Consider the following 573824-nt stretch of genomic DNA (forward strand, 5'->3'; position numbering starts at 1 on the left):
CAGCCTTTTCCCAACCAATAACTGAAGTGCCTTAGTGTGGTCTTGAACCTAAGTGGAAGAAAGGGCTTTTCCAGTCTCATGTCTGACTTTCATATGCTCCCCCACTCCTGCAGCACACCTTGTCTCTGGGCTTTTAAATAACTCACATGGCTGAACAGATCTTTTTTTTTCTGAAGCTTTTAAACTCTCACTCCAGGTAGAACAATCTCCTATCTGAGTGCTGGGTGAAGTCCTGAACACCAGCTCCAGAGCCAGAAGAGAAAAAGCTTTAATTCCTCTGGGAATTCCTCTCTGTGTAACATGTAAAAAAATCCCCCTCCAAAGCTGTCTCCTGCTGATGAACAGACAATCCATTCTGCTCACGCTGGCACGGCTGTGTCCACCCCTGAGAGGGAGTTACTTTGCAGCCTGCCAGTGGCTGCTTCAGAAGCATATGCCTCTCTTTAGGTACGTGAAAGTTCCCACTGAAATCAGACCTAGTCTTGGCACTTCTGGATCAGGAAATACCATTTAATCACTAATTCTTTCAGCTATCTTTTTGCTTGAACCTTACTGTTTGAAGGGATTTTTGCTAAGGTCTGCAGCTTCCTAAAAGGCTTAAACTGAAACAATATTCCCTGGAAAATGCAAGTTAAAGCTAGTTGTTAGCAATCTGAGGCAGACAGGCCTTTTTCTTGTCCCAACAAGCTTCTAATGCCTGTTGATCTGTTGTTATATTAAAGACTCGTAGTTCTGCACTCCAGCTCTGAGTTCTTGTGACTCGCAACAAGGAGCAGTGCAGGGCAGGGATGTCTGCACAGTGCACTCACTGCAGCACCAGCCCAGAGGTGCTGAGAGCGGGTGCTGCTGCGTGGTGCAAGATGATGCTGGGGGATGTATGCGCCTGACATCATAGCCTGGTTTGTGTCGAGCAAGAAGTTTGTCTGCTGCTGCTTTGGTGGAGGACAACTGCCTTGTGATGTGTTGCTGGGTTTCTGTGTGTTTAGTGTAAGCAAGGGACTCTGAAACCCATGTTTAACTTCATCCAAGGGGGTTTTTTTATGCAATGAAAACTGTCAGCTTTTAAATCTTTTCCGCTGCAAGCAAGCTACCCCAGGAGACTCCACTTGGCTTCTGGGATTGAGGGAAGCCAGAGAAATTGCCACTAGAGCAATGCACCATGTTTAATTTCTCATGGATGTGACAAATTCCAAGAGCGAGAAATCTTGAGGGGCGTAGAAAAATCCAAAGTGAGAAATCACTGCCTAATCGATTTTGCAGTTCAGCAAGGATCATTTAGAATTGGCCATTTATCCAACTGCAACAAACCGAGTATTTTACAAGACCATTACATACGACTTAATCTCAGCACAGAGCAAACCCAAATGAGCTGGGACAGTTCCAGTGTCGCTCCATTGTGATATCCTCTGAGGAGTGTATTCTTTTCTAGATTTGACCAAAGAACAATTGCTTCTAGATTTGTGAGAGTGTTTCTGGATTTGCTGCCTAGGTATTGTCATTATGGCTTTTAACCGTTTGGTTCAGGTGCAGATGCCCACACACCTTGGGCTTCTGCACAGCACCACATGGCTGTCTGGTAGCTGGCTGATGGGTGTTTGGGTGATGTGGACTCAGTGACTGGTAATTCTCCATTTCTTTGGGATGGTAGGAGGCGAATTTAACATTTCTGTATTCTCTTTAGGTCCCCCAAATGCAAGAGTCAGGCATGTGTGATGGAGCGTGTTCTTTCAACTCTGTTGACAGTAATCCCCAAGTCCTAACTGCTTTCATAAATTGAGTAATTGAGGTCAGGTCAGATGCAGTTGTTTGCTGAGTCCATGTAACTTTACAACTGCATGGCAATGACTTCTGGTGTACGTGACACCAACGCCATTACAGCATTAGATCATCTCTGCCTCTGATGGAGGAATGTGGTTTCTCAGTGGTTCCAACCATGCTACATTTATTCCTCTTGCATCCAGATTTCTGCTGCAGTCCAAAGTGCTATAATACGTGCTTTAGAGCTTTCAGACTACTCACACGATGGGCCAGTTTGGGCAATGTGCTCCTCACCTAATTATTTTTTATTTGGTGAGATGAAAACATAAAGGGACAGGTCCTACTTTAATATGCAGTTAGAGGTCACTTTATATAGGCCATACAATGTTAATGGAATTTAGCAGCTTATAAATGTTTTTTAATTGCAACTAATTCATGGTAATTTATTGAATGAATTGTTTACCCTGAATTGCCTGACATCTCCATTCCTGTACCTTCTAAGCCTTATCTTAAAGTCTTCCTTGCAGTTCTCATGCAAATCAGGGATTAAAATATTCTTCTGAGGGCAGTAGCCCTCAGATTATTATTATGAAATTATTTATTTATTTTTCACCTTCCTGTTTTGGCCTTGGTGACTGTTTTAGTTTTGTGTTTCTCAGGAAGGGATAGCCCACACCAACTGTCCTGAGCCAAATCAGCCTACAGTTTAGATGAATCTAGATCCAAACTGTCATTCACATCATGCCAAACTTTGGCCCTTTCATTTTAAGCTGGCTGTTCTATCTCTTAAAAATGGGAGTGACAATCTATATGTAGACAGAGCACCTACTGATTTCAGTGGGAAGTGCTTGAACTTGCTCTAGGTTTTCAGAGCTTTCAATACTTCTGCTGTCATTTTTGCTGTCTCTCGTCATCTTAAAGAAGGAAAGATGTATGGCAGTGGCTATGTCTTAAAATGGCAGTAGGGGTAGGCTTAGGGTGTCTTGTGTCTACTGGTCTCCCTAGCAGTGGTCATCCACAGAGATCCAAAAATCAAATCAGAAAGAAAAAACTAAGAAAATAAATAAAGCATAAGTTTGGTTGATTTTTTTTTTCCTTCCTCCTCCTACAATTACCCTAAAGACTTACATACCAGAAAGAGAGAGGGTTTTTTGTGAAAGAAGTGCCATGTGAAGTTAAACGAATGCACATTTTGCAGAGCCACAGAAGCAGCCATGGTAATGGAGGCAGCTCTTGCATTAGTAACAAACAACATCAAACCCCAGATAGACACTTGTTAGGTGTTACAAAGGTCTTCACGTGTGAAAGGGAAAAATGTGACAAGTAAGATCCATCAGCCACTATGGGAAGCTGGTGCCTGTGTCTGCCTACCTTTCTTTCTCATCCCTGGGACAGGGCTTCCATCTGCCTCACTGTGCTCTTACCTCTCTCTGTGATACAAGTGGTATGAGCAATGTTCTTGTCCTGCAAAACTGCAATAAAACAGGTCTCTGGTGGCACATTGTGCTCATCAGTTTTGTCCCACCCAAGTATTTGATTTGATTTGATTTTGATTTGACGGACCCCAAACACATGTGGAAGAGGCTTCAGGTCTAGAAGTCAATGGAGAAAGCAGAAAGAAAAAAATAAAGGCAAAACCCAGGAAAATAATCTCATCACTCTGCTGTTCTCAGCTGCTCTGCCTGGTCTCCTCTCCTTGGGAGGGTAACATTGACCATCCTCTCAACAGCCAAAGTCTGAGCAGAGTTTGAACTGTGAAGGTGTCTTAAACGTTTCACCTGCTTCCTAAGGTCAGATGATGTCAACTTCTTTAAACTCTCATAGCATCTTTCTGCTTTTACCTTCAGTCTTTCTGGTGGAAGACAACACAAAGGGCAGCTTCTCACTTGCTTTGGGGAAATATCATGACTTCATCTCATCGTTCAAAGCCTACGCAGGTGTGAATCAGACTTACCCGGGGATGCAATGCCGCTCCTCTTCCCACTGAGAAACACTGGCTGTCTGGACACAGGCTTTCTGTTGTGGCACTGCCAAAAAAAACCCCATGCCCCAGCTGGCTGGCAGGGTTGTGCACTACCATGCTGGGCTTGGGGACAGGGGCACAGTCCAGGTTAAGGGTAGCTGAGATGCATCTATCTTAGAAAAGTGACCATTATAAAAGTCATTGTGGGAAGGGAGCTAAACCATGCTCAGTAGTACCGTGCTTCAACGGGAGCAGCAATCTCAGCCGCCCCGCTGGAACCAGGCAGGGCTCTGGTGTTGCTCTAGAAATGAATGAAAAAAAGATCCAAAAGCATTTATAAACTATTCGAACTGCAGCAGCCAGGAGCTATGCTGGGAAGTGTCTGCTGCTCTATTTGCACAAGTAAATGTGACCCAGCACAGCTTGTGCCTGGCAATGCCGCAGGAGCTGCAGCAAGCCCAGAACAGCCTGGTTCAGGCCAACCTGCCTGCTCTGCTTTTGGTTTCTCCCAAGTCTCTCCTGCCTATGTTCTCCTGCTAGCTCCCATATCACACCTGTCCCTACCCCAGGAGCTACTGAATACAATTCTCAGCTCTGCCAGGAATCCAGCCAGGTTTGTTTATGCCCATGATCCATGTTTTCATTAGAAAAATAGGGCGTGCAGCGGCTGGTTAGCCTGAAAGCATCCCACACAGCTGCACGGCCAGCATCCACATTGGAGCTCGGCCGCAGCTGTACAGTCAAACCAGGGATCTCACCTGAGGAGGAGAAAAAAGACCCAATTTAATGTTGTGCTAAAGGCCACTGCTGGTATGGAGCCCTCAGTGCAGAATCCATTCTAGTGCTGGGCAGGGACAGCCCCTTTTACAGCCTGGCTATAAAGAATTAATTTAAAAGCAGGACGTGGCCTTTATATCTCCTGATTTTGTTGTTCCCATCATTAGCCTTTAAGCAGCAGCTTGCTGTACTTGTGTTTTAGCTTAGCATAAAAACAAAGCAGTGGGGGAAAGGTGCGAGGCAGTAGGTGACGACTCCTGCCAGAGTAGTTACAGCCACAGCAGATGTCTGTACACCAAAAAGCACTCACGTCTGTCACCTGGCACTGGATGAGTGATGGCATGTGCCAGTGCACTGTGCAAGTGGGATCACAGGGTATGTTGGAATATTAGTACACCAGGCTGGTATTTGCTAGGAATTGGATTTTTGTCTTAAACTTTCTTAGTGTGCAACTCATCATGTATACTGCTAAATGTCTTCTTGCCAAAGCAACAGCATACTTGTGTCCCCTGCCGTCACCCCAGGCTGGGCCGTGCTGCCAGTTTATGTTGCCTTTGACTGCTAAACTCTTCATTGCAAATTAATTCATAAATAATTCATTAGATGTTTCATTCTGTGCTTAAAAGTTCATCGTGTAGGTTGTAGGTTCTCTTGGAAGTGACACTGCTTTTCTTCTTTCTTTTTTCTTTGTTAATCATGTGTGTGTGTATGTGTGCAGAGCTCCCATAGCATTCACAGCCTGATGGTTCCACTATAGATGTTTTAATGTCTTTATAGCAGATGACAGTTATTTTCAAATTTAGTTATTATGGTTCAAGATGACTGTGTTGCAAAAACTCTCTTTTGAGATTGGGGTTTATTGAAATACCCAGATGCTTTTGGGAGTTGTTACAACTGACACAAAAATAACACGATTCAGAAATGTATCTCTCCCCATCCCTGCATGCACACACACTCTCTCACACTTCCCAATCAGTCAGTTAATATTCCTAAACTTGCTGATACTGGAAAACAATGAGAAGTTTTTCACCACCCTGGTTTGCAAAGGCAGGTTGTGTTTGTTGGGTGGGCATTAAGATAAATGTGGCCCTCTCTGGGACCAATGTCAGCTCTAACACTGCTTATTTCAGCCCTGAGGTCTCCTCAGTTTGTTCCCCTAAGAGCATTGAAACCCATATAAATATGTCATGTGGGACATACTGGGGTGAAAACCATCTCTCATTCCTCCTGACAGACTTCTTGCCATGGCAGGGAGGGAATGTCTGGCTATGGGGCATCCTATGAGCTTGCACAGCTCCATCCTGCCATGCTGGGAGGAGCGGGTCATTTCCCCATCACCCTGCCCTGGTCCTGACTGCATTGGGGATGCAGCAGATTGCAGCAGCTTCCATCCAAACCTCATCCCCCAGGGCAGGAGTTGTGACATGTTGGTTGGATGAAGGAGGGAGGCTCAGGCTAAGAGTGGCAGCCATACAGAGATACAGCACCACTTTTTGGCATGTGCATCTACTGTTTCTTGTCTTTTTTTGTTTGCTTTTTGTTAGATCTCCCCAATCTGTCAAAGCAGATGCAAGACCTGTATTCAGTGAGTAAATTCCCATCTCAGCATCCTTTGGCTGGCTTGGAGCTCTCAGCTGCTAAACTCAAGTTGTAGGTAGAGTTTAGGCCATGTAATGTGGATGTATTATTTGTTTGAAAAAAGTGCTGAAATACTGAGCAGCATTGAGGTCTTATTGTCCCCTGTGTACTCGTGGGTTATGTTGTCATTTAAAATATTTCTGTTTCGCAGTCTGAGTCAGGCAGTGAAATGGGAATAGGGCTGTCGAGGAAGGAGAGGTGGGACCAGGAGCCCCAGGAGGGGTCCAGCCCTGGCAGGAGCCTGGGCTGCAGCCAAGTCTGCCTCTGCAGCTGTGTGCTGCAGCGGGAGGAACAGAAAAGCCAAGCCAAATGAGGTTATTTCAGAGATTTAAAAGGTGTTTTGTGCTTTTCCCCTCTCTACATGCACTCATTGAATGGAGCAAAGCAGATGGTCGCATGCATTCCTCAGCGAGGAGGCAGTGGGCTTGTTTTCTGCCTGCATTGCCATGCTGCTTATGAGACTGAAAGCAAAGCCTAGAAGTAGGGAAAAAAAAAATGTCCCTGTAGGTGTGAAAGGGAAAATACCACAGCTGATGTTACACAAGCCTAGTTGTATGATGGCCTGAAGCAGAACTGTTATGTGAAGGGCTATTCACAAACCCCAATTTTAAGAAGTGCAGATCATATCAGTAATGTATATTACAATAGCCCAATAGTGTGAATCAAATATTTAAAGACTACCTACGCTCTGCTTTTTATTCTGAAATGACTGCAGAAAAAAGCCAAGTTCTAGCTCCTGGCCAGACTTCTTGCTTTTTCTCTATTAAATGAGGCCATATAATTTTCCTCTGGGATACATTTGGCACTGGAGCTATTTAGGTCTGAACCTTCATCACTAAATTCAGGACGATTTTTCTGTTCAGTTTAAGGAGAGAAGAATCAAGGTCACAGCACTGGAGAAAAACTCTTAAAAACAGATACTTCTCATCACTGATTTCTGGACACTGTTCATAAAAAAAAAAAAAAATCCACCCTGATTTAACAATTGAACTTCAGCAGCAGCAACTTGTCTGTACTAGACTTAGAAGAAAAATACAAAAACCTGGCTGCACATAAAATTTTAAAATGTTGAAGTTGTTATCATTTTACAGAGTATGAAGTGGACTCATTTCATCTCAATGATTCTTTTCTGCTTTTGTAATTCTTTTTCTGTTTGGTTCATCTTTTCTGTTTGCTGTTTAGGAAGAAAAATGAAACAGTGAATTACCTATAGGGGTAGAAAGGAAATAAAGCAAAAATTGGGAAGTACTCTTTAAAAAGTGAAAGGCAAGATACTTGGGAGGAAATTACATTTTGATAATTTTCCCAGGAGTCAATTTTGAAAGACAAATCTTGTTTTTAACTACAGCTTCCCAGGCTTTAAAAAATGGTTAACATATTGTTGCTACACTTAGCATTTCTGGCATGGGGACACTGCAAATATGCTGCTGTAAAGCTGAGTTTCATAACTACTCACTGCTTGAATCACAACACATTTACAGGCAGCTGATGAGGAGTTGGCTGGTGCTGGGGAAGGATCCGGCCGTGGCAGTGCTGGGTGCTGCCTGTGCAGCTATGTAGAGCTGCATCTCCTGCGGGTGCTGTGAAGTTCCTGCCAACATGCTTCTTAATGGGGGTTAATTCATGAATTATTTCATTGTCAGTTTGCTAGAAATTTCAAATTGAGGCCAAGAACTGTAGCTGAAGTTCAGCTGAAAGAAGTCTTTTTTTTTTTTTTTTTGAAAAAAAAAGAAGTACAAACAACCCAAAATCCAGTGAGCAAGAGAAAGACTGTGCATGCCTGCTGAACAGTACTGAGTGAACTTATTTGGAGCCCGGTAAACAGTAGCCCCAACAAACTGGTAAACAAGTATCCCTACAGCCTGGATTGTGGCAGCGCCTCAGCTGCGAGGACTAGGCTTGAACTCTGTGCACTTGGAAGGCACGCACATCTTTTTAGCCGGATTGAATTCTTGTTATTCGTTCAGATAATGAGCCTCAATCAATGCTCTCATTTACTGACAAAATCCAGGGCGAACCAGTTCATATCTAAACTCCAGCTTCTGCAAAATGCCCTCAGAAGTGATGGCCAGGCATGTGCAGAGTCACTCATGAGCATCTGATTCGTTAGCCAATTAAAATAAAACTGATGGATTGATAAAGCAGCCAGAGGTTTCCAAGAGGCTTTCTGTGAGTTGGTCCAGGCTGCTGGTTTTATTCTTTTTTAGATTTTTTTTTTTTTTTTGGCAGGCAGACTTGAGCTCATGCTCTCTACAGTGTGCGCAGGTGGGGGCTCATTCCCGGATGCATGCACCCGGCTCTGGTCCCTCTTGGAAAACCTCAAGTTCCTGCTGGTTTGGAGCACAAGCAGCACCAGATCCCCTCTACCAGCAAGTGATCCTCTTCAAGAGGTTTATGAGGCTCAAGCAGGACCTCAGTGCTTGCAACACTTCTTGGCTGTGAGTCTCTAATGCTTGGAAAAGGGTGAGAAGTTCAACAAAACTGTAAGCAAGATGATAACTCAGCTTTCCCCAAAGGAAAAATTTTTTGTTTTGTTGATGACAGATTTTCTTCCAACAGCCATCTGCAGAGATTCTCATTCCATCCTATACAGCATTTTTGGCATGAATATATCCAGGGACGTGACGCTGTAAAATGGATCACTAGTGTGATCCAGTCTGGCATACCCTATGGACATACACATATACAGACATATCCTACAGACATATCCTATCTGTATCCTCCAGACATATGAAAGTTTAAGATCTAATTCATGTTTGCCATGCTCAAACAAACAAAAAACTTCAACATCTCTTTCCTTCTTAACAATCATTATTTTATTAATATATTTTACAAGATTGCAGTTGAAATCATTTAAATACAAATTTTTTTATACACAAAGTGTAATAAAGTTAAAATAGTTCCTTGTGTAATTCATAGCATTATTGCAATGCTTACAAAATTTTGCATAGAGTGTGCAAGGATTGATGTTATTTGATACAAAAAAGCTTTATATTTTCCCACACAACCACACACATACATAAATTAAAAAGAAAAAAGCCAAACAAATCTGAATTTCTTAATGAGAACTGTGATAAGACTTTAAATTCATTTTGTCCTGTTTACATGAGCAAGGTCATTGGTGGTTATCAGAGTAGAGGTCAGACAAGGTATTTTACCATCACAGATGAAAACTGCTATAGCATATGGGCCATGCCTTTTACGCTATTGCTGTAGATGAACAGGGTTTTGCTTTGACTCGCACTGAATGTTGTTTTGCTGTTGGGTCTACCTACACGGCGTATTTGTTGGGTTAATATTGACAACTCTATTGGCATTTGTGCACAAGGAAACTAATTCAAATAAGGGGTGGGTGGAAAAACCCAAAGCCAAAACCCAAAGGGATCTGAGGCAGATCCAGCAGGTCAATCCCTTCCCTGCTCCCACACTACTGCATAGTGCAGATCCAGAATGAGATCTGGGTCGCAGCTCAGGAAAAGCTCTAATCTAGGGAGGAATCCAGGTGTGAATGCAGTCAACTGAGCCCTCCTTCAGTAAACACAGTATATGATAATTGCTCAGATCTGCTCTTTATGAGGTTTCTGGCATGCTCATACTCTGCTGAGCAAGGGCAGGATTTATTCATCTTGTGTGCTCACTCTCATAACCCACTAAAGGGGACAAGAAAGTTAATTCCTCCATCAGCACCTGCCCTGTGAAAGCCACTCTGCAAACAGCGGAGCCCTGCCCTCCCACTGGCAGGACCAGCAGACCCCAGTGTCTGCCTGGTGAGACCTTCTGCTTCACACATCACCCACCAAACCACCAGCTGAACTCCAGCACGGTTTGTGCTGGTCACAAGGAAGGAAGCTGGATGAACATGCTTCTGTTTTCAGACAGTGGCTTGATCTGGCAGCAATGGGAAGACTTGCCACAGCTCTTTATCTGCACCCATATGAAAGGGAAAGCCCAGAGGCAGGAGGAGCCCAGTGTCCCAAGCTGCCCCCAGGAGTAGTTTAGACAGGGCAGCCAAACTCTTCCTTTTGATTTCACAAAAGGTGCTAAACCTTTAGGGCCAAACCCTTAGGTGGTGTAGGCTACCAGTCAGTTAAATGGAGCCAAATCCTGATCTACACCAGCTACAGAGTCAAATCCTGGTGCTGTGAATGGCCCTGCTGCACTGCTCCAGCCCAGTCTCCCAAGGCAGGCATCGTGCCTTGCTGCTATTTCTAGTGCAGAGGACCTGGCACTGGGAAGGAGCTAAACGAGAAAGGGCAAAGCCACTCACCAGCCTCCCCCACCTACAGGCTTCCTGAGTGGAGGCAGCGTAAGGGGGTCCATCCCCATGGCATCCCCTCGGATGCTGTACAAGTATTAACAGGACAAAGCAGAAGTGGCTTTAAGAGCTACTCAGCTGTGATTTCTGGAGTTACTTATGAGGTTTTCTAGGTGGTCAAAGGCTTGTTAGAACAGCAACCAACTACCAGCATTATTTATACCACTCAGACTGCAGAGACGTATCCCCTGTAAAATCATTAATACTGCCAAAGTGTTCCATTATCGGTTACATCAATAATAGCACAGATACTGAGTGCACAAGCCCAGATGAAGACAAAATTATCAGGCTCTGGTTTAGCGAAGGAGTTAACTCCCTGCTCTAAGGTAGCTACCCTAGAGAAATCTAGCCGTAGTGTTGGGGGGTGGTGGTGTTTGCAGCTAAGTAAGTGTGGGAGAAACTCTTAACAGCAACATTTTTTCAACTACAATCCAGCCTTTGATAAAAATAGAACCACCCACAAATAATTATTCTTTTGCTCTCCAGTGTGAGCCTGCCTCAAGATGTTTCAAGAACTCCATTATGAGGAAATTTTTAAAAGACCAAAGAAACTACATTGCTTTAGAAAGTGATAATACATTTAGCAGTAGCAGGCTTCGGAACACTTTATCTCCTATCGGCAGTTAAACCTTTTGAATGCGGCAAAAATGTGAGAGTACAATGCAATTTAAAATTCCTGTTACATGCAAAGATGCACATGACCTATGCTTTGCAATGGGCCTATTCCTATAATGGCAGATACGTTAGAAATGGTGAGACTTTCCATTTGGGTAGGACCTGATGAAAGGCTCCAAAAAGTCCTTTTTAATCTTAGAAGAAAAGACTGTTTAACTGAGACTGTATGTTTTTATCTGAAGCATTTGGTAGTAGGGCACAATGTAAACGCAACACTTTTGCACAAGCTTCTCCTTCTGATATTTTCTCTTGCTAGCAGAAAGATTCAACCCACTAAATGTGAGACAAATATACAATTACATATCGCTTCACTGTGGACATAGCCTTCCCATTTTTTAATAATGGTTAAAATCTACAAAAGCTTAATCCATGGAGATGAGTTGCCTCAACAGAAATCTGGCTTCCTCTGAACAGGAAGCTCGTCACTACTGAGTGGTGGCAGAAGGTCCCAGCCACCGCGTGGCTTTGAGCTGTAATAAGGTGAGACATTTCCCCGGAGTAGCACCAGTGCTAACTTTCCCGCAGGAATTACAGTTGTAGCAAATTAATTTTTAAGGGACTCACACCTCTAGTTTACAGTGACTTGGATGAAAAATCTTGGTGGTGCACTTTGATTATATTTTCTTCTTCGCTTCAGATAAAAATCCTGCAGCTTTAAATTTCCATCTTTTAGTATATAAAGAAAGTGTGTCTCTTTTCACAAGGGCACAATACAATTCAAGTGGCAGGACAAGAGAATCTGAAATGATAAAGCCTCAGGGCTGTATGTGCATAACCATGGGCTTCTCAACCACAGCAGACTTAAAAGCTTTCTAAATACAAGCTATTCACTATAATTTCCATCCCAGCCCCAAGACACTGTGGTTATTGTGGACAGAAACAACACCCTAGCAATCCTGATCAGCCCAAGCTGTAAGTGGGTTCAGTGACAGTAATTCCACTATGTGCCATGAAAGATCAAGCATAACTGCTACCATATTTAGTAAAATGGATGTTATTAATTTAAAAAGTATAATAGTGTAAACAGACAGAGAAGTTTGCTGCGTTACTGTAATTAGGGTGATGTGTCTCACCATTTCTTCCCTTTCCCTCCTACCTGCCTTGTTTAACTCACTCCACTCTCGCTTGAATAATCTCATCAGCGCCACGTCAGTGTTTAACCCTGCTCTACTCACAGCCGTAAACTCGGCTACATCAGCTGTGAAAACACAGCAATTGCCATGCAGAATTTACCTAAAAGTCCCCAATTTCACCTTAGTGCCACTGCTACATGCAGGTTTTGGTTTTTGGGGGTATGCGAGACTGAGAAGTGACATGATGGGGATTCGGAGGCTGCTGGCCACCTGCATGTAACCCTGTGTGTGGCAGGACACCAGATACACAAACATTACACAGCAATTTCAGAACAGAGGAAAAACGTTAAAATGGGGAAAATGGAAATATTGCCAGGATTGCATTCCTCAACAACAGTGGCAGTAAAAAGGGTGGTATTTTCACATTCCAAAATCACCAATCCAGTGCTTGGCAAAGCTTTGCAGGAACGTGCCCTGCGCTTGCTGGGGTGAATTCTGGATGATGACATTTCAAAATTTAAAATGTCAGCCATAAAAAAAAAAGAAAAAAGAGCACAGCCTCTAACTCTTTTTTTTTTTTTTTTAACTGTATGCACTTTTAAAATGAAATCATTATGGCATACTTACTCTTCTTCACTGAGCAGCTACCAGAGTTCCTGATCTGCTAATGCTTGAGTGCAGGTAAGAGAACAGCCAGTAGCATTTCCTTAGCTTATTTATACTTTCGGCCCAGGATGGTCTTTCAGCATTCTGGGCTATTTCTTCACATTTCAAGTTTCAGGTATCCTTGCCCTCTGCAGACATTTAAAAATTTTTCGCATTATTTCCTTTTCTCCCCATTAACAAAGTTGAGTCTTCCTGCCACTTTACGCTCTCAAATGCAGCTTTACAATAAACCTTTATTTTTCCTGCCCAGTTCAAAAACACACCACTGAAGTTAATGCATTTTGGGTGTGAGGGCAACAAGAGAAGGGATGAATTTCTTTAAGTCTTTGGTCTTTGTCTCACTCTCTTTTGCAATGTGAAACTTAAAGCCATAACAACAAATATAAAGAAAATTGGCTTTTGTTGTAAAAAAGTGTTTGTGAGCATGTGTATATATATATGTGTGTGTGTGTGCATCTTAGGACAACAAAATCTAATTTCTTTTAAGAACATTTGTATTTGCAAACTAGGTAAGATGTGAACTAACCTGACATCTTCACAAGTTCCACAGGAATCTCTCTTTAACCTTGGAGCAATTTCTAGGGCATTTTTTTTTTATTTAGACATCATTTTACTATACTGTATACTGCAGATGGTATTTTTAGGTTTATACCTTACATTTTTTTGTTTGGGCAATGTGATATTTATGAATAAAGGAGAAAAAAAACCCCTCATAAAATATAGCTGTTTGACAGCACATAACTGAGATAACCAAATACAAATCACTCTTGCACATACTTAGTTTTCTAAAAAAGTATAGGTAGGAGAGGCCTTATACATAGTTTGGTAGTTAATGGCTTCCCCTTTTGATGACTTCCTTTAGTGTTAACATTTCTTTGTACTCTTAAGCTATCTATTTCATGAACTGCTGGGTAATATACTTCAAAGAGTGTAAAAGAAAAAACCCAACCAAAAAAAAAAACCACAAAGAAACTTGGAGAATGGATACAGTTGTATAGTCAGTATTAGGATCTCTGCTTTTGCTACTGGCAAAGTCTTTTTGCTTTAGAAAAAACATCCTAACTCACCTATGACAGCAGATAGGTCACACACTACATATGGATAAGGTACTGGTGTACAGGTGAGCACTGACAGTCATTTTCCTGACTGCTTACTAAAGTGTCACATTTAAAGCAAATTTAACAAGGTCCTGAAGCCCTGTAAAGTTAACAGTTACAATACATAAACACATTTATGAATTCTGCAGTATTCATGGTTGCTTAAGGTATACCGACATTAGTATCACAGTCCCTGGATTAGCATTTCAATGGGGTTTTGGTGCTCACAGCTGCAGTGCAGACGTGCACACAGTGCATGAGTTGTCACCTATCCAGCTCCTGTCCAGCTCAGGCCACAAAATCGTTGGCATCTCTTCCATTGAGCTCAGTAGAAACAAATTCACCCCAGCCTTGCCTTAGTGTTGGGAGGTAAAATTAAACTCCGTTTGAGATAAAGAGCATCTCCCCAAACAGAAAATGCTCAATTGAACTAAACTGCAGGCCCAAAATACACAAACCCTTGTTCATTTTTGGCATGTTATCGACAGCATCACTGACTGATGAAATTCCAGCCAGGAAGGCTCTAATTTAAATGGACTCAGGGAAAACCAGGCCATACAGGTACAGCAACTGTGAGGGATATCTAGGCAAGGCAGGAGGAAATGGGACTCTCATGAATTTGCCTCATCCAACAGGTGAGTCAGTCACTCCACAACAGCGCCCAACAACAAACTGTGAAGTACAAGATAGTTAGATCTGTTTGCATGCTGCTTTTTAAACAAAACGCCTGTTTTTTTCCCCGAGGATCCTGGACACCCAGTCCTGTTTGCTCTGGTTTGCTGCTCACTGAACAGCAGGGGACTAATCATGTGGCCAATACAAGCACAGGCAGCATTATCTAAACCGCTGTCTTAAAACTCAAGTGGGGCTCAAATGATTTACAAGCCTCTATAGGGGTTCAATCTTTCTGGGAACAATTCCTTGCCTTTCAACACAATGTATAATTTTATGCTTTTTAAGATAGAAAATATATTGAAGCCACTAGAACTCCTTTGCGTAGGTACCCTTTGTTCACCTCAGAGAAGCGTCTGCAGTGACGGCACAGATGTGTTGCCTAACAGCTCCCCCATAGAAATTCATATCAAAATAAATGGCTGAATGTCCTTCAGCAGTTTCATGGCCTTCATGATACAAGAAGGTGTTAACCTCATCCAATAGCCCAGCTGAGAAGACCAGCCACTCAAAATTAATTTGTTGGGATGGAAATCCTCAGCAGAGCAGCCAGAGGGTGCGTGGGAATGAGGACTGAGCCACCAGACTCTTGGGAGCGGAGCGTGGACATCAGCATGCAGCATCACTCCTGGGTGAGTCCCTGCATTCAGCCCTGCCTGTCTCATCAGCGTCAAACTCTCAGTGATGGGAAAGTTAATGTGACTCGTTTTCTGTACAGGGTACTCTTCCTGCAGCACGTGTCTTCACAACCGCTCACATGGGATTTGTTTATGAATTGGGCCATGATTGCGATAAGGTTTGTGATTGGTATTAAATGAAACAGAGAAAAACATTCTACAGTAAATGTAGGACTATGAATGGGACTTCAGTTGGGGTCCCAGAGGTAACATACACAGTATTTTGCTATATTTAACATGGTTAAAAAAAAGTCTGTATCACTCTAGGTGCCCCTACAGTCTTAACGCATTTCATTAATATCTGTTTTAAGTTGCACAACCAGTTCCCAAGACACCCTCCTGTCCCATGTCATCCCCCCCCCCCCCCCCCCCAAATAAACTAGTTTTAATAACAAGATAAATATGATGTGCTTCTCCTTGCTGAGTGCATTGACTTAAGGCATAGGCACAAATCCCCTCTTTGAACAGAGATGGTATAGTCCTGTGTCCCAATACAATTGTTATCCTGGGTGACCCTTTGCATTCAAACGTTGACTCAAGACATAATAATTACAGGAATAATTAATTAACATAGTTTGAATTCATTAATTTATCAGAAAGCATTACTGAAATAAAAGTAGATCATTCAATCCTCTTTCAGAAATAAATTTTATGGGAGTGCTGCTTTCTTAGGCAGAAACACATCTAATCTAAACTCCATAGAAATCTTTCCTCTGAGTCCAGTCACTTTTGGATTAAGCCAGATTTGTTCATTTAAAAGAAAAAAAATCAAACCCTGGTACTCTCCAGACCACAAGAAAATACATGGAAATCTGTAAAAAAGGAATGGGCTAAATTATTTCTAAAGATTTCTGTCAGCTACATTTTATCTTGAAGATCGCTTGAAGAATACCAGCTTTGCTTAGATATCACTGGGGATGGGCACAGATCTGTCGTATTTGCATGAGGTAATATTTTCAAAAGCATCTCAGTGGCTTAGAAACCTTGCTGTCCTTGTGAGATTTACTGCAACTCGGATACTTTTGCAGTAATTAGTATATTTGCTTTTCAAGGATTTTTACATGCATGTGGGTGCAATTATGGGTCAGAATTCAATGATCTGGGCTCTTCTCATTCTTTTTCAAATCTTGAACAGCAGAAGTAATGTTACCAGATCAGATTTCATGTTTTATCCTGCCCATAAGTGACTTCTAGGCTTTAAAATAAGGAAAAATGCAACCATGAAAAGTTTGGGCTCAAATTCTAGAGGAACCAGCATCCAAAGCCCTTGCTTTCTAATAATCTGGCTTTGTCACAACCTTTACAAACTCTCAAAAAAGTGTGTTTCATTGTCAGCATCTCTGATATTTGCAGTCTCCACCAAATCTAAGTGACCTTGGACTGTATACTCTGAAAAATGTAACAAAAATTCTGGCATAGCATCTACATTACACACCTAATTTGTATGAATTTCTCTGTTTCTATGGGTAGAACAGGTGATTTTCTCTGTTTCTACAGGTATTGATAAGCAATGTCCAAATCTTAAATCTTCATACCTTCACAACAAATATTTTCAAAATTAAAGGTGCTAATGGAGAGTGTGTAGGGTGATCCAGGACAACTGTCAATGAAGGAAATTCAGGATTTTTTCACTTAGTCCAACTTTCACAATTTTTATCCTTCCAAGAACTAAATGCAACACCAGGTTTTTTTTAGCACAGCAATGACTTTAGGTTAGGGTCAGAGCTGATGTATCACACCCAAATAGCACAAGGCATCCTTGGTCATGCACAGGCAAGTCTCAAACCCCTTCAGACAAAAATACATGATTATTCTGGCAAGAAGATCTGGACTTTTCTACTGGCCAAGCTCAATCCATATTTCCCAATAGAGATCCAGGCTTCAGGTCAAAATTAAAGACTGTAATTTAACATCAGGTATCTTGGATCACTCTAGGTGAACAGTTGGGGTTTTTTTGTTTCTTTGTTTTTTTTTCTTTTCATGACACTGATTTAATGGTGCAAAAATAATCAGAGATGCTTTGCTTCCCTTTGTATGTTGGTGGGTCTACATCAGTTCCAAGGTCTTGCCCAGCCAGCAATCCTATTGCTCTGAGAACATGATCAAAAACGAGGGGTGATCATTAGACTATATAAATACAGAAGGGTCCAGGGGAGCATCAAATCCAATTCAGCAGATTGTACCAGTAAATTTTGGTGTGGGAAAGAGAAATGCTACACAAATGTAACAGGGTCACCCTGGGATTCTTTGTACTGAAACATCATTTTACACAGAGGATATATATATTTTTTATATATATATTTTTATATATATATTCACACACACGCGCGCGCACACACAAAAAAAGTCTTTGATAGGCTTTCTGTGTTCTAGTAAAAATAGTTGGCAGCTGCAATCTGTGACACCAGAACTGGCTTTTGTGCTGCCTGCGATGCCCCTCTGCAAACTGTCTCTCAAAGGCAGACGCTCGTATTTATCTGGCAGGTCGAGCTAGTGCCTGCCTGAGACAGAAATAACCTCCCATTGGGACACACACAGAGCTCGTAGATTTTTTGCCTGGACCCTGTAGAAGAGGAAGATCCTTGAGGCAAGTTAGGTAGTTTGATTTTTGCAGAATTCAACGTTATCTGAAGTCGGCGGTGGGGAGAAAGAAAGAGAGAGAGAATTAGTGGAGAGCTGTTATTTTTTGATCCTGTGTTTAAAGAAGCTTCCTTCAGACAATTCAGCTACTACAAAAACCGGGTAGGCACATGTATTAAGATGGGAAAGTGATACAAATCTGGGTGGGCATATTACGTGCTTTTACCATGAGTCACCTATGATCTCCAGTTTGTTTCTGCTAATCTACCCACTGTGGTTTCTTGGCTCGTAGCTTCCCCAGGCACCTCTGCGTTTGGGTTAACCCAACCAGAGGTACCCCACTGCCAGGTGGGGAGCATGTATGGTTCACTTCCACACAGCTCTGCTCCTCCACAGGGACTTCTGGCACTGTGATCCCATTGCCAGTTACACTTGCAGACTCACAACACTGACTTTTATGTATATTTTATGTATACCTGTAACACTTTTATGTGTATTAAAAATAACTTGAATGCTGTAACAGACGTGAATTTCTCCTTATAAAACAGAACATAAAAGTGAACATGTGGCAGCTTTTAGACACATAGCAGCTACAGGGGAGTGCTCTAACATCACTGAGAAGAGCACAATAAGACAACCTGCACACCAGAATATTACAGGGTGACTGACAGTATTTGTTCTTATCTTGCAATTACAGTAAGAGTCTCCAGTTTTAGTATCCAACCATCTAATCTCCTGAAAGACACAGGTCAATATACACATTTTAAAACCAACTTAGTTTTAAAAACATTAAGGCAACTGCTTGCAGCAGTGAAATGCCTTGGATTTCAATTGTAGTGTACTAGGTAGGGTTTTTTGTATTTTTGAGAGTTTTTTGTTAATACCGTAGTCTGGGTTTGGAATGTCTTAAAATGCAAATGTTTAGAAATAACAAGAATTGCAATAAAAATCTCCTTCTATTTATTACACCTGACACTAAGATAGGAAAACGTTAGCTTATGTTGGAGCCCTGTTGCCGGGAGGTTTGTGTTCAATGGGAAGCTCCTCCTGCTGAGGCTCTCGGTCGGTTCTCCAGTGGGAGTTCCTTGGCCACATCCTTTGGTGTCTTCCAACATTGTAGCAGGAGGAGGGGATGAGAACCACGTGCCATTGTATTTTTGAGACACCAGAAAAGGCTTAACAACACCTATTTTACTTTTGTTCTATGTTACCAGTTTTAGTTATTCTCTCTTCCTCTTTGGAAGTTTCCCCATTGCAATAACCTGTGTCTCCTAATGTTCCCTTTCATTCCAAAATGAAAACATCAGCTACTAAAGCTTTTCAGATCAATAATGGTGAATTAAGCTCTTCTTATAGAAAAATGTATGATAAAAGGTTTAATTATGTTGGCCAAGTAAATCTTGTTTAAAAGTGACAAGGAAACAAAGAATTTAGTAGCACTGTGTATTTTACAGCCACATAAATCTGCTTGAACAACAGATGCTATTATCCAAGCACTTTAAAAATAATGAATCAGCCTCTGTCACAGAGTGAGGCTCGTTTGCATATGATATGTTCAATCACTGCTAGCAGAAACTAAGCTAGGAAGTGCCTGCTGCACCGATGTCTTCACACCAGTGTTTCAAATGCAGTGGCTCAGTGGCTCGGAAGACTACAAATCTGCAGGAGATCTGTGGCTTGGTTTGTTTTTGCTGCAGGGCTTGACGTCCTTTGCTTACCTCTCCATCTTTGGATTCCAGCCTGAGCTCTGTCCTGCACGTGGCTTTCAAGCTGCCGGCCTCGGCGTTGATCTCGATGCCTTTTGGAGCCTCCATCACCAGTGCGCGCGTAGGTGACTCCAGTCTGTAACAGAAAGGGGAGTTACAGAGCGTGGTGGGTTGAATATTCATGCTCCATCTCAGGCTGTCATCTTGCACAGCCTGACTGCCCACTGCATGGCACCTTAGGACCTACTGATGTTCAGATTCACGCCTGGTTTAGTCACTGGAAAGAATTCATGCACAATGTGGTAAAACACATCACAAATCCAATCTAACATTTCATACCAACTTTGCTATGCTGGGTCAAGATACAAGCTGCAATAAAGCTTCCCCCACGATCAACTTGTCCATTTGCAAGTACAGATTTCTAACTAATCAGTGCTAATAGGGGATATTAGCAAAGCAGGGTACCTATACAGAGAGTGCAAGCACTTTTCTTCCTCAAACCACTGTTCAAGCAGGAACAAATTAGTTCTCCTGATTCCCTATAATGTGAGGTTTGGAAGGGTTGAAGGACATAAGGAAATCAATAAAAACAAGCAGGCTGAAGACCCCAGAATTCTTGGTCTCCAGTCCTGTGGTCACACCACACTGCTCACAGTCATGACCCCTCTGCAGTGCTTTGGCTCCTCCTAACTGTGGATACACCACACAGGTATCTGACAACCCTGTGACAGCACTGCCAGCAACAACCAAACCTTTTAGTTCAGGCAATTGGGGTTAATGCTGTAAGATGTAGAAGCACAAGGTTCAGTCTTCCTTGCTGATTATCCATTCATAGGTCTTGTATTATACTTGTCTCTTCTCTTCTTTATAATACAGTCTCTTATTACTTTCTGTATTGAAGATGATGACAAAAAACTGCTCTCCCTCTTTAGGAATATCCTCTTAGTTGATTTTATCACCATTTATTTACTGTACCATCACAAAATCTAGACTATGATCTCCCCAGGTGAAGCAGGCAGGCTGACTGGAACAGAAGCTCCTCTGCTTCAAATGCTTTGGGCAGGCAGCACTGACAAAACCAAAGCACAGAGTAGCACACAAACACTGAGCTTACTCGGGCAGCTTTTAGGATTTGCTTGCATTACTGCAGTGGCACTTCAGCTGTTTCTCTGCTCTTCATATATAATCATTTGTGCAAGTAAGTGTATTCTTAAATAGACTCCTGCTGGTACTGAGACAACATTATGGGAGACTGAGGGAATTCAGCTGTATTTATTGCAGCCAACAGTTCAATAAAGCAAAGGCACAGCTCCCTCTGTACAGCACTTTTCAAGTTATGACTTTCCCTCTTGTTGGTGTGTTCATATTGCTGCTTTTTGAACACCTTTCCCTCAAGACCTCAAACTCATCCATAATTTCCTGGCTGACTCAACTAAATCTAAATTTCAGGGAAGAACTGAGGCATACGCAGCCCAAGGAATGAGCATGGTCTCATGGTTAGCAGCCTCTGCACAATCTTTCTGAGCTGCTTTTTGTTTGCTCTCTGCAGGGAAGCTACATCTTACATAAACATTCTTCTGATCCCTCCACTGGTATCACCCCTCGGCTGGTTCCTTTACAAGGACCCTAAGGTTATGAATGCTACTACTCATTTTTTTTTTTCCCCTGATTGAACTGCAGATTGCACGGAGGAGAAAAAGCTTGCAAAGAGTGATTGCCATTAAATAGTGCTACCTGGGATATGATTCCCTCTGACCTTCCCATTGCAATAACTGCCTTTCCAATACCTGTTAGAATTTCTTTATGGTAAAAATAGTCACAGTGCACAGCCGTAGGGCTCTGGCACATGCACTCTGGTGGCTTTCATTTGTGTGGCTTAACACGCTGTCTGATTCACATTTTCCCTGGAGATTTCTGCAGGGGTACAGTACACTCTCATCCTTGGTGGTGTAGCTCACAGGTGGGTGTCTAAGGACCCTCTGCTCGCACTAAGCCCCCAGGATCTGAGCTGCAGTGGCTGGGATGCAGGCACACATTCCCTCCTGCTGTCTCTGCTCCACAGGCAGCATCTTCCAGAGGACAAGCAGAGAGCTGGGGCCAGTCATGTCTTAAGTCACTGTAGCTAAATTCACCAGAGAAGGTGTCCAAACCCCAAGACAGCTGAGCTAATCTGAGGATAAAATAATTCCTAAGAACCATGGCCAGGTGACTCTTCAGCTCTCCGACATCTTAGTGACTCTTCAATTGCTTTGATGTCTTGGCTGTCTCAATATATTTGTTCATCTGTTAATCTTGTAGCTCTTCCGCCGACTGAGAAATAAACTTTGTAAGTGCAAAACAGTGTTCGGACACCACAGTGCAAATACACTCATTTGCAGCAGCAGCAGCTCTCAATTCCTGCCCTGTACTGGAGCAGCCTCCCAGTTTCACATCAGTGCTTTACTGGAGACTGTGGAGATCTGGGAAATCACGAGGGACCTTCCCCTTGTGTATCTTCCCCTGTGCACACAGGTCCCCATAACATCAAACTGAGCTAAATTCACGCTTTGAATAATCTACCAAGTACCTGGGAGTCTAGTAGATAATGTTCTCCCAAAGTTTTATTCTCTTTTCATATCTAACAAAGTAACTGAGTTGTTCTCCCTCTTCCATCCAATGAAAACCTACAGGCAGGATAACAGCATCTTACAAACACTGATGAAAAACCATGCAATTTTAGACACATCCTAATCCCTGCAGAGCTTCTTGCCTCATGGAGGCACAAAGGTGTAACGTGGGACAAGCACACAATGCTGGAGCTTTGCTGCTGCTCCGTAACCCACCCCGCTCCCTGCAGCGCCATGTGTGGTTTTTAAAGTTGACCCCCCCACTCTGTCATCCTAAATCACTAGTTCAGACAGCTCCAATCTTGCTAACATGCTGAATAAACCAAAACCCATCCTTTTAATGTTAAAAGTATCATTTTGGAGCCTAGGGGTTTTTTTTTAGAACCTTAAAACTATGGAAATGAGTGTAAGTACTATAATAGCAAAGTGTAGCTCTTACAATGATGAGAAACTCGGACTTGCAGCCCACATGGTTTTGTACTTGTGCCGTGGGTTTGAAGTCTGACTCTTCTTTCTTACTTGTTCAACGTTGGTGTAACTCCATCTGTTTGCATGGGACTTTTGTCCCAATTTATGCTACTGTAAATGAGGACAGAAAGGTCTTAACAAAATTTTCCTTGGCGTTTGAGGGGCATGTGATTGTAAGGGATTTAATTTGATTATTTTCTGGTATCCTGAATGAATCCCTTAGACACCTGTCTTTAAACCAGGAGCTGAAAAATCTATGCAAAGCCAGAGAAAGCAGTTGAGGAGTTTATGCTCTAGGGGGTTTGAGTAATGTTTACCGAATACTTTCATTTGAAGCAAGTGTTTAAGAGACACTCTGCTTTTAAACCTAATCCTGTCTTCCAGAGCAGAACCAATTTGGAGACTAATAATGAAAGAAAATGATTTAGCGATGAAGAGATAATTAGTTCAAAATCAACATTTGTTTTCCAGTGTGATACTCTGGAGCTTTCAGTGGGATTCACATCTCTCAGTTAGGTGTAAGCCCGTACTTACAGCAGTAGGCTGGAAAGGTGGCTGCATGAATATAGATTGTTTCATTATTTGCTCCTGCTCTTGAATTTTCCATCCCAGCAATTGGCACATAAGCCCTTTTTATTGACCATGGGTGCTGCTTATTTTTGCTGCAATATTTCCAGGACCAGATTCTGACCTCTCTCACAATGCTGGGCAAGGAGGGTAAATTCACTGCTATCCACAAAGCTGAATTCAGGACTGATATAAGCTACTGCCATAAAATTGCTCCTGTCCCACCTACAGTCTCCTAGTAGGTGCATGAAGAGACTCTCCTGTCCAGGAGACTACCCACAACACGGGTGTGGTAAATCCTCTCTTACAGATCCCAGGGTGTCACGTAAGTCCAAAATTTTAAAAGAAAAGACACAAGTAACAGGATTTTCAGAACTATCAAAGTACCCAGGTTCCACTTATTACAATGGGTGTTTCGTACTTTTGAAAATCCCATTGAGCACCTAAATGCCATAACAAATCTGACCCTTAATCTCAGTTCTTAGTTCTGCAACAGAAGTAATAGCACTTCCCAACTCCACAGGGAGGATGAAAAGATAAATATATTAGTGGTTGTGAAGCAGTTACATACTGTAATAACTGAGGCCAGGTAAGTACTATAGCCAAAGATGGATAGGCTGGCAGATGGATAACTGAACTTTCCAAAGCTGCAATATTAGGCTCTTACCTTCATCAAAAATACTGTTAGTCTTGTTCCTCCCACTGAGCACACTCAGTCTGCATATCAATGTGTGCAATGATGTATGCAGGGGAAGACTTTCTCCAGCTCACCATGCTTAATGGACAGTGCTAAATGTGCCTCTTAAGCCCTTTCACTCAAACCTATCACCGAAGGATCTCACATTTTAAAGAGAGGTGACAGCATCTCACAGTGAACCCCTCTCCTGCTATCGCTGGAAATTCTGTGCTCCTGGGAAACAACAAGGGAGTAAAGTTTTCAGTGCCATCCCTGCTTTGCTCTGAAAACTTCAGCAATAATTTAAAGGAGGTCAGCATATGAGTTTGTATTGTGGTTTCAGTGAAAGTCATTCTCTTGGAAAGATCATTACTTACCCAGATTTCTAGTTTTCATTTCCTTCATCATAAACAGTCACATTAATCACTCCAGTACCATGGATTATATTTCCTTCTTGTCCCTCTCCTCACCCCCTCCAGGATAACGCATCGTTTGCCTTACTATTATGAACAGCCTTTTGAATCTGGGGAGAAGAAAGGATATTACAGATGCGAAGGCAGTACCACCAGCAGCTAGGGGCTGTTGATGTGCTTCCAATAAAGTGGACATAATTTCCTTAAAAAAAATAAAGTTTAATGTGAATAGTTCAGGGGGAAAAATATTCGCCTGGGTCCACCACTGATACAAACAGGACTTGCAATTTGTGGCTGGTACCAAAGGCTGCAGCACAGTAGAGGGATGATCCTCAATGTGTGAAAGCAGTTAATGTGAGCTGGGGACCTATTGCTGCCACTTTTTAATATTTTTATTACTTTTTTTTTTTACAAGGAATGACCTCAAGCTTCAGAATTTCTTGTCCCCAGTAGGGGATTTTTCTGTGTGGGACACAAACTTTGCTTGCAGTATGGAAATGGAAAGAGAAGTTTACTCTCAGGAGGTGAGGAGCATATGATGCAGCAGTGTGGTAACATGAGCTAATTTAATTTTGCTTAGAAACCTCTGGACTGAGAATAGAGCATGTATTACTGCAGCTGTAGCCCATTATTTCTAATGACTCTAATTATTTCTTATGGTATCCATCTGACCAGCTATAAGATTTCACATTGAGCATAAAATTTGCCAATGTTACCACTGTGCCTGCTTACATCTCATACAATTGGTAAATTATGCTAGCAAGTAAATGTAGAGCTCCGTCAATTTGCCGGTAATGAACTAGTATCTCAGGCTAAAATTTGTTTTCAGTTTTAACTCCCTTGTTTCAATGAAATCAATAGGATCACCCATTTGCAGTGACTTACACTTCTGACTCCATTATTTGTGTGTTATCTTATATATATGTATTCATAGAAGAAAACACAATACTTTTCTCCCTGTTAACTGGAAGTTAATTGTCTTTTACCGAATTGCAAAGAAACCACACTTAGTTTCTATTTCTAGAATGCTTTTAAACTTTTTTTTAAAATTTGTCTTACCTTTGCTTGTATTGGAACAGAAAAAGTTTGGGAGGAGGAACAATAGGTTGGGTCTGGACTCACAGGGTGAAAACCTCAACTGATTATAAGTTCAAACAAAGTCTTGTCATCTCTCAAAGAGCAGAAGGCTCTGCCCCGAGCTCTATCCTTTGTCACTAGATTTCCTTCCTACTGGAAGGTACTGCCATTTCATGATAACAAAATAAGCTGAGATATGGCAACAACAGTGAGCCTAATATAAAACAGGAAAGAGAAGAAAAGGAAGCTGGCCTTGGTACATCAGAGTGAGCGGTTAAAATCAAAAGGGAAAATGCACAATGTCTTTTTCCAAGATACCATGATTTTGACAAAATATGACATACATGGTGCAGTACAAAAGCAGCAAGTACTCTGAGAACTTACAGAAGAAATCATCACTAATAAGAAAATATGTATCCCTGTTATTTATTGCCTAGCACTGACATAAATCTTGTTTTCAATTACATTTTAATGAAGCACATCAATTGCTGTTTGAATAGGGACATCTGATTACACTCTCAATCAACAGAAATAAATCTTGCTTATGGAAGGTTTCCAGGGTATTTTCTTTAGGAACATTAATAAGAAGTAAACAAGGATATATTATTATCATGTCATCCAATTGTAAATCCTGCCTATCACTGTAAATACTGTTTAGTTTGAGAGTGTGCATCACCATGTAGTTTCCAGTGTTTATGCTGCAAATCTGGTAAGTGACAATTCCAGTGCAGCCATACTCTGAAACAGACTTTTATGGCTGGTGGTCCAAAGCCTCATGTAATTCCTAATATGATCTAGCAGACAATGAATGAAAATTCTTTCAGCTATCATCCACAAACCATGGTTAAGTCCTAAGGAAAATCCCGTTAAATCTGTCAGAGACCTGACAGAAGCAGAGGTCTAACGATGCTTTATTGGAAATTATAGTTTTCTAATTGAGCTAGACATAAGTCTGGTTCAAATGGCAAGGGGTGTAACAATGCTGCTTCTCTGTATTTGGGCAACACAGATGCTAAAGAGATTTTGTACAAAGCTGAGTCAAGAGAAAGAGAAAAAGGAATTGGGAAAATAATAGGGCGAATTACCCTTGTGCTTAACATTGTTCACAAGCTTTAGTATTTCCTGTGATAGGGAACATAGTGAACACAGTGCATGAATAGTCCTGCTCGGACTCTGTGAGTGCTGCAGTCCCTGAGGGATGAAGGCACGGGTGGGTGTGCATGTGTGTGTTTGTGGGTACCTGTGTGCTTGCTCCATCCTCCCCTCCTGGTGCACTGCATCGAGCAAGTCCTGACCATGTCTCCCTGCTAATTCAATGTCAAGCTAATGCCTTAAATCTCATTTTTTTTTTTTTTTTTTAAATAGAGCTCTTACAGCTGTAATACAAAAAGAAGTGCTTAATCACAAGAAGTGTAATAAATCTGCTGCTGCTTTTCCTAACTTCAGCTGAGCACCAAACAAACTAGTTTATATGTTTTTCACCTAGTTTGAGCTACAGGTATTGTGTTTCGTGAACTTTTCCTAAACAGAGTCCATGCTAAACCAACACTGTCCTGACCATATAATGGAAATATGTTAATATCTCTTCAGAGACTACAGCTCTGGGAGAAGGGCTAATTGAGTAACAGAAGCGGTTTGAAACCATTACAAAGCAGGTCAAAGCCAGCATGAGGAAGATGTTCAGCTAATATTCAAAGAAGATCTGAGTGGGTGTAGACAAATGAGGAACCAGAGGAGGTTGTAGGTACGGTACCAGCTTGAAGCACTAAGCAGGTGAGAACCAGCTTTCATTTTCCTCCGAAAAAAATGTCATTCCTCAGCAAGAGGAAAAGTTCAAGCATGCAGTTCCTCCCATCACACTGCAAATCCCCTGCTGTAGTAGTTCAGTACCCTTTGCACTAGCTGAGGCTTATTCACAGCATTAAAAGCAGTAAAACTAGAAAAACATGGACGAGTCAAAATACAATTGTAAATTCTTTGTGATTACCTACCATACTACAGCATGGGAATTACTGAAGGAGATGTAATTATGCAAAGATGTCCTAAATGTTTTAGCGTTTGGGGTTATTTTTTGACTTTTAAAGTAATATCTGGAATGGTTTACAAGAAGCCAAATACAGTATTTAGAAGAGAAAAACAGAGATCAAATAGAAGATATCAAATTAATCTAGGGAGAAAAACATACTGTGTAATACTATTGAGATCTAGTTTCATTGTGAACTGGAATAGTGGTGAAGGGTAGAGATTACCAAAGAAAAAAGTATGAGATTAATGTTTAACGAAGTGGAGGTGCGGCTGAGAAAATTAAAATCATCTGGATAATTAAAAAATTCTGTTGCTTATAAATCAAGGAAGGAAATTATCATAGAAATTGGGAGATAGTTGAAAATGATGTGTGGTAAATACAGATGTGGTTTAAGAAGATGATGTGTTTAAGTGGCCAGGGAAGGGATTCAGGGATACAAAATGAATTATTTCTATTTTAAGTGTAGAGATGACTGCAACTTCACTCTCCTCACCCAGTGGGTTGTGAGCAGATTGGTCTTGCTCCGAATCCCTACTGTGCCTGACAGACCGGAGCAGAGAGCTGCCTGCAGGATTACCTCTGTCCTGCGGTGCTCAATCTTTCAGCCTTAATTGATAAACTGGAACATCCATACTCATTAGTGTGCCATGTGGTAGGAAACATCCACGTAATGGCGCCTGGCTGTGGCCAGAAGAAGATGCTGAGTGGTTGGGGGCTGCATCCTGGGCCACTGTACACCACTTGGCAGAGGTGTTATCAGCTGAGAGCACGGGCTTGATTAATAAAACCATAGGAATTGTAGGTGGGAATGAGAAGAATCAGCCCGTAGAGGATAGCCCTCTATGTTAACAAAATCTCTGCCAGGAGCCAGCCGTATGAGACACTATGAAATACAGGAGCAGAGAGTCAGCTCTGGCTGGAGACAAATCAAAGGACAGATGTCCCCTCTCCTGGCATGGTCAGAAGTGGGACAGTAAGTGACATAATCACAGAGCAGGCTGAGCTCTAACCAAACCACGGCACTGCTGCTGATGCCTCTAGCTGGAACTTAAGAGCCAATAATTATTTTTATTACAAAAAACTCACCAGCAAGTGTCTCTTGTCACAAGTTACATAGCCTGGGCCAAAACTGGTCAAATAATGGCCTGGAAATTCCTTCATGGCAGTACTAACCAGAGGGCTTGGAGCTGCAGCAAGGCCATGCCTCTGCTCCCACTGACCGCAGCTTCTCTGCACTCCCAGCATGGCAAAGGAACAGGCTCGATAGTTAGATATGCCTCATCTACTACTTAAACCACCACCTTTTTTTTTTTTTTTTTTTTTGCTTGTCTGATATACCTTGTTATGTAATTTATTGCAATAAAAGAAAACAAATCGAAACAAAATAAAATCCTCCGCCTGTTGGGTGCATTAATAAGCACGCTCATTTCACACATGGAGAAAAATAATTACTTTTTATGTTACCATAATTGCCTAAAGCACAAATGCATTTTTCAGAAACAAAGGTTGGGCTGGTGTAAGTTTCTAATTACAGGTTGAAAGCTTCTAATTAAAAGTCATAAATTGGAAGAAACCCTTTCAACCAGAATTACAGAAGAGGCTGCTAAGATTGGGTATTATCTTGACATACTGTCACCAAGCCAAGGAGGAAAGAAAGAAATAGAAACAAAGTGTTGCAGCTCTTCAACGGGGCCACTGACACCACTTGCTACGTAATGTCTAACAAAGTGCTGCCATCAGGAACACAGAGGAGATGAACATATCACAAAATACCCCTGTGGGGCCACCAAATTTCATAGCAACCCTGAGCCACTGGAGCGGGGAGAGGGACAGCTATACTGTAGGCTAGAGGTAACAGCTGAGGCTTAAATGGGTTTTTTCCTGAAGTTCATGCTGGCTTCTGGATGGTGGCAGGAGGACAACTGCCACCTGAGTTGGCCTAAAATTATAAAACCCTATGGAAAGATGGTACTTGAGTCAGCTAAAACTCACTAGATCAATCCATAAAGTATTTGTTAATGTAGATCTTATACAGTGCTCTACTTTGGGGTGACTCTCACGTGCAGTCAGTGGTTGACCACTGGATCAATTTGGGACAACTCTTCACCACTTTCATGGTTTGCTCTTCTGCTCTACTTTGGAAGAAGACTGCATCATAAAAAATTTTATCTTATTCTTCTCTTTTTCAGGGTGTTAAATAATCCTGCTGAGCAGACCAGCATGTCTTCACTGACAGAGAAATCACTTTCTTGTGATAACCCAAAGTACTCAAACGAGAGGATTACTGGCAGGGGTGCACTGCTATGCAAATATTGCAGTCATTATCATCAGTCGTTTGCATGCAGTCTTCTACATCAGAACTGCTTTGCGAAGAAATGTTGATCTAGATTTCCATTTTTAAATTCTTTTTAAAGTCTATCTGTCATGGGATTTTTACCTGCCATTTGGTCAGATATAAAGGAAAAAGGTCAGGTAGATTAAAATCTCACGTGGATAGCACACAGGTTCAGCCTACAGCGATTTCTGCAGTGGTGATTTACTTTTTCTCTTCTCTAATGATTTATTCTATTCCTTCTAAAAAAAGATTGGACTTAATAGTAAATCACTTACAACAAGAAATATAGAGATAACAAAACTAAAAAGGATTTGAAATGGTAGAATATAAAACCTGCTGGGAAAAAAGGTGTGTCTGTATGCATCGTATACTTGGTGGTGATATCCTTTGGAAACATGTACAGACTTGCCTAAGTGGATTTGAAGAGCTTATTTAGCATGACAAATTGGCTACAACCTGATGGCTATTTCTGAAAACCCATTTATAGACCTTCAGACACTCATACTCCTGTGGCATATCCATTCATTGTACAGTCAATTTATAATGATTCCACCGAATTAAATCTTTATTAACAAACTTATTGACTCTGGCTTTTACTTTTTGTCCCCCCTTTTAATTAACTGCAGTAATGAGACAAGCAACATCCAATATAACAACTGACCAAACATTTTGTTTAAGACCTGCAGTTTATTTCAAGCAGCTTCACAAAAAATGAAGGCTGAATTGCTATTTGCTAAATGTCAATTTTCACACTCTGTTGAACCTTTTCTGAAGCTTGTCAGCCACAAATCTGTAGTCAGTTTTCCCCCTCTGATCAGAGCTATATAGAGCATATAACAGGTTTTCAGTTACTTTTCATTTTTATGCAGAAGATGTACCATTTGCTGTCCCCAGTATATTTCACAAAATGGTAAATATGCATAAATTGTAAATCCAAAGGGATGCACATGCCAAAGTTGTGGCCTCTTTCACAATCGCTATTTACACCAGCAATACGGTTGTATGTCTGCATGCATTAAGGCCCCAGACATGATCTAAACTCCTCAAATCCAGCCCATAATTATGCAACAATACTGCACCATCCTCTTTTCGAATGTGATGTACTCCTGCTCAGAGTTAAGGAGGTGTTTCACTCTCCAGACCACTCGTCCACAGCCTTCCTCCCCGATTAGAGGCACAATTCCTATTTCCAGCTGCAATTCCCTGCCTGGCAGACACAAAGCAGCCTCACTTAATCGCAAATGTGCACACATTTCCTTGTACAAGCAACTATGAGCATGGGCAGAGATGTAGGAATTGCCTCCTGTGAGAAGACCCTTTTACAGGGTCAAAACCACTGGCAATCACTAAATTTGACCTAAATTTTCCCACACTTATTACTAAAGCTAAAGCCGAGATAGCAAGGAGGGATGACAAAAGAAGCTGTTTAGGCCACTGAATAGGGTGATAACCAGTGTCTAGTCTGATTTCTGGCATAAACCAGCCTGGAAGTCAGTTGCTTATTCTGGTATCAAACCCAGCTGAACTGAAACCTGCCTTTTAACAAGACAGACAATTTTTAATAAGTATCCACTGATGTAAGATTCCTCTGCATCCCTCCTTTATAGCACTGCTTCATAACCTATTTTGAAAATTTGAAAAATTCTCTTGTGTACAACTTACAATGTGCAATAGAGAATATAAATAAGTGGAAAACGAACACATCGTCTCTGGAGGAACGCCAAGACAAAGCCAAGGAACAGGCAAGACTGCTGAGAACAGAGAGGGGCCCAGTGCTCCTCCATGTGACTGGCTCTGAGCCACTGCCATTTTGGCACCGAGGCATGTGGCAGGGCAACGGGAGGGATGGGGAGTATTTGAAGAAGTTAGTCTCAGAGCTCTCTGATAGCCTAGAACTGAAAATCTTAAAGCTATTTGAGATTTCCAACTAATTTCTTGCTTTCAAATATGCAAAGGAAAATAGGTTGGGAAATGGTGCAAAGAAGAAAATAAAGAGCTTGTGTGGGTGGGTGGAGGGAGGAATGGAGCAGAGAGAGAAAGAGCTTGGGAAACCAAAAAAAATCCTACTTGCTGAAAAAGAGAGTATAGAGATGTCTCCAAAGGGACTACTTTAATTCTGGGAATACAATGTTTTGCAAATTCTTATCATCAATTTATCTTCAAATAAAAATGAAACTGTTTTCTGTTTATCTTTTGCATATAATCACTACTGAGTAAAACATGCATTTAAGGTAAAGTTTGGCAGTCTTTCAAGAGAGATATGATAGATTATATTTTTCTTAACTAAAAGAGAGACTGAGCCTGGTGGTGGCAATTCACTGTGTGCTGGGAGATGACCGTATTGGCATGAACTCACCTCTACATAGGGCAGCAACACCCCTGTCCTGCTCCACCTGGAACTGGTGGGAAATGGGAGCTATGAAGCACTGCCGCTCACAGGTGCTTGTCTCAGGAAGCTGTGATCCCTTCTCTTGGCTCTGCTTACACTATTTGATATGTGCCACTGTGCTGTCGCTGGCATCTATACTGTAGGTTTTTGACCTAAGATACAGAAATCTGTTCTCCAGCTCCTTGGGTCACCCACAGCAAAATGAGAAAATGTTCAAAATTTCTTGACTTCCATGAGGGTCCTTCCATCTTTCCTTGGGCAAGTCTGCGTTTTGACTGTAATAACCTCCCTTATATGACTTTTTAGCAGATAACAAAGAGACAATTACAGTTGCTAGTGGAAGAGGTCAAATGGAGGTGAAATGAAATGGATTAAAAAAAGTGAACTGATGTCAGAAAAGCCTCCATACCACTCAGTGGCATAACCATTTCCTCAAACAGGTTTTTAGCTGGGAATTTTATTTCATTTTACTCTATTTTATTTTGATTTTGAAAAGAGAGGCAGGCAGGTAGGAGGACTGGGTTTGTGGTTGAAGTACTGGAATTCAATTTCCAGCCCTGTGATGAACTGCTCTTGTGACCATGTGCGAGTGCATTCAGCGCTCCCTGTGTTTACTGCAGTATAGCAGCAGTGGGGATGGCTCAGCACAGCCCAGGAGGAGTAATTCTGCCCAACACAGCAAAGTGATACAGAACTCTTTGATGCTGATTTCTCCTAATGAGATGGCCAACTCATCTGTAAACTTTCCTATAGCAGACTGCCACCTCTGCTGCATAGCATGGCCCTGAGCCATTACCTCCACAAGTAACTTCACCAGATGGTCTCATGTGGTGGGAATGCCCCCAGGTACACAGAGGTAACCACACTGACTTCCCAAGTACTGCCTTTAAAGGAAGCCAATAGAGTTACCTTAGGAACATAACATGAGAAGAAAAATTGGACCTTAAAATAAACCTTAATTCTTCCTTTGCATGGCCAAACAAAATAATAATAATGAAGAAACGCTGCAAGAGAAAAAAAAAAAAGTGGTTATTTTACGGTCTTTGAAACCAACAACAATCAAAGCTGCAAGGTATAATTTTTTTCCTGGAATTCCTTGCTTTTTCTGAATTGCCTGCACCCTCTTGGTATCTCTCAGCAGTCACATTAACACTAGATATTGATTGTCTGCTTGGTAACAGGAGAGAAAATAAAACAGGCAAGAACTTGACTCTGTTAGGTTCCTCCAGTGCACATGGAATATGGACAATTTTCTGTGGTTGGCCACCACTGTTAAAACCTTCCTGGTGGAAATTGCTACTCTAGTCTTCATCTGTGTCAGTAACCAAAGCCACCACCGAGCCAGGCAGGGCAGGAGTTAAGGTATGTTTCTTCCCTTCTCTTTAAAATGCTGGTGTGTTTCCATTCTTTGAAGCAAAAGGTGTGAGAGATGTCTTGATTTCTACCATTCGAAGCTGCCACTGTATCAGGTTTCCAAATGTCACCTGCTCCCCATAGACAGAGAAGTGCTATGTGCCAAGGCTGGCCTGTCACACCCTTAGCACCACCAAAATTCAGCATTCCTTGTAACACTCCCATGTCCGAGCAGCCAGGAGTGGTTAATTCCAGTTTCAGAACAGTGAATACAGTCCTCACTTTGTGGCCCCAAGGAAATGAGGACATTTGTGTCACATCCACGCACCATGCTGAGGAGCCATGTTCAGAAGGAGCATCCACGCGCCACACTGAGGAGCCTTCCAGTCCAAACCAGTACTGCTACCCACTTGCTAACGTTACCCAGCGTCACTGCTGGGATAAAACACTGGAATGAGTCAAGCTAACAGATCACTTGTTTTGACACTGAATATCAAGCCTGCCATATAGAACTCAGAGAGTCTACATATCTGTACCAGAGAAGTACAGTAGAAAATTTCCTTCAGAGAAATTTCCTCAGCAGGGAGGAAGCACTTGAAGCTGGTTACCTCCTATTCCCCTTTCCAAGGTGGATAAGGAGTGTTCTCAACATTAATGACATAGATTTTTCCAATGTTTCCTTTCATTTTTCATGATCAGACTTCAAGGTTGCCCAACTTTTCAAGTTGGATCCAAACATTTACCAAGACTTGGCTGCGATTTAGGAAGGTGAAAAACCGACAACTCCCAACTCATGGCCATACATCAACATGCTGGGGAAGTGTTCAACACTGCGAGCCCAAAGCTTCAAAATGGAAACTTTGGTGTTTTTTGAGCGGCTGTTCTAAACCACATTCTCATGTCCATGCAACATTCCAACATCCCAGTTTATCATGGCAGTGAATGTTTGTTTTTCAAAGCAATTTAGAAGTGGTGGAGAGGCAATGGCCTTGGAGTCAACCTGGGTTTTCTCCTGCCTCAAGCCCTGCACTGCTGCACGCCACCACAGAGGTCATTTCAGCATGCCTTGCCTGGTCTCTTTTCATCTTTTCTTGTTTGCTTGGGACACAGTTAGGTGCAAGGACTTTCTCTTTCACTGTCTACACAGCATTATGCACAGTAAGAACTCGTTTCATCTACAGCACTTAGGAACTAATCTTATGTAAGAAAATATTAGCCAAACATGCTCTGGTTACCCAAACTCAATTAGCTGTGAATTGGAAGGGAACATATTTAAAGTAACAGGACTATTAAAAAAGACTGGAGATTTGTAAAGAAGTTTACATGCCTGCTGGCTTGTTTTTACAATTCCAGTGTTGCAACTTTCTGTGCTCATTGCATGTGAAGGAGATAACTGTATCTTATCTTCATGTAATATCTGCTATCTACTGCTGGATCTTCTGGCCTAAACAATTTTCATTCTTACGTAACATATCACATTAAGGGCATGCTCAAGGGAAGGAACTTATTTCATCCCTGGACTCAATAAAACACGGACAATGGGATCATGAGTCCCATCACACAGCTCTCTTAATAGAACCTGACTCGGGCTTAAACAGGAGGGGGGAGAGAGACAGCTGCCTCTTATAAAACTTGGAAATTGCCAAAGAATTACTTTTCTGTCCCTCAGATATTAAGTTCACTGCAGTTCTTCCCTCCATCTTACTCCCATGACTCCCACAGTCCTCTTTTTTCCTGTATACTGCTATAGAGCAAGGTATAAACAACATTTTCTGTTACCCTAAAAACGAACATTTGCAATGTTTTGTTTATAGCTGATGACAGTAATGGAGTACCCAGGGCAAAACCACTGAAACCACAAAACCCTCCAAACCAGTATAAACATCACCACTTCAAAAGAGTTTAAACTCCATCCCAGCAGCATTGGTGGTGGTGTATGAGGTCGGACCTGCCTTCCCTCAGCCAGCCGAGCTCCTCCAGCGGGAATGCTGCCAGGGGCTGTGGGGCATGGCCGGGTCTGGCAGGGCACAGCTCTGGCAGCAGGGATGTGGAGTCAAATCTGGGGGCAGGTTTTATCCAGCGATGCTGACTACACGCTTACTATGCTTCTACAGATGACAGTATACAGACTATCTCCTCTAAAGGATATCTTTTATAAAGCAGTCACATCCTGACAGTCATGCTGCTTTAACTTTACTGCTCTAGTTAGAGGGATAATGTGGGGAGAGCTTAAAGAGATATAACTGGACAGGCCTGTTTTAATTGTTCCCACTAGACCTGTGCTCTGTGACCTTGGACATCTACAGAGCCATAAATATGAGCTTTGATTGCTGTTCCCATAGTGACTGGCAGGAAGAACACACTGGAGAGTGGACTAGGACCGCTTCAAGCAGGCAAGCAGCAACTGGAAATGATTAAGTTCAGAAGCTCTGGGGACACTAATGTCACTGCAGGCCAGCCAACCTGGAAGATAAACATTGCTGGGCACTGCGAAAATGATTTTTCTATTTGCTTTCTATTGAGAGAGTGAACTAGGCTACACTATAGGCACTAGGTTTGGCAAATGAGACTGTGAGCACTTCTGAGGTGAATTTACCAGTCCTTTCTGCTGCTGGAGTTGTCAGAGCTACTAGTGGGGCCTGTCACATTTGTGCTGTGCACACTTACTGTTGAAGAACAGGAACACCAGCCCTTGAGCTCAGTTACACCCACAGAACAGGCATGACACTGAGAATGTTTCTACATGAAGCAACATGCAATGTGGGAGGCTAAATCATCCCACACAAAGTTGCCAGGTACCTGAGCTGTCCCTCTTCCAGTGCCAAAGCCAGTGTGGTTATTTCTATAGTGCTCTGCATTGTGCACTGCGGGCTGTCACTAGGTTTGGTGTGGAAATGGGACACCTTTGGCATCCCACTCCAAAAGGGTAAGGACCTGGTGGATGCACCTGGGGAGAGGAATGCAGCTTGTCCTGCGACTGTGACATGCCGCTCTCGCTCTCACTGTGCTCTGTGCTGTGAATACAGAAACAGAATTCAAACAGCTCTAAACTCTCTTATTTCAATATAAGAAATGGTAAGGTTTCAGGAAAAAAGTAGATACACGTGCTGATGGCCTGAGTACATATAAAAGCAGCTCAGGAATATTTATATTAACAGAGTGCACAGCAGGAAAAGCTGAGCTGTGCTAAAGGCAAAGCTGCCAGAGTATTTCTGAGTGACTCGCTCAATAGCACCACATGGTGTGCTCGCTGGCTGCCCGTCCACATGCAGCTTCATTAACTCCCCAGCGATCAGAGCCTTACATGTCACAGAAGAATGGAATTTACACATGGTCAAATCTAGCATCACCCATAAATCACTCAAAGTTATAACCCTCAAAAACACAACAGCCTCACTGTCTCCATGTGTATATTAAGGTTTGGAACAGAAAATAGTTGTTCAACCATCCAGAATAAATCAGTAATTATTCAGATGGAAAGTAATGCCCAATCTACCTGTCTATACATTTTGTATACAATCCAAAGTCTCCAATTCACATATACAAAACTCTTCAGACTTTGGTACTGTGGTAACTTCAATGCCAAAAGGAAAGAGATAAGTCAGTAAAAGAACAAGTGCAAGGCATCACTTCTCCCTTACTACATATAGCATTTTTAGTTATGCATAGGTCTTTAAAAAAACATGGCAATTCTGACATGTTTTGAAGTCCATATTACATGGTCTTTTATGACAAATAGTTTAGTGGCACACCACAGGGAGACACTGTACTATTCTCATGTGATAACTGATCATCCCAGTCTCTTCTCTATGCCTCTAGTCTTTTACTGAAAGCAGATCTCATCATTTTTCAAGTAGTTGAGTCAGATTTGCAAAGTCTGCACATTCTTACAGTGACCACAAGCACTTAAAGCATCAGCTATTTTTTTTCTAAGTTTGGCTCCTCTTTTTTTTTTTTTAATTATTTTTTTTTTTACCAAGTAGAAAATGCCAGAATTGTCAACATTCTTTTTTAAAACGACCAGCTTATGACCCCTGGACCACCACACTCCGAAAAATCAAGCATTATAAAAAATTAATCTTTAAGGTGCTCAAATGCCTTAAGTTACTTTTGGAAATATTGACTAACAATAATTATTGCCTGTTCTGCTTCACTGTTAATATCTCTTTCAGAAAGTGCACTTCTTGAACTGTAGAAAACAACACTTTTAAGAAGAATTTTGCATTTTCTGACTGCAGCAAAACATATGGAGAGTGGCTGACGGGTCCTAATGGATAACACATATACTAGCAGCTTCCCAGAATACTTATCTCTGAAAAGAAGGAAGCTCTTCCAAAGTGGCCTGGATAGCTCCATAAATCAATGCCACACCGTTAATTCCTGACAGCTACTAAAAATTAAGGGCTGTTCAATTTTAAGGATTGGTCCTACAAAAGCCTTGCAATCATTCTTTCAAGAGAGCCATAATCTCCATTTGGGAAGCAAGAGAACCATTACATTCAGTAAATATTCAGTGGCTCTGCCAAAATTTCAGACTAGCTCTTGAAGGCTAATTTTGTTATTCACCACTCTAAATAAAAGCACAGCCAAAGTTGTTACTTTTGTTTATATCAAGGTTTTTTTAATCCTGGAAATTCAAAAACCAAAAAAAGCATTTCATATGTTGGAGAACTGTTCAGTCCTACTGGCAGGTTAGCCAGTGCTGTAACCTACCACAGCCTGGACTAGGAAAGCCAGACACTAAAGATGTGCTTTGCTTCACTTAGAAACAGAGAACTGGCATCCAGCTAGAGGAAAGCTTCCTCAAAGAGATGATTATGCAACCAACACTCGCTTTGGTATCGTACAGACATTTTGACATACTGCGTGAGTCAGAGGAACACTTTTAACATCTAACTGAGCACCTTTGCCTGAAGAACTCCCATTGCATTGACACCGATTCCCCTTTCAAATCACATCAGTTCACAAGGTATGATGCAACATCATTGAAAATGTGCATGTATTTATTAGAGGTTACAGCATAAAATATGCAGGCACCTTGAAATATATTTCAGACTGTGACGGCAGGCAGAGTGACTGAATATATGTCAGAGGTTTATGATGAACTCTAAAGTGTCTTCATTTAAGAGGCAGCATCATTTTTTATAGGCATCCTTTATTGCTTGATTTATTCTTTCTATCTGTAACTAACCTCTAGACTCAGAGATTTAGACTCCTGGTATGATGTTGCTTGAATGCCATGCACCTCAGAGCTCTGCAAAATGTTCTGACAAAGTCATTGCTTGGTCCTCTCTCACTGTTCAGAGCAATGCCAATGGATGGAGAGATTAAATGATACCTCACTGCTCAACTGAGAACCCATAAAATCAACATATTTAGTGGGTGTTTTAGAAAATCTGTCACATGCTAAGCAGGAAAGAGCAGGAAAGGACTAGGAGAGATTTAGTGTTCCATTTTTAGGAGAATTGCCCTTGATGTTTTCAGTAAGACCTTTTTTAGCAAAGAATTAGGCATGAACTGATGGTGGGGATGAGGAACGGAGCCTAAGTGAATGACAAATTACTCTTCTTGATACAATCGATTTGATCCCATATAGCAAAAACTGAACATTTATGGAAGTATGCAGGGCACAGATGGACCAAGTCCCACACTAAGGCAGCTACCAGATCCCAGGGCTGAATTCAGGACCTGGGTTGTAACCAGATGTGCAGCTCATGCAGAAACACATACAGTGTTTACAAGAAGACCTCATTAACTTGAAGTGAATTATACAGAAGTGATCAAGGGACATAATGTGCTCTGTAAGCCCATCATTACCTCATGACTTCATGGGAACTTTTTTGTCAATAAAGGCAAAGCGTTGTCTACAGGATTTAGCCTATTAATACTAACACCAAAACCACATCACTAATCCCAGATTTCCAGAGTTTCTCTACTTCAAAAAGTGTTAGTGAATTAAGCCAGTGCCTGCACTATGTTATATACCTAAAGGTTTGGATTTGGCAAGGAGCAGAAATGTATTGCCCAAATCTTCTGGCACCCAACGGTTGGGACTGGCTTTTTCCACTGTGCTCCCAGCACAGTTCCTTCTGCCTCAGGGGAACAAGAATTGATATCTGGTACTGGGAGGTTTGGAGGCTTTAGATGGAAATGAACACCAGTTATGAAGGACCTAATTTTTGTATCCTAAAAGGCTCTGTCAGAAATGTCATTTGTAATTAATTAGAAGCGTATTCACCAGATAAAAGCCAGTTAAAGTCAAGTAGACTTTAACCCAGGGAACTCTGAGTTTCAACCACTGGCTGAAAGCTCAGGACCTTTTCACAAGTTTTTCTGTGCTTTCCAGGTGATTCTTCTGGTAGCACTTGAGTTTCCAGAATGAAATTCTTCAGGTTTATAAAAAAGCTTCCATCTTGAGACAGAGCTCCTCAGCTGATTCTTATAAGATATCCTGTTTTTCTAAAGAGACTTTTATTGCAATATGAATTTATTACAAACCATTTTACATGCACACATTTTCAATCATACCTTGTGGGTCATAAGAGAGAGAATTTAATTTTGGAAACCTTAGGAAGCAATAATAATCTTTAACCTCTGGCATTGCACAAGAAGATACTGCATATTTTCCATCAAAATGAACAGCTCTAATAACCTTCCATTAATATCCATTTATATTTATTACTCCTTCATTAAAGTTAAGACACCAAATCCTTAATAAAAAAAATTAAATTGACATTTTACTTTACTTCTTTCTCTGTCTTTTAAAATGTTAATACTTAAGGAAGTGGACAGGACATGACATATTTTTATCATTGCCACACAGTTCAGCACTAGCAGCATAAACCCTTTGTGTCTTGCTTTTTACCCTTATTATATCAAATATAAGCAGATTTTCACTGAGTTCACTGGCAGGGAACATCTCCTTACAGCAGCACATCCCCTCATTATCCAGCCCTCTCAGCTGTTCTCAAACTCACCAGGAGGCCATTTCCCCTCTGCTTTACAACCTCTTTTATGATCCTTGATGGCCTAAGTTTGGGAGTTTTTTGGTTTACTTTCTTGCTTGTTCCCTTGTGTCACTTTATAACGTCCTCAGCCAGCCTTCCCACAACCATCCTTAATGACATGAAACCAGGCAAAGAGGGAGAGAATGTGTTTTTCTTTTTGTATTGTGAAAAGCAAGAGATAACTCATGAACTGAGGTCAACCCAACATAAGAAACAGAGAATTGCAGCTGAGTTTCAGCCAGCAAAACAACTGCCAGGAGGGTCCCAAGAGCCCAACAGCCATTCGTGTTAGCCTAACCCAGGGGAAAACTCCTCTCCTTCTGCAGCTACTGCCCACACCCTGGGAGACTTGCTCCTCCTCTCTGGAGAACCAAGCTGTATTTCTGAACACATTTTTCAGGTTTTCTTGGAGCCTCTCACCTGATTTTTGGCTATTACTGGGTTGCAATCCCATTTCTGCTTCCTCATCAAATGCATGGCCCTGAAACCAAACAATACCATGTGAACCACAAGCTTGTATGTTTGGATTCTTCTATCCAAGGATATAATGTCCTTGTGCAGCTGAAGTGAAACATGGCATTATTTTACTTGCCAGCAAAGACGTATATATGTACTGAAGTATGCATTTCTAGCAGCCACCTCTGCTGACGGATGAAATGGTGGCTGCCACTTTGCCTTTCAAACTAGCAATGCTCCACCTTTAATACAGTGCTTTCACATGTTTGACCAAAAAAAAAATGCTGCTTTTTTCAGTGAGTCACTCCAATGGCAACTCAGCTAGGAACCAGAGCAGGGGACTGCCAGATTCAGAAGTGTCAGCAGAATCTGGAAATGAGGCGGTAAAGTCCACAGGCTTTCAGTTTTACTAAGATGGAGAAGAGAAAGAGGAACCACCTGCCAGCTTCTGCCTGTGCTGCCGGCACAAGTAGCTTCTGCATTTCCATTTCCTCCTTTCATGGGACATGAGTGTGCATAATGTGCAAGATGGGTCACCAACCATCGCCAGTCCAACGCTGCTGAGCCAACTCACTGCTGAGCCCAGAAAGCACACAGCAGCACACAGCTAATGCCGACACACTAATAATACATTATTACCATTCTAGATGAAGTAGAGACCAGGGAAGCAGAAGGGGTCCCCAAAGAGGGACACAGGTTTGACTGCCGAGTCATATTTAGAAAGGGAATCTCCTTAGCCATGTGCTACCTCCACATAGAGAGGCAGAGCTGAGTCCAAACACCATTCGAGAGCAGGGAGTGACATTCCTTCAGTAAGAAATCAGCAACGCTATTTGGTCAGAAATTATTACTATTTGAAACAGCCAGAGGTGCCACAATAACCCACGGGATAAATCCATACTGCAAAATATACATGAGGAGTAGAGCAGCAGCAGCCACTGCACATTAAAAAGATAAAATCAATTCAAGTCATGAGGAAACAACATAGCTACTCCTGTTTGGCCTAGAGAAAACAACTCTATTCCACACAAAACATAAATTCCAAATGAAGATACTGTAGGAACAGTGAATATTTATGATTTCTTTTAATAAATATACAAAATACTGCTTTCAAAAGAAAGGATCCCGTTATAGTTATGGACACATATTTCTCCTCTCTTTAATAGGTTTATGCAACAGCTATTGATTCCTGACTACAGTCTAAAGTACAATTAGTTTATTTGTAAAAGTGTCCTTTTTAATCACATTGGACTTCTATACCTCACTCACACTAAATAATAAGTATTATTGCCTTCATACAGTCAAACCCTCCAGCATCAGCAGACAGCAGTAGAAAAAAAAACCCTGAGGAACTTCTCACTTGGGTAAGAAAGCATCTGAACTGTCCTTCCCTATTTTGTATCAGATAAATGAGAAGTCTGTGTTAAATTCTTGGTTTTAAGGAAGCTGGTTTGTAACTACTACTCCTCAGCAGCCGAACCCCCAGTTGCAGTTCCCGTGCTGGGCTCTGCATGGCTGTGGGCGCAGGGACCTCTGTTTGCTCTCATGCGAAGCCTCAGCAGGGAGACAGCCCTTCCTTAAAAGCAGGTACTGAGTGCTGAGTAAGGCAAAGATTTTTATTTTGCCTGCTTTGCTCTTCACTTCGGGATTTAGAAATGCGAGATACACAGATGGTGAGAATTATGAAGGGATAGAGAGAAATATTAAAGAAAACCACGTATTTTTCTACCCAAAAGCAAACATAGTGCTCAGTGGATTACATTCCTCTCATTTCTTTAAGATAAGAACAGTGTTCAAAGGAAAATCTCCTCTTCTGAGCTATTCAGTCATTTTAAACATGGTTACATCCTAAATATCACAATATTTGCAAAGGATTGGTATCACAGTGACAGGTGGGTAAGGTGCTTTCCTTGCCACCTTTCTATTTACTTCTGTATTTCATGCTCAATATCCTTGATACAAATAGCTCTATCTCAAGTACAGATGTTATAATAAAACAATAGTCTCTGAGCCTCTCACAGAGCATTACAATTGCTGCATCCCAGACCAGCACAGGAGATTCTTGGTGAAGCATCTCCCAACTACCCTATGTAACAGCAGCACCAGGCAGACTCTGCTGCAAGGCAAACACATTGCCCAACATGCACCGAAACAAACGCTGGCTTGTCTGCCCTTCTCTCTGGGTAGTTGTCCAACAATTGGTTTTAAGACACTTACGGCTGCAGTTACTCAATAACCTGCCGATCCTGTTACAGTTGACAGCCCAAAAATGGTCCTTAGAGCCTGCAGACCAGGTACTCCCCCCAGGGCACAAGCAGTAAGGTATGTCACTTCAGAACATGGTAGCCCTCCTTAGTCATTATCAAAACGTAAATGAAAGGCAACATTTTCTATAAACGTCTGCATTCTAGAGGCTAAAGGGTATTTTCATAATTTTCTGTAAGACCTTCCAAAATATATCACTTCAGGGAGCAGACTAACCTACTAGACAGATACATCATGTTAGATGTGTCGCCATATCCTTTTAATCAGTGCACAGTCAATATTCTGTATTATATGAATAACTAATTAGTTTCACAACTTATTTCCACAGATGTCATTGCAAAATCTATCTGAGGAATGTCATCTGCACTTGAGGGAAGGACAAGCATTGTAATTAAGTATTAAGCCATTTCACCAGTGAGAGTCTGCCATGGAGTGTGAAATGGCTATAATTCACATTTTTAAGACCTCGCATTTATTAGCATCTATTTTCTACTCAAGGTTAGCGGTGTGCTGCACAGAGAGTTAAAAAAAGCAAAAAAAGCTCACATTTTTATTATTCAAATGGATATACATACGTGTCTAACTGTACAAACTGGTCACACCGATAGGGTTTCTCTCAAGTCCCAGAGGATTTCTGGCTCACACACCTTTGTGAACAGCACTCGAAGGTTAGACGAATGCTCTGATTATGGAGCACTCGACAGCAGTGACATTCTGCCGTTGAAAGCTAATGACAATCCTGGGCGCAACGCACCTAGGCAGGATACAGATCGTGTGTACAAGAAAGATATTCAATGTGAGATAACAGTCAGGACTGACGATTAATATCTCCCAGAAAAAGGCTTTGTTTGCATTAGGAAACCCCTACAGAATAAATGCAGAGAGAGATTAATGAACCAGGCTGTTGTATTTTATTCAGGGCCCAGGAAAAGTTAAATGGGTCTCTGTCTGGAGCCATTGCTCCGGTTGCAATTATACTGCTTAATTATACACAGAAGAAGAGGAGTCTTGTGTATCCTCCCATCAACCACCAAATGGGAAGGATATTTCCACTGCTCTCTATGCCATAAGCTATGCCATTTGGCAGCAATTTCCTTTAGAAATCTGCCCTTTATTACCCTGTTCTCAGTCCTGTTTTCACTTGAAGGGCCACACAGCTCTGGTGGAATATTCCTGCTCTTGCACCCACACGTTAGTGCAGCGCAGGGTGCATGAGTGCGTCTGGGAAGAGCCACACACCCTGCTGCAGGCTGCTCAACCACCAATTCCAACTGCTTTGTCTATTTTCCCTAGCTTGAGCCTATCTAATTTTTTACTTCAGCAATATACTGTGTTCAAAACAGCTTTGTGACAGGCTCCCCTTCCTGCCAAGCCTGCTTTCACCATCCATTAGCCCTCTTTGAAGCGGATCTGCCTGTCCATGGACTGATGCTATTAGCAGCACTGTGAACAGGGCAGGGCCATGATTTATCCAGCCGGGATAAATCAGCAAACCTCTGTCAATGCCTCTGCTGCTTCCCAGGTGTGTGTGCCTCCTGAACATCTCATCCAAATCTAGGCTTCACCTGCTAAAAACAGGGAAGGAAAGGACACCAAGAGCTAAATCCCCTCTTTATGGTGCTGGATGTGAAAGAGATGAAGGCCATTAAGAGAAGATTTGCTGGGGTAAGGAAAGAAAACAGCAACCTCCCTGTCTCCCTTTTTGCAATAGAAATACTTTAACAGATGGAAAGCCCCAGCAAGCAACTGCCTCCTTAACTCCAAGCCTTATATCCAGTGGCATAAATAGATCTTAATACACTGCCCACAAGAAGCCTATGGGAAGACTGCCTTTGACTTGGGAGGGCTGTGGCTTGTCTTCTATAATAGATGAACAGACAGCAGCTTTGAAGGGATGTTGACAGGAGGAAAGTCTAAAGCAAAGTGGCTATAGCTGTGAAATCAGTGTGAATTCTGCTCTGAGAAAGTTTCATCCAACAGCAAGTATTTCAGGAAGCCTTAGCCATCCCTGGAAAATTGTCAGATCAGATGTAGTCTCCTAGATTAGAAAATGGAAAGTGGTGAGGACCTCTGCTATTCAAAAGAAACTCATAAAAGTCCCCTTAAATTAGCTTGAAGTTTAGAAACCAGGAACCTGTTCTCTCATTTTAGTTGTATGCTAATAGGTATGTGTTGACAGTCATATAAATCCAACCCATCTGTGTCATATGAAAATAGTTATATTTGTTACAATGTGGAAAGTAAAGCTCATCCCAAGGCAAAAGTCTATTGTCTCTTAAGCTGGTAGGACTACCAAAATTATTTGGATTACTCTGGTGTAACAGAGAAAAGAATTGCATCCTTTCTGGTAAATCAATTGGAAAATAACACCAGCTAGATACAAAGCTACATTGGTTATTTTTCCCTTGCTGACACCTCACAGGAATTCCCAAGTGTTTGCTGCAAACTAAACAGTGCTTCAGTATCACACACTAGTCTTTATAAATGACTTCCATTTCTCACCAATTACTTCCTCTTTAATATAATTCATTTTTTTGCATTTCCTCTAATTTTTGTTCTCTTAATCTTTATTAATGTAATGGATTTCAGACAGAAACATTATTTGTGTTCATACGTATTGCAAATGTCTCTGCTGCCTTGTGAAACAGCTGAGAGAAACCTTAATATGATAAGAATTATTGTTTTGCAAAATGAGTATTGTTACATTAGCTGAGCACTGTATTTAAATTGCTTTTTGTTACAATAGGTCTCACTTGGACTATTTGGATAGTTCAGTACTGTACATGGTAAGGTAGAATTGCACTAATAAAATCAAGCTGCAGGTACATTTCTTCTGCCATTTGATACTTTCAGTGCTTCATAATTAACTTTGGTCAAAAATTACCACTTCAAGCCCAAGGGATTAATTCTCCCTTAACTATATTTGTGCATTACAGGAAAAACAGTCATCCCTTGGTTTCCTGGCCTTGGATGAGCGGTTTACCGCATTTTTAACCTACAATAATTGTGGATGAAATCCAGGTGTGCGCTTGCCCCTCATGGAGTGAATTTCATGCTGTCTGATTTCTTTTTATTTAACTCTTGGAACAGAAATGTCCTAAACCAGGTTTTCATGCTCTGGGTGCCCTTGCCCAGCATGACCTGGACATTGGGGAGGTACTTACTCAGAGGGCTCTGAGCCCCCAGACCAGGATGGATGCTATAACACAGCACCCATCTGGCATACACCCTCCCAGCTTCCAGCACTTAGTGGTTTAACAAGATCCTCCTGATATTTTTTCTTATATTGGAGCACCCACATTCTAATCCCCTCCACACAAATTATTTCCCTTCTTCCTTACTCATTGGCTAGTCAAGCCTTTATCCTTCACCTTGGAAGAGTGCTGACCTCGTGTTTGTTGGACAACTTCTGTTAGCCTCCTTGGCATATATTTGCCTTTTGGAGGAAGATAAATAGAGAAAGGCAGGTGATTCCTGCCAGCGTCAAGGAGAGACTCTCAAGACGGCTCTTGACAAGTTACTTGGGTGCTACTAAAATAATCCAGTGAGAAAAGGTCATCTTGAATTCAACTTTCATACATAGGCAATCACATTACCATATGTCAAAGGCACCAACCTGCATTAAAAAGAGACAGTGCAGAGGAGTACAAATATTTCAGTGTCCAAAAAAATCTCCCAAGCTCTCCCCCTAAACTATTTTGGGATGATACTGAATGACAATGTTAAACATTCCAAGAATCTGAAAATAATTTGAATTTGTTTGCTTTCCTTTTTACTGATTTTGACCAGTATAGAACCCAATGAATAACTACCAAAACTTCCAAGAGTCTAAAATTACTTTAAATAAGTAAAAACATGGAAATGTTCACAGAGATATATCAAATAATTTTTCAACCATCTCTAGTTCTTAGGTCATTATTAAAGGATTTTCTAGATTTCAAATAGGAAGCATGAACTGTTAATGACACCCTGCACTAAAGAAGACATTTATGAGCGCTGGCATTCTTACTACAACTGATACTGATACTGACAGACACATGAGTCTTCAGCACTGGAGAGCACCTCCTGAGAAGATTCAGCAGCAAAGTCCAGACCTGGCTCAAACAAACACCTAACCAATTCTTGCAGCCTTGTGATGGGCTTAGCATGTAAGGAAAAAGCTATGCACATGTTGCCACCTGAATTTTCTCCATCTAAACCATTGCAGACAAAAATGTTTTAAAAAGGGCACTCAGAAAAGAGGACCACACCTTGCCTGTTCTCCAGGACGGTGACCACCTTGTAGAGCAGCCAGTTACTAATAAATGAATTAGGCTGTATGAATTAAATACCATATGTCAGCTAAACAGGGACAGAAATTCTGTTGAGAACGTGTGTGCTGTTGCTTGGAGCGTGTCAGTCTTCGTGACACATCGGCATGACTGAAGGCCTTTGGGAGATGGGAGGAAAGGAAGGAAAGAAACAGAGATGATTGGCACAATAGCGTACTGCCTATCTTGCAGTGGAAATCAGTCTGTCTGTTAAGGAGAGGAGGAAGGGAGAGAAGACATACAGATGGTCTGACTCCCAGTGGTGACAGGAGCAGTTGGTCTCCTCTCTTTCTGATAGTGACAGTCGCTGTCACCTTATTTTGAAGTCTCCTAACATAAAAGTGGGAGTCAGTATGGTACTGAAAAGAGCAAATGGATAAATCATGTAACTAATCGTAACCGTTTGGTCTAGGAAGAGTGATGGAGGTTGGTGGTGCCTGGTGACAGCCTGCAATAGCTGAATGCGCACTTTCCCACTCTGAGAACTTCAGCCTAAGGAGGAAAGAAAGTTTGCACTATTTATTACAGAAAAAGGTCTTTTAGAGTCAACCTAGCTACTGAGTGCATGTTTACAATGATGCTTTCCTAGCAATGAATGACAGCTCGGGACCCATAGGCTGCCATCTCATTCAGTCCCATTTCACTGTAGCATCTTTTTAAATAGGCCAAAAGGACACCTTATGCACATACTTTGCTATCAAAATAAGAAAGTACTAAAAAATGTCCCCCAAGAGTAAGATTATTTTCTCTATTAACTCTGTACTGCACCCAAAAGGCACCATTTTACCTAAGAAGCAGCCAGGGCTCCAACATGTAGAGAGAGAGATGGATGGTTCTTGGTTTGGGAAGGAACAGAGCATTTGCTCTTGGGAAACCTTGCTTTCTCTACACAGTGCTACCATTGGCTCTTTTCTTCTCAGGGTGGTGGAAAAAACATTTATTTTTGCCAAGATAAGATTTTCAGAAGCACACAAAATGTTTTAGGACCCTGTGGGACATTGTTTTCCAAGTAAATCCTATTTAATGATTTTCCCTTTAAAAAAAAAAAAAAAAAACCAAACCAAAACACACCAGATTTTTACAGGCTTTTTCTTCACCCAGTCCACTAATTTCAAAGGAAGTCAGTTATCTACAGCTCTCTACATAAAACAAGTGAAATAACAACATGAATTTAAAGCAGATCAAATATACTGAATCAACCCCTTGCATGGATGCTGCCAATAATTCATTTCAATTTCATTTAGCTTAATTCTCTTTGGAACAGAAGCATACTCAATCAGATTAAGGCCATTTTAATTCACATTTGTCCCCTCTAATATGACACCCTACACTTACTTGGATTAAATTCCCCTCCCATGTTTAGAAAAGTCCTAGGTAACCATAAACTTGGACCTAAACCTTGCATCTCTTTTGCACTACTGAAAATTGGACCTGGTTTTGTAAGTTATTTAGATGCTGTTGGATATTTTAACCATGATCTTGAATTTTTTTTTTTTTCTGAAAATGTCACTAAACATGAGCTGTGCCAGAAAGCCTTTGTCACCTGAACCTCACGTACAAGTCCATCCACCCTCTGACTGCTCATTTGCTTGCTCCGCCTAGAGAAACGGAGGGTATGTGTGCTCTGCACCATGGCACCCTGCCCTCCTGGAGCTCCTTCCACCACAGCAAACCCTGGAACTGCCCTGGCAACTGCATGTCAGGCTGAGCAAAGACCCTGTTCTTTTTTTAAAGGAAGTATACCAAGATTGGGAAACCCACAAGGTATGGTTAAAGTCACTGCATGGAGAAAGAGAACAAACTTTCATAACAAACTGAATCACACCACCACTGCACTTGTTGTCTGACATATGATCCCCACAGTGCAAAATGGGAACAATTAGAGTGTTTCTAGAGAGAAACTGAAAGATAGAGGTAGACCCAAGGGAAGGCAGCCAGGATATTATTCATCTTCCATGGTGATCTAGCTGGGCCATAACTATCCCCGGTATCAGAGCAGAGAGAGAGTTAATGAGAAGTCCTCTCCCATCTTGGTGCATCTGCAGTAAATCTGCAGTGCTCATGCACAACTTCAGCTGTCTGAAGATTGCTTCATCTCCAGCAGCTTCCAGGAAAGGAGAGTTTGTAACCCAAGAACTAAGGACAAGGTGTCCTTCTGGAAATTTTTTTTACCTTTTCCCTCTCTCTCTTTTTCTAACAAAGGATAATTAGAGCATTGATGGCAAAGTCCTACAGCCCTCTTGGTCAGAAGATATCAGGAGATTCAGATCATTAGGCCATATGATTAGTCTCTTTTCAGACACTAGTCATCCAAACGAAGCTGTAGTGCTATACCTTTTTTTTTTTTTTTTTTTAAAAAAAATGCCCAGCATTAGCTTGAGGGCAAAGCTGGTTCCCAGGAGCTGTGCTGTTTATTCCCTCCTCATATATTGCTGTCAGCAAGCAGCATCTCTGCGAGTGTCAGCAGTTACATGCATGCACAGCTAGACCCTGTGTAGGTCAGGGAGGGTTTGCATTTCTGCAAGACAGATAATGCTGGAGAGCATTATCCTTTTGCCTGCTGCTACTCCCTGTAATTCAGCATAGACTCCAGTACCTCTCTGCACAACCAGGAAAAGATTTCTCTATTTTTTTTCAAATGCTGGGCCCAGGGTACGCAGAGCATGTTACAGAGGAGAAACGATACTCTCATGACCCGTGATTGCCTTTAGCTTGCTCATATTACATGTAAACATGGCAGGTCCCTTTTCTTCCATGGCATCCTCTCGGTCATGCCTTTCAAAGTGAATCCCCAAGCTCTTATGCAAAAGCAGAAAAGATGCCCAGCAGTATGCACAACTCCAACAAGGTGCCACTGAGTTACCGTTAAACCATATTCCAACGTTTACCTTAGTTCCTTGAAGGGGTCTGCCCTGACATTGGGAGTTTCTATAGATTTAGGGAACACTGTGCCTTCTGCTCCTGAAATCACAAAACAAAACAGAAGACAAATTGTAAACATCATAAGCTGTTATCAGGGGAGTGATTGTCAAATCATACCTAGGTGCAATTTAACCCATTGCCTGACCCCATTTCTCTATTGCACACATCCCTTCTGTCCCCAGGAAAAGCCAGATCTTGATCATCTGAAATTGGTTGCTTTGATTACAGCTGGGATTTGCCTGTAAACTGCACTTCTGGCTGTAAAGGCAGCTGCTTGCACCCCGACTGTGGGAAGTGTTTGCCAACCCAGCTGATGGAGGGAGCTTGGAAAAGATACCCCATTGGTAACCAGGCATCTAATCCAGCTATGTTCCTCATTAATGAACTTGGATGCATGTCATGGCATTATTGCTTTTGCTGGGCTCTGAGAGATACTCAAAGGAGAAAACCAAATTTTGTCTCAATCACAGCAAATGCCTCTCCAGTCAGGCTGTGCTCCTGTCTGGGGAAAAGTAGGGAGGTGTCCACCTGATGAAATGCAGACAAGCAGGCAGCAAACTCTGCTCTAGTTCCAGCCCGACCACTGGTTTGATATGTGACCCAGAAGTCATTTAACTTCTGCTCATTTCCCCCTTCTCTTAGAGATGGTGAGGAAGGCAACACTATCCCCATTTGCTGACTTTTTAGATTGCAAGCTGTAAACTGCTAGGCAATATGAACAACTTTCCTAAGTTTCAGGCCATTGCAATCCTCTTCCGTGGCCACCTGCATAGCCCAGGTTGGGCCACTTCACCCAGCCATCCCTACACTGGGTCTGTATTTTGTGACCGAGCCATGCTGTGCCTCTAGGAAGATGCGCTCTCCCCATACCATTGTTTTAAACCAAAGGCAGCCCATGCCATCCTCTGGTAAGCTTTTCCACTAATTGTTCTAATTTAAAAATATGCATCTAATATGAATTGGTCTCACTTCAGCTTTCAGCCACTAAATCTTGTGTCCTCAGGTGCCAGCCAATCAACCCTGCATGATCAGACTCTCCACTTTCTGCAGATAGTTACTGACGGTGACCCAACAACACCAACCTTCTGATTCTCTGAAAAGTTATGGCTTTCTGAATCATTCACTGTGAAGCAGATTTTCTGGACTTCTCATTGCTCTTTTCTGAACCCATTTCACTTTTAAAATACTCTTGGGACACAGGAGTCCCCAAGTGCTGTCACTGGCGCTTTATGCCGTAGAACATCATTTCCTCACTCCCATTGAAACTTCCAATTAGAACACAGATAAGAATGGTAATGTTTTATACACAGCAGTGCACTAGAAATTAACGTTCATGTTCTCTAATATATAGCTGCCTACCCAGTGAGCAAGTATAACCTGTATTCTTAAATTTAGACCTGTATTCTTGTGTTCAGACACATTGTGAACAATTAGTCATTCATTATCTGTAGTCATCACAGCAATTTCAGTGTCAGCATGCAAACAGCACCAGTGGGATTTTTTTATTTCCTTTTTTTTCTTTGATAAAGCTATTGGTGCAAACTACAGATCCTGATGAGACCTTTTACATATACTGTTTGAGATCTCTCCTAACACATGCTTTTATAATTGTTACCTATGTGTAGTCTGGAAGCCACCACTATAGAATAAAAAATGTTCTGAGATGATGCAAAACATATTAATACAACATCCTTCTGTAACTTCTGTTATAAGTGAGAAACACCTGTGGCTTCAATAAGATTACACGTTTTTTGCACTGAAACAAATTAACTAAGCTGTCCCACCATGTTAAAGAACAAAACACAGAATGAAAATAAGCACTCTAACATTTCTAAAAAAATCCCAACTCCTTTTAGACCTAGAGATAAACAAAGTAATCTCAAAGATGATAAAAGCAGTCTAAAGTTTGAAGCTTTATACTTGGGAATTGAAATTGATCCTATGGCACAATACAGATATTTAGCTCTTAACTTTACTATAAGCCTTCATCGTTACAAGCTGTCAAAAGCAGTTGTAACTTGCCAGCCATGAAGGTTATTATTATCAGATCTGTCCTCTCTCAACAGTTTCCAAATGATTTAAGTCTCTGCTTATCCACACAATTGCCTTGGCTATTAGCTTTGCAATGAAACTTAGCAAAAGATGCAGCCTGCACATATCTGCATAATAAACCCGTGATTTTTTGACAGGAGGAAGATGAGGAAGTGCAGCTGAAGAGGTGCATATAGATATTCTTGCACCTTTTCCACCTCCATTGCTTAAATAGTGACCTTATGCTGGTAATTTTAATTCGTTTTTACACACTTTAAGTCAGCTACTTCGGTTAAGCAAAGCCCAAAATAACGATCTGCACGTAACCAAAAATGCCTGCAGAATAAGGAGAAAGTTTAACGTATTTATAATGACTTGGGGTTTTCCAGGCTTTCATTATTTAATTTAAATACAGGAAGCAACTTTGGAAACAAAGCCAGTGAAGACTCCAATGCAGTCATTTCAGGAAGGCTGAAAAAAAAAAAAAAAAAAAAAAAAGTCTGCTATTCCTTTTCTCCATCTCATTTTCCTTTCCCTACACACAGTTCTTAAACTCTCTTTTCCTGTCACCTTTATTCTCAGATCCATGGAAGAGTCCCTTATACACTGGGAACAGGAATGAGATCTCCAAATCCTTCTGTTTCTCTCCTTTGATATGAATTAGGAGTGAACACTACCTGCCTTGATGAGGCTTCCTGCCTTGACAATATCATTTCTTATTCTAAGAACACAAGGTCTCCCCAAGGGCCACCTGTCCCTGTCACCAAGTAGGACATCAGCCACGAGGGGATGCTGAGGGACCCAGACTGGGACATACCTCCCTTGACTCTGGCTGTCAGTAGCTGAGGGATTCCTTGAGCTGGCTGTGTAACCCAGCAACTGGAGAGACGCTGATAAGCTTTCATCACCTCATCTAATTATCATTTTAAGTGTCAACATTTCTGTAGCAGGGGGCTCACAGATGAGTTAAATACTCTGGAGAAGTTCTTCCTTTGGTTTCAACCTGCTGCCTGATGATTTCACTGGATTCTTGTTCTGCCTTGGACTATGAAAAACAGTAAATGACCACCCTTTTCTTTTTGTGCTACTGGAAATTTTATGGACCTCAAATGTGCCCACTCCCACCAGCCTTCTCTCTTCTATGCTGAAGAGTCTTGGTCTCTGCCTGGGGGATTGGTGGCTCCTGCAGTGCCTCCTGATGGAAACAACTGCCTTGGACATATTCAATTAAACTGGACATTTGTGTCAAAGTCTGGCTCTTGGTCACTATGGAAGTCCCTAGACAGGCTGTGATAGTATCAGTGTTGGATGGTGTTGAAAGTGAAGGCATTAGGCTAGAGGAAGTGACATCATTTAGTGGTTTTACTAAAGGCTTTGGAAAAAAATGGAGGAAAGTTTCAGGGAAGTGTGATGTTGACACTGAACTGGGCTATTCTGGCTCTGCAGAGGAGAACTGGGATGTCATGGAGAAACAAATGTTTGTCCTCAGGAAGTGGAAGGAGAGAGAGAGGCTGAAATTTAAAAATATGAAGTCCAAGGTCATGTGCTTAGAAAGTAGTAAAAATTTCTTCTCCAGGTTGGATGCTTCCAGGATGAGAACATCCCTGGATAAAGACTGATTGCTACTCATGATTCATGGCAGCAGGACAGGGCCGAAGGGAAGGCAAACATGACATTAAACTGAAAGGCAAGAGGCAAGTCTAACTGGAACATGAAAATAATCACATTATTTTAAGGATCATCAGTGAATCCCTGAACTATTATGTAGCCCCCAGCTCATCCCCAGTGAGGAAAGTATACTGTCATGACTGCATGAACAGAAAAAGTCTATCCTACAAAAGAAGACTGGAAGGACTTGGCTTTTTAGCTTAGCAGCATGATGGCTAAGGAAGGATATGAATGTCGTGTATAAATACATTAGGAGGATAAATAACATGAAGGAAAAAGAACTACTGGCTCTAGGCCAATGTCGTCATGAGAGTAAGTGGCAGTAAACTGGTCCCAAATATACTTGGGAAGAAAAGTAAGCATTTTCTAGCCAAAAGAGGAGCAAAAATGGGAGCAGCTTTTCAGTTAGATGGGATGGACAATCTAACAGATTTGACAAATTCATGACTATAAGACGTGGCGTCTCAAAACCAGGGGATAAGATTTGCAGGACCAGAAAGTGCCTTTTATTCTTGCACGCCTCTAGTCTTATTTCCACTGTCCTCTACCTGAGGAATGATGGGTTTTGGCAAACGATATTAAGGCACAGCTCCAACAGTTCAAGACTTAGCTGCTACAATCTTCCTTCTCAATCAAAGCTACTATATCCCCCTTCTCCCTTTACTGAGTATAAAGCAAATATAAAAAAAAAATATTATTGTACAACACAGCTTCTGCTTCCTGAATTATCTGTTATTAAAACATTTGATATCTACCATGAAAAATGGATAATGTAAAATTTCTATTTCATTGCAAAGTACTGAAAATATTTTTTTTCGTCTTATGAGACTGCTGCTGCTAAGGATAACTTACCTGCAAACAGCCAAAGACAGTTATGAGAAAACAATCGTATAATTTGTATTTAAACATACTATACTGTACATCCCTAGGCAATAAATTATTCTTTCTCAGAGTATTATATCAGAGCGACTTCGATTAAAAGCCATACCTACTGATTCCCTCTTCTGACACTGTGTAATTTACCACCGATAAATGTTCATAAACAGTTTGACTGAAAAATCCATAAAGCCATTTCAGCTTTATTTTAAGTTCCATTTAATGTCCCTCAAAAAGGATTTCATCAATGTGTTTCCATTAGCTGGTTCTCTGCCCAATAACTTAATTCCATACAATCAGTCAGGAACTTATAAAGCATATGACAGGATCTACCTAAAGTGTTTTGAATCACCATAAAGATTCACTCAAAGAGTGTTGGTTTTTTTTTTTTCCTTCTAGTGCATAAAGTGTGGGGGCACAAATGTCAAAGACCCCTGTATGTGTTCACTTCATGCAAGAACAAAAATCAAGAGTCCTATGGCGAGGGAACATTTACGGTTCAATGTAAGTGTTTGGGGATTTTTTTTGTTGTTTCTTTCTCTTCTTTCATCTGAGACTCAGAAGAAAGACTGCATGAGAACAGGTATGCCAAATAAGAGTTTGTATTTTCTCTGGCACTAGCAGTTTCATAGAAGCCTACTGCCATATCTGGGAGATAAGCCTGGTTGTGGTTTGGACCACTGCAAGTGAGTTGTTGGAGCAACATCCAGCTTCTGGACCTCCTCTCACCTCCTTCTTCCCATTCTGTACCCGCCATAGGAGTCTCCAGTGCCACTGGTCTGCTGCATCTTCTGAGCAGCTTCAGCTCTTGCACAGGAAGACACTGTCCTTTCCTGATGCAGAGCACGTGCCTGGCACAGCAATCTGCCCTCACTGTTTCCAACACGGAAATAACAGAAAGAGCCAGCGGGCTGGGCTTTTGGCAGTCATCTTGCTGTACAACATGAATCCAAGACATAGCATAAAATAAGGGGTTTTATCCCAGTTTTACACTGAAACAAAGCAGAAGCATCATGTATGTGCATGTTGGTCTGCCAGTCTGCTGTTGAAGAGGGCCTTTTGAAGCATTAGCCCTCTTCATCCAAACATGGAGTTGGTTGACCAATCTCACAAGCTTTGTGAGAAAAGACCAAGGCAAAGCCTCTGGCATGGCTGCCATCAACTCCATAGGGGAGAGATGAGTTACAAATCCCCCAAGAATAGACCAAATCTCAGCTGGAACATGCATCTTAACTAGCAACAAATCCAACCAGAGCAAAGTGAACATCAGCAGTTCAGCTTCCCGAACTGCCTCTTGCTTTCCCTGTGTGCTGCAAAAGTATCTGAGCCACACGACACTGTCCTGGCACCTTCCCTAGTGCAAAGGCAAGGGCCACCCCTGCTCCTTCTGGCCAGAACTGGGCTCCAGCCATTGTGGCAGGATGCTGATCACGTACCGCTCCCTCTGCACAAAACGTGCTCCAGACTTCTACTGCTATCAGCTGGAAGGGAGCAAAGAAGATCTCAAATGCAATGTGATGAGAGGTATTTTTAGACTAATGATTGATGTTCCTGCTGTCAAGGGTAGGTGGCAATCAGCAGAACAGCACTTGGGGTGAACACAACTTGAAGGAGAGAAATCAGGCTTCCGCTCAGGTGCAGATGCACCTGGTTAACTATTCCCCACTTTCCTTTTCTTTTCTTTCTAGACAACACATTTCTTTCCCACTCTGTGTATTCTTTTAGTAGCAATTCCAGACCCACAGTACACGTTTAGTGTTGTATATCACTGCTTTATAATGAAATTGGGGTCTCAGAGCCCTGTGATGAACTTGATGATTAAGTTGGCTTAAATGTATCTTCTCTTTAGTGCTCTGCCTTAATGTGGTAATGTGCAAATGAGGGGAGAAGGATTTGCTATGATTTTTACTAGGTAAAGTCAAGAAACAATGTATAGTGTGTTGGTGGTCTCCATAAACTACCTCTATTCCCTCTATTATTGATCAAGACACATTCAGCAATTTGTTCATGAAACACCCATCTGACGAGGTTGTCTCCACTGTAGGTCTCATCAGGGTAATATTTGACAGTCTCAGAAAGGTGTCTGTGCAAACAGATGTCCCGGAAGTAAATTCAATACAATATAGGTAGAAATAATTTGTGCCCGCTTCTTTTAATTCCTAGCTTTAAAAGCCTTATTCACCCTTAATTTATGTTTTTAAATGGATGAACATAGTAATTGCTGTTGCTCCCCTTGAATCCCATCAAATCTGAAATCAATAAGAGCTCCATTTCAGGGCCTAACAGTAATAGTGAGGCTAGGTTAAGCCAGTGCACTGAACAAAAGCCATAAAGCTTCATTCATGTTTCTTTCTAGGATATGATAAAAATAGTTCTTTGCAGAGGACTGTCTGTCTGCCTACCTTCATTGCAAAGTGTTGGGGAGTTGTTCTTTTAAGGGCAATCTATGTAATAAAATCACATGCGGCATCAACAAGGGTGTTTATAATAAAAATGTAACATAATTTGTTTAAAATCTTTTAGATGTTGGCCTTGGACTGTATGCGCATAGGGAGTGAGTCAACCTTTAGGCACTGGGCTCTGCCTGAGTTAGGCCTGATGGGAACAACTTGTGACTCCAGCATGGCTAGCTCTGCCGGGTGGAGGAGCAGCATTTATCTGACTCATAGTCCCAAGAAATAGCCTGGTTTTAAGCTAGAACACTTGCAAACAAGATGAGCTGCAAGCTCTAAGATGAGCATGTGGGTCATTAGTGATGTGTGTGTCTGTAGACACATGTTGACCTTCAACAGCCTAGCTTCAGCAGTTGAATGTCTGAGAAATATAAAGGGAATAACAGAAAAGAACAGAAAGGCTTGCATTCAAACAGAAAAGACATACGAAGAAAGGTTGCTATAACTTATGCTGACCTCTAGATATTTCCTTCTTGACTAGTTTTGGGGTGCTTCAACACTTTTTCTGCAGCTCAACAATAGCAAAGTCACTGAATTCCTTTGAAGCGTTTCTTGGCATTCTTGTGCAAAGTTGCAAAGAAACTCAGGAGAGCACCTGAAGTAGGAGTACACAGTGGAAATTTATCAAGGAGAATATTATGTGAGCTTCAAACAGATCAGGCTGTGAAGGCTGGGGAAAACACTTAGGAAATAAAATATAAATCTGCCACACTTTTAAACTTGATTTCAGTGTTTGGTAAGTGTACAGTATGTTTCTTTCATAATCCTTGTGACATTTAATCAATATTAATCTGATGGTGGATGATTCTTCTTTTTCCTTAAAACAGGATTAAGGTAACGCAATCTGAACACACATTTCAGCCTGGACTCGAAGCCTATACACTTTACATAAATGCTCTCCTTTTTGCCTGGAATGTACTCTGAAGTAAAAGCAAACACAAGGAAAACTTCTCAGTACATCTCCCTCCCAGCACACGCTGTTCTCTCCAACAAAAGACAAGTTTACAGTCTGGTGAGTGGATTTTGAAAAAGGAGGGCAATGTTAGTTGAATTTGCCATTAAAAGGAACGGACAACAGTGTGTACACCTATTGCCCACGAGGCAGCAAAGCAATCAGAAGTATTCATTCAAGAATTCTATGTTTGTTCAAGATCTGGTCATTTTAATTTCTTCCATTATACAATGGGAAAAAAAAAAACTATTTGGAAGAAAGCATCCAGAAATCCCACCCCAGCCTCTGGGGAAAAAAACCCCACCTAATTCAACCAAATCATTTTTTCTATATATTTTTTAATTCTTTGTCACTGCTGATTACAGCTTAAATCACTTCTTCACACTTGATATTTACATTGATATGGCAATTCCTAACTGAGAGCAAAAAAATAATTTTTTTGTGGCTTTAATCACTGATAGGAAACATATCTTTTTTCTTCTGCTGCTCCTTAATTTTGCTAAATGTTTGTTTTTTTGGTTTTTGTTTTTGTTTTTTTTTTCCCCAGCACCACAGCTTTGCAATGAGTGCAAAGAAATTTGATGAAACTCTATTGTCATGACTGAATGCTACAGACAGTGGAGGCTGTTTCCAGTCTTGCTAGTGCCAGTGCTAAAACCTGGTATCATCATTTGTCAGTATACTGGTTTTGGCTGGGAAAGAGCTAATTTTTCTTCTTAGTAGCTAGAACAGTGCTGTGTTTTGGATTCAATATAGGATTTGGTATGAGAAGAATGTTGATAATCTACTGATGTTTTTAGTTCTTGCTAAGAACTCAAGGACTTTTCAACTTCCCATGTCCTGCAGGTGCACAAGAAGCTGGGAAGAAACACAGCCAGAACAATGGACCCAAATTGGCCAGTGGAATATTCCATATCATACACCATCATGCTCAGTGTATAGATGGGGGTTGGCTGGGAAGCTCACTCTGTCTCTTCTGGGATTGAGGTTTTGGGATTTTCTCTCCTCTGGGATCTCTTGCTGGGAATGGGCTAATTACTAATTTGTATTTTCTATTATTACTATTATGATCATTATTATTTTAATTTTATTTCAATTATTAAATTGTTTTTATCTCAACCTACAAGTCTCCTTACCTTTACCCCTCCAATTCTCTCCCCCATCCCTTGGAGCAGGGGAGGGTGAGTAAGTGGATGCATGGTGTTTGGCTGCCAGACAGGTTTAAACCATGACAGTGAGCGTATTTCCCTACTTCCCTCATTTTATTCTCTGTCCCTTTTTTGCAGAACCAATGACTACAAGACAGCTTGGCAATTGCTCTGGGACTGCATTACTTTTACTGTTTAATTACTTATAGGGAGAGCATAGTGAATATTCATAGCTGCTTCCTAAAGAAGTTCATACATCTTCAGCAAAAGGTCAAATGCCTGTCCAAGCCTTGTGAGCAGCGCGGTTGTGGCACGCTCTTTTCTCTTGCTGAGAGCACAGAAGGGAGCTCTGGAGCAGCTACTGCCTCCAGGTGCCTTTGAAGCAGCCTGAGCAAGCAGGAACTAATTTGCAACTGCGTGAACTGGGAAAGGCCTCTGACCCCAGCCTGGTGGTACAGCATTTGCTTCCAGAAGCCCAGCAAGGTACCCAGCAAGGTACCATGGCCATGCTTTGGCAGCACCAAGGCATTTCTGAGTTAGAGGTTACTTCCTCTCTGCTGCCTTTGTAAAGGACATGGATCATAGCAGGAAGATGTTTCAGTTTGCTAAGAAATGAGTATTGTAGCAACATTTCTCCTTTGAAAAAGCTACTTACAGACCTGTAGTAAGGACTCATTTTTCAGGAAAACATACAAAATCCACAATACAAATATTCAAGCCTGGCATTTATCCTCAGGCATAAAGTTGCAGCAGACTCAATGGTGAGGCCAGAAAGCTCCATTTCCTCTCTGGATCAGGCTTGATTTCAACAGCTGGCTACAAAAGTTGTTCCCTCTGCCACAAACAAATCAGCAAAAGGCCATTTTGAAATCATAATGGCTGCTGTAAAGGGCAACTGTGCATGTCCTGACCCATGAATAATCGCTTCTGAAGAAGGGTGCATGCAGCAAAAATGGGTGGTAATTCCTGGGAGTTGTTAAATTTCTAGCTTACACTACCCTCTGAAATGGCTGGTACCAGTCAAATAGCTTTGTGGATTATTTTAATGAAATATAACTACTTGTGCACTCATTAAACTTACTCTGCTGTAAATATTGCAGCAAACACAAGCTAGAAAGGACATGCCAAGAAGCTACTAAAATTGAGGAAATGTGGTCAGAGTCCTTTAACCAGGTTGGCATTGCAGCCACAGTTCTGAAGGTTTCCTCCCAGATCAAGCTAATACAAAGCTCCCTGAAAATGTTTGTAGATGTGAAGATTTAGAGGCAGCTGGGCCAGCTTACACAGACATATTAGTTCAACGCATTCATATTAAATCATGTTCTCCTTTTGCCCAAAGTGAAGAACACTGCAAATACTTTTTTATCCCTTCCACGGGTAATAAAACCCATCACTTTGTATTCTGCAAATATAGAGCAGGTTACCCTCTCTGCCCCCAACAACAGAAAACCCCAACCCAAACCCTCTCATTTAGAAGAGCTTTCTATGAGACAATCATGCAGTGATCTCGCTGACTATAAGCTTGGGCTATGTTGCTTTTATCAGTGGTGTTCTTCCACTAAACCTTCTAAAGTCCTTAATATATAGCTCTCATAAATAAAATGCTAGAAAAGTGCCTTGGAATTAATTATTCCAAGCTCATTAATAAACTTGCAGTAACATTTCAACAGCCGACTCTTCAGATGCGTTCCCAGGCACCTGGAGAGAAACTACAACAAAAAATACTCCCAAACTAACGTTTCTGAAAGTCTAACCTGTGGCCAGCATTTGAATGCTCCACACAGTTCATCACCCAGAGGGAATGTTACAGTGGAAAAAAGCTACAAGGCAGAAATAGAGCTACTGGCTAATTATTTGAAGGGAGGGCATGCAAGGCGTGGGTGAGATCAAAGGTACATTTTAGCCAGCCATGGTGCTGGGGAGGACGGCAATGCTTGGTGGGTGGGTCACACATCTCCTGCAGAGAAGCTCCTGCTGTCTTTACACTGAGACATGAGAGGATGCCTACCCCACTGTAAATACAGCTATTTTAGTTAGGGTTGGCCACAGGGAAAGACTTTAGCCAAATTTTTATAATTAGGCTATATCAGAAGAAAAGTTCATGCTATGGCAGTATAAATCATAGAATCATGGAACAGTTTGGGTTGAAAGAGACCTTAAATATCATCCAGTTCCAACCCCCCTGCCATGGGCAGGGACACCTTCCACTAGACCAGGTTGCTCACAGCCCCATCCAACCTGGCCTTGAACAATTCCAGGCAGGGGGCAGCCACAGCTTCTCTGGGCAACCTGTTCTGGTGCCTCACCACCCTCACAGGGAAGAATTTCTTCCTTATATCTAATCTCAATCTACCTTTTTTCAGTTTAAAACCATTACCCCTCATCCTACCCCTACACTCCCTGATAAAGAGTGTCCGGCGCCCCCCCCCCCCCCCCCCCCCCCCCCCTTTCCTGTAGCCCCTTTAAGTCCTGAGAGGCCGCTCTAAGGTCTCCCCAGAGCCTTCTCTTCTCCAGGCTGAACACCCCCAACTCTCTCAGCCTGCCCTCACAGGGGAGGTGCTCCAGCCCCTGATCATCTTCGTGGTCTCCTCTGGACCCGCTCTGGCAGGTCCGTGTCCTTCTGATGCTGGTGCCCCCAGAGCTGGACACAGCACTGCAGGGGGGGTCTCACAAGAGCAGAGTAGAAGGGGAGAATCCCCTCCCTCAGCCTGCTGGCCACGCTTCTCTGGATGCAGCCCAGTCTAAGCGACAGGCACATTTTCCAGTGACCCAGAGTGGGAGCAATTTGGGAGCAACCCTTGTGTTTTCTATTACAGAAAAGGGACCTTGCAGTTTGATGATTAATCCTATGCTTATTGCAAAGCAAAATGGTAATCTTAAGAATAGTTAAAAAGCGTGGTTGGTTTGTAATGGGACAGCATCCAGCCCATGCAATCCTACCTCCCACGCAAGCCTTCTTCCACCACTCAAAGCCAGGGACTGCAAAAGCCTGTAAGCTGCAGGAATGCGTCTTTTGTGTTTTTATCTCAGCTCACTGCAATGAATGTGGATTCCCAACAATATTTAGCCTTTAAAAAAAATTGGTTAAATCCATCATAAATATTAAACACCAGAGTATACTGGCAAGTTTCCCTGAAAACGAACTTAAAAAAATAATCTCCAAAAAAGATGTCAAGGCCCTTGGGAGAACTGACACTGGCATGTCATCAGATGTTGTCTTATAAGGCTAAATTAAGCATCTGACCAGAGTTTAATTTCTCTAAAAACTCATGCTAATTTAAATTCCTTTAGATTTAATTAAAAATGCTTTTCTATAGAGATAATAACATAACTCTATTAATTACTATCAAGTGGCATCTAGAGGGCATATTTAAAAACTAATCTGTAGAATAAATAGAGCTAATTAACAGTCAGAATAATGCTTTATGATTGTCTTTTGTTTATAAATGCTATAATGTTCAATATGCTATTAAATGAAATTGGTAATTAATATATATCAAAGTTACTTTCTAAAGTTCTTTTAACAGAAGAGTATTTCTTACACACCATTTTTCAGATGGTCTGAACACACTTCATTTCTGGAGGGAGGGAGGAGGGGGGAAGGAGACCTGCTGCATGACGCACCACGTATAAATTCAATTAGGACCAGCTCATTCATCTCCCATAAAGCGGACCGTATGTGTTCATGAGCCCACGGGGGCCACCCAGCGAGGCATTAGCTTGTGTCTATGTGGTGTTTGCCAAAGAGCACTGCTGACCATGGCAACGGCCAGCACAGGGAAGGTTTGCACTTCACCCCACGCACCCCATGAGCAGCACCATGGTGCCGTTTAGCAGGAAGTGAAGTGGAAGATTTTACTTTCAAAATCTAAGCCTTGCAAAACCAGAGTTGTGGTTCTGAGGAATGAGAACAGCTCCAATTTTTGCTGTAGTATCTTTTAAAATACTATGAGGTGTTCAAATACTACAGGAGTGAAGCTTGTAAAAGAAAGGGGTGCTAACAGTGAGGATGTGCTGGTATCCAATCCCACCATGAGTGGAAGAGATAGCCGGGCAACTGCAGGCAGTGGCAGATGAGCTTGGAAGAAAAAGGGCAGACCACATTTGGTATAAAGCTCAGTTTCTGCATGACTTTTTGCAGGCAAACACAAGTCCTTCTGAGTCATCTGGACCAATGCAGCTGCTGAGCTCCTGGTTGACTTTGAGCAAGGCAGTGGGAACTCGTGCTAGTGTCTGCAAATGGTTGCGTGGATGTTATCAGAACTGACCAGGGCCAAAAGGCTCAGAGGGCGGCCTTTGCCCTGAAACAGAAGTTCCCGTTATCCTCCAATCTCTCCTATGACAACAGGTTTGACTGCATTCACTAAATCAAATAAAATCATTGAAGTACTTTAAATTACATCATGCATGAAAAGCAGAGGGGACCAACTCTGTCTTTCTCTGTCCTTTAATGGTTATAAATCAGAAATAACTCCCCAAAATACAATTAAAATAAAAAGCACTTTTCATTTGGTAATCTGCACTACCCATGCTGTGCAATTTTTTGAAGCACCATCAAACGCAGCACATGTCCTACTTGTATTTGTTTTTAATCCATAATTCTGTGTATTCTTCCCTTTTTAAATGCCTTGTTAATGTTGAAAAATCCTTTAGCTACCCAGAACAGTTGATTTCAAAAAAGGAAACCACCTCTTTTCTCATGACAAGGCTTCAGCATTACTTTGTAGAACAAACTTTCAGAATCAACTTTGAAGAGTGTACAAAGAAAAAAAGTAATTATCATTAACAAGATTAAAAGCTAGCCACAAGCCCAATAACTGCTGCTCTAACCTCTGTGAGATGACTTTCATGCCAGATTGTAGACATACACTTCCTTCTATAACAAGTACGTGTTCAGCAATAACAAGAACAAGTTGAGATTATTTACATAGCGTAGATAGGTGTCAGCAGACACATACCAACAGCACCTGAGATCCTGAACACCAGAAAAATGATCAAAGGAATTTGTCTGTGTACTACAAGTACAAGTAGTTGGACTAGCCTCAAGTGCAGACAAAAACACTGGAAGAAATATGAACATATGGTATAACACTTCCCAGCATGGCAAACAGCCATGGCAAACTCTTTTGGAGATAAAATTAGATTGGGGAAGCAAAACTGGAGAAAAACAAAGCCAAGCATGAACTCTGAAAGCATTTCAGCTCAAGGTCATTGAAATACTTGCCATGTAACATCACCAGTGGTATCATTCTACCTTTTCTTTTCTGATAGATCCTCGTAAGCCAAATAAACTCCGAGAAACACTCAGTTGCAGATAAAAATGAAAGTGCACTACAGTGGTTAGCAGTATTTTTGATGCTGTTTGTTCTGGAGACCAAAACCTCAAAATAACCATAAAAAATAATTGCTGGTTTCTCCAAAGTACGAAGTAAACAAAAAGCAGTATTTTTGTAAATATGTAATCTGAAAAGAAGTACTTGAGACTTGTAAGAAAAACTTTCTGTAATTTTTTTGAAGAACCAATGATATAAGTCTCCCTCATTTTAAGGTCCCCAAGAAAACACTTAAAAACTGTTGCTTCCTGACTTCATCTACTCTGCACAAAGACTGTACGATTCATTAGCTCTGAAGGGTGCAGTGTGAAGGGAGATTTGTGGTAGAACATAGATTGTGACAAATGTTCCCAAGGTCTGTAACACTGCAATAATTTTGAATGGTCCTTTTCAAAGTTTTAAGCTCAAAAAGATACTGTTAATTTTGTGAAGTTCAACATTTATCCCATAAAACTCACCTAACTTCGTACAGCTGGTGGCTGAACTAGTCCAGTATGTAACAACAGTGACCTGCAAAGAGCTACAGCTGACCTGTCTACAAACTGGAACCATCTAGAATAGCATGACATCAGGTAATGAAAAATGTTAAGGGTTGGATACAAAGTCCTAGTCATGATGGTTAAGCTCTGAGGGGTTCATTTTAAGCTCCTTTACATTATACATAATACACTAATAATACACTATGTAATATGTAGAAATAATAGTAATTAAAAATACTATATATCATTCTAAGCTCCTTCTTTGATCTCTCTGTTTGTAGGAGCTTACTAGAGAAGTAAGAAACAATTTAGAGCAAACAGATGCACCCAGATCAAGCCATTAGAAAACAGGTATCAGCGCATCCACAGAAACCAGTGGCACTGTTATGTGACTAACTGCTAGCAATATTGAGCTACTCAATCTGGTCTTACATGAAAACATTCACAAGCAAATCTTAGAGTAACCAAAGAGCACGGATTGAACTGGAGAGCAAGAGAATTCAAGTTCCTAAGAGGTAATTTCATATAACTACCAAATACATTTTAAAAATTTACAGTTACCATAACAGTTTCTTTTCTCTAAAAAAAAAAAAAAGCCAGACAAACAATAAACAACCCCCATTCCCCAAACCCAAAGTGTATCCCCAGTTTTTATTAGGAATTAACGATGTAAAGCTTAGCAGGCAGGACAGCTGGGGAGGCAGATCCTGCACAGGCAAAAGGAGAGCTCAAGCTGCCCTGTCTGTCTCAAAAGGCAGACAGGGAAGTGGTGGCATTGCTGAGGTTGGCCTCTCCTCCTGTGCACAGGACACTTAACCCTACCCTACTGCAGACAGCTCAGAGATGCACAACATGCTCTTGCATGTGGCTAAGCAAAGACAGATAATATAAAGGCCACCAAACTATAGAGATTTAATGTGGGGTCCTAATTCATGTTGACTTTTTCACTGCAGGTCTCCTCCTTGGTGTTTGTTTTGGAATGAAGGAGGAGCTGGTGAAAGTGGTGTGAACAAAAACATGAAGCCTGAGGTCTCCCTGCGACCAGTGACTGCAGTCATGGAAGCTTCCTTAGAGCGATCCCTCACTGTCCTTCACCCCAGACCCAAGAGATAAAGTTGTTCAGTTTCCAAAGCTGCTTTTAAAGCTACTTCACTGAGCCAGACAAACCACTTCCAGGGGAATTTTTTTCTGGAGGGGAAATAACATATTGTGCAAATTAAGAAACCCCTCAGATAGAAACTGCTGGCCATTATCTGCTTGGGGAAGATTCAAAGCAATAAAGACAGCAAAATGCTTTATCTCCAAAAGAAGCTTTCCGCAAGCATAAAGGAAAGTCAGGCAAAGCTATACTAAAATTTGAAGAGGCGCATATTAAAACAGTGATTTAGTGAATAATCTTTTACCTAAAACTCTCAACCTCTCTGCTCCAACCACCACTTCATTGTCATCTGCAGAAAACAGCAATTTTCCGGAGAGGGTTTTCACCTCAAATTTTTGGCTGTGTGCTTCCACTGCTTGGGGACCTAGAAGGAAGAAAAGATTTAGCACAACCTTTTAGTGAAAAGTATAAGAAAATCGCATAGTAGCTTCATAAATTTAATAAATCCATCTGCTGAGATTGTCCTGATAGCTCTGCAGATACAACCTGCATCTGACACACCAAACAGGGAGGTCTCTGCTTTTCAGAAGGTGACCTCTCGATAGAAAAGGGCACTGTTTTCTACCCAAATAACAGCCCCTCAATTATTTCTACTTTGTTTTTGTTAATGATTATGTATGTCATAAAATCACCATTAACTTGGCATAGCTGGGAAATTGTTACAAAAAGACAGACCCACATGTGAAATAGCAATGAATATACCCAGCCATGGTTTGAGAGTATTGGTGCAGCTGTTAAGAGGCATCAAGAGTTCCTGAGTCCATTTTGCTTTGACTGATGCTTCAGTGTAAAACATTCCTGGTTTTCTGCCTGTTAAATATACCTGGATTAAAATATCAGTGTCATGCAGAGTCCAATTTAAAAAAACAAAACTAAACACTACCACAGGAGCAAATGTTTTCTCCTAGACCATTTCAACCACGTGCAGGCCAAGGCAATGGCAGGGTCTCTCACATTTCAGAGTTTTTAGATGAGTAAAACTTTCCTTTGTAGCTCTTATTTCAATTCTGCTGCTTCTCCTGCAGACTGCTGTGCACTGCAGTGCTGGAAAGCCTCTGGCAATGTGTTTTGTTGTGGAGTCTGATAAACATCAGCTGCCTGAATAGCAATTCTGTGCAGGTCTGTGGCTCAAAGGCTACAAAGAGCAGGTCCCTTGGTTACTGGACCTAGGCTAAACTTCGGACAAATCACCATCTAGCAGCCCTGTGCAACTCAGTACAAGCAACAGCCTCCCTGGAATATGCTACGGTACAAGGCAGGTGATCAGACTCTGCATTAATTGTGGCTATCTTCACGGCTGGTCTCATTTCTCAAAAGACAAGAGAAATAAGACCTGAAAGCCAGTATTTTCTTATAGGCAGTTTCTAACCCCATCTACACCCACGTTTGCCTGCACAGGTCACCTGTACTGGCATCAGGGCACACAAAGAATCGTGTGCATGGTTCTCACTACAGAAAAGTGAGTCTATGCCGAGATCCCTGGAAACACTTAAAAATCTTGTAGCCATTCTGAGAAAATCCAGTACTTTCAAGCTTTAAGTTTCATTTGTATCTTGCTAATTAACTGCCTCCCTACCCATCACTGCAGCACAGACTATGTGGGACCACGTCTTCACTTTGCTCTGAAACCAAAGCTGCTGCCAAATGCAGAAACAAGCTCAATAACCTGAACATCACACCAGCAGACGTCACTGACTGCGTCCTCCCAAGCTCTTGTGAAACAGAGATGCTTAAGTGAACCAAATGCCCTCGAAAATATATGGAAAACCAACTAACTAAACACATTCATTCTGAATGTGAGAATCAGGGAGCTTGGGGTTGAATTTATTTCCTTCCTCCAGGCAATTTTCACGCGTGCTGCTTAAATCATTGCTTACTGAAGCTGCATATTTAATTATTTAATACTGTGACTAGAGGCCAAGATGTTATATAAGCAAACCAAACAACCCAGTCGCAAGTAGAAACAACATGCTTATGGATTACTGGCTCTGGCACACAGCAATACTTCTCCTGGTCTCTAGATAAATCTCAATAAATAAATATCTATCTTATATATATATATAATATTACCATATATAATGCATTAGGCTCTTTCAACCCAAATTACACACGCATTCATTCAAAGGCTGCTGTGCACTGGGGATTTATGAAACACCCATTTCCCCATCAAACACACTCATGCTTGGGAGCACGAGAGCATTCTTCATCAGCAGAAGGGCACAGAGAGCTCTAAATTGCAAAACGTCCCAACCCAGCCACAGTTAATCTGCAGAGTTCCCAAGATCTCAGTCAAGTTAAAAGTGTCTCGGGAAAAGCCTGTGCCTGTTACAACAGAAATGTCAGCCTGCATATGTTCTTCTTGACCCTGACGTCGTGCAACTAACCTTTCTGTCTCTAGATTGTCTTTCAAATGAAAATGATGGTCTGCTTCGTTATCAGAAAGACCAGCCAGCTGCCTCTCCAGCACGGCTTTCATGTCTCTAGCTTTGTTTCTACAAAGTGGAGCAAAGTTTTCATTTGTACTTCACGAGACACCTGGGCTCCCCTCCTGTGTGCTGTCTAAAGCCAATGCAGCATCCCACAACACACCCACTTTCATCCCTCCTTAATTCTTCCATACAGCCTTTCCCCCTCCTTACCTGTTACAAGGCGAGTAAGGACTTTAGTCTTCTCATTGAGGATGTTCACTGTCACATTTCTGGCAGACTGGAAGTACAGTGGGTTGCCCTGCAACGAGACCATGAAAGCAGGCACATGAGATGGGGATGGCTGCCGGAGACCAGCCTGCTTGAGACACCTGGAGCTTTGCCTAACGCCGCTGGGCTGCTCTTAATGGCCCAAGGTTGGGCGTGTGGTTGAGGTGCAAGCTACCTCAATTTTTATTGTCCAGGATAAAACCAGACTCCACACCTCTGGTCCAGGTAGTGTCCCAGAGACTAACCTTGTTAAAGGGATGGTTAGCTTTATTGCCAGTATAAGCTAACGAACCTGTTATTTTAACATGTGCAGGTGATATGGGACCTGACCTAAGCTTCCCAAAGGTCGTGGTGTTTTGGGAGGCTGGCTGACAGCAGCAGTGCATTTCAGGGTCAAATCTGCAATATTACGCACAGCTTCAGATGACTCCAATGGGTGACTATGTCTGCCCACCACATGGCCACAGGTGTGAGCCATGCCCAACGGCTGTGAACGAGAAAACCTCATTAACATGTAGAAAGTGCCTTTGATCTCAAATCACTTATGAACCATCCTGCACGTACCACCATCACGTTCCAGACTGGGATGCCAGCTTGGGACCAGACCCATCCATTGGGTTTGGAGATACACAAGACATGAAGTCTTCCCCACTTGACCACACAAATTTCTACCCATTTTTTATTTTTATGCTTCAAATTTACCGCTGAGAGAAGAGCTAGAGCAGCTGTTAACACACAGGAGCCACACAGCTACCTGGCAGCATCCATCTCAGGTATTTCTCCTGCAGAGCGAAGCCAAAGAAAACCCACAGAGAAAACCATCTGGCTCTTTCTGTGTGCAGACACATCCAAGACACCCGGGAACTCGTGTTTTCTACAGGCTGCCCCAGTCCACACGGCTGATTTCTCAGGGGCTATTAGCCACCTATGGCACTAGCACAGGGTGACCCCAACATAAACCAGCCAAAAATCTAATGTGCAAGGTGGAAATTCACTGTCAGTATCTTTTCATAATGTCTAAAGCAGGCAGCTGATTAAATTCATCAACTGACTAAGGCATAGGATCAGCAGAGGGGATAATATAGCAAGAAAATCAGCAAGGAGTTGAAAATTTTATGTCTATATGCTTCCTCCACCAAAGTCTTTTTCCAGTGTTTCAAAATCTTTACATTAGAAATGAATAATCAGGATGAGGATAGAGGATCATGTAGGTCAGGCATGCTTCCTTGCCTCCTGAATTTATAAGTAATATAACTAATATTTGTATAGATGCCATTTTTCTGGATCATGGCAGAAGGACTATGTTGTCTGCATATTAAATATAACCGGAGCACAGGAATGCACTCATGGGAGTCCTGTGATGGACTGAAGCTTCAAGGAACACTTCTAGTGATGACTACAGGATTCCCAGCAGTGTTTGCAGAAAACAAACCTCAGAAACTAAAACAAAACCAGCCCCACGTGTGACCAAATATTCACAATAATTACATTTGGTGCCTTAACTATTTGTGCTGCATGCACTCATGGGATCAGCTCTTCAGCAAAAAAGGGGGAAATGGGATTTATTTGATCAATTATAGCTAGACCATTATGGCTACATTCAGACTATTTACAACTAAAAATAATAAAAATAAAGAATTCCAATTAATCATTTCCAGACCTTGGAAAAGTTTCAGAAGCTTTTGGTCTCCTCATACACTAAATGAGGACAAATCATCCTTATATACATACCTCTGTGATGTGTTTGACAGCTTAAGTAATATAGTATACAAAACTGAAGTATGATTAATACGTTAGAAGTAAGGAGCAGTGGTAATGACTGGTAATGATTTTGCTATTTTTTATTAATTTTTATTTGTGATCTTCTAGAACCTAGAATGAATGTTGATTACTATTTTATGGTTAACAGCACAGAAAAAAAGATGGCTTTACTTCAATACCCACTTGTTCTGGTGTTAATCCTCCACAGCTCTGAACAGGGACCTGATTTGAACACCCCCAGCAGTAGCAGTTTACTGCTACATTTTCATCTCACACTTACAGATGAAGGATGTTTTTAAAGGCAGATAGCTACAATCTGCATAATCTATAGTCATAGGTGAGACTATAAACACTACAAACAGGCCATATGAAGCACAGAAAGGTCACATTTTTGATTTGCACTATTTGACTTTTGTTTATGGAGTTATGCAAGTAGCTAGAGTGTTTTGAAAAGGCCGGGAAACCCTCTGGTCCAAATTCAGGTAGGAAAAACCATTCAATCCCCATGGCTTTGAAACTTTGTCACTGATCTGCGTAACAGGAGATTACACTACAGAAGTACTACAAGATAAGCCAAGTGGATAATATAAAAAGTGTTAATATAAAAAGAGTCACTGAAAAAGTTGCTCTGAAGAAGTCGTACAAGACAAGCTAAAAGCTGCTATCCACCTACAAAAGACTTAAAATATATAATCACATCATGAAACGCTTACCCCAGCACAGTCATCTCATTCACTGATTCAGAGCTCAGATTCATGCACCCTTCAAAAAACTAAATTTCCCTAATGGAAGAGTTATGTTTTTATTGGTCTGCAGGGAAGGAACATTTCAAGCACTTAATGCAATGCCCGCTCTCATTTCCATAATTCTTCTTCCATTAAGAAATGAAAAAGAGCTGAAAAAATTACTCCCTTTTGCTGAAAATTCTGCTGATTTTCTGTCCATCATCTGTTTACAAAGGTATCAACACTGACATCTTTTACACACTGAACATTTAAAAAATGTTTCCTCTGTTGCAAGCTTGGTGATGATGCCAGCTTCCTTCAATCACACAGGAAAAAAAAATAATTAAAGCATTAAAAAATTCTTGAAACAGAAATTATAACTGAAAAGACAGAATCATTCATTTCTCTTACACTTTCATGTTATCATTACCCAAGATGAAGTATTCTGATGCACATGAGCAAGTGGCAATCTAGATTAATATGGCATCATCACCACAATAAAAATAATTATGTAGTGAAGTAATATTCTCATAAACTGTCATAACACTTGATAGACCTAGAGTTAGAATATCAGCATGCAATAAATAAGCATGTCTAATTATAACACTAAGTATGAGACACACCACATTTCCGAAGTATAATATGCAACAATCCAGTTCTGAATCTTTCTGGATAAAAAATATTAAATACATAAATATATGTTACTCTTGGGATTGATACAAAGAAAATGGAAATGAATGGAAAACTGGATTAAGCATTCTTTTGGGTTTAGAAAAGTAGGGAAAAGAATCTTTGTCTACTTGTTTCTCTCCAAAAGGTTCAACCCAATTCTTCAGAAAAATACATTTGAGATAAAATGCATCTGGTATCACTGATCACACAAACCCCAACATATTTCACTGCCTGCATGTTATCTGATGTACACAGAAATCTCTTTCTCTGTCATTTGTTCTTCTTCCTCTCATCACAAACACGACAACAAGGTTTCCCTGCACTTCTCTTCGCAAGAGCAGATGCTGTTCCCAGCCCACATGCTGCCATGGACTTGCTCTTTATGCCCGGACTTGGCTGTTACGACTTTAACCTCTTTACAACAACCCTCTATTAACTGTGTTGTGTTAGCAGAGTCCCAGTTCATGTCCATCTTAGCCAGCCCACTGCACTGCACTGAACTACAGCCTTTGATTTAATTTCCTATGCAACTCTGCAAGTTAAATCAGTGGTCACCTCCTTCCCAACACTATTTTACATTAGTGTTTCTTTCCAGTGGTTCCTTTGATCATTTGGCTGGAGAAACTGAGGTAGACATTGATGGGAGTAGGATGCATTTTCTTCCCTTCTGTGTGTTTTCCCATTTGCTTCTGATTTATTTCAAGTATTTTCCTTGCAGGACCCCACCCTGCTCTGGGCTGCAGCTCCATTTCTGGGGGCAGGTGAGGCTGGGATCTTTAAGGACTCTTTAGGCTCTTTATCTGCTTCCAGCCCACCATGAATCTACCATTCATGTCTGCTGGATATCCTACATAGTGAATACGTCATTCTGCCTCTTACTCCACCCCCTCATTAGCAGGCCCAATGGCTTAACAATAATGCAAATGTTTATAGACACACAAAAGAAGTTGGCCACCCTATATATTAAAATGTTAGAGACATGCTGCAGAATAAAGAATGTGAAAAGTGTGAAAATGTGTCAAAACAGTATAGCTTGTTTCTTCACTAAGCAGTGAGGTATCCAGTAAAATATAGAAGACTTTGCAAAAGGTATCGACTGATTGTTTGCTAGGTTAAACACATGGCAAAACAAGCCCTAACAGCTCACTAGCTGTCTTTCTTTGGCTCACTTTGGAAGAGATGCTAAAAACTCCTAGATCAGAGACTAAAACAGAAAAAGCACTTTGACTGACAACCTTAATTTGCAGCTGAAGCAACCCTAACCAGTGCTGTCTTTAAGGAAATTCAATACTTTATCAGATGTCCTTAGACTGTTTAAGGGAATTTTATTAAAAATATTTGGAAATCCTTTTAAATTTTAACAGGCAATTTTAAAATAATGCATCACAGTCACTGTGTTTGTAATTTGGATGGTCGAAAGGAGAAGCTTTGATTTGATCCTGTGGATTCAAAGACTTCACACAGTAAGTGCAAGCAAATCTTGTGGAAATGATGAAAATGGTGAATTTCCTGCAGGCTTGACAAAGTAATGGGAAAAATTAAAATATTAAAGCATAATCCAGGCTGGCAAGGAGCAGTCTATAGAGAAGCCACCCAGAGCACCATTTTCCTGCTCAACTGTACCTCTTACTGACATTACAGAAAGCAAACACTGCTGGACTGTCAGAGGGCAAATGCTTGTTTTCTGTAAAGCAAGCAGCCAGCCCACTGTGAGAGCAAAAGCTCTCCTTCAGCTGGCCTACAGCCACAAGCTTCACTTGCCTGCACCCCTGAGTGCTGTTTTAAGGAGCTGCTGATAGAGGGGAAGTATTCATGTGGGTTATAACAAATATATTCCTTTCCTGAAGTCCAATCAGTCCTACTATATTAGAAACTAAATGTGGTAATAGTAATATCAGCAGTGATACTCTCCTGCATTGCATTTTCCATTGGTAGGGACAACTCATAGCTGCACGAGGTAACATTTCACAGTTCTGTCTGGTTTGGAGTGGCAAGTATTCATTGCCCATTAACTGAGACACAAAGCATTAATTTCAGGCACCTGAAATGTCCTTCACCAAGAATGGTAAACTGCTAGCGAAAACCCACAAAAACATCACCTCTGCAGTACTTCCTCATGTAACTGGACCCAGCAGCACACACTGCCTGGGACACAGCGCTGCATGCAAGCTCAGTTTTGCAGTTGACAGGCATGTCCCCAGACCTACCAGGAAAGATGACTTTTTAACCTTTACTCTGTCATTTTTCGTCAGTTGACACAGACATGCTTAAATTAGTATCCCTGACCCAGTTTTGTATGCTCCTGTATGATTTGCTCAGCATTCAAAGGGAAGCACCAGTAATACCCTCACTGCATGACACAAAACGCCGAGTTTCCTAACCACAAAGATCTTCAGAACATGCTGTGAGCACACAGTCAAAAAACTCAGACCTGACCCCAAGTGTGTGTTTCTTTCCCCCACTCCTGCCTTCAGAGCAGAAACTCTTCTGGGGAGTGTATGACACTGGAAAAGCTCAGAGCTGACCCTATAAAAGCAGAGAGCTGGGAGTAAACAGTTGAGTAAAAAACTGCAGAATTGGTAACAGATGCTGCAGAGATCAAGCAACTGGCACTACTGTGAATCACAGCAAACCTCACCAGAACATTGTACAGACCTCGTGCACCTCCTGAAAAGCAAACAGGCAAAACACTGAACAGCATCTATCTTTGGCTGTGATGAAGACAAACTTGGGAGTATCTAGTGAACCTCATCCCTAAGATCCTGCTTGGAAGAGCAGCCTGGCCTTCATCTGCACTAACAGAAAATCTAGACTTCAGGCCAAACTTGCAAGCCAACCATTACTGTTTCTGTTTCAAAAGTAAACCCAATAGCTCCTCCTGTTTCTGATCCAGCTCCCCACAGCAAGAAGAGGATTTTGCCCAGAAGCCTTCTGGCACATAAATTTAAGTCGTGTAGCTAAATCCCTAGGTGCTAGATTGAAAACATCCCTTAATACGATTTGAACATACTTTTTGTTGTTTAATCACTGAATCTCTTTTGATCTTGATTTTGTCCTTCAAACAGTTGAATATACTGTTCATGTAACCAAATCCCTTTTTTAGTAAAACTTCTGATTTGACAGTGTAAGATTTTCATAGGAGAATGAAAGTAAACCACGAATGGAATTGGTAACAAACAGATAAAGCAAATGCTACAAAATGCCCCAGATTGTGCTATATTTGTGTCTAAAGACGATTATATTTAGGGAGGAGGCAATAGGTCCTGTGCAGAGATAACAAAATGTAGTCTGCATCCTCTTCTTCCAGGAAACAAACTCTTTTCACAAGTGTAATGTGCCCAGGTCATGTAATCTGGATAAATAATGGAGCTGATACAGCCCTGACCTGCAACTGGCACTCAAAGGTATAAATGTAGTATTATGTGCTGACTTAATGTGCTGTGTTCCAGCTTCTGACATTTTATTAAATATTCAAATGCTTAAAACAAAAAAATCCAAGTTCCTTCTTCTATGCAAACAAGGTACAGTCACCTTTGCAGAAAGATATGTTTTATAGTACCATGAAGCTCAGAAAATACCATGGTCCTTACACACAACATGACATATTTTAACAGCATAGATAGTGTACCTGTTGGAGTTTTATGTCTAATACCACAAACTCCCCTCTTTTATGGTATTTCTTGAAGCTCATTTTAATAACAATAGAAACAAAAGATAGATTTCCCACTGCTGCATTAAAGCAATTACATCTCTGACTCTTCTTTTTAAAGTGCAAAGAAGGCAGGTCTGTGATGTGAGATCTAAATGACTGGGTTCTGCTTTTGGATGGCTACCCAAGGGGGTTAGTATCCTTCAAAGTGATTTATTTCTGGCAGTCTAGGGGTTTCTCTCTTTAGAAAAATACCTGTAATAATCTCAGATTCGAGAGAGTGGCTGCTTCTTCAAGATGCCTAATCAGCTGCTTTGCAGCTGAGATTCTTCTGAAAATTATATTACACAATGTGTGATGACATTAAAAACAACACCGAAAAAACCTCCAAGACATTACATCTGCCTTGACTTCTTTGTTATTCTTTTTTCTTTTTTACTTCATTGACTTATAATATGAGGAAAAGCACAGATGACAAGATGAAACCGATAGACATACACATAAAAATAAAATGCAGCCGTGCATGTTGGAGTTCTATTCAGTATCCATGGGGGTGGGAAATCTGGATTTGTAACGTCTGAAGGCTGCTGCACATTCACAAAACTTTCTGTATTGGTAGGACTGATCTAAGCATTACTGGCTTCAGAAAAAATTCCAGGGCATTAAAGTGTGATCAGCACCAGGAGTCCTCTGGCAAGACACCCTCAGACAACAGCTGAAATGAAGAGAACGGCACAACTTGTAAAATGACCAAATGCTTCAAGCACTTCACTGCACTCAGAGTTCAACCCAAAGGTGTTATACCAGAGTCAATCAAATGTGCGTTGATTAACTTGGCATCACTTGGGAATGCCCCCCCCGCCCCTGTACAAACTAAGGACTCGAGAAACTGTAATGCAGTCCTAGGTTCTCAGCACACTGATCACCACTTCGAGTACAAATCAACCAAATATTCACTAACCATTTCAAATCTTCTGCAGAAATACCAAACCGCAGCTGCTGCTTAGTGGCAGCTCGCACTGATCGGATCCTTGTCTATAGGAGGTGTTGTAGCAGCAGGACTATGGATTTGTGCTAAGTTATAGCCCATTTTCTGCCTCAGGCTATCCTAGTTATGGTCAACTCCAGTGGTGACAGATATCCTGCTGAAGTGAACACACTGTAGCTGGGCACAGGACCATAGGACAGAAGAGAGCTCTGCTGAAGTTTAAAATATTTTAAATCATCCACCTATATAGCTACTCCATTGCTTGTAACTTTTACTCCAGACAAGTGTGCAGACCTCTGTTCATGTGTTTTCATCTTTATGGCCTTTCTGGTATGCCTAGTGCCTGCCTTAAACATCTTTTAAAACTGCTGGCAAATCATACCTCACTATCTATAAAAGACATTTGAAGACAATATTAAAATTATACAGAACTGGTAATTATGAGTTAACTTTCTCTTACTGTCAGCGTTACTTGGACCATAGTACAATCAGAAACAATTAGGATCTCAGTTATTGAGGTTAATACACATTGAAGAGTATATAGGGTTAATACTAAGAAAGACACAGTAATATTTTCCAGAAGTCTGATTCAGCAGAGACACTTGGGTTCTGCAATGCTCTCAGCACCTTTTAGGCATTCTGTTACCGCACTGCATAACACCAAGTTATATAGCCAGATATTGTTCTCCAAGAAGGCTAATAACGTGGCTATCTCTAAACATTGCTTTGAAATTATAACTTTCCTTTCCTGCATGTCATGGATCGCTTACTTCTTGTATTAGATTATAAATGGCCATGCCAACTTACGTATGCATGTACAGCACGAAACACAGGCAAGATCCTAGCAGAGGCCCCTGGTGTTACTGAAATTCAGCTGCTGCTAATAAGAAGAAAGGAAAACATTTCCATCTGTCTGGATTGGGAAAAAGAATTCATGAGTCTCTGATTCATCTGCATCCATATGCTGATATGTAGACAATACTTATGGACACATAGACATATGCGAGGTAGCCAGCAACAGAAATCAAATCAATCACAGATCACAGCATGTGATTTGCCTAATTATGAGTAACACCTCACATTTTTTATCTACGCAAAAAGCACTTTGTGAACGAGCAGATGGCATTGCTATGAGATGGCACCATCCTCGACAGTTGCAGATGCAGAGCATTTACACAGCATGCTGAAAAAATGACACAACACAAGCTGCTTCCTGGGAAAAAGATTCAAATTGAACAAGTGTCACCAAACAAAATACACATATTTATTGATGTTCTGAACTTATCTGATCCAGCCTCTCTCCTCAAATCAAATACATACGCACAGGCCAGGGAGTGATGCTATCTAGCCATCATTAAAGTCTCTTAGATAGAACTGCCACGTGAGCTGCCTAGCACAGAAAAGCAGAGATGCAGACCAACTTAAGTCTAGTTCCAACCCGCAAACAATTTAAATCCACACAAGCAGAATCAATAGGAAGAAGCCCTGCAGAGAAAGCAATTACACTGCAAAAGCAACTATATTACAGCACGGTTACGGCTGGGAGGCAGGACGCAGAAGGCCATCCTCACTTCTGTGATTACCCAGTGGAGTTCACTCCAATGCATCTGGCCTGTGAAATGACAAGGTTCAGCCTGGACATGTTCATGCAATCAAAGCATTTCTGTTTCGGGACATCTATTGCAATTATAAGGCTCTTCTTTACGCGACCCGTCCTTCAGGTTTGCTGTGCTCCATAGGCAAATGCAGGTCTGTGCATCAGGAAACAGGTTTGAAGGGCTCAGCGTGCTCTCCTTTTCAATAGCTTCATGGAAGTAATAATCTCATTTCCTGGATCTGCAATTATTTATTCACTGGAGACTGTGCACTCGCCACTGTATGAGACACAAAGAAAGATCATCTGACCCTTCCTGGTGACAGAAAATTCAGGTTTTCTATTCAAATTCTTGCTTTTATTTATGGTTTGTCTGCATTTTTTTCCCCAAGTTGCTGTAAACACATGCACTGGTGTGACAGGTTTGAAGCAGCTATAAAATGATTGATGAAAACCATATTTTGGCCTTGTTGTGGGAATATTTATTGTAGAAATATACTCAGTTAACTCTGTAGGGGCATATCTGGGAAAATGAGGACAGAAGAGAAAGGCTGGGCCTATGACTGTACCTCTGATACTAAGGTAATTTGATCTGCTTTAATTATGATACAGGGTTATGGGGTCACAGAAGCATTTGCACAAACTGTTTTTGAATTGCTTTTATCTAACCACTGTGTTTCTTCTGCTGAAACAATCAATACTCAGCTTTAAGAAGGATGCTCTGTCAGTCTACATGGCTAGACAGAGACTTCCCCACAGGAGTAAACACAGGGGCCAAACTCTGACCTGCAGTGCCCTAACAGTCCATGTGTGAGTGTCAGACAGGAACTGTCTCAGAGGGGAAGAACTGCGAATCTCCATCTGTCTTGGAGAGGCTGAATGTCTAACAGCCAAGGCAGTAGTACACTTGAAAAGGTAAAATGACAGATGCAGCTAAGCATGTGACATGAAATTGGATTGATCTGGAGGAAGGATGTTAAATCATGCTGGACGTTGCTACCCAGAACACATGTACCTACAGAGATAGCATGACAGCAAAGGTCTGATCAGTGGGACAATTGCAAGAGCAGGGCTACAGTGCTCTGTTTTGGGATTTGACTCTATCTTGTGGCTGCCATTCAATAGACACTCTTGATTATCTGCTTCAGGGTGAAGAGAGGAGAGGAACACAGGGTACAGCCATGGCACAGGGCCGATGAGCAAAAATACATCCCTAACCAACACCTCTGGGGAGTGGTATTTCAAAAGATGTCAGGCTCACAGAAAGAGCAGCAGATGCTTTTTCCATGCCTGGAAGAAGACAGGAATGTTGTTTGGGGAAATGGTGAGTAATGGCAAAAGCAGCCAAAGAGATTAGGATGTGTGAAGGTAAAATAGAGCACAGGGAGGCATATAAAAGCCAAGGACCCTGAATTACTCTTCGGGCAATCAGCAGGGTGGCTCAGGCTGTCTGCTTGTCTCCACTTCTAAACAAAAGGCACTTGCCTCCCGATGTTTTTATTCCTGAAGTTCTTCCAAAACTTGGGAGGAACAAAACTGATCAGTAAAGACACCCAACCAGGAAAGGGTGCAGGAAGGGTCCTCCCTGCATGTTCCCGCTTATTCTACTTCAGCTAAGCTACGCTTCCCAGAATGCTGCGTAACAGGTAATGTTGCAGAAACAAAAAGCCTGCTGCTTTCCCAACTGTGTGCCAACATCAAGGTTCACCATTTATAAATACAGTTGGGATCTTAAGGAAACATATATAACAAAAGTCAGTTTGCAGTAGTAGGTGGGGATTTCAAGAGGCAGCAGAATACAGATAAAATATTTTGGCTTGAGGCAACAGTAAACATGCAATAAAAGGTGCTTCTCAATCCAGCAACATTGACAACATACGTGCCATTGCCCTGTGTGACCTTTACTTCATTTAAACAGTGAAGGATGTCCTGCAAAAAACTGGAGGACACAGGCTCTGAACACTCAGCCACAGGAAGCATCAGAGGAAACATGTTCAGGTTCATCCCATCAACCCACTGTCTTCCAGCCATGGCTCTTTGGAAGCCAAGTCACTAAATCAGCTCGAGTTGATCACTTACTCTTGACCTTTTACAGCAATTAGTGTGCGTTTGGATTATGGATTATTTGGCCGTTCACTGTGTGGCTTCACCTCTGTGTACAGCACAACACGGAATCTGCTTAAAGGGAAGTACCAACTGCTCTAAGGTGATGAACAGCTATGCCCACTTTGTACTTCTAACCTGCAAAATATAACTAGAAAAACCATGATTTTGAGAAAAATAATGAGTTCTTCACACTCTTACAAATAAACTTAATCAAAAGAAAGACAACAGCTTTTGACTGTAAGGATGGAAAGCCTTGCTGGAGAGATATGTTTATTCTGTCAGACAAATGACCTCTCTTCTCCCCTCAATCAATCCACCTGCCTGTAATTTTATTTATTTCTCTACTTTTAAATATTGATGTCTTACAGAGGTTCTCACTGGAAAAACCACATCTTACTCTTCAGCTGTGCTGCCTTGGGCTGCAGTCCTGTCTGATCACATCCAACAGGAAGGCTCAGCTTGCATTAGTACTTGGAAAAGAAGACTGAAGAGTGAAATGGATGATTCAGTGAACAGCAAGCTCCTCTCCAAATCAGTAGCCACCCATTCATGGTGCCATGGGCAATCTTTTGCAGCTGCTGCTTGTTCTTAGCAGAGAAGCAGAACTCAGATGTTAACGACTTTCATTCATTAAATGCCCCATGAGAAATCCGTCCCTTGTCTAAATCAAGAGAGAGACAGTGGAACAGTATATTGTTTTGCTCAAGGAGAAAAAGAACTAGAAGCAGAGTATCAAGCTGCAGCTGGAAAGAAAGGAGAAAAGCCTAGGTCACAAAAGCAGTTTTCATTGCCTAGCTTTAGACTACAAATTAAGAATCCAACAAAGTATCCTGCACTAAGATAACGTACAAATCTTGGGATGCATTTACTCACCATTTTCATACACAGACAGAAATTTACAAATCAAATTTTAGTGCTGCTGCATTTGAAATAAACTTTAAATAAAACCTTCCCTTGCAGGCCATAAAGGACTTTCCAAAGGAGGACGTGTCTCTATCCTTTGAAGGGATGTTTCTGGGGGAAGTTGGATGACAGCAGCACTGTACAGTTGATGCTCTCTGGGGAACCTCAGCGGTGAGGAGGCAAAAGCCACAGGTACTTTAGCTCTGCTCCTGCTCAGCAAAAATTTAAGGTTTGAAAGTGAGCAATCTCCTGCTATTTTATGTAAGGGTGGCAAACAAGGATCGTGCCCTGATGGATGAACAACGAAGAAATACTGTGAGCTGAAACACCTTGAATTTTCTTTCCGTTCCACAGGTTATTCTCTTTCAGAGAGAAATGAGGAGCAGACAACCTGCCTCAGAAAATTTTAAGGCCAGACTGGAAGCAAACTTAGAAAGTTCACTGGATTCAGAATTACAGCAAATCAAGAGGAAATCAATGGATATTTAACATTTTATACTGAAAACCTGGAGTAAAAAAAGAAAAAAGAAACAGACCAAAAAAAGGACACCATGGAAACTGCTTTCCTTCACCCCCACAAAAAAGGACAACTTTTTACCATATCAGCTTTTATTCAAAAATATCTGCCAGCTCTATCACCACACTCTTTTACACTTGGGGCACGTGACCTACTAAAATGAGCATGCACATGGATGCAGGACTCCTCACACCAATCCTCAGCTGCTGTAGGAGTGAATGAGTTGGCCACTTTGTTCATCCTCATCCCTATCTCCTGTCCCACTCTCTGTCTACCTATTGACAATGTAAAACCTTTTGGAGGAAAGGGCTGTGTCTGTCCCCATGTTTGTACAGAGACCAGCAGGATGGACTCTGGCCGGTAGCTTTGCTCTGCCACACACATGCAGTATATGTAGAAATTAAGCCAGCAAAGAACACAATGTACACCCAACGCTGCATGTGAATAAACTTACTGATGTCAATGAAATTACTTATGTCTGTAGATTATGCACAAATTAAATATCTCTTTGGACTGAAGCCAAATTCACTGACAAGTCAGAATGCCTACTTCTGTGACTAGATTTATAGCTGTTTTTATCACACACGTACAGTAGTGTCTTGCGCTCCAACACCGTGCCACTAATGCTGGTGTGGGACTGTCCCTTCCTGAAAGACTCTGGCGTACATGGGAGCAGACGGCCAGGTACAGCCTCAGACAAATAGAGATCAAAACTAGAGATGTTCCAACCAGAAAGATGTTAACAGCCAAAGAAATCTTACTTTTTCTTTCAAAAGCAGCATGTCAGTTTTCCCAAGACCCTCAACTAATTTGCCCTAAAAGTACAGGAGCAAATTTAGAGTTGTTCTTGTCTTTCCCTGTGTTGTTCTTTCTCCAAATCCAATATCTGTTATTTAGAAACAGAACAATCAGAGAAACTCTTGTTACTGGCATTACTGGTAAATGAAACCTGGAAGGTCTGGCTTTCCCTTCCTGTTGCAAATCAAAGAACGCACGAACTGAACTGTCTGTAAAAGCAGTTGTGTGTGCCTGTACTTCCTAATGACAGGACAGCTTGTCTTGTCAAGTAACTCTTGACTTATAAAATACATAACTTTTCTGCTGAAATAGTTTTGATCAGCAGAAGAGTTGCAGAAGTCTTTTCTGCCCTGTGGTAAGAAGACATAAACTCTGGTCTGGAGGCTTCTTGGAAATATCAGAAAAACATTCTTTTTCTTTATAATTGGATCTTGCTATTTGTCTTTTAGTGTTTCCTTTGTCTATTTGCCTCTATCTTCTCTCTATCTATACCGTATAAAGTTTTACTCCTTTATCATTTTTAGTATTAAGAAGTTGTTTTTATATTTCAGCCTTTCCAAAGCAGCCAGAATCCTGATTGTCAGCAGCAATGTCTAGACACAGTAAATCCTTAAACTCAAGGCCTTTGCCCTTGAGAGAGAGAAACGCAGCAGAACACATTCGCATGTTTTCCCCTGAGCAGTTTCAGGTGCTTTGTAAGGCTTACCTCTTTCTCAGGCTACAGCTTAAGATGAAATTTGGATCAAGTTTTGCACTGAGAATTCAGGGCTACTCTACGAATGCATTCAATCCCACGGGCTGGTTTAGGTCAGCTGTGGTCAACTATCAGCAGAGCTTCTCTTTTAACAGCAATACCTGCCCAGCAATACAAGTCAGCAACAGAAATCCCATAATCAGTAGGTGTGACTGATGTGTCCTGCACTTATGAATCCCCCAGTAAAACCCCTGTGCTTTTTAAAAAAATATAAGATTAAACATAGAAAAATAAGGACTATGTACAGCTCCTGAAAGTTTAGAAGCCTGTAGGAACACTGAGAGGCCATAATAAATGGCTAATTAGGAACAACGAGCTTCACAGCAGCTTCCCAGTCAATTCATAGAGGTAGCATGCAAATTCAAGATGCCAAACTGAAGCTGAAATAACAGACACTAGAAGAGTGGTGCATGTCCAAGGAAGGCAAGAAACTGCCTGCCAAATTCATTCAGCTCTGCCATTTTCTTTCAGCTTTAAAATCAATAATTCCATGTCTTTTCTTTTTCCTTTTGGGGAAATAAACTAAATCAAATGTTTATTCTATCCTTTTAGCTTCTTGTGCCTGCTCTCCTGTCTCAAGGCTCGTGACACAGTTGAAAACACGATGTTAGCTGATTTGCAACATTTCTGTGGAAATACAGCCCCACCACAAAACTCAGCTCCACTGTCCTCCTCTTCACAGCTGAAATACAAGCGATTTCTGAGATCATGGCAAAAATGCAATGCAAAAGCTTAGTGACCACACAGCACCCAGCCTTAACCCAGCGGCTCACTTTGAGTGGTGATGCAGATCACTTGTTTTTATGACTGCAGAGTCCAGCTGCAAATGTTTAAAATGAAGAGGAGACGGAAATCGGATCGGAACAGCAAAATGAACACATGATCTGAACAGATTCCCTCTCCTGACACAACCAACACAAGCAGAGAAATTTCACCTGTCAAAGGGAGAAAGTCAAACACATTGGGAGATAGTTTGGGAAATTCTCCATCTCCTTCATCCATCTCCTTCATGCTTAGCTCCGGAGCTGTTAACTAGTGCACATCAACTCCATGGCCCAAACTCCCTCCCTAGAAGGTGGACACCACTGACTATAAAAGTGCTTACTCAGCTTATGGGTTCAGATACTTCTGCAGTGACCATATTGGGTTTTCTGGACACAAAATCTCCACTGATGTTAGGATAAGAAAGTACAAACACATTGTTCCCAGAGTTAGTTCAGAGGTGTACTCACGATGAAAATATAGACAAAAGCTGAGGTAGGTAGCCCACTTGGCACAGCTGATTGACTTTAATAGGTGTTGATTACACTGCTCATATTGCATGAAATTAAAAAGCTTACAAATGTTATGAGCCATTACCCTTCCATTTAAGAGAGCTTATGACAAGTTAGCAACATTTAATGAAATCCTTTTCAAAATGCCATAGGCAGCCTCCACGAGATTTTGCTTTGAAATGTAACTTGTGGAGTTATTTCAAAAAGTTTGTTTAGTTCAGAGCTTTGTCTCTTGCTCTTCTTTGGGATACTCTGATTTTGCATCTGATGGGATACTTCAGTTCCCTGTTGTGGTCTCAGTGTGTGGCACAAAACACCAGCGTGTTACTCAAACACCAGGGAACAAAGCAAGATTTAATTCTGGTGGTATTGGAAGTACTCCTTCAGCCAGCCTACAAAATTTCACTCAGAATTCAGAGCTGAAAGACTTCTGACCAATTTTACTATGAAGGTAAAGGGAAATATTTTCATAGTTGCTGTAAAATTTACTTAAACTTCCACCTTTTCAGCACACTGGAAATATCACAGAGCCACTAACTGCCCCCAAAGTGCTGGGGCAACCAAGGTTCAGTCTGAAGTAGGCTCTCTGGATTTTATTGCTTAAGAATGAAACTTATTAAGAGGAGAGCATATCAATTTTATAAATCCCACTGGACACTCACAGCCTGCTGCCGTATGCAGACTCAAATCTGATTTGGATGGTGATGGCAGCAATATCTGTGCATCAGGTGAGGGCGCTTCTGCCAAAATGATGCCTTTTGCAACTTGCTCGGCTGCTTCTGTTTATTTTTACTGTTTGTCCCGCTGACTGCCAGCTCTCCTCTCTGTTGATAGCTGTCAGGCCAGCAAGGCTCAAACTGACCAAACCGAGAGAGACATTTATAGCAAAAGCACACTGGCACAGAATCTAACAACAAGGTACCTGGAGTGGTGCCACAGCGAATGCTTAACAAACCCTACAGGGAGAACATGAGATGGCCAGGCACAGCTGCAAGAGGCTTTCTTTTGTTGCCTGTGCTACCACTAGCAACCTTGTTCTTTTTTTAAATTATTAGGGCTTTTAAACAGTATTTTATCATCCTCTGCCAAAAATCAACCAAGAAGCAGTAAGCTATGAAGATGCAGTTAGAAAAGTATTGTGCTTCAGAATTCGACCTGGGATAGTGTGAGTTTTTGCTACCTGAAGCTACAGTGGCAGCTATACTGCCCTAGAGGCAAATGCCAAGAGACCAACATCTTCATGAGCTGCCAGGAGCTCTCACAGGCTCGTTTGTATCATAATGTGCAAAAAAGAAGATTCCTCTCCTCTTTGATGAACTAAGGGAATTACAGTGGGAGGAGTAATAAGCAAAGGTGGTGGGAGTGTGCAGGGACTGGCTAAGTGACGACAGCACGGTGAGACAAACTTCATTTCCACTCTGTGATGGTTTCAGTGAGCGTGCTGAAATCCTTAAGCACTTTGCTAGACCAAATCATCAGGAACTAATTCAATATCCTTTTATTGCTCTGTAAACTGACAAAGGAAGAAAAGGAATTATTCTGTCTCCTTCCTCAAAAAATAGCAGCCTTCTTTCATACTATCTATCTGAGCCTTTACTGAAAGTTAGATTTCTACTACACAGTTTGAGCATCATAAAAAGTTGCAATTATCTTGCCGTCTGCATTGCCTTTCCTCATGGGTGAATGTTGCCTTTTAATCCAAATTAGTATGTTATACTGTTTATAAATATGTATTTATGGCTATGAGGCAGGTGTGCCCCATTGTGGGCACATGTCATTGTTTAATCCAAATACATGGTTCATTGTTTTTCAGCGCATATTTTTAGCTTTGAGGCAGGTAGACCTGCAGAGCAAATAATACCGAAGAATACATTCATTACAGAACTGCTTCTGTGCTTTAAAATTATACCACTCTTCTTCCAGATCTGAACATAGTGAGACAAGTACATTGGTAAAATAATTATTTATCACTCTTAAAAGCTTCCTTTAATATTTCTATCATCCAAATACTAGCTGGGGAAAATGTAAAGTACAGACAAGCATATTTTATGCACTTGCTAGTCTAGCTTTTATGCTGATGAGGACTTACTAAACACCAGTAAAGGGAATAGCAGTTATCAGCCCTAATTCACAACTGTGAATTTTTTAGGCCAAACAGATGCCCTTGCAGAATCACAGCCAAGTGTCAATGACAGGTCCAGTCCTTCTTCCACTGTAGCCACCAGTTATTTCATATGGCTTCAAATGAGACCAGGTTTGCTCCGACACTCTGAGCAAGCATACCGCTCTCATTGAGACACTCATTGCCACAGTGAGCAGGATAAGGACCTCTAACATTACCCAAAGAAAGGGAAAAAAACCCAAAAGACACTGTACTTTGCCTCTGGCTTTTTTCTTTGGTGTATAGGAGTCTTCTTTTAAATTCTTTTTTCAGTTGATTAAAAATAACGGGAAGCAGACCTTCAACATGAAACCAACTAAATACGCTATGAGAGCTCTTTTGAAAGACACTTAAAATCTCCTCAAAATCTGTTCAGTGAATTTTTCTGTCACTTATACCTGTGCAACAACAGAATAGCTTGGAGCTCCCCCAGGTAGCAGAGGACAGACAAGAAAGGTTGGTGCCCATGTTTAGATCTGTGTTCTCAGACCCACCCATCCATATGAGAGTCTGCAAGAGAACTGAATGGGCAGGACCCCAGTCAAGAGCTTTATACTGCAAAAAATCTTTTGTCAGGCAAATCCATACTCTTGTCTTTAAAAGGATACAGGGTAAAAAACCCCTTAAGACTAGGTGTAAACATACGCAAACTGAGGTTTATTTTTTCTATCTATGCACTTGAAATGAACATTGAAAGGGCAAAACCATCCTAATCCTATCATAGCAATGTCTTTCTCTGCTTCCTAAAACTCAGATTATCATCTCATTGGTTGTCACACAGCTCCTGAGAGAAGTAATTAACTTGATTTTCCTGTATAATCACAACCCAGGATTTTATTCCTGTTGTTATTGAAATGAATAATGCACATAGCCTGTTCTCTGCCTTGCCCCTTTTAAGTTACTTACAGACCTGGATGTGGCAAGCTTCAAAACACCCCAAGTGCACTAAGAAAGCTAAATCTGTGCTCACTGTAAGCTTCAAGCAACCTGCTTGTTAGCAGCTCTTCTCAACAAAGTCAGGAAAATTTCCAGGTTTAAATTTCTGTTCAAATTAAGGCAATGAAGACTGAAGACCACAAAACTGTTGCCATTGCTTTCCAGCACATAAAATTAACAATTCATGCTGCTGCGTGCAACTTTCAGTCAAAGTTTGTCTGATTTATAAGCAAGCAGATGGTTCACACGATAGTCCACAATAAATTACAACAGTTAGAAAGACAGCTACATTTTGAGACTGACAGTGCAGCTGAGCTACAGATGGGTTTATAGATGACCCTTCCAATTTTTAATAATCTCCATAATTTATGTGCAAGTAAAGAAATGCAAGGATTCCTAATGCACCTTCTTGACTAAGTACAAATCACTTTTATTTACACTGGCAATACTTCATGGTCCAGTTAACTTCTTAATTAAAGGCAGCAAGATGCTCATGTTCCATGCAAGTGGCATGGAAAATACAGTTTAGCGCGCAATATGTTCGGCTGGGAGTTTAAGATGCTCTGAACATGCCTGGAAAAGGGAATGCATCTATCTCATTTCATTAAAACAAGACTACAAGGGTGCAAACACTGCTACCACCAGTTGCTATTCATTCATTAATCTCCAGATAAACTTCAGGCTCATGCAGTAACAAGGTTATGTTTATTTGCAAGCTCTGATGCTTAGAAATAGGATCCTAATCCAGGAGGCACTACAAACCCAGTATTACTGAGCCAGGACTAGGATGGGGAAACAACAGGAACAGCCTCGCTATATGAAGGGAGAAGGATTTGGGGGTTCACTCTTGGATGGGTGAGGGAAAAGGAAAGCAAGCCTGGGCCACTTCTCCAGCAGGGGACTGAACCACATCAGTCCAATCCTTCTGATAAGTTTTTTGAAGAGACTCCCGGAAAGATGCCTTTGTTGGGTTGTCATCAATTGCATGCCTCAGTGCAACAGATTCAGTTCTTCTTGGTTGTAATTTCAGCTGCAATGAGTTACCTTCCAAAAGGAGCCCAGCTAAATGCCACTGTTCTGTCCAGAAGGTGACGAAGGGAGCAGTACCTACTAGAGCTCTTTAAGGCACAAACTACAGAAACTCAAAGGTTCCCACGCAGCCAGTCTCTTCAGATGACATTTGAGGGCTTTTCCTCCTCTCTAAACCTTGATCTTCTCTTCCTGCCAAATTAATCTGAAAAAGAAATCCACTTCTAAGTGGAAATCCAAAACTATGTTTAAACCAGAAGTCACAGCTCCTAGGAAAGCAAGTCTATGTGTAATTTTAATTACCACCTTCCTGGGGCTTAAGAGATGCAGCAGAAAAGAAGAGGCACCAGTGACTAATTCAGGCTTTCAAGAATTATCACAATTCATGTTTTGGAGATATTTTGGCAGGGATTGCCTGGCTCTGCCCACAGCAGGGCAGCATGGGGAACAGAACTGCAGAGACATGAGTGGGAAAACCCACTCCACAGAGGTCATGGGACTGCAGCCACTTACACAAAAAGCAATTCTTCCCCTGCCATTTCCATGCAGTCCCTTCATCTACTACACAGAACAACAGTGAAAATAATTTTTTTTTTAATTAAAGGAAAGTCTTCTATAAATAACCAGTGTCTGAAAGTCTTTTGAGCTTTATATAAAAACATTATCTATTACTGTACACAACACTTAGGTTTTTTAATTAAACGTGAAAAATATTATATGTCATCTTATTTCTGGGATGGATTTTACTGTTATTTGTCATATTGTTTCTCTTACACTTTGCATATTTAAAGCCACATTATGCACTTCTGAAAACCCAGAGAAGATTACTACAGAATCGGTATGGATGTTCATCTGTACCACTGAGTGCTGAGTCTGGCACTTTATTTTAGCAATATTCATCAAGTTCAGGAATTGCTAGTACACTTCCCTCCAAGAGAATACTGGGTCATACTACTGGTTTTTTTTTTTTAAAAAAAGCATCAATTATTTAATAATATTTTTAAATATTCCATATCTATCATCCTTTGATTGACTGCAACCCTTTCATTTGTTTACAAGACACCAAATTCACACACAGCACAAGAAAGCAGAAGTTGATTGAAATCAATAGGATTTTCCAGTTGATTGAAATCAATAGAATTGTCCCTGTTGCCCCCAGCCCAGTAGTAATTTCAATGTTATCATGAACAACCTGAAAGCCAGCACAGCCTATTCCAGTTTGACTTCACTGAGAAGTCAGGGAAACTGTATTCATGGTTTATGTAACTATACAGTTAATACACTTTCTAGGACTCATCTACTGAAGCCAGAAGGGATGCTCCGACTCACTAGGCTGTAGATCAGACCTTCTGGCTTGCGGCTAGATCCTTCTCTGGCTAACAGCAAGAATAATTCTGGAGGAGGGATAAAGCAAGGAACAGACACAGGAACACACAGACCTTACCTTATATTTCTTCTTCCTTGCATTCATTAAACTGTCAATGGTGTAGAAACTAGTTTCATAACCTCAAGAAGGGTCACCTTTGTACCCCCTAACACTGAAATGCAGATCAAGATGATAATACGAAAACAGTAAACCCCCCAGTATCAAGAAGTGGTTCTCAGTTCTCTTAGTAATCAAGCATTATTTCCAGGAATCTAACTAGAGAAAAAGAAATGTAAGTAGCAATTTGTCAGCTGCACCTTTCCAACACATTTTATGTTACAAATTGTATGACGTGTAAGGTTCTATGGTTCTGTTTTAATTCAGGAATGAAAACATTTACAGATATGAACATTTTCTTATTATCTTTTTTCCCAAATGATGCTTGTTCAAATCAATTGCTAGCCATCTTACAGAGGTTACAACCTTCAATAACTAAATCGGATATTGTACTGGCTGTTGTGTTGATTAGGCTACAAGTTCCAATTTCTACAGAAGCACTGAAATGCTGAGATAAAGGGATGGTAACTTTATTTAATTAGCTATCTGCCATTGTTATCAAAATGAGAGGTTGGTATCTGACTCAAATTAACACTTTGGATCAGGAAACAAGACAGATGACATCTGAGAAGGATCCTGGAAACTCTCTGTAATCGTTTCAGTTATTTTAAAACTGCTCAGGACAAAGAGGATGGCATTAGAAAGAGCAAAAGCTACCAACAGTCAGTGAAGTGCTGCTATGAAAATGCTATTTCAATCACACTTGGGTTCTTCCTCATTTTCAGTTGCTAACATCCTTGCCACTTTTGTCAAGCAGTCTCTCCTAGCAGCATTGAATTTTAATTGCACATAATTTTAAAACACAACATAAAATAGGACTGAGCACATAATACGGGTTTATTGTGCCAGCTAACAATAGATCAGGCCCTTGTGCCAAGGCATCACCTCTCTGCTCTCTGAGGATTAACTAGTTAAACGCAAGCTGGATTTCACAACTGCCTGCCATCCCTCTACCTCAGAAATAGTAGGTCTCTCAGTTGAGGGTTGTTTATGATTTATCTCAAGAGGAGACAAAAAGATAATGTGAAACCTCAGACGTCCTGGAAGCATTTAACTGTGGCTTACACTAACTAAACCCATGTATAGCCGAACGGTATCCAAATGAAGTCCTCAGAGGACACCCACTGTCTCACTCCCCAAATTACATTTGTATAGAGTGGCCAAAGTAATTTATCCAATAACTACACCACTTCATGGTTTCTTACTGTTAGGGCTACAGAAACATGCTTGTTCCTTTCCCGACAACTTACTGGTCTTGACCGGATTTCTTTGGCGTAGAGAGGTTTCAAGAATTCTGAATCTCCTTCAAGCTTTAGACCCTTTTCTGTGATTCTCAGGTTCCCCATTCCATCCTAAAACACAGACAAAAAGAAATAACCCCATTAGTTACAATTACTAAATTCACCAGGCTGCCAATAGCTGATTTTTTTTCCATAGAGGATGACATTTAAAGCACTGGGAGGCACTAAAGAATGAATTACTTGTGTTATCCTTTTAGCTCTGTTTCTGTGGAAAAAAATTCTATTCAGAACAATCTGCAATGCCCCCCAGTAAACCATTTACACAGATGAAAGATGTTCTTTTAAGCTAGTCATCTCTACTCTAAGAGGTACAGCGATGCTCTGTGTTAACAGGAAACCATTCACTGTAATATTCACCGGCTGCCTGTATATTAATACACCTTCTTATTCATAGCAAATCCATATAAAGACTATGTGATTAATTCTACTGAACTCCATATAGAGAATACGTGATTCATTCCACTGAACTGGCAAAATAAGTTTTGGCTGTGTAGGAGTATTGCAATAAAATGTGGTAGGGAACTTGACCTCTGTTATTTGGGGAAATCTCTGTAAAACATGGACTATTCGGTGGGATTTCTTTAGGGCTATCAGCCCTCATAGCAAAAAGATACGGAAACCTGTTGATTAGTTTCAAGTCTCACAGTCTTTCCGGTGCTTTCGTTATTGTTAAGATGCTACACAGCTTTATTGGAATATACATTTATGCAAATATTTGCTCTGGGAGAAGCAATGATACAACAGGAATATCTTTCCAGCAGATTGCTCTCCTGTCTCAGGTTAACTCACTTTTCTCTCCCACGATGATCAGCTCAGAACTGGAACCCTTGCTGTGCTCCTTGCACAGCCCAAGGACGTCCCAGCAATCTGAACCTCTATATCCAAATGTCTGGGTCTCCTGAGTCATTCTCGTGTCCTTCAAGCAACCACTGCAAAGTCCACTAGCCAGGCATTAAGTGACTGATGTAACATGCATTTCTGTCCTCTCCTCATTCAGATTTCACAGTTGCAGCTATCAGTCCTCACCCTCTCCCCAGCCCTTCCAGGCTCCCCTGCTCCCTGCACTTCCATGGCAAAAATCTTCTTGACAAATGGTGTGAAGTGTTGGCTGCAGGCCTCCAGCAGACTGCAAATAGTCCCTTTTCTTCAGAAATTGTTTAATTATGTGTGTCCAAGATGTAATGAAATATCTTACAAACCATAATAGCAAACAAAATATATGTCAAAATTTTATATGAGTTTTTCTTATGGATTTTATGCAGTAAGACAGGTATATGGATACATTGGCACAGAGCAGAATTGGACCAAACTATATTTCACCTTTAACTTGTGAAACTCATAACCTTTACTAATATGACAGATTTAGGTTCATTTTGGCTATGATGGCTTAGGAAGGGTGTGTGTGTGTGTGTAAGATACATGGTGTGGGTAGGGAACTGCACAGGTAAATGTATAATCAAAACCACATCAAATGCAAGGTATTATTTCTAAGATGCAGGACGATTGTCAGTCTGCAAGAATTGAGGTAAGTTGGGTTTTTTTCTGAGAAAAAGATGATCTGAAGGATACCTCTTAGCATAAATTTGGCTGACATCCCTAGGATTTGAGACTGACGCTAGCAAAAGCTATGTCTCCACATGTATAGATTAAGATAGGTAAACGACCAGGAGTTGGGTAGTCAAGAACTGCCACAATAATCCTCAAACTTTCCTCTTAAGGAATCTTTCCACCTGTTTTTTCTTTTCCCATTTCTCCAGGCTAGAGAAGCAGGAAGATGATGCTATATGATGTCTCAAGACCTCCAAGGTAAGGCAGGATACAATAATCATAAAACCTACAATAGCTGGAGCTCAGCATGGGGAGGACATTGAAACGAGGGACACACACATCATCACTTCGAGGCAAGAGGCTTCATGTTACAGTGAGAGAGACATTGAAACCAAGGATCATGCAGGCTACAGGATGGCAGGAGTAGTAATTTGGAGGAATTATTGGTCTATAAATATGGACATGCCATACTGACTGCATGGCATTTCACTGTGTAATTTAGGGACTCATTGAGAGGGACTGGGCTGTCGTCTTCTCCAGTCCTGCTAGGCGTGTCCTTAAACACTGAAGTCCAAATCAAAAGAGCCACCCCAGTGCCTAAGTCACAGCTGGTTCAGAGATTTTAGAGGAAAGGGGTATGTACTTGGGTAGAAGCCCTAAGAAGATCAAGAGAAGACCAGGAAAATGCAGGAATACCACGTGTATTTGGATATATGTCTTGCATGTTTTCTAATCCAGCTGCAAAAATAAAACACATCTGTCTACCGCCTCTTCCTCTCCTTGTGTGTGCACCTCCAGCACTGCAAAAGGAATCAGTGTCACTGAAGGTGAATGGCTAACCCAAACAGATTTGCATGAGCTATTTCCAAAAGGCATGAATTTGGAGGGATAAAAATCAAAGACATAGCATGGCTCAGTGTGACACTGGTCACTTGCCAGAGGTTCTCCTGTTCCAAGAAGGATCATTCCCAGGGTGTACCCTGCCAAGTAAAGGTCCTTCTTGCCAGAGCATGGTGTCTTATGAACAGAGGCAGGCTCAGGAGTGGTGGGGGATAAAATGACCGCTGTCATCTCATTTTGAAGTGAAAGTTTTAAGTAAACTTTAAATAGAGGCATATGCTGAAAATGCTATTGATTGTTGAAGGGAGGGGAATGAGAGATGGGTCATAAAGTGCAACTTGCTACATTCCTTGTCCTGGGTGTAAAATATTGGCTTATGAATTCTGGGTTGGTGGTGGCACAGAAGGGGTTCATTTATCTCAAGCAAAAGGATGAAGGAAAATGAATGAAATATGATTATGCACCAAAGAGCCCAGATTAAATTTTGATAGCAGTATACTTTGTGATTTGAGTGAGCAGGAATTATTACAGCTATCTGCAGACCCTCACACGTTTTGAGCTGCTAAAAACTACATTTTTTTTCCCCAAATAGATAATTCAGTAAGGTTACAAGCCCCAAGGGCTTTCACACTGCAGAGTCTTCTCTGGTTTCATTAAGAAAAGTTACAGGTCATGCGAGCTGGTATATGCCACATATAGCTGCAAGAATGACCACCTCTGTGGGTACACAATCCTGACCACTGCAAGGGCTCAAGAGAGATGAAATTGGCAATACTTTACCAGTAACATGGATCAATGGATAAAGGGACTTGTCAAGTCACCACTGAAGCTATGGCAAACCAGCAATTTCAAGGGCTCACAACTATATTCTATCCTGAGTAGTGTTACAGATCCAGCATTCCACTCTGCTCCTCTCTTGCATATTTCTTTTCCTTTCTGTCCTTCACCCTCTGTCTCCCAAGTGCCCCCCATAGGATTTTTATATATGAAAAACACACATATGGGACATGTAAATCACAGCTAGCAGGTCCTATACATCCCAAAAGAGGTATCAGGCCTATGGGGACTATGTCCTACAAGTAAAACATCAAGAACACATTTGGTTTATATCATATAAGAAGACGTATTCTCTCACAAAACCACTGGGATGGAGAAAAAGGGGCACTTCCTCATGTTATTCTTCTCAGTCTTTGATCCTTCTCAACCTCTGATCCACACTCACCTTTCTCTCTTCCTGTGGCTGCCTAAACCAATAAAAGCTGCACCCACCAGACATTATCTCTTGACTTCCCTGGTGTTTGGGATCGGAATATAATGCTTAGCACTGACTCTTATCACAATTAACTCTCTGCTGCTCATGATTAAGCATGACAGCTTTTTGTAGTGACAGCTGGGGTCAGCAGGTGAAAAAACAAGCAAAGGTTGTAATCTGAGTTTAAAGTTAACGAGTATATTGGTCTCTTATAGTACAATCACTACTAAATCATATTCATTTATCATTTCCCATTAGAAAAAAAATAAGCAGCTTGCAGAATTATATAGCGATCTCAAAATACAGACACATTAGAGAGAAATCATTGTATGAAAGACTACTTTACATGTTGTTTTGGATAAAGCATCATCATCCTCCCTAAATTATATGGTTTAATAACAAATAAATGTCATACTCTTCTACAGAGAATATATATGAAAGTTCCTGTGAAATTTCATGGACCGTGACCTATAAAACGTAGGAGAAAGCTGCCCAGAGTGACAGAGACCATGAGTTTTTATTAAACATTGTGTCTGTGACCAATATATATCCTTATCTGCCACTCTATTGCTTGTGAATAAGGAAAAAAAAAAAGCAGTATTGATTATTTGAATCACTGACATCTGACAATCTTTGTTTCTCCCCTTTTTATTAGCAGACTACTCAGCAGAGAGTGAATGACTTTATTGTGCAAGCACAAGCCAGCTTTGTGGGAGTTTCCAGGAGACAAGCTCCAAACAGGAGGCACGGAGTCAGGAACTTTCCATTACCACCTGCTTTGAATTATTCAGCTTTTTGGTAGGGCATGGTGAAAACCTTCATATCAATTTTATCATCTACACTCCCTCTCTTTTTATGCAATGCCTTGTAATGGGCAGGCATAAAAATTTATGTGCTATTGCTGACTGCTCTGTGTTGAAACAGGACAGCAATGGTAAAATCCTGAATAACATAAATGTCATTTTGGTGATGGTGAATGAGAAAGGAAATTTTTTTTAGTAGCTTGAGAAGAAACTCAGTTTTACAACCAATTACAAATGATGGTGTTAGTGTTCAGGGAAGAGCCCAGCATTGCTGCTATCTGATCATCAAGGCTCTTCTCTGCCTTTTGGTTAGCAATATGGCTACACATGTGGGTAAAGCCTAGGGTTTTTCTGTTTTCCTTTTTAACAGTTGTGGGTTAATTTTTTTTTTTTTTCAAATTGTATGTCTGGTAGCAGGGAGATTCAGTTAACAGAATAAGAAAAAACAGCCAACCCAATCAGAAGCACATAATTGCTGTGGTAAGTACCTGGCAGTGGTATTAGCCACACCAGTCTGGCCTGCATACACAGAGGAACAGGGGGAATTTTCAGTGGCAACTGTCATCCATGGGCTGGGCTCGCACTGCAGCTTAACCTAGTTGAGAACCAAGGCGGTGATAACATGTATTTACTGTGGCCCTTTGTGCCAGGATGCTTTGCTCTTCACAAACAATAAATTCAGCGTCATGCTCCTCTGTGCTTCCTTTGTTTTCCTGACATTTCTGAACACAGAAGGCAAATTTGCTGTTTATTGAGGTCTTTCTAAGGATTTTAGAGACAGAGATGATGGGGAACACAGAGAGCTCCAGCTGTCTGCTGGCCACCACTGGCACTGGTACCGGTGTTTCCCCATGCTTTTTTCTGCATCTCCATCCCTTTTCAGTTTTCAGGAGAAAAAAACTGTTGACAAGGTTTGTCTCTGCACGGCAGGTAAGCCTTTACTTTTTTACTAGGAATAAACTGAAGTTATGTTTGGCAATGTCCTGTGGGAGAGAATTATCTTTGGAGACTGCTCCTGTCAGATGGCTGAAACACCTGATTATCGTTGCTTGTATTATTGATTGCTGTGGTCTGCATCGCTCCCAGATATGTGCAAGTTATTACACAGCTCAATACATCCAAAGTTAGGAAAAAAAAATAGCAAATACAAGTAACCTGTTTTTTTTCTTCCCCTACTGGGAAGATTTCTGTGCTGTTCTTCTACCTCTGACTTGACATTAGATGTTTCCAGATTCCACAGATTTAAGGAAGGTCTGTACAAATACACCTCATTACCAGTTCTTCACAGCCTCAAACACCTACTTGTTCTAATAGGATCTGCCCTCCCTCCTTCTCCTCATTTTCTTCAGTTAATTTGTCATCTCAATAAAGATCCCAGTATCCAGCTGTGGATCAGCAGCAATATTTTGCTATAGAAGCCAGGGGACCCTAAACACCTACCAGCAGCACCATTCCTATAAAGTTAAAGCTGGTTACACAGCACAGTTCAGAGCAACATACGCTCCAAGGTAAAGAGACAATGTATGACAGCTTCTTCCTCTGGTATAACACCTTGTATTGAGACCTCACACATGGACTCAGTTTTGTGGGGACAGTAGAGAAAAACAAGCCAACGCAATGTTACACAGCATATGTGATCATATCCCTGCATGCATGGATACATGCTTATGCTTTGAATTGCACTGGGAGGTCTCACATCCACAACTGGGACTCGTCTCCCTCTTCTTCTGCCTGCTTATCGACCTCAGATGTCCCTGTCAGATGTCTTAGTGATAGTGTTTTCTTTTAAAGGTGATAGGCACAGCGTAGGATAGCTGTGCTGAGACGTGGGTGAAGGAAGGTGACCCCAAGCACCTTGCATCACTGCGAGACAGTATATATGCCCTCTCCAGGGAAGGAGGGAGACACAGATGAAGCACAACTAAAATCTTTGCAGCTAAATGGTGCACTAAACCAACATTATAAATTGCAAGACTAGCAAGCAGCTAACTCACTGCTCCCTCCAGAAAGCTTCCTCCAGAAGCCCATGACAGTCTGTGAGAAGACACCTCTATATAATCTCTGGCACTGCAGTAATCTGTCACAGGGAGACATGGACTTGAATGAGCAAAGACCAGCTGTGGGAGTCACCCACTGGAAAATGACTTCTAGAAGCTGCTGTTAAAGTTGCATGAGCTATGTAGGCACATTTAGTTCCTTCCATAAATGTGAAATAATTTGTGATAGCTACAGGAAAGTCAGGTGGCTGCTAACTTACGAAGGAATTATGTGCAAGTGAAGGAAATTGCCTGCAGACCATTATAGTTAATATAAAATTCAGCCCAGACCAAACGTATGCAAAGCTCAGATCCCTTCTTTTCCAGTGGGAGCTCCTGGTTTTGTGAGTTCCTCTGCAAGACTGCAGAAAAAGAGGCAGAAGATGAGAAGAGGGAATACAACGAAGAGAGCACAAGAACCAAGAGGACATCTCACAGTTACAGCAATGAGATGTGATGCAGAAAATCTTGACTGCATTCCTATGAGACTCACATGGCATGACAGCTTTAGGGACATCTTCCATGGGCCCATTCCCATAGCGCCTTTCCCCTCTATCTATTCCTTCCACTCCAACTGAGTGCTCACCAGAGCCAATGCCATTTATTATGAAGATTACTCGAAGAGCCCTATGAAGCCGTTATTGAAGGCAAAAGAAACTTATGCATTTGCTTTAGTGGAAGTTAAGGAGAAAACTCTCAAGAAACAGTAAGAACAGGATCAAATGTGTTTCTCCAATTCTTGTTTCAAATAAGTTACAACTGACCAAGGCAACTAAATCCCATCTCTTGAAAGAATTCCAAACTAGTGTTGGAATAATTTCTAAACAAATCGTTCAGCCAGAGTTTGAAGAAAGCTCAGCTCTGGATTTACTGCATATTCCTGGAACTACTTTGGGCAGGAGGTATTTCTTTTCAAAGCAAACTGCTAGTGAGTTTACTCAAAGTATGATCATGTGTGGCACCACAAAACCAGGCTCTCTATGAAATAAGCCACTCCATTTGAGAATACATTTTTGCAGGGAAAAAGATTAGCAGACCTTTTGGAGAAATTATTACGAATCCCAACATTGTTACTACAACACAACCATCATACGCAGAATTCCTCTCTAGGGTAATAATTTCCCTTTCCATTGGTACAGCAGGGAAGAGATCGAAATTTGCCTTTCACGCCTCCCAACTCCGTGTTATGGAGCACTTTGGCACCGAAGCATTTTAAAATGAGCCATGTTCTCTTGAGCATTTTTCCGCTTTTTTGCTCCAACACAAATAGTAAGGTTTCACATCTTATCGTCAACATATATTCCAAATGTGTCCCTTGAATTCTCCATCTTTTTTAGTCTAGCTCATTACCATAATTATGCTAACTAGAAGGGAAAAGTCCCATCTTGCAGAAATTTGTGCTCACTCAGAAGTGAAAAAAAAGATTCTTATACTCGTAGGAACGAGTACTCTTCTAATGCAGCGATTTAATAAAAAAATCAGCACATAAATTCACTGTACAGTTCAAGGGGTTGCAGAAACAGGTTTTATAAATTATGGCTTAATACTCCTGAATTATGATAGTCTGTCAGTCACTGGTTGAAGGATAGAATCATAGAATGGTTTGGGTTGAAAGGGACCTTAAAGATCATCCAGTTCCAACCCCCTGCCATGGGCAGGGACACCTTCCACTATCCCAGGTTGCTCACAGCCCCGTCCAACCTGGCCTTGAACACTGCCAGGGAGGGGGCAGCCACAGCTTCTCTGGGCAACCTGTTCTGGTGCCTCACCACCCTCACAGGGAAGAATTTCTTCCTTATATCTAATCTCAATCTACCTTTTTTCAGTTTAAAACTCTTATCCCTCATCCTATCCCTACACCCCCTGATAAAGAGTCTCCCCAGCTTTCCTGTAGCCCCTTTAAGTACTGGAAAGCTGCTGTAAGGTCTCCCTGGAGCCTTCTCCCAGCTCTCAGCCTGTCCTCACAGGGGAGGTGCTCCAGCCCTCTGATCATCTTCATGGCCCTCCTCTGGACATAGATAGAATAAACACTTTTTTTAAACTATAAAGATCTTGGACACAACATCCTCTGTGGCATTACTCCTCCAAGATCACACCAAGGCTGAATTGAACTCACTCATCTTTACATTGTTGGAAGAATTTCCAATGAGAAGGAGGATTTTTTTTTCCTTCTCTATCTTAGTGGATCCCTTTTGTGTTTTGTACTTACACTCTGAAGTACAATTTTTCTGACTAATGCAGTATTTAGCAATTCCCCCCGACCAACAATGAAGCTGGCAGATTAAGGCTTGACAGTGTGAAAAGGAAAGTACCAGCTCTCATGCAGTGTTTCTGAAGGTGAGCTCTTGAAAATGGGGCCAATTATGGGTCATTTTTATCTGATGTGAACATGCCAAATCAACTCAGGAACACTAATTAGAGTATATCAGGTCTGTTCAAAGAAATAAGGCTCACGCAAACACACTCTGGTTTCAAACCCCTGCTCAAGATCCATGCCAGCACTCAAGATACCAGAAATACGAGCACAGGTGGAGAGAGACCTGGCAGGGCTGTGGCCACTCTTGCAAGTCCTGTCTGTAAGGCACATTTGACAATCTCATCTCAGCAGAGTGATTTCCAGGCTATGGGGAAACTTAGAGGAGGTGCCTGTTGCACTGACCTTCTCAAAACCCACCGTACCTGCATTATATACTCGCTGCTATGGCAACATCAGCCTCTGAAGACAGAATAATCACGATGTGAATCCATATTTTCAGTTGCTTCATTTATTCTCCTCCACTATTATCTCTTCTGTTTCCAAAAGCCAGGAGAAAACAGGGTGGATGGGGAGGAATATTTTCAATGCACCTCAATTAATCACTTCTGAGCCCAGATTCAGCTAATATTAGGCATTTAACTGATGAGCCTGCATTTGGAAGATAATCATCCCATGCTACCTCTGCAGTTGGAAGAGAGAAAATGGCAACAAGAGTCCACCTATCACCCAAGTCACTCCATGGGAGTGCTTCTTCCTAGCTGCTGTGGAGCTCCTTCAAGGTGACTTAGGCATCTTTTCTGGATGCCTATAGATAACCGGGATAAACCTAGACCTCAGTAGTGTGCAACAGGATACAAACAGAAAACAAATGGCTTGCCAGGCAAAACAATAAACAGATATAATGAAATAAAATATACTTCAAAAATGTGATTGTAACTATACTGATGCAGAGTGGCTTCAGGGATTATTTTAATGACGACTTCTTTTTTTAATCAAGACTCATACTTTCAATAAGAGATTGGAGGTTGGGCACATTCAATTTATTTGCACAGGTAGCTAAAAAGAAATTTGCTTTAAAATCAGATTCTATGTGTTAAGAGGAATCCATAGTCCCTTAGTTAAGAAACCGCCCTTATGGCTAAGAAACCACCACAGAATTTTTATAGCTGTATTTGTCACAAAAATATATGATTTTGCTCTTCCACTATCAGAATATACTGAAAAATAATTTAAACTGTCTTCCAGACTTATCTACAGTGTGTATATGACATTGTTGTTAGCAAGGGAGGCTCTGGGGACAGCAAAGAAATGAGAGAACTGAAAGCACTGCTCCCAAAGAGGCTGCAATAAGTATATTGCTTCTATTGCTTTTTGAACAATTGCCAGCAAATAATTATTCATAGAGGAAAATATATGGGTATGTTTAGGGTCCCTCACCACTGCAAATGGTGGGCAAAGAATGAGATCAGATCTGGGGAGCGCATCTACTGATTTCAAATTGCTCCACCAATTTACACCCACGTGGTATCTGGCCCAAGAGCAAAGGGGTAGGAAAAGGAGGGCTTCTGCAAAACACCCGTGGCTGTTAGGTTGCAGTGGCAGTCATTCAGGTGGCGTGGGCAGGGTGCCGCAGCAGGTCATGGCATGTGGGGAAAACCCCGGCACGAACCCACCCTGCCTTGTTGGGGGGGATGGATGCACAGCCAAAAGCAACCACCCCCCACGGCTTGTCCTAATGCTCCATGATGGGCTGTGACTGCCCAGGAGCAGCTGTGGGGGGGCAGAGGATAAGCAACAGTTTGATTACTTGTCATCATTTATTCCTCCCCAAACTTCCAGACCCAAAGTATTTAGCATACAGCCATCTAACACACTTTATACGTGCTCTCACATCTGTGCATGGCACACGCTATGCTGCGTGCACACTCACACACACGAACACCCTCTTAGGGGAAACTGAGGCACAAAGTCACTGTTGGCATCCACCAACAGTCACACGAGAGAGCTGCGTTAAAGGAAGAGCTCCCAAGGTTTCTCTCCAGCACCTTGTTGTGTCACAGCACTTCAGCTAAGAAACTATATATATATATATATCCTGCTCCTAAGAAACAACAGGTTAATTTTAGCAACTTTCAAATGCCAACAATTCAGACTTCAGATACTCTGTCCTCTCCCTGTGGTTTGCATTCCTCTGCCTCCTTGCCAGAAGATGCATTATGCTTAATGCCCCCTGTCTTCTTCACAACTTCTTAGTGCACATTCAAAAGTGTTTACTAGAATAAAAATAATGATCATCACACAGCAAGGGAACTAGGAGCTTGCTAGTCATCAACCCAAGTCCAGAAGCATCCTGCAGGACAGCGCTTCCTGATATAACTTTCAAAATCATCATCGTGGTAGTTTATACTTCCTGAGCTGCAAAGTAACTGGAAAACCTAAGACAATTTTCCTACTGTTTATTTTTTGAGGAAAATAAAGGCAAAATGGTATTTTTTCATATCCAGAACTCATGTGTGGGGTGTTTTTAGTTTCAAATAATTTATTGAGTGGGTGCTTACTGAGTCATAGGGGACTTTTGCCAGATGCCAAGCAGTTCTCTTGGAAGTCAGGAGTACAATATTATGTGCGTGAAAATCAGGTGGTTACGTGACATAGCCAAGAATCACATGTAAAAAAATACAACTGGCATTGGCAAACTACACCAGAGCAAGACACAGTGCCTTTTTTAAATACTTTTTTAAACCAAGAGTCTTAAAGTCACAGGACAGTGATGCTCCAACCGTGCTTTGGCCTTTAAAGAACATAGCTCTACGTGTCCCTTCATTACAGAAATATGCCTTATTCAGGGATATTAGCATTTCTTCCTTTTTCTGCTCCTTTTCAAAAACATGACACCAGCAGGAACAAATTAAGTGACTCACAATCTGCATACTTAATTATTTATTTATCCACTGTGCGTAACCTCATCTCAGCTTTTTACAGTTTTTTCACTAGCACCGAGATCATCTAAATAAAGAAATCTTTCAAAACAAATACTAAGTGTCTCAGATCTGGATTTCCTTTATTGTGAAACACCTTTGAACCTTCTGCAAGCCATGTACATTTCGGATGTGAGCTGCTGCTGGGCACAGTTTACAGTTTTGCAGCAACACCAGTATGAGTAAGAAGTGATGCCCACTCCCTCCAGCCTGGCAGAACGAGCAAGGGCAAGCAGAGCACTTGATGCAGTCAGTTTAAACACGTTATATTCTCCAGTGGGCGTCTGCAAGGTTTGGCAGAAGCCCCTTGTTATGCTCCCAAGGAACTTTTCAAAGAAAACAAACAAACAAGTTGCAGGAGGAGGATGCAGCCCTTGCCGGGAACAGCTGCCTAGTCCCCTGTGGCAGCCCTGACTGGCGTTCAGCACACTTGCATGCAGATCGCAGCACGCGGGGAGATGGTAGACAGGATCAGGCTACGTTAAAATAATGTTAAAATAATGAACTCAGTGAAATGTTTCCGATCAGTGAGCACTGCTGGTTGGAAATGCATCTGTATGCTCCTCCACGCTGCTTTTCACAGGCAGAGTCGGGCTTGCTCAGAGGCAGCACAAGACTCTCCATCAGCTCTCCATCACGGTCCAGACAGTGCTCTGAGGGCAACCAAGACTTTTCTTACAGCTTTTTGGCCATTTTGGCAGCCTGTGCTTGTTACTGTCTGGATAAGACTTTTCCTCCTGAAAGAAGAACCACTGGGGGATATTGAAACATAATTGCTAACCGCTGCACTTGGCTAGGGACCAAAAATGCTCGAGAAGGAATTTTTATCCCTTAAAAGAACACAACGCATAAAGCAATGAACGCCGAGGCTAACATTTGTATTTCCTTTTGGCTGTCCTTTGGCTAAGCATCCAGAGCCTGTCTTCAGACTGCCTGAAGGCATGAGGTTTCTTTCTCCCTCTGTACTGAGGCTGCACGTCAGTATCTCTGCCTGGGATATGGCTGTAGGAGCTCTACATCACTGTTACCTCCTCCCCTTCCCATCCACCCAAATCCTAAACAAGATTTCTCTCTCTTGTTTTGGCTTTCATCACTGACCTACCTGACAGCTTTAGTGAATTTAATCTCAAAACACTCAGGGATATAGGGAAAAAATATTTTTCCCAGGCTACAGATAAAGAATGCAGTTTCAGGGAGCTTAAATGGCTCAATGGGACATTTTGGTGACCAGAGGAAATTTAGAACCTTATGATAAATTTGGGATATTTATGTAAGAATAAACTCACACTGCTAGTAGCAGTGTCTTATTGACAAAACTGCTAGAAAGTTGCAAAGGTAATAAACAAGGACTTGAGATGGATTACCGGTGATATGCTTTTGAATGTATTACCCAATGCCAGCTGTCAGATACCTTGTGAAGTCCTTATATACTTGGGTAAAATACTGCACCTATAAATATCTTTCTCGAACGGGACTATTAATGACAGCAACTATGGTAAGTGTGGTCAGTGACTTGTTTAGGAGGAAGAGGTACTAATACAAGTGTTATAGTTTAATATTCTAATTGGTTATTTCAAGTCTGTCTGTTGACACTAGAAGAAATGTATAGTTTATAGCTATAGCTATGGCTACATATCATGGCTATTTTCTCACTCGAGGTTTATAAAAAAAAATAATTTTTTTTCTTTCAGTTATTGGTGGGGCCTTAAAGGCTTTAGTAGTCTTGGCAATCAGTGCAATACACTGTGTATTTCTAGGAACTCCTCAAAAAATATCTAAAATGTCTAACATAGGGAATGGGACCAGTTCACAAGAATACACTCCTATGGGATGTTTGCTGCTTAATCAAACAATTTCTAAATTATGAAATGTCTGACAAAAATTTCTCACTTTAATTAGTGTTCCAAGCTTCTGTAGACCAGAGAAGACATTCCTTAGAAAACCATGTTTATTCCTCAAATTCTTAAAGATTATGTCTTAATGTTTATTTCCAGCATTTGTTACCAAATGCAAGCAGCAAATGCTGCAGCTCAAAATGTTGCAAGACTTTGTCAGAAGTCCTAGAATTTGTTAAAATAGAAGACACTGCCTAAGTGCAGGACATTTCTATTAAATTAAAACCTGTTTAAGTATTCGCTAGTGGTCAACAATATCCTTTCCAAAATAAAAAGGAAAAAACCCCACAGTTCTTAAGAAGTGGCAGCTGAAGTCTTTGTAACTTCCAAGACCTTATTTAAGACTAAGCTTGAAAAGATCTGTTTGGGAGCTGAAAATCCTTTGTATGTAACTTAAGGATAGTTTGAGTTATTTTGGGCAGAATTTTAATTTCTGTGAAATGTTGAAAGAACTAAAGAAATATGTCAAAAGGCAGACTCAACTGAAGGAAAACAAACATTAAAGCACTAATTATATAGACACAAGGAGTACTTCTACTCAAAAAAATAAACAGAAAGAAAATTGGGATTCACCTGCAAACTCATTAACAACCTGTATTTTCAAAGCGTACTGATGTGTCTAGGGCCAATATTTAATAGAAATATTGAAATTTACAGTAAAGCTATGGAAAGCCAAAAATAAAATCTCTCTGACTCAAACCCATCCCTCATCCAGCATTTCTCTAATCTCAATATTTTCATTTTGTCCCAGCTTGGTCATCTCTTTCTATTCCTCAGCAGCTCTACACTGCTTCTACAATACAGGTATATCACTTGCACATCTACTCTGAAGCTGTGCAATGACTTTGTTAAAGTCCTGCTAAAGGCTTGTGTTTTTTTTTTTTTTTTCCCTTCTCAATCACTATCACTTCTTAGGGAAGAAAATCTTATGTAAGTTAAGATAATAATAGCTTCACTTGTTAAACACCAGACTAAGTATTTCTGGAGAAGCAATAGAAAGTAACATCAGTAAATAGAGAAAATAGCAGGGTATAAAATTCTTAATAGTCATTAATTTGTCTCTTTCAAGACAGCTCCCTGAATGACATGCAGGTAACTGAAATGAAACACATTAATTGCGTTCACAGAATTTAGTTCAGAGCCTTCACCTTTGCCCATTTTGAACAAAGTACCAAGGGTGTGCCAAAGAGGACCCAAGTCACCTTCAACAAAACACCTTGTCACCTATGAACTGCTTTGTTAACTGTGACATGAAAGTGGACCCTCTGCTAATATATTTTTTCTTCCACCATAGTTCCTGGCTCAAGATGATCAGAGTTCAAAGCTCTTTTGACTGGAATTGGCCACAGAAGCTCTGTAGGGGTGTTGAATGGTGTGTGCCCAAGCTGGTCCTCTCGTGGACCACAGGCACACCTGCCCCACAGGCACACAGGGCTCTCAGGCTCTCCAGGATGAATTTGGAGGACATGTCCCAAGGGCCTGGGCAAAGGGCACTGGAGGGAGGGATGGGGCTGGGCAATGGGTGGGAAGGGTGGCAGTGCTGCTCCAACATATGCACTGAGCTCAACAGTGCTCAGCATCCCCAAACCCTCCATTTTTCTCCAGACCTCACTTGCAGACCAGGCAGGCAGCCTTACCAACCCTTGCCGAGCGAGCGAGCTCCTCCAAATCCAACACGGGTATGCTTGCATGGCACTGCCCAGTGCCACACAGAGATATTCCACATGCAGCAGCTGGCAGGGGCAGCACTAAAACTCCATTAGTGCAACACTTCACTAAGCTGTAAATAAGCGACCCTGTGGCTCCCTACACAAAACTGCATCGTACAGTACAAATCTACCCATATGAGCCTTCAGCTATTTCATTTTCTGCGGGTCTCTTGTCATCATTTCATTACATGCCGTCCTTTTCCAGCGAAACTACATTTTACTTAAAAAGGGCTATGAAGAATAAACGCAGCTGTAGTTGAATAAACAAGTCAGGTCTGTGGGTGTACCAGACTTTTGGAGGAATCTTGCAGCAGTTTCTCATTTACACTGAATGAACTGAACTTCGCTTTGCTGTATTGTTAAAAGTAATTGCTTTGCCTGCATAGCAACTAATTTTTAATGATTCTTTTTTCTGCTGAATCTTATGTTAGTTTTTTTCTAAAGAATTTCTTGTTTATTAGAGCAAGGTAGAGATTCCTTAATCACTGAAAAATACAATTTTGTTTACTTAACTTTTGGATAATGCAAACAACTTATACATTTGCTCTTTAAATTCTCCTCTGGCTATTGACTTTGTACGTTATTAGTATCTTGTTAAGCTCACTATAAATCTTTCAAAAGACTCACTTAAATCTGTAAGCTCTTCATGTTTTGGCGCCTAGCTGTATTTGGGACTGTGTTCAAATATTTGTGTTCTTCAAGTTCCAAGAAACATCTTATCTGTCCCTACAATCACTCAAGGAATTTTGGCATAAAACTGCCTTTTATTTTCTGAACAAACAGAAGATATTTGACAACCAGGTTCTCTTTCAGCTGATAAATGCAGACCCTGACTCACTGTTTAATGGCCGCGTGTGTTTAAGTATTCACCTCTGCAGCAAGCTGACACCATGCAAAAGGGGAATGTGTGCATGGCATTGTTGAAATGGGCTTTCTCCTCCATGTTGTCTGAAATTTCCATGAAAGCTGGTCTCTACATTAGTTCAATTAGCTCACTAACGTTACATGAATTCCACTTCATAGTCTTCAAACTCCTGTTTATTGCTCACATTGTTTTAAAGACCCGTAGTTAACAAAAGCTTGTGCCATGGTTAATAGAGGCAATACCTTTAATTGCTTTAGCCATGAAACATCAACAGCTGTCCTAGGATTATCTACAGAGTGTCTTTCCGTTGGAATGGGAGTAGAGATGAATGCCTATTAATTCAAGTTAATTAACGGCCTTATATATTGTAGTGTGGACATTCAGTAGATGCTTGTTCAGCAAAACAAACGGGTGTGTGCTTAATTGTGGTTCATTCCAGGCTGATCCATTAACCATTGTGTGTCTTCCCAAGAATGTACGTTCATTAACTCAAGTTAATTGCTATTCAATTACCTTGAGTTATAGCGTGTCCCTAAACACTAGTGCAGACAGACCCCCCTAGAGATTTCATGTACTTCAACCGTTAATTAAGCCATACTGCATATTGTTGGTAACTGATTACACCTAGTTTTGAAATAACAACTTCACATTGTGCTTAAATTGTTTCCTATTAGGATTTTTTCAAACCTCCTATACAGGTAATTGGAGTGAAAACATTTCTTCCTCACATTAATACTATTATTACTGCACTTGGCCAAAGATGTTTCCTGCCATCATTTTTTTTATATAACCCATTTGTCTAGATAGAAAGAACAGCATATATTTGACCTGATTATCTCAGAATGAGATTCACATGATGGCAGAGGTTTTGTAAATTTTAGGGTTCTTCCTCTTCATTTTCAAATGCTTTTAAGGTCTTTCCACAGTCTTTTTGTAGAAATTTCAAAAAGGTACCTTAACATTTCATATGTTTTGATTTTTTTGGTTCCTGCTAACAGAAGGACAGTATGGCCAAAGCTTTTCTTTTCACACACTACAGCAATTCTGATAAACAACAGCTAGGAACAATTGACAAAGATCCCAGACTGTCAACACAGCAAGAAACTAAAGCTTTTTAATAGTAAAGCACACCAGCGAACGATTAATACGCTGGCATCCCTCTGCAACACTGTAATGTATTTAAAAGAATTAAAGTGATCAATACCTTCATAGTATTTAAGAAGAAGACGGAAGTTAAGACAACGACCTTAGGGTGCAACTTGATAAAAAAAGAACTAATGCAAAATTATTTTTTCAAATTTAACATAATCCCCACATTAAAGGTAAGAAAAAAAAGTCAGAGCTAAGACTGAAGTTGAAGCTGTAGCAATAAAAGTTTTTAAAACTGGTGAATGACATTTGAATATATTTCTACTCCGTATGTCCTCCTGAAACTAATGAAGCCACTCCTGGGCACTTACATCAGATGAACAAAGAATAATTGTGAACTCTTAAAGTTGTTATGTCCAACAGCACTCTAAAGCTTCTCCTGCTGTGAGCTGGGGATGTGAGGAGGGAATCCTACCCCAGCAGCTCCCCATCTAGCAATCACCCAGTGTAAAGCTCTTGGCCCCAGAGGAGAATTTCATCGTACCATCCACAAAGCAAAGATACCATAAGCACCCATTTGCTCCTAGCATTCTTTAGTCCATGCCAAGAGAGAAGCTTTGCAAATTTTGCAAACTTGCTAAAGTTCTAAACTTCTAAAAAAATGAAACTAGGTTTTGGATGTGTATGTGTGGAAGCCTACCCAACTTCTGCCAGAGCAGCTTGCAGGGCTCCTGAGTATGGTACTTGTCAATACGAGAAAGAAAACCACCCTGGTTTTGGTCTGATCTGTGTTACTGGGAAATAGGCAGAGGTGGCAGATTGGCTCTGAACGCACCTCTGCATCGCAATGGTTGCCTGATGGGCAAAGGGAATGGAAGAGACAGACGGAAAACAAGTGAAGGATAAATGAAACATTAGAATAGGCAGTTTTGCTGGGAATATATAAAGCAAAACATATATAACAGTAGCAGCAGATTTCTTTGTTTCTGAATCATAGAATCAGGAGATCAGTTGCTCTGTTAACACTCATTAAACCATGCAAAAATAAACTATCTGCTTACGCTCATTGAGTGACAGAAATCACAAGCAATACACAGCTCTTCCCTTCCCTGGCCACATTGAAGAAAGCTATAGAGAGGTGGGGCAGGGCTATAGCGACAGATGAAGACGCTCAGGCAGGAGATATGATCCTGCATGCTGCAGAATGGACTCCAGCCTCTACTAGTTACTCTGCCTCCCTTGCGGGGCACTGCTATGCAGTGAGCACACAGAGACGCTGCACTGAGCTCCAGGGGCTGGAGGAGTCCTGATTTGAAGAGCTGGGATGAGCATCAGTCATCAAGGCCATGTTTTATCCCTTACACCTGCTGATTTCCCAATGCCATTGATCCTAGGGCTCCCTTTAAGCCAACATACTTTCTCCCCTGCTCCCTCCTCCCCAGTACAGTAATGAGTTATGGCACCTCCAGTGCCAAGCGGAAAAGCCAAGCCCACAACAGGGCTGTGCTGAGCTGCATAGCGTATGGTTAACACTATTAAAGCAGCCAAAAAGCAATAGCAACTTGCAGTGAATTTCACACAAGACTCCCATCAGGACCAGTGCTTGCCAATCTCTAATATCAGCATAATAGAAGGGAAAAATTTCCAAGCTGTACACAGCCAACGGGCAATCTATCCTCTTCATGACAGCACCTTGGGAAGCAGGTGCTAAATGACACCTGTCTTCTGAAAATCTTTTCAATGTCTCTGATCCCCTAAAAAAGAAAGGAAAAACCAATCCACTCTGTTAGAACCCAAAAGCCATGCAGTACACATCCTCCCCCCAGTGCAGAGGACCTCTCCGTGCAGTTCCTAGGGGAAAAAATTTCCATTAACTTCCCCCAAGTGAGACACTGGGGGTTGCCCCAATACCACAGATTCAGCTCCACCATGCAACATATGGCATGCAGATCAACCTGCAAAACATCAGGAGCTACAGCCAAGTTTACAAGATCGTTTAGGTGCCTTTAGCTAAAACTCAAGCAACTAGCAATAATATTCCCTTTCTCAAAATGATACATTTCTTATTAATCTGAAAAGATTTTCAAAGATGACTAAGATTTGGCACTTCAAATGTGGAGGCTGCAAACACCAAACATCTAGAGGATCTGGATTTTGTAGAACAGACTAATACCCACTGTCTGAAAACCAGGCCCTCATGAAATGCCTGGTCTTAATCAGGCAGAAATCAAAACCACATACCCTGATCAGTTCAAAACTTCTATATATTTCACTATATGAAACAAGAACGCAGTTTGGATTCTTTCAGACATCTCTCCAGGACTGCTTTGCCCATGTGTCCCAATTACATGGGGTCTGTTAACACCTCACGGTACAGCTGCATGATAATTTATTCCTAAGCATTTTTTAAAAAAATGTACATTTCCAAACAAAGTCAAGCATGCTGCTGATTCATTTACCCCAAATTAAAAAGCTTTATCTTCATGTCTCTCTCTCCCAAAATTAACTTTCAGCATTTGAATTGTTTCTTCCTTCATTGTTAGATCAATATCAATCATCGTCTTCAGTTACCAGAACTTGCATGTTCCTGAAAATTATGTTAAATTTAGATGCTAATGAAAACTGTTTACACTGTTTAACCACAGAATGAAACCTCTATTACAACCATAAAAACTGTTAGTTATAACAAGAAACCTTAATTTCTACCTCAATCTCCTTTCTACCATCTGCTGCCCTACAAGACCCATCCCAGAAACCATGGACTAAACAAACAAACAAACAATAAAAAGGATAATTGTTAACTTTGCTTCACAACACAACAAACATTAAAAGAATTAAAATAGTCCCATTAACCATTACACCGAAAATTATGTTATAAAGCAAACTAATCCATGTATGCCAGCACATGTCAATATTCCTTCTCTCCAGCCATCTTCCCAAACAACCAACCAGACATCCTATATAGAAATACATAACTGACCCATAGCACCCACCGAACTCTCTATCCTCCCAGGAGTAACACAAAAACTCCCAACCATCAAAAGAAAGACCACAAATATACCCTACCACAGTAATAGGTGATAATTATTCTTTCATCTAAAGCACTGCACAGTTAATTAGATATAATTATTTAAAATATTTATGTTTCAAATATATAAATAATATATGCTCTGGCCAATCCCCCAGAACTGTCTCTGTGAAACACTGAGACTGCATCTATGTCTGTCATTCCCAGATGTTTTTCTCATGGGTCACCGTGTGTCTTTGCACAATTACAGACACTGTCGTGTTCTGGGAAATGCTGCATCACTCAGCATCAGTTTCTCTGCGTGGTAGGATGGAGAGAGCTTAAGGCAGACAGTGGGTTTCAAGATAAGGGCTATATTCAGAATGCACAAAAAAGGTCTAAGCCTCTAACATAAACTGTCATCCACATTTCTTGTATAAATCCAAACCCTACATTGTGCATGGGGTAGGGGAAGGTTAAAATTAATAAAAACTCTAATACAGTGTTTTAATTATTTTCTGTGCTGCAGTAGCCAAACAATCTTAGAGAGTCATCTTTCCTTTTTATTGGATTTAGATGAGATACAATCAGATAAGGTAAGATATTCTGCACTGTATTTACTTCTTAACAGTTGAAAATCTTTATTTCTTGCTTTTTCCTGATCTGTGCCTGAAGAACACTCAACACATCTCCATCAGGGTTATAGTATGAGCAAAATTGTTCCATTTGTGACTTGCATATTAGTCATGTCCCAAGGAAGACCAAGCAAAATCAGACAAACACAGCCAAGCTACACCACTGCTAAATAAAGTCCCACGAAGTAAGAAGCTAATGAGCTCATTTGAGCAATAATATGGTAATTTGGTTTAGGCCATCTGGAAGGCAGAATGAACATCTCGTTCACTCTCCACTTTCTCTCTCCGAGTCCTAACCTTCCCCGCCTCCCCCCAGCTAACACACACAATTACAGGGAGACAGTTTTGATTCCTGATGTAAATCCACTGACTCCCAGAGACAAAAGCATGAATTTGTACCTTTTCTTTTTAAATTTAATTTTTTTTTATATTTAAAAAAAAAAAATTGTACATAAATACATCATTCTTTTTATAATCTGGACAATTTAGTCAGGAGCTACAGTCTACCTCCTGACTGAGCTAATTCTCTACTTCAGTTATCTTACACACCTTCTTTAATGAATACATGTTCCTTTGATTAAATTAACATTTTTGTCTACCTAATTAGCCTGAAAAACCTGTGCTGAACCAATCTAAAAGTGACTTCATTACTGCTCATTGGTGCATGTTTGCTACCCATCACTGTCAACTCAACAGGCAAAGGATTAGAAGAACATTAACTCTGGCTTATTTGGCTTTCCACAGCAATCGTCGCACTCAGAGCACGCAGCCAATCCAAGCTTTCCATCGACCCGGTAGGACAGTGACAGATGTTTTAATCATGTGGCTTCATTCATTAGTGTTCATTTGCCTGGTTGGCCAGGTTTGTGGTTCTGAGAGACAGTTGAAACAAAAAATAATTAAACCTAACCAGCTTAATTACCTTTTTACATCCATCTTTCAGCTGGTACAGTTCATAAGTAATGATAAATTGAAAATATAAATAAAAACCAGTTTATCCAGACCAATATGCTAATAAGTATGCTCACCAGAAGATGCATCATTGCTTGTCTAGGAACATAAGCACAAGTTGCTTAATAGGCACTTAATGTACATCAGTTAATGAAATCATACCAAAGCTAATGAATATATATAATTGGGTAGGCAGCTGCCACCAAAAAAGAAAAGTTAGTGAAACAATCTTGCTAATTTACTTTACAGGGGCAATTAGAGAAGGCCCTTGAAGACAATTCAATAGACTCTACTAATACTGCAACTACTATCGATTATTTGCACAGTGATATCATGTTGCTTCCTTCCTGACTAGCTTCTCATACAATCAACCCCCATCCACCTCTAAGATACTAAATAAATAAATTCAAACAAATTTGAAAAGAAAAATAATTATATTTAAAATACGTTACATTAAACCCCATCCAGAACAGTGAGTGAGTGTCCACAACTCAATGAACCTGCTGGGACTGCTCTCATCAGCCATCAGCTCAGATTTCATCTAATGAGGAGGTAAAAATGTGACTAAAATAAAATTTTTACAGAATAAGCTCAGGGAAGATCTACAGCTCAAATCTGTGGTGATAATTATTCATGTCTGCACTGTAAATTTGGTATGTTAAGCCCTGGAAAACCCATGCCAGTGAAATTGCTATAGAACAGTATTTATCACAAACTCTCCAGGTGTTTTGATTTTTTGCTTTCACCTGCTTTGTTCTTTCACTATCAGAGACTGTAAAGTCTTGCATCATTAAATGTCATTCTTCAATGAAAATATCTTTCTCTATCCTCTTCTAGAAACCCTTCAAAATATTAAGAAACTTTCATGTTATTTTGTGTATGGCATTATAGGAAATCCAGCCATCTGCACGTGGTGAGAGAGTGACTCTGAGGATTTTTATTAAAGGTCCATTTGATGTTTTTCAGCATCACCACAGACTGCTTTTTTCCCCAGTTCCCAGTATTGAATCAGTATGAGAAAGAACTGAGACAGAAAGGTTAGAGCAGCTTTTTTCTAGCCCATCCTTGAATATACGAAGACGGGATGCTCCAGTAAGCAGGATTGGTCCCCCTGGCATGGCAGAGAGCCCATGGTGCCTAGGGCCAGGGAGGTGAGGCAGAAGCAGCTCAATGGACACCCCCACCCAGACATCACCCACCTGTGGCACACAGGAACCCCAGCCCAACGTGCAAGAAATCTGGAGACAGGAAAGTACGATAGCATGGTCTTCCCTCACACCATTTATCCTCCTGACTACCAAGGAACCTACACTAAAATTCAAGACCCCTGCAGTATAATTTAGCAGACCATAACTACTTTTTTTTCTATTTATGAATTTTTAGAAAGCTCTGGATAAATAATAAATATTGGTTCATGCACTTTATCCCAGTCATAGTTTGTTCTTACCTTCTCAAAGCTATTTTTTTCCCAAAATATCCTGTGGAGACCGTTGGGGGTTTGTTTTCATTTTCAGGCTCTGCTGAACTAAGCATTTGATTCAGAGAAAATAACAGGTTTGAAAGAAAGGCTCTGGGAAACTTAAACATAACAGATGCTTATTTGCAGACATCTGATTTAACTGAACTGAAAACCCCAGTCTAAATCCTGAAAACCATAAATGTCAGCCAGCTAGAACAGAATAATAACCACTTATCGATATGGATGCACCTAGTAGATAACAGAGTTCCCGGACCATAATATTCATATAACTGCTCTCAGTTTGCTTCTCCCGAGCTCTCAAATTACAACTGGCAATACCGTATTTCATTTCTCAGTGCTGTGTATTGATGGTTCATAGTGAGGGGATTGGTTCATTACAAGCTGGTATCTTTCTTCCAGTATCAGGTGTGAACTATTTAGTCTCAAATTAATATCTGAGGAAGCTCATACAGGATATTCCCAGTGCCATAAACAGCCAACAGTACCCACCTCTGCGATTTTCAAAAGAGCTCATCGAATGCAAGCTGACAACTTGCACCTCGTAAATCTAAATCTCTTAATCTTTGAAATTACAGAATCTGTGTGATCAAAGTAAAGTCACAGGCAAAGCCACTCTGAAACTTCAAAGCAGTCTGGATAAGGATTTGGACATAATGAGGCAAAACCAGACACTTAAATAGCGTTGAAGTTTGCAAAAATTTGGTGAAGATAGTGATCTGAAAATTTAGGACCATTTGAAACAAAAATCTTAGCACCATAAATCAATCTGAATGTACAGAACAGAAAGGACACTGACATTTTAATGAGAACTGTGAGATATCAGTTTAGAAACCAACATCAGGCCAGGCTGTTTAATACTTTCCTATGCTTTTCTCTTTACCTGGGTGAGGGATAAGATACTCACAGCCCAAATAACTTGGATGGCATTTTGCCCTTAGTCTGGAAGTTACATTTTGTTCCCTGCACTCTTACCCTTTCAAAATCAGGCCCAGATTACCTTCATAAAACATGAGTCACCTAGACATTAGGTGCACAATCTCAGTGAGGTGCTCAGGTTAACTCTGTAGCCAATGAAAATAGAAAGCAGTCACTGGAGGGTGATTCATCCTGCCCAAGTCAGCTGCCTACTGTGGGATGTGCTAAAACAACTCTCTCTTTGGATACCTGAAACTTGGCAAAGGTAATTTCACAGCAGATGTGTAATATTCTTGATTCCTTAAGCCAACGGTCTATCCCAGCAGTGTTAACACCACTGCATTTTCTGTTCTGACTTTTAATTACTTTTCATTACATTTTCAAACTTGTCTGAGACATACTTTGAGAAATTTTGGCAGTTTGATTTCCCCATGATTTCTTAAAATCACAGATAAAAGCCCAATGTGACATTAATAGATTTTAATTAAATTCATTATGCTGTTAATTCAAAGTGATCTGAAGTAGTTTAGAATTTTGTTGCTAATCTCAGTGGGAACTTGGCTGAACATCTTCTGGACAGATGAGCTGACAGACAAGGAGGTGTCTGGGTACGGTTGACTGGAGATACAGTTTATGTGTTATGGGCTGCGTTTTCAGGTGGTAATATCCTAGAACTACTGTATAATGCACCACATATATTTTGTTGGGCAATGAAGTGTTCTCCAAAATTTGATGGAAGTATACAGTAGCTTCAGTGAGATTTTATGCAAATCTCTCAAGAGGAAATATGGATGCTGCATCTCTTAAAATATTCATTGAAAATGGGGAAAAACCTTTTTTATTAAATACTCCTTGATGTACACGTAAATGTTAAAACTGGGAAAAGATGAGACTCTAGCATCAGTCACCATAAAGAGAAGAATCAATTTTGTATAAAAAGTAGCTTATTCAAGTTAGTTGTGAAACAGAAGAAATGAATTACATCAGTACAAATTGTGAAAGGGTTGTTATATCATGTTGTATTTGGCAAGTCAGGACACCAGGAAGAGAGAGAGATACTGAATGAGACAACAGTGAGAGAAAAAAGGAAGGACGGCAACATGAAAAGAAAAAAAAGCGGAGACAAGGATCTAATAATGACATGCTCTGCGAGTGGTCAGGAAAGCAAGAGAAGACAAATCACCATACTGTCAGAGAAGTCAAGAAAAGAGACAAATATAATATATACCATGGGGCATAAGTCAAGAAGAAATGCTATGTATAATGAAGAGAAGCATCATTAAAACCCTGGGTCAGGACTCACTGGGTGCTGTATCCTCTTGGCCCTGCTCTGGCAGCCCAGAGAGATATAAGTCATCAAGTGGGACATGGCTGTGCCAGCACAGCCAAATCTTGGCCTGGGGCAACATGTCCCTGAAAGTCGCTCTGGAGCTGCCTGTGGCCAACCAAACACAGCTCAGAACAATGTCACTGCTGTTCCAGTCCAGCTTGGCCAAAGGGTATTGCAAAATGCAAAGCAGAGAAAAGAAGGGAGCAGCAACCCAAAGGGGCTCCAGCTCAGCTGTGAATGCTCCAAGAGCTGCAGGATTTCTCCATGATCTTGACGGGTATCAATGTTATCTTCATTCAAATATGTTCATGAAGAACAGAAGGCAAAAAAGGTCACATGAACAAACTTAATACGAAAGGTGAACTCATTGCTTAAATATGACATGCACTGCTGCAAATATAATAATGTCACTGCATTTAACACAGCTTTCCCCTGCATCCAAGCTCCTTCTGAGCACACAAAAATCACTACTCTTTTCTCTCCAATGGTCTTTAGCAGAATATCCCTTACATCCCCAATGGAGCCAAGCACTCCAGCACGCCCCATTTCTGGCAGTGTCACCCCACCAAACAGAAAACCTTATTTGATGTGCTCATAGTTGATAAGCAACCGTGCCTGAGATCAACAGGGCACAACCTCATGTGCACAGCCGAGGCGCTGGCTTCCTTGTATCAAAGCATGTATCAGAAATGTAGTGCTAAAAAAGCACTTCAATATTATTTTGGCTATTCTGTGACATTGATATTCATTTTTCCCCGCATTATAACCTCACTTCTGAAGTTAGAGTAGTAAAAGTAATATCCCATTGCCACAGGGCAAAAAGTTTCATTCCACACTTATGTAATGTATGTTTCTACAGCAAGGAAAGTTAGTGAAAAATGAGCTTGTAGAAGTGACTCTCCTTAAAGTTAATGTTCCAAACTTTTTTTTAATATGATGTGTGTAAGTGAAGTTTTGCATCCAGATTTTATTAAGAGGAGTTGGGCCTTAAAGTTACTATCAAAACCCTGAGGACACTGCAAGAATATATTCCAGCCTTTTACATTAGATACTAATTTTTTTTCTTTCTTATTCATGGACCGCTTAAGGTGAATGGCTACACAGAAAATAAAAAGGACAGCCTGACACGTATCATTGAAAAACACATCCAAATATTTCACTACCCATACTGATACAGGGAAGAACTGTATCTCACTTCATCTAGAGAGTCTATTTAATCTGCCAAAATCTCATTAGTAATTACTTTCATTATTATCCCTGTCCCCAAAGGCTATTATCTTTATCAAGTAATGGATAGTTCTGACTGTCCCCTTTCAAAGTCTGCAGTCTAAAAATTTTGAGAGAAAATCAGACTGTATGCCTAAGTGTTAAGTGTTTTCAGCCAGCCAAACCCACGTCTAAATCTGTGCAATAAAGACTTAGGCCCACAGACAAGTCAGCACAGCCAAATGCACTGGTGAGGGTCTACCGAGCCATTTTATTGTGCCTGTTCATATTTGAAACTTGTGGTAGAAGTTGGGTAACTATAGGGAGTATTCTGCAGTTAAACAGGGTTAGGTTAACACGAATTATCTTGCATTTGTGGCAGACAAGTGGGATTCAGCTGTGCAGCCTACTCTTTGGGCTTTGCTAGCACACAGCAATTCTTGAAAATATATCTGAACGCTTTGCTGGGCACATCCAGGCCTGGAGACCATGTCTCAGGTGGGCTCGACCTGCAGTGAGTCACTTAAAGAAAATCACCTTCACCCTATCACTAGTTCACCATAATCCACCGAGGCTGGGAACAGACTCATTCACCCACATCCTACCTCTGACAAGTAAAGGAGGATGTTATGTGCCCTTTGTAAATATGCCCATTCCTCCTCTGTTTTCAAAACTAACCAAAACCATTTTATTTTAGAATTTACTTGCTTTTACGCTGTACACTACATAAATGTTTTCATATTTACAGCTGGCCTTGATGAGCAACAGTAATAGTTATGGTTTGCTTCAGCATTTGCACATACGGCAGCAGTGATAACCTACACAGCACCACAAAACCCACAAAAACGATTGCAACACCAAACTTTTAAAGATAGTGAGATCAAGGATCCAGTTTTGCTCCTGGTAGAAATTTCAGAAGCAAGCACAGTTTATGAGTAGGTAGTTCTGAAAATGCCTGGGCACTCAATGCAACCTCTGCAACTCTGCATGCACTGGGGAGGGATGCAGTGACCCTGAGAGCAGAGCGTGGGGCAGGGGGCATACAGGCACCACTGCCTTGCTGAGAGCCCCAAATGGCCAAAAGGCTTATTTCAAAACTCACCAAATGTGTAAGGACAAGCAAATGCTTTGGCTTTTCATATACTGTGAAATCTGTACATATTATAAAAATGAATCCATGTTTCTGCCTATGTGCTCAAGATATTTTACAGTTGAGACTTTACGCAGTTCACCCATAAACATATTCATTTAGAATAAAGTTTTGCTTATTCTAAAGCTAGGTTTTGGCTCATGTCAGACAAAAGAAGGTTTTCTAGGACACATAAAGGGCACAGCTTTGCACATTAGTCTGCAGTTCTTGCTTTTAGACAACTTTACGAAGAACTCTCCCCTTCTTCCTTTCTGAAAGAAAAACCTTTGCTGGTTTTCATAGAGCAGTTTAGAGTATTTAACAATTACCCATCTCCAAAGGTATGCTTAACTTCTCTCATTTATAGAGCTGCTGGATAATATTTACATGTTCTCAGCTCTCACAGAGCTCCTCTGGTGAACTCTCCTTCCTTACTAATACTACTTCTAAGCTCCCATACTTTAAAAAGTAAATATTTTTACTGTCTTTCTTTATAAGCACATTAGAATCATTAATCCCTTTAAAGTTTAGTGTATTAATATCTCCGGGTATAAAAAAATCTCATCTTCAGCTGTACAGAGTTTTCAGTCTAACCTGAATTGCAGGAGGGCTCAAAGTCTGCAGAAGGCATTCAGCTCCTGAGCACACCCGACCCTCACCTCGCAGCTTGCCTGTTCCTCCTGGCTGCAATTCAAGCTTCTCACTTTTGTGCTTCCCACAATAGTCACAGTGATCAGGCAATTCATGGGACAAACTAACAATTCCTCAACATGATGATGGCTGTATAATAAAGTTGCATATGTTTTTGGGATCTTTTGTAATTCACACAGAGATGAGCACTTAAATATCGCAACCACATGTATAAAAGGAGAAAGATCCATATCCAAACCCATATCACAGATTTTAACAAACAATTAGAAAGAAAAGATGATGAAGATTGAAAATTTAAAAAAAAAAAAAAGTGAAAATGGGCACAAGATGGTAAAGGTGTGATTGGTTCTCCTGTTTCTATTCCAGGTATTTAAGACTATACCAGAAGATGAGGACTAATTAAGTGATATACATTCTTGTCTGGTGTTTAACATTGTAAGCTCACTGAATCTGGCAGAACATTTCCTAAAGGCTGCCAAAATCTGAAATCAATTTGCAGAAGAAACAATAATCAGTCATTAATTGATTTCTGATTCCCTATTCATTCCAATCAAATTCATCCATGTGTTCTCATATAAATCAATGATTGCTTATCAGAGTCACTTTATCACGTTTTCCCTTCCCTGCAGGATGGAGCACAAAAGCGTGTCAAGGAAAAGTCACTGTGACTCTATGGGGTGCCACCAGCCAGGTACTACACTGACCGACACATCAGGTTTCCCTTTATTTTTACACGAAGTTTGTTTTAAGGACTTCATGACAAAAATGGGTGTATTTGTACACAGCTGCACTTGTAATTGGAGCTGTTATATTTGCATGCTCGGCTGTAGGTGAGGGAAACTTACTGCCCTCATCCTGCCTTGCAAGTCCCAGTTCAAAAAGGTAAAGTGTTGGCCTTAAATGGGACTACAACACATACACAGCATCCTTCGCACAGATTAATTTTACCTTCCTCCTTAGCAATTTCTGTAAGGTAAATTTTCATGTTTTGGCTGTAATATAAAAAGAACTCTCTTCAAAAAAATCTTGGCTGTGCCTTCATTCAAGCATTTTTCTGATACAAATTCATCAAATTTATTTTCCATTTCACTAGCTGAAGATCTAAACTCATACATCTTTTTCATACCTGATGTTTTACTTGTTCCATTTACAAAATACACAAATAAATAAAGAAATGCATTTCAGAGACAGCAGAGGGGCAAGTAGAATGAATTCAGCAATGAGATTCACCTTTACAGTTCAGGTTTGAGCATGGACCAGGGTCTCTGGGAAGCCAGCCCCGCAGTTCAGCTGTGCTCTGGTGGAGAATAACCCACAGCCTTAACCAGAGCCAGCTCATCACAATTCAGCGTATGCCGGGATTTCAAATGGCAAAACATGTTTTGCAGCATGCTGTGTATGGAGGAAGATGGGACAAACTTACTCCTAGAAATATGAGAACAATTTGCTTTTTTTTTTAATTTGGCATTGCTAATAGTTTGACTAGATGTTCTGCAAAGAGCCCATAGCTCATGAGACAACCCCTGGTTGGCATTCAAATGAGTATTTTTGAATGTTACTTGAGAGTATTTCTCCAGAACCACTTTTTGATCATTAGAAGGGTCTTAGCTGCTGTCACAGTTGCAGGGGAAGCTCATTCAATGTCTTCCCAATAACTGAACCTAGCTGAAATATAAACTTCAGTCTCAAGCACTGCTTAGCTTGTGGGCAACACAACCCCCAGCACTACCATGAAAAAGAAAAAAATCCTATTTCAAACCCTTCAACCACATTATATTCTTTTCCTTTCCCTATCTCACCATGAGCTATTACATTCACTTTCATTCTGCTTTTGCAGCCATTTGCAGTTTATGCAAATAAACCTCCTACTTTTATAAAGAAATACTATGCATCAAATTCTAATTCTTCATCTGCTTAAAGAGAGTTAGTAAAGACCTTTTACAACTTCGGCAGGGCTGCGTCTATATTTCAGGGCTGCTTTGAGGGGCAATATATCATGATGGCAGCCCCCTTTGGCACCCTCTAACCTCCTGTGCATATGTAACTTGAATTAGAAAGGCAATGAGATATATATGCCACAATTAAAAACATGTTTAGCATTCCCTCAAGGAACCACCCTTTCCATTATTTTCTGCTAAAGTGCATTAACCTGGCGCAGCAGCCCACCACGATGAGGACGACAGTTGTTCCCACTGCTGAAGTTTAAATATTGAGTGTGAAAACCAATTCTGGATTTCCATAACCTTGAAATGTCACCACACATGAATTATACTTATGCTTAAACACAGCCTGTTCTTTTAAACAGAACCTTTAGAAGTCCTCACACACAAACATGGCTTCGTGTTCTTTGGCAGTAACACATTTCACCGAGAAGTGTGTGATTCCATTTGCTGCGGGAATGCAATAAACAAAAGGCAAACATGTAATCATGCAGCTAGGAAAAAAAGTAATACACGGGCAAGGAAAAATAAAAGAAAGCAGGGACAAGAAGGAAAGAGCAAGACAAAACAGACACAGTAGTTTCATGTTAACCTTTCCATTATACTAAAAAAAGTTACATAAAATAAGTTTTGCTGCACTGCAGCAAGGCCATTTCAACTCACATCTGCCCCAGACAACTCTTCCCAAAACACGGTTGAGGTATCCGGCCTCATCCCGATGAGCAGCCGGCTGCTGGAGTACCCACCAAGTATGCCCAGACCAGGAACCAAATATTCCTGACATATTCTGGAATCTGCAGCACCTATAAATCACGCTTTTGCAGAAACAGAATAAACCTTGTCTTTTGCAGCTTTTCTGCATTGATTGCCTAACAATTTCCAAAGGTATAATACAGCTCCAGAGCAAGGCATGATGATAGCTCGCTACATCACTCTGAAGTTGGTTTCTGTGTGCAGCTACTGCTATTATCTTGTACCGAACTACAATAGCTCAGCCAATATTTGAGAACGAACAGAAGCTGCACAATGACAACTTGGCTAGTGATCTGCTCTGCAAATCGCTCAGACTAGCTTGAGCTTATCGAAATCCGTCTTTTCCAGAACAACCTCCAAAACATGACTAATAGGCTGATTCTCCTCCAACAATATCTATCTTGGTTCCTGCTGTAAAATAATCAATTACACTAAATGGAATTATTTATACAGAATACGAAAGCAGTTTGGCTTTGGTGGAAGTAATATGCTTATCAGATGGATTAAGATCTAATAGGCTTTTCTCTCTGAAAGTATAACTGTTCCTGATAGTCTATCAAACCTCTTACGTAAATTACTTTGCTCTTGACAACATAAATTAGATAAAAGAACTATACTTTGTTTACAGACCTCAAGTAACGAGATTTTAAATGTATTTTAAAGCTGTGCCAATAGAATAAAAAACTGTGTTTATGAACTAAAATTGCCTTAGTTTAATTCAACTCATGAAACAAAAGTGAACTCTACATACTTTTTGTTAATACGGTAACTCCACCAAATCAAATATTTATGTCTTCGGTCTAGACAAATTAATATACAATTTCTCTATCACAGGAAAAAGAAGGCAATGTCTTCCTTAATGTGTGCCTTAATGGGGTATCTCATTTCTCTAGGATCAGCTCAGAAGAGCTGAGGGCTGCACAACAGGGCTCAAGGCAATGGCTAGAGGGAAGGGAGCAGCAAGAGCTGATGACTGAAGCCAGCTTGGAGGACACCACCAGCACGTAAGGATGCCAAATGCCGCCTGTTCATGGAGACTGCACAGTTAACTGGTGCTCCATGAAAACTTACTCAGAAGATTATTTAAGAAAATGTACTCAGATTTCTAAGGGATGTGCTCTGACTTCTCTTCTTACTCCTTTCCTTCAGGAAGACGGTAGAGGAGCCCTTGTACTGCTGTTCAAATAAGAGGAAATGTGTTTCTCCTGTCTTTGGAAATGCATTACAAGTCCTAAAAGCATTCTTTATAACACCTTTATTATACAAAAGTCTAAAAACCCACTTCTTAAAATGTATGCAATAGGTAGAAGCAATGTCTAATTTAGGAATATAATTAGTATATTTAGCAATAAGAAAATGATACCTTACAAAGCAAAACTTTGGACTTGCATTGATCTGAAGTACAGGATGAGAGAGAGATTTGGGAATTTGTAGATTCATTTTTAAAAACTGGGTAATACGGCACAAAAGCAGTTTGGCTCTGTATGCCCATTTCACAGCTCTGGACTAATTAATATCAAGTAAATTACACTTGGCCCAGAGCTTGGCTAAACAAAAAATAACAACGCACGCTAAAACGAGTCTTAAGTAATTTCACAAAAGCCCAGATGATTTCCGTTTTGAGATGCAAGTAAGCATTTTTGCCAAAAGAGAACAAATAATTTATGATGCCATTTAAAAGCTGGTAACTGCTTCCCTTACCTGAAAAATAAAAAAGGAAAAAATGAGTCCCTGGCTTGATTATGATTCACTGCATGTATCAGTCCTCTGCATCATGGGACTAGAGTATCCTTTTATCTGTGTTATTCGTCAGGACAGATTGAATAATGACAAGTGGAGTGCCGAGCCGGAGTTTACTCACAGATTGGTTAACATCATTTTGTTCCCAGAACAAGTCTCATCGGCCCTTATCAGGAGTCTCCCAGAATTGTTTGAAAGTTACAGGCAGCACACCAAGAAAATTAATTTCCCTGTCTCCCTCCTAGTGTAGTCCAAATCTTGTTACCCTTATTCACACAAAGTAATTCAACGATCTTGGCACAAAGTGCTGCTGCATTTTTGCTTAGTCTTACAAAACCCAGTACATTTCTAGGGACCTGTGCAGGGCTCATTTTCCATTAGGCTTGCACATGACTTTTTCTTCTATATATACATATTTTATTGCTGTTTACTCTAAATTTACTTGCAGCAATTATGAACTTTGCTCACCAACAAACTACAACATTAGGAGGGTCTGAAGAGAAACACAGTCCGTTCTGCAACTGCTGCTTGGACCCGACAGCATGGCATCTGCTCCGTCTGGTGAAGGAGCCACACTGGCACAGGGATGCCACTTATGGCAAGATACACTGGGGATGCTTTTATGCTTTGGGAAATCCAACACTCCGTATTTACAAAGAAAGTAGATTTTTCTGAGCTCGCTACCAGAATTAGGAAAAATATATGTGAACCAAGCTATGTTTTATTCTTTCAAGTCTACCCTGAGATTTCAGCTTTATGAATGAATCAAATAGAAATGATACAACGGGAAACCATTTGTACAACAGACTGAACAGAAAGATGCATTCAGGGAGAAAGTTTTCAGATAAAAAGAATTGCACCAAGACCTTCTAACTCAAACAAGGATGGATGCAACTTTTAATACTGGTTTCCTACAACAAAAATAGGCTGCATGATCGCACCCTGCATGTGTGCATGAGCAACTGTGGGTCTGTGCCATGAATTTTTAAACACATATTACATTTTTAATCAAATAAAAAAAAGCAGAGATGGTCTTGATGATTTCATTTACCTTCTGCTTTAGTGGAGACTTCAGCATGCAGCAATGTAGTAAAGAAAACAAATTATGTTTTGAGCTTTACTCTTTCTCTCAAACAAACTTTTAGCATTTATCTCACATCAGTATCTGTGGAAGCTGCCCAAAACTATTCATAGCAGCATGGCCTCAACTGAGAGATGCTTTCCACCCATCTGAGTAGTCTCAGTCCTGGGACTTGTTTAGAGATCCTGTCTATGGCTGTTTCCAGTCGTCCAATTCTCAGGAAAGTTTTGCATTGAAGCTTTTACATTTCTAGTGACTTTGTTCTGATTCAAGCATACAGGTAAGAGTGCAACAGTGACTCACGGGCAATCGCTAGATTAGGTTTCTGTTTCAAAAACAGCAATTCTAAATATATTCCTCTGAACAGACGCTGCGGTCAGATGTGCTGTTCTACAAAAGCCAAGCGATTGCGAAGTCGCCACCTTACACCCATGCTCAGCTGCTCCTCGGTCCACCCCCACGCAGGGTATCACACACCCAACCATCCCTTGACCCAGTTCTGTCAAACCAGTCTGAATTTCTAAAACCTGCTATTAAAAGTGTTTAAGCCAGTCTGGATCTTTGTGACAGAACTGAGAGAAGGAACAATGATTTGTGCATTTATGCCAGTAGATGAGAGACAAGCAAGAAATCTTCAAAGGATGAACCTCTCCCGAACCTGCTCATCACTCCTGACCACTGTGTAACCCTCCCTAGGACCAGTCACCTTGTTGATCCATGCAGCCCGCAGCTAGTAATACATCCCAGCTGGGCAACAGCAAAGAGAGCTTATAAACTAATGCAATGCTCAGTTTTTACCTTTACCAAGTTTGAAGACCTGCTTTTTTTTTTTTTTAAATTTATAGGTTGGAGGCAGTCATATTAAATAAAATTTACAGTACTTTACCAAGAACAAGGGAAAAACACTGAGGCTGCAGACCTCTCAACACGGATGCAGAACAGATGTTTTCAATGTCTATTTGCATTTTAAACTGAAATTAAAGGGCACAAATCTCAATGGCTTTAAGATCTCTGCCAACAACTTGTGAATAGTAACAAATGGCACCTAATGATCCATCAAAATGGGTGATTTTTCTAATTCTTTTTGGGAAGTAAAGATTTAACTAACTAAACAAAATAAAAGAGAGAGAAGTGAAAAAATATCAAATAATAAAATCAAGAACTTAAAACAGGATCTTAAAGCCCCAGCTACAAAGCCTGACAGCTCTGCAAAAGTCTGACAGCAGAGATAGGGTTTATTATTCTCTTATATGAGGGAGTTTTGAATCTCATTTAATTTTATCAGATTTAGAATCATTTGCTAGGGGCCAGACAGCCAAGTAGTGTAAATCAGTTAAGCTCCATTAACTTCTACAGAATTACAGTTTCCAATTTACATCAGCTGAGAACCTTGCTGTTATGCTACTATTATTAGCTGCTGTTTATAATGCAATAATACCTAGAGCAGTCATCTCAAACATGTGGCTCAACAGGCTTTCTGACATTGCCTGTAGACACTGGAAGACTCTGCTCCTCTAGCCCATGTTGCCCAGAATAGCAAAGCTGTCTGTATTGTACTACTTGCTTCATATTCAACCAAATGGACTACTAAGGCTGGAGTCTACTGCTTAATACTGAAATCTGAGCCTAGGTTTGCTATGATATATGTGGATAAACATAATAGTTACAAACCTAATAATAATGCACTTTATTATACAAAAGCTGTCCTGTCGCTGTAGCACTGTCCCTTCCGAAAAATCTCATAGTGGTAATGTGCAAGGGATTAGGAAGGAGAAAAAAGGGTCAGAGAAATGATGTGAGGTCACACAGAAGGCCAGCTGCAGGGAGAAGGGGAACCCCAGCACTACCCAGGGTGATGGCTGGGCCACTTGCTTCTCAGGGAATCAAAAATCATCCACAGTCAAAGCTGTACAGGGTGACTACAGAGATCCAAATCCCTCAACTCTTGCAGTGAAAAGAGTCAGTTTTGATCTTAGAATTTCCTAGTTTTAAAAATAAATTTCTGAAGTTGATGCATTGGGAATATTCACACTAACTAACTTTAGAACCTAATTTACGTGCTTAAATTAGGTGGCTAGAGACATTCTTCCAAGTGCCATTCAGTGCAGAAGCATAACTTAGGTGCCCTGAATTATTTTCTGAAGGATCCTAATTCTCTCTCTTGGCTATTCAGAAGACACTATGGAACTCCCCTCCTCCTAGCAGTTAGACATCAAAATAGATTGCGAACAGAAACAGTTCCCCACACCCATCTTGGGGACACAGACAGGTTTTGACACCTTCTTATGTCTCTCCCTCTGCTCAGTATTCATTTATTATAGATGTACGTCCTACTCTGGCACTGTCCAAAAAAGAACTGTCTGTGCTCACGAAGCCCACAAAGGCCAAACAGCCACAGTCCTTCATGTTATGTGAGGGATGTTTTCTCCCTGACTCTGTAGGGCAGACAGAAACAAAGGAGAACATGTCGTGGCTTTGGCCCACTTCCTCCATTTGCTACTTGACCTTTACACAAACTCGGGAAGAGCTTTCCCTCACACCTGCTGGATTACCTGCAGATCCTGTTTCATGCTCAGATTTGTCTCCTCTTCTGCAACAATATAACGAAGGCAGGCCCCAATCACAAAGTTGAAATGCCCTTCAGAGAAGAACCAGACTTTTCTCCAAGGTTTGGCACTGTCCTGTTCTCACATCTAGGTAATGTGGGAGGATGAAGACTGGGATACACAGATCTGCTGGGACCAGGAGGAGGTAGACAGAAAAGAGACACCAAAGAAATGATCATGCCCATTATCAAATGCAGCATGAGGCCCATATCTTATGGCATGATCAAAACTTCGCAGCATTTCTAATCAAAGCAAACTGTATTTATTCCCTGTTTGGCTCCCCATTTTGAAGCTGAACTTCCCTTAAGTTCAAGGGCTTGGGAAGAGAAATCTAGTGCAGAGCTTTCTCTTTTTGTTTATGAACTCCTACTCAGTAGACTTCAATCTCACAAAGTGCTTAAGCTTATGCAAAGTCTCTCTGAAGCACACGGGACTGTTCACACGCCTGAAGTGCAGTCCTTTGCTGGATCAGGGTGGCAGCTCACTTCTTGTCAGTCTTTCCGAGCTCTATACATTCTGTTCAAACATTTTCTAAGGCACACGGGTTAGTGTTAAATATAGAAAGCCCTCTGTTCCATTTTTTTTTTCTCCGAGACTGTCACACGCTGCTGATTTTTACAGCAGTGCTGTGCACAGATCTGCAGAGCACAAGGCTACCACTGCTTGTCCACCGTGAGATGGTGAGTGCTTGTAGAGGTGTAAGACAGATCACCTCCAAACTTATAAATATTAAGAAAAAGTTTTCCATTAGGACCTAATAACTGTTACTTGCTTATAGCAAATACCACATTAGGACATCTTATTCTGCCCCTGTCAATAATTTCGCTGACTACAAATCCTGAGCCATTTGCTGGGTTTGTGCTGCTCTCCAGGAAGATGATTGAGGGCTCTGTATAGACTGATAAAGCAATCCATTAATATTTCACAGCTGGGCTTGGGTTGACTGGCAGTAATTATTCCACAGATTACTTTTTCATTTGAAGTGCAGCTGGTCATCCGTTACTTTCTCCATAGCTTTGAAGGTCCAATAATTCCAATTATTTTTATCAACAGGAGACAGGTAAACTGGCTCTATGGAAATCTTCCCCGACATGGGCACTGAGTAGGTGGCTGGAAGCCCACCTCTACTACAAATCCACTCTTGAGAGTTGAGATGCTTGTGTATGGTGGCAAACTCTTTCCCTGATTTCCCAATCTAGAAAACAGTATGTATTACTGCTATAAAAGCCTGCAGCTCTGGCCTGTCCTTAAAGTTGGCTGGCACTAAGCTTTCCCTGTGTGCTCAGTTACCTTGGACAGGACCGGACCATCAACTGGTTTCCATTAATGAAGATACTGGCCAAATCTGTAAGTGGCATACTTCAAAAAATAAAGCCTTGTAGTGCCATAGAGCAGCAATGGCCAATCTGGTCCCTGAAGGACAAGTAGGATCTTCTTCCCTAATCAGCTGCCCTACCAGTTGTGGAACATAGTCCAGGCAGGACCACTGGTTTGAGCTCCTGGAGAGCTGTAAGCGGCTGAAGGAACACAAGGGCAACTGTCTCATGTCGAGGGCATCTGCTGAATCTAGATACTGAAATGAAGGATAGTTTTCACAGGAATTGTAGCAGGAATTGTCCACATTGTTCAGAGCAAAGGAAGGCTTTCAAGCTCCCCCACATTTCTTGCCAGGTTTCTCTTTGCCTATAGCATCATAACTTACACTAGGGAGCTCGAAACCTGCAGCAGTTTGAACACTGAAATGATAATGACAGAAAGGGTTCACTGTAAAATTGGCAATCTGATCCGGTCTGCAAGTAAGCATTTAATCTTGGAAACATTAGCTGGATTGAACCTGACTGCTGATGAGTTATTCTCCCTTGCTTAACAGGAAGGTCATAAACATCCCTGATATTAATGGCCTGGTGGAAGTCAAGGCTCCACGTGGATGGACTATTCTCTCCTCATTCCTCATCCACCAAGAACTTTCTGCTCCACTTGTTCAGCAAGTGGGCACTTTGAATAATGTGGGAAAATGACACTTATCTATTCATAGGGTTACTCTGTCTCACTGCCGCAGTACTGCCAAGTTTGCTTCAGGACAGAATTTTATTCTGCACCTATTTTTCTTAATCTAAAGGTCTGTTTAAGAGGTCTGTTCTACAAAATGATAGTTCTGGTGTTCACTGCTCTGCTCTAATAGCAGGTACATTTATTTCATCCTTTCAGTGGGAGTGAGATTACTTCTCTTTGACTCAGTGGGAGGGAAGCTTCTGCAATTTTTTTCATGCCATTGCTTGAGCGTGTGCATTGCAGCAGCTTCTCTTACATTAGGACCAGGCTAATAAGATTAAGAAAGTGAGGCTGTAGGGCTCTTCCTTTCCCCATTATTCTGATCAAGCCCTTTCTTCTCTGCAGTGCCACCCACAAGCAAAGTGACTGACTGTGTGTGCTAAGTGCACGCTGCTCTCTGCATTTCTCAGTGTTCCTCTATATACTACTCCTAATACGACTCCATGCCAGAAATGCAGAGGCAGTGAGATGTCAGGGGAATACGAAGCCCAGAGGCAGATGCAGAGAGGTACATTTGGGATGTTGTCCTCCACAGACTGCATTGCAGCTACTGCCTCAAACCTATGTTGCTGGTGATCCTCGGGCCTGTTCATGCTTTGCCACGGTGTGAGAGTCTGCATGCTCCTACACAGCATCATGTGAAGAGAGACCTCTCTAAAGAACCGAGGCATTTACATGCAGCAAGTCCCAGCTTTCTGTGAGCAGGTACTGCATGTTTGTGAATACTGAGCTGGATTTCTCCTCTCAAGGAGCCACCTGAAGGGCTGAAGACCCAACTCTGCCCAGTGGCAGTGCCAATAACAGCCTTACCCGGAAGCCAGGCTTTCTTATGCAAGGCACTAGAGATTGTCCCTATACAACATATTCATTTAAAATAGTTGGAAAGTGCTATAAAAAGTGCCCTTGTTTCAGCTCACTGAGTATGAAATACATGCATAATATTCAGGAAAGTTACAAGAAGATAATTTTATTGGCTATAATATCCCATCTTACTGAGTCCCTGAAGGCACACTCCACAATCCACCAAGCACAGGAGTATCCCAGTGGGTATGTCTGCATTGCTTCTTTAAAAAAGAGCAAAAAGGAGTCCTGGGAGCAGCTGAGAGCAGGGCATGCTGCCACGCTTGCCTCCTGGCCATGCAGGGGCCTCCCAGGTGACTTGCAGACCCTCTCGCAGCAAGTCTTCCTGATCACGCCTGCTGCCATCCCAGATTGCCTCCCCACAGCCTGAGCCACCTGGCCTGCACGGCTCCCCACAGCCCCCATGGGCTCTGGGCAACACTTCCCAGACACGGCCTGGGGCTGAGCTCCCAAGCATGCTGTCTGGTCTGGAGGGGCAACAGGCTTTGCATCGGGAGTTTGTACATCCCACTGTGTGCCCTGCTCTATCTGGGAAGCTGGGGCAATCAAATATTTAACATATAGAATGAGAGCAGTCCCAGCTAAGAGGAACAGCAATTAAAGACCTGCTGACTCATCAGATATCAAAGGGGAAGCAACACAGCGGGGAATAGAAATATTCTAAGGAGCCAGACGTTTGCAGTGCACTGGGCCAGGAATTCACATTAACAGCATCCCAAACAAGTTGGGAACAATGTTTGCTTAAAATCCCCAGTGGGGAGCTGCATCATCAAGAGGGGAAAAACCAAAGGAAAATGGGTATTTTGAAATTTATAAAGAATACACCCTTTGTTCTGCAATAAAAATGATGGAAGATGGCAGTGGTACGGTCCTAGATGCCTTCAACCTGTCTGTACACCACAAGGAACAACGTAGGTATTTTGGAAAATATGCTTTTTCAGTTTTCTCTGCAAGCTTACCCACTTCTTTGTGCACACATCAGGCATGCACATACGTTTTATTATGGGGCCAGTCCTGGCATTTTTGCTCAGTATCTGCTTGTGTGTGTGCTGCCTGCTGGTCCTGAATCAATGCTCTGACTGAAGGAAGGTGTGTGTGAGTCTGGTCACAGATACTACACTAAGGTCACACCTGAATTTTCTTGAGCAGAAGACAGTGTGTGTAATTGCTGAATCAGCATACTGATGACACTCATGGAAAAGAATTAGAAAGCAAAACTCAAGTTCAATAAACTCATCCATGAGCCTAATGAAAGCAAAACTGGACCTTCAGGCATTAATATCCACACGAGCACGGCTGCTGTGAGTATGCAGGTCCTGTAAGTGCCAATAATATGTGAAGTGACTTTGAATTTTCTGTGATTCACTGTCAGGAGACATTAAAAATCTAAGAAACTGAGACATTCCTACAGCTGACGATGCTGAACAGGTATCTACTACATATTTCCACACCCTTAGAGATCAGCATGTGGCATTGCTCAGCAGCTGGGCAGGCAGCATCACAGACCTGGACAGGAATCCAAATCTTTCTGATTACTAGACAGATTTATCACCTTCATTGCTGCAAAACCATGCTTAAAAGCAAGTAACTGCATAAGTCAGTACAGGACTTCTGACTTAAAACTTACCAGCTGTTCCTTTGGGAAAATGTCCTTTGTATCTCCGTATAGTTTACTTCTCCAAATGTCATAACAAAAGACAAATAAACTTTCTCTCTGCAATATCAGAAGTGTGATTTAAAAACCACAAGGGCAAGCCAAAGCTGCTGTTTCTCTCTGCTCCAAAATGTTCCTCTGCTTCCTTTTCCATAAACCTTTCTGGTGTCCTGCAAATATCCCCACAATATTACCCACCTGTAGAGACAATATCCTGACTCCACTGCTGAAAGAAGGTCGCTCAAGCGAGTCTGTATACCTCAGTTCAGGTGCTCATTTTTAAGTTTGGCTAACCTTAAAGCAAAGTGCCCTTTAAGTGCATATCACTTTAGCCCTAAAATACTTAATCATTAACAATTTAAAGCAGAAAGGAGTTTAAGTGAGTTAGACATCCTGTAATAGGCCTTTTGACTAGGGCCATTAGGAACATTTTGGTTCAGTTCAGACATAATTTATCATCCTGAGTGGAATTCACCTGAAAAGCAGGCAGAGCCTTGTAGCTCTTCTCTTAAAAGAAGAAAAAAAAAAAAGAACGAAAAAAAATCCATTCAGCTTTTCTGATTTTCTAAATAGCTTAAGGTTATGAATGCCAGATAGCTTCCAGCTAGGCATTTACTGCTGTCTTTAATAGCCAAAACCTATCAGAAACCTCCCGAGGCTAAATAAGAGGAGAGAGGAAAAAAAGTAATCATTTTATATTCCAATTCCTGGTAGGAGAAACCAGCTGAAAGAAGGTTAAAGCACTGTTGACTGGTCTCCTTACCATTTCTAACTCACCACTTAATTATCGCAGTTTGGCCAGTTCCTTAGACAACATGCAGCTTTGCTGACTTCAGGGCACCCACAAAAGCAGCAGAGCTACCTTGGGACCTCTGAGGCAGCATTCCCCAATACTAATGTACTTCTGGAGAGTGATAGTAAATTAAGAAAAGGGCACAGCTTAGCTATTAAATAGCAACAGGGCTATAAAATAAGACATTTCAGCATCTATATGTGATTTTTAGGCTGGTGTCAACTTACAGCGATGCTCCAGTTATTCTGTGGAATAGAAAGTCTGACAGCCTCTATAAGCATGGCTCATTTTTATATGGGAAACATATAAAAATGCTGATGCATTATACTGTTGTATATAAACATGAAAAATAGCAAAGGTAAGCCAGAAAAGGTTTAAGTCCCTCAGAATTTAATAGAAAAAATATCCAGCCATCTTTCTGAGTGATTACAGAAAATTACATCCCTATCAAAGAGCTGTGAAAGATAACAAAAAGCTGCTAGGATGGACATGTTCTCTGCCTAATTTAGTAGATTTTGAATGTCATTTCTACCGAGCCGTAGTGATTTTGTTGCTCTTAAGTTTTAAAGATTTTTTTCTTATACTGACAAGTACGGAAAGGGTATGAAATACCTGAAATACAGCTCAAAATACCAGAATATAAAAATGCCATATTCTCACACTACACTGCAAATACTGACGTGTATTACCTCTCTCCCTTCCCGATAATTTAAAAACATCCATGCCACCACATTTCTTTAACACAAGGCATGGACCATCCTGGCACTTCAACTGCAGAAATCTGGGTACAGCTGGGCTGACAGGTGTCAGCACAGGAGAAATATTGTATTGAAAAGGAAGGCTCGTTCCTTTGATTATAAGAAGATGATGTTGAATGTCTGACTTGGCATGGCTGTGAATGATTTTTAATGGAACTAAGGTCAAGAAAGATGGGAACTTATTAAAAATAAATACATCAGGTTGCCTGTTACTTTTACTAGCAAACATGGAGGGACAGTGAGGAAGGGAACATGCATGGTCTGAGACTGCCATCCACTGCAAATTTCTTAAAAAACTAATTTAAAACTCAATTTTAATTTGCTCATTTTACTCAATTTACTCATTAAACCTCCAATCAGACTCCTTATCCATAGGATAAAAAAGGAGGTGCAGAAAAATAGTGATGGAGCAACAGGCCACAGCACTGAAGAGCACACCATGTCCATCGGGGTCGCTCGTCCCTCATCCCCACAGCACAGACACGATGACCAGCTACTGCTGTGTGTCTGCATCCTGAAAGTACGAGCAACTGCTCTGCTTCCACTTTTTATCATTTTAAAGGATTTTCATGGGGGGCTGGCAGCTTTGGTAACTGATTAGTGTATATTACTAAGACAATTCACAGGGCTTCTATAAGCCAGAAGGAATCACGCTGGGAGATCTGCTTTCTGCTCTAAATATAGCAGCACAAGAAATGAAATCCAAGTGCCAGATTTCAGTGGGATTTCCCAGGGTGAAAAGCATTCCACATATGGCTCATTAGAGACCTTTAAAACAAAACCAAGAACTACAGATTGCACCAGTGTATTCCCTTCCCGGCGCTGTTACTGAAAGCATTTTGGATGAATGGTGGTCATTTCCCCACCATGAATCTCATCATCTCTCTACACTTGTTTTCAGTAAGCATTTCAGCCAGCTCATCCAATATGAACATTAGTGATAATTGTGACTGAGCAGTGAATTTAGACATTTAACTTCACATTTCTTGTTGGATGGATTAATTTTAAGAACAGGAAAACATGAAATGAGGAAAAGGAAAGAAATGAGTACAACGGATTAGTTTACTCTCGTTTACTGGGGTTCAGTTATAATTGTCCACCACTTGCAGGTTCCTGTGCCATGTTTCCAAAGCAGGAAGCCTGCTTCTGTAAGACTTTGGAGCACAGATTTGTAGTTGTTTCCAGCTATTTCTGTCCACAGAGCTCTCTTGGGTCCTTGTCTGTGTGTTGTACTGCATAAATTCTCACAGCATCTATGCATTTGTTTTAAACTGACAAACTTAATAGGTGAGTGAAATCCATTTAATGTGTCACCCTACAGATTACTACCAACCCAAAGCAACATTTCTTCTGTTCCTTATGGGGGTGGAAAAAAACCCAAACAAACCAACAAGAAAAGCCCCCAAACCAGGATACACTCTTCTTTCCAATTACTCAGATATTGTCTATATTTCAAAGTTTAAAACCCTTTCTTTTGCAGCCTGCCTTCTGGAGCTGTATGCTGCCAGCCTGTTCTTTTCTCATTTATACCTGTGTAACCCTGAAGTGATGCTGCGGATTTACACCCTTGTAAGAGGAGAACTGAGTCATGCATCGAACAACTGGCTACTCTATGCTATTTAGCACACTCTACAGGCAAAATGGAATTAACTGCCTTTCCAGCCCCAGGCTCTGACCCCACCTGCAGCACAGATTTTTCCCCCAAAGTGGGAAGCTGTTCCCTCGTGCAGACTGCTCCTGTAAGGGAACCTCTTAATGCCATTTTGGTGAGTGCAAATTTGTTATGAGTTACAGTGAGTTGCTCCAGTTGGTACCTGGGAGGATGGGAAACACAACCACAGCGCTGCTCCCACAGGTGAGGGAGCACAGGATACCCCAGCTCCTGCTGCCTTGCGGGGCTCTCAACATCGCAAGCACAATGGTGGCACTGGGGTCTTTACTGGCCTCAGTCTCCCCATGCAGAGAATTGTTATTTTAGACCTGAATATGTAAAAGCTCCTCACTCTCAGCTCAAAGAAAAAAGGACTGACAAGGTAAACTGTACTGCAGAAAAGCTTCCGATTAGAAGAAAGGTGTAATGGCAATAAATGTAGCTCCACTGGGAAGAAGAAAGGAATTAAAAACATCTGCCTTCTAACATACAGGGCTTTTCTTGGGCAACGTACAAGACTGAATCCTTTATAATACTAACAAAGACAAATATCTTGGTCAATAGGTCTTGACACGTAACTTCAAATAAAGATGAAATTTGCCTTGTAATCTATATCTGCTGGTGAACTGCATCATTCTCTCTTCTAGACAATGCAGTTTTCTGTAAAACCACAGCAGAATTGCTGGGATCCACCCAATCTCCTCCCCTTCACAAGGTTCAAGGCTTTGCTGCAAACCTTCTATCAGTCTCTGTTGATGACACCTCTCTGTAAATAAGTGCTTGATTCAGAAGTGGTTTGTGTGCACAAATATGCAATTAGCAGGAATTCCCTTTCTAGCATACAGAGGAAACAGACTGTAAAAGGCATTTGAATTCCTAGTTTCCTAGAACAAAATTCTTTAATATCTTGTTTTGAAAGATTAAATATTTGTTGTCAGAAACAATACCACCCTACTAAATAATCTGAATCAAAATCAGCACCTACACACGTCTATATGATTTGCACCTACACGAAATACAAGTATTTCAGGGCTCTGCATACAGAACTAAAGCACTTCTTTTTTCTAAAATGAAGAGGTGCACTTTGCCAAGCATGTTTGCTTGCTGAGAAATAACAGAGGTGGGTCACACGTGTTTTCATGTATTTAACTGTAGCTGCAACTTCAAAAAATATGACAAATCTACTGCTGACAATAACGTTTCCATTTCTGACATTTCACTTTCAGCCCTTTAAGAGGTCACTTTGACAGATTTCAGTCCATCTAGGCATTTTATGTGCTCAGGTGTACATTAAAGAGAACCTTCAGGATAATAAGCAGAAATCAGATGCACATTCCTGCTGACTTGTGTGATACAAGGCGTTAATGACCAATGCAAGAACTCAGGAAAGCAAAACGTTCTCATGTTTTTCAACATTGGTATCTTCAGTGGAAAGAATAAACAGTAGAAAATGGCCATGTCTGCCACTACAACATACCCACTTTTATTCTTGTCATGCCTGTTTTCAGATCTGTAACACAAGGAGGAATTTTAATAGAGCCGAAGGGTGCAATCAGAGGGACTTTGCTGCCAGAGTGGCACGGAAACACTGATAGTCGTAATTAGGCAGAATGTGTAATTGAAGTGCTGCACGCTTGAGCCTGAGGTGGTGGTTTTAACGTGAGGTGCTGCGCTCCTCCCCAGACACAGCACGTGTGGGCTCCCATCACACCCATCCGGGCACAGCTCACCTCTCTGCGCCAAGGGCACGGCGGCACCTCGGTGAGAGGAGCAGGACTGGTTCCTGACACCCGTGCCACACATAAAATATCATGCCTGCTTTAGGGGCACACTCCATGCGCCAGGATTACTGGGGCAAGGAGCCGGCATGAGAAAGATCCACTTCTTGCAGCAACAAAGACTAAGCCTGTGGCCTTGGAGCCCTGTACAGGTGGAGGAGCAGGGAGATGTCCAAGATGTCCCAACCCCAGAGTCAGTACTGCTGCTCAGTCCCACACCCTCGAGCTGACAGAGCCCCCCACCTGTGCTTTGCAGGACACACTAAGCCAAAAGGCTCGTAATTTTTTTTAGAATAATAAAAATACCATTGAAAGTCAACAAGAACTGTACAAAACCAGAAACCCATGTTGGAAATAAGATGATCAGGAGGACTTAGGCAAGACATGTGCACCTGCACGCCCTGCATCTCTCTGCGGGGGACACAGTCACACAGCACAGCCAATTCAGGAGGATGGACTGTGCCCTTGGACTTCTCATAAACACACCACAAAACAGGCTTTTGAGTAATTAAACTTCAATTTTAGCTGTTAACCCACACTGAAGAATCATTTATGAGGACCCTCAGTCACCTTAATTGCATAAAGATAAAATAATTTTCAGGGATCCCATGTGTAGGAGTAAACTTTTGAGGTTTGGGGTTTTTTTTTTCCTTTTCCTGTGGTGGGGTAGAAACTCTAAAGACTTCAATTAGAAGCAATTACTGGAGATGTAGAGGCTTGTCTGAGGTTAAGCCGCCCTTCATTTTCTCAAGAGAAGCCTTTAATTAAATGCAAATAATCACAAATTTCATATAGCAGATTGCCATAATTTCACTATTAGTTAGTGGATCTCATTTAAAAGGAAAGAGGTGGGCAGTAGTACTGGGCGGACATGAAGTAATGAGAACTCAAGAGGTCAAGGCTGAATTACCTGCGTAAATCTATTCCTCTTCTATAAATCTGTCTGCAACCACATCATTTCAGTGTTAACAGGTTGTCCTTCATGCAAGTGCACTGGAGTGTAGTCCCATAGAAACTCAGGCCTTAATACAAATAATTACCTCAGTCCATCTTACTGTTGACCATGGCAGCGAAGGCAGGATGGGTAATGGGAAAGATGTAATTGAAGTGGAAATGACCAGAACTAAAATGCAAGCTATGATGAATTCAAATGGTATATTCAAGCTCATCTCCATAGCAGAGCTCTGGAAGAACAGGCACATGAAATGGCAGCAAGTATTTTAAATACATCTATCAAATCAGGTATGGTAGTGTATAAGTGGAGAAGAGATAATAGAGCATCTGCAGGAGGGGAGGGGACAGACAAACTCCACACAACCACAGGTCTGTAATTCTGTCCTCAAAACCGTCAGTCTTCAGAGCAGGTTCTGACAGTTACAGAAAGTAAATAAAGCAAATGCCTGCAACTTCAGAAAGAATATGCTACTTTTTTCTTATTCCTTTTGTTCAGTCAAACACAAGCTTATCATAGCTACCAGGCAGCAGTTAGCCCACGAGCTGGGGCTTCACCCAAAGAAGGTGAAGGTTTCTGCTGCTCAGTACTTTGCGCTTTGCACAGTCATTTACAATGTAAGAGAGCCGCCTCCATCCCCTTTCCATGGATTATGCTACAGCCCAACATGCAAACAGCAGCGGTTCAGGACCGAATGCCAAGAAACATTTTAAGAAGCAGCTTTCTGAAAAGCTGATGGCTTTGCAGTTCCAGGACAAGTTGAAGGAGGCATAGAGCCTACTCCAAGCAGCACCTCAGTCTTAAGGCAACCACACAGAAGAGGTGCTTCAGAAGAATTATATTTTTGTTATAGCAATGGCTGCTAGGTTTTCAAAGCTGAGAAGGTCATTGCTCTCTGCCATGTGGAGAGTTCAGGAGGGATGTCAGGAAGCTCAGAGGGAAAAAAAAGCACAAGGAGCAAGAGAAGAAGCAGTGGAAAACTTACTCTACGGCTCAGCCTGGCATGTCATTTCTGTGTGGATTCCCAAATTAAATCATTTCTCCTACTGTACTGTGAGAATATGGGGAGGGATCAGATTGTAAGCTATTCAGAGGACTAACTGATTATCGGCATTTCAGCAGCGAGCTTGTTTTTGTTCTTTCGCACATTTATAATAATACCTTTTACATGTTCTCAAAGAGACAAATCTCTCTGCTTCAGAACTGCTAGTCTGAAGGTCTTTTGTTGGCACTGAGACGAATGTTAATGTGAAATATCTTAGTTCTTCAGATGAAAGAGAAGCTGAGAACAATCCCCTCTGGAGGGAGGTGGCAGAAGGGGGGATCTGGGATCAAGAGTTCATTACTGCCCTCCCCGTTCCAGCCCACCCACTGTTCGCCAGGTCCTGCTGCTATCACACTGCGAAGCAGCTCCTCCAGGTCTGATAAAGCTTTCCACCGTGCTCCCCGCAGCACAGCAGGGACATGGGGCACCAGCAGACGGGACCCTCTCTATTCACAGGCAGAAATGCCTGGAAATGAAGTGTTATGCCAGAGATCAAATGCTCAACCTCACATTGCAAACCACCCTGCCACTCTCTTCCCTTCTCCATCTATTTTTATCTCTCTGTTCCTGGAGGGACCAAACAAAGCCATAATGTATTTTTAATGCAGAAATGTGTTTTCCTGCTGTGGAGATATGCAGAAGACTGGTTATTGAGGCTCAACAGCGTGGCCCATACAGCAAATTTGCCAGATGATGTTTTGCCTGTACATATGCACTGAACCTCAAGTGTGAGGAGAGGAGTGTTGCTGAGTTTCCCAAAGCTTCCTTCAAATCAGAAGTAGTACCTGGGGTATCTGGGTGTCAGGGCTAAATTCTCTGCTGTCCAGTAGGAAAACAGCACCAATAAAAGCTTTTTCTGGTATAGGGACATTTATAATACCTCTCACTGCCAGTGAGTAGTAAGTACAGAGCTTATGCAGCAGCTTCTTCCACAGTAGGGATATTACTAAACAAGATTTCTTTCTTCTGCCTCTGAAAAATATAGCAACTAAATATGTTTGAGATATTCCTGTCTCCTGGACACATACTTTCGTTCAGATGGCTTGAGTATGAATAGTGGCTTAGAAACAATTGAGAAGCAAGAGCCTGTCCATTGAGATGGAAGTACCATCACGTAAGCCTCAGTTCTTCATGAAACTCAACCCAAAATATCTGAGGGAAAAGGGCCATCTGCCGTCGTAACACTCTGTACACCACAGACTGCCTTGTGCAATAGTCAAAGAATAAAAAAAAAAAAAAAAAAAAGAATTACCTAAATGATTGCATTGCAGCATATCCAGCTTGGTTTAGAGGTACTAGTGGAAGACTCACTATTTCACTATTTCTTCTGCTCCCATGACATATCCGTAAGCATATCCAATGCTATGGCAGGTCTCTGAAAAACTCAATGGTTCAGCAGAGTGTAGAGACAGTGAAGTAAAAATATGGGGTCCTTTCATCTTTTTCTGGTAACAAGGAAGATGAAAGCCTTATGTGCTTATGCTGGCTGAGAAAATGTTGTATTAGGATAATAAAAATGAAATATTATTAGAGACTGAGTTTTTGAAGGTGTAGCATTAGAAGAAACTGATGTACTATAACTCAGCAAGTCATCAGTACCAAATGCTTGACACTCTGGAGGATACAGCAATGAAGGGGTCAAACTTGTAATAACATCATGTGATATCCTATTAAAACTGACTCTGTTATTCTAAACTCCAAAGGAATGAAGGCAAAAAAATTGTATATGTATCTTTAAAAAAGATAAGTAATCCCAATTGCTTTTCATACAGAAACAGAAACTCTCTAGGAGTGAAATTCAGATCTCTAAAAAGAGTAAAAGAAAAGCATAACACATTTTTTCCTCAATCCAGGAGGAAGGAAATTAGAATTTACTGTAAAAAACCTCCAAATAAAAAGCATTACGGTGAAGGACTTGATCCACTGATGTCAATGCCAAGATTCCTAATAAATGCCAGAGGGTAAGGATTTCACCCACAGAAACTTCTTCACTTAATAGTACAGTCACTCTGTACTATTGCTAGTGTTGTCAGACCACTACAAGATTAACATCTTTATATCAGAAGATGCAGTCCATGTGAATGAGGAAACAAGAGAAATACACAAAGCTCTTGGGTCATGCAGGCAGTCTCAAAACAATTACTTGTTTTATAAAAAGAGTAACACAAATTAGGATAGAAAAGTGCACAATTTTGTATGCATGTGTGTGCGACGGAAGAGAGAGTGAAAAAAAGAACGTTACTCTTTCCTCAATAAGGATATAGTAATATTAACTCTAACTCTAAACAATTTTAGCTGACATTACAGTTGTACTACAAAGCAGAAGCTGAAAAGCAGATCAGATTTCTTTCCCATGTTGGCCTTACCATTGCACCTAAAGAGACTCCAGAGAAATCATGAAAAGGGATATAAACTGCACAGTCATTTTCTTCTGAGGCAATTTTTAATTTAAAAAAAAATTTAGAACAAAGTCTGTTTCTCTAAATCATTAATAAAAGAATCCCGCCTGTTAGGGCAATCAGCTTTCCTAACTCTAATCCATCTTTACTGCTGTGTTATTACCCTACTGTTTTCCTGTAATTAAAATGTGGCAGGTAGTTTACACACAAGAGGGAGTAATTGTATTGGAAATAACTGTTCATAACCACATTTTAAAAGCTCATTTTTCTTATCAACTTTTAATAAAGAAAGCAAGATAATAATGATATTTAGCATTTGTGCCACCTACAGCAGCATTTTGTCTCTCTAAATTGCTAACACTTCATTCAACAATGCTAAAACATACCTCTTTAGCTATGAATCCAGCCTGCAGCAAAAAAGGAGAAATCTGAACAATTGCAGTCATTTGCTCCTGTTAAATTAAAATAATAAAATATGACTGAACCTCATGCTAAAGGGCACAAAGCTTCAAAAAACCTTGAGCGGTTCTGGAAGGAGAACACAGAGTTTGTATGTGTTGGGAGCACACCAACCTCAGCCTGACCAGGCCAGGAGGGGAACATCCCCCTTCTCTGCATCCTAAGGAAGATGGAATGAGGTGGGTCATTGCCTGCCCATTTCTACATTGCATTTCCTCAGGTGCATGCACAGGTGGCACAAGCAGTCTGCATGGATTCCTCCCGGTTTGGAGGAAGATGTGAAGTTTGGCTCGTAAAGGGTCTCCTGAATACCAGAGTTGCAGAATATTTTCCTTACAAAAACTATTTGCTTTGGATGATTCTTAGAAGAGAGTTCTCCAGGAATTTCAAGCCTTGCAAGCTGATTAGGGGAAAAAAATATTATTTTTCCATTTATTATTGTTTACAGTCTAGTAGAACCTGCCAATATATAGGACTACAGGATGCCATATGCAAACAGTTCTGTCCCAGAGAGCATACAAACCAAAACATGTGGACAGACAGCTATGGATAGAAACACCAGGGAAGGGCAAAGGAAAAGCAAAGGGTCTTCAGTGGTTTGATGGGCAGACAAGTAGGTGGGCATTTGCCATTTAAATGCAGCCACAACAGGACACAGTTCTCATCTCTCCTGTTCAGAGGTCTTCCTGCTGCCTAACAGACTATAAAAGGGTACTAATGGATAATGCTGTAGACTCCTAACACTGTTTAAAATACCAGGCACTGTATGTTACCCTTGTGGAAAGAGGTCAATGCACTGTCATTGCCTGTTATCTGAGCCTTCTGAGCCTTGTATTGTTTAAAATAAGGATACTGGATTGCTGTGTTTATGTAAGCACATCTTGGTTGTAATATTCAGAAATTAATACAACAGGAAGCTTTTAAAAATGGTTTAAGATCACCAGTAATAGTTGAAAGAGAGATCCCCAGCACATCATAGGCATACACATAAAAGATGCATGTGCTTATAGGTATAGTCACAGGCAATCCTACTGCTAAAGAGCTACATCACTGGATGTTAATGCAGGTGGACCATAAAAAGGAAGGTTGCTAAGAGCTCTGGTTCCAGCCTTGTAATTAGATTGGCACATGTGAACCCTTGCAGGGGCTATGCCAGCCTCAGCTGAGCTCTGTGCAGCTCGAGGTTGAGCACTGCACAGCTCGAGGTTGAGCCCTCCACCACGCAGGTGTGACAGCAGGATACAGCCCAAGCCTGTGCTGGACCTGCAGCCTGAGCAGCTGACTCACATACACAGCCCACAGGCATTGGTATTTTCTCCCCAAACCCACTATGTGCAAACTATATACTTCTACCAGGCTTGTCCAAGATCTGAATGAAGCGCAGTTCTCTTTACCTATATATCATTGAAAAGTTGAGTGCTGGATGGTGGTTTCTACCTCAATTAGGTTAGGTGACCTTCAGGGTGCATTTGGGTTTCAACCCAATTTAGTGGCTTTGGTTGAGATTCATTCGTGGTTTGGCTTAAAAATCAAAGTAAGGTTTAGAGGTAGCAACCTTCACAGAGCTTCCCGCAGCCCCAGAGCAGCACAGCCCTGATGTAAATGAACATGATAAATGGACCTGGCTATGGGAACCAGCTGTGGGACACACAGATGACATCTGAGGCCCCCTCAAGGTCTGTTTTTCATACAGCCTGTGCCTGATAAAGGCATTTAAAACAAATTGAGGATCAAATGCTACATGAGAAGTGAATGACTGTGCCAGAGGATAGACTAGGCAGTGACCAACAGGCCCCACGCAGACATGACACTGCTTTGACAGCCTTGCGTAAAAAGCAATAGCCACACATAAATTTGTTTAAGCCTTGAACATTCAGATAAAAGCAAAACCTAGCATGAATTACTGATGCCTTGCTTATTAAAAGTCACAGATTGGAAGCTTATGATTTGATTTTACAGGAGTTGTCTCCTAAAGCATGAGCCAGCGGGGCATGCAGAGGGGAGCAAAAGGGAGGTCAGAGCTTGACGTGGAAGTGGAATGGATGGATGCTGCTACAATGTGCATGAGAAGGTGGGTTTTTTTTGCCTGAGATTATTTCGCTTCACCTCCTCCTCCCTTCTCCACTCCCCATTATCAGCATTTAAAACACCCCCGAGTTTTCTTGAGCAGGTTTGCTGTGCTCATTAAAATACTGTGAGCACTTATTGGCTATAATGAGCGCTCATTAAATTCTGGTAAGTGTCAGGACTGTTCTGTGGAGTTGAACAGACCCAGGTTCTGGGAGGAGAGCTCAGGGGTGGGAAGATACTGGAAATACTACATTTTCCACAAGAACAGAACTACAAAGTTCCCCTCCTTTTTTGCTCTGCAAAAAAAAAAGTAACTCAGACCTGTTAAGCAGCAGCTATTGCTTACTGACTACTTGAATCATTCCCTTGTCCCAGAAGGACTCTCAGCTCCTCTTATCAGAACAGGAAAAAATTAAAGATTTTTCCATATTTGCATCTCCTCATTTGAGAATTTTCTTACATTTGTTACTTAGAGATAAAAGTCTGCCTCTAAAAATTCACTTAGCAAAGTGGTTTTCTCAGCCTCAGGGAATGGTGCGGGAGGCATTGTTGAGCAGGATCCAAAGCAGCTGGAGAGGCTGCAGGAGCAGCAGGAGATCAGGAGATGAATGGGTGCATATCAGGGCAAGGATCACATTTTACATGCTCTGTTCTTATATTTTTTTCCAGTTGGCTGTGTCAGAGACACACGCCCTGACTAGCGTGGCCATGCCTATAACCATAAAGCAGGTCCCGCTGTAGGATTCAGTGCTACTGTCTGTGTTTTTATCACTAAATGCTGTTCATTGCCTACTAACATTAGAAGATATGAATTAACTAAAACCATATACAAATATATTTTACCAGGTGCTAATCCCCAGTGAATCAGAGGGCAAGGGACTATTTAAAGAAACGGTATCAGACAAAAGCTTGAAGATCAGTACATCTTCCAAAAAGCTAGTGTATATCCTAGTTGGGTGGAGAGAGCTGCTGGAAGGGGACATTTCTGTACATATCCCTGGAGATGACCCTTCTGCTGATGGCCTGCAAAATGCAATGGATCAGGAGAGGGCTGTGAGGGAGAATGGAGTAGAGAAGTTCAGCTGGCTTCCCAAGCAACTTCTAGAGAATTGACTGACCCACCACCACCAAATAGCAGAAAGCATGGGACCGACATACCAAAGTTATGTTATTTTAAAGAAATAAAGTTGTATTTCTGAAAAGTGAGAATCTGAAATGCTATTATGCTGTGCTTGGGCTGATGCCGACATCACCACCTGTATGATGAGTCTATGACCAAGTCTTCCATCACCTCAGAAATTTCTGTTTTTCAACTACATTAATCTAAAGACCGCAGTTCAGCACAAAATGTGTATCAAAATGGCATCAATTTCACAAGATTAAATAACTGATCTGGTTAAGCTTTAATTGCTTCAGTTTGGCTCGCTCTTCACCCACTCACAGGAGCTTTTTGTGGATTACTGCTTTATAATTGCTTGCTCCCTAAGCACACATGCATTGCAATGTTCTGCACACCTTGACAGCATCCTGGTTAGAGAAAATGAATGCTACATGTTCCCCTGATACAGCATTTTGTCTGCTGGATACAGCAAGTCAGAGATTGTTTACTCAACTTCTCATGGCCCATTAATGACATAATGTTGGACACAGCTGTTCAGGCTTCACAAGACCAAGCAGGGAAAGAAATACCGGGAGACTTCAAACATGCTGCTCACATCAGAACCTGTCTGGGAAAGTCCTTCAAAGCAGTCTAGAGGAATTTAGTCTTACAGCTTTCTCATGAAGTAAATCCAGGATTAAAGCCTCAAACTTAGTTTATCCTGAAGACTCAGATGATCTTAAAATAACTCCATCTGACCAAGGTGGCAATGATTGCTTTGAAGAAGAAAGGACCAGTCATTTAATTTTCATTCTGCTTTGCCAAATTATCTACTGAAAAACTAGGACCTGCCATATATAAAGGCTCACTAGCCCTGGAAGTGGGGTGTGCCTGGTTCATCATGTCCTGACTTTCAGTGTGTTTGAGCAGGAGAGGTGAAGCTCACCCTGTAAAAAGGAAATTCAAGGTCAAGGCACCCCTTAAGATATCAAAAAGAGTTTGAACAGAGTTCAAGTGATGCATAGAGTGCTCTGGACCCAGAAGGCACCATCTGCCCCAGTGCAATCTACCTCCCAATACAGATACCCAACATTTTTCAAGGAGCTTTGGGAAAGCTAACCCTGGCCAGGGGGTCTGTGTAGCAAGAGAGTGCTGCTGGCAGGACTGATATGCACAACCACAGCACGAGGATAAAGATATGCTCCACCTAAATACCACACCAAGAGAGCCACCCTGGAAATTTAATTTCTGTTCATGAAGCTTCTGGAACCACATCATTATGGAACAACATGAATTTTCCTTAAGAAAAAGGCAAACTGAGTTGCTCAACTTTCCAGTCATGAAGAAAAGCAGAAAAAATCTAAGAGAAAGGCTCAAACCCATTCCCACACTTCAGTTTGAAATAACATATTTCATTAATTTTAAAACACTTTATAACTGAAAATTGGGGGACGGTGGTGTATATTGTTTACATGTGTATATATATATACACACACACAGCAGGTAGGAGGAACATCATTTGCAACACTGAGCTCATTCCTCAGCTTGGCAATACTGCAGACATGTCCAGCAGAAAAAGAGGATCATTGGGCAACTAAAACAACCGGTTATCGAAGCTGTATCTGAAGTCATGTTCAGAGGAAAGATCATCACCCTCCCTCATCTTCCCCAAACCTTTCAGGGTAACCCCTACTTACAATTGTGAAGTTCATAACCTTCAGAATCCAGATGGTCATAGCAAGGTTCACCAGGATTAAAATCATTAGGAGCAGCACAAAGAAATAGAGGCATCTCTTCCTCCAGCCATAAATCCCCACTTTGTATACCTGGGGTCCTTCCGAGGTCTGCATGGTGCTCCGGTGCGCGTACTGTTCCTGAGGCATCTGAAATGATCACAAAGAAATAACCACGTGTATTGAGAGGAAAGAGAAAGCTGATAATAAAAACTGCTTGTGTCTGTGCCTCTTGGAGGGCTTTGTTTCTTCTTTTTCAGAGTTTACCAGTTGGGCAGTTCTCTTTTGATATCTTGGTTCTGCATTACTTTTCTTTCTGCTTACTATATGCAATAACATACCAAAAGAGAATTTTATGTGTTAAATGTATATATATATATTTATAAATACATGTAAGCACACTGTCTAAAGGTATCCTATGGAGATTGCTCTCGAGTGACTCTGTTCACAGCCCCAGGTTTTGCAAGGCAGGCACTCCAGGGCCTCTAAGGATCCTGAGGGGAAAATTTTGCATGCATTTGGTAAAAGCAGTTGAGTTCAGCAGTTTGTTTTGAAGATGTAATATTACTTCTCACAGGCTTTAATTTAAATTAAAAAAAAAAATCTCAAATAAAATAATTCCTTCTAGCCAAAGAAAAAAGGCAAAGGGGAAATGTTTGCCCTTCTCCCTTCCCAAACCTCAATCCTTCTTAACAAAGTATACCTGAAGCACAAGGTTCTTCAGCTGCCATATCCCTACCAAATTATCCCCGTATATCTAATGCTGGTTTAACAAGGACTCTGATAACCTGGGTGGGCATGACACGTGAGGACAACACTGGGGGCCAAAACTAAGGAAAGAGGGAAGGAAGGAAAGCTGGTACTGAGGAAAGTAGTGCAGCAGCATCCCCAGGAAGAATTGCTTCACCCTGTGGTGAGCACCATCCCCACTCCTATACCCCAGCACCCAGCTGGCTCCGGGCAGTTGGGGATCTGGCTGCCCCCACCGTGGATGGAAAGAGATGGGTGCTTTTAAACGGCACTGCAACTAGCTGGGACAGGGGTCTGGAAGACAGCCACTGCACAACGGTTGTGTGCACACCGGGCTGTGATCATGGAGGCGTGTTGTGCTGCATGAAAGAAAGTATACATGTTCTCACCCTTCACATTCACGGTGCAGAAACCCACTTTCACAGGCTTCCCCCAGGGAGCAGTCTCTTATGTTTTCAGACTTTTTTGACACACAGACTGAGGATATTGTATCATCTCTAATTACGCATAGTTTGCTGAATGTTTTGCATTTTAGACTCTAGTCAGATAAGAAGCCACCAAACACATTCTTGCACTACCAATTCAACACTGTGGGCTTCCTCCTCAGGGTACCTGGCATTGCCGTTTGTATGCAGTGAATTACAAAATTCATATAACAGGAGGAAACAATGCGAGTTCCTTTCTGTGGCAGTCTGATCCGCAAGGGCAGAATGAGACAATGGTAGAAATTAGATGCTCACTGATAGCAGTTTATGTTTGTTTACTGTTAGTTTCCTGTTTTTTTCCTTACTTTTTGGCTAATAGCTTCATACTCCAGCATCTAATAAAATACAGTGTGCAGTCGGCAGTGGTGCAGAGCCCGTTGCAGGCTGATGCAAGGATCTCCACGGCATAACTTTTATTCCAGTAGCATTGCACCAGGGATGAAGTTAACACGTTATCTTTGCTGCTCCGATGCTGAAGCCCACACATCTGAGGCAAGGGCTGCCTGAAGAACCAGTTACTGTTCTTTTTACCTTTCACTGCTCCAGAAGTTGCTAAGACCTGTGTTTTCTAATGCTGCCTGGTGTTGTCACCTGAAGCATAGGGGATCCACCTCTCCCTTCTTCCACGAGCCTTCACCCCTCACTCAGGCTGAAACACAGTCTCAGGTGCTATATAAATCCATTCAGGTACTAAATTATTTTCAGGTCAAAGGCATTGACCTATCTCCTGATCTGGACTTAGCAGCATATTCAGGAAGGCTGTGTTCAGCCTGGGCAGGTTGGTATGCTTGCTTTCATCCCAACAGCGATGCAGGACCAGAGAGCGGAGGTGTCCATCTGCCGCCTCCCCTAATGTCAGCAACTCGGTTAATCCCCCACATTCAAAATTCACAACAGTGGCTGGAAACAGGAAGTTTTAAAAAAATAGTAACAAATGAGGCACTTCTTTCATGTTCTTCTCAGGTTTCTGAACCATCACATTTCTAAGAATGTTTTCCCCTATGTTTGAGGGCTTCAGTCCACCAAGGAGAAAAGGCAGGTCAGACTTGTACATCAGCAGGGTGCTGCAAAGGACACCCACAGGAGGAGACTCTGGGCACCAGCACTGCCCATCTGCCATGCTGAGCTCCCTCCTTTCGAACGAAGGTGCTGCCTGTGGTTGCTAAACTAAAACTAGAACAAGGCGAGCCTCAGCCAGCCCATCTACGCCTCCAAGCCCGCCTGCTTTTTCCAGCTTTCTCAGCCGGTCTAAAAAAAGGATCTCGCATTCCCCCCCAACCATGCCTCATTTACAACCTCAGACTACCCCAGCCCCAGCTAACGCCATGAAGATCTGCAATGTCTATTAGTGCAGACAGTCGTAAAATGTCAGGCGGAGCCAACGGCTCACGGCAAGTAAGCCTGTTCTTAATACAGGTTGGCTAAGCCAGTTTAACCAACGTGCATTAAAGGTACATCACTGAAGAAAGGTGCGTCTGTATTAAAGAGCAGTTTTCAATACTGTAAGTGGGCTCACCATAAATCACTTCTGCTGTTCAGACCAGCTGGGGTATCTATCTCCACATCACAAAACCACTCAAAGCCCAGGCAGACCCATAGCTTTTACCAAGGGGGAGAAAAGCAAGTTGGTTAGAACAGATCCAACCCAGTATTTTTGCTCATAGATGCTAAGTCAGCAACTGTGGAGGGCTTTGCAGCACAGAGCTCATCAGAGAGAGGAGCTGGGTCACCAACAAATACATGCGCTTGGAGAAAAACAGGCCTTTTTATACTGCTACAACCACTCCGATCAGTGCAAAGGGAAAACTTAAACAACAATAAATTACAGAGTTCCCACTACCTGGGGGAAATTATAACCACAACTACTGTACAGTCAAGGACTTTATTGCCTAATATTTTAGCAGGGGATCCTGGAGAGCACATATTAAATGCAGCCTCTCCCTTGGAGAAAGTGAATAAATTGCATTGCTAACCCTCTCAAATCATGGAAGAGGCTTGACCAATAAGAAACAATATGAAGTATCCAGCTCAAAATATCTCTTTATTGCAAAGCTTGTTTATTCTCTTTATCTCTTTCTTGTGCTCTCTTCTTTTTTTCTTTTCTTACAGTCTCTAGGATGGAGAAAATAGCATATCCAGCTGGGGCAAAACTCTGCAGACATCAAAAGAACTTACAGGAACAGAACATAACCACAAAGAGCAACTTGTGTCCATACAGCAGCCTGATTTAGAGAATTTCTTTGGTTCCAATAAAATATTTAGCTCACAGCTGCCCTAACAGAGATAGAGCAACTGAAGTACTACAAACAGGCATGCTGAGCATGACTTAGTAATACAGCATAAATTTATAACAAGAAAATAACATGGGAATCATAGATAGCATGTTCTTTCTATACAAACTCTCACACAGCTACATTTAAAGCTATATATGATTTCTAGCTAGCATTTCCCCCCTGAATTGTGAATACCAAAAGAAAACGTTCATGTCTGTAGTTCTTCAGGAAGAGAAGACAGAATGATGGACAGAGAGTGCTGAGGCATGTTAAACAAATGAGTAGAGTAAGAAGGCCCGCAAGGCAACTACACGAGGAACCAGCTATATCCGCTACGAATACTCTGCTCTGTGTGGGAGGGAAAAGTATGCTAGTCATAATTTACATTTTGGCAACTTCTCCCGACTCTAAAACATTAAAGAGAACTAAGGCACCAGAAAAAAAAAAAGTATTGCTGTGAAAGGACATCCAGTGGTTGTATTTGCAAGTTACCCTCCCACACACACCTTTCAGTTACTGAGCTAAGGGGAAAGGATGCTAGTTGCTTAATAGGATTTTTTTTTTTCCTTCAAGAAAATATTAGGAACAACTACCTGATTTCGTAATAGTGGTGAAAAGATAATACTGAAACAAAGACAGAGATTGGAAAGAGAAGCACTCCTTCCAAAAGTCAAATCTGAAAGTGTCTGCCTGACCTGAAATGGCTTGAAGACACACGTGCACAGCACTGGACCACCATCAGTGCATGTACAATCCCATTTACAATACAAAAACTGCAGAATGCCAAATCTTTGCAATTTAGCCCCAGACAACACTACCATGACTACAAAAGTATAGCCTGGAACCCGGGTAATTCTCCAAGGAATTCTGGCTGCTGCTGCTGCAAAAAAATGGGTAATAAGTTTTTGCACAACAGCTGTACACTGAGTCCTTATATATGAACACTGCAAACAGGGCCTGATACAAAATCCAGTCTGTTTAGAAAAGCTATTCATCCTTTTGCTTTAGCATACCTTAGAGATACAGTCCATGACAAGAAAGATTTATCTGTTTTTTTAAGACCACTGGAAGAGTCATGTCACCATGTCCTGTGATCTGCACAGGCTGCTCGCCGAGTACTTCTGGCAAAGAAGCTTCAGCCCTTTCCTTCAGTAAAGCTGAAATCAGGACCAGCTGAACGGTGCCACAAATCAGAACTGGCGCTGAGCTTCCAAAAATCACATCAGACCCCACCAGTTATGGCAAATCTTTAATACGTGCCTCTCTCCCGTTCCACCACATCCTTCTGCCCTGGCAGAAAGCTTCTCACTCAGGGCACACAACTCAGATTAATGATTCATCAGGCAGAAATGTTTTATATGCACAAGGATGGATAAACACTTTTCCCTTGCAAACACTGGAGCTGTAACATCCCCTGGCCATGCCGGCTTTGTAGATTCAATGAGGGTTATGAACAGGGTGAGGCATAACAAGAGGAATCAATGTTTCTGTGCCACGGGGGTTTCTTTGATCAGTGCTTAAATGATGTATGTTTAGTAATAGAACAATTTTAAGCTGAAAGGGGATGCAGTCTGGGAAGGTGGCTTCTCTCTTATGAGACCACTTGAAATTTGTGTCGAAAATGCCCTAGAGCTCGTCAAAACTGCTCACTAGAGCACAGACCAAAAGCCCCTAAGCCCTGTGCAGCCGACACGGCATCTCTCCTCCCTGCCTACTTGCATATTACTGAGGTGTAACAACTTCATCAGAAAAACGAAGGGCATCTAACCCCAGGCTAACCTGTAGCATGGTGATGGGAACACGTTTCTAGAGATGAGACAGGGGTTCCAATTCCTTTGGGCCTTGAACCTACATCTCCCACATCTGCCTTCTCTTTGTGTCCGTATTATCGACATCCTCTTCTGTTTCTCTTTGTTTTGTGAAACAGAAACCTTTTCTTTTGGGCTGAAATGAGAAAAAAAAAAACCCTAAAAAGCCTTTAGAGGTGCTCTCTGCCGTATCACTGGGAGGCAATGTACTTGTATTTACTAGCTGTTATTGCTGTGCAGATTCATCCTCTTTAATTTCTCTGTCTTTTAAGTGCACACTATACAACAGGTTCAAAAGAACAGGCATTTCTGGAGCGTGACTGAGAACAAAATTTGGCATGAAAAAGACTGTTTTGAGCCATCTATCAACAAGACTTTTTGCCTCTCCACTCCCCATAAAACTCTCTCTCAAGCTTGACACCCCCAGGCCCGTTAATCCACCAGTGTTATGACCCAAAATTGATTTATGGCCCTGCACATGGCCCTGCCTGGGTCTCCATAAAAGGATCAGGCTCTGAAAAATGACTTCTCACTGGCAGCTTGGCCAGCAAGGGCTGAGCACTGGGGAACAGCCAGAAGGATGAAATACTTGCTGGGGTAGTTAAATCTCATAGCACTTTTCTCCATGAACTTGGGCTCTTCTATCCCAATAGCTGTGCGAGCATGGTCCCTGTCACTGCCACTGGTGTCCCCAAAGCTGAAATCTTCCCTCTCTGCTTGTCCCTCTGCTTCTGTCAACAGTTCCCATCCCTCCACATGGGGAGCAGTTTTTCCATGAGCTGGGAAGACCATCATCACTCAATGCCCACTTCTCGTGTATCACTGCCATGTGATATATGGCCAGAGAGACAAAAAGTGGAAGGAAACATCCTAAGGAATGTTTTCTTCTTTTCTGACTAGTTTCTATCAGTGGGGTACATCACATGCAGGGTTATTCAAATATCTAGCCTGATTCTGGCAAACATAAGCACATCAACAAGCCTTTCTTTGTCTGCACAGTCCATCGGTGCATCCTCTGCCTGGTCCACCAGGTAATACCTCTTTTCCCATCCCCACCTCTTGTATCTTGAGGAAGTTGGACTCACTCAGCACAGGCAGCTGGGGAAACCTTGGGGATTCATCTCCTGGTAAAGCATCTCTAATCCAGTTCCCTCAATGCTCCAGGCTACCCCCTACCTCTAACATCTTTGGAGCTCATGTAATTTCCCCAGTTGCTAGGGCTGACAGCATTTCGACAATAAACGTGCTTGAGGATAAGGGCACTGCAAAAGCCTCAGCTTATAAACTAGTATCTCTGAGCAGATGGACTGAACGAAAAACTGAACATGGGATTTTTGCTCTGCTCTGTCACTGCTTTGCATTCAAGGAGCACTTACGCTAAAACTCTAAACATATTAGAGTTTGCCAGAACAAAACAAAGTAACAGGCAGCTCCATCTCTGAATAGCATCTCCTAAACCAAAAGTGGTATTTTATTATGATGCTGCAGGAGTCTGTGAGCAATGTGATGTTACTATCACTTCCCTTCTCTGAGAAGCAGAGAAACACATCTGTTTTCTTATTTATGAGTGTTTCTTCTAACTTTTAGACTTTTTTCCTTGATAGTTACCTTGTCTTGATATTTTTTTCTTCAGAATTAAGGAGAAAATGGAAAGTTAACAAGGAAGAGAAAGTTTCTGCAGTGAGTTCTCTTATGTATCGAGCTAGTCAACGAAGAATGTCTTTCACAAAATGCCCCACAATTTGCTTCGATACATTCACACTGCATGCAAACATCATACCGGCTTTGCTGCATTCACACGCTGGTTCCTTTGCACCACTCAGATAATGTGAAGCAATCATAAGCCTATGTCCATCTGTGCCAAGTTTATAAACACTCTTTCTCACTGGAGTGTCTCAAAGCAGGATGAACAAATATGAGGACTACACTAAAATAGCCAGCAGCAGGTGTGACTGCAGGAGGCTGCGGGAACAGCAAGAGGGGTATAATCAACTGAGCTCGAATTAGAAAGCAAGCTACAGGAGGTGATACTTTGCAGACTTCTGTCCCAACACACTCTCACCCCACAGTACCAAGAAAAGAGATATGGCTTGTAGGAATGTGCAAAGCAGGATCGTAATATGGATTTATACGGCTGGAATCCAACCGGCATGGCACAAGTTGAGAACTGTGGGCTTGAGCATGTGCCAGGATACCCAGAGTACAGTCTCTGCAGTGATCCTGCTCTCACAAGTTAAAACTTGTTCTGCTGCATCTTCCCTCCACATGATGTGCTTACTGTGCTTATCCATTTGTTTGCACAGACACATTTGCTTTCTAGTTTGCTCTTGGGCAGGACCAGGAGAAGGAATATACGTATCAGGGTGTGCTAACAGCTCTCTTATCTCTATGCTTCCAAGATCAAGAGACCCTCCAATTTCACTTTAGATGCATAATACTGTCTGCACATGCACGCATGCTTCAGTTCTGTTGGATACAAAGCAAAGCTTGAATACTTGACCCGGGCGGAGCTGCAGAAAGGGCACCTCTGGCAAGAGGAGGCTCAGGAGCATCTGCCAGAGTTAGGGAGGAAACCGTCACCTCCCTCCATCAAATCTAGCCCAGGGTGTTGCAGAGAGCCTCCCCTGCCCTGCCTGGACTCACACCCACACACCGGTGTCTCCACTGGGGTCCCGTCAAGAGTGGGTATGGCAAACAACCCAGCTGGGCACTTGGGACATTGCATGATCCAGACTGATCCCATACCTGATGAAAAACCTGCACTGCTTGCCTCACCCAGACATGGGGCAGGAGCACCCCTAAAGACAGGTACAGCAGCGCAGCCCTGGCTGCTTCTTGCTAAGACAGATGTATTCCAGTCTCTTTGTCTCTCTGGCTCTACAATGCTGGTGGTCAGATTTGGGAGGTGGGATGCTGTATGATCAGAGGCAGGAACTTGAATTTTTTTCTTTAAAAAAGAGCTTATAACTGGCAGTGAAGAAGATAATAGGCTGACTGGGTGCCTAAATTAACAGCTACTGAGAAAAGCAATAGAGCTCCAAGTTTGCAGGGTAAGTGGCAGCCTGTGAAGGCTTGAGCAGTCCAGATCATATGAGACCTTCATTTAACACAGCATTATCACTGCAGGTGTATTTTTTGCAAAGCAAACTTTGAGCTTATCAAGCTTTTCACTCTCATCATACGCCTCCCCGTTCCACAGCTCTTCTCTGTCCTTCCTCTCACTCCCTTCACCCCCATCAGCCTCCAGGAAGCTACAGTACATCCGTGTCTCTCAGAGAATGCCCTTCCTGCACCCCAAACCAGCAAAGTCCTCACTTGGCCAGAACCAACCCATTTCAGCTGACCATCACTTTCACAGGACAAAACATACGGTTGCACAGAGAAGATGGTCCCAAACACCTTTCTTTTTTCCCTTCCATCACATACAAACTGTTTGTATTGGACCAGATAATATTCCCATTAAAGATCCAAATCCGCTGAATCCCACTGTCTCCAGGTAAGGTTTGCTGTCTGCCTGAGCCTGCTGTTATCCTCTGGATACGTACATGCTTCACCAGCATTAGTGGGAGAAAGCTCTGGCCCTGTCGCACACTGGATCTAACACACTTTGGTGGTGAACCTCACCTTATCACTGAATTTTTTTGGATTGCCAAGATGAATGACTGTTTGAGCCCTGTACATGCAGTCCTGCTGGATGCAGGCAAAGCAAACTGTGGGTCTACTCCCATGAACCAGCCAGAAACACTTAGTGCTGTTCCACTGTATAATTTAATATCCTTAATTCATTCCCTGTTGAAAGATAAAAAAGCAACACCACCATAAAACATGGCTAAAAAGCATTTTCAACACATCAAATAACACTGCTGTGAAAATCCAAGAAAGAGACACTGGCAGAGGCAAGGAAGTTTCTGAAGCTACGCGAGGCGGGCTCCTCCTGACACCTCCATCCGCCTTGACCAACGCGCCGTACCCTACCTCCCAAACATGAGCCTGCCGTATAAGGTGCTGATATCTCTGCAAAGGCAAGACAAGCTTTAATGCTGCAACTAAAAGGATGAGAGAGCATTGCCTAAATCTGGCAGGCTCCTAAAGAGAGTGCAAGCTTTTCATCATAGATGTTCCTCAAGTTATTTGGGGAAAGAAACACAAATCAGAAGAGAAGTTGCAGACAGGACAAGCCCCTAAATTAACGTTTTTCCCTCTAATCTGCTGTACTTGGTTTCTGACTGTGCTGTCTGTTGCAGTTTGCTCATGCTTTATAAATACAGAAAAAAATATGCAGAGGAATCACAAGGCAATGATTATTACTGAATTACTGCCTCTCTTCACAAGCTAGCTGTACCAGGACTTGCCAAACAACCCCCGGACAAACATACCTTCAACTCATTAAACAACTATAATACAATGTACATATAAATGTATTTATCATGACTGAATCACATTTTTCATAAAAATCTGACAGTGACACATGGTACAGAGCCAACCTTTTGGTGGATTCAGGTTATATACATACTTATTCTCCAAAACGAAAAAGTTGGGAATTATTTGGTTACAGCATTCATGCAGCCAGACACAGCGCAGGAGTCGCTTTGCCGGCAGAATTACTACCAAAGCGAAGTTAGCCAGAAACCACCACCCAGCCTCAAACTACTCCCCATCCCTTCGCAGATATGCCACAACTTCCCATTCTTGACTTTTCTTCTCTAAACAACAGTCTGAAAGCAAGAAGCCTCTCTGCACGGGCACAAAAGAACAGCAAATCTCCCCGGCCGCAGCGAGAAGGAGCGATGCAGCTCTTACCTCTCCCTTGGCGGGCAGATGAAAACTCGGAGGGGTGCTGGAGGCTGGAGGGAAGATGCAGCACAGCTTTCAGAGCAGCACGAGGCCTGGCCTGTGCTCATGAGCTGCCCCTGTCAGATTTTCCAACAGCAGAGTTGCAGCCAAGTCCCTGCCCATGCCTGAAGAATTTCCTGAACAGCATTCCCGTTCTTTTTCTAACTGCTTTGAAACCACACTGTCTGTACTTCAATAAGGCTTTGTCAGGCCAAGTTACAGCTACTGGGCTGGCTCCAGATAGCAATTGAAAACACATGTTTTGCATTAAAAGCCCCCTTCTCCACGCACACATTCAGACACAGACACCGCCGTCCGCACTCAGCCCTGGACCCGGCACGTCTTGCCTTTGCAGCTATAAAGCTAGCCATTTTGGTTAAAAAGAAGAAAAGAATTACGCTGGTGGGTATTTCCTTTGGGGAGAGGAAAAAGGGGGTGGGAGGGATCCCATTCCCCCAGATAAAACCTCGCCTTGCCTTTTATGTTTTGCTAGTATCAGTGGGTCATGGGCACCCAGGTTAACAGGCAGCTTTGCCAAACCCCAACAAGCAAGGAAGCACAGGAATTAAAATTTCAGTTCACCACTACTCTCCTCTTACCTTTGCCTCTGTCTCTTCTAAAAACTATGAGAAAATCAGGCATATTTTTAGCATCTCGAGACTCAGTTCAGCACATGAGAACTGTATCCTTATCTTGACACATACTCCTGTATCTGCTTATACTAAAAATAATACAACTATTTTTGAGTACTTTCATCCCTTTCTGCTTTCCAGCTGTCCCAACCCTTAAAAATATTTTAAACACCTTGCATCTCCTTTTAAAGAGCCTTAACACTGTTCTGGTGTTGGCTTAAGGAAAAGAAATAGAAGATATAATGTTATACCTTTAATCAGAACGGGTCCCAGTTCTTAGTGTCTGTAATCATTTCCAGACAGCACCATGGGTCAAGGCAGCAAACGTGGGCTCTGCAGCTCGCGATGCCCTGTGCCTGGCATGTGCCCGTGAAGCGGAGCTGGAGTAGATGTGGAAACGCACATGGATGTCCCCCTTATTCCACCACGGCTAAGTCCCACCAAAGATGAAACACAGCAGCAGAGTTGTCAAGGTAACAATATAGAAAAGAGACAGTTTAAAGAGAGAGAGATATATTTTTCCCTCTTAATGTTCCTTTTCAAAACCGTGCACTCCATTTCTATTGGGTTATTCTGTTCTGTGATTTACAGAGGTGCAGTGGCCAGATGAAGTGTTTACAAGAGACAAATGCATCTGGGGACTGGAAATAACAGAGCTTTATGTATGGTCAGATCCAGAGCTCACCAAAGGCAGTAGGAAACCTGTTGCTTTCCACAGGTCGTGCATTAGGTTTGTAGCAAGGGCTTATTTATCCGCAGGAAGGTGGGATCTGTCTTTCACACACTGGCAATGAGATCTCACAAAACCTGCATGGGTTGCCCATATGGAAAGCCTGCAGTACTTCATCCACCCAACCTGTTCTCAGAGCTGCTGTGGTAACACCATGCATGGCTTTCACCTGCACCCTGCCCTCCTACCAAAATGCCCTTTTCTTAACTCCTGCAACGTCCTGCCACACATCAGTCAGCACGTCAGTCAGCAATATTGCCCACACTCCCTGGCAATGTGCACAGGCCAGATTTTGGCAACCCAGACCAGCACCCCAACTGCACTGACATCAGTGGGGATGTATGCGGAATGATGCTCTTTTACAGAAGACAAGACACTATGAAACCACCTGGTCATTCTGCCTCAGTTTTCAAGACTATAAGCCAAGCAGAAGGCATGCACACGAGCTGCATGCATACAACCACTGGTGATAGCATTTCAGATTTATTTGCACAGCTTGTGAGGAGTCAGTTTGTGCCAGAACAGAAACCACAGACTTTTGGATCACAAATCAGGAGAGCTATCAATGCAGCTAAAAGAGAGTATCCTAAACTGTCTGTAACAGCAATGATAATACTCTTTGGGTTGGCAACCAGCAACGGCTGAAACCAATGGCGCCTAAAACCTTTCGAGTCTCTTAGTATAAATAAACTGAAACAGAAAAATATGAACTGCAGATTCACATAATTAGCTTTTCAGTTATACAGGACAATCAAGCATCTACAGGCATCTGCAGAGCTGTTCACAAGACAATAGTAGTCTTTGCCTTCTGTCTCAAATTTCCCCATGGTCTTTATTCAGCAAACCAGTTACGTATGGTGACAGGCAGTAATTTCAGTGGATCGACGTGTGTTTTGAGTTAAGCACATGCTTCAGTGCTTTGTGGTCCAGCACTTCTTACGGCAGCCTGGCTCCAGCAGGACCAATAGTCAAGTCATTTACCACATGGCAGTACGGTAGTTTGAAATTATTGAGTTCTTTACACAAATATGTTAAATCAGTTGTTTTCAAAATTTTCTTGATGTGTGGACCCCTAAATATTTGCCAAAGGTGGTGCATACCCCTGTAATAATTTCACAGAGAGAGATTTCTACATACCCTACACAAAGCGCACTCTGGCATTTTTCACAGTTCCCTTGGGAATAGTCCACAGGCCTCCCATACATCTGTAGACCACAGGCTGGAAACTACTGCTGGTGATAACTTAATCCCTTATTAAAAATGTAAATGATCTCTTCTGTTTATGTGCCATACTTTCTATTTTCAGAATATTTATGCGAGCTAGCAGCGTGCTGGCAGGTAGAGACATGGGGAGGTGACAGCATTAATACCGCACTTTTTCCATTGGCATAATTAGTAGGCCAAGTCTATAAATATTTACACTAAATCTGTCAGGCATCACACCAACTTCACTGATAACTTAGGGTGTCTTACTGTAAACTGCATTAATGCCTAACTATTTTCTCATCAAGTAACACGTAAAATGCTCCTTCAAGCTAAGCCCCTTTGACTAGGTTGTTTTTATCTCTTTCTCATTTGGGTACTGGGTTTAAAGATGCTTCAAGCATCAGGACTGTGGCTCAGGGACCGTTCTATTTTTCTGTTATTGAGCTATCATTTGTATTAGTGCCAGTGCTACCAAAAATATATGAACCTTGCAAGTGTAAAACTTAAGTTGATGTCGACATAACTATCTGCGTAACTGCTATTATTTCTCAGTACTGGCAGGGTTATGAGGAATGAAAAAACCTACTAGAGCTCTTTGGGAAGATAAAAACAAATTAACTTCCCTCAAAGCTCCAATATCTTTGCAGCTGGAGACTGCAACGTGTAGGGACTTCCACTTTGTGCAGGAGATCCACTCCACCTGGATCCATGAATTTCTACACCAGGAAATACATGAGACCCACAAAAGATAGGAAGGAAAGTTCCTTCTCTACCATTTATACCTGTCCTGCATTTTGGCATCCAGCATTTCCTAGAAGCAGCTGAAAATTATTTAGTATTTACTGTTGACTTAGCAATATTCATAGCTAATTCTGTTTAACTGATAATATCTATTTGCATACAAAACAAAACTCGGGATTTTCATCCTGTGTAGATTTCCAGGGACTCTCTCAAACATTCACAAAACCTTCCTAAGAAAATCAGAGCAAAACAAATATGCAGAGAGAATCAGCATTAAATGCAGGTGTGTGTGCACCTGGAGTGAAGGAAGAAGTCAAAAAGAAAATTTTAATAGCTGAATGAGATAATTAAGCAAACCCTTGTTCGAGCTTTCCCTCCAAATGCCTTTTTGTTAATCCATTAAATCTCTTGAAATATCACAATAGAATAAATATAAATGTTCAAATATTTTTAAACTCTCAATTCAAAGAAATCATCTGCCTAATTATTATTTTAAATTGCCCTCAGCCTTAGATTCTTGTAACAGATCTCTCATGTATGCATGTGTAAAGGGAGAAGCCAAGATTCATTTGAGCTCAGTTTCCTTAAATGCAGAATTAAGGCAGCTGATGGATTAGAAAGCTAATTTTGGGTCATGAACACCAAGCCATGGGAAGGCACCTATTGGCATTCCCGATGGATTTGTCCAGCCCTGAGCATCCAGAGAGGATGGAAGGCAATGTAATGAGAAAGGGAGGGGAGGAGGGGGTTCCCCAAATTTGTTTAGCTAATGGCAGTAGTTGTAAGAGAGGAATACTTCACTGGAGGGAGAAAACCCATCCCTCTGTGTGTGTGCATGCAGGGAGTGAAGGTCTGATTGGATGGTAGGGAGCAAAATCCTATTTCAGTGCTGCAGCTGCAAATGAATGAAGGCACACAGGTCATCAGGTAATCACACACAGGACTGAGATGGGCTTGTTGGACAAGTGAAAAAGAAATGGGAGAAAATGAAAAGGCACTTCTGTGCGTGTGTGTGTTCGGCTGTAAGAAGTCTGTTGTGACTGTTCCTGGAGAGCAACTGACTGTGCATGCAACCATGCGCTGGAAGCAGCCAGACCTGCAGCGCCTACATCCTCACCCACTGCTCTAGTTTCTTCAGAGGAGATAAATATGGCTACATTTTAGTAAGGAGCTATAAATATAGGACTGGTTATGAGATGCAAGATCTTCTAATTCTTGGAAACTAAAGCTAAAGAGGGGCAGAGCTAATGCTGCTGTGGCCCTGCTCTCGCAGACAGGCATTCAAGGATGCTCTGAATTTCATGCAGATGAGAAATACCAGTAACAGCAGAGGTGACTCTGAAGTGGAGACCTTGCTTCACATGACACTGAGTTATTTAGATCCGAGTACTAAATTTTGCCCTTTCCTATTCATCTGGAGTTAGCAAACAGTACGATAGCATAAATGTACCAAGGGAAATACCACAAAAAGTCCCAGTTTCAGAGTAATTTTACAGGTGAACTAGGGGATGGGAGGTCAGGGCAGCAGACGGTGTCACTTGCACAAGGCTGAAAACACAACATGAGTTCAGGTGAAGGACTGAGCTTTTATGAGAGGCCAGACCCGGAGAGCTGCTGCTCAAGGTCTAGAGTTCAGAAACATGGGCATCTGTGCTGCTGCTACAAGACAAGGATCAAAGTAGCAAAATGTCATTACCAAAGGCAGAGAACTTCTGCATACGCTCAGGAGAGCTGTAGAAAAGGGAGGGTAGAGGATGGAAATTGAAGTATCCAGCATGCCAGAACAATAGCAGGCTCATGCTTAATGTTGCACAGGTTGATGTGTAACACCTGCATTAAGAGCAACCTACTCCTAATGGCTATTTTCTCCTTAGGGTCTAAGACCTGCAGACTCCCTGAGCCCACTTGCAGACTGCAGTGCACCTAAACAGTAAGCTCTGTGCCATGCTTTTTTTTCCACAAAAGCTGCAGCAGTGTTCATCTGTCGGCCTAAGAGCCACAGCCAGGACCTCATCCAGCCCCTCCCCTCCGCCACCAACCACTGCTTTGTAATTATTCTGATTATTTCAGTCCTTTGCAGGCTCTTCTCAGAAATAATTTAAGGCCAGCAGAGCTTGTTAATAGGTAAAATGGAAAGTGTTCCTTTTCATTTCTCCAGCAACATTAATGTAATTATCCTGAATCATTCTCAAAACTATGTGGGCTGTAATTTCAAGGCAATATTACTATTACAGAGCCCTGTTCTTCCAGCCAGCATGTGTCATACTCCCCATCCAGAAGTTATTTATCAATAATCAGAAAGGTCTTCATTTACAAACAATAGAGCCTCTTCATTTGCAGCATGACAAGGAAGCAGGATGGGCATCACCACGCAAAGGTGTGCCACTTCCCTGCCTTCTACCCCTCTGGCATAAGGAATGCAAGAAAGAAAAAATAACCATGAAGAATAATTTCATACAGATACAAGAGCAAATATTCAGTTGGCCAGGCCAATAATTGTTCTTCTATTAAAGTCTTAACGGTATCCAAATTTATTACGCTTATCTGAGCAGCCTCACCCTTCGTTCTTTCAGAAATTAGGTTCAAGGCACATAGCTGCTCTCTAAGCTTCAGTTAGATATATGCCCGAACGCAGACAAATCTTCACCTCAGCCTGCAATAATCCTCTTCTGGGGGAAGAGTTTCAGTTCCTCTGCCAGGTCTATTGTGGTGAGGATTTCTGGAGTACAGATATACCATGGTGCTTACATTTAATGCAGAGCATGGTTGCTGGTCAAGCAGAGCTGTTCAGCAGTCTGTGCTTATCACAGTCTTTCCCTTTGCACTCCTGGCTATTTTTATTCTGTCAAGAAAGAAGCTCTGCTTGTTCTTACACTTAGATACCCTATTATATCCCAAAGTTTAACACCACCTGATGCACCCAAATTTGGCTCTACAGAACAATTTTTGTAGGCAGCATATCTGTATTTTTACAAAGTAATTAGCAGGACTCTTGCAGAACACTAGCAAGGGAGATTGTCAGTCCATGAGCAGCCCTGGACATTGCCAGATGTTTTAATGAGCTGTGGTATGTCATTCTGGACACTAAGACTTTTGCATAATCCTGTAAGCTTCCTGAGATGAGCAACAGTGACCTTCATACATAATATCTGATCCAAAGGAGAACTCTTGCCCTCCTCATCTCATGACAACATAAGCCACTTGCCATCAGGCTAAAACTAGACATAAAAAGAGATATAAAAGTAGATATATCTACATTAGACTAGATATAGGGAAGAAATCTTTTATGATGAGGGTGCTGAAACACTGGAACAGGTTCCCAGAGAGGTGGTAGATGCCCCATCCCTGGAAAGATTAAAGGTCAGGTTGGACAGGGCTCTGAGCAACCTGATCTAGTTGATCTAGCTCATTGCAGGGGGTTGGACAAGATGATCTTTAAAGGCCCCTTTAACTCAAACTAATCCATGATCCTAAAAGCTGATGTACAACATCCACTCTAGAATAAGAAGCAAGGAGACAGCAGTTCCGGTAATCAAAATGATGAACAATCTTTGGCCAAATTTTGCAAATTATTTCTCTCTGCTTATATTCTGCAAGAGGTGATAAGATACATACTGTTCCTAAAGCAGCTCATGACAATATGCAGATACTTGGAGACACAGCAGAGCAAAGAATGATTATGCTTATATATAAATAAATGCACACATGCACATATATATTTTGAGTTTCAACAGAGAATGAGGGGGAAGGTTTAAAAAGCAAATTGATAGGAACATTAAGCTACACTGAGATTGTGTAGAATGTGTGAGCCAGAGGGAAGGAAAAAAGTTGTAATGGCCTGAGAAATAAATGCATGTTTGTATGTCAGTAATCATGCCTGACCTTTGCCAGAGAACTCAATATGGTAGAGGCATATCTGTGAGGATATTTACTTCAAGGAGCATGAAAAGGCCATTGTGCAAAAATTCCAGACTCAGATTTATCTACAGATATATACCCGAGGGCCTCCCAATCTCAGCATTTCTGCTACAGTTATTGGCAGGATATCGCAAAGGGTAAAAAGCCATTTAATTGGGAAATCCCTTTATCACTGTGACTATTACCTCTCAGTTTCTGAGAGGATTCCTTGTGCTTTCCCATACCTAACCAGTTTCTTGGAGCCTGGGCTAGGGTTTTTTCCTGTGTGTTCAACAGCAGCAGTAAGGGCTACCATGTCTAAGAAAGTTGATGAGACCATTTGCACTTGGTCTGCTATCCTCTTCCAAATATTTATCTAATTCAGCAGCTGGTAAGGCTTAGCCCTCACTGAAGTGACAGAGGGCTGCTGCTTCCAAATCTCTGTGTGAGCCAAAGACACATGCTAAGGATGTCTGTAAAAGTGTTTGGTACCATAAGAATATGGAAGAGAGAAACAAATATCCTGTCCCTTCCTCTTCAGAGTGGAGAGTCAACATACAATTTTATTCTTGACAACATCTTTTTATCCTATAACCTTATAATTACAGCCTTGGATTACTTGTGAGCACAGTGACCCCAGCAGCCTCTACCAGCACTATACTGCAGAAATCTTTAGTGCAGAATTGGAGGAATGGAATGATGTTTCTCTTGCAATATTCATTTCTACATGGTAGAAAAATGAGTGGCTCATTGTGAGACTCCTCTAAGTGAGCAAATGTACCCCTACAGTTTGGCAGCAACAGGATCTTTTCTTCATTAGTAGGGCATGGGGAAAACCTTGTCTCATTCATATATTTTGGAGTGAATTTTCATCACTGCTGTGATTAATATTAACGTCATTTCTGCCCTAAATTCTCCATTCTCTCAGGCTAAAAATGCCCTCCTGGTTTTCCTGATATTGTTCAATGAGAATCACAAAGGGAGTGAGGGCAAGGAGAGAAAAGGAGAGAGACATGCTTTGCATCTTGTATCCAGACTTACTTTTGGGGCAAAGTAGCTGTCAGAAAGGTGAGAGAGCTGTTCCCTCCTAAAATGGGAGGGACTTTACCTGCCCACTTTTCTCCCAAAATGATGACAAAAGTTTATGTGGATGCTTCTCAAAGACTAGCACAGTTTTCATGTTATCTCTCACTCAGAGATATATTTGCAGTTATAGTTTAATCCTATAAAATCACTAACTGGTAATTAAAAAAAAGCTTATTTGATTTTGTCTTTTTTCCAAGTGCCCATGTGGCTTGTTCTCATCATTCAGACAAGTCCTGTCTCCTGAGTTTCTGTGGGCTAGGGACATACTCAAGCTGGAGTAAACTCTCCCCCCACTACGGCAGGAAATATGCAAAGTGAAAAATTAAATCCTTTTCCTACAAAACCTGTTTCCAAATGCAAAGATGACCTAATAAAAGGCTTGGTGTTTTTGTAACACCCTGCATTACAGAAGATCAGCATGAAAGAAATTAACGCAGAGCGTTTACTCTCAGTTGTGTGTAAAAACATATATGTGTATTTAAGTAGAGCGATATTTAAGTTAGAAGTAATGTATTGTTACAGTGGAGTTAGATGTGAATTCTGCAGCAACAGCTCCTATCCGAGAAGGCCAGAGGTTAAGTGTTTCTCAACACGCTGCTAGAGCAAGCAAGCATCTGCCCCCTTGTATGAAGCAGCACTGCGCTGCATTTGCATTAGCGCTGCTGAGCAAAGCCTCCTCCTTTCACTCCTTCAGCTATTTATCATCATCATAGAAAATCGGGAGCAAGTTAGCACAGAAGTCTCCATCCCTACTGCCATGCAGAGGTTAAACTGATCTCCTTGCAATGCAACAGCAAAGCCAGTCATTTCTTTTAACCTAAACCACCCAGGTAGTTAGGCTTTAAAGGAGAGTGGTGGGCGAATGCCTGTGTTTGCAGGGGATGCTGCTGGGAGCACGGTCTGGAACCATCCCAGAGTTTTATGGGTTTATCATCCCAACACATAAACTTTCTCCCAGTAGGGCTCCTTTTCACTTACCTGTTTTTATTATACTACAGCTGGAACTCCATGGCAAATCTCTCAAAGGTTAACAGGCCTGTCCAGAAAGCACAAGAAACAGCCCAGCTACAGTCTATGAATTTTAATGCTCTATATTACAACAACATGCTATTTTTATACCAGATAGCAGTCCACAATCAGCACTATTTTGGGCACTGTGTATGATATGACAGAGGCCAAGGAAAGGTACAATAACAGTTGTAACACAACCCACCCGCAAATAATAACAGAAGACCACCATAAAGATGGAATGGGAGAGAGAGGGGAAATAACAAACTGGGGAGATTCAGAGAAACTCCAGCAAGGGCACCTCCATCTGCTAGCCTTGGAAACCAAGTAAATGTTGTTGTGCTACAGCAGGTCGGCACGCATTTCAGACAGATGGTGATTCCCCATATGAAATTAGTCAATCTTTCTTTGATAGGTTTCAGGAAGCCCCGCTGCTGTCTTCCTAAGAGAAATGACACCTTTACACTGGAAGTTACAGGTTGTTGCAGGCAAAAGGACAGAAATACACCCACACACTTTCCTCATCCGCTGTACACTCAAGCTGGCTGTGTATTTTGCAACAAGAAATGCTTGCAGGCACTGAAACATCTCTCAGACACATGCTCACTAAACCAACACGTTTTAGAAGCTATTTTAAAAAACCCGAGAAAGCTGGCTACCAGAATACATGTGTTGCATTTCTTCATTCACTACAATGCAGTGAGCAGCAAATCTGTACGTGATGCTTAAGCGTCACACATCTCAGTAAAGGATTTCTAAGCACCTTGACTAATCCTTGACTCTTGGCAAGGAGCAGATGACCACATTAGCCTGTGCAATATCAACACAGCTCTGGTTGGGATCCACGCCTGCACTGCGCTGCTGAAGGTGTAACCGGAGGTTCCTGGGTCCAGCCCCTGCACAAGCAAAGCACTTGAGCACAAGTCGTGTTTCAAGTACTTTCTGTAATAGATGCTTACATGAGCATATGACATAACTCAAATTATATGCAATTCTATCCACTGACAACTGGACTAACCCATGAATAAAATATTTCAATAAAAACCTGCTTCAGTGACTTCTTTAAACGAGCACCAGAAGCCCATCAGCCTTACACTTTCTCCATCTTTTTATCTACTTTCAAAACTAAGCCAGGTTGCCCATTTGATCTCCTTCCAACCTTAAAGCTGTGAAATTAACGGCCAAACTCTCTAGCTGGACGATGCAGCACAAGATGTGAACAGTCAGTCCAGGCATGAAGGCTGGGACCATGCTTGGAGAGGAAGGGCTGGCAGGTCTGCACCATGATAATGCCTCTTACAAGAGGGCCCAGAGAGAGTTTAGCCCTGTCTATCCTAAATTATTTGCATTTCTCTATAAAGACAAATTTAATGATTCCTTAAATATAAAATTTATCACAATTATGTGCTGGCATTTCTTTATAATTATCTTAAATACTTTACTCTCAAGAAAATGTGCTTGAAAATGCAAGAAAATTATGCTGATAATTTTCTCATAATTAGATAGATTCAATAAAACCTGGTGCTTAGCATGTTTTGCATCTGTATACTCTTTATACAAAATTAATCTCAAAGATATCTCTATCATTTTTTAGTCATTTGCTATCAGGCACATCTGATCTGGCAAGGATGGACTTCATAAACAGATACCTCTTCAGGATTATTTAAAGTCATTACTTTACCCACAAAACAGTTCCCTAGCACTCCAGTTTTCCCTTCTGCTACTGTTATGCAAAGCTTGGAGAATTATGGGCTTTGGCTTGTTCTGAGAAGAAACCAATTATGGAATGGGTGATTTTTGTTGGAAGCCTGGTTATTTATGAAGAAAATCAGAAGTCTTGTTTCCATGGTGGGAAGAATATGGGGAAAAAAAAAAAGTAGTAATCTTGCGGCCTGCTGCTCCAAATGTCGTTCAACCAGCATTTAACCAAAATGTTTGCTTGAAACATTAGCTGCTTTTTGAAGCTAAAAGCAAAGATGAGTATGTACATCTCAGCAGAAAAGATGTCTTACCTAGGGAGCACTGATGAGGCCAAAGCTACTGGTAGACTCATAAAACCTATTGCCATGGTTTACCTGTGGATGAAACTTCCATCTCCTGGTTAAGATAAAGAAAATCCCTAGAAGGTGACAAACAATTGCTTGCTTTCCTATGCAAAATAGTCCTTGTGTCATGGAAGTCCTATTAGTTTCCCTGGGAGTGCACAAGATCAGCTAAAAATGCTTATGTGTACTAAAAAAGACAAAAGATATTTATGGAGCTCCTTTCTACTATCTCTCCAGAGCAGTTCAGCAGTTCATGTCTTCAACCCCATATATAAGCACCTCTATTTACTACTCTGAGTATGTGATCTTTTCTCTCTGTGTGAGAAATTTTTCATCTTCCTTCAGAGTACTGTCCCTGTTTCAAAGTCTGAAGAATATAAAATAAATATGGTATTGCATATAAACAATGCATAATATAATAGAGCTTCTAAATTCAGAGTCAGCTGAAGATATCAAGTTTGTTTTCTTTCTCAGTGATTGATACCCTCTAGAAGAAATAATAATTATATGGCACAAGGAGGAGGAAAAAAGGCATGTTGAATGACATAAGCATTTAGTCAAAACATAACTGAAACACTGTGAAAAAAATGCTTTAAAACTGCTTAGACTAAGACAGCATTATTATTTGTAAAATGGATGAAAAATAAAACCCCTCCAATAAGAAAAGGACTTAAGAAATTTGTTATACACTAATGCCATCTACCAGACATCAGTGGAAGTAGCAGAAGAAAAAGTCAAAACAGTGAATACGACAAAGATTACGTAAGAACTTGTGCACAGCCCAAAGTCTTTTTTTTTAGCAAGTACCGAATTCAAAATCTTGTTGTGTCTTTCCTTGTTTCTCAGAGCAAGGATTTCAGGGCATCCGTGAATGCAATTATTTATCACTTCTAATCAGCAAGGTTGCAGAAAACACTTTTTAATTCCTCTTCCAACACAACTTTGAGGCACAACATATATTTACATGACTTTGAACTATCATTATTCTTCTGCAAGCTGCCACTCTCTTATACAAGGAAAAAAACCTTATTTTGTGTCAAATTCCATGTTGTCTCAGGGCCTCTTCAACCTGCCTTGACTATCTTGATCAGCAAGTCCAAACTCAGTGAACTTTGCAAGTGGCTACACCGTCAACATAATCACAGCCCTTATCTGTATGCGGAGATCAGTTTCCAAGGATTGCCTGACAACTGTAAAGGGGTTGCTACTTCTCTTCGTGTCCCAAGTGGCCCCAGGTTTATAGCCAGCTCCAAAACACAACTCAAGGTGCCAAACCTTAACAATACAGTTGCTTTTCCAGGAGAAAGATTTCCACCACCACTGAAGATGAGCTCCTTGAGCTGCCTCCCCCTCAAGCTCCTCCTCCTTTCTGTCTTCTTAGACATGCCTTTTGTGCTAAGACAGAAAGTTGAAACAAATTAGCCCCAAAGGCAGCATCAGGAGTGTTTCTGTGTTATTTTAGAGAACCAAGAACATCCGTGTATTCTTACCTTTTGGAAACTGCAGATGGGATAGAAAACTTTTACTGAATCCTGTCATATCAAGACAGCCAACTTGCAATGGCCAGTGATGCTTTGACTTTTTTCTCCGTGCCCTTCCCATGGCACTTGCAAGCCCAAGGCAGTCAGGCTGTGAGTCACATTCTGCCTTAGTCTTGCAATTACTAAGACTGTTGCAGTCACTTCTTTGGCTAAATCTTCTACAATTGCTGATCCAACCCTCACTTCATGTCTACCTTCAGATCTTTCCTCAGCTCCTGCTAGGAATGGTCTAGACATGGTCTGAATTCTTTCCTGCAATCACTAGCTGTTGTCTCAGGGTTCATTTCCTTTTGCAGAGTTCACAGCCTCTCGGAATACTATTCTAATTCTACTTGTGAAAGCTTCAGCTCATGCTTTCTGTAGATTTTTGTGGATTCTCCAACACTCACCCTTCACGTGGAAGCAGAAAGCCATGAAATCAGTGGGACTTCACTTGCATGAAATCCTATTTGTGCTGTAGGCTGGGCATAACAAAGGCCAAAATACACAAAAAATGTAGGTATAATTTTACAGCAGATGTCTGTAAGCAGCACAGCACCCTAAAACTTGCGTAACTAAGGCAAGAAACAGTGGCCATGACCCTGTCTTTAGCCTTTACTTTTCAAAACCCAAAGCTAGGTTGTTTCTGCTATCCTTCAACATTCCTTTTGGACATCCACCATAAATAAATAGCAGATGTCCGTTCAGTCTCAAGACAGTGAGAAATAGATGCAGCTGCAAAATCTGCCACTGCTGTGCTATGGACACGGTCTCCATCTGCTGATGCAGACACATGTATACACAGAAAGTAGGAGACGGACAAAGCAATATCTGAAACCACCAGAGTACGATGTGGACTTGAACCATTTTGAGAGACCAGAGAACACTTCTTTTTCAAAAGGAATGTTATCTATCTATGTGCCTGTTATTTCAGACACAACCTTATTTCTTCCAGTACATAAACTCACCCAAAACTAACAAAATATATTAGACTTTTAGTCCCTAATATCTCTTTAGGAAAATATTCCAGAAACTCTGACAGTTAGAAAGAATCTAATTTTCAAATCAAAGACACCTCTTTGCATCAACTTTACTCTTTTTTCCCCCCCTCAGAAACCCCCCATTGCTTTAAGAAGTATTTACCATATTTACATACCAACTAACAAAAGCACTGTCCAGAAATTCTGCCAGTATTTGTCTTTCTGATCTTCCAAAAGGACAGAAACAAGAGCTATTTAGCTGCCACACTTAGTCTGTCTCTACAATGAAAAGGTTCAAATGATGAAGCCGTACTGAATAGCCACTGATGAATAAATTGCAGCAGTGCTAGGAGTTGCTGTTGACTCAAGGTGAGAGGAATTGCACTAGGCTGAAGTTAGTTGGCAATGCACAAAGAGGAATTTCCATGTTGTCAAAAATCTTCTGCTGTGTCTGATTCTGACATTATTTCCTACTGGCTTATTAAGAAAAAACAAGCCCTCATCACACTCCTCTGGTGCTTCTTTTGCTCCTTGGATGAATATTCTACAAGTGCAAATAAAATGTTCAACAGCAGCAATTTATTTTCTGTCTCTTACAAAAAGAATTGCAGGCAGCCAGGCTTTTGTATCGGGAGCTGGAAGCAAGTGTATTACAGTAAAGCTTCACTGCCAGGTCTGACCCTCTTCTGTCCTTTGTTTTCCGTGAGATAATAGCCACAAGGCACCACAAGTGCCATATTAATATGGTACTGGTTCTCCATATTTTGTCTCATCTCTACACTGTAAGTGCCTGCATGACACCAGCAGGATACAGCCACTCATGGAATTTTGTCATGAAGATCCAAACCCATGTTCCTGAACTGCAGAGAGAATGCATAGGCAATCCCAAACTGGGTAGAGCATCAATACTGGGGAGGAATATCTCATCATTATTGCAATAGAAGTCTAGGGTTTAAATAGCCCATGTCAGAAGAGCTGAGACATGCCATCACAGAACTTTTATTTCCTATCCATTGGGCTTTTAAGCTTCCAGATTCCCAGAGTAACAGTTACACCTGAGACTGTACACTTTTTTTTTCCCCCTGCCTCAAAAACTGCAAACACACAGTACAACCATTCTTAAGCCTGTTGACATCTCCTCTCTCTTACAGAACAACATTCACTGCCTCTGTTTTGCCTATCTTTTCTTTCCCAGGATGCTGGCAACACATGGGTTAACAAGACAATTATTTGAAGGAAAGACATTTCCAATAAATCAGCAGATAGTAAAAGGGAAAAAGCACTAGAGTAATTTTTTCTGCTCAAAATTTCATTATGCTCTTGGCTTTGAGCCATTATAAGGTAAATCACCCAAGTCATGTTGCACAGACATTTCTGAAAGGACAGTTATTTAAATCACTTTGTAAGCTACACTCCTTGTTCTGAATGGAGAATCCTGCTTATTTCATATGGCACTTTATGCCCATTTAAAAGTTTTGCAAAGGAGACCTGCAGTCAAAGCTAGAGCTGCAACTTGGCTGCAAACAGCACATCATGGCACTGGCCTCAGTGTTGTCCCCAAAGCTCACGTTCTCCTTTCCCTCCTGCACCATCCCAGCAAATGGACATACAGCCCCTCTTCTGTTCCCTTTTGGCAACAGACCTTGAAGTAATGCTGACCAAAGAAGGGATGATTACTTGCATTACCTTGACCTGAGCAACTCTGCTGAGCTGGTGACATTCGCTAAACTCTCTCCCCAAGTTTTTACGTCCATCAGCCTCTGGTATTCACTCACAGTCACTGGCTCAGGGCTCCTCAGCAAACATGGAAAACTGCAAAACTGTCCTGCTTTCACCACTGGGAACACTCCTGGGATGAAACTCCCAGAGCAAGGAAATAGCAACTGCTGGCAAAAAGATTATAGTTTTCACAGTCTTTTCATTCTCTTTCTCTCCCACACCACCAGTGTGATCAAGAGGAGACAGAGCAAGAACAGCGACACAAAAGCAGAATCATCGTGGACAAAGAAGACGGGGGATGAAGAAAAGGCAAATCCCATGGTGCTGCAGGTGGCCTTGAAAGCGCCAGCTTGGCCCTGCACAGACTGTCTTCCAGCCATTTTAATGGCTTCTGACTTCACACAGTGTCATTAATGTTCAATATCTTTCTTTTTACAGCTCACAGCTTTCATCTTAATGTGTTGATTGTTACTCCCCGTCCATCCGTCCCCCCCCCCCCCCCCGCCCAGAAGTCACTGAAAGTGCCTTTACCTTCATGATTTGGAGTCTTGCACAATTTACTGAAATATAGAGCATCAGTTATAAAAACCATACATAAAAGCCAAATGCACTGTAAGAATCTTCAGTTAACACAATAAAAGCATCCTCACACGCACTCCAGCAGAAAGGAATCCCAATTAATGCCTTACACAGAAACGCAAGCTCTTCATGCTTAACCCTCAGATTTGGAGTGGAAGCCCAGCATTTGCTGAGAGTAGCTGCAGCACAGTTTAGACATTTCACTTCTGACTGTTCAAAACAGCATGAAGGCTGCTTGCTTTCACCCTCCATCCATCTACCAGCCTCTCATTTGGGCTAGGTTCAGCACAGCAAGCAGCTACTGCAGGAGACAGAGATTCCTCACCAGTTTCTAAACTAGTTGACAGACATTTCCAGCTGCTTTTTGATGCACGTTCCACTGTCAATCAAAATTACAAGGTATAATTAAGCAGGCAACAGCTAAGCAATGTCTGTCTTCTACCCAAGAACCCAACGAACAGATTAATTTACCAGTGAAATAGAGTAAGATGAGTTCCTCTAAAAAAAACCCCCGGCAAAATCAAGGCACCATCTTTTTTTTTTTCCTATCTAGCATCAGGTTAAATATTGTATTTTTCTGCAACGCAGAGTTTCAAAAGTTGCCGAGAACTCAAATCTTTCTCTGTTATCCCATATTAATGATCTCAGTTCAACCTGCGAATTCAACTTATGAAGACATCAATGTGTCATTCAGCCTCATGACTGGGATCGCAATATCTTCTACCAGGCAAGTTCCAGTTTGGTGTTCCATGAAAATGGCATTTGCTAACTTGCACTGGGAACCCACCAGCCCTGGTCATGCTGGACATGGACCAGTGCTGCGTCCCACTACCCAGCAACAGCTCCTGGAGCCAAGAAACAGAATTTCCCCCAGGAAATGTCCCAGAAAATTCAATGAGCTTCAGCTCCGTCTTCCTCTCTCAGTGCCCTTGTGTCCCTCCAGCACACTCTCAGTGTGCACCTTCACATAGACATGCAGAAGCATCTTGGGGACCACAGATCTCACCAAAGCACCCACTGTGCTGTATTTCAAAATGGCACCAGATATCAGAAGGATGATGAGATGACACACAAACCATTGTAGGAATGACAGACTCTGCCCCAAGCTGTTGTAGGCTCCCGAGACCTTCCAAACACCTTGCTCTACCTGACATTTCTTTGTGCAGTTTCTGTATCTTCACTTTGCGTCACTGAACTTTAATTAGTTTAACAACTTGCAGGGGACTTTTTAAATAATATTTTATTTAATCAACAGGTTTTTCATTGTAATGTTCAGTTGCAGCAAGAGATCACGCTAAGATAATTAAAAGTATTGGAGCAGCTGAAAACTTAATTAAAACATGTAAAAATTAATTATACCACTCATCATTGATTTTGTCTGAAAAAGCTGATATTGCAAATAGGAAATCAAAAGCAAGGAGGTCATGTAGAGAATCGCTGATGCAAAAGTGATGTATTACAGAAAAAACACGTTCATGCTGGGAGGACCCATTCACTCCAGGTCCATGATCTGGTGCTGAGCTGAATTCCATCCCACATTGTAAAATTGCCAATCAGGCATCAGTAAGGAGGCTGATTAAGGTGAAGGCAGAAGAACAGAGTACATATAATACAACTATTATGTAGACAATTGTATGTGAGATTAGAATCACACGATTAATAAAGTCAGTCTTTTCAGGATCTTTTTCTGCCTCTGTACAAATAAAAGGAGTTTAGTAGTGTAACCATAAAATATCATTCCTCAGGCTCTCCAGAAATGTCCGAGATAGGTGCCTGGGTTAGGATAATGCCCCTTGGTGTTGCAAACAGGGGTTATAACAGCCCTTAATGGCCATAACTAACTAGGACCCTCCTCACACCTGCATTCAGCCCCCAGTGTAAGGGTGACAAGGGGAGCAGCTGGACATTAACCCTTCTGCTTTATCCTGGAAAAAATTATGTACTGTCCTCTAACTTAAATAATAATTCTCTCTCCCTCCTGTCAGCTCCTGAGCTTGTTTGTAAAGCATAATTATATACTATTTCAACTTGGAATCAGTAGAACCAGTTAATGCATCCTTTTAATAAAATACCACAGTACAGAAAGGCCAACCTGGTAGTGGCATAAATTTTATCCAGAGCTCTACCATAGACTCCTTTGGGCAAGTCACTTAACTTCTCCAAGCCTAAAGTACAGAATGAAGGAAATACTGTTTTACCACACTCAGCAGAGAGATTATCTAATGCTATCTAATATTTATAAAGCACTTTCAGATCCTCAAGTAAAGAGCATAGAAATGTAAAGAAGTACTGACCCAGATAAGGGTTAAGAGCAAAATCTTTTTCCCAGTGACAGCTCTCAAATGACCTTGTAATGTTAGGATTTATTTTCAATGCAAAGGGAGATCTGTCAGGTCTAGGAGCCATGTTTTCCTCTAACTGCAGATGACTTGCTATCAACAGGAAAACAAGTTTAGTCACTGATCCAAATGTCAAGAGCTGCCAAATCAGTGCTTTGATGAAATGTCAGGAATACTAACGTGGTTTCAGGTCTGAACTGATTTAACATTGTGCGGCCAAAATGGAATCTGGTCACACTGCTTTTTTTCCCCAGGAAAATAACAAGTAACCAGCAACATATACATTATATACAGTTCTTCACTTCCTTTGAAGTGAAGCTGAACAAGCTAAAAACACCACCTCAGCCCATAAATATTTCCATTTCTGTGTTTTAAAGGAGTCTGATCTCCACGTGCTGCAACTTCATATCCCATTTAATGAGACAGCTGAAGCATCCAGTGATTTTTTTCCACACCTGCCACTACGCCTTGTGCAGGAAGATACCCTGCAAAGGGAGTCTTCCAGACATAAAGTTGCTTGTAGGAATGAAAAGACAATATTTTACATGATTGAATGTTGAAAGGACAGAAAGCATAAAGCAGGCACATTCAAAAAATTTATTGTATACTTTAAGACTATTTTCTTAGTCAACAACACCCCACCCTCCAACTAATAGTTGTTTTTCAGATTAATGAAACTAATCCCAAAGGGATGTCTCTTTTGGTTAAAGTAACCAGACGTTTCCAAGAAAAATATTTTAAATATCTGTATGCTATTGTCAGTAAAACTCTGTGGGAAAAGGATGACAATCAAACCCTTGTCATTGCAAGAAAAGTGCTGAAGAATTTCAGTGCTGGGAGAAACTGTAGATGTCTAACATGCTGGGGAACTATAAGAAATTCTGCCCCAGCAATTAAACATAATCTTGTAAAAACCTGGGTAAGAACAATTTGCCACGTTCCCAGTTCCACACTTTATAGTACTAGCTCATCTCATTGACCTCACAGAAAGTATAACTAAACAGAAACAAAAACATCTTCTCTGCTAAGAAAGAACCGTGCTGCACATTCCCTCTCTGCACCCAACGACTGGCAAGAAAACACCTGTAAAGCAGCAGTGCCTGCAGACAGGTACCTGCACAAGCACAGTGCTTCCCCCATTGCACCTGAACAGCGGAGTGATTTGCTGCGGAGAAGCAGGGATGATATTTCACATGGGAAGCGTGTTGATAAAAGCTAGCTGAGTTGTTGCAAAAATACAACTCTCACAAGTGACACTACCACCCATAAGCTCTAGATGATACCCTGCAATAATCTATACGCGTTATCCTGTACTGACACATACATGAGTGTTTCTAACACAAAGGAGCCTTTATGTGCAAAGTATAATTTTTGTCTCAAGTTTCAGCACATGCTTTAAGCTAATTATCTATCCAGTACTACACACTGAGGAAGTCATACTGTGGTACTTGAAAACCCAAATAATGTCCCATTGCCAGCATGGCAATGATTCATTTCATAATTCAACCTGGACAGCACACTTCCACAGGAGGGAATATAAAAGTATCTCCTGCCAGGAGAGCACTGCCATGTCTTTTATAAATACTACAGAAGTTTCCCAAGCAGGTGGCCATCAAACTCAAATAATTGATCCATGTCAGTTAAACCAGGAAGCTCAATAGTACAGCACATCATTATGGCAGTCAACATAAGAAGAAAGTCCTTGTGGTTTCCCCTGCAGCAAGCAGTTGAAAGGAAACTGAAAAGCTCTGCTATCTTTTCAGCTTTGTACATATTTCCCTTGAAGTCTTCAGGGGAATGGCAAATACTAATAACTCCTGCAACTGGCCCCTCCTCTAAGACTCGCCTGCTTTTCTGAAACATGAGAGCATTATAATATTCTCTTTTTCTGTATTGGAAACAGTTCAATGTGGATAAAAAAAAAAAGATCCTTGGCAGGTTCAGGTGGTGCTGTTAAATGGCCCATTTCCCAATGTAATGCGCAGTTTTAATGGGTGACTTTCCTCATGGCCGACAATGGCACGCTCCTCTTGGCGGCACCGTGATGGCCATGACATCGGCGGTTGTAATGAAGGGTACCAATTCATCATCACAGGTAGATTTAGCAATTGCAGCTGAAATCACTACTGCCTCAAACCTACCCGCTAGAGGGGATGGACACCTCGGCAGGGACATCTTGGTGGATGGTGTCACCACTCTTCACAGCCTGACTCCTCCATGCCACGGGAATTGATCCCACTCACAGTGGTCCTCCCTAGTCACACATGGAAATAACTCTCTGGATCTCCTCCACCGCTGCACCCTCTTGGGTCATCTACAGCCTGATTAAATTGGTTATAATTTTTGCTTAAGCATCCAAGCCTTAAATTTTCAGAGCTATGGCTTCCAATGAACAAGTGAAGTCACTCACTAACTATGCATTAGGACTTTGAAAAGATAAAAGTGATGTCTGAATCATTGCAAGCACATAAGAAAGCTCTATCAGCCACTATCAGTGAATCGTTTATTGAATTTGCACAGGAAAGTCAGAGGAAATATAGCTATTAAAGCAGTAGCCCACAACATGTACTGCCTGTAAGGTCTTCCAGTGATACCTGCAGCCACAGGAAATCAAGAAGTTTCCACCAAAACAGTAAGAAGGGCAAAGACTGACACTGCCCATGGTGTGTTGCTCCTTCAGTATGCCTGTGGCCCATGAAAGGTTGCAGACTGCTCCATTAGAGAGACATCACTATAAACTATCATCTACAAAATGTATTTCTTTTCTTATGTTAATCATCTCTGTTCTTAAGGTTTTTTTCACTCCAGCAGTGACTATACATATAACACTTTCACAGATGCTTATAAAAGTTGTCTCAAAACACTGCAAAAAGTGCAGCGAGCTAGCTAGGGCAGACACTGCTTGCCAGGCAGGAGGAGAAAGGTTAGAGATACTTGTCCCTGCCAAATTTTGTGCCACCAAACACATACCACAGCACTGCCTGAGATATCTAGCTGGAAATTATCTCCAGATGTGCTGACGTTAGCCTAGGGACTACAGTATGAACAAGGCCCCTGTAAAGATCCTTTGCTGCTCACAGCCAGATCCCTGCTGACAGACACTGAAATTTAGGCACTCCTGAAAGCAAAGAGCGAGAGAATCCACTCCATCTCCTCATTCTCTCTGCACATGAGGACTCAAGATGCAATCCCATAAGGTGGCAGGTAAATGTGGAACTCTGCCACAGCCTTTGAAAAACTTTTGGGTGTTAATGGCTACATTTCCAAGGTCCCTGTAGGCCATCTGCAATGCAAGTGGACCCTAAAAGCGCTGGGACTTTTTTTCAGCTGAGAAAGATGCTACAGATGACTTGGACACTGAATCTCTGCTATAACAAGTTTGGGAGCTTTACTGATTTGACTTTAGGGTTTTCTTTCCCCCCCCCAAATTTTAGGCAGTGAAGCACTAGCGACAGTGAGCTCAGACCTAACTTACCAGGGCTCCCACCAGCTGATCCCAGGGCAGCTCTCAGAAGTCAGGCAGATCTCAGGTGGGTTAAATCACCCTCCAGAGAGTCCTGGTTTCTCCTATCTAAAAGGGAATTTGGGGTTCCTGTGCTCCCACCTAAACCTTCCAGCAAGATGTATAACATTAGATGGAGTGACATCAAGCTTTTATTTTTCAGTTTCCATCTCCATAAAATAGGTATAATAATACTTACTTACTTTCAAAGAGAATTGTAAGGCTTAATTAGATAATTAACATGAAAGTGCCTTTAAAAAGGCTATGTACACACAAAGCACTACTGTATTATTAGTGTAGGCAGGCATGGGGAGCTCTTAGAGATTTTCTAGCAGGTTATTTGTTATTCTGGAAGAAGTCTTTAGCTGCATACAGCAGTAGTATAATTATTATCATCATCAGATTCACTTCCTAAAGTTATTTATGAAACACTGTATTAAAAAGAAAAAAGCATCAAGTTAAGTAGCACTGAGCTGAGTTTCTGTTTTGTTGTATATGATGATTAGGAATGCTGTTAAAATGTTGCTTTGCTGTAGTGAAAATGCTGGTTCCAGAAATTCAGTTATATGTTTGTTACTAGAATCATCATTATTTAGATGTAAGTGGTAGGTATCAGTGATCTCCACACCTTTTTGTTTTTATTTGCATTTCTTTGCAATGGGATTTTTTATGGAGTCTACTGGAATATTAACAAGAACATCCAGAAACTTATCAATTTGAATTGCACTGTTGCACAGCTGATTTTGACGGTACCATACATCCAGGAATTTCTCTATTCTGTGCATTGCATAAATATGGTGTATGTATAAAAAAAATAATAATTGAATTATGACCATGAGCGTGGAAAGCAGGGACTTCCTTCAGGGAATAACTATGTTATTCTACCTCCATTAAAAGATACAAATTACAAGTACTCCAGCTCAATGGTATTACTTGGTACGGGAATAGGCAGGCCAAATTTACTTAAGTCATAAATAAATACTTCTGCAGTCCATAAAATTTCCCTCATGAGCCACGTGAAGAGGATTTCATCCTATAACCTTATTTCTCCGGTTCTTTTTCAACCAACTGTCATGGTAGACTATACTGTCATCAAGTTCATATGAGTTTCATATATCTATCCTCAGCAAATTTCTCTTGACTGGCTCCCATATGAAGTAAAATCAGATACAGTCTTATTGGAGATATGTCTGCACAGCTCAGGACTGGGCTCTGAAACATTGCATCAATTACATTTCTTCAGAAGTTTAAGGACAGCCAGACTGCTGGACCCAGCAAGGCTGCTCTTCAATATCTAAGAATCAGGCAAAACCAAGATTGCTCTTCCATTTAAAAAACTTTCTCTAGAGAGTATTTGGTATTGTCTGTACTGTTATGGCATAAGGAATGAAGAAGTCAGTTCTCCCCATCAGCATACAGAGGCTTTCATGTTTACTTCCTATCAACAAGAACAAGAATTAGCTGAACAAATTCTTTTCAGAGTGATGGAATAATAAAATTGCCAGGAATTGTATTCACTACCTTACAGCTTCTAATAGTCCTATAGTTCTATCAGTATTTTTTATTTTGAAGAAATCAGTAAAGCAACATCATCTTCCCCAAAGAGAAAATATATATAAAACTTATTTTTAATAATTAATTTAATTTTTAAATCTGTTCATTTTGATCAGTCTCCATGATTCTGGTACAAAACTGGGCAGAAAATGTGTTTCCACCAAACTCTAATTGAGTAGAAAACCCTCCATAAAAGAACAGGAAAGAAATCTAAACAACATCAAATATTTATGTCATGGGAAAACATCAAGAGATCTTTTTTGCGGCTTGTACTGTATATATTTTACATGTAAATTAAGCTGAGTGGTTCCTCTTCATAGCTTCAAGCTGCTGCTAATGCTTCATAGATTTTTCAGGCAGACAAATATTGGTGAAGAGAGTTTTATAACCTTCACGCTGAAGATTTATGATTATACGTGAACTAGAAGTCTAATGCACTGACATGCGGCCTTGGCTCAGTCTCATTACAGAGTAATTTGTACCCCTAGTTTAATTGCTGTTGTTTGAATGTAAATCACACTTCCCTTTCATGCAGCTCTGCCACATTTGATGTTAGAGTGGAACATACCAGATCTGCTGGAGTTTGCATGACTTACGCTAAAACTGTGCAGCTTTGGAAGAAAGTTCGAAAAACCCTGTTTCGCTCTCTTTCCCAATGCAAATTGGCACTGCTTCTTCCCACCCTGGCTCCACTTATAAAAATAAACTGTTTTCTATTTTAAAATGTTTAGACACGCTGCTTCGATTCAGCCCTCGTACTGCTCCTACTTGAACAACAGAGTAACACCGGTACATGACATGAGGTGAATTGCAGTACCTCCAGCAGCTGGCAAATCTCACATCAGCAATTCACTGAGATTTCCAAACAGTATTATGATAAATTAATGCCTGTGATGGAAATTGGCCAATGCAATTAGAACATGGTACTTACACTATGACATTTTCTGTTAGCAAAAAAATGTATGCCAATACCACTAGGTATTGTGCATACAACAAGAGACGATTAATGCAATGGACTGCCACTTACTGAAAACAATGGACTTCAGTATGAGCAGATGGTAAAATCCTGCATTTTTCCTACCTGCTTTCAGCCTCAAATCTCTGGCTGACTACAAAAGCAAACTGCATCAGTTTAAAATATATAACCAGCAAATACTGTAATTAGCAAAACAATCATCCCAGTGGATATTTTCCAAGCTCATGAACTACTGAAAAGTTTAAATGGTTTTCAAAGGGAGTTAAACACAGTCTTAGAGGGCAGGTCCATAGTGGACTAAATACAACTGCTAGCTTAGAAAGCCCTTGCAAACTACAAACTGCCAGAAACTGAGAGCGTATGGCCTGGGACGGATCACTTCATCCATCCTGTTTACGGCTCACATGTCAGCATCCACTACCAGTGACAGATGAAGAAGAAACATTTTGTACTTTTCCAGACTGGCGCGATTGTTCTTAACACATTTCATAACCCAGGACCTCCAGGAATAATCCCTCCGTGGGCAGAGCAAGCTAGTGGATATTCCATAGAGTCAAACAGCAGCTAGAATGAGGGACAATGCGCATGGCCAACCCAGCACATCTACATCAAGTGTCTGAGAAGAGATATCTGCCTGTGAGATATTTTGCACCATCCTAATGGGAGAAGAGGGAGAAGACCCTTTAACCTGGACCTGTAAATCCACATTCCTTTATGAGATGTATGCTTGAGGCTCATTAAAGTGCCTAATGGCAAAGTTGTACTTAAGTGCCTTTCTGCATTTGCATGGATTTATCGAAGCAACTCAATAATTTATGGAACTGAAGCCTAAAAGCAAGAGTTTCTCTTGTTTAACCTAAAGGCGTCATTTTTGCCTAGCAGCTGGAGAAGGCTTATCGTCCTTTATAGCTCAGCCACCAGAGAAGGAAAAAGACACATTCTCATTGCGTTATACCTGATAGGTGCATACAATTTCTTTCCTTACAGCTTCAACCAAGTAATGACCTTCACCCGTGTTTGATACAGATAAGTTTGTGAAAAGCTATAAATATGGAGAAGACAGTCATCTTAACAGCCAGCTACGCTGCCTGTCTTCAGCTGGGATTTGTTTCCCTCTTGAGGATTCTTGGTCCAGTTGCATTTCCCCATGGTTTTCTCTGCATAAACCTACCTCAAACACAAACAGGGCTTGCTGGGTTTCCTCTGGAGGATGCTGCGCTGGGATGGACCATGCCATCAATGCAGTACAACCTCAAAGAATTTTGCAGCAGATGTGGATTGTACTGTGTTTGCTCCAAGATATCCTCAGAAAACAAAGCATTTCAGCAAGGGTTTCCGGCAAGTCTGTGGCCAAAATCTGAACTGGGGACAGAAGAGCCTCAAAAAGCAAAAAGTAGAGCCAGGCTTATTTGAATCACAGCTGCAATTCTGAGATGCTACTAAAGGCAACTGAGGCCACTGGGCATTTTTCTGCAGCTCTCTTCCTTCTCAAACTGTGTTAAATGCCAGTTAACCCTCGGCATCCAGCCCCAGCTTTCCTGAACATACTCAATGACTGACAAAAGCCAGGGAGGATGACCTGACCTGTTCCCTCTCTGGCACAATACATGCTATTTATGCTGTTTTGCCATCACATTCATACTGCACTATCAAGTTTAGGATAGCAAAACAATCCTGGTGTCTCCACCTGAGGGCATCTCCCGGCACGCTGAGCAGGCTGGGGAGCAGAACCACGTTGTCAAGACGCAGCGCTTGGGGAGCGTCACAGCTCAGACAAGGACAGCACATGATGTCTGAAGGGCAGCTCACTGCAGCACCCCCAAGCATTTCTAACCAATGCTTGCAGTTAGAAGATCGCCCATTTCAGATTTCTGCTGATAAAATGAAATTTGCTGGAGGAAGCTGGAAAAAAGGCAACCTGAACAGTTATAGTTAAGTTGCTGACCTCAGACCTCCGTCAACTTTGTAGTTTTAAGTTCTAAGTGAAGAAGGCTGAACAATTGCATTCAACTACACGACACAACACGGAAAAGAGTAACAGATACCAGCTGAACTGGATCCTCAGTTTGGGGTTCAATAGTGCTACTCTGATTTGCACTCAGTGAAGATCAAACCCATGGTTTCCTTACCCTACTAGAACTCAAACCGTTAAAGAAGCAGATCACCTTTTATCACAATAGCCTCATTATAACTATACAAATTAATTTTAAATGGAATATGTGTTTACTATGGAATATATATACACACACTCATAAAGCTATTATGTGTGGAAATATATTTGAAACTCTTTGGACTATATTTATTTAGCTCCAACATTTATCTCTTAAAAATGAATAATACATTTGCAGGATACTTATTATTTCAAAAGCAGGGTCAGTGGTGGAAACAGTGTGCTTTGCTTCTGATCAAGAGTAAGCAGCGTGGATTGCACCTAATCCGTCCCCAGAGAGTAAATCACTGTTCTGATGTTAAATCCTACTGATGAGAAGAGCAAAAAACCCACCCAATTTTACATCACCTGCAGTGATAGCTCTCCTAAAACTTTCCAGTTAACTAGTATGTCCAATGTGCCCTATGTTGTCCTACATTCAGTGTAGGCAGTGCCTTAGGACATATGCAACACCACAAGTTACTCTCCTTAGTTACAGTCTCTAAGGCAACTACACTATATCAGAAGGTGACCCTGGACAGCTTTACCCTGCGCGGTGCTTCTCCAATACCAATTATTCGTGCTGAGCAGTTGGAGCACATGCAAGACCCAACACAAGAGGCAGGTGGATGCCCAACAGCAGCAGGGTGAAGAAGGAAGGGGAGCTAAAGAAAGTCTTATTCCATCTGAGTCGGAGGTTCTGGAGGAACTGCGTGCTCAGAAACGCCAGGAAGGGATATGCAGTGACAGCCTTTTTTCTTGGTTTTCCCATCAGGCTATTGCTTCCCTGAAGAACAGCTTTGCAGAGCACCACATCTGCCCCAGACCTCAACTCAAAGAAACACCCCCTTCACCCTGCCAGAACAGCAATTTTGTTGACGTTGCTATTGTTGCGTGGGGGAAGTCAGTAAATGAGAGCAGTCTGGAGAATATTCCTGTCTTTGCCTGTTCCAGTTTGGTCAAAATCTTTCAAAGGAACAAAATCCTCATCAGCCTTACAGTCTAAGGACTAACAGCATTCACTTCAACATCACCTCTTTCCTTGTGCACTTGGTCAAGTGGGAAAGGAGAGAAAAATCCTGTATAGGAATCACCACAAACTGCCACCACCTCAAATTTAATGTGGGAAGAGCTGGGAGAAATGGTGGGAATTTTTAATTTTTTAACTATGGATTTTATCTTCCTTTCCAAAACCTCCGTGTTTCCTCTATGGTCTAAGCATCCGTGCAAAGAACAGCCTGAGGGAAGGACTGAAGGCTGGTACTCCAGGAAAATGCTTCACCTTCTTCTTTCTAGCATCAGCACTATCCCATCAGCAGCGTTTCCACCACCAGGTACGTCATCCTGAGTTCAATCAATGCTTAAAACATTTGAAAACAGGACTGTCACAGCCCATGAAATGTACAGATTTAATGTCTGCAGAAGCACAAAAGCACTGTCTCCAGAGCACTTAACATATTGACAAGCCATGTGAAAAGGGAACGCTTTTTCTCCAAGTTGCCAGTTATTTTGGTTCCTCTGAGGAAAGCATCTCTAACGCAGTATCACATCCAGACGGGGCCCCTTGCTGCCTCTATAGTCCCAGATGCTGCGAGTCCTCAGTCCTCACTGCATTTTATACCAAAATAATCATACCAATTAATCTAAACTGTGTGGGGAAATTGAAACCGTAGTCAGGGAAGTCTGTTAAATGCATCAGAACATTTTTCAAGGAAGGGTCTATACACAGCAAAGGATTTCACTTCCAAGCTTTTGTTTTAATAATTTGAAAATGGCAAAACCAATCATGCAACCAAGTGGCACTCTCCTTAATTAAGGAAGTCAATTCAGAATCAATAAAAGGGCAATTAATCTGTGGATGTCACTGGCTCTGAATGATTCTCATAGCCCCAAAGAGGTGACCCTGTGACCTCCAACATTTCTCCCAGGGTCTGAAGGTTTTCACACACTGATCTATTATTTTATGACAGACATGCTGTTAGAAAATACACTGATAACTGTCAGGAAACACTGGGGAAGAAGTGAACTGAAAAGCCTATGTCTTTCACAAAATTATTGTAGTTAAACAACTAGTTCTTGCTTTGGATTCTCTTAAAGGCACAAAAGCTCATTGAAGGGAAAAAGGGGATTCAGTGGAGGAGCACGTGTGCTCTCCTGGGGACTGATGACCCAGCTGGTTATCCAGGATCAGAGCTGGAACTAAAAAAAACCCCATGATTTCTGTATTTCCTGACCCCAGCCACTGCGAGTTGCTTTGTCCCTGCCCCAGAGCCAGGCAGTACAAGGGACACTGGTGGTGCCACGCGCTGCAGGACTGGCACTGCTGATGGAGCCGTGTAGGAAGGACAGCCACGCAGCCGGTGTCGCTTTGAGCAGCCTTCTCTTCCTAAGGGTTTTCTGACAGGCCTCTGGCAGGCTTTGGAGAGGAGGAGCACACAATTTAGCACAGTCCTTCTGTCCAAGACAGCCTCTTCCTTTCCGTTCTCCATGGAAATGGGGCAGTGCAGGTTTTTCAAATGGAAAAAGGAGAGTATGAAATGGTATAAACCTCTTGGCTTGTTCCCTCTCACACCTGGGCACAGATCACTGTGGCACATGCAGATTTATGTTATCAGTGATACACACAGATTGGCACAAAGAGAAATTACTTGGCTTGTTTAGGGCCAGAGTTTAGCAGCTTGCGAGACATCTCAGTGCTTTGGAAGGTAAATGCAATGAAATTCAACAGAAAAGAAGAGCTGGCTTTGTGGAGCGACTCCCTCCTCAAAAGACAATCCCTTCGACTTCACTGGCACTTCATTACCTATGGAATATGGAGCTACTGGAGCATGTTAAGATATCACACTCTGAGCCCTTGTAAAAGTATTATATTAAAGAATATGTAAAAGCCAGATTCAGGGTAAGCAGAGGTGCAACTAAGCTGCCATCCAGGGGTGACTTAAGAAGCTTATCTGCATTATTCTGTACCACTCTCCACTGACAACTTTAACAGTCACTCTAAGAAACATCTTATTTCCTCCACCATGTCCCATGCATCTGTAGCTAATTCCACATCCAGCAGAGACTTCATTACAGGTGTTTTATCCTGGCCCATACGCTGGGAAGCACAGCTTTGACTGATGTAGCCCCATATCTGAGAACCCTGACTTGATCTGTCTCTTCATTTCTAATCTTTTCCTGGTTCAGGGCTATAGCTCATCTTTTGGTGCCTCCCTTTGCTTCTTCCGTATTACCAATCCCCATCTCATGAATTTTGAGTTAGACATTTCACCTCCTCTGGCAGAAGTTCTCCAGTGTGAGATGACTAACAGACATTAAATTGTTAGTCTTACATTCTCTTTAAAATGTGTTCAGAGCAAATGCTAATAGCAGCACATCTCAAAAGACTCCTACCAGCATTTGTCTTGATCTTTCATTACCCATCTGTCAAAACCCAGGTGACAGTTACGAGTTTAAATCAAAGTTCAGAGGCACCTATTAGTTTCAAAAAACTTCTGCCTCTAAGGCCTACATTTTTAGAAGCTTGGTAGACTTGCCAAGTCCCAGCATTTGAACTGTTGGCAGGAGACTAAGTACATGGGCATTGTACATGGTGAGAATAGCTAGGCAATTTTGCATTTAATAAACACTTGGGAGGAAATAAATCTGCCCCTGGGCAGAGCATCCAAGAAGTTTACTCTGTACCTCCTCAAAATGGCTCATATGGCTCCAACTTGCCAAACCAGGTGTGGTAACATGACAAAAAACAAAACAAAAGAGTGGCACCAGCTAAAAAGCTGGCATCACCAAAAGTAGCCTGTTTCGAGATGCTGGAGATCATTAATCTGCGCTAATCTGATCGGAGAGGGAGCTACAGACGCACACCTCTGCTTGTGGAGTTCAAGCCATAGTGCAGAACTGAAAATGGAAGTTGTGGTTTGGCGTGAGGGAGGATCATGGAGAAAGACAATCCACAGAAAGCTCTCAATCCTCTTCAGAAACTCTGTCTTCTCTACTGGAGACCCAGGTCTTTGGATCTGACCTATGGTTTTAGGTTTTGACGTATGAATTTAGCTTTCCAGACTGTTTTGAACAGAAATCAGGCTGAACAGAAAATTCAGAACCAAGTAAGAAAACCCTCTCCAAAAGTCTGGCAGACGTTGGTGGAAAAGTGACCTTTGATCAAACCGGCAACTGTCAATCATGAAATCATCAGCCACAGCTTGACACTAAGTTTGTTTTGCCAACTGTTTGTATTGCCTGCTGTAGACTATTACTCCCATACCTCTCCAACAGTTGCAGCACATTTTCCACTTTTTTAAATGGTTTACTTTAATTTAAATGTCACACATCTGTTGAAAAGCACGTGGAAACAGACTACTGTCTACATCTTCCTGGTAATTTCTGGATATCGATGAATGCCAGTGAATGCCACGGTGTGTCCTTCAGAAAGGACAGAGTTGGACTGATGCTTTACCAGATACCCTAAAAGTTCACTGGACTAGGCACAACTTACTTTTTCTTATAAGCATAATCTTTACATAAAAATGTTGGCTTTGAATTTCTATTTCTATTTTCCTATTTTGCAGAAAACTTCTACCTATACAAAACTAAATAAATCATGGTCGTCACATCCCAGCTGTATGTTGAAATGGGTACGGAAAGTAGTTTGCAACACAGCCAAACAGTATGTTCTTGTGCAGAAATCATTTTGCAGCTCCATTATTTGCAATCAACTAGCAATGCTATGCTTCAAGGGTTGATTTTGATACCCTGAATAGAATTGCTGTTTCCACTTCTCTGTCTTGTTACAAGAGACTTGGCAGCTCAGCATGTGCCTTGTTACTAATCCTGTGGTTTCATTCATAACACCTGGAAGTCGCATCAGAGGCAAAGCTGCCAACCTCAGTGAAGTGTGCATATCTATGTCCCGATCAACCCCTCCTCAGCTTAACCTTCATCTTGTCTGCACACTCCAATCGGATTTACAAAACAACCTGGAAGTTTGTTCTAAACAACTGGAAGCATACAAAAAAGCACATGAATCTTAAAGGTACCACCGCGTATATGCAACAGGTCCCTCGGGAATCTGACTCACTTCTTATGCCAGTCTCTGAAATTAGACCTAATTAATCAAGATAAGGCTATAAGCCAAGCAATGCAAATTTTTCAGTGGATGGCAGAATACAAATGCAATAATTCGTTCTGATTATGGTGTTTGATTACTGAGTGTTAGAAAAGGCTCAAATAGAATGTAACTTTTAATTATGCCATTTTATGGCAGTTCATTGCAAAGCCAGAATCTCTTTCAGGGCCGTGCAAATGTTTGCCTCATTCCTGATAAAGCCTGAAATATGTCTCAGTGCCTTCCATAGCCTCTGGGCATAGTCTGTATTCATTCTTGCAGATCTCACTGTTGATTTGCTATATTTTGTTACTGCTACCCTGGCAACCCTATGAAACACAAAGAGCTTATTTCTGTGCCTCTCTTACATGAAAAAAAATGTATTTCGATACTTCAAAATAAACAGCACCTGCTATCTGATGAAAACTCATGCAAGAGTGTTGTCATTATGCAAATTATGGTTGACCAAGAGTTGCAAATAAATGCACCCCAGAAACACTGCATTTCCTCTGCATACATTACACTGAGCACGACTGCATATTTCTCTCCGGGAAATCCTTGATATAAATACGGTGGCCTAAGGCTGAAGGAATAAGGTGGGATTTGGATACGCTATGGCTATTTGAATATGCCTTATGTGTGTAATTGAGGGCAGAAATACTCCCAGCTGATTTTTTTTTTTTTTACTTAAATATTGATTCATTTACATAACCTTTCAAGCCCCACACCAGCAGGCAGCAATGTCCATTTGTGAAGTTCAGACAAACTAAAACCAACTCACATTTCACTATCTCCTATATTCTGCTTAAAAAAAAGAAAAAAAATAGCACCATGTATCACTGAAGTGGAGCAAAAGCATGAAGTACCCAAGAAATCTCATGTTTGGATTAGTGCGAAAGCCTGCGTTCCTCTGGGCATAACAACAAGAGTATTGTGGTCCTCTGAAATTAAAATCAGTTCTCTATTTCCTTACTGGTTGTTCCTTCCCCCACCCAGCACCAGTCCATGGTGAATGCCTGTGTGGGCAAGAGTGTGGGAAGGGGAGGGAAATGCAGGTGGTAGTAGATCCTCCTGAGTTTACATATGGAAAGACAAGGCAAAAAGTCAGAAAATCCACAGAGATGGATGCTATAGTTAGTGTCAGTGGCAGAAACGAAGGAGAGAAGATACATTCAAGAGATCCTGCACAGAAGAGCAGAAGCATTTCACAAAACCTCAGAGATGGGGGAGGAGTGAGAAGTGATACCACTGTTGTGAGTCTGTGGGACACGGGGCTGCAGTGGAGCTGTCAACATTAATGGGAAGAGGAGGAGGCTGGGAGGATTTTGAAGGATAGATCAAGAGTTCGGGGTTTGAGCTGCTGGGCTTCAGTTGTCAACAGGACATTCAGGATCTGCTGAGGAAAGGGGAATGGAAAGAGAGAAATCTATGAATCATCACCTCTGGATGGCAATTAACACCTCCATGCCATGAGCTGCTCTGTCAGCAAGTCTCTCTCCTGCAGCATGGGTGGAGGCTGTTCAACACTTGGCATTTTCTACCCAATTTCCTAGAGGAATTAATGTAATCCATTGTTCACATCCACCTTCTAATTACGCTCACATGGAAATTAAGCATATATAGGTCAGAAGTTTGCCTGGGCTGTCCCAACGAGCCAACCTTGCCTCCAGGTTTTAGTCCACTGGGCCTCAGAGACCAGTTGCCAAAAGAGATAAGATACATACTTAAGAAGCAGTTTTTGGACAGTCACTCCTTGCATGGTAATTAGAAAGAGCCAGTTGATTAGGTCCATGATTAAACTAGCCAGCCTGCCTTTGCGGCTTGCTGGGGCAGCTCTCCTCCCAGAGTAGTCTGAAGCTTATCACTTTATTTAGCATTGATTTGTCAGGACCATACTATGTTATTATCATTTCCAGCATCTGCTTTCATAATTTTCTTGCTTTCTCATCTAAGAATGGCCATGGACTTACAACATTTCAACACTCACATCAAAGAGGAAAAACACAAGACGATTTTTTTTTTTAAATATACATATATATAATATATGTATGTATGTGTGTGTGTATGTGTGTAACTTCCCATCTGACACTGAGATGATTCCTGGGATCACTCCCAGGCAGCTTTCTAGATACAAACCACATCTATTCAGACTGAACCCCTTCAACAGCTTCAGTCCACACAGCTTCATCCAAAGTAGACATGCTTATTACAGGGTTTTGAAGCAGATGTCCCTACATCTCTACCTTTCCAACTGCCAGAACCCCTGAGGCAATCATCATCCACTGCCCATACTGAATCCGTTTGTGCCTAGTGTTTTCTTGGGGCCACTGCAATACAGGAGGACCATGTGTAGTCTCCAATCAGAGCAGCCAGTGAATATATTGCTTTGGGCTGGTTTTGCATTGCACAGCAGGGTCAGGAGAAAAAAGCCACAGTGCCTTGAATCGAACATCTAGTCACCATTTCAGCAATTGCAGGACCTTTATTTTAATGTATGATTGCTCTTACATCTTAAGGGATTCTTGGGCAATTTCACATATCTCCCATTTCAAATTTTTTAAAAGATTTAAATGCCAGAATTTTCTTCTCAGAGCCTGTGAATGGAAATGTGCATCAAGTACCACCAATGCAGTTAAAAATTAGGCTTTTATGTCCCCTCCCACTAGGCAAATGGCACTACCTTAAGGTATAATGGAATGTGCAGTTCAAATCCCTACACCTGGCATCCATGATGCCCTCGTTCCCAGAAAAAAGTCTCCCTGCCACATTCTCCAGCACCCAGGGGAGAAGGCTACACCTACTTCCCATCATAACTGCCCTGGGTAGGCTCAGATGAGCTGGATGGGAATGGGCATACTGTATCTCTGAAATACCTTTGCACCTGCCAAGGTGGTACAGACTCTGAGAAAGACCTGTAGAAGGAAATCAGCAGGAGGAACTGTACACAGGGCTTCCAAAATCCTTGAGAAAGCCCCACTGCTAAGATTTCCTCCAGAAATCCTCACTGTAATCACTTTACAACCACACTCGTCCCATGTAAGCTGGACTTGAGGAGGAGCTCAGGCTGCTTCAAGATTTCTTGCTTGTGAAAATGTCACCCTCCTGTTCACAGTCATATGAAATGGGTTGTCTTCCCTCCCCAGTCCTTGCTTTTCTCCCAGGGAAAGCAATGCCTCTGGGGCAGCGCTGGCCATGTTTTTCATGTGATTTCGGTTCTCGGAAACATCTTCCTACAGCCTGGCCAAGGAATACCTCCAGGAAGAACTGCACCTGGACTAGGACATAAAGTTAAGTCAGCTCCTCTGAAGTACAAAACAAGCAAACAACCCCTCAACACACAACTGTGGGTCGTGGGTACAGATTTTAGATTGATGTCAGAATTCAAAGCAAAGCTTAATGGCATTTACTGTTCTGAAGCAAGTCTGTCTTATTATTATTTTTGGTACGTTTCTCAGACTTGTCATTATGTACTTCTGATTTACAGTGTTAATGCCAGGCAACTCAGTTACCTTTATTCATCTCTGCAGGATTACGTGAGAATATTCTTTAGAGAGAGTATCACACTGGGCTAAGGTTAAAAAACAATCAAGACATGTACCAAGCTCCAAGGTGCCTTCCCGTATCTCTGAAATATAAATGATTCCCTGGCATAAAAGATTCTGAAATACATAGCCATAAAGTCAAAGCTTTGCTAAGCAAATAACAAATACAGGAGGAAGCTCTCCTTCCAAAGGCTCTGAATCACGCCGACAGCTACAGTATGTGTGAAGCTAAAATATTTCCGAAAAAGCCGAAAGTTGTCGATGGAAGGTAGCACACCACTGGCCAGTTCCTAGACTTCGATTATAATTCACACAGAAATACACACTGGAGGGATGGACCTACAGCTTAGAAAAAGTGCAGTATGTGTTTCTTGGAGACTTTTATATCCAGGTGTTAAAGACCGAGGGTCTTGCACTCTTCTACCAATGACAGTCAGTAACTAACTGTTAACAGCTAAATACTAACCGGTAACAGAATACCAGATGGTTTGGGAATTTCTTCCTGCCTCCTGAGAGCAAAAACCACCACTGGACATAGTCAGTCAAAACACACAATCTCACTTTGCTTTAAAAAATTAACAACTGAGGAATAATGTCAAGATACATTGACTTAAGTTGGACACTGTCTATGTTTATGAAATCAATACTTGTGTTTTAGGACTCAAAACGAGACCATGAGACTCATTTTTCTTTGACAAAAACATTATTTCTTTTGCCAAAAATGCAAGAAAACAATTTTCAAAAGCCCAGATGGGCAAAGCATCTCCTAAAGATTCAACAAATCTCCCACTGTTCTGTCAGCATACCTAAATGTAACAGGTTCTGGTGTTCAAGATTAGTCTTCCAAATACATCTCCAGCCATGGATCAAACACAGTAATTTGTATTTCTCTGTGCAGATGTGAGTTCCTCCATTCACAAACAAGACCCACATGAGCAGTTACTAGATGAAGGAGAGTGGGTAACTTCAGTTCCTGTGCTCCAAGGAAGCACATTTCCCTGTCTGCCATAAAGGATAAACAGGGAGCACAGAAAATTCCGCTGGTGGGCTACAGTGTAAAACGCCCATGTGTTTAAAAAGGAACCTGCAAGAAGACCAGTGGGGAAAGGCTCAAGGCAGGCAAGGACAGGCATGTTTCTGTCCATCTCAGCTGCATCTCTAGCCAAAGCTGCAGGAAGGAGCAGTCCCTTGGTTGCATTTGTTGTCCCTGGGCTACCAGTTTGCAACCGTGGAGTTTCCAGAATTTCTAAGGGTATAAACAGCCAGCTGCTAGGTGGGGATGAAGCAAAGCAAAAGCAGGCATATCAGGTTTTCTACTTCCATTCACAAGTATAAAGTTCTTGAGCTGTCCCAGTCACAAGAAGTGATGTGCACAGGAATCCAGTGTTCAGGCGTGCACACAGCAGGCACACATCCAGGGGTGGCACCAGGGAAAGCCTCTGAAAAACAGCAATATTCGCCCAACAGGCCATGGTTCAGGCAAGAATCACTAGCACATGGGAGGTGTAAATACACTTCCATACCTTCCCTAAACCACAGCCTCTATTAGTTTAATCTGTGTCACTGCAATTGTCTTTCGTTCTTGTTCTTTCTTTTTTTCTCCCTAGGCATATAAGCTTTCTTGAATGTGAAATACTTGCCAGGAGACATAAAGGAATAATGTCAGAGGCCTGACATATAGCATGAAAAACAATGAGCCAGACTTTTCCTAAATTCTGAAACACAGCCTACAAGGTATGTCCAACAATATTTCTTCTTATTCCAGATTCCAGCAGGAGTTATTGAATTTTTTTATCACAATGAATTTAACTTTTTTTTTAAGAGACCGAGACAGAGTTATATATTGCGTAATTCAAGCTAAAGGTGTATAGTTGTATCTCTGCTAAAGGCATATATATATAAGATTATGCAGATCATTAGTCAGCTAACTTCAAGCACTGGAACATGCGACATGCTGAAATACCCAGCAATCTGTTCTACAGAAGAAGTCATAGTCAGTAGTGATCAACCTGATTTACCTGATAGAACCCTACAAAATTTTCAAAGAAAATGCAGACCACAGGATTGTATTTAAAAATCCTGACAGAAGGCTGTTTTTACTGCTTACTTTCTGTAATCCCCTATAAGTGAGCATAAGCTGCTGGAGGTCCAGGTGCAAGAGGCTGAAAAGCACTTTCAATACCAAACACAGAAAAATGGCACCCTGTCCACATCTCATAGGTAACCATTTATCAAGCCCAGGATAAAAATCTGGCAAGTTTCATATTAAAAGTGCCAGAATGAAATAAGCAATATCCTGAATGCACATGTAAGTGTTTCAGTGCAAAGAAAGAAAAAAAAAAAAAAATGAAAAAGAAAAAACCCTGTCCGCAGGACTAGCCCTTATAATCATGTGCAGCCTGAAAAGAATGCGTAAGAACAAATAGGCACCAGCATCATTTGTCACCAGCAAGTCTAGTAGCTCTTGGTTATGTTGCACAGAAAATTAATGTTATATATAACTCTAAATTCAAGTTTGCTTTCCTATCTCCTATTTATGACAAAGACAGAGCTTGGGGAAGCAAAGATGAAAATATCCCTTAAAAGTAAGATCCCAGTTCAGCAGAGTACTGAGGCACTGCAAGTTGGCTTGGTATTGTTCAGGCACCCAAACTGCGAGTGAAAACCACCAAGATCTTCAGAATGCAACAGCAGCTTTCTCAAAACAAGTAATCTTACCGTAGATGGATCTTTTCAATTCAATTTTCAAGCAAAGCAATGTTTTGTGATTTAGTCCCACTAAACCTTAACAAAACAGCACGAGGAACGCATCTTTATCTCAACTGTTGGTACAGTCTATCAATATTAAAATAATCTGGCGTGGACTGGCTTGCTAATAAGCCAGCATTTCAGAGATGTTACAAAACAAAACTGTCTTAAATGTGTGATTTGTGGAGGATATAAAACATAAAACCTATGAAGAAAAAAATGCTGTCATTGGCACAGCAAGATTAAAAAAAACAATTACAAGGCTGAGTACATTAAATTAAACTTGGTGCAGTCATTCCTGACAAAAGTCCTACTGTCAGTAATTGCACATATTTGGACTTGTAATTGTTAAAAATATCACACTGCAAGTGTTTGATGCATCTGAGATTCTTCTTCTGAAAAGCCATATAAAATTCCCAGTAGAAATCTCAGGTTTTGTTTTAAGATGAGCTCCTGTAATATTTGATTCTTTGCTGCTTGCTCTTTTACTGTTTAGTGCCTTGGTATCAAAGATCCATTTTGTGGTGAAAATAAATTCCAAATCATTGTTTGCATCTCTTTACGATGAGAGACATAAGAGCCAGAGTGATTGAATCCCATTCATCTCCCCAAATTCCTGGTCCTCTAGGGATTCCAGAGCAGCAATGTCAGACTGCAATGGTTTAACAGGGCTGCTGTTGTCTAACTACCATGGCTTTCATTTCCAGTCATCAAAACCCAAATTCAACAAATTTGTCAAGCAAGGACCAGCAGACAAGATCCTTGGTGATGCCTGAATTTTTTCTCAGCAGGTACTACATTAAATTACACCTAAAATGTATGTTGTGTTAAAGTGCTCCAAAGCAACTGTCATGAAATGACAACCCCAGCAAAGCCATGCACCATCATTTAATTAATCAACCAGCCAGAAACTCAGTTTTACAAAATAAAACAGAATCTAGGAAGTTCTTCTTATGTATTTCAGATCAAGCTTATCTTTCCTGAAATAACAGTACAGATCAACCAGGCCAGGACAAAATGAGAAGGGATGACTGATTATTTAGTTATTAAAAATATTCTTACTGTTTTATACCCAGTTCACTGGTATTTAAACATTCTTGTCTTGCAGCGTGATCTGCAAACATTTTAATGAATCTACCCAAAAGTTACATGGCCACTGTCATGTTCACAAGCTCATGTTTGCAAGACAAAAACCCATTCGTGTTGCTGTTTCCTAGAGCGAACCTCCTGTCTAAAACACACCTACACGTTGCACAGCAAGCACTTTGGAAAGTCCTGTTTTCTCTCAGGGAAAACACAGTTTAGTAACAGAGTTCTCTACTATACCACCAGTACAGTTTCTCTTTGACACCTGCCATTTCCAAAAACCCTGAGGAACTTGAGCACCCAATTTCTAGGCAAAAGTGACATTCTGGGCGCATTATAAAAATTGTATCACAATCCATACATCTGACTTGCATTATTGTAGGTCTATTTATTCTCCCATCAAGCACAGGCTGCTGCTTCTGAGTTTCTCGAGATCAGCAGAGACAAATGTTGGCAGAGGAATGCAACACAGTGGTTCAGGTAGCACCTTGTCTGCACGACACTGGTGTCATCGTTGATCACAACTCATTCCAAATCCTTTTAAGGAGATAAATTAAAGCACATCTGAAGTTTCCTGAACTCAAGGAAATTATTTGTCTGTCAAATTAAGACTTGGGCTTCTGTATGCTGCTGAACCAGGACACTGCTTTTCACTGTCAAAGTGGCAGGTTGGAAGAAACTAGTCATCACTATATGTCTATGCTATACCTGGAAAAAGTTACTATCCTCACTCAATATCCTCAACAAAACAGTTTTGCCAGACTCCAATACAAATCAGTTTTTCAGGCATGTGAATAGTAGCTGGTGGGATCTCCTGTAATAACACTCCTGTTCCTCTTAAATAGACTGTGGAAATTTTTAATCACTGTTCCTAAAAAATACAGTCCTTAGTGAGCATTTAAAAAGTTGCGCTTTTATGAAATTTCAAAAAAGTGATCCAGAAAAGCTTATCGTATCTCATCTAACTTGACCTTTTTGGTGTCTGCTGAGGTGAGATGTTCCCCATGTAGCATTGCTTACTTGGCTTAGCTTTAAAATCTTATTAAAATCCTTCACAAAGCTAACAAACCTTTTGCCACAGCTGCAGTCCCCACACGGCCCTTCCAGATGCCTTGCTCTGGTTATGTTGCCCTGCTCTGAGGAAGTCTGGATGCAGCAGACAGGTCATACCACCAACACATGGACCTTAGTCCAGCAAGCTCTCAACACATCTGCCCCACGTCCTGAGAATCAGGACAGAAAGGGGTAACCACAACTCTGCTACACACCACAAAAACCTCCACGTGCATAAACACTCCCAATTATGACAGGAATGCTAGAAATTATTATTATTTAAGGCTGGCAAGTTGTTTGCCATTACACATTAGGCACCTCCTCTCTTTCCAGAAGGCAGGCTGAAGCGTGGGGCTTGCTGAGGCAGGGCCACAACACCGGGCTGCTAGGCAGCCTGCTCTCTGGTGGCCTCATTAGCCGAGCTCTCGCAAGCGAAGCAGCTGAGCAGCGTCCCAGATTTTCATGCACCAACTCTGACATTTATAAAGTATTTTCAGTCATGACAAGATCAAAAATTCAGCATTCTTTCAAATCTCATAATAACTCTCAAACATTCCCAGCACAAGGCTGGAAACCCCCCACCCCCAAACTGAAAATGATAAAACTCTTACTAGATAAAACTGGAGGAATTATGGTATTGCCCCCCTTCTCCACCCCACTCCAGGCTTCATTTGATTTCTGCAATGTACTTTGCTCTTAGAAAACACTAATCACATTACCTCCTGGACAGGCCTCATTTGCAATCACTGCAGTCTTTCCCATCAGCTCTTCTGCCAGCAACTTACTCAGTCACTTGTGGCTCTCATCTTATTTTGGGCTCTCAACCATCTATCCCTATGATTATATTTAAATGTCAACGTCAGACAACTCCACTTTGCATGTCAGAGCACCATCCTCCATCCAAGCTTAAACAAAATTTGTGTCAGGGCTTGTAGTCTAAATTATTTGTTCCGAGTGTAAAAAGGGACTGCTTTGTTTTATGGATTTTGCCATAAAAACTATTGATCAAAACAAATGTTTTTCATGTGCTTGCACTTAAGAGTTGCTACAAGTGACTGGGGCAGAGGGGAGGGAGGAAAGGTTGAGAATACAGTAGAAAGGAGTCTCCCTTGATCACAGCAAATTGTATAAAAGATACTAGTACAGAAAGACATGTCAGCTGTCGTGTATTCATAGACATAGAATCCTTAAACTGTTCTTCACTCCGAATTATCTATAAGAGACATAATGACATATGGTACTCTCCCTTCCTTGCAACCACACGGTCCTGTTATCTATCGTGTGTTTGGACTCTTCTTGCTGCCTCACATTACAGGATGAACCTGTAGGTGCTACCACTGCACCACCAGCATCAGTAACAATTGAGGGCACCTTGCACTCTCATAACATTATTAAACCAGAAGGACAGCACTGGGTTTCATCTATTTTTTTCTCTGACTTTAGAACCAAGTGCTTGGCCACTACATGTGTTTCAACAAAAGCAGATTGAACACTGAAGGCTGCAGTTGTGCTTGACCAAGCTAGGGCATTACCATCTTGGCTAACAATGTAAGCCACATGGCACATAAGATGGAGGAGGAAATGCTGAAGGGATCAGATAACCAGTTCCCTGGGAAAGCATCTTTCTAACTTCCAGTGTTAAAGGCTATGTAATTCTTCAGAAATGGAATACTTCTATCCTTTTCAATTTTCTTGGTTGCTATACAAGCGTTAAGTCTTTGCTTTTGCAACCCTAGATGTTCTTTTAATCTATACTAATACCCAGCTTTTCTTAAAGCTGGATAACTTTATGCCCAAGTAACATGCTACAGCCTATCTACTTGCAATATTGTAGAAAAAAAAAGACAGTCGAATACTTGAGACGGGCTATGTTTCTTCTGTCTTGTTGTAATAGCTCTATTGATAGCTTCTACCTAGAGTAAGCATGACAGAGTCCCTGAAGTACATGTGAATCAAAGCAAAATAATAATAGGAGCATACACAGGGACAAAAGGAATGACAAATTTTCTGGGTTAGAAGGTATACAGTTTTGTTACTTATTTCTCTAAGGACTTTGTTTTTATTTTCCTTTTGTTGATTCACAGCCCTTTACTTATTTTTTTTTACTTGTTTATTCCAAACATAAACCAGCTATTAAATCCAAGCTGTTCAAAAAAATAAACAATTGAGAACATTTCAACTATAAACAATACTTGCAGAATTACTCTGTGAAAACCATAACTGAAAAGCTAAGAGTGACTCTTCAACACAATGAAATCACAGACAAAATAGGCAGGAAACAATTTAAAAAAAACAATAAACCACACACCACCATTCCAGACCTGCTTAATAGTATTCCAGGGCTTTATAAAAAGTAATGATCATCAACCATGAGAGCAGACTTTTAATTAGCAAACTGATGCATTCTATAGAATGGAGAGTCACGTTACATTGTTTTCAGAGTCTCAGGTGTGTTTATACGACTTACTAAAATTAAATCTTTCATTCAACCTGAGCTGGGCAACCGTATGCAGCATAAAATACAAGTTCTTGTTTACATAGCTAAATTGTGATTAATGTGCACCATATGGAAGCACGGGCCAGCTCCAGTGAACAGTTGTGTCTGTACAGAAACTCGTAATGGGTTTGTAAAACAGGCGACCTGGCACTTGCTAGGGAATGGCAAAAAGGATTAAAACAGAATATCCACCAATGGGTTAGCAACTTTTAAAATAGCAACACTGGCAATCAGAATAAATACAAAATAAAGCTTTAACTAAGCAAAATAATTCTGCAAGTAGCGCTTGTGAATGCGGTAGATAATCAGGACAGGTACTTAGGACACGGGGATTATGTGTGGGTTTTCATTAATAGAAAGAATGCAAGCAATATTTCATCTAGCAAATTGCATAACCAAACTGAAAGATTAAGCTAGCGTGTTAATCTGAATCAGAAATGCACAGGAATGTATAATTAACGCATTGTTCAGGCAGCTCCTGGCATGACACAGAATGCCAGTAAGCAGATCACCAGGCGGTGTAATCTAGCACAGCTCCAGGCTGCTGCCAGAGCTCACAGCACCTGAAAATACTCTCCCTACTGCCCCAAATTAAGGTAGCTGCCATGTTAACACACTCTTACTGTATGTCTTGCCATATAGTTGGTATGGTTCACAGCAAAGGGGAGTTAAAGGTATTCCCTGAGTGCACTAATGCAATTTAACCAATACTGTCCGGATTCTTAGCAGTCCTTGTGCTTTTGCTCCACTTTTGCCTGTGTTGGCCCTGATGCTGGAGCAGATGCAAATTTCTGGACTCCTGCTAAGTCTCACTAATTTGAAATAAATGATGTATAAACATGATTGAAACAGCAGAGCTGCAGACCATAAAATCTTTACCTATGGTGTGTATCACAGAAAGGAGATGAACTCCAGTCTAATAGCTCAAAAAGATACTTTTTTTTTTTTTTTAATTAGAGTTGTTACAGAAGAGACCCTGAAGTTGTCACTTGCCAGAAAAGTGGAAGCTGGCCTGCCTAACATCACCACACAGGTCTTCCCTGTAACTCTTCTATACAATGCACTCATAGTTTGCATCAATCAGACTTCAAGATTGAACACATCCTACTGCTTTACATGCCTAAAGAAACTATTTCTGGTGTTTTTTTTTTTTTTTGTGGTTTTGTGTTTGGGGGGTTTCTTTGTTATTTTTTTAATAAGATAAAAGAAAAGGATGAAGAACTAAATATTAAGTAACTTTTCTAGCATTTAAAAGCAAAAATTGAAAGTATATTGATCCCAAAAGAAGGGGAAAGTCCATGGTTTGCAGTCCTGAAAAGTTTATAAGGTTTCTAAGAGTCCAGCCCCAGGGCCTGTAAGTGAACTGTGTTGAGTTGGGCCAGATTTGACTTTTTGTAAAACTACAAAAGTTTTGACTTTCCTGTCTCTTTTATAGCACTAATCACAGGTGCAGAGCTGCTGGAAGCTGGATCAAAACCACAGCCACAGTATTTGATACAAGATCACTCAGCTTTTGGAGCTTAAAACCCTACTTGATTGTGACTGAACAGCCACTTGTCCTGCAGAGCATTCAATTTCTGCCAGACTTTGCCAGTTGAAAGAGTGTTACAAACAAACGCACCATTAACAGTTTACTTGTACAACACTTAAAAAACCACCCCAAAACCACCAAGAACAAGCAGCAAGCTCTAACCAATATGCTCAAACAGCTGACATCAATCTTGAATTAATTTGCTTCTGCTTATAAGTCTCAGTAAAATCTTTGAAACAGACTAAATTTCTAGAAACTGAAATAGCCTGATGGGGTGATGCCCCTGCCTGATTTTCTGTAGAGTGTCTAAAGACTTATTTTCAAGTACTGGTGCCTGTTGAGGAGTGGGGCTAACCCAAGATGTGAGTGCACACCTGGGGAGCACTGACGTCCCCTGCCCGTGTTTGTGACACACACAGCTTAACCCAGTACCTGTTGCAGGTTTGATCATCAGTCAGATGCTCTTCCAAGGGAGCTGAGCCGAGCTGAAACATGAGCCTGACTGACACCTCCTGTCCTCTTACCAAACTTGAGTTTGAATTACTCTTCCTGAACAAAAATGAGAAGATCCCCAAGATAGGAGCTCCGTGCAAATGGATTGCTGGAAGTTTCTGCTGTGGGCTACTCTTTGCCATCTAGCCATAGAGAAATGGATCCAAAAGGGCTCTGGAAATGGAAGTGACCTGGCAGTTAACACAGGAGACACTTATCTGAAGCACGTTGGAAGCAGGGGCTTGTAAGAGCCCTTCAAGAGCAGAAACTAGCAAGACCATCTGAACTGCATCAACAACAGACAACTCACACATTTTGTCAGAATGTCCTATTTGAAACCACTCTGCCAATTCCTTATGCCACCACAAACTATTAGAGCAAAAAACCAAAGCTCTTTCCCTCTAAACGTGAATATTTGGCCAGAAGCTAAACTATGGCACCAATGCCCTGAGATCCCTGGGGAAATGACACTCATGGGGTGGGGGGCAGGTGTCGTGTTACCCGAACACATTACCTCAGCGTAGAGCCAAAATAACTTCAAAGAGGAATTGCCCCTAGCAGAAGCAATATTTTCTCATCTGCATTCAGGTCACTACATCAGAAAATGGAGGCTGACTTTTCATGGCAAGTCATGGCGAATAGATCAGGGGGAGCTATGGGAGAGACCGCTGCATTCTTGAGCCTTTGCAAATGGTTTCGCTCTGCAGACCATGGATTTGAGCATGACCCTGAGCTCAGAGCAGAGCAAACTGCTCACTCGGCTGCTGCCATCTCTTCCACAGCCCTTTGGAAAGCGGGCAGGGAACAAACGTATCCAACGTGATTGACCTTTTGGCTGCTGAACCACCTTCTGCCCGGTCCCACAGCTGGTTTCAGGTTCTGCTGCTGAGCAGATTTACCCGACGTGGTGCTCACAGGACTGTACAATAATGAGAGCAAAACAGGCTCTTCATTTCAGGGATGTTTGTATGCTAAGAAGGGCATGAAAGCATAAATCAGGCCAACAGACCTGCAAAAGCCTGCTCTGTATTCCTTCAATTCTTCTTGCCTCATTTTCTGCTCTCGCATATTTTTACCTTCTTTGCCCTGCTCTGTTTGGAAACTCATCTAATTGTCACTTGAGATGACAAATGTCCTTTGCCTCAATGCCCCTTCCTTGGTAACGGATGTTTCCTTTCTGTATCACTCTGCCTGTAGAATTCATTTTCTTAATTAAGTGATGCCTCCATTTATCACTTCCTAATTTTTATTTTACATCTTTCTAGCTCTTTTTTCTTGGCAAATATGCTTAAAAACCACTGCTTGTGCTCTTTATTTTATAAACTGAGGTTTAAACATCATAAATCCTCCCCTTAAAAAAAGCACCAACTTCTGGTATCGTGGTTAGCTTTTACCTTAACTTCTTGGTTTTGCTATTTCCCATAAAATATAAACATGCATTCAGTTCAGCTCTAGAAGGAAAATGAAGCACACTCTATTGATCAAAAAGGTCTGAGGCTAAAAAGTGCTATTCTGTCATTGGTTTGACAGCTTATACAACATAAACCAAACATTTGTCCCTGGGATTCCTGCACATGCTAATTCCATTCAAGAGCTACTTGGTTGCTTTTATGTACAGAATTTCAGTTTGCTGACCTGAAGTTGTCCATGTTAAAGTTAAAGGAAACAAGCAAATATTATGTTTTTCACTGTCTTTTGATCTGTTTGTTCTTTTCGTTATCACTACACCACTGTATTACTTCAGAGTCAACCAAGAAAAACACCTAGTTTTCAGCAATGATTGTGATTTATTTTTTTTACTTTTGTTACCAAAACTGTAACCAAACGTTTCATCCACTATCTGATTTTAAAAGAGGCCAAAGACAGTAATCTGTCTCCCACAGCAAGAATCAGTGACGGTTAAGTCCTCTTAACTGAATAGGAAAAACCAATAATCTAGGGTTCAACAGCATCCACCAAAGTTTTTACACTGCTACCTCCTACAGCCTCTCTCAGCACTGCAAGCCTGTTATAAATAGGGCTTTCTTCTGCAGAAAGAAAACATTTACCTAGAACACAAAAATAATTTGCCTTTTTATTGTTTTAAGTTCCCTTCCCTCTCCCTTTCTTCTCCTCCTCCAATTTTCATCCATCAACACAACAATGGCAGCAAAGCAGGAGAAAGCAAACGCATTTCAGTGGCATGATCTTTGGTATAGGGTGAGCAAAATGCCATTTGCATTGATGGTACCTGGGTTTTCTTGGCAATCTCCCATATAAAAGCTAGCCGGGTCAACACTACTTAACCTACAAACTCAAATGAAACAGAATACATTCAATCCATTAGATTTACAGACTTTATAATAGTTGACATCGCCCATGCTAAAAAGGGTGTCTCGTGAAATTAAGAGTGATTGTTTTGACTTAAGTCTGAAGAATTAGCAATCCTGACTGGGAAAATGACAACAGAAGAAGAAGATGGAGCGTTTCCCCTGCAGAGAGCCAACCCCTCAGGTTCATACCTCTCTGTTTCACAGCACTCAGCTGGGGGCTCCCCTGGAGCTCCTCCAAATCCAGGAGGGTGGGACCATGCGCGGCTCATTCGTTGGTCTCCCATGCCACTCCAAGGTGGGGCAGAAATAGATACCCATCCCATGGATGTGGCAGTGAGTTAAGACCCATCATGTGGTTCATCTCACTCTACATCTATAATGAAAACATCTGTATTTAGACAAGTTATTTAAATATCCTTTACAGTCAACGGAGACAAAGAAGCCCTTGTAGGATATGAGTCATCTGATCCACTGAGATGAATACCTTAAAATAGAAGTATTGTGCCTAAAGGAAGGATTTATTTCCATCCCTTGATTACGAAGGGGATCTCTGTGAGGAGGTCAAATGTTGACATCCATAATTTTATGAGATATTTAAATTAATAAAATGAATCCAAGTCGGTGTCCAAGTTGGTCACATATATTAAAAACAATTTAAACTGCTAAATAGCCACAGAACATGAAATAATAATTGGTCTAGTTATTCAACCCACTCAGCTCCCAGCTTTAGTGTATTTGCTAGGGAAAAAAAAAAAGTCATGGTAAAATATGATTCAATACATACTCCTACAGCCTCAGTGTCTGGTGGACCTCTGTGCTAACAGGGTAGGTCACGGTACACCCAAAATGTCACAGCAAATGATCTCATGAGGGAATTACATGGGTCACAGAAGAAAAGAGCCGAGAAAAGAATTTTATACCTGTCACTGCCTGTATAAAAACTTCAGACAGTCAGAGCAGACACTACTACATACCCCAAAAAGACAAGGAAATGAAAGGGAAAGGAGGGAAGAGAAAGCAAAAGGAGACTGTTAGTCTTCTATGAAATACAAGATGATTAAATACTGTCAGGCTTTAATCCCTGCTGACAAGCAGAGCTGCATGAGAGATATGGGTTGATTAATTATAAGGAGAAAAGGCTATGACACAGGCATATGAGGCAGAAATACCAAAATGAGGGATTCATTATTTTTTTATTTATTTATTGTTAAATAAAAGGCATTTGCTAATGAAAGGAGAGTCACTCATCGGGATCTAAAATTTTCAGCCCTACTTCTAAATCCTAATGCAGTCTCCTAGCACATACTGGGGGAAAAAAAGATCTCATGGTTGAATTTGCTTTTCATAACAGAATTGAATTTAGGCCCTGTGTAAGACTTTCTGGTCAATACACTGGGATTTATTACTAGTGGCAGCAAAGGACAACCTTGGAAAGGTTGGTTCAGTGTAGTGCAATGGCAAATGGACCAATGGCCAAAAGGACTGATGTAGGACATCCCTCAGGGCATGCAGGTGAAAGATTTCAGAGAGGTTTAAAGCGAAGGTTTTGAGAAGCCAAAGTATCAGGAGAGATGCAGTTCAGCAAGTATCAGTAGGGAACAAACAATTGCAATTGTTTTCTCTCTTCTTTCACGTGACTAGATGGTATACAGAGTTTTTCTGGGTTATTTGCTGTACTAAAAGAATTTGATCACAGCATTATATTTTTTGGTGTAGCCCCAGCCCCCCCAAATATGAAGCATAACATACATTTTTTTCTAAAAATAGAAAAAAAAATTAATCAGAAACTTTTCGCTTTGGTCGCAATCCTAAAACACGCGCTCTAGTCATGACAAAAACAGTCTCCTACCGGCTTTCTCACAGGGCTGTGCTCTGTTTGAGGCACCATGTTGTCTGAGATGTGGTTCCTATTTCACCCAGACAAACCTGACGAAACTCAATTTCTTGTTCCAACATCCACAATTGATCTGGCATTTGGAAAGCAGTTTCTGTTGTTTCAGTTGCTAAATAAATGGAGATTTAATTCTAGGCTTCCTGGAAACTAGTCAGCCTATGTCTAGTAAGGCACTGCTAAGGTGAGCTTTTAGTGTGACTTTAGAAAGGTGAGAGAACAGCCAAAATAAAAAAGAAGAGCTTTGTTCATGGTACACTTCCCTGATATCCTAGCAAGGAGAACAGCCCATTTGAAATAATTCATGTTAAAGCTGAAAAGATGTAGAAGACATTCCCATAGTCTGGGGTAAGGGAAACCTGACTGAGACAACATCTGCTACCAGCCCAAATTGGATGGTCCAGCAAACTTCGCCGAATTAAAGCTAAAACGGTCAAGCAATTTTGGCTGCTGAGAGATGTGTTGTAATCAGGCATCTTATCAGGAAGGAATGCATCCTAAAATGAGAGACTGAACAACCTCTATGTTACAGCAGACAAAAAAAAAAAATAATACAGTTTTGAAATCTGAGGAGGAAGAAACAGCTGGGCACGTTCTCACTCCTGATTTTCAAACAGGGGAATTTGTCCTTGCTGCAGACACAGCCACCCATGGCTCCTTGACCTGCGTGAGGGTATGACGATCTGCAGCGTGCATGGCAAGCACAGCCATACACTTGCATCTGATTTATGTGCAGACAGATTTACAATTTCTCTTTACACCCCAGTGAAGGTGTGTTGCTGTTTGAACGTGCTGTACTTCTGGCCTGCTGAAAAAGACAACCTTTTGGCTCATCACTGTCATCCCAGGGATTTGAACACATCCCAACACTCCCCTTCCTCCCATGACAGTGGGATCAGAGGATCACCCCCCTATATTTAAGGGGCTCTATGGCAGCACCTGTATGAGCTGCTCTACTGAGGATTTAAATTTATTTTAAAATTTTATTTTTTTTTTTTAGCAAGATGCTTGCTTCAACCTAATTTAGCCAGCAGAGATGACCAGGACACCAGGAGGTGAAGAGTTCAAAAGAGATTAGAAATCCGTGTTTTCCTTATCACAGTTTCAGCTTTCCTCACTAAACCACTCAACCTTTTCAGATACCAGTTCCAACATCAAGAAATAAGAGAAGGAAAAGCCAAGAGAAAGAAGATACAAGAGAGGGAACAGAGAGAAGAAAACAGAGACAATCCATTATAGCCCCATAATTTCATCCTGTAAAATTTCAGTCTGCATGCACCACTGATTCAATTACTGTATACAGCTTTACCCTTCAGCAGAACTAGAATTACAGAAAAAACCATTTTTAAAGGTTAGTGAGAGAATTTTTCATTGACAGTGACCTGCTTCAACAGGGACACACAATGTAAGGTAGGAATTGTATTTGCCTTACTCCTCCAAAACAGATATTTAAACCTGTTTTGGGCTGCGAGTGAAGTATGTGTGGTGATCTTAATCTACTCCCCATCGAGAGCAAAGCCAAAGAACAAACTCACTTGATTACCAGGTTCTGTGCAAAATACTGAACCTGGTATTATGAAGCACATTTTCCCCAACAGAGGAGCTGATCCCTACAGCATGTTTAGGAGTTAGAAAATAAGGAGGCACAGCTACTGGGCTGGCAGATCAGAAGGGGCAAGGTTTAACACTCCTAGCATCGGTAACTCCACTCTTCATCTCACGTCGTTGTGCTGTTGCTCTCTGAATCATTTCTCCTAGCACGCTTTCACTGTTATTTTGGCAAATTGTATATATTTAAAGGCAGGTATTCTGACCTATGTGGAGCACACCCAGTGCTGGGTGCCAGAGGAGACTTGACACCAAAGCTGCAGCTCCTCAATGTTTTCACAAGTGCAGTTTAAACCATTTCCCTAAAGTTGCTCTAAAGCGCTCAAAAGCATAAGGTTAAAAGGGCTATTTTGATGAGAAATAAGTGAGGTTACTGCTTAAGTATCATTTTTAATTACCTAAACAATGGTGTGTTGCCATCACTTGTTAGACAAGGTAGAAACATATTCAAATTTTTTTTTTTCCTCTCAAAACAGAATATTTCTCCAATATGTTTCATTTATCAAGGCTATAACCACAAGCACACAGAAGTTCATCTGCGGTTTAGATTCTTGAAAACCATCGGATAAATAGTCTCAAATTCAGGAAGAGCGTGTCTATGCCTTGCTGGAGAAGAGCTCTCCAAAGGGAGCAGCAAAAGCATCTACAGTAAATTAGAGGCCATGTGCCTTCACGGAGCCTGGATGCCACTGATGCTGAGAAAAGATGGAATTATTATAACTATTTACATAATCAGCAATACTAAGACAAGATACAGTAAAAGCAGCAAAAGCACTGCTAATTATATTATTCTAAACTTAGTGTTCTCAACCCAACATGGAGTTCTCCAGGGGAATTTTCTTGATTATTCTTTTTAATCAGCTAAATTATAGCCTTCCAAAAAACTCTGGGCAAATGACAGCTTATTCTTCGAGAAGACTGCTGTACAATTGGACTGGTGAAATATCAAGATAATTTCTGTGGAATATATTCCCATTTCCCTTCCTAATTACTGATGGATTAGTTAGTGTCACTGGAATTATAATAATTTGCCTAAGTAGCAGGTTTTTAAATAAAGATGGAAATTGCATTCAGAAGCTCCTCTTCCACACATTATTTATACATACTGAATGTCTGTTTACTCTCCATGCATGAGTGGCTATTTTGTCCCTAAAGATCCAAGATAACATGATAACAAGGATCGTACAAGCACATACACACTTTCATCTTTTCTCACTTGCAAGCATTTCCATTTACAGGATTATCATCATGCTAATGCACATCTGCCAGCTGTCACCCTGCTGCATTCTACGCTCGCAGCGGTGCCTCCCTCTCCCCCTGCACATGCACCTGCATGGCACACGCAGGGGGTTGTTGGTTGGTGCCAGTAGTGACTAATCTCCACTCCAACTTCAGAAAAGATAAAAAACCTCCTTCCACCTTCCAACTGCCACGCATGTGGGCTAGTTGGTTGAAGACCACATACCCTCCCATCCCAGCTCTGACCCACAGCAAAACTCTGTCCTTCGTGGAGCTCGTGGCTCCATGCTGACCCCCTGCAGCTCATCAATTCCTCTTGGGGTGATACAACGTGCCATTTCAGCCTTTTTGGGGTATTTTCCTCCTTCCCTCTTTGGCTGTTTTAGTCTCAGCATGGCTTCCAAAAGGCTACAAGCTTTTTTCTTTTTTAGTAATTCATTTGCACAAACAAAACCAGTTAGCACTACGCACAACGAAGCCTTCTGGTACAAGCTAGGCATCGCTAACTTGTCACCACTACGCTGTTTTTAGCTGGCTGATTGCTTTTCCCCCTTCAAAAATAGATGTAAAGTATTTGGAGAGAGAGGAGGACTTGTTTTCAAACTAAACCAATCTCTTCAAATCTTTGCCATCTGCAGTCTCCCACTGCACCAAAATAAAAAAGCTGTGCTCAGACCGTGTCCAGCAGGCTCCAGAAACCAACTGAGTACAGGTTCTGGTGAGAAAGCATCCTCAGTCTCTCTGTCCATCCCCTGTCTCCACCAGCCCTGGACCAGACTGTGAGGCCAAAGTCCTTCAACAACACTAACCCTAATCCTGCTCTGAACTCACTCCTGACAGCCATACCTCCTATATGCTAAGCAGCAAGGTTGAACAGGAAGCATTTGACCAAATGCACAGCCTTGTGAAGCTTTTTCCAGAGTTCTGAAGTGTTGTTCCTCTTTCACATGCATTTTGGCCATTGTAAAAATCTCTTTTTAACCCTCGCAGAAGCATAGAATGACAACTGGAATTTAAAATCAAGCCATTTTCCCTCCTGAGCCACTAAAAGAAGCTCAAGTGTAATGCTCCAGCTCAGCCCAGCATGGTTCATTGAGTCTTAAACCAATGTTGGTGACATGGTTGGGGCTACACAGGAGTTCACATGGCCACCACGTTGGAACCAGGGGAGTCTGCATGTGTAGCACCTGTATCTGTTTGGGAGATTAGGTCAATGACAGAGTAATAGTAAAGCCACAAAGGGTAATCAGATGCTAAACTCCTACCAAAAGCAACAGGAAATTGCGTGATGTTTGTTTTGAAAATCTTCCTTATCAATCAGGGGCTATTTTAAGGGACAAGATAGGTTAGAAATATCTCCAATTAAAGGGAAAACTATATTCAGCTATTTGGGAAGAGAGTTTGTACTCCTTAGAAGCTCAGAAAATGAGCTATTTTCACTACTCTTATATTATTTTTTTCTTTTTCTTGGAAATTGGGCCCATTTTGAACAGCGGCAACGCACTGTTCCATAATGAAGCACTTGACACGTGCAATATGAAAAGGACAGCATCACGGCTCCCATTTCACAGGGGGCACAACAGGAGGCAGCAAAGGCTCTGAGGACACCTCTCCTGCAGCTAGAGAGAGGATTACAGCCTGGGAACACAGAGCCCCTATTCCAACTGCAACTATTAAATAATACTCTTTTACATATGTAGGCAGCAAGTACAAAATATTGGCAGGAGCCTTAGCGTGGTAATGCACAAGTGTGACGGGAAAGCTGAGTAATTGCTTATCTTGTGATATAGAAGCAACAGGGGCACAATTCAGCACAATATTCCAACAAGTTTGGTAAACACACCAGAGACTACTTGATAATAATTTTGCCTGTTTTCAGAAAAAAAAAGACCTTTTGAAGTTTGTGCATGTGATGTCAGATCATTTTTTCAAAGGGGCAATATGACAGCTGTGTTGGAGATAATCAAGAAACCCGGGGGCAATTAGGTTTTAATGCTGTGACAGTGGGGAAGTATATCAACCTCCTCGTTACAGCCACAAGTTTCTTGGCAAAATGTTCTATAATAAGGCACATGGGATATCATCATCTCTTTGCAGAATATTTTCTTTTTTTTTTTTTTTTTTTGGTTGAAACCATGCAAGGAATTGCTTGCAGATTTGCAGATGTTAATCACAGCTACAGCACCCTATTTCACTTGAAGTAAACATTACAGTTATAACCTGCATTAGGCAGAGGAAAGGAAGTTTTGCAGACATTGCTGCTTTATATAAACTGAAGAACAAATATGACAGCAGGTAGCACTACAGAGAGCACCTTGATTTCTCTGGCACATCCATGCCTGATGTAGGGATGTTCTTCAGTGTCTCTGGTGTGGCCCCTGACTACCTCACATCTGGCAAAGTACTAGGCTTCCCAAGCTCCCAGGTGAGGATGAGGGGGCACCCCTGGAAAGATGGAAAATCTGAAGCACAGAGAAGCCAGCTGAATTATTCACAGAAAATATGTTCCAGAAACAGATACTCAACCTGGGCTCTGTTTTTCCACTCTGTTACTTTCTTCTGTTGGCACACTGCAGTTTCCCATTTGTTCACAAACATTTATGAGTGTGTCCTCTGTGGAAACTGAACCGTCAACGTCTGCTTGGAGTACTTTCTTCTCCTGATGCAAAGACTGTTGCTTGGGCTGCTACAACATCAAGAATGAAATGGGCTTCACTGTGTCACAGAAATCTCACCTGTAAGTTACTCTCTGAGCCTAAAAGCCTATCTAATAATCAGTCATTAAAAAAAATATGTATTTTCATTATATTCTAGAGCAGTTCATCAAAGCAAAGGTTTGGGGATTCCCACCCTGCCACAGAGTCCTGACGTGCTATTCGTGAGAATGATACAGCTGATGGCAGAACTGCCATCCACCCCCTCCCTGCACCCTGGTGCTCCAGGTGCAAAACGCAGCTGGTCTTACCCTCTTTCTTATGCTTTTGGTAATAACACTCTTACACTTTTCCTTCTGCAGTTCCATAAAAGCTATTTGAATCCTTGATCATTGCTCATAGTAGTCTTGCAGAGAGAGAAAATGGAAGGAGACATGAGTTAGCAGTCAGGGGGATCGTGCCTAAGCAATGTGCTGGGGAACAGGGAGGGGGAGAGCACGCCATCCCTTCCCCACTGTGACCCCCCTTCCTCCCCACACCCTCCTGACTGCATGAGTTCAAAATCAGCTTTAGCAAGTCTACGCTGTGGAATATAAAGCAGAGCAGTATCAGCTTCAGCAAAAGGTCTACAGTACCCAGTAAAGCCCCAAACGCATGGCATCGAGCCAGCATGCCTCACCTGCCAGGGCAAGGACCCCTGGTGGGACATGATGCTCAAACGGCCATCCAACTCCCAGGTCCAGAGCTCCGGCCAGCCCCAATAGCTTCTGGCTCTCTCCCCTTCTCCTTGAAGGCTGTAGGCACCCACAGCAGCACCAAATGCAAGCTCCAGCCAGTGCTGTTTCACATGCAGTTTGCACAGGTGTAAACTGACTACTCAAGGCAAAGGAGAATCAGCTTTCTTTAGCAGCCAAAGGTGAAGTGATGCTCTGTTTTCAATTGTACAACCTCCTTTTCTCAAAGCTCCCCATGCCATACGAGTCTGCTGCCCTTTGCCTTCCCTTCCCATGAAGGAGATTATAGATTCCCATACCATAACCTGCACTGCCACAACACAGAAAGCGCTAGGTTTCCAGAAACAGAGAGAAGGGGAGCAAAATAAGGAACTCATGATGTTCTCTGTCTTCTCTCCTAGTTCTGTGCTCAGACTGCATGCCTGATATAGCTTCATTTTATATGCAGGTCACTCAGTCATTCTTCTCACATGTACATCAGGCGCTGCTGGAAAATGTGGCCATTATCCATCAAGTCCTTTGCTTTAGTCAGCTTCCAGCAGAAGAGTAATAGATGCACTTGTGTTGTCACATCATTGTCCAAAATGTCAGGGTAAAAAGCCCTTAACATTAACAACTCCCTAAGGAAATCAGTTCTTAAAAAAACAGAATAGGAAGAAAAAAACGTGAGAGGGACAGAAAGATGCAGAGCATCCCTTTTTATCAGGGATGAGTTATGCAGAAAAGTGCCCTGACTAGCTGTATGCCAGCCAGGTACCCATGCTGTGGTTTTATTTCCACTGAAGTTTACATTGCATCTGGATAAAGCAACATGTGCACATATTGTTTTTAATTTCCAGGATCCAGAATTAGAAATAGTCTTCTCTTTGGACATCATACATTAAAAGAGATGTATCAGTTTGAAGAGTGAGTGTAATCTCTTCCCAGGGCACTTGCATTAAGATTCAAACAGCACGGTGAGGTGATAGTATCAGGCAGCACAAATCTTCATAGACAGTGAAAGAAAGGGGGGGGGGGGGGGAACAGAAAAGAAAAAGATGAAATCAAAGATGACAAGAAGCAGTAGTCAAAGTTAGGAGGAAGAGGATGTCAGGCACACAAACTAATCAAGGTGGCATGGTGATATTTTCCTGGTGCGGTGAACCTCTGTGATCTGCTTTTAAAGGATTTGCTAAAGTTAAGGGAGAACTAAGCAAAGCTTCAAATCTTTTAAAGCCTAGTAAAATGTAGACATGAACAAAGATATTTCTTTGCTGAGATACAAGGAAGAAAAGCAAAGTGGAATGGGAGGGAAAGAATACCCTGTCCTGAACAGCCTGAAGGTGAATTTTGGTGACCTCTACTCACTAATTCCTAAAAAAACCCTGACCCTGATGAGGAGCTGTCACCACTCCTGGCAGGCATATGATATTGATACATATTTTTACATTTGCAGCTGCAAGTACACAATATCAAAACCTCAAATGAGACAGACAAGGTGAAATAAATTTGACAGCGCTTTGCCCACCACGTTTTTGGTGAGTGCTCCTTTTATACAACCCCTCATTACAGCACAGTGAATATGTCCAAGGAAGGTGCTTGTAAGAAATAGGAAATAAAGCTGAAGTTAGACAAGACTGCAGGAATCTGGCTCAGAGATGTGTAACATCACCAGTTCGGTCACCTACACCAGACGCATCCCTTCCCTGTCAAAACTCAAACGTGTGCAGCCTCACCCATACAAACTCTGAGAAGGGACCTTTCGGCTCACGTCCCAGCACGGTGCTCCTTTGGACAGGGGAGACACAGCCACGCTCTCAGCACTACAACCTACCTCCAGTTCTTTAATTGGGCTTGTGTATTACTGATAAGTAACTGATACACAGGAAATGAACGCGAGGCCACCACTGAGTCTGCTTCTGCATACAAATACGGGCAGCTGAATGGGAATCAGCAGCAAACGCTGCAGCCCTGCCATTCCTATGGCATTTCCAGTATGGACGTGCTTAAAATATCTCAGCGTAAAGTGTTTCACTTCGTACAAATGATGCTGGCGTGACTGCTCAATGCCTTTTCAGAGAGGAAACTGCAGAGGGCTGAGGGGGTCAGATAAAACAAAGATAATGTGTTATGCAGACACCACTCTGGATGAATATCTAGAGAAGAGAGAGACTTTAAGGGGCAACAAAATAAGAAATCAAGATAAAGAGGAAAGGCGCACAAAGGCGAGCATACAGCGCTCCACACATTCAGCCTTTAGGGACAATCTTCCTATTTTTTCCCAGGAGTCAAAAAAGGCCCCAAAATTAGTCTCTGTGCACAGCCTAAATTTGCCCTTAGTGCCAACTTTGTGTCTGCATCAAATTCTTCCACAGCCTAAGATGCAACAGTGTAAATAGGCTCATTTTTGTTATATTATCAAATTGTGTTAACTTTCTCGCTGCAGCATTCTCCGAGGCTGGCAACACTGAGACGTGCAGGAAATGTAAATCACTCCCCTTTTGATATGATAACCGTAGCAGTGAATTGCATCCCAGAAATCAGCTCAGGATTATAGCTGAGAACTCACTGAAAGGCACTTAGCTGTGGCGTTGCGCCAGGAGGGTAAACTTCAGCTGGCAGGTCAGTGCAAAGCAGGCTCAGGTCTTGGGAAAGAAGAACAATACGTAACATGCAGCTATCTGCGGCTGCACAGACCTCAAAGCCAACAGCCTCAGGGTCAATATATAATTAAAGGATGCCAACAGGTGTTAAAAACAGTGTGTATTTAAGTATGCAAAATACATGGGAGAGCCATATTAAATATGAATAAGCACCTAGGAAAGCAACAGCCAGCAGGTGGTGGGATAAAATCTACTTGCCAGACAAATACAGATGTATATATAAACAACCACATACAAAAAATTGCGTTTCCTGCATGGAACTATTTGTGGTAGAGAACATTATAATAATCATTTTAATCATGTATCATTTATTTAAATAATTTTTCAAAGATTCAGCGGATGTTGGAATGCAAATAAAGGTAATCAGAAGGTGAAAATAATTGTTTTTCCAATGTCTTATTTTCATGTGTAAATGCCACTGCTAACAGCTACTAGTGTTAACCCTGGGCCACAACTCCACTGAAATTGGTACTGCATAAACACAAAAATAAAAAGCTGTCTGAACCCTAAGGAATTTGCAGCTCTAACAGAAAAGAGGCAGCAGATGGATATAGACAGAAATAATCAAGAAGTAGTAGTTAACAAGGCAGGAGTTAGTCTCAGCAAACCAAATCCCTGATTGCTGTGAGCCTTGTACAGGCACCACAACAAAGAGGAGTTTTGATCATCGATGCCCCACAACACACGGAGCTCTGCACATCCTTCATCTTTGCCGCTGTGCTCCATCTGTCGCCTCCACACTTGCTGGCAATCGTGTGTCATTCACCCACTATATTTTGTTTTTTAACACAAAAACTCTTTGGGCCAAGGACCGTCATGTATGACCTTGCTCTCCAGCACGAAGCATAGTAGGGCTCAAACCGGTCAGAGACATATAAAACCATTTGTGAACAAAATGGTTCATTAATAATATTGTTTATTAATAACTACTCCAACAGAGTATGAGCATGCACGCACACAAATCTAAAATCCAAATTAACACACAGAAAACCCATGTAAAACAATAGAGGCATTCATCGATATTTGAACAACAGTGTCTTCTGATGGCTTTTATTCAGTCCACACACCTCTTGCTCTAAATCTGAACCATGTAGAGGAAAGGAAAAGTGGCTGGCATGTAATTATCTTGTGAAACTGAGACACACCATCAGTAAATGTATGTACTATGCCCTATGTCAACTAGAACCTTCAGAGGCACCACGCTACATACCACAGTAATAAATCTGCCCAACAGATATCTGGACAGCTATGACAAACAAGGACCATAAAAATATTTAAAACATTTTTGTGGTCAACAGCTCGATGTCCAAGTGAAGAGCAGTGACAAGTGACTTTCGTCAGGGGTCGGTGTTGGAACTGGCACTGTTTAACGTCTTTGTTGGAGACATGGGCAGTGGGATCGAGTGCACCCTCAGCAAGTTTGCTGGTGACACCGAGCTGTGTGGTGCAGTCGACACGCTGGAGTGAACGGATGTGCCATCCAGAGGGACCTGGACAGGCCTGAGAGTTGGGCCTGTGCAAACAGTTCAACAAGGCCAAGAGCAAGGTCCTGCACGTGGGTCAGGGCAATCCCAAGCACAAATACAGGCTGGGCGATGAGTGGATTGAGAACAGCCCTGAGGAGAAGGACTTGGGGGTATTAGTGGATGGGAAACTGACTATGAGCCAGCAATGTGCGCTCGCAGCCCAGAAAGCCAACCGTGTCCTGGGCTGCATCAAGACAAGTGTGGCCAGCAGGTCAAGGGAGGGGATTCTCCCCCTCTACTCCACGCTCACGAGGCCTGCCCTGCAGTGCTGCGTCCAGCTCTGGGGCCCCCACATAAGGAGGACATGGACCTGCTCGAGCGGATACAGAGAAGGCCACGAAGATGATCAGGGGGCTGGAGCACCTCCCCTGTGAGAACAGGCTGAGAGAGTTGGGGGTGTTCAGCCTGAAGAAAAGGCTCTGGGGAGACCTTAGAGTGGCCTCCCAGTACTTAAAGGGGGCTACAGGAAAGATGAGGAGGGATTCTATCAGGGAGTGTAGGGATAGAATGAGGGGTAATGGTTTTAAACTGAAAGAGGGTAGATTGAGATTAGATATAAGGAAGAAGTTGTTGACTGTGAGGGTGGTGGAACAGGCTGCCTAGAGAAGTTGTGGTTGCCCCCTCCCTGGAAGTGTTCAAGACCAAGTTGAACGGGGCTTTGAGCAACCTGGTCTAGTGGAAGGTGTCCCTGCCCACGGCAGGGGGGTTGGAACTAGATGATCCTTAAGGTCCCTTCCAACCAAAACCATTCTATGACTCTAATCCAGTTTTCCACAACAGAGCTAATATCTGCAGGATACAGCATTCTCGTTGGAAGGTTTTCTTTCAGCACATTTGCCTCAATGACCTCTTATTACTACACCTTTCAGACTAATTTTAAGTCAATAAAGTATGTAATATGTATATCCAAACCTGTCTTTCATGACACAGTAGGTTCTTAAATTATATGCTTAAATGTTACGAGATGGGAAAATAAGACATCAATCCATCCCTTCCTCATGTCCAGCCAGACCTGCACTGCGAGGGAGTGTGGCTCTTCCAGCCTCCACTTCCACACTGTCATCAAAGGGCTAATCGACAAATTTGGCCATTAGAAAATTAGCAGTAAATTCTAAAAGTATTGCTTTTGCAGCACCCCAGCGTAGTCTGTACAGCCAGGTGCGACAGAGAGGTAAGAGAAATCTCAGCACTGAGGTCCCTCCGAAGCCACACTCGTGGCAGCAGAGACCCAACCAGCTGAACAGCTGGCCACTGTGAAGAGTTGTCTCCCTTTCAAAAGCCTATACAGAACACTTTTAACATAGTAATGTTTTCAGTGAGGTCTCTATGGAATAAATCTTCAAAACAACTCCACCTGCACAACAACAACAACAAAAAAAAATCTCTTGTTGAGCATTTTATATCTTGTACCAGGAACATCATGAACATGTATCTTCATAGGTTGGATTCAGTTCTTCTTAAAGTCTTTGTATTCTTTATGATTATTTTGTGTGTGGGTTTGTTTGTTTGTTTTAATTTGTACATTCTTTTTTTCCCTTTGGACAACTTTCAAAGACAAAAAGCAACCAACAGAAAATACTGCTTAGAGTCAAAGTTCATGGACACTTCACTCTGTACAGTTAGGTGTGTTCCATATCTATTAATTACATTACTTTTTCAGTAAGATATAGTGAATTGCAAGGTAATAAGGCAGCTCCTACATAATGACATGCACAAAAAAAGTGTTGGCTGCAACCTCCATGCTCAAACGTGCAATGTGACAAATTTTCTAATGCAATTCAAATCTCAAAAGTGGAAAAGAAATAGCATGTAAATGGATCTCTCTTGCTCTTAAATCACTGTTAGCAAATCTGAATCTCTTTAAGCCTGGTAGTTTCAAATCAGGCCTATTTAACTTTCAAAGGTAGGTCAGGTTTTATTGATCACCTCTAATGCTTATAAATGCACTCTTAAAAAAAAATGAGAGTAATGAGAGACATAAACACATTGCTCAGTTGCTAAAGGCTCACTGGAAAAATATGTGATAATATTTACAGCCTTGAACCTATGCTGTTCTCAGTGCCATTTCTGTACACACGAGAACGCAGATTGCAGGCTTGCCAGTTCATACTGGAAAGGAAAAAAAGAGCCCTATCAGAGTGGAGGTGGATTAGTATTTGTATTTACTAAAAGCACAACTATTAACTTCCAGAATACAGTCACAGGAGCACAAGTCCATTTACTTCTCAGTTATTACTCCTCAACCTTTTTTCAGTGTAATATTTTGTACCTGGATTTCCTACTCAGAGTCCATGCCATGCCCTGAATTTTGAACTACTAAGAACTGGTGGCATTATTCCAGTTGCTATAGAAATAAGGCACCTAGAGGTGCTTTTAATCAATCAGAGTTCCTCCATCTACACCTTTCAGAGAAGGACCAGAGAAGAAGCCCGTTTATAATACTGATGAGGTTTTTAAATACACAAGCGCTGACTATTTGAAGAACCTAGATTTTAAAGGAATGAGATGACAAATAAAGGAAATAAATCTATGTGATCTGGCTAAAGGCCAGTGATCCACTTCTCAGCAGAGTAACAAGGGAATGCCTAAATAAAAACAAGTGCAGCACTTTCCACTCGTATGGACAACCACAGACTGAACACATTGCAAGATCTAGATACAGTCTTGATACAGCTTTTTGCTTCCCTACTCTAGCTGTTCATAAAGGATTTCACTTATGAGCCACCTCTCAGAAAAATGAAAAACATTTTTCCATGCAAAACTAAACATGATTTTCACTTTGTTATTTTTCATGCCGTGCTAAAATAAAACCACAATGGATTTTCAATTGATATCTGATATATCACTCCTGTTCCAACCATTAAATACTCATTTTTATGGCCTGAGATTCTAAATACAATATTTACAGACACATAAACACGTAAAAAAAACACTGCAGTTAATGTACTAGAACATACACAGGATTTCTGGGTTTTATTCTACTGCAGACTTCTTGCTCAACTCAGACAAGTTCCTTAACCAACTCCTACACCCAGGCTTCCTCCTCTGCCTAATGAACAGGTGAGCTGCATAAATGGATCACTGCCTAGGACATGCTCTGAAGCTACACTGTCAAATAGTTAGAAAAGCTGAAAATAAATAGTATAAATCTCCATCATCAAGTTTAGGCAATTATCAAATGTTTATTAGCCTCAAAAGTGAAGGCTAATAAACCTGCTTATTTTAGCAGATAAAGTCAAATTACCTTGATTGAAGTTGGAAAGCGTTCAGAGATGAACAGCTATGGCCTCATTTGCTTTTAGTTATTTTTGATAAAATGTCAGCTCAAAAAAACTGAAAGATACTTTCTAGTTATTTAGGTAATGTAAAACTTGGGCAGTTATTTTCCAGGAAACATGGCCTGCCTGACAGGTTTTAAATGAATAAAAGTGATATTATTACAATTATCATTAGAAAAAGATGTCCCTCATCAAAATGTGTCTGGATTTTAATTGACAAGGTCTGGGTTAATGCTATGAAAATGCCAATGAAAGCAAAGCCTGTGGCTCAAACTAATTGTCAGCACTGAGCAACCTCAACCTCTAACCCGCCACAGATTTATCACTCTGTGCACACTGTACTCATGACAAGAAACCTTTGAATTAATCATTAACAACTAGAAATTCCTCCCAGACGGAAAGCGAGCAGAGTGCAGGGCTGGCCACCCCCCTTTCCCTTGCTCCTGAGCCAAGGAGAAGTGCCTGCAAGACTTCCTAATGAGAAAGACTTGTTTTGTTGTTGTTTCACCGCCTCTTCTTTTAAGAGCATTGCAGAGGAAACTTTCAGTGGTCCTAAAAGGAGTAGAGAGACATTAGTCTGAGCAAACTGCAGTGCACATATGGCTGAACATCCTCCTACCTCCCTGGCCATCCTCCCTGATCAGCTCTGGCACAGCCGACAGGAGCATACGGCCTTCATGGAAGAGGGGACAGTGCTACACTATGACCACGCAGGGTCACACATGAACACAAATCCCAGTGCGGAGGCTAAGGGGCTTCCTTATTCCCAGCAATACCCACACAATTGGTCCCCCTTCTCAAGAAAGGCCAGCCCAGCGCACAGCACACTTGGTCTCCAGCACAGCAAACACGTGGTCCTTGCCCAAGGCACAGCAACTGCTACCCAGTGTGCCCAGCCCACTCCTGCTGCCATCATTCATACGGACTCATCCCAGACTGTGGCACCAGTTTCTAGTATACCAGACTATGCAACTGAGCATCCACCTCTTGGGCTGTCCCACCAGTTAATTCAGGGTATGTCCCACCATGGCCACTGGGACTTGTCCAGCTGGAGAGCAGCCCAGCTGAGCTTTTTCTGCAGTGGTGGTCATCAGTACAAGGCAGTGGGCCACGTTCGTACAGAGACCAAGAGGCAGTCAATATCCCAGGAGAGAAGCCATCAGAGAATGGGATGCAAGCACAGGCACAGCATGGTGGTCCTCTGTGTTTTGGTGGCACCCCTGGGACAGCACAACAGTGCAGAGAAGGACTTACAACCTCCCTACTTCAGCAACGAACTCAGTAACACTTGGAAAGGTCCCCTCAGCTGCAGTATCAGTCAGTACCACTTCTCCCACACAATTTCATAAATAAAACACAAAGAGCTCTGTAAAAAACTCCCTGAATTCTCTTAATTTTGTTTATTTTTTCTCTATCCCAGCAGCTGGTGCAGACCTTCCCAAATATTGCTGGACAGAAGGAGAGAAACTGAGAGCGTCCAAGTACCTGACAGAGGAATGAGGTCTTCCAGGGTAATGACATGCTCCTAAGTCTCACATTGCCTTTTACAGTCTTTATCCCGAATGCTTTGGTTCTCAGCTTTTCCATCTGCACAGGTTATGGCACCATCACAACACAGCTTGAGTGCACATCAACTTATTGGTCCTCCAGTCCAAGTCTTTACACATCTGATGCAAAACTAAAGAGTTCCTCCTCACACAACATTAAGACCGGAAAGCACAAGAGCATTGAGAAGAAAGGAAAAGGACAGTCTCCAAGAAGATCAGGGTCCAGTTCCTGAGGTGGGGGAAAGGCATACGGCCACTAACGTCAAAAGGGATCAAGCTTGTCTGGTAAGACAAATGGAGCTATTTACCCCACCTAGTATAGAGAAAAAAAAAAAAAATCTCTCTTATCAGCTGACTAGACAGGAAAAAACAACAGACAGCATTTGCTGTGGTGAAGGAATAAGACGCTACCTTGCTCAAAGGGTGCAAGTGCCAGCAGGGTCTCAGCTGGTCCCTTCCCAGTTAACTGGGAGGCAAAGACTGATAGGGTGTTAGCCCATCAACAGGAATGCTCTCACCTCATTGTCCTTTTTCTCCCAGAGGTGAAAGGCAGCCCTTTCTCCTTCCATTCACCTCCAGCTACCCCGCCTTTCTAGTTTTTACTGTTTTCTATATATTCACCACAGAAACTACAAGCTGGAAAGTTTCCATTAAACAACGCCAACAAGAAATCTCCATTCACAGCTAACGCTTGGCTGCACACATTCTCTCTTATTTCCAAACGTTTTCGGTATGTTTCGGCTTCCCTTCATTAAACATATTCATAATTATTTGCAGCACATCTAAAGAACTCGTACAAGAGGTTTGTGCTTCCAAATACAGTCTTCTGGCTGCAAAAAATCAGCATGACAGCACTAGAATGAGGTTTGTGTCAATCAGGAGGTAGAGCTCAGGAAGAGGAAACTAGAAGCCACACCATCACGATTTGAGTCAGTGACTTCCATCAGGTAGCAATTTGGCCCTTTACAAAACCCTAGGTATTTCTTAGAGCATCACCCTCTCAGTTAACTGTGAAATTAGTCAGCAACTGTGACAATAAATTTCATAATAAAAATGTGCAAAGTGGAGACTTCTGGTACCTTAACTGAAAACTTGAACAGCCTAAAGGATTTTTCTGGTCTACACAGACACTGTTAATACAGCAGAGTATCTCTGTAACACTTCACACCAGTTACTGTTGTGGCCTTTCAAGGCTGTTTCCATCACACGCTTCAATACCCTTTAGACTAAGCAAAGGCTTCATTGAGGAAACTTACACCAAATGCTCATTCCTTTAGCTCGGCCCCAAATAGTCACTTAAAAAAATTGTCAGGGCTTCCCAAAATTCTAACTCTTTCAGGCTCTTTTATGCATCCTACAGAGCTATCTAGGGAAGGGCATCTTTGGCACTTAAATTGTGCTGTGCTGGCTCTGCAGTGTCTAACTCAAGTGAGTAGGACCCAGCATGCCTTTATGAGACCAGAATGGCTCTTGAAGCACAGACAGTGTCAGGGCTTCCAGCAATTATTTCTGTGATCCTTAAGACAGGGGTTGTTCACGGACAGAACTGTTCCTTTAGGTAATTACATTCCCAGGGCTACACAGTGCCTGTCAAACTCTCCCCCTTCTACATTACAGGCCAGTTTTTGTGGATCATTATGAAATAAATATGTCATCCTGAAGGATGAAAACATAAGCTGTAGCTCATCTGAACCCGAATATTACCAAGTCACCACTATAAAGAAAACCAAAATGTTGCTCTCTGACTGCATATGGGACATGGGTGACTTCCCTATCACCCACACAGGCCTTTATCAACTAGGATGCACAATTAAGCTAGCATTTGTCCAATGAAAGGTAAAAATTACTATCTGGTGGTGTCACCGCTGCAGGCAGAGCAGTAAAGGCTCTAGAGCATCCCCAGTGATCAGTCCCACGTGTGACATTCTCTGCTAAGCTTTGTTCTGGCAACATTCCCACTATTCGAGGAAAGAAATGCAGTATTCTCCTTTTTTTTCTGTGAGGCTGGATGTAAAGCTTGGAAAGCAGAACTGCCTTAACTACGTGGCAGGAGGATGGTAGTTCATAATTAATTTTCCACATCAACTGTTGGCCGTCCTCTTCCTCTCTGCTAGGCTGCAAACTGCCAGTGAATACTTATCCAAAGAGCAGACATGCCACAGAGCAAAAAGCATGATTATTATTAGGTAATACTTTATAGTGTGCGCTAGCCAAAAATAAGAGGTGAGTGAGCCTGGGTGCAGTGAGAGCAGTATCATTGCAAAGGCAGCCCTGCTTGAAGCTGCTTATCATGTAAGAGATGCAAAAATATAGGGGATAAAAGAACAGGATGGGGAGAGTGAGACAGGTAGGAGAAGACTGTAAGCCGATACGGAAACGTGTTTTCAGAACAAGGTTTTGAGTCAGGTAATTTCAAAACATCTGCAGCCCAAAGAAACACACACCCTTTTCCACCCAAGTTAGACTCTACCCAAGACATGGCCCATGGGCTGCCAAGCAGCAGCTCTGCAAAGGACAAGGGGCTCCAAACTGCTTTGTCTTCTGACAAAAAGAAGGTGGACTCCATTCAGGGTTAGCATTTTCCACTCCTCAGTCTCCAAATTTCTCAAAGATGGGAGTGCAAAGTAATTACAAGGAGGTTGTAGGTCTCCAGAAGAAAACAAGCCACTACCTTCATCATGCTCTATGAAGCAACACTACAAACATCAGAGTCCAGAAGGCAGAGCCATAGGCTGACAGCCCAGGAACAAGCCCATTTGTATGACTTTGGGCAGACCCATTGACTTCTCAGTACTTCAAGATACTTCAAGAGTACAGGTAGACTATTATATTACTGTTCTGTGATAGGTATCTTAGGAATCTCATGTTAGTTTTGGAGTTTCTTATTTTATTTGAGAAATTCAACTCAGTTCTGCTGCTGATAGCAGCTTTTTAATTCATTTTACACCAAGATATTTGTTATCAGAAATTGTGCTTTGATATGTGTCAGGTTGATGGATTCAGTAAAAGCCCTGTCAGGAGAAGCTGAGTGAACAGGGTTGCAGAAGTGGTGTCATCAAGGGAATTGATACATTAACAGCCAGTCTGCTGCAACAAAACATGCAAACATAATAGCCATTTTATTTCCTCACCCTGGAAAAACATTTCAGAGAAACACTAAAGAACATTTGCATAAATGTTACTCATACAAACAAGCTCAGCGTGATCACTGACAAAAAACATATGTAAAAAGCGATCCTGCATGCTGTCCTGTTCTCCTATTTGGTGTGCACAATTCAGTCAAGAAGAATGAAGACTTTAATCAAAATAAATATTTGAATTTAACTTTGGGAATTCAAGCAGACATCCCATGACACTTCAACGGAACTTTTCTTTCAATAATGTAGGACAATTTTATTGATACGATTTCAGACACAGCGAGTAGACCTGCACCCCTCATTGAGTCATTGGAAAGCTGCATTAAGGCCTTCTTTTGACATCCAAACCCACAAGCACATAAAATCAGTATTTTCTGATTTAATAAATGACATCACATAAGAAGCAAGACAGATTTGAAGAGAGAAATAGTAAATATTTATCAAACCACATAATATAGGGAGTGAGAAAAGGACCTGCCCACTGCTCTGCTATGGGTCAAGCAGGGCTTGAATATGCAAGCTCTCTGCTTTACCTCTACCAGACCACCACAGCTGCAACATTACTCTGCACTGTCCTGTAACACAAAGAGATTTTGTTAACCTGAACTGATTTACAGAAAATTTGGGAATGGTAAAAAACATGATGTTGAGAGTCAACTTTTAAAGAAGAGAAATAATATTACAACCTAAACAATGCAAAGGGAAAAGTTCCAAAGCAATTAATCTTAAAAAGGTGAATTACATTGAGGATTTATGTCCATGTAATGAAGACAATTAATTGCTACGAGATCCATAAAACACATTAAATGAACAAGGTTTTTTCCAATTCTACTTGCAAGATAAAATTTATTAACTATGTTTAATGGCTACTTAAAGTTTTTCTCTTACATATTTATTAAATGTGCTTTTTCAGCAGAACAGATCATTTTACTAACCAGATTCTAATAATCTAAAAAAATGAGCAATTTAAGAAAAAAATATTACTCTGCCTGTTATCTACAGATCCATTTAAAATGACTCCTTACACAATAAGATTACCATCACCACAATCGTATAAATGCTGCTAAAAGGGAATCTGCTTGTCTCACACAAGAAAACAACATTCTGCTGAAAAGATGAAAGAGTTCAGCCAACATTATTTGGACATATGTTGCCATTTCCTGCAGAGATATGGAGCAAATGTGGGTCCTGATGTCATTTGTTGTTACTGTAATCGCTTAATTAAAAACCCCTCTACTTGGGATAGCAGGACACATGGAAGAAATTGGCTTAGATTGGGCCAGTGACCTCAAACAGATCCACATACAAATCTTGTGCTTTGCCCTATGGACTCAGCTGCTCAGCCAAGGCTATCTTCATATCTCCATCTGTGGGTATCAGATGCACCTTTTGCACTTGTGATTGCACACAAATCAGAGATAGGTGTTTACTGCTTGAAAGTGACCTAGAAGTGACTCCGTTCCTTATTCACCATCTCTAAAATGGGGATAAATAGCACTTTTGTCTTACAAGGGTGTCATGGGAACATATAAAGTTGATGGTAGTCAATTATTCTGATAAGTCTGCATGAACCCCCAAGATGAAAAGATAAAAAAGGGTCTCAGCTACTTGACTGAACAAGAGCAGTGTTGCCAACTCTTTAAACTTTAGCACAATCTTCTCAATCTGCAATGTTCTTCCTAAAGATCAAGTTTCCATAAATGCAAGCTTTCCTTATTAAGAATCAAGTTTTTAGATCTGATGGTCACAAAGTAAAATGCAAAAAATATAACCAAAGCCGAACTTAGGTTTTAATGCCTAAATAATTGTTTCGCATAAATCAGCTGTATGGAAAATGCTCTTTGTCCTCTGAAACTGTGAGGTTCTGCAAACCTCTGCACTGATGTACTACTCATGCTGCAGCCTGAGACGTGAATCTTAGACTGAGAGTTGGACTGACTCAGGTGGGAAGGAGGTGGGGAGCTCATCTCACCACCACCCTGTGCGAGGCAGGGTCAGCACCCCAGTCACACCAGCACCCAACCGCTCTGGTGTGGATCTTCACACGCCCTGGGGCACCCTGCGTACCCAGCAAAACATAGACGCTCATTGCAAGGAACATTTACATGCTTTCACCTACAAATCTCACACAGAAACAGGGAATAAACAAATTGCTGTGATTTCTACATTATAATAGTGCAAAATATTTCTCTGCAAATGTCAAGAAGCCCTCTCGATTATGAAATACCTCTCCCACAGTCTTTCCCTTTAGGTATTAAAGTCACAAGGGCAGCAGCTTGGAAATAAACAGAAGTGAAGATGGTAACAAAAGCATGAGCAATGTTTAACAACCTCCACTTCCAGAAACCAGGTGCCACTGGAGCAGACAGACAAACAGAGCAAGCACTGCAGCAGTTTTAATGACGGGAACCTCTCCTCCCTAAGTTTTCTTGAAATACGTGTACAAATTAACAGCTGGTAGAACAGACCTTTCTCAACCCTCGACATTAAATAGTTAAGCACCTAATTTAAGCTATTCCCACCAACTTTTTTCTGCAGTCACTGGAGACAGGCAGTCTCCCTCCAGACCAGCAGAGCTCTGCTGAAGTGTGAGAGTTTGAGCCTACAGTTTCCAGAGGAAACACCACTGGTGCAACCAGATCAAAAGCAGGAGAATGAATGCACACTCACCTGGATGTCTCATGTTTTTTTAGAGACTTTTAAGAAAGTCTTGACCTTTTTATTATTTTTTTTTTTCCCCCCCTCCACTAACACCAAGTGCAGGTGTTATATTGCTGCTGTGCTTTTTCCAACAAGACTATAGTGCTGGTTTAGTCATATAAGAGAAGTCAATACCCATGTGTTAAATGAAAAACGATAGCATCAGCCGATACCATTGTACTGAGATCTGGGAACCAAAGCTTTAAATGTGGGGGGTTTTTTTAATCAGCAGACTTTGCCTTCACAGAAATAACTTGGTCTAGATAAAAGAAGCCACAGAATCAGAGGCTATATTACCCTAAATGCTTCTATAAGCACAAGCTTTGTCCACAATACATTCCTTAAGTCCCTGGCCATCACTTTCTTGTTAAAGGATAGTTGCATATTGCCTTGCTACAGTTACAGCATAACCATGGCAATGTTTGCGTGGATATGAGAACCTCCACACATGCAAAAATTTTAAGTGCTACAAAACAAAGGGGACATACGATTATGCAAGAAACAGGTATTTCTGTTCTTGGCAAAATGAGAATATAAAAAGCACAAAGGAAAGCACAAGGCTGTATTACAAATGGGCTACTTCAGTGTCATTTACTTTTTTTTTCATCTCTGACCCTCTGAACTGCAGACATTAGTGAAACGCAACAAGTGGGACTTTCAAAATGCAGATGATTATCACCAAGTATACATCACCAACAGCAAAACAACCATCAACGAGCATTCTGTTCAATAAAGCACTTGATATAAATACGTACCTCCCCAAGCCCAAGACTTTAAAAACACTTCACTCTTGATGAACATTCTCCGAATTCAGGGAGAGCAAAGGTTATTTATGGAGGCAGTACGAGCACGGCACGCATACAGCAATAAACATGAAGGCTGCTAATTTTCTATTTTCCCCATATGTAGATATTCACAAAAAAGCAAAAAGCCAAGAGCAAGGGGAAAATGACATACCTTACCAAACTTGACTGTTGGACACAACCCGTTTCAGAGCAACATTGGTGTGAAGGTAAGTTCCTCAAGCGACCACCAACCACAATTCCTTTCTGAGCGTCCCAGAGGCTCCAGCTCTCCCTTGGCCGAGTCCCTGAGGAAGATGCAATGTCCTCCAGTATTTCAGAGCCTCAGCTGCAAAAGATGCTGTTCAGAAAAAGGAAAGAGAAGGTGTGGCGTTAAATTCTAGGGTCAGTTGTTTGGCAGATTCAGAGCAGAACACAAGACAACATCAGATAGGAATAAAATGTCAAGGCAGGACAAAGAGTCTGTGACAATCCATCATGCATGGCACCTCTGGAGGGCAATCTTTGAATTCAAGAACTGTGGTACAAAGCTATTCTTGCTTTACAGTACTTTAATAGTGTTTCTACACCAGGAAATGAATGGTAGCCTGGCTGCTTTTTATTTCAGTCTGGTATTGTAATAAGAAAGTAAGTAATACACTTCTCCATAGGGAATATTTTTATTCATTATGGAATTTATGCAGAATAACAGGACTTTCATATTAAAAGCAGAGACATCACCTCAGTCTTAATACTTTGCACTGTTAAAATGGCTCTCACTCAAGGAATTCAAAGCTGCTAAGGAGGCAATAACGTTAGGACTTTCCAGCTGATGGGAAGCAGTGACTGTCAGCCCAACACAGAGCGATGGGTTCCCAAAGTTCAGCCTCCAAAGCAGTTGTCACAGAAAGGTAAATGACCCAGGCTTTTTTAGGAGGGTGGGGGCTCAGCATTGCCATGTTTTCTAGCTCACTCTCACTGCTAGATATGCATGGTGTTTCCAAGAGGTCAGACCCTGGCACTGAACATGGACATGGGGGCCTCACTATGGACACCCAGGTGAGAAGACAGCAATGGAGATGACCACCTGGCAGCAACAGTGCCAGAAAGAAAAAACCTTAGAGAAGCACTGAGAAGTTCAAATGATCATCACCATCATTGCATTAATCATCCCTAATCCCTGCATATGGGAAAACACTTGAAGGACCATCCTCCCCGTACCTGCACAACGTGTGCGAAGTGAGATTGGGCAGAGCAGCACAAAGCAGGCAAGGACCGAGCAAAGGGCAGGATCCGACCTCCCTAGGTCAGATACATACATGCTGGGTGGTTGTGTCCTTAAACCAAGTTCAGAGGTGCTTTTCTAACTTTAAGTCAACACAGCAGCCATGAACATACTCTAACTTTGCCTAGAAATGCAAAAAGAGCAAAGAAAAAGAAAAAAAAAAAAAAAAGATATACAGACATACTTATTCCTTAGAGGTCTCCTGCACAGGAGAAAGCCTGTGGCAGCTCGAAATACCACAAAATCCCATTACATCTTGTTGTGGTTTAACCCCAGCCAGTAACTAAGCCCCACACAGCCACTCACTCACTCCCCCCACCCAGTGGGATGGGGGAGAGAATCAGAAGAGTAAAAGTGAGAAACCTCGTGGGCAGAGATAAAGACAGTTTAACAGGTAGAGCAAAATCCACACACACAAGCAAAGCAAACCAAGGAATTCATTCACCACTTCCCATCGGCAGGCAGGTGCTCAGCCATCCCCAGGACAGCAGGGCTCCATCTCACATAACAGTGACTTGGGAAGACAAATGCCATCACCTCGAATGTCCCCCCTTTTCTTCTTCTTCCCCCAGCTTTATGTGCTGAGCATGACACCATGTGGGCTGGGATATCCCTTTGGCCAGTTGGGGTCAGCTGTCCCAGCTGTGCCCCCTCCCAACTCCCTGTGCACCCTCAGCCCCCTCGCTGGTGGGGTGGGGTGAGAGGCAGAAAAGGCCTTGGCTGTGTGTAAGCACTACTCAGAAATAACTAAAACATTCCTGTATTATCAACACTGTTTCCAGCACAAATCCAAAACAGACCCCCATAACAGCTACTATGAAACAAACTAACTCTATCCCAGCCAAAACCAGCACACATCTTCACAAAAAATCCTGAACCCATGAACAGGTTACAGCTATCGGGAAAACCCATTAACTTCTGGGCTTGCAAGAAGGAAGATTTCAGTAACCAGTGTGTAAAACTGTTCATACTGAAAGTTAGCATTATACTGCTTTTTTCTTTTTTTTAAATAAATATATATAAATATTTTTTTTACCAAAAGTCCACATAGCAAGCATGGTCACACAGATCAGAACAACCAAATATATCCACTTTATTCAGCACAAATTACTTTACTGGACCTTATATAAGGGGTTTATGTTACATACCACACCTAAAGGCTTTACAAGTGAAACAGCTTGTGAGATACCCACAACAGGAGTCAGGACAGCAGAGCCCAGACCTGCACTTCTTGATAGAGGTTTTATGACCTTCTGCCTCTCTTGAACTCAGACATGAAGGACAAAAGTGGACCTTCACGGTTACTGTCCTCTTCCAGGTTAACCATGAAAAATCAGACTGCCAACTGGAATGGCTGCTGAATGACTTACAGGTATAGAAATGGCTGATGCTGCAGTAGTTTGATCTGCAGGTAGCAGCAAGACCTAATTCAACTGCTTTTAAAGGACTTCTATCTCTGGAGACCACAGTTACAATTACTTTTACATTTTTGCTCATAAATTGTAACACAAAATAATCACAAAGAAAATCAGTGCTACATTTTTGTGCATTAACTACAGAATCAGCTGAGTTAAAAGTAGAAGTAACAATAATAGGACTAGATCATCATTGCAAGCTGAGTGTAGCAGCCCGGTCTCAGGTTGGAAAAGATGTATTTTTGAAAGCTCCTATTTAGTACAGCTTGCCAATGCTCATCAGAAGCAAATCTCTTTGGCAAATTGGCATGTTGCCTTAATATGCTGCTATGCATGTGCATAGAACTTCTGTACCATCTGTATTCCTGCACTGCTGGGTGGGTCATAAATTACAGTACAGGTATTCCTAAATTAACATGGTTAAGTGGTATCAGATCAGTCTCCAAGTCACAAAAGCAGGCATATAGATGTTCTCAATCAGAAAAGGCAGACAAGACATTTTTCCAGTAAAAAGAGAGTATTTCCCTTGGAAGAGTCTCAGTCCTTTACTGATAGAAATCATGAATTATACAAAATAACTATATACTTTAGATGTAACAAATCGGATCAAATATTAAATTTGAAGACACCACTTCTATCTTGAGATGTTCCCAGACCACAAATCAATGAAGGCTGGGAGACTCTCTCACAGGAAGCCTTGCTATGCCTTTGTCCTGCTCTCATACTTTTCTTTAGGCACCAGCTATTGATCACTGTCAGGGTGAGGACAGGAGCCAGCTGGACCCTTATCTGACCCAGCACAGTCATCCTTATATTTTGGTGTCATACCGCTTAAGGTGTAGTTTGGGGCCTTGTGGCTAGATATGACAATATTGGTGGGCATTTGCAACTTTAGCTAGGGCAAAAAGAGGTATCTAGAAGCAAAATGACATATTTTCAAGCAAATATTACAGTAGAGTAGGTATTAGTATTAGTCTGCCTCACCAAAAATTAATTACAACCTACCTAACTGCAATTGAAGAAATTAGTTGGAAATAGAAAAGATTAAATATTTAAAGTCTGGTGACTTAAAAATAATTGAGACCATATCTTAACCGTTGCTTAAATATAAAATTTATTTTATTTTTACTGCTAGTGTGACCATTAAGAAATCAAAACTCCGTATGTGTGCGCATCCATGCAGACATGTACAACACATTGTTATATGTAACGTGTTCATATATAGCCTCATAACTTTCCTCTTTCTCTGTAACTAAACTTGGGTAAACATGTTTGACTAATATAAAGGAGCTCTACTGGTAGAGCCAGAAGAAAGGCTGTGAAACAGGCAAGGGAAAACAGGCTTTTATTGCTAAGTATTTAACAAGGTCAACGTCCTCTGTAAGTGCAGGAAAAAAGATCACAGCAGACTCTGAACACAGCAGGGGATTATACCAATTCATTAGCAGGTATATCTTCTAATTACTGCCTTGGACATCAGTGCCCACACAGCTGAGCAGGCAACAACTGCTGCGTTTTGCCATATCCTCAGGATCGAGCTCACTCTTTTCTGCTGAGCTTCAGGACGGCATAGGTTAATGCAATCCCACCACAGCTGAAAGCAAGGGTATTCAGTTATCTCAAAAGATGCTCCTGACTCCTCACAGCTCAAGTGCTGAGAGAAGCTGGCTTCTACGTTTTATAGGATTTGTTCCTCCGCTCCTGCTGCATCAAGGAAGCTGTAGGATCAACAACTCATCCTGTCAGCTCCATCTCTGGTAAAGATCTCACATTAATTTAGTGTAAAGGTGACACTGGTGAAGAAGGGAATAAAATGAGACTTTGAATCCCTCTTTCCAGAAGGCTAATGGTAAAAAATTGGTAGCACTGCAACTTTGGCACCTTTCCAACTATAACACTTAGAGCATTGCCCACAGCTGTGTCCCAGACATACTTTATCATTCAGGATGGCTCAGTACAAAACATAAATAAAACAGAAGTCGCCAGCACTACTGGCACTCAGCTGTTCTGAGGGTTGTTTTTTTTTTTTTCCTTCCTGCCAACAAAACAAATAGTGAAACAGCAGAACTGCAATTCAAGTGATAACATCCATGATTAGGAAATCTGGTGGAGGCTGGTGGTGTGATGGAGTTCCTCAGGAAATTAACTCAATTAAAGAATGCAGGCAATAATAAAATGAAGAATACATTGACTGAGATGCTGCTGAAGATTAGTATTGGGTTTTGTCATCCAAGTGCAAACTAAGGGCATCCAAGAAAAACGAAATAAGAGCAGTGGTTAACCATGCTTGTTGAATGAACTATTCCCATCATAATAGTATTAATGTTACATTATGAGGTTCAAAAGTACGATTAATATCCTACCAGGTTAGAAAATGCTAAGACACTGCACAAGTCTTGCTATTGTTGCATATGAGTAAGTTTCTGAAAATGAAATCCAAGAAATGCAATGGAGATACTTCTAATTTGAAATAAAACATGCCTGCTGAAGAAAGGAGCTTACATTAACAAAGGCTGCTTCTCAAGTTCAAAAGCATTAAGTTGCAGGCTACTGTCTAACTGTCTAGCTGCTAAAACTGCATTATACTATTAAGTTTTTTTATTATTATTACTCCTACTACTGCTACAGTCTGGTTACACTATAAAATAAGATCTCTTGGGCTCCTTAGATTCAGATGTTTACATCTGCCCTTGTACTGAAGCTCTTTCATGAGATTATTGTTTCTTCTGTCAGTTCAACTGAAAGCAATGATAAAGTTACAGCAACGCATATGTCCTTGTCAAATAATGCTTTCAAAGGGTTGGAAGTACATTCCTAAGCAATGCTTAGCTGATTTCCTGGATTTAGGAGAGAATGAATATCAAACAGCTTGCACTTCACTGGTCAGATCTTCAAAATAATTGAGTAATGAAATAAACCCAGTTCTTTCAATAAGGAGGGGCTGGTGGGGCGGGTGAAGCTCAAAGGAAGCCTTGGCTGCAGTGACCATGAAATAGTAGAGTTCAAGATCCTTAGGGCAATGAGGAGGGCCAGCAAGCTCGTTACACTGGACTTCAGGAGAGCAGACTTGGCCTCTTCAGGGATCTGCTTGGCAGAGTACCATGGGATAAAGCCCTGGAGGGAAGAGGGGCCCAAGAAAACTGGTTAATATTCAAGGATCACCTCCTCCAAGCTCATGAGCGATGCATCCCAACAAAGAGGAAGACACGTAAGAACAGCAGGAGGTCTGCATGGATGAACAAGGAGCTCCTGGACAAGTTCAAACACAAAAAGGAAGCCTACAGAGGGTGGAAGCAAGGACAGGTAGCCTGGGAGGAATACAGAGAAAGTGTCTGAGCTGCCAGGGATCAGGTTAGGAAGGCCAAAGCCCTGATAGAATGAAATCTGGCCAGGGACGTCAAGGGCAACAAGAAAAGCTTCTATAGGTACGTCAGTGTTAAAAGGAAGTCTAGGGAAAACGCGGGTCCTCTCTGGAAGAAAAAGAGAGACTTGGTCACCTGGGAAATGGAGAAGGCTGAGGTACTCAACATCTTTTTTGCCTCAATCTTCACTGGCAAGGGCTCCAGCCACACCACCCAAGACACAGAAGGCAAAAGTGGGGACTGGGAGAATGAAGAACTGCCCACTGTAGAGGAAGATCAGAATACAGGAAAGCTGGGGAGGGACTCTTGATCAGGGTTGTAGGGATAGGGCGAGGAGTAACGGTTTTAAACTGAAATAGGGTAGATTTAGATTATATGTAAGGAAGAAATTCTTCACTGTGAGGGTGGTGAGACACTGGCACAGGTTGCCCAGAGAAGCTGTGGCTGCCCCCTCCCTGGAAGAGTTCAAGGCCAGGTTGGACGGGGCTTTGAGCAACCTGGGCTAGTGGAAGGTGTCCCTGCCCATGGCAGGGGGGTTGGAACTGGATGATCTTTAAGGTCCTTTCAAACTCAAACCATTCTATGACTTTATGATATCAGAGGCAGCTGTGTGATATAATATTTGCTGATATGACAATATCTAACTGGATTTCCTCTTACTCTAACTTAAAATGATAATCTAACTAGAAAACAATTATGTCACTTCTCTTAGTATCAGTTAAACTGTAAGCCTTACTTTCTCGTTGAGTGTGGTGTAACTGGCTCCATTGGGTCTATTCATAGCAAATTTGAAGCATGTACCTCCAGCCCAAAGTGCATTTATCAGCATTAACTTGTTTCCCAGCTCACTAAAAGGCTTCACTTCCAAATTTAGGATGGCAGAGTCCTTAATTCATTGGTAAGGCAAAGTCTGTGCCTTTCTTTTCTGTTATCCTCTTTCTTTATCCCCTTTTTTACTAAGCCAGGGACAGACTTTTTGCAAAAGTTGGGGCAGATTATATCCTTTCCAGCCATCCCTCTTCTCCCTGGGCTTATATAACCGCACATCTCTGCCAGGGTGTTACAAGGCTGAGGACTCCACTCTACAACCACAGCACTGCAGAGGTGGGATGTGCTGTGAAAGCCCCACCTGACCCAAGATAAATAAAATTTGTCAATATATGTAACAGTGCAGAATAAAGTATGTTAACCAGGGAAAAACATTATTTTTGGATCCATTCCAAGATAAACTTCTACACGCGCAAATTTAGTGCACTGGGACTCTTCTGGGATGTATTTTCCACATTTTGTAATTCAGGTACATTCCAGGATGAAGAATGCTGTTTATTACTAGAAGGTTCAAATACATTTGGATCTCTTTACCACAGCTGATAGCACATAAGTGGATCGTATTATAGGATCAGGACATGAAAGCAGAAGCTTTTTATAAACATATTATACTTCTCTTTCTCTGTATCAAAGGTATTAGCTTGACCACTATTAACTTTAATCTCATTTGAACTCAGTGCATCTGTGTTTTGCCACCCAAACCTGAATTCTCTGTTTCTCCTTCAGACATGTTTTCACCTCCATTTTGTCTTTTTTAAAATTTTTTTTTTAATTTTACTTTTGTTCAGGGACTCTCCCTTTTGAATCCTTCAGATGAAATTTTCCAACAGTTCTGGCACTGACCTCGCTCTGCTTCACTGGAGTCAGTAAGATTTATTACTGGCCTGCATTAAGACTGGTCAGAAGAAACAACTATTTTTGATGCCCTAATCTGTCACTCTTCAGAGATACTCTGCTTTGTGTTACTGCCATTTCTAACCCGTTTTCTGTTGGAAAATGAGTAAGTAAATGCATATCTTCATCAGCTGTTAAATGTCATTGCTAAGCAAACCTTTCGTCCTTTGCTAAAGTTGCTTATCTCTGAAGTTATTTATTTAACTCTAACTTTATTGTTTATCTCTGTGGAACATATTGGGATAAGCTGGTATACCAAATGTTAGAGAAAATACAAGTATATTGTATTCTGTGGCACCTGGAGGACACACGGCTGTCAGTCAGTTGTCAACCCAGAATCTGAGCAGGGTTTTTCATTATAAATTTAGATTATTCTTCTCAATGTTTTGATTTAAAAGTCACACATAGTGTCAAACCCTGATGCATTTCCTGAGAGTCTAAAATGTGATTCTCCTTTGATGTTTTAAGCCAAGTTTAGTTATATTAGGAAAAACAGTTGGTTTTAGTCACTTTTCAACTCTGAAAAGTTTCACTGTATAAATTAATTGCATCCAATGTGCTGTCACTCTGGAATTCCCACCCGTTGCTGAAGTTTTACACTGTTACAAGTCAGGGGAAAGGTAAGAGTCAACTGAGTCCATAAATGACACACAAAGGCAGCCTCACTCGGTGCACAGATCTGATACGTTAGCCTGAAAAGTATATCAAATTCACCGACACTTGAAAAACACCAACCTAACTTCTGAAATGTAGCTTTTCCTGTGTTGGATCGTATATTTGAAGAAAAATAACCTCAACTTGAGCTGGAAACCAGCATAAAAGCCTGGTAAATCTCTGTAGCCTTTAAGTGCTTTAATTTCAGCCACTAGTACGAAAAGGACAGAGCCAGGAGGATAGAGAGGGGGGCACACAGAGGTCTGGCAGAGCATCAGGGAGGAGGCAATGGTGAACAGATGCCTGCACCAGCTTATGTGGACTGTAAGGGCTGGGTGAGAGCACCAGAGAGCCAAGAAGAGGCCAGAGCAGAAGAACGCCAGAGCTTTCTAGGAGAAATGTCAGAAGTTTTGAGAAAGTTGATGCAAGTTAAAAAGGTTCATAAAGAAACAGGACCACATGCAAGCCTCAGAAGTTGTGCTTTTGGTACACAGCCACCAACACATTTGCAACTTCAAATCAAGATTCCTTTTATGTCTTCTCCCCTCTCCAAGCACACACACCACTCCAGTCTATGCTTTCTGGACCAGGCCATCTAGATTTACATGCTGAACTACAGAAAATCTTCAATAATGGCCACAAAGCAATGAGCAATCCAACATCGATGCAGAAGGCACCCCTGCCTCAGACTCCACATGAGAAAGATCTTGAGTTCACCCATCTAAACACCTCCTGCTGTCTGCTCTCAGAGAGAGGAGTTGAGATAGACTAAGAAGTCACCAAACTATCTGAAATACTCTTGTTCACCCATAAAATAAGGCAGTGTCACATTGCTTCAGTCGGTAAAGGCTGGCTTCCTTGGCACACTGTAAATCCTAACGAATGGAGCAGAAATACAGCACTCAGCAGGCTGCATGGCAGAGCCAGCCTGAACAGCAAGTATCTGAACTGCCTTCAATCTCATTAGGTGCTCAGTAGTCTCAAAGCAATCTTTCGATTTGTGCTGAAAACCAAAGCAGCTAAAAGTAGACTATCAAATATAAGGGAGTTTAGAATAACCTTGTTACGAAATACGCTGAATTCTCTTCAGACACAGCTCTAGACTGCTGATTCCGTTTGAAGTCCGTGATTAGTAGACCCCAGCCAGAAATATGTCACTAAGCCCAGGCAGAGCTTGGCATGAGATGAAAAGACTCATTTAGCCACCGTCAGCAAAGAAACCTTACAATGCACCTGAACCCTGTCTAAATCCAGACATGGCCAAAGTATAACAATGAAATACAGATGAAAACTATTCATAACAGGGCAGCATTTGAGCCAGAAATTGGCCTTATCACTGATAAAAATTCTCGTCTTCTACAGATGCACATTGATACATAGAGTCAGCAGTGCTTACAAGATAACTGCCTGTGCCATCAGGTGGTTGGATCCTGTCTCTTCCACCCACAGTTCATCATGTCAGTAAGTAATTGTGTTCAGTTTTTGGAAATATGATCCCATAGAAATCATGCATGAGAGTTCAGTGTGTTTTGTCTCTTTTTAAAGTCCTTCTAAAACTGCAAATAATAATATGGTCAAAACTGTACTGTAGTTCTGCATGTATTTAAGTCAGTTAGCACAAATTAATCTCAAGGGTAAATTCTTTTCAATCTGATCACCCTTAAACAATTGGACACTGCAAAAAAGCCTACAGCTATCTATCTGCATAGCACTGCAAACATTTTGAACACCACTAAAATAAAGTTCATTGACCTGAATTTATCTCCGGTGTAACTTCACTGACTTCAGGGGGCTTTTGCCAGTGATAAATTTGCCCACTGGGTTTTGGGACATGAAATGACTATGAAATCACAGCTAGTAGAAATGTCAATGAACAGGTCTGGATGTGCATCAAGAAACTCTTCTGATTACAAATCTGCAAACCTTTGGCAGTTTACAAAACACTGCTCTTAGAAACATTTTTAAGAGCTATATAGACTGGCTCAGCCCATGATAAATTATAATCTGTGAAGGCTGCAAGACTAGAAATGTCTATAGCTCTTGTTTTTCAGTGGTGGTGTTCAGGACTTCTCTGACTAGAGACAAATTTTCAGACTTTAAGTTTTCATGTGTGTGTGAGTATGGGTATGTCTATATGTGCATGTTAGAGTAACTACTGGGTTCTTCCCTTTTCTAATGAAAAGTAGTAGTTTTACAAGTCACAAACTGACACCATTCAAAGAATCTGAAATGCTCTGTGGAATTCCCAACAAAAAAATAGAAAGGCTCAAGTTCATACAGTCTGATGTCTCTAAAGCTTCTAAGTTTCAGACTCCCCTTAATTGTCTCTCACAAACAAATTCAGAAATCTTGATGCAACCTCCTTGAACTCTCAAGCCAACCTTAAGTTACAGCCACATGCTCTGCTCTTCTGGAACAGCTACTGAAAGGGAAGAATTTCACCAGCTCTGACCTGCATTCAGATTAGAAATAGTTACATATTCCTACTAGCTCATCTGTTCTTATCAGGAAAAACATCACCGCTCAGACTGCTCACTAAACTTGAAGGATGACATAGGAAGATGGCACATGCACATCACAAAAATATGAAGCAATAAGCAGAGGGGGAAAAACAAATGATCAAATTCTCAGCCTGAAGTTTAAGTTAATGACTACAGCGCAATTTTTATCTTTTCAGATCCATACTGTGCATTGTGGTTTTCCAATCAATCCAACAAGGAGATGGGACAACCACTATCGAGGGATAACCATTTTACAGTGGCCATTACAATTACACACAGGCAATTATCCCAGTGCCAGAGATTGATGGGAAGTATGCTTTCCCCTTCCTATTTCACTGTGGAAGGACAACAAAAAGTAGTTAAAGGATATATTAATGGTTCTTCAAATAATATACTTGATTATATCTACTGCAGAATATTTTCCTTCATGTTTTTGTAATGACTCTGACCATGAAAAACAAATTTATGCCTACAGTTTGTGTCATTATAAACTCTGCTCATTTGATGTGGAAAACCTACAGTTTAATTGCTTGATTTAGATTTGGCTGGTAAAATGCGTACTGAAACATTACTCTTTTAATTATGTTAATTTATAACTGAAAAGCTAAATTTACAAAGGCAATAACATTAATTATTTACTTGCCCATTAAAGCTGAATATTTATTACCAAGCTAATTGGCTTCATAAGTCTGCCAAAAAATTAAAAATGAGTTTATGAACTGATTTATATAGGAATGATACTGCTGTATCTCTCAGCAGGTTGTGTGTGTTTAATGGATTGCTCTGATATACAAGTACATTTCTTTCATTTATAGTCCATTACATATAGTATTTTCAAAAGATTGTATTTTTCTTTCCTTGATAAAGATGCCAGTTGTGACTCAGAGCAAGCTCCTTTACTGTTCCGTACCCAAAACCTTTTATGCAGTGTGATGGACTTTCACTGGTCTGTAATAATTTATGAAGATTGCATCTAGCCTGGTCATTTAAATGCTCACTGAATGTAGGACTACACTGGGTTAAATCAACCAAAAAGGGAAACACAGTAGCTCAAAATAATCGAGCTCACAGCCAGAATAGCAGGGCTGTTAAGAAACAACACCTAGGAGTGAGGAGTCTCCATCCTTGCTAGTATTTTGGCTTCATTTCCATATGCAAGATAACTAATATATTCAATATTTATTTATGCATGCATCCTCAAAATAATACAATTAAGTTACTAATGCTTACAGAACAATTTGAGTGTTACCTTAACATATGATGAAAGGCTAATTTTGACTGCCGTCCAGACAGAAATTCTAATTCCATTTGGCAATGTGTTTCAACTCCAGCACAAAGCAGATACCATCTCTTCCTGCTTATGTTTCTTAAATATGTGACTTTCCCAGAGGGCGATAGGATTACTAAAGAGCTGCGGTGGCATGGCCATCAGCATGAGGCAGAAGGGACTGCTGTGATCTTCATTTCTGCTCGTGCTTCTGTGAAAGTTCTCTTTGACTGAGGCCTACTAATAATTAGTCTGCTGAGTGCACAAGATAAATAGAATAAAAGATCCAACCCTGAGACAGTGCTTACAGAGACAGTAGCTGGTATGTTCAATGTTTATTTATGCAGGTGTCCTCAAAACAGGATGATTAGGTCTAGATTACAGACTACACTTCCAACCATGGTGTGACTGTATTGCAAAGGAAGGACAGAAGTGTCCAAGAAAGAGAGGCAGTAGGTCAGTGGATCTGGTATCTCATCCTACATGAGAAGAAATGGGTCAAATCACAGTTTAAAACTTTGCTGCTCTTATTTTTTTTCTGCAACTCCTCTGCTGATGTCTGCAGCTCAGTGGCAGAGCCAGCAACATGGAACGTGTGAACTCCTGTCCGAGGGAAAAATCATGTAGCTTCAGCTATCAATACCTCACAGTGTCCAAGAGGCTGGATTCAGGACATACAGTTAATTTTTTATTATAAAACTGATAAAGGCGGGAGGAAAAAAAACCCACAACCCCAAAACTTCTAATTCAAAGTCTGGGGTTTCTTTGTGTTAGCTCTCATCACAATAAAACAGACCTGAGCCAGGATTACAAGTCCATCCAACATTTGCCTTTTCTAAAACTATGCAGGACATGGATCCTTATGCAGACACGCTAGTATCTCTCAGTGCCAATTTTCTCTGAATACAAAAGAAACACAGCTCAGTATAACGCAGCACTGTATGGGTACAAGACACAGAACTGGCAAGAGCCAGAATTTGTTAACACCCAAATTCAACCTGTGAATTGAAGACACGCTTTTTTGACAGTTTAATTCAATGTCCCCAGAAAAGACAAGAGGTGATATTTCAGGTGAGGACGTTAAATCAGGTTGAAACTAGAGCCATTCCATATACACATCCAAACCAGCACGGGGGTGGCGTGGCAGGTTGCTGCAGGCAGCCCTGCACCTACAAGCTGGACGCGATGCAGGTGAAGGCTGCCGTACCCTCAGTCTTCATGTGCAGATTTCCACATGGCCACTTGCACAATTTCTCTTTATCCTCTTGCAAGAGCATGTGCTTTGCATCCTTACTACAAAGACCTGATCAAAAGACTACTGTCATCACTGCGAGACTCTCCATTAATTTTTCGATTTAAATCAGAATTGCAGAGTTTGTCCTACTGACCATTGTGCTCAGGGTTACAACAAACTTACACACATTAAATAGTCATGGAAGCAACCATGTCTCTTGCTTTGTGTTATCATATATCTAGGAGTTTGGTGCAACACACTTCTCCATGGGCTTCTACTGATAGCCTGAAAAGATCAGAAAGCAATCTATGTGGGAACATTCACCGAGATACAATGATGCCACTTTTACAGCTTTGCCTCAGAAATGTTTGACTTGTCTAAATCACATCCACAGCTTCTTCCTCCCAACAAAGCATAGCCCAGTGAGAGAATAGCAAGGAATCACTAAGCAGGGCAGAGGAAGAAATTCTTCTACCTTTAAAATTTGTTACTTTAAAGAAAATACAATCAGACCAAAATCAACATCTCAGAAATATTAATTATTCAGAAAGCTATTATGAGTTAAAGTTCATACAAAACTCACTCACTTGTGCAATGCTTCACTGACATTTCAAAATTTTTTGAAAACTTTGTCAGCTATAATTCAAGATATATTTCTTAGGAAAAAAAAATTATTTCAAACTAAAACCTAAGCCTTTTGTTTAAAAAGCCATAGAAGAAATGAATTTTAATGAACTCCAGAAGTCTTGTGCTGTTCCATTTTGGTTTCAGCCCAGTGTTTCCTGAACCTGCCCTCTCCCTCACTATTATTAAGGTATTAATGGTTTGGCACCGACCAGTGCCAACACATGAGACTGTCTGGCATGAAGCAGCAAACCTCACAGATAAAAGACCCAGTATGAGGCAGTGCTGGTAAACAAGGATAATACTGCATGACAGACAACTAGCAGAAGAGAGGATGGCAAACAGAAGATAGTTGTCAAGCATATGGTATTTTTAGCAACAATCAACCAAAATGCCTTAGACATCAATTTCAAGCCACTTAATCCTCTTAATGACATGCTGTGGCATTTGTTTATGATTAGGGTTTCACTTTGTTTTCTGTAGAAGATTCCCCTCAGACTTTCGCATTCAATATGCTTTGTAAATAGTTCTGTGAGTACACTGAGTATTAGGTTAGAGTTTAGTTATCACAGCACTAAATTATTCCAGCTGAGTCATTATTAATTCTCCTAATTTTACTATCATTCACTATCATTACAACAACGCAGCACCCTATGGATACATTTATTACAGAGCATAAATCCAGTGCTCGTATAAGATGCTGGAATGCCTACTGTGCAACTTTATGCAAAAGCCTGAGGAATATTTAAAAAGAATTATCTTTAAGACAACTTTTTAAAGGCTTACCTCTAGATTCCCATCCTCTGCCCACCTATTACATTTTCATATGATGTTAGATAAGTTTTCTGTATGTGATACTCCACTGCAGTACAGGCTACTGCCCAAGGCAAAACTCTTTCATAGTAAATACACCAGGGAAAGGGATGTAGAGAGAGAGCAAAGCAGAGTATACTGCTGTATACAGCAATTTCCATTAAGAGAAAGCATTTATAAAAATAGACATTTAAAAATATCTTAATGCATATTCCCCTCCCCCTTCAGAGAATTTATGCTACTGCATACATCTTTTTTCTAACACAAGCATATGTTTGATTGGGCCTCGATTCAGAAAAGCAATTCATTCTGGGAAGAGCTTTTAGCACCTGCTTAAAACCTGTCATAGAAAAAGTTAAGCAGATGCTTCAGTGTTTTCCTAAATCAGGAGTCTAACTGGATTTATGAGTGCATAAATCCATCCATGTCATGCATTCGTGCATAGAGATTTTGCGTTTTTGGTTTTGTTATCAAGGCAACTCTCTACCCATTTGGACACCTTTAAGTCTGGTAACAAGAGGCCATAACTCTGTGTTAAGCAGCTGCTCTGAAATAGTCCTGAATGTGCCAGTACTGTTCCCTCCAACTTCCCCAGATTACCTCCCTTCTTCAAAAAAGTTGCAGCATTTTCTGAGTACAGTAGACCACAGACTAATACTCGCAGTGCTAGTGCTGGTTTTCTTGCTTCTCTCTCGGGTTGCCTACATCCTTTGTGAACACCATGTCACAGCAGCTTCTGTTTGCCACCCATCAGTTTGGGGATCCACAGTGACATCCCCTGAGCTCTTCTGAGTCCCTATACAGCAATTCCTTATTTTGCCTGTGTGCAACTGGTTTTTCTTTCCGATTGCGGCTCATCCACACTTGGAAAATGCACCTTCTGGTCCATCATCCAAGTTACTCATGAAAATTATTAAGCTAGATCCTTCTCACACGCCATGGCCAAAATGTCCAAGGACATACGAGTTAAATATTCGTAAACTGTTCTTAATGATTCTGTTAAAGTCAGGTGCGTAGCCATTAGTAGTTATTGGCCAGTGAATTCCTTGCTACCTGGGAATGTGCACCTCTTCTACCAATCCACAATCAGAAAGTTTGAAAGCTACAAGTTTGAGCTCAGCTTTCTCTCAGATATGAGAACATGGTTCTTAAGTGAGCATCAGACTCCTGGCCAAAGACAAAGTGCTTCTGTTTTCCTCTCTTTTGGATCAGTCACCCAATCAGAGAAGGAAATTAGATTAGCTTGGGCTTAATAAAGCATGTTAGATATTATTTTCTGCCCACAGGTATGTGCAAGTTCAATAATTTGCTCTGTATCTTTTTGAGTATTTACAAACGTCTATATCCCTTGTAACGTCCTCTGTGATGACAGGTACTATGTTTGTCTTCCTCCGGACTTCTGATGATTACCCTATCCTCCATAAGCTTCTGAGAGTTGTCGTAAATAATTCAGTGGGTACATTTCAGAAGGCCATGCTGACCCAAATATATCACACTTATCTAAATACTCCTTATCTTGTTCTTGCCTTTGCTCATAACCCCTTGTTACAGGGAACACTATTATAGATCTGACACAATTATTAACCTTTGTGTGAAGAGCAGTGCAAAATAATGGCATTTGGTATTTCTGTCTTCTCTGTCTAGTCCATTTATTTGCTTCCTTTTCTTACTGATGGACTTTTGCCTTCCTCTTACTGCCAGTGCTTTTGCAAGTCGTTTCATAACCCTGTATAGCTGTAACCGATTCTGCCTCTCGGTCCTTCTGATTTTAGCCTGTGTGACTGCACAACCAGTGTTGTTCTTAGCCACACATTTTTGTTTGCTAAGTTTGTACCATGTCACATTAGTGAAAAGCTCCTGGTGTAGCCATGCTAGTTCCTTATGACATTTTTTTACTAAGACTGATACTAGGTTTAGATGTACTGACTTCAGATGGGGCTTGGCTACAAACTTTGGATGCAGAGGAGCTCTGGAAGCCACAAGATGCCTCCCGTGTGCACTGCTAAAGCACAGATGTGCCCTACTATGCCAATGTCTGCCCTCCCACTGAACAATGCACAGCTGGACTGAATAGTACAGGGGGAAAGGTTGAACCAAAAGCCTCTCAATTTTTCATTCCTTACCCTTCCTCAGCTTATGCAATGATTAGAAGGGACACAACAAATATCCACATTTTCACACAATTATCCACTGTGTGAATAATCAGAAGGTAGGATGGAGGTCTCCAAGACCGATAGCCCCTATGTCCTCTACACACAGCCAACAACCTACTCCCACATATTGCTGAACACTAAACTCTTCAGCTATACCAGCTTTATCTAACTCTAGGCTGAATCTTAAGAACCAGTATCAGTTTGCTTGCCAGCTTCCTCAGTCTTAGTAAAATGCATTTTCTCAAATCATCACTGCAATCTCCTTCACAAAAGATTTTCAAATTCAACAAAAATAGTCTAAAAATAACTGCTTTCTCTTCTTGGACTGTAGTCACTTAACAGGGCCAAGAACTAGCAATTTATTTCATGTTCAGCTAAACTGATTGAAATGCTGTAAGTTTCATTGATTAGCAAAGCTTTGGCTTTAAATCTTGAATGGAATTCTGCAGAAACACATAGAGATCATTTAATAAATTTGAGAAGTGGACTGTATGCATACATGAAAAGAATATATACATGCACTAGTGCAGTGTGACTGGGTAAGAGGTTTGAATGTGCCTCATATTTTTTTTTTAATTCTTCAAGCAAAGTACTAAAGAAATGCATCACAAACTGGCAGGACTAAATATCTTCTAGATCATTCTTGGATTTCAGGGGCTAGTTTACTCCTGCCTTACACTTAAGGTACCCACACACATTGTGCAAAACACAGTACCCAACAGGCACCGAGAATCTTGAATTCCTCCCTATAAAGTGCTACAGATGAAAGATGCAGAGAGATGGGACCCTCACCTGGAAGAACTCACAGAGAGACTGGCGCTGTCCTGGCAGTGGGAAACGGGCACACGGGGGAAAAAACTAATCAGAGGTCTTGTTTCTTTGCTGTGCTACTCCCCCAAAATTATCTAGTCTTTGTGCATTAGAGCTCCCAGATACCTCAGATTTACACCACTGCTTTAATTGACAAGTTTGCACCAAGGTATCTTCAATATGAAAGTGTGGGGTTTTCCCCCTCCCAACATTTTGCATCCCAGCTTATGTTCCAAGCAAGCTCAAAAGCTCAATTCCTTTTTTAATTACATTCTGCCCAAACCCAGCCTGCTCAGACACTTCAAAAAGAAGGTACGTGACATACCCTGCACTTCTAGCTATCAATATATTTGTGCCCTAAGCTGTCTTCCTATAGCCCACTGATCAGCGTAAGTTATTTTCCTCAGAGAGCAATACACTTCTAAAAATGTCCCACAACCAATTCCAATCAAAATGCCACCTGCCCTCCACTTACTCTGTCTTCACAGTTTCTCCCTTGAATATTCTGGTGGCATCATTTTTTCTTCAATACCTTTTGGATTTTGTACACCTTGGTCACGACCCCTCTTAATCGCTTCTACTCTAATGAATATAAACATAATTTTCTTAACCTCTCCTCCTAGTTTATAACCCTTGAGGCCTTTTGTCATCCTTGTTAAGACTGTATCCATAATTATGGTGTCTAAAAAGATCAAAAGGAGCGAACAAGAAAGTGCCTACTTAATACAAATTGTTACATGAATAACCAACACCACCACCCCCCAGACTCACCCTTCCCATTCCGATGCGACCACCCAGTGTCAGAGGGCACGTCGGCTGCTGATTTCTGCACATCGCATGGTTTAGCCAGGAGAGCCTTTGAAGCTGCAGGGTGCACCACTCCTCCAAGTGCATACTGCAATATTCATCTTTCCGGTATTTGTGCTAACTCATTAAAGCTACACATACAGACACATGCACTTGTATTCTCCACAGATAACTGAAGTCACACCTGCCCATGTTATATATCAGACAAACTGCCCTCCATCTGTCCATACACAGGCACACATTCAAGTTCATATATATACACACAGGTGGCAGACTGTTCCCTGCATGTACACACAGCTATGCACCCCCACAGACGTAGGGACATGTTTAATATTGCTGTTACCAAGGAAAGGGAACACTGACCATAACCTTTTTTAATACAAGAATTACAGATGAAGATAGCACACCAACTGGCCTTCCAGTGCTTGCTGTGGTTGGCATTTGTTAGTTGTATAGATCCTTGAATACTCCACTGATAAGTCTCCAAGGGATGAACATAAAGTCACAAAAATGCCCAGGGCATGGAAGATAAACACCTTGCAGGGGATATCGCTGTGTCGGATTACTCTATATGATATTTAGAATTTGGAATCTGCCATAGCAGATGAGACAAGTGCTCTGTTTAGGCCAGAAACCTAAATCAGACAGGAGCAAAAGCAGATGCTTCAGGGAAGGGTTTGAGAAACTCTTGCAAACAGTTATAGAACAACTAAACCACCTGGGCTGCTTTCTTCCTTATCTTGATTAACCAGAGAGTTGGCAGATAACCTGAAAAATTTCTCTACCTCTCTCAAGCACCTCCCTTTCAATCCTTATTACCATTGTACAGTGAATGGTCTCATTCACATTCATCCCTTTGGACTTCAGCCCTTGAGCTTTTGTCCTTGGTGGCACCGTGCTGCAGTTTGTCCTCCAGCCTCAGCAACCCCACAGCTACTCCCACATCCACAAAATACAAAATCACAAGCTCATGATCAATGTGCTGCTCTTGTAACAGGTTCCATGCAAAATTTGCTCGCACATTAGTGAATCACTTCCAATCTGGTTTGCATAAGCAAATTTAAGGTATTTCATTATGGAAATGCATGCCAAAACATCTTCCCACAGGGCTTCATAGTGTCATGGTATGATGCAGTTATGTAGGGTCGAGACTGCGGTATGTTTTACAGAACACAAGGCTGCCACCCTTTTGTAACAGGGTAATGATCTATGCAAGCATAAATGCATTTATTTGTCCTTGGCATGCTTTGTAACTACGTATTTGCTACTCAGCAGGTATAGCCAGTAGTAACAACCTGCAGAAGGAAACAGTGCTAAAACTCTAGCCCACGCCAAACTTACGACTCTGCTTTTCTTTGCCATTATTATCTATCAGAAGATGGTTACTATGAAACAGTATCTGCATATTTTATCATGCCTACATTTATGCTACAGGAGCAAATCAATGGCTGAAAATAGCTTTGCACTCCTCCAAGAAATCTCACTGCCTTTACAAGATCTTAAGTTGGTAGTTCTTTATCAGCATCTTATTTATCTAGGCAATTCCCATGCTGCTGAGCTTCATCATTACTAAGGGTGGGCAACACATGCTGCCGTTTAATACTACTGGCCATTGCAAAGAAAATGCAATTCCAGCTTTGAAGAGGGAGGACACTCTGCCGTTTGACTGGGTTAGTGCTGCAGGACGTAATGGACATTTACAACACTGCTTTTTAGTGCCAAAATATCAACCCATCAGCATAAACCAGAACAAATCTGCAGCTTTCTTCCTCACAGGCAGACCTTCAGCCTCCAAGCAGCACCTGGTACATGGAGAAGAAGATAAACCAGAAGCCTTTGACACCCAACACCAGCTTTTTCTTTCCTCAAAAAAGTCACCATTACCAAACTCATCAGGCTGTTTTCTGCAGCTCTGAGTGCTCTCACCAAACAGCCTGGCAAGGACGACAAGAAGCCCCAGGAATTAGAGGCTTTTTGGGGCACGCAGCTCCCAACTTCCCTTTTCCAAAGCAGTGAGCCTGAAGACCCATCTTGTGCTTCAGTCCTCACAGCTCTCCTTCAGCTTGTGCTGCAGTCCTCACAGCTTGGCTTCAGCTACACTTTGAAACCCTAACAAAACATTTCCATTACATCTGTTTTGTGGTTTTTCTGTTTTATTTGATTTTTAAACAGATTTTTCAATCCTCTCGGAAAAGGAACAATTTTCTCTTCCCCTCCCACCAACTAACTGCAAATTTTGACGTTAAATCAACTCTTTGTGAACAATTTTGAGTAGCTGCCACATAGCTACTTCTCATTACAATACTCTGGATGAGATTTTCATATTGTTAGGAGCTTAAAATAATGATGAAATTAATATTTCTTCTCCAGATATATGTTTGTATGCTAGCATAAGAGTTCTGCTGGTAATTCTACTCTCTTCCTCTAGATGCAAGCTACAGGAGCTCATACCTACTCCACATCTATAATCTGGACAACAGCAGTGATAGAGCTCAGACTGGAGAGGACTTTTACTGAACTAGAGCACATCCACTCTTTTTTGGCCTGTAAACTAAGCAAATAAATTCATGAGGTGGTTTTTTTGTTTTGGTTTGGTTTTTTTTTCCCCATTATTTTTGAGCCACAAATAATGGGAAAGAAAGAGTTCCTGGGTGAAACAAGGTAATAACATTCAGTCATGATCAAAACATGCTTTAATTCTTGCCTTTAGGATATAACTGGTTAGAGAGAGTCTACATACAGATGTAACTGGGCAATTACATAACCACTAAGATTTATGAATATTATTAAAAGTCCAGTTGATAGAAGCAAATTGCAAAGTACAGGCTTGTGAATGCAAAGCCATAAAGAAAAGGTAAGAGCTTCTTTAAAACTTGGCTGCTGGTTAAAAAAAGAAAAAAAAAAAAGCTTATTTCCTTTTACTGGTGAAGGTGCTGGCTTGACAGCCCTGAAGAGTGATCTATTTATTCAAAGTAATGCTGGCAGCAATGGTACACATTTCTTCCAATGTGTCCATCTCTGTAACTATTTTCAGTTCCATCAGTAAGCTAAAGGTTAAAGCTATTTATTTAAACCCACACCCACATGCCATTTAAATTGACCCAAATTATTGTCTGAGTTGTAACCTCTCTGTATTAAAGTCCCCTCAGGGGCTGCCTCTTCATTTCAGGCTCAGAAAATTCCTCCCTCGCAGGATAAAAGCAGGGTAAGAAGCATCTCCAAATAGAAATGGAGAAGGAAAGTGGGTAGGAGTTCATCTTCAAAGAAAGACTCTGGGTGTTGTGGATACTGCAGAAAACTTCAGTTTTATTAGATAAATACCTAGAGAGGTTAGCTCCAGTCAAAGATCTCATTGTCACACCCATTTTAAGGATTCCTAAAAAAAAAAAAAAAAAAGAAACACACTACATGTTTTGCCTGCCTTTATGCTGCAGCTGGAATGAAACCCACCAAACCACCCCAAAATGGAAAAGGAAAGCTGGTCCCACACAATTAGCCTGCTATGAAAATAATCCTCTGCAAACAGTCCTCTCTGTGCCAGAGGACCAGGAGGACTGAGGAGGAATGGGAGCCTCTTGCAGTCATGCACCAGTTAACATGAGCAAAGTGCCATCCCAGGAGTGAAATTACTCTCTAGGCTGATAAAAGGCAAAGGGAAAGCAGCATCTGGCCTACAATATTTAGCCTTTTCTACACAGTTTAATGCTGTGTGAAGCATGGTAAAAGCAAAGCTTCCTCAGCCCCAGGAAGACAGCTGGCGATGAAACGCAGCAGGGACACCATATGATGGAAGGTTCCTAATTACAAAATCTCTGTCTTGCCTGTCAGAGCAACTGCACAGTAGTAGAGCGTAGCTCATGGAGGAGTCAGGGAAAATAAAGCAGAGAGAAGACTTGAAATCCATCTCCAGATGCAAAGTTCTTGTAACTCTGAGTACAGCTGCCTCTCAGATCTAGCTCCAGCCCAAAAAGATGTGGTTTAGCAAGGTCAAGATATCCCTGAAGTACAGGGCTTGTCCAACTTTGGCTTCTGATGGGGAGCCAGCCATACAAAGAAATATTAAGCAGAGAATTTCAGCACCGGACCACGGACACCCAATTCCATCAGCGTGAATGATAATCCCTGGACACCAAGATTTGCTCACACCAACACAAAGCACAAAGATGGGGAAAAAAACCTCCCAGTAAGCCATGAGATTTGAATTTCATTTGATGTTCGCTGGACTCATTAGAGGAAAAGGAGGACTTCCTCTTTCAACCTATATGGAGTACCTCATTACATACTGATACTGTTAATTGCTATTCCAGTGCCCAGAGGCAAAGACACAGCACACTTTTAACAAGCTGAAAAATATTGTTAAATACATCAGTATTATAGAGACGAAGGCAAACCCTGCCAATACCGTGAAAGCAAGCCTGCAGAGAACCGAGGGAGGTGACTCCATGCTGACGGACAGACTGGTACTGGTAGCCGCTAAAGCTGATTTAAAATCCACTACCTTTATGCCGCACTTCAGTCACCACTGTGACTACACAAACCCTCTGAGTCTCCTAATAGCAGCATCTCAGTGAGATCATTGCAGTGACACGAAGGGTCACATGCCAATGAACTTCTAAATCTGGACTTTCCCTCCTCCCCTCTTTGTTGGTCGTTGAAGCTCTGCTATATTAGTGCATCGGCACCATTGAAATTATGAGGGCACCACCATCTGCTGGGAAGGAATCAAGCAGTGATATTTTCAGCTGTACTACCAGCATGTTTCTGCAGTACCGTGAGGGGGAAAAAAAAAAAAAAAACCAAACTGGAAAAGCTGGCTGAACTCTACAGTAAATATAATTAAGCTCCTGCTAAACCATACGACTTTTGCTAAATTTAAAGCACAAACAACAGAACTGTTTTATCAGCCTTATGCTGAGTAAGAAAGGAATAAAGAATTAGATTTTTACAATTCAGTATGAGGCAACCCCAGCCCTGCAGCTTCTGCATCATCTGGGCTGTGCACAGGTGGCAGAGCTGGATACCTAATTTTTGAGACAACAGTAGATAGATATTTAAAGCTATTGCTCAAAGGGCAAATTAATGTGTGTAAATGTGTAAATTAATTCATTATCATTTGCTGTATAGCTGATGAAAACCAAGTCAGATGTCACATGCTGTACAAGTTTTGGTGAAATCTGACAAGTGATGCTTTTGGCCAAGAGACAGAAGCACCTAATGCCAGAGGCTTAATTTGTGACCGTGCTTCAATCCCAACAAGTGTTTGTGTTTCCTGCAAGAGTAAAGTTTTCATAAACTGGGGGTAAATTTGACTAATCTTGGTTAAAGTTTCAAAGTTAACATGCCTAGAAGAGAGCCTGACAAAACCTTCTGGCCAGGAGCTTTGATACATATGTTTCTTAATTATGCTAAAGCACTATAAAACCCAAACAGCTCCAACTAAAAGCAATAACAATCAGTGTTACTGGTTTTAGAAGAATAAACAATAATCAGAAAGAACTGTTAAAAACAGTTACATAATGTACTAGTAAACACAAAAGAAGTCAGTCAGGAAAGTACATAGATTTTCATTTCAAAGAATAAAAATGGTCACAGAAATTCTCAAATAGTAAAACAAGACTGATAAGCATTAACTCTCCACAAAATTAAATTACGATTTAAAAAAAAAAAAAAAAAGAAGAAAAAAGCAGTAGCAATGAGCCCTGATAGGAAAAAATGACTGAATTAACATATCAAAGGAAGGAGATAGGAGAGTAATCCAGAGGGTAATACAAAAGAAAAGTTTAAGGGACACCTTGGGATAAGTTTTCTTTGAAGTACTGCACTTCCTAAAATAATAGGAGGGTTATCTAAACACGCCCATCATGCATCACAATTATTGTACTACACTTTTACTTACAGAAAATTCATTACATAAGTGGAGAGTAAGTGCTCCTGTGGAACAGGCCTAATTAAGAACCTCTCACTATGTGTTGAATTAGTGTCAGGGTCCCAGAAGCCAAGTCTGTATTTCAGACCCTGGGTATGCACCCAGGCCACACACAACCCTCCAAAGCAGATCAACCAGATGGTGATTGAAATCTTTATAGCTAGTGTATCTTTTTAAGCTAAAAATTGTTTAACTGTCCTACATCTCATTTCTTTCCCCTCCATCTCCCATTTCCACAGACTGTGCCTGCCTCTGACGTCAGATGCAGCAGCTGCAAGATCATCAAATGTTACATCACGTGCAACTGGCAATATTTAATTTTCTTTATATGTTAGAACAAAAAGCCTGCAGGCCATTAAAATAGCATAAACAAGCCCAGAACTTGAGGCCAATTAATCAACCATTGCTTTGCAATCATTTCTGTAGCATGCTGCAGATGCATTTCCTTTGTGGGGACATTGCATTTGTCTGCAATGGAGATGAACCTGGTTTCTTTAGCAATTTACGTCACAATGAATGTTTAAGGAATAATTTAATTATTGAGATGAGTAGAGGAAGTGGCACCAGCTGAAGAGATGTCCAGTTTCTACAATGCAAGAGACTGCTTGTGGCTGTACAAGACCAAAGGGTTGTGCATGATCTGCAAAGCAAAGCCACACCAAAGAGGCTCCTTTGTTATTTTTTTGACTGTGCTGGAAATGTAGCGATTGTACTGTTTACAAAGAAATATATACACAGTGTATCGCCTGAGGGACTCCTTGGGCAAGGTCTTTGAGAAGGATAATCCTGCTCCCTTTCCTAAGACCATCCATATATTATCACAATGCAGTATGACTTTGGCATGTGCTTTTATTTTTGGAGATTCAAGATCTGGAAATATTTTACCCTATTTAAATCTTTTTTTTTTTTTTTTTTAACTTTAATGGAGTTAATTTTGCCTCAAGCCGCTCTCCTTTCCCAGCTGAGCTCCGTGACTGATGCACCTTGCAGGTGCAGTAGTGCATCCAGGGCGGATGCGCTTGCCTGAGCTGTACTGCATCCGAATGGATAATGCAAAATGAGTAGCAGCAGACACTAATTTCTTAACTTTTTTCTCCGACGTATGTGACAGATGATACAGATATCTCCAGATGACTGATCTACGTCCAATAATCAAATACATGGCAGATAAGATCTTTAGATGAAATTCAGTCTGGAAGTTTAAATGGAAAAGGAAATCAGATAATTAAAACCCTGCCCTTAGTAATACATTTTTTAAAGTGTCAAAATCTATAAAAACCTCAGGCAGAAACATAAAGTGTAGCTGAAAGAGATTAATTGAAAACCAAATTAATATTTTAATTCTGTCAACACGGAAAAAAGTCTCTAAATGAGATGAAGTTCAGAACGAGTACCAAGCGCAGTGATTTATTGCCTTTTCTCCATAATTTAAATTACTGTTTCTTTAATGTTCACTAAATTCCTCCCATAGAGTTTCAGCCTTAGTTTCTCACAAAAAAAGAAGCTTGCACTTCCATTTTTTTCTGTAGCACTTCAGAAAAAATAACATTCAATTGAGAAAAAGCCAGTGGTTTTCCAGCAGCCATGTCAAAAATCAGTTAGGCTGAAGGACCAGAGGTGGAGTAATAAAGTTTTCTTTACCTGTGTGGCTCTGCACTTCCTGTCTAAGCTTGTTTGCCATACAGTCTCCATGAACAATAAGTTTCAAGGAGTGAAACTAAAGATACTGATATACCTGTAATGCAGCACAATGCTTTCAAAGCCAGATCGGCTGGTCAGGGCAGTATTTTAGCTCCACACACTTTAAATGGTTTCTCCAGCTTTTACTTTATAAGATGCTTCCCTTAAACATATCCTCTCAAAAAGCAGTAAAAATAAATATATAAATCACAAGAATTTGGTCAGACAGCTTCAAAGAGTCCTCAGCAATCACTGAACAATAAGTTGCCAAAATTGCAGTCTTAATTAAATGAAGATTAACTGTGAAATAAACTTAAGTTTAATACAATTAAGTGACATATCATGTTTATACGCATTGATCAAAAGCATGGTTAGCCGCCATGCACAGATCCATATTTAATAATATCATTTTAATATACAGTTGACACTTACCATACAACCACTCTTATTAAATGGGTATGATGATTACCATGGCACTGTCAAGCCTTTCCAGCATTCTGTCATCAAGCAAATCTACAGATGCTATTCCTACCATTAAATATCTACACTTTGATATAATTACACCAGCACATAAAGCACTCTGAATAGCAACACTTCATGGCAAGGGGATAGGAGAGAGTCATGCTTTTAAAATAACATAGCTGTCAGTTGAGACTTCCATGTTTAGGGGTAATTGCAGGAACACAAAACTGCAGCAGGCTGAGTCTGGTCCCTGCAGAGCGGTGATGCACCATCCCAGAACAGCCCCTACATCTCCCAACTACACGACACTCCCAATGACAAATTGCAAATTAATACCAAGGACCTGTGCCTGAACCAGAAAGGGCCCCATGAAGAAAACAGACAGCAGCAGCAGGAAGAAAGAAGTTGGACAAAAATGTCCAGATGATCCCAGAAGGGTAGCAGGTCCTATACAGAAAAGGAAAACAAAAAGAAACCTGAAAACAGTTCTTGCTTCTGATCTAGAGAAAAATTTCTGCTTCATCTCAAACCTTGCAAGTAAATTAATTCTCGTTAATCTCTTGGCTGTTTTTACAACAGCGCCTTTGCCAGGCAGCTGAGATTTCCAGTAGAACCAGGAGCGGTTCCAAACACCACATACCATCTTGCCAGGAGCTCTCATTAAAATATTGATGTTTCTAAATAAGGTTAAAGAACAGGGAGAATGGAAATTGTGCATTAATGCGAGCAAACCAGCCATGGTCCCGAGGCACCACAGAATATATGACCAACAAAATGGCAATTCCAGTAGGCACTAAAAGGAATCCAGAGTCTTAACGGCCAGTTATGAGCTTGATTTAGAGCTGGGTTATCTTATTACACAGACAGGTCAAAACCCTCCATCCTCAGTATCATCTGTAGCCTGTTACACATGCCTTTTACAGAAGATTATTTATCCCCATCTTTAAAATAATATACAAATTAATCAACTATTTTGAGTCTTTCATGGGCTTGTCTTTACAAATAGGAAAGCTTTTCTAATATCATGCTTGAGATAAAATTTAGGTTCTTTCTGGTGAAAAAAGTCAGTGCAAGATAATGAAGCATTCCCATACAAAAAAACCCCAATTCTGGTGACTTTAGCAAAGGTTTTATTGAACAGAAGTGTTTCACAGACTCATGCCGTTGTTCTCCATAAAAATAATTTCTATCCCATCTGCAAATCTCAGGTCTTAGCCTCAATGTAACAATTGCATCTGCCACTCTATTAATTTTATTCAGAGATGCAGTGTATTTAGAGAACTACTCAATAATTCAGTATTTTCTCTTAGCCAACATAGAGCATCCCTTTCCAGAAATGATCAACATTGTGGGATTCATTCTGATATGCTTACGCATGCAAAACTGGATTACAAGAATATGGGAATAAGATGAACAAAAATAGCCACTTTGCACTTCCTTAAAGCAAGAATTTAATTTTATCTGTCATTGGCTTGAAAGTTATACTCAAATTAGCTTAAAATTTTAAGAATCCCTTAAGGGCTACATCTCAGCTCATGTTAATTACGTCACCCCACTGAAAGCAACAAATCCATATGGATTTCTACTACCTAGGAACCGCAGGAGCAGGAACTTCAGCAAGAAGTTATCTGAAGGCGGCATTTAAATCTTGTGAGGAAATGAAGCATCTTTCATGTCAAAGTCCCAGAAGAGCAGTACTGGAGCTGTTTGCTCCGCTCAAGCTGTGTGAGAAGAATCAACTGCACATACGTGCTTCTGTCTCTCAGAAACAGGCGAATTGTTGAGTGTGCAAAACGATGGATGGCCCCAGTTAACTAAACTTGAGATCATAACTGGTTAAAGAGTGGGGTCTTCGAGTAATAGCAAAACCAAAGATTAATTTAGGGCTTTATAGAAATCTTCATGTGGCCCATCCTTCAGCTCCTCAATGACCCTTTGTCCCTTCCTTACTAACTTCCAGTCATGTCTCAATTCAGACACTCTTCTTTATTTTGCTCATTCAAATGTTCTCCAAATAGTTGATTTGTTTGGATACTCATATAAATTGTTTCCGCACCTCAAACAGATGCATTATTATGCTGCACACCAGGATTTGAGAAGAAATACCACAGCAGTATCCTGGGACTTGCTAACTAGACAATAACCCACTTCATTTGCAACCAGCCCGCGAGAGCTGTGTGCTTACATGCGTGTCCTGCTGGCTCTGCCAGTCGGCTTCACAGCCGCTCACCGAAGTCAGCGGCTCACATGCCCAGACACTACTGGGCTTTGATCTACCACCCAGCTTAGGCTCACGCTTTATTTTCAGGCTGTGAATTGTTTCAAAGCTTATATTATAGACCTGATATTTCGTATGAATAGTTGTTCTTTCATACTAATTAAAAAAAAAAAAAAAATCAGCTTGGTTTAGAGTAGGAGAAACATCCCAGCAACCGGATTTTGCATTTGGGATGTGCTCCACTGTGCCCCCCTCAAGCAGCGCTCGGAGTTTGCCTGGCAGCCAGCCCTACCACCTGTATTCCACAGCAGCAGGACAAGCTATTGGTATTCAAAGCATACCCCAGTTAAGACTACCACCATATGCTTACAAAATATCTTGTATTAGATACGAGGACAGCTGTTTCACTACCACCTTATATGACATAAGGTGAGAGCAAAAGGAAATTATAGGGAGGAGGAGAATTAAGAAAACTGAACAGCTCGGCCCAGGCATCAATCATTTGTATTATCCTGCTTGGGCATGGGAAACTTTGTGCAGAAAGCTGGATGCTGCTCTCAAAAAGTGCCTCTGATGCACAGATTTACTTCTAGAGCCTTTAAGGAAAAGTTATTTCTAATTTAAGTCATTAACAATGGTTATTCAGAACTGTCAGGGGAAATACAAAGCACCCTACCACCTCATAAGAATAACGCAGTAATCTGGAAATATTACAGTAATGTGTCACTTTCAATTTTGTTCTAAATAAAAAGAGGGAAATAAAAATTAAGTATCATATTAAACACAAATGCTATTTCATTCCAGATTTCTGAAGGGCATTCATTTCAGCGTACAGTGCATCTAGACATCTCATTATTTAAAAAAAAAATAAATAATAATCTGTGAAAGAATATTGATTTTCTTAGTGAAATTTGATCTCACTTTACAGTTTTTCTAACTTCATTAGAAACCTCTTAGTGAAGTGTGAATTGCCAGTCACTATCCTTCTGCAAACTCGACAATAATATCAATCACTGATCCATTAGAAAGAGAAAGGGAAGGCAGGAAAAGTGTCTGTAGCAAAATACCTTTGAGTGTTTAAATTGTTGTTTTCATGTAGTGAGAAATGCTGCCATTGTCGCCTTGTACCATACAGCTAGGTGCAAATAAAATTACAATGTGAATGCACTGGTAAACTGGTAGGTGAAAACTATTACGCACACAATCTTTGCACAAAGAAAATCTACTCTCCTCAGAATTATTTGTTTAAAAACACTATTCTATTTATATACAAATATTTACACAGTACTGAACAGCACTATGTTGATCTCTTGAATGGAATAAATTATATTTTAAAACTAGAACTATTCTACTTGCAACAATTTTCAAGAATATCTATTATAAAAATATCTCTTCCATTGAGAACATAAAGACTAAAAGACACTTCATTGGGTGTTTATATCCTACTTATGCAATGCAATGGATACCTAAAACAGTACCATAAACCCTTGGAGCTAGCTGGCCTAGAAAAACTATATTGATATTAAAAAACTATATTGATATTAAAAATATATTTATGATTACAAATATTTTCCTAACCCTAAATTAAGCAGCCTTGAATGACCTTGTATTTACCCATGGACAGAAACTGTGGATTAACTGCGATTACAGCAGCTTGTTATCCCAGAGCCCACACGTACATGGTTACCCCGAAGTAGCTTAGATTTAAGAGGTGAATCAATAGGGTAGATCTCTAAGATGTCATCCCTAAAGAATAGGAAAAGGTCTTCCTAGATTCAAGCAATATAGTTAATAATATTCCCATGGCACAGATACTAATGTCTCACATATCTTACGTCTGCCAGGGGGGAAAGATCCTTATGTGGCATGGGCAACCATAATCGAGAAATGCCCTGGGGATCAGGCAAGTGCTAGTTATTTCAGGTGAGACTTAGTTATAAAACACCCATTTTTTTCTAAACTAAGGAATTTTTAGCCCACCTTGCTTTTCCTTTCCCCAATGCCTTTTCAATAAAACAGTACTGAAAACACAGTCAACACTTTTCCTTGATCAGAACTCACTTTTTTTTCCAGTCAACCCAATTTCTAACATCCATTTGCAAAACAGCTTAAAAATGTTGTGGAGAAAAATGGTAGGTAGAAATACGGAGGGCACATGGGAAGGGGAAGGTCTCATTTCAAATATAACTAATAAAAAGCAACTAACTAGGCTTACATTTAGCAAACATATTTGAAATGCCCCTTTGAATACACCTAGCCTATACTTCACATCCATCTAATGACATTAGGGGACCAGATACACCATCATGAGGCACGATTAAGGCTGGTTATCTTTACCACATTCATTCACTTTAGAGGGGAGGGGGGAGAAAAACAGCTACCCAGGGGGTATTTTCAAAGAAATAAGCAGCTGTCACGTGCATCAGACCATCGCTGGAGGCATTCCCAGGAGAAAGGAGCCACGTGAATTGGATTTACACTGGCTCGCACCGCTGCCCTGAGAGGCTGCGAAGGGGTGAGGAATTCAAACATGAATGTTTTCCTTGCACTGTCCAGTGTAACTCCTCAACACGCCTGGCTAGCGTCACAAAATTGTCTGCTTCAGCACAACACTTGCCAGAAATTATTAACACTCAGATTTCTCACAGAGAAAGATTGGCTCCTCTGCACTACCGAGATGGGTGGTGGAGGAACAAGCAGTCGGCATACTCCCATGCTTTATTTTACCCCAAGATACAGAAACAGGGTAGAGCTGAAGAAGCTGTTTTCTTCTGCATCACTTGCTTTATGCAGGAACAATTTAGGCAAGTGGGAGGAGCAGCAACTTTGACCTTGTCACGTGGGTACAAACTTCCTACATGCAAATTTCTGCTCCTAAATAATAAAAAAGTCACCTTCCACTCCCTTGCTCCACCACCTCACTATCTGAAGAGTCTTACTCTGCCCCATTAATGTAGCATCCATAAGTGCCTCACCATTCTTAACACACTTATTTTCACAAACCCCTGAAAGGTAAAGAATCATGTGAATCATGGTTACTGTCATTTTGCAGATAGCTTTTAATTTCCCAGGCATCTGACCCAAGTCACACACCAATGTCAGGCAGGGCCAGGGGAAGAAATGAGGACTGGTACTGACCTGAGATGTGGCTGTGTCTCCTCACTAATGGTCCTCATCAAGAATAACCTGTCCTTTCCCTTAATTCCTCCTGCAGCTTTTCAGCATCTTGAATATTATTTAAAATACCAGTCAATATTATCTACTTACATCTCATTAAATATTTGGGTGTTTAACTGCAGTGAACTTCTGAAAACGGCAGATTCAGAACTGCCCATACTCAACTCTCGCAGACTGAAGTCCAGGTTGCTGTTGGCCTTATACTGATAACCAATGGTAAAACAGAATTAAACAGCAGATCTTCAGCCAATGCATTAGCCAGTCAAAGACAAGGCCAGATCAAGAGTTTCCAAGAAGCACCTTTGTTCCCTGCCCTGCTCAGGTCAGGGGCATAGGGAAGGGGTGATGTTTAATTCCCTTTCTATGTCCATTTGGCTCAAGGTACGATGCTATGAGCAGAGTGTTTCACTTGTCTCCAGTTATCCAGTAAAAGAACTACCATGTGAGCATATGTGGCTTTACAGTGTTATCCAGCATCCACCTGTGAAGTTCCCGATGCTCAAAGAAGGAAAATGGGTTATACTAATTTATTTAATCATTAAATATCTTTAAGAATTAAAATAAGTTATTTGGTACTGGGATATGTGGCAATAAAGAAGACAGGAGGAAATCCACAGCTGTTTGGGGCTGGTGGACCACAAGTGCCTATATGCTCCCAGAATTATGTGCTGGTAATGGTCAAGGCAGGCAGGGATGCTGCATACAGAAATGTTTTGGCTAGAAAGCCAAGTTTATGTGAAGAAAGAGAACAGGGGCATGCAACTTTCTCCCCTGCCCACGCATGGCTTCTTCCAGTGCTGGGCACTACTGTGTTTGGAAAGTGAATTCACATACTCCTGGGATACAGCACTTCCATAGTACTGCATACTTCAGGATATCAAGACAACAAAAAAATGATTGAGAACATCAGAATAGTCTGAAAGTCTGTCCCTGGACCAAACAGGTAAAAAATTAAATTAAATTAAGAAAAAGCACATGAAACAAATTGTTGAATGAAGGCCCAGCAATATGTTTAAGTTTCTCCTGAGTCTACCGAAAGGCATAGCCCGCTTGGGCTGAAGTTGGAGAACAAGTAAATGAGCGTTTTGTTGATTTGGTCCTAAAGAGGACTGAAAAGGAAAATAACTATTCCAAACCTGGACATATGCCACTGCTTGTTTAGTTTCACGTTTCTGATGAGGAACAATCAACACTTTTTTTTTTTTCAAAATTTCCCCCTATTTTTAAAACGATTTTCTAATTTGTTAAAGCACTTTTAAACTACTCTTCATATTTTACAGTGTAGCTTATTTTTCAGTGAATCAAAGCAACACGTAGATCTTCATATTCCCTGGGAGAATAAGCGTAGGCTGCAAAGCAATCCACAGTTTCGCATGCTCCTGAGCCACCCCTCCCTCTCCTCTCTGTCCCAGGCTCCTACTCAGCCTCCCGCCGGCATCACAGTGGATACCAGAATGATCGACTCGTCAAAGCTACCTTGAAACAGTACAGCTAAACATCCAAAACATCTCTGTATAGTTCGCTCTGAGAAGAAAATGCTGCAAATTACAGCTCCTAACTATGCCATTATGTCACTGAAACAACAAAAAACCAGCAATGAGAAACAGTTCTTTGAAGAAAATTGGGAACAGATATGATACAATAAGTACCCACTATTATTTGAATTGAAGGAAGCTCATCTTTTTCTACAAGTTCAAGATATTTTTTGCATGTTTTCACATGCACAAAACATGTTCAAATCACATGCCTAGCAAGATCTAATGGAAACTCAGAGCTCAATCCTGATGTATTTTACACCTTACGCAGGCAAACACAACAGAGCACTGAAACTCTAATAATCTCAGTTTTTTCAGGCTAGAAGGACAAGCAAAGGGCTAGGTAAGGAAAAAAAGATTTAACGAAACTCAGAACATGCAGGGGTCTTAAGTCACCCAAAGTCAGGACAGAGGGTCAGTCACTGTGCTGCATGGAAAGGCATATGCTTGTGTACTGACCCAGCACACCTCAGCTAGCTTGCTGTGTTAAAAAAAATAAATATTTTGTTGGTTGGTTGGGTGTTTTTTGGGGAAGACTGTGGAGAAATGGAAAGCTCTCATTCATACTATGAACATGGATGTTTTAAAACAGTGTACTTGCCTACTATTCTAGTCACATTCGGGCAAAAGTTTGGTATTATTTCTAGCCAACTCTGAATACGCAGAATACCACACATGCAAAACATCCCACTGCTGTTAGGCCACAGCATGCTGTTCTGGCCAAACGCTGGGTAATGAGGAAGGGAAACAAAAGACCAACTGCCGTGTTTCTCCCTTAGGAAAGGATAAACTTTAGCTAATTATATACTTTTCTCTGAAATTAAAAGAAATTTAAACCACGCTTGTTTCCTCATAGCTAATACTTATGTTAACAAAGAAGGAAAACAGCTACTAGGATACACCTAGAACTGAAGAACAGGCCGTTCTATACCTTTTGATGGATTACAGCAGTCTTAAACACAATGAATGAAAAAATGTGTGGACACCACCAGTGGAGACATGCTTTAAACACGACTCCACACCGGTTTTTTTCACAATATAATGTTTTACCCAATTAATCATCCCACTCCCATGGGTTTTTCCTCCTTTTTCACCCCTAGGTAGGTCACTGGATAGTGATGCTAATTTGTCAAAGCTCTTGTGCAATTTTCTGCTTATTAAAAAGTGAGGAATCACACTACAATTTCAAAATCTATACCACACGAGGCAACTCCAGTGCCAGGGTCTCAGAGTGACCTCTTTGTGTTGATAGAGGAAAAAATAAGTCTCCTTCAATTGTATTAGAGATTAAAGTCTTTATCCCTTGCTGCACCAGACACTACAGCTTGCTTTCCAGGGGTATTTTGTCTGGGGTTTTGTTCTGTTTTTGAAATACCTACAAGGAACAAAGGAGGAAATAACACACCAGGTTCATTATTTATATCCAATTTCCTTCTGACTTCACACATTTTAATTACATAAAGATGGAAATTCAGCTTTATTTTAAAATAGTATTCAAATGCTTTCAGAAAAGAAAATTCTGTGTTTACGAAGAAAGGATGGAAATTATCAAAGTCATATGTCAGATGAGGAGAATTAGAAAAGAAAGTGCAATTCTTTGCTGTGAAGGATTCAGCCACAAGGGAGAAGAGGAAACTAAACAGTCTCTTCCTTCTAATATATGTTGAAAAAATAATGAGAGAAAGAAAATGTGAACGCTCTAATTTCACATATCCTTTTCAGTATGTGGGATTTTTGGAAGCTTAAAAAAAAAAAAAGCTCAACATTTTGACCACTTCAAGTTCCCCAGGAATGCATTTCAGTTGCTAAAAAAGATCATAAACTCAGATGCTTACACATGCAGTGAAGTCAGCTGGACTGCCACGGAACGATGTGTTTCAGCACTTACTAGATCCACCCATAAATCTCCACATGCTCCAAAAGAAAGGCTTCAGACAGAGGCTGCTGGTCACCAGCCCTTCAATAATTCAGTTCTATAAAATAATTTTCTACCACTCACATGGAGCCGGTGGCCAGCCTGGTCTTTGAAATGAGATGGGCAAATTCAGTAGGATGCAGGAGGCTGCAGCCAGCCCCCAAGCACACTGCCAAATGCAAAGGGCAGCTCCTGCACCTGCCCTCTGCCCCTCGCTCCTCTGCAAACTCTGGTCAACACAGGTAGGAGTCTATAAAATAAAAAAAAAAAAAAAACAAAAAAACCCCAAACAAACAAAAAAAACCCACAAACAAACAAACAAAAACCACTCACCAATGTAAGAACCAACTCACTCTTTGACAAAGGCAGCTTTTGAAAAGAAAACGCCTGAGGTGGATAAAAGGCTCTTCTCTTCCAGCTAAGTGAAAATATTTCAGCCCTTGAATGATTTTAAAAACAAACCCTCTGAACTGATGACAGAATTTGCAGGGGGAGCCCCGCTCCACTCCAGGGGCTGCTGCTGGCCTGGGGGTCCCAGGTCTCCCAAACACCTCCACGGCACGTTGGGAAATGCCTTCTCCTGCAGAGGCCACCTGCTGTCACCCACCCTTCATGTGCACCACAATCTCTGAGACATCAAACTCACATTTAACCAGATACATCTTGTTCTCTGCTGTATATAGCAAGGAGTCTAATCCCTCCAAGATTAAACCGTCAATCAGAGGGACAGCCCTTAGTCCCTGGGGGAGATGCTTTATTATGCAGGGAAATTTCTTACCCAGAAACTTTCAGCAACAACATGTCATCCACTTCCTCTTCCTGTGACTTAAAAATAAACAAACAAACAAAACCAGGTTTGGGTTTTTTCTTCTAGAAGAACGGCAACGGAGGAGGTGTCAGACTGGTGGAGGCCAGGACTGGATTTCGAGGAAGAGTGGAGAACTGAGAAACAACAGAGCTTCCCACCTGCAGTCAGCTCCAGGTTTCATATTTTCAGGAGAAGAGAAACCCTAAATGCAAGAGCCTAAATTACCAAGATACTACATTTTGATGGGAGAGGGGGGCCTGCTCACAGCGTGCCCTAGGGAGAAATCAGAAGCCACAAATACAAATCTGCTCAAGGCAGATCGGGTTAAATGGTGCTTGCTAAGAACAGATAAGAAGGTCCTGTCAAGAGGATTAAAATAAAGTAGATGCTCACAATGGAAGGACAGAGGAAAGATCAGAAACCAAGCAGTGTAAAATGGGAGGAAAACAGGAAGAAACCACAAAACACAAAGGACAGTCTGAAAGGTGAGTCCACCCGAAAAACAGTGATGGGAAACTGCTGCCCTGATTTATGCCCATTCCATCAAGTCAAAACAAAACCCTAACACACAAACAGAAAAAGTAAAAGCCTTGGGATTTGATCTAGACTTAATATTTAAATTCATGGGGGTGGGGAGGATTTGCCTTTTTTTTTTTTTTTTAAATCAAGATTACCTGCCCAGCTGAGAGAAAGAATTGCCTTCAAACACAGAAATACCAAATTTTTCAGTCTTAACAATGCTAAAGTGCATTCGGTGTCATGGTATGCTAAATATTACAAATGTTCAAACTGACAGTAGCAGTTTATATGATATTGGATTATACTTCCATCCCTTTAGAAGTTATTAGCCTGCAGTTCAAGTAGTTTGAACCAAGAGCTTAGATCCAAGCCACACCAAACTTACAAACAGTTCAGAAATATATTTTATGCATAATTCTTGTCCTTAACGCAACTGAAATCCAAATCCTAATACGATCTGAGAGGGTGAATCACAGCTTCAAGAGTCTTTGTATTACCCAGTATTTTGCCATGCCTCTCACAAGACGGGAATACTAAGTGATCCCCCAAACCAGCAGCCATCACATCTTCAAAGGCAAAAGAAACTAAACTGGAAACAAACTGAGAAGAGAAATGAGCTCTTCATTGCAGCTGTGATTAAATGAACCAACTGTCTAACGCTAGGACAAATATTGTACTTCACTGGATTTAACTGCATTTTACCCTGGCAAAGCCGATTATAGAAGCATGAGATAATTTGCAATTATGCACTAAAAACATCACATTTTTCAGATGACATACAAATTTAACAGTGTCCATACACTGACATCTAACACGTGCCATCTACAGATTTCTGGGTTTACCCTAGTGAGCATGCCAGGCTAACTGGACCTACAAACTACATCTACATTCAGAATATCAAAGTTTTTCCAAGTGTTCCTTCTCTTTCCTTCTCCCTACTCAAACTTGCAAAGTGATTCTCAAGACTGAAAGCTTCAAGCTTGGCAATGAAACACTAGGCTCTGCAACCCATGTTTGTGGGACACTGTTCACATGCCACTTCCAATAAAATACACAAAAGTGGAAGACCTTCAATATTCCCAAAAAATCCCATCACACTCCAACTCCAGGAAATTCTGAAGGACCATTTCATTCATTTAGAAGTTCCCCCATATGTTTCTAAGCTACATGGTAGAGAGAAGCACCTACCTCCTCTTGCACTTCTGATAAATTAATTCCCCAATATGATAGAACCATACAGCAGAATAACCTTCTCCTTGAGGTTTACGTTGTACTTAAGCTTAAATCTGAATTCCTTGGATTTGAAATGTTTCTTTGGTAAAATTATTATATGCCTGTAAAGCTGTGGGAAGGCTGGGAAAAGCTGCACGTAAAAGGCACTCTCAGGCTGAGCTTGGTCAAGCACACGAGTTTTTTCTAGACATTATATATAACAGCCACAGCTTCTCTGAAGGCTGAACCTGTCCTTCCCTGTGTTGCTACAGAAAATACAATGTTGGCAACAATGATGATGAGACAAAGTAGGATGAGCCACTGTGTCCAGGGGGACACAGGTCCAGCAGGACACACCTTGCTGCTCCATTCAGCTGCTTCCCACATCACATGAGTCCTTGTCCACAATCCCACATCAACACTGGGACAGACAACGGGTGAAAGGATTCACGGTGAAGCTGCAGTCTCGTTGCTGCATGGTGCTTTGTGCCTTTTCCAGATTTACATCTCCAACTCTACTCCTTTCTCCCTCCCAAATTTCTCTCTCCTGTTATTTTCCATCACTGATGATGTCACCAAGTTTTCTCATCAGCATGAAATGTTCACTGGAAAGAGTCAAGTTTATTTTGTTCAATGTGTTTTTGCTAGATAAGCATTTGGGGACTGCTATTTGTCTTGCAGAAGTCCTGTTTCCTCTTGATACAGGCCAGCAGCCTGCAAGCCAATTTCTGTAGCGTTCTACTTAATCGTGAGTCTTGTTTCTTCTAGTCAGTCTTCATGATTATAGTCAAGAACTGTCCTGTCCTGATATGCACGCAGTTATACTTTTGTCAGATGTATTTATATTAAAATATTACAGGTCTTTGTTGGGAGCAATTTTATTTTTTCCTCTGCAAGAACTGGGACATATTACATTGCTGGTGGGTGCACAGCAACTCCCCCAGAGTGCAGAAATATTCCCCAAGTGCTTTTTCTGCAGGAACAGAAAGCAGGCTTAAAATCTGCAGTGAATTTTGAACTGAGTACAGGAGCATCACGTATTTTCAGACTTCTCATCCAGATACTAACTGACTGGTGGTGGTGAGAAAATAAGCGTTGCTTGCCAGGTGGTCACGAGGGGATTGGCCTCCTTGAGAAAATAATACACCCACCAGTGATGGCCACTGCTCCAGATGGACAGATTGCAGCAAAAAACACATCAGCTCACCAACCTGTGTCAAAATTAATTTGTCAAGTGTCTCCCAACAACATCTGTATTTTGAAACACATTACGATAGGATAAAAAGGAGGTTCACTCGCTTAAAGCGCCCAGGCCAGGGCCTGGCCATCCCTTTGCTAGAAGTACCTCTCGGTGCTTCACTGTAGTCAAGAAAATCCCCACATATTTAAATTAGTCATCTGATAGAAGTATGCTAGAAGATAGGACAGAGCTTTTAATGCTGGAGAACCACCGTTCTGATGAAGCAATTTCCTCTGAATCATATAGTGGCAAGGATGAAAACCCACAGACTTTGCACAAAGAGCAGAGCAGACCAGCATCACCCAGCACAACCCTACTGGCACCTCAGACAGGTGCTGTACCGCAGTGCCTTCGGGAAACACAAACAGTGGGCAGATGCTTTTGCTGAGAAGCTTGCAAGACAGCAGTGAAAGAGAAAGAAAGGAAAATTTATTTTTAGGCTCAAGGCAACCCTCCCCCCTGAGCACTGTGGTTTCTGTTGAGTCAGAGCTGTCATCCACCCTGCAACAAACTTATCTTCACTGTCCATTTTGCGAGTAAGATTCAATCAGGGCTCCCTGGCTCCTCAGGGAACCAGCACTTTAGCGTGAACTGCTTCCACTCAAATGTAATGGAGTGAGATTGCTCATGCCATTATTTTAAATGGTTTGAGGCCACACGGTCCCCAATTTCATTAGCTGCATTTATATACAGACCTTACACTTAATACTGAGGAACCCAGAGACATGTATACATTACATGTCATCTTCCCACCACAAAAAAAGGAAAAAAGAAAAAAGAAAAAAGTAAAAACTAAAGAAATTAAAACACACCCTGATAGCAGCAAATGATCAGTGTCAACTGTAATACCAGTTTAAGCATCTCCATTTGACACATCATCTATGCAGGGAAGATATTTCTGCACACATGTATAAATATCATACACTTCAACCAGATGTTTGCATGTGGAAGACGTAGAATGAGTCTCCTCCTATTCTGCTTAGAATTAGAAAAATTACTATCAGTCAGCCCTTGCACACACTGATGCTGTCAGACAGTGTAAAACTGGGAGCCCCAGACTTTACCTGCGCTCAGTTCATCTAAGTTCAGGTGTTATATTTGAGATAATAAGATAAACTACTGCCAGAGGCTGTGTGGGCACTTAACAGCCTAGTCAGACCTGTGTGCATGCAAGGGTGCCCTCACACAGCAGGACAAGTGGGCTGTGAACACACGCGAGGAGCTGCCTTGCTTATCCATTTAAGCCAACCTTGGGCCAGTTTACACTAAGTTGAAACAGGTTTAAAACTGAACTCAGGGGCTGATACGATAGTGCTCCATAATAACTCCAAGAACATATGTCTGCATATTGGTCAATACCTCTTGATCTCTCTAGCAACACGTGAGTGAGAGATATGAAAATAATAATACACAGATCCCAAATTGAACAGCATGACAGGACTGAGACATGAAGCACTCTCAAACACAAAACCATGAGCAATTAAACTTTACATGGCTGAACAGGTGTGAGACTAATCAATGCTCATATACATTTTTCCTGGAAGTGCTATAATTTTGTAACAATTTCTTTGTTTACTTTAAGGATAATTATATGATAGACTTCACAGAAGATTACAATAGGCTTATATAGTTAGCTATTCATTTATTAAGTATTATTAGTGTCATTTTGTACTTGTGCAAAACCCACTTGACAGAATAATAAAGTAATATAATGAAAAAAGAAATAAAATTAATGGAGTTGATTTGTTTTTATGGTTTGTTGTTAATTGCAACATGGATACAGTTAAACAACAGATGCTGTGAGTACTTTTTAGCTACCGGTAATTTTTGTTTTGTTCTGTTTTTCTTACAAAACAGATTTTTCATTTAAGCAGCTGCTGGGTGATTTTCAGCATGGAAAATTAAAACCTTCTCTATCACCCAACAAAGAAACAGTGATTTGCTGTTAATCCAAAGACGAAAAAAGAACATTTTTATCCAAACACAAGGTATTAGGAAAAGAAAGAGAGTAATCAGCTGGGATGTAAAGTTACCCTGAAAACAATGTCACAGGCAAAACCTATTGCAATAAACAGGCCAAGCACGACAAGACAAATCTGGCTCATCCACCTCAGTAACTGCTTTATGGAGGCAATTTGCTTTATATTCTTCCGTTCTTAACTACAGCACCTCCCCTCAATGTAACAAGAATACTGTAATACTGCATTGAGCAAGGATATGGGAATATTCAGTGGAGTGATCCTGTTTCAAGATTAAGTTTCTGGTTTAAATTGAATCTGTATTTTGCATTAAGAGAAGGTGAAGCCAATTAAACGCTGCTTCACCTGGAAGGGAAGGGCAGGGACCCCTTGGTGTTGGAATCGTTTCCCCCACAGGCTCAGCCTAGCTGCAGTGAAGCCAGGTTTCATTCCTGCACGCCTGGAGCTCACTGCAGCCACCTGACACTGGGGCACCAGTCTCAAGACACTGCTGTGGAAGCCCTGCAACCCCGAGGAACCAAGTCCTCCTTTCCAAAGCAGCACTGCTGGGCTCAGGTGACAAAGAACTCCGAAGATCTGAGTTCAATACCCAGAAAAGGGCCATATTTAGTTTTCACAAGACGTGCTCTACCCTGTAAATTTGTCACAATGATAAGGTCTTCATTATTCACAGCTCATTTTGAAAGTCAAAATTCAGATTTTTAGTGCAGTAAAACAGCTTACTTCCATTCAAGGCAAGTCAATAAAAAGACTCCAACTCTTTACAAACTTTAAACAATTGCATTAGTGATTACTGTTTAAACAATTAAATGTGCTGCAACCAGTACATTAGTCCTCCCCCCCAAAAAAACCAGAAGAGAAACAGTGTTCAACATACACTGCATCCATAATCATCTCTATGCACTCACTGGACAGGACACCTAGACAAGTAGTTTAGGCTGGACTCTAAGACATACACAGCTAAGGCCAGAGAAGATGAATCCCAGTGAAAGTCGGCAGCAAGATCCACGCTGTATCACTCACCACTTGGCTGCCAAAAAGGAGGGCATTGCCTAAGATGGCAGGACCCAAATGTCTCCAGACATCTCAAGGACAGAAGCTCCAGGTGTTTGTGGAAGGGCACTGGGAAGCATGAAAGGCCTTTTAGAGGCAAGTAGAGACCATTAGAGTAGCAGGAATGTGTAACACAACCAGAGCGGAAAAAAAAGAAGCAACTTGGGGTGGGGAGGGGCTTTAAAAGGTGCCATGCAATTATGTCTGTACTATGCTGCTCTGCAAGTATTATAAACAATGAAAAAAGTCAGGACACAACACCTAGGCAGGCCCAGAACAACAGTGATGCGAGACAGAAAGTGCAGGCACTGAGGCCATAAATTTATAGGATGAGAAGAGAAGTCTCCTAAGTACAATATTTACTGCCTACTCAGTATTCTTTTTTATTTTCCTATGTTTGCTTGACCTTGGACACTCCCTGTTTGGTATTCTCTGAGCAGTGCAGAGCTCTCTTTCAGCACCCAGCAAGCCTTAGCCCTTCCAGGCTCACAGGCTAAGATATTTTGCCCTGCCTAACATCAGACACCAAATGTGGGAGCTGCCTTCTCCCCCTAATGCATAAGATAAGGCTGTAATGACAGGCTATAAAGCCCTCCACATACACACAACTGATGAATATTCATTAAAAGTCAACACACAACATTTATATCATTCCAGCCACACAGGGAGGATGAAGTGCCTCCCCCCCAGGTAGTAACATCTCACTTAATTCACGACAGACCACTTTGTACCCTGTTAGATAAAACTCGCAGCTGCTTGCATCCTTTGCATTTCAAGACAGTATTTCTCCTTCATAAACAGCATTCAGAAAGGAGACTGAGGCATACATAGCGACCCTGCTAGCACTGCAAAACGCACTCACCTTTTTCACATGCATACCCAAAGGTATTTTTCCACAAGATAATATTTTTCAGGCTCTTTTGGACTTGGAGAAAAAGGGCTTCAGTGAAATAAAAACATCTCTTGTCTTAAAACAACTGTCAGTTTAGGAAACAACTGACTGAGCAGCAACTGTGTCCTGGGTATGTACATTGTTTTATATGAAGGCACTCCTTAAAAGAGAATCCCAGAAGTCCAATTAGTTTGTGAGCATCTACCTCCTGCTGACCTCTCCTAGCACCATCAGCATACATCCCAGGCTGTTTTTATGCTTTCCAGGATTGCATCTGGGCTAGAAATACCAGATAATTATTTTTAACACAGCAACCGTGAGCATTCGCAGCGTTCCTGGACTTCTATACATTCATCATATTCAGCAAGGAGAGCCTTCCAGATTAATATAGAGATACTGGAATGGCGATGGAGAGATAAATGGCATGGATTGAGCAAGCTGTAGATTAGGAGGCTTTTAGGCACATTCCTGCTTCATCCTTACATACTGCCCACATCACCTCAACATGCATTTGTACTTAATCATCTGTTGTACACTGCAAAGATAAAGTCATGTGGTCAGATCCTCAACCTTAGTTATACTGAACTGTGCGGATTTACAACAGCTGAGAATCAAGCCCTGAAGCTTTGGAGAGACTCCATTAGCTTTATTTCACCTCCTGGATGAAGACCAAACTCTGCACTCATCAATATGATTCACGTTCTGCTTCACTCCTGAGTTCATGGCCTCTGACCGTTCATGCTGGATGCATGGCAGCTTCCTCCCAGTATGTTCTGGTGGGAACAACCTACTTCCAGAAAACTCTGGCTATATGTTGCTGTGATAGTGTTTGTCTGAAACAGACCCTCCAGCAGATTATGGAGGAAGACTATGATAAAGACCACTGCTACCTGAGGAGGGCCTGTACACCTCATGCCATCCAACTTGCCCTTCAGCTCCTACTAAGAAAGTACCACCATGATGGATGGTAACACAGCTCCCTCATTGCTTCAGGCAATCTGACCTGAAAGTATTAATTAACATAATCTCAGGACCGTTGTATGGGGTCCAAAGCAGACCTGAGTGAAGGTCAGCACGAATGTGCCCAAGCTACCACAGAGAGTGCTAGCCTCAAGAAGTACAGAAGAAAACCAGGCTGTATGCAACGACCCAGGAGGTAAGGTTTGTGCAATGCATACCAGACCACACCAGCATGGCCAGGCTCCTGTCCAGTGCACTTGCCGGCAATCCCTGCCTGCTGCCAGGGAACGGGCTGGGGGACACTCCCTGCACACACAGCGTGGCCAGGGAAAGGACAGCACCTACCACCACTCATGGAGGAGGGAACTGGATGTGACTTCATCTGTATCCCCTGTGTGTGCAAGCAACTACAGTGCTCTCTGGAGCCCCTGGAGGAAACCTGTTCTCCTCCTGCCTCCCCTGATCCTTCCTCAAGCCCCACAGGTAGAAACTGGCCACTGGGGTTGAGCCTGGGTCTCCCAACAGACACAAAAACACATTTCACAGACATTCACACTCTGAGCTCTGAAGTACCAGCTGTAATCAGAACATAAACACATATTACAATTGAAATGTAGACATTCAGCAATTTTCAAAGGTGATCAGACATCCTGATCTGACTCTGAAACCTAGTTTTTACAGTCCCAGTTGCTAGACAGCTTGCACCAAGGTGTTCATTTGTCATATGTCTCCTCACTCTGCAATTCTTGAATTGTTAAACGTGAAAGAGAATAGTAATTCAGCATTGTTCCATTGCTTATGAAAGCTATGCAGAAAAAACCATCAAAAATAATCTAGGCCAGTTCATTTGAAGTGCAAATGACTTATGCATGCAATACAAAACGCAACAAGTGTCTTCCAAGCTGTCTCATTTATGATAGCACAAAAGTTGCTGATGGAATGAGAATTCCCAGGTAGTTATCAGGGAATTTTGCATATCATTTGTACTTCATACTGCATTAGCAACTCTCACATCATGTCAGCAGCTTGAAAAAAATAAAACGATGAATTACATCTCTTCCAGTTTTTATTCTGCTTTGACTGAGTAATCTCATCACTTATCTCAAATGATTTTGCATTCAATGCAAAATGCTTTGTTCTTTTCTAAAGGAAAAAGAAACCTAACACTTCCCCTGAATTATCCTGGTTTACCAAGATGAATAGCCAGCCATCAACAGAAGAAATATCTGGTTATCACATCTCCAAGGTACGCAAGCTGCACCAGACTATCAGGTATCTCACTATTATCAAAACAGGTAGAACCAAAGATAAGGCTGCTATCTCATCCTTGACCTGTACAAGCTAAAGGAGGAGGAACAACCAACATCCCAAAGGTAAGACAGACACGCTCATATGGATGGATTTTAGGAGTAGAAAGTGATGCCAGTGAGAAAAAACACATTTTTACACTTTTGCTTGAATTCTTGGAAAAAGCCAAGGAAAAAAACCAAACATTCCTTAAATTTTTGGTTATAGTTCATTGCTCTGGCTAGAGCTGCGTTAACACTTTATAGACTTGACACCACAGCTGGCAGCTTCTACAGGTCAGGAAGACCAGGCAGTAAGAAAATATATACTCCTTTGTAAAATTACCTTTTTAACTTTTTATTACCTCCACCCCTGGGCTCTGATTTTTCTATCCCATCAAACACCCCTTTACACAGGTTAGGACACTTGCCCTGCAGCACAACAGCTGCTCCAAACGCTTCCCTGGCTGCAAACAGGAGCCCAGACAGCATCTCCCTAACAAACCCAAGAAGTTGAAGCTGTATAATCACTTACGCACCAGTTTGCCTCCAACAGCGGACAATCAAGGGTGCACTAAGCAAAGGGACCTGTATCTGTGGTATTACACATCAACATCAGTTCTTTCCCCAATATGCCACAAGTTTATTCCCTAGCTTGCCCCACAGCAGCAGTGCAGTTTGAAGTCTGAAAAGGTTTATATCAGCACATGGTACCAACTCAGCGTGCGCCAGCGCTGGCTAGAGTCAGGCAGAGGCTTTGCGGATGCTGTGACTGGCAACAGCCACACGACACTGCCAGCACATCTGAATCTTCATCTGACATTGCAGCTCTGGAGCTGTCCTGAGAGTGCTAAAAGCAGGTCTGAATGCAAGGGACAGTGCTTTGTAATTTGTGCAATTTGCAATTTTGCATCGTTAGGCTTATGTACTCTCATTAGGCTGTGCAGTCTATGCCCCTCATTTCTCCTTTCTTTTAGTATCAGCAGCACTTCACTGAATTTCTGAAATAGTCCTTACTAGATATTTTGTTTCTCTTAAAATAGAATGCGCGGAAAACAAAAACATAACATTTAAATGCCCTTCAGCAATACATCTAAATTACAGTACACATTAATTTTTCACAAAACTTTGTGAAGCAGTTTTATCTTCTCACATCTCACTTCAAGTGACAAGAAGAAAGGATTTAGTGAAAGTACCTACGTAAGGTTTATCTGCAAAAATATGCATTCAAAAAAATTCACTCCAAAAATTGCCCCCCCCCTTTTTTTTCTTTTTAAAAGGTTGATATGAAATTGGAATTTCTGAAATATAAGGGGACTTGCATACTGCCTCCAATCACGTGAGCAGAGCAAAAGCCTGATATATACACATTGCATTTCAAATCAGGAGAGGAGCAGGACAGGGGGCGGAAGAGTCAAGTAACTATTGATAATCCAAAAAGTCACAAGCAAAAAGCCTGCACACAAAAAACATGAAACAAGCAAAAATTCTGATCCTAATTGCTAGTGGAACACAGGCAAAGTAAGATCATTCAAGCAGATTCAATTGCCTTTCCACAAATGATATTTTGAAGCAAGTAAGCAAATCTTGACCAGTGAAGAATCTTAAGAACAGGTTAGACAGCCATCTGTCAAGAATAAAGCAGGACCTGGAAGAACAGGTCCTGTCTTTGGGTGAGAGGATGGACAAACTGACCTCTTCTATCCCTTTTAGCCTCATTTTTTTCTGTGAAATCTGTGACAATTGAAGGAACACACATATGTAACACCTTATCAAATCTTCACATTAGTAACAGGTTGGAGTATAGGATACTAAGAAAACTTGTTCTGAGCCCTATGATACAGCAGGTTCTCTTTCTGAATTTCAGTATATAACGTATTTCATAGCACAATATAGACCTGGATATGTAGTAGGGGAAGCAAGGTTAATTTTCAAGTCCAAGATTCTTGCAAGCATCCCTTTTCTGTGGGAATTACACTGTTTCCAAGCCAACTGCAGTGATCCGCATACATTAAGCTACAGGGTAAACTGCAAAGCACATCAGGGAAAAGGCTAGTCTGCAAGGTGGGCAGGAGTGGGATAAGGAGAATGGAGAACAGGGTGGGCACACACGCAACAGCAATGAGCAATCTAAACCTAGACAAAATATTTTTAAATTCTGGCATAAAAGAACAATTGTTTTCTGCACTGAGAGTTATTTCTAAATATTTCCTGAAGGTTCTTTTAAAACTTTATTCCATGAAAACCTCAGAAGTTTTAGGTTTAGCAACCATCTACTTAATTCCAGAAAATTGAAAGTGAAAGAAGTGAAATATCTGACTACATCCAGTGCCAAAATTTGATGTATCGGAGCTGTGTCAAAGTTAAATATAAATGACCATATTGCTTTACCTAGTCTAAAAACCTACAGGGGATTGTTTCACACACTGAAAAAACATAAAAATAAACTTAGGAAAAAGATGCCATGAGGAAATAGTTTTCCTTTTCCATTCGCTGCACATGCATTTTGACAAAGACAATGTGGTCTAGATGGATAAGAACAATTTTCCATCATTAGGGAAGCCTTAAACAACCCCTGACTGCTTATACCGTCATCTCTTAGGCTCCTACTAAATTGCAGTTATTTGTTCAAAACAAAACGATGAGGCCTATGATATAATAGAGCAATTTAAGCAGTGAAGAATACAACACCTGTAATTCAATTTCATGGCAGCTGGTTTCACAACATGTTTCTATAACACTGTTACGATATAGGAAACTTCTCTCAGACTGTAGCAATTCTTCTTTAAGTAAGCCAGGCTCTCAAGAGAAGTGGGCTTTAAGTAGACAAATACTATAAACAATAAGCAATACCAGTCCTTTCAGTTCTATCTCCAGTTAGTTGCCGCTCATCTGAGGGTTTATCTTTTAGTTTATATTTCATATTGAGAGGCTGTTGTCAGAAAAGGTAACAGTAAAAGTCACCTAAGATCTCTAACCTTGAGTAAGTTTCCAGGCAGCGGAACATACAAGAGCTTCCCTTCCCATTCATCTTTGCTACAACAGTCACCATATACAAAAAATGCTGTAAATCCCAGGCATGTGACCTTCCCAAAAAGTCAAGGAGGGAGCAGGGGGAAGATGGAGATATCAATAATGAGTAGTCAATGCCGGAAGTACAGCAAAAACATTCTCCCAAAAGGAGAAATCTAGCATTAGCTCAAAACCCTGCAGCTGAACTGCATCCAACAGCGAATCTTTCTCATCCTACATGACAAAAGATGAGGCCACTTGCTATCTTGGAGGAAAGTTCTGCAGAGTACAAATTCATGTAGATATCAACATTAAGGTTTGTACAGAGTAATATTGATGTTCTCCTTTGTTCAGTACTGAACCATGCTACCATGTCCACTTCATATATTGAAATTAGGAAGAAACTGTACACCCAGTTAGAGATGTCCTTCCAGGTTTGGTGACTGGAGTAAATACCAAAGTGGTAGTTTCAGAAGTCTTTTGCAATGGTATAGACTAGGCCTGATGATGAAAAACTTCTTCCCAGTTTTCTCTTGCTCATAGGCCTCCTTTCCCTGCAACAGGGCAAGGATTTGGGCAGACATCTGGATAGAAGAATTGTGCCAGGCTGAGATGCCTGCACAATGAAAGTCATCAATGCAGAACAGCCTAGGATTCCCTATGAAGGAGAGGCAGACTCTTCTCATGGTCTAGATCTAGTGGAAAAGATCAAGGGCACCCACCTCTAACTTTCATGAAACAGATGTGCAATAGGGACATGTTGTATCTCAATGACTAGGTTGGAGAAATGCCCCTCTACTCAGGATAAGAATATTCCTACTGATGAAATGTGTATCTGGTTATAAAACACCTGTTCAACCAGCTCTGCCTGAACCCCAAATCAACAGTGCAAGCAAGTGACCTTGAGTCCCATTCTGTGCTGCCCACTCTACCCCCAAAGCAGAAAACCAGTATAACCAGAAATGGGTTAGTTGTGCCTTCCTGCATTTCATGCCTGCTTATATTTATATTTTATGTAATTTTAAACAGAAAAGCTACCATCTTGAGCATCAACAATCCAGTGCTGACATTCTTCATCAACAACCATTCCACCTACATTGATATTCCCCATATGAAAGACAAACAGCTAAAAATGCCTGAACTGCTTAAGTGTATTACTATTAAGAACACCATCTAAGAATGGCTCGTCAGTTCTCCCTGCTTAATTTCTACATTGTCAGTCATCAAAACAAGTTGATATGCTGAAAATACAAGAAGATCCCAATTTGTTTGCCCACTTTAGGACAACCTTGAATGAGCTAATTAGAAAGCAAAAATTAAGCACCTCGGTATTTAGATTAGCTACCCACAAGGTAATAATAATTTCTAGGAGTGTATACATAGAAAATAAGAGTTAACTGAACTAATTTCATCCCCCTCTAACCCCTGATTTGGTTGCTTCTACATGCTGCATCTGGTTGCGCATCAAAGCTTCAGTAGAGCTGTTCTTTAAACTCAATAGGAAACTCGTACCTTTTTCATCTGAAGATCCTCAGTCTGTACTCATCAGTGACTCCTTCCCATAGCCCATTAATTAGCTCGGCATGCTACCCGCTATCAGAAACATAAAGAAAACTACAAATGAACAGGACTGTGCACTGCTTCTAACAAAATGAGACTAATACAATTGGCACCTTCCTACGCTGCAGGTGCAAAATACTAAGTAGGGCTAAAACTGAGTCTTTTGGGTAGGAAAATACGATTTCAAAGAGGTAAGACTTTGAAAGTTCCGACAGTGCCCCTGGTGTTTAAACAATTTTGGTAGTAAAATGTGCGTGCTGTTACATTGTCAGAGCACAGCAGTGTGGTGTTCAGTGGGAGCTCAGAAGGAAACTGGGGTTGCTCTGTTCTGCTGGGGATGGGGCTCATCACACTCACCCTTACCCACCTACAGGAGAGTCATCTATTCAAAGTGACTGCTGAGGCTTCTTCTGGAATCAGTGGAGAAAGACCACTATGTCTTGTGTGTGTTTCATTATATCCTGAGACAGAAGTCTAAGGTAAAGGGATTCAATTGCATCTGGAGGTGCCTTTAATTCCAACATCTACAGAGGGAATATAAGAAAAAATGACTAGGCAGCCTTTGTTGGCTAAAGCTAAGCTAAGTTTGGTTTTACTGCAAACACCTCAGTGAACCTAAGCTGGCCATGGACCTCTGTATCTCAAATCTGCAGGTCAAAGGCAGGGATGCCACATCTCCTTTCATGATTCACAATGACTATAGTCAACTTGGATTGAAATATACAAAAGGTACAGTCTTCGACAGTGTATGGCAAATAAAGATTTAAGTAGAGCGTCACAATGTTGATGCAATAACAACAAAAACAACGCTCTAGAACTCCTGATGTTGTTTCTGGCAACCAAACCTGTCATGTAAGCACAATGATTTAAAGAAATTCACCAGGCAGTCCCATCATTACTGAGCACTATGACAAAAGCATATCAAAAAGCCAGAATAGAGCAAGGCATTTCTGATCTTGGTTAAGAAAATGGAGCTTCACAGCTTCAGCAACTGATACAGCATTACACAAAATATGTCATTTACTGAATATTTCACCTTTTCAGGACTCTCAATCATTCTGCCAGTTGTGGTGTTAGTTCACTGTCAGGCCTGATGCTGATTAAAAATCCCTATCCCAACCCAATTCCCCTCATTGCACTCCTATGGCATATTTGTCTTTTATAGTGGACCTTGGTGTCAACAGTTAATAGAGTTTATCCCTTCTTCTAGCAGAGTGAAGGACCTGACCTGAATGAAGCAGAATGGAGCTACCTTTTATTTCCACACCAGCCGCTTCAGCTGAAAGAGAGTTTACAGGTGTCAAAAACATCTCAGGCACCCTAAATTTTGAATTTTTGAAAAGGACCTCTCAGGGTTTGGTCCTTCTGTTGTCACATCAGCTTCTCTTTAAAGACAGGTGTGAGACAAAACTCCCTCCCAAGCCCAGCAGACCTCTGCCAGCACTGTCAGAGGGAGGTGGGCAAAGAACAGCATCTCCCACAATTAATTCAGTAGAAGCAGAAAAATATTTACAACTGCTGCCTTGCTGAAGAAAACACAAGCAGAATTCAGCTCCCACTGAAAACACTAAGAGATGGATCAGGCTTCTACTACACAAGCATGGATTTCAAATGATGAGCTTATACAGGGTTTTTTTGTTCACTTAAAGCATTGCCCCAATTAATAAATTACAAAAGAGATTACTCATCACACAAAGTCTGATCTTAGTGCTATCACTGTTCTTGAGTAAGGTTAAGAAATGGGGGTGTGGAGTGTGCTTGTGGTTTTCGGACTTGGGGTGGGGGTTAAAGGTGGAAGCAATATAATGTAGTTTATTTAGACTGATAATATCAGGGCAGATACTGTTGTAGTGTGCATTTACACAGCATCTACCTGAGTTGGCTTTTCTTTATAAAGCAAACACTTCTCTAGCTATAACAATAACACACAAAACAGACAAAGAGTAGAAAAGGTTTAGCACAACCATTTTATGGATTGGAACTGAGGGCCGGGGAAGTTAAAACACCTGCCCAGGGCTATCCGGTAAGTACATGCTGGAGGTCTACACCAAGAGCAGTCATCCAGAGATCTGCTTCAGTGCACACCTCACAAGGATATCTTCCTCTTCAGTTCTCTTCTCTTACATATTATGACAACAGCTTGAAAATTAACTCTTTCAATTCTCATACTGAAAGAAATCTCATGCTATATCTACTTTGGGTTTCAGTTCAGGCAATTTCCTTGCACAAAGGATTTTATACCTATTGACTTAATAACTTTTGCAAATGCTTCATTATTATGAACCAACCCTGGCCGGAGAAAATGCCCTATGTATTACATATTCAAATTCATTAGCTCTATCAGCCTTCTCAACCTCTAATGTTTGATTAAGTCTCATCTCCTAAAAACTGATTAAATCTAGTCAACCTCTTTAAATTATTATTCCTCATTGGTCCAGTGGTGCTAAATGTTTCTAAATGTGACAGTAATCTAGTTTTAAACAAACCAGCTGCAGAGTCTATAAAATCATCTCTAGCAAGCTAGTAATCTCTTTGATAAATTCACCAGCAGCAGCGAGTGCAATGCAAGTCATGTACATTAATGCTTGCACCAGCAACAGATGGGCCACGTAGGACTGCAGGAGCCTGGAAACTGCTCAGGCTGCGAATGAGAGCATACACATAAGTATTTCAACAAATTTTGCTCTGTACCCACAAAAGCCCAGAAGACAAGGCTTAAAGGCCAAATGTTAAAAGAAAGGCGGCACATCAGAAATACAGCCATTTGTGATAAGCTACAAAGCCCGCCATTCAGCAACCAAAACTTACTGTATGCGTGTCTCAGTTTAAGCTACACCACTTGTAGATGTGCACCTCTAAAAATGTTGGTTTTTTTTTAAATTATTAACTTCTCTCTTCAAAGAGCATGCAAGATCCTAGCTGTCTTTTTAACACACAAGAAATTATTCCCCCCGTAATCACTCACATGGCAGTGGGAGGAAACTAACACCACCACTGCCTGCAATGCAGTCTATGGATAAAAGACCATCAAGTCTGAAGTTATCTAAGGACCTTGGACCCCAAATTCATTTTTAGAAACACAATCTCTCTTTGGCAGGTGAGTTTGCATCCACTTGCACCAAGCTGTTAGCATAAATGGAAGAGCCCCTGCCTCTACTTTCCCTACAGGCAGCACGGTCTCTTTTAGAAAATGCTCTGATCATTTCAGCAAATTAATGAGAACCAGATGGCTTTTTTTCTTTTTGAACCATTGCTCTCTAACTCATACATGGCCACTCACTCTTCTAAGTAGTCCCACAACAAACATCAGAAATACAGAGAAAGATTTCAGTGCTGGGTTGAGCTAGGGCGATAAACTGGAGCAAAGTATCTTGAAAAACAGATGTCTTCCACTGGTCAAATTAAGAATCACTTCACAGCAAAGAAAACTCCTGAAATAAAGTGTTCTTTTGCAGATTTAGTCCCAAACACCATTCTTCTTTGACCTATTTGTAACATATACATAAACAAGCATATGCGCAAAGAGAAGGTTTTTTTCCCAGGGGTTTATGCTCCTCAGAAATTGGGGAGTCTTTTGCAAAAAAATTATTAGCAGGTCACAGGAGATTGCTCTGTGTGTTGCTCAGCTGAGCTTTCTGTCTTCCAAAGGTAAACAGCCTTTTCAGCGTCAGCAGTAACACAATGCAGGCAATCAGCAGTCATGTTGAATTGCCATCAAATCACTGATGTTTAGTAAGTTAAAGGCCCTATGCCATCAGCTGTGCTCAGGGCCTGTTTCAACCTAGGGATGTTCCATTACATTTTTTTTTTTTTTTCCAAAGGATCTTCATTTTTTCAACCTAGAAAATTGCAAGCGATTGCATTCAGCAAGCAAATAATAGAAAACTCATATGTGCTGGAGAATAAGAATGAGCAGCCTAGAAAGCTTCAAGTGAGGACAAGGATCTAGTGATGATAATAGCAGAGAAAAACTTGATATAGACATACGAGGGCAACCTGCTGCACTCAGAACAACTGCAATCGAGAACAGCAGTAGACCCTCTTTGTGAAAACAGTTTATATGACCTATCGCATAACATTCTGGGGGCTAAAGCAGCAGAAGAAACTTTTTTGCCTTGAAACACAGGTTTCCGCTGCAAAAGCCTGACTGCCCATATCTTCTTCCCGCTCAAGTCTCTTGTACCTGCAAGCTCCTCAGCCTGACATGCTTAAGCTCTGAAGCTTTGGAGTCCTCAAGGCTTAAGGATGCAGAAGTGTCCCTGCCCATGGATCTGAAAACCACTGGTTCACCCATTTATGGTAGGTTTCTCATACATGGAGGCTTTCAGGGTATGCAACAGCATCAGAATCTCATCTAGGACTCACAGACATGCTCTCCACATCTGCACAGCGTGTATTTCTCTTTCATGCTGAAAATGACTGAAAGCAAGCAAATTTACTTATGGAACACTGTAATGAGCATGTTCATAATGTATTTTCTCATAAAATGATGTCTTCCTCTTCTTGACCTCTTTGGCGCACCCAACCTACAGTAATAGAAGTGACATAAAATTTCAGTGGGTTGATGGATCCGTGAGCCACAGACTTCATGAAGACATTACAAGTTTCGGTCAAACCAAGCACGAAGAGTCAACTGCATCCTCAGCAACATCTCCCGCTGCCACAGGCACTTATGGTGATGTCTCACAACAGGTCTGCAACAGATAAGTGTAAAGCCCCAGGCTTGGATTCCTTATTATAGATGTGCTGCTTTGTTTATTAGCCTATAATTTGTTTATTCTCCTTTTCTAAACTGAAATTCAAAAGGGACTGTCAAGACAGAAAATTCAATCTAAACAGGTTCCCAAAATACACTTATCCTGGGACAGGTCCAGTGGTTATTTGAGGATGGCAGCTGGCACCTGCGGCCTTTGGTGCGGCACTTTCGGACGCTGATGGAAGAGGACAGCTGGCTGGGCTGGCACAAGGTGCCACATTTGATTGATCGAGTGATCCCAGTGTCAACAGAGTCGTAGGCTGTCATTAATGGTCTGTGCTTCCTCCGAGCAGGAGGCACACACCACGTGGCAAAGCACCAGTGCTTGCATGAGTCGGGGTCGCTCCAAGAACAGTATCTGTCTGTGTGCTCTTCCACTTCCCAAAGACACACAGCTTTAATAAAAGTTGTTATTTTCATATATAAATATGTATACATATATATTTTTATAGACAAAGGGTGTAGGGCATTGCAGCACACAACTACTGAGAAGGCATTCCCTTTTGCGTGAAAAATTCAGCAATTCTTAAGGATAAACGAGTCATAAAACATTTTCTTCAGGCTATTTAATTCATCAACTAGCTGGACAGCAAATATGCTAGGATGTTAATTTAACAGAATTATTCCCCTCTCAATAAGGTAAATGTTAGATGGAGATCATTAGGCAGGCTGGCAACCCTGTCATCTTCCTTCTGCCAGATAAACCCACAATGCAAAGTAGCTGCTAAAGAGGCTCTGGCAATTTGAAGGGTTATAATCTTCCCTAAGCGGACACTTCTGCTGCCACATTTCCAATATTTTTGGAGCTGGCTTGGGTTTGTTCTTTTACCCCAAAATTTCACTTCTTTATCTTTTAGAATACTGAAGCTATGATTTCAAAAGTCAAGCATCCACATGAAAATCCATCAATACATTCATAAGGGAAAAAAAGCTTCTGCCTAAGTGCTGCTACATCACAGCCAGGTACCCTGTTCTTGATGCGCTATCGAGTTTATTTGACCATCAAGTAAAATAACTTTCACAAATTGTGTTAGTGTTTTTCCCCACAGGAAGTGCTATTACTTATAAGTAGATCTTGACCTTACAAACAAACTGCATCTTGCCTTTGATAGTTTTAAAAATGGGCCAGAGTTTCTGACAGTTGTATGATTGAAGGGCGCATTCTCCTAGGGGGGAAAAAAGGGGGAAAAAAAAAAAATCAAAGCAATCCCACAACTGGTTCAGATCTTCAAACTGAAAAATCTTTATGATAAAAATATTTCTTTTTTTTTTCCTGCTGTCAACTCACTGCAATGACACTGGGCAAATGAAAGCCTAAATAGAGGAGAACAAACACTCTAAATTGCAACGAGGAGTGTGTAAGGAGACTCTTGCATGGAGTCCTCCTAAAATGATTTGGCCTACTCCTGGTTGCAGAAAAGTACAAACACATTTTTAATAAGAACCACACGAATTTTGAGGGTTTTTTTCCATAAACTATATAACAAAGCAGAATGATATTGATGTGTTACTCGCCCTACTAACAGAAGATGATAGGTGTTGAAAAGCACTCTAGAATTCCAGGTTGAAAATATGGTAATTCAACTGAATTGGATCTCATTTCTTATGTCTCAGTCCCTTACTTCTCCATGCTTCCCTTTGTCTTCCCTTTTTAAAGTTTGATAGATTCCTACACCAGAGATTACAGTTTCCTGGGCATTTGTACAGCACCAGCACCACAGAGCCTCCAGTACCAATACACACCCAGTCATTGTGTGGGAAGGGGGTAAAAGGATAGGGAGTAAATTAAATTTACTCCCTTTTCCTGATATTTTTTTCTCCATTCAAAACTCTGCAGGTTCTCAACTCACTTTCATCACTGTCAGATGCATTTCTAAATGCACATAAAACAACATGACTAACATCTGGATTGTTACTCATCTATATTCTTCCCCAACATTAAGAATTCTTCTATCTAATGTAGCAGAGCTGAAGCCAATATAGCTCCCTTGTGTTTACTTATCTTCATGAAGAAGCTATTGAAGCATCTCAAAACTCTTGCCCCTCTGGGTCCTAAACAGGCTGACACGCATCTCTCCCGTTTCTATTCCATTTTTGTTCAATTGGGCCTGCATTATGTTGTTATTGTTTCACTTCTGAGCCTATGACTGTTCAAAGCCTGCCTCTTCCATGTGGATACTGCTTTTGTAGAAAAGATAATAAAATTTATTCAGCAGCTCTTAAAAGTCTCCTCACATAGAAGGCATGTGGGGAAAACAGTGTTTCAAAGCTTTGAAGCTATATACCAAAATATCTGTTTGGGTTTCAGGGAGTTTACAGCCCAGTTCCCAGAGCTCCTATCAGTAGGTTGAAGAATCCTTCAGAGCTCCGGTATAGCTATTTTCAAATGTCTTCCTGCAATCAAACACAGAGGCTTGAGCTTAAACACAAAATGTAATACTCCTTCCCCTCTCCATGTTTTCAGGACTCTTTATCAAATTCTTTCAGCAGTTTTTCCCATAAAACCTATTATGACTTCTCAGCAAGAGAGGTTTGGATTTCTTCAGCATTAAAGATTTCAGTTGGAAAGTTGAGGGCCAACTTGCACGTTAGACAACATATCACACAGCAGCATTTAAACAGACATATTAATCATCAATGTAATCACCCTAATATTTACCTCTTATTGAGAAGATAAACATTTACAAGATATACAAGAACGTATAATACATACAAAACCACATTAAGAATAGCTGGACCTGATGAGCCCTAAGGTTCATTGAACTAAACATTCTGGACAGTCACAAGTACTGGATAAATGTAACAGGACAAATATACCATGATACTTTCCCAAAATAATCCCAGTTTGTGTCCCATGGGCTTCCGGAGCTAGCAGAGGTTGTCTTTGCATGTGAGAACCACCAATGCATTTTCCCACATCCACATCTTGAACCCCCAGAAACTTTCAGCAATGAGATTATCCTGCATGGAGACTTCCACCACCAGGTTCTGTGTGAAGAATAATCTCCTTCTGTACACTTTGAAGTCACCCGAAGTTTTTATGTGATGCTCCCTGATTCTTCTATTATAAAAGACAATAAACAGTACCCCCTATTAGTTTGTGCCATCTCATGATTAGCAAGGCTTCACCATTATCCTCTCACTCTGTCATCTTCTCCAGCTGTTTTTCCATGCTCTGGATTGTTCAGTCATTTCATCCTTTTCTTTAAACTTAAAGCTATTATCACCTGCCTGTCAAAGAGTGGTCCGAAATTTGACTTCTGATTGACAAGAAGAAAGAAATATGCAGCTACACCATATCTGCAGGACAGCTTCCTTCTTTTAAAGTGATAAATTCTTGAACAGAGGTAGTAGACAGTACAGATTTTTCCAGATCACACCAAAATACCAAAAACTCATTTCACAAGGAACAACTCTGCCACAAGGACTACAATGACACCTCATACCAGCACATCCAGCAGTATTTACCACAATACCGCCCCAAGTTACTTCTACTACATGAGAAATACATTCCCAATTCTCTCCACTAACTTTTTCTTCAAGGAACCTCTAGGATGTAAAAACAAATAAACATGGCTCTCATATTGCTGAGCTTAAAAGTCAGCAGCAGCCATGGCTTCAACAAAACAAAAAGCTGATGACACTCTTTACAAAGACCATGAAACAGAAGTTAAATTTAAAAAGATTCTCAGTTTAGTTGTCCTTTACAGTTTCCTCTAGCTTTTTCTCTTTAGAGCATTAGCAACTCCTGAGAAGAATTTCTCATGCGGGTAATTTCAGTTTTATCTCTGGAGTGGGTGGAAAGGACTAAGAGGATGATCATTGCTGGCCTGACCAAAGGAAGACTGGGAAGGGGTTTAACTTCTGCTTATGGATACACCAGATAAGTAAACACTCAGGAGGCAAGAGCCTATTTACACTGAAGGACAGTGTTGGCATAAAAACAAGGGGGTGCAAACCAGCTGTGAATAAGTACATGCTAGAAATCAGACGATGAGGTTCTATACCAGTTTTCCAGTGGGAGTAGTGGGGGCAAAAAGTGTTTGTACTTCTAAAATGGAGTTTGATCAGTTAATGAAAGGGCTCATATGATGTGATTGCTTCTGATGGCAGGAAAATGGACCCAATGACCCAGGAGGTCCCTTCCCAGACATATATTCTCCTGGTGAGGGGTCTGCCTGCACAATGAGTAGAAAGAACAGGTAATAGTAGATCCTGTGTGAAATTCTGGTAAATTTTCTGAGTTTTGCCCAGGACTGCAGAAGAGCCAGATTTTTCAGTTCATGTGCACAAGCTGGGCTGCTACAGTTTTAGAAAAGAAAATACCAAGATACTTTTTTCTACACCATATGAAGATAATTGACTCGGCACAGCTAAAAAGCACACAAATATATTAAAAAAAAAAAGCTAACGACTTCACAGCCAGGAAACACAGGTCCCTTCAAAATCTGGTTTCCTACTGAAGTGGGAGAAAGAGACAGTAGTCTTCAGCACTAGTCTTCAATAAATACAATTTTGGCCCTTCTACTAACCCTCCTGGAGCCAGGTGCTCAGCAGCCAATCATGGACATTGTTACTGAGTTTCTCTGGAGGAAAATTTAGAATTCTTCAGAAACAGACCATGAGCAATTATCAAAAATGATGGCTTCAAGCAAATCGTATGTGGAGCACACACCCTGCAATGCTTCCAGTCTCCTGCAGAAGCATTTGTCGTAGGCACTTCTGGCTGTCTCAAACAAACATCAACTACAGCAAAGAACATTCACTCATCCACACCAGAGGAAGCAGATGTTAACACAACTTCCCCAGGACTCCAGTCTTCATCCAGAGATGGAATAGGACACTGGGACACAACTCACCATCACATTCATATTAACCCAGCTCTCTTTTGCTTTCTTAACCTAGATAGCTTCTCAATTATATTTTTCCTTTATACTGTGTTATGATGAGTTTACAAAATCTCATCTGTTGAAATCTGCTGAGCAATCACTCAGAAAAGTCCTCATTTTGCAGCCAGCAGATGCTTGGTTTTTGTATCTTCCATCATCATACAAAAAAAAAGGCTTTAATTAATAAACATCAATTTAGCTTTAATACAAACACAGTATCATTTTCACAGAGCCAAGATTTCTCTTATAATGTGGACTTATATTCTTAAAGGACTGCATAAATCATCTCAGAAAGACATTCACCTCACTGCTTTTCAAAGGGATTGGAACCCATCAACAGCAAGGTAACTAGCACTGGACATCAGATATTTTTAAGACCAGAACAAACCATTAACTCATTTCATCTGATCATGTCACACAGTTCGGTTTCCCCACAGTTACCTCTGTATTAAGCCCATAACTTCAGTCCTACCAAAAGTCTCCCGGAGAGGCATTCTGTCATGATCTGAAAACATCAAAAGGAAAGGTACTATGGACCTGATAGTTTGGTCTTACGTTACATCGTCTTCCACTATCAAGCAAAGTGTTTAACTTTTAATATGTCTCGCCTTAATTTTGAGCTGTTGGTTATTCATATGCCTTTCTCCACTAAATTAAAGGCCTGTTATCTGTCACAGTGATATGCAGAGAAGAGCAAAGACCTGTTCTGCAATTCAGTCTGACAAAGAGAGATAAATTTTCATCATCCAACTAGAGCAGCTTCCAAGGCTGGTGGAAAATCATCATCCTTTTAATTCAGGTATGCCGCTTTATACCAGTAGGAAATATGACCCCCGTAGCCTCAGCAGCAGTTTACAATAAGGTGCTAAGGAAAATGTCATTTACGAGAATATTTATTAATAAAATATAAATTATAATGAAGCTGATGTCTAGCACTTATCTCACATTCCTTTTTCTCACCTATCCAGACTATGTTCACAGTAATGAAACAAAAGTTAATTCTCCTATTTATGCTCTGTTCAAAATTTCTGTGCTTCCTCATACCTGTAGCCAGCTGTATGTGAATGATGGCAAGAAGTTAAAGATAAAATGATTATAAACCAAAACAGTACAGAAATGTTCTTTGGGGTTTTTTTTAGTCTACAGAACGACAGTCCCATCCCTTTGCTTCATCTCCAGTCATCACAGTTTATAAACTGTGCTCTCTCATAAGCAAAGTGAGTTTTCTCAGTAGAGAAAGCAGACTACTTCTGTTTTAAGAAGAACACATTTACACAATCCTCATGGCTCCTAGGATTCCTCACATCACAGTTTCCTATTTAGAAATCTCCTCCCACATACGCACCCCACCAGGTCGTGTTGGTGGAATGGCTTAAAATTCAGATTAGCTCTTTCTCTATACAGTCCTGCCCTATCCCTTGCACTCTCTGGAATGACACAAAAAAATTCAGGATGGCTATTTAAATTACACAGCACATAAAACACTCCCTAGACATTTTTTTTAAACCAGTCTTCCCATCAGATGCTCTAAGTATTGGAGAAAAGCTGTGAACTTTATCCTTTAAGAGGTGATACAGACAGAGGTTTAACTAACTGTGGGTGCAGCCCATGCAGATAAGGGAGAGCCCAAGTAAGTCTGTGTTTTGGCACTTTAGAAAAAGTTAGAACCATAATACAACTTTGAAATCAAACAGCAGCCTGAGGAAAACCATCCTCATGTCAGGGAAAACAGAAACATCAGGAGAATTCAACACACAGACTCTGGCCAGTACCTTCTGGTCAGTGAGGTCAGTCTTCAGTGCTGTAAGAACAGTCAGCCCTCACCAAGTAGCTGAAGTCAGTGTTTGCAACAACAGTTAAAATTTATCATGAATTATGAAGGAACTCCTCATAACTGTAAGCTTTATAGACCGTACAGCAGCATCTCAGGTTGAATGCCTGAGCAGTTAGAGCCAAGTGTGATATTTCTCTCACTGCTTACGGGATAGGAACCTTATATGCTGCAGTGCAGCAAACAACAGTGTATTAAATTTGCACACTGCAACAGAAATGAACAATTGCAAAGAGCCTTTGTCAAGCCACGCAGAGTATTTTCTAATACTCTAACTGCGTGTGTGCACAAGCTGACCTGCTTGCATTCCAGCAGGAGTTTTGAGCTGACTTTAAGTCACACACAAGAGTTAAGAGAATGAAGAACTGCAATGGAGTTGTTTTACAAAGGCAGCCAACAGCGAGGCCTTCTTTTGTTAATATAGTCATTATATGAAAAAGATGTCAAATGCTAGCTTTTATACCAGTTGAAACTTCGTCTTGGTGAAAATGCTCTTTGAAAGTCGCAATCACTCCGGCTGCGTTGAAACCAAGCATTTAAACAAGAATCATTTCAATTTCTTTCCTCCCCCCCACCTTCACACAAAGCCCAACTATTTGCTTGCTACAATACAAGGTTTTCACCTCTCCATTTGCTGGCGGATGTCCAGCCCACCTAGTACACACCGTTCTTACCAGACACCCAGACCAGTACTTGGACTTCCATCTGAACCTATTCTTGAAATACCTTCCCTTCCAGACTCCCAGCAAGAATTTGCTGTTCAACACCCAGTTCCCCGCATCTTCTGAAACCCCCTCCCCGAGCCTTCATTCTCCCTCCAGCTCCCAGTAAGGTTACTGCCTCACAAATCACTCCCCTAGACCAATCTTACACAGAGAGCTTTTAATTCTAAGCTCACCTAAAACACTTTGATAACAGAAAAGCATCTAGGTGCGGATTATGTTATACCCCAGTGAAACGCATGGGGAGATACAGCCAGACTACACCAAGCATAACTTATCTTTAAGCCAGTGTGACAATCGGAAGCAATAGTGCAATCAGAATCCCCCGTGGTTCCTCCATTAATAAGACACTTTGCCTACAGAGCCTACAGCAGCCATGGAAAATTGCATCAAGGTTTGTATGGCATTTCATATTAGCTGTGGGAGCAATACTGAAGGTCAGAGCAAGAGCACTGCACCTACCTAAAGTTTTACCTATAGCAGTGGAAGACAAAGCCAAGAAGTTAGCCCAGAAAAGTGTAAAGCAAGCTGCAAGAGATGGAAGAAATCTCCTGTGATACTGGAGCAGACTTTAAGCAACATGAGGTGTACACGGCAATAAACCCATAGCCCAAATATCACTCACAGGCATAAGCACTCAGCTCCTCTTTCCTCCCCATTAAATCACACTTCCCTCCCACAGATGAGAGCTGTCGGGAGAGCTCTGTGCCAGCCAGAGAGGAACAGACTGAGATGAGTGGGGAGAGATTAATTGAAAACTGAGAAAGAGGAGGATGCCCAAGATAGCAAGCAGCAGCTCTGCAGGGCAAACAGTGAAGAGAAACTGTTCAAGAATCAGATTTAGAGAATTGGGTGGCAAATGTCTGAAGTCACTGGGGCTTGGGACTGCAAACGGATTTCCTAATGAAGGAAGCAATAAGACACTCATTTTTTACCTACACTAGTCTTGCTTCTGGGGAAATTAGTTCCCTTCCCCTGCAGCCTCTGGCTTCCACAACCCTGAAAACTAGAATTTTCTCTGGGCTTCATTTCTCGCCCATAAAATGAGGGTAATGATGCTATGCCTAACTCCTGGTGTCTGTGCAAGCAGTACTTTAACAGTTGTGACAAACTATGCAAATATCACTCACATAAGGACAGAGGATACCAAGACAGTCACAACAAGACTTTCAGGAGGCGGTTCTGGTTTTAGCATCTTCAGAAGAAATTAAGTCATTTGATACTAAGAATGAAGCACCTCTTTCTTTTTTTTTCTTCTTCTGACTAAGGAAGTCAAATGACTTCAAATCTGTGCCAACAGAATGGTTGTCATAAGTTAGGAAGAAAATACTTAAATACCCTTAACTGACAAAATTTTCACCCTAATGCTCAAGTATTTTGTTTACCAGCATAGGTCATGAGACACATCAGCTGTGTCAGGTCATGTACCATGAGATGGGTGACAGTGCTAGGTCACAGCAAGCCAAGTGCAGCCCTGCAGGGACTCTTCTACGCAGCAGCCAGACTAGGCTCTGGAGTCAGGCAGAAGCTCACACGGAGGTTATTCAGTCAGAAACTCCTATACCTCCTGCCACAAGCCCATATTCTGCCTCCTCTCACCCAAAGGCATACACTGGTCCAGCCCAGACAGGACAGGACCTGCTCCGCCCAAGAGATGTGATCTATGGGGAGTGCCAGTCAATGTCACTCCACACGGTGCGACCAGCAACCTTGTCCTCCTGTGCTCGTGATGGACTGCAGCAGCAGGATCGTGGCTTGCACCTGAATTGTCATCCTCATTGCTAGCCCCAATCTTACTTGTCTTTCATTAACTTTATGAATTGTTCCCATCTAGGATTTGCTGAGTTTGGCTTCTCATATTGATAGATGTTGATAAAATATGGTGGTAATATCAATTACTTTCAGAGACTGCAGAGGCACGTGAACTCGGAGATTTAGGGAAAAAGGCCTAAAGCAAATGCCTACTGACTCTGGAACTGGTTTTGTCAGCAACTGATATCTTAACTAGTGATATTCAACTCAAAACCAGTCTCCTCTGCAACAACTGAAATCTCTAACATACAAATGACAACATAAACCCTATTCCAATGACAGTGTTACAAGTTCTCCCACCTGCTAGGGTTTTAAAGAAAAGTCTTCACCCCAAACAAATTCTGGTTTTGCTATAGGGGTGCATGTAAAATGTGACAGTTTGATAGTATTGGAAATAGAAGTCATCTAGTTACTTAGTACTTCTGTTAGATAGTTTCTTCCTTTAAGAAAAAATAAAAAAAGACTTGATCATGGATACCATATGTATAAGAAACAGGAACATGCAACGCCCATTGCCTCTCTGACTGCATTAAAATGGTTCCTCCAGCCTAACCAGAAGGGTCCTCACACACCATTTGAAACAACTCATATGAGTCTTTACAGGAGATAATTCTCCTCCTTTAAAGAGGGAAGTGAATTAAACTCTGAACTCTAATCATGTTAATAGGCCCGCCTGACACTATAAATCACTGATGTAGCATTTTGTTCGTGCCCATAAATTACTGATACCGTATCCTTCTGCAGAAGATTCCTTCTCCTTAAAAACATATTTAATAGATTTGCACCCACTCTTCTTTTTAAATACACTGGCTCACACTGTCAGCTTTCCTAATGCTCTAGGCACTGATTTCAAGTTTCATAATCAATTATATCATTCTGCTTCGCAGCAGTAATTTGATTACTGCTTTTGGGGTGTGACAGGCATTTGTGAACATTTCTGCCTGTCTGGATCTGAAATTGCTAATCTTCCTTCCTTCCCTCCTCCCTGCAAAACCTGTGCAAAATTGATAAAATAACATCAATAAATCAAGGCACTTGCATTTTCCCTGAAGTGACTATATTTCAGATTTCTTCTCTGAAATACAAACAAGGACATAGTTCATCTAGCTCAACATCATGACCAAAAGGGGTATAAAATGATGATGATGTTTTGTGGCATTTATTGCCAGTTTTGTTAATATGACTGACTGCTTCTCCTGTGCAAGCTGTCTCTTCTCTATCACCCTATCTTTGAAATAATCACCACTACCACCTAACATTTAGTAATAATTTACTACACAACAATTGGTATGGCAGAGCCCACATCAGCAGAAACAAAACTGCAAGAGTCAAGGGAAAAAAAAAAATATTAATTCACATTTGTTTCTGACAAGTTCAGAATCCTTGACCAACCTGTATACTACACTTCACTGCTTAAATGTAGTAAATTTTAAAATGTTTAAATGAAGCATCGAAGGAATAAAACAGAAGTTTCTACTTGCTTCCCAACAATTTCAGAAGTTTTAATGAGAGCAAGAACAGGAGGCAGGAAAGCTATATATTAATCAAGTTCTAAAACAGGCTGTAGAAAGATGCATGCCCATCCCTGAATCTAGCTGATTTCATCAACCACAGGTTTCTTAAGGATACTTAAATCCACTTACATTTCCACAAACATCTGGAGAGATTTTAAGTGGAATACAGCTGATAGCATCTACAGAGTTTTCTTTCAGGGCAAGTGGTTTTTTCCAAGGTTAAGTCATTGGTTTCTCTCTTCTCTAAACCCACATTAATACAAAGCCTCCCAAAGCCACGCTGGGGGATCATACAAGCATTCTCTTAGCCAGGGTTTAGTAAACCAGATTTTCTTCTTTGATTCTTCCCCTCACCCATAATTTTTTGGGGAGGTAAAATACCACATGTGTAACACACATTTAGACAATGGAAACTTAGAGCAGGTGATCTATAATTCAAAAGAAAGATTTTCGTGAAACTGATAATTCAATAAATTTTTTCTCCTAACTGCTTTTTTAAAGTACCCAATTCAAGATATTTAAAAGTAACTTGTGATCCCGGGTTCCACAAAGTATTCTTCTCTCCCTTGAGCTATCCCAGAGCAATCCATTTTTTTCCTGTTGTTCAACCACACTTTGACATAAGAAGTTTCATTAAAATTTTATCTGCAAACATGATGCAGTGTGCTAATTTACAATTGCACAGCAGAAAGACCGTAAATGAGACAAATGTAAATGGACCAGAACAATGAAAGAATTTTCAACCTTAACTCAACTTTTGAATTACGACAAAAACAATAGTCCGAACAGTCATATTTAACCTTTATGAAGGATTTATCCCATGGGATAAAAACATGTCAAGAGCCTGTTTGGTAGAAGGCACTATTACCATGAGAAACGTCCTTAAATCATGCATTTTTTTATGCACAAGAGTTGTTAATCTCTTCCAGGAGCTACAGCCCAAATGCTCACACAGGTATTTTGAAAAGGGTGAAGCAACAGAATGCAACTGAACACAAAATTTCTTTGAAAAGAGCAATACACATTCCTGGAATGAAGAATTCCTTCTTGTCCATTGTATTCATTCCTTCTCCTTGGCATTTGTATTTCTGTCACAAATGAGCTGCAATTTCCTTTTCCCCCAATGAAACCTGTGCTAGTAGACAAGTTCATAGCCACCATGATTTACTGAATCGTGCATGTAATTTACTTTTTCTTGCAGGTCATTTTCACATAAATTCCTTTTAACTCAGAAAAAACAAGTGCTTTTACGATGCCACAGCAGCAGCAATCTGCTTTGCTCTTGCAGGTTCCATTTACTGAGCTAATAAAGACATTAATAAATTAAACTCTAAAAGTGATTTTAAACTTGAAATTATCATTCTGACTTAAAGCTACATATATGAAGCTTACATGTTGCTTCTGCTCCCAGATGGATACTCACGGCTGAAGAGAAATAGTAGATCTGACCTGTGTTACAAAGCTGCTGTGAAGACTGCACAGGAGGAACTATAGAAGAGTCACTTCACATTTTGCTGCTCTCTAATACCATCTATTTGTTCATACTCCCTCTCAAACTGAAAAGATTTTACCATTTTTCTTAAGGCCCAAGAGTGAGGAATTAAAAAAAAATAAATATCTCTCAAACAGTGGTTGAATAGACACTATTGCAAAAATTTATATCCCCATATCCCTATTTGCCAGTGTTACAGTTTGTGAAACAGAACAATTCAGTATTTCAAAGGAAGTCGATAACCATCATGAGAGCTCCCATGGGTAACGTTACTTAATCTGCAGTTTTATCTTCCGGAGGAAAAAGGAGACTACAAGGAAAAACTATTTCCATAAACAAGGGACTTAAAAGCCAAAGAGAAAAAAAGTTTTGGGTAAGTGCCAAAATTCAGGCACTTTTGTCTTACAATTACAGTCATCCCCTTTCTCCTCCCAAAGCCAGGGAATACTTCTTTAAAGGTAATGGAAATTGGAGACTTTGGAAAGTGCAGATCTTGGGGAGGGTGATATTGGAAGGGGCCAGTACTAAGGAGGAACTTCTTAATTTCTGTATCAGGCTCCGCAGCTCTATTAAAACAGCAGCAATAACACATTACACACCTTCCAGAGCATCTTCCCCACAACACACCTAAGGTGTGACTTCATCTTTGCAAGAAATGTTAAAGCAGTTTGTTATTCCTCATCCTCCTCTTTCATCAATTTATAGCTTTCAATGGTAACAGACTGCTGAAGAGAGCTACCAACACCGACAGGGAGAGAGTATCTGCTACAGCAGATACACTGCACACAATGACAACATGCAAGGGGATTTTCAGGAGAGAAGAAACAGAAGGAATTCCATACACTTCAGCCTGCAAGGATCAACAAATCCCACAAACAGACTGTAATTACATGAAATTGTTTTGCAAAAGGAAAGATGAGGAAAAGAGGTTACCTGCAATTTTGTAGTTCTCATTGAAATGAAACCTACATTTTGGGGAGAGCAAGGAAAAAGGGTGTGACTTATGTCATTTTGGAGGACATGGGGAAAGCAAGAAGGGAAGGAAGGAGGATTCTCTTCTCCAGTTTTGAGAGCAGGCAAGTGGCTCTGCTAAATAAACAAGGTCTTCACAAGTATACAGATAATAATTTAAAACTTTATAAGCAAGATCTGCATTCCACTGGCAGAGCCATAAAGCTCGCCTGGAGACTACACATGATGCTCTAATTGCACTGATCCTTCAGAGCTGACCCATAAAAGCAAGAGCAAAGATTGACAGATGTGATAAAAGTTTCTGACTAGCTTTTTGGGGAACAAGCCACTGATTTATATTTGGAAGCTATTCCAAACTGTTCTGAGAGTCACGCAGAATAAACAGCCATTTGCTCAGCTGCCAACATACCAGCCCAAAAGCTCGATGAGGTGACTTCAGACAGAAACAAAAAGTCCCTGTGTTTCTACCTACTCCATCTTGCACTAATAATTCCCCTCTTCTGGCACAGAGGATCTTGGTGCCAGGGAACAACAATGAATTCACAAGCTCACATCTGCTGCTTTGCTTTGAAATCCTTCCTCACTTTTACAGACTAATGGCAAAGGAAGCCAGAGCCCAGTGCCACATATAGGACCCCGCTAACCACGCTGTGGTCACACAGCACAAGCCTGATTACTTGCATCACTTAACAGCTTTACGTTTTGAAGCGCTGCATCCAGTATAGGATACATCACTGATTCAAGATCTGAGTCTCCAGAAATCTCTCTTGGTGGTGCATGTCTGCTGGGATAAGAGGTTTCAAGGTGCCTCTGAATGTTAATCAAGAAAATAGGAAGATAGACCCTTCCATAATCCACAAACATTCTGCTTTTCTCATTGGAAGAGAGATTAAAAGACAAAAGTGTTGCCTGTGTAAAACTGTACAGAAGATCCTGGCAGAAACAGTTTTCAGCCATGGCCATTGCTTCACAGAACCAAGCACCAACGTTTACAGCTGACAGCCCATCCTTCTCCACAGCACTGTTCAGGAGCTCCCTCTGCAATTGAACCACCAATTGTAAGGTCTCCCCTCTGCACCCAGAATTCAGGATCACAAAAGCTTAGTTACCAATAAAATACTACCTGTGAGCTAACACGAGTGTTGTGGCAGAAAACCAAATATAGGGCAATTCTTGTCTTTATTCACACATCCTAGACTGACTGCGGTGATTTCAAACACCTGCCTGCTTTTCTCCGCAATACATACCGTATCATTACCCCAAGAGGCCACTTTGCTCTCCTGCCTCCTTACTCCTGCTTTGTTGATTAAAGTTATACAACAAAGTTATACGGAGAATAATACCTAAGTGGCTCCGCATCCTGCGGCGAAGTTGCTTAAAACATCACTCAATTTTTCTGAAAATTTTCATGCCACTGCAAACAAAAAACAAGTCAGTTATTATACCTCAAACTTGACAGCTTTTTTCAGCATGAAAACCATAAATTAAGTAAAAAATATTTATTTATTCAAACACATGGGTTCACTTACCACCAAAACACTTCTGACAGTTGCAAAGATGACAGTAACCTGTGATACCTTCTCTGCATCACCCTTGTGGTTGTCTTGTTATTTCAGGAAACCCAAAAGGTACCTCCTGAAAAATCAAATCACTCTGTCCTAATTAGAAGCTTCTGAAGACAAACTTCAATTGGTATGTACACTTCCCACACATTAAATACTAATTCAGAAAGCAGGAAGCCCTTCTCTCCACGTCCTTCAGATGAGAGGTTGCAGACTTTAAAACACCAGATTTAAAACCCAAGCTGAAAACTCTGCTGTTTAATAATGAAACATAGCAGTTGCATTCGAGATGTTAGATTTCCTCTAGTAATAAATAAAGCCCTGACTGCAGCAAGACAGGTTTTGAGAAGCTTGCTCAGAGTCACTGAGTCTTACAGAACAGGATTTTGCCCTCTTGATGCAAGTGTGGAGGTGATAAAAACTTTTTCCTCACACAGGTGCTATTACAGGAAGGGGGTATAACTGCATTAAAGGCATCACATTCCCTTTCCAGGGATGACACTGTCTTCTAGTCCGGTGATCGAACGCACAGTTTGTGAGCAATCAGGTCAAAATACCTTAAGTAGCATATGTTCCCCATGCTCATCTTTGTTGCTACAGTAATATTAACTGGATTATTTAGCTCTTCTGCAGCAAACCCTCAGTACTTGAAAATACCTCACAACCAAGGTCATTCCAAGTAATGCACGTGCCACCACTGGACAAGCAGAACTGTATGAAGGGGAGATGAGCCCTACAGAGCTTGTTACTCCTCTCTGATCATTTAATGCTGCTCATAACGCCAATCCGATCATTTATTACGGATGTAAAATACTCTAATATCCAAGTCTTGCTAGGCAAGGCAGGCACTACCAGAAGCCGATACATAAATATGAGGACCATTATTAACTATTTCCAAAGGCAGTCAGTATTTTAATTTGTAGTGAAAATTTGGTTTCTTTGTACATTTTTCTGAAAAAATAGAACAAGCCTGTCTGTAGTAGACTAGGAATTAGATACAACCCCATTTGTCCTTCTTATTTACTGATGGGACCTTTGCAGATACCCAGTGATTCAAGATCAACAATTGGACATTATTTCTGCCCATATGCTACCAAAAGCCAAAAAACATTTTGGGATTTTTTGACAGCTTGTGTGATTTGGGCAGGAAAAGCACTGTGCCCTGAAATCAACAACACTCTACCGGTTAAATCATGTAAGCATACAGTTTCCTAGAAAACACTTGACCTCTCAATTTTCACTTACTTATAGGCTTGTCACTTCCCTTTAAGTCTCACAATGAATGTACTGGCTCATCTCATGAGGACAATTTATTTTTTACCTTCTATACAAGTGCATAATAAGCCAAAGTTAACATGTACTTTTATTTAATTAAACATAATCTACTAGTAACAAAATGTAAGACGTCTTTAAAACAGTTTGTATTGCTTCTAGCAGTGTGCAGTTGTAGTAATGAGAATTACTGCATCATCCTGTGCTACTTTCTGACATGGTGTAAATTGGCATAATTCTGCTTAAATCCTGTTGATTTACACCAGCAGGTTTTGTGGCTGGCTGATCCATTTAATTTCAAGCTTTCAAAATGAGACATACAAAATATTTTACCTGCATTGAACTACAGACATAAGACAGACAAGTCCTTCTTTCTCACAGCTAATGTCCACAACACAAGCTCTTTAAGCAATGATGTGGCAAAAAATACTGCAACCCTGAACATACAAAAAGGGGAACATACCATGAAAACAGGCCATGGTTTGAGCTGTCTATGTAGCACTAATATAACATTCACTGTACCACTGTACTCCAGTTTTTGCATCTACACTTCTTCAAGGCAGATGTCAAATAGTAGGGTGTCCAAAGACCAAACCCAGAGGTCTTTGGTCCTCAGAGTTGCTCAGATTAGAAATTTTAAGGTTACAAGATGATTTAATCACTACCCATAGCTACTCACAGATGGAGATTCTGGCAGTAGAGAGTTTTTCAGCCATGCTGGCAAAGTAACATCTAGTATTCGGACAGTGAAGTTACATTAATTCAGCCTTCAAGTAAGATGCAGACTTCCTAATTGTTTGGGTTATTAGAGGCTTGGATGGGTTATTAGAGAACATGATAAACTTTCCCTCATTTGGTATTCTTTAAAACCAGACTGGACAACATTTTAAGCATATGTTTGATCCCACGTCTGCAGCAAGTCCCAAGCTCATGCATGCAATGGTAGGTCAGCTGGCTGGGCTGGGACCTTGCAGACAGACCACCTCAAGGCCAGGCCACAGCTCAGTTTGTTGAACTGCATTAACCTTCTATGAACCTAGAGTAGAAGAAGGATAATTTGACTTAATTTATTGAGTGTTAAGTTACTTGAATCCTCTCATATTTGCTGCAGAGTAAGTGTATATATCTTAACAGCTAGCAGGGCATACAATCCTGTAACAACCGTCTGGACACGTTCCACCCAATTAATTTCCTGCCTTTGCTAAGCGACAGGGTTTTGGTGGCACCTTGGTCTCTGTGCTTTCCTGCCTCAGGCAGGCCATGTAAACTCCCATTAAAATGTCTAAGACAGAAAGCATGTTCTATACTTCTGCTGTGAACCAAACTGCACTTTATTCAACTCACTAGAGCATTTCATCCAATGATGGGAGCAAGCCAGTAGAACGCACCATAACTGGAACAGAGGATCTGCGGCTTCAATTTGTATGGAAGAGACATGCAAGCTCAGCAGTGAGCCAAATATCCTATCCTCTGCTTTTAAGAACAGCTCATACAAGATGCTTCTTAAGGAAGCATTAAAAAAAAAAAATCCATGATGGCAAACCATGGAACAACCAACCATCCCTTTCTCCAAAGTTCTTTCTAGCCCATTAGTTACTGTCTGGTTCGTGTCTTGAAGGATGAAGGGTTATAGACGAAACCTGTTTCCACAAACTGCAGATCTTGCTGGAAGGGCTCTGGATTCATTTAGTTTTATGCCAACTGTTGTGGAAACTTCTAGCAGTATCCTAGCAGCTCCAGGGAAAGTTATTTTTACACATTTGTGCATATGGCATACAACATAGAAAAGTGCTTCAGGAACAACTTGTGCATGCAGAGAAAGTGCAAAACCAGATCCCTAGGATCACTCTTTTGCCTTTAAAAGATAAGGACACCATCATAACTGAGAGTTATTTCCAGCACAGTTAGGCTGCCTTGAATACAGTGGCTTTCAACCTCATTTGAATTGCCTTGTTACACACACTAATTGGCATTAACACCGCAAGATGCCATAATAATGGCATGAGACAAGCCGAAGGTGCAGCCTAGATGCTTCTGTCTTTTAACCTACACCAAGCAACTGTGCGTGCTTCAAGCTGACGTGGCTGCTACGTGAGATGTATCGATTCTGCATTGCCTCGGTCAGGAGGGAGATGTCAGGATGACATCCCGATCTGGATGAAATTACAGGAAGCCAACAACCTTGCAGTGGAGACTGAGGAGCTGTGCTGCAAGTAGGACTTCACAGATTTCCCTACTATAGGCCTTAGCTTTTACTGGCTTAGTGAAATTGAAAAAACCCTAAAATGTCTTTCTTCTTCTTTAAGAAAATAGTCTAGAAGGTATGCCTTTTTTCTGATATTCAGTGTGTTGACATACCCCACTTGTATAACACCTGAGGCCAACTTTTGTCATTTAAGCAGCGTGACCCCTCATGGTTCCCTTTCCCTGCCTACCAGGCAAGTCTAGCACTAGAGGGTTCCCTTTGGGCACCCAAGCCACGTTTCACAGGAAGTAGTACTTCATTCAGGGCTTTAATCACTAAAAAAAATTGCTAGTGGAAGTTGAAAAGCAGGAAACCAGGTAAGTTCCTCTCTTAAATGTAATTAACTTGTAATGTTCTACTTTTCACTAGAACAATTACAACAGTAGAACTCAAATTATCATTTCAAGTCCTCTCCTTGTCCTGATGCAAAAGCCTCAGAGCATTCTAGCTGAATGACTGTTGTTTACTCTTTAACTTTTAACTGAGAGGTATGGTCCTGAAATATAATCAATGCTCACTTTTGAAACTCTACAATTTTAATTACCATTTCCAGACACCCTCTATCACGAGTTTTATGTACAATCAATGCTGACCCCATAAAAGGAAAGCACTCTCACATTTTGGAATACAAGAAGTTTGCTCTTTAAGAGGAAAACAATCAATTACTGATCACCTAACCACCTCTGTATGCATATCTATCACTCTTCTGTTATTGCAGATTAGACATTATTATGTCCCAAGAAAGTAAAAATGCTATAAAATTCCACCTCTGATATGTTTAGTATAAGAATTTATTTAGGTTCTTACTTATGGATAATGATAGATGTTATTTTTTTTAACATCTACCAAAAGCATTGTTCCTTATAAAGCAGCTGAGGGGAGGAAAAAAATAATTAAATATTGAAACAGAGGAATTTGATCAATATGGTTTGACACTGCTTCCTTCTAAATCATTCTTGATATGTTGATATCTGAATACATGTTGACAGACAAAGATACCATTGTGTGGGAGTTGTCACGTACTGAAAGAGAACTGTTCATATATGTACTTTGGTTTTAATATGTTGTAGTAGATCATGCCATAAGTAGCTTGTCATTCCCAGATTTTAGATTTGGGTGTTTCTTTTTGTTTGGTCATGGGTGGGGGTCAACCTGAAATCTTTTCAAAGACACATTACCAAGTATCAGCTACCTAAGAGAATTACTGGCTTTAAACAGGCAAGGACAACATTTCCCTTAACAGCACACATAAATAAGAGGCATAAGAAGCCTTGTGACAGACATTTAGAGAAAAAATGTGCCAGGACATCCACGTTCTCTACTATTAGTTCATAAGGGATAGGTTGTTAAAATGCTAAAGAAATGCCTACCTTAAATTTGCGTTTAAAATCAATAACATGGCCACGTAGGTGGGCACCCATGCGCTAGGTAAGTTGGTGTATTGGGTACACTGAGCTCAGTCAACCTCCTGCTGAAATCAATAGCATTTACACTGGCCACTCAGAAAGGATATTAACTAATGTGTATTTGGGGCTAGAGACTAGAACATCTTCTCCAGAGGACCTAAAAAAATGTACAGGATTGGCTTTCTGTAATCATACACATACACATCTCTGATGGCATGCTAAAGAACACCTTTATTTACATGCAAACCAGAGATTTGCACAAATATGGGTGACTAAACTTAGAAACAGAAAGGATGTATAAGTATATACGTTCTATGGAACACTAAATTGAGCACAGAAGTTGCACAAATCTTATTAATTAAAAATAAAATCAGATCACAAAAGTCAGTGTATTCTTGGAAACAAAAACTACCGCATAGAATAAGATGATGGGGAATTCAGGGTTACAAAAGATAGGAGAGAGCGCTCTGCTTATGCTAAAATCTTCTGACTTAGCTTAGTCAAACAAAAGACTTTTCTACAGACAGTGAATCTTGAGGAATCCAAGTTATTTCCATCTTCACAACTGAAGCTGTAAATACAGGCACTGATATTTCCATAGCTAAACAGCTTAGGAATTTAGGAACTTCTGTCTGTCAACAATGCAGACAAAAGTCATCTCGCTTCTCCTGCTGAAGTTATTCAGCATGGCACCTTGAGCTTCTACTAAACTCATTTATTTGCTCATCTCAAAGAAAATCTATCATTACATGCAGGTCAGAAGTAAAGCTGCAAAGTGAGAAGGAAACTACTGTACTACATCCAAGCTGCTGGTCCTCCCAAGTAAATTATGTTTCTTACACCAGGGTAGTCAGTGCAACATCAGTTTAACGCAACACAACTGTAAGTCAACACCATGAATCTGAAAGGGGATTTGCATACAAATATAGACGATTACACAGGTGGCACTAGACATTAAGGCTACAGAAAAGCTGAATGGAGAAACTGCTGATATGAATGCTGAAAAGATTCAAGATCCGCAACCAAAAAAGAGCTTTCAAACTTTTCTGTAATAAGCGTTCATCTATGGTGCAAGGCATAATCTCCTTCCTCAACACTATGGATGGCAAGTCCTACCTCAGAGGACAACTTCAAAAAGAGAACAGCATTCCTGTATTATAATTTGTCAGTTACTCAAGCAATGCATTTAAATAAGAGCTTCCATTCGTAAGGCCCCTACAAACATCAGAAATCCGGCATCCTCTTATCAGCTGGATCTTATTCTTTCTAACTGCTGGGACCTGAAGGGTGTAAAGGTCTGTGTGGCATCCATAAAGCCTGTTTCATATTAAATACTTAAATTTCTTTGGAGCTGAAATGGTATCCAGCTGTGTTTGAAGTCACTGCCCATCTCTAGGATGTCAAGTATTGTCCAACTGTAGCAGGAGCAAAAGTAATTCCCCTTCATAGGAGAAAAGAAAGACAAAAAACAAAAAAGGTATAAGCAAGCTTCCTCCTGGGAAAGAAGTTTAAGAGCGAAGGAGAAGACAGCAGCAGTGTCTTGGGCTGCCTGATCAGCGGGCAGTCACCAGCTCCTACCAGAAAAGGAACAGAGTACTCCTGTAACCACAGCAGCCTGTCTTGGCTGTGCAGTAGTATTTCACCGTTTACCTTCTCCTCTTGCTAATGCAGTGAGCCTTGCATGTTAATCCCTAGAATCCTCCTTATTTAACAAATGCATTAAAGCCTATTGATTTTTAGTGACTATGAAAGGTCAAGTCAAAACAAAGCAGGAACATTTTGTAATGCACGGGCTTGTAAAGGGGAAAAAAAAATCCTAATGAGAATAAGCAGTTACTGTGCAGATTGAAGAGAAACCTCAGCCAGTCAAGTTCATCTCTCAGTTGCATGGATGTAAGTGGAGAGTAATTCCACTTGGGCCAGAACTTCAAACAATACTCTCTCTGGCCTTATCCTGAATTTATATTTGTAGACCCATGAGACAAATTTTAATCTCAAAACCTCAGAGATTATTACTATTTGTTTAAAGGCCAAAAGGGGCTTTTCTAATCTTTCAGTATGAACTCCTGTTCAATATAGACTAAAAAAGGCAGCCAAAAACTTCACCAGCCATCTCGCAGGGGAGAGGGGGATGAGAACCGACGCCCTTCCACATACTTGGGGTATAACAGGTCAAAAAGCCACACTACAGGTAACAGGCAGGCAAATGAGAAGGAAACATATGCTTCATTTTAAATACCTGTGAATTTAAATCTTTCATGCAAGGTAATTTTTTGAATAGTCACTTTTTCTTTCTCAAACTTTCCCATCCCACCCAAACCCATCCACAATGAAAAATGATGCTGTGATTAGAGGCATGCTTAATTACTGTTTGGCAATAAAAGTTTATCAACCAACATTTTATCCTAGCCTGTGTATTGTCTTCTTTTTATATAGTCATAAATATGCAAAGCCATTAAGATGGTTATTAATTGCAGCAGAATACAATTAGGTGGCTTTCAGATATAGCAGTCTTTGAAACTGTAATGTGTATTCACTGTTTTTCTAGTGCCTGTCTTCAATTATTTAGCTTTTGGAGGATCTCTGTTATCATGATATAATGAATGTTCTGCTTAAATAGCATCACTATCTAAAAGAAAGGACACTGATCTATTACTAAATTAAGCTCAGCCATATAGTGAGTTGTGCCATTTTATAAAACCTTCACAAAACTGATAACCTGTACAGTTTCACTCTCTGTTCACAGTAGTAGCAAGTCACAGTCATTTTGGACACAAAGTCATCATCTTTCCCTTCCCCCAAGTCAGTCTTCGTTAATCTTTTCATAGACTTTTTACACCATTGATACTTAATTTCCAAACTAGTATATTTTAAAAGGTTCTGGTCCAACCCTCCCACACACACTCAGTGTGCCTGCAGCAGGGAGAGACCACTTATAAAACTAAGGACATTGCACATTATGAAATACCAAAAATGAAGTTAGCAGACTGCCTTTTCAGGAGTTACTCCTCTAGAAGGAAAAACTCCTTTCACAGGTCAGCAGCCTGGCTATGCTGATGTTCACTGCACTGACTTTGCTAGCAGCAACTTACAGGGTGGTTTAAGCATCTCACTTCAGTAAATGGTGACAATCTTCATAACGGGCAAGATATTGTTACAGCAGGCTAAAAGCTAATGTCAGTTCTTGCATAAGTGGTAGATTTCACCTCTAAAATGATCATTTGCTTTTGACTGCGTGCCCTTAAATCATTTTATTCTAACCTGACCTTACTCCCATACTGTGCTCCTATACCACATGCCACTGCAGGTGTCAGTGCCCACTCTTCCCTTACAAGCCTATTATGAGAACTGCAATGCTAATTTAGAAACATTTTGTCCAATTATATTGTTTTCTACTTTACTCAACTTGCTAACAGAGAGACAACTCAAGGTGATGAAGAAAGCAAAAACAGTTATAGGGCAACATCGAGGCTGCTGAAGTTATCACCAAACAAGTCAGCACACAGAAGGTGATTGCTCCCAGGAGGTGACTGTAAGAAACACAGTCACCAGGCATGCATCAAGCCAGCAGCAGCAGCGATGCTCACATATTAGCCTCCACCATTCAGCCAAAGTGACTGCGGGAGACATGAAATGTGGCAAGTGCTCCTAGAAATCTCCTCAAGTCTCTCCTGGGATTTGGCACGGGTTTATTAGTTTCTACTTTGATAACAGTAAAGCAAACTGAAGGCACATCTGGGCAGTGGTAAGCATTGGACTTCAAAGCTTTACAGCGTTAGGGACAGTACGCCTCCCTGCAAGACGCAACTCGTATTTCTTCCAGAAAGCTCAGACTTTTTTCCAGCCTCAGCTGCATACAAATCCAGGCAGCTAACCTACCACTGTTTTTTCCCTCTGTGAAAAACTGAGATGTTCCTAAAATAGTATACCGTACCACAATACTATCCAGCCTTGATACTATAATCCCCTCTAAGCGAGGAGACCCTGGCACATGGTGCTCAGAGCCCACTGACAGCACAGGAGCCACCCACTGAGGTGCATTTTTGGGATGAAGGATTTAAGGAAGTGGGTTTGGGAGCCCCCGTATGTGCACATCAGGAGAGGGGGATCACAGCTGCACTGGTGCGATAGTTCACTCTGGCTTGAGATGTAATTATGCTACTTCTTTGGTGTTCAGTCAAAACAGTGGTCAGATACACTGATACAGACCCACTACCTCATCTGAGACCACGCTTTAGAGTTTTATAACAGTATTTCAAAAACATCATATCCCAGTCCACTTTTCTTATTAATGCTCCTTGCATTATTGAAGAGATTAACAGAGAAGAGAAAGAAATTCATAGTCCTGTCCGCTTTTCCTAAAGGTTTATTTACTCACCTGCCTCTCAGTTAGGAGAAATACCTGTTCCACAGAAACTAGCCTTCGGAAGGGGGAAAGGGACTCATCACGGGCATGTATCCAAGTTTCAAAGGCTAAAGCATTTGGGCTGGGACACCTGTGGCTGCAGAGGCCTGGGTGGGATATGCAGGTCCATGCATGGCCTCTCTGCAGCACCACCACACTGGGGAAGGGCTCACAGGTGATTATTATTTTTTTTTTTTCTTCCTCTACAGGGACCCAGAAGGGATCCTCAATTTTTATGCATCTGCAGAGGCCAGTCTCAACCACTGTGCACATCTGCATGGCACACCCTCCCTGCCCCTCAGGAGGGATCTCCTTGCTCCTGCAGACCTGTAAAAAACAGCTCAGAGTGAGAAGGAAGAACTTCTTGTGCTCCCTGGCAATGCACAGGAGCTAGAAGTTACCCTCAAAATTGCCCCTTTGCAGTGATAGACAGAGCTCATGAGTAAAATACTGCAGTGGTTCATCTGGTACACCTGCTAGCTGAGCACACCTCAGAATTGCTTAGAAAAAAAACCAAAAAACAATCCATTTTCTGTCTTGTGGGGGTTTTTTTGGCCTGCCCTCAGCAGCAAGCACATACAACAAGTATAAACTAAATTTAAAAAAAACCCAAAACTCTAAAAGCTATTCTGGGAAGGAAGAAAAAATTGAGATGACAATCATTCATGCCAGTTACACTGCATAATCTATTTCTAGAAGGTACTCAGCGCTGTGGAAAAGGAGGAGGTGCAAGATGACAGAAAGGCATCGATGCTCTGTTCATATCTGTGAAAGGCTGGGACAGCTGCTGGAGCAGACACCAGCGCTGGCGAGCTGACCTCCTTACTTTGATCTCTTTAACCACTGATTTGCAGCGCACACGCAGCAAAGGTGCAGCATCCACCACATTATCCTGCCTCCATGCAACTGCCATGACCTGAGGACAGCCCACGCACAGTGCTCCCAACTCAACAACAGAGGCGATTCACTGCCGGCCAAGGGAGATGTTCTGCTGGCAAACCTCCTCCCACCAGTGCATTTCACAGATCTGCCAGCACTCAGATCCCTACTTGCTTCCAGCATTATCGTAGCAAACTGGATTTCATCCTGCCAAAATGCACAAGAAGAATAGACGCAGTGATTAGCTCACAGGAGATAAGTGTATTAGCAGACGGCATCCCTACTGCAACAACTATTTTTTGCTGTGTAATATCAAGATACCGAATTTACTTCCCAATTTTATTTATAACTTCAAAATTAATACAGCAGTTAACTATAAAATTGACACGTATGTTGTACTAGCAGTCAAGATTTTAATATAAACTTAACACCAAACTCTCAAAATACTTTGAGAAATAAGGATCTATTAGATAACAGGCTAATATTGCTAAAACTTTTCACATTGTCATACGAAAATTTAACACGTTAGGAAAGAATTAAGCTGAAACTGCATGCTTTAATCGAATCTTAGTGACATAATTTTTGCTGAATCAATTTGGAAAATCAGAAAGATTAAAGCTGAGATCCATTAGTAAGATGGCAAGTGAATATAAACATAATTTCTGCAATTTCTGCTGATTCAATTTTAAAAACCTACAAGATTAAAACTAAGACCTACTTATAAGATGGTAAGTGAATACAAACTTATTACTCTTCAGATCACATGGCTTTATTATGAAAATAATCAATGAAAAATCACATTAAAGCTGCTTTTCACATTCATCACATTATTCAGAAAAGACGACAACAAAATTAAATCCTTCCTGATATGACAATATGAAGCAAATATATTTTCCAGATCACAAAAATCTGCATTCCAAGATACTAGTCAAAACGTGGAATCAAACTTGCACTGCAAATCAACGAAGTATTATTAAATTAGCCCCAACTATGGAACAGGAGACTCTGTCCTGTATATTGTCTCTTCTGTATCTCGGCAGGTCTAGATGCTTCTGGGAAATTAGCCAGACTGATTACCGTTACAAGAAATCTTTCCTTTGGCTCTTCAAACCGCTGATGTCAGATCCTTCCAGTTTTAAAAGGATGCATGTTAGATTACAAATAAGAGCACAAGCTGAAGGAATTGCAGCAAAGTAGGAATGAAGGAGAAATAAAGCTCCTATTACTCTAGTAGGAATCCATACAAATTTTTCACTGGGGCAATTAAGTATCTCAGAAGATACAGACCAAGAGTAAGTTGGGTATCTTTCTTCAGGGTCATCAGCAGAACATGGAAATGGGCCACTGAGGCATCAAGTTCATCTCCACCTGTCCACCAACCATAGCCAACAGTGCAATTAAACCCTAATCCAGACCCAAAACCCCCACGCCACTGCTTCTTCCTCTTTGCCTCGCTGCAGAACAGAAGCCCAAATATTACAGATGTGGGGAGCCTGAACAGCCAGATACAGCTCATCTCTGAAAGATACAACACCTAACAGCCAAGATAAATTAAGGGACATCATCCTCTCTTGGCAAACAAAGGAAAGCAACTTTTCTTCAGGCCCCAGACCAGCCATCAGATCCCCACCTGTGGAGCCCAAAGACTACAGCAGAGCCCCAGTGACCTTCCTAGTGCACAGGGACACGTCCAATTGCTTTCAACTGCAGAAACAGTTTGTGATGAGAGCATATTCTGCCGTTTATAAAGTGTCTGATACTTCCCTCGCTCCCTGCCCTCCAGCCCAAGATTGGGGATTTTATTTTTCTGTGATTCTAATAGCACAGAATTGACACACAGGTTCTGGCTGACAGCCTTGACTGACCTTTTTAAAGGCCTGAAATAGATTTAAACTCAAAGTCCCCGGCAAAGGAAGCCTGGCACACTTCTTTCATGCGACCAAATAGGGTTCAGTCCCAGCGACACTCCCCCACAGACCAGATAGGATGAAAAGGGCAAGTCTCTTAAAATATGGCTCTGACTTTGAAATTCAGATGACAAGGCTTCTGGACATATGGTATTTGACAGCTCTGTAACACAGCAGCTCTGGTCACCCCTTGAAAAATTAATCAAAGTTTCATAAAGACATGCTTTTTCCAATTCTGCCTTCCTAACTTTGCTGAAGGGGTCCGTGGGTTCCAGCAACCAGACCCTTTACAGGGAGCAGATAAATTGAAGCAGACATGGCAACTCCTGCAGCCTGAAGCTACCAAAGTGAGTTTCCCCCCTCCTTTATTATTTTTTAACTATATAATTAAATAGAATGCATCAAATTCAGCCATGAAGCAAATAGCACTCAGAACATATAGCTGAGTGTAGAATACTTAGTTACAAAAAAAGGCAACTCCTCAGAAAAATAGCACAATGGGGTTAGTCAACTTTTTAAAAAGTCAGAAGGGGGGAGGGTTGATAATTCTATGATTTAAATATTATTACCCAAGTTAAACTTGAAAACCCTGCAAATACATTGCCCCATGTAGCAGAGACAAGCAGTGACCAGTACACGTTTCACATGGCAGTACTGTGCCCGTCGGAGCCCCACATGGCACTCCACCTGTGCTCCACTGCTGCAAACGTGCCTTCATTTACTGCACATAAAATACTCAGGGGAACACAAAACATTTAAGTGAATCACTACATCGTGCAGCCCTGTGCAAAACACCTCCAGGGATTTCTCATCTTCTGACTGTCCCTTTAAACCACAGAGGAAGAGGAAGAAGGCCAACAAAGTCTTGGACAGCTGTTGAAATGAGCATGATGTCCTGACCATGATGTTCATCTCCAAGCACAGACCGCAGGCGTGGGGCAGTCACCACGGCAGGGATTGCTCCAAGCACCTGCCTCTCTACAACTTTGATAGTAGCAATTATGCTCAGACACGTGGAGAATTAACACAGCTATTTCACAGACCAAGGCATCCTGGAGCTGAACTGGAAAACTACTATGCAATAAAGCAGGCTGTCTGTTTACCTTGAGCCTGACACCTTGCTTTTATTGTGCAATCTTCCACTTTACTAATCCAAATTGAGAGCTGGGGAAGCCCTAAAGCAAACCTGCAAGGAAACCACTTAAAATCCATCACACACCACTAACAGAACAAATTTAATTCCATTTCAGGAAGAGATGAAAAGGGGCAAATATAATGGGAACCTACTGTTTCACACCAGCTTGTGAAACATCCAGCTGTGTCAGGGAGAGAGGACTGTGCAGCTGTGTGGGGTAATTATTGCCACTGTGATACCTGAATAAAACCCATCACATGCAGGATCACACTGGTTTGGCTATCTCTTAGTTTACTGTGTTTTTTACTCACCCTTAAATAATCACATTATCACTTCAGAGCACAAACCTTAGTTTTTATACCTTAACAGCAATGCCATGCGCAGACTGTACACGTGCACCTGGTATCTCGTGTGCTTCCCATCATAAGTGAGGTTATTAGACCAGCCCTTACTCAAGGCTCAGGGCCACAATGAACCAAGTCCTGTACAAATAAGCAAAATAGCTTCTGTCCTGGGCAGCTCCCCATCTCATCAGCTGCTCTTGTCCACATTTATCTTGCTTCAGCAAGGCAAAACCAGTTCCTATTCCCATATTTGTTGCAGCACTGAGCACAACATTGGTACTTAACAGCTCCTCTAACTCATTTTGCCTAATTTGAAATTTCAAATCCACAAAATAGGTCTAAGTTTTGAGCAAGTTTTCCTTTCAGAAAGTTTGGAAGTGAGTAGAATCCATTTTAAAAAATGGAGAGAAAAGGCCTAGAGGGGATGGACTGAAAAAAAAAGGCTATAAGAAAGGAGAATCATATGACAAATGTAATTGAATCCAGTCTCTAAGAATGAGTAAAAACCATCCATCAAAAAAGACTGTGTAAGGGTAAAAATGAAGTGTGATAGTCCTGTCACCTTTGGGGCTTCGAGGGATAAGTAAAGTCCTGGATGAGAGATCATAGAAAACAGGGCTGGAAGGAACCTCACGAGGTCATCTAGTCTGTCTCCATGCCCCAAGGCAGGAGCAGCTCTACAGATATCATTCCTGACAGATGTTTTTTCTAACCTAAAGACCCACAATGATGGAGGTGCCACAACCCCCACAAGCAATTTAATGGAGTATTTCATGCTAGAAAGTTTTTGTCACTAAAGTAAATCTCACTTGCTGCAATTTAAGCCCATTATTTCTCGTCTCATCCCCCGTGGAGAAGAAGGGTACTTCCCTTCTCTGTGCAGCAGAACAGTGCAGCAATGGCCTGAGCGACCCAGCCTTGGCATTGTTTTAATTCTTGCCACTGCTGCTCCCATTACTTTATTTAGTTTGTAATACTGATTTTTGGAAAGGATACTGAATGTAGCATCATGGTAACAGGACAGGAATTTTAACTGACTTGTCCTGTCTACAAATGGTTAATCTTGACAAAGATCCTCTCTTCTCCCTAAAGATGAAGGGAGAATCACAATTCTTCCTCCCATGATCATAGTGCTTGTATTTCTGTGAGGATATTAGGGTTATTGTATCCAGCAATTCTCATCTCTCTGAACATTTCCCTTTCAAGCCACAGGGTCTTGCCAGCAGACAATATTCAAACATGAGAGCTAAAAAAAAAAAAAGCAGCTGTTCACCATGATTTCAAGTGGCAAGTCTCTAGGTAATGATAGGAAAAAAGCCAAGTACTTCAGTCAACTGAAAGACATTAGCTTGATGCAGATACTGCTAGGCAAATTACTATGGACTGTATTATATAGGATCTCTTCTTTGACCTGTAATGTTATGGCATTAAGAATGGGTCATGCCGGCTTTTGAGAGCAAGGAGGCAGGAGCTGGTGAAAGATATATTCTCTTAATAAACATGAAATTACAAACCAGTTCTCTCTGGATATTTATACAAGACAGCAACATCAAGAGAATAAAAGCTGTGAGGGTCTTTTTATTTGTTCAGTGGGGGGGTTTTTTGTGCATTCAAATCCAAAGCTGTCACATCTTCAAGCTGTTCTCCCCAAATACATGGACAAACATCTTTTCTATGATGATAACTCAGATTTTTGCTTTATCACATCACTCTGACAGCTAAAGTATTTCTAAAAATTGCTAAATATCTTGGAATTCATAACATCAGTGCAAACACTACCAACATGAGACTTCCTAGGAGTATTTCTGACTCACACAGTCCTTTTTTTGCTTATGAATCCAATGACCTGCTCTGTGTCCTAATGCCAATTAAACATCCAAGAAAAGGGAAGAAGGGAGGACATCAAAGTTGTTACACTTCTCTTATGTCTTTCAGCCAAAAGCTTGTCCCCTTTTCTGAGCCTTTTATAGTCTAGGCAGATCTCAACAGCATTACCAGCCAAGGGAGAACACTTGCCTAAGGAGCTGTCTGCCTAAACTCCTCGATTTATTAGAGCCTACAGACATCAGAGAGCAAACGGGTGCAGTCAGCAAAGATGAGCTGCAGAAGAAAATGAAAACATCCATTATACACACACGCCTTGACTGCAGAATTCAAAAATACGCAAAACAGAGCACCCTGATTAATCATTAATTATACCACATACGTCTTAAAAGCTATACATTCGCTTTACCAATCTGAAGGTCACATCCAAAATGATATGGTCATCCAATCCCACAGCTTCAAAGCACACAATACCAAGTAGCTCTCCTTCTGGATCAGTTCCTTCCTCTCATCTCTTTACATACATTGACTTAGCATAATTAGGAATACACATTTAGGATCGAAGTTAATGGACCAACATGAAAGAAGTGCCTGGGTCTATAAGCAAGCCAAATGCCAAACTCCTTAGTAAGGAAAAATTCCCATTCAAAGTAATGGGAATACAAAATACTTAAGTCTTGGCCCTTTGGGATAGATTTTTAGAAGAAAGCTGCTTCTATTTCAGTACCAAAGTAAGTAGCCAGACTTTCCAAGTAGCAACTCCACTTACATGCTCACCAGGTGCTAAGCTCTTATGAAAAGTGTAACAAAAAGTGGGTTTAAAATGTGCTGCCATACCTGTGGTGTTTAAAGACTGATCTTGAGTCTTCTGGGGGAAAAAAAAAAAGGGGGGGGGGGGAAGGAGGGGAAAAAAAAAAAAAACCCTAACTGAACTCGTAGTCTGGTTTCCTTGCTTCAAAGTGGATTTCTTTCACTGATCCAAAAATTAGACTTGCTCTAGCGTTCCACTGTTTCCAGCTAAGAAAAACAGAGAAAATGCAGTTGCCATGAAGACATCTATAGAAGCTCGCATCCCACTCTACTGGATTATCAAAATTTTAACAGAATATTGACATGCTCAAAAATTAGATGTTATTTTAAAAAAAAAAAAAAAAAAAAATCACAAGACTCCTGCTATATTCTTGAAGCTCTTTTCAGTCAAGACTCGCATTTGAGTCAATTATGTCTCTTAATTAACAAGTAATCTTTTGAAAATTAACAAAGGAAAGCAACACTAAAGGCTATGGATGTTAACAAAAAGAAACAAGAATGATGTTGTTGGGTTTTTGCTATGCTGGATGAGACATTAGTGTGCCAAAGGCACAAGTAATGGAAATGTACTTCTATACAGATCTCCTTTCTTTGCTTGGATTATTTTAAAATGACTCCACTACAGCGTATATTAACCTAGTCATCAACCTTCTTGTAGTCAGCTTTCTTTTTACAGTTTATTAGGAATACAACCACCGTGGAATCACCAAAAGATGGTTAATATCATTGCCCTCTCATTTTGTTAAACTCACAGAAAGTTCATACTAGAAATTGAACAAAACCAAATTCTGGGAAGCAAATCTTCTGTCCTTGCCATCATATGCTCAAACCTTCTCACTAGATATGATGGATGACACTTTCAGCACAACAGCACCACAAACAAACACCACTGGTTTGCCTTGGCCAGAGGTTACTCCAAACAGTGGACAAGCACCTGCGAACTGGAGCTATTTTCTCCCCTTCTCCTTGCTGAGGTGACTTTTAAAGGTGTTTTTTCAGAAGCTGAAGTCCACACAGACTGGTTAAGCTACAACAGATCAGGGGTCAAGTAAGGAACACACTCCATATTTGCTAAAAAATACCTATTACTATCCCTTCCTTATTTTACCCACTTGTCCTAGCTCTTCAAAAAGCTATGCTCAATACTGTGCGAAAATGCAGTTACGCTGCTACACGTGTAAATATTGCACTTCATGTTGGCACATTAAAGTTACATGTTATAACTAGAAAAGATTCTTCTCCCAGAAAAGTATGATTGCATGAATACACAACAACATTCAAAACCAAGAGCTAAAAATCTTGCCCTTGTCTTCCAAACAGTATGTTGTATTCAACATTTTTCTTAATTTTTCTACGCTAGAGCACAGACAGCACTATCCTACTTACTTTACAAGTATATAGGGAAAGTTCAGCATTTAGCAGTGATGAGAAAATTGTTTTAGATCCCTGAGGGAAGGTGCTATAGAAGTGCATCCAACATAGTTACTACTCAATCCAGCTTGCTGGAGCTGAAAGAAAACAAAGTGTTTTCAAAGTCAAAGTGAAAGCCAAGATCTTTTCCTTTTATATGTGTGTATATATTTATACACACACATGCACATCCCCCTTAAAACTTTAGGAAGTGAAATCTCTAATGAGAGTGCTGGCCTGTAAGGACAAGGTTAACATAAGGCAAGTTGTGCAAGGTACACAGAAGCATATGCAATATGGAAAAGAATGGTTAAAGCAACTTGCTTGTACTATCATCATTTTTTTCCCCGGGATATGAACAAACCAGAATCAAAGCAATTACATATTTACCTTGAGAAAAAAAAAATAAAATTGTGCATAACTCTGACTTGCCATAATGAACACATCAACTTTACTTTGACCAAGAGAAGATGTGCGTTTTTTTCCTCCAACATATGCACTGGAAAAAAATACTGGTAAAGTTAGAATTCAAAGAAACAAGACTGACTCACACAGCACCTTCCTTAAAAGGGAAAAAAAAAAGAGCCCATGCTGTGTAAATATAGAGAGGTAAACAACTAGGAAGGCTCATTGTAAATTGTACTGTATGCTGGGTGATTTTCATGCTGACGAGCTTCCAAAGAAGAGAGCCTGCAACATGTGCTCTCACCCTCTTTATCTCAGACTTTTGCATAATGCAAATTGCAGAGCAAGGAGCCTCAGTTCTCCCATTTAAATTACGCAGTATTGATATTTTGTCTCTGGAAGTTTGGTACACAGTGTGGAAACCCACTAGTTATACAAAACAAGGCAAAAGAACTGGTTCAGACAAGCAAATTACATATCCGCTCCTCTCTGACCTCCAGCATCTCAGAAAAATTGGGTGGATGAAAGAGCCCCTGGCACTGTTGCCAGCACATCTCCCTGAGCTCCTCAGCCTTGGCTGAATTACAGGGGGCAACTTCACACATGGATGAACTGTTCTTGAACAATCTTTCTAACGTAGTAGATGCAAGTAGGCTTTCCTCCAATACCAGAAATCATGTCCCACATGTTTGTTTTGAATAATATTCCTGCGGACAACCCATTGACATTTCTGGAGGGGAGTTTCTTTCTAATAGTGGTGCAGGGGTCAGTTAAGTCTTGGGGAAAGACGGGTGGGTGGCAAGCCTCCAGCACCAATTTCCAGACCAGACTCTTTGAGATGCAATCCTATAGAAATGTGGGTGCTTTTCTATGGGGTCCCAAAAAGCTGAGGGACCAAAAAACTAATTTGTCTCTGGGTCGAAGTTTTAAAATAGAAGAGACAAATACTGGCCATAACCATAGATCACTCATAAAAATAGGATTACCTTAGCGGAGGAACTTTTGGGCATCTCCACCTACAAAAATTATATTGATGATGGCACTGCGTTGTGACAGCCACAGCCATAAAGGTGAGAAAATAATGACTATGGAAACTCTGGTTCCCACATTTCACTCCTTCAGACACAGGAATGATCCTCGAAGGTGTTTGCCTGTGCTGCCATCATGGCTGTGACTGTCATGCAGGAACATGTTTGCTCCTGCTACAGACATTAACAGCATAGGGAAAGCAACACAAATGTCAGTAGTGGCCAGCCCAACATTGACACTGCTGTTCTTTGTGTGGAAACATAAAGCATGAAGAATAAAGCCAGCCTGGGCCTGACTAATTGTCCTACCCCGAAACAAACCAAGGATGAATGCAAGACCTCAAAGTTTGCTGAGCTAGGACCCTTCCAGGCTTCTTGGTTTAAACACTTAAAACATTTCAACACTTAGTGATGCACATTTCCTCAGTGGTAGAAACATAGATAAGCATCTTCATTTTTTACATGAAGCAACTAAGCACATACATTCCCTGGTTTCAGAACAAATTGCATCAGTCTTTATCCCCAGGAATTCAGGAAAGGACAGAACAGATGAGGAGTAAGAGCAAAGGCCATCAAAGGTTAACCTCTGAGATCAGAAGGAATGGCGCCATAGGGGAGCACCTCTGCTCAGTCTCTGAAATCTCAGCACTTTGCACTGAGATTAAGTGCCATATGTACTCAGCAGTACATACAGTGTTACCAAAGTTTTTATTTTTAAATAAATAAAGGCCAGAAAGTACAGATTTCCTTAACTCTCCAGTGGCTTCAATTATGCAGTACTGCATCCACCATGTAAGTAGTATTTTCAGAGCTTTAGCACTTGACATTTTGAGATAAAATGTCATGAATAGAATTTGTGAACCTCTCTCTCTTCCCTTCCCCCCCCTCCGCCTTGAATTTAAATCCTTAAAGGCATCAGACCACTGCTTCAAATGATCTCCTTCCTTTTCTTTCCTCAAATTCAGGACCGAAGACCAGACTGACTTTAATGGCATCTTCACAAACAGTTTGCTCTAAGACTTACTTCAAGAGCTTTTCTTCTCCCATGCTGCTCACTACTAGGCTAAACAGTATTTCTTCTGCTCATTAAGTCCTGCAGGCAGAATCGCTCTTGCCTATCAGTAGGACTCTGCTGGCTGTTTTCTTCTTCTGCCTTCCCTCTTTCCAACCCAGGACCACAACAGTCTCCTTGAAAGAAATCAGTTCCACATGCTCGAGCCAGAGCATACTGGCCTTCAACATTATGCCAAAGTGCAGAGTCATTAAACTGGTCACTCCAACTTATGGCTTCCCTCGCTTTTATTCTTACTTCCTTATGCTCATCCTCTTCAAATCTATTCCCATTTTCTATGCCCCGAGCAAGAAGTGACAGGCAAAGAAGGCACAAAAATAAATAACTTTCAGTGAACTTCTAGACTACACTGAATGTGAAGCAGTGACATAAGAAATTATTTTGTCAAATTAAGTCAACTAGTACAGGGAGTTTAATGGTATCATAGAATCACAGAATGGTTTGGGTTGGAAGGGACCATAAAGATCATCCAGCTCCAACCCCCCTGCCATGGGCAGGGACACCTTCCACTAGCCCAGGTTGCCCAAAGCCCCATCCTACCTGGTTTTGAACCCTTCCAGGGAGGGGGCAGCCACAGCTTCTCTGGGCAACCTGTGTCAGTGCCTCACTGCCCTCACAGTGAAGAATTTCTTTCTTATATCTAATCTAAATCTACCCTCTTTCAGTTTAAAGTTTAAATATTATCTCCATTGTTGGTTTCTCCACTGGCACATGGACTTACCAGTAAAACTGGAAGAGGACAGTCATTAATTCTATCATACTCTTCTGAGAAGACAGCTGTGGCAAACCCACCTCCTGAAAAGTAGATTTTGGATGCATTTTCTCTTCCTGAAGATGGAGAGAACCTTAGTCCCAGCATCCTCTTGCTCTTATCCGATGCAAATATGCTGCTTTCCAATTCCACTCTACAACTCCACTGCTACTTTATTTAGTTTGCCTCTAATTGTACAGCTTTTTCTGAAAGGTCAATTGTTCCTCATCTAGCTGATGGCCTCCCAATAGAGTCTGAGCTGATTATTACCCCCTGCCTACTTATATAAGCTATGGTCAAGATGATGTTTGGCATTATTAAGATGTGATGTCCTGTCAAGGATGCCTTCACAACTGAAGAGCTAATCTGACAGCTCTGAGCTGGGAGAAAAAAAAAGTTGCTTTTCTTCTTCTCCAATATTTGCCCTGTGCTGTCATGCTGCATGTGGGGGCCATACTGGCATCTGTTATCCATTCCCCCGAAGGAGTCCTTCACAAGAGTGAATCTGTCTGCAAAGAAAACGGGAGTATTTTGAAGATGGTATGTGGAAAGTTGCCATAGGTCTTCCAGAAATCTTTTCTGTAAATCTCATAAGAGCTGACCTGGGGCATACAAAACCACAGCGCTTGTGAAATACAAAGTAATCACACTGAACTCTTTTTCAGCCATTTGCATTTTCAACAATTTCTCTTCAGAGAGATGCCCTGTGCCTACGGGAATATTTGCCTCTATTCGCAGCTGACTTTTAATCTAAGTTGGAATCTGTTAGCTCTTCTTTTATAGTTGACAGTGAAGTTGTGGCTCTGTTAAGATAAGTGTTCTTTTTGTTGCCTCTTGTATAAAATTCCTGGAAGATGTGCCCTCAAACAAATCTCCCAGAATACCAGGGCAGAAATAAAGTAGCGTCACTATTACTGAAAACGCTCAGCAAATCCCACACAGCCCAGGAGAATCTGATGAAAAATGTTAAATAAAGATGCTCAGTATGGCCAGATAAAAGTACTAAACAACCAACAAATGTTGAATTATAAAGCTTGAAATCCAGAAATATCTATTAATCCTTTAGATTTGTTACTCTGATGCCTAGGATTTTATTTTTTTGTTGTCTGAGTCACAATGTAGGAACTTTAAGATGATGAATTTTAAATACAAAAAAGATCTTAGAACATCTCAAGAAGTAAAAAAAAAAGGAACATTTTCTATAAGCCAAAAGGCAAGGGTTTGTAGTTTTGTTTTTGTTTTTTTTCATTGGGGGGTTTCATGGGATTTGTACTTGAGCTGTTAAGTATTTGAGCTCATAAATACTGTTGAAAATATTAACAACCGCAAAGTTGCTGGCCCCCAGAAGTGATGTAATTAACCACCGAAAGTCTTCACAATACTGTTACAAATTAAATTAGATTGTCACAGAATTCACAGGCAAAGGAGCCAAACCCAAAAAAAGCCAATCTATCCTTTGTAACTGAGATATAATGGAGTACTTGTTTCAATATGAGGATCTTGTTTATTAATAGAGTTAAAGCCCGCTGTTTCATTGAGAGAAATATTTTCAACCCACAAGAACAGAGATATTTCTTCCCGTGCTTGTATGTTCAGCTGAAGAGCATCTTACACTGAGAAGCACAAGCAAGAGGCCAAAGACAACTCTTTCTATGGAAGAATGGCAAGGATAAAGAAGAGGCAGGAATTCCCATGGAGATAGCATAATTCAGAGAGGAACCTTTGCTAATCCTAGGGGACCACTAGCTAGGTACGAAAAATGTGGCAGTGGATAACATATTGCCTTCTGCAAGGACCCTTAGCCCTTGCATCAAGCAAGGCTGTGTGAAACGTGAAAAGCAATTTGGAGCATCGCCTAAAAGCCTCCTGTCTTATCACCACTCCAGTCACTACAGTGAAATATTTTTCAAGCATCTCAGCAGCTGAAGGTTAAATACAGATGAAGCGATTACACAATACTGGAAGATGGTTGCTAATAAAGTTATTTTTCATAATAGGGCAGTTTTCACCAAAATGGGAATTAGGGTGAAAATAGCTACCCTAGAAAATACTGGGATCCATAACAGTTTGTCTCCCAACATCACCTGTATCTGAGAAGCAGCTCATTTCAGTGCATGCTAAAAAAAAGACATTGTTAAGCACAAGTGTAACCCTTTCAATTACTCTTCCCACTTCTGTGCTGCAGGATCAGTAGATCTGAAGTGTGTGTAAACAACACTTAAGCCCAGAGCCCCCCGGAGGTAGCGTGCTCTCCACTAAATGATCTCACCCAGCAGAAAACATCCTGTATTTGAAGGAAGCTCTTCAAGAATAAAAGAGAATTCAAAGTCAAAAGAAACAAAAGATAAAGAGAATTGGGGTTGCCTGCAAAGTAACAGTAACCCAGCTAAAAGAAATCATACCAAGTCACAGCTAGAAAGCCAATGTAAATTCTGCTTTCAGGAATAAAAATCTTGCTTGATATTTCCTAGTACTGGGCTGTCCCACCACAAATGGTGAGGATGAGCAAAACCGGTCTGAACTCCTCCACTTGATTTCTGCCATACCTGCTGATGGGAGCTTGGGAAAATTCAACATTTCTAGTAGACACACTGAAAACTGTTCAATTATTCAAAGAGTAAAGTGCTAGATCTGAGTCAAGAAAACAGGATCAGGAGCCAGGTCTCAGTGCTGTGGTTAGCAAAGCACAGAATGGCTACAACCACAGCAGTGCCTGCAGTGTAGGCATTGAGCAAGGCTTCAGAAATCAAAGCATAGTATTTCAAGAGAAACAAATGGGTTTAGGAGCCCAACTCCCCTTGAATGAATTGCATTTCAAAACCCAGCAATGACTTTTTTGCAGATCTTCATCTCCATCCCCAATATTATAAATTGTACCCAAATACCCACCCTCTTTGCTAAAACTGTTATCAATCTTAATTCTTTCTCCAGAAATAGACTATCATAAAAAAACCCACCAAAAAACAGTTGATGAAATTTGTTTAATTAGTTGGTCAGTTTCTTACTGATGTGGTATTCTAAACTTTGTGCAAGAGTTCTTCAAACTACAGCACTTTGAGCATGTAGGTATTAGCAAGAATGTGTCTTTTGTTAGTAGTCTCCCAGTCAGGAAAGTCTGCCCGACTCAAATGATGACTTAGTGTCACGGGAATCATATTTCTTTTTTGCTGTTTTATAGCCACTCATCTTGAACTGACATTGTACAGCACTCTTCACTGCTGGTGTCAGATGGTATATCAGCATCCAGAGCAGCCTCAGCATCTTCTGGATGAAAAGTTTCTATGATTAACTTTAAAAATGTCAATCGTTCGCCACGTTCAGTATTCAGGCTTGTTCATCAGTTAGTAATAACATTCCTAGCTGACCTGAAAATGTGTTCTGAATAAGTGCTGGGAAAAGGAAAGCTTAAACATTTGACAGCAGTTAGAGATGAAGCAGACTATACTTTTCATTTCTGAAATGAGGATGCAGTGATTTCAGTAGGCTTCTGCAACAGAAAAAGCTACAAGATTATGGAAACAGACCTTTTCTTCTAGTTTTTATGACAACTACAATTCTACATGTCTCAGCTCTGCCCTGCAATTAAAAGGGGAAGATACCAGAAATAGCTGAAGAAGCAAGAGACAAGAAAGGAAAAATAAGCTGATTCCAGCTACTCCTCTCTTTTCCGTGTGTGCCATACACATCTCATTATTAGATTAGAAGCTTCTTCCAGGACCATCTCCATAGGCTTTGAAATTGCCACCATTAAAATACGTCACAGGAGTTATTTTTAAACTGTGGATTGTGTTACAGAGAGAATCTCATTTTTAAAAATGTAATGGAGAAAAAACATTCATTAGAAGACTATGACAGCTGAGGGAAAAAAATATTCATCATATTCGGAGGATATAGAAGAAAAAAAAAGCTTGGAATGTGTTCTTGCTCTCTCAGCCTGAACACCTCTCTCTTCCTTGACTGGTGTCAAATGTGATCAATCAAATTAATTCTGCACATACTAAAAATTACCTTCTCCAACTCATTCAGCTCTAAAGTCACAGTCTCTCTTCATTCGCACCAAAGTTAGACTACCACCTAAATGAAAGGGAGCTGGTTCGACATGCTGCAACGTAGGTGGATCTCCCAGCAAGTCAACCAATCTGATTTTCAGAGGCATACTAGCACCTGCAACATCCGTTGGTCATAAAGCCAAAAAGAAACTGATAACAAATCTATAATCCTTGCAGTAGCAGTGCCTGTAGCCGCAGTCCTTTCCCATGGCCCTCTGATCTGCTTTCATTGGTTAGATGGTCTTCAATCACTCCCTTCCCCAGTGGGGACTGCCGCTGAGGGACATCTGTTCGCTTTGTGCTGCTCAACACCCCCACAGTGTTTCAATGCTCTCAACAACAGTTTAAGATGAGAAAATGGCTATCAAGCCAAACTCAGAAGTGAGTGAAACACCAAGCTTGAAAAATCCCCCTGACTGGCAGAGGTAAGTGAGTTCATGTCCTGCTCAGATGCTCAAAAAAAGACAGAGGAAAGGAAAAAAGTTCACATGCAAGAGCAAAAGACAAGACCAATGTTGAACGGGAAGCAAAGATTTCTCCCATGCACAAGCAAATAAAAGCCTCATGCATTATTTACAGCCTGTGCAGCTGGGGCCTGGTACACCTCTTCCAGAAAGTAAAAAACCATTCAACATCCTCATAGCTTCAAAACTGCAGAATCACCCCAGGGAAAAGATTCAGGGAAGAGGCTGAGGTGTGAGGCAAGTTTACAAGTCAAACAGCACAAGAGCGGCGTTGTGAATTTTTTTTTTCATTTCATAGGCTGGATACTTATCCTAGGAGATGCTAGACTGAACTGCTCCAAGTTTGAAAATTGTGCTCACTATCTATAATAAACAGATGGGGGGCGGGGGGAAGAGAAATTCTTAGCACAAGTTAGCACAGCCGTGTTTAAAAGAAAGCACATCCACAGTTCAAGTATATGCAGCATCATTCCATTTCTCAATACTGTCCTGATAAACCGAACCTTTGCAGGACACTCTCTTAGTAGTTTACTAATCCCCACCTGGCCCTGCAAAGGGCACTCTGCAGCTTCTCCACGAACAACCCAAGCAACATTATAAGAACCTGTAAGGGTCAGGAGAAAGCCCTGAGCCAGAGCTCTGGCAGAAATCCAAGCTGGAAGAGACACTGACTATGCACAACGGCAATTGAAGACAGACAGCTTTTCCCCAAAGTGATATTTTAATTCAGAAAGGAACCTTCACTAATCTCAGGAAGGGTTTATTATTATCTGTGTAGCAAATGAGACTGCAGTTGGTCTACATAAAGCATTAGTTTCCTACAGGGCATTTTAGACTTTAAATGATGAAGGACCAGACCTAAACCAGAAGTCTGCTGGAACTCTGCTCTTACCTTTAATTTGATTTAAGCGTGCCAAAAGGGAGGGAATGAAAGTACAGCAATATCAAAAAAGACCTCAGCGGAACGCAGGGTGCAGGAGGGATCCCCTCAGGCTGGGATCTACACGGGAACCTACACCTACACCAAACCTCCTGCCCTCTCTGGGACTGACCCCTGCAGTGGGCTGCTGAACGTATTCCTCCCTGACCAGTGGGCTGGGACACAGGAGACGTAGCAGTTCTACCCTCTCCAAGCAGAAAACACAATATATAGGCAGTGGAGTTGTCCAGCTGAAGGACAGCTGTACGTGCAACATCTCACGGGAAATAAGTGACCTCACCCGTTAAAAGCACTTTGCTCTTTGGCTATGATATTTTTCAGTGTGTTCCCACAGTCACCAGCATGAGTGAGTTCTCTAACTGAAGGGAGTTTGGCTTGTCAGCAACCAGCTTTGGGTGAGACCTCTTCTCTGCAACTCCTCCCTTATACTTTATATGAGGAGCAAGCATCTCTTGGTTCATGCCAGGACAAGACAGCACAAGGGAACAAAAATCTTGGTCATGGATGCCAGCATTACAGAAAGAGCAGTAACTGCATTGGAAAAAAGGTTCCACCATGGACCATAAGTAAGTATAACCAGCAGTGGTCTTCCAGTGCAAAATTTCTAACCTCTCCTAGGCTGAGCCATTAAACACAAGGATGACATCCACACGCACTGACTTCTGAAACCCAGTAACTCACGGGGTTAAAAAGGACTGCAAGCTTGTTATAAAACCAGAGCTGATTCTCCAACGTGGCACACATCCCACACCACTTCCCTCCCAGCCCTTCGCTGGAAGATCTACATTACAAAAGAGATTTCCTCCAAAGCTCTACCTGTGATGAGCTTTACTGAAGAAAAGAGGGGAATCTAAAAGAAAGATAAAAGCACAGGGATGTGGGTTAGAAAAGGTCAAAAAAAGCTACCACGTACTGTTACTGGGTTCACAGGAATGTTTCATTAAGTATTTTTCTTCTCTTCCCCATCCTGCACTATAGAAAAAGTATTTTTCCAGAATGCTCAAAGGTACCAATAATCAATTTAAAACATATGAAAAACAGTTAAAATGCATTTTTGAGCCCTGTGCATTTTGGAACGGAAAGCAGAGCACTGTAGAGTAGCCATCATTAGGAAAATGGTCTCTTAAAGAAATTTTCTCACATATGATGAGGACTGTGAAGCCTTTAAGAATCTAAAAATATTTTTATAGAACTTGTCAGGTAGGAAGAGCTAGGTGGGGATTTTACAAAACCTGCTCTTTTAACCCAAAATGTGCGAGCTGTACCTACAGGCTCTTTAGTTATCTAATGTTCTCATCAACAGAACTACAATTAAATCCATACACTGATACCTACTGACTGAAGTGGGGGTGAACTGCAAAAATTGCTCCCCTCTGGGCTGATGATGGCTAACATACAAAAGCTGATTATCTTTCCTAAAGATTACCACTCTGCCTTCAGGGTGTAGAGTTCTCCTTTTTTAGCACTATGCAGTCCACGAGCAGATTCCTCCTATTTCTGACCACTCTTTTTAATGATGGGCCAGAACTGCAGCAACCTTGCTGAGCATTCAACTCTGTTCCCAGTGAAGTTGAGCGAAACTTTGCCAGGATTCAGCCCTCTCTGCTCTGGAGGAGATCCAGCCAGGTGTCTCATCCTCACGCAATCTGCTCAGCTCCACTGACTCATGGAGCAAGCTCGCTCAAAATTTTGCAAAAGAATACACCCAGAGAAATCAGTGGGATTTAGAGCTTCACAGAATCATCGTGAATTTGGAAACAGATTTAAGCAGCAGCTCGGAGTCAAGCTTTCAGCTTGTGACACCTGCGTCATGAACTAGGGTGCCTTCCAGTTAATCATGGACCCGCATCCCTCAGCCAGCCTGCAAATGCTCTGCACAGAAACACCCGCTAACACTGTAGATGTCAAGATCCCCATCGACAGTAGGTCTTGGCATGCCCAAGGGTATTCATCTGGACAACACAGCACACAAAGCACACCTCCATCCCCTCTTTATTTCTCTCTGCAGATCCATATTACTCAGTCAAGTGTAAATTATTAAGAAAACATAAGAATAAAAATCTAACAATATGAATTCACTCTTTGATAAACAAACTAATAGACAAATGCTGCCAATCTGACATGTCCAGACATTTTTCTTTTAAAAAAAAAAAAATAAAAGTCACAGCTTTCTACTACTTGCATCAGAAACCAGATCAGCAAGCCACAGGAGGATATGGGGCAAGGACATCATAATTCAGAGACTTTCAGTTCAGTCATTAAAATGATAATTTGAAGCACAGAATGAGGTCCAAGCTAAGCACCATGCAGCAGCAGATCCTCTGTATTGTCTCCTATTTTTATCACCAGACTACTTAGCTTCATTACTCAGGAAATGGATGTGATGGATCAGACAGGGATTATTCCTTTCTCTTACTCAGTTGCTAGTTAATTAAAACAATTTGTTTGAATCCTATTGCAAAATTAGGGGAAGTATGACCTGGTAAGCAACACTGAAATTTGAAGTCACTAGTTCAACCTCACAGACTTCCCCACTGAGCCAATGCCAAAGCAAGCACATCCATAGCCACAAGATTTTGGCACAAAGGGCTGTCCAGGCATCACACCTCAGTCCTGCTCCCTGCTGTCTGGGCTTCCTCAGTTCATCCAACAACAAAAATAGGATCATTACTGAAAACCACTAGTCCTGCAAAAAAGAAAAGGAACACACTCGAACACATCAGAATTTGTGCTGCAGTTTAACAGACTGAAGAAAACTCTCTACAATAAATTGCAAATTTTCTCAGCTGGTGAGGGTTTAGATCAGAACCAAGTCCCAAAAAGGGCATTTTATACTACAGAAAAACTTTTTATAATTCAGATTATACCAAGCCAGATGAATAGGCTCTTGGAAGCAGTAAGACATTACAGAAAAAATAAAAGAAAATGATAGTTAGGAAGGAAATAACATTGGAAGGGGAGGTGCTTTAGTGGCTGAGGACTCTATTGCCAAATACAGCTTTTACTCAAGTTAAAATATCAATGCAAATGGAGCTTTAAGGAAAAAAAAAAAAAAGGACAAAGAAAAAAATCAAAACAACTATCAAGAGCTTAGGTCAAGTGGTTTTCACCAGTTCAGACTTCTCAACATTATTCCTTATTTCTGCGATATTTCCCTTTGCCATTTTGATTTCTCAAATCTATTCATGCTGGGTTTAGATGTGGTAACATTAACTGCATGGGTTATTTCTTCTCTCAGTTTGCAGCTAATAATTTTCTAGACTCAGGAATGGCACAGAAAAAGCATTTTCTTTTAATTTGAAGAACCGTAATGAGGAATGTTTCCACTTGAAACATTTAACCAGTAGTTCAAAAACTAATCCATGTTTTCATTTGTGGAGAATGATACACAGGAAGAAAATACCGTAACATCTAATTTATGCCAGGGAAATTTTCTGAAACATCGAAACATGACGGATACTAAACAGTTAACATTCAAATTACACCAACGATGAGGAGGAGTGCAATGTACTTACTGAAATTAAATGTACCTGCTCTCTGGGTATAAATCCAACACCAGCTATTCCAAGTTCCCTATATTAAATTTTATTCATGAAGTTCAAACTAAGATTATGCTGATAAAATGCCAGACTGCATCTGCACTCCCCGGCAACAATACCAATAATAATTCCTGTTGCTCCTTTGCTAAATTCAGTATCCTTATGTTTTATTGCAGCCGCACCAGACCCTTAACCTAGCCAAGTTTGTGCTGCCAGTTGGCATTACAATCCTTCCAAAAATAAACATACTTGTAGTTCTGCTCAAAATTGGCTCAAAAATGTCCATTTCTCTTCAGCTTATGATCAGTCTGGTTGCTAACACATTGCCGGTTGTCCTAGAGACCCTAAAGTGTACAGACAGGCACAGAATAATTGCCACAACCGGGGGGCCTCCCCCTCCCCTTTTTTAAATGCTCTTTTTGGAGATGTTTCTTCATTGCATCGGTTTAAACAGAGAGTAGATGTGTTTTGGAAAGCCATGTTCTGGCTCAACAAGCAATTATGAACCCGATAGCAGAATTACCCGGTGAATTTTTCTGCTCTGTATTGTGTAGAAGACAGGGGTGCTTGGATTTAAAAGACATGCTCACTTCCCATCTCATATTTAGGTTTCTGTATACCCTCTCCCACCTAGAGAATATGCAATACTGTGCCCTTGGGCTACTACAGCTCAAATTCTTAACAGTGCTTAGGATCACATTTTTGAAGCGCTACTACCACAAACACCATGTAGTAGCCATCTAAGCCATGTTTCATGTCAAAACATCTTTATTTCCTAAGCACCGAGGCAACTTTGGGTGGCAGAGAGTGTTTGGCTTTATATACTGCTCATTAAACAGATATAGTCAAATGAGGGAGAGCACAGTAGAAAGCACTCCAAATGCACCAACACATTAAATGAAACATTCGTGTTAAATGAAACAAATAACCAAACAAGTGGTGTAGAAAAGAGAAGACCAGGAAAGCATGCAAGAGCCATCATCAAAGGTGTTAAGTGATTAAAATGAGGAGGAAGAATAACCGGTCCCTGTGTGCACCAAGGATAAAGACAAGAATGACTAGTTTAATTTATAACAACGGAGATACAAGTTCACTGATAAAGAAAAGGAATGGTCTGGTCTACTTGATTTGGCATTAAGCACAGACATGCTAAGCCTGACTAAGTCTTCAACACAGTTTTTTTAAGCAAACTTTACTTCCCAGAAGTGTTGACCACTCAGCCTAAGTTTAATGATGATGATTATAATAATAATAGATAGCCACTTATTTTGAACCAACTGTAGGTGCAATTTTACTTCGTGTTTTGGCTGAAGATTATGAAATATGCTTCTATATAGGAAATAAATATGGTTTGAAGACAAAATGGATAACCTGCTGCACTCTTCTCTCAGACTTCTCCAGGCGGAAAATCCATTTAAGCCATCCATATCACTGAGGCTTTTAATATTGGCCCTATGGTAGTGACTTGCTCTCGATGGCACAGTAGAACCTCTGTCTGCACACATGATGCTGCACTGATAGACACACAACCTGAGGAGCAAGCATGCAGCCTAAGAAGGGATTTCTTTCTTCAGGTTTTATGGTATCTGTGTACATTCCAAAATTACTTCCCATTGAACTTTCTTTCTCCCAATACACATAGTGCCTCTTCTACCCTCTCACATCCAAGGCTTCTTTGAGATGAGACATACAATCATTTCTTCTCCTCTCTGCCAAAGTCTTATTGCCCAGACATGACTGCATAAATATGTTCAAATGTAAAGAGGTATGAGATGCTAATGCTTAGCTTGCATGCAACAAAGACGGATTTTTTTTCAGAAAAAACAGCATATGAGATACTAGGCCAGATGTTTCTCCAAACCTATTGCTGTTTGGCTTCAGTCTTACGTGAAAGTCATTTAAAAGGGCCCTCATTTGAAAGAGATAGACATAAGCATAATTAGCTGAGAACCATGAAGTTCATGATTTATTCATCACATATTCCAAGGCAAAAATAATATTGTCCTGAAAGGATACATAATAGCTAGTGTTATTAATATAGTTATATATAAGTTAATAAAATCCATGAAACTCAAGTGTGCTGAAACATTTGTCTGGATTGGTGGATTGCTTTCTGGGCTTTTAATGATCCACATTTCCAAACGCAGCTTCTTCAAAACAGATTACGGAACAGCAACATCCCTTTAATTTGCAGCAATAGGTAGGTAATATATGATAATACCATAATACTTCAACTAACATATTTTACTTCTCTTATTTAGTAAGAAAAAGAATGCATATCAAGAACACAAATACCCCATGCATTTGCACCTTTTCCTTCCCCTGTATCCAGTTCCACACCACAGTATCTAGCCCCAAAGAGAAGACCTAGCAACATATTTTGTTGCCATTGTTCTTCCCAGAAACAGATAATGTGTTTTTTATATGGTTACAGAATTCAGTCTTAGTGAGATCCTTAAGTAGTAAAGCACATCTTTAAGTGAAATGATTTATTGGTGACTCCTAGGGACTCGCAACCTAGCGAATAGAGGTTTTATCACTGAAATGCAGACAGTAAAAGGAATTACTCAGAAAAAACTTCTTCTCCCATATCACATGATACTTTTTTTTTTTTAAAAAAAAAACCCACCAAATTCTTTTATCTGAATTAAGGAGGGGCAGGAAGGTTTAATGCAGCAGCTTTCAAACACAGACATCAGAATGGAAGAACATCTTTCCTTAAGTTCATATTCAGACTTTATACCAAGCCTTTCATATACTTCCTGCACATATTGACCTAACCCATGAATCAACTATTAACCAAGCTATACAAACTATTCAAGTTTTAATGGTATACATTACTTAATGCAGAAAGATCTCAAAGGACAAAAACCTGCCAAAACGTACAGTATTACAAAGACAGACCAAAAATTATTCGGATGAGACAAGCCTAGCTCACAACTGCAAATCATACTAGCTTCACAGTCAAAGAACACCTGAGCCATCAGTATTCTTAGTCTTAATCCTCTTAAATTTTTAAAATAAATTATGCTTGATCTAAGTTAATTCAGTCTTTAATTAAGCAATAATCACTGACAAATCACTGCTATATGTAAAGGAATGACCAATGTGCTAGACAATTTGACACGGCATTGTTCAGAACTGGAATTTCCCCACCAATTTCTAAGCCTTTCCTCAAGCAAGAGGTCAGCTTCAAGAAGTCCTCACCAACCATGGAATACCTTGGTAGGGAGCTTCGGGGCAGGGCAAAAAGAGTTATTTGGAGTGAAGTCCCAGACATCAGCATTATGAAGTTTCAGTAATGTCTATCACTCGGAACAAGTCAGAAGCTCCTTTGTTGCAGCAACATAGGATAAGCAACATGGTACCTTCTTATAAAGCCTAGATGACATAGGACAACCCCAATTGTATCTAGTTCTTCAGTCCAAACAGGAGTCACAGCCAAAATACCAACATATCCCAGTAGTATTAAAATGTATTCATGAATACAGAAGCACTCCCATGCTTACTAGGAAAAGCTGAGTTTGAATTGCTGAGCAGCAGTTTCAATTAATAGGTCTATTTTCCCCATCTATGGGCAGAGGATTTGCTTGCTTAACTCTTAATGTTAACAGAGTTGGACCTACAAATCCCTACTCGAGGTGGAATACTGACCTTCCTACTGCTGCACTTTTTGTCGAAGTTAAAGCAGAGCAATTCACATTACTTTAACCTCTGCCCATTTTGCTCACTCTCAGGAGCTTTAAATGCAAACTTGAAAAATGATGAGCGTTACCTTGAGAAAAAAATACATTGTTTTGCTTTTTTTTGGTTTTTATTCAACAAGCACAGCCATCCCAACAGACCAATTATAAACTAATTCAAATAAGAAAACAAATCTTAATCTGTATACTTTGGTATAAGTCAAATACAGCTTATAGGTCAAATTTTTGAGATGAAGCCTTTCCATCACAAATAGAACAACTATTCCACTGGTTTCTGTGCTTACTCCTTTACCACCTGTAATACAAAAAATAAGCTGATCCTTCTGAAATTATGCAACAAGAGATACCACTAAAACCTGGGGAAAAATTAGAGAAAAAAATGAAGTACTAAAGGACTCTGGTCCCAGTTGAACAAGTCAGTGTAGGCAGCTCTCAGGCTGGAATTTCAACTGCAGCCCAGTTCACTCAAGTTCACTATGAGCTCAGTGCCTAATTCTCTGGTACAGACTATAGGCACTAACATACATGTGAACAGTAGAGGCAAAATCCCAAAGGCCAGTTCATCCTCACCAAAAACAGAGTGAGGCAGAACATGTCTAATGAAAGACTGAGGACTCATTTCACTCAGACAAAAAGCAAAGAAGCATGGACAAAAACTGGTGTCAGTGTCATCGCATGGAGAACTTCCCCCGAACATCACCACAATGAGTTGTGAACTCAGTTACTGGGCAAATTAAGAGTCCAAGATAGATCAGAGACAGTGTGCATGGAGATCCATTCTGAAGTCCATCAGGGCTCTGCCTGCAGCGACACAGTGCAACAGGTGCGAGAGGCAGCTGCCTTCCTATTGGGATTAGGAGCGACATGCTGTTCACTTACGGCTTGTCACAACGCTGTCTTGAATATTTGGGACTTCAATTTTTCAAAAAACTTTTCTATGCTAATGACTTCCTACAGATGTTTTGAAATGTTTTAACTGTTCTAGTTTGATTCAGTGAGCCAGTAATACTGTGATTTGAGGTGAACACAGCAAGAGCTGCAGCAGTGAACCCATCCAGGACCTTCCTGGACATTCAGTATCAACAGGAGATGGAGAAGCAAATTCCCATCCTCCCTGGGAGATAGGGGTGCAATGAAATATGGGAACAGTGTACTGGTAGGGCAAGAGTACCTGCCTCTCAAGGAAAAGGGAATTTCCATTCTGAATGAAACCTTGCCATTTTGAACTGACTTTTTAAACCAAGCAAGAAGAAAAGCTCAACATTTCTATGTACCAGAACTTTTTTAATGTTGATTCAGAAGTATTGACATCTCCCTAACAATATCAAAACAATCTCAAACATAAATATGGCACCAAATAATAAATCCAAAAGTCAAAAGGAAGTCAAGCATAAAAGCAACACACAATGTGTAAACATCCCCCTATCAAAACAAGGGCTGAGCATGACGTGCCCACAAAACAGTTAGCTGTCAATGCAGCTGCATTTTCATCTAAGGCTCCCACTTGTTTCTTCTACAATTCCTTCCTCACTCTGCTATTTGTCCATGGCTTGGCATTAGATTTTGTTCTTAATGCAGTGCCTGCTCAGCATTTAAAACCCAACTGTCCTATTACAGAACAGTAATACTGTCCACCCGAATAATTTAAACTTCTTTTTCCAGTTTTGCTATTTTCTTATACAATACATCATTAAAATTGTTATAAAGTTGTTTGAGTTTTTTTATGCAGAGCAAAGGTAGTCAGAGAATATCAGACAGTAAGGAAACCAGTCATCATCCTCCTCCCCATTCCACATGCGTGATCTTCTTCCTAACGTGATTGACCTACAATGGTTTAAAAAGCAACACAATTTCTCTCTACACGTAATGCAGCTGGGAAGAAATGAGCAGGCTTTCAGGTCCTGCATCCCTTTACCAGACATTTAAGTTGAATATATTTAGACTCAATGGCTCTTAATAAAGGGCAATTATGTTAATCAATAAAAAAGCGGTGCAAGACTGAATGGGGTAGGATTAGTGTGAATGAAAGGGAGAACACATGAGATCATTAAGGAAGACTGTGAAGGGCCATGCTGTAACACACGGGCAACAGTTCATGAAAGCCAAAGCCACTGAGACCAGCAATACCAAGGGAGTTTCTGCCTTTCAGCCACTGTCAGTGACAAAAAGTTCAGCGTGATTTGTCAAGGTGACTTGTGGCCCACCAGGTTTGAGAACTGCAAACAAAGTAAGAAGTTTCTAAAAGGCTCTGAGCCTTTTCTTTATAATGTGCCAAGTACAGCTGATGAAGATACTCACGATGCATTTGAAGTGCAGCAGAAACCAAAAGGCCAAACACTGTCAAGTACCACAGAAGACAATATTTTAGACATTTCACATAAAGTTACATTTTTGTTCCCCAAGAAAAACCTTCCAATAGGTCTTACTAAGGATTTGAAATAAGGTAAGGATTTTTTTTCCCTTTGCAAATACAACTCACCTGAAGCTGGGGAAGAAACCAGTCACAAGCTTGACCGCATGTGTTTCAGCACCGATGATCTTTCACACTACATTTACACTATTGCTTTCTTTACATGGACATCATTGCTGTCTGACTTTCTACCTTCTCTCCACACCTCCAGTGGTTAATGAATCAGTCACATGGTGAGATTTTCTGGAAAAGTTAAGTAAGAAATGTTCTGGGTAGAGGAAATAAGTTGTTACAATAACAAGCAATTTACTAGCTGAATGCTACGCATACTGTATCATCTTATTTGTATTTCACAGTTAATCTCCCAGCTCACAAAAGTTTTATCGGATTGGAGGCATGTGCTGTATTCCCCTTTATAAAATTTTACAGTCCCTTGCTATTCTCAGGGCTTGTTTTATAGGCACAATTTGCTGCTTTAATCTCACCCAATTGTCATGTTCTAAATCACGGTGTATAAAAATGTCTTAAAAGGAGAGATGCGCTGAAGGGTAGTACTTAATTACACTTACTGCCTGATTTAAATGTTATCTCTGCTTTGCCAAGTGCCAGCCACAGAGTAACCCAGCAGTGCAAATCTGCATAAACTGATACAAGTTATTATTGGGCTTTTAATAGCAACCCTGTTCTCCTGTGCAGCATTCTGATGAAGGTGTGTTCCTCCTCCTCCTCTCACATTAGCTTGTGAGAAAATTAAGTAAGGAGGTTGGGGAAGCTGGTAATTGGTAGGGTCTTTCTAGTCACTCTTCCCTAACTTACTTATTTTGACCTCCTTGCAGAAATATTTGTCAAGACAATTTCACTGGTCATCTTCACGAGTCTAATGCATCCCAATGAAACTGAACAGCAGCGTGCACAGAGCAAACAGAAAATCTATTTGTTCGATGGCTTCCTACACCTTTTGTAGAACTGACACTCCAGAAGAGCTTCTCTTTACACCCTCTCCCCCCAAATCTCAGAAATCAAACACATGAAAAAACAAATTACAAATACCACCAAAAGTTCAGGCAATTAATGTTTTGGTTTCTGACTTCCTCCTCCCCCACCCAAGCAAGCACATCAAGGGACTGATTTGCCTCTGCACTAACTACACTCGACATGCAATTAAATTCTCTGGCTCAGGGGAGCAGAAATGCCGCTTAGAGTACAACATATCCAAAGATTTTCTTCTTCATGTTCCAATCCCTGCTCCAGCCACACGTCAGACAGATCATCACTGACCACTTTAGCCAGATCACTCTGAACTTGAGGGAAAGCAAGAGAGAGACCTTCTTTGCTTAGATTCATCATATTTAATGATCCAGTGGAGGTAGGATAAGTACTACAACTCTCAGTAATCTTACCTAGCAGCTTTATTTCGGTCCATACCACCAGCGTAAATTCAAGTCACTTTTTTTTGGTTTTGTTCCCTTGAGCGTGCTGTGCTCATGGTTCAACACTGCCAAAGTGTAGAAGGGACTAAAACACACTATTTTGTGCCAAGCACCCAGCAAGCAAATGGGAAAGAACATCACCAAGTGAATCCCTGATACTCAGCACCTTTCTATTCCAATGAAATTTCTAACTTTGTACGCATTTCAAACAATGTCAAAGCAGTCACAGTTACACCCTACTACTCCTTACCCGTTAAAGTAGCATGGTTCTGATCATGAGACGTTAGCGTTGCTGCATGCAAGATAAACTACAACATTGTCCCTTATGGGTATAGGAAATATTTATGTGCTACTGTTACCAGTCACAACAGTGCTTACTCTGCCCTTATTTCAGGCTTGGCAAATAAGACTGTTTTAAGCAGTCTTCTGGCTAAAGCCTGGTGTGGGGAATAAAAAGAGGAGGAAGAAACCCAACTCAGAATGATTAGACATTTTTTCACCTGATTTTAAGCATCTTTTAAAGCCCAGTGGTGTGAAACACTAACCATCCCTCAGCTTCACAGAGAGCTCAAGCGACATAATGTCCTGCACGGCAGAAGCTGAACCCCTCAGCAGAACCTGGCCTGAGAAGAGATGGGTACAGCAGCAGCTTTTCCAGCTCAAGGTCAGCGTAATCCTAGCAAGACCCTGGTAGGATGACTGTGCTCTAAGTAGTTTCCAAAGTCCAGCTAGTGGATCCCTGGCAATGTGCCTTCCTTCATGCAGAACAAGAGAAAGGATATGAGGTAGCAAAAAAGCTACAGTATCAGGAAAATGCTGCTCCCAAGAACCTCATTCACTCATTTTCTCTTAAAATGAAGAGCAATATTTTCCAGACCGCTGGTATCTGAAGCCATGTGAAGAAGTTCATATCTGTCTCGGGGGATCCCATCACACCTCAGCAGTGATTTTAATTAAAATTTTGACGACAAAAGCACGTAGTCCTCTGCAAGTAATTTAGATAGTTAAAGATGACGTGTAACTCCAAAGTATCTGAGACCCACTGAGCTATAAAACTATAGGCTTAGAAGTAATAAGTTGCCAGCTTCAGTTTGTTTCATGATTATAAAACATTCTCCTATGTAAAGGTTCATTTGAGTGGCCACAGACTAAAATTTCTCTGGAGGCAGATCAACCTTGTCACTTCCAGAAGCAGCCACTCCCTCCAAAAGAGAAGCACATTAGAGGAATGGTGCAGCAAAAACTTCACTTTTTATGGTGGTCATATCACCCGCCTAAGGAAGACCGGCTCCTCTGATGGGTCTTCGCCACACTCCTCTTTCCAACGCACATACCAAGTCTGACAACTCTGGGACATCTTCTGATCTCCAAAGAATTCAGTTTGGTTTTTTTTTTTTTTAGTAAAGTAATAATATTACAGGATTAATTACTTAGTAAGGTCTCTATAAACTCATCTCTCTTTGAAACACCTACAAAAGCACAAGTGAAATTCCAAAGATAAACAAACAAACACTCCCTTTTAATTAAGCACTGTGCCTCTCTGTAGGGGGTGGTGGAGTGAGCAGATGCAGGGGGGATTGCCAATTAAGATACAACTTCTTTGATAGGAAGGGCATAGTCATACACAGGAGGAAAAAGGAGAGGAACTCGCCATCCGAGTCATTATTTTAATTGACTGCTCAGAAAGATTATGCATTCCCCAAATCCAATGCTGCCAAAAAAGTATTACTGATCCAAAATATTAAAGAGCCATCAAAACATGTTCTCAGCTGCCTGTACGGTAACAGTACCATGTTAGTACTGATACTACCTGTGCTCCTCACTCATCCTGTTTGAGAAAGCTGTAACAGAGAGCTGATTTTCAAGGTGAATTAGACAAACAGAACTCTTGGATTTCATTTCCTGCTATTGATCATTATTATTCACTGAACACCATTGCATTCTTAGCAAAAACTTCTTGAAAGGAATGCACGGTATTTCTAGCCTAACTCAAGTTTTTTTAAAAAAGATTAAAAACCATGTGTATAGCTAAAATAAACGCTGGGAATTGCATGCATCAGGATGCACACAGAAAGCGAACCTGAGGATAGACTGGTCACCTTCTGCATAACTTCCATTGATTTGACATCCAAATATTTTCTGTGTGTTGACCTTTATTTTCTGTGATCCTAATGGTGATGCTGTCATTCTCTCAGCTTCGTTACAGAGCTGAATATTAACTTTCACTTCTGTTTTTATCTGGGTTTAATGGAAATGCAAATGGTTTTTGCATGGCTTGTTCCATGCCTTTGTATCCTTTGGGGAGGGGGAAAAAAGCAGGAAACTGAGAAATGGTTGGTTTGATTTGCAGCTTGCTCAGGAATCTTGATTTTGCCTCCTTATACACTATGTCTTGACAGAACACTGTGCAGGGAGAAAACTCAGGCATGGAACCTAGAGCTGCTTTATCTGAGCCTTCTTCCCCTGAACAACAGTTCTGTCATCCAGTCCTACCAAAACACAAAAGCAGATTGGGATTTCACTGTCTCCACTCAAAAATAAATGAATGTGACAGAAAAGGACCCCTTGTCTTTGTGAACAGAAGAAGAGCTCAGTTCAGGAAGGGGATAAGCAGAAATGTATTCCTGCCTTGCTAAGAGAGCCCAGACTGCAGAGGTAAGCTGGGGCAGAGAAACTACTCCCTCCTGGTTCTCTCCAGCTGTTAAGTCAAGAACAGCATCACTACTAAATCTCACAGATGAGTTGTACCCAGCAAAACCAATTCTGGACTTTGTGGATGGGCAAAAAAAGCCTGTAAAGGTGAACAATGTAGTATCAAAGCACTGTGGGCCGTGAACTGTTTTTTTTAAAACAAAAAAATATGCAATTTGAGAATGGGAAGTGGAAAAGCCACCAACTTGCTGGTTGGAAGATACATCAACAAACATATTGTTTAGAACAGGCAAAGCCTTCCAGGGGCACAGCTCTCCTAAGAGCCACTGTCTCCCTTAATCCTCCCATGAACTACACCCCACTATCCACTCTTCAAAGCATGCTGCTGTACTAATTATAGTCCTCCTCCTCATTTCTACTCCAAATTGATTCATCGCCAAAGTGTATCTTTTATTCTTCCTCCAGTACTTTGCTTTTTTTTTTTTTTCTCTCATTTGTACTCCTCTCCAGTACATTTTTAATTAGTGATCAGAATTCTTGTCAGCTTTCATTTTCCTCTACTCATCTCATGTCAGGGCTCCTTTCCAGGACTTTCATCATGCCACCAACATTTCTGTGGTCCTGGCCCAGTTTAGGTGCATCTTTCCCAAGAGAGAGTCACTACAAATACCAGCAGTATTCCAGTGGTGACATCACCAGTAATATTTCCACTGTCATCACCAAAAAAGCCTCAGCTGATCTGTTATCTACCTCTGACCTTCCACAGCTTCATTTTAGACAGCGCTCACCAACCAGCTGATACATGTCTTACTCCTCTATTGCTTTTAACTGCAGAGCTCCCAGCTTACAGGACAAATCCTTCAGTGCACCTTTTATTACCAACACTTTTTCAAAGCACAAGCAACTGCATAAATCGCTGCCACTACAGATCAAAAAAAACCCAAAAACCCCAAAGCCTTATGAACAAAAGCCCTTTTTTCCTCCCCTCATTTAAAAAAAAAAAAAAAAAAAACAAACCAACACACACAACCAACAGATATTTCTCCAATTCTTTCTTCTTCTCTCTGGGAAGTGCCTCAATGCCACTGTCAGGACAAAAAAGACAAAAAAATAAGAGCAGCTACTATGAAACCCTCCCTCCACTTGCTTACCCCGTGACAAATGCTCCATTTTTCCCTTTGGGGCTGCTCACAATCACTGACTCCAGGGCACTGGGGAGTTCTTTGGAAAGAGACTCTCCAATGCACAATCAATACTGAATGTCCATCAACCCCAAGCCCTCTCCAGCCACAATGGCTGCAGGCAGTGCTGAGGGCCAGACTCCACACTGAAAGCTTCCCCCACCTCTCTCACATTTTCTAGGTACACCACTAGTGCACAGCGCTGGTACAGCACTTATAAAATACACTAAAGCTGGAACAGCTTCATAGTATTACCATACTTGGTTACTATCTAGAACCTGAATAAAATGCCTGGGGAAAAAAAAAAAAAAAGAAAAAGAATTAAAGATATTTAATTTATGAGTGAAAAGGTGAAGAAGGAACCTAATTACAGCTAATTAATTCCTGCACATGGAAAGTACATTTCCTACTTCGAGGCTCCCTCATCTAGCAGAGTTCCAGTGCTTGGAAATCAAAGCCAGATCCACCAAGGCTCAAAATGGAAACAAGATGTAATTTTTCAATAAAGCAGTAAGTGCTTCTATCTTCAGTTTCCTTAGGTAGATCTTCCACTACTTGAACCCATTATCCATATCACTATCTAATCCTGGATAATTTTCAAATAGAAAAAAAATGTAAAAAAAAAAAGAGACAAAGGAAGAGGTAAACAGTGTTTTCAAGGACACAAAAGGCAAGCAGAGAGAAGAGGTGGAGAATCAATTCAATCTAATTCAGGCTAATTTAAACATCCAAGTCAGGAACCTCAATTTCTCACATGCTTAAGAGGAAAGAATCAGGCTCTAAATTCAGATTTTTGAATCACCCTGTGGAAGCTCTAGTGACTGTATGTGGCCTTGATGCTCCCAAATTACATACCTGAATTTGGACGTGATTACAGCTAATGGCCATCTAATTTTCAGTTAATGTTACAGAAAGTTGGATATCTAATACCGCTTTTAATTTTTTGCTTAACTGTAGTGACAACAGGCTGAAGGATTTTCTCATTTTTGGAGAAGGTGATCCCATAACCAAAGTACATGATACTGTCAACCATCTACAAGCTTACAGTCAAAATGTACCATCTGCAGCATGCTGTATTCATATACTTGATATTTCAGTCTCTAAAATAAATATAGCTATAGGAAGAGATGCATCTGTACCATAAACATGGACAAAGGAAACTTCATGCCAACAGGATGTGTGCAAACAAAACCACAGAAGCCGTTTTAATGATATCACCAATGCAAATCATACTGATGACTGTTTTTTGCTGACAGATTTCATAATTCCTTGTTTCTGTCCTTGCATGTCTATCTTTTGAAACAACTCTTCCATTATTACACAACTTAAAAAGCAAGCAACCACCAAACTCTCACCTCTCCCCTGCAAACAAAACCTTGTAAGCATAGCAGTTCTCGAAAACAGTATTAAAGTGACTGAACTTGCACGTAACTCTCACTGGACTTTATCTGGTACTGTATATTCTCAGAAAGCAGAAAATGAAGGTTGGTCTCACATTATCTGCAATAAGACAGACAGTCCTTCATTTTAACAAGGTACCACTGCCAATATCAGCCCTGCTGTGTAAAAACCTGATGCAATGATTTTATTATTTATACAAGTGCAATGAAACCCAGCGAGATTGGATGCGATCAAAGGCACCTTTCAGCAGCTGGCACATGGTGCATATTCATGCAACACCTTTGAGAAGCAGCTTACATCCCACACACCCCACACCAAGGCGGCTACCAGGGTACTGCCCCAGCCCTGCCAACAGCTGGGCAGGGCAACCTGGAACAAGCAAGCACACACACAGCCATTCAGCCCTGCACATCTATTTCAAAGGGGGGAAATCAAGTCATTTCAACAATGCGAATAAGGGTTCAGTGATTTCTCCCCAGGGAAACATCTTTCCATCTGCCATCGCAAGACTGATGCAGTGAAGTTGGATGGTTTCTTCACACAGAGATGCCAACATTCTTGGGACCTTTCCCTCTTCCAAGTCACTGCAGCACCAGCAAGGGTCAAGCACCATGAACCAACTGGACAAGCAACCCTACAATCCTGAATTGGGCTCTTTTAAGCTCCATGAATAGAGCAACAGGTCAGTTCTCTTTCCTCTTGGCTTCCACACAGCTCTAGACCTCCTCAGAAGCAGGCAAGTTGCCTACCGTTGCTTCTTTGAAACATGTTTCTAACTGACCTCACTCAAGAACGTGTCACACTTCAGGCCTTATTTCCACCTGGACGTAGTCTTTCCACCCGCCAATACAAAGGGCCAATTAAACTAGTGGTCATCTGTATGGGGGATCATGAAGTATAGCACAAGGACAAGCAATTATCTCTGGAATGAAATGGAGCAGATGAACGTTGGCTGGCTGGAGGCGTAAAAAGTGTCTGACGATTGCAGGTTCATCTGTATCCTGAGCTCAGTTGAACTTCTTGTGATCCACGATGGCCTTCTGTTGACTTTCTTTCCAGCTGTCTGTCTCTGGGAATTCACTTAAAACAAACCCATGACTCCCTCTAAGGTGCTGAGAAAAAGCAGGAATGCAAACATGGAAAAGCTCAAACAACCTAGTAAGAGGGAGATGCGTGGAGGAAAAAAGAAAGGATCTTTTGTTACCACCAGATTAAGGCATCTGCGATTGGAAAGATGGTCCATGGAGCAGCCACCCGCTTGAATTTCAGGTGCTGTAAGACATGATGAGCAATGCTACTAGGCTGCTTGAGTTGCACCGACAGTCAGTCGGCATAGCGAGGAGTGACCAGAGGCATCTCTCATGGTTTTGGGGGGGACAGCACAAGGACAGCCACACAGACAGCTTGCATTTGGAAACTTGAGTCCTGCCACCAAGAGCAATGTCAAAGAACACGTTAAGTTACTGTCACACCCAGGGCTCTGCCTTCTTGGGACCACATAACTGGAACTATGGAAATTTTGTTTCTTTCAGCTGCCACCGTCCCAAGGTGGCTCACAACTCAGATCACAGCTGCTTCATGAAAGATAAAAGCAGTTCCACTTCTAACTGCAGGTGTGCAATTGAGGCACAGCAAATCCCAGAAATAATGGAAGGAAGAACTACAAAATTAATGGATTACCGTCTAATTTTATGTGGAAGTTATTCACTGACTGGCTGTTTCAAATTTATCACAAGATTTTGAAGCTGTTACATGAGTCACTTAAAAATCTGCTTACTGCCAAAACAGGTAGCCCAGGTCTCATCATTAAGAGGACAGTATGTACTTCTACAACAAATGCCCCTTTTTAATGCAAGGTCACCATCGAGGACCAGAAAGGAAATTCTTGATGAGCCAAAATTTGAAGACCATGCTGATTTACACCTGATGGTCCTGTAGCCTCTCGACAAGACTTTCCTCACCCTTTGGTGAACAATACAATTTAGCAAGTAAATGCTTTCTACTGCTACAGCAGAGAGGCTTGAAAGCTCTATTAGCCTTGGCACATAAGGTCACAAGGAACACATACCCACCACGACCTGGTGCTTCAGGAAACACCAACAGTGCAAAACAAAAGGAAGGATTCAGGAATGCCAGCTAGACCCTTCTGAGGTGGGTATTTACGAGGACTGTAGTTTTCTCCCACTGCTTTTCATTACAAGACTTCATATATATATTTCAGATTCTCCTGCTGAGAACACAGATAAGCTTCTAACATTAAATCTTCAATAAAACAGAGTTACAATACAAGGCTAGTGACAAATGCTGGCATCAGAAGCCTGCAGTACTGGCATTCTGTTAGGGTTTTGTAGAGCAATGAACAAAGATGTGGGGAGTAAAATAAAAGTCTCTTCCCAACTTATAAGTTTATTTCTGAAACCTTTAAAATGCAAAACACTCATTAAAGTTCCTATGCTGGGCATGCAGATAGATCTATGTCTTGATACTTCTATATACAAGAATGGCTTACAACTGTAATACAGCATTTGGTTTCAGCCAACATTAATTCTAGTGTTCAACTTATTCCTCACAATAAATACATTAAAGCTTATTACCACTGATAAAGTCTGTCTTGTAAACCTCAGGGCACCGCTTTGAAAATTTTCATGGTGAAATCCAGCAGTGTCATGCAGTGTAACACAATAACACTATAGTGATGTGTCAGTGATGCAGATGCATCATTTTAATGATTTCTGATTCTGACCCCACAACTCTGAACAAAGCTATAACATTGCACTTCAGAGTTGGACCACAAAAACCCACCACAATACCCACAAAATATTATCTAAAAACATATCCCACTCCTTTCATTGGCTTTCCACGGTTGAACATTTCATTAAAAAGTCAAATGTTCAAAGACAGACCACTGAGTTTAACTTCAATACAAGAAAAATTGATAGAAAATATAATAAAGAATGGAATGAACAGGTGCATTATACAGCCAGGAAGAATCAGATATTTTGCAGACAGCAGTCATGCACAACAAATCTGTTAGAGTTCCCTGAAGGAGTTAACAAGCACGTGAATAAGGTGACATGGTATGCAGGGATATGCAGGTAGCTGATGCAGTACATGTGGCTCTTCCCAAACTTCAGCAAAGGCTCTCAAAGAATCTTAAGAAGAGCCTTAAAAAAGGTAGGCTATGGTGGGATAGAAAGAAAGGATATATTAAGGATTAAAAAAAAAAAATGGCAAAAACTCCCAGAAATAAAGAATAACAAATCACTAGTCACAACCATGGGAGGCCATTAACGCATCATCTCAGCATCTGTGCTGAGACCTGTACTAGTCCATATACACATTAATGGTCAGAGAAGGGGGGAGGGAGGTAATGAAGTGCCAAACTTCACTGACAAAACAGAATGATTAAGAGAATGCAAAATTATAACTGATGTGAAAGGTGCAGAAGAGTCTCAAGACACTGATTGGACAGCAAAGTGACAGAGTAAATTAAATGTTAATAAATGTAAAATATTGCACTGAAAAAAAAAGGAGTACAACTGTCCACATAGACTGACAGGCTCCGAATTAACTGTCCTAATGCAGAAAAGAGATGTAGTCATTACACACTGCTTTCTAGAAACGTCAGCTCAGCAGCAACCAAGAAAAAGCAAATGATTTCAGAACTTTTCAGGAAAGATATCAAGACTGAAATACAAAATACCATTATAGAACAAAATAAACTCAAGATTTATCTGCATCTTAAAAATGTATATATTCCTGATTATCCCATCTTTGAAAGAAAATGTACAAAGACATGCAACTGTGATGGATCAAAAGAGCAAAATTATTTCCAAACAGTGCAAAGCCTTCTGTGTTAAGAATGCATCAGAAGTAGAAATACACTGGGACTCTACAGCTTGAAGAAGTGTCAGATCACCCAGGACTGACACATCTCACAAACAGGATGCCGGGCTATTGTCTGACCACCCGAGTTGTTACTTTCTTGTAAAGTAGAGGACATAATAAGGACAATTTCTACTTCCTTGTGAAGCGTTAGTAGGATAAACCAGAGCATGTTTAGATAAATTTTATTAATTGGGCTGAGATCTATAAGAGACACTTGTCTCATTTCCATCTGCCCTGGAAGCAAAGATATTAAATAAGTAGTTAACCATTCGGATCACAACGTGCCATAAAATTTTACCTTTGGTCTTATTAGGGTAATAAATGGGAAATATCGTATGAGGCTTGAAATTATGGAGTAGATAACATTCAAGTTGTTTCATAAGCTAGAAAGCAAAAAACCCTCCAGAGCCACCTCTGCCATCTCCCATCCCAAAAGGACACATTCACCTGGACACTGTGTTTTCTAGTTTCATCTGAAAAGCTGCACCTTCTATTTTTTTTCCTCTACAACTGTGAGAAAAAGCAACTTTTGTGTATAAAGACTATACATAAGTAGTACTTAACACAGTGCTGAACAGACAAGGCATCTAAAATACCAGATATTATACACAGGTTGGGTTAGAGCACCCTGAGTCCTTTTCCCCATCTTAAAACCAACCCTTGTTTTCCTGGGACAAGCAATGGATAAGGATGGAGCCAGGCCCCTGAGGCAGCTGCTCTTTCACCATCAGCAGCACATTCACCTTTTTGACCAAGCTTTGCAAGCCATGTTTCCACTGCCACCATACCTTTTTCACACCACGTTCATGAGTAACTACCAACTGCTGAAGATGTTAAGTTTCGAGAAAACATTTCTGACTTACTTCAGTTCATGAATGTCTCCAGTCTCTCTAATTGCCTCTTCTTCTTTACTAACCAACCAAAATACAGTAGAATGACAAAAGTCCTGACTTACTGTACATGCTGATGCCGAGAACACTCCTACATAAAAACTATTAATTCACTAAATCACATAAGAAACACTTTTGCTATTTACAAAGCTTCCATACTGCATCATTCGTCAAAAGATTTGACTGAATACACTTCCATGGCAGCCAATTAAAAGGGGTCACAGACAAGGTTTTTAGAGCCACCCTGAGAATGGTCTCCACCTCACTTTTAAACCAGTTTTAATTTTCTAAGTTAGGACAGCTTCACTATTCAAGACAGAGCAGAGACTACTAGCAATACACTCATGTACTAAAACTATTTATGGTGTGCCATTTAGATATCAAAACAATAAGACTCCTCAGCTGTACAGATAGACTCAAACACTGACAGAGTAACTCACGCTTTCTAGTTTAATGACATTATGCATTCTGGCTTTGGAAATATGTTGTAATATACTGGGGCGGGAACCAGGGACAAAATGACATGCAGCTCCCACCAACGTAACGAGGGCAAACAGAAAGGTAAAGGTGGTTACTTCCAAAGTTTCTGCTCTTCTCTCAGACAGACTCTGATTTTTACTAAGCCATACTTTCGCATGTACTTTCCCCACAAATACCAGCTCAGCCTCACAGGCACTATCCTGTGTTTCCCTTGACGACCCATTCTTCGTTACAGCAGTAAACCCCCCCCTGCATCAGGAGATGCCTGGGATCCACTGACATGTGTCTGCTGAAGCCCAGAGGAGTGACTGCAGCTCACATGCCCCAAGGTAACATCCAAGTGTCAACAGCAAATACTGATAGTTGTGCAAATATAACACCACAACAATCAGCCTATTTCAGCTGCCTGCAAGTTCCTGAGGGAAAATACTACCTTTTGCCACCATTTCGACTGATGCCCGTACTAGATTAAAAACAAACAAACAGACAACAAACCCAAAACCCAAACACACAACATCACTACCAAAGCAAAAAAACATTAGAAGTCTAACAAATCCACTATGAGGAACTGAAGTGAGAAACCTTAACGAAATAGATGCAGGCCTCTCAGCAGGATGGGCTCTCAGCAGGATGGGCTCTTGAGATAAGGGAGGAGCTGCAACTACTGAGTCCCAAGATAAGGAAAGGGAATTCAAAGAATGCTAAATTGACATGCTGAAGAGACCTAATTGGGTGAAAAGTCATAAGAGGAAGAAGAGGAATCTTCAATCTTCATCCTGAAGACCCCTGCCCAAGACCATCAGGAGACATTGCGCAGGCGCAACGGGGAGGGACTTGGGGCGGGATTTATGATAATGATTTCTCAAAACTAATTGTAATATCTCTCCCTATTCTCGGGATTATCATGAATATGTAAACACTTACGCTATAGAAAGGAGCTGCTTTTCGCTCCAAAGTGTGCACATTTGTGGAGGAGCGATCCCCCGTGCACCCAGCGCTGAATAAACATACCTTCTTTATAACCTTACTGGTTGTAAAGTCGTGACTCCGCACGTCAGAACAAGATCAGTCCAGAGAGAACAAGCGAGAAGTCATGGCAGTAGGACCATACCAGGGTTAAGTCAAAGTCTGTAAGGGAGCACATCACAAGGTGGTGGCACACTGAAGAGCACTCTCAGTCTAGGACAACACTGCAAGGAGCCCCCACCTCTGCTAGGACATGCTGGCTGTACAACTCATACACCCTGCCTCCCTTCTCCAAACTCTTACCTGAGCCATGGGACCCAAACCTTTTATAAGAGTGCGGTTGAAAATAAGAACAATGGTGAAGTTTAATCGCAACATTTTTCTATTTCTGACTCAACTATAATAACTATAATATCCTCTATGTCAGTAATAAGAAGATTGCTAAATATGATACTTAAAATCATTCACCTCTGACTTCACAAAGCTCTTTCAGGAAATACCTGTTAGCAGAAAACATCTTTTCTGTAACACTCAGGAATTAGTGTGCTGGTCCTTTTTGTCTAAACCAATAAATAAAATGCCCACCTTCAAAATTATTTTCCAAGTGTGAAATTAAAGCATGTAACAGCATATAACATCAGCCTGCATAAGGGTCCATGCCATAACTGTCGAAGACATACCAATTTGAGCAGAGGAATTTAGAAGTGCCTGTTGCTCAGCAGCTGAAGAGCTCTGCTGCTGAAGTCAGACAGAAAGAAGGGGAGCAAAGAGAACAGGAAAAAAGAACATCCAACAGAGCTGTTTTACAGACAATTCAACCAATACATCAAATCTTTTATTCACACCTTCAAAAATCATCATCTGTTAGTAATTAATTACTGCAGGCCTGACTCCATTCCCAGTATTTTCACTGACACCAGTGGTAGTAGGATTGGCCTCTTCCCTATTAGCTAACTCAAACCTGTAACTTGGCTCTTGAATATCTCATTCAGATCTAATATCTCCTTTTAAGTATCCATTTCTGGCAGAGCGTAAAATAATCAACCTATCATCAAAGCGCTGCGGTTTCATCGTTACCCCCCCCCCCCCCAAAATTAATCATGTTTCAGTACATGCAAGGCAAGCCTTTTGTAGCACACTGTTAAGCAGGAACAGATAAAAGTGGATTTCCCAGTGCCTATACTGAAACAGTAATATAGCTAACGATTTTCTACAAAATGCTAGTGCAAGCTCTGTGAACAAAACTGCAAAATAATTCAGCTATTCAGGACCAATGTGTAAGCAGAAAACTGCTTACTGAAACAAAATTAAAAGTAGTCGGGTTAAATAAGGTAAATTCTTGCTGCAAAGTTTATTTTGGATTCACTTTGAGAAGTCGTGTATACTAAAAGATGAAATTTGAAAGTTGGAATATCTGTAAACTTGATAATGCAACACTGCTAAAATTCAGGGTTAATGTTTTACCCGAGCGTGACAGTAACAACAGTGAATTTTATCCTCCTTCAGACAGATAGTATAAGGTAGAAAATCCATTTACATCCCATTTATATCCATAAAAAAAGTTGCAAGAAGAGCAAGGCTGCCCATGCTGACACTCCAAAAAAAGTTTATGCTTTCTGTATAAACAATTTTGTAATTCACATATATATATATATAAACAGAGAGATTTACAGGTTATTTAAGTTGTGGAAAGAGTCTCATACCCCATGCCATGGCTATGCATTTCATACACATACTTACACAACTCTCAGTATAGCTCAAGCTTCACTCCCCAACTCTGCTCTTCAGATCTCACACTTGCAACAGTCTAAAAGTCAGAATAAAAGCCAGGGGTTGCTGCAACGCAGTTTCGAAAGACTTCAAAAAGTTACTGGAGCACGACAAGCTGCACAAGATTCTTCTATAAGAAGTCAGGCTAGCAGCAGTCCAATAGCTCAAACCAGCTCTCATTTAATTAGCTATTTGCTATGTATAAGAGAGGCTGTAGGAAGTGCCCAGTGCTGCATCCTCATTTGTGCTTTGCTGTGATCCATACAGCAGCAATTCAGTCCTGAGTGAAACAGAGCTCATTATCCAGCAGAGATGAACTCTCCTCAGGAGAGAGGTGTTTCTCCTGCTGTTAATAGCATCAGCTGGATGCAATCACCCCCATAGCCTGCTCCCAGCAGAGCACAGCTGATACATGGAGGCAATACAGGCAGTTTGTGCACGGGGAAGGACCCAGCAGAGCCGGGCTGGAAGCAAGGGTGGACATTGGTCTCTAACAGGAATGGAAACACAGACCCTTCATTACCGGTTTGCAGGGAAAATAAGAATTTGAAAGTAAACTCAGGGCTGGCTCTGGTTTGAATTTGTTTTTACAAGCCAGCACAGAAGACGGGAGAGCTGTCCCTGGGAGGCCGACTACCCTCTCTGGCTCACAGTCACCTCCAAATGATGCTCTTTTTGCTTTCTGAGTAGCACATTCCACATTTGCCAGTTGGGCACATTTCCCTGTCTAAAAGAGGGTTAAGACCCTATCGTCATCCTCAGCAGACTCTCAGTTCATGCTTTAAAAGAACACTTCCATTTATTTAGAAAACGCCCAGTGCAGAGTCAGGTGATGCCCTTTGATCAAGCAGAGGAGAGCGTTTGGAGCTCCACTCCACTGAAACTCATCACATTACCAGACCGAGTAGCTTCATCTGCTCTACCTACTAAAAGCCTCAGTAAATGGCACCTCATTGATTTAAGCGGTGTAAGAGCACTAACACTCGCTACTCTGAAGAACACAGCCATGAAGCTGACCATGTCACCCACTGAGCCGGTGGCAGATGGGGTAGGAGCCGGGTCTCCACAACACTGCCTTATTCAATCCAATTGCAGGAACTTCCCTTTTTTTTTCCCCTTCGTGCTTATCTTGCTTTTATCTGGCAGCATTTTAACAGCTGTTTTCTGATCACATTAAACTGACATCCCTAACAAAAAACAAATGTCTAATTCTCCTGGGTTTCCACACAGAATGCTACAGGGGAGCAAATCTCTACTGAACCATACTGTCTATTTGCCTGAGCACAAATTTTACTCTTTAACCAAATACTTTTCTCATCATCAAAAAATATCAAATGAAAAAAAAAACGTCAGTGACAATCTTTTGCTCAAACTTTCCCCTCAAAAAAATAGCAAGCCAGCCCTCCAGCTAGTGGCACAACTGGCAGAGTGCCGGGGAAGTCAATGGAGCCACACTGATTTACGACACTTAAAGATCTGGCTTGGAGATGAGTCATGTGGATTACTTGCTGCTTGAATTTCAACTAATTCAAAGGGTTTGGTTTTGGTTTCTTTGTTTTATCTCTAGATGTGCTGTAAATCTTCAGTCACTAAGGGCCAACTCCAACATTTCTTTCTAAATATTCAGAAAGGCTCCTTAATATTTAGGGAGCACTTGGATTTACGAGATTTTTCAGGCGTGCTGTTTCTTGGATTTGGACACATCTTTTCCATCACAGCCACCTACTCTGCCATCTGAAATAGTCCATTAACCTACAGATTGAGGCAGCTACTTTTGATCAAGGGGCGGGGGGAGGGGGGGGGGGGGGGAATCACAGCTTAGCTCTGAGCTTTAAAACAAGGGAAGACCAAAAAAAATTCAAACAGGGAGGGAGGCTTTGGGACTCTTTCCCCACCGTCAGTCAGAGCGATGGTTTTGGGTGCCTCGTGCAATACGGTCTGTTCTCCCTCTGCTGAGCAATCCAAGCACTACAGAGAATAACGGAGCTGCCTTGCAGCAGAGGTCCTTCAGTCGTGTCAGTATTGCAAGGGAACAAACTTTATGTCTGAGGCTAACACCAGCAAAAAAGGAAAAACAGCCATGGAGATCTGCTCAGCCCCGTGCTCCCACCTCACCCGCAGAGATAAGCCCCAAGCCAGGCCATAGCTGCCAACCCCCACGGCTTAACTGGGGGCTGCGTGCAGGTCTGCAGAGCAGTAACTAGGCTGGTGCAAGCACCTGCTCGTGTGTCGAAACCAGTACATGAGCTGGTGGCCAAAGACACCTATAGACCAAGCAAACCTCCAGAGAGGGCAGGAAAGATTTTAACTAAACGGTTAGCCCTGGCTGCCACATTTCCAAAGAAATGAGCCTGTCATTGCTCATGTGCCTTCCATACAAGGAATGACTAAAACCACCATACCAACTTTTGAGGTGCTGGGGTGATCCTAGCAGACCTTGGCTTATCCCAGCAGTGGACAACATCTCCCTGGATGTGGTCCCAGCACTGCTCTTCTGCATTCATGGTAGCTCTCCAACACCCAACCTGACAAACCCTTGGGGCAGAAAGGGGCAATAATACGAATATTACCATAACCCAATACTACCAGCTTACCACTTTACAATTCATAAGATTCGGGGAGCTTTCTGTGCAGCACTGGATTCCTAAAACCATCGTGAAATTCAAAAATAAAAATAATAAAACCCCAGTGTCCATATCAGGTTCTCTGGCTAAACTGAGTGGCAATGCTGAGATTTTACAAAGTTTTCACCTCCATGAGGAACCAGTATCGTCCCTTGCTAAGCAGAGGAGCACCCATCTTCAGTGAAAAGTAAGATTCCCCTTCTTTTCAAAGGCTTCAAGGTCTTTTCCAACCTAGATGATTCTGTGATTCTGCAAAAAAAAGACAACCCTAAAACCACCCAACAACACATCCATTTTCACTGCCTCTACTCAAATTCAACAGAACAGCAGCTAAAAATATGTCAATAGGATCCTTTTGAATCATTTCAAAATGAGTCAGATACAAGCCACATCCAGGTGAGCTATTACTGAACGCAGCTGATAGAGGCAGAGAGGAAGAAAGCACAGAATTCACAGGGAAAATGCACAGATACACCAGTCATACCAGCCTTTGATCAGTGGGCTGGGAAAAACACCCTTTTGTTTCTTTTCAATATTTAGCCCCAAACTGAAAAAAAATACCAGCTTTCCCATAGGATCCATCTTAAACCCAAGGAGGAGGGGGAGCATAAAAAGTAGTTAAGATATAAGATTTTTCAAGGTTATTTAAAGAGACACTGCAAAGTTCTTTACTGTGTTTAGTAACCTACTGTCCCAAAAAAGTTAACAGTATGATTTCAAACTACTCCAGGCATATTCAGCAAAAATCTCTTATTAAAATCAATGAGACACAAGCTGTTAGCTGGAAAGCTGCAGTAGAAATGCAGAAAGCTCCTATGCTTTCACTCCACATCCAAAAATTCAAACATTTTCAGTTGCCTCATAAATCAAAGTTTGTCATTAAGCTACACCTAAAGTGCTATCTCACCAAAATCTCTGGAAAAATGTCAAGGTAGCTGTTAGTTATTTTTCTGACAATCACTCAGGAAACATTTCCCGGGCGAGGAACCGCGGGCTGGTGCAGATCCTGCCTCCGTTACTGTTCTGGGAGCCGACAGAATTGAGGCGTATCTGCTGGTGGCCAGAGACAAATGGACTCCGGGGGTGACTGTGTCAGCTTTTAGACCAAGATACTCTCCCCTGCAAGCACACCTAAGGGACTCAACGTAAACTGATAACAGAGCCTGGGATTCTCACAAATGAAATAAAAACAGGAGTAGACAACGGAGAAAGTTAATTTTTCACCTAGAGAACTGCAGTGTTAGAAGATTGCCCTGGAGGTTTTAATCAATGCAAGTGAATCTTTTATATTTTTCTCCAGTATTCCCAAAATAAGTCAATAAGATGCCAGCACTTTCTCAGCATAGAGTGACCACTTCCCAGCAAGCTTGAACTCAAGTCTTTATCAAAAGAACTAAAGAAATGCATTATGATTTCAAATAAAAATAGCAAGCAAGGAAACAGAAGCAGCAGGATAACCTTACAAGGCATACTAGGTTTTCAGAAAAACTTTACTTCTTTTATTCTTAAGGACGATTAGAAGCAAGCGAAGACTAGTCTAAACAGACATTGCTGGTGCACAAAAATACCTGCAGCTACCCTGGCCCTTAAGAACAGCAAAACATTTGAAAAAACGCGCATGACCACCAGACACTATCTAAAGGCATTTCCAGATCCAGAACCTCCTCTCCCGTGAGGGAAACACACCTACTTGTCCATCTGCTTCATCACAGACGATATAAAGTTCCGTATGCATTCAAGCAACTTCTATTGCACCCACCCACCTAATAAGCCATCACCTTGAGGATCCGTGCACATGTATTGTGTCCACACATGTCACCTTAAATAATGAGCAACAGACCACATTATATAACACACTTCTATATAACTGTGAATACCTGAATAAACGGCCCTGCCTGTCTGAAGGTTTGCATACAGACCCTCTCTCTTGGCCAAACAAAATGTAGGCAAGGAGCTTGCTCAAATCATGAGTCAATTTACAATCCCACCCTCAGCTGGAGCCTGGATAATCTGTTTCTCTCAGCTTTTTTTTTTTTTTTAAAAAAAAAGTCTCTCCATAATATCCTCTTTTTAATACTCAATTTGAATGTACAAAACAAAAGAGCTGTCACTTCTTAAGTTTTAAAAGCTTTAAGCAAAATTAGCTATTCTAAGTTACCTGCAAATGCAGAGAGGTGCAAACGAAAAACATCAGGGGCATACAATCCATGATTCTTCAAAGTGTTAGAAGTTTCCAGAAGGCACTGTAAGGATAGAGTCAACATCCTCAGTGCGCTCCAACTCAAGAATTTCAAGGACTTCAAGGGGCAAAGACAAAGGTAATTTTTCAGTGGCACCTAGAATACTGCAACAGCTGTACCTATGCTAATCAAAGGGCTTAGAAGCAAAGTTCACGCCCTGTATTACTGAGAGGTGATGCTCTCAAAAGAGCTTTTACTACAAGAAGTCTTGTCTGCCTTGTTTCAAGATGATGACTCTTATTTATATTATCAGTATAATTTTTTCCTCAAACTGGCATATAGCTCTTGCTCGAGGGGGAAATAAAAATAGTTTGAAATACAAAAGTGGATTCTCAACAGATATACATCAACATGAAAAGTCAATGGAATTATGTTAATTTATGCCAAATGAAACATAACCAAGATTTCTCTCCTTTGAGATGAAGCTGGGACGATTATGATCATTTATAGCAGATGCTGCTACTCATAGCACAGGGCACGAGAGCTCGTTCCCGTGCCTATGTAATGTCACAGTGCAGATACATCTGTTCGCAGGAGGAGGACTCAGTTCAGCACACTAACGTGGTAACGTCACTGGCTGACCTATTCTGCCCAGCACACAACTGAGAGTTGTTCATTTTTCTTTTCAATGAGGCACTATGCAAGTGTTGATTTAATGGTTCATTTATCAACCCCTCTGAATATTAAGCAATTCATTTTGACTTAATTTGGACAATTCCATTTCACCCATCCTTTCTCCCCTTGAAAAATGTGAATTGCTGTCCAGGGAGAGCCTGTATTAAAAGTTGACTTGACAGGAAGAACTTGGATACATGGGCTTTGTACCCTTTCACAGTCTGCTACATATTTCTATCTGACTTTTTTTTTTTTTTTTGCCTTTTACATATTATACCTGAAATTCATAAATGCTAAAGCAAAGACACTTCAATGAACACTCTTAATGCCGCAGACCAAAATGCAGTATTAGCTACTCCCCGAGAAGACCATCAGAAAATTAAGTGCATTGTCAATACAACCAACAAGCCCGTGAAATTCTGTAATACTTCGGGAAAGGCACTTCTCATTGAAAATCCATTAGTTTTCTTACAAAGTTTTTCTTACTGGATACATTTTCCCAACAGGGAAAAAAAAAAAAAAAAAAAAAATGCAGGAAACCCTTCAGCTCTGGCCTCTCGTGTAACAGCATCTCAAACCCGAAGTTTGCGGCTCGCAGCGCTCCCCCAGCGAGGCGCCCGCCCCGCTCCGCAGCCGGGGCTCCGCTCGGCGCGGTCCCGCGCGGCCGCCCACGACCCGCCCGCGGCACCGACCCACGGCAGCGCCTCGGCGGGAGCCACCCGGGGCCGGAGCCGCCTCCCCCGGCCCCGGAGCCGCCGCACCTGTTGGTCGCCCCCCGCCCCGCTCCGGTACCCACCCAGGCGCATCCCTCACCCAGCCGGGCGCTCCCCGCAGCTTTTTTTCCGATTCGGCCAGATTTCCGCCCGTTTTCACCTGCTGCTCCCGAGGTGCTGAATGCCCCCCCCCCCCCCCCCCCCCGCAGCACCCGTTTAACATTCAGCCCGGCAGCTCCGTCCTGCCGCCCACCCCGAGCCCCGGCGGGTCACTTCTAAAAGTCCCTTCCCCACGGCTGCGACCGGGCGGCCACGGGAGCCTCGCCACCGCCCCACGCCCCGCCAAGACCCCCCACATCCCCCCGCAGAGCCCGGCCGAGCCTCCCGGGGAGCCGCGCAGCATCCTCCCGCGGCCAGCTGCCACTTTTCCCTCCGGGAACGCAAACACGGAGCCACCGCGCTGCGAGGGAGCGATGCGCGGGAGGGGGGGGGCGCATCGCCAACCGTAGCCGGGGCGGCCGCGGTTGGGCTGGTGGCGGGGGGGGGTCCCGAACGGCCGCGGGTCCCCGCGAAGGGCAGCTCCGTCCAGACCCCGCAACTCCGCCCGGTCCGAGAGCGGGGCTGGGCAGGGCAGGAGCCGGCCGGGCACCCCCCGCCGCCCTCGGCCCGTCGCGGCACTCACCTGGGCGGCGGGGCGGGCTCGGGGCGAGGCGGGCTCGGCCCCTCAGGAGATCATACCGGCGGGGCCGCCGCGGCCGGGGGCGGGAGCGCGGGGCCGGCGGCGGAGCGGCTCCTCCGGCAGCGGGGGCGCGGCGCTGCCTCACGCCGCGGCGCAGAGCCGCGCCGCCTCCGACACGCGGCCGCGGCGCCCCGGCCCCGGCGGGGGGGGTGGGGGGGAGAAGGCGGGGGGGGGGGCGGGCCCGGACCCGGCTGTGCCCGCCCCGCCCGCGCCTCCGCCGGTACCGGCCGCCCGGCCCCGCCGCGGGGCGCCGCACCCACCGCACCGGCACCACACGGCGGGAGCGCCTCTGCTCTCCTCAAATGCCTTTTTTTTCTCTCTTCCTTTTTCCCCCCCTTTTATTTATTTTTTCCTTTCACCCCACTTTTCTCCTTTTTCCCCCTTTTCACACCACTTTTCTCCCGTTTCCTCATTTCTCCCCTTCTCGCCGTTCTTGTCTCTCCCATTTTCCCATCCCTCTTTTTCCTGCCCCTCTTTTCCCCACCATCTCCCCCATTTCCCCCCACATTTCTTCTCCCTTCCTCTTTTTAAAAATTTTTTGTCTTCTCCTCCTTTTCCCCAACCCTCTCCCTACCAAAGCCTTTTAGTGAAGGAGACTGGCCAGCAGCCAAGCAGCCTCTCTCCAAGGAGATAGCATCATGGAATGGTTTTGGTTGGAAGGGACATTAAACATAGTTCCAACCCCCCTGTCATGGGCAGGGACACCTTCCACTAGCCCAGGTTGCCCAAAGCCCCCTCCAACCTGGCCTTGAACCCTTCCAGTGAGGGGGCAGCCACAGCTTCTCTGGGCAGCCTGTGCCAGCATCTCACCACCCTCACAGTCAACAACTTCTTCCTTATATCTAATCTCAATCTACCCTCTTTCAGTTTAAAAGCATTACCCCTCATCCTATCCCTACACTCCCTGATAGAATCCCTCCTCATCTTTCCTGTAGCCCCTTTAAGTACTGGAAGGCTGCTCTAAGGTCTCCCTGGAGCCTTCTCTTCTCCAGGCTGAACACCCCCAACTCTCTCAGCCTGCCCTCACAGGGGAGGTGCTCCAGCCCCTGATCATCTTCACGGCTTCCTCTGGACCCGCTCGAGCAGGTCCATGTCCTTCTGATGTTGGGGGCCCCAGAGCTGGACACAGCACTGCAGGGGGGCGGGTCTCACAAGAGCGGACCAGAGGGGAGAATCCCCTCCCTCGACCTGCTGGCCACACTTGTCTTGATGCAGCCCAGGACACAGTTGGCTTTCTGGGCTGCGAGCACACATTGCTGGCTCATAGTCAGTTTCCCATCCACTAATACCCCCAAGTCCTTCTCCACAGGGCTGCTCTCAATCCACTCATCGCCCAGCCTGTATTTGTGCTTGGGATTGCCCTGACCCACGTGCAGGACCTTGCACTTGGCCTTGTTGAACTTCATGAGGTTTGCACTGATCCACCTCTCAGGACTGTCCAGGTCCCTCTGGATGACATCCCTTCCCTCCAGCATATTGACCGATGGCCAGGGGCTGGAAGTGGGTGGCCTGGGGTGGAACAGGCTGCAGCAGCCACCATGTGCAGCATACACCCCCACATATCCCCCCCCCAGGACCTGACTGGACCCAACACAGGCATGGCTGGCACAGGAGGGCACTTTCAGGGCCATCCTTCCCTGCTGCCCTTGGGAGGGTTAAGATAAGCCAGTGCAGTGTTTCCAAAGGATCCAGCAAAAGTCAGGGAAGCAAGGTTTATTGTTCATTTAATCCCAGGCAGACCACCCTGCTTCTGGCTGCCCTGGAATACCCTCAACATCCCAGCTCTTAGGTCTAGCTGGTCCCCGAGTGGCCAACCTGCAAAGCATCACCAGGGCAGCAGGCCCTCAGCCTCCCAGCGTGTGGTACAAAGGCTTCAGTAGCAACAGGGCTCATTTCCCCTTTGAGTTTCATGTGTTGGAGATGGGATCAGTGAAAATGGTTTTTTCTACCTTAAAAAGTTGCTTGTTTTGCCATTATATGCAAATGCTTTTGTTTTACCAGATGGCAATGAATGCTTTCCTGCCATGTTTTATTCTGGAGCTAAGGATCAGGGTAGGAAATTGAAAGAGTTTGCAATAAACTCAGTAGCTACTGACTGCTGGTTGCCAGGACAAGTTATTCTTGTATTCATGGAGAACTTGTCCACCACATGCCTGCTTGCTGCTCTTCCCTCCTCTCTGTGAGTCCAGGCCCCTCGCTTCCCTTAAAATTCCAATAAAGTGCCAGGTTTTGGTTCATCAGAGGTCTGTAAAAGCAGTACCCAACTAAATGACATTAATCAGAAGGTACAGCTGAAAAACAAAAACTAAGGTGAAGATGTTATCCTGTTTCAGATCTCCTCCCCTCTCTCCAGGCTAAGGACTTGGGGTTTTTCTTTTCTGGGGAAGAGGAATAATTACTGATAAACCCTGGAACAACTTAAACAGGAGTATGGATACACAAATCAGAGGGACTGCTTCTGTCAATTTGATTGAGTAGTTACTACTAGACTATAAAGTTAATCATTGGCAGAATAGAAATTTAATTCTTACAAAAGTTTATCAAGAGTTGGTTGGGGTCTTTTACTTTGTGACTCACTGAGTTGCTACTGTGCCACTGAACCTCACTGTCACTAAAACAGCACCAGACAAACTTAAATTAAGTATAAAAAAACCTGATTAACTAGGATGAAGTTTCTTTTTTCCATCTTGATATCACCCAGTTTGAAGGCCTAGTGAGGTTGTTTTCTTGCTCATCTAAAACCTTGCAAACGACAGTGAGTGCTTTTGAACAGTGCATGGAAAGGTCCTGCCCTACACACACCCCCCTTCTACATGTTGTAGGTTATATGGAAAATTGCTGTGTTCATCTCATCTCCACTACAAAAACAAGGTGAAAGAAGTGAAGAAATTTGACAGACCAAAAGAAAATAAAAGCACATCAGCAAAACTGGGAAGTATCAAGCACCATAAATTTCATTAAGTCAGGCCAGCAACAAATCTGACCTATGGCTCTTCATTTTCTTTTTGTTATTCTTTTAATTTTTAATACTTTTCTGCTGCAAATTCATGTCAGTTGCTGTCCTTCGTTTGCACTGATTTGCACTGTGCACTGGATCCAGTTGGCCAGCAATGGCAGGGAATGCTAATTCCATTCAGTTACTGGAAAAAAGCAATAAAAGCAAATATGTTTCCCTAAGGCCCCAGCCCAGAGTGATGAAAAATCCAGACCAACCAACATATTTTGTTTAAATCTGTCTTAAGTATCATCTCTTTTCCCACAGAAAAATAAAAGTAGGAAAAGAGTATACTAGGCAAACTGAAATATAAATGATGGACCCTTCCCAGCACTAATAATTGCATCCCAAATATATCCCCAAGCTGGGGAAAGAGTGACAGTCTCCACCCCAGAACTGGGCAAGCCCTAATCACATTTCAGATGTGCCATGAACACGCAAATGCCGCACGGCCATAGCTAAGATTATTTAAAGTTATGGGGTCAGTGACAGCAGCAGCTGCTGCTCCTGACCTCAAGGGAATCACTGTTCTGGTTAATGCAAACTCTTGTCGTCCCATTTCTCACTGGGATGTACTGGGATGTGAGCTGTTCTTCGTGCTGGTGCAATGGGTTCCCAGTGCTGTACTGACCACGGGCAGGACTGTGATGCAGGAGCAGAGGAAAAGGCAGCGCGGGCAAAGATAAAGTAACTTTTCCTTTTAGAGATGACTCTACTTATTTTCCCTGCCTTTAGAAATGAACAGCTGCTGCTCAGGTTTGCCAGCACCCAGCACTCAAAAACTGTGAGTGAGAGACTCAGAAATAGGATGATTGTCTGTAAAACAGTCTGATGTTGGGGGAAAAAAAAAAAAAAGCCTCTTTTTATTTGGCTTGTGATTACTAAGTCTGTAGGGATCCTTTTTTTTACAAGGTTTTTCCTTAGTTTGTGAGGAGCAGAGATCCACTCTTTTTTTTCCCTAATGAATGCTGGGATTCTAACGTAATCAACCAATTCCAGGAGCTGAGGCTTCAAGATAAAAAAAAAAAAAAAAAAGTATACCATGTCACAAAGCTCACAATGCAATCTCATTGCATTGGCATTGGCAGCAGTTCACTTGGCTCTGGAAATAATAAAGTGGGAGACTGAAATGACAAACAAACGGGAGATCCAAACCGAAGTACCACCAGGGAATGCAAAGCAGATGACCAGCTAAAGGAGACTAGCCCAAAGAATCGCTATACTCTTTGCAGGAAGATTACTGACAGCAACCACGGTGGTGGCCTCCTTCCTATGAGCTTGCCTGGCATGGTTTGCATCTTGATGTCCTTGTCATGAATTAAGAGGAGTAAACCAGCTACAGAGTCCTCTCAGTTGCAAATCATTTGTGCACCCTCATAGCAAATAGGGAGGCTCAAGAGCATTAGAGACCCCATGCAAGGGTCAGGAACAACTCTACATTTCTATGCCAACTTGGGCCTACGTTGCTTTAACTGGTCATTTAGCTATCACAAAGAAAACTTCGGTGTGTGCTTTCAGGAAGAATGTATTCAGCATGCTTCTATTAAAATGTCTGCTGTGTTTCAATATGCCATAATATTATTTTGTCAAGAGAATTTATTTAAAAGTTGCAAAATTAAGTCTGTGCTAAACAGGAGCTGGCACAATGGAAATTAGATTTTGGGACTCCCCATAAATATGCAAGTGTGAGCATATGAAATCACATGTAGCAATTCATTTTCAGAAAGAGGAAAAAACCCTAAATTACATTGTCTTCTGTCATATCCAGTTTGCTCAGCAGAGGAAAACACATGAATATCAACTGTGACCATGTGAACTAAGCAGTGTGGTAAAATGCCCTGCAGAGCTCCAACGGGACTGATCCTTTCTGCTTACCCTAATCAATACATTAGTTTACTGGAGAATAAAACAATTATGGAGCAGGTTTCAGACCGCCAACCCCAGCAGATTCTCTGTGTTGCCAAATAGGATTTCTCTTTAGTTTATGCCCATCTCTAGCACTTAGCAAAACTGACCCATCTTCTTGTGCTTCTAAGCATACAGCCATTTTCTTCAATTTTCACTCTTTTTACCAGTCTAGAAATGCAGTGTTTAACACTGACTAGAACCTACATGCTCTCCTCTGTGGCCATTCACAGGGATCAGGATTTTGAACTTTGGACTCAGTAGGAAAAGTTTTTCCACAAGCACCTGGAGCTAAATCCTCCCCACCATATTTGTGGGTCTTGCTCCATTACCTGCTGGTTTGAAATAAGCAGGATTTAATCATTTGGGGATGACAGTGAATTACAGCCCCTCATGAAGTGATACAGCACTCCCATTCCCCTCTCCCAGCCCGTCTGCTCACAGGCTGGTGCATCACTGGAACACAGCCAGGCAGCCATAGAAATGCATTGAGTGAATAAGGTCTTCCTTCCCTATCAGCCAATAAAGATAATTACACAGGCCAGCGTATATTAATTTGGGTTCAGTCCTTTTCCCACTCAAATTAACGTTGGTTTTGCCATTGACGCTGATGTTAGCAGAAGCTGGCCCAACATCAGGGAGCTAAAATTGGATTGTTTCTGCCATGTGCTGGTCTCCACTTTTCCCCGCACCAGTCAGGGAGTTACTGGCCCAGCTGGGAATCAGTACTAATTCCAGGAACAGCCCAGGTATCCAAGGCACGCCGCTCCTGGGCTCTCAACACCTACTGCTGAAGCTCAGGCAGCGGGAGCCCCACGATGATCAAAGTGGCAGCACCTCCACCCCCGCAGCACCGCAGCCCAGCCCCCGGGCGCGCTCGCCCCTCTGGAACTCATTTGCCAAAACCAGCGCTAAACGAGGACGGAGAAGGAGACACGCACAGAAAATCCTTATCCAGCGGGGCTCGGAGGCAGGGGACGGCAGCTCTCCGGGAGCGTGCCCACGTGTGCGCATGTGGGTGTGCAACACGCACTGTTGTCCTCAGAGATTCCCCGTGCAGGGCTGTCGGATTTTTGTCCCATTTCCACAACGCAGAAGCTGCTTGTTATCAATAGCAGTGATGCCACTCGAAAAATCAGAGGAAATCCATCACAGCCTGTGAGGTTATTCTGGTGTAACGAGCAGCCCCTGTATCTCATTTTTCAGAAGTGAGACTCAGCCCTTATGTCTCCATTTCTGTGCTGCGCAGAGCCATGTAGGTGGTGGCTCAGTGCAAGGCTTGTGGGGCTTTTCTGCAGTCCAGCAACTCGTGATCTCCCTGCATACATGCAGATGTGGATGCAGGGGGATACACGCACATACATACATATATAATTACCTTCCATAGTTTTCCTCTGAAACAGTATTTTTTCTTTCAGGCAATAATCTGCTTTTCAGTGTGTCTGAGTATCCAGATATATGGACATTTACCAGCAAGGCTAAGAAGTCTCCTCAGCCACACTTCCACAGAGCGCATGTAGCACCCTGATTTGTACCTATCTTGGAAATACAAATAGTTCCTCTCTTTTCATATTCTGCTGCTACAATAACTTTGCAGACAACTTTGCTTCCTGGACTTGTATCGTGGTGGGTGTAACTACCAGCAATAGCTTGCCTGCTACTCGGAGCAGAGTCACATGCTGTGATTGCTCATATGCTGTTCAGATTCTCTAACAACCGAGAGAGAGGAAAAAAAAGAGAGAGGGAAAAAAAAGGCAACTATTTCTAAATGAGACACATTCCTCTGTTGTCTCTGCCTTGGCTGCGAATTCTCTCTGTTACGCTGATTTCCTTTAAGTGGTCAATCCCCACCCTGTTTCCACAAACACGGAAAGCAACTGTTTATAATTCCAAACTCTCAGTCTTGTGCCAGATAACGTTTGCCAATCAACTGCTAAGGCAAGCTTCCCACAGGAAGGAAAAAAAAAAAAAAAAAAAAAAAAGAGCACAAAAAAAAAAGGAATGACGGATTAAACAGATCAGCTCTGATTCTTACCTTCAGAAGCAGACTTCGTTCAAAGCCCACAAATACTTTTACTTTGCTGGAAGTCTCTGAACTATTTTTAGCTTCCCTCAGGGATGCCATATAGGGAGAGCAGCCCCCTCCCTATCGTTACTAATCTGCCTAACATAACAGCAGGACACCTGCTGCTAGTGAGTCATGTTTTGTGTGAAGCCAATGGTATATATATAGGCAAAACGTAAAGACGCTTGCTTATTTCCCTCCATACCCCATGTGTTGTTTGTGTCTTCCTGTTACTCTAAGCACATCAAATCAGTTCAAAGAAGACACAAGACAGCATAAAGAAGACAAATACCCAGGAAAATTCATGTTCTCTTCAGACCAGAAGCTCTAGAAAGGTATAGCAGAATTATGCTCGTTTATATTTGTGGCATGTGTATCTGTGTGTGCACATATATCTGCACCTTTACACATGCACAGAGTGATTGTGCTCTTGCAAGCTCCAGCTCTGGTACATGGAAACTAGTGTTTTCACTGAAAACATGAATGGAAATCCAATGATTGTAAATCTAAAGCTCCATCCTGAACCTGTCTTCCCTACTCACACACAGTAAGAAAGAACAAGCATGGAAAGGGGCATATGTAAGGGAAACTCAGGTTTATAACCTGCTAGCATAGAAAAGAGAAACCTACCACATGTTCCTCATATAAGCTTCCAGATAGGAGTCAGAAGTAGCTTAGTAGTTGTACAGCAGCTGTTAAATCAGCTGTATTCCCCTTTGTTTGCTTCACAGCCATTACTTGCAGTGACAAACATATCTATAGAACAACCCTTTGGTCTGTGCTAGGAGCCTGATTTACCTCTCCCCTCCAAGCCATGCATTTCATTGTTACGGGCTGTGCTTCTAAACTTTTGAGAGCTGCAGTAAACAGCTGCTAGGTTTGCCTTTGTGATCTCTGGAAGATCTCTCTTTTATTCCTTTTCTGTCTCTCTCTCCTTTTTTACTACTTTTTTTCTCCAAAATGTGAATTTTGGTTATTTCTGTCTTTGAAGAAACGCATCATCCTGGCCTTGGGCAATACCTGCATTTGTGATGGATACTGGTGCTCACCCTTCTTAACCTCAGCTCACCCTACTGTCCTTAAATTCTACAACATAGTCACTGTTTTTAAAGACAATGGTAAAATGTCCACTAACACTGGTGGAAATAGGATGAACACTTACAGGGGATGCTAAAACAGCTCACAATAACCTTAATGGTCATGGCCAGAATCAACATTAGGCACTGCAACGCATGAAGCCATACCCTGACTGATCTAACCACATAAACTTGTGTCTTGCCCCCATAGAAAAACACCTAAAGCATTCAATAGACAATGAAAAACTTCCTGTAGGTTTATAAAAGCATCATATTGAATGTATTGCAGGAGAATGATCTTAACATATATATATATAAGATACCTCTGTTCCCAGAGAACTCTGTAGATTTTCAAACGTATTTCTTTGGAGCCTTGCTTTTTGTTTTTCACCCCCCCCCCCCATTTCCTTCTCCTGTTGAACTAGGTGAGAGATGGTAGAAACTAAGAAACTCTCCCAACCTGGCTGGTTCTCCTTCTCCAAGAGGGGCTGGACTAGGCAGCAGCAAATGGCCAAATTTTCCTTCTTTGAGCAGCTTAGGGACATGTGCTGCATAAAACCCCTCGAAAGATGAATGAAACTCCTAAAAAATTGCAGTTACTTATGTTCTAGGCTCTCTGAACACCGTTCAGAAACATATTTCAAGCCCAGTAATTTAAAACAACCCCTGGGAAATCAACACCTCACCACTTAAAATGACCATCTGCCAAATCCTGAATGTATGGGGGAAAGGCAACATGCCCCAAATATCAACCCTGGGTCTTCTCCACCAAATAAACGTATAAAAAAAAGAAAGCCATGGGTCCTTCCCCTTCTATATCCAGCTGCTTCTCCAGGTTCTGCTGTAACAGAAGCAGCAGGATTTCAGGCAGACAGAGCCTGAAGAATTTGCAGTTTTCAGCAGGAGTGTGTCAGTGACCCACACGCTCTGCAGTCCTCTATTCCCCCCTAGTGACCAGTGCACACTGAGGGTATTGAATCAGCTGTAGCCTTCGAGATCAGCAGAGCTGCTGCATCTCTTAAGCACCAGCAGTAGATCTGGCTTTGTGCTTCAGGAGTCCTGCTGTCCTCTCCGGTGACAAAAACCCACTCAAAACCCCCTCTTCGCTCTCCCCTCCGCAACAGGGAGAGTTACAAACTGAGCACGAGGGTCGGTTCTCCACTGCCATTCCTCCGATAGCCTGAGCGTGCCGTTGACATATTAACTAACACAGCGCCTTTATATGTCTGCTAAACAAAAAAGTAGAAGCAGAAGGGGGAAAAAAAACCAAACCCCTCATCATGTCTGCCTTGAATCCCAATTAGAAAAGAATTGTTTGCCTTAATTCTAAATGTATTTAGAATATGGAGCATATATTTCCAAAGAATGTTTTGTATTTACAGCGTGTCTGTCTGGTTATACTGCTGCAATGTAATTGTTTTCCTGCTGAGAATTATAGCAGTGAAGTTACTCTGGGTACGATTACAGCTAATTATAGTTTCACTTCGGAATTTAAAGGCTCCCCTGCAACACTCCCTCCTTCCCACTTAGAGGCACTGGCCTTGGAGCATGTTGTGACTGCTGCCCATAATTGTAGTAACTGAGGTCCCTAAGGTCGTTGCCAGCTATGTGACATGTGGATACATTTGAGGTTTAGTTGCTAGAAATGGGTAAATCATTATGGTAACAGTATGAGGGGAAATCTATAAAGAATACCCTAGACTGAGGTCGGAGCAGAGGCAATCTAAGCCAAAACTTTGCTAGGTCTGCACGTGGCGGGAGCTCGACTGCAAGAAGGCAGCAACCCCCGCCTGGCAAGGCTTTGGGAGCAACAGCACTGCAGGATTTGTACCCAAATTGGGGATTTTTGACAAAGAGCAGTTATGTTCAGGGTGGTTAACAGCTGAAGAACGGGGACATGCTCACTCCTGTGCACAGACTCGGCATGAGGTGACTGCTTTAATGTCAGAAACAGAGCCCAACAGCATGGGTGAGACAGCAGACACAGCTGGGCCAAGCCGTGGTGAATTCATCCACCGCTCCCTAATGGGAAACACTTCTTGATGTTTTTCTTAACTGTAATTGTTCCTTTAGCCTCTAAATCTTTAAAGCTTGATGCTGGAATCAGGTTTGCATCATAAATCTCTTCCTTCTATCATAGCTTTGCCTGTCACTGCTGATACTCGCGAGCAGAGAGCTGAGCCCCGGCTGTGCTGGAGCAGCCCAAGACAGCTTCACCATTAGTTCAGCACAAACCGTGTTGATGGCAGTGAGGCAATTCAGGCACCTGAAGAAACCCTGCCAAGCCTCTGCAGCCGGACGGAGCAGAGCGCGCCCGGGCAGCCCCCTCACTCTCCCTGCCCCAGATGGTGCAGCTACGGGAACAAATGTACTCCATTGCTGAGCGGCACTGTGTGTTTCAAAACAAAATGTCAATGAGCTTTCCAGATTAAAACATTAAAAATGTATGAGCAACAACTGTCGCACACGAGGAAGCTAATAACACTGGTAGGGTTTTTCCTTTCGAAATCAGGTAAAATGATTTTTAATATCAGTGTGTTCATATGCAGTTATAGTTTCATCAAACTGAAGGCCAGAAAGACTCATTAGATCTCAATTTGACCTTATAACAAACCATTGTGTTTTATCCAGCTATTTCTAATCAAACAGAGCTATAAGTCCTAAGAAATTCAATAGTGGAGAAAAGCAGCAAGTCTTACTCTAGAGCCATCAAAAAGCAGAGAAACCTCTTTTTTTCCTTCTTGATAATTTGCTCTAATGACTAAAATCACCTCCCAGATAAAAAAAACCAAACCCAAAAAACTCTCACCAAAACTCACACCTCATTTAATGATACCTGGTTCAGCTTTCAGATATGGGCTCTTCCCCTTTTCTCTCCTTTTAGGATAGAGTATTTTCTGTCAGAAACAGACTCATGCACAAAAAAAATCACCTCAGACCTTTATTCAGTCAATGAAACACACAGAGCCTTTCAGGCCTCCTATTGAAAAACATCTCCTCACACCCTCAAATAATTTTAGCCATTCTTTCCTACCCATTCTCCAACTTTTTCATATCCTTTCAAAGTTTCAACACAGTACTTTGCTATTTGAGACCTGGCTTTAGGGATGCTGCACATTAAAGCAAAACTACCTCTTTTCCTGTTATTTACTAGTCCCTTGTTTATATATTTAAAGGCCACATAAATTCCTTTTGTCAGGTCATCACAGGGGGATCGATGTGCAGAGGCTTTTTGGAGCACTGCTCCCTTCATCCCATGAGCATTACCTGCGCTCCTGAGTGCAGGGCTGTGCCCCAGCACAGACCAACACCTAGTTTGATGGATTCCTCATACTCTTTACCAAAAGATTCAGCTTTGCAAAAATTTTTCATCTAGTGTTTTGCTACAGACCATTGATACAAACAATGGAGAGCTTTGGTACTTACATTTAACCCAGAAACCACAGGTCCATTCAGTCCTGATTCTCCATTGACAGCTACTTGTTGAGCTCTGTCAGGCACTTCATAATCCATTTAATGTATATTCTAATGTTACTGAATAGTGCTAATGTTTAATCAGCACGCTATTCAGTGCCAAGTCAAACACCTTACAAAAGTCTAAATGCACCAAATTTATACAATCGTTTTTGTCAACCAGACATGTAATATAATCAGAGAGTGAAAATTACATTTCTTTGATAAAGTTTGCCATAAAACCATGCCGTTTAGACTACTTACTAATTTACTTTTGCATCAGCTTTTGAATTATTTAACCCAAAATGATTACGAACTAACTAGCCTGCTTGAGTCTTAGGAAGTACTTCCTCATAACAACCTTCTCTCTGATATAGGCACATTTCATACGACCGGGTGAGCATCAGCTCATTCACATGGCAGCTCTTCACCTTCAGGGAGACTGGACCGGATTTTCTCCCTTTGGAATGTTTCACAGGTAAACTGGCCTCAGGTGACCAGATGCCTAACGCAGGGACACAGTACCCTCTTCGTCTCAGTACCCCTTCACATCTGCCCTGCTTACAATGCCTCACTAGCACTCATAATAGCACTCATAAGACAAACAAAACCAAAAATCTTCTGTATAATTTTCTTTGCAAAAGCTCAGAAACAACTTCACCAAAAGGGAAAAAATGTGACTTGGGGCATTTCTGCATGCACCTGGCAGCACACAGCTGTTGCTGCACAGGAACTTGTGATTTAGGGCTCCAGATATATCTGCTCGTTAGCTACATTAGTACAAAGCTAGAGCTTTGTACTCTTTGTACTTTTACAGGCAGAAGGATGGACATGTTTAGGAAGGGATCCAACTGCCAAGAGGATCTTTATGCCTGGTTTCTATATAAGGTCCAACCACAAAACCAAAAATTTCTTTGTACCAAAATCCACTTCTTGTTCAGACCAGGTTATTTGAAGGAGCCTAAAGGTACCTGTGAACCTCATTCCCTTTGCCCATTCCCCACCCTACTCCTTTAAACAAGTTCATTTTGTCCTGCCAGAACTGCTGTTGCCTACCTCATCAAAAAATAACGAAACCTTACAGAATTCAGTGGAGACCTGCATGTTTTGCACATAAAGACACAATGGCTTCTCAGCGCTCCTGCTGTTATTCAGAAATCATGCAAAATGAAGCTGAGGCAGGGAGCAAAGCAAGGTACCAAACTGAAGCCTTCATATTTCACAAGCATACCTCATTTGCTCTGCTGTCAGTAACTCAAAACCCCAATGAAAAGAGGAGGGGGAAAAAAAGAAGACATAAAAGAAAAGGAGTAATTATACGCAAGCCACTAGACTTATCACTTAGCTTTTGGCAAAATATTGACTCATGAATGATCTTTGTCAAATCTCGTAAAAAACCAGCCTCCAGGTGATGAATCTTGCCACAGGCATTAAATGGGGTGCTGCTGGAAAAGAAGAAGAAGGGAAATGGAAAAGAAGGCTTAATTTTAATTAAATAAACTACCTGTGTCTGCATTTGGTCACAGCTCTCATAATTTGGAAAAGGAGGATGCTTGAGGGCTTGATTTTTGTTTGTTTCAAATATTCATGGCACTTTAAATGTCTTCTGTGCTGGGCTTGATGGACCTGATGGTAAATGGCTACACTAGCTCTGGTGTTCCCTGCAGTGAACAGCCCCAGCAGCAGCACAGTCAGCTCCTGAGAACACTCGGCCAAAACCAAAGATCGGAGCAGAAAACTCATAGTGAAGGCTCTGCTGGAACCCCTCGTACACAGAGCTGAGCGCACTTATTGATTGCAGGAGGGAGATGGATGAATGTGCAGCATGTCTGTATCAGCAATCCAGACTTTTTGGACTTTAGTTTTGTGTGCTGACATTTCACTGTGACCTGGGGTTTTCACACAGGCTTTAACCCAACTACTGAAGCTAGGAAGGACAGGACTACAAACAAGGGGTAAGCAGTGGGAAGGAAGAAGAAGAAAGAATTTGTTAGCTAGAGCACTAATTTATCATTCCCAGACAGTACGGCAGGATAAAGAATAGTCTCATGGATAAAGAATTGATTTGAGACTGGGAGAAACAGGTCTGTCCCAACCTTGGCTGCGGGCTTCCTTACAGATCTTGGACCTGCCAAATAGAGACATAAAATGGAAAACAATACTCCTTGCCCCAGACGTGGTCAGAGTGGTGGTCCATACCATACTGACAAGCTCTACTGCAAAGCCCCAGTTAAAATCCCAAGGAAGAAATTTGCATTATATAAAGTAACCTGGATTCTTCCTCATTAAAAAAGTGCCATAAGCAATGCTGAGATATTCCACACACAGTCTGCCATTTCCACTTTCACTCGAATCACTAATCAACATTAATTCAACATTAACTTAGGACTCAATTTCTTCACCCAATTCATGTTGGCATCAGGCAATCCACCCAATAGTGTCTCCATCAGACTCCTTTTTCTGAAAGTGATTTTTAAAAATCACTTTAAGTGATTTAAGAATACTCCTAAATGTCAGCTGCAGTCAGGAGAAGATAGTTATTGGTCTGGTTTTAGAGAGAATTTTTGGCTCAGTTTCTTCTTCCTACCCTGCTCATCACTGATGTATTTTTAAATGAATCCTAAAATACACACCAGGAAACTCTATTAAATAAAAATCATGAATGGCATGCAGACTGTGCTATTACTGTGCGTAAGAAGATAACAAGACTCAAGAGACTGCCCTTTACATTCTGCTGCTCTCACTAACTACAGAGCTGGCCCAGCATATTCACATGTTCCATGAAGAAGGGAGAGTGACTTGAGTCCTAAACAATATGCCTGGAAAGAGGCTGGAGGAATAAGAGATCAGAGAGATAATCGGGATGCCATGAGCTGCAGCTCTCAGTGTTCTCAATTAACTAAGTGATTGGACATGCACAATCAGAGATCCCTACATCGTTTGTAGGTTATCAGCAATATTGGACATCAGATGGAATGGTGCTGGACTCCCCCTGCCAACAAACTGGAGGAAAGAATTAGAATTCTGAAAGCTTTTTTAAAGCCAGACTCTCACCTCAAGACACAATAAAAGAAAAGCTTTTAGATCATTCCTGGCAGAGGAGTTGGAAAGCTGCCATGCTCAGAGTAACTATGGTAATCCATATCAGGTTGCAGAAATCATCTTTAGCATACAGTCTTTTAAACCCTCCAAGAAGCTTTCTTCCTAATCTACTTAAAAATAAAAAATAAAGGGTGTTTCAAGGTCAAACAGTACCAATAATGAGATCAAAGACACTGAATGGGAAACAGGTCAAGGGTACATGTCCCTGAGCACCAACCGCTGTCTCTGCAAGGAAAGAGAGCTCTGAATCAAGAGGCAGGAGCTGGGTGGGGGATGGACGTTCCTGTCTTGTGCTCTGCATTGCCATGTGAGCTTGATCATCTATCATCTGCAACAAAGACTACACAATTAAGATGCACTGCAGAAAACCTATGCTTAATTGCTTTGATGCTTAGGTGATTGAGAGCTGAATACATTAGTGTGTCAAAATTACTGAAACAAAGGCCTTGATTCTGATCTCTTCTGTGTTGGTGCGAGTGGTGCCCAGAGTTCAACTTCGTAGGCATCTGAGGATTGCTGGAGCTTATTTAGGTAGTCAGGCTCAGCACTCAGTAACACTCCAAATCTATTTAAATATTTGGGGTTGCAGTATTCCTGGTCTAAAGGAATTTGATTCTGTTGTTCACTTAGGCACAATTAGGAGCATAAAAAATCAAATTCCATTATTTTAAAATTAGTTCAAAATTGAACCCCGTTACTTAAATACCCACGTACATGTAGTCCAGACTTTTGCCCTGCTTCACCCTGTTCTGTGTGCGTAGCAGCCTACAATATCATCTGTTCACCTTCATGAGTATTCCTCAAGTATTTGAGGGATCCCTGCATCTCTCAGGACACCTTTGAAATAAAGGCAAATGAGTATCATTTGGAGATGGACCCAAAAAAGATCAAGAAGACCAAATGTGGCACAGAGGCATTTGAGGGAAAAGGCAACATATGACCAATAAAAAGTCCTATATATTGAAATCCCAAACGGCTGTACTGTAAGGAAGACATATCAGACATCCTCAAGCCTCTGCTGCTTTACTTTGCTGCCTGCTGAGCCAGACACCAGCTTTCCCTCCGTGCAAACATGGGAACATCTCTGATGAGTCCAACACAATGTCAAAACTGAAAACTGTTCCACATCAATCTTACACTAAAGGGCCAAAATCCAAGAGATCAGGCGTCTATCACTGAATGCATGTTCACACACATTCTTCTTTTTTTTGATACTTCAACTGAATTTTCCTTAGTTATGGGGCTGGTTTTTCCTTATATGCAAAATGATCGTGCTTGCATGCACAAAGCAGCTGAATGCTTAACTGGCTGGTCTGTTCATATGAATACAATACAGGGCAAACATCTGTGGTTTTGGGGAAAAAAAAAATAGATGTCCAAAAAAAGCACGTAGGCAAAAAGCCTTAATAATGACAGACACAGCTCTGGAGATGCTTTGAAAGTCAGGGCTAAAATACCAATTTCTCTCGTTCTGTGTTGCAGTGACAAGATGCTGAATTGCTATGATTTCAGTAGTCCATAACTTATTTTATTATGTTTGATCTAACAGTGCTATGCATATTTCTTTGGTATGTGTTAACCATTATACTTATTACACATTAAGGTGGTTTTAGGTCTTATCATTTGTCTGTAATTTGGTATTAGAATTTAGATCATTCAGGTGCAGTAGCTGGGGGAATCCCTAACCTGCAATTTAGAAATGAAAAAAATAATTTTCTGCAATCAGAGTCTCCCAGAAGAGGATCTTTTTATGGGACTGCAGAGTTACAGGTGAAAGACTCTCAGTTATGTCCTCCAAACAGGTCTGAAAAAGTTACTGGCAGCACTCAGGATATAGCAGGGACCAATAATTTGAAGCTCAAGATGTGCACGATGGCATTTTTTCCCTCTCTTCTCTATTTCTGCTACAATCTCACGCTGTTTTCAGGATCACCACTGCAGTCCCTAACGCTCAGTTTTGTGTGCTGTGTCTCTGTGCCCGCTGCCTCAACAAGGGGTGTTGAGTAGGGCCATGACAAGGGAGACAGCAGGAGCATGAACTGGGGCACATTTTTTGTGGCTGACCTCCCATGTGGCAGAGAGCAATGTCAAGCTCAGCCATGGGTGCCCTGAGAGAGGTTTTCACTCTCAACTGCAGTGCCCATTTTGGTCTCCTTTCTTCCAGGATCAGCTGCTACTTGGTACAAAGCAGCAAGTGGAACCAGTTTCAAACTGATATTTGCAAATATTTAATTTGCACATGCAAAATGGTGCTAGGCTTTGGGTCATCTGCCCTTTACATTTTTGCCTTCTCCTTGGACACAGCTATTGACACAGGAAGAAGTAGGGTATGCAGTAACTCATTCAATAAGAAAAATCTAATAAATCTAGTTCATAAATCAAGCCTGCAATGAAGGCAGATCATTTCTCTTCAGCTATTTGCATAGCACCCTGCTGCCCTACCTGGCTGGTTTTTAGTTTAGGGAGAATATTCACAACCAGTCATCCAGTGCACATATGTTGATTTTAAGACACTGAATTATATCTTTAGAGGAGGTGCTGGCATTTATGTATCTTTTGTAAATATTCCAGAGGATTATTTATTAGATTCAACACTTTTTTTTTCTTTTTTCTTGAGAGAAACCATCTAGACAGATCATAATGAACTTCAAGATACGTGGATACAAAAAAGAAAACTTATAGCTCTCTTTTGGCAGGTAAAACCAACAATGATGAGTGATAAATCCTCCCATTTGTTTGACAAGTGCTGTTTCACTGAGAAAAGCCTAACAAGACTTTTACATCATACTCATTAGCTTTTTCCAGAGTATCTCAATGCTCTTTGCACATGAAATGGCCACACAGATCCTACTGAACAACCCAGAGTGGGTTTTGCTTGTCCTTCTCTCTACAGAAGCAGGTCTGGAGCCAGTAGTGCCTCTTTCATTAGTTGGTGTTATCTGCCCCCTTTACCACATCCTCTTCCCCTTACCATATACCACGTTCCACAATCCAAGAAGATGTCTCATCTTCAGCAGGAGGAGATGACACCAGCCCAAGAACCACGAGAAAATTCATTACCCAATGAGGTGCCATACTCATCAACTGCAATCAAAGAGGCAGCAGGTGAGATCAGGAGAGAAGCAAACCAGTATGTGGTCAAAAGTCCACATCTGCCACTGCTTCCGCTAGCTGTAGGGCTCCGAGGTGGCACATTTCTCATCACCTCTGTTCAGCAGAGGGGGAGCTGTCAGGTCTGAGAGCTGCTGTGACCTGTGCCAAAGAGCAGGCAAGAATGAAAATAAAGATGGTGATTGCACCTGTGAGTGTGGGTCGGAGTTGCCTTGTATTACAGTCACCAACTCTGCTGCAGCACCCCTAGCCATGGAGCAGCAGCACATCCAGTGTCTGCTGCCAGCAAGCCACATTCCCATGGACCTTTCCCTTAAATGAACTTTGCTTATTTTTGTCATATGAACGTCCTTTAGCACACACGCTGGTGGGACATGCTTGCTAGGGCAGCTCTGCTGGTGACTCTGAGCAGACTACTTGCAAGAAGACGTGTGTACCCTCTGTGAGCACTTTGGGACACTGCTGTACCGTAGTGCAGTGCCTGGCTTCCCCAAATAATCCTGTGGCCTCCTCCAGTCCAGTCTCCCTCTGAGGAAGAGGGCAATACAGGCAGGAGTGCAGCTATACAGAGCTCCTCTGCGAGAAGGCAAGTAGAAGCACTTCCATTCTTCCCTCAAGCAGTCCCTTGTACACACCCCCACAAAAAAAGGCATGCATGGAATGTCAGTGAGTGTTTAATTAATAAGTTATTATATAATTACTCTGCTAAAATGAGCATCCTTTGAAGAAATAACATCTAGGGAGTAAAAGCATGAACGAGACTCTAACTGTCATCTTTATGGATGTCTGCTGTTGGGATATGGCTCCTTCAGCTGTGATGGAAGGAGCTTATAAGTCTGGGAAAGAGATACAGGAGCTGTTGCACACACTTCTTGTATGCACATTTTCCACCTGGAAAATGTCTGTGAAGATACGGTCTGCTACACTGTGTCTCTGGCACAGGAGGGAGAAACAGATGGAGAGATCATCTAAAACCTTTTGTTCTCCATAGTTAATAACCTGGAGCTCTTCTAATATCCAACATGTCTAGGTTGGCTTCATCTCCATGTGCATGCTCTTCAGAGGAAAACCAACTACATTCACCGGTTGGCTAATACGAAAATGTGTGACTGGTTTACAAAGAGAAACAGATAATCTCTTAAAACCGCTGTGTCCTTTACGAAATGCTGTTTACAACAGATCTGTCATGAACATCAGTAACTCACCAAGTCGTCTTAGCACAACATGACATTTTAGCACCAGCAAAATTGGGAATGAAACCACATTTTGACACAAGTTTAGAAATCAGAAAAACTTTTCTTTTATTTTTTTTTAAACTCAAACACGTTGATCTGTTCTAGTGGAAGACTGCAGTGCTTCTGAACAAAGACTTTTTAGCATATCGTCTTATTCTGAAAATATAGCATTGGGCTTATTTGGAATTAAACAAAATTTTGAAATTGTTCTTTTATCATGAAAGAAATAGCTATTTCAGTCCAGCTAACCAACAATACAATATTGCTGGTGGAAGAAATTTCCTTCCTAGCCCCTGCAGAGTTTGTTGTACACTCTGAAATACATGATTTTACTATCCTTAATTTACCATGCAAAGCTACAAATAGCACTGGCCATAAAATTATCCATCCATTGTTAAAATACAGCTGGAATACACACCCTCCTTTGACAGTGGATTCCAGAGGAGGACATCACACTGCGTGAAGAATCACAGTCTTATTCCAATCCACAAAGAGCGGGTATCGCCGACTGACAGGAGGCAACCAGAGCATCTCCCCAGCCTTTACCAAAATGTACCCTTCAACAACTGAAACAAAAGTCTTTAGATCCTACAAAGTCCTTGTCTGATGTTGGAGCCCGTGGCTTAGACTCTGAAGCAAAATTAAAAAATTTTACCTTTCACCATTACGAGTTGCTATGGGAAGCCAACGTTTTTCATTCAATCTGCAGCTCTCAATTTCCTGTTTATAAGTCACCTGCTTTCTATGACTTAGAGGGAACACAGATTTTTCTTGGGACACCAGGACTCAAGGGAATTACCTGTAGTTAAACATCTGATTAATGGCTCATTAAGAATCAGCAACAGTGTTTATTCAGTCCCTGTCTGAGTGTGGTTTTGCAATTATGTGCTTTTGAGACTGCAGGTGTGTGAAATATTCATAACTGAAAAGGAAATATGATGGAAGTGCAGTTTACATTTACTCAAGGGCTAGCTGTTCTGGATTATAAATATAAAACAGAAAAGCAAAAGTGCAATTATTACTCTGGCCAGGGAGTACCCAGACACTCACTAGACTCTTTACAAACATATTAAACACTACATTTCTGTCTCAAATAATTTATTCTAAGTGGCAGAGCCTTCTATCCCCCTCATGCCACCTCTGGTACATGCTACAACTAGACACAAGGCTTACTTGTAAAAGCAACATTCATCATTGGATGAATTACTCATGTAGTAACCACGGCACCCCGAAGGGTCTGTGCTTCTCTGGGGGCACATCAGAGAAAGAGAGAGACTGGACCTGTCTGCTGGGTTTCTGGTCATATATTAAAATCACAGTATTGGGGCTTTAATTCTGTATAATGGTGAATTATTCATTACTCTCATCCCTTAGCTGAGCCCAGAAGGACATAGGGTTTGGCGACTCTCTCTTGCATATGACATGCTTCTGCCATTTGCTCCATCAACTCCAGAGCAGGTGCAAACATTGGGCAGATGCAACTTTTGACCACATGCCCAGCCAGCTAGCAACAGGTTACCAGTAATTTTAAAATATGCAACCGTAATGCTCTAGTTTTGAAGATGAAACAAGGACTGGAGAGAAGGAGGAGGGATGGGAGGTTGGTACCTGAACAAATGTTGTGACTCAAGAAGAGTTTCCACATTGACTTCAGGTGGGGAGTCTTCTGAAACAGTTAACTTTTCCTTGCTGCATCTGCTGCTCTAAACATCAAGCCTTCCCAAAAGCTGCTTCCTTTTTCTAATTTATTTTATGCTGTTGTTTTTTAAAAGGGTTGTTTCAGAATTCCTCTGGGTCCTGTATATGCCATGCTACCACCTTGCAGAGGCTCTCAGTGGTACTGTACAACTAAATATTAGTCACAGGAGAATGGGAATGGATAGCCAGGCAGAAACAAATCTAAAAGCAGTGAACCATCAAATGTGAGGAATGCAGGAGGAAGCTGACAGATGAAGGACTGTACAGAGTCCCTAAATCCAAAGTGCATTTCTGAAAGGGCACTTTCTTTCAAGAGGAGTATTTCTAATAGTCTCTCTCCACTGCAAAAGGGAAGAACTTATCTGTTTGCCATTGCTGATTGCCTAATGTAAAGTCCTTTATATTAGCCTAAAAGAATGCAGACGAGTGCTTCCAGTTGGTGGGAGGCCACATGCAGGGTGGCCATGGCCAGGCAATGCCTGGTGTCTGCTCCCCGACTTGCTGCAGATACAGTGCAGATCTGGTGGGTACAGCCTGGCCCTGGAGGCTCCCCCTGCCCGAAGGCAGCAGTTGGATCTCTCCTCACTTTGCTTTCTCTTCCCCAGGCTGAAAAAACCCACAAGTGTGCTTCCTTCTCTTGGCTTGTGGATAGGAGTAGCCCGAGAGAGACTCTATGGATGGGCATCTACAGCATGAGACAAGAGCTCCAGATGTTTGGAGGGGGACAGAGGAACTCCCAGGCAGTGACCATACTGAAGACCCCACAACTCTGGGCTGAATCCTACTATGATTTTTAGAAAGATGCCCAAACCCATTTAAAAAATGTATTTAATGTTGGGAAATCCACCATGGTCTGTGGTAAGCTGTTCCAGTGTTGATTACTAAAATCATTGCCCTTTTTTCTATTCTGAGTGTTTCTCACTCCAGTTGCTAGGCTCAGATCATGCCATGACGTCCTCCATGACATTCAAGGTTCCTCTGCTGCCAGAAGTCTTCCTCAATGTTAGTACTTGTAAGATCCCTCCCAACTCCTTTTGGAGAAGCTAATGAGATGGAGCCACTTTCAGTCTGTAAGCCAGGACATACAGAATCATAGGATGGTTTGGGCTGGAAGGGACCTTAAAGATCATCTAGTTCCAACCCTCCTGCCATGGGCAGGGACACCTTCCACTAGACCAGGTTGCTCAAAGCCTCATCCAGTCTAGCCTTGAACACTTCAGGGAGGTGGCATCCACAGATTCTAGACTTCTAGAGCTCAAGCCATTCTTGTAATAATTTTTTTTTCAGAAGCATTTCTAAATTTGTCACATAGTGTCACAAAAATGGTGTGTCTTCATTTCTCTGTATAGTGATAGTATCTGCATGAACTCATTCTTCCCCAGTTCACACATTCAAGGTTTCTATTTAATTTCTCAGCCACTGCAGCCATTCACATTGAGGTGTTTATAATTTCAAAAATACAGTCACCTTAGCCAGTAAGCATGACCTATTTTCTTGGTTCCCAGACCTCATATTTTCTGTGTTTTTCAAATGAGTCTGATTGCTCATTGGATCCAGATCACTATGAAGAACTGATTTATTATTTACTAATCTGCTTGTTTTTCTGTCATCTGTAATTTTTGTCATTAGTATTTGGATATTTTCTTCTAGATCATCGATAATGATGCTCTACGACACTGAATCAAAAATAGATTGCGGGGCAGCTGAAGAGAAGCAGCCACACTGAATGTTGGTTCCCTGCTCCCAATTCCTGTAACGCAGCTAAAATATCTGTAAAGGTGAAGGCCATTTTGAAGGCCCATTTAAAAAACTTTTGGAAAGCCTCCAAAATAGAAGAAGGGAGACTTCTGCACCATTGCCAAGAAAAACAAAGCTTGAATCTGTTGGTTTGTTTGTTTGTTTGTTCGTACAAACGTTGTTTCATGAGAAAATACTTTTTAACTACATCAAGGATTTAAAGTCCTGAAGGATAAGGACATAACAGAGAAGTCATCACATTATTGCCTTGTTAACTCTTTCCTATTGCTGGCATACATGCAAAAGTCTGAGAGAAAATTCTCCTTGTTAAAATGTCTTTCATCCTTTCAGATTTGAGGAGAGCCACCATTTATTCTCAGCTGTCATTTCTAGTAAAATAGAGAAAGTCTGGGAAAAAAAATCCCCTCGCAACCTTCCATCTTATTCTCTTTTTGAAGCTGGCTGTTTGATAAGTTCCAGCAATATGAAGTTTCAAAAAGCCAACTGTTTCCTTTAAGTTTGAACTATAATAGTTTCCTATTATAATTTGAATACTGGTCAGGCTTTTTAATCTACTGCAGAAAGACATTCAAGGATGTGCCAAATGTTATATGTTAGCTTTATTTATTGTAGTATTGTCAGTTCTATCTTTTTTTTTTTTTTTTGGTAAAATACATGAATACACAATGGTAGTCCCCAACCGATAGAGCTTCCACCAAGCAGCAACCCAATAAGTGGGTTTAGGGCACTGAGTTAGTGACAAAAATAGCAAGCCACTTGCATTTCTTAACCAGTCTTGCACTATGAATGTCTTCTGCCACCTGGCCAGGGTATTTGTGATGTACTTCTAGGAAAGACAAGCTTTGAAACAGCTTCAGAAGAAGATAAGGCTGAAAGAAGGTTGTGTTCATGCGTGTGCTTGCAAGTATTTTATCTTTGTGGGGCCCAAAAGCAAGCACAGAGAACCCAGCTGTGACCACTCTCAGGGAAACCACATATTTAACTGTAGGTGTGTACTTGTACCCAACTAAATCAGGACTCCTGGTGGCTTGTCTCTCTAACTCTCATTTTTACCACGGGGACTTGTTGAGTTGCTCAGCCATTTGCGGTTCTCTTGTTGGTAGACACCTTCTTAATACATAAGATCTTTCTAAGATTGATACAGAGAAGGTCATATGCTTTTCCTCAGTTGTGTGATCAATGCTATTCAAAAGTTTAAAAATTATATAGCAAACGACAATAATTGTCAAGGTTTAGGTGTATGTCTAGTGAATTCATTGCTACCTTTAAGAGTCAATTTGCCATACCTCTGATGGAGTAAGACAGTCTTGTAAACAAAAGAGACTGTAAGAATATAAAAGGAAAAGAGAATGAGGCTTTTGTCCTCATTGTCACGTAAAATATCTCTCTCTTCCCCTGGTGTAGGAATACTTATCAATACTATATTTGAATCCTACCTATTAAATAGCGGAAAATAGAACCATTTCACTGAACTAAAACCCGTTTCTAAAAGAGGTTCAATCTGAGAATTCACTAATAGCATCATTAAAATTAGAGTCCAGTTCCCAGGCTCTAGCCTGTAGTCCCACAGGGCAAGGACAATACTGCGCTCAGTGTCATCCAAGTCGGTGAAGCCTCATCTGCTCCACAGCCAGGGGAATCTGTCCTCGGGAAGTCCTTCTCCATTTCTTTCATCTAAAAGCCTTAGCCAGGAGTCTGAAGTCTCTTCATTGTCACAACGTACAGAGCAGGCCTGCCCTTCATTTCAGGGTTTCAAACCAAAAAAACGCAACTGGTGCTCTAATTAGCAGCTCTGCTGACTTCTTCTGAACTGTGAAGGATTGAGGAGTCACAGCCAACCTTTGATTTAAAATCAAGAGGGTTACAGTCTGGCCTTCCTTTGAGAAACTGTGATTTCCGCACTCCAGTACTTATTAGGAAGGAAGCTTTTACTGCCATACATATGCTTTATTAAAAGGCTGAACTTTTTAATAGATGAGAAGTTACACCCAGATGTTCAATTTCATGCCTTCTTTCTCCATGCCCACTGGAGATCCGTGGGGATGGGGCAGCAATGCCTCTGCTGCACCATTTCTCCAGTTCACTGTGAGGAGGTTTGATGCAGAGAAAAACCAATGCTGTGATGGTTACTTTGCTGGTTATATAAGGGCTTGGGGTTGGGTTTTTTTGACTTCTCTGTTACCAAGGTTTTTCAAAAATCCACAATAGGCCCAATTTAGCCTGACCCTACACTGAGTGCCTTGCAGCGTCTGTGAGAGCAATTAAGAAGCACTATTCCCAAAGCTGTCTTCTCCTCAATTATGTCAGCAAACAAAGAGGCGTGACTGTGTAAGACCCTCTCTATTAAACAAGCCAGGCCTACTTATTTTCGCTTTGATCAGGGGAATGAAGTCAGCAGGGAACAAGGAAGGCAAAGCAGCATGTTCTCTCTTGGACTTCTGAAGTTTACAAACAAAAAAGAGAGAAAGAAAATAATGATGATGTGCAACTTGAAGCTTGACCTGTCCTTTCCGCAGAGCACAAGCAACAACAAGCACCGTGCAGGACAGTGGGGCCTCAGGCTCCTGGGACTGGAAACTGGTCAGCCATTATAGTTAGCATAACAAAAAATCAAAGAGAAATTTCCACTGGGAATTTATCTTTCGAAATCCCTCCTTCTTCAGAGGAGTTCGTAACAGGATGATCTATTTTTTGTATCTCTTTCTGTTTCAGATGTGGCAAGAGATACCATTAATTGCTGTGCCTTTACCTCATCACTTAAGAAACTACATAAAAGCCAAGGCATTTTGATACCTTGAACTGCATTATTCTTTTTATTGGTATAAATGTATATTTAGTCTGCTAAATATAAAATGACAATATGTTTCAAAAACTAACAATATACTCTTTTCTTTCTCTCAAATTTCAGTAATTGCTACTTTGGGTTAGTTTTTTTTGGTTGGGCTTTTTTGGGCAAAGGTTTTTGGCTGAGCTTTTGTGCAGAGACAGAATAAATGTGGTCCTACATCACAGATCCCCCATCACCCCTGCAGTCTCTGCTAGAAAAGCCAACTTTGCATTTCACAGCTAATGAAACATTCAACAGTGTCTGGGCAGGGAGGGTTACTATCAAGCTCTCCCTACTGGGAGGTATATCATAGTGCTTCTTAAATCAGAAATACAGCATCTGTATTAACTATTTTGACATCACTCTTAAAACATACTTGGTCTTGCATGTAACAGCCTGGAAGACAAGAGCTATTCTAGCTCCTCAGGGTCCCTAGGAAGCAGTCTCAGGAGTTACAGTAACTCCAGCAAAGCTGCACCACATGGAAAACCTGCACGTATCAGTTGGCAAACTTCTCAGCAATGTCTCTAGGATGAATGAACAGGGGACTTGTTCAGGGGCTTATTTTTTTAAACATAGATTTAATATTTGCAAAAGCAGTGGTTGCACCACAACGGGAACAGAAGCCGCTTCCTTATCTGCAGACCTATGTGTTGGTGCGTGCAGAGGTACTGACGACTGGGGAGACAGCAAGCTGGCATTACAGCTCTTTATGTAAAAACTTGCCCGACCATTACTTCATTTTAATCTCCTATTTATTACTGGTTGCATCTGCTTATAAATTAGGACAGTAAGCTGTCTGGAGCTCTTAATGGCACATTTGACTGCTGCTTTGAAAGATCATCTGTACAGTCAACAAAATAATATTAATGGGTCATTACACTGGTAAAGCAAACCACGGAATGATAACAGCAGTAGCATGAAAAGGATGGTGATAATGAACTCTTGGAACTTCTCCAGTGCCTGGTAGCCAAACACTTTCCAAAGGAATCCAGAATCTTTCACCCCATTTTACACCTGGGAAAACTGAGAAAAGGAGCAATATCTGGATTGTCAAATAGTAACACAGGCAGATGTTTGAAGCTCAGAAAGTGAAATTGATATTTGTCATAAGCCATATTCTAGAATTTTTAGTTTATCATCACCTTCTCTTTTTGAGTCTGAGACTCTGCCAGCTTCTCTGAAGGAGGAGGAAAGGCTGTAGTTGCCCATTGCATCACCCCCATTTGCTAGTTTGTGCCCGTAGTCTTTCAGCTCTCTAGAAGTATCCTTCATCCCTAGAAGAGCTCATTTCCTAAAGACTTGCTGTGTATGCTGATGACTTTTTTTAGGGCTTGCCTGGATGGAGATATGTGGGAAAATTAATCCAAAAATCCTCTGTGAACTTGCTCAGAATCAAAGTAGCCTCAAGTGATTTAATCTAAGTTAATGAAGGCCTGACTGAGCCTATCTGCACAAAGCTTTTGGTGTCATTTGAATCATCAACTTGATCATATCCTTTATTTCGGATTAACAGCATTATAGACAAACCCTCTCAAAATAAAGGAGAAACTCCAGAAGTGGGTTACTATCAATAAGCATTTTCATAGCAACTATGCTACAAAAGTCAAATCTTATAGTCCAGATCAGGGAAGACAAGAGGAGTCTGCATCAGAGACTCATGAATAAAGAAATCAAAACCACAGAAGTTGCTCTGGGTCCTTACTTCTGAGGAAGAACAGAAGAGGGAGTGGCTTGATGCAGACACTGTATTAGCATAGGGAACCTGTACTGGGACAGAGTGCTGAGGGGAGAGGAGATGCAGATGTGGGGAGATGCACAGCAGTTAGAAAATTAGACTTCCAGTAAAGTCACCTACCAGATTTGTCACCACTCTTATGGTCAAGTGCAAACTTTGTGACATGTGGTTGAGCTCCTAGAACTCCAGGATCACTGTGATGCAGCATGCAAATGGGTTACGTGTACTTCCGACCATCAGATCTGTGACTGCCATTGATTTGAGGAGGCTGCACTTGCAAACATCTGTTTGAGAACTGCTTTTTGAGCAATTATTCGGGATCCTCAGCTTTCACTGAAAGACATCTCTGACCCTTGTGGCTGGAGAGAAGCACCTGAAAGCGTAACTCCCTAGGGACCAAAATTAAGACAAATAAACTCAGATTTCACCCTTTTCTTTTGAATTTTTCTCAATTTCTCATGCGTTTCAGACCAGTCTCAACATGGTTATTCAGGACACAGTTCTCCCCTCCTGGTGTGGGAGGAGGGGTCCGGTAGAACATTCCCAGGAGAGAGCCCCGTCTCCTGGGGACCTTCCTCTCCCAGAAGGAGGTGACTGAGCCTGCAGCAGCCGTACTTCAAACACTAAAAGCTAGGTTTTTCTGCTAATCTGCTCCATTTAAACAGAAGCGGCACAGTCAGTGCTGGAAACAGACCAATGCCTTGGAGAAATACTGCAGTTTCTCCCAGCTTTGGAACCTAGGCATCATTTCTGATCTGCCCTGTATGCTCTCACTAGATCAATGTATCATCACACCAGTTCCCTCTGCTGAAACAGGGTCATCCTTCTCCCCGCACAGCAAAACATCTCACCCAGGCTCTCATCATCTTATACCACAGATCAACTCTAATTTTCTTTTCTTTAACACAGAAAACTGTCATTTTGCCCTGCTTGTATCCTCTGAGAACATCACTGTAAAGACAATTTTCTTAGCTTCATTTCAGAGTATGTCCTTCCCTTCTACATAGCCCACCTCTCACCTCCCTTCAGCAGCCGCATCAAATCTAAGCTGCTTGGTTTGTATTTTCAAAGTGCTTCACAACTTATATCTGACCTACCCATAATTTTTCCCTGAATTTAAAGAGATCAGCTCTCACCTTCATTCAGTCCCAGTGCCACATGGAAGCAGCCCCAAATCCTTCCCCTAGACTCCTCAATACAGCTAACTAACATGAAACAGCAATTCTTCCCTTCTGTGCCACAGACTGTGGCAGATGGCACCACCCTGTTTATTAGAGGATAATCCTTTTTTAAAGGAAGATAAGGAAAAAGAAATACACAGAAAGTTTAATGAAGACTTTGAAATGGAGTTCCCGAATCTTTTCACAGACTGGAAGTCATCCCTGGGGTCACCAAGTGCAGTCCCTGCTATCATATGCTCTGCATCATAGTATCACTCCATAAACTTACTGAGCTCTGGCTTAAAACTAGTTGGGGTTTTGTTCATTGCCATTCCTACCAAAAAGCTGTTCCAGCCTCCCTGTCCTAACAGCTAGAAAACTTCTTCTGATATCCAGTGTGAGTTTATTCATGTCCCTTTATTCTTATGATAACACTGTTCTCTAGTGCTAGCCCTTTTTCCTAATGTTTTTTCACATAGTAACCATAACCCTGCTAAGCCTTCATTTTGTTATGATCAACAAGCCACACTCTTTTAGCCTCCTCTTGAAAATCAGGCTCTCCATTCTCCTGATCTCCGTAACATGCCCATCTGCATACACCCCTGTTTTAATTCACATTTTTTGAGCACAGATATTCTACAAATGAATGTGTCAAGCAAGGATGTTAACAGCTCCCTATCTATACAGCTGATACTTTTCCTGCTGTAGCCTATATGAACCAACCCAAACCATCTATGCTCTTTTCACAACTCATCACAACAGTGGGCATAAAAATTTTGTCCAAAAATTGTGATTCTGTAGAGCTGATGCCAGACTAAAAGGCCTGTACACACCAGTCTCCCTATTTCTCTCCCTTTCTTAAATACAGATACTGTGTTTGCTGTTCTTCAGTCACACAGTGCCACCCTTGAGTTGATAGATTTATTAAAAACTCTTACTACCAGATTTGCAATTTCACACATCAATTCTTCCAGAACTTTAGGACCAAAAGTTTCCATTCCACACTCTGCCCCAAATATTTTTTTGTGGTTTGGAAAACTTTAAGCTTTTATTCCACTTATGGTGAGCCAAACTCTGTTCTCACGTGCTCCTTACCATTGGCCACTGCACTTTTACCCCTGTACAAACTGGTTCCCTTGAGTTTCTGTGCACACACATTGAGATACAGTCCTCGATATGGTGAGTGATGATTCTATGCCTACAGTGAAAGTATGATATTGGATTTGTGCTGAAATGTTAAGAAACTCATAGGATATATTGAGCATTTCAGAAACTTCGTAGGGGTATTAAGAAGAACAAGTATGTTTTAAAAACCTCTCTGTAATGCTTGAGGTGGAATAAGCACATATATCGACTGGGCCATTAAAACAAAATCTCTCCCAGGATTTGAGTGCATTTCTGCAATAAAGAGAAGAGAACAATGCTTGTGGCAATGACAGCCTCAGTAATTGCCTGGGGACCTCATGAGAAACTGAAGCCCAAAAGATGAAGGAAAGAGGGAATACCACAACAAAAAAGGTGAAAACAAATATTGCAAGGCACCTGAACAGCTATTTCACTGCCACAGAAAAAAATGCCATGTGCTTTCTTTAGGAACAGCATCCTAATACTCTTGCTTTCAATGAAATCAATCAAGAGCACTTGAAGAGTCCATTAGCATCACAGTCAGCTGCTGTGCTATGGATCTGCTTTCTGATATCCATGGAAGCACTCAAATTCTCCTAGTACAGCCCCCTCTAAGTCTGTCTGACACAGAAATGGGCCCCACAGCTAAAGCACTTCAAGCTCCCTCCAGATAAGGCTTAACTCAAAGCTCTGTAGCTGGTGAAATCATTCAGCTGCAGGGCCCGAGAAGAGCAGGACATCCGCTGCATGTCTTGGCGAAAGTCCTGAGAGGCAGCTGGTGTTCACAGGAGCACAAGCAGACACAAGGAAGGGGCAGTGGAGGATGAAGCATTTAAAATGCAAGTGATGTGAGCAGGTGGGGTACCAAGAGAATCGATTAAGCTGCTTCTTCCTATTTCACCCTGGGCAAATCACTCCCTAAATTAACACCCAGCCCATCTAGGTGCAAAAGAGATTACATCTTTTCCCTCCCTCCCCCTTGAAGCATAAATACTTGAAGCTGGAGTCGCGGGGGCCAAACAAGTCCAAGTACCAGGCAGACGGAGCAAGCTGTCCGGCCCTGGACCAGGACTGGCATGCTGCTGCTAAGCAACGCGCAGGCACAACCCGCAGCCCTGTGTCGGAAAACCAATCAAGGCAGCATCTCGCTCCCCTTACATTAAATGTCAGTTTACAAATGGAAGCGACAGATCACAAACCATATCCCTCTGTAACAGTGTGGTCTCATCCTGAACCCATCTCCCCACGCCCGGCTCGTGCAAGCTGATTCTGCGTGCCCTGGAAGCACACCTCTGCTAAATCACTCCCCAAGTCTCCAAAGTATAGTTGTGTTTTACAGTCGCTGTCAAACCAAAACGTTTCATGTTAATTTCTTACAACCTACTTCACTGTCTGCTTCGCCTTTATTTGATATTTATTCCCCTGTCAAACATGCATTTATTTGTTGACATTTTTATTAAATTAGACTGCAATAAATCTGTCTGCATTTATGTTTATATCCCTTCATGTTCAAGCATGCAAAGGACCCCAAAGTTAGGTGCATACATGGCCAAATGCTCATAAGCATTTCACAGGGGGTAAATAAAGTCAAAGTACTGGTAATCAAAAATGATAATGACCCAGCGTGGCTGGGCTGGAAGGGGACCACTGGAAGCAAAGTTTCTGTTGAAGTGGGCAATCTTCTCTCTCCTGAGCAGAAGAGAGGATTCTGGGAACAGCCCCACTTCTAGACTGTGAAAATTCAATTTTTTTATTTCCTTGTAGACAGGATAAAGAATTTCTTGAGCACTAGTATCAGCAGAGTTTTTTTCAGAGTAAAAAATAGCTTTTAAATGGTTGCACATTGCAAAACATTGCCGTAAGATACAATATCAATGAAATTCCAGCATGCAGTTAGTGGTCAAATGCTACTCAGCTCTTAACAGAGAATTAAAAAAATTCCTTAGCTTACCAAGCACTGGGTAAATACATTTGTGCATGGGAAAAGTGAGGCATAGACCGTTGTGATCTGCCTGATGTCACCCATCAAGCTGTCACCAGTCAGGAATAAAGATCAGACCAGCTAAATGCCATCTGGAAAAACCTGAGGGACCAGATCAGCTGTCTCACATTTGTGTCATTTGAAGCTTCTTCACGAAAATTCTATATAAAAGAGTATTTCTGTGTAGTATCTTTATATCATAGCTGCAGTAGGGAGAAGTTAAAAATTCACAACATGCAAGGTCACTCAAGGTTGAGGATTTTCCTCAGCTCTTTCCTGCTGTCCCTTGTTGTATCGGTCACGCCTGATATTATGCAGCACACGTGCCCTGCAATTCATAAGCGTAACGGTGGCATGCTAAAGAGGGTCCTCATGCCTTATTTCTCCCTCCATGCCATTCACACCGAACTTGATAAAAGGAATGCAGAGAAATTCAGAGCAGCTCCTCCAACTTCAGAGGACTCTGAACAGAGGAAATTTTTGCTAAATTACAATGTCTCGAACTTGGCAACAGCACACTGATTATGTCTCATTGTGACTGTGATGTCCTTGGCGATGGAGCTGGGAGACCACAAAGTGAATATAATGCTCCTATATGTGACTCTAATGACTGATGATGCTCTGCTGTGGGTAGCAATTTTGAAATAACCAGGAATGACGACAAAGAATATTGCCTTTGTCTTTTTGCTTCAGAAGAACTTTACGTGTAACTAAGGATTACAGCACAGTATTGCCAGCTACACACTCTGCTAATAGGGAAATTTGCAGCCCCATCAAGTAGTTTGTGCTAATCTGCCCTATATATAGTCCTGCAGGTAGGCTGAGTGCACAAAGGGGGGAAAGGTGAGTGCTCACTGCTGGGCAGGACGTTCTCACATGCAGGATGAAATCTCAGGACACGGGGACAGCCAACAAGTGCTGCAGATCACACAATCAAATCAATAAATTAAATGTAGCATTTTTAAATTGGGTGCCAGATGCTTTCCTCATTCTGGTTACTTCATGTCATTCTCATAGCTCAGAGGAACTGTCACACTGAATAAAACAAGTGCTGATCCCGCAGAGGGATGAATTGAATGCTTCGGTGACATGCAGCGAATGCAGTTATGCTGTCTTCAAGACCTGACCTAGTATTGCTGTTTGCCAACCCTTTGTGCCACACAGAAGGGCCAATGTGCTCAGGAGTATCTTGTATTTCGTGACACTACTCAGAGTTAGCATATGCACAGGGGACACACAAAGAGTGTCCCACGTTAGACAGGGATGATGGAGTTTCACTCCTTCCTTAACTATCACCTGACAGAGCATGAAGGACTTTGGTACAGACAAATGCCGTCGTCAGATGAATGGAAAACACCGTGTGTCAGCAATCATCATGTGGATGTGAGAGGTGAAGAATAACTCGCAGAGGAAATCGCAGAGAGAGGCTGAATGCAGATCCCCCCACTGACATCTTCTGCAGAAAGCTCCAGATCTCCTCCGAGCCTCACCCTCCCATGCCCATGCCAGCCCACCACGAGGAGCCCTGCAGACCTGAGCCCTCACTCCCAGTTTGCAGATCCAACCTGGCTGTGGGACTGCTGAGCGCTGCAGGAGGTGGCTCCAAGCACACTGACCGTTACATACGAGCTGACTATTTTGATTTTTACACACTGTCTGAACAAGCTAATTTAAACTTGTGCAGGTCAGTCTCCAGAGATCAAAGACTGACATAAGAGGGGCACAGAAATCTATTTCTGATCTGCCAGAACAGCAAGTCCTGAAATGTGCAAGTGCTGCACTTGCAGTGCGTGACTGTTTGCCTTAGAATGATGGGAAAATAGGAAAAGAAGAAATCGGTTAACTTCAAGATAACACAGCTGATTTGGAGAAGTGCCACCATGAAGCCTTTGCTTTGATAGTCATTCGGAATTCTGAAGATATTGGACTGAGCAAATTTTGGTTTAACCCATCCTGAAGGATTTAAAAGTCAAGATATTGTTCTGAAAATGAGCTCTTCGCTCAAACCCCCATGCAGACTTGATTACCATGGTGGCCTTTCTGTTCCGGCAGTCATGGTTTATTTATCTTCTCCCCTCCCATCACTGCAGGTGCCAATGGAGAACAGAAATGTAATGACAGGCCTGAGTAAATAAATCCCTGTGAAAGTCTTTCCCTATGAAGACAGCAAGTCAGTGCCCACAGCATCTAATCTCCTTCTGCTTGTGAACTCACAGAGAAAATGATGCAGAGAAAGTGATGTTTTCCTGACACGTCAGGAACAAATTTAGGTGGGGTACAGAAATCTGTGTTGTGTTCCATCCAACAACAAGCCAGAGGGTCTAATTGAATGAGAAGAGACTGATCACACCTTAAGGCTGTTCCAATAAGCTACTAAGAGGGCAAACAAGTGGTTTTCTGTGCACCAAAAGTCTGCCTTTTTGCTCCTGCCTTACATTGTTCCTTCTAAATGGAAACCGTTTTGAAGCTCAGTTTGTGTGCCCTCAACACATTTCATAGTATTGCAGCTTTCTGAGCAAAATTCATTCCTTGCATGGGGTGAAGGCCATGCCCAGGACCTGTTTCCACCTCAGGCTAGAGGGTTGGGTTTTTCACAACTTTAAATGGTGATAAGAGCTCTGGTGGTCAGGCTCTGAGGAATCTAGTGGAAGCAATTTAAAATGTTAGGGTTCACAGCAGTCTGCTCTCCCCAGAACAATCAGAGGCAAACACGTGCCTGCATTTCAGTGGCTTCGGTGTAGAGGGTGGCATATCCATGCGAGGCCATCGTCAGCCACAGCTTCAGCCGAAGCACTGAACTTCGTGCTGAAGCAGCTGCGTGGCTCTGGCTCCTGGGCCGCAGCCGAGAGGACAGATCTTTGCTAGCCCCATCACTCGACCCCATCTCTCCGTGCTCTCAGCCTCCTGCTGCCCCCTCAGCACACAGACAATTTGCATTCATTGTGTTCGCTGCTTCTGCAGGATTTCTTGGCCAGGATCTTTTGAGAGAGAGGTTTAGCAGTGGTGCAAAGAGTGAGCTGGGCATTGTCGTAACTCCAGAGGCGCTGGGTGCCTCCCAACCCCCAACTGCAACCTCCCACCTGCAGAAGAAGAGCCAGGACACGCAGCACCATGTGGCTGGTAGGAGTCCCTGTGTGCTTGTGCATGCAGACCATCACACGGGAAAGCCCAGCCACACGGATGATTTTTTTGCATGGCAATTTGCATCTACCAAAGTGAACGGCTGTCCCTGCTTCTCCTTCCTCAGGCCTGCTTTTGTGTTTCAAATGAGTGGTTTTTACCTTCTTTCCTGCAGCTGAACATTGCTTTTCCTCAGAAACACTGGGGAACAATTAGAGCAATGAGAAAATGGTAAAAATAACACAAACCCAGCATATTTCTCATGACACTGACAGTCAGAATGCTGTTTAGTATGGAAGAGAGCAGAAACATTAACACGTTTAATAACCAAACAGGTGAGCATGATCTGTACTTTAAACCACTAGCAACCATGCTCTCTTTGTTAGAAATATTTCAGAAAGCCAGAATACCTCCATGGCCATGTGAACACACTTAACAGTGCTCAGTAATTTGACACTTGGGATGACAATCACTGTATTTTTTATGCTGTTTCATTTGTGGCAGTACTGCAGTACGAAAACATTCAAAGACTGCTAGGTTAAAATATGTGTTTTCCCAGTGGTAATTAGTACAAGAAAATGAGGCTAAACATATTAGTTTGAGTTGGCTTTTTCATTCTCTTCCTGTAGTTTTATACTTCACAGTCGCAATAATTGTAGCCCTTATGAACAATTATGTAAAATTATGTAAAATGCAATATGATCAAGGTATTAGACTATTATTATCCCAGCTGCAAATGCATGAATCATTACTACAGAGTACCTAAAACCCCCAGAATTTTCTATCATTGTGAGTTTAGGGGATGTTTTTGTCTTCTGGATGTTCATGGCAATTAAATCATACCTTGATATGATATGATTTTTCCTATAAAAGGAAAAAAATCAGCATAGTTACTATGAGTCCTCCTTAGTAAACAGAAGAGTGGTTTTCGTGAGTTGTCCTTGTTTTGCCACTTAATTAGTTGATTGGCTTCTTACTTAGCTGGAGAGTCCTTTCTGAAGCAGATATCTAGGCAAGATTAGGATGTATGTGTGAGGTGTCTTTGGGGATCAGCCTCATGGGGAGAAAAGATTTGGCAGACTGAAAGAGGGCTTGGCTTGATGTTTATTGAGTCACCTGTTGAATGCATGACAGTTACAGATAGATCACAAATGTCAGAAGGATCCTGAAGAGCTTTAGATCCGAATGAAGAAAGGAATTTCCCTCTCTGCTTGAGCCTGTTGCTTGCTTCCTGGGGTGCAGTGATGCATCTTTTCTCTCAGGCATAAAAAATAGGAAAATTTTTAAAAATATTTGTGTGTGTGTGTGTATAAAACCCCCATATTTTAAAAATGGTTCTCCTTTTTTGAAAAGGTCAACAAACATTATATTAATGCAAAGCTACATCCTAGTCCTGCAACCTGACCTTAAAATCAACGGGACTGTAGACAGATGAGTCTCAGCATCACCAATCAGATCCCAGGATGTGCATTAATTTCCCTCTGTGCTGAAAGATAACTATTCCAACTGATTTTGAAGGAGTTAAACTAGCACAATGGGGGAAAGAACATTATGACCTGTTTCTTTCCTTTCTATTTCCTATGGATGTGTATGGTGATTTGAATGTAAGACAAAACTCTGGAGATTGCTCAGGAAATTCTCACATAATTCAGACTCTCCTAAATCTTACAAGAACCATGAAGATCATATTACAGTGTTACAAAAAATAATAGAACCTTGAAATTAGGGGGAAGAGTCACAGAAAAATGTGGCTGAGCCAGGTTCTATGGAAATTACATACTGTTGGCTTTTTTCCCTGAAAAAAGGAGGAAACAGAACAGAGATAAAGCACTAACAAATATGTGAAGAAGAGGCTAGTGTACTAAAAACTGAATAACCACTACGGATTGGTCAAAAGAATAAGACAATTATTTATATAGGGGTCCCGAATAGAGAAATTCTTGACTTGGATGGTAAAGCTAGTGGACTGGATTTATCTTTCACCCCATTGCTCCTAGAGCCCATCCCTCTTCTGCCTCCTGAACCTACCTGCAGTAAAATGTACTGATTTGCTGACACCACTCATTGCCATCCAACACTTGTGTTGCAAAAGCTGGACAATTAGTTCATTTAAGAAGAAGAATCCGGACCCAAGACAACAACAGATGAAGTGGCAAAAAGGGAAGTGAGACAATGATTCGTCAAGGAAAGGACACCACAAATGTTCCCCTTCTTTAGTTCAAAATACAACAGTAACTCCCTAACAGGTTGTTATGGAGAGCTGCGGCTTTTAAAAAAATCGCAGGCAAAAAACTAATACATTCACAGAATCAGGCGCCGATGCAGAGTCTTTCAATGACAGACATAGGCACTGACAGCAGGACCCAAATAATTCTTTAATCTAAAGGGAGAGCACTCAGTATCTACATTTGGAGCAGAAAGCCATCTCCTGTTTTAGGTTATTGCCTGCGGGGAACAGTGATATGGCTGCTTTGTATCTGGAGCCTGGCTGCAGATGCCCAAGTTTGCAGTAATTATGTAACTGGCAAAGCCAAGCCTGTTAAACTTTAGATCAGCATTAATAAATGCAAGCAAAAGCTATCTACCTAACTGTCTGGAAAAAACTATGTCCCCCATTTGCAAGAATGAGACAATATTAATTGTCTCTCAATAGCATGAGGTTGTTGTTCAAGAGCCTTGCTGTGCTTTATTTTTTCTTGAAAAGGAGCAAAAACAAAAATAAAGAAGTGTGTGCAGGAGGAGAAGTGAATATAACTAGAAGTGAAATGCTAATGTTATTTCATTAAATGATTTGTGGAGAATGAGATAAGAGATCAACATTCTCAAAGAATAATTTCTTTAAATACCTTGTGCTCAAGATTCCCCTCTAGGCAACTTTTCATCTTTCTTCATTAAAAAAATAGCATTAAATTTTATTAAAGAGTCCCAATTAAGCTGGTAACTTGCTTCAAAGAGCATCCAGGCTTAGGGGGATATGTTAAACGTTAACAGCAATGGGAAGATTCACCCGTAAAGCTGATTTTAAAAACAGCATCTTTCTAACTGGTACAATTTGGCTTGCACACCCTTAAGGCATTCTCCCAAACCTAACTGATGCTTATTTTGGGAAGCAGCACATAAATGCTTGGATTTAAGGTCAAGTAGATGGCAAAGTTGGCTGTAACAAATGCAAACTTTCTTGATAGCTTTGGAAGATGGCAAAGGACAATTTCATTTTTCTAAAATGAGCATTTTTCTTAGATCTTAAATTGCTCTGATTCAAGGGTGGCATCAGACACACCTAAAGCAAACCCTGTGAATTTAGCTTTAATGACATCTACCCTGACAAGCTGCATACCTTGCCTTCTTGTTTAAGTGCAATTGGCAATAAACACATCAGCTCAAAAATATACCCTCAATCTTGAATGGAGACAGATCAGAGGGAAAAAGATGTCAACCCCACCTGCCTTAATTCTCATGGTCAAAACCAATAGGAAAGCGGACACATCATGTTGTTTTCAGAGTAATACTCAGAATATGAAGTTAGGAAAAAAAAAAAAAAAGACAGATGTTACCAATGGCCCTCGTAGTCCGGTGCATGGGAAAGGGGCTACGTGGGTGCAGGGTGCTCCTGAGCACACCAGCAACTCCTGGGGGAGGCGAGAAGCTATCTGGTGACAGGGTCAAAGCTGCAGTACACCTAACGCTGACAAGGGTTGAAAGCTGCCTTCAGATCCTTAATGGCATGAACTGACTGCATTGCCAAATACTCTTTTGCTGATGCCTGCCTGTGGTCAAGGGACGACTGACACTCCACCTTCATCACTTTATGTTCTGGGGAGGAAGAGCAAGGTATAAAGACAAATATTGCAAAACCATTCAGAGGATATAGTAAGCTCCAGTCTGAACTCTATGGAAAACATGAGAGAAAAAATGGAAGAGGAAAATTCAGAGAAAACCACTTGTTATGAATCTTGTACAGTGACAACAGATAAATAGGACAGGGAGAAAAAACTGCAGTGCTCCCAGGTCCTTGCTGATCTCAGGGGAAAAAGAGGATGGGAACAGAAGTGAAGGACAGGTATTCCATTTGAGAAAACCACCTTAAACCCAGACTTCTCCTACCCTGTGGAAAACCAGTTCCTGTGGCAGATCTTCTCTCTGAACAATGCTGCACAATGAGACTATTTATGCAGCCATACAAATGTCACATTCATATTTAGACATTGATATAGTCCTTTACTTTACATTCACATCCTGCATTTCCTTCACTTCTAATCGAATGCTAATTTCACATTCATTCTTCATAGCCAGATTTAGACAAGGCACCCAGTGGTGCATACTTAGGCGGGGGTTATTATTATTATTTATTTTTTATCAGAGTATGTCATTCCCAGGTAAAGGATGTGCTGCCTGAAATGTAATTATGTATGCTGGATAATGCCTGCATTGACTGGGAGGCATATAAGTCAACTGCATATTGTATTGTGTATTATTTTATATTTATTATTTGCTGTCAAAGTGTTTTTGAAAACCAATGCTTATGAGCTGTGTGTACTTTATCATAAATATGGGGTCTTGTGGAGAAGGTACAGGGATCAGGATAAATTTAATTTGACAATTCTGTCAGAGGTAACCTCCATTTCTTTCCAATCTGCCACTTGCAACAAACAAGCCAAACTGGTGTTGAATGCAGAGGAAAAAGAGTTGGAGGGACTCAGTAGTAAATATTACATTGGGAAGATACAGGAAGGCTTGTTTCACGAGGTCAGTAAGGTACACAGCAAGACTACATTTTCCTAAGAAAATGATTAATAGCACCCTTGAGATGATGCCTCCACTTTTTCAGCTCTTTTTTTCCTGTTTAATTCCTCTTATAGGAGTCAGGTTTAAAATGATACCTTTCTCCCTCTTTCAATGAGACAACACATCTCACAAGGGAAAAATCAGTTCTAAGTGGGAATCATGTATATTGCAACATTTATATACAATAATTCTCCCCTCCTCTCCATTGCACACATCTCCATCAGTAATAAATAATGGAGCCATTTTTCAGTGGGCTCAGTGTGACAGCAGCTCTACTTACTCTGTCCCAAGGCTGACTGAACAATTTTACCTCGTCACAGGCAACAGAAGACTACTGGAAAGTTTTTATCAGTCCAGTATGTAGAGGGGGCTTAGAAGTGGAAGGACAGCAGAACATGGTTCTCTGGAAGTGGTCTGAAATGTTTTACCACTGCAATTGCGATTGATGTCATGGCTTTTCACAGTATGTTACTTCTTTTCCCTGTGATATGCATTCTCACTCCTCTCACTGAGAGCTGGCACTGCCATCTGAGTGACTCTGGGCTGTGTCAGAGCCCCTGTGCTGAGCCTGATGGATCTGAGCTGATTGGTAACCATGGAGGACTTGCTTCTTCAGCTTCACTTCCTTGCCCTTCCATGCCTACACATGTAGGTTTTTTGAATGGAAAAAAAATTGGAACTGATATTTAAAAATCAGCTGCCATGAGCACACACATCGTCAATTGAGAGGCAGGAAGATCTTATGTGACTGGGACCAAAAAAGCCCAGGAACACCCTTTTATCTTCTCCTTCTGCAAAATTGTTCACGCTACAGGTCATCCATCCTGGTTCAGTGCACAGAGACTGACAGGGACCAGGACATACCCTGTGTGATAGCACAGCTTCTGGTAGTGGGTGTCTGGAGGAAAAAGCAAGTATATTTTATGTTCTATCTTCCCCTCTGTATTTGTTTCATTATCCTATAAACCTTCACAGGGAATAATCAAAAGAGGTTCACTGGCTGCACAGCAAGTATGCTGAGGTCAAACCTGCTTGAACTTACAACTTTACCTTAACTATTGTATCAAGACAACACATCGACCTGCTCTCCAAGTTGATTTGATAAATCTTGAACACAGTTGTTAACCACACTCCTTATTCCAGCTTATCTTTCACCAAAAATAGACCATAGTTGCTTGGCTGTTTATCATAGTGTTGGCATGGTGTCGCCTTGAAACTTCAAACTCCCCCTGTCCAGAGGCATGACAATTAATAAGCATCAGAACCATATCTTTATAGATAAAGTAGGGTTTTTCCAAAAAGAAGAGCCTTTCCAAGCAGAAAAAGAAAAAAAAAAAAGCTTATGCTTATTTTGCACAGATCTCTTCCCACCACTTGCTTGCTATATCCCATGTTTTAGGTGATGTTTTTATTGAATGATCAGGACTCCATTCCTAGAGTCATGAACATTAATTATAAATTATCTCCGTTTCTCATTTCTAGGGACCCCTGCACTAAAACCAAGTTGACTCCCAGAAATCCTTCAAAGATTTTCTCTGCAAAAGAGAGGAAAAGGGAATTTAAGAATTAAAAATCAGCCACTGTTTCCAGCCACAATAATAGAAATCCTTTTAATGCTCCCGGGAGATTTAACAACAAGAAAAAATCACTTTTGTGAAGGACATCGTGACAGAAGAAACTGTAAATTATGTGGACCTTCAGTGCCCAGGGAATGAAACATAATATTAAAGAAGTAGGCATCTACCTCACATGGAATGTGCTTTATATTTATCAGCTTCTGGCTTTTTGTTGGCCTCAAAGGATGAACCCATCATTAACCTCAGGCAGTATCTTTTAATTCACCTGAGGTCCAGACATGGCTCCTGCATGCTTTCATGATGATCCTTAGCAAGACCTATTCTAGAAAGCAAAGCCATGATGAGATGCAATGTTTCTGCCTAAAGGCCACTTGGGAGCTAGATGGGAAAGCAAAGCAGGTGGCAGAGTGTCAGTAATGCTCCAAAGCCTGAAGAAAACCTCACAACAGAAGCATCACCTTTCACGCTAGTCCCCTCCCTCCACAACACTTCCAGTTTTCTAATGGGCTTTTTCCTTACTGTAATCTTATTTTGCTATCTGCATAGTGATGAAAACACAGGTCCAGATTTGCGTTTGTTTTTTTAAGTGATATCTATAATTGACTTCTGGAGCACAACAGTGTTCACTGGGTGAATTGATTTAAAATTGCTATAATAATACTGCAAAATTCCTTTATTAGTGCTGGAGTACATCAAGGAGAATCAGTTAGATTGCCATCTAGGATAATAAATACTTATAGGCAAGTGCAAGCAGCCCACAAAAAGCAGCAATTTTACAACTGCTATCCTCTTTCATTCTGTTTCTCCAACAGCCACTAGCCCATCATCACCATAAATTAGATGGTACCTATAGGAGCCATCTGAAGGGATCTGTTTTTCATATCTATTGTATGTGAAGAACATGAGGGAGTGAAAAGATGAGATGAAACAGTAACACCAGTAAAGTGAACTGAGCTGGTAATCCTCATTACATGCTGATGTTGGGAAGAAGGGATTAATTCTCCTTCTGTTTACATCAGCGTAAATTCAGAATCACTCCAGTGACTCAGGGACCAAGTCTGCATGCAGAGCTGAATGGTCAAGCCTTAAAATCCCATTCACAGGACCCAATCCAAGAGATCCTTCCAAAGGATCCCTGGCCATTTTTGCACTGACTTCTGAGGGATTCGAAGCGGACCCATTTTCTCACCAAGCAGAAGGAACAAGGATTAGACACCTCACACGGTGTGTATGCAGGCAGTCATGCCTGGCTGATCTGCTGAGATCCGCTCACAGACGAGTTAAAAACAAAACATTCATTCCCTGAAGTCTGCATGCCACAGTCACTGTATGAAACAATAAACAAAGCTGACACCAGGAAAAAGTTATTATTATAGCCTTTCTCATGCTTTAATTTTTCTCTTCTAGATGAAATATTTCAAGGATATTTTAGTGAATCTTTTCCATGAGAATTAAGGCCAGGCTTAGCTGTGTTATTTCAACTGCCCTGGTTGGTCCAGACTGTTTGCAGAGCTATCACAGAGGCAGTCCAAGCCACTGTGTTTCTCCGAGCTTCCAAATTAAAATACAACATATCACACACAACTAAATTACATATCCCATACTCAGATCATACACAACTGAAAAAAAAATCACTCGTTAGTATAATTAACACGACTGTAGTCAGCAAATTTCAGATTCACTGATGATTCAAACCTCAAACAAAGGATTTTCAGAAATATATAAATCCCATGGGATCCATTTGCTCCTAGAATTCAGGGTTTATCGATACCTATCACATCCCTGGTAAGTAAACTGTGTCAGGTACCTACACTGCAGCGATAATTGGTGGGAGTATGCCGGTCTGTCTGAGGGGGGCTACCCTACCTCATTCACTAAAGGAGGCTTATTGCTATAGCAACAACTGCATCCTATGATTTGCCTGCTACTAACACTCACAGAAAATATTCTGAAATGATCCATGCAAAAAACAACTGTTACCTTGACCTGGTGCGATTAATGTGCTCACATCTGAACTATTTCTGCCACAGGTTAAGTGGCAGATTTCAGCTGACTCACGTGCAAAAAGAAGACGTCCTACCGTGCTTCAGATTAAGGAGGGGAACACTTGTTTTGAGCTCCTACTATCCTCTGTGCCATGCCTGAACTTTCCCACTGTAAGAAATAGGAAACAGTGACAGCTTGGACTGGTTCATGGGAGACACCACTCAGACAGTAGAAAAAGCAGGGCTTTTCAACTCAGGGCTTGATCATGGAGCACAGCCATCCCTTCCTGACATTACTTCTCCCTTAGCATTTCCTTGCCCAGGATTTAGAAGTCACAGTGACAAAATGTGACCCTTCTGTTAGGAAGGGATGGGTGATTTCATAGAAGCATTTGCTGCTCTCCTACTCAAAATTAAAAAAAAAAAAAAACCAAACCCACAACGTTGACACTGTCCAAATTATCAGTAGCCTGGTCCCAGCGTGTGAGGTGACCCTGAGCAGGGTTGCTCACTTTAAGCACTGCATTCCCCAGTTTTGATATTTGTGTTACCATGCAGAAGGCATCCAAACAGAAAAGGAGCCTGAAGCCAGATATTAAGGTGTACCATAAAAGTGTTTTTCAAAGGATCTTAAGGAAAAAAAATGAAGATCCTTCTGCCTCTTTACTCTCTCCCATGTGGTGTCCCAGTGCAAGATATGAGAAAGTAAAGCTTGGAAGAAGAGATTGGCCAGGACTGGGCATTCCAGCTTGGGATGGCGTATTCCCTTCCTCCCCTCCCAGGAGAGAGGGAATAGACCCCTTACAATGCAGAGTAACAAAATTTCACTTTATTTTTAAGCTTACCTGTAAGTTAAGAAAGGAAGGAAGGTAGGGTAGCTTGTTTAGGAGCAACATTGAGAAGAAAGATCTGTGCTACAGAAGACATTTTATCTTTTTACAATTTTCTCTTGATCTTGCAGATGTCTCTTTTAAAGTACTTCCTTTTCATGTCTCCTCATGTCTGTTGACAACTGAGTTGAATGAACCAGCCAACAACTACTTGTTCTACTTCTAAAGGAGTGATGATAATGAAATTCAAGGAGCGAAAGAAGCCAGCATGGCCAATTCTGGCCTAAGACGACGACCAGGAAAGCTCTTTTAAAAGCAGCATGAGCATGTAATGGGGAATGTGGCAGTATCCTGATGATCCCATGGAAATGTCCCATATATTACCTCTTATTCCACATCTCCAGCATCAGAGCACTCAAGGAATAATATCCCTGTCTCAGATGAGAAACTCAGTGTTTCCCCACTGGAGTTTGTGTATTTCTGAGAATTTACATTTGAGGCAACTACCATGAGCGAGGATAAAAGCAACAGTAGTGTCTCTGTGAAGGGATTCACAACCAAACTGTACAAACTGTTTCTGAATAAAGAACTGTCTTTACCCTCCCACTAAAAGGCTTTTTACTAACTGAGCATCTTTCAAATTCCATTTAAAAACAGAATTGTAACTTCAGCACAGAAATTAAAAATGTCTTACAGACTTGCTTTCCTTCCATACAAATAAATGTTCAGCAAGAGAAGCAACTTCATGTACTAGTCTGAACGTTGTCAACTGCTGCAAGGAATTCCTCCTTGCACCACTGCTATTTAAAACAGCATGACACCAATTTGTGATATGAATGATCTATTGCAGGGAATCTGATCCGGTGCCTCATAAAGGCAAATGCATCACTCTGACCCATCTGTTCTATGGACATAATCTTAATTGCAAACATAGGGTCACATCCCAATAAATCAGCAATGCTGCAGTGAAGGTGCCTACGTATACGGCAGCTGAACATTTACCCAATACTGCCTACAATCATTGCTTAGCGGAATTTAGGGACAAAAAGAACAAGGAAATTGCTATCAACCCCTTCTTCCTTAGAGTGACTCATTATATTTATTGAACTAACACTCTGCATGGGCAAAATCCAGGTCCTATTTCTATAAAAAACAAAACTTCCACAGACCTGAACTTCACCCCATACATATGGTGTAAGACAGCAAAGATGCTTGGGGTGAATGATGGGCCGCATAAACGCAAAGGAGAAATATGTACCAAGTCACAGAAGAAATGCCATAGGCTCCGTCCCAGGCTTGCAGAGCCGAGTGTGCAGAATCTAAGCATCTTTAATTTCAAAATAAAGGTAAATGATTAGAAAGGATAGAAAGGAGAAAGCATCTCCATGTTTCCCTCTTCCCCAAATGGCACAGACACAGATGATCTCATTAGCTCATCTGTGTAATTTACACTTCTAATATGGCTGGGGAATAAAACAAATATTCAGAAATAAGCAACAGGACAGGGATAGAAGAAGGGGAAACCTCACAGCCCTCTCTCATCTAAGCTCCTTCTTTCCTTGCCAAATGTTATATTCCCTTCCTGGGAACCCCTCCAAGTTTGCGTCTCCAGATGCCACATTGCAGCAGGCTGCCTGGAATCCCTCCTACCCGCCTCCACATCACTCACGCTGAACAGGCAGGGCAAACACAGGGTGGAGAGAACGTTTTATCCTTATTTATTTCCAGATGGAAAATCAAGCCATGGAAATAGCCAACAAAGAAAAAAAAGGAAAGAAAGGAACCTTAACCATCTTGAAAACAGACTCTTCCTTGGCAAAAAAGGGAAATACAAGTCACAGGTTGAAATTTGGAAGAACTGACACCTGAGCTGTGTTTTCTTCCGTTAACCTAGGGTTCTGGTAGGTGACTTACAGTCAAAAGATCAGTATGGGCATAAGGGAAACTCCCAATGAGAGCAGATGTAAACACAATGATCAAAAGCACATGCAACTGAAATCCAATGAGATTCACTCTTAACTGACTATTCAGACATCCTAGCTACCTGTCGGCATTCACTTGAGCCAGGTCCATGTAACTGTAGGCTCCTGTAAGGGCACCTATCTTAAATACATAACTTCAGGTGAAGGAATTTCCTACTGGAAGTACCTGCCAGTTTATGGCAGAGGTCTAAGAGCTGGTGCCTAATGTATGAGTGGGTGAAGTTAAATGAGGTGAACCCCTCTCCTCCCCAGGACAAGAGCTAAACCATCAGTACATCACTCTCCACCTCTCTCTTTTCCTAATCTATGGAGGAAACCTAGAGTGACTCTTGCTTAGTTTGGCGCCCAAACTTAGGTAGGCTGGAGCTGAGCCTAGGAGCTGGTGGCTTCCTGGAAGCAAAGTAATGGGCTCCACAGTTACCAAGGAAACATGTTGATCTGTTTGACTGAAACATGCAACCAGACCTAATTAGAGAAGTGAACTGGTGTAACATGAGGCTTTCTCAATTCACAGCCTCCATTCATCCTCTTCCTACATATCTCCAAAGACCACTGTTATCCGATCTATGTCTCCCTACCTAATTTTCATTTTAAAATGTGCTTTAATGACTGCAAGTAGGTCTGCAGTCCAGAAATAGACGTCTCAAAGCGCAGAGGGCATTATGTTCCCATCCACCTCACAGGGCAGGCTGGAGAAGAATCCAGACCCAAATTACCTGAATATTAAAAGAGAACCCTATGTAGGATTTCATTCTAGTCCCCTTTTGGATGCTATTTTACAACACCCAGACGGCCTTCAGTCCCAGTAAGAAACATTCTTATACCCGATTCTCTTCATCCCTCTCTATTTTTCTCTCCCCTCTCCTTCCCTTGCATGAAGAATGGCTGGTAAAAATTTATTGTGGGTGGGATTTTGAGGCACGCATTCCATTAAATTTAATGGGAACTGAGCATCTAAATCCCTTAGGCAGCTTGAAAATTTCAGCCTCTATTACTAATGCTCTTCTCATTATAACAAGATTTGTACATGACAGCTCGAGAGCCCTGACTCTGCTGTTAGTGATGTGGTTCTGTACTGAGCTGCTCACAGCACCCGGTGTAGGCTGCCTTGCTCACACACAGCTCATCTTGTCACAAGCTCTGCAGCTAACACGAGACCAGAAAGCAGCCTGTAATTTCATTATGATTGGTGAACTTTCTTGTAGGGGGTTTTCCATGAGAGAAAGATAATGTCAAATAAATCTGCCTTTGTTGTGATTATTTAAGAACCATTTAATTTTAATTGTAATCATCTACTTTGATGTGCAGTGTGCAGTAGGATGGACGTGGCTGTGTTGCACAGCTGCATCATGATAGCAAAAGGAAGAGTTTTTCAAGGGGCATTGCAGACTTTGCTGGGCTGTCAGAATTGCCAGATTCCACCACATTAAATTTTTCATCAGCGTTCTGCTTAATTTACTGAAATTATAATTTATCAAGAGGGCATGACTGGAAAGAGAATGGCTTTTTAACATTTCCTGCACATCCTGCAGGTCTTCACTGGTAAGGTGTTTAACCACGTTGGTGTTAATCACACCTGACAGGAACCATTCTCATTCTCGTCAGAGATTCTCCTGTCCCTTTTCATGTCACTCTGGCCCAACTGTGCTGTGGAATAAAGGGGCTAGAAAACCTCCAGGAAACCTGGAGAAAAGCAAAAAGTGGTTGGACACTCATGACAAAACCTTACCTTCTTGGACATGCAGTGGGAAGGATGGGACTCTTGGAAAAGCATACTTTCTCCATAATAAACTAGGGTTGCTCAGCACTTTGTTTTTTGCTACCATTGTTCTTCTAGGGTATCATATGTACCTATCTCCTTCCCACAGGATGCTATGTGTGACTGGGCTCTGAACTCCAACCATCAGATCTGTAAGGATACACTGGTGCCTCCTCTTACTTGAAGGTTAAAATCTCAGAGAAATCAGTGGAAGTTTAGACACTTAAAACCCTTAGGATATCTGAGCCCATATTCACAGTGTGAAGGACAGATTTTATAATTGACTTTTTTTTTTTTTCTTTCTCTACCCATTACTGCTACAAACTGAGATTGGAGCCAGGGACTTCAGGAGTCTCTTTGTGCTGTTATGAATTCATTGGAATAAATTGGATCAGGACCTTTGTCCGTGTTCCTGTCTATTGGCAGTGGTCACAACAAAGGGCTGGGTGTGTGATTTGCTGGATTTTATGCACTGCTTTGATACCAGCTTAATTCCCCTTGCCCAGATACTCAATGCACAACCCTTCATTGCTTTCCTCACGGCTTGTGCAGTTTTAATAGTTCTTCCCATAATTCAGGAATTAGGAAATAGCACCCTTGCACCAGCTGCTATGGAGAAAAACTCATAAATTTAAACAAACCTGGATTAGGTTGTTTAACATGAGTTAAACTTTGCTTTTTTAGCAAGAGTGAGCTCAAAAAACTATAAAATTCCTGCTTACATCTTTTACTTTAACTAGACAGATGATTATTTTTATCTGCAGCTACCATACAACATTTATTTAGGCAAAACCATCCATGGACTTCAGATGGGAGTTTTGTCTCCAATAAACAACAAAATGGCTCTCCAGCTACATTAATATTAGACTGTCACTAGTTAGATAAGGCTGATAAATTGGCACTTCTATACCAGCAAGAGACAATCTCTGGCTGGCACTGTTTCGTTTAAAAAGCAGGAACTAGTCTTCATCAGGAAATATATGAGCAGTGGATTGGGGGAAAGGAGCCCAGAGAAAGTGGTAAGGTTAAAGGCAAGGAAGGCAAGTGAAGATGTTAAAGAGCATTCAGGTGCATGTTCAGGCAGAACAAGATGTTCTGAGTGTGTAAAACTCTGGAATTCTCTACTAGTATACTGCAGAGAGGCATTTTAGGGGAGTTAAGCAAGGTCAAATGAATCTACAGCTAGGTATTTCCACTGGTCCCAAGATCCACACAGTATCTTAGGACAGCCCAAATCTTCTGTGTGCAAAACTCTCCCTTAGGGTTGTGTCTGGGAACACAGCAGCAGGTCATCTGAAGCATCTTTCTGTACAAAAGCCCTTCTTGTTTTTAGCAGCTTGAGGGAAAGTCAAAATCTTCTCCATGATGTGTACATGGCTTCACAGATTGCATGACAAAATTCCCAGTAATTAAAGAGCTGATAAAAGTGGTGTTAAAAGAGCCAGTATCTCTTCAGGACACTTTAGATAAGCTGATCATTGCATCTTCAGAACAATGATGTCTTCTTTGAAGACAGAGATGAAAAACAAGACGAGTTGCTGTTATATCTGATACGATATGAACAGAAATCTGTACGATGTTATTAGAGATACGAATGATACCGGAGTTGTGGTTACAGGAACTGTAGCAGGAAGGCTTTAATGTTCCAGATGGAAATTGGAAAACAAATGCTACTTATTACAGTGGACCTTGAACACATGATTGTGGTTATCAACACATTTCTTTGCTGCATGGACTCTGAGTAAACAAGATGGCTTTAGGGGAGCAATAAATTCAGATAGGAAACCTACTTGTAACAAGTATTTTTGTTATGAGTGAATCAACATGAGTCTATTTTCTTCAAATTAAAAGAAAATTTAAAGAAAAGGTCTGTAAGTAATGTTTTTCCAAAAGGGAAAATGGAAAATTTAAGAGTACTATTTAGTGGAATTATGTGAAATGAAATGCTTAGTGACCAAACTGCAGAATTACTTAATGTCTTTAAGTAATAGATTCAGCCACCACCTGGAAACGATACATGAAATAATAATTCTCTTCTTTCCCAGCACTGGGTACAACACTGACAGATTTTCCTGAGCATATGATGAAAGTTTACAGGCCAATGAGAAAATGTCCAACAGAGAACCACAAGAATAACCAAAGTTCTCAAAAAGCATGAGAAAAGCATGAGAATAAGCCTCAAGGGGCTTAAATAAAAGCAAAGGAGATTTTAGGTAGAGATTAAGGAAAACTCTCTCGCATGAAACTAGTGAAATGCTGGGTTAAACTCTTAGGTGATAGAAATCCCCATGCAGTAAGTTTTGAAGAACAGATCAGACAGACAGCCACTAGGAACAGTTAATTACATGTTCACCTCCTCTGAGGCAAAAAGATGGATTAGATGATCTCCCAAAGTCCCTTCCACTCTTATAATTCCTATTTCGTCTATGTAGCATCTCCTGCTTTTTCAGTCCTTTAATAAAGCAGAAGAAGGAGACAGTGCAAGGGAGTATTTCAGATGCTTAGCCAGTAGGATGAAGCTCACAGCAAACAGAGTGAACTGAAGACTGAAGTCCAGAAAATTAGCTTATGACTAAGATCTTGGGCAGGAGGAGAGAGAATATACATTGCATCCTGTCCTGACTGTCCTTAACATTTTCCCTGAGCTGGATCACTCTTGGCCCATCTTTGTGAAAAGGAGTTCACAGCCCACGGGCAGCTCGGAGTTGATTTGAACTGCAATACAAATAAAACACTCCCATGTTTCAGTTTTTTCTATCCTTCTGCTCTTTACATTTTTTCCTGATTTTTAAAGCCTGATATTTTCTCTGTTGTATTCCATACAAGCGTCACTCCTCATGAAAACAGGAAGAAAAAATATAGAGCAGTTGGTATAATCTACTTTCTTAAAATTAGTAATTACCATGGCGAGTATAGTGCACTTCCAAGGCAGTCTCTGGTGTTACTAGACTAATTCATTCACATCATGCTATTATTGGGCATTAAATCTCTGTTTCTCAGGCTGTTTGTTAAAAATAAAGTGCTTCAGCATAAAAGGGAGTGAAACAACTGGGATGATTCAGCCCGCTCAGCGTGCTATATATTCCTTTTCTGCTCCATCAGTACCTCTGAATTGTAGTTCCCAAAGCAACCAAGCCTTAGTCTTCAACCCCAAACTTACATCTGCCAGGGAACAGGATAAGAAGAGCTTTACGCCAATTTGTGTAATCGGTAATCTTTACACCGATTTGTGTACTCCGTAATCCTTATTCCACAGCTGTCTGTTTCCACAAGAGGGCAGAGGGTGAAGTTTGCAGTGTGTTGACTCCTACCGTGTTATATATGACTGCACAGCAACTGTTTGCCATAAAGTGGCATCAGCCATGTATTATTCCCCTATATCACCACAGTATTCTTCACCTACAGTGTTATGATGATATACAATGTGTCGGATCACATCTCTGGCTGATGTGCTGTATATTGTAGCCCCCAGCCTCGTGCTTGCAATACTGCTCTGTGCTATTTGACTCTCTGCAGCCTGAACTGAGGTTCAGACTGCCCAGAACGGAACTACCAGGCAGTGAAATACTTGCTAGAGTTTTGTACAGTCATCAGTTCCCCTCTCTCTGCCCCACAGCTACTAGTACTTGCAACAAGATATGAGCTAATGGCTGGATTTTATTATGCAATGCTTTCTTATTTGTTCCCCTAAAATAAATAAAAATAAAATGTAAGCAATCCTATTTTCAGCAAGAGAAAAAGCTGCTGTCATGCTGGTATGGTGTATAATGGAATACAGTAGCACTGTATTTCATTATGATTCAGTGTGTTTTCATGTTAGTTGCCAAGGATTCAACAGCTTAACATGAATTCTAAAATAAGATTAGTATTCCAAATAAAATACTTTTGAAAAACGTGTATTTCCCATTTCATTCTAATGAGCTTCAGTAAATGCACAGTACCGCTTGTGGGTATAATTTGAATTCCGGAGGGACACAGCTAAATACAGCCATCTGGGACCAGTGTCATATCTGGGCACAGCTGCACATTTCCTCAGCCTTCAGCTTTTATGGGACTTTCCAGGACAAGAGTTTGCACATGGTCCTCCTTCTCACATAAGCAGTGGTGTAAAATGGGGTAATGTTCCTCCACAAACTGCTCAGGTAACACAGAGTAGGAAGGAACCATGTATCCAAGTTTCACTGTAACCACTCAATCTAGTAGGTTTTAAATAGTCTTTAAAAAATCAACAGATTTATCTTCTTCCACACTCTGCAACAGTGACCACTCCATCATCCAAACATCACCAGCAGCTCCAACACTGCTCTTACCTCATTCATCTGAATTAGTGCAGCAACTGATCAGGCCCACATCATTTTCCTTTTTCTACCTTGAGATTTATCTTATTAGTCGATCGTCCTCTTGGGTCAGTGAGGCTGGAAACAGCCAAGAAACTGGGCTTGGACACAAGTGAAAATTCAGTATTCAACAGAGCAAGTTCCTCTGGTCCTTCACAGAAATGTAAACACACTGTATTTCAGCAATGCAGATAAGAAAATGACATGGCACAAACCCACTGCTAAGAAAAAAAAATATGAAAAAAAGGAATAAACTGTAGTACAGGATCTCTTGTGGTCCAAGCTTAAGGCTACATCTACCTCCAGACTGTGGACAGGTGAGGAGGGACCCGAACCAGCATCCTCGCAGGCAGGCTGCAGCAGCACAGCCCAGGAGGGAGCCTCGTGGCCTGCCAGGAGGTCTGTGCCTCACTGGAGGAGCTTCTCGGCAGGAGGAACTGCCCCCCACGGACCCCACGTGCTGCAGTGGGCACTGCCCCGCCAGCCTTCCTACGCACAACCAGCAGCTGCCAAAATCCTCCCACTTTTCTGCAAGCACCTCCTGGTGCCTGGGTTAACACCGTGATGGTTTAGCTCCATTACACCACAGGGTCTGGGGGCAGCAGGGTCTGCGAGACACTGAGCATACACGCACACTAGATGCGGGTATCTGCTAAAGGTTGAGCCCTGTCCCCTCTCCAGGAGAGATGGAGACAGCTGATCCCAGTGGGAATCACCCCCCGTGTAGTGTAGCCACACACACTAACAAGTCCTCAAGCCTGTTCTCTGATCATCTCCTTTTAGCTTTGCTGGTGGTCCTTTGTCTTGGGACTACGCTGGAGCTGAGGCATGGCAACAAGAGCAGTCACACAAAGGGTGAAACTTCTCATTTACCCCTGCTCCAAGCCCAGCTGCGATGGTCTCCTCTATGTAGGGTCAGGGCTTCCCACAAGCACCAAAGCAACCACAAGAATAAACAGGCTCTGAAGTTTGTGTGAAAGAGTTGTCCTTCGCATGGCATGGCAGTGTTAGCACCTGCAGGTCTCGCCTCTCCTCCAGAGCTCTGCAATGTCACGTCTTTCTTGAACAGTAAGAAGAACCTTTCAAAATTCAGCCCACAGTGGGACCACCCATGGTAAGAAAAATGACTAATGCCCAGAGTTATGAAGTAGCCATGACTTTCTGACAACCTTACTCCCAGAGGACCCTTTTTGTATTCCTCTACTGTTTTCTTTTTCTCTCCTCATTTATTAAGACTGTATAAAATGCTTACTGAGTGGACTTCAGGTCCAAAGCTGAAGGATGATGTATTTCTAGCTAACAGCTTTTTAAAAGAACCAGCTATAAAAGAGGTGGTAGCATTAAGCAGCAAGATAGCTCTGTAATTAGTGGGAGTCATATGGGAACAGAAGACTGATATACTGGGGCCAGGAAAATGCTGGAAAGACATCAAGTGAGGAAGACAATATGCAAAGGAAAAGGAGAAGTAGCATGGATGCTGGTGGGTGAAGAAAAAGGATCTGGAGAGACCTCAGTGATGTGTAATATCTAGAAACCAAAGCGAAGGATGATGGTGTTGCTGTCTGTGATGGCATGTCTGTCCAGTGAGGGAGAAGAGAAAGGGCCAGACCAGCCGTGACTCCTGGAAATGGGGCACACCCATAAACCAACAGGCATCTCTAGTGCCCTCCCATAATTCAGTTAGTCACTCAATCGCTTACAGGAGAGTACAATAAATTGAAGTGCCTTATCACCGAGCTTATGATAGAGCAGAAAATATTGCGACATTAATTCCATTAGCTACTTCAACCACTGGAATGAGAAATCCAGGCAATGCTTTGTCACTGGTGTGGCGTTCCCGGACTGTGACAAGCTGAGGTGTTAACTCAAGGAAGCTTCAGTGGGGAACTTAAGAGTGACTGTTACATAGATAAGAAAACATAAATTCACAAGTCTGAGTCCTAGTATAAATAAGAACAGGATTTTGAACTGTATATTTTGACAGAGGAAACAGAACCCATGACATCGCCACGGCTCTCCACACTCACTGACAGTCTTCTGGCTAGACAGAACACAAGCATTTCCCTAAGCTTCACCAAAAAATATCTGCCCCAAACATTACTTCACATTTGTAACTGTATTAGACTTATATAGGGTAAGAAAAACAGCCTGGCCACAATCAGTAATTATAGCAGACTGATCTCGTTTGGCTCTCTGGCCACACTACAAAATGGGCGATGTTTAATTAGAATTAAGTTGACTCATCCTACAATACTGAAAAACAAATTAGAAACTTGTCTAGATTACTGTAGATATGCACCCAGACATGAGATAATTAGGCTGCTGTAAGGCACCCTGCCACGTGTTTCAGACTGTTCTGCCACTCATCCCTCATCACCCAAGGACGCACAGACATAAATACTGAGATTCACATCCCCTTTAAAATGGCCTTATGAAAGGTGTTGTACACACAGTGTGAAAAAAAGCAGGTGCACACAAGTTCTTGGTATGAGAAGTTATTAAAATAAATGCTGAGAGAGAAAATAAATGTGTTTTATAAGACGGCATCATATTTTAACACAGCAATTTATTAACTGAGCCTGCAGAACAGATCTGATTGATCCAATGACAGGGTGTCAATACTCTGTTATTTTGTGCGGTAATAATTATGTTTCCCTCTGCTTTAGCCTACATTGCACTTAATGGAAGCGTACAGATTCTGGGCAAAAGTGAGTTCAGATTACTCTGATTTTTACTTTCTGGTCATTTTAAAATGTTTTCCTACAGTGAATTTGCTTGTTGAAGAACACTGACTTGCACAGCTAGAAATATTTTCTCAAAACAGGCTTCTTTCAGAAACTGAAATGGTTCACTGTTATAAATTGGTATCTAATGTCTTCAGGGTGTTTATAACTACAAAGCCTAGACCTAATCTGTCTTTTTACAGATTTTTTTCAAGTTAAGCATTAAAAAGAATTAACCAGAAACTTGACAATACTTATCAGTTTTCACTCTTTTTTTTTTTTTTTCTGAGGAGTTGTCAGAAAAATAAAACATTTTCATTCCTGTTATTTTTCTCATTAATATTAAAAAATATATATATCTGAAATAAACCACAAAAGTTTTATCCTCTCTTTTTAGTTTTGGTGGAAGATAGAACTTTTAACCACGTCTGGGGAAGCAAACTGTCTTGTTCAAGGTAAGACATGGACAGAAAGAGGAAGACAAGAAGGAGAGCTTTTATCATATGGTAAGTTTTACTTGTTCATTCTTTAGTCTCCCACATTTTCCACAGACTTCTTGAACTAATTAATCAATAACATAATTTATCCTTGGCATAACTTTATTGGCATTACATCAGAGATTGTATTCAGCCTAACTGTGCAATGAAAAGATGCACATTAATTGCCTTAGATTTGGGATGAGAAAGATATACTCTTATTACACTGATAAACTTTTATTATACTAATATATGCCCCAACTTCTTTTCTTCCCAGAACAACTATAATATAACCACTCATTCCAAAGCTGTCACCTCTCATTTGGAGAGGTGTGTTCCAAAGTATTTCATTTCTATGGTCATTAAAATTAAAAGGTATTTTTCCAGTTGACTATATCAGAATGTGAGGCAGAACTTTCAACCTGGCCAGGATGCCATTCTCTCTCTTCTGTCTAACCTTCACTGTTCTACAGGTAAATGTGGTGTTCTCTCTCTCTTCCACTAAATTTTATAATGATGTACTATAGCACCGAAGAGCTGGAATGCTGCACACCAAAACTGGCTTCTGGAAATATTCTTTTAAATGTTTTGAGATAGAATGTCTTATTCAAGGAAAAGATATTTCAGTATTTTACTTCATATGGAAACATTTTCTTTTAGCAGGAACAAGCAAAACTCTCTAGTTTCCGTTATCATGTAAGCCATTACCAAGGTTCAACTCTGGAGCATAATTACTGGTATATGAGCTGTGGTACCTGTTGTTTTGCAGATGTACACCAGCCCCTTGCAGATTTTATGGGCTGTTATTCTGAATCAAAACCCAGGGACACATGAAGATGGAAAGCCTCCAAGTCCATCTTCAGTTTAAACAGGAATCTGTTCTGAACATTTGTTCACCCGCTGGTATAGTACCAAGTTTTCAGAGTTTTGTGGAAATTTTAACTAAAACCTTTTAATCTAGCTATTTTGTACTTGTACAGAACAGTTCCTCTACCAAAACTGCTTTGGCCACTGCACTCAAACTCGAACCTTGAGAAACAGTGTAAACAGCATCTTTGCTGCTCTGTCTTCAGCTGTGGTTAGGAATGGGGAAGAAATCAGTAATTCCTGGAGCTGGATAAGATTCAGTGCTCTGCTCCTTTACACCCGCTCCCAAAAGAGTTATAGTGAGTGTCCGAGCCTGCCTTGTTTTATTGCTCAGCTGGGGTCCAGAGAGGTGTTTTTAAAACAGTGCTGCTTCCACCTTCTCCTTAGACCGTGCTAACATGAGTCTTTTGAAGACAGAGTCTTTGTTGCCTTTCCTCTTAGCTTTCTCTGTATATTGGTTTCTGCACCTGCTGCTAAGGCCTCCCTTGTTCTTTTGCTGGAGAATTCTTGACTTTGCAGAGTAAGAAAAACAACCTGCTACGAAGGACACCGAAGAAATCTGCAGTGCTTTTTTGGTGCTTTAGTAGGTATAGCTGACCTAGATATCACAAACAGCAGGAGGAGAAAAATGCAAATACCTCTCCCTCTATATAAAATTATTCAACACAACAGAAAACTAAGGGATCTGGAAGGTGAGGGATGATTTATAAGGGAAGATGTGGGAATATTCTCTTTCCACTTCCCCAGCTGTGGATTTCTGATGTGCACAGCTGTGTCCTCATTTTCACTGTTTGAACTGCTGTCTCCACAGCACAAGTCCCCTGACTTCATTTTCCTCCTAAAATCTTTGCTTCAGCTGGCTGTTTCTTATTAAGCTTCCCCCAGAGATATATGTATTTTTAAGATACTAAAATAAAGAAAGGAAACCTAAAAGAGGCCATGTATCTGTGCACAGGCATGTGTGTGTGGCAAAGCCTGTCTCAAAAATAGTCTTTCCTTCCCTCTTTGTTTTTTAATGTTTGCATGGGAAAAAAAAAAACAAACCACCTTTCCTGTTTCAGAGGCCTATAGCTCTGAACAAATGTTGCAATTATGCTTCTCAAAAGCAGATAAGCGACAGGTGAAAAAATTAAACTCACTTAGGCAAGGCAGGTTCAAAATATCTGTAATGAACTGAAATTGCTTCAGTGAGTCCCCCTTTTGGTTTGAAAGCCCAGAAATCATGATCTTTTGAGTTTTTCCTGCGTTTTTTCAATGCATTGTAATTAAGTTCCAATTTGTGACATCTCTCAAGTTAGCTAGATTTTTCACTTACACGTCTGCTAAAAGGATGTAGCCAGTGCTGTACAGTTGGTCAGCAAGACAGATGATTCACAGCTTTGCATCACTGGTACTAGTCAGCTGGGAGCATAGAAACAAATCTCAGGAATAAACGGGATACTCTGGATGCCTCTCCAGAGGCCAGCACCAATACATCTAGCACAGGATCAAATCTTTGCAACACTTTTAAGTGGTTCAAGCTCATGCACCAAAGAACACTTTTATTTCAGGGCCACTGCTGGAACAATTACAACAGCTCCAAGCAAGTATTTCAGTCATCCTCATCCAACACCAGCTCTGCAGGAGCTATTTCGAGTCTGTACAGACAGCGTGACCAGCCAGGTATCCCAGTGTGGTACCACTGTGCCCCAACCAATGGTGTTGAGGATGCAGAGAAGGTCCCTCTACTTTTCCTGTGACTCCCCTTCAAAAGCAACCCCAGAGGGGCCAAGACGTTACTGTGCAAAACCTGTGAGACCTTTAAACAGGGGGTGCTGTGTGAAGGCAGAGTATATATTGCTAAACAACAGCCAGAGGATAGATCTTGCTCTGATAAAGGAAGAAAAGCAGTTGCCGCTGAGCCTGTACCAGTTCCTTCCCTGATCCTTTTTATTGCAAGTCACTAAGAATAAACATGGTGAAGCAGTATAAAATAGCCTTTAATTATGTCTCAAGCACTTCCATTATGCAATTTAGCTAAGGCACTGTGATTCTGCCCATTTTGCTTTCCCATAGTCTATTACCCATGAGTCCAGAGAGCTTTTCTTTCAGCCTGCCCTCCATCCCCTCTCCCCCTTCCCTTTCATTTCCTCTAGAATAAAAATTCTGAGGACTGTGACTATGCAGGACCTCTGGAAGCTGAACTCCCAGGAGTTCAAGGCAACACTGCATCCCTTCAAGTCCAGCACTGACAAATTTTAAGCTCTATTAATGGGTCAAGTGACTGATAAGCTCAGTTTACCAACCCAGCAGACAGGTTTGTGCCCTAAGCTAACATCACAGGCAAAGCCATCATTCAACTCCCAGGCTCTGCTTCCACCTGTGAACTGAGATACACTGTCATAGTTGTTCCAGCAGGAAAAGTTTGACACAGAGGACTGACTTCAATCAAAGTTTTTACATCCCTCATATAAAATATTAACATTTCAAACAAACCCATATATTTATAAACGTAATTAGCCCACAACAGTATCCCATAACATCAACTTGTAAAAGTTTTAAAGTTAACTACAGATGATACATATTTGATGCAAACCATTGTAACTTGATAATAAAAAGATTAGTTATGGAGCTATAAAAATGTTATGTCAGGTTTTTACAGCTGATCATTAATATTGTAAAATGTAGTTATGTTTTTATGCTTTGTTGGCTGACAAAAACAAACAGAAACTGAAGGAGACCATGAATATTCTTTAATCTCTATTAATGGGTCTTAAATTGACCCATTCAGAGAAACATCTTCTTAAAGGCTATAAAATACTCCTGCAGTCTGCAGTACTCTGTATAAATAGGTTAGTAATCAGCAGAGACCTCGAAGTCAAAATGTACTATCTCCTTTGGGTATGTAGTTGCTACGGTTCAAAAGAAAATAAGATCTGACATCAGGAGCAAAAGAAAGATCTTTTGTTTATTTATCGTAATAAATTTAGAATGGCTTTCAACAATCAGAAGTAAAGCACACCAAGCTCACTGGGTGGAGGTTTGCACTGGTGTGGAGGTTGGATAGATAGGTATAACATTTACTAAACAGCACAGGAAATGTAAACAGACAGGAAACCACTGGAAATTATTACTTTTTTAAGGTTGTGTGGACATACTGACAGGCATTGGGATTTGCACACACAGGAGCCCTCAGGAAATCCAAATTAGCTTTTGAAATTGATCCCTTTAATGTATTGACCAGAATTGTAGCCAGTTTTAAGTTCTAACTAGGAATGGCTGTACTGGAATTCATCTTATTCTCTTTGGAGGTGCGTTACACCAGATTTCTTCAAAGCCACTCACAATTGTGAACTGGAAAACCCACATGGAGCTTTACTGGTTTTAGTTAATTCACAGGTGTAACTATTTTGGACAAAATCAGAGCATCTCCGTGTAGCTAAGGGCTCATCAGCATGTTGTGGTTCTTCCCATGCTGCCCACCCTGGCCTCTCTTCCCTTTTGCTACTGCTTGTCCAACTTGCATTTGACTTTTCCTGGTGTATCCATCGGAAACTTATGAAGCCCCCAAGCCTACGATCTGCATTTTTCTGCACTATTAATAACAATGTGCTGAAGCAATGAAAGACCTATTGATGCCCTGATGGATTGAGAGAAAAAGGAAAGTGATTTTTTTTTAAAGCTGCATTTTGAATCAGCTCATTACACATATTGTTTACTTTATTTTGCACTGCATGACATCAGCGTTCTCTATTTGCTATTCATTGGAGGTTTAAACATCCAAATGGATTCTGCTTCCAAGCCTATGGTCCAAGTTGTGATTTGGTTAAGCAAGATTGGCCAGATTTTCTCCTGGAAAAAATCCATTCAAAATCAGGAAAATTATTCATCCCAACAGATAATTTGGCTTGGAAATTATATTTTCTTTTAAAGGAATTTAGCAGAGGCCTGTACAAATCCAAGCAGATTTCCACTGACTATGAGAATTTTCATATAAAATCAAAATAAAACCTGTATTTTTCCCCAAAGGCTCCTCATTTTCATTTGCATCAAACCCCTGAAGATATTTGTTACATGTAATCTAGTTAACGGTTATTTTTCTACTCTTTTCTTTTGCAGGTTGGGGCTTTTTTTTACCCCCTGAAGAAGTCTAATACTGGAAAATTGACAGAGGCAGGCCTGCACAAATGACATTTTTCTTCATTATTTTATCCTGTCCAGCTTAGAAACAGGATTCTAGAAGTCAGAGAAAGACCCATTTAAGGGTGGGGAGCCTGTACCAAGTGTGCAACTGGGATGGGTTGGAGAGGGGATGGATCGTGGACAGCACTGACACAGGCAGACTCGTTGGAAGGCATGACCTGGTGCCGGTGTCCAGCTACAGCATATCTGCAGAGCTCTCGGGGAGAACGATGAGGGAAAGTACAGAATTTAATAACTTGGAAAGTCTTTGTATTAAGCAGGGATAGGAGCAGGGTATCGTGGAATCAGACCCTGAAGCAGTGTCAGGAAGCTGTTATACTCAAAGAAAATCCTTCCAATCTCTTAAGTCAGAAGATCCTCTGGTTTATTTTACCCTTTGATTTAGAGCTAGTTCAAGGTTTCAGATGGAGGAAATTGTGGGGACTGGATTAAGTACCATGCTTGGCTTTTCCTCTTAAACCATGAGCATTAGATGGTCAACACAGGAATGTTTTCTAGTCAGAGTTATCTGCGGATTCAAAATGATGGTAATTGGTGAGTCTAAACTGTTGATAACAAATAAACATTTACTTTGAACAAAAAACTAAAAAGCCTTTATCTCGAGAAGTCCAGGAATAGAGCCAGAGCCACATGGCTTAATAGATTTCACAAGTCAGCCCCATCAGGGGATGAGAAGTTATTATGCCTGAATTATCACACTAAGAGATCCTGCTGTAATCTCTACTAGAAAAACCTCACCAAACCAGAGAACGGTTAATGTACGTTCAGTACCGGGGACCGCAAACACCTACCTCTGTGCATGGTATACGTAATAGGAGAAGCCCAGCCTGCAATTTGTGTCACAGAAGGGAAAAATCATCTTCTTGCAGTCACCATCCTGTCATGTGCATTCCAAGCACTGAACACGAAAGGACTGAAGTCCTCCATTCCTGCTGCCACCATCAGCTGACATTTGTCACATATAAGATCTGAAGACAGAAGATCCAAAATGCAGGTGAGTTCCAGAGGACTGCAAGCATCAGGACAAGGTTACAAAGTAGGAATGAATTCGTGAGGCACGGTCAGAAGATGCACTGATAAATGCCAAGACTGGCTGTACACGTGATGAGCATCGCATACATGAACACACAAGTCTGTTGTAATTCAAAAAAAAAAAAAAAAAAAAAATCAATAACCTTAAGCTTACACCCTGCTTTATCTGTCTTTACTGTTAGGGGTGTATGATATAAATACAACTGCACAAGAGAAAAACTGCAACATATATGACAATGAATGATTATTGGACATTCCACAAAACATATCCTAATGGCAGTAATAAGATCACTTTGTATCTTGCTCTGATGCCTACACCAGTCTGCGTGCAGTAGATCTCCATCTGAAGCTAAGGGGGTTACCCAGAATAGTATGCCTAAACTAGAAACTTAAATATTTCCATTTCTCATACGGCTGCACTTAAGAGAAAAGCTCTGATAGTTCATATTTCATGTCCCTGCTGCCTTTTCTTTTTTTCCAGCTTTCATGTTTTTTGAGATAAGTATTTTTTGTCACTCTCCTTAGAATGAATTACATGTGGTAAATATAGTCAGTGTACTCTGATCTTGGCTTGAAGAAAGCTTCCTGGCCTGGTTAAAATATAATTAATTAATAAATAAATAAATAAATAAAAACAAACCCAAAACTTTTAAAAAGCTCACACTTTAAGATTTAAGGTGAATATAAACAGCAGGCTGGCTCCTAGTCTTGAGCTTTATTGCAGTGCAGACATGGCTGAAATTATCTTTAGAAATGAGATTTTGGTTCCTGAAATCCTTTACAAAATGTTACTTCCTTGACTGTGCACAGTATCTCTGCTACAGTGATGGAGACATTTTAAATCTGTGTGAAGAAACAGAGCTGTCCGGGAAGCTGAAGCTGGTTCACTTTGGGGCTAATCAGGGAAGGAGGAGGCTGGGAGCTGTGTGCTCAGGGCATCCCAGAAGTTAAGTCCTAAAAACACTTTGTGTTTGCAAATGAGATGTTTACAAACAATAATGAAAATTTGTGATGTTTACTCGCCTCCCTTTGCAGAGGAGGCGGCTCAGGCGCGGGAGGGCTGTCATTTCTGATTACCCAGGAAGGACCTGCAGAAGCTCCAGCTTCTCTGCACCTGCTCTAACCACCTCGGCCAGGCTGCAGACAGTCTAACACGAGCAAATAAAAGGATGTATCTGTTTCCTTCATTCCTGGCACTGTACAAAAGGAGCAGCACTGGTTTTCTGTATTCCTCCGACTACACCAATGGGAAATACCATCATAAATCTTTTCAAGCTCAGTCTTTGTTAACTGCTGTCCCTTTAACACAGAATTTCTGCAGCATTTAGTTTCACCTTTTCATAGGCTGCTTTATTTTAATGCTAATTAGCTTCACTGAGGTATAAATCTCCCTCCCTCCAACTTGTTTTGTTTTGTTTTCCAAGACACCACTCTTCTCTTCCCTTGGATTTTTATAAAGCACAAAATCATCTGCATGAAAATACTTCCAGTATTTCACTGGAAAAAAGTTATTTACCATTGTACCCAAGAGTGACAGTGGTTTCTTATTCTCAAAACACAGGCATGAAACACCCTTGAGTCTGCCTCCGCCACAGCAGAACATATGCCACTTTTAATCAAACTAACTGCTTCTCTGTTTATTAATCTAAACTCCCAAACCAATCTAGGGATAAGAGGGAGGAAAATAAAAAAAATGACACAAAATCTTGACAACAAGTCTGCTGTCTCATCTAATAAAATTGCAGTAAACTGCCCAATCAAAAGTGTCTGGAATAAAGCAATCACTCCAGATTCAGTGGGGAAGATGACCTTTGTCTACTGTCTCCGAAAGATGACTGGTGACACTGGCTCTATGGCTCTCTGAAGATGGAAGTGGCTCCTTTCAGAATTTGTTTCACACTCTTATTTCTACCTCTTGGCTCACAAAGCTGCTTTCAGCAGCTTCTTTTAAAGCTGCTTCTTAATTCTACTTGCAGCTGAAGGTAGATGAGTTGTCAGAGGCAAAACCAGCACTTTGAGGAGCCTTAGGAGGGGCTGTACAGAGGACATGGGAGAAACCTGCTGAAAATCAGCCAAGATTCTTGTTCAGATATTACGTGCAGTTCCAGAGTCTTCACTGCAATTCATGTGCCTGTATTAAAGACATGGGCTTGAGTTTGCAAAATGTCTGCAATTTGTGTACTTTCAACAAACTCCCTTATGTCCTTTCCAAGCTTCAACCAGGACCACATTCTCCAAGCGTAGGGTGGAAAACATGGTGAGACTTTACAATGTGCTAAAATTGTGATTGATCTTCCCTCTCACTGTCCCTTAGGTTCCCGCAATGATTCAGGATGTTATAGGCTGAGGCATTAACAGCTGTAAGTGTTCATTAAAAGCACTGGGCTCCATGCTGGAACCAACATAAGGGAACAGCGTGTAGCACCACATCAACACCTATTTAGTTTTACAGTCCTATCAGACCTACCCAGTACAATGGTGTATCTCAGCAGAATGAACTGAAATGTCTCATTGAGTTAATGCTTATCTCCAAGCTCTGAGCTCACCTTTCAAGAAACACCATTCAGCCAACAGAGCCAGGCTGCTCTGCATGCAAGCGCACTCTGTTATTCAACATGTCACTTTAGAGAGGTTGCACACAGCTGGTTACATGTAGGCAGCTGCCAGGAAAACTTCACTGTTGAAGAGAAGGATTTGCAGTGGCCCCAGAATTGGGGGCAGAGGGAGAATAAAGTGCCCTGGGAATCCCTTGCAAAGCATGAGAGGTCTTCCAGCCCCAGACAGCAAGGTATTGAAGTGACAGGCAGACACATCCCTGCGTTTTGCAGTTCGTGAGCAGTAAGAAATTACAATGATTAACAAGGACATTGGAGCTGTTCATAAGGTGAAGTCACACCCTCGGACAGTGAGAAATTATCGTGATTAGCTAGTCAGAATGATTAAAATTTCACAGGGTGAACTGAGATCCATGGACAGGGAGATGTAATGATTAAGTGGGTCATGTCCACCACCTCATCAGGGGGAGGCTCCGATTCACGGGCAGCAAGGTGGTTATTAACATGGCGACATCAATAGTTATTAACCTGGCTGCATCAGCGTTGTTCATAGAATGAACTTCACTTCACAGGGGGGGACAGGGAGAAAACGATTAACAAAATAACTTAGCAGTGCTCTCAGGGTGAATTAAGATGTATGGACAGAAACAGGATTAATGCAAATACATCCACATTGACCGCAATGTGACCAGACCCACAGGCAGAAAACTAAGATTAACACAGTTTTGTCATGTCAACTTGCTAGATGGCTCCTCGTTAGGAGGGCTTGGGCAGTGACTGTGCCTCCAGAATTCAAGGTTAAATGTTACCAACTTGGCAACCGGTGAAATCAAGCCAAAAAGGGAAGCAATTATCTAGTCTAGACAGACCCTCACATCTGTATGAATGTTTTCATGTCTGATGGCAGTGTCAAATACATCAATTAGTTTTCAGAGAAGCAACATTAGAAACCATGTCATCTGTTTGGTCTCCAGTGCAAGATGTTGCATGGCTTATGGGTTTTCACAAAGGGTTAATGAAACTCAAGGTTCAAGACAAATTTTGGTACTTTGCAAGCTTCCTATGTTAGCATAGAGGCAACAAGACCCACATATACACAGTCTCTACACTCCCATATGGTACAGTATGGCATAAAAGGTCCAGTAGCTATAAAGGCAGCACCAGGCACACAAAATCCACATTCAGCTACTGATAAAACCAATTAAACTGATAACCTTGCAGGCTAAACCTCACTTTTCACAGGACAGATAAAGCAACATAATTGATTACCACCTAGTTGTGTTCTGCAGCTTAGAGATACTGCCACAGCTGGGATTTTGGAGGAGGAGGAGTGGAAACAGTCACTTTCCCTGTGACTGCAATACTTCCCTTTCTTGGGGAACCTTGGGTCTGTGACCCAGTTTCTGAAAAGCTGAGGTCCAGTTCAGACCAGCCAATACCAATATGACTGGACAACTGTCCAGTTTATGTGACATTTCTCTGAGCCCTTGGGCTTAAGAAATTTGAAGATGCATTTTAAATGCTTTGGTAATGTCAGAAACAGCAAGGCAGAGAGCAAGAGCTACTACTAAATACCCAGAAAGAGATTTTCCTGGACAATGTCTTTTGGCCACTGTGACTACTAGTCAAACTCTTGTTTCAGTCTTTCATCCAACTGTACACCAAACTGCTTCTTAAGGCTTGCAAATGGCCTACCTACCCTTAGTTAAGAATAGAGGGCAATGATCTCAGAGGTGGAAAACTATTACACACTCCTATTTTGAGGCCAGAAGGAAAGCTTAGAAAACAAAGTCAGCAGGGGATTGAAGTGTCAGGAAAAGCTGTCTCCTTTGGGTTGGGTACAATGCAATTCTGTGTACAAACAGCTAGCTAATTATTTCTTACCGCATATCAGCTAAGGCTGACCTGATTAAAATCGTAAATCAGCCAATGCCTCTGTTTTTATGCTGCAAGAATCCATGTCTGTGTTTGCATATTAATTAAGATATGCTAAGTAATCAAAAACGTTTGCTAGGAAAAAGAAAATAGATTGTAACCCGAGAGAAGCAAACAGGGGAGTGTCGTACACCAACTTTTCAAGAAACTTTCTCTGTTTACACTGTACCTTTTGAAATTATAACCAGTTTCCAACCACCTGTGATTTTCTTCCATCAGGTTTTAAGGGAAAATGCCCCTGTCATTTGTATCCCATGACTTGTTTCCACTTGGTGGGAAAATAGCATGAAAGCTGCTGTCAGGCTAGAAAGCTGCATAACTTTATAAGCTTCAGCATATTTTTTGGCTGTTCTTCCCCATGTGCTGTGCAATATCAGATTAATGTCACTGTTCAGTAAAGCTTAGAGTATTGATGTTGAAACATTAAAGCTATTTCATCAATACCAGGTTTGGAGAGAGGTCATTTATGGTCATTAGAATAGAAGAGCATTTATTCTGGACATCAGAGAAATCCCCATGGGTCCTAGAGATCATGCTGCAATCCCCATAATGCCATTAATATAATGGCCTCTTTCTTCTTTATTAGGATTTTACGGCTAAGTAGGATGTAAGGAAAACTATCAAGTCAGTGGAGTCCAGCACCCTACAGTCACTCTTGTCACAGAGTCCATATGCTGTTCTCTGCTGGTTTTCCTGTGTGAAACAACGTTCATTAACTGATATCGCTGAGCCTTTTCTCTTAGCAGCTACAGGATGCTACGGGGCTAATATCTCCAGCAGGATGCTAAAAAACCCTGCCCCCGTTACAGTGTACAAGGCAGCTGCAAATGCCCTACTTTATTTTATCTTCACGTTATGTTAATTCAACAAGGAGCACTTCAGGTTTGGGGCATTTTTTCCCCATATTGTTCCAAGCTGAAGCTGGAATCGTGTCTCCACCAGAGCTGTGCTTGCAGCCCTGTCACAAGCCATGAAAATATTTCTCACCAGGAATTCAGAAGCATCTTCCACCAACCCAGAGGGATGGGGTGAAAAATCTGCTGCCACCCATACCCTGAACGTGAACACTTCGGTGTCCCACTTTTTTTGCCTCAGTTTTACATCAATTCAGACATCACTAGACCTGCAACCTCTTGGCTTCTTTCTCTTCTCTGCCTTCCACAGCAACAGGTGAAGTTACAGTGTCAACTAAGCCAGTCAGCTGGGTTGTGCTCCAGGCCCATTCATGCCCAGAGTGATTTATGCAAAATGTTCTGCTAATTTAGGCAGGAGGCATATATGCTGCATCTGTCTGTCTGCAAGCAAGCAAGAGGAGTTTCTACATTTGGATGATGTTGCTACAAAAGCAACACCACAAAGACAGATGGGTTGAGCCAACAGCGAGTATCTAATCCCAAAAAGCAATGATTTCCCAAATAAAAGACAAGCACCCAGCCTCTCTATGGAATAACCTGCCGAGACTCGGCTGGCTGTCCTCACAGCACACAGTTGTTGTGATAACACTGTTCTGCAGGGCAATTTTGGACTAATGACATTGGTCCTGCACAGGGTGAGGCTCTTTGTTTAGCAATGGGCTTGATTCTGCCAGGAGATCTCAGATAGAAAAAGGTCCGTGAAGATCAAAAGAAATAAATTTCAGGTTTGGAATACAGACATTTCACTTATTACAAAAGGCCCAACTCTCTGGTACAACATTGCAATCAGTTTCTTATAAGACAAGTCCAAACCAAAGGACTTCAAAAGAAATACCATTGTCTGCTATGTACAGACATAAAATTAGCACCTTGAAGAGACCTTTACTCATAAAATAAAAGCGTTTAAATCTTGTAAATTCCTTAATGCTTTTCCCCCTAGCATGGGTCCCTAAATTGCCCTGCTGAGAGCACTATTTCTATTCTTCAATTCCTGCCTTTAAAAGTTTCACTAAGGCAAGCAGGGAACAGACCTGTTCCAAACAACCCAATAAAAATGGCAGATAAAATATCACACACACTCCTGTAGCAAGTTAAGAAACCTGCAATCTGTTCAAGGACGTTTTGTGCACGGGAAGAAAAAAAAAAAAAAAAAAAAAAGAAGAGAGATAGAGAAAGAAAAAGAGAGAGGCTAAATTCATCAGTTAATTATTCACTGTGAATTATTTACTCAGATGCAGTTAATTAAGAATCACTTCTAACATGACCATTTTTCTGTCCCTTACCCCTGAAAATTAAGCTATATTTGAAATCTTCCCAAAGGCACAATTCTGAGGAGGGTGCTGGAGGACCTAAGCCCCACAGCTGGTGTTTCTCTCTGGCCAGATGTGAGCCAGCTCTGGGGTAAAAACAGAACAACTACAATAGCATAGCAAGGGGGCTGAGCTAAGGTAGTTAGACACCCAAACGCAGGCACAAACCTGGATACAGTCCTGCCCAAGTGAATCTTACCCTGGCAAGGGTTAGAGCTGGCTTATACCTCAGCAGGTTGGACCTTAGGCAGGGAGATACAGTTACACCTGAATCTGCTGGGTTAAAGTTACCCCAAGTTTCTTAGAAGAAACGACTTGTTATACCTGGTGCATAAGACCTCGGGCAGCTATTCCTTGTTTAGAGCTGTGAATTGCTCTTGCAGTACAAATAAACTACAGCCGCAGCAGTCGACAGCCCAGACTAAAGGCAATCGTACCAAATTTTTGCATGCTTTAATGAGAAGCCTCTAGTTACTCCACACCCGTGGTTTATATCACTTTCCTTAGTCTACTCCTTGAAAACATTTTGCATGGCCTCTTGCTTAATTTTAAGCAACTACCCGACCCCAGCACTTTTCTCACTGGGAAGACAAAGCTAGAAAAACTTGTGAGCAAGGATAATCCTTCATGGGAAAAGATCAGAGTTTTCTGGGGTGCTTTTCACATAGCGAGAGTTGGAAAGCACCTGTGTGCCCTGCAAGCACCGCAGCAGCACAGGGACTGTGCTCACAGGCATTGATCCAGCTGTGCACAGAGCCAGGGGAATGTACCTACACAGCCATGTGAGAGCAAGACCTCTTCTGGGGCATAATTTTGCTGTCTTTGCCTACTCTTTCAATGCGCAGTAATTTAACTTCCCAGTAGGAATGATATTTGCAGAATGTGATAAGATGGCATCATTTCTAAATTATGGATTGTTGCTTCTGCCAAGTTTTCTCCTCCTTATGTTTTTCTACCATGTGTTTCTCATGCAGTGACTCTACTTTATCAGTTGGAGAACAACGTTGTAAGGTTTCTTTCAAAGCTTCTCCACAGAAAGGAAACACATTATTTTATGAAGTTATCCTGAATATATTATTCTAAGCTGAGCATGTCTCATAGCTGCAGTACGGATCCTATTGATCTCCGTCTTTCCCAGGTTGATAACACACACCACAGATTTCACATACGTGAAAAAGAGCACAGCTCTTAAATCTTTGGAGCAAGATCCAAAAGCCCCCATCCCTCTATTAAAAAGAGAACAGCAATTTATTCTGATTTAGCTAGGGAGTGGATGCCTTTGGTCTTATTCAGAAGCCAGAAGCTCACTGCAAATGTGGTGAGTGATAAGCTATGTGGCCTGTATTTTGCATCTGGTGAGAATAGATGAACATCATAATCCCTTCAAGAATTAAAAAAATATATTTAAGAATATAAAGTTACATTTTTTTTTCTAACATTTTGCATTTTGGTTTCACCAGTCACTGAAGAAGGTTGTATACTCAGTATCTGAACTAGCTTTAAGACATCCAAAAAACAACTTTCCTTGAACATTTCTCCTTGGTGGCCATCCAGTATGTCACTTTGGTACATCTGCTTGTGCCTGTCAGCCACAAATAATCTTGGTTGGCAGATTAACTGAATAATGTACATTGCAATCAAATTTTCATAATTCCTCGTTTATGCTGTAATTTATATAAATGTTGTATGACTCCCTGGGACTTTCAGTATGGATTTTGGATTGTAATGGTCACAACAGTACAAACTGACAAAGCCAAAAATTATTATGGATTTTGCAATCTGATTTCAGTGACTGTTTTAGATAAATATTTACTTCCTGGATGTCATTCCATTAGTAAAGCTTGAGCACTGAAACATTTACAGAAAACAAACACAAAAGAATGACAATGACAGCTGAATTAAAATCGACCACTGATTTCAAACAAATATGAAACGATGTTTTCTACTGCTGGAGTTTATGCTGCTCTAATATGGAGTTGTGGCTCTTTGTAGATGTGTCACACACACACATATTAACACAGGGTCAAGCTGAGAATCTAATTCCTAACATAATTTATATTCATGCATAATCTTTACAAAATGTTTGCTTTTCTCATCTTTTTTAAAGACAAGAGGCCTGAAGAAATTACTTATGTCTGGTAAAAATAGTTTGTCTCAGTGGGGACGATGTTAATCGCTAGATAGCATAATGCCTTTCATAACTTTCAAATTAAATATTAAGCATTTTAACAACATTTTGGCTATTCTGTCACAACCACCCTACTGTAGGTCATAGTAGGGCATCTGTCTTCAAATATTGCATGCTGTTTATTGCTGATCATCCTCTAAAAGACTGATTACTGCATTAAACTTCAACACAAAACTACTGGTATTGCAGTACAATCTACACAGCTGGAGAAATTAATCTTTTCTGGTTTATGATGAAGGGAAACTAAGAGCTACAGCAGGGCCATAAAGAGACGTAGTGGTGGACAACGCAAAATAGCCAGCATTTTTCTGTTTTGCTTTTGCTTCCACCTAAATCTGCTAGTGCTAAATTCATACACTGTTCAGTCTTTTTTCCCAAGGTTCCCTTCGTGGCATGCAAAATACACAGGAAAGCTGAGCTGTCTTAATAGGTGGCTTCTCTTGGTTGTTTGCTACTCTCTTGCAGCTCCTATTTTATCCCCATCATTATACTATCTAAGCACCAAATGACAACACACAAAATAACAGAAATTTGATCATACATAGTTATTGCATACTGTCACAGTGCTAAACAGCCCGATGCAAAGATGAATAAACGTCGTGAAGCTGCTCATGCTAAGGTTTATGATTTATCATTACAACAGGTGTTGTTAAACATTGTCCTTTTCCTGCAGGCTTCCATTTAAGGAATGAAATCCTGAAGCAGAGACAGTCTGTACAGTTTCAAGTCTGATGCAACTGCCAGCCAGAATTTGCAAAGTGATGGGCCATATCTGATATGAAACTTTCTTCTACTTAAAAACTCCCTTATTTGAGGAAAACACCTAAATATTCACATACTCACATACTACTTGGGGGTTTTTTTGGCAATTATTACTGATCTGCACCTGCTGCATTTTTTGACATGGTCACTGCACTAATGGTACTTATTCCTTCAAATTAGCAACAGCTACTCTACTGGACTCAAACTCGATTCTGGTCTAAGCAACTCATCCTTTCTTCATACTTTCTGCATATTTCTACCTGAGATGATACACAAACACTATATATTTACCAAGGGCTACTCCTGAAGGCCTTTAAAACCATGCTGAATGTAAGCAGCAGTCCATGTCAGTAAGTATTACGCACATCAAACACTCTTGGAGCAAAAGAAAAATAAAATATTCTTTACCAACTTCACGCCTGTATTCCATGACTGTGATACAAGGAAGCATAAATCTACCAGAGCCACAGGAGATCTTGCTCAACTTTCTTTTATTTAGATTACTAACGATAACATTAAGTAGGCAAATTACTTTGATTCCCCTAAGAAATTGTAATAAATAATGTGTATTAGGAATAAAAACACTAACTGCCAAAATTTACTAGGACTATTTTGTGGGAATAAATGGCTCTATCTTATTGCCTTAAAAATAAAAGCACAAACTGTTAAACGTCTGAAGTTTCTGTGGCATGAGATCTAATAGTAATGAAGAATGAAAAATGTTTTCTCTGCTGGCTATGCACTAGGCACAAATCTAAGAAATGGTGCTTATGTCTTGAAGGAGTGTTAAAGCATGTTTTCTTTTACTCATGTGCTTACAGAATGCTTAAATGCTTACAGAAGCAGACAGTAAGTATTGTCCAGTGCAAAAAGGCAACATGTAAATTTTCTCCGCATCTTACTTTCTTGCAGAACCTCAGTCCTGAACACCATCCATCTTTTCTATTCCAATCCCATCTCACCACGCTTTTTTAAGAACACACCTTTGGTCTGCCTGGAATAAATTCATGTACTCTGAACCTGGCTTCCCACTTTCCTCTTGCCTGACTGCAATGTTCGGGGGCTGCCTGGTGCTGAGGGCTGATCACTGGAGAGAGAGATGGCCTATGAGCTGGGCCTGAGCTGGTTTTGCATCCACCATTTGCAAGTGAGAAGACTCTGGTGGAAAAGGTTCTTGAAGGACACTTCAGAAACTTGTTCACATCCCTTTCTCCTCCCAGGCAAGCTACCGCCCACAGCCCAACAGCTTGGGCAAACTCACAGTACCTTTTCCATCAGCCATGGAGGCAGACTTCAAGAGCTGGAGGTGCTTATGGCCAGTTGGCAATTAATTTGAAACAGATCCTGTAAATCTGTTGTTTTAAAGTTTGGTAGCTAATTTGCATCCAGAGGCTATAATATCCCTGATCACAGTATTGTGACAGTTTCCTCTTAAAATCCCTGAAGCTTTAATTGAAAATAATCAGCAGTGGAAGTTGTTCTAACAGTCCACATTCACTGACGTAAACAAACACAAGACTTGAAAGCTGTGAATGCTTCTGTTTGCATCTGTGGCTCTTTCACCAAAAGGCATGTTGTTGATTTCATTTATTCCAAACACAGCATAAATGAATGCTTAATTTGGAAGCCTATAAATAATGAGCATGCTCAATTACAGCAGCAGCATCTAGAAGCAGGCTTGCAATGATGTTCCTGAGTCACTAATGCTATTAAGAATTTCTATATGCTAAGCCCCAGACATACACACTCAGAAGTTCACGTGTAAGTGTGTTCAGGACAGCCCCCACTGCAGTTCAGGCACTAATAGCTCTCAACAGCACAAAGCCCCTTATGAATTATCCTCATTACTACAATAATCCTTCACTGGTTCACAGCAGTGGTGTTAAACACAAGGTGAATTTAGTGCAATAGGAAGTGGCAAAGGAAGAACAGTGTCTGTACCAATTTTCTCATACCTGCCAAAACATGGTGAAGATCTGGCTGATATATGGTTAATTTAAAACATTTTGCATGACCAATAACAGTGAAAGATGCAGAGCTTGTTACCACTGTCCTGAGTGACAGGCACCTGAAACACACTCCTTTCCTGATGTTTTTCACAGGAAGAGACAAGGGGTTCTAGTAAACTCTCTGAGACAGGCAGGCACATACCTGAGATAAGATTCACGCCCTTTTCTCTTTTCAATCTCTCTGGACCAGTGGGATGACAGAATGTCACATACAGAAACCGAGAAGCCCTGATGTATAGGGCAGGACCAACGTGCACCTCTAAGCTCACGATCTCTTTCTGACTTCTACAAGATTCACCTTTCCTCATTGCAAAATTGCACAATTAGATATGACTCTTCGGCAGAGATGAATGTACCACCAGCTTGTTTTCCTATGCTCTGATATCTACCAAAATGCTTGGAAGTTGACCTCATGCTACTGAGCTTGACTGATCACTTCTTCACCCAGGCCAGTGGCTGACATCTCTCTCATCAAAAGGAGACTAGCACTGGAGAGAGGAATGAGACGTACTCCCAGCAAGCTACAACAGCATCAGCTGTCTCCAAATTCAACTGCAATCAGTCAAGTAAGTTCTCAAAAATTACTTTACTGTTAACTCAGCCATGTTGAGGAGGGGACAGGCACAGGGAATGGGACCGCAGCAGAGCTCAGCATCTTGAAAGGTGCAGATTCCTTCATTGTTGATACTTGACTTGGTTCAGTAAGAGGCTTCTACTGAGAAACTTTGGGGATTTTCGAGGGAACTGTCACAGTGCTGTGAGCAGGGGTATTATCTGTGCACACTGAGGTAAGAGATGGAGGACAAAGAGATCTATCCTGTGCTCTAACAGGTCCTTTTCTCCTGCAGGTGTAATTTCCACAACACCATTTACATTTTCTAAATTTAATCTACAAACACACTTCCATTTAATAGGCCAGCAGTGTTTTTTCCCTCCTCTTGCCATAAGCCTAGCCTTAGGCCAGCTACTGCAGACAGGGCAGCTGTCATGTTTCAGACAGCTCTCCGGCTATCTTTGCTTCCAAGAGATTGGCAATAGCGTGGGGGAGACGCTGCTAAGACTGTCCCCTTTTCTTCCCCGTGCCCTTACTCTCAAAAGCAGGTCAGCCAGCATTTCTGCCAAAGACTTAATTGTACTTTCTCAGTATTGGATGCATTTCAGGCCCCGAGGTATCTCCACTGCTTGTTACACTGATTAATGCTAAACACAAATGCTTTGCTGCTTAGTTGCCTTTCCCTCATCCCTTGACCTCTCTCCATTTTCACCTATTGTAATGAGGCACTAAATGGATATTTACTTGAATTTCTGATTTTTAAAGTTATCCAAGCTACTTTTTAACACACAGACCATCAGCAGTTAAGAATTATTTTAGGAAGGACATAAAAATGCTTCCTTTTTCTCCTCTGGACACACACAATCACCTCCTGCTGCTCAGAGACCCACAGTATAGGAAGTGCCAGGTGGCACCCAGGCCTTGAACAAAAGACACCCAGTTTCTTTAAGGAGATAAAACTAATGAGTTCCCCTTGACATTTGAGGAGGGGAAGACCATCATAGGGATGTGCCAGAGGAAAGGAGAAAGCTACGAAGCACAACAGGCCTGTGATCTGCCTTAGCATACGTAAATAAATAAATATATATAAAAAAATACCTGCAAGGGATTTCCTCTCCCAGCCTGGTACAGCTTACATATCCTTGCATGAGCTGAAGGACAGAGATTAAAATCCTTCTTTGTGATACCTTATCCTTTTTGGCTGAGCATCTTTGCATGTCAAGACATAGTGGGTAAAGACTGGAAAAAGTCAAATTTGTTTTCTGGGGGAGATAGGAAGGCAGATAGATAAATAAAAGGGAGGAGAGGTGAGACCAAGGAGTTGAATGAGACCCTTCTTCTCCCAGGATTGTCCGAGGGTGGGCAGGCAGTGGGGAGGAAACACGGAGAGTGGATTCCAAAAGTCAAAGGGAATGACTAGGAATGACTGACGACCCTTCAGAACTGGAGTAATCACAGTAGACAGGGCTGTCATATTTTATCTGTGCACAGACTTTTAATTTTGGAAGATCTCTTGTTTTTAAAGGCATTCCAAAACAGCACCTCACTGACCTTGGAGCTCGCTTACAGGGAGGTCTCTCAAAGCACCTCTAGAAAAAACCAAAACCTCATTTTTTTGTAGGTTTGTGATATTGCCATATCAGAAAGGTGAGTATGGTGTAATACTTAATGGTTACAGGTTTTAAAGCAGTCTTTCAATTAAAATTTAATAGGACATTTATAGTCTCTAATATTAAATTAATGAAATGGCTTCAAATGTAAATCCTGGATGGTAAAAATTCCTCAACATTTATGTCTCTGGATCTGCTAGCCAAAATGCAGTGAAAATATTTTTAATCATCTGTACAGCTTGTTGCTTATTTAAGAAATAAAGAATAATTTTTAAAATTCAAGGGCATTTGTAACAGAAATTTACAGAGCTGTAGCAGATAGTTTCTTCATGTTTAAGGAAGAGTGTAAACTGTGTTTAGTTTCACTAGATTTCCAAATTCCTTAGACTAAGTTCTGACACCAGATCTCCTTTCTGTAGTAAGGATCGATCACTGACCCCAAAAGTTACAGTCTGAGGACAATGAAACTCAAAAGCGATTTGGGAAATTCCTACACAGTCCCAGTAACCCGACAGTGCACCTGAGAAGGGGTTTTGCAATGCTTGGGGGTGGGAAAGAAAAGCCATGCACACACACTTAACGTAAAAGCCTCGAGCTAACAGGGTGTTTCTCTGCATGTATCCAGTATGCACAAATAAATGAGACAAAAGAATAATATGGATCTTGGAAATTTCTGCATAGGTGAGGCTGTATTTGATCCAATAAGCTGAATGCTAAGGCCTAGCATCCCGTCAGTATTAAAAACAATAACGAAATTCCCCTTCACTGGTTTTCCTTTGGTGTCCACAGCATGTAAGCAGGACCCAACTTACTTATCAGTATTAAAGACAACAGAGGAAAATTGCAATTCCAGGAGGAAAATGTGTGGTGCCATTCTTCAGCTGTGAACTGAGCGCTCATAACTTTCATTGCCAACAACCCATAAAACTTGCTGTCAAGCACTCAGTGTCCAGAAGGCATAAGAAGTGTCAAGGAATGCTTTATGCTGTTGCTAACACACTACAAAAGGCTTGATCACTAGATTAAACTAGAGAACAGGCTGGCACTCTCTGGGAAGAAATTTGGATGAGACTGTAATGGTAGCGAGAAGAAGGGCTTTGATTTGTGTAAAATAGGATGGATTAAAAAGGGTGTCCACAGGCTGCGGTTCTCTCAATCAACGGATCCAGACAGACAGATGGACTGAGCAGGAGCTGCGACTGATTGCTTCCAGCCAGTTGCCTGATGGAGGGGCTCTGGCTGTCAAAAATAGAGATAACAAAGGTCATGTTTCCCAGCACTCTGTTCCAGCCTTGTCCCTCAAATAGATGCAGAGGGTTGAAGCACTTTTCCTTGCTGATCTGTGATTTGAACAGCCTCGGGACAATTTTAGCTTGCGCTTGGGTGTCCGTAAACCCAAGAAACTGTAAGGGCAGACAGAAATTGCTGGAGGATGCAGGTGTGCTTTTCCTACAATTGTGTCCTTTGTTTCTTCTGTATCTGGGAAGAAGGGAGAATGTGTAGCCCTGCACCACCCAGTGCTTCCACTTGGCGTGAGGAAATCTTAGCAGTGTGTCACCTTCACATTACAGGCATGGCATCAAAGATCTGCAATGCAATGAAGAATAAGGCCTTCAGCCGGGAAGGACGTGTCCCTGGGCAAGTCAGCTAGGATAGAGCACATACACAGGGGAGGTATTTTAAGAGAAGTGGTAAAATGAGGACAGAATAACTGGGACAATGTCGGCAGCATTCAAAAGCTCCAGGGAGAGATGAGAGAATCCTTCTGATGAAACAAGAACCTTAAAACATGAACAAAACAAAATGATCCATCTTCGGAGGCTACAAACATCTTTAGTTTCTCAGATCTGGTTAGAACCAAAAAACCACCAAGCTAGAACCAAAAAGTGTTGCACAACTTTCAGGAAATATTACCTTGATGTATCCAGAATAGATAAAAGAAACCCAATTAAACTTGAAAAATCTGAAACTCTCAGATAAAATATTTTTGAATGCTAAATGGAATTTGTGAAGCTCCATTGCCTCAACCTCCACTAATAAGCTGCTCAATAAACTTCATGAAAACATATTTTATGTACTGATAGCATCTCAAAGTATGAAAGGTTTTGCAGTTGTTCAGCCATCAGTTACCAGCTGGATTATGGTCCACTAATGCTGTTAGATTTCTGCAAGACATAAGGCAGCTTTTCAACCATTTGTTATTTTAATGATGAGGAATCTCACCATAAGCCTTGTTAAAACTTCATTTAATCCATTACAAAAGAAACAAAGACATTTAGAAGTGAACATAAAAAAAAAATCTCAATCTATCAGAACAGAAATTATAGGGTCTAGGGAAGCTTTTAAGGAGCATCCATGGAATAAAATGACCCTGCTAATTAAAGAACTGTATCTTTTCACGTTTGACATTTAGGGACTGTCTTCAACAGGGACTGAACTACTCTGCATGATACCACTTGTAATGACAAAGAGAAAAAGGGAGAACCTTTACAAAGTCACAACCAAATCACTCCATCTATTCCAAATAACACCCGAACATTTGCAAGGATGTTTTTTACTGAGTTTTCTTCCAAAAATGTCTCAAAGGGAACAGAGGGTGCAACCTCCCTGCCCCTAGATCATGGGGAAATTTGTCCTTGCAGAGATAACCTCTTTGGTTCAGTAGTAGTCCTAGGAGAGAACACAGTGAGAGGTAAATGTGCTTCCAAAACTTGCCTGTTCTGCTAGGAGAGGTGGGATGTGAGATCAGTTCAATGAATTTCATCATGTACAGGCCATGAAACTCTGACTGCCTAATTTTTGCTAAGCCTAGGAATATGACATTTGAGGCAAGCAGGTGATAGCTGCGCTCCTTTGCCACTGCGCTCTTAATTCACAAAGTACTCTTTCAGATCAAGAGACATTGCCGTGGGGTCCTCTACAGTGAAGCAATCATGCCTTGGACTCCCTGGTCCTTCTTTAGCATGTCCCATTCCAGATCTGCTGTGTTGCCTCCTATACACTGAGTAAAAACACACAGTGGCTAGAATAATCTTTTTTTATAATCTCCAGAAAGCATCCGATGCATTATATTACCTGAATGAACATTTATTTTACGGCTAATACATTAGAGGTAGAAAGTGGCCATTTCTGAGTGCACAAAAAAACGCATTTTCCGAAGGACTGAACACTAACTTCAGCCCTCCAATTACCCTTACAATTCTATACCTCCAGAGCAACACGCCAAAAATTTGCAATCAGTAGTTCAACAAACAAGTCTAGATTTGCACTTATAGGTGCATGTCAAATGTTTATCCTAAAAAAGTGAGGCTGCTTACTGAAAAACACACTGGAATGATGTAATCTCAATTCTCCAAGATTTGCTGGAGCAGCAATGTCATTGACAGCACAGCTTTTCATATTCCTGAGGGAAGGACATGCTATTCCAACTCCTGTGATTACTACCTCCTTCATCAGCTCTAATAAAGTTCCCAATTGCTATTGTAAGAGTCAGGCAAAGCTGCCCTTGAGAGTTTTTTTCCCCAATTTCAAGAATTTCCCCAGAATTAAGCTTATTGGCCAAGCCAGCCACTAAACCTAGAGAAAGTTGAGGACAATCTGTCAGATCTTGATCCCATTTAAATTAATGATAAGGAAGAAGTCATGATCTATCATATCTATCTGCTTTCTTCTCTTTGTTTAAGGGAGATGGAAAACATTAGCTAAAGTTAGATCTATCTTGAAGTTTCTACTACCAAGAAATTATAAATAAATAAATGTGTTTTTCATTTTGAATACAGCACATGAAATGTTAAATAACCCGATTCTATGTATAAAAAGAAACTGCTGCTTTGGGTTCTTCTGCAATGTTTGATGTAAACTATCCTCCAGCTCCCACTCTCCCATACCAAACCAGAACTTTACCAGATGTCCAGCTGTTTTGAAACCTTCTGCCTTCAGTTTGGTTTCCTAAAGAAACAAGACTTGTGCAAACATGCTGTTTGTCTGTCTCCTTCCAGTAACTTCTGACACAAGCTTCATAAGTTGCTTCTCAAATAATTACTTTTTAAAGTTCCTTTCCCCCAAGCTTGTAAAATATTAACATTTGAAATCATTTTACATAATATCGCTCTTTCAAGAAACTGCTGAAATGGTAAATTAAGTGCCATCTAGACTGGCTAAGGAGTTTTTGATAAGAGAGTGATTTTGAATGAAAAAATGGATACTTAATACAAAGTCAATTAAAAATGGAATTATAAAATATCTAGATGAGAATCATATAATGCATATCAGCACATAGTCTATAAAGGAAAATCAAGCCTGAAATTCTTCCAAAGGGTCAGCAAAGTCTCAAAAAACAACTTTACCAAAAACTTTTACTTTTTTAAAGCTTTTCCTGAAGCTTTTCATAAGACTACATTAATGAAACTATGCAGTCATGGACTCAGAAGCAGGAATGAGTTCTGAATCTTAACTAAGATTCTAATTTCTTAACTAAGGCACAAGATTTAAGAAATGGCCATTTTCCATTGTAGCATAATATTAATAGTTGTTCCAGTCTCCTATAATAAGATTGACTAGATACAATTTCTAGAATACATGATTTTACAGATCAGATTCTGCTCTTTCCTTACCATAATAAAGGGAAATAATTTTTAAGGAACTAAATCTGTTTACTCCCAAAGTAGTCAAGAATAAATTTAACCCAGAGAGTCCAGCAGGAGATTAAGCAAGACAGGTTGAAAGTTAGAAGCTCTTGTGAAACCATACATCACTTCACTATGACAGAGCACTCTGGGTGACTGAAGAATCGTGTGCATATATGTAATTATTTTCTCTGAAACCATCAAAATCCATCTCAAAAAGCAGTTGAGGTTAGTAATAACTGACCGTTTTCCTTTCACAAAAAATGCATACTGTGTTCTTAAAGAATCTCATTGTTAAAGTCAATTAAGCATGTCCAAAGATGCCCACCAACGCAGACCACCTGCTAGGAACTGGAGAGGGATAAAAGCACGCAGTTCCTCTCTGTTGCTTAACTGATCTCCAAATGTCAAACTGAGCCCTTGTTCTTCCAGCTGATGGGAAGAAAAATGGTCTAAACTAATTTTCATTTAAATTTCTTAATGCACTGCACCAGTTGTTTGTCACATCCTGACATGCTGTCATGTTGTTTTACAACATGATGTACTGTAACATGATATGAAGTGAACATATTTCATTCAGAGAAATGCACTAATGCCTTTAGACTCTTGAGGAATAGACAAGTAGTTGCATTATTTCTTAGCACCTGATCTAGATTTATTAGAACAGGTGGAAACATAGACCAAACTACCTACATTGCTTTCAAACCACTCTGGAAAGCATCACCGTGTTCACCTTATGCACTCTAGAGTGCAGCACGCTCATACCCATCCCACCGCATGCAAAAAGCGCTCAGCTATGCCAGGTATCACCCCAACTCTTTGCAATGTAGAGTCAACTTCTGTTTAGAAGAATCAAAAAACAAATGCGCCTGAAGACTTTGTAAAGTTTCTAACTCCTTTTTCTTCCTGGAACATGAGGTTTATTTTACTTGCTGAAGACCATTTATTCATATGTAGTGGAAGGAGTTACTCGTATTTATGATGACAGTAGTATATTATACTGTGAAGCTGTCATATTTCATTAAAAGAAACTTCAAGAGAAGTCCCTAAACTTCAAGAGAAGGAGCCCATATTTTCCAAGAATCCTCCAATAAATCCTTGAAGTCCAGGTGAAACTTTACAGTTGATCTATCTACAATCTGTATGATGACCAGAAGGGGCTGCCCTGTCTCTCTCACTGCTCACTCTCAGTAACAGCTCCTACCCTTCACTTCTCCAGGGTTAGCTGCACACTGCATTCGTTCAGTTTGCTGCTCTGATTAAAAGCTAAACTTTTTTTTGCAGGGCTCATTTTTAGTTAGATCAATGAACAGATACAACTGACTGTGAAACTGCACTAATGTTAAAGCTATAGGAAAATGGGGAGGAAATACATGGTTGGCAGCATAGGAAGTAAGGAGGACTACACTTCATTGCTGTCTGCTGCAGAAACTGAAATTCAGAAACATGAGGCTGACAATACAAATATTTTATCCCCAAGTATTACCAAGGGAATATAAGTGCATTGTGTGCCTTGTCTTCAACTTTAAAGAGTGAGTTTGTGAACGATAGTTCAAATTTCAGTCAATCGTTATTGTAGCCTTTTCCAATTTCTATGATCCAATAACTGGACACATCTCTCAATCAGTGCTGTTAAGCAGAAAGCTGACAGGTATTGAAAGAATACTCTTTTACTCTTGCCACAAATAATATTTAAGACTCACAAACAGGACTCTTAAAATACCCACTGAGGTTTGACCATAGTCTGAGAAAAGCCACAGTATGAACAACACTCCTTAATTTGTACAGCCCACAACAGGGTTTCCCACTTAATCTCAGAAGATTAATTACATAACAGTTAATTGATTAACTAGATCAGTTTCACGTGGTCCAGGGGATCTCTGAATCTTTAACATTCACAGTTTCACTGAAGTAGACCACGACTTCCAGCTAGATATCAAAAATATTTGCTTCAACAACCACCCCCAGCCCTGCTAATAGCAACATTTATGAATGTGGCCAGTCAGTGGAAAGCTTCTTGAAGTGCTAGATAAAACACCCCATCACTCTCCTGTTCCTAAAATCATTACAGTAATCCAAAACAAGTGGATTAATTGTGCTGATTGATATGACACAATATAACTTTATATCTTGGAAACAATTTCAAGCAATACTGAAAGTGATACTCCCCATGACTAATGAGCCACTGTCTAATCAGTACACCCTGGTGGGCTGGAGATCAGCAGGAAATGCTAAAGGAGGAACTCTAAAGGCAAGAGAAGAGGCCTTCTAAATTAACTTCACAGAGAAGCTAAAGAAGTAAGACTCAGGAGGTCCCTTTGCAAGACAGGAGGAATTTCACAGTCAAGATTCGCACCAGTGCGGTGGTGTAAAAAGAGGTGAAATACGACAAAACTTCACCAGCAGAACACATTTAACTTTCATTCACACAAATAACGCTAGAAGTGGGCTCTGGAGGGAGCACAAAGCAATGTCATGCTCCAAACCAATCCTCTAAGCATACACCCTATGCATTAACATTCATTCAGCCACACACCTGCCACGTGCTTACTGAGCTATAGAGTCAAGCCCTATACTGTGACCTTTCAGACCAGTGTCTTACTGGGGCTGTCTGAAAAGCGTAACAGCATAACCATACTGTATCTGTTAACTTATCTCGAGACACAAACGGAAGAATAACTGTCTCCATCTCAGCTGCTCTCTCCCACAGTTGTCCCTTCCAATACAGAAAGGCAGATTTCTTTGGCTGAAAGCACTTGACGGAGTTGCCAGCCACCCCGACCGTGCAGACTACTAGTTTAGTGACATATTCTTGCCATCACCTGCAGAAATGCCCTGTTTCCCCAGCAGCAGCTGCAGGATTTGACTATAGCTGACAGTAGACTGTAACATCTATGGACTTGTGCAGAGCATCTGCACGCCTAAGGACTTCTGCCATGTGTCAGTGCCGCTCATGTTAAGAGATCCATTAGGAGTGCAATGATCTAAAGAAAGGTCAGCTGTCACAACTAATGCCAGAAGTGTCACCTTTGCTTAAAAGGATTTTGCACCAAACTCCCTAGCTAACTAGATGGCACCGATATCCTTGTCTTAAAGCCAAAGACATGTCACATTAGGCTGGCACACATGTACGGATGTCATTTGCTGTAGTAACATCAGTGCTAAACCTTTTTCAAATGGGCCTTATCAAAGTCCAGTGGCAGCATCACCACCCCTGGCACTTCTGGGAAGCGTTCGGACTTCTTTGGTCTCGCATCAGAGCTGTGTTGACAGAGATCCCTGCAGCTGAACCAGCAAAGCACTACAGGAGGTATTTTCTAAGTTTCTAGATAGAAAACAAGAAATCTTACTTCTCTGGCTCTCCCATAAGAAACAATAGATCTGCCCACACAGGACAGAGGAACAAGATGCAATAAGCATAGCGAAATAAATCAGAAATAACTGCAAAAAAGTTAGCTGAGTTACAGCACAGAAAACAGGATTAGAGGCAAGGCAGAATCACCACAGTGGAATTACTGTTCTGGTGAACGGGCTTGAATGCATAAGGCAGTCAAACTCAGTCTGAAGCTTGCTTCTCTGGGACTATGACTCCACTGAAAACTGTTCTGAGGTTTTGAAAGCGCTAATGCAGAATTGATCCATTCTCAGCTGACAGAGCCAAGGTGTTAATGACGAGACATGACTACTGTGTTAAACCTGCAGGGTCAAATTCCAGCTTGACTGCTATCAGTGCAAAAACAGTGACTGTCCTCAGCGAGGCAGCTATGACTTGATTGTTAACTGTCCTAACCTTTTATATGATGCATGGTATAAAAGTTTTCATGTTTCATAATCACTGTGCAACTATCTGCTACTCTAAAATCCTGGTATTTTTGAATACCTGACAAGCAATAACTAGCTTCAGGAGAGGTGAAGTTATTGTTTGTGCCTAGTCACTGCTTTCTTTGGATTATTTAGGCAGTAACACTTGCATGAGCTGACGTTGCTCATCTGTTCGAGTAACGGAGAAAATAAGACTTAAATAAGCTATTCTAAACCACAATAGTGGATTGCTAAGTAGCTAAGGAATGATGACATACCACTTTTATGTTTTCAGTCCTTTGAATTAATTCTGTAAATTATAGAAATAAATTCCAGATCTGGGTGCCTTGTCAGAATGGACTGCATCTGTATCAAACTGTGCTGTTTTGTAATAGGGATTGAATATGGTTTGATCTTGTCAAAGTAGGTTTTATTATGGTGCTCTCCAGACAAATGACCTCAATGCACTTGAGAGAGAGATGGCATTAATGGTGATCATCACCCAATTGCTGGCTGAATGACACTAGAAGTCGGATTTTCTTTACAGGAGCATTGAAGTGGGAAGCTGACCCTTCTATCAGTGATGACATGCAGCAAAAGTTAAAAAAAAAAATATTTTGTGATTCTCAGGCACAAGGAAGAACACGCATTGTGCCAAAACTGAAAGCCTGTTTGGTATAAGGGTACAAAACCAGAAGTTAATGGAGGGAGCACAAGAAAAGGACACTTGTTATTTTGCAGGTATCTGGAAAACTCCACGCTGGTTTTCAAGACTGTTCCACAGCCTCTTTAGCCCTGGTTTTCCTCTTTTGTTATCCATGATGAAGGTAAATTGCAGTTCAGGGTGATTATATCTAATAGGAAACATGTAAGTAATTAAGGAGTTTGGGCCTTAAGCCCTGATTTGATGGCTTTGAGACTAAATTCTGTAGTCTCTTGCCCCCAGACACCAGAAAAGAAGTCTAAGTCTTGGTGCACATCAAGAAAGAAAGTGAATGACCACACCTTCCCCAGAAGCAATGGGCTGAGGTGCAGGAAAAGAAACTCCATACAATTTTATCCCTACAGAAATAACTATTTTGGCCAGAAATTTTGTACTTTGTGCTCAAAACTATGCATTTAGACAGTATATTCTAGCAAAGCTGGACAGCCCAAGTAAAACCAGTTTGCTTGTTTCTGCTAAGCTTAGGGACAGAAGTTTCACTGCTCTGAGAGAGACCATGTCTGTCAAAGTGAAGGTAAAAAAAATTCCTCAAACCTAAAGAAAATAAACATACAAGTGGAAAGTTTTGTGGTTCTAAATTTTTGGCTGTTTTCCTACCACCGGAGGGGGAAAGTTTAAAAACAAACAAACAAAAAAACCCACCTATCTTTACAATTTTATGTAGTCACTTTTATTCACCACTAAACTCATTCAATATCAACCTCTTCCACACATAGCTCTTCTCTATCAAAAAAATTACAGTGCAGCTGCTCAGAAGTGGTGGTATTTGATGATTTTTGCTACTGAAAATACCTATTTCATGAAACAACCCAAAAAGCATTCTGTGAAAGGTGGCAATTCTTATTGAATTCTGTAATGCTTTTTCAAAAGGCAAATTTCAGTGGCAGAAATCAATGTTTCTGAAGGTGGATCATTAAGGACTAGAAAATGTACACTTCTATTCATAAATGATCTGGAAAAAGAGATGAATAGTGAAAAGAAAGTTTGCAGGTGATACAAAATCATTCAAGATAATCAAATCTAAAGTGGACCATGAACTACTGCATAAGGAACTTGCAGTACTAAGCAACTGGATGATAAAATGGTAGATGAATCCAGTTTTGCTGAAGAAAGAATTGCATGCTAGGAAAAATAACTATACGTGCAAATCAACAGTCTCTACATTAGCTACTGCCATTCAGTGTATGGATGCTGGAGCCTTTGGTTAGTTCCCAGTGAAAATCAGATCAATCCTCAACACTAATCAAAATGACTAGTAAAACATCAGGAATTATTAGGAAAGGTTTAAAGAAAAAAATGCAAGCTATCATTAATGGTGGTTTAGGACAAGGTCTTGCACATGGGTAAAGGCAATCCCAAATACAGGCTGGGCAATGAGTGGGTTGAGAGCAGCCCTGTGCAGAAGAATTTGGGGGTATTAGTGGATGGAAAACTGACTGTGAGCACTTGCAGCCCAGAAAGCCAACTGTATGCTGGACTGCACTGGGAGAAGTGTGGCCAGCAGGTTGAGGGAAGGGATTCTCCCCCTCTACTCCACTCTCGTAAGACCCCCCCTGCAGTGCTGTGTCCAGTTCTGGGGGCACCAACAACAGAAGGACACAGACCTGCTTGAGTGGGTTCAGAGAAGGCCACAAAGATGATCAGGGGCTGGAGCACCTCCCCTGTGAGGACAGGCTGAGAGAGTTGGGCGGGTTCAGCTGGAGAAGAGAAGGCTCTGGGGAGACCTTAGAGTGGCCTCCCAGTACTTAAAGGGACTCTTTATCAGGGGGTGAAGGAATAGGATGTGGGGTAATGGTTTTAAACTGAAAGAGGGTAGATTTAGATTAGATATAAGGAAGAAATTCTTCATTGTGTGGGTGGTGAGGCACTGGGAGAGGTTGCCCAGCAAGGTTGTGGCTGCCCCCTTCCTGGAAGGGTTCAAGGCCAGGTTGGATGGGGCTGTGAGCAACCTGGTCTGTCCATGGCAGGGGGTTGGAGCTACATGGTCTTTAAGGTCCCTTCCAACCCAAACCATTCTATGATTAATGCACCTGGGTGAGACAAAAGAGGACAAATTATTTCCAAATTGTCATGGAGGAGAAGTCTAGCAGAACCAATAAACACAGTGATCTAAAAGCTTGGGTCCTAGGCAGCAGAAGATGGGAGGAGTATTGCTCTACACATGCCCTGCTTCCTATATCCCTTTCATAAGCAACCATTCTTATTATTCTCTTCACTGCTGGGGAGAGGATCTGCGGCCACATGGACCCTTCCCTCCCACATATGTCCAACGCCACAGAACGAGAGAAACCTCAAAATGTGTCAGCAAAATGTGGAAAACCTGTTCAAAGCCGTCAAAGCAGATTGTTCTGAATGGAGTGGAAGGTGCTGGTGCTTGGCACTTCTGAAATAAAACCATCACGTCTCCATTGCTACCAAAACATGTTTTGTTGGAGGGGTGGGACAGGAGCAGTTTGCCTTTTCAGCTCTTCAGAGCTATACATTCAAACATGTTTGAGGTTACTGGAAGTGGAAAACCGAATTTCATTCTTGATTGACTTTTTCAGTAGATGGAAATGCTCATTTAATTGTTTTTTAGTATTTGACCTTTCTATTTCATTTGGTTATCTTCATGATGATGAAATAGCATTCATGATATTCACACAGGGTAACTGTTGAAGGCTAGAGCATGAATGCTGATTTTTCTACAATGTTCTGCTGCTGTGGACACCCTAGGAATGAAATCAGATTGAAAAAGAGCCTCAGCTTTAAGTGCTTCTGAGAGATTGATTAAATTTAGTTTCCTTGTAGCCCATTATTACTCAGGGAACAGGGGGTGTCTGTACAGAGCATCTATGGAAATCCATCTTTTGGGCCATGCCAGAGCTGCTGAAGCTGAACACAAAAGGGAAAACCCTCAAAATAATAATTTCCTTAGGAAATGTTATCAAATCTTTGAAGTTACATGAAGATTATCAACTCTCCCAGCAACATGACAGTTTCATGAATATCCTCGTGGGACAGGGTGCTAAGGGCAGAACACTGTCACTGCCAGTAACAATGGGACTGCAGCCAGGTCCTCCACACTCTGCCCGACAACTTAAGGCAGTGTTTTTGCCTGGTCTCACACATCAACTTCACACATGTGGCTAACACCCTGTCTGTCTTTGCCTACTGCCTGAGTTTACAGATCATTCTGGGTACCACTGAAGGATGAAGGACATGTCCTACCTTGAACCTGGGAGGATTTCAGCCTGAAAAATACCAAATATTTTGCTTTACATAAAAAAGCTCCCACTCTGTAATAGGAAGCATTTGACAGCAACCACGTGTACTAAAAAAGACACCACTTTTAACAACTAATTTGCAACAGATGCAGATTCTCACAAAGGTTCTCCATTTTGCAGGCAGCAGCATCACTCAGCAATCTGTTATTAGTAGGCAGTTACACAGCACTGAAAAGAACCATCACCCCATCTGGCCAGGTCTGCATGTCCCTGATGTGACCCTGGTTTATCCCATGGTCCAAAGATTTCCTTCATGACTATTAGCTTTAGAGACCTTACATCAAACACAAATTTGGCCCATGTAGCATAGGTCAGCAGCCTGAAAAGAAAAAGGCAAAACACCAGCCACTCCAGTCTGATTTGGGATAAGAGTATCCTCACTGGTTATCTGGCAGCTTCTGGTACCCCACAGGGATGGAATTTTAAGTCCTAAAGATCTTGTGCCATTTTTTAGATTTTCCTGCAGCCTTTTGTGAAGAAATCAGCTTGATTTCAAAGGAAACAATCCTCTTTGCTGCCTCTGCCCACAGAGAGGACAAAAAACAGGTTGCAGTCATTTGGCACCTTCACTACCCCTTTGTGCAAAAGGTCAAAAGGTGTGGCCCTCAGAGGTGGGCCTCTGAACCACTTGCTGGGCTGAATAGTGCTCCCAATCGAGTAATATCAAGCACAGTGTCCGGACCTCCATGCAAACTCTCAGATCATTGCCTGGAACAGTTACAGTATATAGTCACCACCTGTCCAATTACTGCACCTGATGCTGTTGCTCGCTCACAGTATGCAACAGGGTGGAGGTCCCTCCTCAGGCACACACCATGGCAAGATCAAGCCTTCCCACTCACCTTTGTCTCTTGAAATGGCAAAGCTCTAGGATTTGTTAAACAAAACTTGCAGAGTGGTTTGGCCCCATTATGCAAGGAGGAGGCATAAGAGAAAAAAGAGGGAGAGGCAGAGTTCCTTAGGGATCAACATGTTCAATGATCCCTTCAAACCATCACAAACCTCATTTACTAAGCCCCATAGGCTTCATTAATTTTTTTTGTCAAAATATTTGCCTTTACAAATTCACCCAGGACTACATCATTCTGCATTTCAGCCAGCCAGAATGCTAGCGGGACACTGAGCAACTGCTGAGATTTTACTGGCACCCACTTTTAAGCAGTGACTTTCGGTCAGTAGCTCTGCTCTGCTCCTGTGAATAACTGCCATATAGTAACTGATTTAACCTACTAAGGTTAAATTTCCCCAGTTCCTTTTTTCTCAGCTACTTAGCAAATCAATTCTTTTTGAGAGACCTCAGTTCATACACAAGAGGATAACAATTATGTGCTGCTGTGGTTTGGCAGAATGGAGTCAGGCACAGTTGGGGTAGAAAATTATTTTCTGCACTTTCAAAAAATCAGAGAGAATTAAGCGAGAGAAATCCAGCAGAAAGGGATATTTTATATAGATACACACACCTATGAACCACTCCTGGTTTGTATCATCTACAAACTTGCTGAGGGTGCAGTCTGTCCCATCATCCCAATCAATAATGGAGATGTTAAGCAGCACTGGCCCCAGTGTCTGCCCCTGGGGTGCATAGCTAGTGACTGGCCTCCAACTGGACTTTGTGCTGCTGATCACAACTGTTCAAGCTGGGCAGTTCAGCCAGTTTTCCATCCACCTCCCTGTCCACACTTCATCAGTCTGTCAATTAGAATGTCAGGGGAGACAGTGCTGAAAGCTTGTTAGCATCTAGATAAACAACATCCACTGACTTCATTGTTTCATCATAGAAGGCTATCGGGTCAACCAGACATGACCTCCCCTTTGTAAATCCATACTGACTACTCCCAATCACCATTTGCTTAAATGCACCCTAATGTCATCTTCCTCCAGCAAGGATAAGTCTTTCTTTCTCCAGACTTTCCCACTGGTCCCAGGGGCCTGGGATTCCTGAGGATAAATCTTATGAGCAAAGACCAAGGCGAAGATGACACTGAGAATCTCAGCCTTTCCCATGTGCTTTGTCACCAGGTCTCTAGATGGATGTATTTCTCTTTGACTAAGAACAAGCAGCAAAACATTGCTGCAATGGTTCAGGAATGCATTTGTCTTCTTGCAGCCATCAGGATAACTTCAGTGTTGCTATGAACTCCATGTGGACAGAACACCCTTGTACACAAACCACTGCAAACTCAGAGCCTCAGTGCGTGTCTTCTTGTACTGAAGAGAATATCTAGGAAAGCCTGCAGCTCTGAAACTTGAAAAGGACATGCTAACTGCTTGAGTGGGCTGGAGTCCCTTGTCTAATCCAACTGGAATAGACAAGAAGGGCATCTGAACTGCATGCTTCCCTTCTTTGAGAATGACAAAAGTATGCCACAAAAGGCATTTTATTTTGTACTCATTTTCTCCTCATTTTGTCCTAAAATGGTGTGGAGGCTACACAGGAAGAGAAACAAAGGGAGGACAAAGTCAGGTTTCACATTCAGCTACTTCTCCTTTACGGAGGCGGCAGTTCCACAGTTTTCATCAGACTCACTCTCAATTTATGCCAGAGTAACAGAGCAGTGTGGGAAACTCTTTGGATAGAAGTTACTTCTGGGTCCATGTAAAGCAGCTCCCCTGAGCACAAGCAGCTGTAAAACATGATACGCCATGCTGAGCCCTCAGGTTTCCCCTGGAGTCCCACCAGCATCTCTGACACTTGGCATGGCTGAGAGAGAAAGCAGTGAAACACAGCTGCCACAGAGAGACACAGGGATTCCCTCTGCGTTTGGGAGTCTGAGGGGAGTACGGTACCAGCTGAAGGGTTAGGTAGTTCCCTTGCCATACATAAATGACGTTATCTGGCACTGAGAAGGTGCATGGCACAGGCAAGTGGTGCTCTGGTGGTCTCCAGCCTCTGGAGCTGCTCTTACATGAACTGTTTCTGCTGGAGCAACACAGATCAAAGCAAAGTGACAGAAAACTGTACCATCTTCTCTCACAAGAAGCCTTTTGCATCTCTTTCCCCAAATTTGGCAAAGATGCAGGAAATTCATAGGTATTAAGTTTCTTCAAATTTTATGGAAAAAAGGCATCTTGCTACTGGAATGAGATGCAGAGGCTCATCAGAGAGATGAGGCTGGCATCAGTGTTGCAGCCCTCAGGCAGCTTGTTGCTCAATGCACCCCTGTTTTTTTGTATGTATTCACACAGTACCAGAAATTAAACACAAAGGGGTGGAAGATATGTTTTAGTTGTACTAGAGAACTGTTAACGAAGTTCTTAAGTACAAAAAATCCTGCCATCTTCTGATACTTTCTACCCTATTCTCTTCTATATGCATCCCCTCTCCCCAGCACACTTATCTAATCAATCCTGATCTGTCAGTCTAGTGCACATAATTTTGTCTTCAGGGTGCATTCCTATCAGTAAGACATCAGAGGCTCATATATAGAGAAAACAAACTGATAGTTGCCATGTGTTTCAAAAAACATCCCCTCACACACTTCTTCAAAAGCCCAAGATACTAAAATGCACAAAAAATTGATAGAGTACGAAAAATCAACTCTAATATGTTTGACTCATCTGTTGATTTTAATTGAATGGTCTGTATCTTCAGGCAATTTCATTATTCTCCCAAGAGCTGGGTAGCTAAATGAAAGACAAACCTCGTTAACCTCCGACCATGAAAATCAATAATTTTCAATAAAATTTAGGCTAATTTGTTTCCAGAGGATCTCACATCTTGACTCTAGTACCATGTGCTCCAGAGCTAATCAGCTATAGGATATATTTTTCCAGATTGTTTTTGCCAACTTAGCTACAAAGCCTTTCATTTTACCTAAAACTACAGGAATCCTTGCACGTATGAAAGACAGCTACTCTCAAGATCATGTGGTGGTATGAGCAAACAGTATCCCACTTGCCCTGTATTCATAGCTACTCTAGAGTGACAGTGCAAACACTTCAAAGAGTGCTACTCTTATTTTTAGTTCTGTTTAGGGTCATCGATTCTTCTTCAACCACAGAATTGATTTCTACAAGTTCATGTTACACACTGTATCTCACTAAATTCTGCAGCCACTGAATGCAAAAGCACACTCCTATTTTAAATAAAAACGCCAACCTTTCCATCACAACCCTGGAAAAAGCTGAATATGGGCTTGTTTCTGTGGATGCACCAAAAGCAAAGGGTGAAACAAATGCTTAATATTTCTCCTAGGTTACCTTCTATCAACAGCAAACAACAGCAGCTGTGGTACTCTGCTAATGAAGTGCTTAAGCCATTAGATTCCTCCAAGTAGCAGGGAGAGGATACTTGTATAGATCCCTTCTATACAAGAGGAAATCCATTCCTTACCTCAGCAAAGTTTAAAATACAGAAATTTCAGACCAGAAGTTGGTGTTCTGCAGAAAGAGCAAATCTAACACTGCTGGAGCATGACAAATATTGATAAGTCAAGCAGATCAGTGAAAGAAAGTATCAAGCAGTCCCCTCAAATACAATGCACAAATCCCCACTGGAATTTAACCAAGGTTACGGGAACAACACCAGTTTACAACAGAGCTATCACCACAAATACAAAAATCGACCTTTCTAATTCCTGGGCTGGATTGGACACTAGATTACAAGGCTTTGGAAACAATATTTATGAAGAAAATATTAGCAGTAAGAACATTTCCAGGTCACTGGGGAACAAGACCCTCCAATGGCTCTCTTTGAGAAGGGAGCGCCTGGAAATTTGTCAAGAACATCAAGAAAAGGGAATGATTGGGAAGAAAAAAAAATACTCAGTGGAACATAGTAGCAGCTCTCAGAGAATACATTGTGCACGTGCATAGACAGTCTAGGAGACTGGATGACAGTTCAGCCTCGAGATTTGCAGACATTGGCAGGTCTGAAAGCAGTAAACCTGAAATGCTTCACATGGGATACCTCCACACCACATGGTCACACGTAGAGCCACAGCATCCCCAAAGCAATGCCTTCTCTGGACGTGCTACAACCTTTGCAAAGGGACTGAAGGAGTTAAAGAACCAAATAGAAAATTCAGTTCCACAAGGAGAAATTTTAATGGAAATGACAGCATTGATAGCATTTAGGTTTTGCTCCTCTCTAAGTAAAAACTCCCATCACCATTCAGGAGCGCTCTTGTAGGCCAAGGCAGCCAGCCCCAGCCTTCCTCCTCTGGAAGGTCCCCTCCTCTGGATGGAAGATCAGCTCTTCACCACTTCAGCCTTGGCACAGAGCTCAGGGCAAGGCACTGAATGTGATAATGTGGCAAAGGAGACGTCTTGCCACAGAAACTGGACCAGAATGCCAATTTCCATTAAAATTCATTTCGTATCAGCCAGCTTTTACCGCACAGCTGCTTTATCTCCACTGAATTCCTTCTGCCAAAGAAGTCCTTCACCTAACTTACACCCCTGTTTAAGTGAGACACTTCCTTGGGTTAATCAGCCCAGTAAGAATAGTTCTTTTGCTGACTTTGAGAACCTTGGTGGAAGAAAAACAAATAAATTAAATTAAAGGTCAGGGAAAGTTTCAGCCACCTTACAGCAAATTCCTCCAAACACAGCTGAGCATTTTGCAGAACCTTAATGAGAAACAATCAGCTCGCTACTCTGACAGCTCCGTTTAGGGAGTAAAACACTGACTATCATGTAGCTTGGTAATGTAGACAGCAAAAGCTACATGATGAGATCCCACTTCTGGTGACTCAGCACAAGAGACTCAGGAAAGTGCACAGCTTGCAGAACAGCAGGGAAACCACACCCCAGCTCAATTTTCTAAAAGTTATAAAAAAAGCTGACAATAGATCCCTCTTCTCACTGCTTTCAAGTGAAAGTCATCAAAAAAGTTAGATTACACATGCTAAAAATTATGATAAAGGAGTAACCGACAGAGAAGGATCACTGATCTTCCATAGCAAAGAATAAATATTTATCATTATGCAGAAGAAAGCAATGAACTCTCAGAACTAAAATCAAATACAATTGGCCACTGTTCAATATCAGATAAGAAAAATCAAAGATATTAGACATAAGATTTTTCTACTGGTAGATGAAAAATTCAAATAAAAGTTCAGTTGGATTTGCCATCAGGAATCTAAATTCCACAAATGAAAAGGCTGCATCTTTCAAGAAAGGATAAGAATGCTTATCAAAAATATGCTATGCATAAAAAAAAATTACCAGTATTTTTGTCCTGGATTTCTTGTTCCTTTTCCAAAAGAGCACAGCACATGGAGTCACCCAAAGGACAACAGGTTCTTGTTTCTTTCTAGATACTATGAATACCAGTAATTGCATTCCAGCTTCCCACTAATTTTTCATGAGAGGCTTCCCACTTTTCAGATTTGAAATGAAAATGCTCTCAACAGCAGGCAGTGCAGCATATTGAACACCCACATCAAGTCAGATCAAACCAACTGACCTCACATCATTTTCCCAAACGCTCGTGATGTTTTCATCGCACTGTCCCCAGTAGGATTTTTACTGCAAGATTCATAATAACTGACTGAAATCTTTGGCAGTGGAGCAGTGATTGCACAGCAATTACTCTACAAATATTATCCATAAATGCTCCATATTACAGGAAGCACTTCACTTATGCTGTGGTTGAGAAACTCAGGCGATATCAAATAATTTTCCCCACTGACAGCTATATCTGCTGCTTAGCAGAAAACAGCGTTCAGTCTGGAAAGTAGAGGTGGTTGTCTACCTGATCACTGTAAATCAAGCAGATCTCTGGTTTTTCTTCCAAAACTTTTTCTCAAGAGACCCTATGGGCAAAGTGAATTATTGAGAAGTCAGTCTAGAGATTGCAGCAGGAACACTATCACCTGAATATCTGGGATCTATGTTCAGCTGCATACCAAGGGATACAAATATTAGCATAATATATTAATGTTTGTAAAACTATTTGACAAGCTATATCCATCTAAGCAGTAGCATTACACTCAATTTTGGAGAAGTCAGGTCAAACCACAATGTTGAGCAGCAATGAAAATAATCACGTTAGTTTAGCCTGATCTAGTGCAGTGAGTACTTCAGTGTGCATAGTCAAGGTTTACTCGATAGCCAACGTCACATGCTCACACGAGACCCCTTTTCAAAGGCTGGTATGTATCATTCACCTGCTTTTTAAAGATCTCAAATTGAGCACACATCCTGCACATGCTTATACACACACTCTAAAATTGATTGTCCATTTATAAATCCTCTGCTGAAACTCTTTTTCCAAATAAATTGTAAAAACCTGTGTAGTCTAAAGCAGTAACCAGAGAACTATCTTATTTAAATAGGCATCACAGGCCAGATTTTACTAAGAAATGCAGCTAAAACCAGGAATTTCAAAGTACTAATCACCCAATGAGCAAAGAATTTTTTCTTTTTCTTTTAAAGTCATATCCATTTTGTAATAATTTGGACCCACTGAAAGTAATTTTTCTTGCTCCTTAGGCAAACTGATATATTGCTCATACAGACCACGATCACTCCTGCGTAACCGGCCAGCAGATACACCCAAAGGCTTGGCAGGGATGCTGCGCGTGAACACAAACCTGGCCAACCATATTGCCATCCCGTAGGCACTGGGAGCTTATTCAGACCTTTCTTTTCCATGTTGCTGTACAAATTTAAATTGGAGCTTTCAGAAACAGATTTACCAGTACAAAACCCTTACCAAACCAAATATTCCTGAGAGTGCTCATCACCAACTAAGGCTTTTGCAGATAATTTCTGCCCTCACTTTTATACACAGAGACAAGAGGTGCCAAGTCTTGCAAAGTTGAACTTGGACAGTCAAACACCAGAAACTTCCAGACATATCCCTGCAAAGGCTCTGAGTTTAAGGTGTGTGAAACGAACCTCCGTTTAGCAGTATCTTGGCATGACCCTTACCAAGTTCATTAGAAACTAAGCATGGCACACTTGGGTATCTCCTTAAATACCGTAAACATTTCCCAATGAGGGAAACAGATTTCTTATCTTCTGAGCTTTAAAATGTCCTATTTAAAATTTGCTTGCTTTATTTGTTTATTTATTTTAAGATTACAGGAGCAGCTCACACAGACTTTCCATGTGCCTTAGATGCTTTTTTTGTATTAGGAGAGCTGTCAAAAGTTATAGTTTAAAAATTATAGTAGCTCCATGTAAATTGTACTAATAAAGGAATTAATCTCTTTGCTTCCCATATCGTCTTGGAAAACTGGCTGGTTTAGTGCTGCTTGTTTTATTATTGTGACATTGGTGAAGATGATTTAAGGAGCTAAATATGCACCTGTGACTACGTAGCAAAATACAGCAAAGTTGTGTGTTAGTGTCAGCATGGCTCAGTAGCAGCCCTTCCAAAATTAGCTTCATTTAATTTTAAAGAACAAAGCAGCTGGGCATTCATTTTATGACACCAGTCTTCCTACTTGCAAAGAATCTACTCTGCTTACTGTCAGCTTACTAGCTTTAAAAAAAATTATGCATAAAAATTTGTGATTGTGTATAGGAAAAAGAGCCCTAAATATAATTCTTCATATTTCATCAATTTCTAAAATGCAGGAGGGCTGTTTTTGCAACAGGGCAGCAACTCAGGAAAGTACTAAACATGTGCTCAAAGTGTAATCCCTTCCAGTACAGTAATTAAGGTGTTTAAGTGATTTGTTCAATGGGGGTGGACATCCAATTAGAACACAAGTGTACAAATCATGGGAGTTGTGATTTTCAATTGAAAATAAAATCAACAACAAGGGATTTTTCCTTCTAAACTTCACATAAAAATACAAATTTATTAGATCTCGTTTAAAGTTATTGAAGACTATCAAGAGAACATTATTCCAGCATTGATTCAAAACCATGGGGTGCACTATCAGCATAGTTAAAATGAAAGTATCTTGAGCTATTTTCCTTTCCTGCTTCCATATTATTGTCTAATTGTTCAGAATGTCTGTTTGTTACGGAGGCAAAGTAATTAAGCACAGCACGTTGCAACAAGGGGGATCATAAAGACAGAGTTGGCTACATTAGCAACACAGATATCAGCATAGGAAAACATTAAGGAAAGGATCAGAATTGTAATTGAAAATAATTGGATGATCCAGTTCATTTGGCTGACATCAGGACCATTTGCGCACTTCAGTGCTCTTTAGCCCTGGATGCTCCCTGTTCACCTGTGCTCTTAAAATGGATCTTTTCAAGGAGCAATGTTAAAGATCTGCTTGCAGTATCTATGGCTTGTCAGAAGGCCTTCACATTACCATTCAGTGTGAATGATAAGCAGTCTGATATTTAGGTTGCTACCTACAAAAGAACGGGTCAGACTAAAAGTATATAAAATACAGAAGATTCCTACGAAGCCAAATCCAGCATCCCTTGAAATCAGTGCAGGTATTATTTCCCTTCCCGCTACCAGACACGGACAGAGATATCTCCAGGGAGAGCTACTCTCCTTAAAAGGTTTAGGACAGTTACCTATTTAAAAGAAAGAATATGTGGCTCCATGTATTTTTTTGTTAACAATTATGCTGAGGTCTGTTTGGGAAGCTTAAACAGAAAAACTTTATCACCGTCTCTTAGAAACCCAAGCACCTCAGATATCTCCAGCTCTCAGCAAGTTGCGACTGCACAAGTCTCTAATTTTGTAGGTCACAACTTGGCAAAATCAAAACTTACCACTCAGCAAACCCCAAATTTGCAAGTCAGCAATATGGAAACAGCCAAGTCACAACTTCTGAAATTACTGAGTCGTACAGCCTCCAAAAGAGCCTATCACTTCCTAATGATCATCTCACAAAACTGGTATCTTCACAAGGAGAGAGATGTACCTGTTTGCAGAAAAGCCTTCACAATTATGGAAAAATGGAGCTCCATCACTCTCAAACTAGTATCACCAGTCAGAGCCCTGGGAAATGTGCAACTAAAATGCAAATTAAAAGAATTGTACACACGGGATATTTAGAGAGCTATGCAAGTCTCTTCAGCAATGCAAATAATTGCGCCCATAATTGACATTTTTAGTCAAAATATATCAAAAGGCCAATGAGACAAGAGCAGGTGTGAAATTACTATTCTGGGACTAAATCAGGATGATAGCATCAACTCAGGGAGTACCAGGGGAAAAGGTAAATAGGAAGGGAAAAAAAGAAAAGGCAAAGAAAATTTCCAATTGAGTTTTCTTTACAGCCTGGACTTGTGCTCCACAGAACCTGCACAAGAGCTCTTTGACGGTCTTTTAGATTGAGATGACAACTTGAGGGCTTTTGGGTGACCAGGTTTGAAAACTGAACCTGGCATCACTTGTTCTAACACGTCAGCACATCTGCCCCCAGATGATGCTGTTCCTGCTGCTCACCAGCCCTGCTCACGCAGGGGTGCTCCCTGCCAGCACGCGTACCGCAGCACAGGACGCACAGGAGAGATCATTAGTGGAGGCCCTTGAGCAGTTAAGTCACAGTTGCTGACCTTTCCAAAGTCAGCTTATCAATCTGCAGCACTCTCCTAAAATCACAAGTACCATTTATTGCTAAATAATTTACGTAGTTTCTGAGTAAACTAACTGTGCAGTTTATATTTATAAAATGAACTCTCCCACATGGACAGTTTTAACACCCCCCTGGGATCTCTTCAAACCGACAGTCTTCTACAGTCATGCAAAGGTTAAAATAAGGTTAAGGCAGAGCATTTGCATTCAATGAAACACTACACTGACTTAAATGCCTTTGCCTGAAATTATGCATCAGCCATGAGAGTGGCAGCCTTCTCTAACTGGTGTAGAAGTAGGCTGGGGCCAGCAGGCTCCTGACTTTAAATCTGAGCTCCATCAGGCCTTTCTGAGTCCTTGTCTACGTTGAAAGCAATTGGAGATGCTCCCTTCGAGTGAGACAACATGAACTCCCCTCTGTCCTGGGTGGGAAAAGCATATCCTGCTCCATTTTAACAATCCTGAAGGCAGGACTGACCCATTAGGGACCAGAGCTGCTGAGACCTGCTGTCAGCTGGCAGGGAAAGGAATCATAAAGCTCTTCAGCAGGAGTTTTAATGTCTTCTGTAGATTTTATTAGGCGACAGGGAAGGTTAGATAGGGCAGGGCACGGGGCCAAGAGGCATGAGGGGATTCAGAGCCGGGCAGTGGAGAGGAGCTGGAAGGAGCAGGGGCAGAGGAGGTGGCTGCAGGTGACAGCAGGGACACAGACACCCCTCAGTGAACCGAGTCCCGCTGCCTGCGCATGACTACAGCGCTGAGCAATAGGTACTGCAGCTCTCCACACCAGGACAGTGCTGCGGTAACAGCAGCTCTGCAACATCCCTGGGGGGAAGGACCAGGGGTCCCTGTTATGGCTGTGCTCCAGCTACAAGGTGAGCCACACTGCACTGCTCTCCAGGCATTAAGAGTCCATACGACTGACCTCCAGGTTCAGCAAACTCCCAGGCACGAGATCAGAGTCCAACCACAAAAAGAAGGATTCAAGATCAGGGTTCATACCCTGTCCACGCTGTAAACCCAATGCGACCCTGGACAAGTCATGTAAGTTTCCCATATATCACAAGCCATACCACCAAACAAGTCCTATTTCAGCAGGGACTGGTGGGAAAAAAAAAAAAAAAAAAAAAAAGATGAAGGTTTTGCTTAGCAGTTTCCTGAGGAATCACTTATTCAGACATGCAGAAGACTGACAGGCTACTACACTTATTGGTTCTTCATTTTGTCACTGAATTATTTCTGATAACACAGCAACACACATGGCTGCTCCCAACTTGGGACCTCTAAGCTTGGAGCTCACGCCAGCTGCAAGGTACCACCTCAGAGCTGTGGATGTGAGACTCTTGATCTGATGAGATGAGCTCAGCACCATCTCCACAGAGATAACTGACTCAAAAACCCATGGAAGTATTAAATGTTTCTTTTGTCTACTGGTAAATCAAGCATTTTCTTTACAAAAACACCCTGAAGTTTAAGGAACATAACATAGACTTTTGAAGTTTTCTAGCTTAGTTCTAACTTCTTTCCTAAAAAAAGTTCCAGAAGTGCAAAGCCTTTGACACTGTCCCACATGACATCCTTGTCTCTAAATTGGAGAGACATGGGTTTGATGGATGGACCACTTGGTGGATAAGGAAATGGCTGGATGGTCACACTCAGAGTTGTGGTCAACGGCTTGATGTCCAAGTGGAGAGCAGTGACGGGTGGCATTCCTCAGGGGTCAGTACTGGGCTGGCGTTGTTTAACATCTTTGTTGGAGATGTAGACGTTGAGATCGAGTGCACCCTCAGCAAGTTTGCCAGCGACACTGAGCTGTGTGATGTGGTTGACATGCTGGAGGGAAGGGATGTCATCCAGAGGGACCTGGACAGGCCTGAGAGGTGGGCTTGTGCAAACCTTATGAAGTTCAACAAGGACAAATGCAAGGTCCTGCACATGGATCAGGGCAATCCCAAGCACAAATACGGGCTGGGCAATGAGTGGATTGAGAGCAGCCCTGTGGAGAAGGACTTGGGGGTATTAGTGGATGGAAAACTGACTATGAGCCAGCAATGTGTGCTCGCAGCCCAGAATGCCAACTGTGTCCTGGGCTGCATCAAGACAAGTGTGGCCAGCAGGTCGAGGGAGGGGATTCTCCCCCTCTACTCTGCTCTTGTGAGACCCGCCCCCCTGCAGTGCTGTGTCCAGCTCTGGGGGCACCAGCATCAGAAGGACACGGACCTGCTCGAGTGGGTCCAGAGGAGACCACGAAGATGATCAGGGGCTGGAGCACCTCCCCTGTGAGGGCAGGCTGAGAGAGTTGGGGGTGTTCAGCCTGGAGAAGACAAGGTTCCAGAGAGACCTTAGAGCAGCCTTCCAGTACTTAAAGGGACTACAGGAAAGGTGAGGAGGGACTCTTTATCAGGGGGTGTAGGGATAGGATGAGGGGTAAGGGTTTTAAACTGAAAGAGAATAGACTGAGATTAGATATAAGGAAGAAGTTGATGACTGTGTGGGTGGTGAGGCACTGGCACAGGTTGCCCAGAGAAGCTGTGGCTGCCCCCTCCCTGGATGTGTTCAAGGCCAGGTTGGACGGGGCTTTGAGCAACCTGGGCTAGTGGAAGGTGTCCCTGTGCCCATGGCAGGGGGGTTGGAACTGGATGATCTTTAAGGTCCTTTCCAAACCAAACCATTCTATGATTCTATGATTTTTTAAAGTTTCTGATATTTGGTGAGGAATCCAATTACTGCTTAGCATTTTGTTGTTGTTGTTGCTACTTCATAAATGTAAGTTCTGTTGAGCTTCAGACAGATGACACATCCCCAGGCTCTGGCTGCATTATCTATCAGGCATAATGCAGTTTGTTTTTTAATTTTTTCTTACAGCTTATCCTTTTTTTCAGTCCTAAGAGGCAAGCAGATATGCAGGACTCCTTCATTTTAACCTTTCTTTCTTTGAGACAGAATTTTAAAAATATTCTTAATAATATTTTTATATTAATAACTGGATTTTTTAATACTATAACAACAGAACTAAGCTTACTGCAATCCTCACCTCTCCTTTCATCTCAACCAAGACATGATTACTACAGATGGCATAGTCAAACCTCTTAACTTTGCATGACTACAGAAAACCATCTCTTTTCCTGGGCTCTACCGATGTGGAGTGATAGCATGGGATCTTGAGATTGGTTGCAACTACTTGGGTCTTCCAGTTCATCTTTCTGTCGCCGTGGGATTGTTCCTTATTATTCATTTTTCAGTGTCTTGTCTTGTCTAGCTTTAAATGTGCCAGACACTGAACTACTGCCACTTGCCCAGGGAGACCATATCATAACACAATACATCTCACTGTCAGAAGTTTGGCTGATACCTGAAACAAGTCTTCCTTTGTTTCATTACATTACTCTCCCTTATACTTTCTACCTGTAAATAAATCTTTCCTCTCTGAAGCTCATATTTTGTAGGTATTTCTAAGACCTTCTGCACTGTTTCCCACCACTTAATCATTCTTTACTTGGATACCACACTGTACAATCTTAATTTTTCTGTGTAATTACTTTTATTTGTGCTTATAACAACTTTGTTCTCCTCTGAGCTCTTTATCAGGAATATGCTAACAAACATGGAGGTAGATGTCTGAAATTAGTTGCTCTCCACATAACAGTGCCTTACTGGTAGAGTGCGGTAAAACTTAAAAAGTAGTAAGAATTCAGAATAAAGGGAGTTAAGGAATTTATTTTTAATATAAAAGGACAGTGGTCTTTTTATTAGAAGACTTTGATTCAAAATTTCTTGGAAACGTATCAGTTTAGGCAAGCCCTTAAGTAAGAAAGATTTCCCATGTCTGGCACAGAGTCTGTGGTCAAGGCAAAGTTAATCACCCTGAAGTGGCCACAAGCTGGTTTTCCACATATAAAAACCTGCCTCAGATCAGAACTCCACTTAAATGAGATATGACATTTACACCACCTCACCAAAAATACGTATCTATCTTCTAATGGGATTTTTTATTTACTTGATATAAATAAGTATTCCCTGATCCAGCTGAGGGATGTAACCTAGCCCAACACACTGTCTAGCCAAGGGGATTTGAATTAATTTCTCTGTTCTGGATCAAGTAGACCCACAGCCTGGACCCAAATGTCAGATGAGCAACTTCACTAACTGGACTCTTGGCTAGTCTGGGGTGAGACTTGATACACAACCAAAAGGTGCAACTTAACATCAGTGAGACTGAGCACAAAACTCTGGCATCAGAGAGAGCCCCTGCTGCTCGGGGCTGGCTGTGTCTGGAGTTGTGTGAATAATGGTATGGGGAGACATTACTCCTAAAGCAGAAGTTAATAGATTGCTACTCTAAAGAGCCTGTAGTGCTGTTGTCTCCCCAAAAGCTGTTGGAATTAAGATTTCAAGACATTTTGGATAACAACATCAACAAATTCTTCCTGAGGGCCTATTTTTGTTCGATTCAACCACTACAGGTCATGAGTGTTTCCTTAAGAGGAAGCCTGCAATTAGTAAAAATAACCCCAAATCCCTTGCTTATTTAGTTTTCGTTTTTAGCTGACCAAGGTGCAGACATGATAACATATGCCTTCAGAGACTAATTGCCAAAAATAGCAAGTAAACTGAATATTTAAGAACACTCTATAAGCCATTGGCAAATACTTTAAGATAATAAACCCTGAAAAGCCAGAATTAGATCATAAGTTCCCCCCTCCCCAAGCAAAACTGCTGAAATCTCCACTAATAATTCAGCGATATCTTCATTGAATCCTATTGCTTGCAAAATTAGTGCATTTTCCAAAGAATAGGATTTTTTTTTCTTTGCTTTATTTTTTTCACTCTCTTGACTTCAGTTCAGGTGATAGCCCACACCACCACAGCTACTTTAGCTACATTAGCTCACTCATGTAATGTCACCTCCTGTTACTACCAGGCAGTGGAAAAAAAAAAAACAAACCAAAACAACATGACATGATGTAATACTACAGGGTCCTGCTGAATGTCATGCAAGTTATCAGAGGATCGTGGTGCCAGGCTTTAAAGGGAAGAAAGAAGATCTATTTGTGAATGTAATTAGTGAGGAGCATGCCTTAAACATCTCAGAAGTTTATCCTTCAACAGTTCCCAAGAAATCAGACTCTTCATTATCTGTGTGAAACTTCTATGGTCTTCATTCTTCCCACCTTCCATATTTTAGTTTTTACTCTGACCAAATCAAATACTTTTTTCCTACTTTCACCCAGATCCATCATCCTCTAAAAGGCTAAACAGCCTTTTAGTCTGATGGGTATTTTGTACCACGATCATCAGGCCAAAATGACACCACCTATTTTATAGGTACAAAGCTGTAACTGAGAGCCAGGTAATGTTTGTGGGTGGAGATAACATAACTTTTAAGACCAGCTCATACAGTTGTAAGTTACACACACACTCTTCTTCAGAGTAAGCAAGTGAAAAGCAATTTGTCAGACTAGAGATATTGATCAGACCAAAAGAAAGAAGGTAGTTGGGTAACTGAGGAGTAGGGGCAAGATGTTAGCATGGGAAGAGATGTCTCCCAATGAAAGGGAGTGATAGGTAATTTATCATCTATGGAACATGGAGAGATTAGTGGAGCAAAGGAGAGAAGTCGTAACTGATGGGTGCTCACCTCCTTCCCTTCGAACTATTTTGGCTTTTATGCAAAAGTTCCATCCTGTCACTTCACCATGTTCATCTTCTTGCCAACCACAACTAAAACGTTCATTTGTATAACAAACAAATGAGCAGAAAATAGAAGTAGCTAGCACTCCAACTAATGACAAAACTGACTGGTACCTACTCCTACCACACACATCAGGGTTTTAAATTAAATAGCTCTCACATCACTGATGAAGGTGATAGTAACTGAAATGCTACTTTTTTAGGTCTTCTATACTCTCATTTCATAACCCAGCTGCTGAGATCAGATGTTATCTAGTGATAATATCAGCTTTGTCAGAACAATACTAAATGTTCATTTTTCCAGTATAGCACTCCACTTGCCACTTTGGACAGAAAAAGGGTTGTCAGTGGCTAAAATATACAGCAGACATCCCTGCCCTGTCCTTGCTTGCACTTGTGTGCATCTCATATTCATTCAAGTGTTATTCCAGATCACTGGCAGTCACACCAGTGTGTGAGCCAGCTGCTGCCCCAGGGTTGTGCGATGCAGGTATTTGAAAGACTTCTGCAGACTGAAGGTTGGACCAGCAAGCCCTCAGACTGCAGTATGCTGCCCCATGCAATAATACAAATTTGAAATAGTAAGCACCCTCTAATGAATGAGTCAAAGTTGAATCATTTAAATGCTTGCACCCTATTACAAATATAGAAATACCCACCAATGCCTCATAAAAGCTTACCTATAAAGGATACAACATACTATGGTTTCAAATAGAGCAATAGACATCTTGCAAAATTTAAAAAAATTAAAAAAAAATATTAAAACGCTCTCTACATTTTTCTGGCTACTCCAGAATTCCTATGTTAAATATCTCAACAACAATGATGTTAGAAGTAGCTAAGATTTCTGAAGACAAATGGTGATTTTGGGTGCCTGACAGGAGTCCCTGAAAGAGGTGAATGACTTTCATGTGATGCAGTTCCCTCCTCTCTGCAATTTGAGTCTATTAAGCAAAGCACCTCGGGTCACCAATCACCCTTCAAAATCCTGGCTGTTCATCACCACAGCACACATTTCCATAGAGAAAAAACTTTAGCATCAAAAATATGTAAATAGGCCCAATAAATTTGGTCCTAGGATTTGTTTTTTAAAGTCAAAAAACTAACTATTACTGCCAGCCTCTTTGCAGGGGCTATAAGAAATGATCATTTTCCCTTGTAATGGTTCTGACATAAAGTGTGTATTGAAAACTGCATACTCTTCATATCCATCCAGCTGTGTTGAGCAATAAACATGATAATTATGCAGATAAGGCTTAAATAAATTCCTATACCTAAGGGCAGCTGAATGCTTTTTTAAGCAAAACAATAATTAACCCTCCATAGGGCTGAATGAGCACAGACCTTTGCTCCTTCCCAAGGTGGGAAACCTGCATCCTGGCACCTCCCAGGCATCTGTCATAGACATAAATGGGTCAGCGTACTTCAGAGAAAACAGCTGCAGGGCTGTTACTTGTGAGGTTCCAAGAAAGGTCAAGAACAACAAGATCTACTAGTTTCTATATCTTGACACTGGGATTTGAGGTGTATTTCAGACAAATGTCAAAGGAATTGCAGGTAAATGGAGAGAAGAGCATAAAACACCAGTGGATTGCTCACTGAAAAACAAAGAGGAGGTATGAGCTTGGCAGTAAACAAAGATCCTTGCAGTAAACTGAGAAGCTCAAGGGCTCAGAAGTATGATCAAGCTATTGCAGCGTAATGAGTTACCACACATTGGTTGATCCACAGTAACTGCTCATATGCATACTCTTAGCTCACAACAAAGATGAAGATGATGTGTTTATCTTAACCTCTTTCATTAGACTGAGGCTAATACATTTTACTTTGGATCTGTGACGAGCCAAGCATCTATATGAACTGCTACTGCTTGAAGAAGCCTGTGAACCATGCTGATAGCGTCTCTGACAGGATAAGCAAGGCCAGCTTCCCATCTTCTTACAGGGCCAGTCAGCAGCCTATTGCAATGCCTTTGTGGCTGTCCTCACCATCGTATGTGACTACTTCAGTTATAAAATCTTCCAGCATGGTCATACAGATGTTATTTTACAGAGTGCTAAATTAAATGGTTTGCCAGACTGCTCCATCGCAAATGATGGTAATAAATCCTACATGCATATACTTCCCCTTCTTTCTTCATCCTTCTTGGACATTTTTTGGCCTGAGACTGAATATCAAAAGGAGTCCAAAATCATCTCAAACCACATAGCTTCTTGCTTTAAAGCCAGCATAAGAAACACGGGAATTGTCATACTGGTTTACGTGCACTTGAGGTCTAACACAGTACCTGTCAGCCATCAGCTGCAGGGGTGTGGAGAAAAGGTCTAAAGTGATCCTTCCATGGTGAGGAACTGGGAGGAGTTACAAGTCTCAGATTTCTCTGCATCACTGTGCTTACCAGTCAGTGCATTTTTCTTCCATAATGTTTCCCAATGGCTTTTAGAAGTCATCTAAACTTTTTATCCCCACCAAATCACATTGCAACAAACTCCACGGTTCAGTTATGCACTATGCGGAAATAATGCTTCTTCTGAGTTTTAACCTGCTGTGAGATTCAGATGTTCCCTAATTCCCTTATTGCAAAAAACAGTGAATAATCATCCTTTTACATTGCTTCCCCACACACGGCTTTACAGCTGGCTGCTGCAGCACTGCCCCACCGCAGCTTTGCCTGGAGAGACAGTGCTGGTGACAAGTGACAGATGGTAGGAGCTCTAAGCTGGGTCTGCTCTTGAATCTCTGAGAATATGGAGCTGTGGTTCACATTTAACAAACCTCCATGATCAGTCCTGTGGGAGGTGCAAGAATTTCTCTCTGCTCTATGAGAAGAAAAAGAAAAAAAAAAAAAAAAGACAGACCTGGGTGTCCCTGTGATTCACCCATGGCAACTCTACTGCGATCTGCTGATCTCATAAAAATGAGATCAAAAGTTTGTAATACCCCTGATGGTGCTGAGCAGAGAAGGCCAGAGACTTGACCAGACCCTCTCTCTGCATTTTAGAGGCTTACCTATAAAGTTGAAGCATAGGTGTAATCATCTTAGACTCCAGAGGGGCACATTTAAAACTGTATGGAAAGTTTCCTGCTCCCCATTACATTCACCAACTCTTTCAAAAGCCTGTTTCTGCAGACCCCCCGTTCAATTCATCTGTTCAAAGAAGAAAGGACATCTCTGAAGCCATGTCACCGCATAAGGACCCCAGATCCCAGGGGAGGCTGGAAACCCAGCACAGCCTCCTTTGAGAAGCCTAGGCACAATTATGATTTCTGCAGAGGGCTAGCTGTTCTGAAGTGTGCCGTGCTGAGACGAGGAGTGAAATACCCTTGAAATCCATTTTTCAGAGCCTGATGGTTCTGCCTCAGCCTGCAGGGATGAATCAGACATCCCAGCAGGCTCCTGGGGGCACGAAGGGAGAAGTGCCTCAGGTAGTCCATGTGCAAGCCAGTCTATACCTGTAACCATCTGCAAAAGAAATGCTTAGTACTAGTGTCATCTTTACAGCTATTCTGGTTTTTCTCTTAGACAGGTGTCCTGAGGCTTGCTGCTTCTCCCCAGCTGGGTCTCTGAGGTTTCATGTACTTTCTTCTCTTACATACTAGACTCTAGAATTTAGACTTCAGCCTGAGAGAAAACTGAGGTATCCCAAAAAAAAAATTGGCATCCTTTTGTCAGCTCCCCAACAAGCAAAGAAGAGCATTTCCCTTGCATGGACCCTTGCATATTCCCTACACCCTCATGGAAATATCTTTAGCAGGAATAGGACACTGTGGAATTCATCAAAAGCAGAGCTGAGACAACTCTACAAACTGTTAAAAAAAGCACCACCCAAACCCTTCCTCCAGGACTCATTTCAGCAGAAAAAGGAAAGAATGAATGAAAGAATAACTTCAGGTAGAAGAACTCAGACTAGAGAACATACTATCAAGGTCTCACCTCCTGCTGCATTGGGATCTACCAATGCCTAACTCTGGCAAGTAGTATGTTGAGTTAATCCCCACACCTGGAAACTGCTAACTGATATAAACCAGAAGCTCAGCCAATGGCCAGAAATTCCCATCTTTTTTCTGTAGACTCACTGGTTTCCTGCATCTCTCTTTAGGTTTCAATCCCCTGCTACAGGGCATCCTTTCTGCTCTCACTGTCCCGTACAATTCCACAGCACTCAGACAAACAACTTGCTGCCAAAGCACATTACTTAGCAATTTTCTGCATTAAGCTACCCTGTGCTCATCTCTCTGGACTCAGGCCATCCTCCAATGTCTCCCAGCAGCTTTGAGTCATATGCTCCCACCATCTGACCCCCTGGACTCCTCTCCTCCACTAGAGAGGCAGGTTAAGCCTGAAGCCAAGTGGAGTTGAACTCCAGCCCTTTCAAAGAGCTTCCATTGCCCAGCAACAGATGGTAGAGTGCAACTTCTAACCAGCAGGAAAATGATGTTTTCCTCTCACCAACTGGAATATCAATAAAAATCTGTATGTATTTTCCAATTCTAGTATGAAAGCTGATTCCATTTCTCAGTTCACAGCTTCAGCCTTTGTAATACCACCTGAACAACCGAACCATAAGTAATATCAGTTTCCCTTTTGGTGCCTCAGAGGAAGGGATAGCAAGGACCATGCTGGGTGACCTTGCGATGAATTCAAAATTCCTACTTAGGGAGGTGGGTGTTACTGCTTGTTATCTTCATCATAGTAATAATGAAATCACTGTTGCAACATGAGGAATAAAAACTTTTGGCTACTGATACAAAGAACTAAGTTTTCAGTAAGGAAATAGAATCTATTACAAGAATATTCTCTTCAGGGATGTTGATTCGGAATTTTTTACTTCTAGTCATGATCACGCCTACATTCTCAGAAAAACAACCATGCCCAACCTGTACTCTTCAAGTCACAGGCAGGTACCATCCAATCCAGCGGTTAACTATGGCTGTTTGCTATTTTTAAGGCTTTTTATAAAAAATAAAAAATGTGCACACCTTTGTAATTGTAATACAATGGTAGGAACTGGTTTTGTATCAGACCTGTGTTTTGCAGCGTCGGCCTTCAGCCCGCATTTACAATCCCCACTGTATTACAGCCACTTCCAGAACAGCTTTGGGAGTCTGTGGTACTGTGTTCATTATACATTTAAAAATAACTTCTACTCTCTAAAGTAGAAGCCAGAAGCTACTGTAACTTAGCAACATGACAAAGTGCCAACAGTAGCAAAAGAAACCCCGAAGACCCACCTGCTCCCTTGTTGCTCTTATTTATTTGCCAAAAGTTTGTTATTTACTGATAAGCAAAGCAAACAATGCATTACCACAACACGTATGTTCCACATTTACCAACCAATTTGATTGTTGACAAAGAAGTTCATAAGCAAACAAGAAATTAATAAAGCCCTGTATACACAAGCGAAAGTTGATAAGATCAGTAATATCGCCTCTCAACCAAGTTAATATAACCAACTTGCTAATTGCATGAGAAATACTGAGAAGTAAAAGAAAGCCATTTGCTTTGAAGAAACTTAATTCCCTGTAATCAAATTTGAGTATGGCGATAGCACTCTAAACATTTCCTTTTATGTGGTATCAAAACATATGACCCGTTTTCTTCTGATTATTTATTTGATCTGCAAAAATATACGATGGCTTATTCAGAGGTGCGTCTAAAGTCCACAAGAACAGGAAATCAGTGATAAAAATGCGAAGGAGCCAGAGATTTTTGCACACCAAATCTTTTTTTGTACATTAATTAATAATTACGCCTCAGATTTTTTTCAAGTAAGCTATTTCTCCTGCTGACTCTTGCATTTTAGGCTATGGGAAGCTGCATCTTCATTCTCAGGGGCAAAATTTTTAAAAAATATGAACCCAAAGATAGACCTCTTAAATGAGATTTTATTTTTCCCGATTTCTAAGTGAGAACTACTATAAGCTTATGTTCAAAAAAAATTAAAAATGCTAGACAGATATTAAAGCACAGAATTGGAAGCTGAATTTTTGGCTCCTTTATTTCTTTTCTTACTTTTCTTTTTTGTAAAACTTTCCCTTAAAAAAATGCCAATCTTGTACACAATTCCACCTACCAACCAAGAGGCCATACAAGGCTGAAAAAGCAATCAAAGCTTTGGTAAGTGATAAATTGTCTTTTACACTGGTAATTAGGTTGGAGACAGCACTGACTTATTTCTCAAAAGACCACAACAAATGACCAGTAAATGGCAGAGGCTTCTATAAAAAGGCTTCTGCTTCAGAAGTGGAAGGCTCTTCCACCTTATGCTCTCTTTAACAAATCTACCCGTATGTGTGCCATAATTGCACACGATGATGGTTATAGCCCTGGCACATATTTTTCAGAGCCTTTCACAGAAAGGCTCACATTTCTCAGCTCTGGGCTGCCACATTTGGATGGCACCAGCACAGCAAGGGATCTGGGAGGCAGAGCTACAGACGCCACCAGCATGTGGGACCCTCGTCTGGCACAGATCTGATGGTTTTGGCTGCCAGCCTGCGCTTCTTGCTCTGAATATCCCAAAGCAGGGGAGAGATTAATTAGAGCAGCCCAGAGGCTACCTAGATCAGCGCACAACCTAGAAAGCAGACACCGTCCCTTTCCCATTTGGGTCTTGGACTTAGTAATACTAAAGAATCTGTCTTAGGTCTGGAAATCAAATCAATCTTGCACGCACTTGGAGACAACGCCTTTCACAAACGTTTTGCTTTGTTGAATAATGCACAATAACTCTACGTGAGTTAATTCGGGTATCACAGGACCTCAATCAAGTTCTGTGGCATTCTCAGCCTCCCCTTGAAGCAAAACATAATGGGCAGTGCTGGGTCTACATGCTGTCTGTCACAGCACAGGATCAAACACCTTTTAAGACCAGCTCCTACACAATGAACACTGCAAGGTACGATGGGTTCCTTTATCTCCAGCCTAACAGGCATCTTAATCTGAGCTGTGCTGACAGTGGTCTCAAGGCAGGCATTTAGAAAAATCTCACCATTATCTTTCAGTCATTCACTCTGTTTTGGCATGAGCAAATCCAGCTGCTTCTGAAAGACAGAAGGAAGAGGGAAGCAACAGCATCAGTGGCTCAGCCTTCCCACGGGGAACCAGGAGGCCCTCTGCTGCCTCCAATCAGTTTGCATCCCTTCCCTTTGATCTCAGCCAAGTCATGCAGATTTCCTTGTTCCTGAGCTGATGACCTTATTAGAAAACTAGAAAATGATGTGGAAATGAGCTGTAGCCCTATGAGGATCTCTGAATGTGCAGCACCTTCCTTGTCCTCCTGACGTTATCCAGCAACAACAAACCTTGTTGATCTCTAAACAGAGCAATCTCCATACCCTTTCAGAGAGAAAGAACGCTACAGCAGCTAGGAAAGTAATTAACAGCAAAACATCTTTCCTCAGACTTTTCCGTGCGTGGCCTTATCTTCTTTCAGTCCTTATGTTACTCCTCCTGAGAAGCAAACAGTAACCCTTGCTTAGAGCTCAAGTGACCAGACTGATGGAAGTTCCAAAAAAATTCTTGCCTCTATGAGTTATTGCTAACTTTCCCCCCTCAAAACATAACCCTTGTATACCACAGAAGTGCTTATATATATATGCTGTGTAGCTGCAGGCTAGTCATTTAACCTCTCAGAAGAGGTTAAAAAACTCAAGTTTAAAAAAAACTACTCAAGAAGTTAAATGACTAGCCTGCGGCTACACAGCAAAGGTGAGTACCAGAGGTGCATCTTCTACCAGAAGCTTGCCGACACAGAAAACTGATTTTTAATAATTAAAACATGTAAATATGATTCATGAATCCACTGCTTCATGACATGGAAACACAACCAGTCATTAGTTAAAATAACCCATGTTCTTCCTATGCACACAGAAATACACAGTCTCATACACAGATTATGCTGCAGTTTTCTTTTTCTAGTTTTACATTTTTTCCCCCTCCTGTTAGAACACCTTAATACATGCAGCAAAAAGGACCTTAAACCTCCAGCAGAGAAGACACCTTTATCTTGCCTTAATTTGTACTGCTTGTATCAGAATAGTATTTCTAAGATTTAGATGAGGAGATATAAATGTAATCTCTCTGGAGTTAAGCTAAGCTACCTGTGGGCCTGATCTTCTCATGGTTTGCCTGAGGAAAACAAATCTTTCATCCTTATCTATGTATTTCTTTGTTAATTAAAATGCATGGACTACTTTAAACACTGTTTACCCAAGGGGCCTTCAGCAGTGCTCTTTCACCATTAAAAATAAATAAATAAAAATACCAGCAGTGGAAGGTTTTAAAGATGCCACATACAAAAGCCACTCATTAATATTCCTGAAGAGTAATATCATCAAAGCAGGATATTAACACTACAGGTCTATCTGTACAAAACAATTGTCAATCTAAACACATGACAACGAGTGAAATCAGAAGCAGTTAGAGATAGACACAGAGAATGTACTTAGATCTTGTCGGCTGTTGCGGAGAGCTAAGTAATTCTATGTCACAATTTGCATTTTTCCCTGGGTATTCCCAACAGTATGCAGAAAACGCTGTAGCAGCGAGACAAAATTATCCAAAGCAAACTGGGAAAGTTTGCAGTGCTGCTAGTGATGATTCTGTTATATTCTAAATTCAGTTAGAAAGGTAGGCAGCTAAAATAGCAGCACCTTGCTGATGAGGCAAATCTTTCCCAGGCTGAAGGATAAAACAGTATTTCTGAAGTCTGTTCATGCAAGAGATTTTACAAAGCCTGACAACAACGAACCAGTACAATAAGTTCTCCTAACATCCTTTGCTTTTGAAGGCCTCATATCAGTCCAGAAACTAATTATGGGTGTGGACCAGCAATTAGAAACAAATGAGTAATCAGATCTTTCTGATTTTCAGTTTATCAACCAGATTGCCTGCACGGTGTTTTAAGATAATATATTCTACTCAGTGTTTGCAATAGATTAGGGCCATGCATGCGTTAATTCAGTACAGCTAACAAGCAGGAAATTATGATGCCCAGGAACTCACATGCTTGCAGTATCAGCAACTCTGTAAAATGGTGAATGCTATGAAAAAGTCAGCTTTTGCCACAGGTTGCCCTTCATTATTCTTACTTTTATCTTTACACCCATTTTACTGATCGGCAGATTGAGACAGCAACAGGTTCCTTAATCAAGGCTACGCAGCACATCAGCAGAAAGGTACAGACTAGAAAGTTGCATTCCTGCTATTTTCTCCTGGGCTTTTCCCTATAAAAAGCAGCCCTCCCGCTTCTTTTAGCAGACAGCATTTTTAGCAGACTTGCTTTGCAGTCAACCAGTTAGGAACTCTTCCCTGTTAAGCAACCTTCAGAGATGGATAAGCTTGAAAATAAGATGATGGCTAATTCTGAAGGGCCTGTATTTAAGTCAGAAAAACAGAGCGTAATTATTTCTGAAATAATTTCTGAAGATGAGATTCCTCTGGGATAGCTACCCTCTACATGTGTGGCTCTAAAATGTGTGATATCCTTATTACGATCTATTACCTTTATAACACTGTGGTGCCCTTGTGCCTAGCACTCGCATACTCTTTCTCTCAGACACTGAACAAACCCATCTCAGAAAGTCAAGCGCTGCCCCCAGACCTTCTGTTCATGAGTGCTACACAAACTGAGAGAATATGTCCATATTTTAATACCCTGCCTCTGTCATGTCATGATTTCCTTCTGAAAGGAAAGCAACCTTGGGATACTGCAAACTGAGAGCAAACCAACCAACAACAGAAAACTTCTTTCTGGACAGAGGGGATTTTGAAAAGCTAGAATCAAAATCATTTTATGTGCAAGTAACAGAAGAACAGATATCTGATAGGGCTTGACACTTAAAAAATGGAATCCATTTTTGCAGCCAGAATTAACTGACAGCATATATGCAACCACTTCAGCTGTTTACCAAGTGACTGGTGCATACAAATCAAGGGTGTTCAATGTCTAAATGCTAATGTCTTCATAGACTATGCAAGCACAAATTTGCACCTACAAGAACTGGAAGGCACTTCCTTTAAACTTTAACAAATGTGGCTGAGCGAAAGGAAAGAGAGAAAGGCAACATGAATATTTCAGGGTGTGCATCTTGAAAGCCTCGGTGCAGCTGCACTGCTCCAATTAAATTCAATAGGAGCCTCACATCTAAAACCCTGAGCAATGCTTTGAAAAGTCTAGGGGTTTGATGTCAGAATATGACTTTCAGAGTCAATTGCTTTTGTTCAGCAGAAGCCTTCATAGAAGAATGAAGCAACCTCTCCTCCTGCAGGAAGAGAAGGCTGAAGAGAGCAGGAAGTGGGGAAGGAAGGTCAGAGTAGATATTTGCATAAAGATTTGTCCAGCACACTAAGGGGCCACACTGACATTGTTTCTAATGGAAGTGATTCAAGAGGTCAGGCTTTGGCTTTTCCATTATCCAACATCAGAGATTGTTCAGAAACAATTTCCATTTTCTTTGAACCAGCAAAGCCCAGTTGGATGAAGGAAGCTCCTGGATGAAAGGATCATCCATTGATCCAATTCTAATCAGCACAATGATAATTCTGTCACCTCTAGCAGGCTGGTTGTTTGAATAAACAATTTGGTTCATCTTTTGGAAGCACTCAGAAAGCCCAGATGTCTTTGGACATGCATGTTTACTGCTTCACTGTGGATCAAGGGTGTGCTTATCCCCACTTGCTGGGCTTTGGTTCCCATCACAGACTGTGCTTGGAGCCCTCCATTTTAATTCGAGATAAAATTAAACTGGAAGATGCACTCCAGGAGCTCACCTCCTGCCCTCCAGCAAATGGTGGGCAGCAGAGCAGTCAGAAGTAAATCTTTACCTGAAGAAAATCCTCTGAAACATATGTAGAGTGGGGCCTGGACCTTCAGCACCATTTTCCTCTACAGATGTGTTCCTGTCCAGATGTATTACGTTAATGTGGGCATAGCTTTCATGGCCTCTTGAGCATGGTCACACACGTCCATAGTCTGAAAGAGTTTATACTAAAAAGCATTGCAGATGCTAGAAAACCATCTTACTTTCACACATGACAAGTTAGAGTCTACTGATGACTGTGCTGATTTTAAAAAGTCCAATTATAAAAGACCATTTAAACTAAACCATTTCTAGCAGGAATCACATAAACTGGCATATTCCTCTCAACCTCCGATGTGATGAGGAACAACTTTTTGTTTCAATATTTTTGCTCTGAAGATGTTTTCTCTTCCTATCAATTTTAGTAATTTATATTATTTCATGACATGTCTGTAGCATTGTATCTACATATCATTATTTCAAGTTGTCATGTCACATTCCACAAGACAACTGCTGCCATGTCAAATCATCATGGAGCGGAGCAGAGCAGTCGCTTTTCTTTATCATTAAGGGCAGCTGCTACTCTGTACAAATTGAAACATCAATATATGCAGAAGGGTTCCAGGCTACTGAAAACAGTTGCTCCTGAAATTAGTACACCAAATGCTTATCTTTCTTTTCTTGTTCAAACCTGTATCACTTCAACACAAACAGGAGGCATTTTGTTCAAAGAAACAAAGTGAAGGGGTTTCAAATATCCAGAGTCTGTTTTATGATTGTCTAAACAGATGAAAAGAATGAGAGAAAGTCATATTTTTAGATACCTTTTGTATCTAAAAGTACATGCAGAGATCACAGAACTATTAAATGTTGTCAGAGAGGAAGCCTTTGACATATCTGGAAATTTAAGCTTGCATCATTTGCATCCCACTCCAGTGCTTTATCCAGAAACCATTCATTCTGGCACAGCAATGAACTAGATGAAGTAAAAAGAGGAAAAGAGAGAAGTCAGTAAGATTCCATACACTGGAGTAATTGTTCATATTTCCATTTTTTCCTTGCCAGTTGCTGGAGTGGAGTTGAAGAAAAGAGGATTCAGAAAATAAATGTCTTCGTAGATACTGTCAAAAGGGTCATAAATTCCAATTCCCTTAGAAACCTTAGTCTTGGGGCCCTAATTCAGATGGAAATATAGATGAGATTGATGCTTGGGAAAAGAAAAAAAGGAGGATTTCTGCCGAGAAGAAATCCTCGCATACGTGCGGGCAGTTTCCAGATTCTTTTGGAAGTTAAAGATGGCCAGATAAAACGTCTTGCCCTCACTGTAATGATTGCTTATGTTGTCCATCAGAGTCTAGGAGAATTTGCAGATACCAAACATTGTAGATTATTCCCCTTTCACCTTCTGAGTGAATAAACATGTCAGAAGAGATCAAACACATTACATTATGCTGTAGAGGTAATGCAGTGGCTAAGAGTCACTGTGCAAAATAAGCAGTGCAGGAACTGCGTGAAGCATCATGTGCTGGGTACAAGTCCCATTCAACAGGGACGTGCTTCAGCGTACGCACAACTTCTCCCAAAGTATTACAGGCTTCAGTGTGGCTGAAGGATGGAAGAAGGACTGTAATACCCTCTATGCATATCCCATTCAAATGCTGAGCAATAGCAGCATCTGTAACTGGAAGACAAGACACACCAAAAGCGCAGACAAAAAATTAAGAAAAACCTGAAACTGCTTTTGTTTACAGGAGCAATCAGGCTAGGAATACATAGCTTAAGTTTACCTTCGCTTTCCTACTTTTTCCATGCCAAAAGTATGCAAAGAATAGATAGGGAAAAATCAAGTTTATGGCCACGGTCTCCTACCAAGAGCTTCTCAAAAGAATTCAAGTTTAGTTTTATATTAAGTGCACTGCAGTACTTTGATCACAAGTTCACAAGGGCATGGAGGTAGTTTGCATCTAAAATAAACAAACAAACAATGCAGAAGGAAACTCATGAAAAGAGGAATTTGGAATAAAAAAAAAAAAAAACAGAGTCATCAGACAGTAGAAAAGCATCTTTCACAAATAGCTTGACCTCCCCCTTTTTCTTCTCCCATTCCAAGTTCAAAATGTGGGCCAAACACCATCAGAGTAACAGATGCAAATACTTTGTAAGACATTCCTCTTGAATACCTGCAGGGAAAAAAAAGGAATCTGCACCTTTCCTCTCCAAAAAGGATTCAACCCCAGCACTCCAAAGGAGCCAGTCACCCAGAGCAGGCATTGCCCCTTGTCAGGGGTCTCTGGATGCCAGCTCTCCTCTGCCCAGAGGCTGGGACAAAACAGCAGCACCCAGCATGGGTGCTGCCATTCTCAAATGGGGACACATGCCAACCTCTTTGGGCCCTAAAACTACTGGAAGATATTTTAGGAACATCAGCAACATTACCGGGAGTATCCTCTGCTAGAAAAAATTCAACAGCTACATGGGCTGGGTAGCAAGAGAGATGACACCACTTCAGCCTTTTTTTTTTTTGATTGGACTAGAAAAACACTGATTAAAAGTCAGCCTTACGCATCCGCTTAAGGTAACCTGCTTTTGCACTTTCTTTCTCAGCAGACAGCAACTCTACCTTTGAAGATAACCATTCATGCATAAAATTACTAATAGAGACCATCTATCTGACAAATGTCTGTTCCTTAATAATTTATATCACTTGATCTGTTTTCAAAGGTTAGCCTTACATTAAAATTACAGTTCTGAATAGGTCAGCCTGTTACTTAAAGATAAATTACCCCACCTCTTCACGTTATAGTGTTGTGCTTTGATAATGACAGGCTTTTTATTCCCATGCTTTCCTCTCCCTTCTCAGGAGCAGCATAACAGAGCAGTAGCACGACATACCTTGCCCATGCTTCCCTGTAGTCCCGTTTTGATTCTTTTTGACTAAGGTAGTCTAAGCATCTCCAGCTTACAATCTTTTACCTGCTTTTAGTAGAGACTTAGAAAAGACTCAGCACTCCAGGATGAGAAGTTGAATCAATGATGCATGATAGGACTATGCTAAACTCTAAGCTTTGTCATGCTGTGTGTGAACTAGAATGCTGCATAACCAATACCATTAAATTCATTGTAATTAAAGGATAATTTCTGCTCTCCTCTAGATAGATAAAGCAATAAAATGACAATGTTTAAAGAGGAAATGCCAGTGTAATGTTCATGCATTTAACAACTACCCAGGAGATATGCATTGTAAATATACTTATAACAGAGAAGTTCCTACTGTTTTATGTACGGAAGCATTTTGTGGTGGTAATTTCATACCACTGAAGTAGTCTGGAAAGTTACTGGACCACAGAAGACTTACTTTCTCTTTTTGGGTTTTTTTTTTTTTTTTTTAAACAGTTGGTATAGGTATTTTCCTATGATTGTGAAGAACTGCCAGGTTATAACAGTTTGTCACATATGTTATTACAAATGCATCTCTGAATTACTGAGGATGAAAAGCTCTTCTTAGGCAACATAGACATCTGCACACCAGATTAGTGCACCAGTCTGTTAGCTCTGCAGCAGCAGGATGAAAGGAAAAAGCAATGCTTGGAGACTGTGGACTTTCTGTATTAGCTGCACAAGTACAGGTCTCCAGAAGCAGCGTCCAGCACTGAGAGCCATGAGAGCAGCGACATCCCTCCCAGCACAGAGCTGCTTTCAAGTATGATATTATCTGAGGAAAGGACAGAGTCCCATCCTGCACAGAGACCATCCAGACAGGGAAACTGAGACAGAAAGCAGTCACTCTGGGAAACTGCTAAGTCTTACGTAGCATGAAGAAATCCTGAGGGATTTCCCTAAATTGTTCTCCTGACACAATAGCTCAAGTGGAATAACTAGCCTTCGCTTTGCAGATAAAAATGAAGTAAGAATCTGCATGACCCCTTGGAAACACAGACTCAGAGGTCCACTGTGTCTCTTGTGAAGCCAATGCAATTAATGAAATTGTCTCTATTGTTTCTGGCCAGAGTTAATCAGGAGAAGCTTAGAAATAATACATGCACTTCAAATATGTTTTCCTGAGGCCTCTTCTGAAGTAAATGCATGCGTGGATAGAACCTATGTATATGAAGAGTAGGAAGTTAGCAACTACAACACAGATAATACACAAACAAGCATTCCCACCATCAGGTTCCAGGCACAATTATCAGCAGTTATCCAGAGGCAAATTATTCACAATGATTGGTGATGTACAAATCAGTTCTACATAAAGAGACCAACCAACTCCAGCTACAGAGGTTCAAAATCACTTTTGTAGGTGCTGGCTAGTTGAGAAGAACCCAGTCCACGTATATGAACAGCCATCAGGGTCTCAGGAGCTTTTGTAGGCGTAACCTATTTAATGTGCATAATGCAACATGGGATTTTTAGAAAATTTTGACACTGCTGTGTGTAATAACAAGACAACTCAGTCTGCCCTTTACCTACACAGGTAGGAGAAAGCGCTGACTTTCTCTTCTGGCAGCATTTGGCTCCTGCGTGACTGTGCACGCGGCAGGAGCTGTGCAGCTCTCACTTTGAGTGTTGCATGACTCTGGGTGCACCCAGTATCCCAGGAACAAAGTGCTTCATGTTTCACAGACAGCAAACACAGATAAGGCAGAGCTACAGATCTGTTGTTTTGGACCCTGGGCAGCAAATGATTCACAAAGAAATGAAGCAGGCTTCAGATAGCCCTAAGGAGACTACCGAAGGCAGACCAAGAGAAAGAATGGAGAACACATGTATTCCATTTTTTTTTTAGCTAACTAGATATGAAAGGCTGCAGAAATAGGTATATCCCATTGCCAGTCAGCACATCAGCTCTTCCATGTATCCACAAAGACAAAAAAGGAGGAACCCAAAGCCTCTGTTTACTGTAGAGGGTCTACCCCAATGTGAGGGGTTCAGAAAAGGTGTAGGACACTGCAGCCCACCAGGCAGGACTGCACTAGTACAGGAGATACTTCAAATTTGCTAATGGATTAAAAGTATCATATTCAGTCCACCCATTATTATTTCTGAGTAGATGGTTGTGACATCTAATCCTTTCAAGGCTTGTAAAGCATGGAAAACCCTATATTGTATCATGTCTTCACCACAAGCCAGGCTGAGACAAAGGAAGAAAATGTTTTAAACTAATTGATGAGGATTACTCCAGATCACCTTCCCCAGCAGTAAACTAACTTAGACTTCCATAAGTACAGCCCTTTCAGCAAACTGTGACCAGTACCTCCACCTTTCATAATCCTGCATTTAGTCCCCTTCTTATCATGGAAGGAAAGAGTAGCTACAGTAAAAAAAAAACAAACAAACAAACAAACAAAAAAAAAAACCAAACCAAAACAAAAAACCCACCAAACCCAAACCAACATATCATAAAAGCATCTCTAGCACATGCTCTAGGTTGTCCTTGCTATTACATTTTAGTAAGAGCTGGACAAAACAAAGCCTGATGTCTGCAATCCTCCCAGTCCAGGTGAAGTCCCACTTCTCAGCCAACAATCCCATATTTCCTGGATCTAAAGCCTGTTCCGATTCTCCCAGCTTGAGGCCTCGTTGGCCTTTCCTTTGCTGTGGTTCTTGCTGTGCAATTATCCACATTTGCTCACTTGTTCTGTGATCATCCAGAGGCCACACAGTAGGATCATTGTTGCTTTAACATGCACCAAATCCAATGAGTTCTAGTGCTGTAGATGGCAGGGCAGGCTCTCATTTCTTTGTCACCCTCTCAAATGCCAAGGCACCAAGATGCCAGTGCCGTCTGAATGCACACAGAGCCAATTACATTAGCCTTCTGCCAACCTGAGGCCTTGTCTGTTCCCAGGAATTAATTTTTGTTTTGCTGCAATGCACAACCAAAGTTTTAAGTTTCTTGGCCGATTTATTACAATTGGTCTTTCTGCAATGCATTTGGTCTTCTTTGTAATTATCTCTCAGATTTTGTGGTTCTAGGAACTGCTCTGTGCTCTCCTCTGCTTCTCCAGTTCCCTCACTTTGATGCAGAGGCAAATAACAACTTCTCCACCCCATCCCCTCCTGTATGCATAAACTGAGTAAATTGAAGCAATCACCACAGTGCTCAGTGCTTGGATAGTTTGGCATGGAGGGTGGGAGACAAACTGACAGGCTGAAAAGTGTGCAGCTAAGTTAGTTTCTTCACTTTGGGAAGTTTATTTGCAACAGCTTTCATTTGATCAAATCGCCTCTACTTGGTTCGTCTGTCCATTTTCGGTTCATCATCTCAAGTAACTGAGCAGCCCAGCACTATTCTGGTTCTGCAAAGCAATTAGGAAAACAATCGTACAAGGCATTTTCCCACAGAGCTTGCCAGGTTGCTGCCCGAGTGCCCCCGCATGGGTAATCTTCTCTGAGATGTGGGACCCATCTGAAGGATGGCCAGAAGTCACCATGAGAGGAAGCAATTCACTGAACTCTTCCATTCAGGTCTATTAGCATCTAGATCTACTTTCTGTCAAAAGTGGTGGGAACAGCATTAAGACATCAGCCCTGCTGGGAGACATGTAGAAAGGATGAATTTGTAGAGTTTAAAGAAGGAAGGGAAAAGATTTCAGGAGGCTTCTATTGAGGCCGACAGTTGGGGTAGGCTGCCTCAGGGCTGCGAGTTAAGGATCTGTGAGAACCAAGCTCCCATTAGTTCACAGGTTAGCAATCCCTTTTTCTTTCCCTACAGAAGACAAAAATCTGGATGACTTCTGAGGTGAACCTCAGCAGGACCTCCCTGGTAGACAGCAGGGCCAGCACAGGACAACTGCCCTGCAGACAAGTTTGTGAAATCTGGTTTTCCTGAAATTTCACCAAAAGATGATGGACTGAACCATGCAAAACCCTGATGCTGGCCCAGTTTTACCAAGAACAGATTTTGTTGCCTCTGGTACAGAAGGGTTATTGCCTACATTATTTAAGTCAAGATATATAGAGTACCAAAAATGCTCTGAGGGACTTCCAGGCATTAAATTTAATTAAGCATAAGCTACAGATGTGCAGAGTATTTTGGCTATACCTATTCCTCTTCTTGATCCTTTTCTTAACCTTAGAACAAACCTCTTAGTTACCTGCCACCCAAGAAGTCATGCTGCAAGCTCATTGATCATAAAAATTATTTTATCTGTGGCAATTGGAGTTGCAGATCTAACTCCATTAAGTCTGTAGTTACCCGAAGCAGTTTCACAGAGAACTGTATGGCCCTCACAGGCAGGTGATTGTCAAAGCCCTCAAACAAGAATCAGCGTGCATCATGCCACATTGCTTTTATTTCCTGGTACGCTTCATTTCACAGCAGCACGTCACATACAAGTTGTTGGGGAAAGGGCCATGTTCACATTCGGGATCTGTTTGTTTCTCCAAGGATGTTTTGATGCAACTGTCTCAGCCATTTCACCTATAACTGGCCCCCTTTCCACAGATGACCAGTCATCCAAAACACCACAGAGATTTTAAGCCTCCTTGATCTAAGGAAGGCAGATGAAAAAAGACATGATGCAGGCAAATGTCACATTTGTGTCACTGACTGAAACACTGCTGCCAGGATACATTATTCAGTATCTAACAGACCTACTGATATAACCCTGAGCTGAACTCTCCTCAGAAGATCAGCCATCCATGGCTTTCCCACAGCAGGTGGAGAGATTTACTGTCATAACTCTGGGGTAGGAGAAAGGAATACCTACCCCTGCATGTCCACACAGCCCATGGAAGTGCATTATACTACAAGTAACATGTCCACTTTTTGCTTCATGAAGAATTCTCCATAGCAATTCTCTGTAGTGCTCTAACAGCATAGATAAGGGAGCCCTGACTCCAGGCACTGAAACAAACTAAGGTGGCCTCCTACTCTGCTTGAAAGTCTATGCTATGTGTCAATGGAAAACACTAGAGCACATAATTTCTTTTCTCACAAACATGTTATTACTGGTAAAATACTTGATATGAACAAGGAGAGAGCAGAAGCAACACTAGCAGCTCACACCTTCAACCCTGGTCTTCAGGTCATCACATGGAGTTGAAGAGAGTACCAGGGCAGCAGCTGTTACCCAAGCAACCCTTCTCTGCACTCTGAATCTGCAAGTACAGATGCAGCAGGATGCCATCATCTCCCGTCACGTGCACGGCCTCATCTCCCATCTGATCGAGAGAAAAGATACTGGCAGGTTCTGGTCAGGTTTTGCCCTCCTTATTCCTCTTAACTGGCTTTGTGCTAGAATCCATTTTGGAAGTAATGGGAAGGAAAATTGAGTTAGACCTTTTTTAAGGGTTTGCTAATGAATTTATTCATGAAAGACTTCAATGTCTGAGTTTTCCATCAAACACCAGCACAGGCTTCGTTAACCAATATTCACCTATGACTTTTACTAGAAAAGCCAAGATGCTACTTTCTTGTTGCTTCAGTACCTTTTTACACATCTTAGCCATGTACTGCCCCTAGAGAGTATCAGACCATCTCCCCCATTAATTAGATCAGCAACACCGAAGACCCTGGCATAGTTTATATAAATCCTAAACATCTCATGCTTCAAGACATCTGCTTTGCAACTGCAAGACACAATAGGCCAAAAGCCAAAGTTCTCCATTCCACCATGGTTTTCAAGAATATCTAGAGATACAGAAATATCCACTGCTGTTTGCTCATTTTGAAAGTTAATTTAAAAACTGTGCTCCAACCAATCTGTATTTGGCCTAAGAAAATTCTTCCAAAACAGACCAGTAACTCTGGGGAAGGCAGGCCACGTGATCTTTGGGGACTGCAAATTCAACCACTGTGTTATGGTGAGGCCAAAAGACAAGAATCAGGTCATAAAGGCACAGAAAGCCATACAACAGGCATGGGGCTTCAGAGGTCAGAGCCTGCATCCCTTTTACATCTCTCATAGAGTTACAGCTGGAGCTCCAACTACACAAAAAGCTGTATTACCAGATCCTCAGCCCAAATACTGCTGGGTCTTCTCTGGCCACATTGCAGGGGAAAGCAATTTTGTTTTTTGTTGTTTGTGTGTTGCATCTGTCCCATTACAAAGAAAGGGTGCTGGCCAGGCATGGCCCAGAGATGCTTCTGTTCCCAGCTAGACAGCCTAGCTCAGACCATAAGGCCACCAAAAAGAAAGCATAAAGCACGCTATTTAAGCACTATGATTGTACAACTGTGGTGTGTTGACCCTGGCTGGACACCAGGTGCCCATCAAAGCCACTCTATCACTCACTCTCCTCAACTGGACAGGGTAGAGAAAATGTAATGAAGGGCTTGTGGGTCAAGATAAGAACAGTGAGATCGCTCACCAGTTACTGTCTCAGGTAAAATAGACGTGACTTGGGAAAAAAATTAATTTATTACCAATCAAATCAGAGTAAGATAATGAGAAATAAAACGAAATCTTAAAAACACCTTTCCCACACCCCTCCTTTCTTTTCAGGCTTAACTTTACTCCCAATTTTCTCTATCTCCTCCCTCTCAGTGGCTCAGGGGGGCAGGGGATGGGAGTTGTGGTCAGTTCATCACACCTTGTCTCTGCCACTCCTTCCTCTTCAAGGGCAGGACTCCTCACACTCTTCCCCTGCACCAGCGTGGGGTCCCTCCTGCCAGAGACAGTCCTTCACGAACTTCTCCAACCTGAGTCCTTCCCACGGGCTGCAGCTCTTCACACACTGCAGCGTGGGTCCCTCAGGAACAGACTCATCCAGCATGGGTCCCCACGGGGTCACAAGTCCTGCCAGTGAACCTGCTCCAACGTGGGCTCCCCTCTCCACGGGTCCACAGGTTCTGCCAGGAGCCTGCTCCAGCGTGGGCTTCCCACGGGGTCACAGCCTCCTTCAGGCACATCCACCCGCTCCAACGTGGGGTCCCCCACGGGCTGCAGGTGGGTCTCTGCTCCTCCGTTAACCTCCCTGGGTGCAGGGCACAGCTGCCACACCACGGGCTGCACCACGGGCTGCAGAGGAATCTCTGCTCCAGTGCCTGGAGCACCTCCTCCCCTCCTTCTTCGCTGACCTGGGTGTCCACAGAGTTGTTTTTCTCACATATTCTCACTCCTCTCTCCAGCTGCAGTTACAGAGATTTTTTTCCCCCCCTTCTTAACTCTGTTATCCCAGAGGCGCTACCACCATTGCCGATGGGCTCAGCCTTGGCCAGCGGTGGGTCCACCTTGGAGCCGGCTGGCGTTGGCTCCACTGGACATAGGGGAAGCTTCTAGCAGCTTCTCACAGAAGCCACCCCTGTAGCCCCCCTGCTACCAAAACCTTGTCACGCAAACCCAATACAAAAACAAAAAGCAAAGAAAACCAAATCAGACTTCTGTGGCTGAGGGATTAGTGCTGAGCATCTCTGCAGAAGGATCTCCTAAGGAGGGATTTCTCTCACCCAGAGTCCCCTGTGCCTTGCTGGAAATGGATGTGTCAGCAGAAGTCCCCTGGTGCTCCACACTGCCCAGCTCAGCACAGTGCTCATTCATTACTTAGGCTTCACACAATCATATGCTTGTTTTAAAGCCCATAAAGTTGCTCCTGGGAGTTGGACAGTGGAAGTTATGATCTCTGATACCATAACAACAACAGGATGTGGAAATCAGAGAGAAGTCACCTCCCTCGTCTTGTTTAAGGGAGGCAGGAAAAGAGGTGCCCTCCTCACAACACTCCTCAGCAAAACCCTGAGTACTGGTACCACTGGTGTGCTCAATCCACATACCCTGCCTACACAGGAGTGATGAGCAGTGCAAGGAGCAGCTGCAGCACACAAGAGCACTTAGGGGAGAGTCCCACATGAGCTCTCCACCATCTAATGATGGCTTCTGAGATTTGGGGATTTCGCATCCTGTCACCTGGAGGAGATTCAGACACAGGGTACCCCAGCAGCTGTGAGAACCAGGGAAGCCAGAGACGGAAAATTAAGTGGAAACTCGTCTTCCCCTTGCAGCAGTCTAAAGGTTACAGAGGTAGCAGAAGGTTATGTCTGCAATTCTGATCAGCAGAGCTGTCTGCCAATCAAAACACAGACAGACACAGCCTAAGTTACCTTTCCCACCCTCCTACTTACCCACTGTGTGATCAGAATAGATCGTATGACATATGCAGATGATTAATGATGGCAGTAATTAAGAAGGTGGCTGATTTTCACATGTAAAGTCTTTGCTGCTGCCCTCTAGACCTCAGCTTCTCCTGCAGTCAAGGTAACTCCTTATGATCCCTGCATCAGTGATTTATCTTTCTATCACTGAATGCATCAGATGCCTCCCCCAGATGCCTGGGGACTGCAGCCCTCCATCCTAATCAAGAACTTGCAGGGCAGATAAGGTGCTCAGACTTAACTCTTAAGTTGTTGCAAAAAATGTTTGGTACAGGGGGCAGAAACATCAGTGCAGGCTGAAGCAAGATGAACTTCCACAAAGCTTTTGTTTAAAGGATGGATAGAATATTCTAAATATTTAAGGTTTTGGACAATCCAAACCATCATCTTTAAGCAGATTTTTTTTTTATTATCTCATTTTAATTATCTTTAATTATCTTATTTAAACACTTTTTGTTCAATCTTTTAAATTAAAAGATGATACTTCAAGAAGTATCCAACATTTACGCTAATCTTCTTAGAAATAAAACAAATTTCAGAAAGTTGTTGAAACCAAAAGAGAAGTCACGTAGTAGTCCAGATGGTTGCAAAGTCCAGAGGAATAGGGCGAGCAACAGGGAATGGCAGGAGGTCCATGGAGAGTAAGTGGGATAGAGCTTGCTGCCCTAGAGCCCTTCAGATGGATTCTGCTGGACTGTCCTCACACGCTTCCCGGCAACTTGTCCATGACCAATGGCAAAACCAAACCCGTTGCCAAGCAACGCCCTAATGCCTCAAAGTCATCCAAGACTGAGAAAAGGCTGGATTGGACACAATATCACATAGAACGTAGGACACAGACATAACAACGTGATGTGAAAGATGTAAAAAGACAAATTTGAAAGCTTTGGCAATCTTTCCTCCATCAGGCAAACAAACAGGTATTGGCATCTACGTCTGCTCAGGCTTTACCTGGTGAATAATTGATGCATTTCCATGTGTTTTTATTCAAAAGTGACTTTGAAGTTCCAATCTCCAATATTTCCTGATATTCTTAAGGATTAGAAGTTGATAATGGGGACTTATAATCAACAAAGAGTCCACATTAACAGAGATTTGGAAAAAAGAAAAAGTAAGCAAGAAAAAGAAAGAGTGAAAGAAAAAACAAAAGGGAACAACTGTTACAGGAACCATACAGACATTTCCTTCACACTGAGCTGTCAGTAAGTAAAAACATATTGTGGCAGGCTGTAGTTTACCTATGCTTGTGTGCAGGCATCGGAGGCTCAGTGGGACTAATTATGAAAATATGATTATAATGGATTAGTAATTCTGTCAATCAGAGACATGCATCTGGTAACAAAAAAGCAATGGGTAAAAATGCCACAGGACAGGAGAATTTAATGCTGTGGGTTACTACCAAATGCATGTCTCATGAGAGAAAAAACATTTGAGTTATGGTGGGGGAGAATTGCTGGGATTGTATATTAATAAGAAAACATGTATCAGATCTGTGGCTCAGAAAAGCATTAAACACAGCTGCAAAGCCATTTTTACTCTTTCTCACTAAAGATGGCTTTGACTTACTTGGGTACGATTTCAAGCTGCACTAAGAGTTTGCAGGTAGAATTAGCAAACATCAGCATTAGATGGACCTGCTCAATCAAAGGAAAGAGTGACATCTCAACCACCAAGGACATTTCATTTATCTTTGAAATCACACTCTAGAATCAAAGAACAAGAAAACCTAGGAAAAACACTGTGATTTTTGGTAAAAAACATGGTTTTAAAATTGAAAAAGAAGAATGTGGCTTTGAATCTCTTTCCTTAATGGGGATCCTTCCCTTTTCTCCCTCACCCATGTCTGGTTTGCTATTTAGGAGCCTGAAGGAGAGCTGGACTATGGTCAGGATGTCTTGGGGAGGGCAGCTGAGGTGCTATCCCCCATCTCCTTTTCTGTATAAAAACACCATAAAATAATTTATTCTGTAAAACAATGTGAAGCTTGTAAATAACTGCAAGCATTTTGAACTTCATTCTCTGCTTTACAGCTCTGCCAATATGCGCCCTAGCAACTTGGCCAACTCTTGGCATATTAATATGTTTTATTACAATTTTTATTCCTTGTTTGCTCGGGGGGGGTGAGGCAGCTCCTGTGTTTATGGGCCAGTCTGGAAAGCGCATGTTCCTCCAGAGGAAGCAGCAATCTCCTGGCTCAGCCTCCGCAAGCTGAGGGGAGCCAAATGCAGCTGGGATCAGATCCGTCTGCAGCTCCCTGGGAGGCTTGGGAGCACTGTCATCTGGAAAATTAGGATGCTGCAGCTTCCCTGGCTTTCTCCTTCACAGCAGGGATGGTAGAAGTGGAGGGGGCCGGGGGACTAAGGAGGACCAACTTGTCAGTCTACAGCGCTAGATAACTGCCAAAGGAATGTTGCTGGCCTGACGATAAAAATATCATCTCTTTCTTACAGCTGATATAAAACCAGCCAATTAAAGTCCTTCTCCTAATCCCAGATGGTTGCCTCAGGTATTGGCACCAAAGCTGAAGGATGAACAAATTGTACAGAAAAAAGGACTGGAAACATTGACCATAGAGCAGAGTTGTGACAAGACACTGAAACAGATCAAATGAAGACAAAAATATCTGTATTCTTGGCCTTTCCTTTGACCTGTCATTGGTGCCTCTTCTTTGCAGATGCTTCAGGCTAAGTCTCGGAGGCACTGTACCACTAACTGGTGGGACAGAAAAGGAAAACACAAACACTAAACTGAAACACAGAGAATAACTCAGAATAGTTTTGTACTCAGAGGAAAGGAAGAAGAGGAAATATCCAGGCCCTCTCTTCTGCTATCGCCTTGTTTTTCCTCAAGTACAAGTGCTTTTTGTTCATTGTAATTGCTCTGAAATTATTCCAGTCTAAGACTGGGCTCAGATCTTGGGTATGAGCCTGCCAGCAGCACCTCTGCTAAGGTGGAGCACAAGAGAGAGGAAAGAAAGGAGGCAAGCTAACGTGAACAGTCATCAGCTACATACATAATAAGAAGTGCATGTTCAAATGGAAGACCAGTTTATGGAAGACCAGCTTAATTTTGATATAATTTCTATCCTACAGCCTAGTGGATAGAAAGACAGACTTTATACTGGTAAAAGGCACAGTACAAAAGCCAGCAAAATCAGAAAACTTGTCTGACCCACGAAGATGTGCTCCTGGCCCCAACCTAAACCACTGACAAGCAGAGAGTGCCATCAGGAAAAGAAAAAGATAAGAAAGCAATAAAAAAATAAATCCCAAACAGGTGAGAATAAAATCCATCTGGGTGGCCTGGGACTTCTCTCCCTCTTCAGCCAAGGGACTGAGAGCAACTTTGCCCCATTGTTTGCACAACAAAAAGCTGATCAAGTGATGCAGAGGGTTCCCTGCAACAACCTCACTGAAAACCTATTTGAAAGCAAAGACTGCAGAGAAAGAAAAGGAACTGAGGCACAGTGAGATGAACCCTGAGTGCATGGTCTTCTCCTTGCTGTGAATATGTTCTTTCACCACTTTGTGTTACAAAAATCCCACTGCTTCAGCAGCAACAGACTGAGCATCAGCTCAACAGCTTCCTTGTGAGTTCCTTCCCAACTGGCACAAACGAAGGGATTTTCAAAAGCAAGAATACACAGAACTTTAGCATCTATGGTTTTGAACAGATTTTGGGGGTATCTGTTCCAATTTGGGCTTGTTATGTAAAAGTGGGTGAGCTGTAAGCATGGGTGTGCTGTTGTTCTTCTAGACTAACTTCCTTCCACAAACAAGTTTCTCCCTGCTGAGCATTTTCAGAACATACTACTTATTATTTCTCCTTAAATGAGCAGCTAAGGACCCCTATGTGACCCGTACTGTGATTACACGGAATTTCCTTGAACTTTTGTTTCAGATTAAGTAATTCGAAACCACAATTTTTCCACAGAAGTGGAAAGAAAAAATAATTATACATTCAGCTCTGAGACATCACTGTTGTTCAGTGGACAAGCCAACAAAAGGGGCCATATAAGTAAGAATAAGCTGTGGCAAAACACATTAAATATGACTGTTTGGTAAAATGCCATCACTCTGACAAGGGCATTTTGGACGACACTGCCAGCTGAATCCAGTTCACGCATGGTACCCTCAGTCTATTCTACGACAAACTTTCAAGAACCCTCACTAGCTTTTTGAAGTCGTGGTGGTGTGTTTGTCATAGCCATGCTGTCCCTGCGTTTGCTCAATGTGCATTTACACTGTCACCAAGTCACAACCTGTCAATAGCTCAGGATTGATTTGATTTTCAGGATCACATGTTTTGCTGCAACTCACCTAAATAGACCCAATAAAGTAATTTGGACTTGAAACAGCCTGTGTTGCTGAGTTGTTATAACTATTGAACAAGTCATTCTTAAGACAGCAACTTTACAGTTGATTTTAATAACCTGTATAGTTTAAAGTCTTGGCATTTTTGTGCACCATGCAATTTTACCAAATACAAGCAGAGAAGGCAATTTAGTCCAGGTGGAAGCTGATGGGGCAGGCCCATGAAAGGAACAGAATGATGTTCTTGGTTAGCAATCCTCCTCTTTAGGAGGTGCAGGGACATCCTAAATGGATAACTAAGGGCTAATCTTCGATATTGGGATCACTTTGATCAAGATGCACCACCATAGGGTCTAAATTTTAGACAGCAAAGTTTAAAACTATTAGTTTTCATGACACTTTCAGAAAAGAGGATTGTCAACACCTCAGCTTTCCTCTCTCCACTGGCAATACGCCTGTGTGCACTTTGCATTGGATTATTTAGCCAAATCCAGGACTCCAGAAATGATGGAGCAGCAAGATGTAAATAGGACTGATCTTGATAATATCACATATTTCATTGTCCTGCTGAAAATATAAATTCAGTATATTACTTGCACAAACCCTCTCATGTGTCTAACGAGACTATTTTCATGTACTCAGTGGCAGGCACAAGTGAGCTGTGATTGAAGAAGCCAATTTGGGGAAGGACACTGAAGATTAATCAACAGGTGTTCTCCCTCCATGGACACGTTCTCTGCTGAAAGGCACAAGCCCACTTGGAGACCTGCCGCACCACAAAATCCCTGCAGCTATTGAGAAATGCAAGCCGGAGACCAGCTGATTAGAAAGATACTACAGCAGAGTTGATTTTGGGTCTATATCTTACATTTCTTACATTTAAAACCAAGCTTTAAAGGGAAACAGGCAGACAACAGAAAACAGGCATGAGCACACAATTGCGTAGCAATGGACAGCAGCACTGCTGTAGAGCTGGGGTTGAGCTCTGCCAGCTCCCATGGAACACTCACCAGATGTGCTCCAAAACTGCAGGGCACAGGCCTCAGCTGTGGGCCAGCACCTCCATCAGATCTGAAATCCAGACTGGGAACATGATGCTGCATTCCAGGGTTTGACCAGGTAAGGCTAACACTTGCCATCCCCACAGAGGATTCTTCAATGAGTCCCAAAGCTGTCATCTCAAATTTTTTTGGCATCTGCTTCTGTAGCAGCATTCACCATGAGTCCAATTTACCAGGCACAAGAAGGAAAACGTACCTAAGAGCAACAGAGCTTGTCCAGCAAGTGCTGGACTTCTAAAGGGCTCCACTATATCAGGAATGTTGCTATTCCTAACTACACTGATGGTCCAACCACTTCCATGTTTTTTAGGAAACTGCAGTATCAAGAACATTTTCTCTGAATTTCTTAAAGACAAATGACAACAACAAAAAAGAAATATTCTAATGCAGAGACAACATGGGAAATATTACAAAGAAAATCACCGGAAATCAATAACTAAACCCTAACCTCTCACCATGCATTTTTCTAAAAGTATGTCACCATACTTTTACTATTTCCCTATGTATCACATTTCCTTATCTCAGCAAACTGGAGCTTTGCTGATATTTCATTACCCCTGTGAACACAGCTATTGCTATATAAATAACAACAATACTGTTTCTCAAGGACAAATAAATGTATTTTGATCATATCTGAAAGGGAAGGGAGAGGAAAATAATCTTTGGTCTGAGATAAAGCAAAGAAAATAACGTAAAAGAAAGGTGCATAATCAGCTAATATACGAGCAAATGAAAGATATTTTATTACAGAAATGGCTTTCCTTTCTTGAAGAAGAGTTTGTGTGCCCAAATCAGTCTGTTTTTCCAGTGCTATGCAGTCTACTCAAACCTATCCCTTCCTCTGTAACCTCTAGTAGCATCTACCACATTCAGAGGGTTGCTAACATTTACCTTCCTACTGTGTTGTTTTCAGATTGCAGCACTCCCCATTAAAAGGTAAGGTTTCCAATTGCTTATATTCATAAGACTAATTTTCATTAGATAGTATCTTTCATATCCTCTACCTACTTCCTGTGTAACTGACTCCCACAAAGCTTATGGGGACTGTTTGGTTCAAACACCAATTTTGCCAAGGTCAGAGACCTCCTATGCTCAGCAGCGCTGGACGCTGATTATTTTTCATCCCCTCCCCTCCCACTAGAAATAAAAAACAGGAAAAAACTATTCTCTCTCTCATTTTTTAAACAGTTTCATTCAGCTAGACCTCTGCTACCTCCTTTCGAATTATGGCAACTGCTGGTAATTGAGTGGAAGAGTTTATGACTCCAGTTGAGAGCAATAGTCCCTTATTTACAGGGCTACAGATTCTACTATATCCCTACACACCATGAGCAGTGCTCTGTGCTTCCCTTTTTCCTAGGAAAATGGGACCACTCACAGACTAAAGGAGAACCCATCATAAGATGCATGGCAGGCTTTGCCTGCAGTTTGTCAAGGCAAAGTAAGAAAAAGATTTTATTGGTATCATTTTATTTCCAGTTAAGTTCCATAACATCAATCTCTGGGAAGTTCCAGCAGCTGATGTCTGCATTCACAGGCTAATGCAGTGAGTGGGCATAGCTTGAAATAGATAGCTGTAAAAAGAGATGGCAGCAATGCAGATTGGACTGAATAAGAAAATTATACCCTGAATCATATGACTGTAAAAACAGCAAAGACAGTGAGTAAAACAGACATCTCTGCTTAAACCATGGTTTGTAAATATCATGGAACCAGGTAGAGTGACAGCACAGCACTGGATAAGCAGCAGCCTTCCTTCTAGGAACTTGTTATATGCTTTTATAACTTAATTTGTACTCAGAGAAAACATAAGCTCCAAACTATAAAAAAATGCTTATGAATGCAAAGCTCTGTAACTGTATGTAAAAATTCTAAACTTAAATTTTTATAGATGACTCTGGGGTTTTGAAGTCATGTAAAAAAAAAAAAAATCAGTTTTTTTCAAGTCTCCAGGTACAATTTACTATGCATTCCACAAATTCACTCACTCAGTTCAAATTGGACCTCAATCTTCTTGCTTTGTGGATACAGAACAGGATCCAAACCTGCTGCAAGTTTCAATGTACCATCCCTGCTGAGTAGGCATCACTACAAAGCACTGATAACTCAACCTTTCCCTTTAAACATGAAACGGAGTTTTGAGTCAGGACCTGTGGGCTTTTTAATAGTTTAGATCCCATTTTAGCTGCTGCCTAAAGCATAATGCCTGGAGCATAAACGAGAGGGCAAAAATCTAAGTCAAAGGTATTCTGCTAACTCTAATTGCATTTATATTTCAACCAACTCAAATCAAAACACAGGGAATTTGAAATAAAAGCTATGATTCCCAGGACACCCCTTGGCCCAAAAAGGAGATGGAGTAGGCAGACTGTGCCTGCTGCTGCCGTGGGGCTGAGTGGGACCATAAGTGAGGCTGCACATGAGATGTGTTTGACCTCTGAAGTAATTCCCTCCTCACGAAAGACAAGAATTGGCTTAATAACCACAAAAAGTGCACTTCCAAATAGATAACGACCACTTTCAGGAGCAGAACTGAGACACAGCCACGTAACTTACAGCAAGGATGGTTTGGGTGGGTCAAGAATGAAGAAAATTCACCCATAAAACCATATGTTCTGCTTTCTTTTCCGCAAGCCCTTTCCCATCCAAAAGGGCTCGGTGGCTTGGTGCCCCACTCCAAATGTGGTTTGAGCTAAGCTCTATCCTGACCCCAGTCTTCATCCATGCTCAGCAGGACTCTCCAGAAGGATCCCAGCTCAGAAGGTCCCCAGGTCCCCACCCGTAACCCTTCTCCTTGTGCAAAATCCCCACAAAGCCAAGGATGTGCAGCTCCCAGTGGAGGTGAGGAGGAGAGCACACTGGATTTGGGATGAAGGTAATGCAGATGAGGGCACAGCTGCACACCTAGCCCTGCACTGGCTGTCTTTAACTGGCTTTCTTTGCTCCATCTCGTCCCCAGGATATACAGTCCTTTCTCATTCAAAGCTCTCCATCACCACCAGACCTGTGCAATACGGGCTGAGAAAGCGCATCAGGAAGGGACTGTACATTTACTGCAAAAGACAACAAACTGCCTGCATGTGTCACACGTGGCATCCCAGGAAGAAAGAAAGAAAGTTCTTGGCTTACATATAGATATGCCCCTTCCTAACAGTGGGAGAGAGGAGTTACGATCACATAATTCCTGGTTCTTAGGGAATCCCAGTCCAGGATGCCCATCTACCCTGACTGCGGCACAAGTCACAGGTAGCCAACAGGCAGGTGTCAGCAACTTTAGATATCATCTTTGAGAGCTTGCTCCGTGCAGTCCTTAAACAGGGCTATTTTAGTTCAGTCCCTTAAGTTTTTGCTTTTTAGCCCTTATTCCATTAAGCAGCTGTCTCTGTTTTAACAGAAATGACAGTTTTCAAACTTTTTCAAACGGCTCAATTTTTTAACCTCCTCCTGATTATACTGACCACCACTGGTTTTATTTATTTCTCTAATATCTCTCCAGTACTGTAGCATGCAGAAATACAAACTTTACTTCACCTCTTTCCACGGTACCATATAAATCTCTCTCAAAAAATCATTGCACCATCTGAACAGATTCTTTAAAAATTTCAGTTAAAGGAATGATTCTGAAGTTTCTTTTAATATTGGAAACACCATTTGACGTCTGTCTTTTTTAGCGGTAAGAGGTTTTCACAAGCACCTGGCAGAAGATACACCAGCGAACATCTGTACTCAAAACACAGCAAACGTTGATAGTGCCATTGACTTTGTGTATATAGCTGTACTGATAGCAAGTGTAGAATATAATGGAATAAATGCCACTTGCTGCATTTTTATATGTCGATCAATACATGTATTTTTGTCAACAAGACAGAAAGGGTCTCCACCTTTGGTGCTGCACCTGGTACAAGCCATCTAGACAGGCAGAAAGACATGCTGGGAGGTAACTGAGGTTGAGACTAGGATGTTCCCACTGTGCTGGCACAGCTGCTTTGCCTTTCCAGCTAAAAAAAAAAAAAAAACAACCAAAAAAAAAAAAAAACCAAATCAACCTTCTGACAGCTTGCAAAATCTGGGCTAAGATCTTTCTAGGGCAAAGACCAACTGTTATTGCCCAGCATATAGCTCCTTTCAAAACACTTTCACAAAACCCTAGGTCCATCTCCAAGTTCTGCTGCTGTTAACAACGGTAACTTCAAGTGTTACAACTGCCCAGCTGTTCATGACAGGTTAGGAAAGAAAAAAAAAAAAAAGATGGAAAGTATTTCTTAGCCCCTGTGATACACATTTGTCTTAAAGCTGGGAAAAGTCAATTCCCTGTGGCTGCTGACAAATTCCAAGTTTATCAATGTATTTTCTCTTGCAATATTTAGCAGGATGAATTTTTAAGAACACAAAACTCTCCTTACAAAATGAGTCTACCCCTAATGACTGACAGCTTGCAGAGGTGAGCAGAGGGCAATCTTTTACTACTGAAATTTTAACATTCCTTCAGGGGATTCACAACAAATTGTTTTCCAAGTCAATTCAGGCCCCCAATCTGTCTAATTCATAAAGAGTCCCATCTCTAACAGATGACTGCATTAAAGTTACCAGGCTAATCAGGTCAGAGGAGGCAAAATAATCCCTTTAAAACTTACCACCACCAAAACCACAACACAAATCTGCCTGGAGCTTCTAAACAACCTCAAGGAAGAAAATGCCCAGAGAGTATCAGAATAAAAATATTCTGAGAAACTTTGGAGTATTATAGAGCAAAACTACACTTCCCTTCTCCCCACAGGGAAAGACTTGCCATAGCATCAGTTTGCAATGGGACCTGTCTTTCATATGAAAAGCATACAAAAGAATAGCTAAATGACCACTGGATGTCTCTAATAATTTGCTTTTAGGTAGCTTGCAGCAATTTCCCTTTTCTTGGGGAAATGAGGAAGAGGAAAAGCAAGAAAACAGAAAAGAAAGAGCAGATATGTTGGTTCCCTTGACATTTATTCCAAATAGTCATAATGCAGAGGCACCCACATCCTCCACTGCTGCTTTAACAGCTGCAAATAGATAGATCAGTGGAAATTTTCAAATGTACAAGCCCAGCTGCCTACAGTCATCACAGAGTACAAAGCACTCAGCATGCACCCTGCTTCTGTCCTGTTAAAGCAAATGTGCATCTTGAAATAATAGATCAGCCTCTAAGAAAATAAATGCACACATCTCCTTAACACAAGTTTTTTGCTTTTATACCAGTTCCAAAAAAATTGTGTCACATCGTGTCCGGGATAAAACTGGGCATATAATCTGTGGACAGATAGGTTTTGCACAAACAACATGACAAATAAATAGTTATATACAAAGGCAACAGCGTTCTGAGGTTTTACAAGACAAATAACCCAAAGTTGTAAACACTTCTGAAAAATAATTAGCTCATCAGTTTGCTTGTGTCCCTGCATCTTTTCACAAGTCTTCAATAAAATGAAGTAACCTCACCTCAAGCTACTTTTGGTTTTCTAGCACTCCAAGAAACCTTTTTGCATTTGTTAATATTTATATTGCTGCATTGAGTAGCAGCTCCATTATGGAGCTGGGCTCCACTGAGCTGGCTGGCCTCCATGCGGATACCCATGAAAGAAACAGCCTGTGCTTAAAGTGCTGGTGATCTTGATTTATTTACAGCTATTTTCTATGGCCAGAAGGGGAAACAATTGTCTGAGCTGAATGCATGGTCAGCAAGCAGCAACTCTTAGTCACATTAAGATGTTTCTACTCCTCAGCTAAATGTTGAAAGGGCATGTTTAAAAGGAGGCTGTGAAAGTTGCTGCTGAAACCATAGACCAGGAGATGTTAAATAAGGTGCCAAAGGCGACATCAAGCTCTCAGGAATGAGGGATCCATCAGCTCTGCAGCTGAAGCAAACACATCCTGCTTCCAGAGGGGTGTTCCTGCACAGCCCGGTTACTGAGGTAAGAGCTCACAAACCCTGGACACTGGATGCATGTGTACTCCTCTTCTACTCAAGCCAGACCAACCACCAGCTGCAAAATGTTTTTTTACAGACTAAACAGCCATAGAAGACATCATTAAATGTCACTCCATTAACAAACTTAATTTTGGTCACTCTCTGTTGCAATGGATCTTTATTCCATTGAGCTCAGTGTACTCTACCCACCCCTAGAATGAAGAGCATGTGATAATGTTTAGTAGAGCAGCCATTGATCTACATTTTTGGCACTGCTCTGGAGGACTGAGCAGCAGAGATCACAGTTGTACATACACAGTGGTTTCCTAAAACCTCCAGCACAGCCAGTTGCAGTTGGTTTTGTGGGATTTGGCTGAGTTAACTCTTATTTGCTGTCCCTACTGTTCACTTTCCTGGCTTCTAAAACTGCTGTTGTAAGCAACCAAAGAAGCAGCAGTGTCCAAGTGATAACTAGCCTTCATCTGCTATCTTCTCTCTGCAATGGCATTACACAGTAAAGCCTCAGGCATGTAAATATAGCGCTGTTAAGTCAGAGACACTCCTTCATTGGCTGTAAACAAGGATTACCAAATCTCAGATGGAAGGATCAGACTCTGCTTTTTTAGTCTATGTGTGAGAGTCAAATAGATGTATGAACAAATGAAGAAGCAAACCAACTGGGATGATGTTAGGCAGGTGAGTCATCCAACCAACAGCCCTTTATCAAGGCAGAAGACCTCTGTGTAAAATGAATTCCCTTCTGGATTATTGCCTCCCAAAGCAATAATATAAATCCACCTAACATTTAAGCAGAGGGATATTGGATTTGACAGATCAACAACGATCATGTTTGTCTACAGAGTTATAAGGTCACTACTGAAGACCCAGCTGAGAAAAGCAGGTGCATGTGGAAAGGGGCCAGATATCACAGGGTAGCTAAAGAAGATTAACCTTTGAAAAAAATCAAAAGATATTAAGAAATCATCAAAGCAGAAGCAGTCCCATAGGAACCAGCAGTTAGTTCACTTTTCATTGCTAATAAGAGATGCAGTAAAAGCCTGCATCATTCTGCAGTTGTTTGTTGGGGTTTGGTTTTGTGGATTATTTTTTTCTCAACACAAAGATAACTGACAGATCACACAGTCCAAACACCATGAAGCAGACACCATACAGAATAAACCTTCCTTTGAAGCAGAAAACAAGCAAATGTTCCAGGTTCAAAGACCTCCAAAACCGACTTTCCAATCCCACCCACTGCCAAGCAGTTCCAGACATGTCCAATGCAACTTCCTACAGTGATACTGGCATCTGTCTGGAGACATGTTACTGACACAGACCCAAAAGAATTTTATTTCCAGAGAAAATTCATCCAGTGAGATAAACTACAGCAGAACGCGCATGAATTCAATTCTTGGTATCAATGGCAATGGGATAGCATCTGTCCTTGGATGATGTTTTGTGCCACCACATTCATGGGTTGGGAGCTGGAGTGTAATACGGTTCACTGTGTTTAGTATGCTCCTATCACAAGACTTTTCCTTTCTAGAAGTAACCAACTGAAGAAAACATCTTCTTTCAGAAAACAGAGAACAGAAACTAACCTGCTAACTTATTTTTTATTCAATTCAACTTACTTTCTGTTTGTACAAGTCTTCGTGGGTCAAGATTAATGTACTACACATACTGCATGAGCATTTACTGATATCACAAAATTGAAGCTAATATGCTACATCTCTCCCTCTCACTGCTGCACAGAATACCTAAGCCACTTAAAGCAAAGAGCAGCTCATATTTAGAGATTACCTCTGGAAAAGTGCCAAACCAAGTATCCTAAAGGGGAAGAGGATCAAAAGACTTCTCTCCTGGCTCACTCAATCCTTGCTCCACAACCACTCATTTTCCAGCTTCCCCCACTGGTGCAGTCAACAGCCAACTCAAAAAAAACTCACAAGGCAGTTTGAACATGGATGCCTTTGCACCTAAGAGCATCTCTCAAAATAATTGGCTCTACAGTGCAGAAAAACCTTTCTCCCCTGAGCCAACTAAAGTATGATTGTCATGTCTTCACTGGAGAACACTACCCTAACATTGCAACATGACCTGCTAGGTACACAGGCCCTGCATTGAGACAGTCAGACAGGTTGCTGGACGGCACAGCCCTTCCTCCTGACTGCAGGGCAGCTGGTTCATAGCTAAGGACGCTGCTTGGACCTTGCCTCAAGAGTGTCCCCCATAGACTGACCCATGCTGGATGCAGAATCAGGCTGCAGTGTCACATCAGACAGAATTCACAACCCATGTCCTCCAACACCAAAACAATTGTCAGCCCAAGTCGTCCCTCAAAAGGAGGTTTTTAAGCCTGCTGTATTTCAGATGTCTACAGAAATCTGATTCACAAAGCAAATAAGTTTATACAGAATATTCGTCTTTGCATTTAAAATACTGATCTTATAAACAATATATATGAGTGCTCTCAGCTAGTATATAGCTACAGAGTATACTAACTGTACAGTAACACTGCATATGGATGATCTGCAATAAATAACACCCTTCTCAAAAGGGCACAGGAAGCCATTTGACAAGCAAGACAAGACCTAGAACTGAACGGCCCTTCAGGATGAAGCACCACAATGTGAGCGTGAAGAACACAACAGAGCTGGTAAAACAGGTGAGGACATGTCCAGTTGAGCCACTTGAGTTGCGTTCCTGGGCTCTCAAAAAACTGGTAGCTTCAATATCGTAAGGGAAAAAAAGTATGTACGTATGCACACACACATATACACAGTTGCTCATCTTACTACTTAAAAACACCTCTCACAAACAGTGCAGCAACAAGAGACCATCTGTTGGAGTGACCAGACACAGGAGTCAACTCCACAAGGCAAGCTGGCAATCACATCAGAAGAATCAAATTATCAACAGGGCACTAGCAGTGTAGGAAAGAAAAAGGAAAACAGATTTCACTCCATTTACCAAAGCCCAAACTAGTGACAAATAGGGAGAGGAAGAGAGTCCAGCTCCTGCACTGTTAAATCCATTTGGTAGAATCCTCCAGTAGGCACTTTTCACCTAGGACAGTCTCAGGTAAATCCCAGACTAGAGTTTCATTCCTCTCTCTAGCAGCCCCCAAGAGGTTTATCTGTTTATCAGTCGCTAACTAATTCTTCCGACATGATTAATGTAAATTCATTCACATAGTTGGGGGTATAATTTTTGCCTGTGGAGTATTATATTGTCTTCTGAATTCCATATTAACAGGTTATGTGGCTACAGTAAATATGTGTATTTTTAACCTTCCTTTGGGGGACAAGGGGAATATAGCAGCAGGAGCATATAGACTGGGAATATAATTTTGGTCATTTTTTGAAAAACAAGTTGTTGGTCCCCAGGTTAATAACATGGACTGATGAAATCTGCTACCGGTGCAGGTAATTTCTAAAAATAAAAAATGGTCATGGTAAGAAGCAGAAATGGTCTCAGAACACAGATGTAGGAGACAGCTGATTTCACCATATCCAAGCTGGATACCTGAAATTATCATCAGACCTTAAAACTGTGCTGAAAAACTCCACAACTGCTGTAAGGACCTCCAGCCTTCAAAACCACTCGTTGTCTACTGTGATAGAGAGAAACACTGTGGAAGTTTTCATTGTGGACTGTCATCACTAGTGTACTTGCAACAACAGAAAAGAAAAATGTGCTAAGACCAAACATCTCCATGCCCCCACACAGTGTTTCCTATGCCCCGATGTACAGCACATTGCCCTGCTTTTTATAGGGGCAACAGACATGGGCAAAGTTGTGAGTACTGCAAATGCTATAAACACAAGAAAATGGCCCATTTCCTCTGCTGTTTTTGCAGCACTCCAGGTTTGGAGGAGATCATTCTCTGAGCTGCAGCTCTGCCATCACAGTGGTCTGCTGCAGTGGCTAATCCCAAATACCGTTAGCATCACTCAGCGCCTTACAAGCCTCACGCAAACATTGCTTCACCTTCTCAGAGACAGGTAACTGCAGGACCTCCGGCACCAAGTTGAAAAAATTAATTATCTAGCACTATGGAGACCCAGGAGTAAAGCTCAGGAAATTCCTGCGTCACTGACTGCTGTTCAGACTCTTTTTTTTCCTCCTCCAGCCTTGAAGGACTGAATTAAGAACGGCAGCAGCAGCCACAGCTCTCTCAAATGACGGTCTACAAAAACCAGGAGAAGACATTAAGTAGGCAAGCAAGGATTAATTATCCTCATTTGGGGAGACTTTCTTAATCCTGAGAAGAGGTAGCAGAGCTGCACAAAGAATCAGACAAAAGTATCGAAATGCAATACTAAGGGATAAGAGCACCTCTTACCTGCAAACTCAGCCCATTCCAACATGATTTCACTGAACTGTTTTCTACTTCAATCCTGCTTTCCTCCTCTCTTCAGTCATGTTCCTTTTATACTGTGTTGGCTGCCTTCTTTTTTTATTTATTGTACTTCATCGCCATTATGATTTTTCTTGGCAAAGTTTTTTGACGATTGCAGCAATCTCACATCTCTCCTGACCTGCTGCTAGGAATTGATGGACAGCAGTGCTCATTATTTTACAGGTGCCCTCCATTTGGAGAAGCTGCACCATTTACAAGACAAGGGAGAGCGTGGTGGTGGCAAAGGAATTTTTCTATCTGAGCCAGAAGCTGTTACTAAAGTTTTCGATATTTAATCCATGCACTCTGTGAGACAAGATCAGGAGTGATGTCCTTATACACATGCCTAAATCCATGCAAAAACATTAGATCGTGGTGTCTGTTAGTACAAGCAGATGTAGGTCCCTCACGCCCATGATTTCTGCTCCAGAATCATTTCTGAGCATATCAGACAACCACTGCAATCGGGTTACAGCAGTGGTGAATTTAAGTCTACAGTCTTACACCTGGGATGAATCTAGCCCAATTGGCTGCATTTCCAAAGAGATTTTGAGCCACTTTCTAAAGCTCTGAGCTTTACTCTTTACATCTGTATGTATTTGCTCATGCCCCTGTATTTCATGCTTCCGTTCCTGCAAAAACCTGCATTTCAGAGAACAAGCTGCACAAACCGGGGAGCACGGCCACTGTTACAGAGCCTGGCAGAGCAGGAACCTGGGCACAAATCACAACAGAAAGGACCACAGAGGCGTGCAGCACTGGGATAACATTGTTCCCACAACACTGTAGGATTTCAAAAATGAATTCAGTATATTTTAGAGCTGGAAGCAAATCACCAAAAGACCAGTCAGACTTCTTTCACCAGTAGGCTGGCATCTGCCACAGCAACAAAGGTAAAGAGAGAAATAAAGATCCTCAGGGACATGTGAGACTAAACAAAATAGTGAGGTATTTGCTTTGGAGCCTGAAAATTTTATGATACAGTATTTGCTTAAATGAGCAGGTTGAGAGTAAAATACGACATAGTACCTTCATGCACGTATAGCAGGGGCTTTCAGGAAACTCCCATCTGCATTCAGATAGCTGCAAGTAGAAGGAGCCCTGGCAGATAATTTTAGAATAAAAAGGGTAAATAAAGAGGAATCCAGCTGCACTGTACAAAGGAGCACAGTGAGATACCCATTCGAGGGTATGGCTCTCCCTCTAGACAGAAGCAAAACATATGTCACGCACTAATATTTCAGAACCAGTTCTTACTAACCACACTGTTAGGGTATTAAGTGTACATTTCTGTGTCACAGCAGAAACAGAGACAAATAGGAGTATGGTAATAGTTCAGTGTGTTGTTCCAAGCTTAAAAGTCACTTACAGTAGAATGAAACCTATTCAGTGTTTATTTTCCACAGGTTCAAGTCAACAGTCCTAAGCAGATGGCTGCCTTTAGCATAAAATGAACACCTGAGGAGGGAAGGGGAAGCAAGTAACTCCAACTGGCCATCTGTTTCTTAATTCTAAAGCAAAGGGCACAAAGAACTTTGAGGCACTACCAACTATATCCGTGCTGTGCCATACTCACCCAATTACTCAATTGTCAGCATCAGTTAATTCCCCTGTTGTTGTGATGTGATGCTTTCCCACGCAATGCCTGAGAGCCATAACTGATTGTGCCATGTGTCAGCACAAGCTTCTCCAGAGAAAGTGTTCCCCCAAGCCAAAATACTTCATTTACAAATCACACCTGAGCAAAAGTTGATAGGAAAAGCTGGCTCCATCTGTAGTTACAGTATCCCTTTGGCTTCAGCAGGACCTAAGCAAGTACTTAAATGCTTCACAAACCAGACCCTTGGAGCAACATGTACGCTTCTTTCAAACAAACATATGTATTAACCTTGCTCCAGACAGTAAATGTTTATACATTACCAGTTATTTATGAAAGTTTTTGCTCTGCATAATTTACAAAGGACAAAACAAAACTATCTACTTCCAAGACACAGACAGTTGCTCTTCCTTTTAAAATACTAATTTCTCCTTTGGTAGGGAATCACACATGACTTCATATATGGGTGCCGTGTCCTCAAGCACCAGAGCCTACTACAGCCTAAAACTACAGCTTTAGAAAAACAAATAATCATTTGGAAAGTTTCCTGCATTGGCGTTTGTTTCTTAAAAAGAAATATATGAAACAGAGCAATGCTGATCTCCCACCTGATGGTTCATGTTTCCTCTACACTCAAGCTAACCAATTTTGCTGAAAATCTTTTGGCACTTAGTTTTTTGACCATGCAAACTCCAATTACTACACCAAAGGGGTAAGACTGTGAAGAACCTAGATTAACAATTTGACTCTCTTTCCTAACATCATAATGTTGATTTTTAGGGAGGTTTAAATGGCCTATAACTTGATGAGACCCCTGTATGTTATGTCTATACAGTTTTACTTGAACAATTTCACCTCTTGCAAAAGCACAGGCTTGAAATGAGATGTCCATGTCATCAAGACACCGCTGCAACTCCTGCAGCTGGACTTGTATGGGGGAACCTGGCCTCCATACCTGCCTGGAGGTTTGCCTACAAAAGAGGTTGTTCTGCTTTAACTCTTCCAGTAGAATTACACCTGCCCTCTGATATAACTACATCATCTTAACAGCATAAATGTGAATGCAATTTTACTAGCGTAAAGGTTTTTTATAGTGGCATAAATATTCCTGTATAGGAATAGAAATGAATAAGACTAGTGAAAGTTCCTTCTTATCCATCTAATTGCCTCAATGCTACAGACAGCATCAGTGTAGCTTGTTTGGTTTTAGAAAGACTTTTAATAAATATTAGGCCTAAATATGGATGCAAAATGAAAGTATCCATGCCGGACAATTTTATATGGCTTCAACAGAAGAAAAAGATTTGTAAATATATGGTCTGAAAATGTCTGTAAATAAGATATGCAATCTGTTCACAATAGGTGTTAAAAAGCCAGTGAAACTCAATTGACAAGAAATTATGGCACTGAGTGAGACTAATGAAAGAACAAGGAAAAGGAGCAATTTTTAAATTTCTTAAGTAAATAAAATGCTGAGAATAAAAACCTTACAACTAAAAAAGTAAAATAAAAATAACATAAATTTCAATTATTTAAAAGAGAGGTTATCCCAGATAGCCTGAAAAATACCAGGTGCTAATTTGTAACAAGTGGAGATACATATTGCGCATGTGAAATTCATGAAAATGTGACAGAAGGGATCAAACATGCAACAATTCGAATGACAGAGATTCCCTTGTTCAACTCTCCACAGTCCTGTTGTCATCGCCTATCTGACAAGAAGATCAGAAAGGAAGACAATGGTGACCTAAGGGGGCCTTTTTTTGCCTCCTGTCAAGGTGAATGTTCCTCAGAGAATCCATCAAGACATTAAATTCATCTTTAATCTCCTGGAAAAAAAATAAAATTGGCAAGAAGTAAAACAAACAAACAAGTTAACATTCAACTAAGTCATTTCTCCTCTTCTCCAGCAAAGACCCTGTTGTCCATGGATTATTTAAGTTAACTGACAGATAGTTTTATCAAAGACTTGTCTACAGGAAAAGAAAAGAATAATGCAACTTTAAATGCTGTTAACTGCAAGAAGGTCATAAAGATTTATGGTTTACCCTCCTGTAAATACCATTCTTTATAACTGATCCCCAGGAGGTTTACTGAATGCTCAATAACCTTTCTCTGGTGGATGCAAGCAAAATCATCAGCACCATCTCGAAACCCAGTTTATTCAGCAAGCCAAGAGCACTGTGCCTGCAAATTGACCTCAACAGTGTCGTTCCTTCTCTCCCCGCTTCTGCAAGTTGGTAGTAATGAAGATGCTGTTGTGATGGAGAATCCTCACAGTCAAGGTTGAACTTTAAATGTAGTTGGAAAGAGTTCTCTGAGCCAAATGTCACTGAGCTGGCCTTGTGGGCCCAGCACGGAAGATGAAGTGTGTACCCTGGGCTCTGCAGGATTACTGCTGGAGAAACTCTTTCACCTTCAGCTAAAAGAAAAACTAAATGTTTGCACTGAACTAGGCAGTGACTTGGCAAATGGAAATGGAGGCCACATCTGCTATTAAATCATCTGCAGTTTTCTCAACTTCTGTGTCACCAGGGATCCCATTACTAGAAAAAGCCGGTAAGCAAATGGAAAAATGTTCGAGGCAAGTCAAATTTCTAGATATGTTAGCAGAAGCCTGCTTAGAAGAGCCTGACAAACTGGTCAAAAATTCTGCGTGCAGTGGATGCAAGAAAAATTAGGACAGTGTACAAGACAAATGACCTTTTTCATCAGCCATGAGAGCTTTGTAACCCTGTGCAGTCCCAGACACCACCACGATTGCCCAGCCCCAGATCTCCAATGATGGCAAATCTCTTCTCCAAAGATGCATCCTGGTATTTTTATGAAACTACCTGTGGTGCAACAAGCCTCTGGGAAAACAGGGCATGTTCTGGCACAACACACAGCACAACAAAAGTGTTATTTGGCACAGCAATGGGCGGTTCTCAAGCTCAGCAGTTTTAGCATTGCAACAAGAACTGGCAAGCTCCGTGGCCAATGCACACACAAGCGTGCCCACAGCCTGGATCACCTGAAGAGCTGCTGCCTGCACAGCAGTCCAAACTCTGGACAGTCTGTGGTCTCCCTGCTTAGAGAGATGCTCGAGGGAGACCTGGCCCCATTAGCTGGGATCTCCAATTTAAACTTTATTTAAAACTGTACCAGGCTGGCTGCTGGGTACAATTCTACATCTCTATTAAGTTTCATTAATGCAAGAAACATGGGATAATGTTGCTTCTCTTCTTGTCCCATGCAATCCCTCCTCATGACTTAATCTCACCCTGCAGCAGGCATCCGTGCAAAGGGGAGCTGTACAGAGAGCACAAGCCTCTTGGCAGAGGATCACAATCTCTCTTCTCCCACACTCTCCTTTTCTTGCATGAAAAGAAAAAGTATTGGCACGGCTGACAGACAACGAGGATATCATGTGAACGTCTGGCTCTCGCAGGCATTTGCAGCCAGCGTTCAGCCTTATCTCCCTCTGTGTAGCAAGACTGACTTGCACAAACTTCTGGGAGGAGCTTGATAGTGTACAAGTGAGCTTTAAATCTCTGACCTAGCTAATCTGTACTAGGGGTTTTTCTGCCCCTTCCTCCAGATTTATAATTTTCAATGAGATTTGGGAAAAGGCAGAAATTATGGTCCTACCCACACTATTTAAATACCTCCATACTTTCACAGCAGTTTTAAGCAGAAAGTTGAGAGCAGATCCCATCCCTGGACCTAAACTGTCCCAATGTTGAAAATTACTCTGATCTGGGGTTACAGCTGTTACCCACTTAATAGAAGTCTTATGCCTCACAAAGTTCCCAAGACAGATGCAAATAGATCCAAAGCTTTAGGGGGTCTGGTGTACTGGTTTCTAACCCATCACTAACTTAGAGCAAAATTAAATCCCGCCTGTAAGCATCCATCTGTTATTTCCAGTCACCCAGCACTAAATAGAATATTTAAGGAGTGATTTATGATTCCATTTATTTTACATACCTCAAAATGGAGTATGCAAATAGCTAAATATTTTAAACTAACCAGTGAGCAGTTCCCAAGCGTCTGAAAACATCTGCATCTCCCTCACCCACACACAAGAGATTCCAAGTTTTTAAGCAAGAAAATTAGGTTTTAAATTATTCTATTTTCAGATAAATTATGTCTTGAAGGAGATAACTTGGCCTTTGCAAAAAAACCCAGCTCCCCTGGGTCACTCTTGGAAAGGCTGGCAGAAAAGTTCTTCTTCCACCCACCCTCCAAAAAACACTAAATGGCACAGATAACAAAATAATAAAAAGGTCAAAGTTGTTTGAAGTTTAGTCAAACTTAAATACCTTCTATGATAAGCAGTGGCCCTGGGGAGTGGGGATACCACTGACCTTTTGCAACACAAGAGTCAATAAGCAGCACCTAATATCAGGGGAGATATTACAAAGGTCTCCAAACATGAAAATATGTACATACGCTAATCAGCCTGCACATTTGCTCACACTTGTTTATTATTTCTACTGATCTCTCCACCACAGGATGAGGGAAAATCCCTAGTGTTGCTAATGATCTAGTTCATGCACTGAATAAGTCAATCTAGATCAGGGCAGCAAAGATTAATGGAGTCTTTGCTGTGGGAGTTTTGCTTCTGTTCATAGGAGGTATTAAAAACATTCTCAGCAGTGACTTCATATAAATAAATTTATTCCTATCATCCTGAGCTGAGGTGACAAAAAAAAAAAAAATTTCCTTGTTTGATTCACACCCATGACAAAGGAAGCAAAGAAGCCTACAAAACCTCTTTCTTTGCCAATTACGAATATTTACAGTGGGATCTTCTAATGAAAGAAAAATGTTTCTTCCTTTGAGGATCCTTGGGGATTGTATTCTTATTTCTGTTTTCCCAAGAAGGAGTACACTGGAAGGTCAGTGGAGAACCAGAGGATCTGTGTTCTTTCAGCTGGCAGAAAAGGTCAGAGCAGTACATAAATGCCTACTCTGATGGACTCCAGGCAGTAATAAGGAAGGCCATAAGAAGACCTATAAATAACCAGTATATTTGCCCTTTCTTGGCATATTTCCTGGAATAAGGTGTTGAAAGCACTCCCAAAGACTTGATGGAAAGGAGTGCATCAGAGCAGCAAGCAGTGCTGCTCCCCTCTTGTGGCATCATGCACAGAAGGACACTTCAACTGTCACAGACTCCCAAAGTCTCCGTTTTCATGCTGTGATCACATAGCTGGACTCCCCGGGTCCTGTCACTCCAGCTGACCCTGGAGTTCACCAGGACCCTTTGCACAACTCAACACCCAGGCTTTGGGGAGCCCTGTCTCCTTAAGGCTTTGACCAGATTTTACATCGTCCAAGCAACTGCTGCACCCTCTTGCTGGGTCCCAGGAGGGAGTTATGAAACACAACATCATGGGTGAAGCCTTTTAAAAGTTACAATATAAAGCATCAGACTCTCCTGCCTCTGTTGGCTATAATTTCTTAGGGTTTTTTTAATTCCTGAAGATGTGAGCAACATCAGAGCAGCCTGTTGCTTGAGAGGTTTTGTTAGCTTCAAAGGTTTGACTTCATCCAGAAAGTACCAGTTAAGTCTCCCCTAATGCAGCAGCACTACCTCCAAATACCATAATCATGTGCCTAGCCCTATATGTTGCAACCTGGTAGGTAAACAACAAATCCCTGTAGCAAAGCGTGCCGGGGCTCTCCAGGCTTCACTCTTTTCTTGTGATCTGCACTGTATTCCGGTGCCACAGCAGAGTTGTTCTCTTGCAGAGGAGTCGCAGCATGTGCTGAGATTACTTGATCTCAAGTCAAGAGCACCAGCACTGAAACACAGTGAGCTGATGTGCTTTGTTATGCCTAGTATCACATCTGCAGAGGACATGATTTGAGAGGAGGATGCTCAGCCTATCTCTGCTATGTAGCCTGAGATGATCAACAAAACTCGAGGAAAAAATTATTAGTTCCATGTTTTAAAAAAAAAAAAATAGAAGACTTTTATTTAGGAAGCAGGCAAGGATAGAAAAGTAAGCATATGGAGAGAGTGTGACTTGCTTTCTTCCTCTTGTGTTGCAGCTTTCCTGAACTCCAGGGAAATGAAAGGAGCCACTTTGCATTCTACCATGGTCGGGACTTCACAAAGCTAAATTATATCACTCAGCTACACTGGTTGTTACTAAAGAAAGATGATAAACAAATAACATCCTGAGAGAGCTGAGGAATAAAGAGGCCGGTGCTATTGTTCAGAGAGATGGAACAGAAAACGTGAGAGAGGCAACAGGGAGAGAAGCTATTATTCTGTACAAACCCAGTGAATGCTTAAAAAAAAATAGCTCTTGCATTTGCTCGAACAGTTTGTCCAGTGCCAACACACCAGGTTTCAGAGGGTCAGTTCTGATCTTCATGAAATGCAGCAAATTGTAACCATTTGTATAGATTTGTATAGGGTAATAACCTCATCTTTAATGCTACCAGCAAGTCAACGACAGATATAGTGTAGCTTTCTATGGACTGTGTTTGGCTTGCACCACTCTGTAGATGCTACCAGTTAGAAAGGAGGAAAGTACAGCAGAAGACTGTGTTTCGGTTTGAATCAAGCCTGTCAGTGTTAAACAGGAAATCTGGGTCTGGGGTGGATTCTCAGGATAGCCATCTGGAGCACACATCTGGAGAGAAGTTAACCAGTGGCTGCATGCCACTATAATCATTCCTCCCTCAAGTACTGCAAATGGAGCATCAAAGCAGAAAGCAGGTGGTTCTTCCAGGAGGTAAATGAACCACAGAGAAGGGTCAGAAAGTGTGACACACATTTGATGAGGGTTTTTTTTTTTCTGCTCATAAAAATTGTCAGAACAAATTACCCATTGGATGTTATACCAGGTTACTACATGCCCAACATCTCCATGCTTGTTGGTTTGCAGAGAGTGGAAGTTCAGTGAAAAGTTTCCTCAAACAGGCATTAGCTTAGACAGTATAAACCAGGATTTAGTTTGTCACATGAGTACAGATCTACTGTACTCCAATATTGAGAGAATTCATCTCATCTCATGGACATTACTACTAATTTGGGGACAGCAAATCTGGGAACTTGTGAAATCTCTCAAGGACTTCTCATTCTGCATCAATGTAACCCTAAAACCCCCGATATAAAAGGAGAACACCCACATGGGACGCAAGCAATGTGAGTTAAGCTCCTGCTCTGAGCCTCTTTCATGCCCATGAGTGCCTGCTGGTTGCTGCCTGTTGCTGGGAGGGCTCCACCTGTCCCATGGCAGCGATCTCACATTGAATAAAAGATGTTAATGCAGAGCAGGAGCTTGAACTGCACCTGTAGCAAGCAAGAGCTCTAATGCAGAAGCAAGCTGCTGTTGTTGAGTAGGTCTAGTCAAAACCTTGGTCAAAAAGAGATTAGAACCGAGAAACTTTTTCCTCAAGAAAACTGTGGAAGTTCTGTGAATGCTGATGCAATATCTCTGAAAAGATTTTTTTTTTTTTTCCTTCTCTCAAAAAATGCTGGTAACATAAAATGAAATGTTTTCTTGAGAATTTGCAGATGGAGCCTCAACACTTGAAGAGAACCATTCACTCATGAATCTCAATGTCCAAACTTCACCTACATCTGAAGTCAAGCATTATCTATACTTCTTCAGCACCATACACATGGTGAAGTTGGAAAAAAGGTGCAGACCCAGACGGAGAATCCCAAAGCTTACAGCTCTGGCCAGAACACCCACTACATATATATAAAAACATCACGGACAGCATGGATATTTTTTCAGGGTTTCCCAGACCTCTTTGGCCTGGTGTGTTGCACTTGTCCCAGGCCTTCTCAGAGGAGGTGACACCCCTGCCTGCCTTGGCAAGCAAGCCAAAGAAGGAGGCTCCTTCTCTCATCTCCTGCCCCAGAAGATGAAACTTTAAGAGCCTCTCTCAAATATTATTCTTGTTATAGTGTCTTTCTTCCTGTACCTTGGATCCAGATAAGTATTACTATTTAGGAACTATGAAAAGATTGAATTGGTCTAGAGTTCATCCTGTATGAACAATGACTTGAAAAAATCAGTGCTGTGAAGATTCTGACAGGTTGGTGACCTTTCAGCTTATACTGTAAGTGATTTCAGTCTTGGGAGTTTGCTCCTCACAAAAGCTCCTGTCTGTATTCTGTACTGAGACAAACTGCAGCTTTAACTATTCTGCTGGCCCAACATTTACAGAAACTACTACTGGACATGGACAGAATATATAAACCAAAGTGGCAGCCAGAAACTCTGAATTTGTAATGGGAACATTCCCTTGGCGGCACACAGGAATCAGAAAGAGGTGGTCCACGGCCATAGATCTTTTTGTAGTACATATTTAAAACTCAGCTGTGGAATTTTGGGGATTCACAATGAGATAGGAAGTTTCTTCTTTATCAGTTCAGCCCTGGCCTGGACCAAGAGAGTTCAGAAAGTTGCTACCATTTCATGCTTAATGCAAAAGAAGGCGAAGCCTCCACATGTTTCTCAGAAGACAGTCTGCACACAACTTTGGAAATAAAACCAGCAAGTCTGCACCCAACAGCAACATCAGGAACATTCACATCCAAGCAGGGGAGCCACCGGGGACTGACCAGCTCTCTCGTGCCTATCTACTCCCCTACAGAAGAAACACTGATGCACTTTCCTGGCAGGCACACAGTGACTCCTTATCTATGGACTGACAACGCTGAGTTTTGTGTCTGCCCAAGGCCAGACCGATTCCTGCTCCAACAAGGCTGCAGAAAGGCAGCTGGCTATTTTTGTGCTATACTGCAACCATCTCCTGCCCAAGTGGTTTAGGTGGAACTTGCAATAACTGCTGCATTTGGGGTCATCTTTCACTTTTAGCCTAGGACCAATTCCCTGGGTATTTTTAGAGGGTCTTTCACATAGCTTGCTGTGCAAGTCAATGCTTATATTAAAGGAGTACTCATTGTCCAGCAAATAGAAGAGAAAGTAGAGAATGACAGCTCAAATCTTTCACTTGCAGCGAGATCTGCATTACTGTAACCAGGCATTTGGGTTAATTTATCTCATACTGGGTCACTTGCATTAACCTAGGTTAAGTATAATACTAGTGACTGTGTTTTCAGGTCTTTGAATTTGGGTTTTCTTTTCATTTTCTCCTGTTTCTTTAAACCCACTTTAAAAAGAGGTTATTATTTTGAAATTGCTTTTAAGAATTTATATGTAAAAGGGATTAAGAGAGGCAGGTCTCCTGCCCACACTGCGATTCACTGAGCCCACACAAACACAAATAATGAGTAAAGCAGGCGCTACCAGACACGCTGGCTGGGCAGAGCCCCCAGAGAGGCCCTGGCCACACACTTGCAGAAGCCAGCAGAGGTAGGAAACAGTTCCTGCCACAGTATCTCCACTGTGTCTAAATTCTGTTCAAGCTCTTTTTTTTTTTTTTTTTTTTTCTTTCTTCTTTTCCTCCTCTCCCCCTCTCAGCAGACGAGAGCAACAGAGGAACATCCAGTTACTGGACATAGATCAATCAGCCTCTAAACTACCAGCCTGCTCCGACAGCAAGGCCATTTGATGCTTGAGTATATGACATCAACCCTCACACTCCAAAAATCATATACCTGGATCTCACCAGACATGTCCTTTCCTACATAGCTCCAGTAAGACTGAGAAATTCCACTTATGTCAACTGCATGATCAGGTCTACAGAACGTGCTGATCACAGGCAACACTTCTTGGTCACATCTGACCAATTGCACATGTGTTTTACCTGCCACCTGTTCTTGTATTTTCACATTTTTTTCCTGAACAAGACACAAGATCATTAAACTCATATCTCATTTGGGTTACCAGGCCTGTTTTGAAAACCCAGCCACTTCAGGGAGTTGGATAAATAGGAGGCAAGTTTCACAGAAATACTGGTCTTGTAATATTTACACAAGGTCATACAGAGAACCAAATTCAGCTCTCACTTCTGAGAGTTAAACTCAACTCTCCAGAGTCCTTTCCTCCTAGCCACTAAACCAACTTTTCTTTTCCTGAAATTCTCCTCTTTCAAAAGCAGTTCCCCAAGGCATCTGCTACAACACATAAAGCATCCTGACAAACACCATCAATTTAATTCATATTAATGGTAATGAAAGTTAAATAATAGATGTTGCCCACGGTATTTGCACATCTGTAAGTTCTGCCACATTGCTTGGAAAAAAAAAAAAATCCCTGCATTTCTTATGCAGAAGAGATGGACAATTAGCTCTTTAAAACAAAAGTCTCTCTTCATTAACTGGAGACCGAGCCATTTGTTGCCATTTATCTAGCATGATTCTCTAGAGCAGAATAATGAATGTATCAGAATACAGGCTGCTCGTGCCCAGCCACGTACCTGCATGGCCCGGCAGACTCACAGCACGACGGTTGGTATTGCAGGCAGATCTGCCAACAGCTCCCAGGGGCTGGACCCATGGAAGGCAGCCTCCCTTCCCCTGCCAAGCAACACAACCACGCTTCACACACCTCCGTGTGTTTTATGATACCTCCTGCTGCGCGTTATGCTGACAGGCCAGAGGAAGCCAGTACAAAATGTTCCCTGCCCTGTGCCTAGCAGATGGCAGGACTGGCAATTATACAGCCAAGACCCAGCCAACACAGCACTGAGCATCGCACTGTGCATCCACAGTGCCGAGGTGCTCTAGGGAGGACCAAAGACAGCACGACAGCCCTAATACCAACACCACTGTCTACCAGGCACCTTGAAACCCATTGGCACAGCCTAGAAAACAAGTCAGGTCTGCCATTGGGTGCTGGATTTGAGAGAGAAGGGGCCAGCCCTTGGGAGAGACATATTAACTTGGTGCTCCCCTCCAGCAACAGCCCCTGAGCAGAAAGCAAAGCGACCCAGCCTGACTTGTCAGCACTGGCTGGAAGGCAGCTGCTACCATGAGAGTTGAGAAAGTTTGTCTTCTTGTACAGGGGGAAAGCAGTTGGTTGTGGAAGGTAGAAAAATAAGCTTCCAGTGCTGCAGTTCTCCCTTCTCTTGTTTGGTCCTGGATTTCAGGCTTTTGCAGGTGGCTACCTGGACGGACACAGTATTAAGACCACAGAACTGCACAACACATTTTCCACTTTCCAGAGACTGGCCATTGAGTGAAGCGCCAATGCCAATTCATCACTACAGAGTTGCTCAAATCCTCTCCTTTCTGCTGCCAGCTGGGGCTGAGTGCTCTGGGTAAAATGCCAGCAGTCGAAAGGTTAATAGCAATGGGACTGCAATTCAAGCTTGCGAAGATAAATGAAGGTAGAGTGCAAGGAAAAGAAGGGAGGGAGGATCCTTGTTGTGATCTCATGGCAGTCTTTTTCTTCTATCATCATCATCTAAAAAGCACGCTTATCAAATTCACTCTCCAGCAGGCCCATTGGAGAGAGAGCAGAAGACAAAATGTCCCTGAAACTCACCCAGTCTTGGAAAAAGCAGCACCATGTCTATTGCTGTAACACATGAGCAGCCCCAAATACATCCTTAGCTGAGACCCGTAGCACTGAAAAACTTGCTGGAAAAACTTAACAACTCATTGCATGCTAGAGACCATATACATCATCTTGGTGCTGGAAACAGGAAAATATACCACTGTGGACTCAATACAGATTTCAGTGACTCACTCGCAGAGGTGCAGAGACACGGCTTACTGCTCTAGAGCAGGGAGGGCTCAGGCTGCATCCAGAGACTTCAAAATCCTGAAACCAGCCTTGATGCTTCCCATATCTAACGTGGACATGAGTTACTCTGAGTAACCTCAAAGCTACAAGCACAAGGAGATGCTGCAGGACTTGCTCACAACAGCTAACTGGGATATTTTAATACAAACTCAACAGGCAGTTTAAACCCCCCCCCGCCCAAAAACCAATCCCAACCCTCACTCAAGTTGCTGACATTCAAGGAGTTATTTTTCACTCCTGTTTTTATTTAATCATTTCACAGCTGATGTTCACATTTATCTAAAACAAAACAATTTTAATTTTGATAAACTCCTGTGACTGAGCTCAGCACTCAAAACTGGCAGTGAAGAATAAGAGGGAAACAGGAGAAAAATGCAATGCCAAAAAGAACAAGAAGGATGATCTTTTAATGTAATACTTGCAAAATTCAGAAAGCTTTTAACATATGTATTTTTCTGGGAAAAAAAAATATTTTATTGAAAATTAACATGTAATGAAGAATTATGATCAATTGTGTTTCGGTTACGAGAGAATAAAGCTAGAAGTAATGTATTTAGACCCCCATCACTCAAGATCCTACTATCTGAACTGCAATTCAACAAAATATTTAAGAAAATAATATGAACCACATGACCGATTCTATTAATTTCAAGCCAGGATTTTCTTTTTCTTCTATCTGTTTCTCATTTTTAAAAGTAGCAACAGGTTTATGCTGGGGGGAGGGGAATATAGCCCAAGCTTAGCAAATAAATTATACAAGCAGATCTGACTCTCCACGTACTTACAATTAAGGATGCAGTTCTTGGATACTGATGGCAAACATTTTAAAAAACAAATATGTGAAACTTAATTTTTTTATTTGTAAGTAATGATAAATTACAACACTAAATGAATTATTTATGGTATCCTAGGTATAAGAAATCAACTTTGTTGCTTCACTGATTTCAAAACCAGTCCTGCACTCTATATCCTATAGAAAACATTTCTTCCCACAGTCCCTGCAGAAGATTTATATATCAAGTTTCTCATTTTCCTGCAGCAAACAAATTCTGAAATGAAATTTATTTTTAAACCATATTTCTCATCTCTAACAGGAAAGTTGAGGTAACACCAGAATGGCATTTTGGAATATAAGCAGTTTTTAAGACAAAAGATTTAAATAAAAAAAAATAAAAAAAAAAAAAAAAAGAGCAGTGAGCCTATAAAGAGTTCTGCACAGCTCAGTCACAAATGTTATTGCATACCACAAACCAACTAAAAATGTTCTTTTCTTCCATTCTTCCTGTCATTTCTTCTCAAAAAATTTTCATATACCACCTCACAAGCATCCATTTGCATTATTTATAATAGTAACTTGTAACCACAAATGAGGGCACATAGTTCATTTATATTTCACAGCATTAAGAGGGGTATTATAACTGGAAACAGTAAATAGGAAATATAATAGCATTCAGCTTTTTCACGCCCTGTGAACTAACAGGTATTGAAACTTTGTGAAAGTCTAAGTAAATGAGAAACTTTTTTTGTTAGGACGGATTTGAAGCGTGATGAAAACATGAGTTACACAAAACAAAAAGAATTGGAAAAGGATGCATGCACCGAGCACATCAATTCTATTTAAATATCCCCCAACAAACTAATTTTAAAAAAATTTACATAACTTTCTCTGTGAAACTCCAAATTGAAGTGCTTGAACTCCAGCCTAAGCTAAGAAGTTCCAGCCCCCCTATAATGGCAAAAACCCTGCAGAAAATAACCATCTCTGCTTGAAGTCAGAGAGGGATGTCGGAGCTCAGGATTGGGCTGGATCAAGCCCACCTTTGATAAAGTGAATAGCTGCAAAATTCAGTTTATAAGTACTCCCACTCTATTAAAAAGTTTTAGAGAAAATGCTGGCCCCAAATCCTGCACACAGCTCCCATGAATACCGAGAGACTCCTGTTTACACAAGGTTAACTATAATAAGTATCAGCGTTTCATCTTTGAGTAGACAACATTTGACAGTCCAAGGGCTGAGGAGATCCAGCCAGATACAAAACTATTGAATTCCATCTACTTCAAATTTCTGTCTACTTTTAGGAAGGGTCAAGGAACTGAAACTTTATAGCTGAGAAGCAAGAGAAAGCATTAGTTTCCTGGCATGTTTTATTTCCTGAAACTGCAGAACACATGCTATCAGAGACTGTATCAGGAAGCTCAAATCAGCCAAACTGACCAGAGTCAGTGACGTGCAGATACCACAGCAACATCTGCTCAGCCCAGAGAGAACTGGTTTCTCAAAGGCTTAGAAGGCATATGGGCAACAGAACATTTAGCAATCACCAACTTCTTGTGAAGATCTCTAGGGAAATAGAGAAGCAGGCTGTGAAAAGCCAATAGTCTTCAGGAAAGTCCTGAAGAACTGAACTCATGAGACTATGGCTCCCATGTATGTATTTATGCACAGTACGACAGTGAAACAAAAAAAAACATATCAGGAGGTACCAAGAGGACACTAAAGAGTCATAAGAAATTACTCCAAAAAGTCACCCCATCTAGCTTGGTACAGATGGTTTTGCTGAGATTAAAAACTGCCATATCACAAACCAAGTTTTATCATAAAAATAAGCATAAATGGGGAGGCTCTGTAGAAACTGGTTGTTTCTGGTTTTCACAAGGCCATCACAGCACCTGGGAAAAAGCAGCAAAAATCTATACCACTGGTATGAAATGCACCAAAAGCATCACCAAAGCAAAGTTTTGCAATGATGCCAAATTTCAGCAAATCTCCTAGGACATGGGTGCCTAATTCCCAGCTATCACTTCAAAAGGCTCAGACTAAACTTGGATGCACTGCAGATATCAAGGACAAAAAAAACTGTAAGACAACTTTGGGAGCAATTAACCTAAGGAGTATGTTGGGACATGCAGCAGAGACAGCAGTGAGGGTGCAGAAGAGGAGAGCAGAATTGCCTCTGCTCCATCAGAGATACCACAGGCCACTGCTAGGACACAAAGCTAGCCCAGGAAAGGGACAAGACTGCTGCCCTTCAGAAACACTTCTGTCCCTTCCATAACATATGGGCAAAGAAAAGAGGTATTGATGGAAGCAGTTCTACACACAAGCATGGCAGTGGGGCTAACTCAAAGAACTGAGTCACGCTTCTGCTTGGCTTTAGCATTTGGGGCTGACCACTTCAATTCTTCATGGCTGGATTTACTCATTGTGTTGGTTACCCAACAGCACCACAGCAGACAGACACAGTCTCCATCAGTCCTACTCCCAAGTCCAGTCTCATCACAAAGCTTTTCTGATCTCAATGCAAATGGGCTCTTGCCTACTTGCATTGCTAGAAACCAAGCAAAGAAAATATTCATGGTAGTGCTATAGCTCTGAAGACCTCTGTGCCAAAGAAGAGAAGCTCACTTATTTCAGAGCCATTTGTATGCAGATGCTTTTTCTGATTTGCTTTTGAAGCGCGGATCCTGAATTCAGTATTCCTATTGCAGGGGAAGCATAAAGCAACTGCAAAAATAGGGAATGCAGCTGACCACAGCAATACAACAATTATACTGCAAGAAGAGATCAGAGGAAATGCATATAACACTGCAATGTTAACACGGCAATTACTCCTGAAATCCAAGCCCCAGCAAAAAACATTGGTTCCTTTAAGCAAGTATTGAAGATGTCAACATTCATTGCACTTCATATTTCTCTTTTTGCACTTATTTTCCAATGTATTAAAGGAAGGCATGTGAAGATGTTACACTTCATTTCAAGCATCCTTGATCTTTACTTCACTGTTTGTCTCATTTGTTCCAAAAGCCGTTTCTGGTTTCCCCAAGACAGTCACATCACATGGGAGAAAGCAACAAAAAGCAGGGAAAGGACTAAAGGCTTTACACTGATTTCCAGGGTAGTCTCTCTGCTACACAAGCTGCAGTTACAATATACAATACAGTTTATTCTCAGGAGGGGTAACCCACACTTCTGTGATTAAGCCTGAAACAGCTTTAGATTCCTGTAAAGCTTACAGCCTAAACCCGTGGCTGACAAGGGGTGTCTAAACTCTTTTCTGTGGACTACCTGCTTTGGAAACACAAAATACTGAAAACCCACACAGCACTGGAAACCTTGTTATTACAGTTTTTCCTAAAGATCAAGAATGACCAACTCCAAGAGCTCATGAATAGGCCAGAAAATCAGGAGGTTAAAGTCATGGTGTTTTGTATGTATTTTTAAAACAACAAAGAAATACATGCAATGTTCTTTTTATTCCCTGTTGTTTGAATCTTAAGGACCACATCATAACACTTTGCTCTCGAAATGCCTCTTTTTTTTTTTTCCTTTGCAAAGGAACAGTCTTGTATAATCACAGTACTCTCAAACATTACCAAATACCCCAAGACATTTGATAAAATCACAAGTGTTAGCAACAGTGATTACATGCCATTTCATCCTGCCTCCCTGATTTTTTTGCCTTTCATCCATTAGATGTCAAGTATATTAGGTATCGCACAACTACAACATCTGCTAAATCAATCCAGATGCCTATTTTCAAAGTGGCCACACTAAATCCCCCTTATGAGGAAGAATTGGAGAACATAGCACTTTGAGCAGTACTCCTCATTTTCCTGCCGTCTCCAACCTTGCCTCTCTGCCCAGCCTTGTCTATAGGATATCTTTGCACAGAGCAACTCAGGGATGGAAAGGATTGCAAAAATGGCACAGGCTCTATGCTTCTGTACTCTCCTAATCCTATCTTGGGTGACTGGGACCTGTCCTTTTCCAGATGACTAGTGAAGTCTGAAGGCTGCTCTCTCATTTGCGCTGCAACAGCCCAAAGCTGCAGCCAAGGATTAAGCCTTGTATTAGCTGTACTTGTTAGCTGCTTTTTTCCCTTTCACCGTATCTTTTTTGCCCTGTTTCATCTGTAGGAGGGAAAAATAATATTCACAAAAGCTAATATTTAACTCTGACACCTGGGAGACACTTGGGGGTGACTTACACCATCATTTGGGCCAAATTGCATCTGCAATGCAGGTAACAACAGTTGTACCATCTGGCCCACAGTACGCACACTAGCATATAAACATTGATATAATCAAAAATAATTATAAGCTGAAGTTTTCAAAGCCAACTAGCAGTGTCTGGAAATGCTCATTAAAAATAAATTCTGGGGTTCCTCTCTGCAGCACAGGTTTCTCAAGATGTAAATCCTATCACTGAAGGCTTAACAGGACTTACAGAAGACTAGGATGTTTTCAAGAGATGTGCATGTGAAAAAGCCCTAACAAGCAACACATCAGCTTCCCAACAAGCCGGGGAAACAGTACTCCCAGCTACGTCCAAGCACAGGTGAGCTACCCCAACTCTTCTCTAACTGCAGATCACAAACAGCAGCCTGAACACACACTGCTCCCAGTCCCCAGAAAAACTTGCAAAACTATACAAACCGTGAAATCCAATATCATCTCTCCAGAGCCACCATCACAGTGCAGAGCAACGGTCAGCATGGATCAGAGCAGGGCTTTGAAAAGTTATAGTGAGCACAAGGCAACAGTTTCTGTAACCTATGCTGGGGCTGCCTATTCACAGCTGAAGTGTTAAGAGCTGAGCATTGTCATTAGAATAGGGGAAAGGGGCCTGATCGTTTCTTTCTTTGCGTGCCACAGTATAAAAACTGCCTTTCCAGACAGCGGAGGCTGTGAGGATGGCTCCCTGGGTTCCCCTAAAGGTACTGGTCTTCAGCACCTGCTTTTGAATCGATTCTGTGCATGACTTTGTCATGCAAAATCCTTCCCTCACATCCTTCATTCATTCCTCTCTGGTTTCTCTGTCCCCACAGACTGCACTGATGCTTCCTGCAGCCAAGAAAGAGGTGATGGGCTGACCAAAGCATTTCTCATGTTGGTTGGAGAACAGCTGCTTAAAAGCCAGAGCTAGGTGACACTGTCCCAGGAGTTCAGCTTCCTTCCTCTAGTATTCCCAACTGATGCCCAGCTGAGGTTTGAAACAGGCTGGAGACTTGTTTTTAGCAATGCAGCAACACAGGACTGTGCCAAGCCTCCTCCTCTCCTCCCTTCAGGGGAGGACATCAGTAGCAAGTGCTTGTACCATGGTGGTTACCTAATTCTACCAACCCATTTATTTGACTCCCAGAACCAGGACAAACTAGGCTGGCTTGGCAAAGCTCAGAGCAGGGGGAAGTCTGGTGGCTTCAAATTATCCAGAAGTAGCTGGAGGTGCTCAGTTTGCCCACACACCTTGTGCAAAAGCCAACACTGAATCAGTTTTCCCACAAGAGGCAACCCTTGCCTTCAGCACTGCCCCACAGGCATTGCCAGCATCCCTGACGGCCAGAGCTCAGCTAGCAATGTAAGCCCTGGGCCTCTCTCCCTTCAATACCTAACCAAGATCCAAACCAAGCAGAGAAAGCTCTCCCCAAAGCTGCCTAGCTAGAGCTTGGCAGATTACTGTGTTTGCCTCCTGAGTCTTTCATGCTCCACTCATCTCTACTTGTTAACAGGATGACCTCGCACCTACCTCCACTTCTTGCAGATACTGGAAAGGGCTGGCTGTGACCCATTACTAGAAAAAAAATGGCCCCAATTTATTCCAAGACAAGAAGCATAGATCTGCCCTGCTGTCAGTTTTTCTATTTGGTGTAACTGGCAGTTGGAGTAGAAGTTGTACAAAGAAGGCCAAGTCGTAAATAGTTTTCTAGTGATTTACTGGAAAACCCATGAGCCAAATTCATCCATGTGGAGAGTTAAAAAAACAAGGCACCTATTGACTCAACTATATATTGGCAGACTGATGCAAAGCACTGAGCTTTCTCTCTAACAGCCTGAGAAAGTGCTGTTATGAGACACTAGCCACTGCACTAGTCTCCTTCCTCCCAACCTTTCCTAGTCTAGAGTATGCTGTGCACAGCCTGTCAGGACAGAGCAGACATAAACTTGAACTCTGTTTCTAAGATGCACCTGACATTTTTTCTCTTCAAAACTTTAAGAAAGTTTTTCTTTTCAATTTTATCAGCACACACCAAGAGTAGATGCAAGATGAGCAGAGTAAAGAATAAACAAATTGAAATCTTGCGGAGTACCAGAGAATACATCTAACCCTGGGTTCAACTGTAAGAAGTATCTAGAGGGCCAAATTTGTTACTGCCTCATACCCAGTGGAGTAGGCGACAAAGACATGCCTCGGTGCCAAGTGGATGTGAAATGCTGCCAGATCAGATGCAAAGACATATTTTGAGCCTGCCTGGCATTGTTATGAATGATAAACCAAGGTGCAAAAAAGTGTAAAAATCAGGCTCTAGGAGCCTTCTTTAGATGCACAAAGAATTCACCAGGAGGGAAAAGGTTTAAAACTTTAAGCACAGAGCTCCTGGGAATGTAGTTGTTTTGTCTATAGAAGAAGAGAGCTGTCAGAAGCTAATATGTTTTCAATTTGTGAAATCCATGCTATTGGAGCAATCCTCACTGGGTACCTTTTATTTACTTCTTCCTTGGCAAAGTCCAATTACTGAGATGCTCCATGAGTGATGCTCCTGGCCATCCCAGGTGACAGCCAGCTCTGCTGGTGAAAGCAGCAGCTTTTGGGGCTTTTGTGGATGGATCCATTTTATCCTTCTATGTTTGTCCAAAGAAAAGAAAAGCACTAAATGTCCTGGGAGAAATCATGCTTAAGTAACCTTTCTACATAGAAAAACTGCAACAGAGCTATTATCTAGAAACACTTCCTTAACAATGCACCCACAAACAACATTGAGATTGCTAATGTGCCCCAGGATGGCTCATGTTCCAAGTGCAGTCTCCTAGGTTTTCCAGGAGATTCCAGCTCCTTCCCTTTCTCATCTTTCTCTTTTCTCATACAGCAGAAATGACTGACACAAAAAGGGAGACCTGCCTCACTCAAAGTTGCACAGAGCATTAGTGATTTGGCACCAAGAAGCACAGTGGCTCCTTGACCCCATGGCAATTGTCAGGCTACTTCAGCATTAACATCTTTGTTTTGTAATTTGAGTTGTTCAGAAAAATGACTCTAAGTAAATAAATTCTCTGCCTTCCCCAACTACTGAGCTGACTCCCTTCCTTCCCAGCACCTTGTTTTGTTCACAGCTCATCCTGCCAGCAGAGACGTGTTCAGAAACAGAATCAAGTCTCCACGGCTCTGGCGACGCACATAATTCACAGCTGCTGAGCAGAAACTTCTCCTGCCACAGATTCTCTGATCTCTGCGAGGTCATGTCAGCCGCGTGTCTGCAAACCATTTAACATGGGGCTTGCTAGCACAGAGCATCAGTACTCGTCCCAGCGTGACCTAGGTCACACCTACAAGTTCTCCCTGGCCTTAGGTCTCTGCTGAAGAAGAGGTGCACAGGGGTCATGCTAAGTGCATTAGTCAGCTGGGGGGAACTGAAGAGCCCCTGCCCTGCTACAATGAGGAAGAGGAAGAAAAGGATGAGGTCCCTGGGAGGACTGAAACTGGCTGCCAAGCTCCAACATCAACCTTGGGATTGCAGGGACCAATCTGACCTCCGCTGCAGCCCTGAGCATTGACCTACTTTGCAGACAGGCCTGCAAAAGCCAAACTTTACATAAGAAACCCTGGCAGCTCCTCATGTCCCGAAACTGAAGTGCCTGTGCAAGTCTCGGCAAAACAGTGGGATGGGTAGAGCTGTCTGAGTGTCACTTTTTCCTTCACTCTTGGCAGACCTGGAGATCTGCTCTGCAGAGGAGGTTCAAGCAGATGTAAAGGGATCCCAGCGCACAAGAGAACACAATCCCAGGCCACAGCAGATGCTAAGGGCACGTCCTCTTCATTTAAGAAGAAAGGCTAATGCTGAGAGAGTTTAAAGAAACTTGTGGTTTAAAGTGTCTGTTGTCTACTAGACACAGCTGCTCTGGCCCAAAGATCAATTGGCTGAAATGTTCCTCCCCTCCCTGACAAGAGGAAGTACAAATGAAGGGGAGCATTTGGTCTTCAGCTCATCATCCCTTCCTACCTGCCCCAAATCCCCTTTTCTAGAGAAAACCATCTTTATCAATTCGCTCTAGTCAAAGCTGTATTAAAAATACACACACACACAACATCTGGTGCCTTTTCTGAGCACTTACACTTCAGAAGGATGCTTTTTGAGAAACCACAACGTTGGCTTTATTCCCAGCTATCACTCTTTTATCCCCTTTTTACTTTCAATAGTCCTGTCATATATACAGGATTGTTTCATCTCTAGATGCAAGGAGAGCTGCATGCTAACATGGACCAGCAAGAAACACGGGTGAGAAAAAAATAAATAAATACTCCTGAAAGGAAAGAGAGGCATGATGAACTCCAGTATACCTTAGAGTTTTAAAAATGAACTGTGGTTGAACCCAAAAATTTGATTTTCCCAGAAACAGTGTGGTGTATCAAAGAATACTACTCAAAGCCACGTTCATTCAGCACAAACCCATTTCTGTTACAGCAGCTCAATGGGAAAGGTCCTCCCCACACAGCTCTCGGAAACCTCCAATTTGGACACAGGCAAGAGCTGGTGGATGCTTCTAACCCACCTTTCTGAACAGCTACCACCATCACTCCTGCTCTCCAGAGCTCACTGCTAATTTTTCCCCACCACTGTCACATCCCTTTCTCAGCTGTTTTAGTGAGAAGGATCCCGGTGAGGTGAGCATAGGAAATGCAATTGCGTGACTCCGATCCTGTCCTCTTTAACACCTGCGCACGTGCAGCTCACGTCTATTGAACTCCTCATGGAGATACAGGGTATTACTCAATAACTTCTGCTTACCTATTTGATGAAAACATGAACAAGATCATTTCAGATGCTATTTGATGCAAGTGAAATTTGAATCCAAAGAGGCAAATATTTACACTTAAACTTCTCTTTTGAGGACTATCTCCTGCTGTTTAAGGGCAGAGAGGACATGACCTATAAATCTATGGGAAATGAGTCCATATGACAAAGCACATCTTGCAGCCAATGAGACTTCATTTCAAGGCACTATTTGAGGCCAGGTTTTGCTGTGGTGTGCATTCAGAGTTAGTAGCTTATTTTGGAGATCGTTCCACTGACATAAAACACGTAAACTAAGGACCGAACAACAGATTGCATCTTCAAATCTAAAATATGTCTACATATTTAAACATACATATTTTAAATGCATCTCTTTCATTTCAGTGAGTCTAGTGAAGAAAAGAGAGCACAGTAAAAGCCCTGAAATCCTTTACTAGTGTTTGCAACAAGCTCAGTTTGAGCACCAGCAGTTCAAACTTCATCAACTGGAAATGCCAGGGTGATTGCAACTGCTCCAGGGCAGTCAACCACTGCATTGGCTTGGTGGACCAGACATGACACAGCATCGTACCATTCCCAACTCCCACTCATCCTTGCCATTAAAAGGAGCTAGTGCTATTTCTGTTGGAACTGCATTTAGAAATCCTAAACTGCTGGCTATATTATGTTGGCAACTGCACAAGCATTATTAGTTTGGTTATTACCTGCTACCTGGAAGCTAGCGGGACTATCACCCTGACCAGGGGACGAGGATGGACCAGTGCTGCCAAAGTTCATTCCAGCACCAGGCACAAGCCACATCCAAAAGCTTCAACCTGCTTTTCACACTCTCACCATACACATGCAGCAATCCATTTACTTAGGGAAAAAAATTAGTGTTTGTTATCAAACCCAAAATTAGCTCATTCTTCTAATACTATTTAGTGGAAGGAAGACAGTACTTTAGTTCTAAAAAAACTTTTAGTGTTTTAATATTTAAAAGTTTTGATATTTTTGCTGCATGGGTTGATGGGAAAGCCATTAACAATTCTGCATACACCTTATTAGAAAGGCTGCCCACATCCCAGCTCAGACAGAGCGTAGCCTGATAAAAAGGCTTAATACATAAATACTTGTTTGTGTTTGGAAAGTTCCTGGAGCTTAGCCAAACATTCAGTGTGCGAAGGAAATACAGAGAGACAAGGGCCTGCTTTTAAAGCAATGCTTGTCTGCAGCTCTGTATTATCCTGAGTGACATTTTGTCCAAGTACAGTAATAACACACATCCTTGCCTGCTGCTGAAAGCAAAAGCCAGATTTTAATACCCGATGGAAACGTTCTTGCTTTTGGGAGCATCCAGACCTGGGAAAAAACATTCTGCTTATAAAAATTCTGATTTCTTCACATATAAACGAGCCAGTTTCCAACAACAAAAGCCTCTCAGATAGCATGTGTAATCTCCAAGCTGCTGCCATGACAGCTTTTAGCAACACCTATAACTTATACAGGGATGTTTTGCCACAGATTGCAAGGAGGCAGAGCACTTATTGCTCCAACTGACAAACTGTGAGCCTGGAAGTACAGAGCAGGGCAGTCACTTTTACCATCCAGAAGGTCAGGACCAGGAAGACCTCCAGCCTCCCAAGCCCCAGCAGACCCGAGGCACAGGGTTACAGCTGAGCCACCTGCAAGGTGACCGCTCTCATCCTGAACCAGGGACAAACCATAAGCACATGGTTTACATGTGTTTGGCTCTTACTGAAGTCAGTGAGATGCAAGGACAGGAGGAAGGCTTGACTGACCTGCTGAGCTAAGTTCACACGCACATCTAAACAACATACCAGGCAATCTTACTGAAATATGGCATCTATTTTTAAATCCTGCTTCATTTTCCTCTCTGGTCAAAGGATACTAGAGCTTAGGGATGGGTCAAGGGATAAGCCAGCAAGAGACAAGTCTCAGGAGAAACCCAGAGCTGGAATTAGTTATCAGTCAGAGCCCTGCCATCAATAAACTCCCAGAAAGTGAGGATTTTCTCCCTAGGGTGATAGGCAGGTGTTTCTGGCGAGTGACAGCAAGTTCACTGCTTCCCATTGTACAAAAGTTACTCTAAAAAAACATGCTTATGTCTGCCTGAGTAGTTGTATGTATGAAAGGCAAGACTATCGTAAATGCTTCCTATTACAAATAGCCTCTTTCAATATCGTGGATAAGAGTGCTACATTCATTGCTTTTGAGGTCCAGAGCACTGCTTGATGAATCTGACCCTGAGGAGCAGCTCCAGGCTGACCTCTTCTATTTAACGGGTCTGAATTTCCTGAAGGGCTCTCCCTAGAGTATGGTGGGAGAGTGATGGAGTGGAGAACAACAGGTCTGTAAAACCAGGAGTGGAAAGGTAGGGAGAAGGCAACTACTCCCAACTTAATAAATGAGTGTGAGGGGTGGAATTTGATGACATGATCAGGCAGCATGTCTAACACAAATTAAATAAAGTGCTTTTTTACATAGATAATTTATGGAACTCCTTGACTCAAGTTATTGCACAAGACAAAGGTTTTTTAAAGAATTTAGTAAGAGACTAGACAAAGCCGTGAAGACTTAGCACCTGAGGGTATGGCTTGAAAGCCTCTGAAGCAGCAATTGCCAAAAACTGGAAAGGTTTATCCGAGACAGGATCAATGTCTATTTACTTCTTGTGCCTTTTTCTACGCATCTGCCACTAGACAGGCTTTGTCTGACCAGGTGATGGCTACTTCCAGATTAGCAGTGAGCAGGGGCAGAGGACAGTGTGGAGGGAAGATTGCAGTTGACCCTTCACGTGCAGTACTAGCCTCCAGACAGCAGGACCACCAACCCATTTTCTCCCAGATCACTGCTGAGGATCTTTCTTTGCTTTTCAAAGAGAGGGTCTTTAATTTTGCCTGCCATGGAGTCACTTCCCCATGTGTACATGCCCAAAGGCCAGTCCCATAGTGGCTCATAACATGACTAGCAGACAGGTCTAGCTGTCCTCCAGTGGTTTTCATACCACTGCTTAGATTATCCTTATTAAGTGAAAGAAGATATTTTAAGGTCTTTTTCTCTTCTCATTAGAGCCTCTGTCACAGGAATTACTTGTCACCACAGGTTTAATCTTCCGCAGAGTCCAGCTTTCACGTGTTTGCATTCATGAGATGAGGGACAGAACATGAGGAGGAAATTGGACCAAATTAACCTGCTCCCATGACAATCCACAATAATAACAAAAGTGGAAAATGGCAGAGAATTAAACTGTTCTTGACAAAAACTGTAATGACCTCCAAGAATGCCTCTAAAGTAACTGTCCAAGTAATAGTTTCCAAGTGAAATTTCAAGGGTACGCTATGCAAACTCCCCTTGCAGAATTTCAAGCTACCAGTTAACAAGCCTGAAAAAAGAATGAATGAGAGGAAAAGGTAATCAATACTATAATTAGCAACATGGTAATCTGAAACAGGCTGATTTGGTTAAATAAGGACAGGCAGATTGGATCAGGAAAACCTCTAAAGTGAAGAAAAGAGTTTAAATTAGATTTGGTTTTAGCACTGGGAAAGAAAACACTTTAAAAGAAGTTGTACAACAGGGTGCCTTGCTCCATTTCAAACTCAAAATAATAATTGAGTGGAAAAAACACTCAAACAAAAAAAACAACAAGCAAATCAAACTGATTTTAGATAGGATATCCTTAACCAGTCAATCCCTCAATAGTCAGGGCAGAATTAGAACAAAAGGCCATCTGAGGCTGGGCCAATCTTCTGAATAAGAAGGATGTCCAAAATAAAAATATTTCTGCTGAGCGAAGAACAGAGGCTGTCTGCTGCATTTTCCCTTTTAAAGCTGAGTGAGGTAGCCAGTGCTATGCTTTCCAGGGATTAATAAAGGAGACAGAAAAAAACCCTTGTTATTGTCCTTGTAACAATGGCTGTGTCACTATCTAAATGCTACTGTTCAGAATCAATATTTCTTGCCATCATGTCAAAGACGAAATTCTAGAGGTTGTCCCTGAATCATAAAAAGAGACTGAAGTGTCATCTTCAGGATAATGCTGTGTTCTGACACACCAGCCACAGGCCACATCTAGGTGACATAAAAGCACCCTGGCCATATCAATGCACAACTGATCACGTCCAGGAACAGTAGAAATATAAGTTATTCCTTCAAATAAAACCAAGTAGTGATACAGCGTTGTCATAATACACCTCCTTAATCTAGTCAAACTCTACAAGAAGAAAGAAAGTAATCCTTAGAGGATTTCCACTAAGTAGAAACAATAATATATTACCTAAGGGCTTAATACCACTATACTGACAAAAACCTCTGAAATGTAGTGAGACTGAGACTCCCAAATTCCAGTTTAGTACAGTGAGAAATTCATGGGGGAATCATCTGTCCAACTTCAAATACCTGTAACATGAATATTTACATATGAAAATTCATTTAGACTCCATGCATGAAGAGCTAGGTACTTCTGGAGGGAAATCCCTTTCATTCCATTACTGATGGATAGACCAAAGCAGCATTGCAGATGAGTAATGCTAAAGATAAATCCCATTTCTCCTGTCTAAAAAACCCTGGAAACTAGTTTTGTGGCCAAGATATAGACTTGTCTTCAAAATTTGTATAAAACAGAAAACTAAGAAAGCCTCGGTACCAATTTAAAAAAATACAGCATTGAGTTAGTCACCAAGTCACTCTTGTCACACAGAGCAAACCAAATTCTTCTTTCAGAAAATATCCTCCAACGTCATAAGTGAGCCCAAGGGCATATTGGCCAAACTTCTGTTTCTTTCTTTAGATATATCTCAGTCCCCCACATGGACAATTAATCTCTGTTTTAGGAATCAGTCTACAGAGCACAGTTGCAGTCAAAGCTATCATTGCCAAGTGAAAGCAGTGGGTAGATGACTTTGTGTTAGATCCCTGGTTTTAAACTGTTCCTTTGATAAAAGTTGGCTTTGAGGCAAAAAAAATAACTTGGTATGAAGACACACAAGCAAGCAACAGTCTGAAAGGCACTTGAATCTTGGTGTTAACGTCCCAAGACAAACCCTTGGACCAAAATCAGGTCAGATAATACCACAAAATAAAGGAAAGGGAGAGGCACAAAATGCAGTTCAGTCTTAGAAATTGTTTAACTTGTCAGCGGATGAGTTCAGTATCTGTTTCTACGCTCCTCCCAATTTGTTGAAGCTGATTTTGGTAAGAGTGCAAGGGAGAAAAGCCCCGCAATTTAAATAGACCTTTCTGACTGTCAGTTAGATTGATTACAGTTTTCTGCAAACAATACATTTTTAAATAGTTCTTTATAGAGTTTATTTTATTCCCAACATTTTCCCTACTATAAAAACCTCATAACAAATGCAATCACATTTCTATTCACTGCTTCTCCAAAGTCTTCCTCCCTCCCTTTTCTCTGGCCACCTGTTAGCTCTTTCTTCTCTAAATTTAACTCCCTTAGCTTTGTTTGGTAACCTTTTCCTCATGCCCTCATTATCTGAATTTTGCTCCTGCTGTGGTAAAGCTGATGGGGGGCTGGATCTATTTTGGAAAGGAGCAGGGGAGGAGCTAATGAATCAGTCCATCAGTAGAGGTTTATTTATGGATGTTTTTCCTTAAAAATAAATAAATAAAATTTTAAAACCAAGGTCCTCTACCACCTTTTACAAAACTTCACAGCATAAAGATAACATTGGAGTGTATTTGAATATTTCAAAATATGTCTCATTTCTGGTTATCTATTACTTTGCCTGAGTAGTAAAAAGGCACTGGATAGTCCTTTACAGCTGTGAAAGGTAAATAAAGCATATTGGAATTGTGACTCATTTGTTCAACACTTGCTCAGTGTTAACACAGTGACTGTGGAGAAACCGTGGGCAGCACAGAGGCACAGTCCCATGGTTGCCCGAGGCCTCTGCATCTAGCAGGTAACACAGTGCCATCCTCAGCTGGCTGCTGCTGCTGCTTACCCCCCATCTCTAACTTGGTGGTGGCTTATTCAGCAGTAATTCCCCTCTTATCTGCCACAACACGGTATTTGGGCAACTGCCTCCTTGAGAATGCAGGTAACTCCCTTCTTCCTATTCCATCCCACCGACCACCAAGGTTCCTCACTGATCCTTGGCCAAGGTAGACCCGAATGCTGACTTAAGAGTCTCTCCATGAACTGGTGATGGTATCCAGCCACCCCTCAGCCGGTACATGTATGGAAATATATTGTTCAGAGAAAAAAGGGAGGACTTACAGAATAAAAGGCAGGGAAGCGAGGACAAGGCACGTCTAACTGGAGACCTTGGTCATGGGTCACTTCCCAAAAAGGATAACAAATAGAGTAAATCCACACCACTGAGCAAAGAATACATCGCTCTAAATATTGCGGTTTGTCTTCCATTTCACTCACAGCACTGTTCCCCAAACTTTGCTGCATAAACTGCAGCTCTCTGTTGGAGTATCCCATTGACCCATTACACACAAAAACCACCCCAAAACCCTTTAGAGATGGAGAGAAGCTCCAGGCATAGTCTGATTCAGCCATCTTGGCCATCCAGGATGCAGGAGAAAAACTGTTAGGTAGCACGATCCCAATGGAATGAATAATTGCTGCCTTTCTGCATGTCATGTTCAGCGTATACTGTTCAGCCAGCCCTGCCCAACGCACTCTTCTGCAAACTTCTTGACTGCCCCAATAAATCTAACCTTGAGCTGGTACAATTTCAAGACTCTATGGAAACAGGCTGATGCACATAAAAACCACACAGCTAGTGCACAGTGAGGTTACTAAATGAATGAATTTGGATGCAAGTAGGAAAATAAAAGCTATATTTCACCTACAGAGAGAGCTTGGAAAGCCTTGCTCCCACAAAGCATATACTGATTTTGAAAATATAGTGAGCTTGTGTTGGGACACAGAGGGGAGATATTTTTAAAATGCCAAAGTTGCTGGCATAGCACCAGGCGTTGGTTTAATTTCATTCTCATACTTGCTCAGAGCCAAAATGAGTCATCTTCCCCATGAAATACAAATCTGTACACAACGCTAGCTGTTAATTACCTTTCCTGTCTCCATTAAAGAACGAAGTGACAGTTTCAACCTCTCCCTGGGCGAGCATTGTGTTCTCTCGCTGTCTCCATCCCTCGCCAACAAATCTGCTGCTACAACTCAAGTGGCACTTGAGATATTCAGTCTAGCATTTCAACAACAGTATAATAACTGATAATTTGACAACAAGAAGCCATCTTTAGAAAACTCAAGCCACTTGTAACCTCAGTAGAAACAAATAGAGGTATTTCTTCACCAGGCCTGCCCACAGAGCAGCTCATTTGGCCCCGGCCAGCACTGATCCCTCCAAGGCTGGAGCAGTCATCTCCAACACATTGCTGGTTTAGCACATTGGCTCCATCAAATCAGGGGTTTGTCCTTCATTTATTTACATGGCTATACTATTATGTACATAACATTTTGAGAATAACAAGACTCAAAGGAGATGATATCTGGCTACGAAGTGATTGCTCTGGGCATTCCCAGCCAGAGTACCACCCCCTCCAGCTCTGAGGAGGTCACCTCTACAGCTACGCTGTCACCTCAGTGACCAGGATCCTTCTACCCCTCATATCTCCCAACTCCGTTGACATCAGCTAGTCCACCAAAATATCCCAAGTTGCTCAAGTGCCTTTTTACCTTTGCACAGTGCCTTAAATGGAAGGAATGCAAGTGTTATAGCAGCTGCCACCAATAAACAGTCAAAAAACCTGAACCTTCCATATTCCAAAAATTACAGTGGCTTTAGACATGACAAGCAAAAACTTAGTCCTGCTTGTTCTCTAGGCTTTCAGTTATATGGGAAACTCTCCAGTTATGCTGTCAAGACTTCTTGTGTAAACATAACGGGCAGAAAAAAAAAAATTTCCATACAAAGTAACTCATTTTTGAAACATCCTTTTGAAGAGCTTCATGTATAAAGTGAAATAACATAAGATTTAGAATATAATCATAAGGAAAAAAAAAAATCAGGTAACACTGAAGTTGCTACTCATTTACAGTTGTAGCAGAAATTCATTCTTATGCAAAAATGAATCAAGATCCATACAAGACTTAGCCCACTAAGCCTTTGGGATTCAAATAGATTAGCGTACTCATGCTGAGCCTTCCCAGAAGAGCAAACCTCACTTTTGTGTGTACTGCTGCGGTTAAAGAAACAAAAATCTGCAGGAACTGAAAACATTGGAATTTGAACGCCTTCAAAGGCAGCAGGGAAAAAACTAATACCCACTTCTATTTCTGTTCGTAAGTGCAGTGTTTTACCCAGCCAGAACAACCTTCACCCAAAACCTCAGAGCAACTTACTAACCCTAATCAGGTCTCACTGGCCACCTCTACATTAGAGAACACAGCTAATACGTCTTTAATACTTTGTGTCACTACAGGAGAAGATTGATGTGTTCACAGCAAGGTTTTGGATCATTTTCTTGTACCATGCCATGGGTTATTCTCTTAGTTCAAGCTGAAGGCCACTTTAACAAACTAATTTATTTTTTTTCTTAAACCAGCTGCACCTGATTTATTTACTTATTCATCTGAATAAGTAAATACAAACATCAGGGTTGATATCTTTATAGCGTCTTTCTCACTCAAGAACCAGGGACTCATTATATCACTACTATGACAAGCCCTTTTTGTTGTGAATTTATTACTTCATCATAGTATGTTGAGTATTGAGTAGAACAGCACCAACTCAAACCAGTTCATTACTCATCTACTTTGTGGTTTATGGGGGAAAGCTCTGAAATTATTAAAAATACATACACAAGAGGACTAGCATAATTTCTCAGAAGCAGGGAAATTTCCAGTTACCACCCGTATCTTATCTGAGAAACTAAAGAGTACAAGAAAATACTAAAGGAAATTCTTGATCATTAGAGTAATTTCACAAAGGTATCTAAAGAACAATGCAGAAGACTGAATTTCAGGCTTGCAAGGTTAATCACAGAAAATTCATCTACATGACACAGACTACCTAGTTTACTACTGCCATTTTTTTTTTTTTTCCATAAAATAGTTTAAAGCTAGTTATTCATTTCATTGAACTTTTCACAGGGTTGTTCATCACATTTTACCATTGTGGCGAGTGACTAATGACCTTGAAAAAAAAAAAGTAGCCATATGAGCATTAGCAGAATAATATATACTCCAGATTAAGGAGGGAATGTTCAGCTTTTGCTCAGTGAAGTATGCAGCTTGCTCGACAAAGAATGATTTATAGGGAAAGCAATAAGAAAGCTCATGATGTTTTGGAGATAGAGAGTAGGCATAAGCAAAGCTGCGGCTCACTGCAAGCAGAATCCTAGCCAGCCACCATGGAAATACTAATATACTTTTGTGCTTGAGCTCACCTAGCCTGTACCTATCTTATTTAATTCCTTGAATTCAGGGCCATCATGAATAACAGGCTCTGTTGTGGGGAAAAAATGGAAACAGAGTCACAGCTAAACGGGGCAAGACTAGGATCTACTATTTTCCTTTCAAACAAAGGAGGAATTATTCTATAGTGAGTAGCTGAAGGTGCAAGATGCATTGCTACAGACTCCCAGTGGTATGGCCTGTTCATGGACAGCTAGCTCGTAACTCTCACTGGTTAGGACTTTTTCCCCTGAAACTTGAGTTCTCTCTCAATCTCTTTAAAAACCTTAATGCTGCTAATACTAGCTATATAATTCCAGGTATTCTTATTCAGATAAAAAACAACATGCCCTTGCTGAAACCTTTGGTATGTGTGTGGGGCTTCGTACTGATGAGCTCCAACAGATACGAGACCTGTATGCAAAAGAGAAAAGAAAAAAAAAAAAACCAACAACAACAAACACAAAAAGAAATGGTAGAAGGGTCCTTTTTTCATTCTGTCAAGCCTCATCCCAGTCATGCTTTAATGAAATTTAAGTGCTGCCCAATTTGGTTCTTTATGCAGCCGCAGCAGATGACATTTTACAAAACCTCAGGCAGTTGAAAGCGCCCAAGCACACTTGTCCCAGATAGACCCTAGTCAGGAGAACCCAATGGCTGGAAGCAGGAGGTCAGAAAAAACAAACAGATAAAGAAAAAAACATAGGATCTTTAAGGATGCCTCTTTTCATCCTGTTTCTATTCAGAGAGCTCATGACTTCAATATAGGAGCAAGAACTATTTTTTCTTTTAATTTTACAAGATTTCATAGGTAGATTAAAGTTTCTCTGTAATTATTCTCTCTGCATTTGATCTGGCTTATTTCTTTTAATATCAATAGAGTTAAAAGAGGATGCATGTCAATTATCTTAATGGACTTGGGGTTTCCCACTTCTACTTTTTACAAGAGCAATCAGTTAAAAGATAAAAGCTAACACCACTGTTCTGACATTAGAATTTTACATCTACTTAGCAATCCTAGCAGTTATTTCAGTTGCAAGCTAGCCAATAGCCAGACTCCTGCTTTTTGGTTGCAATCAAAAAACTGCCAAATGCAAAAGGTGTTTTTCCAGGTAAAAGTGTTTTGATGGATGAATGCGTAACTGTTGCACCCTGAAATGCCTTTGGAAACATAAGACACTGTGCCGAGAGTTTGGCCACATATAGATTACTGAGCTGGAAAATTATTTCGGACCTAAAGTATCTGTACTTCAATTTTATGGGTAATTAAACCTAATGTGTTGCCATTCAGAAAGCAATTAAGTCCAGTATCTAGAATGCGGTGTCCCCTTCCAGTGAGTGATGAGGAGGAAGCAACAGGATTCACTGTGCTGATTGATCATTTCTGGGAACCCCCTTTGCAACCTTAGGTCCTCTCCTAAAACAGGAATCGGGCAAAATGTGGAGGTGGAGCAAGAGAATGTCCCTTTGGCTACACCTTGCACATGTTATCAACTGCACATCTGGGGTAGGTGCATTAGCTGACTCAGGGAGAACCTGGAAAGGAGATTTCCCTAGCAGACATCTTTATCTGGATATTGTTGTACTAAGGAGACAGGAATGGCAAAAGGTAAGACAGACGAGGGCTGCAGCAATGATTTCTAATCTTTGTGAACTTCACGTCAAACACACTGGGCACCCTGGAGGTCTTTTCACTTTTTCTGTTGGCAGAAGACAGCAATTCAATCTGGTTAACGGCATCAAATCCATCAACAGAGGTAACACAAGCATTGCAAAATCACCTTGGCCAAGAGCCGTGCTTAGCATGAGGCTCTTAATTCTTAAACACCAGAAACTACCCAACCCTGAGCAACATACCATTCCTGACATGACGGGGAGCAGCTCCCAGGCCATGCCTACAGCCCTAGATGGACATGAACCAAAACGGCCACAGTCCATGACTGGATGCCCCTGGAGCCCCCACGCATCCTGTGCAACCCATCTGCAGGGATGCAGCAGGAGCTGTGGTGTCCACTCCAAGCAGAGGCGTTGCTTTGGCCTCCCTCAGCCCCATACATTGTTCATGACCTGCAGTTCTCGGCCATTTGAAGGCTTGTGCTTGGTTCAGATGATCAAGAAAGGTGGCATGAAGTAACCCAATAGCTCAAAACACAAAGGTCAGCTGCCACCAAGGTCAGTGAAAGCTCTGATTTGAGATCTTCTGAAAAAAAAGAGGCAGGCTTATGTCAGAGTACCCATTAATACCACAATATTTATTTTAAATTCTATTATTAAATTTAATAACACTGGTGCACTGGGACATAATTGTGATCAAAAGGTTCACCCAAGGTTAGAAAGAAAGTTGGTTGCAAAGTCACAAAACCAATCTAATCTCTTGTTATGCAGTCCTACACTTTTGCAGGAAGATAATTGTTACTAAAGCTCACCAGTGGGTAGTTGCCATGAATAAAAACTTAATAATTGAGAGTGCATATAATGCCTATTTTTTCAGTGTAACTATGGAACAGGGAAGGAGATCGGTAGGGAAAAAGTAAAATAAACTTACCAAACAATACCTCCATGAACATTGCATCAAATTACATCTCAGAGATGCTATTACAATCATATTGACCTAAGCCAAAGCATTGGTCTTTTTGATAGGAAAAGTCAGCACCAAGCAGAGATTTCTTAAAACATTTTTCTCTTCCTCTGTTGTTTTTTTTTTTATATTATTATTATTTGAATGCATCAGCTTGCTGCTTCTTTCATGACTGGGCAGCTTAGTGATAAGCCAGAGTATTACAAATGTTTTCTCCATCTTTGAGAGCAATGTGTAATATCATTAGATTTCCACAGTTTGCTTTGGCAGTGATATGTTCAACAGACAAGCCGGTCTCCCTGTTGTAGAGATGGGACCAGCTCTGAGTAAGCAAGATAGAAGAGGAGCATTAGCGGAAACCTATTATCTCTGTTCAATTTTTCCAAAGAGTAACCAAGGCTTCTTCTACGACCGAGAATAAATGAAAACATTTATCGTCTGATAAAAATTAGTAAGCTGCTCTAACACCTGTCCACACTGGCACGTTTTCTTGCCAATTACAGTGCAATAAGGTGGCTTCAGGTGATGAGCTGCAAGCAGCGGTGACAGCCTCAGAACCACCACTCCCACCACCTGAGAAGCTGGCTTGGAGATCACGGGGGTGAAGCTAAGAACTCTGGCACCACTACTGAAAGGATTCATCTAATTGGTGTACAGCTCACGTTTCTGCAAACAAAAACAAAAGAAACCTAGTCCTGTTCCTCTGCCGGCCTACATGCTCACCTCCTCCTTTTGAGCTGGCAATTACCACACCACCACTGCTCAAGCTGCTTTTGGGCCACCAGTTGCTGCGCTGTAATGGCCGCATATTCAACATAACATCACCCCTTCCTGGATGCTTCCAGAAGATGAACTTTCTCAAGGTGCCAGGCTTGCAGTCTGTTGTATTGCCTGGCTAGTTTTACACCCTGGGCCATCCATGAGAACACTGACAATATATGAGGTCTGCTAATAGGTCGTATTTCTGCATCAGATCCTCCCAAGCTGCTTCACAGGCTGGCAGTGATGTGTGACACATCAGGGATTTCCCAATTTGTTGACTGACACAGGTTTGCTCTCACCTTCCTGGAAAATCAGTCCCAGGAGTCGAAAGTCAGATTTTCACTCACTACTTCAATGACTCCGTTCAGCATGTGCTGGTTAATGACGGTGTGTAATAATCAATAAACAGCTCTTGGCTTTCAGCTGATGGCGCATTACTGCCAGAGAGGAAGGGGAAGGTGAGCCGTGCAGTTTCTGCTAGCTGGGGAAGGCACTCTCCATGCATATACAACCCCTAACAGCCTCACACAGTTGTCCTGCTGATGTTGTTACCACTTTCCTAACCCTCTGCTGTCAGCATATTGCTGTATTCTGGAACCAAAAGCCTGACAGTCGCAGTGCCCCCAGTGTTTAATGGTATGCAAACAGGCAGCGTTTTGGTGATTTCCAAAAACTACATCCCAGCATAGAAGTTGCAACAAGGGTGATGGAGGCAGGTTATCCCAGAAAGGTTTTTTTCAAAACCTGAAGCCCACGTGAATTTGAATCAGGACCAAGTTGGAGTCTGTGGCAGGACAACATTGCCTCACGCAATATGGGTCTGCAGCACTCGTACTGCAAGAAAGCACCAGAGTTCAAGGGTTGCTCTCTGCTTCCTGCCAACCTCATTTGACTTGTTAATACCAAGTGTTAAGAATGAAGGAGAAATGTTTTTTGGTAAAAGCAGGAAACATGCATCAAAATAAAGCGCTCTCCCAGCTGAACAAGATAACAAAGGAAATGGCCTAAGATTTCATCACACTCTTATTATCCCATTTCATACCAGCACCCGATACCAAAAGACATCTATCCAAACTGTCAGACTTCTTTTCATTATGCAGAGGGACAGATGATACATGCTGATGCCTTGAAGCACTTTGAGGTTGTAAGGACAGAAGCCAAAGGGCAATTAAGTGTTTCTTGCATGAGATCAGCCAAGTGCTTAAATCCCTTTGCCTCATAACTTCCACATAACTCCCACTTGATTCAAACAAGGTAGCAGGGACACATTGGATACCAAGTTCTAAGTAAAAAAAAAAAAAAAAAGAACCTTCCAGGCTTTAACTCCTCAAGATAGATCATCACTCACTACCTACATAACCCATTTGATCAAGTTTGATTCTGCACATGGTTACTTTTATCAGCAGTGCTCCAGAGATGGTATGAGCACCCAGCAGCGAAGCCATCTGAAATAAGTTCCCAACATCAAGGACAGACAGGCAGAGCCTGCACCTCCTTTGCACGATTGAAATGAGATCTGCCCAGACACGGTGCCATCACACCATGCTCCAAGGGGTAGGTTTAGGCTCTGAAACAGGTAGGATTCTGCAAAGTCAACAAGTAATAGTCCCCTTCAGGTCAGTAAGCAGCACTTATCTCCCTGCAGCGTCAGCCAGGGTGAACAGCAGATACTGAATTCAGCCAAGCTGGCGCGTGTGCTTTGTGCGGTGCTCATGCACTGATGATTCATCATTCATAAGCTGGTTTTGTGCTGAGAAGTTCTCAGGGGATCTTCTGCCTATTGCCAGACCTGCAATGCACTGTGACTGTCGTGCCAGGTCCTGACGGCACCAGCTGGGTGACATGCCCTATTGTAGCTGTCACATCTGCTTTGAGGACCTGCCACTTGTGATGCAGCTTGATCAGACACAGACTGAGGCATTTGCTTTTGGAAACTGCAGACTTCATGCCTCAATGGAGAAAGAGCCCAAGAAAGAGGAGGAAAGCAGCTGGGGTGGCACAGATCGGTTTTATTTTACACCCTTGCCCATTAAGAGCAGGTCCAGCCACCGCTAAGACCGACAAACTGCCTCCTTGTTAAGAACCAGGTCAAGGAGCAGTCGGGTCTGCAAACCCACACGGAGGCCAGACTCTCTGCCTGGGTGAAACCACAGCATAAGGTCTTTGCTGCAGGGTGCGGCTTTGAGAGAGGCAAACGCCAGTCCAAGGTTGTTACTTGTTTGCTTTGGACTCCACATATTTTTCATCTCTTACTGAGGATGCTTGATCTTACTTGAAAAGCAAGACCGTGCTTGAATTCACCCTTCTGTTATTATAACCTAAATTGTCAATATTCAGCATGTCGGTGGGCAGAGCTTTTTGTTTCCTTGGTTTGTAAAAACGCACCACTGAAGTCCCTGTACAGCATTGCAGCTTCTGACAAGCTTTGTGGAGCAGATGATGTGATGCAACTGGAGAAGCTGAGAGGACACAGAGGATTCCCATACTGTTTGCTCTCACACAGTAGGGACAATCACAGCAACTCAGTACCTTAAATAAAATGAATTTCACACTTCAGGTCAGCGTGGAGTGAATGGCTGCTCCCATCTCCCTCCTGCCAGTGCAGTGAACCTGGGACAAAGATGCATTGCTGAGATACACCAAGGTAAGGGGAGCTTTTGTTTCAGTTTCTGCTAAAAAAATCAGCAGAAGTAGCCTGGGAATGCCACAGAATAAGGACAACACTTTCTGCATTTCTTTTCCCATCAGGAAAAATAAAAATACCAAACACCAACCAAACAAAACAACAACCCAGCTCAAATACCTCTCAACATTTCCTCTCTTGCTATGGCTTCTTCTCCAAACTAGATTCAGCACATGGCATTAAACCCATTTCAGAGCAGCTAAGTGCAATACAAACCATTAACCTGAAGGTGAGAAAAGCCATAGCCCATTCCAATGGGCTATTAGGTGCCCTGTGCTGAACACTTCAACAGCGATTAAAGTGTTACATTATTGAACATCACTTCTCCTACAAGAGTTATGCCATGTCATGTTTCTTTAAAATACCAGAGAAAGCCATACCAAAAAAAAGGCAGACTGTAGCCATGGAGAGGAATACAGTCAAATAGACATCAGGGAAGAACCAAAGCAAGCAACAAGCCACCTTTCTCATCACTACTTCTTCATTAGATTTCTTAGCCATTTGTAGATGTGGTTCTCCAGTCTACCCCACCACCACTGGTTTGGTTTTTTTGATGAAGTGAAGAATTCAGAAGAAATATTAAGTCTGTTGGGTTTTTAAAAAAAAAAAAAATGCATAGCAAGAACTGAACTGCTCTCAGTTCAGATGGCACATACAGGGACCAGCCCCTACTCTGTATCTGCCCGTTGACAAGGGGGAGCCTGGTACACTTTATTGACTAGGATCCTTTCACACTGTGGAATATCCCAAGCCTTTGCTGCAGCTAGAATAGTCTTATTTGTATCCCCAGGACACAGGATTAATCGTTTTTAGGGTTCAGGATTCCAGACTCAGCTGATGAGAACCACCACAGGGTCCACGTGCAGATGGGCCATGTCCTGATGCACTGGTTATGGTAGATTTGAACATGGTAGGAATTTCCTGCAATGAAAGAGCAGTTGCAAGCCTTGATTTTTTAAAGGGAATAAAGTGACTGTAACAGGGCTCTGCAGACAGTGCTCCATAGAAAAGCCACTCTCCAGGGGGCTGCTTGTCTCCCAGCTTTCTTCCACCAGCAGAAATCCCTGCTAGCAAAGCTTCCATCTGAGGAAGACTTCTGAAAGATAGAAATGGGTCATCTTCCCTCCCAAACACTCAGGCCTTTCCTGCCCTAGATAACCACTTAAAAGCATTAGGTGACAAAGGTTTTGTTGCCAAGCACTGCAGAAGGTCCAAGGGACTTGTCTTCTGGCACCTCTGCCAGTAAATGAATGAGTGGCATAACAACATGACAAGGGATTTAAAAAATTCTTTCCAGACACTGCCTGGGGGTGCTTTTGCTATGATACGCAGGCTGGGAGCGCTGCTGCTTATGAGGTGCCACCTTCCCACATTTCCTTGTTTTACAAGAAATTGATTTCTCTGGTTAGTGAATCTTTAATGTTACAAAAGGAAGGGAGACTGTAGTAGTGCTGGAACACTCTTCTTGGACACCACGATGAAGACGACTGCCTATGGTTGAGTGTTCACGTTGTTCCTGGACCTGCCTTTGCGTGACCAGTCACTCAGATCAGGGGAAAAAAAAAAAAAAAAAAAAAAAATCACTTTCAGCAGGAATAGACAGTGTGAAGGTTTTGGTTATGAACATTTCATGCTGGGAAATGCTAGGAGGGGAAATGAAGTCAGAGGGGATGGACAAGACAGGTCATCTGGGCAGGATGGGACAGGCAGGTCCTGGTCTCTTCCCTCCCAGCTGTTTGAAACATGGCAACACTTTCCTCAAGAACATGTAGGAGCCCTTCAGTGACAGCCCACAGCACGTTTCAACCTCCACCAGCTGAAGCTACATTATCAATGGCTGTCTCCTCACTTCCAGTACCTGCCACTGTAAATCACACCCCAGAGCAATGCTTAAGAGAAGGCATCTAAATCACAAAATAAAACAGGTCAGAGCTGCAATTATGATCAGTGAAGCAGGCATCAGTATGTTGTGCATAATTAAAAATGACTGTAGGACTTCTCTATAAATATCAGCCAGAAAAGTGTCTCTTTGTGTGTGGGCATAAAAATGAGATGCAGAAAACAGCCTGCTCTGATGTGACAACATGACCTTGGAACAACTTTGTTGCCTCCACACCAGAGTTATTACACTGTTGAAATGTCTGATTGTGTCCCTCTTGCCATCGGCAGCAACCAAGCCTTTGCAGCAATAAACGTGTAACGACTAACAGTTCAATAAAGATCCAGAGATAGACTAATTTTGCAGTGACTGCTGCTCCTTGAAGTTCTCTAAAGCTGCATTTCCAAGAGCAAAAGCTCTTGTTTTCTCCTTTAAAAGTCTGAACTCAGCTTGGAGATGAAATCCACTCAAGATGATAAATGGATACCATGCAAACTTGTCTTACACACGTCTTTAAATATTTTACTTACTGCTCATCAATCTTCCCCATCTATGCAGCATTCTCAACTACTTTGCAGTAAGAAAGCCAATTCCTTCGGGGAATTTGGGAAGGAAAACACATTCCCACTCTTCTCAACACTATGATGACAGTAAATATGGAAATGTTAAATCAAGAGTGGTGATAAAGCAGAGAGCTGCTCCAGATCACTGTGTTATTGCCAGGCAGAACTGTAGGGCACGGGCTGGCCCTTGCTGGTCCCACAGGTAATGGGCAAATCCACATGGCACAATCTGGATCTTGTGAATCCCAGTATTTGCACAGTTTCATTGGAAAGAAGCCAGAGCCAGCGAATCAAGTCTGAAATGCTATGGGCAAGCTCCATTACAAAACTTAACTGATGAATAACATCACTATTAATGGGCAACACAAAAGGAGTATTTCTATTACCAGAGACAACCCAAAGGTTTGGCAAGTGACAACATGCACAGTATGTTTTTATTCAAAGCTATTTCAAAACACAAATACTTCAATCGATAATCACTCATCTCCCATTCAATAACCCAGTAATCCCCTTTTGTCCAGCATAATGCCTAGACATATTTTTATTGACCCAGTAGTAAACTCATAGGACGTACCATTCTTTGACTACTAATGACCGGGTATATTTCTCCCTGCAGTCAAGTATTTATCAGGCAGAAGGCAAATATGTGATTCATTGACTCATAATACATTACAGATAAATAATAATGAAAGACCTATGCATCATTCTTGTCAATGCACTGAGATTTGCTGAATGCACAAAGGTTAGGGGGAAGAAAAAAAAAATAATCAGAAGCGTTAATCTGCAAGAACGGGGAATAGATATTGAGGCATAAACTTACTAGGGGGCTACAGGGACCCTGCCACCAAGACCAAAATATTAGCACTAGCCAATACACAGCCTGGTCTTGCGTCCAGAAATGTAGCGTCACCGCATACTCCAAATGAAATGCTCCAAACTACCCCACAACCCGAGGTGTGGTTGCAAAATATATATTGAGGAGGAAAAAATTAGGGGATTTAAGGAATTCAAGGAAATTTCTGTGGATCTTTCACAAGCTGAATGAGGAATAGAGTATTGAATAAATTAATCCATATAAATGTTTTTCTTTATGAAATATTAATATGCTGGCCAGCTTTCAAAATCCACAAATTAAACAAAATAAAAGCCTGCAATGAACTGAACTGGAACACTGTGAAAAATAGAAAAAAAAAATAAGGAGGAAACAGTTGTTATTCTCAAATCACTCAAATATAGATCTTCCTTATAAAGAATAATGGTGTATCCAAAACGGTCATCTCCTTAAAATAAGCTATATAAAGCACTAAAAGGAGAAGCACATAATCCATGACATTGTTGCAGCATTGTCAGGTCACCATTTTCTTTTTAAGGTGTTATACTGCTTGAGCTTCTGTTGGGAATTCTCCCTAATAAATTCCCTTTTTATGTCGCTTTTCAAGACTGTCATTTAAAGTATGCTACAAAAAGATTCGGAGATCTTCTGGAACAACTACATGGAGCTGGCAATCCTCATCAGAGAGAAGCACAGCAGCTCCCTGTCAGATGCCCCACTTGAACAATAACTAGTTTTGGTGCATGACAGAAGTCAGGGAGTCTAACGAGCCCTCTGGATGCTAATGCACTCCAGGTTCAGCTCCTCTAGTGCTCTGGGAAACCCATGGGGTGACTGGGAGAGCCCCTCCTAGCAAGTAGGATTTGGACAAACCAGGGAGACAGAAGGACTTCAGCTGCTGCAGTGGAAAGTGTTGATGGGGCACAGTTATCTCTAAGAGTTTGTCCCCTATAGAGGGAAAGGATCCCTCTTAAACCATTCCTGCTGCCTTAAGCTTAGACCTGAAGGAAACCTATTCTGTAGCAAAGCAGATAGGGCATATTCTGTTAGCTTAAGGGCTTAATGCTACAGTGTTTGAACTTGTTCTTCTCAGATATATATACATATAGGTTATGTATGTGTGTAGATATGTCCATATATACATCCACACGCACATGTACACATCTCACGTACCTTGACTCCGCTTCACAAGCCTGGTTATATACGTGCTCTTGGCCTTCGTTCAGGTCAGCACCGGATGCTCCTCCTTCACACGCGCCCACACGCACAGAGCAGGCAGCCAGTTCTAGCACAACATACGTGCAGCATTTCAACCCCCCTCATGATGGGAGCAGAGATAGATCACAGGGAACAACTAATGTAAGTTTGCAAAATACTAGGCCAATGCCATTATAACCTAACACTGTGCTAAATAAAGTGGAAGAAATGTTCTTAAGTCTCAGCCTCCACAAGGCACGATTTCCAGAGAGCCGACTGGTACAGCTCACGCAGCAGGCTGGCTGAGCCCGGCTGTCTAACAGCGCTGCCTGTGTTTTACCAGGTCACCTATCTCCTGTTGCTCAAACTCAGAGGAAAAATGAGATCTGTCTGCTCATACATTCTTCTGTCAAAGCCTGTTAACTCCCCATCTGCCCTCCTCCGTATCCCTCACCCTTGCAAGAGACAAACTCCATTCAAGGCAACAAAGAAAGCTCATTTCCTTTGAACTTATTTACAAGTTTTACCATTAAACTTGCCCACATTATGCAAGCAGCTTGCAATCTTCCCTAATTCTCCGACTTTAATTATATAATTGAACAACCTAAAAACTCATTTTTTCCAGGAAACATTAAACATTACCATCTTAATGAAATTCTTAATGAAACGGTCCTCTCTGCATGCAAATGACTGGCACTGGATTTGCTTATCACACTGATAGACAAAAGGACAAATGCCCTTCCTTTTGTCACTCATCAAGAGTGACAGCCCTTTCTAGATGACACTCCTCCTAGATGGATGGATAACGTGGACAGAATCACGGACAGGAGGAAGACGTAACAGGGAAGGGTGAGTAAGCGGCCAGGAAAGATCAGGAAGTGTGAATAAACCCACAACAGATCCACAGTCAATGCCCTTAAGCTCAGCTAAATTCAGAGGGGCTCTACTTCAGCTGAGCTTTAACACCTGGGAAGTGAAGAGCCATAGCTGGGGCTGGATGGATGAAACACCCAGTGGTCTCAGAAGGGGTCCTGTTGCAGCCATGCACTGTGCTGCTGCCCAGAGTAGGGAAAAAATACTGGGCATTCTAGATACTTGACTTCTATAAACTCTTTCAAGATATGTGGCTCACTTTTGCCACCTCAAACATCCTCCTTGTGACTGATGTCTTTATCTCAGGCAGTCTCTTTGCCCCAGGCCCCCCTGCTGCAGACACGTCCTCAGCAACAGCCCCATGCTGGGAGCCCTTGTTCTCCCTCAGATGACCGGACACATGCCCATCACGGTCTCGCAGCACAGAGGGATGTTGGCATAGCACAGAGGGATGTTGGCATACCAAGCAGCTGTACTGCAGGGACCCAAGATGTCTGCAAGAGTGAAGACTCCAGGACAAACTGTAAAAGAGCAGGGGGAAGACAGAAACAAGTACTAAACTTCTAACGTATCTCCCATCACCCCTCTCACCTCACCAGTCCTCTCTACTGTACCAGCTGTGTGGGAGAGGAGCATCCATCCCCTACCAATAGTATGGAGGTGACCTCTCTGGTCCCATGTCCTCTTTTGGTGTCCTCCAGTGACACAGCTGCTGCTGCTGCTCTCCACAGCAGACCTCTGAGACACCAGCCTGGCCATCACTCCAAACACAATACCAGATTTAATTTACATGCTGCGGTACTGTTGTCCTACTACAAAGCCCATTCTGCTCCCTTTGAGTGTTTTCTTGCAGGGTTTTTTTAGGCAGCTGATTCCTTGTGCAGTACCAAGCTCTGCCCAATTGAAGAAATTTTTGTCACGAATATTTCAGGTGCATCCATTCCTTCACTGTCACTTAGTGACCTCTAGTTCTTGTTTTTGATACCAGTTCAAAGACACAAGGAACACCTTTCATTTTTATTCCCATCAAAAACACATGTAGTTCAAAGACATGACCTTGGTGTCTGTGCTTCTGCAAACACCACCAGCCTCAGTGCTACACCAAAACCCATGCCACCAAATGAGTTTGCTCAAGTCACTTCTAAATCTAATGCTTTCTAAATCTAATTCCCACAGATCAAGAGCAGAATAGTTTTATTCAATAAGCATTAATTAGTTATTTTTTTCTCCACTCTCCTGCTTCACTGCACTTTTAGTGTCCTATCCCTTTAGCCCACAGATACTCTTCACCATGTTGCAGCTCCCAGATTCTCCTGATTATTTATTGACAATAAAACTCAAGCCCCAGATGTCTTCCCCTGATTTACACTCAGATCTGAAATTATGTGGTACATGGTCACAGTAAACTTTAAAATAAACAGAAATAGTTGGGGTTATTAATTTAGAGGGAAAGAAGGAAAACCTGAAGAGGTGTCAGTGTCCTGACACCACCCTAACCAGAAGATCGTGGGGGGAGGGGGGTGGAACCGCAAATAATTTGAACAATTTGCAAGACTTAAAGATTCCAGTAGCATTTTGGAGGTGGGGGTCCAAAATGGGGGACCCTGTGGGGTCTCTGCTAATGGCATTCTGCTGCCTCAGATTCTTACTACTGTCAGCTGAATGTCTGACATTTTTTAAGACATGAGGGTAAAATGGTCGCTTCCATTTCAAGGCTAAAATATATAAATTTTTTAAGTCAGCTACAAATATTTGACAAGCTAATTGCTTGGTATCATTAGCAGATAGAAGAATTAATGTTACTTAGGTCATATGTCTAATGTGGGTGAATTTCTTACACTGCTTTGAAGCAAAAGGTTGGGGAGTCTTGCTTTGACAAGTTCCCCCCACCAATCTTGATTTCTCAGCTAAAAACATCTTCTGAGCTCTCCCCACATTTGCAAATAGGTTCTGTTTTCTAGCTCCCCATCTTTCCTTAAGGTATTACTCCCCCAGCTACAGCCCTACCCAGCGTTGCACCAGGACATTAGCTGTGTTGGTAACAGAAATCGTTTTTTAAAAATCTGGTAGGCAAAGAGGTTCTTGATACTGTGTTGGCTTACAGTCCTAACCAACAACAGGAATATCCTAACTCACAATTAACACAGTCTTAGTGCTCAAACAGTCCAAATGAAACCAATTGATATATTTGCCCAGCAGAGTAAGAAAACATCCACAAAGCACAAGGGATCAAAACGTGGCCCGCAAGGCCCAAATCAACTCATTAAAAAAATAAATGGGAGTAATTCCATGGGCCTCAGTGGGAATTCAATCCAGTGTACAGCTTATAAAGCACTTTCACCAACTGCCTTTCATTCGAGGCTCTCTACAGGAGAGGTGCATCATTATTTGCTGTAACCCCAGAACCTTCCCCTGTTCTGGTTTGTTTTTCACTATATGATTCATTCCACTCTCTCAGCGTATTCCCTAGTTGGGCGTTTTTGTCCTTGGCATTGTTTTCTGTCCTTTGCATCCTGCGTGCTGTATTCCTCAGCAATTATTTATAGAAGGGACTTATCCACCCCCAGATCCGTGCCCCCAGTTGTATGTCAGTACAGCTCCAGCTGTTTGTCTCCCAGGAATTCGATCACCTTTCTGCTCACGGACTGCAGCTTGACATACACAACAGCTCATCCTCTCTGCAGAAGCAGAGCTCCATCCTCCCAGATAGAAGATTTCCATTTAGCCTCCATGACAGCCATTTCCACATGGAGGTATGAACTCTAAATGGGTAAAAGTGGGGTCCTCAGAACCTACTTTTTAGTCTGTTAAACCTAGCACAACATTGAAATCCCACCTTACTCTAATATAAAATTTGGCTCTTTATTCATCCCAGCAGAAAGCCTTATTATTTCCAGCACAGTAGCATTTGTGATGACAAAAAAGAAGCTCAAATTGCTCAAAATCACACATGTTTGAACACACCAACCTGAACACAGGGACAGACTCAGTCCCACTTTGCTACACAGACTGTGGTTTGTTCTTCTGCCCTGTCTGATTTTCTCGATTACCTCTTCCTTTCCCTTTTCCCTCTAAGCTTCTTTATTTGTAAAGGAAGGAACAATTTTTGCCTTGCTCAGTGGAAAGTCTGCAGTGACAGGGCGAAGGGAACCCTTTAGCAATGGGAAGGGGAGGACAGCCACGTGCCTTCAAGATGCACCACAAGTGCTGACTCTGCTCCTGAAAGCCAGGAACAGCCCCCCGATCACGCTCTGTAGCTTTGACCAAGAAGGATGCCCTTTCCGAAGAAGGCATATTGATGAGAAGCGACCATCCCATCGCCACCCCCCTTGGCAAGAGGTCACTGCAAAACTTCCTCTCCTCTCACTCACATCCGTCTCGTTGATTCTGCAGAAATTCTGCAGATTACAGCAGAGCAACTGTATTAATCCAGCTAATGAGAACGTAATGTTTCATTGCTGACTTCCACAGTCACTTAAATCTATCCTTATCTAATTAATTTTGCAAAGCAAAAAGTGACTGGCCAAATAAACTCCACCACAGCTTGACAGCCAGTAAAATTATATGAGTTAATGTTTGTTCAGAAAACAGACCAAGAAAGTGCAAAGGGGGGCAAAGAGGAAAGGATGAATAAACTACTCAATACATGATTGACTTCTGGGCAGCCATGGCACGCTTTGGCATTGCTTTTCAGTTAACAAGGACAGGCGCCTGCGTGGGCTGGCACAGCAGTTTGAGCCCAGGTTTGAGCACAAGTACCCAGACCTTGACCACTGGTGTTAGAGGAGTGACTCGGTCACAGCAGTAAGTTTCCTGTCCCTTGGAAAACCAGCGACCAGCTGCAGAGGCAACACAGGTATAGCCACCAGCACCCACTGCTACCCACACACAGGGGCACATGAAGACATGGTAGAGGTTTGCTAGAATTACATTTTCAGTAATTTACTTGCAAAGCCTTGAGCTGGAGCAAAAAAAAAAAAATGCAATCTTTCTATTTCCAAAGAAATATTTTGCATGCCTTGTCCACACAAAAGCCAGCAAATTGCCAGTCCTACCTTTTCTCATTTAGAGAGGCAGCACGTCCGAAAGCACTCAGAAGTCAGTGAAGGGAACAGACTTCATTAAAGGGGTAATTAACAAAGCTATTCCCCAAAACTTTGCCCTGAGCCTGGGATGGGTAAGGCAGGTGGTTGTGCAATTGCCTATTTCATAAGGTACCACTGCGGGCTTTAAGCAAGAAGCAAAAGGATAACACATTAGGTTCTCAATCCAGCGAGTCTTACTTGGATAAAATGAACGTTTATTTTAAGAAGGAATGCAGGTTGACATCTGAAAAGGCCAAAAAAACCCGCAGCTGACCCACTGTAGCTCTGTAGAAGTGTTACCCCTATCATCCTGCTACCAAAAGGCACAGAGGCTTACAAGTGACAAACTGAATATAGCTGAGCTACACAGACCTGAGGCAGCCACAGCCCATCTTGGGGAAACAAAATTAAACAACATTAGCAATGACCCATTTCCTCACTCGTCAGGGACCGGAGGAGCTAATCTGGCACTGGGAGGAAACATGCTGGGGGTTTTCCCACACGGAGAGATTGCTCACTGCCAACACACACGCTTCCACTAATCCACCTCGCCCCAAAATGGTTGGGCATTTCTGTTTAAAGAAGTGGGAATTAAAAGAAGGAAGCCTGAAATCCAACTGACTTGAAATTAAACTGGCAGGGAAAGCAAGCTGCTGAGAAACAGCAGCTTGCTCTGGAAAGAGATGCAGAGCTGCTGTGGGTCAGGGGCAGTTGTACAGGGGGTGTAGCAGTCACACCCCAACACGGGGGTATGCTCATTTCTGGTTTGTGAGTTTGGGGGGTTTTTAAGTGAAAAATGAATTCCTTCCCTGTTCACCTCTAAGGGAACGAGCTTAAACATAACTTTAGCCATACAGATAGATCTTTCACTTGTGTTGTGGGCAAATGTTTTCACTTAAATAATCTAAACTGCAGTGACAGCGGTTGCAAGTGTTTGCTATCATCCTCTCCCCCTCACTCCCCCTGCCACACTTTTACTTGCCTTGCCTAAATCTACAGCCATTTGTATCCTATTTGCTACCAGTTACATTTGCCCACATTTTCCCTTAAAAAACAGAAGCCAGCTCCTCAGCCAATGCTGACTGGCAGAGATCTTTGACTGTAATCAAAGCAATACTCATTTATTCCAGCTGAGGATCTGACCCCAGGACTTCCAGTGCTTGAGCTGTAATAGAAGTAGAATCAGATCAGGTCATTACATGTTTGGGAGATGTCCAAGACACTTTCAGGTGCTACAGAAAGCAGTGCCAGTAATTCTGCAGTTCATAAGGTTTTTTCCCTTCTCTGAATCAAATGGGGGTGATCAGTACAGTGGGTATGGTGCACAGGGATCTTATCCAGAAAGCTTACTCTTTTAATTAACATTCATGCCAAGATCCACCATAAGGTTTAGTTGTAGGGTTAGGAGTCCAGGGACACACACCAGTCCATTTTACAATTCAAGGCTTATTTGCATTCAGGTTTTTTGTTTTCAGTCCAAAAAGCAAGAGAGACCCTGTAAGTCAGACAGTCTGGTGTGGTACTGCTGCATAGGCCAAGACCTTTAGTATGTGTCACTTTTGGCAAACAGAGCTATCTCCAGATCCAAATTTGGACAATTAAGTTAAATTTGAAAGGAAGTTAAAACTACCCAAAAAAATCCAACCAAAGCAAACCACAGACACAAGAGAGAAGACACATTTCACATCCAAGCATCCAAAGAAAGGTGGAGTTTTCGTTCTCCCTTTCTTCCTTCAGATTGCACAATTTTATCATGTTTTTTCCCATTTCTCTGTAGGAAAGACTGCCCAAGACAAGATGAAGAAAGGACACCAGACACTACCTGATCATATCTTGAACAACCACATTTCCAACAAGAACATGTAGCAATTACATTCAAGACCCTGAAGGACTGCCTTCCTTGATATACATGGTCCAGTCTGTAGTAGACTATTCTACAGTATCTTTGGGGTTTGCCCAGGGTAGAATTTAAGGGGATAATAATGATAGTCTTCCCCAAACAGAGTTATGTCTGGCTATGGGACACTGGATGTTCTGCCTAACCCCATCTAGACAGAAGTCTGAAAACCCTCCCTGCAACATTAAAACACTTAAAACTGCCACTTCAACTCTACTTGACTACTCTCACTAGAACAGGCCACTACTATTTGCTTAATAATTTGTTTGCAAGACAAACAAAGAGCAGCGCAAGATGACAGTAACACAGAAAACAGCCTCAAACCGGAGAACTGTACAATATGTAAGTGCATACACGTACCCGCAAAAAGTCTGACCCAGCAGACACTGGCAGCAGTTTTTCCTTACAGGAGGAGAATTCAGCCAAAACCTGACAAATATAATTAACAGGTGAGGAAAGACATGTCCAAGAACAAACCCGTTTATTTGTATAGTTATTTTGCCATTAAGATGATGTATTCTGGCATAACTTGCCATACCCACCATTTCTGCCCCTCTCTTCAGTGCCTCTGCAAGTCTCCCTGCTAGACCAGGAATAGGAACACAGCTCTTTTTCTGAGCAATCTCATTTCTTTCTTTGTTTGTCTATTGCTACTAATGTCTTGGGTTAACTAATTGAATTCATGTTGCTTAATTGAAACATGTTAAGAGCAGTGCCTGTTTCTAATGCAGCAGGAGGGGAAAAAACCCAAAACAATGAGTTTCAGAGCTGTCTGCATTTGTTGGCAGTATTTTTTTTTTCCTAACCTTGATGTAGAATAGGATGTTCAGAACAATATTATGGAGACTATTTGAATTTCTACCTAAGAACAAGAGAGAAGATATTCCTTTTGTACAACAACATTTCTGTAAATTTTGTTTAGCTTGCGTGGGATACAGTTAATTACAGTAATTTATCAAACTGGCACAAGGTAGTATTCACACACAAAGTTTTTCCTGCAGTCAGAATCCTTAGTTTTATATGAGACTGGTTTGTGCTAATTGAATTTTCACTTGGGTAGATAAAATCTTTAACAACTCTGGAATAACTAAATGCTCTTTGTTCAATGATGTGGATCAGAATGATTTACAGCACCTTTCACATAATCATGCTAATTTTGCTTTCATATGATTAATTAAAACAATATGTTCGTTCTTCGTAAAATAGAATTAGAGCACCCAAGGAGACAGGTTTTATTGCAAACTTCTTTTTTCTGGTAATAAAAGCAATTTTCACGCACCATCTTTTTGGAAAAGTTAAGTAAACACGCTTAAGTGGGCAAGAAAACTGCAGCTGGGGTCAGATCCTTTCATGGTGAGGTTTAGCCGATTGCACCAAAGATGGTCTAGCCCTAGTGCTGTGAAGCAGAGCACAGCCAGCATGAAGTTGGCCTGCACATCCGAAAAGCAGAAGTCCCTTCCCACTGCCATAGTTTCCCATAGACAGGCTCTCTCTCATCACATCCAGAACCAAGCTGAAGGACATACCTCTAACAAAACAAAAACTCAAATGCTAAATTGGATAATGCCTGTGGTCCAAGCTCTGGATTCAGCACAAATCTTTCAGCACCATTCAAGCACACCTAAAAGGATTAGATTATCTGACTGTGGTGGTCATGCTGAGTCTGACCAACAAGTTGAAAAAAAATAAGGCAGACTTAAATGGCCTTTGAGAAATCGTCTGGTAAAGCAAAGCTTATGTGCTGACTCCTTGGCTCACCACTCAACTGTGGGAATGCAAAGCACCACGGAGCCCTGCAGCTATTGATGGGTACACGGGTCACCTCGGCTCTCCTACGCCAGGTGGCTTTTGGTGCAATACTGGTATTTCAACAAGCTCAGAACATCACACATTGTTAGCAGCATTAAAGCGACACACCTCATCACATTGGTGCTGGGTAATAGAAAAGAAAGCAAAAGGGAAAAACAACAGTAAAGAAAAACTTCTGTGAAACCATGGAACATGTTTTCTATGATCGATCTCACCACAGCACCATGACTCTACTCCTTTGATCAGAGGCTGTGCAGGCACCACTGTATTAAAATTCACTAAAGAAGAATGCAAGTGACTTTCAGGTCTCATCAAGAATGCAAGGAGGAATCATCTTCTGCCACCCATATTCAGCAACTTCCCAGGCACAAGGCTTACCCGCTCTTGGTTAAGTGACTACTGAGAGCCACCGGTGAATCTTACGTGGGTGCAGTGACTGATGGTATGAACAAACGACAAATTTTAACAGGCAAAGACCTGAAACCATCTAGTTGCAGATGATCAAGTTCAACACAGGTTAATTCACCCAGAAAAGAAACCATGCTGAGCCAGTGTCAGGCAAGAGCAGCACACCACGCTATTTTACAGCCTTTAAAGCAAGCAAAGGGTTTCTGCCTGGTGCTGTAACCTCACAGGCAGACACATCACAAGCTCCTTGCACTTTCCTAACAGACATAAAAAACAGAATGTAATTTGGGGTCTGTGGCAAGTTCTATGGCATTTAAGTAAGAATTGGGATTTAAGCAAGAAATTCAAGCAGCAACAGGGACGTAATAAGTGCCTGTGTGCACTCAGTTATCACTGCCCTGGGTGGTCTGGGAACTCCCCAGCTAATCTCTACCTAGAGGCAATGGACCACTTCACAACAAAGCCATTGACTGCTACAAGAGTGGGAATTTTGGACAGTGCTGGAGACCACAGAATGATCTGGGTTGGAAGGGACCTTTAAAGATCATCTAGTCCAACCCCTCTGCTGTGGGCAGGGACACCTTTTGATAGACGTGCCCCCAGGCAGCTCCTGCTGTGCACAGATCAACTGATGGACACCACTCTTCACCTCAGATGCACAGATTAACCCCCTGGGTGGAGAGCCTGACAGTCCCCAGCAGTTTCTGCTGCTGAAGTGACCAAATTGTACACAGGTAACTAAACTGTCAGTAGAAACTGTTCCTGCAGATACAGAAGTGGTCTCTTAGGACCCATGCAGAGCATGCGAGTGAACTTGACAGGGCTTTGCTCTGTGTGTTGAGTACCAAAAAATAAACTGTTTTATAGTTATTTTTTATTGTTCCTTCCAGTTTTTATTATTGTGCCTTGGCAGGGTTATTTAGATCTCCTTAAGGTAAATACTGATGAAATACCCCAGATAATGACACCTGTTATGAGAAAGTGGTGAAGTGGATCCCATGGGGGGCTCTGGAGGAGAGGCAGGTGCTCTGGCTGGCAGCAAAAAGTGAAGAGGGATCCTCAAGAGATGCTCTAATAGCACCAAAGGGGTAATTGTGCAACCTGATGCATGAGAATGTAGATTCACAACCATCATTACCATTACTGGCAATCATGTGGATGGCTAAACTCCCCATATAGAGCACTGAATATTTACCTCCAAGCGCTCCCTCCTGTCTTATTTCACTTCAAGCCTAGATCGAGGTGCTGGACAGGAAAGGTTAACCCAACTCAAAGTTTCAAATGCACTAAGGTCATAGTGTCACATCTCTGACTACAGGCCTGGATTTAAGACTTTCTCTAATGCATGAAACAGTGAAGGAAAGCCTATAGTGTTGGGTTTCTTTTAGTTTAACCACTTAAAAATATTCAAAACAAGCGAAGTTTATTTTTGTCCATCACCCAAAGATCTCAAGTCACTTTGCCTGAAGTATCCATGTGTACCAGCAAAAAGAAATCCCTCAACTGTCAAATGTCAGGGAAAAATAGATTCAGGTGGCATGGTTTCTTAAAGGAGATATTTTAATCAGAAAGAGTATAATCCATTCCAGACAGAAAACCAATGCAAAACCTAGAGTCACCCAATTACACCCAACTTTGAGGACTTGCATGCTGCATAGGATTCTCTACAATAAAGGAGAATTCCATCTTCTTTTTAAATAATTCTCTGGTAATGGTCAGTTTATTGTGCACAACCTCCCATAACATTAAGAGGTTGAGGGTTTCTACCCTGACCTGAAGCATACCTGTGTTCAGATGCAAAGTACACTGTAAGAGTGAACAGCTACAGCTTTTCTGCTTGGACCTATATTGCTCATTGGCACTGTCAGAGACAGGAAAAAGAAAGGGAACCCAGGGAAATACAGCAGAACCCTATGGCAGTCCAAGAAACACAAGTCCTAGAGTTGGTTAATGACAAGGAGTTACTGTGCCATTCCTCCAAGTAGATACAAACAAGGTGAACTGCCCAGCAAAAACAGAAAGTCAGGTAGGGCTACACATACATCTATCTAATCCTTGGAGCTCAAATATCAAGAAATACTATCGTGACAGAAAGCATTTCAAGAAGGTAACCCACCAACCACACCATACAGAGAAACCTGCATAGAGATATAAATATAAGGAGAGTGAAGATCAGTCAAAGCAGTCACTTGGGGGTGTGGGGGGGCAGGAATCAACACTGGACAGATTGAAACAGAATATAACTAGTACTTGAACCTGACATCAATGCTAAAATATAGCTGCAAGTGCTAGATAGAAAACAAAACGCCTTCTGGAAAGCAATTGTGAAAAATTTAGGTATCAAATACAGACAGTCCATCAGCAAGTAAAGGAACTCAATAAATCAATCAAGTTTAGGACAAGCTGCTTATAGCTGGAACAAGCACATCCACTGGTGCAAGGAAACACGAGCACTCCTAAAGAGCCTAGAGAAGGCATCTTCTCAGGAAGGCAGTGCAGTTGATATGGATACTAAAGTGGAAATATTTAAACACAGTTCTGATTCCTATAAAAGGGTGAGATGCAGAACAAGCCAGCAAAAAAAAATAAAAGGAAAAGATTTGCATACATGCATTTCTGTACCTATCAAAAAGTCTCCAAGGATGACTGTACAGGGTCTCTCTAACAAAATAAGTAGTAAACTCAGGGATACTTTAGCTGGAAGAGAACCTCTCAGCACTAGAGTAAGTTTGACAATTGCAGGGAGCATGGCCTCCCCTTATTCTAGTAATCTGTGGGCTAAAATATTTATATTGATTGTAAATAATTAGAGAATATCTTTTACCTATACCTACACCTGTCAGACTGTCACTGTTTTGCAGAAAGACAGATACCCTACTGGAGTCAACAAAGTATCCATGATTGTGTTTTAAAGCCATATTTGAGTTCTAGAGTGAACAAACTTTTAAAAACAAACAAGCACACCTCATGTGTATGGCTTTTCCAGGAGTTCTGGCAAACAAGTGGTTAAAGCCCAAGGCACGTGCAAGCCTGCACTATCTGTAACTACAGTAGCAGTCACACTGGTTTTGATGGAACAGCCACGAGCTTTATGGAAAGTGCATTTATTTTGTTGTATTAGGCACAGAAGACAGTGTCTTCTCAGGAACTGGTTAGAGACCCTGCAGTAAAACAGCTTTTGCGTGATTAAAAGACAATCACTATACTCTCTGCTGCAACTATCTCCACATCTCAGCTTGCTTTCTCCAGCAGACAGAAGGGTATATGGTTATTTAAAAAATTTCTACCACTACAAATAACTCATTGTGCACACAGTTGTCTCCAGGGCAGAGGATGAGCAAAACAGCAAACTGCATGTGACAGGTCACTTAATGCATTTCATGGCGATGCTTAGGGCTGTAGTCAAACTATCTACTATCAGACTCTAATTTAGGTGTCATGACTACTTCTCTTCAGTGGCTGATGAACGAGTTGTTGTCTTGGAGCCTTGGCCAGTTCCTGGTCTTAACCTCTCCGTGCTCTCTGGAGCTCATGTGATACGGCTGCTGTGGCAGGTAAAGGCAGCTGCCCTTTGATTATGCCTCATCTATGCTATTGTTCTGAGGGCACAATAAAAACTTCCTCTAGAAAAGCATGGAGAGAACAGGCTGCTTCTACCTAAGGGTGGTCTGGACACTGCCGGTGGTCAAAGAGCGTCATCGGTCTGTCTGTCCTCTGGCCGCCTCCACCACAGTCCCGCTGGAGCCAGAGCGGGCTGCGTGCTGCACGCCACTGCCACCTCCTCCAGTGATTGGCATTTTCTGCTTCTGTAAAATTAATTTGATGACTGAATTAAACTAATAATTGCTTCATTTCCAAATATGGTCTCCGGGTGCACTTGACTTAGAACATGCTTCTCTTGGGAGGTACCAGGGAGATCTAGTTGTATTACTTATGGAATCTGGGCTAGTTTAATTAAATTTTGATGGGAAGTGTGCGATTTTGCAGACAGTAGCTGTCTGTTTCTTCTGTAGTCAGGGCCACACACAGTTGCTGATATCTTTCCACTTTCCCCTGTGATGTAAGAGATGATAAAGGGCCCAATTAATAAAGTCACCTTTAAAAGGGAGACCTTCTGTTAATGGGAGAACCAAAAGTGATTCACCATTTGGCAGAATTCTGGTTTCCTTATTCCTATCCTATCAACCACTCACCCACTCACAATATGCCTCCTGAAAACAACTGAACGCTGAGAAAGTCCATATGTCCACACTTTCACAAAGTCTTTCAAAGCAAGGTAACGATTACAAGCATAATGAAAGGTGACATCCTGAAATTGTGCCATTTTCCTCTTTCACTGAGCATCACCTCTAGTTCCACATGCTCACATCAGAGCTCACCAGCCCCTGACCACTAACACTGACAGCAGCAACAGGGCATTTGCATCCTGCATCAAGAACCTGGGAACTTGAGTGCTGACAATGCAGAAATAATACCAGAGTACATAATAATAAATAGTTGTTTCAAAAGTAATCCTGTGCTGTGCAGACAATTAAATTCAATTTTCCACTCAGTGTGTCACAGACCTCCAACCAGGAGCATCTCACTTGCTTCCTGCAGTTCAACCAACATCCAGACTGGCCTTGAAGTCATTGCTAGGGCTTTTAGCAAGCTCCCCAGGGAAGGCTGCTCCTCTTCTCTCTCTGCCTTCAACTCCTTACAGAAGAGGACACATATTTTGTTTCTTGCCCTCTGTCTTGGCTACCCAGATCCTTTTTTGCTGCAGGTCAAACCACTGTTCACTGTAGGTACACAGAGAATCCAGTACTGCAAAATAAATGGAGGCTCTGATTTCACATGGGATGAGATACCAACGTGACACAAGCAAAATGAAATTGAGCCAGTCAGCATGCTGAAGCAAGGTGAAGAGTATCATCTCATCCCCACAGCTCACAAGAAATCCTGACAGGCACTTCAGTCCACAGAGCATGAAACACAATGGTAGAGATGTATCTTGGGGCTTGGGATTTACTCTCAAGAGCAAAGAGGTTGAGTTCTGCTGAACCATGCCTAGCTTTAAACAGCATGGAGAATAAGTAGAATCACCTTGGCTGCTTTTTCCAGAAAAAGTGCATCAGATCTAAGTCACTCTGAGGAAACCTCCTCAGAGAAAATTAGCCAGAGGAGGAGGAGGAAGTTAGGAAGTGAAGGTGGAATGGTTCTGCAAAAAATGAAGAGTTAAGAAAGAGCTCCCCAGAGCTTTGATTCATCCTAGAGATGAATGAAATGGTGGATTCTGGTGCCACTGTGAGATGCTGAGTGATTTTAACCCCACTGTTAATGTGGGTCATTTTCTATTATAACTGATAAGACTATCATTCCCATTTAAATCTACTCTACAGATACCAAACCAAGATTTATAAGGGATAACCTCAAACTCTCTCAAAGCACTGAATGGAGGAGCAGACACAAAGGGAACGGCACACAGAGCACCATGCCCAAGTCTGGCCTTGGAAACTCAGGCATCCTCTCCTGAGGCACCAGGGAAGTCTGTCATGGTCTGCCAGGGACTACGTGCACAAAAGCAGAGGGAGTTCAGGATATCTCCATGGGTTCTGGTGCCTTCACAGCAGAGTATCTCACCATGAAAACCTGCCAGTAACAGATGATTTTTGCACATAGTGCTCTCCTATTTATTACAGAATCACAGAACCATAGAATAGTTTGTGTTGGAAGGGACCTTTAAAGGTCAACTAGCCCACCCACGTCCCCTTCAGAGTCTCGAGGTAAGTGCTCATTCTGGACATTCATTTCTATTAATGAGGCTCAGGACCAGAAAATTCAAAACCAGAAGAATGAAAACACACCCAGCAGCATTCATGCGCATTGACAACAGCCAGCCTGGTATCTCGCAACTCCCCTTGGGACACAGGAGGGTTCGAAGGAGAAAAGCTTGATTCGGCACTGCTGACATTATAAGGCCTCTAGTACAATATTAAATTAGAGGTTTGGTACTCCCTCTAGGACCACATACTGTTATTTGTAATACAGTTGAGCTGCACTTAAAATGAGGACTTGTGAAAGGAATAGACTACCATAAAAAGAATTAATTTTCTGTACTCCAGATCAGAGCTGCAGCACTGAAGTGAGTCCTTTGGAAATGAATAACCGAAAAGCAATAAACCTATTAAAAGAATAAACTTTTACTGCACCAAAAGGGTGAAATAGTGACCTGTCACATGAATGGCTCAGTTAAATGAACACATTTTCTGTTTCGCAAATCAAAGTACATTTCCTAGGGAAATGGATCTTTTTTGAACAAATGCTTCTTTTAGGATTAGGCATGTTGGAACTGCAGCTTGACTTTACAACATGGCTGTGCATTAAGCACATTTTTACTAGAGCAAAGAAGTTATGGATGTAGTTTGTCAGCAAAAAATTAAAAGAGGATGATCAGAATAGTTTGGCATTAAAGACCGAGAGAGACTATTCTGCATGCAAAATGCTCTGGAGCTGCAGCTTTCAGTCTGTGGCGGAGTGATCATGTCCAGTGCCCTGTGTGTTGGGTGGAGGCACAGACCCCGTTTAAAGACAAGTGCTCCATTTCCCAGTGACTCTGTTGCTCTCGTCTGTTCTTTGCCAGTGACAGCGACAGAGTTTGCACCTATGGTAGGTTGCAGCAAGGGCACGTCCAGTTTATTTAAACCTCTGTCCCCTCTTCCCCAAGTTTCACAGCAGGAACTGACCACCTTCAGCTTCTGTCATAGGGACCTCCATCGGGTTACACAGGTCCTGTGCATCAGCTGTTCATCCATTCAGTATTCTCAGCCCCTCTGCTCCAAAAGTACATATACTTAGATAGAAGTCCTAGGGTTTGATGACAAAAAACCATTTGGCTTTCCTCCCAGCCTCATACAGACGGGTCAGATATTCATGATCCACCTATGCAGATGAAGGTAGGAAGCTCAGGCCTTTAAAAACAAACAAATCAGACATTTCTAGGAGCTGCAGTCTTCAGAAAGACATCGGACAAGGACTCAAAATGAAAATGGCAGAACCAGCAATGGTTACATGTACCCAAAACACCCCCATGGTGGTGAGAGGGAAATCTGCCTCACCCACAGCCCCCACAAATAATCATCCACTCCCTCCATTCTTCCATAATAACAAGGTTTTATTTACCTAAAAAAAAAAAAAAATATGTATTCAGATTTTGATGAGCTCTTGCTGCTTTTTAATCTGTCATTTAGGGAGTTGCTCTTGCAGGGAGTACGTGACACTGAGTGAGAGGCAGCAGTGCCTGACAAAACCTGACTTGCCTATTTTTATGGTGGCTGTGCTTGAGCATCCATCAGGTGCGCTGCTCACACAGCCCAGCCAGACACTACTTTCTGGCAAGTTTGGCAGACATCACAGCACTGTCTCTCACTTAGACTGAGCATTTTTTCTTCTCTTACTACCCAGATGAAGGAGAAACCCGAGGAGACAGTTGTCCTTCCTCCTCACACCACTTTTGCACTTCACAGTTGTAGCATTGCTGAGCTCTACAAAGTCTCCATCTTTTTCTTGCTCTGAATGTGGTAAGGCACAACATTTTTCATTCCACCTTTAATAACATGAAAACTGGCATTTAATTTTTAATGTTAGCTTAAAACCCAGGTGGTTGCTAGGCTTTACACATCAGCAAAATCAATCTCCTTTTGGGTCATTTAGAGAGTTCAAGAGCCTGACACTACTGCCTGCAAGTAATCCCTTCCTCCCTCGCTTCCCTCCTCTCTCAAACACCCTTTCAATTTTGCTGGACTAAAGGCAGGGGTAAGGTCAGACAACCAGCAGGGCTCCTGCGGTACTGCAGGGGCCATAAACCAACAGGAATTAAAGCAGGATATATATGCCAGGTTATCAAGCCCATTTCCTGGCCAGCTCAGTTTAGTGGCCCACGACACATTCCCTTGTGCTTTATCTCTTGAACAGAGCTTGCTACTATTCATTTCTGGTCACTAGGACTTTGCAGCTCTTAGGATGACCTGCAGACTGGTTTGATCCTACCTGCAAAGGCTGCCTTGCTTAAGGAAAAAAATCAGTGTATAAAGGAATAGATAAGAACATATTCCTGCAGAGATGGGTCCCTGAGGTTTTAGGGTTTCATGCACTACCAGCAAGTTCATTGCACTTATGAGATGTGTCCATACCATCAGTGTTTTAAAACCTACATTACAGAACAGACTGCTTTTTCTTCTCTTTGGATTTTCTAAAGGGAAAGATCAAGAGACTGGAACGGAAGAGCGGGGGGAAAGCCACAAACAGGACCAGTTCCAAGAATATCAGTTACTTGTCAGCTCTGTAAAAAAGCTGTTAATTTATAGAGAAGTGTGCAGGTTCTTTCAGAGCCATACGTCAAAGCTTTCTCACCATGATACCTGGCTTTATTTGGCCTTCATAGTATGGACCAAATTGGATTTCTCTGGTTCTGGATAAACCGCACAAGGGTGATGTACACTGTGATTTATTGCTGTAAGTGCTTAAAATGCCTCCCACTAAATTTGTTGTGACCTTATCACACTATTAAAACCTGAAGTAAATAAGTGCCCTGAGTAAAGGTTAACAACACACCAAATAAAACAAACAGCAAACAGAGGGGATAGGACCTACTGGCTCACATCGCTGGCACGCTCCAGGGAATAAAATTGCTGCATGTTCTGGCAGAACAAGGGAAGACCCCAGAGGACGCAGAGCCATACAGAGATGTCAGAGACAAGGAATGGGGTTCAACTCCCCCGACTAGCCCGCAACCCTGCAGCCCACTGAGCACAACAGCTTTGTGAGGACGTTTTCACCTCCCTGGATAAGGTCCCATAATGAACAGCAGCCCTCTACCTCCAGCCCAGGCTGGGTAAGGACAGCAGCACAGGGGTTCACAGGGCTCCCTCTGCACAGCAAGCCTGCATTTAGGATCAAAGCCCAAAACCCACTGAAGAGTACCCTTTACAAAAGCATTAAGGATTACACGTACTGCCAGGAGGTGAGCAACTAGCAGCCTTCGAGATGGACCCAAAAGAGACTGTACGACTTACTTGCCTGCATTAGCCAGATCCCCCTTCCCACAGGGCGAGATGCTCCCCGCTTCCAGCCCACGATACTCAAAGCAGAGAGCCCAGGCAGGTTTGTGAAAATTCAGGTATCACGGAGATCTCTTCCCCTTCTTCTCAAACAAGACCCCCAAGATAGAGGTTCCCCATCTCCACACCCTCCTCTAGCTAGCTAGACTGCTTACACAGCAGAGGTGAGAGGGCAGAGCTGCCCGTTTCTGGAGCAGACTTAAACCATCAGAAAACAAATCAATAACACATCAAAGTTATTGCTGTCCCCCTTCTCAGTGCACCAGCTAGTAGCCTTCTCTAGACAGAGTAGTAACTTCTTAAGCAATAGCTCTGCTGCCACAAGAAGATCCTTTAGAGAAAGAAACTTTACACTGTGGTCTGAAGATCAAGTCATCAGGAACAAATCTAGCCCAGAGTTTTAAATAAGGGCTGAGTATTTTCCCTATAATAATTGTTTTAGGTTGATTTCTAAAAGACCATGCCTTCTACTGACTCTCACAAAGATTTTTTCAGATTTTCAGATATCTGAATAAAATTAGTATCAGGAAATAGATAAGCCCTTGGAGAAACATGAACAATGTGAACAAATGCAGACAGTGACCCAGACAAAGAAAAAGTATCATTTAAACCACTGATTTAAACAAATTCCTTGCTGTTTTTAGACAGAGATAGTCTTATCTCCAGGTGCTCATCGTTACAGCCAGTGATAACAATAAAGCTTTGTGCAACTCAGAGCAACACGACACACCTTCCCAACATCAGAACTTGCTCAAATGAAAAGCAAAATTTAGGAGGGGAAAAAAAGGGGGGCATTTTTCATTCAAGATCCTCCAAAAAGGGAGTTTGAAGCCCTCAAGGCAAAAGGAAAAAAAACAATTCCTGAATAAAAGCTAAAGCAAGTTTTATTAGTTTGGCCTCTGCATTCAGCCCAATTAGAAAAGTTTTTTTGTTCCAAAGTAAATATTCATTTCACATTTCAGGGAAGCGTAAAGTTCTGAAAGTTTCTCCCTAAATATTAAACTGTTTGAATATAAAATTTACTACTCCAAACCACATTTTCTTCTGATATATCAGCAAAGGCAAGTCAGGTCATTAGAATCTCCTTCCTTATTCCACCAGCAGTTGTAATAATAAATTCATTATTTTCATAATTGCTCCACTATAATTTAGTAATAGATTTGCATTAATTTCAAAAGTCTTACTATGAGGCATTACCCAAACAAAATAAGAAACAATTAAAAGTAAATTAATCTAAAATCCTACTTACGAAGCATTACCCAAACAAAATAAGTAATACGTAGCATGAAATTTATCTAACACCTTATTAAAAATAATGACTTACAGGCCAAAAAGAATATTTTACTTAAAAGCATGCAATATAATTGACTTTTTCTGCTGTATTTGTGAAGTGAGAGCAGATAGCCAGTCACAGTGCCAAAACAGAGGGATGCAGAGCAGCCCCAGAAGCGTCACCTCACAAGGCTGTTCCCAGAGCCCAGCAGCAGCCCACCCAGACCCCCTCCTCTCACCCAGCCAGTCTCACCCTCTCAAATATTTTCCTCTGTGAATTCAGGGATGTTATTACAGCAGTCACTCACTTTTGCCAGGACTCCCTGGGAAGCTTCTTTGCAGGCTCCTACTACCTTCAAGCCTCAGAGTTAAGAACTTCTTCTTCCCTCGCTGCAGGGAAGCACCACAGCTGGTGTCGTCTCCCTGCCAGCCCCAGCAGGTAATCACAGCCTCACCTGTGCAGCCTCCCACCCCCGCAGAGCCCGTTACCTCCACGCTGAGGGGCAGCTGTGGGGGGAGCTTTGAGCCCCTCATCACAAACACCTTTTCACCTGGTTTGACCTGGGTCCTGCTTACGCAGAACCAGACGGCTTTTAAACAACAGGCACCTGATGCACCTGTCTGCTTTGTCGAGTGTTCGTGCACTTTCCTTGCAGAAATCACAGCAGATTACTATTTGTTCCATAAGGCTTCTTTGTGGCACCATCTACTATCTTGAATCATAAACTGCTTCATTGTTTGCTGCTTCGGGGAGCGTGTAACGAAGTCCTGACTTGGACTGCTCTTCCATCCATTAGGTTGTAGCCACTTCTAAATTAAAACCCTCGTAAGTTTTTGTTTTAATCATGTGTTGAACTGTTCTTGCTGGAGAGATGCATTTTCTCCACAGCAATGGAACTTGTCGTATTAATGCAAAACAGCCTTTTGTGTAACAAATACCTGGTAACCCTAACACGTTTCTCTAGTATGTCTCAATAACTAGGTCATATACAGCATTAAGAAAAATGCTACGGATCAGATTCCCATCTGCCATGCCCCACAAGGGGAACTAACAGCATCACTTTACATAAGTAACTTGATCTCAGCAGCCAGTTTTACATTTGAGAATGTATGTCCATGTTCAGAAACATATTAAAGCAAACACTTAACTCCACCCCTGTCAGTTACCTCCTGTCTCTGCCTTCCTGAAATGAGTCATTAACTGCATTTCGTCTGTTCAGTTCCAAAATCCTCAAATTCAGCTGCAAAAATGGAACCCCTTTGATCTCAGATTGCCGCTAATTCATAATTGATAACCCAGTGTGGAAGGAAGGGAAAAGCTTCGTCCCCATTAGTCGTTCCACTTAATATGTTCTGGTGCTTCAATTATGCAAAACCCAACTCTCAGGGTCTGACTGCCTTCCAAAATGTGAGTCAATGGGGGAAAGAGGAAAAACCCAGATCAAATTATTCCAGCTGTAAATCTTTGTAATAGCATAGATGTCACGAGAGTGATATCCAACACTGAACAATTCTGTTTGTTTTCCGAGCTGTTGCTTTGTAGAATTCCCAAGGCATCCCTTAATGACTTCAGAGAGCTCAGCAGAGGAGGACTCATTCTCCCTCACTTAGATTTTTTTGGTCAGGTCATTAGGCTGTGAGCTGTAATGACCCTTTTTGGCCCAAGGCACTAAAAGCCTTGGAGTAATATATGACCTGGTAAGTGAGTAAGCGAGATGGAATAATTAACACAAGTCATTTTGCTTTTTATTTTTTTTTAGAAGAGAAACTGTCACATCTTTCTGAAGATTTGAATTATAAATGTTAAGAATACGAGCACTGTGAAAAAAAAACAGTAACGTGCAGACATCACTGGGCCAAGGCATGTTTTTCTACTGGGAGACTCTGACAGAAGCAGGACTACGCAGCAGGGAACTCAGCTAAAGCTAAAATGCCTACATCTCCTCATATGAATAAGCAGCAATCAAAAATATGTATATGACTGTACCTGCGTTCTGTCACCCAGCAGGTTGTTGAGCTTAAAGAATGATTTGACTTACATTTCTTTTAGACAAAACCATACAACCACGCAGCAAACTCCCAGGAATCAGGGCGAAATTAAAGACTGCAATTGCACAGGTGCTGTTCAAACAAGAACTGATTTTAAGTATAGGACGTCCCACTGAAATCAGGTGTATCACCTGTTCAGGACATTTTGGTTCTATAGTTCTCCAGAATTTACCCACATTTAGTTTGATTTTCTGCTTGGCTTGTGTCAAGTGGCTGAGAGTCTTCATGCTCTAGGAAGATGTGAACCCCGGTTGAAAGTTTTCCTGGAGTAGGACCAGGATAAAGTCTCTTTTCTGGAGGTCATCACAGCTTTTCCTTTTTCAGGTGCTTACAGGATCTCTGCTCTACCTGTCACTGATTTTCTATAAACTTCATTCTCTTCCACACTTGTTCTCATCTGTCAAACTTGGTCAAAAGGTCCCGACACTGATGGGAAGTCTGGGAGATACAGAGTGCAAAGGCATAAGCTTTCTTTCTGTCGTAAACTGTACTAAAGAAAAACACAAAAATTTTGCAACAGAAATTCACATCCTCTCTTTTCTGTTATGTACAGCGAGTTTCCCATAGTGACAGAGTAAAGTCAAAAGCTTAGAGCAAATGGAGGAAACATCTTCACATTGCATTTATTGCCAGAATATGTCAAAGCCATCACATAAACCTCCTTGTATTTTCTGGTCCATTTTAAGGGCTAAGCTATTAACCTCTTACAAGGCTAAATCTATTGAGTTCTCTAGGCTTCCCTTGCTCTGTTCCTACTTCCCTGCAAAAACCTTTTCAGTACTTAGAAATTGTGGGATAGACCATGTTCTTTATAAGCAAACAGATGCTACCTGTCCTCACAGACCCTCCCCTTTTCCCTCCTCCCTTTGTCATGTGCTGCAACGCACCCGCTGTTACTTTTGCCCTCCTGGCATTCTTATTCCCCTGCAAATTTCCCCTTATTTCTCAAGAGAAAAATATGCCTCAGCCTGACAGAAGTTGATGAGAGCTGTCAGCTTGCTTCCTTGGGCAGTGCAGACCCTTTCCCACACCCCAGGGTAGGTGCTGTCCTTCAGGTGACAAGGGTTCAGAGCTCTGGCAGACTTTGGGAATCCTGTCTCGCAGCCACTGATCCAGGGCCAGTTCTTGCCTTACATTTCACCTCTCCTGCTTTGCTGCATGTTCTCCTGTTGTTTTTATTTTTCACAGACACCTGGCAAAACAACCCTGCACCTCACAGACATTTTAATAATTCATATTCAACTTCAGTTACTGCAAGTTTAATAAACAGTACTTATTAGAATGCAATCATTTCTTCTTAAAGCGGGCAGTTTTTAGGAATGAAATCACAATAATTACCTCTAAGAATATGTATGAATAACAAACATTCAGTCCTCCTGGTTTTGTTGTTTCGTTCATTTGCATGAAAACCTTCCCCACTGTTCCCCTTGCCTTTGTTTCAGCAGAGACTTTGCTTTTAATTGGACTGAATATTCAGCTGGGTTCAAACCCAAATTTGTATGTAAAAAAGCTATACATAGCAACCAGCTCATCCTGGAATCCATTAAAAATAACAAGAGGGATTGAAATGAGATTATTTCGAGAGCTCTCTTATATTCATAGGAAAACAGATTTATTGCACTTGCAGAGCAGCTCTCCCAGGTAAGGGAGATGCAGGTGATAACATTGAGTCCTCCCGGCTTTTCCTCTTGTCCACAAAGTGGAACCATGCGAATTTCCAAGCTAATTTCATACCTGAAAAACAGCTTGCCATGCACTGATAGCCTGCTATCCACTTCTACACTGAAACCATTTTTACTTTAAGCACAGTGACATACCCACACTATCCATTTCTGCAGCCTCCTTCCTTCAGCCCTCCCTCAGGATGCTTTGCAGGCCCCCATGAAATTCAGCTTAGTGCTAAACGGAAGCAGTGGAGAATACAGTAGCCTGCACAAAACTAAAATAAACCAGATGTTGTTAAGTGGCAACTACAATAAACACACCTACAAGAGCCGGGAAAGCACGTTGAAAAGCTGACTTCAATCTCCAGAGAAGGTAAGCCCAGTGGCCTCAGCATCATGCTGCAACAGGGGGGTGACCACGTCCCTGTCACCCACCCTAGCAAGCACAGCCATCCTCTCAAGGGGCTCCAATGAAATTCGGGCTCACCGCATAAAAAGCGGCATGTTGCCTGAAGAGCAGACTACAGTGCCAAACTGCAGCCTGCCACCTCAGCTGCCACCCCTCCAGGAGGATGGAGGCTGTATTTTCATTCCAGTGGAGGCTTTTTATTATTTCTCTCACTTAAAAAACAGCTATTTTCATAAAGAGCATCTTTCCTGCACTCCCACTCACAGCAAGTAAATGAAAAAGTGCTCCAGAGACTTTAGGTTTCTCCTTCTAGCACTTGACAGGGCAAGTTTTGAAGGAAGGAAAAGAAAGCCCACTTTAACAAGACAATGAATTGGTTTTGAGGACGTGCGTTGTGGAACTGTTTAATGGAAGAGAACACAGGGGGAGGACAATTTTGACTTTCTCAGCAGGGAAAAATAATACCTTTATAAGTCAGAGGTACACACCCTGAGGTTGTGGCTGAATTTTTGAAGGGCAAGTCCTCCACTAAGACTCACCTTGCTGGTTGCCCTACAGTGACCTCATACAGGCCTTGAAGTCATCATCTCCAAAGGCACAGGCTGAGATGCGTGTCCTCTGAGATATTCTGCCTTCCTGGGGAGGACGTACACTTAACTCCAGGGCTACAAACAGAGGTCAGGGTGACACAGCAGCATGTTCTCCTGTGTCAGGTAAAGTGTGGCCTTTCAAGTTCCTCTTCAAAATAGAACATCTTCGTCTGGACCAGCGGCACACACGGCTCCAGCTTAGATTACTGGTGAAAGGTCTGTGCTTAGAGAGGCCATGATTAGAGGCCAAGTGAAACGGGATAAATTTGTAGTGGTTTTGAGAGCATGTTTTACTGACTGTCATGCACCCTTGAGTGTTGAAAGTCTGTTGATCCCAAAAGGTTCAGGCCACTAAATAGAAGTCACAAGAGCCAAGGTAGTTTTCTTTGAAGTCTTGCTTCTAGTTGCTTACAACTTCCAGCTCCCACTCTAAATGAGCTGAAGCTTGGCTCTCCGTAGATAAAGGTCTTAGATTTGCACTATACCAAAAGAGCTCCCAGAGCACTGAATAATTCCTCTACACCACACAGATTCCTGTAAGAGTTAATCACTGTAAAGCACAGATGGGTCTTTTGGTGAAAGGCACTAAAGAAGTCAAGTCCCATTTTTTTCTTACAGATTCCACATCTCAAGTTTGTTTGTGCGTTGTTTTTTGTGGGTTTTCTTTTGTTTTTTAAGAGTGAACTGAAATGAACATTAGTGTGGCTCAGTTCTGTACTAGACCTGGTATAAATTAACAGAGCTCTGACCCATATTCCTGATTCACACCTTCTCGCCAACCCAAGAATGGATGTTTGGTGGTAAAACACAACCAAGATGACTATAGTTAACTATACAAGTCTTGGCTTCAACAAGGTTAAGGACTTATCAATTTACCCTCATTTTGATAGTCTTCATTCCAAAACTAGATGAGAAAAGAGGTTTTTATTTCAGTATCATAGAGTTTGTCCATTCTCCATCTGAACTCAAAAACATTTTATCAGAGCCTGTGACTTGTGTCTTCTGCCAATTCATTTTGCTGGTGCACTGGCATAGAAGCATGCTGGGCAAACACAAAAAAAACAACCAAAAAATAATGACCGTGTTTGGATCTAGCCTAGTTTGGGAATCCCTGGGATGCAGGGGAATTTGAACTGGCTACCCAGTTCCAGCTGTGTAAAAGCACCCTGGCTTCTTTTTAAGCTTATTTATGTACAGATCAAACAGACAGACTTCCAAGTGCTTTCATTTAACTTTGATGCCAAACTTTGATGTCTTACCATTTACAGTAATCATTTTTATGTGCATTTAATATTACTTTTTTAGTCCAAAACACTACACATAAAAAGACCAACTTCATTTGAAATATGCAGCATTTTTGCTATTTGAAAACTCTGCATTTTTAATTTGTTTCTTATCAGCAGAGTACTTCTGGGGCAAAGAGAACATCAAGTTTTTAATGCCTTTCAGTTGATTTAAATTAATATTTTATGTTTGTATTCAAAAGAGCTGGCTAATAGAAGGGTGCTGACATTTTTTCACACTCTTTCTCTGGCATGTGCTATATGCAAAGTAATGGAATAAAGCACCAAACATTTGAGAAATAACCATGATGAGTACTCAAAAGGTGACATTTCCACACAGTTGAATCCACTTGGATCATTACTCAAAAGCCCTGTGCCCAAGCTGGGGAGGAAAGGTACCCCAACCTCTCAAGACTAAGATTTAGATGATAATATATCAACCCTCTGCTTTAGATGCAAATAGCTACCTTTGCGTGCTTGAAAGCCCTGTCCCCCCAAAACAACAAAGTAGGGGAGCGTATTTTCCCCTAGCTCTGTATTTCTGACAAGCTCTTTTCTAAGAACATAGAAAACCACAGATAAGAGTGAAGCTTTTAATGAAAAAGGGGCCTGAATGATTTCTATTGCGTTTAATAACCACTTCATCACTGTCACTAGATGAAAGTGCTATATTGGATTCCATAGCTGACAACAGTGGTGAGATAGAGGATAGCCTTCAATTAGGCAGCTATACCCCTCTCCTTTTAAAACTGATGGAGGAAGACAGTATCTGAAGTTACCTTTTCACTGCTGAACACTCTAGCTAGCTTTAATCTAGGTAGTTCAGAGGCTGGTAGCAATCTAGTACCAGCAGGATGGAGCTCGGTTTGTATTCATCATTGCATTTATCAGAATTAAGGTCAGAGTGATGCCATGCTCATATTGCCCAGAAATCTTCCAAGATTCTGTTAAGAAGACAGTACGAGATGACTGCTAAGGAAGCTGGGGATCATTTCCAGTAGGCATCTGCTACCCAGAAACTGAGTTAACTTAGTACAACTTAAACGCTCAGATTTAACCTACCGGATTCACTAAACATAGGGATGAACCCTGGGCTTTCAAAACCAAAATCAGCTTTTTAAATTGGGATTCCTGCCATTGTTACTCCTGTTTAGAGCATGACTAACCTTCAGCTCACTGAATCAAGAACATACCTTCAAGCAGGAAGAATTACCACTCTGTTCCTGACAGAACCACATATTGTACCAAACATTTTCTTTCTTTGTGTTTGCGTATATACACTGTCATAACCCTAAACTTCCCCATGGGCCTGACTACTCTGAGAACTTAATTGGGCACATAAACTTTTTTTTATGCTCCTCAGTTGAAACTACTGGAGTCAACCTTGACCAGCTGTGCAAACGAGTCAGCAGGAGGTCACCACCCACTTATGCAAAGTCCTCACTGAGCATCTCACAAGGAGAATTTTAGCAATGCTTTGGAAGCATTAACTCTTCTACCACTTTGGTTAACAGGAAGCAGTGGAATGGCTGAGAGAGGAGTCAGCGGAGATGCAAGCTCTCAGACTAACCTGCTACAGCTATCACAGTCACAGACAAAATCTACAAATAAAGTCTGGAAAGGGAGGGAACAGAGGAGGAATGTAATTACATAGTCAAGTCCCACACAGCACAGGCTACTGTGGTGTTAGCACAGCATTTTTACAGAAAGAAACCATTTATGTCATTATCCAAGAGGGTAGAGTACAGGGGAGAAAGTTTTCCTCTCTAGGGCAGATGAAGGAGGAGGAGAATACTGAGAAGCAATCATTAGTAAAATAATTGGCTGCCTGCTTTGCACAGTTGCCACAAAATGTTTACACTGTCAGTGCCATGAATGTGTTGGCTTGCCAAAGTCACAGCTGTGCCAAGGAACTGTCTGCTGCTGGGGCTGCTGTTGCATTTCACCTTGTAGGTATATGATGCACCCCCGGTCATCACTCCTATTCCCCTGCTATCCCAGGAACCATATCGGGGAAATTCATTATTAGCCTCCTTCTGAAACCTAGAATTTTGGCCCCCATGATTGCTACCAGGACAAATATAACATCTGAAATCTACTTTTGAGAAATGAAGATACTATGTTGTCTGATAAAGGATCTGAATTATGTAATTTTTTTTAAAGTAGTAATAAGTTGGAAGCATCTGTGTCAGAGAACAAGTTCCTACTGTAGATAGAAAAAAACGTTTATGTCTTACATTCAGGGACAGTGATACTGAATTTATTGTAGTGTGCTGGAGTGGGGTAGAAGTGCCACTTCATGGAATTATTTTTATTTGCTTTTCCCCCTCATTTTCCAACTAACTCTAACAAAACACACCTTAAAGAAGGAAGGATGTCTTTGTTTTGTATCAAAGATGGATATCGAAAAGAACTCCTAAGAGACCCAAAAGTGGTTAACTGAACACAGACAGTCATTGCAAAAACTGCATCAGCGAGAAATCATATTAACGAAGGGTATGGTCTAGGAAGGGAAGACCACAAACTAACTTATTCATGTACTTAAAGTGTAAAGAAAGCTTCTAAGAGCACAATCCTGAAAGATGCTGCAGGCTCCCTGCAAATTACTGCTGCTCTCAGTTCCGGTGATGTTAAGCATACTCAGCACACTGCAGGATTTACCTCTAATGGCTATCTGATCCAAAAGCCAAACTGTTAAATGAATAAAATCCCTGCATGCTAGATCACGACATGAGAAGATTGCCTGCACTGCTGCAAGATTAAGATTATCAAGTGAATAAATCTAGCATGTGATAGATAAAACAAATACCCATTAAAAATATAAATCTCTCAACACTAGGAAAAGAAATGCATTCCCAGCACAGACTCTGAAAGCTTTCAACAAGACAGGCATATCTAGCATGAGAACTGATGAACAGTAATTGCTTTCCAAGCATTCATCCCCACAAAAGTAGTGAGCACAGACCCCCTAAAGAGACAGATAATAAGAGCAAAAGAAAAATGAAGATTATCTTTGAAACACCTAGGACTTGATAAGAACAGGTGGGAATCTCTGCTTTGAAGTGTGACATACTAAAGACAAACCCAGACCTTTCTAGCTACTTAGCCAATAGTTTAGTTGGTATTGCCTTGAACTCAGACAGGAATTTTCACTGACTTTTGTAAGTAAGAGAGGTGTAACTGCACCACGCTTCTGACCCTTATTCTTGACTCCAGTCAGCCTGAGGTAAATCAAAGTTCCACATCATTCTGTCCCTTCCCTTCACTGATTTTGGAAATCACCTCCTCCTGCTAAGGGCACCACAGTTCCAGTCGTTTCACACTCAAATTTCTCCAGATAAGTCTCGGTCAAGAAGGTGCCATTTTTCTTCCCACATCCAACTGTCTTCAACCACATTTCTACATTTACCTAAGGCCCTGGGTACACTCAGGATGAAACTAAGCAACAGTGTTATTTAAGAGGTTGCTACTAACAGGGATCTCGGGTGGGTTCCCCAATTCACATGGACAGGGCAGGCAAAACATAGCTAAAGCATATGCATAGATATCTATCATAATTCTTCCATTCTTTCTATCATAATTCACTATCATAATTCTTCCACTACTATAATATAAGCTTTATGTAGAAGTCATCTCTGGTGACTGAGTATTTCCAGCTCAAGATTTGGTATCTCCAGCTTGTCTTTTTCTCGCAAGAAACACATTACAGGCTCCAACTCAGGACACCTCTGCCACAGCACAGACCATTGCTTCAGCCTGGACTCTGAGCTGACAGAATACGAACCCATCCAGGCAACCCTCAGCCACAATATTAACCCGTGTAAAACCCTGAGCCCAGTCCTGCTGGGAGGATGCTGGCTGCTAACTCAGGACTGCCTTCCCCTGCCTGTACAGGCAGGTTCTCCTTCAGACCATTTGCGTTCATACTCACTGAACTAGCGACACATTTCAGGCCTGAAAGAAACAGAAAATGACTTTTTAAGCCAGTGGAGAGAACGAGAACCATCAGGAACAGCTGAAAGCTAAAGCTATGTAAGTTATGATCCAGCACATTGACAAAAGGCATTTATTTGCTGGAAGGAGAACTACAAGGCAGATGTGCCACCTCCATTCTGCACCACAGCAGGGTTCAGCTACCTCCCATTTCTGGTGAAAACTTCTGTCTTCTGATTTGCAGCCTTTTTAAGAATTTTCCAGTATTCCTTGCTGTACTGGAATGATTTGGGGAATTCAAATTCCAGAAGAGAGAGGGTAGCAGGACAAGGCTCATTATTAATGATTTAATCGGCCATTTGTGGGGGTTTCTGAGTTTGTGCCAAGTCTATCTTCAGAGTTTTAGGACACACACTGTGTGAGGAGAAGTAGGACTTCTGTGCGCTCTCTCAAGCTGTTCCATTACACCTGATTTATAGCATGACACTACTTGTTCTAGTCCATAACCTTGAGCTTGTAAACTACATAGGGGAAAATTTACTAACTACCAAGTTCATCTTAATGCTCTATTAGGAATTTTCAGTGGGGAAAAAAGGCAAGGAATTGGGGGCATCTAGAAGAGCTCATTTTGAACAGCAATCCTGTTATAGCCTAGAGCAGCACACCTCACAGTCTGCTCTGTTTTCATTTAAAGTTTTAATTTACATGGCCAGCATACAGTAAGGACCTATGTTTGTCTTCCTCTGAAGGAGATGATCAATGGGAGAGATGTAGACACATTTCACTGCTTCTTAGCTGCATACATTGATGGCATTATACCACAGTAGCCTGTAGCAATGCCTTTACTCCACTCTTAGCTAGCCTACGAGTTTCACTAATAACAGAAGCCAGAAAACTGTTTTGCAACTTTTCTATTAGGAAAGAAAATTATCATCCACATAACAGAACAATTTCCTAGTAGTAAAGTAGTCCTCATTAGGGGATACAGAAAAGCAGTGAGAGCTGGAACACAGGCACCACAGGTACTTACTGCATTTCCAATGAACAACCTAAAAAGGACCTGGGACTTGCATGAACATCAGGCTGAATGGGAGCCAAGAACACGCTCACATCACAGATACAGCAGACTGCATACCTGGCTCCATTAAAACCATGGCCAGATGACCAGAGGAAGTACTCAGAATCACAGAATCATTCAGGTTGGAAAAGACCCTTGGGATCATCGAGTCCAACCATCAGCCCTACTCTACAAGTTCTCCCCTACACCGTATCCCCCAACATCTCATCCAAACGACCCTTAAACACACCCAGGGATGGTGACTCCACCACCTCCCTGGGCAGCCTATTCCACTTTCTGACCACTCTTTCTCTAAAAATTTTTTTCGTAATATGCAGTCCAGTCTGAACCTCCCCTGTTGCAGTTTAAAGCCATTCCCTCTTGTTCTATCGCTAATTACCTATGAGAAGAGACCAGCACCAACCTCTACAATGTCCTTTCAGGTAGTTGTAGAGAGTGATGAGGTCTCCCCTCAGCCTTCTCCTCCTCACACTAAACAGTCCCAGCTCCTTCAATCACTCCTCACAGGATTTGTTCTCCAGGCCCTTCACCAGCTTCGCTGCCCTCCTCTGCACTCACTCCAGCACGTCGGTATCTCTCTTGTGTTGAGGTGCCTAAAACTGGACACAACACTCAAGGTGTGGCCTCACCAGTGCAGAGCACAGGGGGACTATCACCTCCCTACTTCTGCTGGTCGTACTATTTCTAATACAAGCCAGGATGCCATTGGCTTTCTTGGCCTCCCTCTCATCAGTGCTGGTGAAGCTGTAACTGGAACACAGTCTAGTTTTAGGTCCCCACTGCAACAGAGATGGGGAAGTGAGGGTACAGCACAAGAGCTGGAGAACTAGATTTATGAGGAGAGGTTGAAGCTAGGCTTGTTCATTCTGCCTGAAAGGTGGTTAAGCAGGATGATCTGATAGCAACAGAAGAGTTAGTGTGGTAGCCAACCACCTCTCGGTAGCACCAGATGACAGAACAAAGGACAAGGACAACAGAGCACAGCTTGGGAGGCTTTGCAAGAAGTTTCACAGGGAGAGTAGGTAGCACTAGCACAGGCTACCAGAGAGATGGCTGGATTTCCAGTATTGTTAGACAGAGACACAGGTGACTTGATGCAGTGTTGACAATGGTCCCAACTCCAAGCTAATTTAAAATAAAGATATCATATGAATACAAATATGGTTTAAGCCTCCATTTCATTATTTTTGGAGGAAAGAAAAAGGGAGTGAATCTAGGTTCATATATGACAAATTCATTTTACCACACAAAACTTGATGGCTGCACTACTGTGCAATACACAGAAGTAGCACCCACAGATGCCATAGTTTTTCAGATGCTCTGACCCAGGCTTCCTCTTCAGTTTCAAGAATGCTCTGTTCAAGTGAATTACATAGACTTTCAGATTAATTTCCTCAGCTAATACTCTGAGGTAGATGCCTAATTTGTGCAATGTAAAGTTACACTCTCCTTGGCTCTTTCTCTTCAGTGGCAGCCTGCCCTCTGTATTAACGTACAACTTCCTTGAAACAAGAAGAGTGTTGATGTTATACAGCAAATACAAAATTAGCTCTGCATTTGCTGACTACTCCCAAGAGATCTCTTGTTCCTTACTTCTGCCTAAGTACTCAAAAGTCAGTTCCTGAAACTCTCCTCCTTTCAAGTTATTTTCCCTAGGTAAGGCTCTAGCAAACAGTAACTTGTGTGATTATTATTGCTATTACAGTCTCTTATTTTGTTTAATTAGTAACTATTTTAAATTACATGGCTGAAATGCAGCTTAGATAGATGCCATTCAGCAATAAAGGCTTGTTCTTTGAAAAGCTAGAAATAGGGGCATTTTCAGCAGGACTATAACTCATATGGTGAAGAATGTCACACTGTTTCTATAGTTCATTGAGGATATTAGGAGTAACCTTGTTTCTATCTAAAGGAGAATTTTAGTTGCAAATGACTTTCCAGCATCCCAGCAGTGGATTTTCATGGGGACTGGCAGAAAGCAAAGTGATTCCTATTGTTCCTTCACTCCAGTGACTGAAGGATTTCCCAAGCAACGCCACAATGCGAAGGTGGCAGTACCTTACACACCCCTCGTTTGTGCAAACGGGGGTAATCAGAAGATTTGTGCTGCATGTCCTTGGTGTAGCCAAGTTCATGCCAGGTACAGCAACACAGTTGAAGCACTGGGCAGAACCTGGTACCACCCGAGCCCTAACACAGTCCACCCACCTCACAACAGCAGTTTCCAGCACAGACGTGACCAGAATCAGAGGTCCCTAACTCATAACTGTTCAGTCATTGTCTATCACTCACATTCATCTTCCATGTTTTTAAAGAGGAAGAGGCTGATGATCACTTGATATAACTATATTCATGAGTCTTTCTTTACCTTTGATGAGCTACCCTCTCAATAACTGCCCAGGAGTTTTAACAAGGAAAAAAACCAAACCAAATCCACACATCCAAAAAGACTTCAGGCTGTCTGACAAAAGAAAGTACTTTGACTTTCTCACTGGATACTTTAAAATGTTTATGAACAAGCCCAACAGCAGGTTTTTAAGTTTTCCTCAATCACATCTCACATTGCAGAGCACAGCTCACAGTTCTGCTCTCCTCAGATTTCCCTGAAGCCTTACTACACCTTCACGCATACTTGCTCCTTCCCCAGTTTCTGTAACATCAGCACATACACACACAAGTGGTGAGTTTACAGTGCCCCCAGACGTTACTAATAAAATTAGCATCAAGTAGAGGCCTAGGTGCCTCTCTCCCTCCCTTCTGGTGATGGCTCATTTAAGAATGTTCTTTTATTGGAGGTCACAGTAATAAATGATGATCTTCTGCTAAAGACTTGTTGCAGTTAGCATGAAGTTTCCTGTCTGAAACCATATAAAATACCTAACTGAAGGGTAGATGTACTAATTACCAAGAAAGCACAGTAGAATCAAAAATCCCAACTTTTATTTATATATAGAACTTGACAGCATGGAGCTTTATATCTTACTGAATTTTAAAAAGGTTCAGGCAGGTTCCCATACCAATGTTTTGATGCACCTATCACAGAAACCACTTCAGACACTCTCACTGTCCTACCAGTGAAGAGCAGGGATCAGGCAGGGATCAAGCCAGTCCAAGCCCCTTGTCTCACCAATTCTCCCACTGTTGTACAGTTACAGACACGGCTGTCGAGCTTCTTTTGCCAACACCATAAGGATCCACTATGGGTTACACACCTTTAAGGGAGCGGAAAAGTGTACTAAGGAATAAGAGGAATGCTGAAAAGCATGTCAAAAAAAGAGCCTTCCCACTTACGGCTTTAAGAAAGAAAACAAGAATGACATGCAACAATCTTGCTTTTTGACTGAAAAATTTTAAAAGCCCAGGTCTGTCTGTTTAAAGAGTGTCAGGGCCACCTGCTGCATCATAAAGAAGCTGGAAAAGACATCAGGCACATTCTCACTTCTCTCCACACCTGCAGATTCATAACTAGAGCAATGATATCTATAAGGATACAGCCTT

The 573824-nt window shown here is 41.6% G+C and overlaps 1 protein-coding gene across 6 annotated transcripts; it reads right to left on the bottom strand.

Moving 5' to 3' along the window:
• Positions 1 to 17594: 17594 nt before the first annotated feature.
• SGCD (sarcoglycan delta) lies at positions 17595 to 417255 on the bottom strand. 6 transcript variants are annotated; one of them, XM_074883679.1, is made up of 9 exons: positions 416691 to 417255; positions 229004 to 229189; positions 147878 to 148063; positions 91863 to 91964; positions 69206 to 69293; positions 66811 to 66930; positions 50434 to 50506; positions 19610 to 19733; positions 17595 to 17938 (listed from the first exon to the last, which is right to left on the bottom strand). In XM_074883679.1, the coding sequence occupies exons 3-9, from the start codon at positions 148061 to 148063 to the stop codon at positions 17765 to 17767; spliced, it is 867 nt and encodes a 288-aa protein (XP_074739780.1). In that variant the 5' UTR covers positions 229004 to 229189; positions 416691 to 417255; the 3' UTR covers positions 17595 to 17764. The 6 variants fall into 6 exon arrangements, with proteins under 6 accessions (XP_074739780.1, XP_074739779.1, XP_074739783.1 ...); XM_074883678.1 differs by lacking the exon at positions 416691 to 417255 and adding an exon at positions 355991 to 356011; XM_074883682.1 differs by lacking the exon at positions 416691 to 417255 and adding an exon at positions 251878 to 251991 and having other exon boundaries at positions 148007 to 148063.
• Between the last annotated feature and the right edge of the window lie 156569 nt (positions 417256 to 573824).

This window comes from Strix uralensis, chromosome 14 (genome assembly GCF_047716275.1).
Source record: "Strix uralensis isolate ZFMK-TIS-50842 chromosome 14, bStrUra1, whole genome shotgun sequence".
NCBI classification, from domain to species: Eukaryota; Metazoa; Chordata; class Aves; order Strigiformes; family Strigidae; genus Strix; species Strix uralensis.

What these genes read in the sequence shown, in the direction of transcription:
- SGCD (XM_074883679.1), bottom strand. Translation starts at nt 148,063, where the DNA reads ATGCCTCAGGAACAGTACGCGCACCGGAGCACCATGCAGACCTCGGAA. An exon ending in CCTTACTCGCCTTGTAACAG is followed by an intron (nt 66,931 to 69,205) that starts GTAAGGAGGGGG and finishes TCTTCCTTCTAG; the next exon opens with GTCCCCAAGCAGTGGAAGCA. An exon ending in GACCCCTTCAAGGAACTAAG is followed by an intron (nt 19,734 to 50,433) that starts GTAAACGTTGGA and finishes TTTCTGTTACAG; the next exon opens with ACTGGAGTCACCTACGCGCG.